The sequence below is a fragment of the Furipterus horrens genome, unplaced genomic scaffold, assembly GCF_987537825.1.
Source record: "Furipterus horrens unplaced genomic scaffold, mFurHor1.1.pri manual_scaffold_17, whole genome shotgun sequence".
In the NCBI taxonomy this organism is placed as follows: domain Eukaryota; kingdom Metazoa; phylum Chordata; class Mammalia; order Chiroptera; family Furipteridae; genus Furipterus; species Furipterus horrens.
This window is the reverse complement of record NW_028327187.1, coordinates 110,219,510-110,773,150: the sequence shown is the minus strand read 5'-3', so window position 1 is coordinate 110,773,150 and position 553,641 is coordinate 110,219,510. Positions and strand designations below refer to the sequence as shown.

Here is a 553,641-nt window from a genome sequence, read left to right as displayed (position 1 = left end):
CCCCACCATCCTCTCATCTGACAAGCATCAAAACCCTCTCCTCACCCATGATTCTGTCTCTGTTGTTCTTGTTTGCCTAGGTTGTTTTTTAGATTTAATTGTTGATAGATATGTATTTCTAGGCACTTTATTGTTCATAGTTTTTATCATCTTTTTCTTAAATATGTCCCTTTAACATTTGATATAATAATGGTTTGGTGATGATGAACTTCCTTAGTTTTTTCTTGTCTGGGAAGCTCTTTATCTGCCCTTTGATTCTAAATGAGAGCTTTGCTGGGTAGAGCAATCTTGGCTGTAGGTCCCTGCTTTTCATGACTTTGAATATTTCTTGCCAATCCCTTCTAGTCTTTTAAAAAATCATCTGACAGTCTTATGGGAACTCCCCTATAGGTAACTAACTGCTTTTCTCTTGCTGTTTTTAAGATACTCTCTTTAACTATAACCTTTGGCATTTGTAATTTTAATGTGGTTGTGTGAGGAGGCGAGTCATGTTTATGTCGCCATCTTGACTGGATGTCTGTAGTCTTGATATCAGTATATTTGCAGTCCACATTTGGTCTCATGCATTTAATGCAAGTGATGTGAAAAGCAGTTGGAGGTCTTCCCAGTTAAAATTGAGATTTTGTTATTTTCACCTCCTTGTGATCTGTGCTAGGCCCTTAAAACCTGTACACAGTAAACACTAGACATTCATGGGAAATCATGGCTAATTTACAGTGCATTTTAAAGATCCCAGTAATTGAAAACTTGGCTTAATGTGAGGTCATGTTATTTGCTTCATCTTGCCAGTGCTCTTTTTCAAACATGCTTATGGAATTTATTGGGATGACATCGGTTATAATCTTTTTTTCACAGAAGTGGCACACACCCCTTCTCTGCATATTTCACTTCTGGAACTCAGTTGTATGACAACAGTTAACTCCAAGGAAGACTGGGAAATGTAGTCTAGCTGTGAACTCTGAAGGAAAAAGTTGTGATTACAGAGTCTGCCAGAAGACACAAGGCCAGGTTGCTCTGAGAACACACAGGAGGGACATTTAATTTAGATGTGGGGATCCTGGAAGGCTTCACAGGAGTCTTAAAAGAAGGAATAGGCATTAAGTAAGAGGAGGAGGGTGTTCCAGGCAGAGGAAGCTGTGTATTATAAGGCAAGGCAGGGTTAGAGTATGGTGTATTCTGGGAACTATAAAAGATTCTCTTCTGGACAAAATGGGTGGGTATGGAGTGTAGGGGAGAAAAGGGAAGAGTTGTACAGAAGGCTGGGAGGGAAGGCCTTGCATGTCATGAGAAGGCATAAAGCACCCTGAAATTACAGCTCCTTTCGAGATTTAAGCACAAATTCATGAAATCACTTGCGTAATTCATCTTCAAGGAATGATTTGTGTTCTCCCAATTTTTTCCTCCCCTTAGAAAGAAAATACTTCACTGGGAGATTGTAAACTAGTGTTTCTAACATGAACTTAGCCTGTCTGGTTGATTTGTTACACATATTCTGGTATGTGCTTGGAAAAAGATCCAATTCCCAGAACACTAGGGACTAAACTCTGGTAGGCAGGAGTCCTATTAGATGACATGAGACTTTTTTCACGCTAAGCTCTTTCTTTTGGGGGGAGATATTGGGGCCCCAAGATGACTAAGAGGTGCAAAGCTCTTTTTTCGGCATGGAGGCTAATCAAAGTGTAGAGTTTGGAAATTATCTGAAATATCCAATTCCTTTTGAACAAGAGTCAGTTGGGGTTACTTAACAATCCTGAAATATCCCCAAGCCTGGGGGTGAAAATGCTCCCAGTATAGCATCTCTATGGCAAAGTCCAACTTCAAAGAGTCGTGTCATATTGTTTTTCAAATATGAGGTGTTCTGGAAGTGTGAACGTTAGTATTTGCAGGCATCTGAGTGGGTTTACCGTTATTGCATTTCTCTTTCAAACATGGAAAAAAGGATTTTTATCTTCCTTATTTGCCCTGAAATTCTCTTAGCAGATTTGGCACAGAAACTGTGTAAAATTTTCAAGATTCGCCTGTGAGTATAAGCAGGTCCTGAAATGACATCATTTCATTATAATTTTGTTGAGATGCTATAAGAACTTAACTCTTGTTTACATCGATTGGCCTGTGGTAAAATTTGTTTCGTTATATATACATCATTTCACTTAGTTATAGAACCTATTGACAATGTTAAGTGAGGACTTACTGTATTCTCCAGCATCATAAGCAAAAGCAACATCAGCAGGAGACAAATACTAGATGTATATATGTGTGTACATATTTAATATTTGTGCTTTGCTGGTGTTGCTTATGCTTGTGTTATAAATGTACAGAGTATGGCAAAAGTAGGTTTACAGTTGTTTGTATGGAAAATACAATAATTAATACATAACAAGAATAAACAATGTTTTGCATATTTGCAACTGTAAACCTACCTTTGCCCCACTGTGTACATATAAAAATTATTTATGTACATATATTTAAAACAAAAATAGTTACCGTAGTTGTTTAGAAATAGTTTAGAACATAAACTGGGGAGGAGGAATATTTTGTCATCAATGAATATCTAAACAATTTTATAATTGCTAGTGTATGGTGATAATAAGAGCAGATTGACTTTTCTAAGTTTTATTGTTTTTAAGTTTTTCTATAGAGAATGCAGCCATTATTCTTATGCCTGGTGTGGACCACTTCTATCCTTGGTGCAGAGCACGTGACTTCACTTCTGTATTAGACTTAATAAAAGCTACAAGGCTGAAGGAAAGCCAAAGGGAAAGAAGGATAATGCTTGGGGAATTAAATTAAATACAGATACAGAGAATCATGATGCAGGGCCTTTGAAATGCAAATGAAATTGGCCTGTACCTCAGCCCATGTGTGGTGAGGGCCTGCATCTCAATCTTTCTGAGAGGCAGAGGTAATGGTGGGAGAACTGATGTTTTTATCATAGTCACTTCTGGCTCTGGTATGCTTTATAGGAATTAGTTTGATAAATGGATCATCTATTCCCTCCCCAACATTATTTACAGGAGGTGTTTGTGTGCGTGCACGTGGAGGATGGAGTGGAATGGGAAAGGGGCAGAATACACAGAATACTCAGTGAGAGGGAACTTGCAAATAGTGTATCTCCAGGGCCCACACATCATCACACAGCTCCAGGGGACATTGTTCACATGTTATATGCAGAAGATGCCACTTGGAGTTTGTGATGCCTCTGTCCTGCTTACAGCTTCAAGCTGCACAGTCCACTCTCTTTCCCTCAAAGTGTTCCTCTTTTTCCTCTTTATAGATCTGCTGTTCTGCTGGCTTAGGGAAGAGGGGCAGGTGGGAACCTTGGCAATCCTGCCAGTGTTTGTAACCCAGTGTCTATACCCGCACTGCAGACTTCTCTTTTACCCTTCCTGTTTCTTCTGTAGGTCTAGGCCAGTAGTTCTCAACTGGGTGCCATTCTATTCCTGTCCCCAGGGACTATTTGGCAATGTCTGCAAACATTTTCAGTTGTCGCGAGTTGGAGGGACATCTAGTAGGTGGAGGCCAGGAATGTTGCTAAATGTCCTACAGTACACAGGACAGCCCTACCAAAAGAATGATCCCACCCCAAATGTCAATAGTGTTGAGGTGGACAAACCCACTCTAAAGAAGCCTCTCGGGTGTCTCTCCATTTTGCTCACTTATCTGGAGCAATGTAGCCTTCTCCTCATCACTACCAGGAACATCACTTCACAGGATCAACCCACATCAACAGGTTCTGCTAAATTAGCCCACAAATTCAAATACCTCCAAGGTTCAAGCAACAATGTAAATGTGTGAAATCAGTGGAGTAAGAAAAGTGGTACTGGGCCATCCACCTGAGTGACAGGGAACAATACGTGGCGAGCTTGCGCACCCTGTCTATAAAGGCAGCTCTTGACTATTGCCATATAGGCTGCTCTGTGTTGATAGATTTCTGATTCCTTAACAGAAGTATGGTATTTCATCTTCCTCACCACCCGCCTGAAAGTCCCTTTGGTGTTATTTAACTTTTTCATTGAGTAATAACACGCATACTTATATGTACCAATTTTAAGTGTTCATCCCGATGAATAGTCAAGATAACCTCGAAGAAGAACAAAACTGGAGAACTTACATGACTAGATTTTAAGCAAATTATAAAGCCACAGTAATTAAAATGTGGTATTATAAATATTAGACAAATAGATCAATGTACAGAATAGAGTCCCCAAACACATCCACACTTAGTGGTTCCCCTGATTTATAATAAAGATGACATCATAATTCATTGGGGTAAAAGATAGTCTTTTAAGTAAGTGGTGATGGAGCCATTGGATATCCACATGGAAAAAAGTGAACCTGGATCCCTACCATGCACAAAAATTAATTCAATATGAGTCATGGACCTAAATGTGAAAGGTAAAACAATAAAGCTTCTAGAACAAAGCATCGTATAATATCTTCATGAATTTCATAAAGAGTTTTAAACAGGGTATAGAAAACCCTAACCATAAAGGAAAAGGTTGATAAATTGGATTTCATTAAGAACTGCTGTTTATCAAAATTCACAACTAAGAGAGTTTTGGCACGCTTTGGAACAGTAGAACTTACTTGCAATACATCTATCAAAGGATTCTTGCCTGTTATTTTTATATGTTGGCAACTATTTCCAGTTTAAAACACTGAGGGGGGAAAAACCACTGAGCAGACTACCGTTATGCAGGCCAAATAAAACATGTCTGCGAGCCAGCTTGGGCCCATGAGTTGCCAGTTTGCGATCTCACCTTTCACAGCATAGAAGAATCATAGAAGCTTTAACATTTCCATGTATTCTCATTCTCTCCTTGTCATCTTCTGTAAGAGGAAGAAACAATGTAGAGATCTATTTCTCAATAATACAAAATTTTCCCTTAGGTGGCAGAGTGTCTAGTTATAGTGAGTTTAGGTTTTAAATAGCACTTCCTTCCCTGCTCTGATGGACACAATAATTAAAGAAATTATTTTAAAATATGATTTGATCAAGTTTTCTTTTATTGATCCCCACTGTGTATTCAGCCTGCTGGGCCCTGTGAAGACTCCTTTCACTCTGTTCTCTGACTCTAGAATTTCTCAGCATCCCTGGAAGTCAGCTTCATGCTGCAGTGAGGCAGAAGATATGGAGAAACAGTTTAAACTTTTAACATTTTGAGCTCATTAATGTCCAACTTTCCTTCCCTAACTCTGGTTTTGGTCTTCTCCTTTTCTTCTTCTCTCAATCATTTCTGTTCCTTAATTTTCTGATGTCCAGTTGAAGGTAGTAGGGTGAGGTGGGGGAATACTTTCCTCTTGTTACTTCTTCTAACCCCACTCTTAAGAAGACTAAGAAGAGGTGGACTAAGGGATAGCACTCTGGCAGCATAGCATAGTGGTTAAAAACATGAGATCTGGAGTTTGACCTCCTGGGTTCAAATTCTGGCTCTATTCCTTAACAGCTACATGATCTTAGGCAAGTTACTTCCTTCTCTATGCCTCACTTCCGCATCCATGAGTTACTAATAATGGTACCTGTATGTTAATATAAATACAAAGCACTTAGTACAGTATTTAGTAAGTGCTACATGTGTTTGCTAAATTAAAAATTGACGTACAGTTGGTTGTTGTCAGGCCTTGGCACTTTGTCCAGTATTGGGAAGTAGAAGACACAGGGGTCTCTATGTCAGAGATCATTTTAGAGACCAGCAGCGCACCCCTGACTTAAAGACAAATAACTTGGCCAAACTGCTCTCCCCACTTTCCTTGAACTGGCTAAAATGTGACACCAGGTGGTTTGATGACATTTTTTTTTTATGGAGTCTGGTAATGGCTGAACTCCAAAGCCACACGGAAGATGATTAAGGTCATTCTGCGAGGTATGCTCTCTCCTAACTTTTGAAACTAGAATTGCTATGGAGATGAGGAAATTTTTAACCCTGAGAATTGAGGTAACTTACCAAGGACATGACAGCATGACAGAAAAAAGCTTAGATTGCCTTGAACAGAGTGTTGGTAGAAGCATGGATATTAAAGACTATTGGTGATGACTCAGGGATTGAGCACAATTATAGAGAAATCCTAAATCGTCTTGGTGAAAGCCTAAATACTGTAAAGAGACTTAGTAGACATCTGGACTTGGAGACCATGAGGAATGGATGCATGTGGGATGGATGGGAATCTGGGGCGCTCACCTGAGGATGGATTGTGGTAAGCAGAATTTTGGTCCCCATGATCTTAGTCCTCTGAGGTTACTCCTGTGCTAATAGTATGTTACATAGCAAAGAGGACTTTGCAGATGTAGTTATGTTTATTAATTAGCTGACTTGAAAATACGGAGGTTATCCTGAATTATCCAAAAAGCCCAATGTGATTACATAAGCTCTTATAGGCACTAGAGAAAGGCAGAAAGATGTGAAACAGGAGGTCTTGCAGGTGGAGGGGTCAGTGTAATGAGGAATGCAAGTGTCCATGAGATGCTGAGAGAGGCTTCTAGATGATATAGCCAACAAGCAAACAAGGACCTCAGTCCTGTGATCACAAGGAACTGATTTCTGACAACAACTTGAATATGCATGAAAGCAACTTCATTCCTAGAGCCTCCAAAAATGGATATAGCTCTGCCAACACCTTGCTTTTGTTCTTGAGAAACCATAAGCAGATGATTCAGTTGAGCCATGCTGTACCCAGATTCCTGACCTTTAGAAGTGTGAGATAATAAATATATATTGTTTCAAACCACAAAACTTGTGGTAATTTGTTACAGCAGCAATATGAAACATACAGAGTCCTTATTCAACTTCCAACATTATGGTGTCTACCAGGAATTTCCTGGGGTTGAGTAGGAAAGGATAGGGGAGAGGCCAAAAGATAAAAGGCTCTTTCTGACCTCTCTGAGCATTTTTTTTAAATGGAAGGCTTTCTTTTGAAAAACAAATTTTTTAAAGGTCATAGAGGTACAATGCGTGCTTCTAGTTGGTTTCTAGAGGAGATTCTGTTCTTTCCTACATCAGTCCTGCAGGGTTGCTATTTACTCTCCAGTTCATGAGCCTGGCCATAAAAGCAGCACTTTTGAGCACAATTGCAGATACAGGCTGTAACAGTGAAGTTGGTAAGGGGAGGAGCAGACAGCTTGGACTGTTGGGTGGGAATTAGGTGTCTCTGGAGACTCCCAGGTCTTTTAGAGGATGACTCTGAGGTCAAGGACTAGCAGCTGGGCCCCAGATGTCCACAACAGGGAACAGAAAGAGAAAGAGAAAGAGATCTGTGATCATAAGGCCTAAGTTGGAGGCCTGGCTGCCACTTCCAGGCTGTAGCTAGGTAGAAACCACTCCTGACTTCTCCTTGGCTTCCTACAATAAAGTGGGGACAAGAAGATCCACCTTCAGGAATGGTAACTCCAACTGAATAACACAATACATGTGGAGGCATTTTGTCAGCTGTACAGTGTCACATAAGTCAGTTGGGACTTGTTATACCTGACACAAACCTTAAATCAACAGGTATCAATTGAGTTCATCATACAAAATGTCTTGGAGAATACAAAGAACACTGCACCTTGGTTCCTACTGAATGGCAGATGGAGCTGCCAGTGTGGCACCTCCAGAACCATATCTCAAGTATTCTAAAGGATTTCTTCCTCCTTTATGACTCCAGTGGGGCAGGGGCAGGAAGTGGCAAGCTGCCTTCCTACTTCGTTTTCACTGCCATCCAAGGTAGTTTTCTTGGGAGACGGAGTGGGGGAGGCTGAGGGAAAACTACATTGAGGGATTTGTGTGTGGCATTGATTTCTGAATGATTTTAAGGTAAACTACTTTGCTCCAGGAACATGCAGTAATGTGTGTGTAGGTGTGCATGTGCATGTGTGTATGAATATAGTGGTAGAATGGCAAGAGACCCCAATAGCATATATGGAAACACTAAAATTAATTGAAGTGAGATTGGACTATAAAGAGAGATCCATTTTGTTGGTCAGGTTCCTTCTGACTGTGGTATCTCAAATCTCTGTGTATTGCATATAAGACCTGGACAGAATGTGCCTGTGCTCTATCCTGCTCTGTGTTCTGTTTCTGGGAAGTCTGGAATAGTTAAATTCTGTAAGTGGTTAGATTCACAGGGCTTGGTTTTTATAACAGCGGGAATGGTGCATGTCTGGTTTCTGCAGGAAAGTAGAAGAGGAGAGTTTTTGAAAGATGTGCTGCCTGTAAATCATTATGGGAGTATCTGGAATCATTCAGGGAAACTTCTAGAAGCCTGCTAGCTTCAAGGCACCAAATGTAAATAAAAGAAAAAATAAAATCATGTGACAAACATTGTATCCCTAGTAGAACTTCTTAATAGGGTACTTATTATCTCACAAAATAAAAAGTCCTGAGGAAGAGTGGTTTTATGGCAGATAAATTAAATAACAATCTATCCAGAACCCAGGTTCCTTCTATGTTTTTGCTCTGCTATCTAAAAGGTTTTTACTCCTTACACTTGTCTCTTCCTGGTCATAAGTTGGCTTTAGCAGTTCCAACAACTTTATTCTTAATAAAAGGTTGGAAGAAGCTATTTTCTCTCATGTGTCTCTTTTTCTTTAGATTTTTAAAAATTGAAATAAAATTTAAATAATATAAAATTAACCATTTTAAAGTGAACAGTTCAGTGGCAGTACATTCACAGTGTTGTACAACCACCGCCTCTGTCTAGCTACAAAATGTTTTCATCAACAAAAATTCAATGGGGTTTAATTAAGCAATGATTGCCCATTAGCCCTCCCCCTGTCCCAGTCAACCATTAATCTGCTTTCTGTCTCTACAAATTTGCCTCTTCTGGACATTTTATGTAAATTGAATCACACAATATGTGACCTTTTGTGTCAGGCTTCTTGTACTTACCATGATGTTTTCAAGATCTATCTGCATGATAGCATATATCAGGATTTCATTCCTTTTTATGGCTGACTAATATTTCTTCGTGTATATATACTCTGATTTGTTCATGTAGTGTTTTATTGATGAACATTTGGCTTGTTCCCTTTTTTTGGCTATTATCAATAATGCTGATAAAAATATTTGTGTACAAGTTTTTGTGTGGACAAATGTTTGTACTTTTTAGGGGGATAGGGAATAGAATTGCTGGGTGATGGCAGTTCTATTTAACTTTTTAAAAAGATTTTATTTTCTAAAAAAAGATTTTATTTATTTTTTAGAGAAAGGGTCAGAGAGAGAGAAAGAGAGGGAAAGAAGCATCAATGTGTAGTTGCCTCTCACGTGTCCCCAACTGGGGACCTGGCCTGCAACTCAGGCATGTGCCCTGACTGGGAATCGAACCAGCAACACTTTGGTTCCCAGGCCAGCACTCAATTCACTGAACCACACCAGCCAGGGTCTATTTAACTTTTTAATAAACTGCCAGACTGTTTTCCACATCAGCTGCACCATTTCACATTCCCATCAGCAATGTATGAGGGTTTCAGTTTGTCTACATTCTCACCAGCACTTATTTTCCCTATTTTTGGAAAATCCTAGAGGATGTGAAAGGTACCTTATTTGTGGTTTTAATTTGCATTTCCCTAATGACTAATTATGTTGAGCATCTTTTTATGTGCTTGTTGGTCATTTCATGTCTATTTTTAAGCTTCCCTCTAGAACTCACATGATGGTCACACTTTTATTTCTCTGGGCCAAGAAGAAATTCACCCCCCCCATCTCCTTCCTTACATGTTGTTTGTGGAGCTTTTGTATCTGACACTCTTGATATGGTTACAAATGTAAAATAAATGTCAAGTGAATGAATAGACTTAAAAAGCTATTGCCCTCCCATCTCTGCTGTTACTCATTTTGGTTCAGGTAATGAGTAGCCACGTGGTTCAGGGGAGGCCAAAGCATTGAGACACTGGTTAGCTTAGTATATAAACACTAATGATGAACTCATGGAGGAAAAATGATGTCAATAACAGGGCTTGTTTAGCTTTATACTTTTTAAGAAAATTTAAAAATACTATCATGCCTTTTGGCCTAATAATTGTACTCTGGAGCATATATAAGCAGATAACCAAAATAAGGAAAAAATGTGTGGAGATAATCATAGCCTAGGAAATTAAGTTGTTGTAATCCCATTCCTTTTGCCAATGATTGGTTTAGGGGTCTTCTAGGGAGACTTCTGGGAAAGGTTTCCTCACATATCAAAAATAGACCTTTGGAATGTGATGGTTGCTTCTGCTATAGCACCTTGTGACCAGGAAGAGACCAGTATGAGGACAAATCCAATATGCTAAGGATGGCAAGCAAAAATATAGAAAGAACATGGATCCTAGATGGAGTTATTAAGCTATTAATTAGCCTTCTTTGAAAGTACACTACCTTTGAACTTCTTATTATATGAGACAAGAAGTCTCCCTACATGTAAGCCAGTTTGATTCACTTGTCAAAAGCTTCCTGACACAGAGAGTGACTGGATGCCTCTTCTCCCTCTAGTTTTCTTCCAGAAATTTAAAGCTTAGGATATAATAACTGACTTCTTGGTTTCCACCTAAATTTTCACTTCAAATAAGTGTCAAGATGTGGTGGCTTTGTAATATGTCAACTTGGCTAAGCTGGTGCTACCTTTTCCCGAGTTGCTTTCTCAGTATAATTCTAGTTGGAGTTATCTACAGAAGAAACTTGCAGGAGATTTGGAAGGTAAAAGTGAAGCAGTAGCCATGTTTGCTGTCAAAAGGTCAGTATAGGTCAGGCCATATTACAGCTTGCGCACGTTTTCATGGCTCTGCTGGCACATCTTGTTTCTGGGGCAGAAGCAAGGCTTGCAGTTCCAGTTATTGCAGGCTCTCTTTCTTTAGTTTACCCAAATCCTAGGTCAGGTGTCAGTGTCACTTCATGACAAAAGCACCAAGCAATAAGGTTGGAGGCTTGGCAATGGGGAAAGGCCAATGCACATTCCAGCTTCTTCCTCGCAGGTTTCAGGTGCCCCTGTTCTCACCCACCTCATGCCTATCTGACTACAGGCTCTGTATCAGACACAGAAGAAATAGCCAAACTGAGACTGTTTTACAAGTTCTCATAACTGCTTACGGTCAAATCTCTATAATAAACTCATATTCTACATCATTTCGCTGACTAAATCATGTCTAATACATAGAGTCGAGTTTTTCTTACACCAAGGTTTAACTAGATTTTGCGTCCGACTTCCAATTAAGATGGAGGCATACATAAACACAGCTGGCCTCCTCACACAGCCATAGCAAAAATTATAAATAGGCTACAAAGCAACTATCACTCAGAATTGTCAGAAAATTGAGCTGTATGAAAGTCTGATTACCAAGGAATAAAAGAAGTCACATTTCACCCAGACAGGCAGGAGGGGTGGAGACACGGAGACACACAGAAAGGCATGGAGACACGGAGAGGTGCGGAGACCTGAAACAGGCTGTCCCATACCCATGTGTGGTGGATAAAAATTGGAAGGGAGCCCAGGCTTGTGTAGCTCAGTGGTTTAATCACCAACCTATGAACCCAAAGGTCACCAGTTTGATTCCCAGTCAGGGTACATGCCTGGGTTGTGGGCCAGGTCCCCAGTTGGGGGTGTGAGAGAGGCAACCGATTGATGTTTCTCTCCCTCTCTTTCTCCCTCCCTTCCCCTCTCTCTAAAAATAAATAAAGAAAATCTTTTTTTAAAAGTTGGGAGGGATACCTCAGGAGTGAGGGATCTCAGCCCCACATCAGACCACACAGCCCAGGGTTCCAGTGCCATGAAGATAAGTCCCCATAACTTCTGGCTGCAAAAGCCAGTGGGGTTAGGGTGGTGGAAGAAACTGTGGGATTCTAGGGAGTCTTCTCTTAAATGTCCCGCAATGGACTTAAGACTTACACAGACTCTCCCCCTCTGGGCTTTAGCATCAGGGCAAGAGTGGGAAGGGCACCAGTGGCATATGGGGAGAAATTGAAGTCTGTCATCAGGGCAAATGCCAGGAGACAGCTTCCTTCTGGACAAAACTCCAGAGTCCAGGCAGCAGCATTGTCCCCTCTCTGAGACCTCCCCTATACAGAGCCACAAAGCCAGAGCTGTGACAGTGGTTGTCCCACCCTGGAAATTACCTAAGGCTCTGCCCCATCCAACTTCGTGATGGTGTGCTTTCCTACAACAGGCCACACTACTAATACAGAGAGTCAAAGTAGTTCTACCTAATGCACAGAAACAAACACAGGGAGGCTGCCAAAGTAAGGAGACAAAGAAATATGACCCAAATGAAAGAACAGAACAACACTCCAGAAAAAGAGCTAAACATAATGGAGATAAACAATCTATTAGATGTAGAGTTCAAAACACTGGTTATTAGAATGCTCAAAAAACTCACTGGGTACGTCAACAGCATAAAAAAGACCCAGGCAGAAATGAAGTTTACACTATGTAAAATAAAGAAAAATTTACAGCGAACCAACAGTGAAGGGAAGGAAGCTGCGATTCAAATTAACGATTTGGAATATAAGAAGAAATAAACATTCAACCAGCACAGCAAGAAGAAACAACAATTAAAGAAGAAAAAAAAAGAGGAAAGTATAAGAAGACTCTGGGAGATCTCCAAAAGTACCAACATTCGAATCATAGGGTTGCCAGAAGGAGAAGAGAAAGACCAAGAAGTTGAAAACTTGCTTGAAGAAATAATGAAACAAAACTTCCCTAATCTGAGGAAGGAAATAGACATACGAGTCCAGGAAGCACAGAGAGTCCCAAACAAGTTGAACTCAAAGAGGACCACACCAAGACACATCATCATTAAAATGCCAAAGTTTAAAAATAAAGAGAGAATCTTAAAAACAGCAAGAGAAAAGCAGAGAGCTACCTACAAAGGAGTTCCCATAAGACTGTCAGCTGATTTCTCAAAAGAAACTGCATGCTAGAAGGGACTGGCAAGAAGTATTCAAAGTGATGAAAAGCAAGGACTTACAACCCAGATTACTCTATCCAGCAAAGCTGTCATTTAGAATGGAAGGGCAGATGAAGTGCTTCCCAGACAAGGTAAAGCTAAAGGAGTTCATCATCACCAAGCCATTATTTTATGAAATGTTAAAGGGACTTAAGAGAAAGATCAAAACTATGAACATTAAAATGGCAATAAATTCACGACTATCAACAATTGAATCTAAAAAACAAACTATAAACGAACAAGCAGAACAGAAACAGAATCATATGGAGATCATTTGAAGGGTTATTAGCTGGGAGGGGGAAGGGGGAGAATGAGGAAAAAGGTGCAGGGATTAAGAAGTATAAATTGGGCACTTAGGCTGTTTCCAGCACTTGGCTATTGTAAATGGCGCTGCTATGAACATAGGGGTGCATAGGTTCTTCTGAGTTGGTGTTTCAGGATTCCTTGGGTATAATCCTAGCAATGGGATCGCTGGATCAAAAGGCAGTTCCATTTTTAGTTTTCTGAGGAAATTCCATACTGTTAAGTGCCCATCAGTGGATCAGTGGATCAGATAACTGGTACATTTACACAGTGGAATATACACAGCAGAAAGAAAGAAGGAACTCCTGCCATTTGCAGCAACATGGATGGAACTGGAGAGAATTATGCTAAGTGAAGTAAGCCAGGCAGCAAAAGACAAATATCATATGATATCACCTAATACAGGAAAGTAATGAACGACACAAACAAACGAGCAAAATAGAACCAGAGGCATGTAAAGAGGGAACAGACTGACAGTGGACAGGGGTGAGGGGACAGAGGGGAAAGAAGGTGAAGGGCCTAGTCAAGGAACTAGTATGAATGACCCATGGACATGGACACAGAATGGGGATTGAATGTGGAAGGGGGTGGTTGGGGGACGGGGGAGCAATGGGGGAAAAATGGGACAACTGTAATAGAAAAACAATAAAAAAGAAAGTACAAATTGGTAGAAGAGAAAGAGAATAGATGGGGTTGGGGGAGGATCTTAAGAACAGTATAGGAAATGGAGTAGCCAAACTATTTATATGCATGACCCAAGGACATGAACTAAGTGGGGAGGGGATTGCTGGAGGGAAGGGGGGTTCTAGGCTCAGGGGGCAAAGGAGGAAAAATTGGGACAACTCCAACAGCATAATAAATAAATTTTACTTAAAAAAAGATTTGCTAGGCAGGATTAGAGCCTAGTTCAGGGGTCATTATTTCCTACTGTTAAGTGGTTATTATTTTCTACTATTGAGGCAAAATGCTTCTGAGCACTCTACGTTATGCTTTATGAATCATGATGTTTTCGACTTCAGTTTGTGTGAACAGACACTATATCCTGGCTGGTGTGAGCTCCAGGCATTTTCCTCTTTGAAGTTCCCTCCAAGTACTCACCACTTCCTTGAAAATATCCTAAACTCCATGGCCTCATTGTCCTTTAGTTGCACTCATCTGACTGATTCAAGTTTTACCTAGGCTCATGGAAAAAATTTAGACAATAGCACAAAGAAAGTTAGATGGTCCACAGTAGCTGGGGCATCAAAACTGTTATACAATCATTATCCTATGTCCTTAGCTCTCTTTGTCCCATTTTTTTGCAGGGGATATTTTCTTCTCTTTTTTCTTTTTCCATTTTTTTATTGTTGTTCTATTACAGTTGTCCCATCTTTCACCCATTGCTCTCCCTGCAGGGGGTATTTTCAACCTCCATTTTCTTCAAAACTTCCTTCCACCAACACACACACACACACACACACACACACACACACACACACTTGCATTGAATTTATAGGAAGTAAACGTCATTATTTTTATAGAGAAAATAACAGCCATCAGATGGGAACTTGTTCAACTTCTGACCACCAAACTTACTAAACAGTCCTGGGTTACTCCACCAAAGACAGATCTGGTGAGTCAGTCGGACCGTGAGAGAAGCCTTGGCAATGACTTTTGAAAACAAACTACATATTTAAGTGAGAGATCAACAAACCAGTTTAGATAAACCAAGGGAATTTGGACTTCTGCCCACTGCCACCAACAGACGCAGATTGGGTCCTGGCTGCATTGCTTATGATGGGCTCAGCAATGAAGTCCCTATTTGTTTGCTGGTTAGACATTGTTCTTAGTGCCTGACAATCTTGTTTTCCCCTTAGTCATTTAAAGTAAGTCCAATATTTTTATGTGGCTTTCCCCCCCTATTTTGTTTCAAAGGGTTCCACTCTCTCTGTTTCATTCTGTAGGGATTCTGGTTATGAACCAATCTGCACCCTGCTTAGTTGTCTGAGGGAAGAGCAGAGTATGTTTTTGAACACTCTACTTTTGAAAGTTACTTGGAGTCTGCTTTTTGCAATACCCTGGCCCAAAGGTGAACCACCACTGTAGGGAGATTGTTATTCATCACTCATTGACTTCCAAGCTTGCGGGGAAAGGGTGGTATGAAGGGAGGAGAGGCTGTGTGGAGGGGAGGAAAGAGAACAGCTCATGTACTTGTTTGCTCATGGTGAGAATGTTATGCCCTGCCCTTATTCTTGAAGAGAAATTGTGCATAGCTTTACACAAGTAACCTGATTCCTCCCCACAAAAGTGTCTAGACACAGATATATGAGAACAAAAGAGATATTCCTGCATTTACTAAAAGCAAGCAAGCAAGCAAGCAAGCTGTGACTTCATCTAATGCTCTATCACTAAAATTTCTTTAAGCCTTCCTTATTATTATACATAATTTTTTCTAAGGCTACACTGGGTTCCAGCACAGGAGAAAGGTTCAATAATTCCAGAGCTCTTTTTTGATAGTCTGATTCTCTCACCCCTGGCATGGATGATAATGGTAGTGGAGAGCTTGGAAGTTGTTTGTAGGAAGAGAGGTTGGAGAGGTGTTGCTTTCTTTGCCACCCACAGAGTCCCTGAATATATTCCTCCTCTTATACCAGTGTTTTTGTTGTCAGGTAAGCCGACAAGAAAGATAATCACAGTGGCTAAGACACAGAGAGATTGGGCTTATCTGTGACTCCTGTGACCGTGGGCTACTCCCTAGGAAGTGCATTTGTTTCACTGCTACTAATCCACAGCCTTTTGTAATGAGGGAAAATAATAAATGAGCCCAGAATGTTATGTTGGGTTTTAGCTCATTGACTTAAAAGGCTGAGGTATAATTTCCAAGATTTTCACAGTCATGAACATCTGCTTACAGGAGCCTGCAACATATGCAGCCCTTGTAGTCATTTTTTGCAAAGGACCATAAAGTTTATAGAAAAACGAATTCACCCAGACAGAGGAGACCTGGCAGAACCACCTTCCTGGCTGAGAAGTTTGTTATTTTATATTCCAGCATGGGCAACAGAACATTGTGAGCCTATGCTTGAGGACACGTGGGATAAAAAGCAAAGCTGGATTTCTGCTCTATCTCTCTCTATATATACTCCCCCGTCACATGTACACCCCAGCCACACTTACAGAGTTCCTGTTGCATGCTGGGTACTTTCTCTTTTACACTATCTCCTTTAACTTACACAGTGGCTCTGTTGGCAGCCATTATCTCTTTCCAGAACAATGTATACATATGTAGACAGAAAAATTTAAGTGCACACACTGATTTGGGAAATTCAAAGCCCCAAACATAAGTTTCTTGTCTATATTCACAATTATGTAGGGAGGAGGAAGAGGTAAATAGAAATAGCATCACAGCATAGAAAGAGCACTGTGTTGGGATTGGGGGACTTGATTCAGGTCTCAGTTCTGGAGCCTTCATATATTCGTTGATTTCTTTGGGCCTTCCATTTCTCATTTATATAGTAAAGAACTTGGACTCCATTATCTGTCTCTTCTAGATCTCATGCTAAATAAACCAGGAATCAATATCCAGTATAACTTCAACCATGCATCATAAATATGTAGGAGGAAGGCACGAAGGAACTATGCCAAAATGTCTTCAGTGGTTACCTTTGTGTGGTAGGCTTATGAAGGAGTGCCAGTTCCATTTTTTGTTCTTTTTGGCATCTTCTAATTCATCTATAATGCACACGTATCATATTTATGATCAGAAGGACGTTGTAAAATATTGAACAATTTGGTGAAGATGGCACCTCCTGTTTGTTACATTATCTCCTTCTTCAGTTAGGCCTGCACTGTGGCAGCCAGGCCAATGCAACACCTCCACTGACTCTTCCCTGCATAACCATCCTCCCCATAGATTAATCCCATGGAACTGCCTTTGACAAGCTTACTTTTGCTTTGGCATTTCAGACTTTATGGTGTGTATGTGTGGTTTATACACCCAACTAGATTTAAAAATTCTCAAGGCTGGGGACTGTGAGTCTTCTGCTTGTTTTGTTTGTTTTTTTGACAACCTCTCTAGTACTGCATATTATAGGTACCTAGAGTTACTTCTTGAAAGAGAGTTTGAGTGAAAGATTACAATGTCTTGGATCTGGGAGTTTCTTCCCTCACTCAGCCAAGAAAATTGATAGGGCTTTGCCGTAGGGGCCAACGTAGGGATCTAAAAAGTTTTGTCCAATGTGGATATTGTCCTTTAGGAGCTTGTTGTCCCACAAGGGAGTTTATACACATATATGAATGTATGAAATTAAAAACTGTGTGTAATAGGTGCCATAAGAATGATGGAATCTTCAGAACATAGGATCACTGAGTAGGGAGAAATCCTCTCCAACAACACATCAGGGAATTTATACTTAACATTTTTGGTACCTCGCAAAACATTTCCCGGTCTCTGGTTTCAGACACAGCTGTAATGGATAGTTCTAGGCAAGCTCGGGGTCATGCTGACAGCATCCCACTTAAATCCCACACATGTTTTCCTTCTGCCTCAGAACTTTCCTCTGATGCTTTCAGAGATGGCTTGTTCGTATGCAAGAGCAACCCGAAGGTGTGGGGGAGATACTGCCCTCCACAGTAATCCTCAACCAATGAGAAATAGTCACTGGTGGATAAAGTCTCCAGGCTCCACTTCCTTGAAGTATTTGACAATTCTGAGAGTCATCCCATAGTTTCTCAGGGATCCCTGTCAAAACAACCTTTCATTCCCCATAGCAGTGATCTCAGTAAAGCACCCTTACATTGGTTTTTCCTTTATCTGTATTTTACTCTCCTCAATTCTTCACTCAATATCTGTACTCAAATCCCTGTTCTGATTTTTGGAGAACTTAAACTAAGGTAGAAGCCATTGTGGGAAAGGAGACATTTGAACTGGAATTGTAGATGGTACATTGCCAGGAAGGCATGGAGAGTACAGCACATAGATGGTGTAGTCATTTTGAAGCTCCTCCTATTAAGAAGTGGAATCTATTCTCCATGCCTTAAATCTGAACTAGCCTTGTGACTTGCTTTGTCCAATAAAATGCTGCTGAAGTGAGTGAGTTCTGGGCTTGGGCCTCAAGTGGCTATGTACAATATTGTTCTTATTCTTATAAGCCAGCCAATGCTATGTTTCCAAGCCAGGATGAGTCTACTGGAGGTTAAGAGATCGCATGAAGCAAAGGCAACCTCTCTCAACTGAGGAATCCTTTAGACCCAAAGCCCCCTAGACAAGCAGCTGACTATAGACAACATGAGTGAGCACAACTGGACCAGAAGAATCTCTTAGCTGAGCTCAACCCAAATGGCCAATCTGTAGAATTGTGAGCTAAATAAATAGTTGCTGTTTTAAGCCACTAATTTTTGGAATGGTTTGCTATATAATAAAAGCTAACTGATATATCTGGGGCAAACTGGGTCATCTTGATTGACTAGAACATGGCCTCATGACTTGAATTGGGGCTAAATTGGAATAGCCCTTGAATGCCATCCTAAAGTGTTTGGAAGTAATTCAGTGGGCAAAGAGGCATTATGGAAGACATGGTTGGCTGACATCCAAAGATTTGTAGTATAGAGTTGTTGTTTGGAGCAGGCTGGCCAGCCTGTATTTTCCTAACTCTCTTTGCAAATGACTTGTTCTTTCCAATGGGAATGTGAGTGGTAGGGATGTGTATAACCCTCTGGCTGAAATGGATAGGTAATAAGAATAAGATCCCCTGTGCTCTCCCTCTGATACATCTGGCAGCTGGATAGATACTAGGGAAACACAAGATGGTAAAACCACAAGACAGACACAAGTTGAATTTCTGAGTCTCTCCTTAAAGGAGAACCATGCAGCAGAGTGAACTTTGCATAAGCAAAAAACAACAACAATAACTTTAATCATGTTAAGTCATTGAGATTTTGGGGGCTGTTTGTTACAACATCTAGCATTACTCACTCTGACTAATGTAGGCACTACCACAGTAGGGTATTGGAGCCCTTAAAGCAGTGATTTGCAGTTGCTGACTTTAGCAGCCAAATGCATGATAAAAAGTTTCCTGCATTGTTCTGAGTCTAAGGAGGTGATGACCAGGATATTGTCTTGGCCCATGAGAGCAAAAAGGAATGCACCAAAGTAGACAGTTCCTTCAAGTTAGACATCTTCCTTCTAGGGAAAGGAGCTAGTTAAATCATGGACAGTCCCATATGCACAAGAAAATATTTGTGTCTAAATCTGTTTTCACCTGCTTGGTTGTTAATTAGAAAATTAGTCCTGGCATTTCAGGATTGGAATCTTAAAATGCTAGTTATTCAAAAATGAACACATCTAAAGGTTCTTTTAAAGGATGGTAACAACAGTAGTAGTACCAGTAACAACAACAACAACAAAAGCTTGGCACTGTTCCTTCTCTGAGTCTGGGAAATATTACTCCTTCTTCCCCGTGCACTATTGAGCTACTAATCTAAACAAAATGGATGCCACCGTTTGGCTGCTTAGTTCTTCTTTATGAGTGTGGAGATAGGTTCTCCTGAGGAAACATGAGGATCCTTTAGGAATCTTCTTGGGCAAGATTTAGATAGTTTATTTTTTACCCTGCTTACTGGAAGCAATTCCATGCCTGTCCCTGGAAGTATTTTGGAGCCATGTGCTTCTGAGAGGTTTACTCCTTAGAATTGTTCCTTGGGACAAAAAGTCATCCTTAGCATCTCATAGCTGTGACACTGCTACCAGTAGCTTGGCTCTCTTACACTATCAGTGGCTTGGCATAGCCCTGCCTACCACTCTCTGCCAGACTCCCAAGGCCAAGCCTGTCCCAGGCAATGAAAACTTTGTAGGATGTCCCTGACTCCATCTGCCTGTCTGGCTGGCCATTTGCCTATTGCCTGTGGCCATAGCACCAGACACCCAACATATAGGTCCCTTGGTGTTGGCGCCTCCCCTGTTCCAGCCTGTTTGTCAAGTCTCTTTGGCCTGGGCTGCCCCAACCAAGCCCAGATTTTGACACTATCCCAAGGGCAGCTGTAGCTCTTCAGCTCTGCTTCATGGTGGTCTTGGAATACTTCCATCTCCCACCCAGTTCCCAGAGGCCCCTGGAATATTGGGAGAGAGCTTTAGCCTAGACCTGGCTCACCTCACACCATAACTAACCAGTTTATTATAGCGTGCAATAAACCTTAAACCAGCTTGACTCAGACTCTTAAAGAGCCACTTCCAACCACTCCATATCATGTCAGCAGAAGCATAGTGCTAACTGTATTTCATTAGCATCGAAGTGGGCAAAATATATCTTCAGCATCTCACAACATCCACTCTTGGTCTTTCAGACGATTTGATATTCCTTTTAATATCTGAGTTGTTATGCCATAATTATAATTCCTATGGTTTTCTTTTGCACTTATTTTAAAAGTTGAACCTAAGAACAACACCAGGACTAAAATATTGGCCACCCCTACAATGGGAGGTTGGTTGATAGTTGTAATCATAGTGATACTAACCAACATCTATTGAGCACCTAATATGTGCCAGGCACATTAAAAAAATTAATTATGTACACTATTTTGTTGAAACCCCATGATATCCTTACCCTATGAGGTAGATATTATTATTCTCCCATTTTATATATGAGGCTAAATAATTCGTGCAACTTCAGAAAATACAACAATTGGGCGGCCAGGCTTGAAATCCAGGTTATGTGGTACTAGAGTTTGTGCGGTTAGCTCTATGTTATCCTGTATCTGTATGTGTGGCAGAGAGACCCTGCATGGATGGTTTTCCCCTTAATTAAATCTGGGAACAATGATAATGGAATTTTTATTCAATAATTGAAAAAAATAATTGGGAGTTATTTATTTATTTAATTGCACCAGTCCATGCCAGCTCTTCCAAGTAGAAAAATTAAAAACAACTTTCCAGAACCCAGGAATGTGATGTTCAACCATAATTTTACCACCCTGACATAGCCACTGTTAACACTTGAATATTTTATCCAGTATTTTATTATATTCAGTATTTTACTCAGTATTTTACTCAGCATCTCACAAGGCTACAGTCATGACATCAGCCAGGTTGCATTCTCATCTGGAGGCCTGACTAGGGAAGAATCCACATCTGAGCTCATTCAGGTTGTTGGCAGAGTTACATTCTCCTGAGGCATTACAACTGAGGGTTCAGCTTCTTCCTGGCTGTTGGATGGAGGCTGCTCTTAGGTCTTAGAGGCCTCCCACAGTTCACTGCCATGTGGCTCTCTCCACAGGCAGTTGTGGCAGTTGTTTTTTCCAGGCCAGCAAAAGTCTCTCTATCATATGCTAGTAAGACGAGTATTATGTCTATGAATATGTCCAAGTCTATGTCTATGACTATGTCTAAGTCTATGTCTTTGTCTATGTCTATGTCTACATCTATGTCTACATCTATGACTATGTCTGTGTCTGTATCTATCATTATCTTACCACAGGGGTGACATCCATGGTATTCCATCACCTTTGCCCTGTTCTATTGGTTAAAAGCAAGTTGCAGGTTCTGTCCACACTCTAGGAGAGGGGATTATGCGGGGCGTGAATGTGGGGCCATTCTAGTATCTGTGTGCCACACACCATTTATTAATTAATTAATTATTTATGTTTATTTTACATGTATTCAAGGTTTTATTTAACTCATTAATCGATGAGGGAAACAGGCAGATGGTATAACCAGTTTAAAAAAAATCAAAAGAGCACACATATTTATAGATCAAGAATATTGAAATAAATGTGCCAATGGAGTCAAAACTAGCCTCTATGTGGGAGGGAAGTCACTTGAACCTCAATAAGACAGGATAGGACAGAATTTGCATGTCTCTAAGCAAGACATATTTTACATTTTGATCAGTTATACAATTTATAGTTGTAAAATAGCTCCCATAGAACCAGAGTCAGATAACATGGAAGGGTGTGCCATTTAAAACTGAGTCATGCTAATTCAATTTTTTGATGTGCTATAATTTATTTAATGAATTCCTTATACTTGAACATTAGTGTTTCCATTCTTTTCAGTCATTATAAAAATTACTGTGTTCACCCTTGTAGTTAAGTTTTTTACATACACCCTTAATTAGTTCCCTTTCATGACTTATAAAACTTTCCTTGGTCAAAAAATTCACACATTTTAAAGGCAATTGCTAGTGTTGCTAAGTTGTTCCCCAGAGCAATTCCCCCAGGAATGTGGGAGGGCACGGGAAGCTATTTTAGTTAACTAAGCCAAGCTAATATTTGTAAAGTGTTTGAATAGTCCTGGGCACACTGGAAGGCCATATGTACATGTTAAGTAAAATAAATAAAAAATAGCCCTGGCTGGTGTGGCTCAGTGGATAGAGTGCTGGCCTGCAAACCAAAGGGTCACTGGTTCAATTCCCAGTCAGGGCACATGCCTGGGTTGCAGGCCAGGTCCCCAGTTGGGGGTGCATGAGAGGCAACCACACAGTGATGTTTCTCTCCCTCTTTTTCTTTCCCTTCCCCTCTCTCTAAAAATAAATCAATAAAATGTTTTTCAAAACAAACAAATAAATAATAAAATGGAGTTTTTCCTTCTTACAACAACCTTGTGAAGTAGGTTAATGGTGTGTCCATTTTATAGAAGAGGAAGATGAGGTCAGGAAGGTTAAGGAGAAATATTACTGAATTAAATAGCAAAAGGCCAGCTTCTTCACTTACCAATCTTGTGACTTAAAGCAAATTATTTTTCCTAGCTGAGTTTATTGTCTTCTCTATCAAATGGGGCCAGCAATCCTACATCACGAGAGCTAATGCCTGGACAAATGCTTGGAGGTTGTAGCCCGGTGATTCTCCACTTGGCTGTACAGTGGAATCACCCGGGGAGCTTTAAAAACTCCAGATGCCTACATTTCAGCCCTGGAAATTCTGACGCCATTGGGCTGGGCTGTGGCTGGGGCATCAGGAGTTTTTAAAGCTCCCAGGGGATTGCAATGTGCAGCCAGGGCTGAGACCCAGTCCTGCAGCCTCCCCCACTTGCAGAGCATTATTTCTGTGTACAGCTGAGGAAGCAACATGCACTCCTTGTCTCTGCTCTGAGCTGTCAGGAAATGGCCCACTGGGTAGGCCTGGAATAAAACTTCTGTCTTAAACTCCAGAGTCAACTCAGTCTGCTCAGCTAGTTTGGGAAGCCATCAATTACCTGCTGTTTTACCCTCCGGTGTGGGTCCCTGGGCTGCAGGGCGTCAGCCTTAGCCGGGCCAGCAGGGCTGCTTGCCAATGGAGCCCACTGCTGCTGCTGCTGGTGCTTTTTTTCTAGAAGCCAAAGCAGACCCTCACATCAGAGCTTCAACTCTCTGCTGCCTGTCAGTCATAGCTGCATGGCTGAGGCTGAGGGACCAGACGCCTGGCTGCCCGCCACTGGAGCTGGGGAGCAGATTTGCTGAGGTGTCTTTGGGGCCAGGCCAGCCATCCAGCTCACTGTGAGGGCTGGGGATGAATTTCTCTGAGCAGCCAAACACAGCTCAAAATGAATGTGATCAATCAACAGAATGAAAGCCTTGGTCAAGTTGCCCCAGCATCGCAGAGAAGGCCAGCCCCAGCCCCTGTATTTCTTCTGCATGCAATAAATTGCAAGAGGTATATGTGTCTCTCCTTTTACTGAGGTCAGACACTATACCCAGTGATTGGGGGGGGGGGGTTGTAGTGTGCAGAAGTTTCCAGAGAGACAAGGAAGAAAATGGAAACCTCATATTTCAGGTAGGTCTGACTATGCAGAGGCATTGTGAGGATGATAGATATGTAATCTCATTGAATTTTAGCGTTATAATGACATTTAGATGTGGTATGTCAATTGTAAAGGTGAGGGAGTTGAGCCTGAGAGGTGAAGCTTCCCATGAACTCACACAACTAGCCAATTTACATTTATGTGCAATTCTTCTCAAGTTGAAAGGAAATGTTTGATCCAGGTAAGTCATTTCTTGTTTATTTTTTTTGTTTCTCATTAGAATTTTTGTCAGCAAGACACATCCTTGGTCCAGTTGTGAAACAGTGAAGATAGTTGCTGTCCTGGTTCAGCTTCCTTGCTGAATTAATTTAGGTAATGTTAGCAGCTATAGCAAATAAACCCCAAAGACTCAGGAGCTTAACACAATAGACATTTCTTTCTTGCTCACATAAAGTCCAGCTGGCCATGTGGAGATGGGGGTTTTGCTCTACATAGTCATACAGGGACCCAGATTCCCTCCACCTGCAGCTTTGCCCTCCCCTAGGGCTGCAGTGTAGTCCACTGGATCTTCTGCTTTTGGAAGGCAGGCGGGGAGGACTGGAGGGGATCCTGTAGAAGGTTCTATGGCCTAGACGAGGACAAGTGTACCACATCTCTGCCCCCATTCCATTAGCCAGAACTCAGCCACATGTCAGTGCCTAATGCAAGGGTGGCTGAGACATGTTTCTAGCTGTGTGCCAGCTAAGACAGCCATATATGCCCCTGAGGTCTCTTCATTCCTGAGACCTCATCCTCTTGACCCCACCCACACCCTCTACAGCACTCCATCTTGTGCTTCATGTCAGCTCTCCTCTGATTGACAAGTACCTTCTGCCAAATTTCTTCAGTGTGCATAGATCAGGGCAGGAGCATAGCCAGGGCAGGTACCTGGCTATGGCTTTGCTAAAGGTCTTCACAAGGCCACCTCACACTGAGGTGGCACCTGGGCCACAACATGGGTCTCTCAAAAGCTATCTGGCCTTCGTACTGCCAGCCCTTCAGAAGAGGAAGCCAGTAGTGAGAGGTTGCTGACCTTTCACTTAACTCTTCATTTGGCTAATGATGATAAATGTCAGTGTTGCAGAATCTGAAAGCCCTGGCTGTTTTTCCGGCAGTGTCTCCTCCTCAATGTATTTTCTTTTTCCTCAGCTCTGCTAGTGTCACACCCCAGGGATAAGATGAGTTTTACAGTGAGGACGGTAGGAATTTTTCACAGATGCCAATTCTGACCTCCAGAGTCAGCAGGATCTGTACTGACAAGATACATGTTTTAGAGGCACCCCATTAAGAGCAAAAATGTTCCCTTAGTATTTTCATGATCCTCTGCAGTCAAGGATGGTTATAACTTAGAGTTTCCCTCAGAACAAGCACCTAGGGAAAGGCACAATGAGTGCTGAGTAAGAATTCTTTTGCTATCTCCCTTTCCCACTGTAACCCCAGGGTGAGTGGGCAGGACTCAAACCTGTGCGCCTTGTTTACAGCACTTTTCAGAACCACTGGGGTCATCCCAAGCAAAGTTTATCTAGGACACTACTTTCAGTCACTCTAGAAGACCTATTAGTGTTTTAGCACAGAAGACCTTGGTCCAGAAAGTTCAGTGAGTTTACAATACCTCGCCAAGATTAGGAAGAAACGGGGAAGTTGCTGAGGGGAGACAGGCTCTGTCACACTGTGGCTTGTAGACTGGAAAAGGAAGTACCTGTCACCAGGTTGTGTGAACAAAGGCCCCAGGCTTTAAGCAATCAGCTCTTTTGCCCCTCATACCCAAGTGACGCCCGGGCCACAACCTAAATCAAGCCAGTGGGGACCTTAGTGGACTCAGTCCCAATATTCCCCTTTTGGTATTAGGCTGGATTTCCTGGAAGCAAACTGTGACCCAAGGCTTCATGGGACAGTGCTGTATGAAAGACCAGGCGGGAAGTGGGAAGTGGGGCTCGGGAGGGAAGGAGGTGCAGCAAGGGCATTACAGCCAGCAAAGTCCATGGAGGTAATGAACTCAACCCTGAAGCGGCGCTTTGGAGTTTGTGTCTGCATTAAGGGACAAGAGGTGTTTACACCATGTACCAATCAATATGTCACCAATGTGCTGTCCCTGGGCTGCTCGCTGTCCACGCCCAACGATAAAGCAGGCTCCAGAAGCATACGTGGAGATGTGGGTACTGATGGTTCAACAGGAAAGCCCAGTAGGCACCATGTGGAAAAATGGAGAATGGTTTTGAGAGGGTCTGGATGGATTGTTGACGTTGACCAACTTTGCGTGCAGTTGGAGGGTTATTTTCCCTTTTTGAGCAGCCCTTAATATCAACTTTATTATAAGAGCACAAAGTGAATTCGACCCTGGCCCCAGGACTCCCCAGGATGGCCTGGGTGAGGGAGATGCTTTGTTGTACGTGTGGAACTTCCAAAGCCCTTCTCTATATAGAACAGTGGTTGCCACTACATAAACTGAATACAGAGCAGGGTGGGGCCTGGCATGTGGAGCCAGGCTAATAAAAACTTTAAAGAATTTTCATAGGAAACTTCAACTTAACTCACGTTCCTTTCACTGTAGGAAAAATATGGACACTTCACAGTCTGTTTTAAGCTTAGCTGGTAGTCTAGGGGTGGGAATCTCTGTGATGTGTGTGTGTGCTTTGTACACACACACATCAATAATCCACATTGACAGTGTCTAAGCTGGCACTCCTCTCTACCTAACCCCATCTGCAGAGCCATTGGCCTCTCGTGTAGCCAAGTCCTCCAGTGCCCCTCTTTCTCTCTCCTAGAATGGCTTGCATGCATTTCTGTTGTTGCCTGAAGCACATTATTTTGCAACGATTTGTTTATATGTCTGTCTTAATCAGTAGGCTGAGCCCCTTGAGGGAAGAGCCTGTCTCTCATATTTCTCCAGGCTCTAGTGCCCAACTCAAAGTCTGGGCATAGGTGCTTAGTAAATATTTGCTAAATGAATAAGTCGTGTGGGAGAACTGATGAATTACCAGAGGAAGAAACGCTTCCCAATATGAATGGGGCCATGAAAAGGAAAGAATATTCTGTAAGAGCTCTATCAGCTGCTAAGAAGTCAAGCTACACATTTCTCTGAGAGTCACTGGGAACTTCTCCCATTTTAGAAGAAGCTCATGGTGGAAGCAAGGGTTTAGAGGGGAGACTAGGATACAACATATTGTTTTCTGGGAAACAGACACCTTCCCTTCTGGTAAAACAGGGGTTGGCAAATGATGGCCCACAGACCAAGTCCTGCCAGCCATTAGTTTTTGTAAATACAGTTTTATTGAGATGTAGGCATGCTCATTCACTTACACATTGTCTATGGCTGCTTTCACACTACAGTGACAGTATTGCATAGTTGCCACAGAGACCATATGTGGACTACAAAGCTGAAAATATTTATTATTTGGCCACTTAAGAAAAAGTTTGCCAACCCTAGGGTCAGCCAGTCCCTGATCCTGCCATATGCTGAGGCAGTGGTACTTAAACATTGATGTGCATATGAATCACCTGGGGGGGGGCGCTTATTGAACTGCAGGTTCTGACTCAGTGTGACAGGCAAGGACCGAGACTGTGCATTTCTAACAAGCTCCCAGGTGATGCTGATTCTTCTGGTCCATGGACCATACCTTCAGCAGCAAGGTGGTTACTGACAATGGTCTCCAGCTCTCACTCATTCCATAAACATTTGTTGAGTATCTCCAACATGCCAGGTCCGGGGGAAAGAGTTAAAACTGGGGGAGACTTTCAGCTAAGATGGAGACCTAGACGACAGGCACGCTGTTGTCCCTCTCCATGACTAAGAAGGAATACAACTACCTTAAAACTAGAGACAACCAGAAGTTCCAGAAAATCGAGCTGCATGGAAGTCCAACAAAGATATAAAGAAGAAATAGTCATCTGGACAGGTAGAAGGGGCAGAGCTGGGGTGGAGAGTGCATGGTGTGGTGGCAGCAGCAGTGGTGGCAGTGATAGGCTGGCAGAAAGCACAGTAATACATTTTAAAAAGTAGAGGGGGACACCTCGGAAGCACTCCAAGCACCAGACCAGACCATACAGCTCACATTTCCAGTGTTGGGAACAATAAAGCCTCGTTGCTTCTGACTGTGCAAACCAGTGGGGGTGGGGGAGGCAGAAACTGCCGGTCTCTCAGTAGAGTCCACTTGTTTAAAGGGCCGCCATGGTCCTAGAATGTCCACAGACCCATCCACTCTGGGAACGACAGCCAGGGCAAGAGCTAAAGAGACGCCAGTTCCATATGGAAGATGGAGAAGTGCCTGGAAAAGGGTTGAGTGCTGAGCAAGTGGCATTGTTCCCTCTCAGACCCCTTCCTCACATTCCCCACATACGGCAACACAACGTGGGTGAAACAGGTCGCCCTGTACTGACAAATACCTAAGGCTCCTCCTCTTACAATGTCACAGGTGCGACAGCTCTACCTAAGACACAGAGGCAAACAAACACAGGAGCCTGTCAAGTTGAGGAAAAAGAGAGGTATGGCCCAAAAGAAGGAACGGATCAAGGTTCCAGTGGAGAACTAAGCGACGAGGATATAGCCAACCTAACAGACATAGAGTTCAAAACAGATGCTCCACAGGCTTGACAGATATGCTTAAGTATGGCAAGCACATAAGGGAAGAAGTGAAGGCTATGCTAAATGAAACAAAGGAAAATACACACAAAACCGATGGTGAAGGGAAGGAAACCGGGGTTCAAATCAACTATTTGGAACATAAGGAAGAAAAAAACAGTCAACCAGTACAGAGTGAGGAAACAAGAATTGAAAAAAAATGAGGAGAGGCTTAGTAACCTCTGGGACAACTTTAAATGTGCCAACATCTGAACCATAGGGGTGCCAGAAGGAGAAGAGGAAGAGCAAGAAATTAAAAGCTTATGTGAGAAAATAATGAAGGAAAACTCCTCAAATTTGGTGAAAGAAATAGACATACAAGTCCAGGAAGCATAGAGAATCTCAAACAAGCTAGACCCAAAGAGGACCACACTGAGACACATTATAATTAAAATACCAAAGGTCCAAGATAAAGAGGGAATCTTAGAAGCAACAAAAGAAGAGCAGAGAGTTACCTATAAAGGGGTGCCTATAGGATTCTCAGCTGATTTCTCAAAAGAAAGTTTGCAGGCAGTAAGGGACTGGTAAAGAAGTATTCCATGTGATGAAAAGCAAGGACCTACCACCAAGATTACTCTATCCAGCAAAGCTATCATTTAGAAGGGAAGGGCAGATGAAGTGCTTTCCAGACAAGGTAAACGTAAAGAAGTTCATCATCACCAAGCTCTTTTTTAAAAGTATATTTTATTATGTTATTTTTTCCCCTTTGCTCCCCTCCACCCAGTACCCTCCTTCCCTCCAGCAATACCACCCCCCTTGGTTCATGTCCATGGGCTGTGCATATAAATTCTTTGGCTTCACTCTTTCCTATATTTTTCTTAACTTCTCCCTGTCTATTTGTACCAACCGATTATGTTTCTTAATCCCTGCACCACTTCCCCATTTCTTCCTCTTCCCCTTCCCAGCTGATAACCCTCCAAATTATCTTCATACCTATGAACTGCTCCTATTTTTGTTTACTTAGTTGGATTTTTTTTTTGATATTTAGATTCAGTTGTTGATAGTTGTGAGTTTGTTGTCATTTTAATGTTCATAATTTTGACCTTTTTCGTAAGTAAGTCCCTTTGACATTTCATATAATAATGGCTTGGTGATGATGAACTCCTTTAGCTTTACCTTGACTGGGAAGCACTTTATCTGCTCTTCCCTTCTAAGTGATAGCTTTGCTGGATAGAGTAATCTTGGTTGTAGGTCCTTGCTTTTCATCACGTTGAATACTTCGTGCCAGTCCCCTCTTGCCTGCAAAGTTTCTTTTGAGAAATCAGCTGATAGACTTATAGGCACCCCTTTGTAGGTAACTCTCTTCTTTTCTCTTGTTGCTTTTAAAATTCTCTCTTTATCTTGAACCTTTGGTGTTTTAATTATGATGTGTCTTGGTGAGGTCCTCCTTGGGTCTAGCTTGTTTGGGATTCTCTGTGCTACCTGGACTTGTATGTCTATTTTCTTTGCCAAATTTGGGGAGTTTTTCTTCATTATTTTTTCATTTAAGCTTTCAATTTCTTGCTCTTCCTCTTGTCCTTCTGGTACCCCTATAATTCAGATGTTGGCATGTTTAAAGTTGTCTCAGAGCTTCCTAAGCCTCTCCTCATTTTTTAAAATTCTTGTTTACTCATTCTGTACTGGTTGACTGTTTTTTTCTTCCTTATGTTCCAAATCATTAATTTGAGCCCCGGTTTCTTTCTCTTCACCATTGGTTTTGTGTGTATTTTCCTTTGTTTCATTTAGCATAGCCCTCACTTCTTCCCTTATGCGTTTGCCATATTTAAGCATATCTGTCAAGCTTGTGAGAATCTTTATCACTAGTGTTTTGAGCTCTACATATGTTAGGTTGGCCATCTCTTCATCACTTAGTTCTCCCACTGGAACCTTGATCTGTTCCCTCTTCTGGGCCATACTTCTCTGTCTCCTCATCTTGACAGGCTCCGCTCCTGTGTTTGTTCGCCTCTGTGCCTTAGGTAGAGCTGTTGCACCTGTTACGTTGTAAGGGGTGGAGCCTTAGGTATTCATCAGTATTGGTGACCTGTTTCACCACGTTGTGGCGCTGTATTTGGGGGAGGGGTCTGAGAAAGAAAAATGCTGACTGCTCAGCACTCGCCCCCTTTCCAGGCACTTCTCCCTCTTCTGTATGGGACTGGCGCCTTTCTAGTTATTTCCCTGGCTGTTGTTGCTAGAGTAGCTAGGTGTGCAGATGTTCTAGGACCATGAGGGCCCTTGAAAGAAGCGGACTCTACTGAGAGACCAGAAGTTTCTTCCTCCATCCCAACCCCCTCTGGTTTGCACAGTCAGAAGCAATGGGGCTTAATTTCCCCCTGGTGCTGGGACCATGAGCTGTGCAGTCTGATCTGGTGCTGGGAGTGCTCCCCATGTGTCCCTCCTGACTTTTTAAAATGTATGACTGAGCTTTCCGCCGACCTGCTGCCACCGCCGCCGCAGCAGTCACCACCTGCATCCGCTGTGCCCCGGCTCTGCCCCTCCTACCTGTCTGGATGAGTATTTCTTCTTTATATCTTTGTTTGTTGGACTTCCATGCAGCTTAATTTTCTGGAACTTCTGGCTGTCTCTGGTTTTGAGGTAGTTGTATTCCTTCTTAGTTGTGGATGGAAATGCAGCGTGTCTGTCTAAGCCTCCATCTTGGCCAGAAGTCCACCAAGCCATTATTATATGAAATGTCAAAGGGACTTACTTAGGAAAAAGAAGAGAAAAATTATGAACATTAAAATAACAAACTCACAACTATCAACAACTGAATCTAACAAATAAAACCAAAATTCAACTAAGCTAACCAGACTAGGAACAGAATCATAGGTATAGAGATCATTTAGAGGGTTATCAGCTGGGAGGGGGAAGGGGGAGAAATGGGGAAAAGGTGCAGGGATCAGGAAGCATAATTGGTTGGTACAAAATAGGCAGGGAGAAGTTAATAATATATGAAGGGTGAAGCCAAGGAACGTATATGCACAGCCCATGGACATGAACCAAGGGGGGTGGGGTTGTTGGAAGGAAGGGGGGTACTGGGTGGAGGGGAGCAAAGGGAAAAAAGTTTGGACTATTGTAACAACATAATCAATAAAATATACTATAAAACAAAAACTGCGGCAGTACCTGAGTATGGGAAGACTAGTCTAACAGGGGAGGCAGGAGCATTCCAATGTTACCAGGTTAATGCTGTATTATCAGCAAGGACAAAATGTAGCCCAGAGGAGGGAGGTATATCTTCCTGGTTGTCAGGCATTGCTTTCTTCAGGAGGTTTCATTTGGGTGGGACTTGAAGGAGAAACCATGCACTTGAAGAAAAGCAGTTGAGGCAAAAAGAAAAGCAGGTGAAGCCATGGTCAAAGTCTCTTTTGCCATGTTTGAGTCGTTGAGTTTAGAATAGCATTGCGTGAACCAATAGGACTCTCCAACCACCCCCAAACCTCCTTGTAACCCTGGCAGGATTCTCCAACTTCTCTCCACTGATGCTTTCCCTAGAACTACCCAAAAAGGCAAGCTTCCTCTTCTTTGCCCTCTCTCTGATGACAGAGGCATTAATGAGCTCTGGCAGGTCCAAATCCCCTGATGTAGAAGGGTGGTAGAGAAGCAGGTATAGCTGGAGGACTCAGGCATGAGGATGCAGTGGAAGTGACGGCTTTCAGTTCTACATACCGATTCAGGCCCCAGAAGCTGGGGTGAGGGACAGGCATGAGGGCTCTCTTTGCCTGGAGGCTGCGCTCCTGCAGTGGAGAGTCAGCTATGGTGGCCTCCTTCTGTCAGGTCAAAATTACAAAATTTTGAAGTTAGAAAGCACATTGAAGCTTATTTGGATAACTCCCCCATTGTGCACATGGTAGATAGAGTTAAACTCACCTGCATGTGGCTTGTGCCAAAAATTTATTTTATGTGATCCTTAATGAGTCCACCAAGCCCCACCTGCTTGTTCATGGGATAAAATTAAATGAAATGTCCAATCTGGTTTAAATGAAGTTAATTTTGATAATATAAATGGGCCTTTTAGGATATATTTAAACTCTCACTTGGTGAAAAACTTTTATGTCAGAGCACTTTCCCAACTCCAGAAGAAAAAGGATTATTTAGGCAGGTTCCTTAGCTTCTTCTGGATGCTAGCAAGATGTCTTTTTTTGCTGGTGCAATTTGGGATCTGACCATTCTCTCAGTGTGGTTAAGCCCTGTGGCCCTGCCAGGATGACCAGGCTTGCCCTACAGATCTGAGGCATCTGTGTACACCACTGTAGGGTGACATTGTCTTCCAAGGTGGGCTCATGGTGGGGCCCTCTGGTTCTTAATCTAGGTGTTATACCCTCTGGAGACCAAGGGCAGCTTAGAAAGGCCAGGGCCTCCTGTGACCCATCCCACTGTGCCACACAGTTGACTAAGGTGACTTAGGTTTGTCCAAGGCCCTTTTGTCTCTCAGTGTGCCTACCTCACATTCCAGAAAGGGGAGCTCAGGATACACGTGTATGACTGCTTTCTCACCTCAAATTCTCCTACTTCTCACAATTCTTAGGTTGGAAAGGGGGTGGGTTTTCTTTTACTTCCCCTATTCCATGTTTCCTTCTTCCTGACTCCAAGTATTTCTTCATGGAAGACAAAGGCCTCCCCTTTTTCACTGTAGTAAAAATCCAAAAACCGATTCTTTAAGTTTATTTGCTGACTGGCTATAAGAAGAGACAAAGATTCTGGAAAATGTTCCCTCAAGACAATCTCTTGGCTTGTAAGCCCCTTGCCTGCTGCTTAATATAATTTTGAATGTCAAAAGCCAAGTATTACTTTTGTATTTCTCTCCACATTCCCTCTGTAGCAAAGTCTTCATCTTCTCTCCCCTCACCCTACCCTATCTCCAAGAAAATACATGCCTTGGGCTGACCAGGCAAAAGTCATGTCCTTGAGAAGGCACAGGAGAAATGCACCCTAAAATTGTTAAAAATATATTGTCCTTGTGATACAGACATGAGACAGCTGATGGTTTCTAGGTTAGATTGTTTTTCCCAAGGTTATCTGTAGGGCCCCTATTTCCCAGCTACTCTGAGTGTTGGCTGAAAAGTCATAGCTGCTCCTGTCTTTGCAAGTTCTGCCCTTCCCCTACTCACATACCCCTCTCCCTTCAGATTCCCACAGACCTTGATCAATGACTGACTGGCATGGCAGTGTAAAAGCCTTGCAAAAGTTTACCTAACTCTATGGTTCTATTTATGCTCCAGAGCTCTCCATGGGATTAGGCAGAAGCTAGTCTCTAATAGAGATCACATCCTGGCTTAGTTTGACCTTGCCCTATTCTGTAACCCCACCCCAACCCCATAAATAAGTTTTATGAAAATCCCTCTCAGGTTCTGCTTCTATGAAACATACTTAGGCTTAATACCAGCTGTATTAGTTTTCTACTGCTGCTGAAACAATTACCGCAATTGATGACTTAAACAATAGCATTTTAGTATCTTATAGTTCTGTAGGTCAGAAGTCTGATAGGGTCTCTCTGGGCTAAAATTGAGATGTTTGCATGGCTGCATTCCTTTCTTGAAGGTCGAGGAAATAATCCACTTCCCCACCTTTTTCAGCTTCTTGAGGCCACTACATTCCTTAGTTTTGTCCCCATTTCAAAATCTTCACTGTTGTATTTCTGACCATCCTTCCATCATCACATATCTCTCTCCCCATAATACAAAAGGACTTCCCACTTTTAAGGACTCGTGTGATTATGTTGGGTTCACTTGGATAATCCATGATAATCTTTCCATCCCAAAATTCTTTGAGAAACCTTAGTCACATTTGCAAAGTCTCTTTTGCCGTGTAAGGTAACACAATCACAGGTTCCAGGAATGAGTGCATAGACATCTGTTATGAGTCGAATTGTGTCTCCCCAAAAGGTTTGGAAGTCCTAACTCCTAGTACCTGTATATGTGACCTTATTTGGAAATAGGGCCTTTGCAGATGATCAAATTAAGATGAGGTCATTAGGGTAGTGCTAGTCTGATATGACTGTGTCCTTATAAGAAGGGGAAATTTGGGCACAGAGACATGCATACACACAGGGAAAAGGCCATGTGAACATGAAGGCAGAGATTAAAGTGATATGTCTATAAGCCAAGGAACACTAGAGATTGCTAGCAAAACACCAGAAGCTAGGGAAGAGACCCGGAGCACATTCTTCCTCACAGCCCTAACAAATTAATACAGCATTTTAGGGGGGCTATTATTCTACCTGTGCCACCAGGCCTATGGATTTGGGGAATGAATAGAGGGCATCCTGGAATCAAATAGTCTCCTACTTATAGCTCACATGTCTCTGAAAGGATGTTGGAATGGCGGATAAGTTGCCCTAGACCTTGGCCAAGAATGTGTCTGCTGTCGGGGTCTGGTCTCAGTTCCTCAGGCCTAATCCTCCTGAATGAAGGAGGAACAAACATTTGGAGCTCCATTAAGAGGTTAGCAGCCAAGCCGTGGGGGGTGTGGTGTGGTAAGAAGATGGAAAGTGGGGATAGGAATTGTTCTTCGGAGACAAATTTTTCATAGTTCAGTTAAATACTAACCCCTCAAAATAATGTAGCCACAGAGGAAGGCTGTGGTTTATGTTTTGGGTAAATAAGTTAGAAAGCTAAGTGGAAAAAATAAAGAAGGCCAAAGACCCAAGGACGATTTATAAAAAATAATTTAATATTCTAAAATGCACTTATGGCCTCACTTTGCACTATAACACACTTACCTCTGGGGTTTGTCTGACCATGTAACCTTGTCGATTTATGTGGTAAGTAACTTTTCTGCCCCAGCTGAACTTTTGTTCTTGCAGTCTTCTGGTTTGAACTGTTACATTCTGTCAAAACAAAAATATAAAATGAAGAAAAACAGAACAAAAAGCATAACTAAGTTGCTTTACCTTTTCTTGCTGATGATAATATGAATATATTGAGGTTGAATGATACTCACTTCTGAAATAGGTGGTAAATGATGAATGCGAGCAGCCATGCTAGACTGATATCCTCTGGAAGGATCTTGGTTGCCAAGGCCATGAGGAAGTCCCTTTGGGTCCCTAGCCATACTGTCCTTAACTTTGTTATGCCATGGACAGAGAGGCATTCAGTGCAAACAGGGGCTTTTGAAGCCATTGGATAATCCTGGTAGGTTGCTTTCCATAAAATTTGGTGCACAGTTGGCCTTCCTGTCTAGTTTTTTCTTGACCTGGTTTGTATACTCCAAATTCAACCTTCAGGTGATGACTCTACCCAAATACCACTGATACAGAGTATCACATTATGGAATGAAAACCAGACCAAAGTTTGAGTCTTAGATGCATCACACATTAGTAATGTGATCTTTGTCAGGGCTGCATTTTGCGAAGATTGCTGTAGCAATATCCTTCATCCTACATGTTCTTCTAGAACCTTGCCCTCTCCCTTCAGAAGGTGAAGTTTAATACTCCTCGCTTGGATCTGGGTGGACTTGTGACTACAGTATTCCCTCACTTATCGTGAGTATTATGTTCTAGACCCCCTTGTGAAGTAGGAACTCTAGTAACTTTAACAACATACGTATACAGTACCGCAAAATCCCACAATACAGCAAAAAATCCGCGATAAATAATTAAATATATTTTTAAAAATCCCGCGATACAGTGAGGCCGCGATAAGTGAACCAGAACATAGAGAGAGACTACTGTAATTCCTTAAATAAACTGTGGAAGTGATACTGCAAGACTTCTGAGGTTAGGTTGTAAAAAGATCATGCCTTTTCTTCACGGATCTCCTGAGATACTCGTGGTTATAACAGCCACCATGGTGTGAGGAAGCCCAAATAGCATGTAGAGTGGCCCAACTGGAGAAGAACCACAGCTTCTGGTCCACAGTCCTGACTGAGCGCCCAATCAACAGCTGACACCAGCTTACTAAATATCTACCTTGTAGAGTGGCTGTAACGATTAAAAAAGAACACCATTTTGTGTGAGTAATCTCTTAGCGCCACATATATCCAGTCTTGGCTGACATGTCATTTAAAGAAACACAGTCCAGAAGACAAAAAATAAATTAATACTTCAGGTTTCTATTCTAGCTCTTTGAAGATATCAAAAGGTAATGGGGGGAGGCAAGTAAAATATTACCGAACTTCATCAAAATTATTTCCTACCATTTCCCCCTTAGTAACCTCCACACAGATGATGATGATGATGATGATGATGATGATGATGATGATGGTGATTGATTGTTCCTTGATAATGTGCCAGAAACTTTACAAGTGTTTTCACATGTGTTATCACATAGTACAGTAAAAAAAAAAAAAAAAAAGCAACGGAGTGCTTACCCATGCAATCTAGCTGCAGAAGCAGCCTTCTTAACTACACCATCTCTCAGTGATACACCAAAGTTCACTCTTTCTCTACCTCACATCTCTAATACTGCAGAACAAAATTTCCCTTCACTCTTCTTCTCCCATTTAATTCCCTGTTTCAAAGTATGCTGTCTTCATTCTAGGCTGGAAATGGTCCCTGCTCATGGACCATGTAGGGTGCTCTAATGTGACTGGAAGTCCTGGAGACTGCTCTAGGTCCACCTTTGCTCTCCTAGAGGGAAGCATAAGGACTTTCCCCTGTGGTCCTTCTCTCAATTTCTGTGAGAATTTGTGCAGAGGCTGGGAAGCAAAGTTTTACATATCATGCTGTGTTTAGTTGCAAAAATTACTACAGAGTCTTCCTTTCCCTGTGTCCACACTCTTGCAATGTTGGTGGATCTTATCTGACCATGTGACTTGATTGGGTCAATGGGACAATAGCAATTGTGACATAAGAGGAGACTTCAAAAGTGCCTGCATGATGTGGCTTTCTGCTCCAGAACCTTTTCATTAATATGACCAAGCCTAGGCTAGCCTGCTGGAGGATGAGAGACCATGAGGGGGTGAACCAAGGTGCCTCAGCTGACTGTTGGCCAGCCTATAGCTGACCTGGCAGCTGGCTGAGGTTGTGGCTGAGGATATAGTTGAGGCTGACATAGATAAGAAAAACTGGTCCTTTGAATCCAATTCTAATTGTTTTCCTGAAGAATCATGAGCTGAATGATTGTTGATCCACAGTGAGCTTTGTGTGAAGTATTCTGGGTATAATAGGTTCTCAATAAATATGAGATTCCTTCTTCCCCTTGTCCCCATAATCACTTTCCTTTTTACCCTGATAAAGGAAGATACGTTCAGGCAAAGATACACATTAAACCAGCTCAGGTGGATCTGTGGCTTTTGTTCATGGTGGATACCATCTCCTTGGCCAGTCAAAAAGCATGATTTGACTAACAAGCTCTTTTCATCTGTGGCAGAGTATATTTTCCAAAAATTTCTAATCCCACATGCTCTTACAGAACCTCGCCAACTCCCACCCATCAAGAGGTGGAATCTATGTTGCTTTCCCCTTGAACATTGGATGGGCATTTGTGACAGTCTCAACTCATAGACTGCAGTATTAGTTGTGACAAATATGTGAGTTCCAAGGCTAGGTCATAAGAGGCAATACAGCATAGCTTTTGCCTGGCTCTCTCTCTCTCTCTCTCTCTCTCTCTCTCTCTCTCACACACACACACACACACACACACACAGGCACTGTTGGAGTCCTGAGCTACCATGTAAGAAGTCTGGCTAACCTGTGGCTGCCATGTTGGAGAAACCATACAGAAATGGAGATGCCCAAGGAGCCCCAGATGTTCATCCCCCAGCTGTTATCATCTTCCCAGCCCAGGCACTAGACATTTGACTGAATAAGCCTGCAAGATGACCTTAACCCTAGTCCCTATGTAACTAAAAACTCATGAATAACTTGACCACCACCTATTTTGGTGCAACAGGCAACTTTTCATGACAGTATCTGGTATAATCACCATGCAGTATGCTGTTAACATGTTTTTTCTTTTCTCTTTTTTACTAATTTTATTTGTTTAATATGCTTTATGGATTATGCTGTTACAGTTGTCCCAATTTCTTTTCCCTTTGTTCCCCTCCACCCAGTGACCCCCCTCCCTCCAGTTGTTCCCCGCCTCTAGTTCATGCCCATTGGTTGTGCATATAGTTCTTCTCAACATCTTTCTGTCTGCTGCATTCCCTCCTACCATGCTTCTTAATTCCTGCACCGTCTCCCTCCCTTTCCCACTTCCCCCTCCCCGCTGACCTCCCCACAAAATGTTCCCCATACCTATAATTCTTATCCCACTCTCATTGCCTACTTAGTTTGTCTTTGTTTCGGTTTCCTAGCTTCTGTTGTTGGTTGTTGTGATACAGTTTTCATTTTAATGTGCATAGTTTTGATTCTCCTTTTTCTAAACCAGTCCCTTTAACATTTCATATAACAGTGGTTTGGATCTGATGAACTCCTTCAGTTTTACTTTGTCCTGGGTGCACTTTCTCTGCCCTTCTATTCTGAATGACAGCTTCACTGGATAGAGTAATCATGGTTGTGGGTTTTTGCTTTTCATTACTTTGAATATTTCTTGCCAGTCCCTTTTGCTTTCAGAGTTTCTTTTGAGAAGTCAGCTGATATTCTTATTGGGACCCATTTGTATGTAATTCTCTTCTTCTCTCTTGCTGCTTTTAAGATTCTCTCTTTATCCTTAATTTTTGACATTTTGATTATAATGTGTCTTGGTGTGGTTCTCCCTGGGTCCAGTTTTTTTTTGTAACTCTCTGTGTTTCCTGGACATGTAAGTCTATTTCTTTCCCCAAGTTAGGGAAGTTCTGCTTCATTATTTTTTCACATAATTTTTCAATTTCTAGTTCTCCTTCTTCACCTTCTGGCAACCCTATGATTTGGATGCTGGCCCACTTTTACAGCTGTCCCATCGGTTGCTGAGCCTCTCTTCATTTTCCTCACTTTTTGTTACCTCTTTCTGCACTGGCTGACTGTTTGTTCCTTCCCTATGTTCCTATTTGTTGATTTGATCCCTGGTTTTCTTTTCCTCACCACTAGTTTCGTATGGTTTTCATTCATTTCAGCAGAGCTAGCCTCCCTTTCTTCCCCATCTTGTTTAAGATCTGCTGTTAGGTCTGTAAGCATTTGTATAACCAAAGCTCTTACCTGTGCCTCAGAAAGATTTCTTATCTGCTGATCTGTTAGATTAGATATTTGTTGTCTGGTCAGCTGCAACACGGGATCTCTATCATGATCTGTGCCATCCTGACAGTTTTGTGTTTACCTTTGCTTCCTGGGCGGGGCTGTCACACCTCCTACACTATAGGGGGCGGAGCCCTGTGTACACATCACTACCAGGCCACCCTTCTCACCACGCTGTGGCATTTTGTGTGGGGGCGGGGATCCAAGATGGATTCCTGCCATTCACTCTCCGCTGAGAGACTTGGAGCCTCCTCCTCCATCCCCACACCCTCCAGCCCTTACAGTCCAAGGCAATGGGTGGTCTGCCTTCCCCGACGTTGGAATCGCGAGCTGATGGGTTTGGTCTGCAGCGGGGGGTGCTCCCCAGGTGCTTCTCGCCTCCCCTTAAATCCGGGTGTCTGTGCTTATTGCCATCCTGCCGCCATTGCTGCAGCTGCCACCACCAGCACAGCTTGATCTCTCCGCCCCAGCTTCGCCCCTCCTACCCATCTGGACAAGCACCACTTCTTTATAACTTCATACACTGGACTTCCATGTAGCTTTATTTTCTGGAACTTTTGGTTATTTCTGGTTTTGCCGTAGTTGTATTCCTTCTTAGTTGTGGAGGATGATGGAGCGTGTTAGTCTAAGTCTCCATCTTGGCCGGAAGTTCAACGTGTTTTTTTCTTACATATGCAATCCAAGGTTAAGAAGTCAGTGCTGGTGCTGGCCAAGGGTACAGTGAGCATGACCAGTCATTAGAACAACATATAGTCAAAATTCAGAGAGACAGAAAATTATGAAGGGAATGCTGGATTAGTGAAAGTCTGAATTATGAATTTTTGTTATTTTGTACATGAAATATTATTCTGCTTATTTCAAATATTCACACTAACAAGGAAAGACCTGTCCAGGTGACTGGTATCCTAAACACATTCAATATTAAATATAGTAGCTAACTCTGAGCACCTACTATATACCATGGGCTATTGTAAGCACTTTTCATGTTTTAAGAAATTTAATCATCACAACACCATCATATGGAAAGTACTTTATTGCCTCATTTAAAAAAAATCATTCCAAAGATTACACTAATAATAAATGGCACAGATAGAATTTGAACCTGGCAGATTGGTTCCGGAGTCTATGCTTTTAAACATCAAACTACAGTGTTTAGTGTTTCTCCATAATTATCAAACAAACAAATGTTTCCCAATTAACTTTGAAAAAACCCAACATTTTAAGTAAATGGTTTATAAGTAAATGGTGACATCTTAGGAGGCTGCAATAGGAATTCTGATTAAAAACGTGCAAAGTAATTCCAAATAGAAACAATTTTAATTCTATTCCCAAAATTGTGAATAAAAGAATTATGAACCAAATACTCCATTCTATGTACAACCAGATGTTGGATTTATGCTTGATCTACTGTTTTGAGTATGAGGAAAATTTTATGCACCTATTAATAATTAACAATAAAATGGCATAAAATATGAGTAAATTATGCTCTTAGTGAAAGCTCTTCAATAAAAATTTCAACATAGGCATATGAAGAGTAAAGAAATACCAGTCATTTAAACTTTATTAGACATATGGATTAAATAACAAACTGATTTCAAGCCACCATATGTGCGGTAAAGAAGCTTTCCCTCCAAAATAGTTCCAGAACCTGATCCCTCTCACAACCACTACTGATACATCCCTAGTCTAAGCCACCATCTTATCTTGCTTGTATTTTGCAAAAGCTTCCCAACTAGCTTCCTGCTTCCACTCTTGGCACCCTACAATTTGTCCTCCCCACTGCAGCCAGAATGAGCTTTAAAAGATGAAAATCAGATGGTGTCACTTTTCTGTTTAAAACCCTCCAGTATTTTCTTGCTACATTTTTCCCACCTCTCTGACTTTACCTCTGGCCACAGTCTTCCTTTCTCACCAGGCTGCAGCCACACTGGCCTTTGGAAACACATCTTAGAGGCTTTGACTTGCAATTTCCTCTGCTCTTGGGTCTTCACCTAACTGGTTCCTTCCCATTATTTGGGTCTCAGCAAAAAAATATCACCTCTTTAGACAGGTGTTCCCTAGACTATCTTTCCCAACGTTGTCACCCGTAGTTCTTCTCTATCATGTCACCCTATTTGTTTCCTTTATTGTGCATGTCATGACTATTATCTTGATATTTTATTTGTTTTCTTCTTTACACTCTGTCTCCTCTTATTAGTCTCCCAATTATTTTTTTTATTGTGAAAGAAAATTCCCCAAAACTCGGTAACACAAATCATCACTTATCAAATTACTCATGATTTTGTAGGATGCCAGCATGGCCTGGGCCCAGCTGGGTTGTCCTCCTGCTTGGGCCAGGCTGAGCTAATTTTCACTGGGCCTGCTCATGCATCTGCTCTCAGCCAATAGGTCAGCAGGACTGGCTGGTTTATAATGGCCTTTGTTGGGAAGGCTAGGGCGTTGGGGCTTTTCTTTTCATGTTTTCTCACCCTCTAGCAGGTTAGCCCAGGCTTCTTCAAATGGTAGTTGTAGAGTTCCAAAACCTTGAGGGTAGAAGTTTCAAAACTTCTTGAGCTCTAAGGTAGGAATCAACACAGTGTCATTTCTGTTGCATTCCATTGGTCAAACAAGTTACAAGGCCAACCCAGATTCAAGGGGTGCAGAAATAGACTCTACCTCTTGATGAGAGGAGCTGCAAAGTATAGTTGTCACTATTACATTTGACTACACCCCGATTGGACTGTAGCTCCATGGGAGCAGGGCCTTGGACCTGCTCCACGGACTAGTGTTTGTAAACTACTGCTCAAAAGCCCCAGACTGTGCTGCATTCTGGCTAGTCCCATATTCAGTCCTCACTTTGCTTTAAGTTATTCAAGATGTGGCAATTCTGCCTTTCACATTAACCCACTCTGGAATGCAACCACCAACTGAGAAACTGTCGCTTTAGAGAAAAATTACCCAACCTGGAATGGTGGGAGGGGAGGGGGTAATATGAGAAACTTCAAATTAAAGAGTGAGGCCGAAAATCTGTCAAGTTCTGTAAGATAAAAATCTTCTCGAAAGGGCACATCTGCCAAGACTGCATTTTCACAGGCAGCCTTGACTGGAAACGAGGTCAGCATGAAGCTAATGTCCTCCCTCCCAGCCAGGCAGGGGGAGAGAGTGGAAGGATTTTGATGAGAACTAAATTGGATCCCAAAATGTTGGTGCTTTCCATCCTATCTTTAAAAAATGAAAGAAATCTCTTAAGTTGGTGAGAGATGCTGGCAAGGGCAACCTCATTTCTGCTGTAGACTTGGAATTAGGCTACGTGGAGTTTTCCCCCCCTCTCACATGAAACGTTTCAAAGTAGACTCCATTGAAATATAGTCCATGTTTCAGAAATAAGTCATTAACCTAGTCAGTCCATCAATACATATTTAGAGGTGATCTAGTATATTTGCAGTGCTGTGCTGAATATCTTGGGGACAACACAGAAGTGGGAGGTTCTGCCTTCAGAGAACTTACTAGGGACACACAGGCCCTGAAGGCGCTGACAGGGGGGTTGTCTGCTAGCAGTACTCCCTGCACTAGGGCAGCAAGGCTTTGCCTCAAGGGGGCGCAGCTCCACGTCTATCATGACTATAACTTATGAGTAATTCAAATGCGCAGGCATTATGTTATTGTGCAATTGAATCATTACCACTCTCCCTAGACATGAGGATTATTAGTTCCGATATTTTATCAACGGAAACTGAAGGCCAAAGTTACGAGGCTAATCTAAGATTTCAACCCATGTTTTTCTAACTCCAAGCTAGAACACCATCCTGGCTGCCCAGTCTAAGATTATCTATAGTAAACATCAACAGCAACATGTATTCTTACCACATGGTACACTTTACATGAATTATTTTACTTAATCCCCACCAGAACTCTAGAAGATCGTTCCAGTTATTATGTCCATATCACAGATTGGGAAACTGAGGCACAGGTAGATTAAGTTCTTGCTCAACGTCACAAAGCAGGTTTCCTCATAATTTCACGAGCTGAAGGTGGCTGTCCTTATTCTGGGTACTGATCTGGTCCCGTGGTAGGAGAGTTGTTATCCACCCATATTATCTTCAGGACACATTCAATTGGGAATACTGGCTCTTTCCAAAAAACCTTCCCACTGACCCTGATCCCATTCAGAGTGGGCCTGTCATTAATTCCATTTCTCTTGCTGCCCTAAATTTCTTCCCTGCCGAAATCCTTACAAGGTTTGTTCTTTGCTTTGTTACTTACTGGAGGATGGTTCTGTGGAAATCTCTTCCTTCCCTTTTTGGCTGTAATGGTCTCTCCAAAACAGGCTGTTGGACCCAGGGTGCCCAGCCAAGGAGAGGGGAGCAAACTTTAGAAACAAGGCCACCAAAGGAGCCCTCCTTAGAAGCTCCTGAGAAAAGACCCAAGCAGCTGACACAGAGGAATGTGCCCTGGATTCGGCAGCCTCCTATTGGCTTGAATTCAGGCAAATGAAAGCTGGCTTTAGAAGAAGGAGCCAAAGAAACCCAGCCCTTCCCACTTCTTGGACATAACACCCAGCTTCTATCTTAGAAGATTCCAGCTGGAAAGACCCCAGAAATTACTGCAACTATCCCTCTCGTTCTAAATAGGATACCATTGAAACTCAGAGAGGTCATAAGTAGTACAAGGTTGTATAGCTGCTTACTGACCGAGCCAGGCCTAGAGCACTCATACCCAAGCCACTGTTCTTTCTGACAACCTTACAGCAGTGTTTCCAGACTTCAGTATTTTGAAGACCATCTTTACAATTTTGCCATAATCACACACCATCTGTTCCATTAATTGTTTAAGATTTTCTTTAAATTGATTGATGTTTTAAACAAATCAAACCTATTGAAAAGGGAAGCTTCAAATTACTAGTATGTTCTGGTTTATATTTTGCTTACAGAGAAGGAAAACTCTGACTCCAAAAAACCTCCGCTGCCTTGCGGCATACCTCTTCAGGGGAAAGGCTAAGGGAGTAAACCCCGACAGAAAATCCGGAGCCAGAGTCCCTAAGGCGGTTTGACGTTGTAGTCAACACCGGCAACTCCTGCGGCGCACCTGAAGCCAAGCTGTATTGACTCCGTCTTTCCCTTGGATCCCTCAGCTGCGAAGAGAGGGGGGGTCTGCTGCATGGGCAACAGCAGACCCTCCATATCACCCTGCCCAGGCTCTGTAGCTTCAGCTTCACTGGAGAGGACACTCCAGCGTCATCGCAAGATGTCAATTCAACACGGGAGGAGACAGATACCGTGTCACTCCCGAGTCGGACTGCACAGCCATTCTCGGCGGTGCAGATAGACTCTTAAGAAGCTACACCATCGTCTCTCGAGACGGACGGCTGCCGACGATATTTTGCTTATAAATGCATGCAATGTGAAATTAAATCATTTTACACTCCACTGGCAAGTATGCCCTCCACCTTTTTGGAAATAGGGCCTTAGAGGTAACCATAAGAAGGAGTTCTGAGTTCAAGTTTCTCCTCTGTTACTGGCTGCAAGGGCAAGTCACTCCACCTTTCTGAGTCTCAATTTTCTCATCTGTGAAATGAGAGTGAACACTAAACTCCACCTCTGCATTCCTCATAGAGAATTTATGAGAATCAAACATGGGAATATACTTGAAAGAGCTTTATCCATCCAAACAAGCCAAACCAATGAAAGTTTTCATTATTACTTCATTTATGAGATTTATTATATTCCCATTTACAGTGGAACTATTTCTTCAGTTGCTCATCTTCAAAGAGATAGGGATTTCCTAGTACTGATTCCATTCTTTTCCTGAAAGAGTGTCTCTGAGCAAATTCCTACTGTCACATGCTTATCTGTCCTATGGGGTATCTACTCCTCCTTGGCACTCAGAGAAATCCCCTGTCAGGCAATGGAGGTTTATTTTCACATAGCTTGGTAAAAAAGACTTTCCTAAACAGAGTTTAAGTCTCCAAAGCAAGAGAGAAAAATCTAGGAAAGGCTCAGCTGGTATAGCTCTGGACAGGGAAGGGAAATTATGGCATATAATTAAGAAATGTGATCTGAATTTCTGATTATAGAGTGAAAGGAAGAGCCCTACTCAGTGCCTCAGAGTCAAGGAGACAGTCACTGGATGGCTTTGTCACTTCGCAGCCCTTGGTGAAACTAAGAACTAGGAGTAAATTTCATTTGAGATAACCAAATTTCTTCTTCTTTATTTTTTATTTTATTTTTTATTGGTGTTCTATTACAGTTGTCCCATTTTTCCCCCATTGCTATCCCATGCCCTACCCACCTCTCCCCTCTCCCATAGTCAATCCCCACCCCGTTGTCCATGTCCATGGGTCATTTATACTAGTTCCTTGACTAGACCCTTCTCCTTATTTCTCCACTTCCTCCCTCCCCTCTGGTCACTGTCAGTCTGTTCCATTTTTGCATGCCTCTGGTTCTATTTTGCTCATTAGTTTATTTTGTTCATTAAATTCCCCTTATAAGTCAGATCATATGGTATTTGTCTTTCACTGACTGGCTTATTTCACTTAGCATAATATTCTCCAGTTCCATCCATGCTGTCACAAAAAGTAGGAGTTCCTTCTTTCTTTCTGCTGCATAGTATTCCATTGTGTAAATGTACCACAGTTTTTGATCCACTCATCCAGTGATGGGTACGTAGGCTGATTCTAGCACTTGGCTATTGTAAATAGCACTGCTATAAACATAGGGGTGCACAGGTTCTTTTGAATTGGTGTTTCAGGATTCTTTGGGTATAATCCCAGCAGTGGGATTGCTAGATGAAAAGGCAGTTTTATTTGTACTGTTTTGAGGAAATTTCATACTGTTTTCCATAGTGACACCATAAAAGTCGTCTTCTTTTCTTATTCAGTCTCTGAATATTAAAGTCTCAAAGAAAGGGCTTGTTTGGACTTTTGGATTTTAAATTTGTTGAGACTTCCAGCCAAGATGGAGGCATAGACAGACATGCCGCATCTTCCTCCACAACTAAGAAGGAATACAACTACCTCAAAACTAGAAACAACCAGAAGTTCCAGAAAATCAAACTGCATGGAAGTCCAGCAAACAAAGATATAAAGAAGAAATACTCATCCAGACAGGTAGGAGGGGTGGAGCCGAGGCGGAGAGGATGTGGTGTCATGGCAGCAGCAGCAGGATCAGTGGCAGGCCAGCAGAAAGTGGAGTCACATGTTTTAAAAAGTCAGGAGGGACATCTGGGGCGTGTTCCCAGCTCTTCACCAGACCTCGCAGCTCACAGTTCTAGCACCGAGAAAATTAAGCCTCATTGCTTCTGACTGTGCAGACCAGTGGGGGTTGGGGTGGAGGCAGAAACTGCTGCTCTCCGCAGAGTCCACTTGTTTAAAGGACCCCCATGGTCCTAGAACATCCACAGACCCACCCACTCCGGGAACGACAGCCAGAGCAGCAGCTAGAGGGGTGCCAGTCTGGTGCGGAAGTGGGAGAGGTGCCTGGAAAGGGGGTAAGTGCTGGGCAGGTGGCATTGTTCCCTCTTGGACCCCTCCCCCACATACAGCGCCACAACCATGGTGAAACAGGTTGCCCTATACTGACGAATCCCTAAGGCTCCTTCCCCTACAATATAACAGGAGTGACAGCTCTACCTGGGACATGGAGGCAAACAAACACAGGAGCCTGTCAGAATGAGGAGACAGGGAATTATGGCCCAAAAGGGGGAACGGATCAAGATTCCAGTGGGAGAACTAAGTGATGAGGAGATAGCCAACCTAACAGATGCAGAATTCAAAACACTGGTGATAAAGATGCTCACAGGCTTGACAGATATGTTTGAGTATGGCAAATGCATAAGAGAAGAAGTGAAGGCTATGCTAAGTGAAACGAATGAAAATACACACAAAACCAATGGTGAAGGGAAGGAAACCATGGTTCAAATCAATGATTCAGAACACAAGGAAGAACAAAACAGTCAACCAGTGCAGAATGAGGAAGTAAAAATTGAAAAAAATGAGGAAAACTTCCCAATTTTTGCAAAGGAGATGGACATACAGATCCAGGAAGCATGGAGGGTCCTGGGTGAGCTGGACCCAGAGGGGACCACACCAGGCCGTGTCATGACTGAGATGTCAAAGGTGAAAGATAAAGACAGAGTCCTGGGGGCAGCAAGAGAGAGGCGGAGAGTTGCCTACAGGCAGGTGCCTAGAGGACTATCAGCTGATTTCTCAGAGGACACTTTGCAGGCAGGATGGGACTGGAAAGCAGTATTCAAGGTGATGAAAAGCAACCTACAACCAAGATTACTCTATCCAGAAAGGCTATCATTTGGAATGGAAGGGCAGATGAAGTGCTTCCCAGACAAGGTGAAGCTAAAGGAGTTCATCATCACCAAGCCATTATTATATGAAATATCAAAGGGACTTACTTAAGAAAAAGAAGATCAAAAGTATGAACACTAAAATGACAACAAACTCACAACTATCAACAACTGAATCTAAAAAATAAAATCAAAATCCAACGAAGCAAACCAAAATAGAAACAGAATCATAGGTATGGGGATCATTTGGAGGGTTATCAGCTGGGAGGGGGAAGGGGGAGAAATGGGGAAATGGTGCAGGGACTAAGAAGCATAATCAGTTGGTACAACATAGACAGGGGGATATTAAGAATAATATAGGAAAGGGTGAAGCCAAAGAACATATATGCATGACCCATGGACATGAACTAAGGGGGTGGGATTGCTGGAGGGAAGTGGGGCACTGGGCAAAGGGGAGCAAAGGGATAAAAATTGGAACTACTGTAACAACATAATTGATAAAGTATACTTAAAAAATAAATAAATAAATTTGTTGAAGGCAAGTATGTGTGTGTGTGTGTGTTTGCGTGTACCATTTATAGCACTTATATGCCAGGCACTAGACTTTTAAAAATATTAATTTTATCTTCTCAACAACCTATGAAGTAGGTACTATTAGTAGACTCATTTTATAAATGAGGAAACTGAGACACAGAGACATTAAGTGGTTTTCCCAAGGTCATGCAGCTACTATTGGGTAGATCTGTGGTTTGAATGGAGTCAATCTGGCTCTGGCTCTTAATTCGTATACTATGTTTTGAAATATAAACATATTGAATGTCCAATTTCCACCATCTTTTAAGGCCTAATTTAAAAGGTTCCTGCAGTCTGGGGACTCCCCTGAGCTCATACAAGAGAAATCTCCTGTTAACTCCAATTGCACTTTTTTCTGTGCCTCTCTAAAGGCATATACCACTTTCTAGTTTGCATTAGAATGATTTTTACATGTTTTCTTCATGTGCACATGTATGTGTGTTAATATGTACCTTGATAGTCATTTGTGCTTTTCACCAAGTATTTCTAACATTGCACTTCTAAGTAAATGATAGAATTGCATTTCCTAGCTCCTTTGTGGTGAAGTGAGGTCATGTGACTTGTTCTGGTCAAAGATTTTAGAGTAGAATGTATGTGAGTCACTTCTGGGCTGACCAGTGAAAAATTCTCTGGAATTCTCCTTTGCTCTGGCAGTCACAGGCAACATTTAGGACAGTGGCTGGTCTATCTACTTGGGTCTCTCAGAGGCCATGAAGGGCAGGGTCCTTCTGCCAACCCATATGAACAAGATTTTACAACAAACTCTTGCTAGTGGGAAAGCAAAATGCACTTTGGAAAGCAGTTTGTTAGTATCATATAAAGTTAAAACTACACTGATCAGTAATCCCTCTTATAGGTATTTGCTCATGAAATAAAAATATATGTTCACACAAAAACTTGCACGTTAATGTTTATAGGGACTTTATTCATAATTGCCAAAAATCAAGGAATAACCCAAATGTTCTCAAGCTGGTGAATGGTTAAACAAATTGTAACATTCATACATTCTTCAGCCATAAAACAGAAGGAACTATCGATACATACAATAACATGGATGATTCTCAAAGGTCTTATGCTAAGTGAAAGAAACAGACCCAAAAGGCTACACACTGTATGGTTCCTTTTACATGACATTGTGGAAAAGGTAAAACTATGGGGACTTATAAGAATGGAGAAAAGATTAGTGGCTTCCAGGGCTGGGTGAGACAAGGGGTTGATTACAAAGGGGCACCTTGAGGGAATTTTTTAGTATGATAGAACTGTTCTGTGTCTTGATAGTAGTGGTGCTTATATAACCACATGCATTTGTTCAAGTTTATAGAACTATGTACCACAGAGTGAATTTTACTGTGTGCAAATTAGCAATAGATCAATAAAAACAATGAATGCATATGTTATGTGAGTTTAGTACACTCTGATAATTCCCTTAAATCTCTCATTTTGAGTATTCAAATTCCTTTGGAATCAGTGCCTGTCAAAGTAGGTGTCTGTGTGTGTGTGTGTGTGTGTGTGTGTTTCTATCTTCCAAACTCAAGTTTCCAAGGGAGCGGAAATCATCCATGCTCAAATAATTCCTCCATCTCAGCCTCAGCATGAGTCACCCTTTTGTTAACAGGAGACAGGAAAAGTCTCTGGAGGCATTTTAGCATGATGTGCTTATCCTGCCTCAGACTACAGTGCCAGTCTCTCATCTGGGTTCCCACTAATTATGCCTACTATTGTATCAATTTGACTTTCCCAAATAATCCATTGGGTGGAGCAGTCAACTGGCTCTGTCACACGTTTTGGTGTTGACAAATCCATAGATGAAGAGGAGAAAGATAGGAAAGAAGGGTGGTCTGGTTCGGTATCCCCTGAAATTCACGGGGGAGCAACTCAACCTTGTATTTTTTAACTTTAAACATTTTGGATAACATTTATATAGTAAAGGGCATAAAGTGTACAAATCTTAAGTGTTTTGCCTGATAATTTTTACTTACTCATGAAATGGTTAACCCAGATTAAAATACAGAACCATTTTCCAGCACCCTGGATGGTTCCTCATGCCCCTTTTCTATCCGTCACCATCTCCCTTTCCATTCCAGAGGAAACCACTATTCAGAATTCTATCACCATAGATGAATTTTGCCTATTCTTGAACTTCACGTAAATGACATCATACAGTATATACTCTTGAGTTCAGCTTCTGTAAGATTTATCCATGTTGTATATATTAACTATTTTTTTGCTGTTTAGTATTCTATTGCATAAATGTTCAACAATTATTTATCTATTGTCCCACTGATGAACATTTAGATTTTTAAAGTTTTGAGTTATTATGAATGAATCTGTTATGATCAGTTTTGTACATGTCTTGTTGAACATATGCATTCACTTGGTATTGTCAGCATTTTTAAATTTAGCCATTGTGGTGGTATCTCAATGTGGTCTTAATTTCCCCCTTGAAATGTACACTTGTCCCCTTTCCATTGCCACAATTTCAGAGTTTCTGATTGCTTTCAGGACTGTGAAGTGGGAGTGGCAACTGTAAGTGATGGGCTGATGGGGAAAGCACTTTCATTCGGAGAAAGGGCGTAGGAATTGCCCCAGCATTGAAGTCCAGAAGAGGATAGCATCTCTGTGCCTATTTTCCTGTAGGCTTTCCCCTTGGTCCTGGCTCATTATCGACAGGATACTCATTGTTATAGAAGACTGTGCTTGAGTTATGAAGGCAGAATGTGTCCCTTCTCTGGGCAGATGAACTATTCTGAAGCTTTTTTTGGAATTATATAAGCAGGCATGGCATTTCTAGTCAATTGTTCTCAAAATGACAATGAGTCAGTTTAAATACCACTCCCCTGATGAATTTGTCAATTGAAAGAAAAAATGGGAAAAGAACACAAGAACCAATGAAATGTTTATCAAGATGTGGGAAACCAAATCTCGCCTTCATCTTTTGATTTGGTTTGTTGATAACCATCTAAGCACAGGCACCTCTAAAACAGAAATCCATCAAGCAGATGATCTATCAGGTATTTCACTGCCCAGTTCCTTAGGCCTGTCCTGATTTATGGTGGGAAAATAATGGAGGAACCGGGGGATGCATAAAGGACCCTAAGTGCTCTCTGGGCTCATTTTGGCCAGCCCCAGCCCCAGAACGAGCCCCAATGCCCATGCTAGCCCAAGGGAAAACCCATTAAATCAACTAGCAAATAGCCCTTATGGGCTTGGGAATTGAAACCTGAGTATGAATTCTGACTCTGTCACTTACCAACTTGTGACCTTGGCATGCTAATTGGCATTACAGAGCTTCAAATCCTTTATTTATAAAGTGAAGATACTAATATTTATCTCACAAGGATTTTTTTAGGGGTAAAAATTAGTTGGGACAACAGATACTAAATGCCTAACATATGTATAGTAGTGCTTGATAAATATTACTGGTCTAGTACTCCCAAATTGGACACAGCCCAGATGTCCTTCAATAGATTAATGGTTAGGGTTAAATAAACCATGTTACGTACCTCACATGGAAAACTATTCAGAAACAGAAAGGAAGAAACAACTGAAACACACAAAACTTAGATTACAGAGTATTATGCTGACTCAAAAAATTCTAAAGGTTACATTATACATGATTCCACTTATATAACATTTTAAAAATGACAAAGTTTTAGAAATAGAGACCATATTAGTGGTTTCTGGGGTTAGGGATGGAGTGAAGGAATGAGAGGGGGTGCGTATGGTTATAAAAGAGCACTATGAAGGAGTTTTTAGTAATGAAGCTGTTCAGTATCTTGACTATAGTGATGGTTACACAGACCTATGCATGTGATAAAAAGCACAGAACTAAACACACACACACACACACGTACTAGTAAAATGGGGAAAACCAATTAAGATCTGTGGATTGTTATGAATGTTAATATCCTGGTTATGATATTGTGTTGTAGTTTTGTAAAATGTTACCATTGGGGAAACTGGATAAAGAGTTCATAGGAACTCTCTGTATTATATTTTATAAGTTCATGTACACCGTCTGTCCAGAAAAAAATCGAGCTATTATTAATACAATGAGAATGGTTTGCATGACATCGATGTAACCTGGCAGCCAAGGAGAGTGGACTGGAATGCTCATGCATGAACGATGATGATTTCACTGTACTTGTCAGTGGGGGCAGTAGATGCCACTGACTGAGCATGTGTACTGTATAGCCACCATAGTCAAAATGAGTGAGTAAATAGAGCAATGAATCTGTATCAAATTCTGCATTAAGTTTGAACATTCCTCTGCAGAAACTGTTCAGATGATTCAGAAAGCTGCAGCTATAGATTACTGGTAATTGGCAGCTTCATTATGGCAATGCGCCCACTCATGCATCACAACCCATGCAGAGTTTGTTGGTGAAACATCAAATCACCAAGTGACTCAACCCCACTACAGCCCAGATTTGGCGCCCTGTGATGTCTGGCTTTTCCCAAAGCTAAAATCACCTTTGAAAGGGAAGAGATTTCAGACCTTCAATGAGATTCAGGAAAATATGATGGGGCAGCTGATGGCAACTGGGAGAACTGTGTAAGGTCCCAAGGGGCCTGCTTTGAAGGGGATTGAGGTGTCATTGTCCTATGTACAATGTTTTTTATATCTTCTTCAGTAAATGTCTCTATTTTTCACAGTACATGGATGGATACTTTCTGGACAGACCTCATAAGTCTACAATTATCTCAATTAAAATACTATTGATGTCTAAGTATTACATGGACCATGGATTACAAGAAGTACTATTGAATAACAACCTCAATTTAATAACCTAACAAAAAAGAAGAAACATATTACCTCGTTAAATTTATTTATATATTACAGGATAAATCCTGACTTGAGAAATATTAAAATGTGTGTGGGTGTGAGGGAGGGAGAAATTACAACTGAAATCAAGGAAATACTATAGTTTCTAGAAGCTTCTCTACCCTCCTCCCAGTTCTCTTCTTCTATTTTTCTTCCTTCTTTCTGCTGTCTCTTTAGAAACCCGAGGCTCTCAGTAAGCCTAATTCCCAAAAGGAAGAAAAAAACCTCTGGACAAACTAAGTCATACGGAGTAAGGTATTGCTAAGTTGATTAACTCATTTTTTTATTTGCTGCTTCTCCCTCATCTCTGCCCCCCCCCTTCCCCAACTCATCTTTGAGTCCTAATATAGTGGCTTGTATGTAGTGTTCGTTAAATATTTGGTGAAGTTAATGAAGAGATTAGGTTAATTCCTAAGTTAGAGGAATAACTCTCTAATGGGGAAATGTTCAGCACTTTGGCACCTGGCTGAGGAAGGTAGTTAGGGATGGGGACCTTTTCTGGTCCTGTTCAAACAGCCTAACAGAACTTCCTGCCTACTCTAATCTCATCCACATACAAAGCTCATCTTTCCCCAAATATGTATTCCAAGTTTTTAAAAAAGTTAGCCTAAAATTGTAAGAGCATGCACATACTGGAAAATCAAATTGTCATTAATACAAATGTGACTTCTGTTGAGTGTTGTAGATCTACCACATGATGATGATGATGATGATGATGATAATTTTGACTCTTGCTTCTTCTATCCTGGGAAAACACTTTAAAAATGGTGTACATGGTATATTTGAGGTAATATTTAAAGATTTCTCCCTCTGGCTTCAGAATTCCCCACCAGAGAGTGATAATTAACTTGAATTCAGATTTATGCAAAATCGTCAGCAGCCGTCCGTCTCGAGAGACAATGGTGTAGCTTCTTAAGAGTCTATCTGCACCGCTGAGAATGGCTGTGCAGTCCGACTCGGGAGTGACACGGCATCCGTCTCCCCCCGTGTCGAATCGACATCTTGCGATGACGCTGGAGTGTCCTCTCCAGTGAAGCTGAAACTACAGAGCCTGGGCAGGGTGATATGGAGGGTCTGCTGTTGCCCATGCAGCAGACCCCCCCTCTCTTCGCAGCTGAAGGATACAAGGGAAAGACGGAGTCAATACAGCTTGGCTTCAGGTGCGCCGCAGGAGTTGCCGGTGTTGACTACAACGTCAAACCGCCTTAGGGACTCCGGCTCCGGATTTTCTGTCGGGGTTTACTCCCTTAGCCTTTCCCCTGAAGAGGTATGCCGCAAGGCAGCGGAGGTTTTTTGGAGTCAGAGTTTCCCTTCTCTGATGTGCCCTGACTGGAAGATCGAACCAGCGACACTTAGCTCACAGGCCGACGCTCAATCCCCTGAGCCAAACCAGCCAGGATGTATGCAAAATACAGTAAAAGTAATTCAATATTTTGCTCCTGGCTGGTGTGGCTCAGTGGATTGAGTGTCGGCCTGAAAACCAGGTGTCGCTGGTTTGATTCCCAGTCAGAGCACATAACTAGGTTGCACGTCAGTTCCCCCAGTTGGGGGCGTGAGTGAGAGGCAACCACACAGTGATGTTTCTCTCCCTCTCTTTCTCCTTTCCCCTCTCTCTAAAAATAAACAAACAGATAAATTATTTAAAAAATAATAATTCAATATTTTAATTATCAGCAGACTAATTTTAATTTTCTTAGAGTAGATAGAATTAAAAATGAAAGCCAATACTCTACAACTTCCCATGACTTTATTCTTCAACTTAGCTTAAATATTAAGGTAATGTTTTAAAATATTATCCAAGTGTGTTTTTCCTTTTTGGTAGGTAGTTTTTATTAAAAAAATAACTTGATGCTCTTCTGTTATTAAGATTATGCCAAAAGATGGAGGCTGTTCCGGTAGGAGGTAAATACAGCATAGGGCAAATTAATATTGCTTAGTTTTATATTAACTAGAATTTTAAAGAGCCCTGTCTAGGACAATAATCTTGAAAGGCAGACTAATAAGGGAAAGCAAAGGGTTTTCTCATGATTCTCAAAGTAGGTTTCTTTTAAAATAGAAACCAAAGTTTAGAGGGTGGTTCATGGAAGAGCAATAGAGTAGAAGGATGAGGACACAATGTAGGTAAGGGAAGCTGCCGCGTACAGGAGAGGGAACACCCTTTCAGTTCTAGGAGGTGAAGCTGGTCACAGAGAAAGGAAGAAACAAATGCCCCTATCTCCCCATCTTTCCTGCTCTTCAAATGGGGCATGGGGGCAGAAGTAAGGAATGGCAGAAACACTCACATAGGCTTAGGAGAATCTGAAAACATCAGGGTAAGTGACCACCTCACCAGGCACATCATGAATTAGTACAAGCGCTTCAGAGGAACGTGCCACAGCATTGTGTTCATCCTCCCTGATGAGAGGGAAGTGAAGCATTGGCAGCCTCAGTCATGCATATTCCAGAAGGCAGGAGAGAGAGTTCCTGGCTCCTGACTTAGATGTGGAAGCATTAAGAGGGCAGAGGTGCTCCAGAAGGCCAGAAGGGACCTTGCAGAATTTTGGGACCTTGGAATAGAGGCAATGACAAGGGTCATGAATAATAGCAGGAGGGCATTGACACAATACCCCGCAAGTCAGCCACACCTCAGTGGAGACCAAGGCAGGATGACAAGTGATTAGGTGGGCCAAACCACTCCCAGAGGACAGGGGGAGAGCCAAGCCATCTTATCCCAGCCATAAAAATGCACCTAGTCACCATATTGTGAAAAAGAGGAGGAAGAATCATTGATAGGGAGGCAAAACTAAAAAACTAAGTAACTACCTGAAAGAAGCAATTAAAGCAAGAAGAAATTGAAATGTCTATAATTAGCACCATCAATGAAGATAGGAGCTCAAGGGCAAAAAACAAGTTATATTTCTGTACACCCCAGTTTGTAAGTTTTAAATGCTGACAGTGGTACACTTTTTTAAAAACTATAATTTATTCAAAGAGGAATGGGCAAAGAAGTTGTGGCAAATGCATGGAAGTGAAGAAGAGGGATTCCGTTCCATAGGGACACTCTTCAATTTCCGGCTTGGGCAGCTGATTAGTGCTGCTGACCTTCCTAAAACAGGAAATGAGAAGGGAGAATACGGATTGACAGAAGAGAAGTTGTGGCAGTGAGTCTGGGATTATGCTTAGAGATGCTCCTGGCTTAGTGAGTTGGAGATGCTGAGGAGGGAAGAGCTTTCTTTCACTCTGCTTGCTTGATACAACTACCTACTGTTTCTGGGGTTTGAACATGGCTCAGGAATGTTGACACACTGAGCCTATTGCCCCCACAAATCTGTGCTTCACATTCTTTGGGTGGGCTCTACTCCACTGAAAGCTTTTCATTTCTTTCTAAAAGATACGGTCTCAGTTCTCCATGACTCTAGTTAAGAAGTCCTTCCTGCTTCCCAGCCTTGTTGCTGTGGTCATCTATTGCTGCATAACAAATTACTCCAGAACTCAGTGATGTGAAACAAGGACTTATTATGCTCATGGATTCTGTGGGTCAGGAATCTAGACAGGGCACAGCAGAAATGGTTTATCTCTGTTACACAGTGGGATCTCAGAGGCTGATGGTGACTTGATAGCTTGGGGGCTAGAATTACCTGCAGGCTCATTTGCTAACATGTGTGGGACCCTAGCTGAGATTGTCAGACAGAACACCTACATATGACCTCTCTGTGTAGCTTGGGCTTCCTCACAACATGGTGGCTCAGTTTTAAGAATAAGAAATCCAAGAAAGAGAGAGATAGGTGGAAGCTATATGTATTGGCTTTTGTAGTTTAATCTTGAAAGTAACACATGACTTCTGCTGCATGCTATTAAGGTATTTACAAGGACCCACTCAGCTTCAAGAGTAAGGAAAATAGACTTCGCCTCTGGATGGGGGAGTGGCAAAGCTCTGGAAAAGCATGTGGAACTGGAAGTACTGTTAAAGCCAATTTTGAAAATATTTGCCTCAGTACAAGACTAGAAGCCATTAGATACCTTTTAAACTATTTCCTCTCTACCCTTGTATGTTACTGGGGTTTTATTCCACATTCTTCCCTTTCTATCCTCTTTCAAAAAGGGTTCTTCTGTATCTCCAGAACTCACTCCCCCGTACATCTCATGATTCACCACTCCCTGCTCCAACCTGCCCCAGTTCCTTTCCTGTAATAAGACCCACTTGCATATACAGATGTCACTTGGCCCTCTTCACATACTCTGGAAATTGGGGCTTGGGAAGCTGATGCATAAAATGTTGGTAATCTGGCTACTATTACTACTGTGAAAAAAAAATTGTCCTTCATCTCTGACCCAGGAGTCTTGTGTCTTCTATAAGCAGCCATAAAACTGTGGCAGGCTAGCTTGTTAGTTTGCAAGCAGGGTAAAATCTTAGACCCTTTGTAGTTTTTGATACCTACTTGGCTCCAGGTGGTTTCCCATACAATATAGCTAATCTTCACAATACCCCTGCAATGTAGGTGTGAATAGCCCCATTTTCTAGATGAGGGAACAGATTCTAAGAGGCTTAGAAACTTGCTCAAGTAAGTGGCAGGGTTTGGATTTGAACTCAGGTCAGTCTGTTTCCAAAGCTGTATTTTTCTACAGTTCTGCAATCCTGTGGCCATAGCCTCTCTTTGTTTCAGGAAAAGAATGAGAATTGGTTATTTAACCACTGTCTAGTGTCCCAGAGATTGTTCACCTACTGTAGAGGACAAAGCCATTCCATGAATAACCTCTACTTGATTTGTGAAGTCTTTGGAAATCCAGAGTTACTTGAAACAAAAAATCTGACTACTCACTATATTTCATTTCTTTGTGGCTTTTTACATATATTTTCTCTGTTATTGCAAAGTTCCACATGGAATTTGAGAATCTGGCAGTTGGTAATTTTTCTCAAGGAAAAGAAACATTGAGACATTTGTTCTTGGAAAAATAAATACATGTATGTGACATGTATACCCACACATATATACAATGGAGCAATCTATTCGGGATTTATTTTTACATAGAGGGCTGCTGTTATGCAAATACACACAGACACACGCTGTGTTTTAAGGACATTTTCTATATGAAGAACCAGGGATGGTAGGAAGGAGAAGGGGACAGAAAGAAAGAGACAGGATTGCAATAGACACACAAAACAAATTTACCTTTCTTAGGCTCTTTTAGATGCCTTTGAAATAAATGTTGTATATTGATTTCAGAGCTTATTCAATACTTTAACCCCACCTTTAGAAGTAGCTCCAAATGCTAATGAATGTCTATTGTGGCTTCTTGAGGTCTGCATTACTGTCATTCCACAATAGCAGCAAGGCCCCTTTGTTGAAGAAACAGTAAAAATAGCAACCACATTTGAAGTTCTCTAGACCCCAAATCCAGTTTTAAAACCCTCCTAGAATGATTTACCTCCTGTCCTTGGTGATGACAGATCAGATGGACAGTGATGGTATATCTTGCTGTCTGCTACTCCACACTCTGGAGTGTGGGCAACTTCCAAGGCCCAGGTGTCAGGAAAATAAAAGGAAGATCAGGCACCTGATTGTGGTGGTGGTCACATGACTATGCATTTGTCTAAACTCAAGGAATACACCAAAAAGAGTGAATTTTAGTCTGTATAAATTTTTAAAAGTGAATAAGAAGCAAAATAGGTAGATGATAGATAGATAAATAAAAGCAAAAGGAAGATCAGGGGCCTATTAGCCTCAGACCTAAGCCTTGAATGAGAGCAAAAACAACTGCTGAGGCCTCCACATGCTCTCCCATCCCCCGCCAGCTTATAGACTCAAGTCTGATTTCACTATGTTCACCAGAGCCCCCAGGTTTAATTAGCATAACTGTGGCTGTGAGAGCACATGGCAAAGATTACGGTTTCCATGACCTCACTGATTCTGGAAAACACTGATATTTCAGAAAATGTATGTGTTCTTTCTGTCTGGGATTAAAAACAAATCTAATGACCATCCCCCATCCCCCCAATAACAGACCCTTTTAGTCCCTTTGCCACAACCAATTTCAAGAATCCATTTAGTCTTGGCTGGTGTGGCTCAGCTGGTTGGAGTATAGTCCCTTACACCAAAAGGTTGTGGGTTCGATTCCCAGTCAGGGCACATATGGGAGGCAACCAATCAAAGTTTCTTTCTCTCAGTCTCTCTCTCTCCCTCTCCCTTCTTCTCTCTAAAACCAATCAACATATCTTTTTTGAAAAAGAATCCATTTAAATGGATTCAGGGTTAAGAGGTACAGACATAGGCTGCTTATCAACACTACCCAACAGATGTGACCCATTATCTCCTGCATCCCCCTTTTTGGAAATGACTTTCATACCCTATCTTCAACAACTTGTGTTGGGCAAGTAGGTAATTTTCCCCCATATAATTCCTTCTCGGTGAGCTGCTGTAGAGGGAAGCAGCAAATGGAGTTCCTTTTTTTAGCAGACTCTGTTTGTTTCCTGTACATATCCCTTGAACTCTACCGTTTCAGAGTGCTCCCACTGACTTCCAAATGGCAGCATCTACATCTCTGTGCCCAATGGCTCTTTCTGGAACAGTGGGGGCCACTATGCTCCTGTATGTGGCAGGCCTAAATAACCACCTCCCCCTGCCCTAAGAGCAGCCTTCAACCAATGACCCTTGGCTGTTGGGATATAAAATATCTCAGCTCCTTTTCTTCTCATGTGAGATAAACTTGAGACCAGTGTTTTACACCATTCCCCAGAACTTCCCTATAGGATTAATTTTCAGTTACCTATCATGGGTAGATTACTTAACAATGCACTCCTTATTGGATGCCTTTTGTTCTCTGAATCACTTTTCCACTCTTCTATCCATGTTTGTGAAGTCTCCCAAATAAACTACTTGCATTAAATTCTTGGGGGAATCCAAACTAAGATACTCTCTAAATGTTATATAAGATCATTAGAGAAGCTTCCATTAACCTATTAGCTGAATGTGCAAGAAAACATGGGTTAATGATTCTGTTACCCTTTAGAGGCTCTGATAGAGAGAGAAGCTTTGGTAAAGAAGTTTCATATGAGCAAATAAATGAATTTTAGCTCTCTGTTGGTCAATTATCATCAAAACAAGTTAAGGAGCCCTTGTTGAGTTTGGTAGCTTCCAAATGCTTGATCACCAGTCTCCTTTACCTACTTTCATATCTCCCAGTGAATAAAATCATGGTTATTTCTGCGATGAGAAGAGTCCACTGCCTTTATATATAAGGGATCTGGGTTTCAATTCCTACCCTCCCAATGTGGTGGAATTGGACATGTTTTAAAATTCTTTTGAACTGTAGTTCACTTATCTCTAAATTTAGGATATAAATACCTGTTAGGTAATTCATTCAACAATTTTTTTTGCCCCTAATATATACTGGTTTTGTGCTGGGTCCCTGAGGATACGTCATGAATATTTACTGTTTCTTCTCTCATGACACTCAGCATAGATATTGTGGTTTCTGGAATCAGATGGCTTGCCTTCAAGTTCTGCTTCAAGTTCAGTGAGCTTTGTGACCTCACTAAACCTCTGTTTTTCTTTCTAAAGTGAAACCAATTTCCTCACAGAGTTGTGAGATTTAATATCTATGATCGAATAAAGTACATACTACATTGTTCCCAGTATGTAAAAATGTTCAGTTAGTGGGTAGATATAAGAAGATTACAATAGTAATCTTTAATATTTTTATTGAGTGTTTACTACATGCCAATCACTGCTTAAATATTTTAAAAGCACAAACTCATTTAGGCCACCCAAGAGTTAACACTATTAGAGGCAGACACTATTTTTTGCTATTTCCATCATCCCTGTTTTAAAAATAAAGAAGTGCAGAAAGGCCGGGTAGCTTGTCAAAGGTCACATAGCTGACATACAGAGCCAGTATTTGAACATAGCCAGTCTGGATGCAGAAATCACACTCTTAAACTTTCACCTTCACTTCTCAAAGTGTGACTCTTAGAGGAGTTTGTTAGAAATGCAGAATCTTGGGCCCACCCTAGACCTACTCAATCAGAATCTTTAGTTTAACAAGATGCCTAGGTGACTTATATGCACATCATAATTGGCAAAGGACTGCTCTAATCCATGCCAACTGAAGTTTGATGAGTTAAACGCTTTGGAAGAGCTGTGCCTAAGATGCTATTAGAGCAAAAGTCCAGGAAGGCCTGAACTGAAGATAATTAGGTGAAAGATGATGTGCCTTATCTGAAAGTCAGTGGTATAGAGATGCTCAATAAACACACACACACACACACACACACACACACACACACACACACACACACACCATCATTGTGAAAGTGAGCCCATAGAAGTGACTTGTTGGGTTGGGTGGGGGAGAGAAATTGGGGGAAAAGGGGACAACTATAATTGAAAAACCAAAAAAAATAAAAATAAAAATAAAAATAAAAGAAGTGATTTGTGAAGTTCTAGCTTCCTCCCCTACCACAGGTGCCACTAATCCTAACTCATTCTGCATCTGTCATTGGCCATTAAGCATTATTGCTGACAGACCTGTTTGTTCTCTCTTACCTAGACATTCAGGAAAAAATTTGCATAGGCATAATTGGTTTGTTTTGTTTTCCTCTCTTCTTTGTTGTCATGGTTATTCAGTTTATTTTCATCTTCAGGCTTCTTTCATATTAATCTGAAAACCCTTCAGAGGGTCTCCTTCAAGGGTGAGGGGAATCATACATGAAGGGTGAGGCATAGTCCTAATTCCCAAGGGTCTAGGTGATGGTTTTAGATGAAGGCACCTCCAAAGTAGAAACAATATTTTTCATATTTTTTATTGTTTTTCTATTACAGTTTTCCCATTACCCCCCCTCAGTGCTCCCCTCTACCCTGCATACCCCCTCCCACATTTAATCCCCACCCCGTTGTCCACGTCCATGGGTCATTCATACTAGTTCATTGACTAGACCCTTCTCCTTCTTTTCCCCCTTTTCTCTTTTTAAGATGCTTGAAACCACAATTCAATTGGAGACCTCCTCTTCAGATCTGGGATTGGAGCTCTGTATCTTGTGTATGTGCATGTTTCATTTGCAGACAATATATCCTAGAGCAGAAAAGAAGTCATTAGTTGAATGTGACTCAGTGCAGAGACTTCAGGGAGAAGGTGTACTTCCCAAGGCAATTCATTCTTCCAATTGCTCAAGTAAAAAAGAAATTTAGCTCATTAAGCCTTTATCTTGATGATGTCAGTCACAAAGGAAACTCGTTTCCTTGGTCATCCCTTACTCACCCAGATCCTGAGATGACTTTGTGAATCCCTGTGTCAGTCATCTATCGTACCTAAACCACTCAAAAACTTAATGACTTAAAACACCAATTATCTTATTATTTCACATGATTCAATGGGTTAAATGGGCTAAGCTGGATGGTTCTGCTCATGATATCAGCTGGGGTAGCAGTTATTTGGGGGCTAGATTTAACTAGAATACCCAGCATGGCTTGCCCACATGATGGAGGATTTTTGGCACAAAACTCCAGGGAGTGGCTGACCACAGCTCATTGGTTCCCATTTATGTAGTCTCTTCATATGGCTTGGATTTCTCACAGCATTGTGGCTGAGTTCCAAAAGGGAATAGCCCAAGGAAAGATGTAATCTATTGGTCAAGGGACAGCACTGACTCAAGGAGAAGGAAAATAGGCTCTTAACCTCTTGATGAACATACAGGTAAGACAGGACTTTTGGGGGGAATTCTTGGAGACTAGCTTACACAACCCCCCTTACTGATATTTTTTACACCTTTCCCCACTACTTAATTGTTGTTACTGTGTCCCCTGAAATTCTTGTTCAGCCATCATCAAAATTTTCTTTATCCCAAATCTCTTCTCTGAATTTTTTTCTTCTACATGAGACTTGACTCTCTTTTGAGGACACAGCTTTTCCTGCCACCCTTTCAGTCAGTAGCTGTTTTCTCTCTCATGTTATTCACATCTCTGGACTGGAAGGTGACATGGGTACCTTTCCTGGTTGTTTATTTCTAGTTTTCCAGCCAATTCTCTCTTATTTGTTACTAATACCACGCCCATCTCCATCTTTGAATGTCAGATCATGGGACAATAGCATCCACCACTCATCCTGGTTACAGTCATCTGTCAATCTTGTGTTCTCCCTCTTTCCTCCAAGATTTTAGATGACCTCACTGTCACTCTCTGTAATACTGCTCCTGTCTTGATTCTGGCAGATTTCCATACCACGTCAATAACCATTTCAATATACTGCCTCTCTGTATTTGGACTTTTCTTCTTCCAGTGATTTTTGTTCCTCCCCTCCCTCCCCAGCACACCCTGGAATTATTTCCAATTCCTTTATCTCCTTCATAATCTCTATTCTCCCAAGGCAACAAATCCAAGCAGTTGTCTTGATTCTATAAAGAGCAGAGCTGGAGCATTACCAAATTACCTATGATAGACTCGATGCATTTTGGACAAATAGCAGGATGGCTTTAGCCAGTTTATTCAGAGCTGCTTAATAGAGATGAGCAAGTATACACCAACAGCATGCTCAACACTGGCATGAAGAAACTTGCTAAATATTATATAACATAATGTGGGGCATAATGCAATGATAATCTTGTTGCATTCACAGTCAGAAGGGCTGGTTTGAGATCTAGCTTTGTTTTTTGGGCATTGTGGTTCATTGAGCAATTCATTTAATTCCTATGAGAAGCAATTTCCTTCCATAAAATCACTATAAGGAATTCAGCTGAGTATAGCTCACAGAATTGTTTCGAGGATTAACGTGTGTGATATTCATTTGTAAACTATAAAGGACCTTACAATGTGATTCCTTTATGTAAACCAGTGCCAGAATTTGGTCTGAAGGATGGTGTGGTAGCCAGAGTTGCAACAAGAATGCTCCCACTTCCAGAATAAATAAAGGTGTATTTGAAAGTTTTCCCAGGGAGAGTTAGTTGTTGGATACTGATACATTTTGATACCTGTTCATAATGTCCATTACTGCCACTTCTGTTTATTTTGGGGAAGCTCATTTTGGGACAAAGAACCATTTTCAGAGCTTCAGTATGTTGTCATTTTTTCCAGCAAATATTTATTAAGGATTATTGTATGCGAGGTACTGTGCTAGGGATAAATAGGTGTGGTGCCTGCCCTCAGGGATATTTTAACTGGGATAATCAACAACAACTACACAACTGGGACAAAAGCTAGAAAGAAGGTGTGCTCAATCTAGCAGGGCCTACACTAGGTAGATCTACCCAGGTCAGAATGTTGAGAAGGCATCCCTGAAGAGCTAACATCTGTAGGAAAGTAGGAATCAATTAGATGAAGATGAGAGCTATATTGGTTTCCTATTACTGCTATAAGAAATTACCATAAACTTACTGACTTAAAACAACACAAATTTATTATTTCATAGTTCTGGAGGTCAGAAGTCCTAAAACCAAGATTTTGGAAGGACTGGATTCCTTCTGAAAGCTCTAGAAGAGAATCCACTTTCTTGCCTTTTCTAGCTTCTAGAGGCTACCTACACACTTGGGGTCTTGATCCTTTTCTCCATCTTCAAAGACAGCAGCATAGCATCTTCAAATCTCTCTCCTTCATAGTCTCTGATTTCATCACTACATCTCCTTCTCTGACTCTGACTCTCCCATGTCCCTTTTTCCCTTATAAGTGCACTTGTGATTATAGTGGGCCCAGCTATATAATTCAGGATATTCTCCCCATCTCAAGATACTTACCTTAATCACACATAGAAAGTACTTTTTGCCATGTAACTTGACATTTATGGATTCTGGGGATAAGACATGGACATCTCGGGGGGTTGGTATTCTATCTTCCACAAATTCATTCTAGGTGGAAGAAACAGCATGTGCAAAAGCCTCAGAATTAGATAGCATATCTCAAATAGAAGGGACTGATATCAAATCAGTATGGCTGGAGCCCGGAAGTTAGCAAGGGGGTGGGACATTAATAGGTTGGTGAGATAACCAAGGACTACTTTAATCCATATAGGGCATTTGAGGCCATGTCAAATAATTATGCTTCAATTCACAAAACTATGGAAAACATTGATAGGCTTTAAGCAGGGGAGTTGGTGTGCTCATATTTACACTTTGAGAAGATACTTCTGCTGAAGGATGTGGAAAATGGACTGGAGGGGCTTTTAATTGAGGTGAACAATGATGATAGCTTGTGCTAGCTACAAATGGATAGAAGTGGAAAGATGGGAGATATAGGGGAAACTGAACAGGACTTTATAACGCTTGGTCATGAGGCTTCAGTGAGGGGGAAGAATGAAGGATGTCAAGTATAACTAGCCAGCTCCAACCCTGTATCCCCTGGATGAATGATGGTACAATTCACTGAAGTAGGGAACAGATTATGAACAAGGACTGGGTTTGTCTTCGATTCTCCTGAGTTTGGTTTGGAATTGCTTGGTTTGGAATGCCCTTGAGCCAACCATGAGGAGGTGTCAAACGGGCCATTGGTAGATGTCTGAAGTTCAGAGGGGTCTAGGGTGGAGAAGAAATTTTTGAGTCATTGTCATATTAATGTCTGAGTTACAGATGTGAATGAGATTTTTTAGGGAGAGTGCAAAGGGGAGATAGTCAAGGGCCAAGGACTGAAAAACTGCCAAATCTAATAGTTTGGTATAGGAGGACAAACTTTCCCAGGAGACAGAGTGTCCAGAAAAGTAGGAAGAAAACCAGGAGGGTGTTGTTTCATTGAAGCCAAGGGAAGTGAAGATTTTTAAAAGTACTGAGTGGTCCACAGTAGCTAAAGCTTTTAAAAGTCAAGTCAGAGGAGCACATGAAAATGTTTGTTGGATATAATATTATCCAGTAAATTCCTCAAAAGTGTAGAACTGCCTAAGTCCATATTTTTTTTCTCATTTTTTGAGATGAAGAAAACTGAGTCACACTAAGGGAAAATAACTTAACCAAGTCTAAATTACCAGAACCTGAACCGGGTGCAACCATTTTCTGATTTGTAGGCTCAATCTCCTGGTACCTGTAACCCTAGACTGAGCTCACAGCCTTCCTATCTCCTTCCTAAAGGTCCAAAGGAGTTACAAGAAGTGCAGTATTTTATACACAGTTGGTGCTAGTTGATTACATATTTTCTGTATTACATATTTACAACAAATATTTGTTGATTGATGAGCAACCCATACAATTCTTCCTGACGTATTCATCTTACCAACAGGAATTAGTAGTTCTTACCCATGTACTACCTCCAGGTCCTGATTCATAATCAAACAGAACCTCTGTCCTATTTATCAAATGTGCTTTTTAAAAACCACAGTAGCTCTTACATTCTTATATGCCTGAGAGATTATTTTCCTATTGTGTGCTCTTGGTCACTTTCTCCTTATGTGAGAAAATGTTTGGGAACAGTCCTTTGTGTAGACAAAATGAGAAGTATTGTTTTAACGGAAGATGTTTTCATTGTGGAAGAGATGGCAGACAGGGGAATGAAGCTTGGGCTCCCAGCCTGGCTATGGGAAATTATCATGAACCAGCGTCTGGCCAATTGCCTTTTCTTCTTGAAAAATGGGCCCATGGCTGTTTCTGCAACTGAAGGCTACAAAGATAAGTTATGAAAAGAAAATAAAACTCTCTGTTTGTGTGTGTGTGTGTGAATAATTTGGATAAAAAAAGATAAAAGAAAGAATGAAGCAGACATACCAACACTTTCACTCCTACACTCAACAAAAATGCATACACATGTGGACAAGTTGTGTACGAGAATTTTATAGTATCACTATCTCAAAGAGCCAAAAACTGAACTAAAAAGTCCCAAATCATCATTGTATCAGTCAGTTTTTTGCTGCATAATAAACAACTCCAAAACTTAGAAGTTAAAACAATAACCTATGATTTCACAGGTCACCAATTTGGACTGGGCCCAATTGGGTGATTTTACTGATCTGAGGTAGTCAAGATCACCTGAACCTGGCCCAGACAAGAGAAGAATTTTTGACTAGAATGTAATTCAGTACTGTTTGCTGTTATAGGTCACTAGATTTTAGGTGATTTGCTATACAGCACTAAGTAAGGGATATTTCAATACAAAACTACTTCAGTTCATAGTCTTAAAGGGCATAGGCAAATCTCTCAATTTCCTAGAATAAAAGATGTAGCAGTTATTTCCCTCCAATTTTCCCTTCTTCTTGCTTAAAGATAGACCCGTATTTTTGAACACATAACAATGGTAGAAATCACTGAAATGCTCCTTAGCAAATTTAGTTATGGCTACTCTAAAATAAAATTATTTTCTTAAATGCAGTATGCTTCCAATTTGTACAAACAAGCACCTGGAGCTTTATAAAAACCTTTAAAATATGGTTTCTCAACCTCAGCACTACTGGCACTTTGGATTGGATAATTCTTTGTTGATGTATGCATTGAAAGATGTTGAACAGTATCCCTGGTCTCTACTCACCAGATGCCACTAGCACTCCCCTCCTCCACTTGTGACATCAAGAAATGTCTCCAGATAATGCCAAATGTCCCCTGGGGCCACAATTACTTCTAGTTGAAATAAGTGGAGAGATAGGGAGAAGAAGGATGAATGCTTATTCAGTCTCAAATGTCCACATTGCTAATGTCATTAGTCTCACAACAACCTTGTGAAGAAGTTGCCCTTCATCCTCTAGTTGAGGACCTAGAGGCCTAGGAAACATAGGTAACATGTGACTATTAAGAGGTGGATTTGGTGATCCAGTCTAAGTCTGTCTGATTTCAACGCCCATACCCTTACCACCATAGATCCAGGGCTGCCTCCCACTTAGGCCAGGAAAAGTCACAAATATCCAGCAACAGCCGCCCAATGATGGCTGCTGGTCCCAAAGAGGGGACACAGGCAGTTCTCCAATGAGCTCAAAAGCTAGTACCCAAGGTCTGGTAAGTGACTGTGGGAGAGAGTCTCAGGTCACAATTTTAGTCCACAAAATTTTCTCTAGGTCTAGGTAGGACATGGAGACTTTTAACAGTTGAGGATTACAAAGTGAGTGGGCAATTGAAACCCACCAATAATGCTCACAGCTGATTTATCTCTGTAATTATCTTTAAACTATTATTAATGATTTTTTAACCTTTCAAAAATTAATTTTACTTTACTTTAACAGACAATGCATGCACATAGTACAAAATTCAAAATGTACAAAAGAGAAACCAATAAAGGATACATTTTTCTCCCTTAGATCAGTGATTTTCCAGCTTTTTCATCTCATGGCACACGTAATCTAATTGCTAAAATTCTGCAGTATACCAAAAAGTGTATTTTTGCTGAGCTGACAAAAGATACGTATACTTTTTGATTCAATCACACTAGATGGCTATTGTTGTGTTGGCTGTTATCATTTTTTAAATTTGACAATCTAAGGGAAAAGAGGTTCAGTGCCCTCTGACTAAAGAATCAGGTATTGCATGTTTTAAAAATTCTTGCCCCTTGCAGCACACCAGTTGAAAATTACTGCCCTAGATCCTTATTTCTCATCAACACTGTTACCATCTTCTTGTGTATCCTTTCTGAGATACTCTATACATATATGTATATGTATATAGATACATAGATGTCTGTCTATCTCTTTATCTGTCTTAGAGTACTTTTCATATCAGTACATAAAGATCGGACTCCTTCTTTTTAATGATTGCTTAGTATTGCATATTAACATTATGGCATAATTTGGTAAACTAGTCTTCTAGTGATGGACATTTTGATTGTTTCCACTCTGTTGCTATTATAAACAAAGCCACAATGAACAGCTTTTAACACATATTTTCCCCACATGGGTAAGTATATCTGTTCACTCATTTTGTATTTCATAACCTTTCATTCCTCCTTTCTCCTGCAGTGTTGGTACTAAGATCAATATAACTTCAGAAGCAAAGGAAGGAAATAGAGCATCTGAATAAAATAGCAAGTATACAATTAACTTTGATAAATCAAGCCTCAGAAGTAAAAATAGGAGACTGATCACATGTGGTAAGTTAAATATTATGTCACCTGGCTTCTCAGGCCCCAAAGTCCTCATCTAGAATCTGCTAGAACCCAATGGGACCAAAAATATTATTAGTGCATCCCTTCCCTGTGTTTTTATGAATGAGGACATTGGGATCCTAAGATGCTCGTAAATAGTAAAAGTCATTAAGTTGAAATCTAGGCCTTTGAAGTTCTAATTCTATGCTCTTTTCAACACACTATCACTGTGTCCTTCCCAACCCTCATATTTTGAAACTGATAAAAAAAATGTTAATTTACAAGCCAAGCTGACTGTGCACCTCTGCCTTCTAAATTGGTAGCAGAATTCATAGCAATGAAGAACTAAATTTCTACTCGCTTTCATCTGAGGGACTATGGAGTGAGGGAGAAGGCAAGGATGGGTAGTTCAAAACCTGTGCCAATGGAGTATTTGGTCAATTTTGTAACAAAATATAGCATAATGAGATGGCGAAGTGGCTGCCCAGATAAGTAGAGATGCAAAGAAGTAAAAGAGTTTACATAATATTGTGAGAGAAATGAGAACATATTTCAGGGATGGCCCTGATGACACTCTGCAAACTGGGAAGCAAGTAGTTTTAGAAGACAAGTGGCATGGCTAACCAACCTGGAGGGGTGACGTAAATATTTTATAAAGATAAAAATGCCTGATAGTCAATTTTAAGTTGTTTGGCCTTGTGGTATAAACTCAAATCTTAGATAAAGTCAGCTTTACACACAAATCTCTTTGGTGAATTGTTCTGTGTGGAAACCCAGAGAAGAGAGATGAGTTCTACCTACAAGTTAGGGTGGAGCAGAGATTCAATAACAGCAATGAGAGGAGAGAGAATCAGGGCGATACCAAGACTTGTGGGAATGGGAGCTTAAAGACAGAGGTGATCTGGGTAAAAGGCAGCCTTCCATCAGAGCATGAGAGTGCTTAAACACTGAAAACCACCGTAAAAATGGAAACATATTGTTGCTATTATCTAATCTGTCTTTTAATGTCATTTAGGAATATTTTGGTTGTACATAATAGAAAAAACCTCCTCTGCCTTGCGGCATACCTCTTCAGGGGAAAGGCTAAGGGAGTAAACCCCGACAGAAAATCCGGAGCCGGAGTCCCTAAGGCGGTTTGACGTTGTAGTCAACACCGGCAACTCCTGCGGCGCACCTGAAGCCAAGCTGTATTGACTCCGTCTTTCCCTTGGACCCTTCAGCTGCGAAGAGAGGGGGGGTCTGCTGCATGGGCAACAGCAGACCCTCCATATCACCCTGCCCAGGCTCTGTAGCTTCAGCTTCACTGGAGAGGACACTCCAGCGTCATCGCAAGATGTCGATTCAACACGGGAGGAGATAGATACCATGTCACTCCCGAGTCGGACTGCACGGCCATTCTCGGCGGTGCAGATAGACTCTTAAGAAGCTACACCATTGTCTCTCGAGACGGACGGCTGCCGACGACGACATAATAGAAATCATAACTAACACTGTTTTAAATACTAACTTTCCTTAACGAGAAGACCAAGGGTAGAAGTTCTAGGATTGTTTCTTTAGTTCTACCAGATCAGGGCACTTGTCATTGTTCTCCCTCAAATTCATGTGAAGGCTGCCATAGCTCTATGCAAAATAATCTTTTAAATACCTTAAAATTCAGGGTAGGAACAGGGGGAAGGGAGAGAAATGTTCTTGCACTGGGGAGAAGAATCTTTCCAGGAGCCCCCCCCCATGACACTTTACTTCTCTTTGGTGAAAACTGACTCTCATCTCTATCCCTACCTACAAGGTGGACTGAGAAGTAAGTATGCCAATCTCTCAATGACTTTAATTCATTCTTGAAACTCCTGCCACTAAGTGGAAAGTATTTTTTAAATTCCATTAAATTTAAAAGGAAAAATTACAAAATGTTTTGCCGTAATCCAAGATACCCAAATAATTTTCACAGATAAGGAAATGTATCAGAAACTAATGAACACAACAAACAAATGAGCAAAACTGAACCAGAGGCATGTAAACAAGGAACAGACTCACAATGACCAGGAAGGAGTGGGGGAGGGAGAGAAGGGGGTAAGTAGGGGAAAAGTCTAGTCAAGAAACTAGTATAAATAACTCATGGACATGTACAACACGATGGGAATTGACTGTGGGGGAAGAGGAGGGCTGAGTAGTGGGGAACAATGGGAGAAAAAGTGGGACAACTGTAATAGAAAAACAAAGTTTATATAAGAAATTAAGAACAACTTGAAAGTGAAAGTAAATAAATCATTTGTACACAAAATGTAATATAGAAAGGGTAGCCAGGATAGGTAAGGATGGTGGAAGAGAAGGTGATGCAGTCATTTAGAGAAGATAAATTCTTTTGTCAACACCATCACCAAGCCTTTATTATATGAAATTTTAAAGTAAAATGACAACAAACTCCAGCTATTAACAAATGAATCTAAACAACAAAAACAAACTAAGCAAACAACCAGAACAGGAACAGGACCGTAGATATGTGGTTCATGGAGGGTTACTACTGGGGAGGGGAAAAGTGGAGAATGGAGGAAATGGTGCAGGGATCAAGAAGCATAACTGGTAGGAACAAAATAGGGAGATGTTAAGAATAGGAAAGGAAATGGAGTAGCCAAAGGACTTACATGCATGACCCATGGACATGAAGTAAGGAAGGATGGATTGCTGGAGGGAAGGGAGGTACCAAGCAGAGGGGGACAAAGGGGGGAAAATTGGGACAACTGTAATAGCATAATCAATAAAATATACTTATAAATAAATAAGAAGGACCTCCGGTCAAGATGAAGGCCTAGACTGACACGATCTGTCTCCCCCCACAACTAAGAAGGAATACAACTACCACAAAACCAGAAATAACCAGAAGTTCTGGAAAATGAAGCTACACAGAAGTCGAAAATATGATGTTATAAAGAAGTGGTGCTTGTCCAAACAGGTAGGAGGGGCAAAGCCAGGGTGGAGAGGTCAAGCTGTGCTGGTGGCGGCAGTAGTGGCAATGGTGGCAGGACGGTGGTAAGCACAGACACATGTATTTAAGGGGAGGCGAGAAGCACCTGGGGTACACCCCTGGCTGCAGACCAAACCCATCAGCTCGCGATTCCAACGCCAGGGCAGGCAGACCCCCATTGCCTTGGACTGTGAGGGCTGAAGGGCACAGGGATGGAGGAGGAGGCTCCTGGTCTCTCAGTGGAGAGTGAACAGCAGGAATCCATCTTGGACCCCCACCCCCACACAAAATGCCACAGCGTGGTGAGAAGGGTGGCCTGGTAGTGATGTGTACACAGGGCTCCGCCCCCTATAGTGTAGGAGGTGTGACAGCCCCACCCAGGAAGCAAAGGTAAACACAAAACTGTCAGGATGGCACAGATCATGATAGAGATTCCAGTGACACAGCTGACCAGACAGCAAATATCTAATCTAACAGCTCAGCAGATAGGAAATCTTTCTGAGGCACAGTTCAGAGCTTTGGTAATAAGAATGTTTACAGACCTAACAGCAGATCTTAAACAAGACGGGGAAGAAAGGAAGGCTAGTCCTGCTGAAATGAATGAAAACACATATGAAACTAGTGGTGAGGAAAAGAAAACCAGGGATCAAATCAACAAATCAAAACATAGGTAAGGAAAAAACAGTCAGCCAGTGCAGAAAGAGTAAACAAAAAGTGAGGAAAATAAGGAGAGGCTCAGAAACCTATGGCACAGCTATAAAAGTGGGCCAACATCCAAATCATAAGGTTGCCAGAAGGTGAAGAAGAAGAACTAGAGATGGAAAAATTATGTGAAAAAATAATGAAGCAGAACTTCCCTAACTTGGGAAAGGAACTAGACTTACAGGTCCAGGAAACACAGAGAGTTACAAAAAAAACTGGACCCAGGGAGAACCACACCAAGACACATTATAATCAAAATGTCAAAAATTAAGGATAAAGAGAGAATCTTAAAAGCAGCAAGAAAGAAGAAGAGAATTATGTACAAATGGGTCCCAATAAGACTCTCAGCTGCTTTCTCAAAAGAAACTCTGCAGGCAAGAAGGGACTGGCAAGAAAGAGTCAAAGTAATGAAAAGCAAAAACCTACAACCATGATTATGGTATCCAGCGAAGCTGTCATTCAGAATAGAAGGGCAGAGAAAGTGCACTCAGGACAAAGTAAAACTGAAGGAGTTCATCAGATCCAAACCACTGTTATATGAAATGTTAAAGGTACTGGTTTAGAAAAAGGAGGATCAAAACTATGCACATTAAAATGAAAACTGTATCACAACAACCAACAACAGAAGCTAGGGAATCGAAACAAAGGCAAACTAAGTAGGCAATGAGAGTGGGATAAGAATTATAGGTATGGGGAACATTTTGTGGGGAGGTCAGCGGGGAGGGGGAATGGGGGAAAGGGAGGGAGATGGTACAGGAATTAAGAAGCATAGTAGGAGGGAGTGGAGTAGACAGGAAGATGTTGAGAAGAACTATATGCACAACCAATGGGCATAGACTAAGGGGGGGGGATTGGATGCAAGGGGGTCACTGTGTGGAGGGGAACAAAGGGACAAGAAATTGGGACAGCTGTAACAGCATAATCAATAAAACATATAAATAAATAAATAAATAAATAAATAAGTAAGTAAATACCTTGGTATCATTTGGGGAAAAAAAAAAGAGAAGAGAAATTCTTTTGTCAACCCCATTTGTTTCACCAGCTTTCCAACTTTGGAGAGGGAGGTCCATGGTTAATTTGTCCTCGGATTGCAGTTAAATATAAAGTTATAGACTAGAAATTACTTTTAGCACAAAGTTAAAGATAAACATGGGAATGCTTTGAAACATGAAATTGCACATGCACAAAGACAAAAGAGATGTAGGTGGTACCTCTTCATCGGTCTCACTTGGTATCCATATGCAAAGCAGAATATTTTGGGCTCATTCAAACATGATGCTCAATTCAAATTTGTTCCATATGATATGCTCTGACTAGTAAATTTATGTCAAGTAAAATTGGTGAGCATGACTTAGTCTGAAACTGAAATGCTGTCATATCACTTCTTATTTGTTTAGTAGTGTTTGTGGGGTGAAAAAGTCAATATATTGGGGGAAAAAGCAGTCATTGTTCAAAAAGTGGTACAACTTTTCAAGAACCATGATGACAAAAAGTCGTTAACTGAACAATTGTTAGGTGAGTTAAGTCTGTACCTGGAAAGGGGGAATGGAATTGTCTAGGTTGGTTCCTCATTTATCATAGTCAAACATTAAACCTGGGCACATTGCCAACCCAAACTAAATGAGAATAAGTCTCTTCTCTTAGGGAAGGGGGATAGCTGTTGAACAGGCCACTAAGTGTGTCTGCTACAAGATATCTGTTCCCTTCTACATTGCTTGGAAAATGTGCATTATGGAAGGAGTTAACTGCGGATTGGTAATACAACTTATATATAATTTTAATCAGGGTTAATAGGTCATTGTGGCTCTTAGCAGTACTTCACTGGCAAGTAATTGATGGCCATTTGCTGGTGCAACGTATCTTCAGTATCAAAGAGACAGGCAACAAGCCACTTTCCACACTGCAGAAAATGGAGCATTTGGCACTGGCAATACTTGCAGCATTGTTCCTTTAGCTATCCAAAGTGGCATGCCCCACCCTGCTTACAGGGCTTGGTGAGGGCTCCAGTGACCATCTCTTGGTGCCACTTATCATGGATATAAAACACACCCTAATTCACTTTCCAGATGATCAAAGTGGGAACTTTCTTTTCCTTGGACCTGCTGACTTTTAAATTGAGTTATTTATTCAATGACCCTTTACTGAGCTTCTATTGTTGGGTTAGGCACTTTTCTTGATCCTGTGGAGAATACAGAGACAAACCAAACATAACCCTTCACTCAGAGGGCTTACAGTCTATCAGACGCGATAAGGCAAATAACAAATGGTAAAAGATATAAAGTAGTATCTGTACCATAAAAATGGGAAAGGTAAATGTTTCTGGAAAATTTTAGGAATATTTATCAATATCCTTAAATTTTTTATATCTCTTGATCTAGCAATTCAAATGTATTTAATCTAGAGATCATTGGATTTCTAGGAAATCTGAGCTTCAGATGAATTTTCTTAGTGTATGCAAAAGTGTAGTGATATGTTTGATTGCATTATTCTTGGGAGAGGATCCTTAATTTTATCTAATTCTTAAATAAAAGCATTATTTAATTCTCTAAACTACTCCCACTTCTAGAAGCTTATCATAAAGAAATAGACATATAGACAAACATTCATTATTAAGGATATTTATCACAGCATTATGTATAATAGTATAAAACTGGAAACAACTGAAATATTGAACAACTGAGAATTAGTCAATTATAACAAAATACAAATGAGACATCAAAAAATTAATGACATGAAAATATGCTCATGATAAAATGTTAACTGAAAAAAAGACTATCCATGGTATGTTTTCAATTATGTTTTTAAAAATCATTGAAAAAAAATAAAGGGATAACAGGAAAATTTTAACAATGATTACCTCTCTGTTATAGGATTGAGTGATTTTTTTCCCTTTTTTTAAATTTATTTTTTGTTGTTGTTCTATTACAGTTGTCCCAATTTTCCCCCCATTGCTCTCCACTGCCCTGCCCCCCCCACCCCCACAGGCAATCCCTGCCTATTATCCATGTCCATGGGTCATTTATACACGTTCCTTGACTAGATCCTTCCCTTTCTTTCCCCCTTCTCCCCTTCTTCCGTCCTCTCTGGTCACTGTCAGTCTGTTCCTTGTTTTCATGCCTCTGGTTCTATTTTGCTCATTTGTTTGTTTTGTTCATTAGGTTCCTCTTATAAGTGAGATCATATGGTATTTGTCTTTTATCAACAGGCTTATTTCACTGAGCATAATACTTTCCAATTCTATCGATGCTGTAGCAAAAGGTAGGTGTTCCTTCTTTCTTTCTGCTGTGTAGTATTCTATTGTGTAAATGTATCACAGTCTTTTGATCCACTCATCTACAGATGGGCACTTAGGCTGTTTCCAGCATTTGGCTATTGTAAATAATACTGCAATGAACATAGCTGTGCACAGATTCTTTTGGATTGGTGTTTCAGGATTCTTAGGGTATAATCCCAGCAGTGGGATCACTGGATCAAACGGCAGTTTCATTTTTAGTTTTTTGAGGAAATTCCATACTGTTCTCCATAGTGGTTGCACCAGTCTGCATTCCCACCAACAGTGCAGTAGGGTTCCCGTTTCTCCACATCCTCGCCAGCACTTGTTGTTTGTTGATTTGTTGATGATGGCCATTCTGACAGGTGTGAGGTGCTATCTCATTGTGGTTTTTATTTGCATCTGTCTGATGGCTAGTGATGTTGAGCAATCTTCCATACTTTTAGGGGCCCTCTGTATGTCCTCGTTGGAGAAGTGTCTGTTCAGGTCCTTTGCCCATTTCTTAATTGGATTGTTTGTCTTTCTGGTGTTGATTCATATGGGTTCTTTATATATTTTGGAGATCAAACACTTCTCCGGGGTATCTTTGGCAAATATGTTTTCCCATACAGTTGGTTCCCTTTTCATTTTGATGTTTTCTTTAGCCGGACAAAAGCTTTGTAGTTTGATGTAGTCCCATTTGTTCATTCTTCCCATGATTTTTTTCTTTATTATTTTCCATATTTCTCAACTTTTCTGTAAGGAGCATGGATCACTTAACAAATGAGCAAAAATTCAAGTTATGTAAAAACCGGTACAGATGAAGTATCATGACAGTTCTGTTGTTAGACCCCTTTTATATGAGAAGTCAGAGGCAGTGGTGTTTGAGCATAGCTTTGAATCATGGCCACAGACTTGAACTTTTGAGGGGTTGGAGAGGGCAATCAAGAGGAGTGGTTGAAGATGTCAGGGTTGAAGGAAAGAGCTCCATGTGGAAGTCGAGATGTGGTGGTGACCCAATCACTTCCCTTAGAAGTCCTTGAATAGGGAGTGCTGGCCCACTTTAAGGCGAATAGCAGTTTTGGAGTGTGGGCTGACTCCCAAGCCTCCTCAGGACCTCTGAGATATGGCTTATGCTCTCCAGAGACCCTTCCTACTCTGTGATAGAGGGTTCAACATGGGGTTACACTGGATAAATTATGGAAGGATAGGAGTAATCAAAAGTTTGGGAGGTGAACTTTTTGTGGGGGATTAGACAACAATTCTGAGTGGGATTAGAAGACTGAGGGAAGAATGGTGAGAAAGCAAAAGAAATATATCTCTTTGTGACTTAAATTGTTTTAAAGCCAGATGTCTTAGTGTGAAGCTGTATTTTTTAATCCCTTATAGACCCATAGGAAAACAAAGCTAGTTACAGATTGATTAATGCCATATGGTGTAAGATTGCACTGCCTAATGTTTATTAGTATGATTTGCTATTCTATGCTAGTTTTGACAAGACAATATCTTTTAATGAAGTGATTGTGCATTTTGACCCATTAATTTATTTTGGGAATAACACTTAAGAAAGTAACTCAAAAAGGGAAAAAGCAGCTATTTGTATAAAGTACCTATTTTATAACAGAGGAAAAACTATTATAAATCTATCTGCATAAGAGCTCAAGGATGCTTAAATATATTAAATAAAAGAAATATATAGTATTGCCATGAAAATTATAAATTTATAGCTTTGATTGTTATATATATAAATTCACATTAGGAAAAAAGAATACCAAACTAGTATGCATAGATTGCATTTTGTTAAAATGTATTGGTACACTATGGGGTCGCAGTCTTAAGAATAGAGGCTGCTATAAAGTTCAGAGGAGTCAGGAGTCTGTGCCGAATGGTTCTTTTATGACAAGTATTCATCCCCATTTCTTGATATGATCTCCCCTCTATCAAGTAAGCCGAGGCACTGCACCCTCTAGAAACTCTTGCTAGCCAACTTCCAGGATAGAGTCTTCCATTGAGAGGCACCTTTGCAAGACTGAGAAAGAAGAGAAGCAGAAGACATTATAACAGCAACAGGGAGGGGTGTGGACTTTACCAGACAATAGATGTAAGGTTTTTCAACAGCTTCTAGGTATTCTCTTGTAAATTACCCATTTCAGTGAGACAGGCAGCAGAGGCTGTCAATGGCAGCTTTTTAGAATTCCTGCAGCTTTCTGATTTCTTAAATGCTAGGGGAAGCTTTTTCTGACCTTCATTTCCCTAGCCCTTCCAATGGTTTTGTAAGTGTTTAATTTTGTGAGTTAAATCTTTTTCTTCTTAGAATGCCTAGAGTGGTTCATGATGTCCTAACCAACCCCTGACTGATATAGTGTCTTTATAATCCTTATATTTGCCTTCCATTATAAAGTTGATTAAACAGTTGAAATATATGTTCAACTATTTATTATTTTATTATGTCCCTCTAGGTTAAATATATGTTTAATATATATTATGCATAGTATTCTTACCTGGATAAATTATGCAATACCTCTCTCACCCACATTACCATTGCTTTTGAAATCTTCAGCATATACTCCTTTTACAAAATGATAGTAGATCAACAGATGTTCCCATAAAAGTAAAAAAAGTGAAAAGAAAATCTTATCACTCCTTATTTTTTTAGCTTGAAAGTATGATTGTGTGCATATTTTATAGGGGATTACATGGATCAGTTTACAAATTGATGTAAGAACTTTCTATTGGTATCAAATGAGTAAGTTAAGATTGGGACTATTTATTTATTTGACTAAACATGATCAGCTTTCCTTAGATTCTGTATGAGCATGCATAGTTACCAAAGGAACACAGTATGTATGTGTATATACATAATTTGTGTGTACATATACATATATATCAAATATACATATGTGTGTGATTTTGTTCTTGTAGAGATATGGAAATGTAATTGAAACAATACCCTCTGGCAACTTTAAACACTTTACATATTTTTCTTTGTTTCCTCCAAACCATTTCATTTTACCACAGGAAAAACATGAAACATGGAGTCTAACCAAGCCTATAACACTGCTAGCCATATGCAAGAGAGAGTCCTTCCATGGGCTGCTATCTGGACTGACAACAGGGGATGGTAAATTGCTTGCAAAAAAAGTGCCCTCTCTGCATACGCACCCCTTTGCAATGTGATTTTGCAGAATTTCCCGCCAAGATGTGAAATCTGTTTCTCCACCACTTGCGTCTAAATTTGAACATGTGACTTGCTTTGGTCATGGTCAGTGGGTTATTATAAAATGTGATGGAAACAGAAACTTGAGAAGTGCTTCTGTACTGGGCTTGTTCTCTCCTGATACTTCTGGGAATCCTGAGAACTCTCTGATATGAATAAACTTGGGCTGGCCTGCTGAAGATACGTGACCCAGTTACCCACACGGTTTCAACCAACAGCCATTACTAACCACCAGACATTTGAGTGAGGCCACCCTAGGCTAACCACACTCCAGCCAGTACTCTAGCTGACTCCAGCTGTATGCACGAGTCCAAGTGAGAACTTCAGGAGAAACATCCAGCCTATTCCAGGCCTCATTGCTGAATGACAGAATCATACATTAATAAGTGAATGTTGTTTTAAGTTATTAAGTTTTGGAGTGGTAAGAATTAGCCTAGGTATCAAGTTGTGAGCCTTTGTCAGAACTGGAGACCCCATTCCCTGCCTTCCCTCTACCAAGTAAAATTTTTAAAATACACGAAGAAGGTAGTTACTTCAATTTATGACCTTTGCCTTAGAGGAAGACAAACAAGGCAAATAATGTTGAAGACTCCTTTTCTTTCTGTGCTAATTAAAAAATTCTGACACATGAGTAGCTCATCACCCAATTACCATCAAAACTCAATGAAGCGAAAATGATTCTGATTCATTGAGAAATTGAAGGAAATTGAAATGAACCAGAGTCTGCATTCTCTTTTCATCAAGACTGCCGCAGTTTTGCCTAAGAATAGTCCATCAATCAACCTTGCTGTAGACTCTTAGGATTTGCCTCCCCCAACCCCACTTTCTTCAATTTTAGCCATCTGGGATCCATGGTAACCCAGGATTATGGTTTTGGTTTTGTTCACTGGCTCCGTTTCTCTGCCAGTGATAAGGAAACTAGGGACAAAATAGAAAGTAAACACATCCCATGGGAATATTCTCTCCCCAAGTAATAACCCTCCCCTCACCTATCACATAGCTTTTCCACCAATACATCTTGAGAATGATATAGCCAAAGATTCAGAAGTCTCACTTCTACAACTCAGTGGTCACTTTCTTGGAGTAAGCAGAGTAGTCTTCTGAAGTGATGAATTAGTCATCCTGTGTCACTTAAAGGGGCAGAAGACCATGCCAGGTGTGAGGAAGGTGGCAGGGTTGCCTTCCACCTGGGCCCTGCTCTGTCCTATTTTCACATGTTCATCACTGTGAGATCCATGTTCAAGGTTGAAGCCCATATTCCATTTTTTTCTTGTCATAAGACCCACACCTTTTCCTGGTCTTCTAGAAGGCAGAAACCTAAGGTTTTATTCTGAATTCTGCAGTTGTCCGGTCCTGGCCCAACTCCAAAGGTGAGAGTGAAAATGCCTTTGGTAGTTCCTAAAGACTGAGAGCTGGCTCAGGGTTATGTTCCAAAGTGGACCAGCCATTTATAGTGCCTTCAGAGTAGCTAGACTCAAAATATATTTCTTCTCACCCCACCACTCCATCAGGTGGATATGGAAATTCACCTATAACCAATTTTGTCTTTGGAGATATAAATTAAGGGATGAATGAAACATAGACAGGCATTGGGTGGATTTACTTAAAGATATTTAGCTTATTAAGGATTCCCATCACAAAGAAACTATGCAATGTATTAAATAGCTGGAGACAAGGCTGAGAATGAGCTTGGGCAGTGCTGAGAATGAGCTTGGGCAGTGATCAAATGGAAAAATGGAAATATATTGCCTTTGTATTTGCTGTAATCTTACCTTAAATTCTGATCGAGCTCTTGTATAAGCATTTAATTTTTGCTATGCCTGTGTTTTTTTTTTTTTCTCCTAAGGAAATTGTGGGCTCCTTGAAATTAGGGAACTAGGTTAATCTCAATGGCAAGCTCTGTAAACACAGGTAGTATGTCTGTCTTGTTTGTTGTAATATCTCTAGTACTTAGTTAAGTATCTAGCACATAGTAGGTAGTCAATAAATATTGAATGAATGGATAAATAAATGTAGCATTGAATACCTTATACAGCTGTTGAATGAAAGGGTGAATGATAAATAACTACGAGAATAAGTAAAGTTTTGAAATCTGGTGCTGGTTCTCTTGAAAAGCCTAAGGCTATGCATGTGATTGGAACACAGCCCACAGGAAGAAGGGCTACTAAAAGCATACCAATGTTTGCATCTTTCATTTAGAGAAGCAGATGATTTTTGCTACTGCGATTTTCAGTGCTTACTGAGTCTGATTCACCTGATTATTAAAAATTGCTTCATTCATTTCCAATTAATTTCACTCCTTGGTTCAGCTTCTCTGCTTTAGGGTTTCTTTTCTAAGGGGGTTTGCTATCTCTCAGCTCAATGTGACACTACTCTGAAGACCTCAGAATGGTTTCCATGGTTACTTCTTCTGGAATTCTCCCTTTGGAAACCTTGTATTCTTTCCTCACCTTTAACTTCAATCTCAGAAATTTAAATACACACCTTAGGGTTTTCAAGGGTGTTTTAACACTCTCCCTAGAACACACTTCAAACCACGGAGGACAGAAATCAAGCACTTCACATTTCTTTTCTTCTGTTATATGTGGAATGGGGGCAGACACCTTGATGCTTCAGGGGTGAAGCCCAGAGGTCCAGAGACTTCCAATAAAAAAAAAAAAAAAAAGACTCCCTGGTTGCCAATGTTATGGCCTCCTTATTCCATTTGGATTCAGTATCACAAGAATGAGCATCGTCACCATCACCAAAGCCCTTTATTTCTTCTCTTTTGAAATGACTTCTCATGCTAAACTTATTGCCAATGGTCTTGCCTTGAAGTGCCTTAAGTGTGTTAGTGAGAGAAGAAAATCAGAGAAGAGTAAGGCTAGTGAAGATTGGGAGACGAAGGCAGTTGATTTTCTTTTAAAGGAACTTCAAAAACCAAACAATTATATTTTACTTTCTAAAATCTTCCACTCTTTCTTCTTCTGTGATTATTATCTAAGATCTAAACAGCAAGAGACTTCTATGGATTTAAGTTCTAAACCAGACTCATGTTAGGTACACCTGGGATACACCTGTGGATCCCAATGGACTTAAAAATAAATGAGTGAGTTATGCAGTCAGTAATACAAATCCCCCCCCCCCCAGGGGAGCACCTCATCTCTTATGGCTTCCCTCCCCTCCACCTGTCTTTGCAGAGTTTTCTCTAAAACCTCATTTCCCCCATGCAACTCCCTCATTCTTTCTTCAAACAACTCCCTGCAAAATCTCTTCCCAGCTTCCAAAGGCACAGTAATCAAAATGAGAAGAAGCCATTCCTGGTTCTTTCCCATGAAGCTCAGTGCACTCAGCTGGTCTTCAGATCCGGTGCTCCACTTGTTTATACCCCAGAGGTATGCTTGGCTCTGGGAAGAGCATAAGGCTACCAAACCTCATCATCAGACTTACTGCTTCTGTCTGAAGTTCAAGAGTTTCCAATAGATCTCTTTGTGGATTTTTCTGTCTTCACAGATTCTAACATTGTGATGAGTACTCATCTGAAGCCTGTCCTTGGACCACAAGCCCATCCTTGGACCACCTGGGAGCTGACAGTGGCAGCAGTAGCAGAGGAGTTGGAATCTGGTAGCATATGAAAGGCATTGTAGCATAGTTGCTAAAAGTGCAAACTCTGAAGCCAGATTACATGGGTTCACATCCTTGCTTCACCACTAACTAGCCAAGTAATCTTGGACAAATTGCTTAGCCTCTCTGTGTCTTTGTTTCCTCAGCTGGGAAATGGGTTGATGATAATTGTGGTGCCTCACTGTTCTGAATATCAAATAGATTAATCATGTAAAACACTTAGAATAGTTTGTCACACTTAATAAGTACCAAAAATGTTTGTTGTTGTTGTCATTGTTGTTGTCATCATCATCATCCACATCAAGGCTTCTTTTCTTAGTGGAATGAGTCCTGGTTCTGCCACTTTGGAGCAGTGTAATCTTAGAGCAACTCACATAAACTATGTGAGAGTTAGTTTCCCCAGGATAGTTAAGAAGGTTAAATGGCTTACTGGGCGTGCAAGTACCTGAAAATAATAACTTTTTTCTTGCTCTTTATGATCAAGTCTGGATAATATTTGGCATCTCTTCTTTCTGTTTTGTTTTTCTTTCATTCTTTGATTCCCTTTCTCATTCACTGACACTCAATTCTTGATGTTCTTTTCTACCTAATCTCTCGTAATTCTCACTTTACTAAATCCTGACAAGAATGGGAAAAAAACAAAGGCCCGAGTAACACTTTAAAACCTTTTTCTAGATAGAGTGGCTGAAGGGAAGATCCTAGAGGTCTCCTCTTTCTGGGACACAGATAATGTCAGCTAGGCCAGAGTCAGCGAGGACCCAGTGTAAGGATCTTGTTACCCCTCTGCTTAGAGACCCCCGTACTGCTCAGCCTGGCTTGCTGGCCACTGCTTCAGGGGCAGCTACGGAGCCTCCTTATGGCCTGGAGCTGTTATAGAAGTTCTGGTCCCCTTCCCTGCTGTCTGTACCGTGCATGACCACAGCCAATGCTGATGCTTGGGAAGAACAACCATTCTCTTCCCTCTTGTATTGGTTAGTTTTTGCTGCATAACAAATAATCCCCCCAAAATGGCTTAAAACAACAAGCTATTTACTTAGTTTATAAGCATGGCAGTTTGGGCTGCACTCAGGCTGGGTGGTTCTACAGCTGCCTCAACAGGTCTCACTCATTTTCTTGTAGTCAGCTACTACCCAGCTACATGGTTCCGCTTCTGAGGATTGATTAGCTACAGGCTGGGATGATGTGGGTGACTGGATCACATGTTTCTCATCATTCATCAGGCTAGCCCAGCCTTCTTCATATGGAGGTGGTGGCAGGGACTGCAGTAACAGTAAAAGAGGGAAGTCTCCAACACTTAAGTATTTTTCAAGTCTCTGCCTCTGTCAAAATTGCTTGTTCCTTTGGCCAAAGCAAGTCATGTGGCCAAGCTCAGAGTCAGTATGAGAGGTGACTATCCAAGGGCACAGATACAGAGCCATGTGAAAATTTTTTGAGAAGATGGAGGCATAGGTAAACATGAATCACCTCCTTGCACAATCACATCAAAATTACAACTAACCTATAGAATAACCATCACCCAGAACCATCAGAAATCACGTTTAATGAAAGTTCGTCAACTACGGAATTAAGCAAACCACATCCATCCAGACTGGTAGGGTGGGAAGAGACATGGATCAGGCTGAACCCACATCCATGTGAGGTGGATAAAAATTTGGGAGGAATATCTTGGGAGCAAGGAGTTCCAGCCCAATACCATGACCCCAGCCCAAGTTTCCAGTGCCAGGAAGATAAGCCCCAATGACTTCTGGTTGCAAAAACCAGTGTGGTTTGAGTCAGTGAAAGAAACTGCTGGAGTCCCAAGCAGTTCCTCTTAAAGAACTCACACACAGAATTACTCAAATTCACTCCATCTGAGCTCCAGTGCTGGGGTAACAGCTTGAAAGGCACCAGTGACATACAGGGAGGAACTGAAGTGTCTGGCATCAAAGCAAGAGCTGGGGGGCAGCTTTCTCCCAGACAGAAAGACAGGCAGAGGCTATTGTCCCTTTTCTGAATCTTTCCCCTGAGTTCCAGAGAGCTGGCAGGTGGGTGCCAGATCTGAGACTCCATTAACCTGGCTAACACTGTTTGCCCTGCCCTGGAGATTTCCTGAGGCTCTGTTCCACCCAACTTATGGGCCCATCCAAGCTGTTAACAGTGGCTTTTCCATATGAATGTCTGGTCTTAGTTTATGCTTGACAACTTCCTAAATCCTCTCAAATAAGCGGCAGTCAGCCTCAACAAGTCCGCAGGCCCCATACCACTTGCTAAGAGGCCCTAGGCCCATCACTAGCAGCAACCAGCCTAGATTCATAGCTAAGCTTCATCTTGGAATCTTCAAGCCCAGTACAAATAGCAACCATTTCAAATTGCTTTATAGCTCAGGCAGGGTGGCCCTGGGTAAAACACAGCTGGGGGCTGACCTTGGCCAGCACTGCCCAGAAAACCTCAGAGCCTGCACACCCAGTGGACAGTTACAGACCACGTCAGAGCACCATCACCCTGCCCCCGCACAGCTGATCCTTCACAGAGGCAGAGGTTGGTTGACAGTGGTCATAGATAGTCTGTGCCACTGACTGGCCTGGGTAAATCCCTCCCACTAACCTTCCACCAGCAACCAAGGCTTAACTACAAGAAGAGAGTGTACTCAGCTCACTCAAAGGGCACACCTTGAGTACCCAGCTTGGATGATAAAGGAGGCTGTGCCATTGGACCTTATAGGACACCTGCTATATTTAGGCTGTGCTACCAAGACAGGGATTCATAGCAGCTCTACCTAATACATAGAAACAAACACAGGGAGGCTGTCAAAATGAGGAGACAAAGAAACATGGCGCAAATGAAAGAATAAATCAACACTCCAGAAAAAGAACTAAACAAAATGGAGATAAGCAATCTATCAGATGCAGAATTCAAAATACTGGTTATAAGGATGCTCAAGGAACTTAGTGAGGACCTCAATAGCATAAAAAAAATCCAGTCAGAAATGAAGGATACATAATTAAAATAAAGAACAATTTATTGGGAAACAATAGTAGACTGGATAAAGCCAAGAATCAAATCAATGTTTTGGAATATAAGGAAGGGGGGGGAGGCAGAACAACAAGAAGAAAAAAAGAATCCAAATATTAAAAAAAATTTTTTTTTTAAAAATGAGGATAGTGTAAACAGCCTCTGGGACAACTGCAAGAAGCCCAACATTTGCATCATAGGGGTGCCAGAAGGAGAAGAGAAAGAGCAAGAAATTGAAAATCTATTTGAAAAAATAAAGAAGGAAAACTTTCCTAATTTGGTGGAAAAAAAAATAGACATGCAGGTTCAAGAAGCACCAAGAGTCCCAAACAAGATGGATGCAAAGGGGCCCACTCCAAGACACATCACAGTTAAAATGCCAAAGGTTAAAGTTAAAGAGAGACTCTTAAAAGCAGCAAGAGAAAAGAAGTTAGTTACCTACAGGAGAGTTCCCATAAGACTATTTGCTGACTTCTCAAAAGGAACTTTGCAGGCTAGAAGGGATTAGCAAGAAATATTCAAAATCATGAAAAGCAAGGCCCAACAGCCAAGATTGTTCTTCCTAGAAAAGTTATTGTTTAGAATCGAAGGTCAGATAAAGAGCTTCCAAGACAAAAAAAGACTAAAGGAGTCCATCATCACCAAACCGTTATTATATCAAATGTTAAAGGGACTTAAAGGGTGCTGGGTGGAAGGGGGAAAAGGGGGAAGAATCGGGACAACTGTAATAGCATAATCAATAAAATATAATTTTAAAATTTGAAAGCATAGGACATAGCAACTAGTATCAAAATCTCCTTTGCATATTTTTTCCCATAAGGTCTAAGGCCCTCATGAAATTAAGGACATCTGATATGACCTCTGAGAATTCACAAATTAAATATGAACACTGGTTCCCAAAAAATTAGACTAGCCCTCTGTGAGGTTGCCTTCAAATATAAATGTATGCTTCTTTAAGAAAATCCAGGGAAAAACTTCTGACCAAGATGGAGGCCTAGCCACATTGCATCTCCCTCCACAACTAAGAAGGAATACAACTACCTCAAAACTAGAGACAACCAGAACTTCCAGAAAATCAAACTGCATGGAAGTCCAGCAAACAAAGATATAAAGAAGAAATACTCATCCAGACAGGTAGGAGGGGGGAAGTTGGGGCAGAGAGGACACGGTGTGGTTGTGGGAGCAGCAGTGGCAGCGGCACGCTGATGTAAAGCACAGTCACACATTTTAAAAGTAAGGAGTGATACCTGGGGAGCACTCCCAGCACCAGACCAGATCACAGAGCTCACGGTTCCAGCGCCAGGGAAAATAAAGCCCCATTATTTTTGACTGTGCAAACCAGTGGGGGTTGGGGTGGAGGAAGAAACTGCCGGTCTCTCAGTAGAGTTCACTTGTTTAAAGGGCCCCCATGGTCCTAGAATGTTTGTAGACCCACCCACCTTGGGAACAATGTCCAGGGCAACAGCTAGAGAGACGCCAATCCCATACAGAAGTAGGAGAAGTGCCTGGAAAAGGGGCAAGTGCTGAACAAGTGGCATTGTTCCCTCTCAGACCCCTCCCCCACATACAGCGCCAACGTGGTGAAATGGGTCGCCCATACTGACAAATACCTAAGGCTACACCCTTACAATGTAACAGGTACAACAGCTCTACCTAAGACACAGAGGCAAACAAACACAGGTGCCTGTCAAAATGAGGAGACAGAGAGGTATGGCCCAAGAGAAGAAACGGATCAAGGCTCCAGTGGGAGAACTAAGCGATGAGGAGATAGCCAACCTAACAGAGAAGGAGATAGTCAACCTTAACAGACCTAGAGTTCAAAACACTGGTGATAAAAATGCTCACAGGCTTGACAGATATGCTTAAGTATGGCAAACGCATAAGGGAAGAAGTGAAGTCTATGCTAAATGAAATGAAGGAAAATTCACACAAAAACAATGGTGAAGGGAAGGAAACTGGGGTTCAAATCAATGATTTGGAACATAAGGAAGAAAAAAACAGTCAACCAGTACATAATGAGGAAACAACACTTGAAAAAAATGAGAAGAGGCTTAGGAATCTCTGGGACAACTTTAAATGTGCCAACATCTGAACCATAGGGGTGCCAGAAGGAGAGGAGGAAGAGCAAGAAATTGAAAACTTATGTGAGAAAATAACGAAGGAAAACTTCCCAAATTTGGTGAAGGAAATAGGCATACATGTCCAGGAAGCACAGAGAGTCCCAAACAAGCCAAACCCAAAGAGGACCACACCAAGACACATCATAATTAAAATGCCAAAGCTGAAAGATAAAGAGAGAATCTTAAAAGCAGCAAGAGAAAAGCAGAGAGTTATCTACAAAGGGGTGCCTATAAGACTATCAGCTGATTTCTCAAAAGAAACTTTGCAGACAAGAAGGGACTGGCAAGAAGTATTCAATGTGATGAAAAGCAAGGACCTACAACCAGGATTACTCTATCCAGCAAAGCTATCATTTAGAATGGAAGGGCAGATGAAGTGCTTCCCAGACAAGGTAAAGCTAAAGGAGTTCATCATCGCCAAGCCATTTTTATATGAAATCTTAAAAGGACTTATTTAAGAAAAATAAAATCAAAATTATGAACATTAAAATGACAACAAACTCACAACTATCAACAACTGAATCTAAAAAATAAAAACAAAATCCAACTAAGCAAACCAGAATAGGAACAGAATCACAGGTATGGGGATGATTTGGAGGGTTATCAGCTGGGAGGGGAAGGAAGAGAAATGGGGAAATGGTGTAGGGATTAAGAAGCATAATTAGTACAAAATAGACAGGGTGATTTAAGAATAATATAGGAAAGGGTGAAGCCAAAGAACTTATATGCATAATCCATGGACATGAACTAAGTGAGGTGGGATTGCTTGCAGGAAGGGAGGTGGTGGGTGGGAGGGAGCAAAAAGAAAAAAAATGGGACTACTGTAATAACATATTCAGTAAAATATACTTAAAAAGAAAAGAAAAGAAAATCCAGGCTTTGAAAACACCTACATTAGCAGTGGTGCTTTACTCCTTTTATTCACCGGTCAGAAGGTATTGGGTTGGCCAAAAAGTCTATTATGTTTTTTTTCCTTAAAATAAAACACATTTTTTTATTTTCACCAATAACTTTATTGATTTGGATATTTTGAGTATGTCTGATGATATCTGCTGCTACTGGCTTCTAGTGGGTGGAGACCAGGAGATGCTCCTAAATATCTTCCAATGCATGAGACAGCCCCACAGCAAAGGATTATTTGGCCAAAGTGTCAATAGTACCAAGAAACTTCCCAAACAACTTTTGACACACTCTATCAGTCACAGCACCTTCCCCATATACTGCACAATTTTTGTGTGTGTGTTTCAGTTGCGTTTTTATTTTTCTTGAAATAATAAAACACAATACGTCAAAAAATGTTGCTTATTTTCTTCCATCTTCAATATTAAAATGGCTGCACAAAAATTCACCAATTTTGATGCTTTTCAAAATGCATGCTGATATGACAGCTGTCACAATACAATCTAACAAAATTGTTTCAAAGAAAGTTAAAGACAACTAAGCGCTACTAGAGCCATCCTATGGAAAAAACTAAACAAACTTTTTGGCCAACCCAACAGTTACAAACTCCTTTCAGAATCTGATGAAACCCTAGTACCTTCTCCTTAGAGAAATTCACCTTGACATTTAGACACAGTGTTGCTTATAATTTCATGGTACTCACAGATTCTCTGAAGCCAATCCCCAATTTAAGGAACCTTTGGTCGCCGTGAGAATATATCCAGTTTTGTAAAAGAATTCCTCTGAACCCAAAACTATTTGCCATCGGCTTGCTTTTTTAAAGGAAGTCTTACTGTTTTAAGTTATTCATAAGTTATCACTACTTTGTATTTATCCTGAACACTTCCAAAAATATCATTTCATTTAGTTAGGTTGCTCTACAATGTAGGAAAAATTCAATTTCCACCTGTCTTCAGGACTTTCATGAATGAAAGGCCAGATGAGCTTTTTAGGTGTCTTTTTTATATCTGTTCGAGCTGATTCTAACATAATGACACTAGTCTAGAGAATGCAGCCAAGCCCAGTGAAAATGTAAGGGCCTTTAGAACATGTGTGAGTAGATTGTCTATGCATTAAAATCATTCTCTTTTAAGTATTTTTCTAAATGAAGTTCTAAAGTTTAAGGACTTTATCATGTTATTTCAGGGTGCCTTTGGTTGGAAGTGACAGATGACTCAACTAAAATGGGCCTAAACAATCAGATAGGTTGGATGTAGGGTTGGTGGAGTCAGGGGCTCAACAATATGGTGGCTCTAGTTCCATTTATTTAATATTCTCTTGTATTTCCCTCAAGATTCCAAGAGGATTGTGGCAATTCTGGCTGTTGCATGCAGTTGACAATGTGCACAAGTGGAAAAAGGAAGATCCCTTTTCATTGGCAAGGCAAACCTTCCCAGAGACCTGCACTGGGCATTTCTTAAGTTTCATTGGCCAGCATTGTGTAACTTGACAATGTCTAAGCCAGTCACTTGCAAAGGAAAGGCTAGCACCCTGATTGGCTTAGACCAAAATGTATTTCTCCTTTGGATTTGGCCTCCTCTGCAGGACATGGTTTCTTCTTGAAGGGTTAAAAAAATCAGTGTGTTCTTGATGAGAAGAGAGGATCAACTGGCCATTGGCTGAACAATCCACAGTGTCTGCCATAGTGCTCTGTTGCTTAATAGTCATTATGAATGGGTAACCTGACCTTTCCTGGAACAAGAGAGAACACTTTTGCTAACATAAGTCATGCGAGAAGGGATCCTAAAACGTCACAAAGGCTGAACCTGAACAGTTGGGAAAGAAGCTGATGGTTGCCAGAGAGGTGGAAACAAAGTATAATGGCTCAAACATGAGGGAATGAAGCATAAGACAGTGTGTAGAAGAGGGTAGTAATATACGTTGGGGGGAAGGGTGAATGTAGTGCAGAAAAGAGATCAAGGACAAAGCACCAGGATTAAATAAGAAAATGATTACAGAGGTGAATAGCAAGGGTCTCCCACACTGCATTTGGCAATATGGCAGAAGAAAGACTTTGAAGGGGAAGGGTACAGTCACAGGTTAGAGGGTGGGACCAACACATTGAGCAGCTCCCCTGTGCCTAGCATGGGCTGCCTATGTAGAGCCCAGCTTCTGATCTGCAGTCCTTTTAGGGTGCTCTGGTCCACTTCCAACTCCCAATGTCAACGTCTATGTGTCTGAGGGCTCATTTCCACCCCCTTCCACCCTCAAGACTGTGGAAAGATGGGAGAATTAACACCCTCCTGAGTAGCCCTCAAGTAGTGACCCTCAGGAATAAATATCCCATTTCCTTCAACTGTTTTTTTTGGATAATTCTAAGATGAGGGCTTAACACAGTTTCCCAGTTTTCCTGGGGGTGAGGTTTCAGTTGCCCACTGACAGCTTGCTTAACAGCACAACTTTGCTTCATTTCTCCCACTTCCCTATGTCTTCACCTCCAAATAAACTAGCTCCATCCCAAAGCCTTGTATCATGATCTGCTTTATACACATTATTTTGTCCAATCACTACAACAACCCTAAGGGTAGTAGGTATTATCAGCTCCAATTGATAGACGAGGTACTAGACTCAGGCACGTCAAGTCATCTTCTCAAGTTCATTCAGCTGGTAAATGGCAATGCTCAGGTTGAAATCCGGGTCTGTGTGGTGAAAGCCCATGCTCTTTTTACCTAATAACAATCTGTATCTTGGTGATATATTTTTGTAATTCTTGCCCGAGGGTATGATTTTTTTTTTTTTTTTTTTTTTTTTTTTAGGGAGAGAGTCGGGGATAGGGGGAGAGAGAGAGAGAAATTGGTTGCCTCCTACACATGCCACGACAGGGCATCAATCCCACAACCTAGGTATGTGCCCTGACTGGGAATTGAACCCACAGCATTTTTGGTATACAATACAATGCTCCAACAAACTGAGCCACCCAGCCAGGGCTGTATCTTGGTGATATTGAACAAGACACTAATGCAAAGACTGGAGATACTGGATAAAGCCAAAAACTGTGGGGTTGCTGCACCACCTATCCACAACCTGCCCCAGGCGGCAGCTTGTTGCTTTTGGGTTTCCATCTATCAGGTCTTTCCAGACTAAAGCTCAAGAAATTGATGCAACATACCTGTTTGTGCACATGGTGAGATGAAGCTGATCAGACCATGATCATGCACAGTGAATCAGGGCATCCATGGGAAACATGGAAACTGGCTTCAAATTCCAGTTGGAATCAGAACTGATATGAGACCTCAAGGTCTGACTGACCATTGTCTAGATCTCTGACTATATAGAAGAACTTTCCAGGCAAGAACTTCACAAGTGATATGCTTCATACATGGCTGAGCTAGAGACAGTATCATGGACAGCTCAGGAGATGGATTTTGGAGTCAGCCATGCCTGGACCAAAATCTTCTTCTGCCATTTTCTAAGTTTCCAGCACACTAGCAACTTCCCACCTCAAGAGGCTGAATGTCTGTTTCCTGTGAGTACTTTCTGATACCACTGAAGTCTGCTCACTGCGGTGCGGGTGAGTTAACATCCCTCAACCAATGAGGAGTATTAGTCAGTATAAATGCTGAAGTCTTTCCATTATCTAGATGGATGATTCTGAGGCATGTTCTACATAGTTTATCAAAGGATCCCCAGCAGAGTTGAGTCTCAGTTGCCCAGAGCTGTAACCCATTCATTTATGAGCTCATTTATTGGTTTTGTCCTTTCCCTTTGTCACTGTCGCCAAGTTGCTTAATTATCTTAAGCCTGTGAGATTAGGATTACATCTTCAGCATGGGGCTGTTAAGAGGATTAAATGAACTTCTATCAATAGAGTGATCTGTACATGATAACCGCTCGATAGGAACATGGTGGTTGTTAAATTATTGATCTCTTCTTTTCAGCCTTTAGGCTCCATCTCTGAAGTTCCAGTTCCTCCACTAGGTGGCAGAATATCAACATTCATCATCCATGGAAGGCAGGCCTCTTAGAAAGAGTAAGTAAAATAAGTAAATTAGAGACCCCGAGGGACTATGGTCAGTGTGACATGAGAAAGGCAAGCCTATGATTAAAACCAAATCCAAATAAAGAAAGCAGTGCCCTGAAATTCCAGCCTTAGTCAGATCGGTGTCTGATTTAAGGCTTTGAAAGGTAGAGACTGTTGGATGAATTCCCAAAGCAACATGGGGAACCTGCATGAGAGAAGCAGGTGGAGTCTGTTTGCAAGAAATTGCTGGGTGCTGTTTTCCCATGCCTGGGGTAATCCTAAGTCATGGGAGATGACTAGGAGTTGGAGGAATGGCAAGGAGCCAGGGAAAAACCAAACAATCAGCTGAACAAAGTAGATCTTGATAAGAGTCTGCGTGATCCTCTAGTCAGCTTTGGGACAAAAATCTTTCAGGATTATATGGTATTTCTTTGGGAAAAATATTTGCATCATTGGACAAACCATATCAATTGAGGATTAATCAACTCCCTGGTTAAAGTGCTAGGAGAATGGGGTATTTGTCTACTGGCTTCAATCCATCATTGGTTGAGAATTTACCCTGGGTCATTAACTCCACCATACCTATAAGGAGTTAAGATGCAGGAATTTGAAGTAGGAAGCTATTGGCATATTATAAACTGTCTGCTGTATCTGCTGATTAACTTAGGTGGGCAAACAAGTTATGGTGGGGGGGCATCAAATGACTGCTTCTCAGATTTTAGTGTATACACAAATCACCTGGGCATCTGGTTAAAATTGCAGATTTGATTCTGTAGGTCTTGGATGATGCCTAATATTCTACACTTTTTTTCTTTCGATTTTATTTTGCATTGCTTTCAGGTGTACATCTTAGTGGTTAGACAATCATATATTTTACATAGTATTCCCCTCGATATTTTCAATACCCCAACTGGCTCCATATATAGTTATCACAATATTATTTACTATACAGTATACCCTATACTTCCCTGTGACTATTCTATAACTACCAGTTTGTGCTTCTTATCCCTTTCATCTCTTTCACCCAGTCCCCGAATGCCCCTCCCCACTGGCAACCACCAGTTTGCTCATTTATTTTGTTCTTTAGGTTTCACATCTAAGTGAAATCATATGGTATTTGTCTTTCTCTGACTGACATTTCACTGGGCATAATATCCTCTAGGTCCATCCATGCTCTCACAAATGGTAAGATTTCCTTCTTTTTTATGTCTGAGCAAAACTTTATTGTGTAAATGTACCACAGCTTTTTTTACCCACTCATCTATTGATGGGTATTTGGGTTGTTTCAATAGCTTGGCTATTGTAAATAATGCTGCAATGAACTAGTATTTTAGATTTCTTTGGATAGATCCCCAGAAGTGGAATCACTGGGTCATACATCATTCATTTTTAATTTTTTGAGGAAACTCCATACTGTTTTTCAAAGTGCTATAACAATCTGCATTCCCACCAATAGTGCATGAGAGATTCTGCATTTTTAACAAACTCCCAGATGATGTTGAAGATGCTGGTACACAGATCATATTTAAAGAAGCAAAGGCTACACAATTCTTTAAGCCACTCCTGCTATTTCTTTCATCATATCACATCATTATTAACCCCAAATAACAGTGCAGGCACCAGGGTCCCCGAGCTTTGGCCTTTCTCTTTCTGGACTTCAGTGTCTTCATCTTCAAAATGGAGGGCTTGGATTAGAGGAGGTAACTGGAGAGGTTGATGGGGAGAAGAGAGGAGGGAAAAGTTTTAAAGTAGCATTTCAATATTTAGAAGACATTGAGATTTTTTAAAAATAAAACTTGAACAGAGGGAAGTAGGAACAAAACTTTTGGGCTGGCTAATATGCACAGATGATAATTCCATTTTCCTAAAAGATCCCTATCTCCTGGGAGTTGGGGATGATATTGTAGTTTCCTGCGGGGTGGCCTAGACATTTTTGTTTTTATATAAAGAGGTTATTGCTTTTAAAAGGTTGAAAAGAGGGAGGGGGGAAATTGGGACAATTGTAATAGCATAAACAATAACAATTTTTTTAAAGGTTGACAAAGACTGGATTTAGTGATCTGTGAGACCTCATCCAGGTCTAATATCTTTCCACTAAGTTTTATATAAACCTATTATATTATTGTATCAACTTACTGATTTATGTCTGTCTCCCCTACTGGCCTGGAAGCTTGTCTAGCCAGGGATTCATCTCTATCACCCACTCTAGTGCCTGGCACACAGTGGATGCTTAGTATATCCCATACATGAATGAATCTATAGATTTCTTCCAGGTCTAAAAAAAAAAAAATCATGACGCCATGAGGCTGAGCCATACGCTGGCTTTTTGGAAAGGGTCTTTTAAGGTATTTTATGACCGATGTGGTAATAACTCCTTTGAAGTTTTATTGTAACAGAATTCTAGCCACATACAAACCCATGTCCAGTATTTAATAACCCTGTAAATTAATGTGAGTTGTTTCAGAGCATATACCATTTAGTGACATCCCAGTGATGATTCTTTGGCTGGAGAACTGTTTGAAAATGGTCCTTTGGAGTAAGAAACATCTGCCCTGGTTTGCCGTGGACGAGGAGTCTGTGGAGTACATTCTGATGGGCTCTGCCTGATTGAACTTGCCAGGGAGAGGCGGAGGCACCACTAATTACATGTCTTGCATTATGGGTTGGAAATAGATACACAGAGCAAATGTTCTGGCCCACAAAGCCTCAAAAAGTGATGAAAGCAGCATAGGCTTCAAATTCATTTAAAAAATTCCCAGTATTGCAGAGCAGAGCCAGCCATACAATTTTTCCTCTTTTTCATGTGGTACTTAAGACACAGAAGAATGAACTAACAGGGTATCTGGAAATCTTGAAAATTGAGAAAAAAAAAAGGAACTCCACAGTGGCAAAAAAAAGGAAAAAAAAAAGACATAGACAGTTACATTGGTAACATGTGATTTTCACTGTAGGTATTAATTAGTAACTCTTCAGGTCCTTGATATGCTTGAAACAGGTCAGCATCATTGCTTGACTTATGCAAACTTGATTGCACTTAGTTAACTTGCTCTTCTTCAGGTAGGTCTTAGTTATACAATGTCCGAAGAGACCTTCCTAAACAGGAAGAAGGTAGTAAAAAACAGCAAGCAGAATAAGAGGCCCAACTGGGCAATGAGTGGGAGCCAGGAAGGGTCTCCCGCATAGGTTTGAAAGATAAATTCTGTAATTGTAGGTAGCCCATTAAGATAAAATTTGGTAGCGTTTGGGCAACAGCAAGCTCAAGAAAAAACATCAGATGGAACGTAGGTACCCAATGGCTGAATATCTGTGGCAGAAGTAGTTGGACTACTCTACCTAGCCCCCCTTGCAATTTGGAGTGGTCATGTGACTGAGTTCTAGCTGATAGAATGTGAACATAAGTGAGGTATTCTGCTTCCAGGACAGGTCTACAAATACCTCCCACACATGATCTTTCATGCTCTTTCTCCTTCTAGCTTAACACATAAAAAGTGTGACTTTGGAAGCTGTGTGCTGAATATAGCCGAGCCTCAAGATGGAAGAGGCATGGGTCACTACTGCTTGGACAAGAGCCACCTGTCAGTCAAGACTTTTGTGAGTGATAATAAATCTTTATTGAATAAAAGTGTTGAGATATTGAGGTTTATCTGTTACAGTAGCTTTCCTGGACATAATTAAATATATAGTCTTTGGCTGTGTTAATACAGGGATTGTAGAAAAGAACAAAGGAGGCTTTTGCTCTTCTTTCCAGGACATTACCCTTCAGAGGGATTTTGTCAACTGGAACATGTACACAAATAAAATACAAGAGTGATGAAGAGGTGGGAAAGGATATATCGGGGAGGATAAAAGCAAGGGGGTTCAGTCTAAAGAAGATAAAACTTTGGTGTGGAGTAAGAATATACAACAGCTGTCTGTAAAGTTTTCAAACTGACACAAGGAAGTGGAGTGCCAGAAAGCAAAGCCAGGGGCAACATTTGAGCTCAATATAAAGAAGACCTTTGTAATAATTAGCACTGCCTTAAAGCAGAATGGCCTTCTTTACCAGGTAAAGCCTTGTCCATTTTTAGTAGATGCTGTTGATTGACCACTCAGTTTCCTCCCCTCCCCTTCTTGACTAAAGGACCCTAATTTTGTTGAAGTGTCATCTTCATGTGATTATGGAAAAGGGACCCCATCCCTAGCTCCTGGAATGGATGCTGATTAGTCCAAGACATTCAGCACATAGCATTCTCTTAATAGCCCTTACTGGACTAGAAGTTGGTACATACCCTAAGCTGACCCAATAAAACTTAAAGGAAGCTCTTTCTTGTATTTCATGGTTGAGGGAGAGATTTTCCCTCTCTCCTGCTGGATATACATTAGGACTCATTAGTCTTGACTTTCACTGGCAACCATCTTGTTGCCACAAGGGAAACCAGCCTTAAGATGAAACCACCACTGAGGATGGTGGAGCAGAGAGATGGAAAGCACCTGTCCATTAAGTTGCTGATCATCCTATGTCTGAAGGCTCCTCTACCTCTGGATTTCACTTTGAGTTGGGTTTTCTATTGTGTCTAACTTTAAAACATCCTAGTTGACACACTATCCCTGAGGAGGTTTGGGAATATAGGTTGAATACTGCCTTATCATCAGCAATGTCAGAGGGGAATTCTAACCTGTGCAGTAGGTGAATCTCTCAGGATAATATTACAACCCAGAGAGTTATAAACTCTGCTGAAAGAGATACAGCCAACTTCATTTAAATTAAAATATAGACTTCCTTACAAGTCTCTGGAAGTATATTTTTTAATGGACTTATGTTGGCTTTTGGCTGCCACACATCCTACCCACTCCTTGTTGGCTCTCATATCTCTTTGTAGGAGGTCTCCCATAACAGAGACAATATTTTGTCCATAGCATAGTTGGATTCCCTGCAGAGTGTAGAATCTTGGATTGGAAGCATGTGCCTACCAGCAACTCCATTTCTTATGCCTCCTTACATATAGTTGAAGCCACAGGACTGGTTCTCATCAACGGGATGACAGCAGTAGTGATAAATATCTTATCTGGGTTAAGAAGATTAAGCAGTGGATGTGCCTTCACTGTCTTTGTTCATCCTCCAGCTGAATGCAAATGACTCCAGGGCCCAAGAGAAGGGTGGAGTCACAATATGGAAGGAGACTGTGTCATGAATAATCCTGTGAAAAGTTTGCTGCCAACCAGGAATGTTTGTATTGGATAGTTACATGCCTAAGGAACACTTCTGTTATGTTAAGCCACTAACCAGGGATTTTTTTAGTTACAGCAATTAGTATTGCCCTAACTAATATATCCTCACTGTGCACAGTCTTAGTAGGGGTCAATAACCATCTCCGTCTCCTGGTGATATTTCCATTACGTAATTCAACGGGGTCCAATTCCCTTTTCTATCTGTGCCTGGTAAAACCAAGGGTTAAATAGCCACTTACACACTTGCTTCTGGGATACTGAATCTTAAGACACAAAGATGTATGTGTAAGAAACGCTCACAAAAAAACAGCAGGACGCAGGACTTGAGCAGCAAAGCCAGGCGTTTATTCACAACTCTGCAGAGTCGGGCGCACCACCAGCTAGGAGCATGTGTGTGCAAAGTAGATGAAGAAAACTAGTTTTATACTAATGCGATTAGCTCCTCCTTCCCTCTCCTCCCCCGTTTCTCCATTACTGGTTAATCCAGGTTCACACTCTAACACGATTAACTACTTAACTCAGGGTGTGATTAAGTAAGGGTAATCTAGTTATAGGTCTTCATCGGCAGCCGTCCGTCTTGAGAGACGATGATGTAGCTTCTTAAGAGTCTATCTGCACCGCCGAGAATGGTTGTGCAGTCCGACTCGGGAGTGACACGGTATCTGTCTCCTCCCGTGTTGAATCGACATCTTGCGATGACGCTGAAGCTACAGAGCCTGGGCAGGGTGATATGGAGGGTCTGCTGTTGCCCATGCAGCAGACCCCCCCTCTCTTCGCAGCTGAAGGGTCCAAGGGAAAGACGGAGTCAATACAGCTTGGCTTCAGGTGCGCCGCAGGAGTTGCCGGTGTTGACTACAACGTCAAACCGCCTTAGGGACTCCGGCTCCGGATTTTCTGTCAGGGTTTACTCCTTTAGCCTTTCCCCTGAAGAGGTATGCCGCAAGGCAGCGGAGGTTTTTTGGAGTCAGAGTTTTCCTTCTCTGATGTGCCCTGACTGGAAGATCGAACCAGCGACACTTAGCTCGCAGGCCGACGCTCAATCCACTGAGCCAAACCAGCCAGGGCCCAGTTATAGGTCTATCTCCAACTTATTTGCACAGTTATCTAGCTACATCTTCCAATTTCTCTGTGTTTGGTGACAACAATCTTCTTCCTTTTGATCCCAGAGATATGTGTGAGGAGCTGCGGAATGTCATCTCCTTGCCCCTTTTCCATGATTCATCTGCTAATTATCTCCTGCTGGTTTGAGAGTCACTGGCTTGCTTCTTTAACCCTAACACAGGAAAAGTTCAGAATCAGATATGTTGCAGGGGTAGCAGAAACTCAAGGAAAAAGACTGTGCCTACGGCAATTGGGCTTCGGCTAAGGTTTCTCTACTTCAGTAGCACCCTTGGGTCTGCTTGTTGTCCAAGCCTTCTTCTCCAGCTTCTCATTGATTGTGTTAGCCTATGATACCCTTATAATTAATTCCTTCATTTGATTAAAATAATCATAGATTTTATTCTTGCTTTCAATCATATAGTGGTGGGTTTTAATTTTTGTTTATAGAAGTGGCTCATCTTAAACTCATCAATTTCATTTTGTTTTAACTTATAAGAGAAGTCTTTCCCTTAGAAAATTCTATATTTATCTCAGCATTCGACTCTACTATCTTAGATTCATGATCTAACAGCAGTTGATGTTTGGCATCACTTAATTTCCTCATTTTGTTGACTACCTGTTCAGATAATCAAGTAGTTATTTATTTTTCCTTTTGTTGACCATTTGTTCTCTCCTAGCTTTCAATAATTATTTTCCTCACTTGCCTTACTTACAGGTTATCCTTACATATGCATTTTTATTTTTTTTTATTTTATTTTTTTTTACTGTGTGGTTGCCTCTCACTCGTGCCCCCCTAACTGGGGACCTGACGTGCAACCTAGTAATGTGCCCTTGTTACAGAACCCCTGGGCTGCTCCAATTGAAAACAAACCCACGGGCTCTTTAGTTAGGGGCCCGATTGCCCGCCGCCAAAATTATAACTCTCCATACCAGAGTTTGGTGAAAAGAAAAAGAATTGTTTATTTAACAGTTATATAGATTTAATTATTTGCGGATTTCTGTTGTTAAGTCTTATGCTCTTTAAAACACCCACAAACACATATCCTTGCCTCCCCACTACCAAACCAGGCTAGTTTTAGGAAAGTCAGAGAAACCGTTTCCTTACTTTCCAAACACAGTTCAGCTTTACCAGCAGCTGCCAATCATTCAATCTGATTGGGGAGGTCCTTTCTGTGCTGTGGTGCCCTCCAGCTCTCAATGCAGAACCGCCTGGATTCTCAGCCTCCTTGCAAACTGCCTTCTTCCCGCAAACCGCGTGGATCTTCTCTCCTTCTCAAAACCGCATGGTGAGAGCCTCTTAAAGCAGCCTGGAGACCCCTTCTCCAAGCCACATGGAGGGAGCACACGAGAGAGCGAGAGAGCGAGCGTGCGAGCCAGAGTGAGAGAGCTAGAGCCCGAGAGCGAGCGCGAGAGAGAGTCTGAGCTAAAATGTCCGCAGCTGCTTATATATCCCTGACTGCGTCATCTGACACAGTGGGCATTGCAAACAGTTCTGACCATTCACAGACCCTTACTTAGGCTCTGTGTGCTTTCCATACCGTCCCCTGGTTCAAGACTCCTCCCATCTGCCTTAGGCTTTGGATGCATTAAAGCCATTTGCATAAGAAAGACACTAGCCACCAGCCTCAGGCATGTGGAGGCATTCCAAAAGCTGCTTCCTTCTCCCCATCCCCCAGCCGCAAACTCTGGGGTTTTTTTGGACTCCCCTGTTTCTGTAACACCCTGACTGGGAATCGAACCAGCAACACTTGGCTCGCAGGCCGATGCTCAATCCACTGAGTCACGCAGCCAGGGCTCATATGCATTTTTAAAGGGACTTCTACTTATTAACCATTTCTAGCATTAAGCTGTGCCATCCAGTTAGCAATCTGTAAAGTTTTTCTGATGGAGGAAGGTCACAGTTGGTGGAAAAGCACTGGATGTTTTTTCCCAGAGACCTGTTTCTGTTACTTACAAGATATGTGACCTTGGGCAAATCATTGAACTTGTCTCTCCCTGAGATTTGTTTTGCTAAGTAATTCAAATCAGAGAATACACAAAAATCTCAGTGTCAGTTACAGTGACAGCAGTTAATTAAAGGCCACATGGATAGAGGAATACAGTTGGAAGGAAGGTAGAAAAGTATAAACACAGGAAATCACAGCCTCTCCTGGGAAGTTAGGCTATGAGAGCTATGAAGTGGGGAAGAACTATTCACCTAGATTGCCATCAGCTGATGGGAAGGAACCACCCAATAATGGTTTCGTTTGAAGTCAGCTTTATATTTTTTATTTGTCCTCAAATACAGTTCTTGAAGAGAATCCAAACGGCAGTGGCCCAGCTTCAGCATTTATTCAGTCCTCAGACATTATGACCACAAGACAAATCTGACTCCCCCCACAGAACCTTTTACACTACTCAGTAAGCGATTCTTGCACACCTCTAATAGTTATTTACATTGGTCTCTGAACTGTGTTAGAAACTCTACCTCTACCTCCCAAGGGCTGTACTGGGGATCAGATTTGGTGACCTCCAACACTGGGCCTCAGTTTCTTCATCAGTAAAATGGTGGATCAGCTACTGTTCCCAGAGTCTCCTCTCTGTTCCAGCCCCCTGTGATGCTGGGAAATGATCTTGTGACCCCTCCTCTGAGTGTCTGCCTAGCTTCTGGATGGAGTTAACTTTCCTTCCCAAAAGCAAAAAAACTCTTCTGCTTGGAGTTTCCTCTTTTTGAAAACCTCCTCCCTCTCCCTTTGTTGGGTGGAGCTTGTTGTCATGGAAATTCTGAGGTTTACACTAAATCTGGCCAAATGGACTCATACATGGCTGTAAGAAGGTCAGGACAAAGTATTTCTCCAAACTTGGTGATTCATTAATAGGAACAAGTATTTAGCCCCTCTGAAAACTTTTCACAAATTTTTCCCTTTTTTCTTCAAGATCACTTGACAAAGTAAGATAGTACTGGGGCCAATTTGGTGCAATTTGCTAATCTTTTTAAATGTTTCTTACAGTTAGATACATTTATCTTAGAACCATCTTTTGACTTGGAAAAAATTATCTCTTTTTCTAAAACATATTATGAGTACTTGAAATTGAACCAAGAAGAAAAGGCAGGAAAAGTAAGTTTAAATAACTAGTAATACTCAGACAACAATAATCGAGTGTTATTTGATAGCACTCAAATAAATATTCTAAACACGATCTCTTCCTAGCACACCTACACACACAACTACACACACACACACTCATACACATACCCTTAGTTGCCCTTCCATATAATCAGATGAAACTGGAAGAAAAGAGTAATGTCCCCCAGAATTTGGAAAATGCTGACTAAGCATGCCGTTTTGATTGTTCCACAGAGGTCCCAGGCCAAGCAGAGAAGCAGTTAGTTAAGGACAATGTGGTACCATGGGTAGGTGGAGGGTTACTGGAATGCTGAGCAGGCAAATTCATTTCAAATGGAGCCTAGGAAAATAAGGCGGTTTATAATGCAGGAATCCCAGCCCTTTAGGTGTCCCTGTAAAATATTAAGAGCAGCCAGGCCCCCCAGGATGGAGGTAGGGTCTTTGTCTGAAACTTGAAATAAAAGGCATATTGCCAATCGAGACAAAGCAGAAAGGATCCACACACACAAGAGACTGTGGCTGGGCTGTCAGTCTGTATTTGTGTCTGCCTGAGCTGTGGTAAAAAGATCCTCCTGTCCTGAGTCACTAAGACCCAGCACCCTGCCCCACAGACAATAAGAAGGATGGAGTAAAGATGCTCCTTGTGCTAAGCAATAGGAGACATTGGAGTGGAAGCCTATATCTTAGTTCTGTTACTGATAACTATCACTGAACCCAACCCTAATGGCTTCAGCTTTCTCAGCACTAGGGTGAGGGGGATAATAAAGAGTCTGGGCCATCAAATGGAGACGGTCCAAGACAATGAGTCAGCACTTCAACTTACCCACCCTACATAATCTGCCCTAGCTCCCATATCTTCTCTAACCTCATCTGATATTATTTTTCCCCTCTCCTGCTTTGCTTCAGACATATTGGCCTTCTTGCTTAAGCATGTTATTTCTATTCATACCTCAGAACTTCTGTACTTGCTGTTCCCTCTACCTGGAATGACCTTTCACCAATTACCTGCATTACGTGTTGCTTCATCTCCTTCAGATCTTTTCTCAGATGCTGTTTTCCCAATGATGCCTTCCCTGTGTTAGTCAGCTATTGCCATAATTAAGCTGCAAGATAAACAACACCCAGACCAGTTGCTTACAAGAAGCATTTATTTTATTACTTACGGGTTTGAATGATACTTGATTGACCTAAGATGGCTTAGTTTGTTAGCTCTGTTTTAGGCTGCAAGTTGGGTTCAGTTGTGCTCTGTGTGTGCTTGTGTTGAGGCCCAGAATGAAAGGGCAGTGGCTACCTAGGGCATGCTCCTCTCATGATATATCATCAGAGTACAAAAGCCAAACCAAATAATATATGCATTTGAATATCTCTGCTTACATCACAGTCCACGATTATTCTATTGGTCGAAGGAAATCACATGACTAAGCCCAACATTAATGAGTTAGGGAAGTATATTCTGCCCACACTGGGAGGGGGAAGAGAGAGAATATTTGCTTAATAATTATCCAAACTATCACACATATGCACACATACCCATCCTGGACCCCTGCCTGCACTGTCTATCTCATATCCCATGCTTTTTCTCTTTAGGGTTTATTTTTACCTTACATATGACATATTTTAATTATATATTTTGTTTATTGTCTGTCTCATTGGCTAAAACAGAGTTATGTTTATTTATTGCTCTATCATTAGTACCTTGAACAGCATTTGGAACACAGTGGATGCTGAATAAATACTTTTTGAATGACAGAATAAATAAGTCCACCTAGTAACACAGGACTCATTAAAGGAAGTTCAGATATGAATTATAGGATCTTGCAGTGTTCTTAACAGGGACATAATCTCTGTAAAAGACTGGTCTTATCACTATATATACCACATTACTACCACTACTCCCATCATCAACACCATTGCCATCATTACCACTATCATCATCACTGTTACCATTACCACCATAATCTTCATCAACATCATTGCCACCAGCATTTCCTCACCATCATCATTGTCACCATTACCGTCACCATCATCACAATCACTCTTACTAGCAATGGTTTTACCAAATCACCATTATCACTACCATCACCACTACTACCACATCAGCATGGCCACTTCCATTACCATCTCAAGTCTACCACCATCATCCTCATCACTGTCATCTCCATCACCATCATCACTATCACTATCACCATTGCGATCACCATTAGCTCCATTTAGTGATGATGATTGACATGAATACTGATTGTAAACAGCTCTCAATAAACTAATTGCACCACAGGAAGCAGAAGAAATTATCATTTTGTCCTAGTAGGCTAGCTGCAAGGAAAAACCTCAATGAGAAAATTATTTCTCTTGAGAGCCTCAAAGTAAATCTATAACAATTATACATTCAATATTTACTACAGCTTTAGAAATGCTACCCATTCTTTTGGAAGTCTGAAGAAATTATCAAACCTTGAATTTCACCTTCTAAGTAGTACTGAAATTGTCTCCAGCCCCTCTTCCTTTTATCCTTCTGGAGGGGAAAAAAGGTTTTTTACAAAGTCATTCTCTCACTACTTACAAGTCCATTACTTCTTGTTGCATAATAATACACCACGTGACTTCTTGATAAATCTTTTCCATCCTGAAACAAAATCTTTTCCTGAATTGATGCTGCTTCTCCAGTTCTTTGTAAATACTGCCTGACGAAAGTGTGTGGGTGCTGGAAGGCCCCCAACATACCAGAGGTAAGATTAAAGTCCACCAAATCTCCACTCTAGATCAATTCTCTGTGCTTACAGAGCAAGGCAGTATAGTTTTTCTTCCACTTTTACTTGTTTTTTTTTAAAAAACATTCCTTTTAAAGGCCAGATTTCACCTTAATTTTATCTGGCCCGTGACTCTAAAATTATCTACTAAAGCCTCAACTTTATTTATTTATTTTTGCGGAAGGTATCAAATGAGTTGATTTGAAATACAGAAGTATTCAAGATATTCTACAAAAAAAAATCTTCCTCATAAAATATTGTATCATAGGTTGGGGAAGAGTCTGTTGAAGATAGTGTGAAAGAGGAGAATTTCATTTCATTCTTAAAAGCAATTTTTCTTTGAAGGGAAGAAATTGCCACTGTTTGGCTTTAGTCCCAAACCTGTTATTATGATGAAACACCAAGAGTACGGTTTATCATATCCTCATGGCAACGCATATGATTTTGATTCTATCAAATACAAAGAAAAAACTGTATTGCTGGGGAGGGGGATAGTTGAAAAAGGAATGTTAGAGTCTCCTGAGAAGCCTTTCTTTTTTGTGGGTATGAGAGAATGTTCCACAGGCAGAGGGAGAACTAGATGAAAAGGCCTATACTGTTAAGAAGCTAATAAAGACACATTTGCCCAGTGATGTTGAGACAATTGGGTGACGGAGGTCTGGTGTCTGCTGAGGACATCTGATGCAACAGGGTGGTGGAAGTGATGGGGTTTAGCTGCCCTACCTCTCAATTCACAACCAGTCAGGTCAAATCTGTGTTTGAATGTTCCCATCTTTTCCTTATTCCTCTAAATGACTCTCATCTCTGGTTGGCTTAGGCTGACTAGCCTGGGAAAACTTCAGGCTGAGCTAGGCTGAGGAGCAGCGGGAGCCATCTCCTCCATAGGATTCCAAAGTCATCCCCATCTGAAAGGCATTCCAGGTGGTGGAAAACCCCAGCTGCAGAAGTTCTGCAAATGAAGCTGGGAGAGCAGTTGGTCTGTGCTAAGGGTGCCTCTGCTGAGCCGAGGGTTTTGCTGCATGAGTCAGGACAGTCTCTCAGCAGGGAGGCTGGGATTTGAACTTAGGATGTACTTAGCTGTAAAAGGTTATTGGAAGAAGACACTTCCTGTAAAGGGATTCAGTTTCAACTAAACAGTGTTCGGTTTACAGTTGCTTTGGGCCAAAAGAGGGAATTTTTGTCTGTTTGGATAGTAACAGGATCTCTGAGTAAGGATGTGTAGACATTTGTAGAGTGGGAAGGAGGAGTAGGGGTACAGAGTCATATCATGTGACTGAGACTTTGGCTCTTATTCTACAGGCCTCTTTAGTGAAAAAGCTCAGAAGTATATCTGAGCCTAACCGGTATTCAGTGTTTTATGGATCAGGCCTGAAAAGGGCACATCTAAAGCAGAGTGTGGCCTGCTGTGACCCCCTGGGAAGCAGACTCTGATGGAGAAATTCATTTGCAGAGAGTTTATTAGGAATGTTTTTAGGATTAACACCTGTGAAAGAAGAGAAACTAGCAGGATTAGGCTGGGGATAATTTGAGCTACAGTGCAGCTGCAACAAGGGCCTCTGTTGATCCTGTGGGGAGCTCTGGATCTGGGATAACCTTGCAGAGATGTACGGGGGTTAGAGTAAGGGCCCATTTCTCTAACCTCTGCATCCACCTGTCACTGGATGTGGGCTCTCCCAGTAAAGGGGCACATCCTTGCTGAGGCTGCTCTCTCCATCAAATGGAGAATGCTTGGCTGCTAATACTCTAATCAGCTAGGTGAATGAGTACTTCAATCCTGAAGGGAGTATTAAAGAGGCACAACACAGCATCCACTACACTGAACTAGGAACAAAGCCAAAGAATTTTTCTCTAGAAGGCAGCCGGCAACAGGTGATCAACTAATTTACTCCTTTTTAGTGTCAGTTCTAGACAATTCAAAAAATATTTGAGTATTTACTGTGGTTCAGACACTGGAGATACACAGATGAAAAAGACAAAATTCCTGCCTTTGAGTGATCCAGGATGGTGGAAAGACAGGATGTATCAGAAATTAACCATCACTCAACATGATTATAAAGACACTGAACAAGTATATGGAATGGGAAGCAGAGGGGGGCTGTTAACTGAATTAATATGTGATATTCCAAGTTTTGTGCAGTAGTAGACTACTGAGCATACACCACAACATAAACATTGTAATTTAGAAAAACATATACAATATGAAGTCTCTTATATGTGGAATCTAAAATATAAATGAACTTTTTGCTGTTTTTAGTTTAAATAAATGGAAAAAATAAAATGTGTTTGTTGAAATGCAAAAAAGAAAAGAAAAGAAAGAAAGAAAGAAAGAAAGAAAGAGAAAGAAAGAGAAAGAAAGAAAGAAGGGAAGGAGGTAGAAAGGAAGTGGATAGAGGATGCTGTGAAATTCAGCCTTGGAATAGAAAATAGCAGAGCAGAAAAGGAAATTGAAATGCCTTCGGGCAGATATTCCCAATCTCTTTTGGTAATGAAGACATTGATAAGTAAGTAGCACTTTATTGAGCCTACAGACAAGGCTTAACGAGCATATGGCTTAACATATACTTTTCAGTAACCTCACAGCCTCTTAGGAGTCTGCAGCCCATAAATTGGGAATCAACAATCTAGTTCAGAAAACTAGATTTACTTTTGACAGCAAGTTCTGTTAATTTGGTAGTGGAAGCACTGTGTTGAGATGGATTCTGAGGACATCTCTAGATGTTATAGGAAAGATTGCTAAGACTAATTATTGGTATCTCTTAGTGGCCTGGACACAGATGGTGGTGTAATGCATGGTAAGTTTTTGCCATCTGTAATCCAGTTATGTCTTCATAAGAGTAAACTGTAGCACAGAAAGATGATATGATTTTTCTCCATGTTACATAGTTAGTTAATAGCAGAAGCAGATCTATATCTTTGGTCTCATGATTAGTGCTTGAGGCACAATGTATTTTCAACTTTCTTTCCACTTTTGCCCCTATTTTTGTCTGGAACTCTGCTTCCATGCTGGATATGGTGTAGTTTCCTTCCTTCATTTAAGAAAACAAAACTAAACAAAGCTTATTTGGGGATTTGCCTACTGAATTTAATTGAGTGTTGAGACAAGGTTTTCAATTCTGATCCACACCCATTCTTCTGTTATAACTCATTCATGCTCAAGCATTAGACTTTGAAATTAGACTAGTTTATTATTGAATTAAAATTGGTGCAATCCAAGACTACCCAGTGAATGCCCCCCTTTTCTCTTCTTCAACCTCCAAGGTCCCTCATTGCCTTTCTATTTTAATACTTTTCAGACATCTGAGATTAATTAGTCTCTACTTACTCAAATGCACACCCACACACAACCCCATGAAACTCATGGGTTCCATAAAACCTCATTTCACCAGAGCTAAAAGGGACTTAGATTTCATCCAGGCTATTTTCTGAGGAGACTAAAGTGCAGAGAGGGAAGAGCTGGAAGTTTTCAGGGTTGCAAATCTGGAAGCCAATTTTCTAGAATCCAGTTTGCCAAATGGCCAATTTGCTGAATGGCTGACTCACACCACTACCTTGTTTTTGTGAACGTGTTTTATTTAGTTGATAAGTTTTCATTTTGTCTTCACAATAAGGAATATTTAGATTGCCTCTGCCCCAGATTCCTCCTCCTGTAACTGAACCTGGGGAGAAGTGAAAGGGATATGTGAGGAGCATGAGAAGACCATAGAAAAATATAAATAATTTTTATGAACATATTCTCTATTAATAATATATAATAAAATGCTACATATTCATATTTTTGAATAATACTCTATTAATAAAGGATACTAATAAAGAATATATTGTTATGATGCCTTCCTCTTATGAGTCAGAGTATGAATTGATTTTCCTTGTGCCCCTCAGTTCTCTCTCTCTCTCCTCACTTTAATCTTCAGCCTAGCAGCACTTTTTATCTTCTTTCAATTCCTTTAAAACACCAAGCTCTTTTCTGTCATGACCTTTGAATTTGCTCTTCTCCATTCATTGAATACTCTCCTCCGTCATAGTATCAACATCTCCTGACATCTTTTAAGTCTCAGTTTAAATGTCCCCTTCTCAGTGAAGATTTATCTGATCACGTAATCTAATTTCACTCCTTTATCCCATGTATCAGTTAACTTTTGCCATGTAACCATCTCAAAAATTAGTGGCTTAAAGCAATCATTCACTTAACTGATGTCTATAGACATATAAGAGAGCCTAGCAGAAATCAGCTGAGCCAGCCCATGTCAGAAGAATTATCTAGTCAACCCACAGAATTCTGAGCTAAATAAAATATTTATTGTTTAAGCCACTATGGTTTGGGGTGGTTTGTTACACAGCAAGAACTAACTAGTATAGGAGTTCTGGATAAAGACACCAAACCCATTCTGGTAACAGTACTCAGTCCTATTTGTTCAGATCTTATAGCAGAGTGTTACTATGCCCCAACTACAACCCTTCAGGCCTTACCATTTCTGTTCATATCTTCTGACTCTCAGCTTATGCATTTCTTTGCCCAAGGGCTTTCTCTGGCTGCCAGATCCCCCTTTGCCTGTGCACACGGTACACTGAAACTTCTGGAGAATTAACACTAGTACAAGCGTCCTTCAGTAATTGATGCAAGTTGGTGTATAATTGCCCTAACTTCCCATCACTTCTGTGGGATCATTCCATACTGTCTCCCAGAGTTCCCCAGTGAGATTGAGCTCTAGAACTAGGTAAAAAGCTTCCATCACATCCCTGCTCTTGTCTTTTTCATCCACAACTTGACCTGAAAGCACATAACCCAGGGATGAGCTGAGGCTGCTCATGTAGGCTCTGTCACAGGCTGAAGCTGCACAATTACACCCAACAGATTTGGCATGATGGTTTTGATGGGGAGTGGGGAGAGCTTTTGATATGGTTATCAGCGAGGGAATGAGATGAAGTGAGAGATAAGAGTGGGTAATAAGACTGGGGAGAGATCTGCTTTGTAACATTATGTGACAAGAACAAAAAACAACAAGTTTAATGTATCTATTTTTCTTATAATAGTATTTTCTCCAAATACTATTTATGTGTATGTGTGTGGAGGTATAAGTTATATGTAGTGAAATACAGTTCATCAGTGTACTATTTAATGAGTTTTGACAAATGTATACACCCAACCCTAACCTCACAAATCAAGGTACAGAGCACTTTAATCAGCCTAGAATGTTCCTTTATGCCCCTTTGAAGTCCATCTCCACCCCCTACCAGAGGCAATAACTGCTGTGATATCTATCATCATATATTAGTCTTACTAGTTCTAGAGCTTCACAAAAGTGAAGTCATATAGTATGTACTCTTTTATATCTTTCTTCTTTCACTCAATAGAATGCTTTTGAGATTATCCATGTTGTTGAGTATATCAGCTATTCATTCCTTTTTTGTTGCAGGATTACATTCCATTGTATGACTATGGCATAATTTATTTATCAGTTCTCATTATATTTGATATTTTCATTATTTTCTGTTTTTATCTTTAAAAAATAATATATGTACTTTTAGAGAGGGGGAATGGAGGGACAAAGAGGGGGAGAGAAAGATCAATGTGCAAGAGATATATAGATTGGTTGCCTCTCGTATGCCCCCAAGTATGGGCCTGGCCCACAACCCAAGCATGTGCCCTGACTGGGAGTCAAACCAGCAACCTTTCAATTCACAGGCCAGCACTCAATCTACTGAGCTACACCAGCCAGAGCCTGCTTTTTAATCTTTATGAATAAAGCCACCATGAACATTATGTACAAGTATTCTTACAGGCATGTATTTTAATTTCTCTTGAGTAAATATCTACAAGTAAAATTGTTGGGTTATAGAGTAGGTGTGACACCTTTGCCCTAGTTGCCTCTGTGGCTGGCTCAGTTACCCCAGCCCTCTCTCTGGCCTGCCTTCCTTCCCCTCTGGGTTCAGTGTACTGAAGTTTCAGCAAGCATTCTGTGGAGGGGCCTCAGGTACTTCCCTCCAAGTTTCAGAGCATGGAGTGGGGGTGGAGCCAGGAAAGAGCATGGGGCTAGAAGTTAAGCATGAGTGGTTAAGAGATCAGAGTCTATCTTGGGTTTTCCATTAATAATTTCCAGGCCAGTAATTTTCTGAACTTTGGTTTTCTCTTTGTTTTCACTTCAAGATTCCTTTCAGATGGTTCTATGTCTGTCCTGTGAGTTCATAGTAGATACTTATTTAGGATTTGTTTTCCTATGCAAAAGAGAAAAATATTGAATTATTTATATTCCTCCTGACTTCAAAAACATGAAAATAGTTACTGCTTCACTGATTTTCCTGCCTCCTGATAAAGGTGGATACTAAGGATCCTTAAAGGTGTGTGTGTGTGTGTGTGTGTGTGTGTGTGTGGTGACCTGGATAGTCAATTGAGTTACAAATGGAGGAAGCCAAAGAGTCAAGACTAGAAGAAGGAAGAGGCTGCAATAGAGCAAAAAGCTGAAGGAGGAAAGAAGCCCAAGAAGAGGAGGACGAAGAGGAGGTGGAGGAGGAGGAGTGTGTGTGTGTGCACGCGCATGTGTGGGAAGAGTATAAGAGCAAGAGAAATAATGAGAAACATACACATAGAGGATGATAGTTACCATAGGAAGTAAACTATCAGGAGAAAAAAAGATGTTCTAAGCAGTTTGCTGCATCATGTGCAATGTCAACACCTCCCCTTCCCCTCTCCCTGCCCCAAGAAAATTCCAGGGAAACCATCCATAATTCTATAGTCTTTTCAGAGTTGGATATATACTTTGATATTTTTTAATTCATTAGTATTTAAAACTTACCTCATTTTGACCTCAGAACAAGAAGAGAATTTCCTAAAGGGGACCTACGATATTTAGGTTGAATGAATGAAAGTATTAAGTAGGATAAAAGGCTAACTTGCTGTAACAGAGACCTAACAACATCGTAGCCAACAGAACCAAGAGGTTTATTTGTATTTCAGGTACCAACTCAGAGGTACATGGTTCAGATTCATAAGCACCTCTTCTCCATAGTCAATCAGGAACTGGAGCTCCTTCCATTGTGTGGCTCTGCTATCCCCTAGGGTACTGTTATCTGTGTGTTTGAAGCTAGACTGTGATAGGTTCCAGGTAGTGGGAACCAGTAAGTTAACATGGAGGAGGCATGTCTACTGTCGTGAGTCCTAGTTCTAGAAGTGGTTTGCCTTGCTTTCTTTCATATCTTACTGGCCAGAATTAAATCATGTAACCAAGCCTCATTGTAAGGGAGAGTGGGAAATGTAGTAAAGCTGTGTTTCCAGTAAGAAGTGGAAAGTGGATTGTAATGGAAAACTGGCATTTTCATGCCAAAGAACAATCCCTCAATTTCCACACAGGGCTGTTTGGGGAACTATCCAAACCATGCTTTGAGGGAAGAACAATATTCTTTAGGCTTCCATGAGAGTTTTTCTATTCTGGACTATCTTGCATTTGCTCTGTGTGTGTATGCATTTGCATTGCTGTCTGATGTGTTTTGGGCAAGAGGGTTATTTACTAGTTCTTGAACCCTCTCCTGATACCAAGTTAAGGTACAGCTAAATGTATTTCTGGAGCTGAGTAAAACAGGAGGAAAGTGAGCTGATGGGCTCTGTTCCTTCCCCCAGCATGTTTGTCTCACAGTGGGGAGCTGAAACTGAAGTCTTAAATCTCGTTTCCTGGAAAATCCTCCCAAGCCAGATGTGCCCTTCCCCAACTACCTCCATTAGCCAACAATCTTCTCTCCCCTCCTCCCTCACAGACCCCAACAGTGTTGACTGGCTATGACAGTTTGTAATTGAACACAGAGCATTTTCCCTCCACTGTGATTAGTCAAACTTTACCCCATGTGAAGTTGAACCACCCTTAAAAGGATGCAGCTAAGGTCTCCAGGCTACAAATTCCTCCTGAGGTGTTGAGTGGTATGTGCTTGGGTGTTCCTCTATGGTGACACCAATGCCAGTTCTATTAACTGAGTACTTCCTCTTTTCTCACTTTCTCACTCCCTCTCCCCTTCTCCTCTTTCATGAGTTTGACACTACCATTTTTCTTTACTTCAGGCCCACCATGGCCTGTGAGCCAAATCTACACTGTCAACAGGTTCCCTGGAATGGCATTCTATATTTAGCTTGTAACCAGACTCCGGGGGTGTCTATGTGGCAGTCAATAGCTGATTAGGGTAACAGAGCATTTTCTTTTTAAGAGAAAGAGCTAGAGTTTAATTAATCTCAGGGCAAAATGGCTCATCGCAAAATAAATTATATTCTCTAGCTGCTATAATGGCTGTTGAACAAAATGCATTGTCCAGCAAGTGAATAGAAGAATGACAACCTGAAGATCTTAAATCAGTAGAAAATTAAAAAAACAAAAAACAAAACAGGTGTGGTAGATTATATGAATGATAGTCCCCAATACTTCCTCTGCCTGTATCATTATGGACCTTCCCATCAAGAGGTGGAATCTATTTCTTCACTTCTTGAGTCTATTCTGGCCACGTGATCTATTTTGCCCAATGGGACATTAGCAACCATGAAGCAAGCAGAGGCTTGAAAGATGCTTGTACATTGGGGCTTGCTCTCTTGTGGTGCTTGTGACTCTGTGACATAAGGTTGCCCACTGGATGATGAGAGACATATAGTTGCCCCCATTGTCCCAGCCAATAACTTGCCATTACTATACAGATGAGTGTGACCATTATAGGTCACCCAGTCCAGCCTCTAAATAACTCATCACATGACTGCAGGCAAATGAGAAATCTCAGCCCAGACCAAAAGAATTACCTGGACAAATTTCAGAATCATGATCTAAATAAACAGTGGTTGTTTTAAGCCACTAAGTTTTAGGGTGGTTTGTTATGTTGAAAAAGCTAACTGATTGTGTATATGTGTGTGTGTGTGTGCACACGCGTGCCTGTGTGTGTCTCTTACATCTTTCCCCCATAATCATAATAGATGCTCCTAACATACTCTGAAATTAATACAGTCCAGGTAAGGCCTTTACTTGCACACTCTGTAGGAACTCCAAGCTCCATAAATACACATGTAGAGAAGGAGTAAGCGACCAGTCTTGTCTTCCCTCTCTGATCCCTCTCCTGTCCCAGGCTCCTGAACTTGGATCATGGCCAGGTAGAGTCCTAACCAACCCAAAGGAAGGAGTTATCTAGCATGGGCCACACAACTCATTTGCTTGGGGACACTACTTTTCTCTAGAAGCCCCAGAAAGAAAGATGAAGGAAGATATGTATGCACACATAAGTTCTTCTGATTATAAGTAAATGCATGATAAAGAAGTTGGTGCTTTCCTCTTTCTCATCAATGGGTTTAGATGCCAGAATCTCACAACCTTCCCACCATAGCTCATACCCCAAAAGAGTTGTTCATTGCAGGTAGCTTTCTTAAGAAAAATTCCCTAGGAGTGTTCTTATATATCAAATATGGATATTTAAAACCACAGATGTGGCATTTCTCAGGGAATCTTCTTTGGATAGACAAAGCCCGCATGAGATTCTGTCCTGAATATTAGTTTCCTGTATTTGAGTAGGCATAGTTGGCCCAAATATTTTGTGTCCTGTATCAAATATATTGGTTTTATTGTGGAAGAGACTGTAGTAAATCTGGTTGTTATGGACCTAAAGTGTCTGGCAATAGGAATACTTTCTTTGACATTTTCCTCCATCCTATTTCTTTCTTTTTCTTTGATTTATGCACATGTTTTAGCTATTAAAATTAGTTTTATTTTTTAAAAAATGCTTTATTGAGGCATACTTTATACACTACAAGTCACCCATTTAAAGTGAATAATCTAATAATATTCAGTAAAAATATAGAGCTGTGCAGCCATTGCTATGATCCAATTTTAGGATATTTCTATCTTCCCCAAAAGTCATCCATGCACATTTGTAGTTAGTCCCCATTATCACCCTCAGTATAAGGCAGCTATTAGTCTACCTTCTGTCTCTATGGATTTGTCTATTCTGGATATTTCATATTAATGGAGTTGTACAATATTTGGTAGATCTATTTTTTATAAAGACTTGAGAGTTTCTTAAAGACATAAAAATGTTTACAAAACCTTGTCTTTCTTTAAAAAGTTGATCCAAAAATACAAACAAGATGTCCTAACTTGGTTTGTGCTCTCTCATAGCAGATTCCCAAGCAAGGATTTGGAGGCAGATAGTTTATTTGGGAGAGTGTCACAAGAAGCAGAAGTGAGGGAGTGGAGAGAATGAGATACAGAGGGAGAAATACAAAAAAATAAAATAAAAAACATGCATTGAGAAGATTACCAACTGTGGACAAGAGAGGCTCAATCCCACTGAGTACTGCCCGAGGAACCATGTGAAATGTGCTTCTGGGGAAACTAGGGTATTTATTCACCATATTAGTTATCTACTGCTGTGTAGCAAGTTGCCCTAAACTTAGCATTTTAAAGCAATGATTAACATTTATTATTTCTCATAGTTTTAAGGGCTTAGTGGGTATCTGGCTTGGGTGTCATAATATTGGAGTAAAGATGTTGGCTGGGCTGCAGTTATCTGAAGGCTTTAATGGGGCTGGAGGACCCCCTTATAAGATGGCTCCCTAATTTGGCTGACAACTCAGTGCCAGCTGTTGGCAGGAGGCCTAAATTCCTCACCACATGGCCTTTTCCATAAACCTACTTGAGTGTCCTTACCACAGCAAGTGACCCAAAAGAGAACAAGGTGAAAACAGTAATGTATTTTATGATCTAGCCTGAAAACTTGCACACCATATATCCACTATATTATATTGGTTACAAAGGCCTCATATTCATTGTAGGAAGGAACTGTGCAAGGGCATAATTAACAAGAGGCAAGGATTATTAGGACCATCTTTGATCCTGGCTACAACATCCATTGTTTCCTGTCGCTCTTTGGTTGAAGGTTGCCTTGTATGAGTTGAGCAAGCCTGAGGAGTGGCTGGTAAAGCCTCAGGCAGAGGACTTGTCGGTGTTCGTGATTACCAGCCTGCTGGGCAGTATCTGTTCTGGCAGTAAATGAATTCAGGGTGGATGTAGGGACTATTGGTTGGAGTCTCCCTAGCATTTGCCACATGCTCCTAGGTTTGCCTGATGGTATAGTTTTACAGGTCCATTCTTGAAAATGAAAAGGAAACTATTCTATAGTTCAGACTTAAAGCAGAACACAATGATAGGTTATCATTGATGTATTTATATCTTTGGGAGGTCTTTTTGGTGACTACTGTACCACTGAGCTTTGAGCTTTTGGAAGCTCCTCAACAATGAAGAAGCTTCCAGTTCAACAAATTCAGCCTGCTTCTTATATTGCTAAAGAGTATAAAATCACAGGCCAGCCCTGGGAAGAGGCCTAGCCACACTTTTGAAATACGGGGAAAGGGAGTGTAATCAAAGGCAGGAGTCAATATTTAGAGCATCCAAGTAGTGAAGGTTCTTCTCAAGTTAACCTGAAGTAGGAGGAAATGATGAAAGATCAATGGCCAGCAACACAGCCGAGTGCTGGTTTGAAAGCACTGACACTGATGGACTCCATCACTCATGCCACCTAATTTTTCTACCCTTTAAAAAAATAACAGCAAGAGGAGAATGGGGGAAGGTAGGAGCAGAGTAACAAAGGAAGAGGAAGGGAAGTGAGCCTATAAACTTACATCCCTTGCTTCAAGGCCAAAGCTAGATGAACCACGTAACCCAGCTGGCCAGGGACAATCCTACGGTAAGTTTCTGCTCTGGAATACTTATTAATAGCACCTCCTTTCACTCTCAAAAGCATCCAGGTTTGGATGGCAAATTACATGGGTAATATTACCCATACCACACTGTACTGTTCCATACATAACCTTCCACACACTTAATTTGAACTGTTTAATCTCTGTGTTGTATACTCAACTATAATTTCTGGTAGGGACTATGTCTGAATTTTATACTTCTGTATCTGTAGTACTGGCATTTGTGAAGTGCTGATTATATACTGTCATTCTGAATGAATGAATCAATGAATGAATACATGAGCTCTGTTTAAAACGGTTTGGTATGCTTGTAATGACTGTAGGGGAATTGTAAGTTTATAATTCCAAAGGAAACCATAGGATGTGTGTTAAAAAACAACAACAACAGGTTAAAGCTTTATTCAAATGTATCCCCTTCATTTAGCTCCAGTGGCTCCGCGACCAGATGGTGTGTGCTTCACAAACAGAGCTGCTGCTGCTGCTGCTGCTGCTGCTGCTGCTGCTGCTGCTGCTGCTGCTGCTGCTATGGGTTGTCAAATGTTCATAAAAGCCCCAAACGGGAATGAACAGTCTTTGCATCTCTGCTCTCCAAGGGTCTGCTCTGTCAGCAAGTGGTCTGAAAGCCAGGAAATTGTGTTATCGGCGGCATCGCGACTGTAAGGTACATTTTCTTTATTACTTCCTTTTTAGGGAGAGGGAGTCAAGCACTTTGCCACCAAACAAGGACCATTTATGGACTACTCAGTCACATTTGCTGTGAGCTGCTGGGGCTGCCACGTGATCCTAAGCATAAACCTTAGCCCATCTCATGGAGCCAAGAATATAGGCTCAGGATTTGAGAGAGCAGAAAAAATGAAAACCGAAAGCTGAAGCCAAATTCTACACACACTGCTACATGGTGGGTAATTTTGAAAGGAAACTTTAACGTCTCCAGTGATGGCATTTGATTTATCCTCCCCAGCTTGTCCAAAGACACTAATACCTCCTTTGAACTTGGGTCTTACATTCCCTCAAATAAGTTGCTATTGTTGTTTTTCTTTTAGATTTTAGAAGTAGAGTGAAGACCCTTGTTAAGGAATGAGACTCTGAGTCATAGTGAGCAGTTTCTCTTTGTTGCTCTGCCATTAGGTCATTGTAGAGCCAATTAACTTTTTTTTATGTCATTTTCTTCTAAGATGGGAATCGCTATGCTCACTACATAATTATAATACTAATGCCCTGTACACTATTATTATGAATATTTACATTCTCCCATTCTAGTCTTTTCCAAGCATAATTTCAAAGCATATCCCCTTAAAAAACTCCCACAAAAGAAAAACACTTCTCAGCAAACTGTTCAATATTTATCTAGTGTCTACTAGGATATGTGTAATTACATTACAGTGACATCAGGTTAATGCAGTAGATGATAAGTAGTAATGTTATAATTGAAAGATAGAGGATGGATAGAATTTAAGTAGACAGGCAGTGGAAAGGGCTGTTCAGGCATGGAAACAACACTGGCAATGTCATTGATCAGGGACTGGCAAACTATGGCCCTTGGGCCAAATCTGGCCTGCCATGTTATTGCAAAAAAAGTTTTATCAGAACACAGCCATGCTCTTTCATTTATGTATTGCATATGACTGCTTTCATGATACAACAGTGGAGCTGAGAAATTGTGAACAGAGACTGTGTGGCCACAAAAGACTAAAATATTTACCGTCTGGACCTTTATAGAAAATATCTGCTGAGTCCTGGCATCGACAGTGATAGAAATGAGGGTGACTTTTCTTTCTTGGAATGGGTGTTCAGAAAGTGTGAGTTTGAATATAGGATAAACAAAAATAAATTTAAAAAAAAGGTATAGAGCTTCAAAGCCATTTTAATAGAAAATAGGAAGAAGACTCATGGGGAGTGGAAATGTCTTGCTCACCCTGCAGCAAACTCAGTTTCAGACCCACATACTGAGAATCTGGAGGAATGGAAACTGCTTGAATTTATTGACTTTATCTGTCATTCCATTGATCCATCCATCTTTTTGTTGAGCATATATTTATTTACTTCTGCAGAATCATTTTGTTACACAAATGAAACATGACCATTGTAGGGAAAAACATTTTTAAAAATATTGATGAACCCCCCAAAAGAAGAAAACCACCCATAATTCTACTGACCATAGAGAACCACTGTCACATTTTGGTATATGTCTTTTTTGTTCCTACATGGAAAAGGAAGTTAATAATGAGTGCCTACTACATGCCAGGCTGTATACTTAGCATTGAAGATGAAAAATGGTGAAAGCTTGGTCTTGACCTTAAGGATAGAGAGCAATGAACCAATCAATGCAATATGGGGTAAGAAGTGCAATAATAGCTGCCTGAAGAGATATAAGAAAAGCAGAGCAGAAGGAGTGAGCACCTCTTACTGTCTTGTTATAATCAAGGTGAGCCTTAAAAGATACCTGGGAGTCTACCAGATGAGGAAGAACTTTCCAGACAGAGGGGAAAATAATTGATGTTTCCCGTGTACCTGTTAGGTACCTAGGAGTTTTACTGAAAACATCTCATGTGATCATAAAAACAATTCTAGGAGGTAGATATTATCATTCACATTTTACAGGTAAGGAAATTGAGACTCTGAAAGTTTAAGGCATTTGCCTAAATGCATTTAGATAACTTGAGGTAGGCATAGGATTTACACTTGTCTGTTGCCCATGCTTTCCCCACTTTATCATGCAGCCTCCCCAGGTTAATCAAAGTCATGATGGTCACTTCATTTAAAAAATATATCTATTGAGCTTGCACTATGTATCAGGTAAAGAATATATTAACTGTGTCTTCAAGGAGTCTTAAATGATCTCTCATTGTGCGCGCGCGCGCGCACACGTGCGTGCGTGCGTGTGTGTGTGTTGAGGGAGTTTGTATGCAAGGTCAGGTTATATTGTTTGGCTTCAGACATAAATTGAAACTTATCTAGACCCCAAACATATATATTGAGTTTCTTCCCTCCTTGGCCTTAGGGCTCTTGGCCCCTTCTTGGAGGATATGGAACATTCATGTTGCATTCTTTGCCCTCTAGAGTGGCCATACTAATTGGATGATTTTAGTACACTGAACATGGAGGTTGCCAATCTTTCATTAAGTCAGTCAAACAATTATCAGTGCTCTTTCTGGATAGCAAGAAGCTCTGCATGCACACCAGGAGATGCTACAAATCTCCCATTAAAACCCAGGAGGTGCTTCAACTTCCAAATTCCACTGGGAGAGGTGGATGAGGGTTGGAGGGTGAGGTTGTGTCTCACTCTGGAACACACACAAAGCCACCCACAGAGTTAGTGAACTGCACCATGAAATATGGCATGGACATAAATGAAATTACAAAGGAATAGCTTCCAGAGACTTCACCTTGAAACCTTAACTTCTACATTGTGAGCACACCATTTATTAACACCACTGCTGGGAAAGGGAGCTGTTAGTGTAATGCAGAGAAGACAGGTCATCTAAGGAACAGAAAATAAGATTTATTGTGGGACCAAAACCTCAGGCAAATTGCCTCTTGTTAAATGTGTATGTTGGGCCAATGTCAAAGCAGTTCGCTCCAGGCAGACACAATGGTCTTACTGGAAAATTCTTTTCACTGCTCTGTGCCTCTGTTTCTCCCTTTGTAGAATGCCATCTTAAGTAGTCTGTTAAGAAAAGGTTGGTGAGTAGGAAGATATTTCATCCTCTTTTAAGTTCCTTGATCTAACTATCATTTTTTTCAAATTTGCTTATGACTTCTTCATCCAGGTGACCTCCAAAATGCTGATGATGCTCATACAACCTCACAACTGTTTCACAGCCCTGACTTATTGACAACTCTATGACAGCCGCCCAAAGGATGCTTCTTTTTTTTTTAAAAAAAAAATTATTGGATTTATTGGGGTGACATTTGTTAACACAATTATATAGCTTTCAGGTGTCCAATTCTATAACACATCATCTCTTCATTGTATTGTGCGTTCACCATCCAAAGTCAAGTCTCCTTCTGTCACCATTTATTCCCCCTTTATCCTCTTCTACCTCTACCTCCTTCCCTCTTGTAATCAGCATACTATTCTCCATGTGTATGAGGATTTTTTCCCCCATACCTGACGAAATGTGGTTGACTACCCAGCAATGTGAACCATAGTCAATGTTAACGAGGCAGAAACTATCTTACATTCCCTTGGAATTTACCATTCTAATACGTGCTGAAGACATCCTACTTTAAGCATCTATGGCTCTTCTCCTTAGGGTTCTCTTTGAACTTCCAGGAGGGGAGGCCAACAATGCTTCCAGGAGCAGCCCTTAGCCAATTATGGCTGGGAGTTGGAGGATAAATACTCCACTTTCCATGTCTCTCAGGTGGCACACTAAAGTGTGTTCTACACAGTCTCCCAGAGTTTCCCAGAAGATTTAGCCTAAACATTCACAATGGTACCCTACTCAATAATACTCTTTATTGGCTTTCTCTCCTTTCCTATCTCTCTCCCTCATTCCTCTAAGTGTTTCCTGGAATCACCTCCTAAGTAACCTACTACACTTGTTCATATTCCTTTCTTCAGAGACTGCATCTGGGTGAGTACCACCTATAATAATCAATTACTTGCCCTATAAGGTAAATGATGTTTAAGGGCACTGTCCCGAAAGCCTTTCAATGGTTTGTCCTATTTTATCAACTCATCAGAATTTCTGGCACATTAACCAACAAGTAGATGCTTAATGTTGTTCTTAGTTTGTCCCACCCCAAAGAACTGCAGACACAACTACTTGGCACTCTCTTTTTGCACTCCTAAACACACTACCTCACATGAATTGGCACTTTCAGCTACATTTTTTCTGTATTAATGATTTCTATTTTAATGCTAGTTTCCAACCTCAGTTTTCATCAGACTGAGCTCCTGATTTCATTTTCTCCTAATTACAATAAGATGTCCAAGACATCTTAGGCATGATGGGTCCTAGGTGGGTGTAAATTGTTTGCTGCTGTTGAAGACACTCTGGGAGGGAACCTTCTGGGGTAGTACAGGAAGTTGTTCCAGATGTCATAAATTTAATGCCAAAAAATTAAAAATAAGTTGCTTTAACTAAACTGATCAGGGTCTGGCATTACAGAAATAAGAGAGCCTCTAGAATGAGTCAAATCTGAAATCTCTGGAAATGGTTCAGAAATACAGAAAATATATGGGTTAGGAGAGTTCTAGAAGTTAGAAGATAGACTGTGGTCATTTAAGGAATCATCATCTCATGTCACATCAGTGATTAGAATACTAGAAGAGCAGGAAGGGATCTTGGGAATTCTTTTATTCACCTTCCACCCTCTAGTTTTATGGGTTAGAAACACTGAGGGCCAGAGAGATAAAATAATGAGTCTATAGACATACAGATAATGAGCTGAATCTATAAACAAGCTCAAAGCTTTTTCCCTAACCTTGGAGCACCACCCCTAGTCTTTGTGCAGAAAAGCCAATGATTCCAGATCAACAACCATTACTCCCACCTTCATCACCAGGGACAACTAGAGAGTCAGGGAAGACAAAGGAAAGACCAGAGTTCTCAGAGGAGGGTCTCTCAAGGTACAACTACCTCAACACACAACAGTTCTGGGAGAAGAGTTATAGAGTGATCACGAGGCTACTCCCCTAGACACACACACACACACACACACACACACACCCTCATACTTGGAAACACTTTCTTGGCGAGCAGTAATTAGGATCAACTCCTGTTTCTATCAGGGACAAAATGTACAAAACAGGAAATTTCTCTTTGCTTTCTTCCTTAGCTTCTCTATCATTTTCTCCCACAAAAGACTGACATCTTTTCTATGCACACTGAACTTAGAATCAGAAGGTACTGTCACTTATTAGTTGAACTTGAAGTACTTGAAGCTTTACTTCCCTTGTCTGTAATATGAGTATTCTGTATTTGCCCTATTTCCTCACAACAAATTTTATGCAAAGGTTTTAGAAAATATAAATCATTATAAAAACATTTTTTAAAACTTCATGGACTTTATTTTAGAGTAGTTTTAGGTTCACAGCAAAATTGAGTAGAGGGTAGAGGGATTTCCATATACCTCCTGTCCTCCCTCAACACACACAATCTCCCTCACTATAAACATTCCCCACCAGAGTGATATATTTGTTACAATCAATGAACCTTCACTGATACATCATAATCATTCAAAGTCCATAGTTTACAATAGGATTTACTCTGTAGGTTTTTTTTTTTTTTTTTTTTTTATGACCTTCCTCCTCTGGGAGTATGTCTACCTTTTTCTGTTTGTTTGTTTGTTTGTTTTTAGAGAGAGGGGAAAGGAGAAAGAGAGGGAGGGAAACATCATTGTGTGGTTGCTTCTCACTTGCGCCCCCAAATGGGGACCTGACGTGCAACCTAGCCATGTGCCCTGACTGGGAATCGAACCAGTGACACTTGGTTCGCAGGCCGACGCTCAATCCACTGAGCCACAGCAGCCAGGGGAACTCTGTACGTTTTTAACATTATAAAAATATAATAATTGTGCTGGTTATTCTTCACCCTCCCTTACTTCCCTAAGCCACATTCTCTACCCTTCTTTGCCCAGCTCTGTGCCCCAAGAAACAGACTACATCACCCAGGTTCCCTTGTCAGCTGACTTCTGATTGAGTTCAGCCAATGGGAGGGCCCAGCAAGAGATTAGAAGGCAGGAGGAAAAAGAGATTGCGATACACAGTAGTCCCTCTCTATATCGCGGTTCACTTATCGCGGTCTCACTGTATTGTGGGATTTTTAAAAATATTATATTTAATTATTTATCACGGATTTTTCGCTATATCGTGGGATTTTGCCATACTGTATACATATGTTGTTAAAGTTACGTAGGTTTAAGAGAGTAGAATATGTTTAAGAATATAAGTAGTGTTTATAAAAGTGTGGAAAAGATTAATAAGGGACCGGGAATGGTTTATAAGTGTGTGGGAAGGGCTTATAAAACCTTAAAAAATAGATAAATACTAAAATAAATGTAAGGTTCCTACTTCGCGGATTTTCACCTATCGCGAGGGTGTCTAGAAAGTAATACCTGTGATAAGTGAGGGAATATTGTACCCTGGTCCCTCCCTGTTTTAACACTCTACTTCTGGCAAGAGTTGAGTCTCACCATGACTATAGATCCTGGTAGGTGGCCCCCTGGTCCATAGCCCAAGTTCTCACTGCAGTGCAGAGACACTATTTCTTCCCCTTGTTCCCTTCAGCTCAATAGTGGTAATGGTTCTTTATCATAGACTCTGGGAACTTTAAAATTCCTTGTTGGTTACCTTCACCTGCCCACAAAGTAGTCTCTTCATTAGAATCTGTACAATTGAATCTCTGGGCTGAGTTCTGTTTCTTGGTGGCATTTTCATTCATATAAACATAACAACAAAAGCAGCAGTAACAACTCAATAACAACTTCCTTGAGTCCTTGCCCTGTGCTAGTTGCTATGTTAATTCCTTCAAGAGTATTGGCTGGATTAAAGGTTAATTTTGAAAAAAGATACAGCCATAATTTACATACAAATGTAAAGTGAACACATGTTGATTGACAAAGACTCTATCCTTAACCTAACTCTAGTTAAGTTCCTTTAAGCCCTCAAGGCTCTAACTTTAGGCTCTGTTGTTGGCCTGCTTATTCAAGAATCCCACTGAGTCAGTTTAGCCAGAATCTCCCATCCTTGGTAGCCCACTTCCCTTGATATCTGATCAAATTTCTCGTCCCCTCCCTAAATATCTTCTTTTCCTGGCCTGCCTTCAGCAAGAGTTCTATCAAGTCTATCGAGTCAGTTTAGCCAGAATCTTTCATCCCTGATGTTTCCTCATAGTAATTTTTATCCACTGACTTCCCCCCACAACTTTGGTTATAAATCTCCACATGTCCTTGTATTCAGAGTTGAGTCAGCTCTTTCCACCCCTGCAAAACCTCATTGCAGTAATTTCCTTGAATGAGGTCTGCCTTAAACAGTTTCTTAAACATTTTTCTTTAACATGACAAAAGTTTTTTTCCATAACCAAACTGCAGACAAGCTCCTCTGAGCTTTCCTTTTGACTAGGCTTCATCCTTGATCCTTATCTTTGACCTGCTGGGCCAGTTTTAGCAAGAAAACCTTTAAATCCAGTTAGTGAAAATCACCCCCCTCCATCCCTGATATTTTATCATCCTAGATATTTGATCAAATTCCTCACCCTCCCATCCTTGATATCTAATCACCAGCCTGCCTTCAGCAAGAATCCTGTTAAGTTGTTTTAGCAAGAATTCCTTTACCCTGGATGTCTCCTATTAGTAATTTACTATCCACTGACCCCCTAAGTCTACTTATTGGCTCTAAAGAACTGCCTGTGGTATTCAGAGTTGAACCCTATTTTTCTCCCCTACTGTGAAAGTCTTCACACATTTTAAATAGCCTTGAATAAAATCTTTCTTACCATTTTAACAAGCATCAGAATAATTTTTTCTTTAACAATGTTAAATATTTAACTCATTAATAAAGGAGCTGGTAAGATGTTAAACCAGTTCAAGGGAAAATCCAAAGAATAGATACATTTGTAGATCAGAAATATTTAAATGGGTATGCAAAGGAAAGCAAAATTGATCTCTTCCATAGTTGGGGAAGGAAGTCAGTTGAACCTCTCTTGGGCAGAATTTGCGTGTCTATACAAGAATTATTTTTGCAAATACAGAGTTGTAAAATGGCTCAAAGGCAATGAAAGGCTAGAATCATATAACCTCAAGAAAGTTGTGCTCTAGACTACTGCCCATATGCCAAGTGCAGCCCACTGCGTATTTTTGTAAACAAAATTATATTGGAACACAGCCACACCCATTTCATGTGTATTTTCTACGGTTTCTTATGCTACCATGGCAGAATTGAGTAGCTGTAGCAGTGGCCATGTAGACCACTTAAAGCATTTACTATCTGGCCATCTACAGAAAGGTTTCTTGACCTCCCTGCTCCGAACGGTGCATAGTTTTCCCTTGAAGCACAATTTTTTCTACAACTTATTAGGAATATACCATGATTAGCCCCATTTTATAAGTAAAAAATACTAAGACCAGTAAATGGTGGAACCTGAACTCTAACTCAGGTCAGTCTGATTCCATCAGTAGTGCTGTGATCAGCAAGTAAATTAGTTCACCCTAAGAAAAAAATTCCCAAGGCTTAAATACATGCCAAGCATCAGAATACCTTAAAAATTTTTTCATCTTTAAGAAAGGAAACATCTTTAAAAAGCTATGTGTGTGTGTTCATATATATGCGGGGGTGGGGGGAGCAGGAGACAAGAAAAGAGTGACTGCTGTGATAACTACTTAGCCTAATTTTCTTTTATTCCTTGGTGTAAAACTACTTTTTACAAGAGCGACTGAATTAAATTGCAGCCCGTTTGTACAAAGCCGGGCCGTAGTTGTACATCACTGAACAAGGAATTGAGCCAGAAACTGAAAATTATTTCAATTTTTTAGTGTTTTCTTTTGAATGTTTGCTCTTTCTGAATCCACCCAGAATCACAACCCTGTATACTTAGTGCAAGTTAACTTCAGTTGTCACTTTCTTAATTGTTGACACCTCCCCTCCCCCATTTATTACATTTTCTTCTATTTTAAAGCTGTTGGAAGTGGTAGTCTCTGAAAGGAATTAAGTGGGTTAGTTAGCATTAAAAAGCCCTTTTACTTAGTATTTAAAATCTCTAAATACCGCCTCCATGCACACACATTTTGTGAATGGGAAGGTGAGATGAGAAACTTCACCTATAAGAGAATGTCTGAGACTGAATCCAGCCACCCCATTCCCCAATCATATTTGGAAATCATGTCTTTAGTATCAGGTTGCGTGTGAAATCTTTGTCAAACCTTTTTCTTTCTTTCTTCCTTCCTTCCTTCCTTCCTTCCTTCCTTCCTTCCTTCCTTCCTTCCTTCCTTCCTTCCTTTCTTTCTTTCTTTCTTTCTTTCTTTCTTTCTTTCTTTCTTTCTTTCTTTCTTTCTTTCTTTCTTCCTTTTTTTTTGCTACACGTTCATAAATAAATATCACTAATAGTCACAAGACACAGTGGGTGAATTTCAATGACTGAATTGCCGTGGAGAAAATGAATGGACTCTTAATAGGGTTGCTCTCGAATAATAACTAAATTATTAAAATGTAGTATGGTGGGTGTCACTTTCTTAGTGTGGCAACTTAGATTTGAAGGTGCTAGTGTGAATGTCTCAGGAATATTACATTGCCCAGCCCTTTGGAAGGATTTTAAACTTTTCTATGGCCTCTAGCCTTCTCTCTTTTACCAGAGCCCATGTTTATTTCTATTTTTCATCAGCTCTTATTAGTAGAGAGTGTAGTAGACAGTATTGGTTATCTGCCACATCCCCTTGGTATCCACCTCTGCGCCAAAGGCTTTCCTGCAAACACCTGCACTGCCTTTTCTAGCCCTAGGAGCACAAGGCAAGGCCAAAGTGCTGGAAACTAATCCTTCCCCAGGTTGCCCTCACCTAATGATGACTGTGAGTTGGTAGATAAATATCCAGCTGCCTCACCCCTCCATTGGAGCAATGATGAGATGGGCAACTCTGGGGTTTGGGATATCAGTGGGCTCTGGGAGTTCTCCAGCAGGACTGAACTCCACTGACTCCCCCAGTGTTTGATAATGTTTCCTTTATTGGTTGACGTCTATGTCTATCTCAATTTCCCTACTGGTGTTTTCTTACAATCACCACCCAAAGAAATGACTTGCACTCAGATCCTTCTCTTAGATTCTGCTTCTAGGGTAACTCACACCAAGACATAAAGTGGGTATGAAGATTTTTTCCTCACCAATTATCATGCAGCAAAGGCAACGTTTTTTAATTTCCTCTCACAGAACAACTTTGCCAAGTCCTTTGCTCTTACCAGATAGCAGCACGTTACCCTGGGAAAGCCATAAACTTTGGGGTTAAGTTCGATCTTGAGTTCAAATCTTGCCTTTGCCATTCTCTTGCTGTTTGACTTGTGTGACCTTGTTCAAATTATTTTGCTTCAGTAAACCTCAGTTTCTCCACTTATAAAAGAGGGATAATAATACCTCCCTCCAGAATTGTTAAGAGAACTAACTATATAATGTACACCAGCAGTTCAGTACAGAGCTTGGCATATAGCAGTAAAAATATAAATGTCAGTTCTTTGACCTCTGATGGGTTGCCCCACTGTCATTACCAATAGAATGTAATGTTCTTGTTCTTGTAGCTTTTGTCATAGGAGAATAAAGCAAATACATACTCAGAGAAAGACTATATCAAGATTCTAAGCTTGATGTGATTGCAAAACAATAGTAAAGATAACTCTGAGGAAAACCTTATATAGTTAAAAAAAATATTTCCAGTTCATTTGTTAATTGTTTTTTGAAAAACTTCTGACATTCTAGGACTAAACTGAATTGTACTTAGTATTCCACTTTTATAGTTCTATGACAAACAAAAACATTATAAGCAAACAAAACAAAAGAGGGAGAAGCTTATAAGACTAAATATGGAACTCAACTCTAATAGCTGAATGGAGAAAGGAATTAAAGTGATTAAAAAATCATAAGTGGATGATAAAGTATAAAGAAATAGAAATTTTACAGACTATTTAAAACCTGGAATTGCTAACTATTCAGAAACTACACAGATGGATCAAGAGTGGTGAACAGCCAGCAAAGATTATAGAAATATTTGCATTGCTTTAGCTGCTTCCCGTGCCACCCATCTGAGGAAAGCCTGACAGATGTTGAACCAGCCTAATGCTGGCAGAAGATCCAATAATGGTAACCTGCTTATCACCAGATCTTTCCTACTGGGCTTGCAGTTGATCTGTTACATAAACATCTGGTAGATCTTACTGATTTTGGCACCCTATTGCCCCATTATGAAGCCAATTAAAATGCTTGGGATGATGAGTTCATAAATAGTCTTAGTGGATGCATCCAAACTTGCCCGAGAGTCTTTCATCTGTAGAGAGTGGATTCAATGTCATTGAATCCAGGGTGGCCATGCCTTGTAGGAAAGCAAGACCTTTGCATTGCCCACAGGGGGAGCTTGGTCAAATGTGGCTGTGGAATGGCATGTGGTCCTTGGATGGTATAGCTCTCCAGAGGAAGTCCCTTCAGATCATTGTTGAGGCACATGTATGGGGTGATGTGGGGAAAGCTCACACATTGCTACCTATCCTGTACCTGTCCTGATCACCTGCAAAAAAGATCAGGGAGCTGGATGACCTTCAGAGCCGACTCCACCATAACCAGACTGGTATGTGTTGACAAACTCAGTGATGGATTTGGCATGCCAGCAGTTGTGATGGCCTGCTCAGTTAAGTTGGGAAGCATGTGCCCTTCCACCTGGACCTGAGCCCCTGCACTTTCTGATCAGATATCCTTGATGTTGAAACCACCTTTCCCAATGAGATAGCTATACTGGTTACAGGGATCACTAGGATCAGGGGAGACCAGGGTCTACTGGCAGCTGTGCTATTGTGCTGATGTCTTCTTCCAGCCTGTCAATAATCACAGTAAAGGCTTTAAAGATGGTGTTAGTGGGTCTAGTTGAAGTGGTAATTCTCTCAGCATAATTCCCTTCTGAAATATTTATACACACCTCTCTCCCGACACAGCATAATAACTGATCCTCCATTCTTTCTGATGGTACTGTCAACTTCCTTTCCATGCATCAGGAGCTGGATGAAGACATTTTATTAACCTTCAATCATACCCTCCATCCATTGCAGGGCCCTTGTCACTTCCCGGCTAATCCTATTGTTCTTCCTCTGGCCTTCAGCCATTCGCCTTCCCACCCACTCCCCTTTTCTCCTTGAGCCTACATTTTTTGGTTTTCACCACTACCAGTGACCAACGACTTGACCATTCAAAGTTCAGCTCCCCAGACATGAAGACAGGCGTGATTATTAAAGAAGATACACAAAGCACTATGCATAAAGGGAAAACAACTGATATATTGGATTACATTTAAATGAACTTAAGACAAGCCTTAGAAGACATTTGCAACTCTTGTACCTTTATTTAGAATAAAGAACTCCTATAAATTAAGAAATAAATAGAAACTCAGTAGAGAAATGAGCAAAAGGTTTGAACATGAGCTGCATAAAAGAGGATATCCAAGTGATGAATAAACATAAAATGTGTCCAACCTCATTACTAATCAGAGAAATGCAAATACAGGTCTCCACTATACATTGAATAGATTGGCAAAACTTAAAACATCTGACATTACCAAGTATAACCTAGGGTGTGAGCAACTGGAACTCTTATACACTGTTAGTAGCTGTGTGAATTGGTATCCTCAATTAGAGAAAGAATTTGACGTTATCTGTTGAAACTGAAGATACTTATACCCTACGCTCCACCAACACATACTGTACAATTCCATTTATATAGCTTTCAAAATCAGACAAAACAAGTCTATAGTTTAGGTATGCATACTTAGGTGGCAAAACAATAAAACACTGCAAGGGAGTTATTACTATAAAGTCAGGGAAATGGTTACCTCTAGAGAAGAGGAAGGACTTTGTAATGGGCCAGGAGTATGCAGGGGTCTAGTGAAGGGTCTATTTCTTGACCAGGGTGGGTAGTTACAAGAGTGGTTGGTTCAAAATAATTCATTATGCTGCATGTGCTTCATGTACTTTTCCATATGTGTGCTGTATTTCATTATAAGAAAGTTTAAAAATTTTTTCTCAAAATATTCTCTGAGAAACATTAGTTATTGAGATTTTAATATATGTTACCAAAAGTGTTCTATGGTCCAAAACATTTCAGCACTGGAATAAATGAAGATGAACAGACCTTTAATATGCCAAGGTACATTGTAAAATTCCAAGAGAGGTCAAGAGTATGCAATGATTTATGTTACCACAGAAGACTTTTCCTAAGGGATGCCTTAGAGAGCATATACTTACGAAAAATAAATGGAAGAAACATCATAAAGCAAGTCCCAGTCTCATGAGCCAGTTGATCTGGTCCAATCAAGGGCTTCAGGAGCTTGATGCAAAGCATGATATGCAAAAGTACAAACAAATAAAGTTTTAGGCAGTGCTGATCTGGATGCCCTCACTATTCTTAAAATCCTCATAATTTCAAGTGTCTACTCAATTGATTCCAAACACTGAATAGTGAAGTGTCAGCCCATATATATTCTCATATTTTCCGGCTATGTTCGTTTCAGTTTTCATAGTCACCATGTTGATAACTAGGTGTCTGTGGACAGATGAACCACCCCAGATTTGCTCAGTTTTTGTTGTTTTATGTCAATTACAATAGTTTATAAGAAAAATCATTCTGATGGGACCCAAAATCTTCCCCAATGCTAGTGCTACAACTGTGCTATCACTGGGACACCATGTCATTTAGCTTTCACTGTATAACAAGCTGCCCCAAAACCCAGTGGCTTAAAACAACAACCACTATTCTTGTGCTCTGAAAATTTGGACTGGGCTCAGATGGAGGAGCCTTCTGCTGGTCTCAGCTGGGTGTCACATATGTGTCTGTGGGCAGCTGCTAGGTCAGCTAGGATATTGGCTGGCTGTTAGCTGTGGCAGCCATATCAGTTCTAGCCATGAACTTCTTTCATCATCCATCAGGCAGTCCTGGATGGACTTTTTCACGTGGTAGCTGTAACAAGAGTCTTAAAAAGAGCAAGAGAATAGACCCAATGTGCAAGTGCTTTTCAAATCTTTGTTTGCGTCACATTTGTTATTATCCTATTGGTGAACAAATCACATGGCAAAGTCTAGAGTCAATGTAGAAGGAGACTACCCAATGGCATGAATACAGGGAGACTTGAACAAATTGGGAGACATTATTCCATCATTCTGCCAAAGGTACTTCTGGCATCACAGCCATTTGTTACCAAAACTGTGTATTTCTAAAACTGTGTTGATTTGTGGTACCTCTGATACCAGTCAAATTTACTACTGAGTAGATTTTAAAAAACAAACCTTTTCAATAGTCTTTTAAAGGAATGATCCAAATAGGAAAGGCCGATAGACATAGAGATTTGTGCATTTCAAATATATAACAAAATGTAAATAGTTTTTCCTAAGGAAAGTGTACAAGACGATTATTCAGGAGAAGTTTAATTATAACCTTCAAAGAACAGAGAGATCCTAGCAGATAAGGATGAACTTTGGGTTGCATTTTTACAGAAATACAAAAACTATAACCTTTCCTTTAGTTTCACTTTTTATTTAACAAAATCTGTTCATTTTTTCAATATGACTGTATCTTGTTTACAGTTTAACTGTTGCAGATTTCAAATTATTATGTAAGACTGGACATATTAACCCTGTCTGTTGGAAGAGAAACAACCTGTCATGTGGGTAATTATGGCTGTGGGAGACAATATGAACAGGCAGAACAGGCCCAGACCTGCTTTCTGTTGTCTTCAGCCATTGATAGTATATGGCTGTGACTATGAAAAGTTGGAAAGGGACTCAAATCTCTAAGTCACAACAGTATTTTGAGGTAGTTTCTCTCAGGAAATGGCAAGTCAAGGATCATCAGGCGACTCCATGTGGGTTTACCAATTTTTATTGCATTTGATCACCTAGGGCCACCTTCTTGTACTGATTTTACACTATCAAGACCACAAGAAAGAATTGTCACCAAGAATTTTAGTCTCTCAATTCTGTCATTCCAAGGTAAAGATCTCCTATTCTTTTGCTTTGGATGACATGGAAGTCTATAGATAATTTAGAAGTTGATGAGGTTATAGTTTCTAAACTTTAAACTGATAAATTGAGATGATAATAATGATGATAAAGAGTACCAGCTGTTACCAAGTTCTTATAAAAATCATATCATTTAAGAATCATAGTATAACACCCTTTTGTTTCTATTTGACACAGCAAAAACCAGAGGCTTTAAGAGATTAATTTGCCCAAGGACCCACGACTTGTAAATGGTGGCACCAGGATTTGAATCCAGGTGTAATCCGACTCTAAAGGGCTGCTCTTAACTACTGAGCAACACCACCTCCTTTTGAGAACTTGCTGGGTATGTCTGAGCATCATCAACATCATCTAAACTTTTCCCGAGCATTTATTCACTGTTGGTGTGTGCAGAACTGTGCTGGAAGTACGGCATAAAAAATGCCTCTTGCACAAAAGAATGTAGGATAAACAACCTTATAAATAGCTTTCTCTAGTTGGTGGTCTTGGTAAAGATGGAAAGCATAAATTATAATAAACTTGTCAATTGACAAACCTGCTTTTAGTTAGAGGTTTAACACCCTTCTCCTCCCTCAACAAATCCTGATAAGAGAGTTGCTAACAAGCAGCAAAATGAAACATTTGTGCCCTAGCACCTCATCTCCACCACATTCATCCCAATATTTTATTGATGAAGCCACAGGAGACCAGGGAGCAGCCTGGGTATCTCATAGCTGTAACTTTCAGATATCACATCTTCGAGAAATGACCTTTCATATTTACCTATGATTTTACCTGTGTTCTGCCAGTTAAATGCACAGATTCAGACTGCATGTGATCAACCACAGAACTGCCATTTTACTAGCTATGTGACTTTAGACAAGTTAATAAACTCTCTGGGTCTCAATTTTCTCAACTGGAGAAAAGATATGATAGTAGTAATTTTTTGCAATTGAATTATTATGAAGATTAAGATAATATGTGTAAAACACACAATGCCTGGCACATGGTATGTGCTATTTAAACACTAACTATTAAAGTTATTATTCTGTTAAACAGCTTAAATTAGGTAGAAGTTTTCATTTTTTAATTTAAAAACTTCTAGAAGTAATTAAAAAATTTTAAAATAAAAAACAAATTTTTTCTGATTTTAAAAGTAATATATGTTCTTTGTAAAAGTTTAGAAAATGACTTTTGAACTTTTAAGTATCCAAATTCTACTATCTGAGATTACGCATTAAACCATCCAGAAATTAGTGGCTTAAAACAATAATCAATTATTACTTTATAATTCTGTGGGTTGGCAGGTTGGGCTTAGTGCATCTCTACACTCTTCTGGAGGCTTGGCTGGGGCTGGATGATTAAGCATGGTCTCACTCACAGCTGGCAAGTTGGCAGGGTGATGGCCAAGGCACCTTAGTTTTCCTCTACATGGCCTCTCCAGCAGGCTATTCACTTGCTGGACAATAGGCTATTCACCTCTTCACATGGTGGTCTCAAGTTTCCAAGCACAAGAGGCAAAGCCCGAAAGCCCAAGCATTTTTCAGGCCTTTGCCAGTAGCACATCTGCTAATGTCCCATTGACCAAACAAGTTACATGGCTAAGCACAGATTCAAGGAATCAATAGACATATTTCACCTTTTAATCTGAGGAGAGCCAAAGCCACATTTCAAAGGTACAGGTATACAGAGATAGGAATAATTTGTAGCTATTTTTGCAAACTGCTACAGATAAATACTGTTAAAGATACATATATAAAAATATGTACATGTATATGTATGTGTATATATGTATACATATACAGGCATATATATATATTTATTTACACATACAAATACTTGAAAAAAATACATACCCAAACAAAAGAAATCATATTGACTATGATGTTTTGTAACTTTTTCCCCATTAATTACATACTGAGGGCATTTAATGTCTTTATTTTAAGATGTGCATAATATTACATTATATGGATATACCATAACAAATTTAACCAAAGTCTCTTGTAGGACTTTTAGGTTGTTTCCAGTTTTGCAATAACTTTCTGACTATGTAGACTTATATACATTTTTCTCATTAGTTCCTTGGTGTACATAATTTAAGCTCTGACATGTTTTAAGAATACTCTACAGAAATATTGTATTCAGAGATTATATTCAATATACTCAATAACACATTGAATATTGACCTTAGCAGAGCAGAGTCCTAAGGGTAACACTTTTGTGGCTGGACTCGGAAGTTCGGGTCTTAGGAGACAGGGCCAAGGAGCTGGGGTAGTAGGTGGTACTCAAAGGTACTGGTGGTGGGATAACTATTATTTACTTTTACAATCATACTAAGTATCAGCCATATGTTTCCCATCACCCTCTTCAACTGTAGATGTTGTCTGTCTTTTTAACATTTACCAATCTGACAAACAACATTGCTTCCATGATAACAAGAAAATAATACCATATTTTGTTTTGTATTTTTCTCTCTAATCATAAATGAGGGCACTTTTTACATCTCATTAGCATTTGTATTGGGTTGTTATTGTTGCCTTTAATGAATTGGCCGTTTTTCTTTGGGATGTTATTCTTTTAATTAAAAAGCTAATATTTATTCATACCTTTCAATGTGCCACTATTCTAAGCTCTTAATAGGCATTACCTATTTTAATATTTACCATGACCCAATAGAATTAATATTCCTATTTTAGAGATGTAAAAATAGGGGCAAAGATTCAGTAATGTGCACACCAGGATCTTGTTTCTCAGTTCTCGGGTCAGGATTCAAATCCAGCAGTCATATTGTATAACTCAAGTTCTTAATCACCCTGACTTATTCTATTTGCTTCTGCAGTATTAACTCATAAAAGCTTTTTACATACAGATATTAACTTTAATAGGTGTTTTACATTTTTCCTAGTTGGTTCTTCTACTTTCAACTTTCCTTGTGGTGTTACTTGCTAGACAGGAGTTTAAAAATCTTACAGATGCACTTTTCTATATTATTTTTTTCAGCTCGATTGAGGTTTAATTGTCAAAATCCCCATATATTGAAAGTATACAATGTAACAGTTTGATAAATGTGTATTTGTAAAATAATTCCCACCATTAAGTTCATTAACATACTCATTGGTTCACATAGTTTCCTTTGCTTTTTATTTGAGAACACAATTTCTACTCTCAGCAAATTTGAAATATACGATACAGTTCTGTCAACTATAGTTACCATGTTAAACATTAGTTCCCCACAACTTATTCATCTTATAACTGATAGTTGTATATAGTTTAAAATATTTACTATGGTCAAATACTGCAAGCTTTTTTCTTAATGGATTTTGTCTCTAATATCATTCTCAAATGTTCCATATCTAAAGAATATAAAAATATTCATCTATATTCTCTTCTATATAGAACTTCAGAATTGCCTGTATTAATAAAATATATATATGTTTAGGCCCTAATTCAGACTTACTGAATCAGAATTTCTACAATGAGGACTAGATGTTTATGTTTTTATTATTTTTTTAAAAGATTTTATTTATTTACTTTTAGATAGAGGGGGAGGGAGGGGTGAAGGGAGGGAGAGAAACATCAATGTGTGGTTGTCTCATGTGTGCCCCCAACTGAGGACCTGGCCCACAATCCAGACATATGCCCTGACTTGGAATCGAACCAGTGACCCTTTGGTTCACAAGATGGCACTCAATCCACTGAGCCATACCAGCCAGGACAGATGTTTATGCTTTTAAAAAGATAAACAAACTTAAAATCCAGGAGGACTGGTAAGTACATATGTTCATCTCTTCTTACTTTCCAAAGTACATGAAATTGACAGAAGAAATACTAAATTATAAATATATCTACAAAATGAACTTCAGATGGTTCAAAAGTTAGTTGTGACATCCCAAACTTAACTTTTAAAAGAACACATAGGAAACAGATATATATATATGAAGGGAGAGAGAGAGAAAGAGAGAGAGGAGAGAGAGGTTTTAAGGAACTGACTGACATGGTTGTAGGAGTGGGACTGGAAAGTCTAAAGTCTTCAGGGCAAACCATTATGCTAGGAATCTGGCAAGAGTTTATATTGTGGTATTGAGTCTGAAAGCAGTCTGAAGACCAAGTTCCTTCTTTCTTGAGGAACTTAAGTCTTTTCTCTTAAGGGCTTAACAGATTAGATGAGGCCCACACACACTATGGGTGGTAATCTGCTTTATCAAGCTCTACCGATGTAAATGTTAATCGCATCAACAAAATACCTTCACAGCAACATCTTACTGGTGTTTGACCAAACAACCAGGCACCATAGCCTAGACAAGTTGACACAGAAAATTAGCCATCAAAATAGTTATATGACCCTGTAATATGGAAGGATTTTTAAACAAGATATACACATGTAGATTAACACACACACATGAACTTGATAAGTGGTTTGAAAAGGGGGGAAATGTTGTTTTCTTACCCTGTGCAGTTCTTCTCCCTCATTTGAGATGCCCCCAAGTAGACCAGAATTCAAATGAGATAATATGCTTCATGGAATCATCACAACTTGCTTCCTTTCCAGAGAGCTATTTTCTTTTTACACTTCTGTGATTCCTGATAAACACCAAGAAACACAGTATAAACATAAAAGAGACAAGTGTGTTTTAATTTAGGGCCCACAAACCTAGATATTAGCTGCGGTACCATAATATCCCAAGCCAAAATACCAACCGATGATGATTTTTTTGATGCCCTAATTTAAAACAAGCATGATTTATTTTTAAAAATGCAACCTCAAAACACAACTCACCAGACATGATATGAAATGTGTTATATGCCTAACCAAAAAACAAAATGCTACTTGGTACAGTGGACTTGAAAATGATCTTACTATTAATAGAGCTCCTGGATGGCTGCGATCTGTTGGATCTGATACATTAAGGTTTTGGCAGCTGCTGAAGATTTAAAACAAGATATTCTATATGTTATTGCTTAATATGAAAACTAGGTCATGAAATAGCCCTTTGGTGAATTAAAAAATATATATTGAAGAACCCAATTCCATCTTTCGTAGATACCTGTCACCAAGTGTGTTTGGCAAAACAGCAATGTGATTAGCAGACTCATTCTTTGGAAGTGTGTGAAATTGAGAGCAATGTGGGGTACTCTGTTACTTTCATCTCTTCATCTGGAACAAATACTTCAACTATTGTACACCTGCAAAAAATATTTGCTGAATCTAAAAGTGTCCCTCTCTTTCCTTTTAGATTTTGAGGGCCTGACACTGAACTACTGATTCGAATGTTTGGATTGAGAACCTTTACAAATATATCTGTCTGACAGGTAACATTTTCAAGAGTTTAAGGTAACACTGACCTGTCCATCTAGGCTCAAAATATTTTTAAATGTTTAGTTGTAGGAAATATTTCTACCCACCGTCCCCTTTATATATAATTATTTTTATTTTTTGTTGTATTTTTTCCATTACCTTTTATCCTCCTTATACCTTCTTTCACCTCTGCCCATTCCTACCCATTCCCCTCCTCCCTGCAATCACCACACTGTTGTCTGTGCCCATGAGTCCCACCTTCCCCTTTAAAAACAAGCTTTTCTTTTTTTAAGAGATTGCAGAAAGGAAACCTTTAGTGGATTTTAGGGTTTGGTTTTTTTTTTTATTTAAAGAAATAATTGTTTTAGATTGGATTCCCTGGTAGTAGACCAAGGGTTCATAAAAGCCAGCAAGGAAATAGAACTGGACAGGGAAGCACTCCAAGGAGGGGTGATATATCAAACAAAGTCCCCAACGGGTAACTTGGGCTCAGTCCGGCTCTGGGGACAGTGTAGGTTCTCATCAGGGGACAAGGGAACTGGAGTATTTATAGACCTCCCTCCTCATAACAGTCAATGAATCAGAGCTCACTGCAGCATAGATTCCCAGGTACTTCTGGATCTCCTTGCATGAACATCATGGGTTGTAGCAGCCTGAAGGCTGTCCTCTAACAAACAGATGCAGGTGCCAGCTGGGGGTGGGGGAGAGTGAAAGGTGTGTATGAAGATAGTGAGGGGCTCTAAGGGGATATGTGCAGACATCTGACAGCATCTGCCTCACTATTACACAAGGGATAATCTGTCAAGATCTCTCCACAAATTCAGAGCAAGCTTAGGTATGAAGGCAAGGAGGCACTATGTAGGTAATGCAAGATTTGAGGCAGTCACCTTATTTTTTTTGGTGTCTCAGTCCCCACGCTGAGCCAACAGGAGAGAGGTTAAAGAAGAGTTTGCTTTGGAGATGGAGAACTGTGGTACTCCCCTCATGAAGGTAATCCCACCAATAAATCCCAAAGTCTGTGAGGTTGGGGACAGTGAGCAGGTCTGAAGAGCAAGGACAAAGTAGGCACTTGGGTCAAAGACAGAAAAAAATGAGCTCAAGCCAGGGCTTCACTGTGGAGAGAAAGGAGAAAGGGATTGGTGAGGGGAGCTGGAACGGAAATAACCATTATTATAATTATATTATAATTATAAAGCTATATTGTACAACATTTAATAGTATAATATATGAATTATTTAAATAACTGTAATACATTTTGAATGCACTGCCTACATTTCAAGTACTCAATAATCACATGTGGCTAGTGGCTTCCATATTAGACAGTGTAGTTCTAGAAAATTCCATAATCACAGCAAGTTCCGTTGGATAGTGCTGTTCTAGAGGTTACGAAGTGGATAAAGGGTTGACATGTAATGGACTTCACTCTCATCTCAAACTCTTGGTTTCTTCCTCTTGATATTCAGCTTATAACAAACCAAATTTTGCCACTGGGATTTCCTTGAAAACATTTGGAGTAGCCAGTTAAAGGGCAATAGTATAGTGATACTTTTTACTTTCTGTTTTGCATTACCTTTGTTAAATGGCTTTGACTCCTTGGGTCTAACATGAGTCTTTAGCAGTTGAATGTTAACTCAGATTGAGTACACATTGAGCTTCTGATGAACTTTAGAAAAACCAAATAATCATGTTCCTTTCTTCTTTGATTGCTGTTTTTCCTTTACCTTATTGTTTGTGCCCATTTTAATCTTTGCAAGGAAAAGGAAAAAAAATGTGATCTCAAGAGGGAGGTGGCAAGAAGCCACATAGTAACAGAAAAAGTGGCAGAATCTAACTTTCTCAATCTTTTCTACTCCCATTGCCGCATGGCCAGGACACAACAATTCTGTTTAGTTGCTGGGACAAATTCTCACCACATCAAGTGACCAAGTAGAATCTGGGCACACTATTTCCAACAGTTTGAGAGCTACTGCTAGTTTTGTTGACATCCAGGAGCATTTTTACAGTGCAGACTGCCTGCTGAGACACCTGTAAAAAGTCTGAGGTTGAGGAAATCCTGTGTTATAATTGATCAGCTTTTTGCCAAAGTTGAATTACAGATTGTCTTAATTTGGGTACTCCCAGAAGAAGACCCTGACACAAGGATTCAAGTGCAAACACTTTGTTTATGGGGTAAGTCCTGGAAACACTGGTAGTGGGTGTTGGAGAGAGGAGGAAGAAGGTATCAGTTAGGATACACTATCAAGCAAGTCTCTCAGTGAAATTTCTGGGATCGACTGCCTCACAATTATCCCACTGAGGGGTGAGAGAGCTGGGCATTTAGACATCATTTCTCATTAGTCATTGGTTGAGGGATATTGGGGAAGAGGAGTATAAGAGCGCCTTGGGCCTACTGTGTCCATGAGCAGAGAAAATCCTCAAAGAAATACAGATTCAGGCATTCAGACTGGCATGCAAGGAAATGGTGAATGTTGAAGAACAAGAGTGAAGCATTTACAGAGTCTGCTACACACGCTTATTTTTATGTATAAAACAAGACAAAATAGACTTAAGACTCTTAGTGCACAGCCCATCCATGTCTTAGTAAGGCTGATTCACTGGCACAGAGGACATAATGAATCATTGCCAAATGGAAAAACAAAAGATTCTTTAATGGGTAACTTGACCTCTGGTCAGAATATCTCAAATAGTTCAGAGTAAGGACAGAGTCTGGTATTAAATGCCTCTGAATTAAAAGGTCAGGGAGATGGTGTTCTGCACCGAAGCAGACATGGAACAACTTATTTTAAACACTTGGGTGGCTAATGCATTCTGGAATTTCTGAGAGACTTATCAAATGCTGAGACTGAGAAAGCCAAGCAGGGGCATCTGCATGCCAGGAATATATGGTTGTATATGTGCCACTATTTATCTGTTTGTAAAACATGCCATATGTTGACAGTCTGACATATGTTGAGTTATATGTTATATGGAAGATCAGTCAGGGAGAAATAAGAGCCAGAGTATAATAATAAGAGGGAGAAGGAAAAATGTGACAGTGAAAAGAAACCCTGTGATTTTCACTAGATGGTGAATCCTTGAGCATAAAGGGTATGTCTTGGTCATCTTTAATCCCTAGTGCCTACGTTTTGCTGGGCACATAGTATATACATGCTTTGTCAGTGCATCCTGTGGATGAAAAGATGTAGAACAAGCAAGGTGCTTAGAACCATGGCTCCTACATAGATGATGCACAGTAAGTGTAGATTGAATGAATGCATGAGAGGCTGTTTAGAGCTAGGGAGTCTCTTGGAGTTTCATTATATCACTCTTTTACAAATAAAACTGACTCCTGTAGGAACATGAAAATGATGGCAGCTTTGGGGCCCTGGTATTGGAGTTGGTGCTTGTGTCACGAGGTGTCATCTACCATTTTCTTTACTGTACGTCTTACTGCTGGTGTCTGGAGTGTATGAGTCCCTGCTGCAGCTGCCCCTGGTGCCCTTGGCCACTCATTGCATTCTAAGGCCCTGTACGACTGGTAAGTTATGGTCTGATGACATACAAAATGATAGAACTCCTAAAAGAAAACATAGAGGAAAAACTTCATAACATTAGGTTAGGCGATGATTTCTTGGATATCAAAACAAAGTCAATGAAAGCAAAAATAAAGTGGACTACATAAAACTTAAATACGTTTGTTCATCAAAGTTTATAATCAACAGAGTAAAACAGCAACCTACAGAACAGGAGATAATGTTGCATATTATATATTTGATAAAGGGTTAATATATTGAATATATAAAGAAGTATAACTCAAAAACAAAAAATTAAATGATCCAATTAAAATATGGACAAAGGACTTGAATGGACATTTCTCTAAAGAGGACATAGAGATGGCCAACAAGAATACAAAAAGATGCTCAAAAACTAATCATTAGAGACATGCAAATCTAAACCACAATGAGGTATCATCACCTCATACCCATTAGGTTAGCTACTATCAAAACGAAACAAAACAGAAAATACAAGTGTTGGTGGGGATGAAGAGAAGTTGGATCACTTGTGCACTGTTAGTGGGATTGTAAAATGCTGCAACCACTATGAAAACCAATATGATGGTTCCTCAAAAAATTAAAACTAAAACTACCATATGCCCATATGTCAAAAATCACACTTCTGGATATATCTCCAAAACAATTAAAAGCAGAGTCTCAAAGAAATATTTGCATACTCAAGTTCATAGCAGCACTATTCATAATAATCAAGAAGTGGAAATAGCCCTGGCTGGTGTGGCTCAACAGATTTAGTTCTAGCCTGCAAACCAGAAGGCTAATGGTTTGAGTCCCAGTCAGGGCAAATGCCTGAATTACAGGCCAGGTCCCCAGTTGGGGGTGTGCGAGAGGCAACCATGCATCGATGTTCCTCTCCCTCTCTTTCTCCCTCCCTCCCTCCCTCTTTCTCTAAAAATAAATAAATAAAATCATAAAAATAAAATTTTTTTAAAAAAAGAAGTGGAAATAATGCAATGTCCTTCAATGAATGATTGGATAAGCGAAATATGGCATGTACATATAATGGACTATTATGCAACCTTATAAAGGAAAGAAATATCGTATTCTACAATATGGATGAACCTTGAGTACATTATGCTAAATACAATAAGCCAATCGCAAAAAGATAAATACAGTGTGATTCCACTTATATGAGGTATCTAAAGTAGTCAAATTCATAGATATGGAAAGTAGAGTGTTAGTTACCAGGGGCTTGGGGAAGCAGAGCAAAAGGAAGTTGTTGTTTAATGAGTACAGAGTTTCAGTTCTGCAATATGAAAAAGTTCTGGAGAGCTGTTTCAGAACCGACTCTACCAATAGGGGGCACTAGAATAAAGTAGAAGGCTATAGAAGAAGGAAGGACATTCTCTATTCTGTTTGCTTCCTGTCCCTGTGAGCATCACAGCAGAAGTGCAGCTCCTTGGCAGTAATACTTCCTTCCTCTAGCAGTTAAATCCAGTTTGCAGCTTTCTAACACTCCAGATCAACTTCCTTGCCACCATCCCTCCCACCTCCACCACCACCACATGCAAAAAAAATAACAGCAGCAGTGGCTGATGCCACATCTTCAGAGGCCTGGGTCTCAACCCCATGGGACTGGGAACCCCTATGTTTTGATAATTCTAACCTCTTTCCTTTATTCCCCAGCCCCAGGAGTGGTAGCTGCCTCTAGCAGGCGATACCTCTGTGACAACTTTAGTGTTCTCTTTTTGCCTTTTCAGTTACCTAATTAATAGCTTTATACTTAGCTAACAATTCTTTATATTAAATCCTCTTTGTTAAAATAACCAGAGTCATTTCTGTCTCCTGGCTAGACCTTGATTGATAGATGTTCCATTCAGCTTTTTTATCTGTCTTCTGTGGGAGCGTTGGTCTAAATTACTATTTTCCCATTACCAAATTGGAAGCCCCTCAAATGCTATTATTATGTTACATGAACAAGTCTCCATTGATTCTTTGCATCATCACTAAGGCCAAACCACACAGCCTTTGCTTTCGCTCCAAGATAAATGATGAGGAGGTCCTTCTTCTGTAAAATGTCCTTATCCTGTTTCTTGGGAGAGGGGGACTTTCAGCTCTGTTAGGAGAGATGTACAACCCTGGTCCCACAGAAAATGCGCCCCCCCCCAAACTGGGCAGAGGACAAGGTGCCCTGGCCTGAGTTTAAGGATTAATTCATGAAAACAGTTGACATGGTCAATAAACTCCAGGCATTGTTAGCATGAGTGTGGCCCTGCCACTTCATTACTAGATTTTGCCTCAGGCTGCAGATAGCTTAATATCTACCTTGGCTTCATAGGCTCCCAGTGATATAAATGGAAAGGGTCTTGGCCATCATGTGGTCCAATGCCCCCATTTCTAAATGAAGAAACTGGGTCCAGAGGTCTCATGGCCCAATGAATAGGAAATCAGGAGTAGAAAAAGAGTTCTGACTCCATTCTACCTCTCCTTACATTCTTGGCTTCAGTTTCTTATGTGCCCACATGCCCACCCACCCACAGCCTATCTTCTTCCTTATCTCCTGTCCATCCTTCAAGTCCCTGTCCACTCTTCTAGTTCATTTGTCTCCTCTCATCCCTAATGCATATTGGGCTCCAGCTAAGCTGGTCCCTGAGAACAACATTGATCCCCTTTCCTTTGGACCTTTGTTCCCATTGTTTTCTCTGCCTAGAATTCTTTTCCCTCCTAATCTAACTATAAAAGGCCCAACCATCTTTAGGGTCAATCCAAATGGCACTCCACCATACATCCTTCCCTAGAATATAAAGCTGGAAATAATTTTCTCCATCTTCTGTATTGTTATGACACCATATTTCTATCAGACCATCCATTAGTTCTGCCTTGTATTATAGTTGTTTATGCTCATTATTCTTTATAAAATTATAATCCACTTGGATGCAGAAATTCTTTCATCTTTGACCTTCCTCACTGTCTATCATAGAACCTTCAACATAGTAATAATAATAATTAGCAATTATTGAGTGTTTACTATATGTTAAGCACCACATTTAAAGGTTTACATGAACTGTCTCATTTACTTCTCCCAATAACCATGTGAGGTAAATATCATCATAGTCTCATTTTACACATGAGGAAACTAAAACACAAAGAAGTTAAGAAACTTTCCTAACATAACACAGCTGGGAATTTGGTCTCAGGGCTGCTGACACCTAAGTTCAAGCTCTTAGCCACAATGCTACACTTCCTTCTAAAGACCATCTGAGCAATTGAATTTATTTCACTGTTATTAAATACTGGAAAGATAATTTTTATTAAAAAACAATTAAACATTTGAATCTATAAGACTAGTTGTCCTCCTAGAAAGAAAGCAAAAAGGAAACAGTAAATAAAAGGCTAAAATCACTCAGATGTTCCTCAGTAAAAAGTTAAATGAGCTTCATCAAATTATTTAAAATTTTTTATCTCCTCCCTCTAGATGAAGAGTAAAGTATAAGTCCCCTTCCCTCCTAAAATGATTATATAAAGTGTAGATTATATAAAATATAGAGAACAACATGAATCATTATTAGTTGGCTTAAATTTGATGAGACCTCTTGTGGCTCAGAAGGGCTAGAGTCACCTCAGGAGCCTGCCAATCTTGAGTGTGTGTGGACTTAATATGTTTTAGTTTTACCACCTTAAATGGGAGACAGTCAATTATAGCAATGTCAATTCCGTGGGAGCCTAAAGATTAGTATATAGGGATCATTTTCATTCCTGAGCCCCCAAACCACTAGCTAGTTGAAGGGGTTTTAAATGCAAGGATACATAACCAACCACTCCTCAGAACAGGGCCTACTGGAGCTTTTGGCCTGAGGAAAAGAAACCTGAGGAGTTAGATCACAGTTGGCCAGAGTTACTCTTGTATTTCACTTGGAGAAACTACAAAGAGGTGATGGGCTAGCAGCAAGGCCTGGCACAGCTTTGGGTTTACCTGAGAAGCTGTGTGGTGAAGTGTTAAAGCAGAAGACAGACACCAGACTTCTCATCTGGTCCACCACTGCTGTTTAATAGTTCGGTGACATTGCCTAACCTACCTAAACTCTCTAAGCTGCACTTTCCTCCTGTGTCAAATGGGGATAGTGATATTCATCTTAAAAGATTGTTATGATGACTTCATAGCACAGTTCGGCTTCCCAAACTTGAGTCACTCACATATCACCATATCAGTCAGGACAATTTTGAGAAATATTTAGTTAAGGGGTATGTTACAAAAGTGTGGGCAGAATTCAAGGAAAACAGCTAAGGGATAGTGCAGGACCCAAGGCTTGCAATTTCAAGGAGCTGTTATCACACCAGGGCTGAAAGGGTCAAGAGGAGAAAGCATGGACAGAAATGGGGAGCTGTTTAGAGAAAGTGGCAAGACTGTGGCCCAGTCAACCTGCAGTGACTCTTGCTGGAGAGGAAACAGGAGACTGAAAAAGTGTCCCAGCCTCTTTCATTCTCACCATTTCCTGCTGGGGCTCCCCATGCGCTGAGCCCAGCCAGAAGCAAGAGAGCCAGTGATGTGAGCCATGAAGACCAGCCTCCCAGGAAGGAAGAGGTGTGTGTGTGGGGGGGGTGTAGGTGGATGGGGAGGGGCAAATGGAACCATTCCAGCACACTGCCTCTATTAGCATTTGCCTATTTCCCTACTTAAAACAAATCTCCTTTCTATTAGCTGAAATACATTTAGTTTTAAATACAGACTTCTTAAGTCTCATCCTAAGCAGTGATATCCATGGATGTGCTAGTTTTTTTTCTATATAATATACACTTTGGGAAGCTTAGCCTCAGTTCAGCACTTGGAACCTAGTAAATACTCAAAGAAATAATCATCTCTGTTGCTGGATGCCACAGATGAACACCTTGTGCATAATGAAACTAACTTTTAAAAACACCATGTTAGTATCAAAAATGTAATCTCTTCTCAATATATTTTCTAACTGGAGATTTCTAATTTATAGAAAAGATGATACAACTGAATTTGGTGTATTTGTTTTATAACTGACCCACCTTAATGAATTTGATTATTTGGCTCATTGGTTTTTCATTAGAGTCTTTTGGCTTCTTAAGGCAAACAAGTAAATCATCTGGGAATGTTGACAAGTTATTCCATTTGATGGTATTTAACATCATATCACAGTGGCTAGAACCTACAGGGCAATGTTGAACAACAATGGAACAGGAATGGTGATGTCAAGAGTTCTTTATTTCTTCTTTACTTTAGTGGAAATGCTTCTAGCTCTTTTGTTGTTTATTTGTTGGTTTATGAGAGATATTCTTTAACTTGAAACTGTCCTTATATTCTTAGTTGACTAATAATTACTATCAGGAATGGGCAATATATCTTATCAAATACCTCTTAGATGTCTATTGAGACCTTACAATCCTGGAAAAAATCCTGCTAGATTATTATGTATAATTCTTTTAGTATATTGCTTTGGTTTTTTTTTTCTAGAAGAATTACATCTTGGTTTGACAAAAGGAGAGCGTGTGTGACTAAGTAGTTTTTAGGGTTTTGAAGGACTAAAAAAGTACATAAAATTAAAATGCAAATTATTTATTCTGTTGAAAATTAAATATGTAAGAGTGACCATGTATATTGTACATATAATAATGTTTAGAATAATGTTGTATGAGAAATAACTGTAGTTGCAGGCTCCCAAAAGTCTGCAGGCTACTGAGTCTTTTACCTCCAGCACCTTATCAGTTTCTTGAAGAATATAGATACTGAAATGTGGAAGATTTTGAATATTAAAAATTTGAAGATTCTGGCTAGAATTCCAAGCTGAGATAAAGTCAGGCCTTGCAGATCTGCCTACTTTTCTGAAACTAGATCCAGCATCAGACTTTTCTCTTTTGTCTCAAGTTAGAGTAGGTAAATTTATCACAGTATGAGCAAGGACAACTACAATAATTAAGGAAGTGACAAGCCAAAATAAAATGTAAGAAAGCTGTATGTATATATGTTGTAAAGTGTACATGGGAGTGGGGTGTACATGCATATGCACGAATGGGGTACAAGCCAAACTTGTAATCTGTATAAATTCAGTCCACCCTGTTGTCCACTCAGCTCAATGCTGCATTCAGAAGAAACACCACTCCAACAACCCCCCAAATTTAAAAACTATTTAAAATTTTCCTCCGGTATCAACAAAATGTAAAGCAGGAATTCATAACAAAGAGCCAAGTTCCTCTTTGTTCATTTTCATCACAACCCAACACTTGCCCCTTCTTTTCTCTGTCTCTCAAAAGGTCCCTAGGTTTTCTCTCCTTTGCCATCTCTCACTTTCTAGATCCATTCCTTTCTCTGCCTTTCTCAGTGTAAACCAATGAAGCTCTTTCTGGTTCAGTGCCTTAGCCATTGCCTAGATCTGCATGTTAGGGCCCAAGAACTACCCTAAGCAAAACCCTTAGCAGGCAGGATTTTTATTTTGTTTTCCCATAACACATGCAGAAACAAAATTTCCAGGCAATCTTTAGCCTCTGCTTACTCAGGACTTTAATTTTCCTCCTCCAGCAAATATTTCACCATGTTCTAATTTGACAGATTCAAATCCACCACCCCCACCAACTAAATCATAGAACAATTAATGAACAACAAAGAGCACAAAAATAGGTAGACGAAGAGAGACCTGTGTAGCTCAGGACCTGGAAGAGGAACTGTGTGAGTAATGGAGTGTTGGGGCTGTTGGCAAAATTATGGTCACAGAAAGTGCTGTCTCTTCTACTTGGCTGGTTCTCCTAAAGCTGAAGTTTCCCAAAAAGTATTATTAAGGCCTCGAGAAGGAGGTACAGAAGGAACAAGGCGGCAATAATCTGTCTTCTGCTTCTTAAAGCTGGAGGGTTTTCAAGGGCTGAGATGCATCTACATGGAGGAGGGCCCTGCCTGCTTTGGGCAGTTTCCATCCCAGCCCTTGCCCTCTGCCATCATCCTCTCAGTCTCTAAAACCCAGACACCCCCTCCAGCAGAGTGAGGAGCCTATTTTTAAAAGACCAGGCATACTCTGAATGAATAATGACTTCTCTTTTTCTCCACCCGGTGCCAATCAGTGACTCATCAACCATTTTCTAAATGACTATGTTTTCATTCCCCAGTTTCCTTCGCACTGCGATATTAGAGAAGATTAAATGCAGCCCCTAGCTGCCTCCCTCTACTTTTCTGACTCTTGTTTTAGAGATGGTAATGCCCCCAAAATAGAAGCATTTCTTTGAATGCTGATCATTTAGTGACAAGTGAAAACACATACACACATACAGCTGCGGTGTTAGGGAAAGATCTGTACAACTTCCAGGAGGATGTTGGTGAAAAGAGAAGTTGAATCTTGGACTATGAAAAATGTGATATCTCAGTTGGACCCCATCCCCTGCTCCCCCATCTCTCCCCTAATTTCCTGGCTGAGGCCATTTATTAAGGACCCCTGACTGCACTTTCCATAGTCGCTTTAAAAAAAATTTCCTTTAAAGATTTTATTTATTTATTTTTAGAGAGAGGGGAAGGGAGGGAGATCGGGAGGGAGAGAAACATCAACGTGTGGGTTGCCTTTTGCACGCCCCCAACTGGGGACATGGGCTGCAACTCAGGCATGTGCCCTGGCAGGGAATTGAACCAGCGGCGACCCTTTGATTCACAGGCTGGTGCTCAATCCACTGAGCCACACCAGCCAGGGCTTTATAGTCACTTTCTACTCTGTGCTATTTTCTGACTGCCAGAAATTTATTTTCCTTAATGAGCATTTACATTCTGCCCAGCTCCCACCCCTGGCACCTTTTCCTACCCCCTCACCATATCTTTTTCTAGTCCCCTGTGGTCCTGCTAACAGCCACAGGGAAAACTATTTCTTGCTAGGATCTTCTCTTCGTGCTCCTATTCCTGGACATGACTTTCCAAAAGGAGGCAGTCTTTCATCCCAAGAGCAAAGAGAAAATTTGGATATTGAACATAAACCCATCATTGTTTGGGGGATAATTATACTAAGCCTATCCTGCTGCTAATGGGCCTGTGGTCTTGTTTTCTTGACAAAAACAAACAAACAAACCACACCAAAACAACTCCTTAGATGTCCCTCCTCTACTGTGCCACATATCTTCATTTTGCCCTTCTCCACCATTCTCCAACCTGTTCTGTGGCTGGGGTGCTTGATCAATATAGATTATGTCAACAGGGTTCCCTTGTCCACATGCTTCCAGCTGGGTTCAAACTGTAAAGTTTTGGGAGTAAATCAGAGGGTAGGAGGACAGTAAGGTCCAGATATTTATTATGCTCAGTTCCCTCTTTGGGCTGACTTTCTCTATCGATCTTAAGGTCACTGCTTCTTTCAAGAAAGCCTACATGCCTCTTTCCTTCTGGTAACTTCTCTCTCCCCTCATCCCTTTAGGCCTAGGGGGTGGTTACAGCTCTGTTGCTGCTTGCCCTGAGTTCCTGCATTTTCCACTAGCTGACATTGTATGATTAGTCCCTTTGTAAAAGAACCCTCTTCAAATCATCCCCATCTGAATGTGCCAACTATTTCCTGTTGAGACACTGTCTGGTCCTATCTTCCTCTCTTCTCCACTCCCACCTTACCCTTTGACCCTACTTTGCTCTGACTTTTCTCTCATCTCATGCAGCATCATCTGGCCTCCTCAGGCCTCTAGCATGATGCATGGTGGGACTTTCAAAACACCTGCCGACCCTTTGAGAAACAGCACCAAAGGGTTCACAGTAAAAGAAATGAGTTTTTCTGAAGCAAGAAACACTGGAGGAATAAACAGAGCCCCCACAAGTCTTCAGACTTATGGTCTAAGTGTGATGTTCATGAGCTCAGTTGGCCAACATACACTCTCTGGGAAGAAAGGCTAAGGATAGTTTTGGAGCCGGATTGTTGACTATGCCCTCAAATTCTTCACATTACAACTTACTTGTTCTGAGCTTGTGGGGCTTCTTACTCTGTGAACCATTCTCAGGTCATTTATGGCCACAGGATATCTATAGCAACTGAATCTCAATAATCATAATCATCATAGTGGCTGCCCAATTACTGAGTGCCAACTCCGAAGCAGGCACTGTGCCTGGTCTTTTGCCTCTGTAAATCAAATGGAAGTTTCCAACTCACTCTTAAGGGTTGTTTCCTTATAGATTTTTGGGAAAGATATGGGTTCAATTCCAGTCCATTCTCAAGTTGTCTACCCGTGTCACTGGGCTTTTCTGAGTCATGTGTTACTCTTGACTCCACCGGGGGCTATACAACCTCCATGGTGGGTGTGGATCTGGAATGTTAGAGGACCTTGTACTGGGTAAGTTGCTGTTCTTTATGCAAGGATCTCAGGGGCAATCGAGATTCTCAATTTTCACTTTCCTCCCTAACACAGCCAGACAGTTACTCAGATCTTTAAGTGTGTATTCAGGGTTTGAGGAGCATCAAAAGAAGGAAAGAATGTGAAACTTTGGAAACCCTCAAGGAGTTTAAGCTTTCACAGGGGGGCTCTTAGAGGCACACCCCAGTTCCTTTCCTCTCTTTATTCCCCTGGCTTCAAGTAGGCTCCCCTCTGTGGAATTCCTTCCTTCTTCTACCTCTGCCTTTTGCCTCTTGGGAATGTTCATTCACTGGAGCTGTTCTTACTCAGGATACATCCCTTTTCCCCCAGAAGGACCTTTCCTCCAGTGTGAATTAGTGAACAAGTATCTCCACAGTCTCTGGGGGTAGTATTCTATCCACTCTCCCTCATGATCTGCATGCCTAGGTGGGGGCAGATGCATGTCCTTACTCTTCAGATTGTCCAACGTTAGCTGTGTTCTCTCTCTCTCTCTCTCTCTCTCTCTCTCTCTCTCTCTCTCTCTCTCTCTCTCACACACACACACACACACACACACACTTCCACAGATCTCCCAAGGATGAGTATAAATTCTCAGAGACAACATAGTCTACCCCTAGAAGGAAAAAGAAAGCTCTTTCCCTGAGTGCCTCCATGGTTTCCACAGCCCCCTCTCCCACAGTGGACTTGGTACCTCACATCATGATACAGTCACAACCAGTTCTTCTATTCATTTTTCCCTTTCAAGTTGTTCAGCTTTGGGCCTATAGGAACAGACTTTTTAGCAGCCTTCCATTTAGTTACACAAAGACCCACCCCAGGTATTGAAATCCCCACTTTAATGGTCACTGCGTTTTTTTAGCTAAGTCCCTGCTCTGCCCTGGTGTCTGTCTGGGTTGGCAGCTGGTTTCATTTGCAATTTCATATACCTTAGGTCTGGACCCTCACAGGCTTCTGGGGTGGCTGAAGGTCTTTACTCACATTTTTTGTCTCAGTGAATCTCCTATCAATCTTGGGTCCCAGGAATTGGGCTTCTCCCCGCTTTCTCCCTCACGCATGCATTGCATGCATCACCTTGACCCAGACATGTTGTCTCCTTGACTTTTCCCAGAACCTATCTATCAGAACTGCATCTGACTCCATGTATAGCCGCTGATCCAAATAGGGTTTTTTTTTTTCTTTCTCACAATACAAGAAGTCTGGAAGAGAGGGGAGTCCAGGTCTGGGGCAGTCCTCTTCTCAATGTTCCAGGAGCCTTACCCCTTTGTGTGAGAGTTCCATTCTCATGTATATTACAGGCATAAGACTGACCTTTCATCTCAACCTTGAGTCCATTCTCCAGGGCAAAAGAAGAAGAAGGAAGAAGGAGGAAGAGACAGCACCTGTACCAGGAAAGCAAAAGCATTCCTAGAAATCCACGTAGACATCTTTATCCAGAACTGCATCATGTGGCCAACCCTGAATGCAAGGGAGTCCAGGATGGTGAGCAGATTGACTGGTGCTATTGCCACGTGGAACAAAATCAAGATTCTGTTAGAAAAGAAGAAAGGGTAAACAAATGACAGTGTCTGCCACTGCAGCAAAACTACACAAGATGTACAAGTTGTTCAAAGTGAAGACCCTATATTCCAAGAGCAAATAAGAGTGAGATTAAAATAGAATGGGCCCTGGTTGATGTGGTTTAGTGAATTGAACACTAGCCTGTGAACCGAGGGGTCACCGGTTTGATTCCCGGTTGGGGCACGTGCCTGGGTTGAGGGCTGGGTCCCTAGTTGGGGGCGCACGGGGGGCAACCACATATTGATGTTTCTATCTCTTTCTCCCTTCCTCTCCCCTCTATAAACAATTAAATACATAAAATGGAAAATATAATTAAAAAACTCAAATTCATGTTCTTTGTTTCTTTCATTTTCCCCATCTTTTTATTATGACTTTCCTAGCAACCAGAGGTGAAGTTCTCCCTGAAGTCAGTAGGAAATACTTGAAACACGTTGAAACATTATCAAAATGAGCCTGTAATGCAAGCTCTTGCTTACCATTTTTTTTCAATAAAATTGTTGGAAAGCTGTTTATTTTTGTCTCAGTGGCTTGATAGTCCATCTGTACACTAGTGAGTGTGTAGGATGGTCACTTTTTAAATTCTTTTTTTCTTAAGTAGGAAATTTGAACTCCTGCGATGTTTCTGCTATTGTTGCTGTTACTCTAGGAGACTCTTATGTGCTATCGTTCCTCATGGTGAGCCTTGTATTTCTCCACATGGAGAATCTTTCATTATTTCCAGAATCTTATTGAATACATTATGAGGCCATCGAGACAGGATGAGAAACAAAAATGTGTACTTTTTTCACTGGGCTGTTATTCCTGGACCTTTACAATTGAGGTGGAGAAAGAAAATAACTTCAGAAAAATAATTTAAAAGATATGGCTGGTTGGTTGTCTCATGTTTTATCCCAGGAGCCCTGTAGTTCATATGCAAATATGAAAAGGGCCACATAAGTAAATTTCGATGACATTTTTTATTTAAAAATCTCCCACTGACAAAGTCACCTTTCCCACCAAGGGTAATCTTGGCACACAATTTAAAGGCTGTCCTGTTCAGTAAAGGGCTTTTGTGTCAAGAGTACTGGATTTTCATTCACAGAGTTCTTTTTTTGAGTGGCCATGCTGGGTTTGAATTACTGCGTTGACCTTTTTGTGCCTGTGGGTTCCCCATTCATAAAATAAATGGCTGTAGTTTTTGGTTGTATTGATGTGGAGGCACTGAGTCAAATATCTTGACCCCAAAATACTAACCTCACACCAGCAACATGATTTTCCAGAGCAAGACATCATTTCTGCAAGTAGATTTCTTAGTCAAGTTGATCAGAAGGGTATAACAGTTCCTTCCAAAGAACCAGACTCTTGCCCATTATTGGCTAATTGGCTAGATATTGTTTTGCTTGTTTGTTTGTTATAGCCCATCTAACACAGTATCATATATTATTATCTCAGTGAGCTTCCCACGAGGATGTCAACTTGTTCTACACCCACATAAAATACTTTATTCTCTGATTTTATTATTAGATTTACTAACATGTCATTGTTGTATCATTACCATTTAACAGCCTGGGAAGAAGAAAGAACAAGTTATTATACAAATTTTGGTAAAGCCAACACTGATGTAGGCAAATCATTAAGCTTTAGGAAGTTTTACTTTCTTGCACCGAATTTCTTATCATTAATACAAAGTTTGAATTCTTCTGGGACTCCTGGTCTTGTAAAGGAAATAGAGGGAGTAAAGGGAAGGGGAGACTATGAAGAGACACAAATCAGACTGAGCCATAGCCAATTTCAGTGCCTGCATTCACATCAGTGATTAATCAAACTAATGGGGAGTTCTTATTCAGTGCTTTGCTACCCTTAAGCCCTGTAATTGTGGTGTCTCTGAACCCAAAGGAAACACGTTGTGCTCTGCGTGCCCAGACACATAGCTTTTAAATCTTCATAACTCTGTAATTACTACAGTGCTTTCCTTCAAATCTGGCTCAATTTCACTTCCTTAATGTGTATTACAATTTTGATAAAGTTTGAAGTTTGCTGCCTCTGCTGTTCACAAGGCTCAATCCCAGACTGATAATGTGAGTTGTAGATTTTTCTCCCTCAAGTTCCTCTCAAAAAGAGTTGATTTATTTCAGGACCACCACAGTCAAAAGCACTTCCTCTGGGTCAAGGCCAGTGCCGGGTGTTTTCATCACAGAAGGGTGCTTGGAGAACAAATTCTGAACAGTTAAATAAAGAGGAGGTTGTGGTGGGGGTTGTGTGTGTGTGGGGGGGAGCTTATGAACCCTTGGGGAATGGCTGTTTAGCTTTATTAACGCCATGTGCTCTAGAGACTGTGGTTCATTTTACCCAATTGAAGACTTTTATTTATAGTAAATATATTAGAAATCCACTTCCTCTTTATAAACCGAGCCCTGCCAAAGAGTGAAAATTACAAGTCAGCTTTAAAAAAAAAAACAGCATAATTTCTACATTCTTTCTTCTACCAACTGGTTTTCAGGATTTTTCAAAGACTTGTTGGAAACGCCATTTAATGATTTCAGTCAATAGCACATCTCTTGCAGCTGGTTGGGGGGTGGGTCTCAATTTTTGCCAGTTTATTTTACTTTTAACCATGTGGTGATGCTTGGTCTCAGCTTTTAGTCTTTCTGTTTCTAGGCTGTAAGAAACAGTACTGAAGCCTGAGTTGCTTTTAGAACCCCTACTTCAGTCTATATCCCTCCCCTAACCCCCAGACAGTGTTAATTGTCCTGGGATTCTGAATACCACTTAATTCTTCTCTATTATTTGTTTACATGTCTATCTCCTCTCCAAGATTCTATCCTTTGAGAGCCATGTTTATGTCTTCTTTGCTTTATATCCCTGGCAGCTAACAGAGGCCTGAGCACCCAATAAATGTTTGCACTCAGTAAACAAAGCTTCCGGTAAATGTTTGTTGCAGGAGCAGAGGAACGAATAAGTGAATGAAACACTCTTGTTTTTTCCTATCACCATCTGCTTTAACTCTGTCAGTTATTTTGATGTATTTGCAGTTCTGACTAGATCCAGATTTGGCATGTTTAAAATTATATTCAGTTGTAAAATGTGAGGCTTGGATTTTTGAAGATAAGAAAAAAGTCTAAATTTCTCCCATTGGAAACAATGTGAGTAATCAACAGTTCTTTGGAAGGAAGATGAAAAGGCTGGTTGAAACAGTCTTTGCATTCACAGTCTCTGGCATTTTGGGAGAACCATTTAATAGCATTATTTTTTTCTGCCTGTTTCCCTGTCAATAAAATGCAGAAAGAAACCTCTGTCCTTTATACTCGATAGACTCAATGAGAATTTTTGAAGAAAAGCACAAACTAAAACAAAGGAAAAACTTCAGTAGTGATATATAGTCTTTTTCCCCTTCAAACTATACACATGATTGTTGTCAGTGTGCATGTGCCTGTACTGATGTGTACTGTGGCTCATAGTTTGAGATATTAATGATTTTTCCCCGTGATGTTTCCTGGGAACACAGGTACACAAAGCCAAATTTAAGGTTCTCAAACTGGAAGAAAAGGAACTTCTGAGTTTCAAAAACTAAGCTGTGAAGTCTTTGGACATAATATTTATACTGTGAACCATAGATCTGGAAGAATGCATGTTCCTTCTGACAATATGGCATACAACCACGGACAACTGGCTTCCTCCTAGGAACCAGCAAAGCTAAAGGAGAGAGGGGTCTGGTGAATCTCAGAGCTCAGAAACTAATATCAAACTTGGGAGAACCTCCTGGGGAGTATGAGGTGGTGGTCTACTGTTGTAGGGGAGAGAGTGGTGAGTAACATCTTCCGCAGTCCTTCTGTTGGCTATGCTAAGCCTTCTTCCCATAAGTTTCATGGCTCTCTCATCTTTATTTTTTATTTTGCCCTAAAGTTGTTTTCCTGTGCTATAACTTTTCTATGGGTGCAGGTTGAGTATAGGATAACCATGAGCTCCAAAAAGTTTTCTGCTTGAATATGAACCATATGACTTTCCAAGTTTCTAGAAAATGAAACCTCGCCCTCCTACAGCCATTGCTACACACTTTCAAATCTTCTCTTCTTCCTTTGGCAAGTATAATGCACCTCCATTATAAGATATCACATTTTATGGGCAAACCATGTTCATTTCCCTTGAAATTGTTGCTTTTTACTAATGTGAACTTGATATGGTTTTCTATCTGTGAAAATGGTTTGCATAACTTAAGTTGCGATGGAATAGTCATATTTATTCTAAATTACTGAAAATATATGTATTTTTATTTCATAGCTTTTACTTTGTGGCAGGGATTTTAGGAGTGAATTAAAATGATTAAGTGAGGAATAGGTGCAATTGGGTGGAGGGAGACTTCAGTCACTATAATTACATGATTATGTTAACAAGCCCATGTGTTTCCTGGAAATTCGTAGACAAAACAAATATTTTTAAGTAGAAATAATGATGGTGCAGCATCAATACTGGGATATTTGAAACACAACAGACATTTCTGGTGAAGAATCTTTCAGAAATCCCTGCTTTGTTGCTTGTGAGATTCTAGAGGAAACTTGAATACCGGTCTGTGGACACAGGAGGCTGAGGGCGGAGGTACCTTATAGTGCTCTCTATGCCAGTCCTTTTCTTCAACAAAGACCTTGTTCCTGCTGGGCTGCAGTGGGCACTAGTGTAACATGGGGTGTGGTGACACAGACAGGATATTTCATTCATTTTACAATGGCATACGGTTTATACTGACCGAACATTAGAGTTTATGGAGAAACTGTGCTGGCCTTTGAGCTGCATGAATGACCACTGGGGATTAGGCAATGGGGTCATTTTTCAATGCTGCCTGTCCTTTACATTTGGCTATAAGTTTATGGTCATAAATATGTGTACATGAGTGGGGGGGTAGGTGATCAGGAGAGATCAACACATGTAAGTTGGTATAAAAATCTGGCTTCAGATATCAACTTGATGTCATCAGACCTTTTCTGTGGGAACACTCAAGAGTAAAATGGTGCAACTGGGGATTTTAATAAGACAGGCACAACTCGCTGATGTGTGGAAAACTCATCGGCATTAAGATTTTATACACCTGAATTATATAACGTTATTAACCAATATTACGCCTATAAATTTAATTTTAAAAAGGAAGAAAAGAATATTCACACATCCCATCATGATTACATATGGTTGCTACAATTTGATTTCAGTTCTACAAAGCAGGAACCAAACTAAAATACCTGTGTGTGTGTCTGGTGGAGGGTGGGGGGGTGGGTGGCGATAAGCCACAAAAGAGGGGCTTGAAGTGGGAATGGGTACAGTGAAGCCAGGAGGTTGTCCTTGCATAGCTAGCATGCAGTTCTTATTCAAATGGTGTTGTGGATGTATAACAATCATGGTTTTAAAGGTGCCTTTAGTCACACCTTATAGCAGACTGAGAAAATATCAATTAATTATAGCAATGTATGTGTTTATTTGTATTAGTTTTATTTTTGGTGACTGAAGTCATCAAAAATAAAAAACAACGAAAGTGACCTTAGGTCACTGGAGACTACCAAAGGTGGTGGTAGTGGTGGGGGCAGTGAGAACAAAGGAGATCAAAAGCCAAAATCAAAAGTTTATTTTGAACCAAATGGCTTTATTAGCACGTGACTAGGAGTCCAGGTGATTTCAAAGAGCTTGCCTTTGTGCACAGCTGAACTGTGCTTTGAATCATTTTGAAGTCTTGACTTGGGTTTGTGCTGACCAATTTGGGGCAGAGGCCAAGGTAGCCTTTTCTTGAACTTAATTACTCCTTGGAATCCTCCACCTCCTGGGCCTGGAGGAGGACTCCCCCTCCCCTACAAACACCTCTCAGGGTGGACAGGGGCCCTCAAGCCCAGGAAGGTGTTTGCCAATAATTGGAAGCTCCCTTTAGGAGTGAGAATTGAACACCACTCATAGCCCATGTCAGGGTTCAGCTGGGCCCACTCCACTGGCCCTTCGAATGGTATTAATAGGACAGTGCTGGATAAGGGGGAGTGAGAGGCAGGGCAGACTTGCCACAAGGTTTGCTGACTGGATGCCTTTAATACCCTTTGTTGTTCTTTACCTCCAATATGTTTAGGGAGAAGTGTGTGGCTTGGCTACCTAGCAGAACTCATGTACAGAATTTTGAACATATTAAAAAGTCAAGCTACCGGCCACTACCCCACCACCCTCTTCCCTCTGGTAAAAAAAAAAAAAAGGCAACTTAAATTTGAAAATAGCCAGCTCTAAGCTTTTTTAATTTGTGATTTAAAGAACAATTCCTAAAAGACCCTTTTGCAAAACATTCCTTCACTTTTTTATTGGGAAACCAAACCAAATTTAAAGTTGCAAGAAATGTACGATGAATCCCAATATGCCCTTTACTTAGACTATTTTGCATATTTTGCTATATTTTCTTTTTTTTCTCTTTGTACATATACATTATTGTTATCATTATTATTCTTGTTGCTGGTACTGAACCGTTTATGTGTACCGCGCAGACATGATGGCTATTTAACCCCAAATCCCCAGCCTGGATGTTTTATGAACAAGGACATTCCCTTCCCAAGAAAAGTTACTTCTTTAAGTAGAATAAGAGAAGGGTCTGTTGAAACCTTTATAACCACAGTGTGCGCCAGTCCAAAGTGCTGATTCTGGGGCTGTGTGCGGGCTCCTGCTAAGGCGGGAGTTGAGGAGAGGAGACACCAGCAAAGGTCTGGAGGACTTTATTGTTGCCATAAAACATTTTTTCCATGTTCTCTTTAGACACATGAAATGAAGGCTGCATTCCCAAGATCTGGCTTGTGGCTTTAAAATAAAAAAAAATGTATATATTTTTACAGTATTCTTTTTGGAGGGATGAAAGCATATATTTTATTAACATTTCCCAAACTCTTAAAAAAAAAAAAGTTTTAGGCTGACAGCCTCCAGACTGCTGCAATCGAAATATATGGCTTCTTAGAAATTATACCTTTCAGTTAACCAAAGGGAAAAACTTTCTTCTATGAATCATCTCTCTGATGGAGAACTTTAAAATCCCTGTATGATCAGCACAGTAGGGTGACAGAAAGGTAATCCTGCGTATCTCACTTAACGTGTCAATGAGTGTTGCAAGTGGTTTTCTGAGTGGTTTGCTCATTGGTGGTTTAGGTCTCATTCATGATATTCTGTAGAGACTTGGCCCAGTGCTGGCAGCCGAGTGATACCTGGGAAGGGGGTAATATCACCCTGGCTAGCTTGGCTGCGCTCGGGTGTGCCCACGTCCGGTCACCCTCCCGTCCCCAGCTGTCTCACTGCGCCCATAGAGCCCGGTGCAGTCCTAGGGGTAGCCCGGTTTTCCCCGCTAAGAACCCAAAGGACTTCTTCAGAGCTGGATTTCGGCGAAGCAACTTGCTTCAACACGCCAAATCTGCCGCACCCCCAATACCCCAGACCTCTGCCTCTGCACTCGCTACCCACACCCCCAACCCCCAAATGAGAATTCCCCGCCCCGCCACGCTGACAGTCTCAGCTCTAACCCTTTAGATGTGAGGAAATGTTTTTGCGTTGGAACGCGCCGGGTGAGGCCACCAGTGACTCCCAGCGGCCGCACTGGGCGCTGCGCCCCCTCGCCCTGGCCTCCCCCCTCCCTACGTCGGCCCCGCCGCCCCCGCGCCGCCTCCTGAGCCGGGGCTGGAGGCGGATTCCTCTCTCCGGGTTTTCAAAGTGCCTTTCTGAAACCTCCTCCCGGCCCAGAGAGGGAGAGAGCCTGGGTGCAATCGCTCCCCGGAGCGGCCGAAGGGCGCGCGGGGAGAGGCCTGCGCTGGGGTACTTTCAAACTGAGGCGCGCGCGCGCGCGCACACACACACACACACACACACACACACACACACGCCCATTTATATAGGCGGTGGCGGCGGCAGCGGCCCGGGCGGCTGCGGCGAGCACTGGAATGATGGAGCTGAGCCAGCCGACCCAGGTTGGAAGCAAGTGAGCAGAGCCCAGGCTCACCCCAGGATCTCTGTGCCCCGCGCTTGTCACCTTCCCCAGGGAACGGTGCACCCGGAGGAGGACCGGGAAGACTGATTTGCTAGGGGTAGGGCGGGGAAGAGGAGAAGGCCAGGTGAACGGAAGAGACCCCTGCGTATCCGGAGTGCCCCAGCTTGCCTTAGCCTGTCTCCTGCCCCTTCTCCACCCAGGTGGGCGCGCCCGGTTCCCAGCTCGCAAGGGGCGCTTTGAGGAGACCAGAAAGTCGCGGCCCGGCTACGCGGGATGCCTTTCGCCAAGCGGATCGTGGAGCCGCAGTGGCTGTGCCGGCAGCGGCGCCCGCCGCCTGGGCCGGCGGAGGACGCGAACGGAGGCACTGCTGAACCGCCGCCACCCCTGCAGCCGCCCAGCCGACGGGAGGAGGCCGTGGAGCCGGGGCCAGAGGATCCTCCCTGTGCGCCCCGTGCGCCCCCTGCGCCTCCCGGGCCGCCGCCGCCGTTGCCCGCTCTGACCGATCAGGCGCAGCCACAACACGGAGAGGAGCCTGAGGTGGGCGAGGAGAGCGCGGCAGGGGTCCCAGAGGCGGCGTCCACGGCTGACGAGGCGTCCTCCGCGGCGGCTGCGGCAGTGCTGCTCATGCTGGACCTGTGCGCGGTCAGCAACGCAGCTCTGGCTCGCGTCCTACGGCAGCTCTCGGACGTGGCCCGGCATGCGTGCAGCCTGTTCCAGGAGCTCGAGAGCGACATCCAGCTGACCCACCGCCGCGTCTGGGCGTTGCAGGGCAAGCTCGGCGGCGTGCAGCGCGTCCTCGGCACGCTGGACCCCAAGCAGGAGGCAGTGCGTGAGTATCCGCACCGCCCTCCCGGTGCTCCGTTCCTGCGCCGCACCCACCGCCCTCCCCGGTCGCCGCAATCCCAGCCCCGCGGCGCCGCGCCCACTGCAGCTTGCACCTTACCCTTGCCTCCCCACCCATCCCTTCCCCTGGGACCCACCCCAGTCCTCCCGGTGCTGAGAATTCCTTCTGGACTACCATTCAAGTATGCAGATGCGGAAGGGAGAAAGTTAAAGGGCTGGCCTCGGAACTCGCAGGCAGCTGCAGGCTAAAAATGAGCGTTCATGAGGACACAGGCAGCAGAGGGATCTGTCATTCATCTCTGGGACTCACCTTCACTATTCCTCCCCCTCCCCCCGGGGGAGAGGAGGTTGGCACAACTTATGTGGTTTCCAGCAGCCCAGATCTGAGCGCTATAGTTCGACCCTCCTCACTCGTGCTTGGGGGCTCAAGGAGTAGTGAGTATCTTTTTAGGGCTTCTGCTTCGCCGTGGCAGTTTTGTCACTCTGACCGTGACCTGAGGGGCTGTGTAGAGCCCCGAACTTGTGCCTTGAGCTCTTGTTAGACGTAGCACGGCGCCGTTCGCCTCCTGGAGTGAACTCCTAAGAGCTCTGCTCCAACCTTGTGGCCCAGAGGGGCTGTGGGGAGGGGCGTGGGGGGAGGTGTTTCCCGGGCCCTGGGGAGATTGATGAGAGACCCCAGGGCATCTTTTCTGCTCTGAACAAGCACAGGGTTCCGACTAAGTAGCTCTCTGTGCCATCTGTTCTCCGAGGATCCCAGAGATGTGACCCGCCCTCTTACTGTCTCCCAAATCCGCCCGCGTATGGATGACCCCTGAGCATCTTTGTTGCCCGTTAACCTCACTCTTGCGACTCCCTAGGGCTCCCAATAAATGTCATTCTATGTCATCTGCCTCATAGAGGCGCACAGGAGGGTCCCCTGGCGCACAGTCGGTGAAATCAGGACGCAACAGAATCTTTTAGGAATGAGCCAAAGGTGGGCGGGGCACTAGGCCGGGGCTCCGATCTTTAGGTGCCTAGTTCAGCTGTGATGCTCCGGGAGAAGGTGATGTCAGATGCTCTGACTTACATAAGAAGCTTCCCCGGTTGCTGCAGCAGCTGCGCGGGTGCGCGGTGGCCGGGAGAGCGCTGGGTGGGGGCCGATCTCAAGGCATCCTTTCCGGGAGCCTCTGCCCTGCAACCCAGCTCGCTCATTGCCCCCACTCAAAAATAAAAAATCCTTTGAACCCCGCCCCGGGAATTCGCTGCTTTTCTGCAATAACAACAATATTAACCGTAATGAATAAATGATGTGCGCGATCGGTTTTCACAGCTATAAAAGACCCTGAGTTGGGTTAATGACTGGTTATTTAAAAGGGCAATTCCGGGGATGAGTTCTGGAAAGAATTAAGACTGCCGTAGGCCAAGTCATATTTTACTTTTCGGACTTGAAATGAGCGCTTTAATCCTGCAACCCCCCCCCCCTTTCTTTTACCTCAAACCGCACAGCAGGGACAGACCCTTCACTTTCAACAGCGCTGATATCTGGGGAGTGCGGTTGGGGTGAGTGGTGATTTCACTTCAAAAGAACTGGAGGGAAGTTTTGCAGACTGTTGAGTGGTGCATACATTTCCCGTGCCTGTGTGTATGTGTGTATGTGTGTGTGTGTGTGTGTGTGTGTGTGTGTGAGAGAGAGAGAGAGAGAGAGAGAGAGAGAGAGAGAGATCACTCTTTAAATTAATTTCATACAAGTGAAACTCAGTGCTCAGCAGATTGTGTCCTCTTTTCCCCTCTCTCTCCCCTCTTCCTTTAGAGACGACAGTAGACACTTGCGTTCATGGAATTTGACAGTCCTTTCAAGCCCTTTTAACTGTTTGTAGTGCAAACTCATGGTTAATGGAGAAAAGAGAAAATCCTGAATGTGAGCATACAGTTGATGAAGAATATATACTCTTACTCTATATTTATACCTCAATAAGTAAGTCCAGGGATGGACTTAAAAACTACTAGTTTTTAACTTTTCTGAAATGTTATCTCCACACTTCAGGTCCATACCTCCCCCCTTTTTTTGTCCATATGAAGTTAGAATGTCATTGTTCTTGTTTGATGCCATAGAAGGCATTACCTTTGGAATGAAAAGAACCATAGTATGTGTCTTAGTTGGGGTTTTGCAGCATGCAGAGGCAGAGATAAGGGTTTCTGTGTAAGTGCTTTATTTCAGAGGGCATCCCAGGGAGTGCAGGGAGGGGGTACAGAAATGGAACAGCGTAGGGAGGAGGAGAGCTCATACATGGTGTGAGCTTGGATACCACTGTGGGCAATCTGGTTCAATCCAGCACACACCTCAGAAATGTTCCACTGAGGAGTGAGGGAACTGGAGTATTTATCCACCAACTTCGACCCCTCACTGATAAAAGGTAGGACCTGGAGTATGAATTCCCTGGCTCATGTTGGCCTGCCCTATGTTAGGGCTCAGCATGCTCCCAGGCCAGGTAGAGAGATGCAAAAAGCCTAGGGTTTATATAGGAATGTCTGCAGGGGACCTGTGGAGAGGGGCTATGAGTAGAGTACCAATGGCATCTGCTACATCATGCATCTCCCTTTAGTATTGCTCAAGGCCTAGGGGAGTTTCAAGCAGAGTAACCCACATTCCCTTTTCTCTCTTTTTGAAGGTGTCTAGGTGCCTACATACACCCTGGATAGCCTTCCCACCAGGATCACCATGCCCCATGCAATCTTGTGTTGCTCCATCCTTGGACAGCTGCTTCCCATTGCCCTGACACAGGCTGGGGAGTATGGTTTGTAGAGGTGACAGTAATCTGACATATACTTTAGTGAAGTCACTCTGGAGGCAAGTCTGAAGGCTGGTAAACCAGTTACACGGTGTTACTAGTGATGGTGGCTAGGACTAGGAAGGTAGCTATGCTGACAGTAAGAAATGGCAGGATTCTGAATTCAGTTTGGAAATAAAATTGACAGTGTATACTAATTGGATTGGGTACAGAGTGTGAGAAGAAAATAAGTAACTAACTCCTAGTTTGTTTTACTTAAACAACCTGTAGAAGGAAGTACCATTTCCAAAAATGGGTATGGCTAGTGGAAGAGTGGATATTTTATTGTGGGAGGATAGAATCAATAGTTTTCTATTTGTGCCATGTTAAGTTGAGACATAGACCATTAGATATGTGAGTTCAGAACTCAAGAGAGAGGCCCAGGCTGGAGAGGTAAATGGGAGACAAAGGCATAGAGATGGTATGTGAATCTTTGAAGCTATGGACAATGTAGATAAGTGAAGAAAAGGGAGCCAAAACTTAGTCTAGGGCAGTCCAACTTTAGAAGTTTAGTAGAGGAGAAGAAAGACTGACAAAGAACAGCTAGCAAGCTAGAAGGAAATTCAGGAGAGTATGGTCTGAGGGAAGACAGGAGAAGTTTCAAGAATGGCGAAATCAACTTGGTCAGATGGTTCCAAGAGTAAGATGAGCACTGAGAGAAGACTGTTCAGTCTTGTTAGCAATTGTTAGCAATTAATGGCCCTGATAGGTGCCATTTACGTGGAGGGGTGGAGATGAAGGCCAAAGAAGAGGGGATGAAGAGAGAACACGGTGGGTGGAAGAGGAGATAGCAACCACAGATTACTCTTGTAAGGAGTTTACACTGAAAAGGAGTAGAGAAATGGAGCAGTGGCTGGAGGGGAAATATAGAGTCAAGGGAGATTTTCTTAAGAGATATTGATGTTTAGGCATATTTAGATTTCACAGAGTGGGGGATATTGATGGTGCTGGGGGAAAGAACCGGATGATTGTGAAAGACCTTGAGAAGATGAGAGGGGAAGGAATCAAAGCACCCTTCCATCCATGCGTACTAGAGGGAAGATGGAGAATATGGGCAGACAGGCAAGTAGGCTGGTGAATTGATGATGGTAGGATGCAGTGTTCTTATACAATTATATCTATTTTCTCTGTGAAGTACCTGGTGACATCATCAGCTGAGATGGTATTGGTAATGTGAGGAAAGAAGGCAAGGTGTTAATGTTGTCTCACGAAGGGAACATGGATGAAGTAAGGAAGTGTAAGGGAATTACCTGGTTGTGTTGAGAGCTGTTTGAAATTTATGGTCATAAACTTGAAGTCAGTCCATCTTTTCAGTCACTAAAACCTGACATTTTGGAATTTCTTCTTGGGCCTCAACGCCAAGCTGTTCATTCTTAGATGTTGTTGGCTTTTTGGTTGCAGTTAATTATATTTAGTTACTAAGTTTTAAAGTGAATTTTATGTTAAAGTTTAACATTCCTATGGAAAAGTACATAAATCATAAATGTACAGCTTGGTTAATTTTCACAAAGTGAACAACTTATATAACCATTGCCCAGGCCCTTTACCAGTCAGTTACTTTCTGTCTTCCCAAAGGTGACCACTATTTTGACATTCTCATCCACCAATTAGATTTTCCTAATTTGAATTTTATGTAAGGGGTGTCATATAGTATGTACCTTTTTGGTGTTCACCAAGCATTATGTTTGCAAGATTCTTCCATGTTGTTACAGTAGATCATTCATTCTCATTGCTGAATAAAATTTCATTGTGTGCATATACCACAATTTATTGATGCATTCTCGTGATGATGGCCATTTGGGTTGTTTCTAGTTTAGGGCTATTGCCACAAACATTTTTTTACTTGCCTTTTGATGAGTGGAATTTCTGGATCAAAGGGGATGGATGTTTTGGCTTTAGTAGCTATTGCCTAACAGTGTTCTAAACTGGTTGTACCAGTTTATATTCCCAGAAGCACATGAAAGTTCTAGTTGTTCCACATACTCACCAACACTGTTCTTGTCTTTTTATTTCTAGCTACTTTGGTGGGTAGGTAATAAATATCTCATTGTGGTTTTAATTTGAATTTATCTGATAGCTTGTGAGATTGAGCACCTTTTTTTTAAAGGTATTTTTTCTGTTTTTTTTTTTTTTGAGCACATTTTCATATATATTTTTTATCATATGGATATTTTCTTTTGTGAATTACCTATTCAAGGCCGTTGCTCATTTTCTGATAAAGTTCTTTGTATCTTTTTTTAATTGTCTTGTAGGGGTTCTTTATATAGTGGATATGAGTCTTTTGTGAGCTATAGGAAATGCAAATAACTTCTCTCACTCTGTGGCTTGCCTTTTTACTCACAGTGTTTTCTTATGGTGAGAAGTTCTTATTTTTATGTAGTCCAATTTATCAATCCTTTTCTTTATGATTAGTGTTTATTTGTGTTCTGTTCTGTTTGTTCTTAAAGTCTTCACTGACCCCAAGATCATGAAGATATTCTCCTATGTTCTAGAGGTTTTTTGTTTTGCCTTTGTCATTTAGACCCATGATTTATAAGGAACTGATATTTGCAAATTGTGTGAGGTAGGGGACAAGCTTAATTATTTTTCCATATGGATACACAATTGATCCATTGCCACTTATTGAAAGGACCATCATTTCCCTATTGCACTATAGCGACACTTTTATCACCCCTTGTGTGGATTGATTTTATTTTTAGCTAACATTTATTGAGTTCTGCTATATGTCAGGCCATGTGTTAAGATCTTTATATGAATTATCTTATTTAATCTTCAAAATAACTCTGTAAGAGAGGTACAATTATATTCCCACTTTACTGAAGGTTAGCAACTTGCTCCAGGTAGCAATAGCTAGAAAATGCTGGCGCCTAGAATTAGAATCCAAGTCTGACTTCTTTCATGCATTGCTGCACAAATCCAGAGGAATCACTCTCTCTTGCTTTTCTACTCATTGACCCTCCCTGCCTTCTTCATTTTCTACTCCAATCCAGTCACACTGAACTACTGGTTGTTCCCCAACTTGCCAGTCTTTCTTATTCTTCATGCTTCTGTATATACTACTCTTTCCTTATGGAACATTTCACTGGCTAATTTCTACATGGTCATTCTTTGATACTTAGCTGACACATCATTTTCTCTGTGAAGTGGAACCTGATTCCTTATCAACCACCTACCCACCAACAAGTTTTCTAGAACTCTGTGCTAACCTTCATCTTAGCTTTTCTCTTCTGAACAGCTGACGGTGTTGGTGCTCTGTCTATGTTTCTTCAGCCCTCATCTCTCATAGTGAACATCACTTACTGCAAACTCCTTGACATCTGCCTAGGACTTTTTTCCCCCCTGGCTAGTGGATTATGCTTAGCTGTGCACACAGAAAAAGCCACAAGTGCCAGTGAGTTAATGTTCCTGAAGCAGCAATCAACCAGTAATGAACGGGACATTGGTAGATGAACACCTCAGCTTCTTGGCCCCTTGAATGGGAAATCTCTGAGGTGTGTTCTGTACCATCTCTCATAATTCTCCAGTAGGACTGAGCTCTAGTTGCCCACAGTGGTGACTTACTTAACAATGCACCATGTATTCTCTGCCTTCTTTTCTCCATCTCACTTTCTCACTCACCTATGGGTAATTCCTGGGGACACCTCCCGCACAATCCACTTGTGGTTGAACTAGCACTCAAATGGCTTAGGGGAACGCAGATCAAAACAATCTGTTTAATCTTTGAACTGTGAGAGCAAAGACCTAGGGCCAGGAGTATGGTAGAGGTGATGTTTCTCACTCTTTTTCCGCAAACTCTTTCCCCCATATTAGCCACATGCCTGGCCCCTCCCAGGTGATTTGTAGTGAGTCTGGAAATAACTTACTACCCTTTAGAAGAGATATTTAGTGCTTCAGGGGTATGAGAGGGCATGGGAAGAACTCAAGTCTAGGATGATGAAGACACACCACCTCAGTTCCCCAATGGTCTGTTGACCAGCCTTATAGATCACTATTTATCATCCTGTGGAACTGGGTCAGTGATGGCCCCAGGAGATCCAAGCTTCCCTATTTGAGAAGCATAATTTCAGCCTGAGCAGACATGGGAACTGCTAAATCTGGAAAGAAACTAGGAAGTCACAAATTGGGTGAATTGATCCTTTTGAATTGGTATGGCAATGCTAATCATGGGTTCATTCTGCTTTTGGGAGGATGATCCCTTTCCTTCCCATTCTGCTCATTCTAACACATGCAAACACCCTTTGCAGACTGGTTAATGTGGGATTTTTTTTTTGTTTTTTTTTGTTTCAGTAACTGGTTATGTTTCGTTTCCTTCTGTCTCTATTCAGTGAGTTTCTTTGGGGCATTATGAGATCCTAACAGCTCTATTGAAAACTGCTTTTAAACCCATCACAGAACAACTGAGAAGAAAGCAATATTTCAAAGGTTAATAATTCATGGTTGTAATTTTCTCATAACCAGTAGCAACAACATATTTCTTTCTAGACTTTCCTTTTTGTACTGGATTGGGCTTTTAAATCAAAACTATTGAAGTACTTTACCTAGGAAATCCTTGAGATTCTGTTTGGCTGATATTGCTAAGATGATAACAACAAAGATTTCTTTCTTTGTGGGGACCTTTTCCACACAATGCCATTAGGAAAGTATAAATTCCACATAAGCTTTCAGAAATGTTTTTAATCTCAGACCTTCTAATCTACCTTTAATGGGCATTACCTTTAAATGGCCATGATGTATGAAATTTCTTCTACTGTCCCATGTTTGCCCAAGAGTGTTAAGGATCCACTGACTTCATATAATACTTTATAATTTTATGGACAAAGACAATTTCAAGTGTAGTTGGGCTTTTGTTTTGACAGTTCGGTTTAAATTATTTTTATTCTATTAAAATAGTGGAATACAAGACTTTGTGACACTATTAAAAGTCATGGGAAGAGAATACCTGTAACAAACCATCAATCACAAAAATTCCTGAAAGTTCTTTTTACATCAAGAATTCCACACGAATCACATCTTGATAATAAATGAAAATAAAAATAATGAGGTTGGAATGGTTTCTGAACATCAGGTTCTCATTCTAAGGTCTAAATTTATTGATTCAATGTTTTGGAGAGCTCTTCTACCAGACTGCAAACCCACAAAGGACAGCAGCTCTGTCTAAGTCATCTCTTTGAATGACTAAGGCTTGACAAATTTTTGTTTTTGACATTAAGGTCCACCCCTCAATCCACTAATGAACATGAAACACTTTGAGTGTACTGAAATAGGAATCTGAGGATCTGGGCATCCATATGGACCTGGGCATCTATATGCTGAAAAATTAATTTATTATAAAGTGCTTAAGTCCCTCTAAGTGAAATTAACTGAGAATTAAATGAATTTAATAAGAGTTGGAGAATCTTGGGATCTTAGAGTTGGGAAAGACCTTAGCACCCATTGAATCCAACCTCCCATCCAGGGTGGGACCATTTTTAAAAATGTCACAAATGACAACCTATCTGGTTTCCATGTCCTCTGAGGCTCCTAGGAGTGGGAAGTGGCCATCTCCACCCCAACTTACTGGATAGTTCCTGTTCTCAACCAGTCCTTATCTACACTGAGACTAAATCTCTCCTTTTGTAACTCCATCCTTTTAGTCCTAATTCTGGTGTCTGGAGCCATGTAGAATCTGCCTATAGTATTTTACTCAAGACATCTTTTAAGTGGCTAAAGGTTATTGTATGGTCCCTGCTAAGCTTTCTTCATCCCAGGTAAAACAACTTTAGGTCTTTCAACCAGGCCTCTTAAAATACTTTATTTTATTTATTTTTAGAGAGATGGGTAGGGAGGGAGAAAGAGAGGGAGAGAAACATCAATGTATGGTTGTTTTTTGCATGCTCCCAACCAGGGAGTTGGCCTGCAATCCAGGCATGTGCCCTGACTGGGAATTGAACCAGCGACCCTTTGGTTCGCAGGCCAGTGCACAATACATTGAGCCACACCAGCCAGGGCTCAACCAGGCCTCTTAATGCCAAGCTTCCTGTCCCCTCTCACACTGGTTGCCCTCTCCCAAAGAGGCAGAACATGAATGGACCCATTCCTTTCTTCATATGAATGCCCCACTAGGACTAAGGTGGCCCTTGTTGTTTTAACCGTTGCAAAATACTCTTAGTACATTATTGCTCTTATAACCCAATAAAAAAATTGACCAATAATCTTATCATCCAGATTCATTCATTTATAGTGGCAGTTCTTTTTACATTAGGTTTCTTCTATTCCATTGTTGTAGTTGTTATTTTGAACTTAAATTTCACAAGACTCCTCTATTGTTTCTGTAAAATTGAATCTTGCTTGCTTTGCTTTTTCACTTCCAATCAGTGGTGATGGTTTAAAATCTTGATTCAGTGTGTCAGCTACTGCTCGCAGCATTTTGCTCTCTATAGACATCATAAAGATGATTCTACACCATCACTCACATCTTTGATAAAACTATTGTTCAAATGGACTGAAGGCCAGATCCTATTGGCAGGCCGTGCTAGCAACATCCCTCCAAGTTGACATCTATTAATCAACATTCATTGGGTACCATTGTTGCAGTAGCCACAAATGCTCCCCCCACCATCCCATTCAAACCACATTTCTCCACCTTGCCCACAAGATCTATCATCATGAGTGATTGTCAAAGGTTTGCTGAAATCAAGATACCATATGTCTGTAGTATCCCTTTAATCTCTCAGTCTAATAACTCTACTCAAAAGGGAAGTGAAGTTCGTCTGGCTCACTCTGGACTCACAGCCATCAGATGGGGCCATTTAAATTTTCTTGTATATAATGGATAAAGAGTTTATTTTGGAGAATCTAGTTTGCTTTTTTGGCCATAGAATGACTGCACCTTTGGACTGCAAGGGGATCCTCTGGGTCCTAGAGTCCATTTCTCTAAGTTCAAAGGTTTGTAAAATTCAGAGAATCAGAGTGCTCATCCCTTTCTTTGTTCTATGATACCTCGTCGGAACCTTTTGTCCTGTTTCTTAAGGAAAGGCTTGAAATTCATAACCTTTGGAGTTTGCTTAGGCTCAGGTTGAGTAAGGTCGGCAAGTGTCAGGTTTATCATTGTTGAGAAACTAGTGTGTGCTTAGAGTGTGGATTTTGAAGTTAGACAAGAGGGGTTCGAATTCCAGCTCCACTTCTCCAAAGCTATGACTTTGGACAATTTACTGAATATTTATTTTCCTCTTGGATGGAGATAAAAACAGTATCTACTGCATCAGGTTGTTGACAGAACTGAAGGAGTCAAGGTACACAGGCACTGAGAACTGTGCCTAGCCCATGGTGAGCCCTGGTAATTATTAGCTGTTATTTTATTGGTACTGTAATTGGATCATTCAGAGTGGGAGGCATATGTTAATTTTTTTCCAAGTAGGTGAAAACCTGTGCCTGAATATGTGAAATGTTGGGTCACGGGGAAAGAGACAGCTGACCAAGCAATGCTATATCCCTCTGCATGGTCAGAGGGCTATTAAGATTTCTATGTTCTTGGTGGCCTCTTTTTGCTATGCAAAGAAGTATGGAAATAAAAAAAATAGATCAATAATCTTATCATCCAGATCCATTCATTTATTGTATGCCAGGCACTATTATAAGCACTTGGACTTCATCAGTGAACAAAAAGTAAAAAGAGCTTATGCTGGAGAGAAATAAACCATAAACAACAAACATAATACAGAAGTTTAACAGAATTAAACATAATTAAAGAGATTACAGAACATGTTAGGAGGTGACAATTTATGGGCAAAAAGAAACTAGAGTAGGGTAAGGACAGTTCAGAGGATTGGAGTGGGGTTACCATTTTAAATGGGGTGGTCATGTGGGCCTCATTTAGGAAGCAGCATTTTAGTGAAGATTATAAAGAGGTGAGGGAGTTAAAGATATTGATAGCTGGAAGAAGAGTGTTCCAGCAGAAGGAACCAGAACTAGTGCAAAGGTCCTGAAGTGAGAGCATGGTTGGTGTGATAGAGAAATGGTAAGGAGGCCAATATGGTGGATGTGGAGTGAGCAAGACTAGGAGGAGAGAAGGGCAGGGAAATGGGGGAGGGCAGCTCATGTAGGATCTAGAAGGCCTTTGTGAGGACTTTGTCTTTTCCTCTGAGTCAAGTAGCGACTTATTGGAGGGTTTTAAGCCTAGGAGTCACAAGATTGACTTAAGAGCTTAAAGGATCACTTTGGCTATTGTGTTAAGAAGACACTGTGGGAGGGAGTAGAAGCAGGGTGACCAAGTAGGATAATTGCTCTAGCAGTTACCCGGTGAGAGATGGTGGTGGTTTGGTGGAAGTAATGAGAAGAGGTTGGATCCATCTAAGAGATGTTGATATTTTCTGTTTAATGTTCAGGACTAGGCAATTCAACCCATACAGAGGGCATAAAAGAGAAGGAAAGGAAAGCCCTCCTCCCCTCTTACTCTATCAGACTTGCTCCAATGGAGATCATATTACAATGTGTTGTGCTCTTCTAGGAGGAGCAAAAGAGAGTTCTCACATAGGTCTAATATATTTCATAAAGACACTTCCGAATGCTGAGGAAACAGGCACTTCTAGAGTCTTGTTGATTAATCTTATTTTGCTGTCTGGGGAAAATTTAAAAAGTGTTCTAAAGAAAACGCTTGTTAAAAATCAATGTACAGCCCTGGCTGGTTTTTTGGCTCAGTGGATTGATTCCCAGCCTGTGAACCAAAGGGTCGACTGTTTGATTTCCAATCAGGGCACATGCCTGGGTTGTGGGCCAGATCCCCAGTCCTCCCTCCCTTCCCCTCTCTCTAAAAATAAATTTAAAAAATATTAAAAAAAATTAATGTATAATTTCCAAACAGCGAAAAGTATAGCTCACAAGTGTGTAGTTTGATGAGTTTTAACAACTATTTGCACCTCTGTAACCCATATTGCTATTAAGAGAGGGACAGTTCCCTATCTTCAGATAGAGCATACATTTTTGAGGTAGGAAAGCAATGTTTGAACTCTGGTACTCTTGCACTAGTCCCTGTTAGAGCTGTTGCATTAATCTGCACATGGAAAAAAATGTTTCCACAGGAACTTCTGGATTCTTTAGTAGGATCAGACTAAGAACTAGTAATTCTGCATATAATATTTGCAAAGGAACGAACTTCCAGATAAATAAATCCTGAGGATATAATGTACAAGCATGGTGACTATGGTGAATAATAATACATTTTATATTTGCAAATTGATAAGAGAGTTGATCTTAAATGTTCTCATCACAAGAAAAAGAATTGTAACTGTGTGGTTATGGATGTTAGACTTACTGTTGTGATCATTTCATCATATATACAAATATCAAATCATTATGTTGTATACCTGAAACTAATATAATGTCATATGTCAATTATATCACAATTTTTAAAAGATTGAGAGAAAAGAGATTTCTGAGACAATTGGAGTTTCTTCTCTTTGGTCTGATGGTGCTGGGCTGTTTATGACATCTGGGTGCTATGCTTTAAGGAGGACCAGTTTTGGGACAAGAATAAGAATCTGGCCTCAGAGACACCAGAAGTAATTTAGAAGGAGGAGTTTTTCTAAGGTAAATCTAAAATAATATATTAAAAAATACACGGGAAAAAAAGAGTTTGTAACTTTTACACAAATTGCTAAGTAGCTGGGAATACTGACTTGTAACTGGGTTTTCAGCTTATACTGATGCTTGAAGCCTGAATAGAGGATTAAAAAAGTTCTTTAAAAATTGAATTCTGATTATTCTATCCAAGTGCATTTAGATTTGTGAAAGAAGAAGCCCATTCTAGAGTTTAGCTACTCTTGATTTTTAATACTAGACATCTAAGAGAGGGAAGAACTAGTATCTATGAGGAAGGATGGCAGCCAGTGAGACATAATGTTCATTAGAATATAATATCAATATTTATGTTTCTCTCCAGTATGCATCTGGACTTTGTTCCTCAAGCCTGTATTTATATTTTAATGCGAGTAAAGCTGTATTTTCCTTTTTAATTTCACATCAGAGTCTGCTGCCTCAGCCAGTCCCCTCCTCATCCTTGAAGTCTTCAATTGCAAGATGGTACATGTTTATTGAGAGATTGATTCTAGAGGTTAATTTTGAGGTGGGGGGAAAGTGTGGAATGAATAAATACCTCAGAAATCCTTTCCCATGTGAGAAGTTATGGGGCTTTCTGCTTCACGAAAAGGAGAGACAGATGCTTAAGAGTTTGGGGCAATGAGGAGAAAAGTGGGCAAACCAAGGAGGAGATACTGGGAAGGATGCCCTGGAAAGCTTTCTAAGTTTCACTTGGGTTAAATGCCTTCACTGTGAGAGAAGAGATGTTGGAACCCTGCTCAGGTATCAGATGTCACCAGTGATCAACTGGCAAAGTTTTAGCCTGTGCTAATTAAAATTAATGCAATTGCATGAAGAAAAATATATTGTGTAAGGTTGTGCTTGTGTGGCTTTATTTTATTAACCCTTTGCACCATATCCTAAGACCAGCAAATCTCAGGGTGGTGATAAGGTAGGAAGTGATAGTGAGAAGTGGGATTCACTTACAAATATATTTGAGTAAAGGCAATGAGAAGGGTTATTGGCTTGTCAATGTAAATTTGAAGCCCTTTGGGGTTTTAAAAAATTGATTTGTCAATTCAAAATTTTAATGGCTGTTGAGTGAGGAGGAAAATTAAAAACAGATAACCGAAGAGACACCCTCTTTTACTTCTCAGCTTGTACTTTTTCTTTCCAAGTTGTACACTTTTCTGTGGCCTGATCAGCTTGGTTGGATCAAGCCCTGCACTTAGGAAGCTACCTGGGACCAAAATAATTCATTCATTTTCATTTTCTATCTATCTATCTATCTATCTATCTATCTATCTATCTATCTATCTATCTATCTATCTATCTGTCTATCTCCTAATTATAACACAAATATAGCAGTGTGCACAAATCATAAGTGTACAGCACCTGGAATAAGAAACATTTGCAGCCCTCTAGAAATTCTGCCACTGTTCCCTTCCAGTCATATCTCCCAAAGAGTTATTTTGGAATCATACAGTATATCCTTTTTTATATCTGGATTTTCTTTTAAAGAGTAAAGATTTCATTTACTCTCCAAGAAAGGAGAGGGGCATGGTGTGGATAAACCAGTATATATTTGGATTTTTTGCTCTAAATTATATTTATTTGTCCCATTCATGTTGTTGCATGCAGCTGTAGTTCATTTTTCATTGCTGTATAGTATTCCTTCACATGAATATACCATGATTTATTTGTCCATTCTACTATTGATGGGCATTTGGATAATTTCCAACTAATGCTGCTATGAACATTCTAGTTCCTGTCTTTTGGTGACTATAACTACACATTTCTGTTGGGTAAAGAGTCCCTGAGTTGTACTTTTACAAAACTTTCTCTTTCAATAAGATACTTCAAGGTTATGACCGACTGTTCTTATTTCTTGCTGTACCTTGACTTCTGGACTAAGCAGAAGTTTTGTTCTGTTTTCCTGTAACATAAAGATTATCACTGATCACTAATGACAAAGTTTTGGGGTCTGAAATGGAGGAAATATTATCTACTGAAATGGAGTTTCCCCCCTTTTTAAATTTAAGCATAGTTATGAGGCCTTTTGATTCTCAGACGAGGGCTCCTCACGAATCCATGTTTCAAATCAGTTGCAAACTCTGTGTAATCAGATTTTGACATTTGAGTCTTTATTGGCACTGCTTCAGCTCTTCCTCTGTGAGAAGGAGAATCCTTTTGAATTTTCAAATTGCTTCCTTTCCTTGGGGAGGGAATGGAGGAGGAAGAGTGATGAGTTCTCTAATCACTTGGCTGGATTAGCCTTAGAGCTGTGGGGGAGTTGCCTTCTCTAGTTGCCCCTACTATTAAGTTTTTATGAAAAATATAGGCAAAGCAGAACATTTCCTCAGAAGGGCAAGAGACAAAGAAGAGGGGGAGGCCTTTCCATTCCCATGACAGGGTCTATTCTTGTGGCTCTCTTTCCAGAACCTTGTATATCTGATCCAGCAACCCTGGCTAGAGGGAACTTGTGGATTCTGGGGGCTGAAAATGCCTCAAGCAAGTTCTAAAATTGCCCACGGGACTTTCTCAAACCCCTGACATAGGCTACGCTTCCCAGATGCCTTTGTTGAGGTTTGAAATCCTGGACTCAATGAGCTATGTAACCACCCTCCTCCCATTGCCTGCTGGCCCACAGGCTTCCTCACTCTTTGGTTTAAAATGACCATGATTGGAGAATTGAGGGGGTGAATGTTTCAGCTGTGCCTTCCCCTCCAACCATCCTGGGAATGTCTGAAACATCTTTGAGGCCCAAGCAGCCTCACGGCTGTCTTGTATTTTGATGGAACGTTTGGTTCACTTTAGGTGTGAAACCTTTACAGTTAAGTCTGAAAAATAGTTGTGAGAAGCCCCCAGGGAACCATGCTGCTGAGTGATACACACCTGGGCCTTTGAAAGTAGGGTTTTATGATAAATTTGAACATGGTTTTAAATTTTACTATACTTTGCTTCATTCCTTTTCCTAACTAGAGGATAGGTGAGCTGATTTTTTCCATGAGAGAACTGCTTTGGACCATTAACCCAGACTTTTTTTCAAATGTAGGGGTGACTATGTAATGGAGTTTTGGCTTTTAAGAACTAGAGGCTTAGTGAAACAGCTCTGTGAAGTCAGAGTTGCAGGTGGGGTCAGTGGAGGTAGGATATGCTTTTCTTTATTCACCAGGTGTGAAATGCAAAAGGCCTTTATGTAGAATAAGAGGCCTTTAAAAATTCAGATGTACTCTGAGGACCTTGCTTAAATCGACTGCTTGTCCCAAGTTGTCTTTCTCTTCTATAGGGTACAGCTGAGACCACAGGCTATAGTTTATTCTTCTTTACCCCTTTGACTTTTTCCTATAGCCAGGTCTGCCACCAGTTTTTAGAATGGCTGAAATTTTCTTAGATGATTGAGTGTTATCAAGGGGATTCTTCTAAACATGTTCAGGCAGACATCAAATAAATTCACACACACATGCATACACACACATATACCCACAAATACTCTTAACATTTATTGTGTGACTGCTTTTTGCTCCTACTCTCTCACCATATTTCACAAGTCCCTCAAAATTCTGTGATGGAAATATGACATTCTTTGGGTAGATGAGGAAATGGAGGTTCTGGTAGTAGCTTTAAGAACACACTGTTTACCATTTGAATCCAAGATTCAGATGTGGCTCTCAATCTTCAGTTTTGGGGCTCCATCTACTCTACTCAGTGCCTTTCCATACAGCACATGGTTCCTCCTGTCACTACTACCTTTTCACCACTGTGAGAGCCTGTGCCTCCCAGTTCGTGATGGGGAAGCAGAGGCATTAAAAAAAAAAAAAAAGAAAGACATGAGGATGATGTCCAGGTGGGTCCTTGGATGCTCAGAAGCTCTAGGGTTGGAACTTCTGGACAAAAAGGCCCAGGAACCAAGAAGTACCTACTGTGTGTCTGGCGCAGGCACATGGCCCTGTTGAATGTTAGCGTGTGTAATTGGGCAGGGTGGTAGCTGCCTGTCTGGCTGTAAGTAATTAGTTCTTCAGTTGAAACTTACTAGTTTTTGGAAACATACTGAATGTATAAAACAACTCCTTCCTGACTATATTAGACTTTACTCCAATTCTATTCTTCTCTTTCCTTCTGTTTCATTTTTAAAAGATTTTATTTATTTATATTTAGAGAGAGGGAAACATCGACCAGTTGCCTCTTGCACACCCCAAAATGGGGACCCAGGCTGCAACCCAGGCATGTGCCCTGACTGGGAATTGAACCAGTAACCTTTCAGTTTATAGGCCAACACTCAATCCACTGAGCCACATCAGCCAGGGCTCTTTTGTTTCATTTTTTTTTCTTTTCTTTCCTTTTTCTTTTTCTATTAAGATGTCCCATTTTCCCCCATTGCTCCCCCCGCACCATACCTACCCCCTCTCCCACATTCAATCCCCATTCTGTTGTCCGTGTCCATGGATCATTCATACTAGTTCCTTGACTAGTTCCCCTTCTTTCCCTCCTTCTCCCCTTTCCCTTCTCCCCGGTCACTGTCAGCCTGTTCCTTGTTTCCATGCCTCAGTTCTATTTTGCTTGTTGTTTGTGTTGTTCATTAGTTTCCTGTATTAGGTGAGATCATATGATATTTGTCTTTCACTGCCTGGCTTATTTCACTAAACATAATACTCTTCAGTTCCATCCTCATTGTCACAAATGGTAGGAGTACCTTCTTTCTCTCTGCTGCATAGTATTCCATTGTGTAAATGTACCACAGTTTTTTAATCCACTCATCTACAGATGGGCACTTAGGCTGTTTAGAGCACTTGGCTATTGTAAACAGTGCTGCTATGAACATATGGGGTGCTTAGGTTCTTTTGAATTAGGGTTTCAGGATTCTTCGGATATAATCCTGTTTGACTTTTAAGATGATTGATCATGACCCACTAAGTTGATTTTATGATTTCCTAATGAGCCATAAGCTACAGTTAAAAAAAACTCTGCTCTAGAATGTTAATGGTAGTTTTCTCTGGCAGGTGGGATTATAAACAAATTTTATTTTTTGAGAAGAGGGGTTCTTTTAGCATCTTCATGTTACTTATATAATACAAAGTCTAATGCAAGTTTTAAAATGACATGATTTCATTTAAAAAAAATTGATTCCCTGTAACTTTTTAGGAACATATTGATTGTATAAAATTAAATGCCTGCTCTACTCCATAATTATTAAGCATTCAGTATATTCTTGGAACCTTAAAGAACATGATGGCAGGAAAAAATATATCCATTGAGACACGTGGTTTAAATAATAAAATAACAAGAAAATGAAACATGATCTTACCTCTTTAAACCCAAAAGATCACTGAACATCCCTACTTATTGCTTTACCCCAGTGATGTTGTATCATTTCTCTGGGATTTATTTCTATTTATGCTCCAGATTGCATTTTTTCCTGCTCATTCCCCAACTTAAAAGAAGAATGTTAAATTCATCAGGCTACTTTCTGGCCAGATTATCTTGGCTTACAGTGCTGTTGAAGTTAGCCTCCTTTAAAGCTAATGATGCTTTTAAATGGAAGGTAGTCATTAAGAACTTAGAGCAGGAAGGAGAAGCTTTAAAGGAGGACAGGAAGAATCCCTGGCCTGAGCCATGTACTTCTCCATGGGCTTCCTGCTCTTAACACACAGCTGAAAATCTGCAGACAGTCCCAGGAGCCCCACCCCTATCACGGCCACACAACCAAAGGGGGTGTAGCATATGAAATGAGCTTTCCCTGGCTCTTCTCTGGGAAAACCATTGGTGGGCAAGTGGGGCAGAGATTTCTGTAGAAAATTTTGTTTACATAGAGCCCAAGTAAATCTTTGAGCACATGTGCCAGCTGCCAAGAGGGTGAGGGCAATCCATAAGGTGGAGTTGGGGAAAGTTGGGTGGCATTTTCAGGGTAGGGGCATGGAGAGAGATGCTTCCTGCCCTTGAAAGAAATTAATGATAGGAAATCTGAGAAAATAACTGGGGTTGCTTTCCAAGATGTATTAATTTAGCTACTGTTGTCTCAGACATTCCTGAGAGTAATTTGACAATGCTGAAATTGTTATTTGAAGCCCTGGCTTTATATTCAGGGAGAAGGCTAAATTCATTTTATCTTTGAAACATGGCGAATAACATGCTAACGTTATTTATGTGATTCTTACTCATTTTCAGTTTTTCCATTTATATCATTTCATATCAATTCAATTATGATTATCCATTCATGTGGTTATTTATTCATTCACTTATTTTTCCTCCCTTCCTTCCATCTATTCATCCATCCATCCAAACATCTGCTTACATGGTGTTCCTTGAATAGATGCTTTGTGTTGAGGAGTATGAAGCAATCACTGGGATAGATGAAGGAACTCCAAAAGGAGGAAGAGCAGTCTGTATAGTTCAGTTGCTCACAGTCAGGTGTTGTAGAGAGACAAGTAAATAACTAATTACCACATAGTGTGGGAAGTGTTACTAGAGAGGCCAACCTGACTTGATTCATGTAAAACTAACTTTCCCCTTCCTGTCTAGCATCATGGAATGTTAGCCTGAAAAGAAGCCTTAGAAAAATGGAATGGCACTGTGCTTTTCAGACTATCCATAAGATTGCTGCGGTGCCATTCCAGGGAGTGGAGATTGGTATAGGAAGGAGAAGTGAGAGGAAAGCTGATCAGATGGGGTTTAGCTTACTTGAGAACCAGAGAAGGTCCCTTTTTATTTGTTTCATATATTGAGGTTCCTTATAGAGTATCACTTGAGGAAAGGCCTTGTTTGCTTGATATTTGCAAAGCACTGAACCAGTCTACCATCATTCTTTGTTTCTCTGGTTTAAAAATTGAGGCTCTCTCTGGCTGGTGTGGCTCAGTTTGTTGGAGCATCATCCCATAACCAAAAGGTTGCCCGTCTGATTCCCAGTCAGGGCACATACCTAGGCTGTGGGTTCAGTCCCTGGTTTGGGTGCATACAAGAGGCGACCAGTCAATGTTTCTCTCTCACATCAGCATTCCTCTCTCTCACTTTCCCTCTTCCTTACTCTCTATCTCTAAAAGCAATGACAAATGTCATTGGGTGAGGATAAAAAAATGAGGCGTAACAAGGTAAATGATTTGCCCAAGGCTGTAAAATTGATTAGTTAACAATCCAGGAATAAGATCTACTCTTACTACCTCTGTATTGGTTAGCTTTTGCTGTGTAAAAAATAACTCCAAAACTCAGTGGCTTAAAACAACCACTGTTTGTTTAGCCCATAATTCTGTAAGTGGGCAGTTTGGGCTAGACCCAAATGGGTGTTCCTCTGGTCTAGCTGGGCTCACTTACGTCAGTGATGAGTTTCTGATCATCTGGCGAGTCACCTGAGAACTGGATGGTCTAAGATGGTCTTACATCTGAGGGATGGCTGGGTGTTGGCTGGATAAATGAGTCTGGAATCTCTCATCAGCAGAAGGGTACTAACAGAGTAGGGAAGTATGCATGGCCTCTTGAGGCTGAGGCTTGGAGCTGATCAAAGCAAATTACAAGACCAACTCATACTCAGGAGGTAGAGAAAGAGGCTCTACTTCAGTGGAGAATTACAAGGGGGTGTGGATATAGGAAGGAAGAATTTTTTCCCTTTTTGCTATCTACCACAAGAATACTGTGTTGTTAACATGTCATCTCTTCTTAATTTGGGCATTGGAAAGATGTATTTTTGAAAATGTTATCTAATTCCATAGCCATGACTCTTTCTATATAAGACCTCTCTTTGTGTTTGAGGCAGATGGTATTTACTGCTTGTGGTAGAGACACTGTACCTTAAGAACATCCCTACTTCACTGCCAATCACAATCTTTCCATCAATAGCCCTTAATCATAGAAAGACTCCTTCAGCCATTGCTCACCCTGATTCTTTCAGATGCTTGTGGAGGATGACTTCATCCTCATTATTTCCACAAAGGTTTATTGAGTGACTCCTATGTATTAAACAGTTAACTAGATAAGTCTAAGGTGGGCCCCTAATTCAGGTAATTCACAATATGGAAGGGAAAGAAAAAAATAAATTATTACAGTGAAGTTTGATGGGCAAGAGGAACAGAAATTGAATTATCTTTATAATTAGGAGGTGCAGCCTCATGATCATATAAATAGATGCAGAAAAAGTATTCAACACAATTCAGTACCCTTTCAAGATAAAAGCAGTTAATCTGGGAATAGAAGGGAACTTCCCCAACCTGAAAAAGGACATTTATGAAAAACTCATAGCTGACATCATACTTACTAGTGAAAAATTGAATGCTTTCTCCCTATGGTGAGATACAAGACAAGGCTGTCCATTCTTGCTATTTCTTTTTAACATTATAATGGAGATTCTAGCCAGAACAATTAAGAAAGAAAATAAAACATTCAGATCAGAAAGAGAGAAGTGACAGTATCTCTATTAACAGTTGATGTGAGCTTGTATATAAAAATTCCTAAGGTATCCATAAAAACTATTAGAAATAATAAATGAGTTTGAGGATACAAGATCAATATACAAAAATCAATTCTGTTCTGCACACTAGCAAGGGACAATAAAAAAAGAAAAGAGAATAATTGCTTTTATAATAGCATAAAAAAGAATAAGATATTCAGGAATAAATTTTACAAAAGTGCAAGACTTTTCCCGGAGTTGGGACAGTGAGCTGCTCTGGTGAGGAGCTGGGAACGCTCCCCAGGTGTCCTTCCTGACTTTTTAAAACATGTAACGACACTTTCCGCCGGCCTGCTGCTGTTGCCACTGCTGCCACCACCACGCTGTGTCCTCTCCGCCTGGGTTCCACCCCTCCTACCTGTCTGGATGAGTATTTCTTCTTTATATCCTTGTTTGCTGGACTTCCATGCACTTTGATTTTCTGGAACTTCTGGTTGTCTCTAGTGTTGAGGTAGTTGTATTCCTTCTTAGTTGTGGAGAGAGAAGCAGCATGTCTGTCTACGCCTCCATCTTGGCCGAAAGTCAAAAGTGCAAGACTTGTACACTGAAAAATATAAAACATCATTGGAATAAAAGATCTAAATAAAGAGAAAGATATTCCATGTAAGTGAAACAGAAGACTTAGTATTGTTTAAGATGGTGATATTCCCTCAATTGTTATACAGATTCAATTCAATCCATATAAACATCCCAGCTGACTTTTTTTTTTTTTTTGCAGAAATTGATAAGCTGATTCTAAAATTTGTATGGAAATTCAAGGAATCCAAAATAGGCAAAACAATCTTGAAAAAGAAGAACTAAGTTTCAAAAGTTATTACAAAACTACAGTAATTAAGACAGTGTGGTAGTAGCATAAGAATACACATATAGATCATTGGAATAAAATTAAGAGTCCAGAAATAAATCCTTATGTTTATGGTTACTTGATTTTTGACAGGGGTGCCAAGACAATTCAACAAATGGTCTCTGGACAACTGAATATCCACATGCAAAAGAATGAAGTTGAATTCCTTCCCCACATGCTCACAACAAAAATTAACTCAAAATGATCATAGGTTTAAATTTAAGAGTTAAAACTATAAAACTCTTAGAAGGAAACATAGGAGTAAATCTTTATGACCATGAATTAGGCAGTGATTTGTTAGGTATGACACTAAAAGTATAAGTGACAAAAAATAGTGAGTAGAACTTCATCAAAATTAAAAACTCTTTTTCTTCAAAGAATGCTATACGAAAGTGAAAATTCAACCTACAAAATGGGAGAAAATATTTGGAAGTCATATAGCTGAGAAGGGATTTTGTATTAGTTTCCTAGGGCTGGTGTAACTAACTACCACAAACTGGGTGGCTTAAGACAACAGAAAATTTTTCTTTTATAGCTCAGAAAGCTACAAGTGCAAAGTCATGCTGTCAATAGAGCCTTACTCCCTCTGAAGCCTCAAAGAAGAATACATTCATGCCTCTCTCCTGGCTTCTGGTGGTTGCCAGTAATACCTGATATTCCTTGACTTATAGTCGCATGATTCCATTCTGTCTCCATCTTCATGACATTCTTCCCTATCTGTGTCTCAGTGTCCCAGTATTTTCACAAGGCCTTCTAATAAGGATACCAGTCATTGGAATTAGGGCTTGCCCTAATCCAGTATGACCTCATCTTTACCTGATTCCATCTCCAAAGACCCTATATCAAAATTAGGTTACATTCAGAGGTACTGGAGGTTAGGATATCAACATATTTGAGCACAATTCAACCCATGACAGACTTTATCTAGAATTATTTAAAAACTCTTAACAATTCAATAATAAAAAGAGAACCTAATATTTAAAATGGGCTAAGGATTTGAATAGATATTTCTTCAAAGAAGACATAAAGGTGAGCATAAGCACACAAAAAGATGCTCAATGTCATTAGTCATCTGGAAGGTACATGTCAAAACTACAATAAGATATCACTTCACATTAGTATGGCTAAAATCAAAAAGACAATGAGAAATATTGGCAGGTATGTGGAGAAATTAGAACCCTTGCATTACTGGTGGGAAGATAAATTAGTGCACTGGCTTTGGAGAACAATGTGGTAGCTTTTCAAGATGTTATACACAGTTACCCTATAACCTAGCAATTTTACTCCTAAATATATACCCAAGAGAATTGAAAACATATGTTTAAACAAAAACTTGTACATGAATGTTCATTGCAGCATTATTTACAATAATCAAAAGATCAAAATAGGCCAAATGTTCATTAACTGATAAATAGATAAAGAAAATTTGATATATCCATGCAATGGAATATTGTTTGGCAATAAAAATGTGATGAAAGCCAATGGGAATTATTGGTACATGTTGCAATATGGATAAACCTTGAAACATTCTGGTGAGGGAAACCAGCCATAAAATAACATATATTGTATAATCCAATGATATGGAATGTCCAGAACGGTCAAATTTATCAGGACATAAAGCAGGTTAGTGTTTTCCTAGTGCTGAAGGGAGGGGGAAATAGAAAGTAACTGCTAATAAGTATGGGTTTTCTTTTAGGGGTGCTGAAATGTTCTAAAATTAGATAGTGGTGATGATTGTTCAACTCTGTGAATATGCTAAAAGCCATTGAATTGTATTTTGTAAAGGATGAATTTTGTTTTATGTGAATTATACTTCACTAAAGCTCTAGAATAATAAGATGAAATCTTTTTTCAGGAGTAGGAAATGTTAGGGGGAGTTGAGAAAAATGTTAATAATATGGCATCCCCACTCAAAAGAATGGGGAGAGAGCTGTATTAGTTAAGTTAGCTGCTGCAACCAACAGCCCACAACTTTCAGCGACCGAAAACAATAAAAGTTTATTTCTTTCTCACCATTGTCTGACCTTGGTCAGTTGACTATCCTCAGTGGCTCTCTTCCACATGGTGACTCGGGCCTTCGGGTTCTTTCATCTTTTGTTCCTGTTCTCTTTTAGAACTTTGTTGACCTCTCCATTCAGCTGCTGGATTGGGGAAGAGAGTGAGGATTGAGCATGGGAGAATTTTACAGTATAGGCCTGGAAGTGACTTGCTTCATTTCCACTTATATTTTGTTAGCCAGAAGTCAGTCACACAGCCACACCTACCTGCAGGGGAGATAGGCACATACAGCCTACTTATGCTTCTGAGAAGAAAGAGGAAACAGGTTTGCTGAACAGCTAGTCAGCCTCTACTGTAGAGGCTGATCAAGGACAAGGAGGATTGCAGGCTCGGAGCCCAGCTTGAGGTGGCATATATTTATGGTCATAAGGCTGGGCTGTTTTTTCCCATGGTCCTAGGTGAAATATTCCCAGGTAGTGGGGCATATATCTGTGGGTGAATGTAGCCCAGTCTGCATTGGTAAGGCCTGGGGAGGGAAATGAAGAACACTTCAGCATCTCTCTTATGGAATAATAAATGTAGCCATGCTGTTCACATTGTCATTAAATGGGGAGCAAGAGAAAAATGAATGTGAGAAATAAACCTCTGTTTCTTTGCACTTGGGCTAGGGATGAATAAAAATAAGAATATGTCCCCTTTTAATGTTGTGCTTTAAATGGAAATTTGCCTCAGACCCTTCTTGATCTTTTTCTTCCTGGCTTCCTCCAAGTGTTATTCACTCCCGGTCACATCTGCTCCTTGATGGTGGAGGGGCCAGGGTTCTGCTTGGGAGAGAATTCACCTGAGTGGATCCCTCAGCTTGAAGCTCTCTCCAAGTACCTTTTTCTTAAGTTTTCAGGTTTGTCTTGACATTTCTGTAGTGAGTATACCTGCCCTTCTAGACAACTGCTGCCTTTCTTTGTGACGAACTGTGTCTGACTGCTAATGCTGTAGTGAAAATCATCTCATTGGCCTGTTCTTTTGTGCAGAGGCTCTTGTCTGTTGGTATAATGCTGTATGTTTAATGAGCATTGTTTGTGGAGAGTGTAAGAATAGCATAGCCTCTTCCTTTGTGGCATAAGTGCCTGTAGGCTTTGATGAAAGGCATGCTGGGACCTTGAGGACAAGCTGGCAGGGAAGAGAGGAGCACCAGCATCAGGGAGATATGAGTCAAGAGAAGATGGCCAACAGTCTAAATAACAGTGGCCAAGAGTTGGTGTAACGGTGGGTGGGATCTGGGCTGATGTAAATGCCCAAGGCTCTGGTGCACAAAAGAGGTTTCCAATTGGTCATTGTGTTTGTCTGCCTATCTTGTTTTCCCGTACTCCATTCTCTGCACTTCCGCAGAGCAAATCTTGCAAGGCACAAATGCAATCACATCACTTGCTAGTTCACATTCTTCCATGGCTTCTTAGTGTTTTTCTGATAACATCTAAATGCATTGGTTTTCAAGACCATATGAATCTCTCTCTAGCCTCATCTCTGGTTCCAGCCTCTTTTCAGCCTTATCTCTCCTTCTACCTTTCTAGACTCATTGCTCTGCCCCCAGTTCTAAGATTCTTTTCATCCCTCTTATATGCCTTGTTCTCTATCTCCTACAGCTTCCTCTGGTCCTGACCTTGATGCCCCTTTCCCCTTGTAGCTTCCAGACTTACCCATGTGCCTCATTGAGCTAGTTGCCACTGCATTCTGTACCTCCCTCTCCATGGCAGTGATCTCAATATGTTGTGATTACCTGTCTGTTTTTTGTGCTCCTGCACTAAACTGAAAACTTTGTAGGATCAGGGAAAATGTCTCACTCCCCATTGTACTTGAGTTGTATTAGTCAGGAATGTTAATTTCTCTAACAGAGAACCCCAAATATTTAAGTAGATGAAAACAACAGAAGTTTTATTTTTTACTCACATAACAGTTCCTTGTGGGTTTTTGGTTGATGGCCCTTCCACACGTCTTATTCTGAAATCTAGGTCCCTTTCATTTTGTAGTTATTTCTAAATCTGCATCTGACATGCAAATGGCAGAAGAGAGAATGGAGATGATAGAGGAAGGCGTTTTTGAGCCATGTCTGGAAGTTGTGTACTTAATTTCTATCTGTATTCTGTTGGCCAGAACTTAGTTGTGTGACCACATATAATTGCAAGGGATGCTGGGAAATGTTAACCAGTTAAGCAAGTAGCTGATCTCTGCCATACCAGTACTTGTCTGGCATTTGTAAGAACTGAGTAAATATCTTCTGAATTTGTCGAATGAGTAAATGATATATTCTAGGCTCCATCTTGATATTTAGGTGATTCAATTTAATTATCAGAAGGGACATGTAATGACAGATCACAGAGAAAGAGTTCAGTGTATTTCAGTTTCTGGATACCTTGCAAATGTTATAGACAGTGTCAGAAGGAACAGCAGTGTCATCTGGGAGACTGGCATCCAGACAGTGAGGTGCTATCCTTTAAGTCCTCCAGGGGAAGAGATTTTTTATTAATTCTAAAATCTATTTTCTCAGAGGGGACAAAGGAGGAGTGAGGACTGCATCTTTTATTTTGTAGAATGTAATGGTGTCAGCTTTTTTTACACATTGCTCCTAGGTCTTTGAAAGAACCAAGTGGCATGCCTGTGCATGTACCTATCACTCTTCTTTCTGCCCAGAAGGGAACAGGTGTGTGTAGCACATGTGACATGTCAATTCTCTATTCCATCATCAGAGCATCCCTGAAGCCATGCTCCCTTATATGTAAATGTTCATCCAGGATTTTCCTTCAACCCAGCCCCCTGTAGTTGGCAAAACTTCATTGCCCACATGGATAGGAAGAAGCAAGAGAATCACATGGTGATAACTACCAATGACCAAGAGTTTAGTTTGAAAATTAGCCTCCAAAGCCTCAACTTCTGGATGGGCTGGAATATAATAACTCCTCTCCTGTGGGTGGTTCTAGCATTTTCCAAGGTTCTTTCCCACACCTTATCTCATTTCATTCTCATAACAACATGGGGAGGGAAGAAAGCCAAGGGATATTATGTCTGCTTTACAGATGAGCAAACTGAGGCTCAAAGTAGCTTGGATGACTTTCCCAAGACCACGTGACTGTTCTTCCATACTTGATATTTTCACCCCAAGCCCCATTGCTTGAATCTGCAAACTATTTTCCAGAAGATTCCCTTTTTGCTTGCAATTAGTGGGACTGGAAAATATGTCTGATGACTGACCTTATCTCTCAACACTGGTCACTTATTTTCTTGCCTAAACAAGCGGGTCTGCAAGAAGCTACCACAGAATCCTCCCCTATATTTAAATCTCTGTGCACTGTGGATCTGTGCCCTCCCTCCATGTGTTGGGGGAGAAAGCCAAACACAACTTAAATGTTTCAATGTGCAGTGCCTCATATCACAGTTCATTACAACATGGTCTAGGTGGGGTTGTGCCATGGGACTCTTATTTTATTAAAACAAAACAGAACCAAAAAGCCCAGGGCTAGGATGTTTCATTCAGTGTCCATGTGCATGCTTGCTGCTGAGCACTTGTGTTGCATTCCCAGAAATCCTTAACACTCTCTCCTGACCTCACTCAGACAGAAAACCGACATTATCTTGCCATCCTACCTAATTAAAGGCAAAGGCTATAGTTTCCTCAGTCTATCGTAGTCTGGTTTATGGATTTTGCCAGCACAGAGGAGGTGGGCATTGCTAAAGGTTGGCTGTGATGTGGGAGGATGTAGGAAGGGGCAGAGTTCCTTACCCCACAGAACCTAAAAGAATTTCTAACATCAAAGTCTTTAGTTCCTAACCTTTCCTCCCTCCCACTGGCTCAGGTAGACCTGGGAAACCCACATCTTCTGGCATCATCTCTCATGCATTGTTTTCTCAGAAGCAGAGCATGACCAACATTGAATAGTATCTATGTTGGTATCTGTCTCGGCAAATCCCTTTTTGTATTAAAAGATTAATGTAGTAAATCCGGAGTCAGGGGTAGATTGTGGTGTTTCCTCTTCTGCCGTCAGTGTTGTTTATTAACACCATCTTGTGTTTTCCCTTTTACTCTCCCCTCACATCCCTATAAACCGTATTTTGAAGCTGTTCTCCAATTTCTCACTTTTTCCTAATAGTAATAAAAAGCCCAAGCAATTTGGATGTCATCTGTGCCTCCCCCCTTAGGGAAGATAACCCATTTTTATCCAACAGAGAAGTTATAGGTCTTGTGATCTGGTCTAAGGTCCCTTGAGTGAGGCTGGCATGAAGAAATGATGCTTGGTATATACGATTTTAGGAAGGTCTCTGAAAAGCAAGCAGTCTCTGAGGAGTATTGATATTGCTTTTTCTGGAGATTATTTTGCCAGTGTTCATATGAGAATTTAAATCTGCTTCTGCTACTATTCATGACTGCCTATTGGTGTGCTTAATTCAGATAGTACTGTGCTGTGCAATGACCACTTCCTTTGAATCGTATATTAAGATATGTTATCATATAAGCTTTTCTGCGAGTCAAGCATTTGCCTGGTGGAGCTGAGGATATGGCTGTTATTGAAGCACCTTTAAAAAAAATTTATTGAATTTATTGTGGTAACAGTTAATAAAATTATACAGGTTTCAAGTGTACAATCTATAGTACACCATCTGTATATCGTATTGTGTGTTCACCACCCAAAGTCAAGTCTCCTTCCAACACCATTTATGCCCCCTTTACCCTCTCATACCTGTCCCTACCTTGCTTTTGGTTCATTTTTTGTGAGTGCCTGGTACTTACAAGACACCATACTGTTCAGAGTCCTCTGGAGATCTTCCAGGTTAAGTTAGTCAGACTGAGCCCAGCTCAGGGAGGAGTTGGCAACATTCCAAGGATAATTGTACTGCCATGTGGTGAGGAAGGCATGTCCCCTCAACCCACTTTCCTGGTTATTGATTCTGCTCACAGTTGAGCAGTATATGCACTTCTATGAAGAATGGTGAGATAATCAATAATTACGTATTGCCTGGTTCAACTCCCACCATGGTGTTTAATATAGCACATGGTATGTCCTCAGCAAATGTCTATGGTATTGAAGTAATGTGTTTTACTCAATGTATTTTTCATTAGATTTTGAGTCCTTTGGAGTCCAGGCATATGTGTTACTTGCCTTTGTGTCACTAGCTCCACACCCTAATTTTACCATGCCCTTGTTTCTTCCTTCCATTATGAGTTTTTTGAATCCATGGGAATTCTTCTAAGCATATTGATTGCAGAAAGCTATTGATGTTTAAGAGACAGGACAGCAGTAGCAAAAGGAGGTGTAATAGGAAAGTCAGGATAAGCTGGATTATGCTTTGATGATAAACACCCCCCCCCCAATTCCCAGTGGCTGAAGATAACAAATGTTTATTTCTCCCTTACACTACATGTTGCAGGCATGTCATTGTTTTGGGATACAGCCTGATGGAATCTCCATTTTGACACATGCATCACAAAGGAAAACAGTAAATTGAACACGGGCTCCTGAAGTTTCACCTAGCAGTGCCACATAGCACTTGCTCCTCATCCTTTATTGGCTCAAGTAAGTCACATGGCCACATCCAATCTCAAAGAGGTTGATGAAGCAATTTTACTAAAAAGAAGGAAAGCTCCCACTTTTTCCCAGAATAAGTGGGACAAGTGTTATAGAAAAACAATTTTTAAAAAAGAAGGAAAGCTCAAGTATTTGGCAAACAGCACTGATTATTACTATAATGGGGTAATAATGAGGCTTAAGTAAACGTGGGTGGAACTTGAGCAAAATTTGTGGCACAAATGAGAATTTTAATTTATTTTAATGCTGTTTTTAAAAAGATTGTGTTTGCAAAACAGTCCTTACATCTAGTATTTCTTGCCGAGCCCAGTATTTCTGTGCCTAGAATGAGATTCAGAGAGTGAAACTATTTTCCATTGAGATCATGAGAGCTGCCTTTCAAGTGTCCATACAGTATAAATAACAATAGCCCCAAAGAAACAATTAAAAGCTCTCTAGGTGGCTTATCTCAGATCCACTGAGAAATGAAAACCCCCCAAACATGCCAAAACATTTTTAAAAAATGGCTGTGTCTGAGGGTGGTCTCCTTGTAATGATAAAGCTTTCTCCCCATCCTTCCTGAAAATGATACCAGCCTGATGTTAGCAACAGTATTGCTGTCTGGAAAGGGGATGGCTGAATCTGGTAGGATTACATTTGAGCTACATAAACACAGATTGAATTAAGCATGGTGAGTTGATGATGGGGGAACGTAGAAGGAGTCAGGACCTTCCGTTGAGATAATAACTAGTTCATTATCTGCCCAGATAAAGGTCGTACAGGCTTTCAGCAGCAGCCTGGAAGAGGCTAGACTGACCTTTCTGACAGCAACTCTTCGCTTTTTTTTTTTTTTTTTTTTTTAAACAGACCTTAGAACACCAGTGAATAAGGAAATCCATGTTCCTCCTGACACCCTTTCTTCCCCTTCTACAGCCTTTCCAATACACCAGCCTTCACTTCCATTAGTTTTTGAGTGGCTGCCTTTGTTTAAATTACTTACAGTGGAACTTTCCTGGAAAAAAATCTCAAATAAGCCTATGAACAGATGTTGTTAGCTTACATTTCCCCCATTTTACACACTATCTCAGACCTTTTCCTGCTCCTAAATTTTGCATTTTCATCAAAAGGCAAAATGCCATCACTTAGTCAAAGGAAACTTCAACCTCTTGGACTTTATCTTTCAATTTTCTTAAAAGAACCCATTACGAAACATTTGGAAGGAACCAGCATGCCATACTGACTTTGTGTGAAACTTAGAAAGCAGTGTGGTGTGGGCGAGGTACTTCCACCTATAAAGAGAAATGATAGTTACATGTGGCTTTCAAGACATTAAGAATATTTTTGAATCCTAAGTAAATGGCAAGTTAAGTTTTCCCCAGGAGATGGTGATTTTAGTGAAGTGTCATAAAGTGTTAACCCAAAGCCAAAGTTTCTAATGAGATTTCAAGTGAATGAGTTTTCCTTATTCATTTTGCATAATTGTTTTAATATACCAAGTATGTTCCATAATGGGTGGGGAAATCCTGGGCAATATATTTTCTTTGTACTACCTTAGAAATTTTGTCAATAAAATGAAGACTAGAAATATGGATTTCTTATGTGGCTATCATTTTTCTTTGTAAGGGGGAGTTACTGTGGTAAGAGAAATGCGCTGTGTTGAATGCCAGGTTATAATGAGGCCTCCTGGCTCCAATAAATTACATTTGCTCTAGGTTGACTAGCTATGGAATGAGGTCATGTGCCCTTGATCCAAATTATTAATGTGACAGTCTGCATCTACATACAGAATAACTCAATCTATGCTACCCTACTATCTTTTATCACTATTTCTGTCATCTTCAGGTCATGGGTTTGACAGAGGATGACAGTAGCAATGAGTATTATGCTCAGTCTTTAGCCTCAAACAATAAAAGCCTTACATTTAGACTTTTAAAAGAATATAATTTTATATCATCTAAGGATAATTAATAGGTTCCATGTGAGAAATGAAATCAGAATTATTGAACTTAGAAATAGAGGGAAAATAGAAGATTCCTTGAAATATATTAATATAGTATAGAATAACCTGTGGTGATATTCTGTAATATTTTCTTCTTCTTGGCTGCCTACTCATGCTTATATTCTTCTCAAATGTACTTTTGAGCACAGTGCATGAGGAATAAGAATATGAGAAACAAGAACAAGTGATTTTTTTGAAAATAGGATAAGCTCATCTTATAAGGGGGAAGTGGTTGTGCTCAGGAAAGATATATGTGGGAACTGTGTTTCCCAATGGCATTAGAATCACACGTAACTTCATAGTTTTGGTAACAGGTGATTTCAGATAGCTGTCTACATTCCCCTGATGGTTATATATCTCCCTGAGTTTTGTGATGAAATAGAATTAAATGATAATGAATGATAGTAAATGTAATTATGGAGTTATGTGTTTGTTTATATGAAAGTGAGAAAAATTCTGTGCATGTATGAAGCTCTTGAAACATAGATGAGTAACATTTGTATAGCTCCATTTCAAGGATATTTATATACTTAAATTATGCATTTTTAATTCAAGTAATATATGTATCATATCATCTATCAAGAACATAGCTCAAAAATGTTTTCAAATAAATTAAGGTTCAAAACAAAGGTACTAATTATGCTAAGTCTCAAAAGATCCTTTTATCTGAATTCTTAGTGTGTCATGATATTTAATAACATTTTTTAATAATTTGGGGACAAAAATGTCTAGAACTTGTTGAATCAAACCTGAACAATGTGTACAGGCTGACTAATGTGGGAGTTAGAAGGTATTCATTGTCTTAATCTGGGATTAGCACTTTTTTTCTGTAATGATTCAAATAGTAAATATGTTTAGCCTTGCAGGTTATATAGTCTCTGTTACAACAACTTCATTATTGCAATGCAAAAGTACTCATAGACAATGTATGAATGAGTAAACATGACTGTGTTCCAATAAAACTTTATTTATAAGAAACAGATGGTGCTAGGTTGGCTTGTGGGCTAAAGTTTTTAACTCTGAATCTCAACTATGAATCTTTTAATATATAGCCTAATTGAAGAACAACTTACATATGGAACCTAGTTGAATATGTGACTACCTGTATATTTAGCACATGCACATGGACACAAATGTGTGTGTGTGCATACAAGAAACGAGGTGGACTCTTTATGTGTGTGTTTTCCAGATCAGTCTAGAAGAATTTCTGTGTATGTAATTTTGTCTTACAGTAAGTAAATATGGTCCATTTTCTAAACAGACATTCTGATTCTCTTTGGGATTGTGGCCACCTTATCTACTTAAAGTTTATGCAGTGCTGTCATTGTCTTTTCTCCTGTGGGGGAGCAACAAACTGTTTTCTACCCTCAAGGTTCTTTTAGCTGGTCTAATAATAAAATAGACATAAGATAGATTAGCCAGATAAAATAACCAAATTTAATACATACATATGTATGGGAACCCTGCATACATAAGAGGTTTAGAGACTTCACATGCAGGAGAGGTTCGGAGATAGAAAGGGAACATGGTAATGTAAGACATTCTGAGCTAGGGATGAGATAATGCACCTTGGAGGCTTCAAAGTATCATTTCAGGATAAAAAGAGCAGATGTGTAGTAGATAAAAGTTTGCCCTGCCATACTGGTGGGTCAAAAAGAGATTATCATTGATAATCTCTTATTATGGACAAGGCCCCTAATTTAAGTTCTTATACTAGGTAGTTAGAGGGAGGGGCAGAAGTTTCTCTTAAAGCTAAAATTGCCTTTAGCTGAAAATAATCTGCATATCACAGAGGCACATCTTGGGGTGGCTTATTCTGAACCCTCACACCCCTCTCAAGTTCATTGCATCGTGATCATATGGGCTGCTTAATGAATACTCTTTAGTGAAGATGATACTATTCACAGGGCCTTTTTTAAAAATGTGGGCTATGGAAGTTGCGTTTGTTATGAGTCATTCTCTATTGATGTCTTTATACATTTTTAAACTAAGCATTAATTGAAATGAAACCACAAGTTGGTCAGATTGATCACTCTTTTCAGACTCTATTCAAAATACTTTTCTTTCTTTCTAGAAAAAAACAAAAAACAAAAAACACACAAAAAAAACCAAGTGTAGTCATTTTCCCAGAAATGGGAGACAACAATGCTTTTTCCAAATGATAAGGCTATTTGTTTTGAGAAGTGAATTTATTGGGATGAGAAATGTGGCTTTTACTCTCTGCTCACCTGTTTGCCTTCAGGAGAACTATCACTCTTTATTAATCCTTTTATACTGGGAAAATTGAAATGATAGTTTCAAAAGTCAGACCAAAAAGAACTGATAAGCATAGGGAAAAAAATGACTCTTCTGCTTTGAATACATGTAGGCACAGCATGCAGGAACACTTCCTTGTGAGAGGCAGGTAGTCAGACTAGAGCTGTGGCCTTTGGTAACTGAGTCCTGCCTTGTATTTGAGAAGCACTGTCTTTTGGGGGGCACGACAGAAGCCCTGTCTTACAGATTTAGGCTGCAGGTCTTGGGCTAAACATATATTTGTTTTTTTTCACCAAAGAAATAATTGATCTCTCTTAAATAGGAAGAATTTAAGTTAAAATGATGGTTTTCACTTAGCTAAATGACAGTAGGGCATATAAATTTAGAAATTCAAATGAATAAATGCAGATATATTTTACATTTTATTTCCAGGCAATGACATTTTATTTTCCCAAAGAATTTTCTTGAGATTACCTACCTACCAGAAAAGGGGTATTCTGCCCCCTCTCCCCACCCTCAACCATAACAGAAACCATCTTAGCTTTATAAGAGTACAAAGTACACCCTACTTGTCAAAAACAAACAAAGGAATCAATATAGACCCTTTGAGATACCTACCCCTCACCCCAATCTCAAAAGCCATATAGAAACAGAATAACTCCATTATGGGAAGAGTTTGATCATCTTAGCAAAATCCAAACAAATAAATACAGTTAGACACTTCTTAACCTGGGGAAGCCTGAGGAAACCTTAATATTTTTTTTATTGATCTACTCAGTTCCCTTTGCTGCATCCCACATATATACCACAGGCATGGAATGGCACACCAAATGACACTGATTCATCCTTTAAAAATATTAGCACCATTTGGGGTCTGAGATACTTCTGGGCTTTTCATTTATCAGGTTTTATTAGGGGAGACTGGCCCAGACAATGACCAGATGAGAATTTTTTCCCCTCACTCTCCTCTGTGCAATTGGTTGCAGCATCTCTGCAAAACCACTTGCACTCTCTTAACCTTAGCCTGCTTGTTTGTAAAATGAGTGAATCCTTAGTACAAGGCAGCAGCAAGCAAAGATGTAACAATCACCTGAGGAAGGAGGACAGAAATGAATTCATATGGACGGAGGTGCAATTGTGCATTCAAATCCCATCAGTGCGTGCGTTCATGAGTGTTAGTGTGATATTTTAGTCATTCTAATCATTGTCAGTGGTGTGCTTTCATGTGCAATTTGATCTTTAAAATATGTGGGCTTTTGAGATTTTTATTTCATAATCCCCTCCCCCCATTAGTGAAATAATTGGGTAATACATTTAAGAGAATGCCTCTTCTTGGCTGGGCCTGTTTTCTCTAAGAGGTTACTCACAGTGTGCTCATTAGCAATGGTGAGGAAATGGCACCCTAGCAGCCTTCCTATAAGTTCTCCGCTGGGACCTGGGAGGTGGGCAACTCAGTGGCTGGGACCTTAGCGGTTTCAGCATAAGGGAAGAGGGAAATGAGGGCTTTTCTAGCCTCAGAAGTTTTTATGCATACACCCTGTGAAAATGGTAAGGATAATGAATTCCAAATTGAGAAGGGCAACACAGACAGACAGCAAGGTGGAACACCAAGGTCCTTACTTACCATTCCCATGGATCTTTGGAGTCACCTTCATTCCCAGGCCTTCCAGGAATGGGGAACAGAAAGGCAAATGAGAAAATGGTGAAGCAGAAGTTCTCCGTTTCCCTTGACAACACTGCATGGGGTGGGTGGAGAGGACTAGCATCTTGGGAATGGGCCTGTCCTGCCCTGGGAAGGTCATGAGACATCACATATGGGTGAAGAAATGGCTGGGGTGGGCTGAGCAGTGTGGTGATCACAAGACTGCACCGTGAACAAACACAAGTTCCCTGCTGGACACTAGCTCTGGGATATCCTATAGTTCCCATATGGCTCCTTGTAGGTCTTTTTTTTTTTTTTTTTTCTTTTTAGTATATTGATTCATCACAGTAAAAACTCACCAAGAGTTAAGAGTGGGAAATGAAACAATCCCCCAGACTCCTCTTCCTCCCCCTTCCTAGTCTCCATGGTATCAGATGGCTGCTTGCAACCATTTACTTCTGATTGAGTGCTCTGATTTATTTAGCCTCTTATCTTCTCCTCTTCCCTCCCCCAGTTCCTTACCCACAGCTATGGTAAGAAAGAGCCAGCCTTGAATTCAAGCATAATTGCTCGGTAGGGGGGACTTCCTTGAAAAAACCTCAAATTTTTGGGTTGTAACAGTGGAAATCTGTTTGAACCCTTGAACTTCCTTTATTGTTGAAATGACCACCTACAGAAACATGCTGGGGAAAGTAGCAGAAGCACAGTAGTCCCTTTTATGGGAAAAACAGTAGCTAGAATTATTTCACTTTTGCAAGAATTCTGTAATGAGGAGGAATTTCTGAAAGGAGAGTATGGAGCAAACATTCCACAAGTTGGAGATGTCTGGGCTGAGATTGGGATTTTGTAATAATCGATGTTTCTGGGCTTGGAAACAGAGTCTTCATTCTTTCTTGGCCCTGAGTACAAGAGCTGGTAACGGTAGCATTTCTGTATACTTTCGTTGCCATTTACAGAGCTCTGCTCTGGATACTTGGGATTTTCAGATACAGAAGCAACAATATAGAGAGGAAGGGTTTCTTTTTGTGTGTGTGTGTGTGTGTGCCTCTTATGAAGTAAAATTGGCATGCTGTGACTGTTCTATATTTTCCAACAAACAGATTGCGTGAACTCTTCTTCGGTTCACGCAGGCACTAGGATATCCTTCCATTTATGGAAGCACTGTGGACTTGGTGTGCCTCGGAAAGGCTTGTGGGTGGACAGACACTGATAAATCTGGGAAGTTGTTGTTTTCAGCCTGCCCTCCCCACCCCGCATCCTCCATCTACCTCCCCTCTAATGTTTTCTATCTTAAAACAGAAATCTGAGCATGTTACTTCTCTGCTTAAGAAACGTCTATGTAGCCCGCACCTTTAAAGATAAAGCCCAAACTCTTTAGCAAGGCATGGGTCTGACTTCAGCCCACTTTCCAGCTCATCCTTTTTGGCCCCCCACCCTCTCTGGACTCCATCCAACACACACAATAGGCAGACCCCTGGACCTGCCATGTTTGTTTCACTTCACTGCAATATGCAGTTTCTGCTGTTTAACACACCCATTCTTCTCTTCACTGGAAACAGCTACTCAGACTTCAAACCCCAAGCCGAAGGTCTCTTCCTCTGGGAAGTCTTTCCTAACTTCATCTGCACGCTTCATCCGCTTTGCTACCAAAATATTTTCCTATTTTACTAATATTGCTCTGAACAGTACTTATAACACGGGATTATATGTCTGTGTTTTACTCTGCTTAGATTCTCAGTACTTATAACACGGGATTATATGTCTGTGTTTTACTCTGCTTAGATTCTCAGGACCCAGCATAGTGCCTGGCATCCAGTGGGTGTTCCATAAATATATTTACTCAATGAATGGATGAGGCTCCTGAGGAAGATGTAGAATAATGTCTGTGTGTGAGTGTGTGTCTGTACTGTAACTGGTATTATTATCTAATTACAAGGGTTATAGTTTTCTTGAAATGAGCACTGAAAGAAATAGTAGAATAGTTATATCCACCCTTTTTTATCAGTATTTAACACTCGTTATTGTTATAAGGTGACACAATGCTTCTCTATCTTACTTAGATTTGTTGGTCTTTGTGAATTTCAGTAGACACACACACACACACACACACACACACACAGAGAGACTCTCAGCTTAAAAAAAAACAAATTAAAAATTTTTTCATTGAGTTATTACATACCAAGGGTCAGTATGTTTTTTTCTTCTCACTCTTGGCTGCTCTCAATACAATGCCAAGGAGGCTTGGAAATTCCCTCAACTTCTTCCATGTTCAGGCTGACTTTGCAGAAAACAAAAATTTCTATCCTTTGAAGATATGTTAGTCCTCAAATCTCTATGTGGCGTTGGAGCCCATGAAACATTTTCATGAAGGCCTGCACTGAAGGTGCTTCCCAGCACTTTCCCAAGGCTTACCTCTGTAATGATGTTCATCCAGCCCATCTGATATTGAAATAAAGGAAAGAGATTGAGAGAGTCAGAAAATGGGTAAGAAAAATTACAGGAGGAGGAGGCATCAGAGGAAGAGCAACTTGAACAGCAAAGAGCAAATAGAGAATATTGATGTTCATACTAGTGGTGACTGGTAAACATAAGTTTCATAGCTAAGGCTCTCAGAGCAGACACCCCTTTTTCTGGTTTCTGTATATGTATTTGTGAATAGGACCACAAGTAAATGAGATTATTCTGCTGTAAATATTTTTGTTGCAGTTTTATCTTAGCATCTTTATGGTTCAACATAGATCCTTTCCTTTGATCAATGGATCTTAGAAGCAGCAAGCTTTACTATAGACTTTTGTAAACATAATTTTTCCTTTCTAGTGTGGAGCCTAGAAATCTAAAGGGCATGGTTCTTATGGGCAAGTCTTTTGTTTAAAATCTTCAATGGTTCACCATCAGCACAAGAAACATTTAAATGTAATTCTGAACTATTACCTTTGGTTTACATTAAAATTCTCTATTGAAACTCTTCTTTTTCCAGTAGACCTTCTGAACTTGGACATAAACTTCTACAATCTAGTTTGTTTCTCAGAATATAACACTTAAAATAAGCTTTTAGATGACTATCAGTTCTGGCCTGAAGTGAAAACAAAAACGTAGATAAAATGCACAGGTAGAAAACTTGAAAAGAAAGTAGTGGTTCTCTTTAATGTCAGTGGGAAACATAGGGGGTATTTGCTCTGGGCTGCTTAAGCTTATTTAAGATTGCTTAAACTTAGTTTGATGCTTTAAAAGCCATATGTGTTTCCCTCTGTGCACATGCATGAGAGGGAGGAAAAAATATCTCTAGATTTAGTGTTTAAAGAATAATTGGTTAGCCCTGGATGGCATGGCTCAGTTAGTTGGGTCATCTTCCCATAACTGAAAGGTCACTGGTTTGACTTCCCATTAGGACACATGCCTAGGTGCGGGTTCAATCCCTAGTTGGGGTGCATGTGGGAGGCAACTGATTGATGTTTCTCTCTTACATGGATGTTTCTCTCTTACATGGATGTTTCTCTCTATATCTCTTTCCCTCTCTCCCTCTTTCTCATGAGAAAAAATTAAGTCTCTTTTAAAAAGGAGTAATTGGTGAGACTGTGTAAAAGATGAGAAATGATTGGTTATGACCATGACCACCTGGCCCAGGGTTCTCCCATCAACCAGCAGTAACGTATGGGCCATAAAAAGCTAAGATTCTTCCCTGATGACACTTTTAAAGGTGAGATGTGTGATAGTTTTTTTTTTCTAGACACTCATAGTTTTGAATTGTTAAAGTATCTTCCTTATAGACACTTTTGAAATGAGTAATTCTGCAGATATTTCCTAATATTTCTAGACGTTGGGATCAAATCCATGTTCACCTTATCCATGTTCTTCATGGATTTATACATTTCTGTTGTATTAACCTTGGCTTTATTCAACAAATCTGGTACCTGGATGGTAGCTATATACTATTTTTTTAACTTGTGTATACTATAGTATTCTCTCTCAGTATACACTGTGCTCACTCCTTCCCCTTTCTAAAATGAGGTTATATTTTAATTTTTTATATAGATAAGAATTAGCAGAGAACCTACTTTGAACCTGATTCAGAGATGTTATGAGTAGATGTCTAATGAAAACAATTTGAGAAGCTAAAAATAATTTGCCAAAGCATGTAATATATTTGCTAGTAGGTTGTTCACTCATTTATTAACCTGACTTTCATCTTCTCATCCACCTATCTACTCTTCCATTCACTCATGCATCCATCCAACTATCTATTCATCCACCCAACCATCTATTCATCTATCACCATTTCATCTCTCCCTCTCTCCATCCACTTATCCCTCCATCCCCCTTTCCCTGCATCTATTCATCTACCCACCTATCAATCATTCAACAGACAGATTGTGAAGGCCTATGATAATCTTGCACATGTCTTGGTATTTCAAATATAAAGTTGACAAAACAGTCCCTATCCTCCAGAAGTTCAAAACTGGAGTAGGGAGACAAGCTAAATAAAAAATTCTTTATAAAGATTTTGAACTTCACCCTGGCTCGTGTGGCTCAGTGGATTGAGTACTGGCCTTTGAATCAAAGGGTCGCCAGTTTGATTCCTGGTCAGGGCATGTGCCTGGGTTTCGGGGCAGGTCCCCAGTTAGGGGCATGCAAGAGACAACCACACATTGATGTTTCTCTCCCTCCCTTTCCATCTCTCTAAAATAAATAAAATCTTTTAAAAAAGATTTTGAATCTCTTGGTAGAAAAGCATTCTTCAACCACAGTGGCCTAACCACAGTAAATTGTATTGGGCATTCTGTAATAGTTATTGTTTTAGAAGACAATGCTAAGTTCTACTTTAGCAACTATTTTCTTCCTATACTCTTCTGACTCCTTATTTAAACACATAGCATTTTTATAATGATCTATAAAGGTATGCTTTTAAAATGGAAATAAGAAATATGGAGACAAGTATTACATGGAATTAAGGAGCTATTGGAATGTGGGAATTCAGTTGGGGGATGTAGCTGAGAACTTAATGGTTTTAAGAAGATTTGCCTTTTTTTTTTTTCAATAGCAGGAAACTAATAATTTCTGTTTCTTTGGAGAGAGAGGACAGGGGTGGTTTCTTATTATGAAATACAATTGTTTAGATTTTTTAAGTAGTATGGTTTCTGTTATGAGCTGCCCCAGGAAGCCACTATCAAGGGCGGCTCTGTGTGTGTGTGTGTGGGGGGGGTGCTGGCCTGGGTCTTGGAGACAGACCTGGTCTGTCAAACTTATGTTTAATTTCATTGTTGGAATGGGGAACCAGTGTGTTCTTTCTGACTGAGAGAGTCATTATTTTCCTGCCTTTTCTAGCCATCAAGTCTACATTTGCATTTTAATTAAGAAAAAAGATAACTCTTGAAGCTGAAATTTGGATGAAAGCTGTGAATATTTACCATTGGGAAGAACCTTGTTAACATAAGCCTACCTGTTTAAAACATTTGTTTTTAAATTTTATACTAGGGCTGATGTTTTCTTTTTAGTACTTTGTATTTTTAAATTAATGTTTTTCTTTTTAAAAACAAGCTATAACTGACATAGAGGAATGTGAACAAATCTTATAAATCTTTGTGTGTATACACACACATCTGACCACCAACCAGATCCAGATATGGAACATTTCCAGTGTTGCGGAAAGTTCCCCTGTGCCCCTTTTCAGCCAATAGTCATACCCCACCTCCCACAACAGTAACAACTATTGTTACCTCTATCATAGATTCATTTTGCTTATTTTTGAACTTTATACAAATGGAATCATACAGTATATATCTTTTGTGTTAGAGCTTCTTTTGGTGAATGTTATGCCTGTGGTATTCATGTACATTGTTGTATATTGAAGAGCTGTTCTATTTGTGTGTTAGGATTGCTATGCTATATTTTTATATAATGACTGATTTTGGACCACTTCCCTAGGTATGTTATCTTAAAAACACAATAGGATTGAGCTAAAATGTTCTATTTTTCAATTTATATTTGGTCATTTGCACCTCCCCTATGGTGTAATTGAGGTGCATAATCATCAATTAATTATCAAAAATTTTTTACACCTACTATGTACTCAGCATCACTGGGGAGAAAGGAAGTATAAGACATGATCCCTGCTATCAAATATCTTATAGTTCATTTAAAGTAAATAAACTTCATGTTTTTATTCACAGACAAAATTATCAAGGTTTCTGCCTAAGTTCTAAGATAGTGAAGTTACTACCTGAGTTGCTTTTGGTTGAGTTTGTCTGACCTTGTTTTGTTTTGACAACAGTGGTTGGTCCCAGAGATAGAGGCAGTTAATGATTCTGTCCATCAATCTCAGTTTTTATTGAAAACCTGCTTACTACGTGCTCCGCGTGTGCTTCATCTAGATAGTTTTCTTCTAATCCAGTTTCTCACCATAGGTACTATTGATATTTGGGGCTGGATAATTCTTTGTGGTGGGGACTGTCCTGTGCATTGCATGTTTAGCAGGACCCCTGGCCTTTACCCCTCTACCCACTAGATGCCAGTAGCACCCCCAATCCCCTATCCATGATAACCAACAATGTCCACAGACTACCAGAATCTCCCTCATTGAAAACTACCTTCCTAAACATACTACTGCTGTTTCCTACATTTTAGTTCATACACTTTTTTTGAATATTTATTGTGTGTTTCTGTTAGGAAAAAACCTTTGGAGGAAAGGGGAAGGTGGTGTCCAAGTTCTTTTGTTTTGTACCTGGATGTGTGAATCACACAGATTTCAGTTCTAGAGGGTGGAGAACAGTATGAAAGAAAGTGTCAGGGTAGAAATTGGTAAGCTTTTATGTTAGCTATTGATAGGGCAAATAGTCAGACTTAAAGGGGGCGACCCCTTTTTTAAAAAATTATATTTTTATTGTTTTTTTGTTACAATTGTTCCACTTTTTCCCTCATTGCTACCCTCCCACCCAGCCCACCTCTTCTCCCACGGTCCATCCCCACCCGGTTTTCCGTGTCCATGGGTCATTTATACTAAACCCTTCCCCTTAAAGGGGGCAATTCTTAAGAATCTATCAGCAGTCCAAATATCCAAGTGATTTTTAGAGCTTTTCAAAATTCAAGAACTTCTAAGACTACCAGTTTGGTCAGAGAAAATCTTGTCCTGAAATATGAGAAAACTTGAATAATAAAATCACCATGCCAATGGCTTTTCATTTATTTGTTTAGAACCTGCTTTGTTCCAGGAAGGATTTAAGATGGTTGTCATCATTGCATGTGCTGTCTTCAGCATTGGTTTAAAATATCAACCAGAGTAGAGATATATTAGAGACAGCAATATCAGAATCATTGCTCAGAAGACTATTTGAGAAGGCATTTCCACCTCCTTTATCTAACCTTCAAAAAGGACCTCCCCTAACCAGACAGTCCGGTGAAATCATGAGTTAATTATAGACTTGGAAGAGTTAGCAGAGAGCCTTGTCTGTCTTGCCTCTGGCCCTCTGTCTACTTGTCTGCCTCCTGGTTAGGAGTCTCTGGAGTACTGAGGTTGTGGAAGAGATACTTTGCCAGGCTTGGGAGTGCATCAAAGACACCAGGAAGGAACCTGACCCAATTTCTGGCAATTCTGTCACTGGGTTTTATTTGTGTTCAAAATATTTCATTTCTTCATCTGTAAAATGGAGATAATCCTTCCTCACCTTGCAGGGCTGTTTGGAGGATTAATTAGCTAATGTTCCTCAAGTGCTTTGAAGCTGAAAAGGCTTGTGGAAGTGCTAAGTAGAATTAAGGAAAGGCAGCAAGTACCTACTGGAAGTGACCTTATTTTCCTCATTGTGTTTTCAGCATTTGTACTTCTCTTAACTTTTAAGTGTGTTTTTTGGAGCAAAGTGCTTTCTTGGTGGGCAGGACAATGCACTGATCAATATAGAACAAAGATAGTGCCGCTTTATTTGGTTCCTTAGTACTAATTTGGCTTATCAGTTGGCATGACTTCTGAAGATCTTTAGCTCAGACTGTTTTAATTATTAAGTTCTAGTGGTTGTCCAAGGTGAGCTTAATTTACTTTGTGGTGGAGGGAGGAAGTGGGGTTAGAAGAGGTCAAGCCAGATGGCCTTGAGTTGGAAGGATTTCTAGAAATGGAGGTGATTTTTGAAGTTATGACAGGTGAGAAGACTGCAAGGGAGAAAGGAACTAAGAGAACAACGCTGTGTGTTCTCACTTTTACAGTAGGAATAGAACTTCCATTGTCTTAGCAGTAGCTTGCTCCTCAGAGCTGTCATTCCTTCTAATTGCGTCTTTCCTGACATGAATTTTTCCTTCCCAGCCCAGACTGAGAAGAGGGAGTCCATGCAGGTCTTCATACTGGGAGGACGGATTGATTGGGCCTGCCAGTTTCAGCTTATCAATTCATCCTTTACTGCCCTAAGGTTTGTGTATTAGGATGGAGCTCGCAGTGAGGAGGCTGGATACAGGGCTTTGTTGAGAAGCATGTCTGCTACTCTTGCACTGGTAGCTTCTTTAGATTTTGCAACCCTCTCAGGATCTTTTCTAGGCATGTTATTATTTGTAACAACTCCATTGAACCTGAAAGAAGAAAAATAATAGTACCAGGAATGCTCAATCATTTGTTGATTTGAATCTTTTAATTTAAAAAATTCTATTGTATTCTTTAGAAAGTTTCTCTGGTCACTGATTTTAAAAACCACCATGCTTTTGAGAATGGGTATGCTCCTGAAGCATGAGGACAAACCAAATTTTGGTAAATCAGGTTATTTTAAGGACCCATGGCAGTTTGTAATTTAAATGATGCTTAAAGTAAATCCTTGTCTAAGGCAAAGTATCTTGTATATCCTGTAATTTAACAAGTGTGTGTGCGTGTGTGTGTGTGTGTGGAGGGGGATAAGACTAAAGACCCATAGGCAATATACGGTGGTTGTGCTTATGTCATTTTGCTGGGGCAGATCATAGGGTCAAGAAAGTGGGGAGAAAGCTAAAAGCCTGTCATTTATAGGTCTTTCTCTTTATATCAGGTCTACTTATGGTCTGTCTTGTATTTATTCTCCTCTATTTCTGAAACCAAGGCCCTGGATTCCCTTCTCTTCAAAGGTCTCTTGGCAACCTTCCGAGGAATGGCAGAGTTCATTTTGATTGGTGTCCAGTGAGTGTAGCTCAACCGTGATGGAGCTCAACCTGTCAAACTCACAGAAAAATGTCCATTACATATTCCAGCTGTTCCTTAAACATGCTCCCTAAGAGCCAGTTCCATTTGTTAGCTGTCAGAACGATGTAGAGTAATTGCTGCAGACCCTTGAATGTCATCAGCCACCTTTGTTTATACATGAGTTTTTTCTTTATTAGCCAATCAATGTTTGACAAAGATAAAGAAGAGGGTAAGAATTTTCTCTGATGAGTTGCTGCTCCTAGCCTTGGAGCTCTTCTAGTGAAAGGAAATTGAGGAAGATTTTGGTTTTTCATGTTTTTCCTTTTGCTTATGAGACCTGTGGAGGGCTGCCTGAAGCTGAATTCAAGCTTAAGCACCTCCATTGACACTGGCTAAAATGAACATGTGAGCTCATGCATCACCTTGGAAACTGGATCCAGTTGCTGCTGGGAAAGGAATGCTTGGTTGCCCTGCATTAAAATAGGAAATGTTGATTCCCCCTCTCAACACCCCTGCTTGGAGTCATCAGAGATGCAGGCAGGATGAACCAAATGGCTTCTCAAGACTTTGGTTCTCTCTGGGTTCCATGGATATTGGAACCAGAGACTTTAAGGTTCAATGGCTGAGGGAGAGTGCTGCTGAAATTTTTTCTCACAAACTGAATTTTTTTTTTTTTTTTGCTTGTGAGACAAATATCATTCCATCCTCCAATCCAAGTGATTTGGATTTCTCAGAAACCCCACCAGTGAGTTGGAGTCAGATTGTATCAGCCCTCAAGAGCTGATTGTGACATCTCTCCCCAACTTGCTTTCAGTGACATCATTGGTAGCTTGAAATCTGCCATGATGAGAGTATTGACACCACAGAAATTGACAAATACTGCAAATCAGGACTCCTCAGAACCCAAGCTCGTTGTTAAACACCTACCAGCACATGCAGGAAGTTATCCTTACCCCTTACATCTCCTTAGCCTCACTTATGGGGCTGTTTAGTTTAAAGGGAAAAGGACTCCCTTTGCTGTGGCTTCATTGTGTGTACCCATTGTGTATAGTCAGACTACTCCTTGTTCTCTCCTCTACTCAGCCTGAGAGAAAGCACCGTGGAATGGGCTCTGTGACAGAAGATTGCCAGGGTGATGATTCTGTTCCTTTTGCTAATAAGCTATATGGCAGGTCATTTTACCTCTGTAGTCCTCAACTTCCTCCTCACTATAGTAAAAATAAGATGGATTATTAGATGATCACTAAGTTTCCTTTTAGCTGTGACATTTTGTCTTTCAATGAGTGCTTAGCTACTGGGAATTGCCATGCCTTTTAAAGGCTTGGGACCCTTCAAAGCTTTCTCGTTTTCTCTCTGGATCTTGGGCTCCCAATAATTTCACTTCTATCTAGGCTTTTACCTCCAGCATGGGGCTTCTCCAGGTGAGAATCATTACTAATTACTTCATTTTATCTGGAGATGTCAAAGCACTCAAGGCAACAGTCAGTACCTTTCATAGTCACCCTCCAAGGAAGACTGCATGAGTGTGCTTGCTAATTTCAAGGTGGGGTCTATCATGGTGGTGAACTAAGGGTTTGTAATTATTGGCTTATCTTCTCTTGATCAGAAATGAGGCTACTTCCTGTATTAAAGACATTTCAGTTTTGAAACTAGTCTGCTGTATATAACCCCAGATTACTTGGCATCCTTAGCCTACTGACAGAGCTCTGTGTGTTTTTCATCTCTCTGAAGTGGAAATATACCTGCATAGGTTTTTGCTAGTCCAGATTATTTTAAAATATATGCTTAAATAAGGCTTTCTCTTTAAAATTCTTTAAAACAAGAGTGGTGTGGGTTTGTATTGGGATTAAGGGTAGATTTAATGCAATGTAGAAGGGATGAAATCCACTTTTATGGGGTGTCTGAAAGGAAAAGAGGTGCCAATAAGGAGTTAGGACTGACCACAGATTTGGCAACTTTGTGATTTTGCCTAGAATCTTGTCAAGACATGTAGGCCCATATTTCAACACCTGCAGAAATATATGTCCATGGGATAGAGCTGTCTCTGCCCAATGACATGTACCAACTCATGCCAGCTGTTATTGTGATTGTACTTATGAGGCTATTTATTCTTGAATCAGTAATCCTGAGTGCTTTCCTGACCATTTATTAGCTGTGGCCATGATACCCACACCTGATGGTTTGAGCCATTGAATATGCACCTTTGTAAGATTGAGGATAAGTGGGCAAAATATACCTTTCTTTAGTAAAGGATGCGCGAGGAGTTGTGAAAGAGGAATGAGGAAAAGCAGGAGAACACAGATCTAGCAGATTAGCTTTAGGGAGGCAACATATGAAAGCTGAAGATATGGAAATTGAATCTCTTAAACCTATCCATATGACCACATACTGCCAGAAAGTCTTTGGGGACCTCAGTGGTAGGTGAACTTCAGTTTAATAATGTTGAGTTGGAGGATGAGTTATTGCCCTTTTGGAAATTCTTGCATCAAGCATTTTAATCTCTTTTCTGCCCTTGATTTCATGTGTGTGTACATGCACACACACACATGTACCCAACTATGTAAAACAAAAGAAAGTTAGTCCCAGTTCACTACAACCAAAGCTTCTGCCTATTCCCTTGTCTACTCTTGAATTCCAATTTCAGTTGCATTTATCCAATATTTACACCTACTCTGCATCAAGTACTGTACCATGCATTGGGGATGTAGAAATGACCAATAGAAATAGGGAAATAGTCACCATTAGCAACCCATAGGCAAACACTTGTGGGAATCATAGAGATTTTCATAGGATTCTGAAAGAAGGGATGGCAAGAAACTCTCAGTGTTGACTTAGTAGCTCAACCTTCTTATTATGGGGGAAAGTTCCTAAATAAAGGATATTGAAATCTATTAAAGAAAAGATGCACCTGCCTCTGCATCTGCATGTGTGCATGTTGTGGGTTCAATCCCTGATCAGGGCACATACCTAGATTGCAGTTTAGATCCTGCTTTGGGGCACATGTGGGAGGCAACCAATCAATGTTTTCTCTTTCACATCTCTCTCTTTCAAAAATAAATAAATAAATAAATAAAATAAAGGAAAAAAGGAAATGGTGCAGAGAGACTCTACCGCCTTCTCTGAGCTGTGATCCTAGGTAACTTGTTGACTCTGATTCCTGGGGTCAGGTAATTGCTGAGTTGCTGTTAGCACTAATAATTGTAAAACGGCCTTCTCGTACCTGAGGTAAGAATATTTGGAGTATTGGTGGTAAGAATGTTCTCCAGGTGGTGTCACAGAACTTCTCGCCGTTACTGTATGGGGTCCTTTTGGCCTCAGCCCCCTCCCCTCTATGCATACCACTGCAGCCCAGCCTGTAGCACTTTGCTGCCTTCTCCCACCACCCCTCTTTGGTTAATTTGGCTGAAGGCTCGGGAGTTCCTGAGAGAGGCTCAGGGCAGAAGGGTGTGGAGGTTTGGACATCCTTGGATACCTAGAGACCAGTAGTGGTCCCTGCCACATTTCTCTCTTTTTCTTTGTCTTTAATTTTATCATTTAAAAAATTTTTATTTTTTACTGGATGCTAAATATTTATTGAGTAAAGAGCTTACTTACTTTTAAAAATATTTAGAAGTAACAGCTTTGTTGAAATGCAATTTACTCATTGAAATCATACAGTTCAGTGGTTTTTATATTCTCACAGAGTTGTGCAGTCATCGTTACAATCAATTTCAGGACATTTTCATCACCCCCAAAAGAAACCCTGTACCCGTTAGCAGCCACTCCCCATTCCCTGCCCTCCCCCAGCAACCGCTAATCTACTTTCTGTTGCTATGGATTTGACTGTTTGGGACATTTCATGTAAATAGAATCACACAATAGGTGATCTTTATGTCTGGTTTCTTAAATTTATTAAAGGTTAATCCATGTTGTAGCACGTATCAGTATATCATTACTTTTTATAGATGAATATTTCATTGTGTGGATGTGCCATATTTTGTTTATCCATTCATCTGTTGTGTCGTTCTACCTTTTGATCATTATGCTGCTATAACCATCTGGTGCATGCTTTTGTGTGAACATGTATTTTCATTTCTTTTTGGTATACACTTATGAGTGGAATTGCTGAGTCATATGGTAACTCCATGTAACCTTTGGAGGAACAGGTTATGCATTTTTGACCTGTTATTATCCTGTGAGGCTTGAAGGTAGCAAATGGGGGTTTAAGTTATTATGGGGTAGATACTGGTGGATCTCAGCAGTGCTCAGCCTGGCAGTGTCATTTTGATGGGCACAATAAGCTCTTCTTCCTTAGCCTTTTGTGGTCTTATTTTCCAAAGACTTAACAACCCTCTTGGGTTTGTGACCTTGGCCAGAACTAGGGGTTTCTGATTTTTAACCTCTCTTGAGGGGTGCTGTGAAACACAACCCCCTAGAGTGCTTGATGGACTGTCAGCCTGTATGTGCAGGGAACATAAACCAGCTGTTCAGCTCCGCTAGCTTCTGTCTCATCTGGAACTGCCTTTCATAGTTTGCCCCTCAAACAATACCCCAAGTTATAGCCTAGCAGTTGCTAGCCCCCATTAATTGGGTCCTTTATTCCTGTTATTTGCATGGTGTCTGGGCCTTGACTGGAGGGCCATGCTTTCTCTTAAACTCAATGGTTTAGTAAGATGTTTAATAGAATCCTATGATTCAACTATTCCAGAAAGAATGGAAGGAGTGTGTGTGCGTGTATGTGTGTGTACTGGTGAGGAGGACCATGACATGCCAAGAAGAAATTAGCTTTTAAACAGAATCAGGTCAGTCTGGAAAAACCTCTACTTTTTTTTTGTAGGATCCCTTTCCAGGGGCTTTAATTCCTAAAATGACAAAAGGGCCTTGTAGTACCAAGTGCAACCTTCATCACTTATATTCTGGGGCATACAGAACAATTTTCTCCTGCTTTGTTGAACTTACCTGAATTTGGGGTGGAATGCCTTCCCTGACTTACACCACCAGCAGGTTTTAGCTCTAAGTTTCATTTATATGTCTTTATTCATGTGTAGCAGTGGCTCAGATCATGGGAAAGACTGGGCTTGAACTTTCTTGACCTGGAATTCAAGACCATTCATGATTTAGGGTATAGCAGTTAAGATTGAGGGCCATGGAGATGGACTTCCTGGGGATAAAGCCACTTCTGGATGACTCTGGGCAAGTTGCTTAACCTCTTGGAGCTCAGTGTCCTCCTCTGTAAAACAGGAAAAAGAATACCTACCTCATGTGGTTGTTCGGCAGATTAAATAAGTTGACAGATACAATACATTCAGAAGGTACTTAGTCAGCTCTTAGCTGCTTTTATTGTTGTTATTATCATCCTATGTTGGCCCAGCTGAGACTTCACTTCTTCTACAAAGCTGCAGCTGTATGTGTCAGTCTTGCTCACTACTGGGTACCCAGTACCAAGCATCATGCGTAGTATATAATAAACGCTCAATAAATACTTATTGAATTAATAATTGAATGAATGAGTGTGTTTTACCATCTGAGAGAAATCCATTTCATTACTTCTCGAAACGCTGATAGAACTTTATCTTCACCTCCTTTTTAAAAAATATTTTATTGTTATTCTATTATACTTGTCCCAATTTTTCCCCCTTTGCCACCTCCACCCAGGCCATTCCCCCCGCTCCCACAGTCATTCCCTACCCTGTAGTCCATGTCTATGGGTCATTCATACATCTTCTTTGACTAGTCCCTTTCTCTTCTTTCCACCCTTATCCCCCTCCCCACTCCCCTCTGGTTACTGTCAGTCTGTTCCTTGTTTCCATATCTCTGGTTCCATTTTGCTTGTCATTTTATTTTGTTCATTAGGTTCCTCTTATAGGTGAGATCATATGGTATTTCTCTTTCACTGTCTTATTTTATTTAGCACAATACTCTCCAGTTCCATCCATGCTGTTGCAGAAGGTAGGATATTCTTCTTTCTCCCTGCTGCATAGTATTCCATTGTGTAAATGTACCAAAGTTTTTAGATCCACTCATCCACTGATGGATATTTAGGCCATTTCCAGCACTTGGCTATTGTAAACAGTGCTGCTATGAACATAGGGGTGCATAGGTTCTTTTGAATTGGTGTTTCAGGATTCTTAGGGTATATTCCCAGTAGTGGAATTGCTGGCTCAAAAGGTAGTTCCATTTTTAGTTTTTGAGGAAATTCCATACAGTTTTCCACAGTGGCTGCACCAGTCTGCATTCCCAGCCACAGTGCACTAGGGTTCCCTTTTCTCCACATCCTCGCCAGCACTTGTTGTTTGTTGATTCATTAATATGACCATTCCGACCAGTGTGAGGCAGTATCTCTTTCAGGTTTTAATTTGCATCCCTCTGATGGGTAGCGATGTTGAGCATCCTTTCATACTTTTATTCAGGTCCTTAGCCCATTTTTAGCTGGATTTTTTGACTTCCTAGTGTTGAGTCATATGAGTTCTTTATATATTTTGGCGATCAAACCCTTGTCCAAGGTATCATTGACAAGTCTGTTCTCCCATACGATTGGTTCCCTTTTCATTTTCATGATGGTTTCTTTACCCATGCTGGAGATTTTTAGTTTGATGTAGTCCCATTTGTTTATTTTTTTTCTTTATTTCCCTGGCCCTAGGAGATATACTGGTGAAAAGTTTGCTATGTGGGATATCTGACATTTTACTGCCCATGTTTTCCTCTAGGACTTTTATGGTGTCACACCTTATATTTAAGTCTTTTATCCATTTTGAGTTTATTCTAGTGTATGGTGTATCTTGGTGGTCTAGTTTCATTTTTTTGCATGTACTAATTCAGTTTTCCCAGTACCATTTACTGAAGAGGCTATTTTTACTCCATTGTATGCTCATGCCCCCTCTGTCATATATTAATTGACCATAGAGATATGGCTTTATTTCTGGGCTCTCTATTCTATTCCACTGATCTATGCATCTGTTCTTATGCCAGTACTGGATTGTTTTGATTACAGTGGCTTTGTAGTATAGTTTGATATCAGGTATTGTGATCCCTCCTACTCTGTTCTTCTTTCTCAAGATTGCTGAGGCTATTCAGGGTCTTTTTTGGTTCCACATAAATTTTTGAACTATTTGTTTTGGATCTGTGACATATGCCACTGGTATTTTAATAGGAATTGCGTTGAATCTATAGATTGCTTTGGGTAGTATGGACATTTTAATGATATTAATTCTCCCAATCCATGAACAGGGTATATGCTTCCATTTATTTATATCTTCCTTGATTTCTTTCTTCGGTGTTCTGTAGTTTTCTGAGTACAGATCTTTTACCTCCTTGGTTAAGTTTATTCCTGGATACTTTATTTTTCTTGTTGCTATAGTAAATGGGATTTTCCCCCTAATTTCTGTTTCTGATATTTCATTGTTGGTGTATAGAAATGCCTTCAAGTTCTGAATATTGACTTTGTATTCTGCTATTTTTCCAAGTTCACTTATTAGTTTGAGTAGTTTTTTAATGGAGACTATAAGGTTTTCTATGTACAATATTCCCTCACTTATCGCGGTATTACGTTCTAGACCACCCTGCGATAGGCAAAAATCCATGAAGTAGGAACCTTACATTTATTTTAGTATTTATATATATATTTTAAGGCTTTATAAACCCTTCCCACACACTTATAAATCATTCCCAGTCCCTTATTAACTTTTCCCACTCCCTTATTAACCTTTTCCACACTTTTATAAACACTATTTATGTTCTTAAACATATCCTACACTCTTAAACATACGTAACTTTAACAACATACGTATACAGTCCTGCAAAATCCCACGATATAGCGAAGAATCCGTGATAAATAATTAAATATATTTTCAAAAATCCTGCGGTACAGCGAGGCCGCGATAAGTGAACCGCGATATAGAGAGGGACTACTGTACACTATCATGTTGTCTGCAAATAATGACAATTTTACTTCCTCCTTTGTAATTTGAATGCTTTTTATTTCTTTTTCTTGTCTGATCACTGTGGCTAGAACTTCCAGTAATATGTTGAATATGAGTGGTGAAAGCAGACACCCTTGTCTTGTTCCTGATCTTAAGGGGAAAGCTTTTAGTTTTGCCCATTGAGTATGATGTTGGCTGCAGGTTTCTCGTATATGGCCTTTATTATGTTAAGGTATGCTCCCTCTATTCCCACTTTGCTGAGAGTTTTTATCTAAAATGGGTGCTGGATTTTATCAAATGCTTTTCCAGCATCTATTGATATGATCATGTGATTTTTGTCTTTCATTTTGTTTATGTGGTGTATTATGTTAATTGATTTGCAAATATTGTACCATCCTTGCATCCCTGGGATGAGTCCCACTTGATCATGGTGTATGATCTTTTTAATGTATTGCTGGGTCTGGATTGCCAATCTTTTGCTGGGGATTTTAGCATCTATGTTCATCTGAGATATTGGCCTGTAGTTTTCTTTCTTTGTTGCATCTTTACCTGGTTTAGGAATTAGGATAATACTGGCCTCGTAAAAAAAGTTTGGGAGTCTTCCCTCTTCTTGAATATTTTGAAATACTTTGAGAAGGATAGCAGTTAGCTCTTCCCTAAATATTTGGTAAAATTTGTATGTGAAGCCACCCGGTCTAGAGCTTTTGTGTGCTGGGAGTTTTTGATTACTGCTTCAATTTCAGTGGTTGTTATTTGTCTCTACAGGATTTCTGTTTCTTCTTGATTCAGTTTTGGAAGATTGTATGTTTCTAGAAATTTGTCCATTTCACCGAGGTTGTCCAATTTCTTGGCATATAGTCTCCCACTCTTTTTATGGAGTTTTCCACATTAAACTTTTATTGGAGTTAATTGTGCTTTAAATGTAACTCCCTGTTCAGATGGTCAGCCTTTGGAGAATAGAGCCTGGGTCAGTTGTTTTGGTATTTACTGTGAGGCTTTGCGTGGAGGGCAATAAATATTTGGTAAATAATTAATCCCCTTTGGCAATGATGGTCTTAAACCATTAAATTGACAAGCGTTTTTTTACTGGACACAAACACAGACACATATGCACACAGAGAGGATATCCCTTCAACAATTTCATAGCATGTGGCTTTCTTTTTTTCTAAAGGAAGCGATAAAGGTAAAAATTAAAGAGGTGGGTGACAGTGGGAGCCAGAGACTAATAATAAAGAAAAATGGGAGTTCAGTTTAAAGAACGGGTTGACATTAAAGTTTCATTGGAGTTTAACAATTTTAGAAAATATATTGGTTTCATTCTGCTTTGGACGCTTTCAAGTATTGTGTGTGTTTTTATTTAAAAAACAAACAAACCCACAACAACCCTTTGGTTCTGTCTGAAAAAAATAATGAATTATTTGCATTGGGTTCTGGATTTTGAAGCTAATCTCTGTTACTGTGCTTCTTTGGTTAATGGTTGGAAATGTTGTGGTTGTCTAGTGGGGAGCTGAGGCATATTCTCTTCTTGGACATGACTGATTAGAGAAAAAGAGAAATTATTTGGCCAGTGGTCCAAAATAGAGCAGGATTGGTCAATACACAGGCTGGGCTCCTTCTTGGATGCCCAGAGGCCTTGTGATAGGTCAAAGGGAGGTAGATGCGAACTGGTACCTGTAGAGATCTCTCTGTTTTATTTAGGATCAGGTAACACTTGACCAAGCTGGGAAGTAGGGAAGCTAGTTACATTGAACTACTTCCTACATATTCTGTAGAAATAAGATATGTGCATGAAAACAGAAGAGTGGAGTGGGTCAAGACGGCTTTTTCTCACTTTGACTTTTGAATTTATGGATTATGTATACCCTGAAGTTTGGCTAAACTGGCAAAAAAAATTTTAAAGTACATTATCCATAGTAAGCTAACTCAATCCCCAGTGACTTATCCTAAAAAATGATTGTTTTTCACTCATGGCACAATCTAATGTGGGTTGGCAGGGGATGGAGGAGGGCGTGCTAGACATGGTCATTTAAGGACCTAGGCTGCTTCAGTCTTGTGGCTCCACCCTCCCTTTGGGCCTCAGAGTTCTGCACTGGATTCCCAAATTTTGCCAGCAGTAAAGGAATGAGAGAGACAGCAAGTACTGGGGAGTGTGAGGGCAGTTTTTATGGACCAGGCCTGGAAATGATGTTTATCACTTCTGCCTGCATTCCATTGGCCAGCCTCAGTTCATGGCCCCACCCAGCTATAGGGAGGCTGGGAAACATGGTCTAGCAGTGTGCCAAGAGGAAAGGCACATAGTTTGGTAAAAAACTAATCAAAATCTGCCACAAAAACCAAATTGGAAATGTCTCCTCTCAGCTGTCATAATGACAGGTAGGCTATTATACTGTGGTTTGGAAAAATGCTTGATTGAAAATTGCTAACAGCGTGTCAGGGAAGGGACTGGCACTAAATAAGCCAAGGGCAATCATTTGTTCAGTTTTCTATTAAGCTTCTTTCCTGGGTCAGGTATTGTGTTGGGCACTGGTCTGCAGTGGTGAGAAAAACTAGAAGCAGCCTCTACTCTCTAGGATCTGGCATTTTTCAGAAGAAGGGCAATTGAATATGCACATGCCATACAATCTGAGGACTATGTTGGGCAAAGCAGGAGTGCTGGGAAAGCACGTAGCCTAGAGGCCTAGTCCAGTCTAGGAGAGTCACAGAAGTTTCCAGAAAAAAAAAAAGACATTTACACTGAGAGCTGCTTTAGTTAGCTGAAGAAAGGCAGGGCAGTGATGTGGGTAAGTGTGTGCCAGGCAGAGGGTATAGTAGCTCAGTGGATCTTGGTCTTGACTGCATTTTGGAGCCAGTTTGGGAAGATTTGGCTAATTAACTTAGAATCTCATGGGGCTGGGGTGGGATAAGTCCAGGCATTGTTTTGTTTTTTTTAAAGAAACTTCCCAGGTGATTCTGATGCACAGCCAAGGTTAAGAATCACTAGAGTAGCAGCTTCAAAGAGAGGCCAAGAGGAAATCTCCAGGTCGTCTGGTGTATGTGAGGGACTGAAAACTTTCCAGAATGAAGCTGCCTTCATGCTGGGTCGGTGGAAGCAGGACAGAGGCGGAAAATGCTTAGTTGAGGAGAAGCCAGTTCTCAGGAACTATTTCTTCTGGGTGTTGGGAAGGATCACTCTTTCCCAAATCTCTCAGCCTGGCGGGGTTTCACCAACACCGAAACTCCTCCCGCAGGATCTAATTATCTCATTGCTTTTGGTGATTTGGGGGAAGGTAGGGCAAGAACAAGGATGGCATAAATAATAACCTGCCTCTTACTGTGATTTCTTACTCAGAGGAGGGCCAAAGTGCAGGCCTTGCTCAAGACCTGCTGGAGTCTGAGTTTCTCTGGTACTGGGAAGGGTGCAGGTACAGCCTCAGAATTGTCAGCTCTCCATCCAGCAAGGTAGTGAGTCGGTGCACAAGGGCTCTTTTAGAAAGAACCCATTGGGATTTATTTGGTCAGCATGGGGTCCTGCCCATAATGGAGGGGTCTACAGGTTGTTGTTTCTAGCCCCTTCTCGGGCCTGTCAGTCTGTTCCCTCATAAGGGGAACACAGAAATCCTGGGCCCTAGGCCTGAACACTCAATAGGCTTGTGTTTTGTAGGCCTTATGCCTTCTCCATGCCACACCTGCTCAAGTACTTTTTTCCCTCATATGTTTGGAAGCCCCTTGAACATCCTTGGTAGCAAATACACACCTGCTCACCCATAAGGAGTTACCTTAACATGAAAAGCAAACACATTGTTCCTGTTTGGAAAGCATAAAGCCTTAACCTTACAATTCTGTTATTCAAACTACCAAATTGGAGGTATAAAAATGTTGGAGCTGGGTATGAAATCAAAGTCATGGCTGTGTCTCTCAGAAGGCTATGAGGACTAGGGGGTGGGGATAGGGATCATCCCAAATACAGATGATAACCTGTTTAAGAATTGATCTAAAGGAAACGTTTAGACCATTTTTACTATTTTTTTCCTCACAGAAAAACTATGGTTATTGGGTTTTCCTCAGAGATAAAGGGGAAAAAAACCTACCTCTCCTCTGTATCTGAACTGTGTCCCCTTGTGGTATTCTCTTATGCACAGATTTTTCTAGGTATTCTGAATGCTGGGTGTGGAAACAAAGTTTTGTAAATTATATCTGGACACTTACCTCATAGATATATGTGAATATCTGGAAACTTCCTTAAAAATAAAATTGTAGTGATGATCTCTGATTATATACTGCAGCCATTTTGCCAGGAGATCCCAGGTAAACATTTAGGCTAAATAAGAAAAACCCAAGCCACCTGCCCCTCATCGATTTCTACTGTGGGTGACCAGCCACTATGGCAGTTTGGGGCCTGACTTATACTTTCTCAGATATTTGAATGTGACATCCAGCTGAATGCCCTGGTCTCTACTGCCACAGAGGAAAAATGAGCTGTGAAGGACAGGGAAACCTACTGGAATCCAAGATGTCCAAGAGAGTCAGCTTGGATTCTCTGCACAAATAACCCCCTTCTCCAATTCAGGGGACCTTATCTCTTAGTTCTCCCATTTAACACCAGAAAAAAAAACAGAAGACCTGAAAGGTCAAGTGCCTGGTTCAAGGTCACACAACTGTTTAGTGGCAAAGCCAGGACTTGAAACCTGGTCTTCTGAAGCTCACCGCAAAGTCATTACCTTAACAGAGGTGGCAGGCCAGTTTGCAATTGCATACTAGTCCTTATCATTTGATAATGCCTGTGAAAACAATGTATTGAGAAGGATTCTGCAGCCCAATATTTACTCACTCACAAGTGCTGTGAGTCATTAGCTTGGTGTACCTGGGGTACAGGTGAGAGTATTTACTGCACTTTGTGTGTGTCTCTATATGTTATACCATGCTATAGTTTAGTTCTAGAACTTCTGTTGCCCCCACTTCTGCTAGTGTAAGTCCTAGCTTCCCCAGGATAGCCTGCCACACCCATGAGGAAGCCCTGGAGTAGGGCCACACAGCAGTTTCATCTTACTGGGGCACTTTCTCTTGACACTTCTGAATGGGGCCCCTCACAATTCCTGATCCTAGAATGCCCCACTCATTGTGTCTAGCATACATTTCAGGTAGTGGAAAACAGAGATCAAAACAATGTTCTCACCCACCCTCCAGGTACAGGTTTCCTTTTCACTTTTCCTCCTGTGTTCGATGCTAGGTTGCTCTGGTCCAAGCAAGCAGGCAGTTCGGGAGTTTACTCGAATGACAAATACACAGACACACACAGACATACACACACGCACACACACAAACACAAATAGCATCACCTCCTTCAACTGTCCTCTGATATTTGGTGTTAATAACTCCCAGTCATGTCTTTATACATACAGGATGAAGAAAAAGTAGATTTACAGTTGTGAGTACATGGGACAGAGTTTATTCTTGTATTATTATTTATTAATTATTGTATTATTTTTGTATGAATAATAAACCTACTTTTGTCCTACCCTGTATAAATTTGTATACGTTGTTTTATACTGTATTTTCTTTCCGCAACTTGCCTTTTTTGCTCAACATTTTATATACAGATTTAGTCATACTGTTACTTGTAGCTCTACTTGATTAATTTTTTATTGATGTTTAGAGAGAGAGAGAGAGACAGAGAGACAGAGAGGGAGAAGAGCGAGAGAGAGAGAGAGAGAGAGAGAGAGAGAGAGAGAGAGACATCTGTAGATCTGTTGTTCCACTGAGTTAGGCATTTATTGGTTGATTCTTGTATTTGTCCTGACCAGAGATTGAACCCGCAAACTTGGCGTATTGAGACGATGCTCTAACCAACTGAGCTACCCAGACAGAGCTACTTGATTCATTTTTAACTGCTGTATACTTCTGTTTATTTATCTATTCTCATGTTCATAAACTCATAAGCTGTTTCTAGTTTTTCCTTTTCCAAACAATGCTTTAGTGAACTTATGTCACTTTCAATTTTGTGCACATATGTGTCAGTTTTTCAGGGCAGTGTTTTTCATGGAGTGTGTTGTGACCCATTAATAGGTCATGCACTCAAACCAATGGGTTGCGACCAGCATTGGGAAAAATGAAATAGAAAAGAATCTATTAGAAAATATGAGACTATGTTGTCCATGGTAAGCGTAGGTAATGCTACATTGAACTTGTTTCAATTAGAAGGTGATACAGCTTATTCTGACACCAGTTACCTTGTAATTAAAACAAGTTTAATGAAATTAAACTTGCTGTGTGGGTCATGGTCAGCCTAGGGGTGGACTTGCTGGGTTGATGGCTATGTGTATCTGTGGCTTTGCAAGAACTTGCCAAATTCCTCTTCCAAGTATACCAGTTCACACTTCTATGAGTTTTGAAGTTGAAAACCTCAAGAATAAAAAATGGACTCCAAGGACAGATGGAAACTAGAGAATAGTAAGAAAAAAAGTAAAGCTTAAAATTTCCACCTTCTTCACTCTTCTTGAATGCCTCTTTACCCTAAGTAAACATTGTGAATTTTCTTGACCTTGTAAATTTGCTTTTAATCTTAAAAAAGAAAAAATTTAGGAGGAAATTCTTCATCTTCCTGGCTCTCTCGCCTCAGTTCAGGAAGGGGTGAGCTGGAAGGAGGTAATAAATAAGCAACTCCTTCCTTTTTGGAATCCATTTATAGGAAGTCTGGGAAGACCTATGTCTAACCTTTGCTCTCTGGCTACTGTGGGTAGTTTCTTAATGTTGTACAAAGATTTTTCTGGATCAAGGTTAATGGTGCCATCATTGTTGCTTGTTCAGAAATGAAGCAGGGATTTGGGAACCTGAGGAGCTGTTGATTAATGGTTTATCTCTCTGGGAGGCCTGCTCAGTTCCTGTTCTGATTCTAACCCGCCTCCCCCACTCCCCCCCCGCCCCTGGCAGAAGGCCAAACCCTCTGTGAGATGCTTGCTCTCTGACTTTGCACCCTGTTTTCCTAGAACTATGTATCCATGTATTCTTTCCCACTCTGCACCGTGAAAACAAGACCTAGAGATGTAAAGAGGGCAAGCAAGTCCTCAACCTGGCCCCTCCTCCTTGCCAGTCCCTGTGCTCAGCACCTACCATTCATCATCTCAAGTCATTCTTGCAATACCCCTTTCTATAGATAAGGAAACTGAGGCTCAGAGCTTAGGAGCACTTTCTGTACACTAGACATTGTTCTCAGCACCTTACACAATTCTTTCTTTAAATCCTTATCACATCCCTATGAGAGTAGGTGCCATTATTATTCCAGCTTTATAGATGAGGATACAGACACTTGGAGGTTAAATAATTGGCCTGAAATTACACAGCCAGTGAGTGCAGAAGCCCATATTTGAACCCAGAAATTCTGGCTTTAGTACTCAAGTACTTAACTCCTTGTGACATCCTCTGTCTGCTGTTGGAATTCAAACCTTTAGGTAATGACATCAAGCCACCCAAAGTAAGCATGTTTACTGAAATTACAGTATGACACCTTACATCGTCTTCTGGAAATTGATATTTTCCATCTTTTGAGTGGGGGTGATCAATGACTTGGCTGTCCTGCCCTATTCTGTATTATGGGTATGCCCTTCCCTCCCTTCCTTTCAGCATTTACCAATAGGTCAGGGGGATGGTCTTTGTCCATGGTGACTTGGTGCAAGTATATACAGCACAAGGCAAGCAGTGTGCTCACAATGACAGTGACCATGTACAGTTAAGGGCTAAAATGAGTGGATGGCATAGAGATCAGAGAAGGAAGAGCTGGATAAGGCTTGGAGGTAGCCTTGTAGATTTCATCAGTAGATCTTAGTTCACTTAAACCAGTGAATATCAAACCTGAACATGCATCAGAATTATCTGAAGGACTTAGTAAAACACAGATGGCTATTGCTACCATGCAAACAATGGAAATTTATTTCTCACAGTTCTGAAAATTTTGCAGTATATACATATAGCAAATTGTGATTGTATATATTAAACTAACAGTGTTATATGTCATTTATATCTCAATATAACTGATGAATAAAGTAATTTTATATAATTAAAAAACAGCCCAGATGGCTGCACTCCACCTCACCTACCAAGTTTCTGATTGAGCAGGACAGGAGCGAGGCCTGGGAATTTGCATTACTAACAAGCTCCTGCTGCTGTTTAGAGACAACACTTAGGAAATCACTAATTTAACCAATAACTAAGATTTTTAAAAGTCAAGTAAAGAAAATAAGTGGATGAGTGTGATTTGTGTATTAGTCAGAGTAGGTTAACTGTCATAACAAATAAGCCCGAAAGTCTTTTTGGTGTAACACAGTCAAGTTTTATTTCTTATTCATGTTATAGTCCAGTGTGGGTTGATAGGGAGTCTCCACATAGGTATTCAGGGGCCCAAGCTCCTTCTACCTGTGGCTCTGCCACCCACTGGGGACCTCAAGTCCTTCATTGCCAGCAGTTGAGGAAAGAGAGAATGGAGGATTGTGCAGAGGCTTTTATGTGCCAGGCCTAAAGGAGAAACATGTTACTTCTGTCTACATGGCATCAGCCAGAACTCAATTACACAGTTCCACATAATTCAAGGGAGTCTGGGAAATGTGTCCCAGCCATATGCCTGGGTAGAAAAGGGAGCAGAAAATGAATATATAGCAGTCTTTGGCATAGCCTGCTTGAGGATCCATAAGGAACTTGGTTTGACTAGAAAAGAACATTCGTGTTGAGAGAATAAGTGAATGTTTTATGCTCTTCCAAGGAAAGTTGCTGCAGACAGTTCAGGTCATTATTTAGCATCATTATAGTGAGTTGCAGAGTGGGAAAAATAATCACCAGATTTATGTGCAGATGCTCTTCATTGAAAACCTGGATAGCTGACATTGTAAAGTTATACAACTTCTCAGTACCTGATTTTTTCTCTTTATTATATTTGGGATAAGATAACGAAAATTATTGGCCCAGTGCCAAACACCTAACAACACAGAGTAGTTATTTCTGTGTTTTTTGCATTCAGATGGAGAGACACAGTCAGGCTATTGTGGCATCAGAAACCCCTGGAATCAACACCTTTGTGCCTCAGTTTCCTCATGTGTAAAAAGTGGCTAATCATGTTACCTACGTCATTTGGTTGTTGTGACAATGGGATGAGAAAAAGCTAAGGACTATACTGAGAAGTAATGGATGAAGATTTTCATGAATTTCCTAGCCCCTTGTGGTATTCTGTCATTTCTCCCTCTTGGAGTCATTAGCTGAGGCCAATACGGAGGTTCTTTGAGCATATAAACCCTTTACTCTTTGGTTTTAGAATGGCCATCCTTGGCCTGATGAGCCCTCTCTTCTCTCCATTGCTCAAGTGTCTTTCAGTGATTTTGGGGGCTGCTGAACTGTTGATGGACATGAACAGTCTGAGGGATGAGGTGATGAAGAATTCTCTGAACTCTTTTTCCAGGCTGCACTTACATGTTTGGTTAGTGGCCCATGGCTGAACTGACCCAGAAGCAGATATAAAAGTCTCCTGGGTTCCTCGATGGCAGTACTAATGCCCTAAAGGCCCCCTCCGCATCCCAGCACCAGCACAGATCTCCATTTCCCGTAGTTCTTTGCTCTCCTCAGGTCTGGGCCCTTTAAAAGCCTTTCTCTCCCCCTTGTTCAAACGGTGCAATTGTGGATGATTGAAACCACATTTTTATATGTGTCAAAATCAGTTCAGCCGTTCGGAAGAAATCATAATATAAATTGGATCATATATCCTAAGTGGATGCCACCAGCTAATTCGTTTGTTAGACCATTCAGCTACATAGGATTAAGTGAGTGTTTACTCTTAAGCAGTTACATGTGGGTCTCATTAATGCACACTCCAGTGTGGCTGGTGCCTAATATCTTGTCAAATAGGGGAGCATATAGAAGGCCCTCGCAAACCACCCAACTGCAGGGAGCCTTTACTTCTCCAGCAGCCTCTAGTGATTAATGGGGTGGGGCTGGGGTAGCTGGCTGCCTTTCTCTGACTTGATGTTGCAGAAACTAGGTATCCTGTACTCTTCTATTGGCCTCTCTTTAAAGCAGAGGAGGGCAAAAGGAGGGCCTACACATCTGCGTTAGTACAAAGGGGACACAGGTTTGGAATCCTGGTTTGTGTAAGTGGACAGAAAGGGCTAGAAAAAAAATCAATTTTAGAATGGCACTGCCCTCTTTTGAAATGTGCACTCATTAAGTTCCTTGCAGCCTCAGACAGGTGGTGGTCTATACCCTCACTAGTCCAAGTCAGGACATTCTCAGACCCCAGCCCAGATTCACAGAATCAGAATCTGCCTTTTCATGTGCAACATTTGAGCATTAAGGTTTAACACATGTTGGTCTAAGCCGTTCTTCTCAACCTTAACTGCACACCGGATTCATCTGGACGGTTTCTAAAACTGCTGGTGCCTACATCTCGGCCCTAGATATTCAGAAGCAACTGGTATAAGAGTGGACCTGAGCATCCGGATGTTTAAAAGCAGAGGGTGGGATGGATGGAGGAGGGCAAAGGGAGAAAAATTGGGACAACTGTAATAGAATAACAGTAAAAAATGATTTTTAAAAAGCTACGCTGGTGATTCTAACATGTAGCCAAGGTCAGGAAGCACTACTCTAACTGGTCATGCCTTGATCCCTCCCAGTTTTAAAGATTACAATGCCTTGTTTCCAGGTAGCTGGGAGGATTGGGGGAGGTAACACTGGGACCAGCCAGCACACCATGGGCACCCAGAGGTCCCTCTTCCTTTCTTCCTTCACCACATTTCTCTCTGCCCTTCCCAATTTCCAATTTTCCTACTTCCTGAAAAGAGAAGTTTCTTTTAGTCCCGAGTATGAAAATGTTGGGAACTGGTGCTGAGTAGGGTTTGGAATCTGTGTGCATTACTTTCATCCAGAACTGTCTTGTTGCCCGTCTTCGTGTTGTTGCAACTTTATAGCAAGAGCTTCATTTCTGCCTTTTTAAAAAATCCCCATTTCATTTATTTATTTTCAACTGCCAACCAGTGGGGCCAGAAGCATGGGGAAGAAAGAGTTGGGAAATTCTTCCTTCTTGGTACCTGTACTGGAATCCAGGCTCACATCGTGTCTATGAAATTTCAGAGGTGTTTGTTGTTGGCTGATCCTGGTGTAGATCGGATGCCCCAAGGCACAGCAGGCATTTCATTTGGCCACCAGATTTGTCTTTTATAAGAGGGTAAGTAAGGTGTTTTTAAACAGCTCTTCTCTCCTGGCCAGCCCACACAAGTTGGCAGAGATTCATTTCTCCCAGCTCCTTCCCCTCTTAGCACAACTAGAAACCCTGGAAATAATGTGAGTCTAAATAATACTAAGTACTCAGTTAGCCCAAGGGGAACTACCACCCTAACTTCTGACATTGTAGGATTGTGTTGCCGCTTTTTGTGTTTTAGCTAAATGAACCATTCAGTTTGTACTCTTTTGTGCCTGGCTTGTTCCTCACAGTATTATATTTGTGAGATTTACCCATGTTATTGTGTGTAGTTGTGAATTGTTATAGGGAAGGATTTTGTCCAAATATTGATCTTAAACTCTGGGCAGAGTTAGGACTTGAGTAACACTAAATTTAACAGTAGTTTTTTTCCCCCTTGGTATAGAAGCATAAGACCTGTAAAATGAATAAAATTTAAAAAGTAAAGATCAAGAAAATAAAAATAATAAAATAATCTTTAAATCTATCACCCAAGGAGGATCACTCTTAATATGGTAGTGTATATCCTTTAGTATTTTCTCTGTACAAATTTTAATAAAATGGGCTTAGAGTTTATATATTTCTTTGTAAACTGATTTTTTCACATATTAGGACATCCTTTTTGTGTCACCAAGTATTCTTCTACAACATCCCTTTAATGATTACATAGTTTTTTCTTTGTGTAGAAAAATTTGGCTTAATATAATTTAAACTATTTTTGCTTGAGATTCATGAGCTGCCTTAAACAGCTTTTATTGTCATAAAATGCAATAAGTAAGTAATATTGCCATCTATTTTGAAGGAAAAAAAGGCTTTAATTTTGGTCCTAATGGTGTATTTGACTGCCCCAAGCTTGGGGTGCCAGTTGGTGTCTGCTGGGTGGTGATAAGCTGGGTGGGCATAGTTGTTGAGATGGAAAAGTCTCCATATATTTCTACAATAAAGGCCAGTATTAGATGTCTAGTGTCCTGATCTCTGGTTATTTTCAGAAAGTCAAGAGCTAAGAGGTGATTCTTCAATAACTCACTTTTAGGTTGGGTTTATGAATTTCCTCTTTCCTGTCTGCCAGAAAGGCAAACTGTGTCCACTATGCATTAGGGCCACAAGATTCTGATTTTGAAGGCACACCTGTTTGATTTTATGAAATCATTTAGTTGTTTTAACTAGCACCTGTGGCATTGGTTGACTTTTTTCCCTTTTTACTAAAAGGAATTAAATGCTAATCAGATTCCTAATTTTTATGTAATCTAACTGAATGCCAAACAGACAGGTGACCATTGTAGTTTTATTGGGGATGCTATTAGAGTGTTTATAACTACAGAACTACTTCGGAAAACTTTAAAGCACTTTGAGCCAATAAGCTCATTAGTGAAGAGGAACAGGAAATAAAATTTCATTGTCTTTATACACATGCTATGGCCTAAGTCCAACTGATTTTGGCTCATATCAACAGTTGCTGGCTAGCACTTTGAGAACAAATAGACAAAGCATTAGCAAGCTTTTATGTCAACAATAACATTTGGACTTTGACACCCCCCACATACACACACATGCACGTGCACACACAGAAGAGTGAGGGTGAGAGGGGTGGGGAGAGAAGAGAAGAGAATGAGTATAAGAATGAGAATTTTCCAGTTCTTTCTTTTTTAATCATAAGACAACAAGGAGAAACTGCTGTATCCAAAACATTTCAGGTCCTTCCTCTCTTTGCTCGAGAGGTATAACCATTTCTACTTTAAAATGTCTGTCTTTATTTCATAAGTTACTAGCCTTCCTTTGATTCAGAGGTCTAGCTCCACCACTGTTCCATCCTCCGCATCTCCCAGCCTTGTTGAGCTGATCTTTACAATTGGAGTTTGAGTTGCTTCCTTTTGACTCTTGTGCAGTAAGTATGGTAGTGTATTTTCATCTCATGGTAACCTCCTGAGTGAGATGCTGGGGAGAAATATGTTACAGGATATTTGTAATTATACTAGAAAATGTTTTAGTAGGACATTTTCTTACTATGATTGCACCTTCTATGAAACTATGTATTGCTGCCTAGAACAAAAATCTTTAGAGTTGTTACATATTCCTTTTAGAGACAAGGACACTTTGACACTACCTAATGCTATTCTCTCTCCAGCCCTGGGGCTATGGAACATTTTGTAGTCCTTAGAAAATTCCAATGGTGGATAAAATTTCTAGGATGATATTCTGGGATGAGTTGATTTTCTCTCTAGTGTTTGCTGTCTTAGGAATGAGGATGATAGAGCTCCCTGTCTCCTCTCATGGATACCCATTCTGGTTGGAGCCATGAGTCTTGTCTCCCACCAGTATTTTATGGCCATTTTGTGCATTCCAGCTCACGCAATGTCATCTCAGAATGAGCGAACCCCACCTGCATTTGGGGAGTGAGACATTTTCATTCCCCAGACCTGTTTATGGCAAATAAGTTTCTTATGAATGAGGTTCCTCTCTTTCTCTTATACTTCCTTGGCTTTGATGTTTTGTCTCTGGGTTTTAATGAGCAGGAGCTTTCAGAGAAGGTTACAAGAATCTTAGTCATCTATATCCTGAGAAGCAGGGAGCTGAAGGTGCATGTGTGTGTGCATGCACATGTGCAAGTACACATGCATGTATATGCACCCATGCATATTTATTTACATGTACATTGTGCACCATTTACACATGTGTGTTTGTGTACACCTATGAGCATGTGTTCGCATGTGCATGCTGCACATTCATTGCTCTGTGTCATACCCTTTAGATGTCTCTGAAGGCATTGAAGATATTGTATAAATATAATAATATCTAATCTTTATGAAATCTCATGTTTCAAACACTGTTCTAGATAGTTAATCATTACAACACCTAATGAAGTAGGTACCGTTGCTATGCCCCCTTTTCAGATGAGGAAACTGAGGCACAGAGAAGTAAAAAAATTTACCCACAGTCACCAGCTAAGAAATGCAAAGCTAGGCCTCAAACTCAGGCTGGCTATCTCTAGCTCTTACCTTGCATGCTAAACTGAAACTGATGTCCCTAGAGGAAGCAAGACCTCCCCAGCTTTCTCCAGATAAAGCTGGATCTCGTTATGATGCTGCTCATTGCCACATGGCTTTGGGCCTGTTGTTCTACAGAGCAGTTCTGGGAGTGGGTTTGGATACCTAGGAATCTAGGGTAGTAGTGTTTGTGCGTCAGAGTCAGAAGACATGAGTGCAGCATGTTGCTGTGTTCAGGGACCTTTCATCCTCTCTAGGATCGCTTTACTGGTGCCCATTTTTGGTATTCAGTTGTATAAATGAGATAGGTCACGTGTCCTTGGTCACTTCCTATTGCTCCCTTTTCTTCTGTGTCTCTGCTATAATATGCTTAATTAGATGCTTCAGGATTCAGGAAAGAGAGAGACCCACATCATTCATATGAAGTTCAAAACCAGGCAAAGCTAATCCATGGGAGAAGTCAGGTGAGTGGTTATCTTGGCAAGGGTACTCTCTTGGGAGGGGCCCAAGAGAGCCTGCTGGAGCACTGGAAACAGTCCATATTTTGACCTGAATCGTGTTAACCTAGCTGTGGAGATATGTAAAAATTCTTTGAGCTGTACACTAAAGGTTTATGTACTGTAGTGTATGTAAGTGATATCTTAATATAAAGGGTAAATAAAATGGAGGCATCTATATTGACCTGTGCCAATATCAGGAACTTCAAGGGGGAGAAATAGACATATATGAGTGAGATTTAAAAGAAAAATCAGGAATATATATATATATATATATATTTTAATCTGCAAGAATCAGAGTTTATTTCCTGGAAGACAATTGCTTGTATTCAGCAGACATTAATTTTATATTCAGCAGACATTAATTTTATTACTCTTAACTTTTTCTTTATTTTCATGATTTGTATTCTGTCTTTTAATACCTCTGACCACTTGTGTTTGGCCTGCCTTAATTTGATCCTGGCTATGCCTTTTAAAACAGTTGCTGTTGTCACCTCCCTTAAATTCAGAATGACTTACAAATCGTTGAACAGAGAAGCAAAGACAAAATGGGAGACATGGTCTGGTTTGTTGCAAATGGCTTTTCCTGCCAAGCTGTAGGGAATGGTATTTAGGCCAGCTTTGCCTTCCTAATTGGAACCATAGCTCCTCAGATTGCTTTTAGATTGCAAACTTGAGAGCCTGCCACCCTCCAGGACCATTTTATACTGGGACACTGTGTACAGGATTGTCATTGGCCTGTAGGGAGGACAGCAGAGTTCCCTTGCACTGAAAACAAAGTTGTAAACCTCTAATCCTGTATATGTTTTATACTTCTCTGCTACTCTTTTCCTGCCCTCATCTGGAGCTATAATAATAACACTAGTTAACATTTATTGACAGCTTACTATGTGCCTGATGTAGCTCTAATCATCTTGCATGTAGCAATTCATTTAATCCTCACCAACACTGGAAACTGCTATTGCTATTGCCCTACTATACAGGAAGAAGTTAGACACAAGGACATGAAGTCACTTGCCCAAGGTCACATAGCTGGTAAGTGATGAAGACAGCATCTGAACCCAGTCTAGGTCCAGAGTCTGAGCTCTTATCTACTGTCTAAATAAAATTGACTTCCAAAGTATTGACCCTCACAGCTATTCCCATGCTAGCTAGACCTGTGCCATCCAATACAGCAGTCCCTAGTTATACATGGCTATCGAACACTTGAAATGTATCTAGGTAATCACTTCAGATGTAATGTGCTCTAAGGGGAAAACACACACTGTGTTTCTAAGATGAAGTATGAGAAAAAGAATGTAAAATATATCATTAATATGTTTTTACATTGATTATATATTGAAATTATATTTTGGATATAATGGATTAAATAATATATATTATTAATTTCACCTTTAAAATTTTTAAAAATATGGCTACTAGAAAATTTAACATTATACATGTGGCTCACATTGTATTTCTGTTTAGGTTTGTAAGACTGAGCTAAACCTTCCTTCCAGCTTGCTCCAAATACAGTAAAATTTTGTACCAGTATAGTCACAGGCAAATGGACTTAGGAGTAAATGCCACAGATCAAATTACTATCTTCTACCACCATCACCTTGCTGACAATGTACATTTAATTCTTTTTATACATTAGGAAAAAGATCTAACCCCTTAATGAATGTCTGTTACGTAACAGTTATGGCACCAGAGCCTTTCACACAATGGTTGCATTTAATCTTCATAACTCTTCTATGAGATAAGTTTCATTAGCTCCATTTTACAGACAGAGAAATCGAGGCTTAGCGTAGCATCTTTTCTAAGTTTCTATTACTAATAAGTAGTGGGCTCAGGATTTAGATATAGGTTATCTAATGACAGTTTTTCCTCAAATGATCTATCTTGTCTAGTATATATCTCATTCTGCATTGTGTTTGAGATATTATGCATGCCTCATTCTCCCATATTAGTTAAGTCCTTATGGGAAGGGACTGTGACCCACAGTAGGTCACAGTAAATGTTAAGTGAACTGAATTGCTTTAATAAGCATTGTATGAGAGATCTAAATTTTAATATTCTCCTACAGGGTTTGGTATCTGCTCCATTATTTTCATCTTAATAGTTGTGGTTATGTCCCTAAAACTTGCATCAATAAATTGTTATTTCTGTCCCTGTGACTTCTTGTAGAAATTTCATTCTTTGATTAATTCAGTAAAATCTGTTAAATATATATTGAAAATACTATTGTACATTTACTCTGCCAAACCTTAGAAATCCAAAGGAGACCAACAGGGTTCCTGCCCTCAAGGAACTTATGGTCTAAAGTGAGACAGAGATATGTTAATAGGCATTACAATGAGCATTGTTCCTACAAAAATGAGAGTGCGTGAAAGGGATTTGGGAGCATTTTATTGGGGTACCTCATCCAATCTTAAGTGGGTATGGAAGGCTTCCCAGAAGAAGTAGAAGGAAATGCTAAGTTTTAGTTCTAGGTTAGTGAAATGAAAAATGTGATTTTTTAAAAATGAATGCTCTGAATTATATTAATGAGATTTTACTGTGGATATGGGAAGTGGAAGGAAGTTCGAATCTAAGGCCACCACAGTGGATCCATCTTCAGGGCTCATGGTCTCCAATATAGCTTTCCACCCTTAGCTGGGCTTAGCTTCTCTCTGGGTTCTCCCCTTTTATTAACCTGAGTCAAAATCTGGCTTTCTTCTGTGTTTTCTTGAACTTCCACCAATAATTGTTTTATTCTTGCAGTGTATCTCAGTTCACATTCATGAAGAGAGCATGAGAGGGAGAGAGGCTGTTTGGCCCAGATCATTTAAAAAAATATATCAAGCCATACCATTAGCTATTGACCGGCCAATAGTCAGGCTGCTCTTGAATCTGGTGCTCATCCTTGGTCCAGCCATCGATGGCATAAAGAGGGGCAGGGACATGTGGTACAAAAAATGGCCACTGAAGTCACCCTCTACACATACATCTTTTCTGTAGGTTGGACAGTTTATCCAAGGATATGGCATGGCAGGCAAGATCATTGATGTAGAAAGTTCTTTCAATATCTAGAGAAGCAATATAATGGACAGATAAGCAAGCTGGAATAATCCAGGAGATTGTCTCTAATAGTATCAGGAAAGGTCTCTGAATCCATAGCATTGGGGTTGTTTTAGCTGTGGTTTCACCGTGCTTGTATTACCTTGCCCCAGAAAATCATCTTCATTATTCTATGCTCAGAGGTTATTTCAATATTTAGGGATTGTGTCTCCACCCTGACTAACAACAGCTAGTCATTGACACAGCCCCTCATTAGTATAGATGGCTTATCCATTTATTTTTCAGCAATCCATCCAGGTAGCCACTCTCTGGAAGAAAAAAGTCTGTCCTAACCTGGAACCCATGACACTCCCACCTTTGCCCCCCACTCCCGTAGATAGACAGAATTCATGAAGTCCAGGAAAAATGACATCTTTAGTTTCACTAACCTTAAACTGAAGTTTGGCATTTCCTTCAATTTTGAATAAAGACACAAGCCACAGTAGTGTTAGTTGTACCTGTGGGTTTATCACTAATAAAAATCATAGACATTTCCATATCATATTACAATTCCTAGAGAGATCTGAAAATATGCTTATTACTTCTTCAAAATCACGGTAGTATTAGATCTTATTTCATGTGTTGATAAACACACACTCAAAATACTCTGACCAATTTTCTGTTTAGTATTTAGATGACTGCATTTTGATACAGTTTAACTCTGTAATCCTATATATCTTATTTTATGCATTATGAATTATGAGAAGGTGTCCACAGGCTTTACCAGGTTGCTAAAGGGGTGATGACGCAGCAAAGCTTAGGAACCCTTGCTCAAGGAAGCAATCCTCTGATTATTTACCCATTGTGGAGGCCGCTGTTCACTCTGGGGTCTCTGATTCATTGAAACTCTACTGGTGTGTATAGTCTGAGGGAAGGAAAGCCTGAAGCTGAAATCCCACAGTGGTCTTGAGGAGAGTGAATCAGATGGTTTATATTCAAGGGACCATGCTATTCAAGGAATAAGCAGACTAGTAACTTAAAGAGAATGGTGGCAGGATGCCTTTAATTAAAGCCACCCTAATGCACCCACCCCATGGTATGTGTATAAACATTCTCCACGGTGTACACATCTTCTTATCTGGCATTAATCAACACCAGGTGCTTTGTATTATGGACTGATATGGGACCTTAAGTTGTTGCCTCCATTGCCTGGATTAAAAGGAAGTAGAGTGGGAACATTTTGTGGAGGAGCACAGCTATGAGTCTTTTGAGTCCTGCATTTGATGTCATTGGTGCTCATTGAGGTTATCCATGTCTTCCCCATTGGAGAGCCAAGTAGGGGAAGCTACTGGGTAGATGAGATGAAGAAATAAAATAAGGGCAGAAGGGGTCACAGAACACATGGATTGGAGGCAAGCTGAGAACACTTCATGGGCAATATCTTATCTGTGTACCTAAACATTGACAATCCTAGATGTACATTCATGTAGGTTACCTCTGAGGCTTCACTGATACCTGCACTCAGGGCTACTGACTACTTCTCTAGTAAGAATCAATCTATTCCCTTATTCTGCTGGTAAGGAGCTTATAAGCTCAATTCAGCAGTTGAATATTGGCTAAAAGGCTGATGGGTGCAAAGAGTTCAAGTTTGGTGTACAGAGACTGAGGTTCTAACTTTTACTGTACTAATGATAGCTATGTGATCTTGGGAGTGCCATATTGCCTCTGTCCACTTCAGGTTCACCATCTCGCGAGTTCAATAGGTGCCCTGCTTAGAATTCTGAAGAGCATCAAAGGGCATGAAAACATGTGAGGAAGAACAAAACTTTGTGACACCACAAAGCGAATCTCACAAGGTACCTATTGACTCCATCACAAGAACTTCTTGGTGATTTCATCATGTCTTTCCATTGAATGTTCATTGAAGAGTTCTGAAGGGCTGAGGTTTGTTTTTATGCCTGGAATACCTCTTGTGGCCATCTGCCAAATTGCAATGAAAGGGCTTAATTTTATGCTCAATTAAAATACGGTCTCTGTTGGTTTCTGCTCTTTACCAAGTTGAGCTCCAAGCCTGAGTGGTTTGAGAATGGGTAGATTTTCTTCTGTTCATGAATCAAATTTGGCAATTACAGAGGGTCCCAGAAGAGAGGAGGATCATGGGTAATAGTGAAGAGCAATATAGAATCTCCTCTTTGATTTTCCTACCTACTACCCTTGCCAGGGGCGGCTTCCCCAGAAAATGTAGGCTAGAATTCCAAGGCTTTGAAAGGATCAAATGTAGTTTCTCATTCAAAGAAGACTGGGAATCTTGGAGTTGGAAAAGGAGTTTCACAAGACTAATAGATCAATAACCACCACTGGCTACCTCCCAATACCCAAGAGAGGTCCTGCTCCTTCTCCTAATCCTCCTCTTCCTCACCCTCCTTCTCTTCCTCATGGTCATCATCATCATATCATCACGATCATCACATATTCCATAGCACATCCCTGTGTGGAGACTGTGCCAGGTGGTTTACATACATAGTCTCATTTGGCTCCCACACCTATACTCAATTGCACTTAGGCAACTGACGCTTGGAGAAGTCAATTGACTTGTCCGAGGACATAGCTGGTCAAACTGAGCAGCTCTGCTTGAACCTGAAGCCCATGACCTCAACCAGCATGCCATATATAATTTCTTTGGTACTCGATAAAGGTGTGAAGAACACCTGAGCAAATGGATAGAAGAATAAATATCATAGGGTCAAAAAGGGGGTCATGGTAGTGGATGTACTGGGGTAACATTTATTCTTTTGTTGTTTCTTCAATTTCCATCCCAATAGTATAAACTCTGTTGCTCTGTTCCTCAGAGTTTAGCTGCTTTTACTTGATGTGGCCATTGAACCTCTCACTAAATGCCACCAAGTTGCTTGTAAAGGGCTTTTGAGCCATAGACTGCCAGGTAGCCTTGGTTTCTAGCAAAGGTGGGCAAAATGGAATTCTTCACAGAATTTCCTGGAGCTATTTTCAGGCAAGTAGCTCCATCCTGAAAGGAAGGAATTTAGAATTTGCAGAAGGGACATGAGGTCAATTTTGTTACTTGTAATCTGAGCCTACCAGGACCAGAATGAACACCATATCTTTTTGAGGTGCGCAGGCCAAGGGGTATCTTGGTTTGTATAAAATGTGGGCTTCTGGCCCTTGGAAGGTCTTATGCTAAATTATAAAATGAAGTCCATTTGTTAACCCAGAAGATTTTGGGCTATTGGTTTATAAAAATGTGCCCATTGTGAGGCCTCTGAGCCAGTATAGATAAACAGACAGCAATAACTGTCTGCAGACCTGGGATTTCAGGCAGGACAGGGTAGTGAAGAAAGAGATCTGAGCTTCTGTCTTTTAATCCAAGCATCCTTAGTTCCATGTTGGCGGGTCAAAAAACTGTGAAAACAAGAAGAAAAAGCTCTAGAGAACAGAACCAGTTGCAGCTGGCAGAAGAAACCTGCCACTGAAACTGGTAATGCCATTTTTTAATTAGGCTAAAGCATGAATAACATGAGTAAGTGCTGCATTAAGACCTTCTCCTTGGTGCCCTGGGTCACTGGGAGAGAGAATTTGCTCACTTTGTGTACTTTGCCAAAGCCCACCAGCTGCCACCTTGCAGGAGAGTTACATCTGAGTCACTGGTTTCCAAATGGTGACAAGTAGACTGTGTGTGGCTGAATGAGAGGGGCCCATCTTTCCTTGATCTGGCCAGCTTGAGCCTGGACTTAAGCCATCCCAGCAATGGCTCTGATTTGTAAATGGGTTGGATGTTTCAAGAAGCTGTTATGAGAGTGGATTGGGGTAGAACAGGAAGTATAGGAGCGGAGGAAGAAAACTGTAAGCCTGGGCTGAGCTTTTTTGAGGCTCAGAAGGCCTGTTTTCTTTATCTCTCACTTCTCAGCTTAACACTTTATAAGCTGATAGTATCTTGTCTTCCTGAAGGTGTCATCTTTTGATGATGAAGATAATAATAATGATGATAATAATAGTGGTAATAAAAATAAGGTTGAACATTAAACAACCACTTTCTATGTACCTGGCACTGTTACAAATGCATTACATAAGTTAAATCAGTCTTCACTCTAGCCCTCTGCTGGGGGTTCTACTATTCTACCCATTTTAGAAGTGAGGGAACAGAAACACGGAAAGGTTAAGTAACTTACCTCAAGACCCATAGCCAGCAAACCAGGATTCAGAATCAGGGACTGTAGCATTTCAGCCAGAGATAGATCTTAGGAAAGGCTTCAGTGGACTTTGGACTCAAGCATGGAGACCATCACCTGCAGAGCAACCCCAGACTCTCAGCTTTAGGAGGGCAGGAGTTATATGTCACGCTCACTGTGGGATTCAGCACAGAATATTCCTGGCACAGTCCTTGTGCTCTTTCAAGGCTTCTTGACACATTAATTTTAAATAAGGCAGAGAAGTGTGCTACCAGGTGAAACTTTGTTACATACAATTTAATATGAGAATGCTTACATTCATATTTATTTATGTACTCATTCATTACATTCAGCATCTACTATGTACCAGGCATTGTACTAGATGTTAAAAGTAGAAAAATGAATAAGATGAGGTCTTTGCCCATGAAATACTCATGTGTCTAGAGATGTGCATGCAGATGTAAATATGTACATATATGTCTATACACAGATATCAATCACTTCATCCCAACCTCTCTCTTCAGTTTCCCTCACTTGCTGTCTGGGTCTCTCCTAAGACTAAGACTTTTTGCATATTACATAGTGTTATTTTGTTTTGTGTGTGTTCACATGTGCACATGTGTTTTAGGTACAATGATGGATTATTAGCTACTTGAGGCCAGCTCTACATGTTATTCACATTTGTGGCCTATAAAATAGTGTTTCCCCAAGTGCGATCCATGGACCAGCAGCATTAGCATTACTTGTTAGAAATGCTGAACCTGGGCCCTGTCCCTGACCTACTGAATTAGTAGCTCAAAGGATAGGGTCCAGGAATTTGTGTTTTAATATTTCAACAGGTAATCCCAATAAATGCTCAAGTTTGAGATGTACTGCTAGGATATGGACCCAGGCCCTGTCACCTATAGGTGCTTAATTAGTAATCTTTGAATGATTGTATACATATTGACATTGAGTAGGGGAAGTGGGTTGGTCTTACCACGTCTGGGCATGACTCCAGGTATCCATTTTTCCCAGTCTAAGGAGACTGTAGGGGAGATGGAGTTGTGTTTCTTTTACTCTCAAAAAATTTGGATAGGAACTTCTGGCCAAGATGGAGGTGTAGACAGACAACTAAGAAGGAATACGACTACCTCAAAACTAGAAACAACCAGAAGTTCCAGAAAATCAAACTGCATGGAAGTCCAGCAAACAAAGATATAAAGAAGAAATACTCATCCAAACAGGTAGGAGGGGCAGAGCAAGGTGAAGAGGACGCGGTGGGGTGGCGGCAGCAGTGGTGGCAGCTGCAGGCTGGCAGAAAGTACAGTTACACATTTTGAAAAGTAGAGAGGGACACCTGGGGAGTGCTCTCACCACCAGACCAGACCTGGCTATAAATTTATCTCAAACAGGGTTTTCTCTCCCATCCCATTTCCCTTTTCATGTTCTTGAACTCTCCTCTCTTTTCCTAGCTTCTTCCTTCTTTATGCCCTAGAGTATACTGTTGTCCAGATTTTGATCAGTGTTAAAGCTATCCTGTGGTATGACATTTGTCAAGGGCAGAGATGTGCGGGCTTCTGTGAGTAAATCAGCAGCTGTTTTTGGAGTCATGGTTTTCAGGAATCTCCCTTCCTCAATAGTGTGATCATTCCCTCCTCCCAACACCTCCCCTCAAAAACCTTGCATAAGAGCAGTTGGCTCAATGTAATAAAATACAGCTTGGCACCATGAGCTACATAAACAAGAGGCATTTAATAAGCTGTGTAGCATTTTGGCAGTTGGAGGGACAGTAGCAGCCAAGGAGGCACATATGGCTGGCTTAGCAGTATCCTGCACTCATGGGAAGAGGATCCCCTGGTTTCAATCCCTGGGACAAGAAGTTGGGTGAACAAGGGGTTAGAAAGACTAGGGTGGTTCAGCATCCTTGGGAACACTGTTATGCCCAGGTTTTTCCAAGAACAATGCTTATTTCTTTTATTTTATAAACACTTATATCATGTTCATTCTGGGCCAGGCACTGTTCTCTAAACCCCTTACATTAAAAAAAAAATGTCTTTAAGCCCTGGCTGCTGTGGCTCAGTGGATTGAGTGTTGGCCTGCGAGCCAAGTGTCGCTGGTTCAATTCCCAGTCAGGACACATGACTAGGTTGCACGTCAGGTCCCCAGTTGGGGGCGTGAGTGAGAGGCAACCACACAGTGATGTTTCTCTCCCTGTCTTTCTCCTTTCCCCTCTCTCTAAAAATAAATAAATAAACAAAACAAAATAAATAAATAATTAAAAAATGTCTTTATTGTGGTGTAATTTACATAGCATAACATTCATCTGTTTGGGGTATACCATTCAATGAGTAAGTTTACAGAATTATGCTACTATCATCCCAGTCTGACTAGAATATTTCTCTCACCTATCATGCCAATTTACAGTCAATTCCCAGTCCCACTCCCAGACAGCTACTAACTTACTTTCTGTCTCCATGAATTTGCCTTTTTTTGAAAGTTCATATAAATGTAATCATAATATGTGATCTTTAGTGACTGGCTTCTTACAGTGAGTGTAATGTTTTTGAAATTTTTTCCTTCTTATTGTCAAAAAGTATTTGGTAGTACAGATATGGTGCTTTACATTTATGACCTCAATTCATCTTCACAACCATTCTGTGAAGTAGATGCTTTTACTATCACTGTGTACAGGTGAAGAAACTAAGGTACAATTAGTAATTTGGAGGGTAATGATTCAAAGCCAGGAAGTCTGCTATTATAATCTGTGTCATTGGACCTTCTTGCTATGCTGCCTCTCAATGAATACTAAATATGTATTCATTTCTAACTTGGAGAGCTTTTTTTATGTAATGGCCACTGAATTTCTAAAAGTGAGTGGCTCAGTTCTGTGCAATCTGATAAGATTTTTTTTTTTTAATGCTTAATTTGTGCTTGGAACTCTGCTAGGTGCTGTGAGAAATTGAGACAATATCCTACCTTCAAAGAATTAAGCATCTTGTTTGGTAGATAAGACACCTATGCACACAATAATATAGATCCTCTAGGGCCATATGAAATCAGAAATTATCTGAAGTCGAAATAAATTCATTGTCTAGGTATAGGAAGTCCACAAGAAGAGGCTGATGTCCATGAGAAGATCTGAGGAAATATTTTCAGAGGAAATGTCCTTGAGCCCCTTGGCCTAATCAGTCCCAAGTTGCATGAGTGGAAGCTTGTAATTGTTTAGAGCCTGCCCTATGTCTTAATGTCCCTTCCACCCACAAAGTTTTCTGCTTGTTATGTTCCAACTTTTAGATCCCATCTGTGCGTCTATAATTATAACAAGAAGATTTTCCTCTTAAGCTGTTTTTAATAGAAATGTCTTGAAGGGGTTTTGCTCTTTTTAGAAAAACTGGTTAGCCAAAGCACAGAGATTGGTGGGTGTATCTGTCTGTGTGTGTTTTCAAATGCCTTCAAACATTCAGTTCCTGGGTTGGCCACAGAAACCTGGCAGACAAGGATTCAGAAATAAGAATGGTACTTGGAAATGCATTTTAGACTCTAGAAGGCCTGAATTGGGTAGCTTATGCTATATAACAAACCACTCCAAAACTTTTATTTATTTATTTTTATTTTTTAAGTATATTTAATTGATTATGTTCTTATAGTAGTCTCATTTTTTTTCCTGTTGCTTCCCTCCGCTCAGTAACCCCCTTCCCTTTAGCAGTCCTACCCCCCCTTAGTTCATGTTCATGGATTGTGAATATAAGTTCTTTGGCTTCACCCATTCCTATATTATACTCAACTTCCCCCTGTTCATTTTGTACCATCCAATTATACTTCTTAGTCCCTGCACCATTTCCCCATTTCTCCCCCTTCCCCTCCTGGCTGATAACTCTCCAAATGATCCCCATACCTATGATTCTGTTCCTATTCCGGTTTGCATACTTGGATTTTGTTTTTCTGTTTTAGATTTAGTTGTTGATAGTTGTGAGTTTGTTGTCATTTTAGTGTTCATAGTTTTGATCTTCTTTTTCTTAAGTAAGTCCCTTTGACATTTCATGTAAGAATAGCCTGGTGATGATGAACTCCTTTAGCTTTACCTCGTCTGGGAAGCACTTCATCTGCCCATCCATTCCAAGTGATAGCTTTGCTGGATAGAGCAATCTTGTTTGTAGGCCCTTGCTTTTCATCACATTGAATACTGCTTGCCAGTCCCTTCTTGCCTGCGAAGTTCCTTTTGAGAAATCAAATGATAGTCTTATAGGAGAGTTTCCTTTGTAGGAATCTCTCTGCTTTTCTCTTACTGTTTTTAAGATTCTCTCTTTATCTTGAACGTTTGGCATTTTAATTGTGATGCATCTTGGTGTGGTCCTCTTTGGGTTTAGCTTGTTTGGGACTCTCTGTGCTTCCTGGACTTGTATGTCTATTTCCTTCGTCAAACTTGGGAAGTTTTTCTTCATTATTCTTTCACACAAGCTTTCTATTTCTTACTCCTTCCTCTTCTCCTTCTGGCACCCCTATGATTCGGACGTTAGTATGTTTAAAGTTGTCCCAGAATTTTCTATGCCTCTCCTCATTTTTAAAAATTTTTGTTTCCTCATTCTGTACTGGTTGACGTTTATTTCTTCTTTATGTTCCAAATAATTGATTTGATCCACAGCTTCCTTCCCTTCAGCATTGGTTTTGTGTGGATTTTCCTTCATTTCACTTAGCATAGCCTTCACTTCTTCCCTTATGCATTTGCTGTACTTAAGCATATCTGTCAAGCCTGTGAGCATCTTTATCACCAGTGTTTTGAATTCTGCATCCATTAGGTTGGCTATCTCCTCATCACTTAGTTCTCCCACTGGAACCTTGACCCATTCCCTCTTTTGTGCCATACTTCTCTGTCTCCTCCTGTATTTGTTTGCCTCTGTGTGTTAGGAAGAGCTGTCGAACCTGCTACATTGTAAGGGGTGGAGCCTTAGGTATTCGTCAGTAACAGGCAACCTGTTTCACCATGTTGTGGTGCTGTATGTGGGGGAGGGGTCAGAGAGGGTAAAATGCCACTTGCTCAGCACTCACTCCCTTTCCAGGCACTTCTGCCACTTCCTTATGGGACTGGTGCCTATCTAGCTGTTGTCCTGGCCATTGTTTCCAGGGTGGGTGGGTATGCAGATGTTCTAGGACCATGGGTGCCCTTTAAACAAGCAGACTCTACTGAGAGACTGGCAGTTTTTTCCTCTGCCCAAACCCCCACTGGTATGCACAGTTAGAAGCAATGAGGCTTGATTTTCCCCAGCGCTGGGACCGTGAGCTGTGCAGTCTGGTCTGGTGCTGGGAGTGCTCCCCAGGTGTCCCTCCCTAGTTTTTAAAACGTGTTACCGTGTGTTCCGCCAGCCTGCAGCTGCCACCACTGCTGTCGCCACCCCACCACGTCCTCTCCGCCCTGGCTCCATCCCTCCTACCTGTCTGGATGAGTATTTCTTCTTTATTTCTTTGTTTGTTGGACTTCTGTGTAGCTCAATTTTCTGGAACTTCTGGTTGCCTCCAGTTTTGAGGTAGTTGTGTTCCTTCTTAGTTGTGGAGGGAGATGCAGCATGTTTGTCTAGGCCTCCATCTTGGCTGGAAGTCCTCTTTTTTCTTATCCCACTCCAAAACGCAATGGCTTAAGACAACAACCATTTATTTGGCTCTTACTTCTGTGGATTATCTAGAGAATTCTTCTGCTCTGGACTGGTTCAGATAATGTGTGTTGGGCTCACGTATGCATTTGTGACCAGTACAAAGATTGGCTTGTAACAGGCCACAAGTCTGGCTGCTGATGGGCTGTTAGTCAGGGTATGTCTATTGGCTAGGATGCCTTAGTTCTCTTCCATATGGCCTCTTATCATCCAGTGGGCTAACTTGGGTTTGTTACCAAGGCAGACACAGAGCTCCTAAGAGGGTGAGCCTCAGTTCACAATCACTTTTCAAAGCCTTTGTTGCATTATGTTTGGTAATAGTCCATTAGCCAAAGAAAGTCATGTGGCTAGCTCCAGTTCAAGGAGTGGGAAAATAGACTCCACCACTTGGTGGGAGATCTACAATGGGGTGTGAATGGAGGGAGAAGCCAAATCTGTGGCCATTTTAATAATCATCCACAGAACATGTAATAGCAATAAAGTTGGAATACATCTATCTATTGCATGCTTATAAGGTTCAGGTACTATTAAAAGTACTTTACATGTGTATCTTTTAAGGCATTTAAACCACAGAACAGTCCTGAGAGCTAGTTGTTACTATTTCCCAATTTTGTGGAGGAATGACTTATATCTTGAGAGGTTAAATAACTTGTCCAATGTCACACAACCAGTAAGAGGTGGTTCCAAGATTCTTATCCAGGTGGTTTGGTTCTATCTAGAGCCTATGTGCTCTTAACCATTGTGCTGTTTTGCCCATTTTTGGCCTTGTGAAATTTAGTTAACGTGCCACCAAACTCTAGGAATAAGACTAATATATACTAACATGTATTGAATACTTAGATTGTGCCTACCTTTTTTTCTGAGTTTATATATATAGTGGCATTTTATTCCCACAGCAGTCTGATCTATCCAGGACTGCTTTTATCCCCATTTTTCAGATGAAGAAACCACAGAAGTTTTATGTCTAAAATTGCACAACTTATAGATGGGCAAGATAAGATTCAAACCCAGGTTTGAAGAGTCAGTGCTTTTATCTAATTCACAGTATCATTTCAGTTTGTTATACTTTATTTAACAGTCTCAATTTACAGTGATGGAGGAGGGAATCTTGGACTCTCCAGAGCTTGGATGATAGTATAATAAAGAAAAAGGAAAAAAAAAAGAGAACATCTATAGAGTTAACTAGAGTTATTGCCACAAAGCCCATGCATTTGCAGGGGAAGTTTATTAGTTTGTTGTCTATTTTACATGGCAGAGCCAACTGTGCACTGTCACCAATCCAGGGGCAGTCTTCAGATGGGCTACAATGTCAATGGCATGCTGGAGTGCGCAATGGGGTGCTCTTGCAATGCATGTAAGCTTACTTGTTTTCCACCTTGTATAGATTAGCAAAGCAAATAAAACAGGATTGGATTTTAATGTATGAGAACAGCTTATATGGTCATTACAATCGGAAAATTATGGTAAACTCAGAACTAGTTTACCAAAAATCACATTAAGTCAGAAGTATGAGAGATTGGGGGTATTGATGTAGGGAAAAATAGCCCACAAAAAAAATCTTCATAGCTCCTGAAAGGCATCACTGTCTTACTACTTGGTACAGTAGTTGGTTTTCAGAGAAGAATGAAGATCAGATTATGTTAGTATGCTTTGTTGATCAGGGGAGGGAATTAAATAATGTGACTTGGAAAGCTTGCCATAGATAATAAGGTGATATTAATATTTCTTAAGTAGAGCACTTCATTCCCTTAGATACCAGATAAATGAGATGTTATTGAAATTGGTATTCCAGGGTGGCAGTGGCCTTTTAGGGTCCGTGCTTTTTCATATTTTTGTCTCTTGGTTTTCTTCATGGTTGATGTAACTCTAGATGAAGAAGAGTGGGTGCTCTCAGGGACTGACTCTGAAATGAGTCCCCATCTCCATACTGCTTTATCTGTGATGATGAAACATGAGTCCTGTTTCTGAAGTGATCTTGAGTTCAGGTAATACAAGAAAAATGAGGATGGTTCCTCTCAACTTCTAGGGTTGGAGCCAGTAGCCAGGTACAGGGAACAACTTGGAAGATCCCAGTTGCATGTGCCACTGGAAAATGTCCCACCTTTGTGCTCAGCTAAAACCTTTGTTCTCCTTTTGTCCCAACATTGTCCCCCCCTTACTTTAAGAGAAATTTCAGAAAAATACCAGAGAAAAATGCCTCAAGTTCTTACATATAGCAGGATCTGCTTTAGGCCAGAGGCGGCCATGTCACGGTAGCACTGAATCTGTGGAAACTAAAGAGCAGGGGAAGATATATGGGGCAGGGGTCGGGGTGGGTGAGCTAGCCACATAGAAATGCCAGCCTGAAGACTTCTGGCCAAGACGGAGACCTAGACAGACACGCTGCGTCTCCCTCCACAACTAAGAAGGAATACAACTACCTGAAAACTGAAGACAACCAGAAGTTCTAGAAAATCAAGCTGTATGGAAGTCCAGCAAACAAAGATATAAAGAAGAAATACTCACCCAGACAGGTAGGAGGGGCAGAGAGGACACGGTGTGGTGGCGGCAGCAGCAGGCTGGTGGAAAGCACAGTCACACATTATAAAAAGTTGGGAGGGACACCTGGGGAGCGCTCCCAGCACCAGACCAGAACAGATCATGCAGCTCATGGTGCCAGTGCTGGGGAAAATAGAGGCTCATTGCTTTTGACTCTGGAAACCAGTGGGGGTTGGGACAGAGGAAAAAACTGCCAGTCTTTCAACAGAGTCCGCTTGTTTAAGGGCCCCTACAGTGCTAGAACATCTGAAGACCCACCCAGTCTGGGAGTGACAGCCAAGGCACTACCTAGAGAGGCACCAGTGCCATACAAACTGGGAGAAGTGCCTGGAAAAGGGGTGAGTGCTGAGCAAGTGGCATTGTTCCCTCTCAGACCCTTCCCCCACAAACAGCGCCACAATGTGGTGAAATGGGTTGCACTGTACTGACGAATCCCTAAGGCTTTGCCCCTTACAAAGTAACAGGAGCAACAGCTCTACCTAAGACACAGAGGCAAACAAACACAGGAGCCTGTCAAGATGAGGAGACAGAGAAGTATGGCCCAAAAGAGGGAATGGATCAAGGTTCCAGTGGGGGAACTTAGTGATGAGGAGATAGCCAACCTAACAGACGCAGAGTTCAAAACACCAGTGGTCAACATGCTCACAGGTTTGACAGATATGCTTAAGTACAACAAATGCATAAGGGAAGAAGTGAAGGCTATGCTAAGTGAAATGAATAAAAATCCACAGAAAACCAATGGTGAAGAGAAGGAAGCTGGTGTTCAAATCAATGATTTGGAACCCAAAGAAGAAAAAAACTGTCAACGAGTACAGAATGAAGAAATAAGAATTGAAAAAAAATGAAGAAAGGCTTAGGAACCTCTGGGACAACTTAAAACATGCCAACATCTGAACCATAGGGGTGCCAGAAGGAGAAGAGGAAGAGAAAGAAATTGAAAACTTATGTGAGAAAATAATGAAGGAAATAAACATACTAGTCCAGGAAGTACAAAGAGTCCCAATCAAGCTAGACCCAAGGAGGACCACACCAAGACACATCATAATTAAAATGCCAAACGTTCAAGATAAAGAGAGAATCTTAAAAACAGTAAGAGAAAAGCAGAGAGATTCCTACAAAGGAAACTCTCCTATAAGACTATCATTTGATTTCTCAAAAGGAACTTCGCAAGCAAGAAGGGACTGGCAAGAAATATTCAATGTGATGAAAAGCAAGGGCCTACAAACAAGATTACTCTATCCAGCAAAGCTATCATTTAAAGTGGAAGGGAAGATAAAGTGCTTCCCAGACAAGGTAAAGCTAAAGGAGTTCATCATCACCAGGCTATTCTTACATGAAATGTCAAAGGATCTTAGTTAAGAAAAAGATCAAACTTATGAACATTAAAATGACAACAAAGTCACAACTATCAACAAGTGAATCTAAAAAATAAAAACAAAATCCAACTAAGCAAACTGGAATAGGAACAGAATCATAGATATGCGGATTATTTGGAGGGTTATCAGCTGGGAGGGGGATGGGGTTGAGACGGAGAAATGGTGCAGGGATCAAGAAGCATAATTGGAAGGTACAAAATAGACTGGGGGAAGTCAATAATATAGGAAAGGGTGAAGCCAAGGAACTTATATGCATGACCAATGGACACGAACTAAGGGGTTGGGATTGCTGGAGGGTAGTGGCGTACTGGGCAGAGGGGAGCAAAGGGAAAAACAATTGGGACTACTGGAACAACATAATCAATAAAATATACTTAAAAAAAAAAAAAAGAAATGCCAGCCAACTGAATCAAGACGTGCATTGTCTCTGATGTTCTAGCTGGCAGTATATGGACACTGGTATTATGTTTTCAAAATGCCCCAAATTCCTTGAAAGAAAGATATAGAAGAGAAAGTAGGAACTTGCCACCAGATTATGGGAGCATTCATTTTGTCTAGTGAGTCATTGATACAGAAATGCATTTTTATCGGGGCCAGGAAAGCTGTTAAGAGCAGTGGTTAAAAAGGAAACCCATATTTCAAGGTAAGTTCGTTTGAGCGATTATACATGTGGATTGTGAGTGTGTGAAGTGCAGAATTTGACCAGGACTCAGGACCTTTTGGATGGATTTGGCAAGAGTGTGATGATACTACAGAGTGCATTAATGATGCAATTGGCCGCTAAGTTCATGAAAGCCTTTATAAGTGCCCCAAAGCAAAAAATATGGAAAGAATTAAAGTAGCACTTTGGAGGTCTCCATTGAAATTTCTTTTCCATGTGTCATATGTGGTCAAGACAGCAGCAGACAGCGTAAAAAGGAAAGGGCTCTTTGTGTCCTTGTCAGTGTTGGGTTCAGATGGGGGTGAGGTTTTTCATTGTTAATACTTGTAATGATATTTGTGGAGGGGAATAAAAAAAATGAAATTCCCTTCAGCTAAGTTCTCAGATTGTTGCAGTGGTAGATGAAAGGACAAGAACAGGGTTGTATGTGTGTCAGAAGAATCTGCTCTTCCAAGGGAAAAAAAGTACTCCTTACACAATGGAAGCTAGGATCCAGGGCAGCGCTTTCTTTCTCTGGGAACACAACATTTTTGTGTTTGTTTTTTACCTTTTCATATTTGTATGTACAGGCACTTCTGTTTGTCTATTTTTAAAGCATCCAGTTCCTTACTGTGTGGTGTCAGTTTATCATGGGTAGTGTCCAAGATCCCAAAGCTGTTTTATATACATATCTTTGTGGTGTTTAAATCTGACTGGGTGCTTACACAGTGGCACCCTCCTGGCCCAGGGGGAAGTAGCCTTCTGCCTATCCGTTGTTTCTTATATGGCCTGGTGGCCTGCCCTCGGTATATGATGGAATTTGAATGCTTAATATATGGCGATTAGCTGTGACACTGGGTGTATAAGTATGGCAGCAAAATTACATGCATCTGCATGTATGTGCCTCCCTGCAAATGCAAACACCACAAACATGCTTATTGTGGGGGTAGTCAAACCAAATTTTGCCCTCCTGCCTGGTGGGCATCATATTTACCTCGCTAACTGTGAGAGAGCTGCAGTGCGGCAGGCAGGCAAACCAGGCTGAGGAGGAGGAGATAGAGGTGCCATATGGAAGTGGTTGGAAAACAGATGGGGGAAGTCTGGAAAAATCCAATTTGTTGTCCTCAGGTATTTTAAGGAATGTCTCGTTATTAGGGCATTAGAAAGAATTTCAGTGCTCAAGACAGGTTAGAATTAGATGATACAAAGCAATTTCCCAGGTAAGATTGGTATATAACCAAACATTGAATAATGATGTTTAACTCACAGCTGATCAATCAATGGAAAGAATAAGTATGTGCATCAGGCAGGGTTTGAGTGGAAGGAGTTGGCCAAAGTTGGGGTAGTGAAGCACCTCTCAGTGGAAAGAAAAGAGTCTGAAAATAATCTTATTGTAATCTTGTCAACAATAAAATGGAAAGGAGGAACAGAAAGTTCCTTTGCATTTCTGGGGAAGAAGCTGTTGCCAGGAGATCTGTTATCCAGCATCAGACCTCAACATCTCATTTTTATTATTATCTCTGAGGAGGTTTTCAATGCAGTTCAAAAACGTAGACCTTTCCTCTCTGACCATTGCACCCATCAACATTTTATGCTATTGGCTGTAGTTTTAGAGGTGATGAAAGATCATTTGATGTGTTTCATCCCATGATGTGAGGAACTGGACACTCTCTTCATGTGTTCCTTTCATGGGCTTCTATTGAAGAACATCAGATTTGCAAATAGTCATGTGTAAGCCTACATGCCCATGCAAACCAGCTGTTAATGTACAATGGCCAGTGACTGCGCATGGAGTGAGGACTTCTTTCTTACTGGCTCCTGTGGTCAGCATGTAGTCCTGGGGTGTGAGAGCTTAGGAAGCTGGGAGGGCCTCAGATCCCTGGTTCTTGGACCTGGTGAGATGAAGGGAATGGTGTAGAGCCTCCAGCCACACTCCTAGTCCAGTGCTCTTTCTGCTCTACCATATGTTTCCTAATTTCTCTTTCCCCTACGTTACCTTAATGCTTCTGTTGAACAGGATAGTCCTTTTCATGTTGCCTTGTCTTTAAGTTTGAAAAGAAGACATAGAAATATACTTTTACTTACTACAGGGGCATGCATCTAGTCTTCCCAGACCCTTGCTTTTTCCTTTCAATGTGCAACACAGCATCTTATTCCTTAATTTCACCTCAAACTAAACAAATTAATTTAATAGGGCTTCACTGTTCTAAGAGTTGAACATATTAAACTTTTTCCTGACAATGGAGGTCATAAAAGGGTGACATCAATTTTCATAGTGATTAAAATTGGATTTTAGTTTACCATTCTTCCAAATAATAACATTGCCAATTATAATTCAATGTGTTTTTAGAACCTGAATTTTCTCACTTAAAGTTATTCCCCAGATATAGTTTTTAAAAATTAAATTAATTACCATTTCATTAACTAATTGCTTAATTAACTCTTAAGCCAATAATTGGAAAACCTAGATATTAACAGAAAAAGCAAAAAAGAAGACAAAAACCACACAAGGCTTTTTTTCTTAAACAGAAATATTTCTGAAAGATCAGATGATCAGATCTTTCAAATGTAGGTAAAGTAGGATTATATAATTAATAGGAGCAAAGGTTTGAACTTAATTAATTGGATTTTGAAAAATTTAGTAAGTTAAAAGCATGTGAAATATACTTAGAGATTCTTCATGGGAAAGAACAAATTTGTGTATTTGAACACATTAATATAAATCATCATATTGACTTTTATCTTTCACCGTACTCCACTCCCACTTTAGGCATTTGGGAATGTACTATTTCTGCTTATATTATGAACATATAAATATGGACTCATTTATCTACTGTAGCAGACAAAGGAAATAAAACCATGTGATTTCTAGACATGACATGGAATTCTTATTCTCTTCTCACCTACCACATCCATGGCTGGTTTTTCTGATACTTCTATTTGCTAGTGTTAAAAAAAGATAACGAATCCTGGCCAGGTAGTTCAGTTGGTTAGAGCATTGTCTGGATACACCAAAGTTGTGGGTTCGATCCCTGGTCAGGGCACATATTGGGTTGGCCAAAAAGTTTATTCTGTTTTTTTTTTTTTTTTTTTTTTTACAAGATGGCTCTACACTTAGTTGTCTTTAACTTTATTCAGAACAATTTTGTTAGATTTTATTGTGACAGCTGTCATTTCAGTGTGCATTGAAAAAAACTTATCAAAATTGGTGAATTTTTCTGTAGCCATTTTAATATTGAAGATGGAAGAAAATATGCAAGATTTTTGCATATTATGCTTTATTATTTCAAGAAAGATTAAAATACAACTGAAAAACAAGAAAATGTGCAGTGTATAGAAAAGGTACTGTGATAGATTGAATGTGTCAAAAGTGATTTATGAAGTTTTGTGCTGTAAATTGCTTGCTGAACAATGCTCCATGGTCAGGTAGACCACTTGAAGTTGATAGTGATCAAATTTAGACATTAATTTAGAGTAATCAACATTATACCATGTGGGAGCTAGTCAACATATTCAAAATATCCAAATCAAGTGTTGAAAATCATTTGCACCATCTTGGTTATGTTGATCGCTTTGATGTTTGGGTTTCACATAAGTTAAGTGAAAAAAACCTTCTTGATTGTATTTCTGCATGTGACTCTCTACTGAAGCATAATGAAAACATTTCATTTTTAAAACAAATCGTGATGAACAATGAAACTGGATACTTTACAATAATGTGGAATGGAAGAGACTGTGGAGCAAGCGAAATGAACCACCACCAACTACACTAAAGGCTGGTCTTCAACCAATGAAGGTAATATTGTGTATGTGGTAGGATTGGAAGGGAGTCCTCTATTATGAGCTCCTTCTGGAAAACCAAACAATTAAGTCCAACAAGTACTGCTCTCAGTTAGACCACGTGAAAGCAGCACTTGATGAAAAGCATCTGAAATTAGTCAACAGAAAATGCAGAGTCTTTCATCAGGATAACACAAGACTGCGTGTTTCTTTAATGACCAGGCAAAAACTGTAACAGCTTGGCCAGGAAGTTCTCATTCATCTGCCATATTCACAGACATTACATCTTTGGATTTCCATTGATTTCAGTCTTTACAAAACTCTCTTAATGGAGAAAATTTCAATTCCCTGGAAGACTGCAAAAGGTACCTGGAACAATTCTTTGCTCAGGAAGATAAAAAGTTATGAGAAGACGGTATTATGAAGTTGCCTGAAAGATGACAGAAGGTAGTGGAACAAAATGATGAATAACATTGTTCAATAAAGTTATTGGTTAAAATGAAAAAACGTGTCTTTTAGGTTTACTTTAAAACCGAATAAACTTTTTGACCAACCCAATACAAGAAGCAACTAATGAATGCATAAATAAGTGGAACAACAACAACAAAAAGATACGAAATAAGCTCACTATAATATTAAAATAAAAAGCCCTTCACCATCCATCACAGTTTGTAAAATACTATAAACCTTTCTCTTGCAACTTGAGGACTGAGCATTTGGCAGGTTCAGCCATCCACAGGACCTGAAAGAAAATGTCTCTGAGTGGGACTTGCTACTTTGTTCACTCTCAGTGCACTGATCAAAGGAATTAGGTGAGTGTGACACCCTGGCTGTGGCACCAAAAGCAATGATCACACAAAGATCTACTTATCATCAGAGTTCAGCCTCACCAATGATACTTTTCTGATACATTTTTAAATTTAAGTATGACATACATGTAGAAAAGTGTACCAAACTAACAGAACAGTAAAACTAGCTCATGAGAAAACCAGAAACAACATTAGCAGCACCCAGAAACCCTTCTTGTCTCTATCCACCACCATCTCATTCCCAGGATAACCACTATTCTGAATTCTAACACCATAGATCATTTTTGCTTGTTTTCATACTTTATATAAAAGAAATCTTACAGTATGTGCCTTTTTGTATCTGACCTTTTTTACTCAACATATGTTTGTGAGATTCAACCCTGCTGTGGTGTATTGGAGTGGCTTATTCACTCACATCGCTAAATTGCATTCCATCATGTAAATAGGCCACAGTACAGTACATCTATATATCCAGCCTATTGTCCATAGGCATATGGGTGTTTTCTGGTTTAGAGCTATTACTAATACCTCTTCTATGAGCATTCTTGTACGTGACTTTTGTAGAACATGTGTTAGTATTTCTGTTGGATATATATCCAAGAGAGGAAATTCTGGGTCATTCAAGAAGGGTTATTTAGCCAGAAATCTTGTTTCATTTTCCACCCATCTTCTATAAGTGAAGATGGTTATGGAATTTTAGGACTGAAGGGGCTTCACAGAACATATATTTAGCCAATGGCTTTCTGATTCTGTTCCACCACACTCGAGTTCAGGGGCCTTCACTGAAGGAATGGAGGAGCTGGGGCAGGGCTTTGGGCTCTCTGCTTTCAACCAGAGCAATACCCTTCAATCTGGCTCATAGACAGTGTTGGAGTTCCTCACAATATTTTGTTTTAAGAATGAGTTCTGCAGTTAAAAAAGTTTGAAAACAGTTGATTCTTGTTCCTTATTCTCATTTGAGAGAGGGGAAAACAGGCCTACATGGCAGATCTCGGAAGGGTTGATGTACCTGGACAGTGCTGGATCTTTATGGTTGTTACTTCACTCAATCCTCACATCAGCCCTGTGAGGCAACCATGTTCTTATCCCTATTTTACAGCTGAGGAAACTGAGGGGTAAAGCAGTTAGGTGACATTCCTAAGGACATATATCTGAAACAGACAGAGCTGAACCCAGGCAGTCTGACTCCAGGGCTCCCATTCTTAATTATCCAAACCAGAATACTCTACTCCCATGCACTGACAATTTCACAATCTCAGACTGTCAAGCGTCTGCATGTTATAATATGATGACAGTGGTTAACCCTTTTTGTCCAAGTTTTTGTTTTTCTGGTAAAGTTATTGCCTGGAAGCCACAGTATAATGGAGACAGGCCCAAATGAAGCTGATTGCCTCTCCTCTTTTTCCATTTCAGAGCAAAATTTAACCCTTTGTATTTGCCTTGCTACACATGCAGTCTTCTGTAATTGTTGTTGAAAACCTCTGAAATAAGCATGATAAGTATTACTGGCCCTTATTGTGTCATTGTCTCTGCTCAGATCCCCCAACCCTCTCACTGCACTCTAGTTACCTGGCCTCAGGACCTTTGCACTTGTTCCTTCTGGCTGGAATTTCCTTTCCCACATACTCTCATGGCTTGCTTTTTCATTTCCTTCTGGGCTCTTCTCAAAGTCACTTAACAAAAGAGCTGCTTTTCTGACCTCTCTTATTTAAAATTATCTTTTCATCATTTTCCACTTCCTGACCTGCTTTGCTTTTCTTCATGGTATTTCTGCTATCTAGCATGTGATATATTGATTTACTTTGTTTTATATCAGTTGACAGACAAGGTAGGCTTCAAATGGACTGTGGTTTTTAAATGACTGTGTACCTCTGGTACCTCAATACATATTGAGTGAATAAATGTAACTGGTTTTAAAATTCAGAAAATTGATACCCAATGATGGTAGCTGGAACCAATATTTAAGGGGGGAAACTTTGAGGTGCTATACTCTTTTACATTCCAATATTACTTATTTTTGCATTCTTTCTTTTTTGTTGATTATTCTTGCCAGAGGTTTATCTTTTCATTTGGCTTTTCAAAAAGCCAGCTTTTGATTCAGTTGAGCCTTTTGTTCCATGCCTTTCTTCTTGTTTGGCTCTATATGTATTTACTTTGGTTTGTATATGTCTACTTTATCACTCTACACTAAAGATTGTTTGAGTGCTGAGACCATAACCAACCACAGCTATGATGAGGCCTGCTGACTAGGTTAGATCTTTGAACCTCCATGTCTGGGAGTTTGTGGTTTAGATTTCTCCTTCTGCTCTCCCAGTTTTGCATGATCTACTGGTGTGGAAAAGAACAACACTTAGATAAAAACAAAACAAAACAGGCTACCCAATTATCATTTAAAACAAACTATTTTTAAGCAGCATTTCAATTGATATGGATTGGTTTCTAACCTGTGAATGTAAGGGCTGTTATAGTGTCATTTGTTAATTCCCTTCTAACAAATGTCTTCTATTGTTTGCAGTGTTACTTCTATTATTTAACTGCTATGCTTAAAACCATGGGGAGATGAAGGTTATGCTAGAATGAAAAACTGCAAATCACATTTTGGGCTCTTTTCTCTGGGTCTAAGTGAAATCTCACTGTTACAATAACAGGACAGAAAATCTATCTCTATAATTAGGAAATTAGCAGAGTCAGAGTCAAACTGTGAGAAGGTACATCTCAAAGGGATGCCTCTTCCAGTGCACATACAAGCCAGTAGGAAATAAAGCCTATGTGACCAAGGAGAATCCTGTGCATGGACCCTCAGGAGTAGGGATGTGTTTTTGGTGGGGCAGGGAAGGTATTGATGGCAGCTTGATATCTAGTTTAAGCATTTAACTTCTGGGGTGAAATCTTAGTCCAGAGAACACTAAATGGTTGTACAGCAAAATGTCAACTGATGAACCTTGCCTTATAAAATGGTGGAGAAGTGGTAGTAAATTTGTTCATGGATTTTTGTGTCTCATTCTGGCTTTGGTTAGCAATCTGGTAGACTTGATTGTCACAGGGAGTCTCCTGACACCATGCCCACTTGTGTTAAGATCAAGGCATTTAGTTAGTATGTGAAATGTGATCAGGGGAGGCATCAAGGATTCTGCAACTTGGGGTCATCTCTGACCTTAAGGGAGATCAGGGGCAAGACATAAAGAGGAAGTGAAATGGAAAGAGAGAAATGAAAAGCAAGAGTGGGAGTGAACAGAAACACACACACACATTTGGGATATTTAGGATAATGAAAAAGATCTGTACTGTCTTACTAAAGATGAAACTTTCACTCAAGCTAACTTTTTAGGTCCCCACTATTGAGGTCCACAGTGAGAAATGAGTTGGTTCCTAATGTTCCTTCCAGCTGGACCCCTCTACCCCTGCCCTTTTATTCTAAATACATGAAAGACACTCCCTGCAAAACTGGATAGCTTGCAATATCCCTTGAAAGGTCAAAGGTTGGTGGTGATCCCCAAGTGCCATTTTACTGTGAGCACAGGAAATGTTCCTTGCAAATCCTGTGTCCGGAGGCATTGGGTCCATTGTCTAGACCATCTTAGACCCAGGCTGTGGTACTTTGTAGAGTTCATTTGGAACCAGTCTGGATATTTTGGACCCAAGGACACTGATCCAGTGAAATGATGTAGCTACTACATGCAGAGCAGTTTTCACTGGTGAGTCTCTCAATGTGTGATATCAAAGACATGTTTTCTTTTAGCAAATAGAATTCAAGTTCCAGACAGCAGCTGTAGCAGGACGAAAAGCTTATATTCTATTTTTCAAAGGTTTCAAAGGAACAGAGACCATGTATTAAGTATAAGTTTGTATAAGGAAGATTCAAATTTTCCAGTGATATGCAGAGTGAAGTTTGAGTGTAAACACACATGATTTATTTACCACAGAATATCAAGACTATCATGCCAAACCAGGAAACATGAGTGTGCCAGTAAAATCTTGATAGACACCAGAAGAAAAATGAGAACCCACTTTACTAAGTGGTGGCAAAGAATAAGTGGTGGTAGATTGAATTTGTTTTAAAAGTCTTATATAGAAATAAGTGTAATTTTCTTAAACAGAGGCCCATTTGTACTGGTAACTTTCTCTTTAACATATATAAACAAGCCAGATGACTGAAGGGAAGGATATTTCTTCTCATTGCAAGAGTAACCTGACAGTCTTTATTTTTCTCAACAAACTAACTAGTTTATTATGATCCAAAATATTCAACTGTCAAGAACTCTAAGGCTGTGTTGTCCAATATGGCAGCCACTATCCACTGGGGGCTATTGAATACTTGAACTGTCGGTAGTGTTATTGATGAGCTGAATTTTAAATTTTGTTTAATTTTAATTAAGAAACTAATATTTGATTTAATTATTGAAAAACTTTTAGTATATTTGGAACAATTTTTGTATTGTGAATCTACTTTTTGAACGATTTCATGAAATCTAAATACCGATCAAGTATTTCTAATGAAAATTTACCACTCAAATTGAGATGTCCTTTAGGTGTGAAAAACCACATGGAACTCAAAAGACTTAATAGAATAAAGAGAATGTAAAATATATTATTAATGTTTTACATTGATCACATGTTGAAATGATAATATTTTAGACATATTGGGTTAAATGAAATACATTATTAAAATTAATTACACCTAATTACTTCTTTTTATTTTTAATTTTTAAAATATGGCTAATGGAAAAATAATATTATTTATATGGTGTGCACTCTTGCATTATAGTTTGGACAGTGCTTTACACACCACATTTCGTAGTTAAGGCTAGCTTTGCCACTGAAGATTGAAATGAAATGACATCTAAGGAAAATGGTGGACCCTCTAGCCTCATGTGGAATTGAAAGTTTTCCCTGATCTTTCCTTCTAGTCCCTGAAACCAAGTACTAGGTGATTTATCTAAAGCAGATCTCTGTCCTGAGAAAGCTAGGTTTTGCTGAACTCTGGTGTGTTATGTTTAAGCCTTAAGGTCAATGAAAAATCTAGTTGGTGAATGGTTTCAGGACATTGTGCTTCCTCCTAAAACTATCTTGAGTTGGGTTTATTAGACAGACTCTGAGATGGTGATTTGTGTGCAGGAAGCTTACAGCAGGTGCGTGTGGGATCAACACAGGGTCAAGAGAAGCAAGTGAATGGGCAAGGGAGGAGTTGAACTGCCATGCAGCAACACAGAAACCTCAGCTCTGGAGGTGAGTTGTCCCTTTCGAGTTGTTCCAAATTGAGGCAAGGAAGTTGGACCTTTGAATCCTGCAACTGACCAGTCTATTGATATAGGTTGCCCCTAGTAGGGGACTGAATCTTGAGAGAGGCAGCTTACTTCCACAGAGGGCAATTCCTAGAGCAGGAAATAGCTACGATCCCTCAGAAGCCAACATTCCCAGCAGCTGAGGAGTACCTCAATCTATAATGAGGTGTCTGGGTGGTAAACCACAGCATCTACTATGACATGTCAGTCTTGCTCTACCCATCAGTCCTCAGCCAGACTCAGACATGCAAAGCCTTTCAAACAGCATCATCCTAGACTCGGGGTGGGGGGGTGGTGACTAAAAAACCTCCCTGTGCCCGAGAATGAGGAGCAGTATACGTATCTTCTTGCATTCCTCTCCTTCCTGCCCTGGAATGAGCCGTAGTTTCTAGAATACAGAAAATTAAGTGATTTGAAGAAGGTGAAAGAAGAATGGAGAGGGAGAATAGAAGGATGAATCAATGTGATTCAACCACTCATAAATCCCTGTTGTTATAAATATGCAGGAATACATTTTATTTTCCTCTAACTTCTGAATTTGGTAGTACACATCAATTTAAAAAGAAATCAAAGACTTCCGGCCAAGATGGAGGCGTAGACAGACACGCTATCTCCCTCAACAACTAAGAAGAAATACAACTACCTCAAAACTAGAAACAACCAGAAGTTCCAGAAAATCAAACTGCATGGAAGTCCAGCAAACAAAGTTATAAAGAAGAAATACTCATCCAGACAGGTAGGAGGGGTGGAGGCCCGGGGCGAAGAGAATGAGGTGTGGTGGCAGCAGCTGCGGCAGCAGTAGCAGGCCAGTGGAAAATGCAGTCACACGTTTTAAAAAGTCAGGAGGGACACCTGGGGAGCGTTCCCAGCTCCTCACCAGACCTCGCAGCTCACTATCCCAGCACTGGGTAAGTCAAGCCTCATTGCTTCTGACTGTGCAGACCACTGGGGTTTGGGGCGGAGGCAGAAACTGCCGGTCTCTCAGCAGAGTCTGCTTGTTTAAAGGGCTCCCACAGTCCTAGAATGTCTGCAGACCCACCCACTCTGGGAACAATGGCCAGGGCAACAGCTAGAGGGGTGCCAGTCCAGTGAGGAAGTGGAAGAGGTGCCTGGAAAAGGGGCGAGTGCTGGCAGGTGGCATTGTTCCCTCTCTGATCCCTCCTCCACATACAGCACCATAACGATGAAACAGGTTGCCTGGTACTGACGAATCCTTAAGGCTCCGCCCTTTACAACGTAACAGGAATGACAGCTCTTCGCCAAGGCAAAGAAACATTGGAGCCTGTCAGAATGAGGAGACAGAGAAGTATAGCCCAAGAGGGGAAACGAATCAAGGTTCCAGTGGGAGAACTAAGTGACGAGGAGATAGCCAACCTAACAGATGAGGAAATAGACAACCTAACAGATGCAGAATTCAAAACACTGGTGATAAAGATGCTCACAGGCTTGACAGATATGCTTGAGTACAGCAAACGCATAAGAGAAGAAGTGAAGGCTATGCTAAGTGAAATGAAGGAAAATCCACACAAAACCAATGGTGAAGGAAAGAAAAACAGGGTTCAAATCAATGATTTAGAACATAAGGAAGAAAAAAAGTCAACCAGTGCAGAATGAGGAAGCAAGAATTGAAAAAAAATAAGGAAAACTTTCCAATTTTTGCAAAGGAGATGGACATACAGGTCTGGGAAGCATGGAGGGTTCCGGGCAAGCTGGACGCAGAGGGGACCACACCAGGACGCACCAGGACTGAGATGCCAGAGGTGAAAGATAAAGACAGAGTCCTGGGGGCAGCAAGAGAGAGGCGGAGAGTTGCCTACAGCGGGGTGCCTATTGGACTATCAGCTGATTTCTCAGAGGACACTTTGCAGGCAGGAAGGGACTGGCAAACAGAATTCAATGTGATGAAAGGCAACCTGCAACCAGGATTACTCTATCCAGTAAAGCTATCATTTGGAATGGAGGGGCAGATGAAGTGCTTCCCAGACAAGGTGAAGCTAAAGGAGCTCATCATCACCAAGCCATTATTATATGAAATGTCAAGGGACTTACTTAAGAAAAAGATCAAAAGTATGAACACTAAAATGACAACAAACTCACAACTATCAACGATTGAATCTAAAAAATAAAAAAATCCAACTAAGCAAATCAGAATAGAAACAGAATCATAGGGGTGGGGATCATTTGGAGGGTTATCAGCTGGGAGAGGGGAGCGGGAGAAATGGGGAAATGGTGCAGGGACTAAGAAGCATAATCGGTTGTTACAAAATAGACAGGGGGATGTTAAAAATAATATAGGAAAGGGTGAAGCCAAAGAACTTATATGCACAATTCATGGACATGAACTAAGGGTGGTGGGATTGCTGAAAGGAAGGGCGGTACTGGGCAGAGGGAAGCAAAGGGGGAAAAATTGGAACTACTGTAACAACATAATCAATAAAGTATACTTAGAAGAAGAAGAAATATACCCATTAATTACTCTAATACAAGAACATAGTACCAGATCTCTTGTCAACACCACATTAGAAATACTGCTGTTCACCCAAACCATAGAACCTAAAATAACTTCAGTTCCAAAATCAAGGACATATATTTGTAAAGCAAGTAGAAAATGAATAGTATTAACAACAGGTACAGAACTCATCTTGGGCAGGTTAGAGTTGAGGGCCCTGTTATTTGGTTGGGAAAGTCCCTTGGAAGCTACTGGAAGTGAAGTATGAGATTCGGCACAAAGTGGTCAAGAGCAAGGTTACTGAAGATCTGGGAAAGTGTTTTTCATGACACAAGAGATATAGGTCTTTGTTCTCAAGAAAGAAGGGCATGGAGGGCTAAAACAGGCAGCAAAGAGAAGGAAAAAAGGAAACTGACAAAAGAACATGGTAAGCAATCAAGGGAAAGTGCTTTTCCAATGTGTTCCCCAATCTCTAGCTGGCAAATGCATGACCATCCGCATAGATGGTGGCCATAGTCTAAGATAGATATGGCGCATCTTCCTGGTCCTTCTGTTTTATTTCACAGTATGAGGTAGGGTGGCCTAAGGAAATCTTAGGAACAAGGATACTGGAAGTTCAACTTGAAATTGTTTGCCATGGTGGATTGTTTGTCAAAAATGGTCACAATAATTTCCCTTCCTGGATCTCTACCCCTTCCCAAAGTGATTTTGCAGCTCCTCCCATCAAGAGGTAACTTTATTTCTCCTTTCTTAAATCTAGGCTTCTTTTATGACTTGTTTTAGGCAACAGAATGCAGAAGAAACTGCATTGTGCCAATTCCATAAGGAGGCCCCAAGAGGCCTGTTCACACACTCATTTTTTTATTCATTTATTATGGAGTAAAGTGGAAGGTCCTGGAAGATGTGCTACCTAATGGGTCTCCCTGTTTCTGTACATTCCTGCCCTGCCCCAGTATGTTCTCAGCACAGCAAAACAAGCCGAACATGTACCTCCTTTGCGAAAAGACCTCCAACAGCTCTCCATCTGTTTCAGAGTAAAAAGCAGAAGATTACAATCACACACAGGTCCTGAATGATCTGCAGGGTAGCCCCACCTTATGACTTCTGTGAATTCATTTCCCACTGTTTCAGTTCTAACTGCACAATAGTAAGGTCTCCTTCCTATTCCTTGAACGTGCCATGCACACACTCCTGCCTCAGGACCTTTGCACCTACTATTTCCTCTGCTTGGAAGTTTCTACCCCAGATAGCCACATGAATAATTCCCACCACAAGGTTCGCTCAGCAGTCCTTAGCCTCCATCTTTACTTTTTTCATGGCATTATCACCACCCAATATACATACGTTATGTCCGTCTCCTCGTAGTCCAGTCTCCTTACTGGACTATAAGTTCTGTGAGGGCAGAGATTTGTATGTGTTTTACTTACTGCTGTATCCTCAACACTTAGAACAGCACCAGGAACATAGAAGCAGGTCAATAAATTTTGTTGAGTAAACAAATGAATGAATGAATGAATGAATGAATGAAACTTAGCTACTGTAGCAGACAGTTAGTGCCCCACGCACAACCTCCAGACCTTTTAGGTAAGCTCCAGTAGGTTTCCAACTGCCTACAACTCAGAGCCTGAGAGCCACTTTTCCTGAACTGTGGAAGGCCTCTTTGCCCACACACGAAAAGGGCCGGAAAGGCCAGGAAACTAATGCTGTCAGGAGCAGCTCCCAACCAATGACTTAGGAGGTTGGAGTATAAATACATTGGCTCCCTTGCCCTTTGGATGGGATAATTCTGCAAAACTAAGGATGATAATTCCCTTTTATTGGTTTCTTTCCTTCTCTGTATCATATCATCATGACCTACTAGTGTTCTGAATTTCACCAAATAAATTACCTATACTTGGATCATTGTCTCAGACACTGTTTCTGGGGGAACCAAATCCAAGCTGACTGCACATTTAGTAAACATTTTCTGAGCCCTATGCATTGAGCCTAACACAAGATGTCTAATTCCTGCCTTCAGCCTAATGGATGGGGCAGAGGTAGACATAAAAAGACTGTTTAATTATAAACTACATGAGCATTATCACAATTTACCACTTTCCAGGAGGAACAGTGAGAAAAGGATTAAAAAGCCATTACTGCTTTATTCAACAGCTGTCCCTGAGCCCCAATGACATATCCCCAGCCCATCTCTAAAATTAAATAAACAACAAAAGATTAAATAAAAAAAGGGTGGTCTGCTTCTTGTTTAGGTTTCTGAATAAATGCACAATATTTGCCATGTGGCCTAATCCAAGTAACCCAAGCACCCGGAAGCTCTAAACACTAGTTTTCCCTGCCAATCTCCCCCTTTTACTCCCTTTCTTGGTCCCACTCTCCCCCATCCCCATTCCTCCCCCTCCAGAGTCATTCCCTCTAGCAGATAAATCAGAGCTCTGAATTCTCCTGTGAGGTTGTAACAAGCTAGCAATGGGCATGACATGTAGCAGGGGAGGGCATAGGAGCTTCTAAATCAGAAATAATGAGATTTCTCTCTCAGAGGCAGCGTGAAATGAGAGGCAAAGATCGAGGCGGGTGGAGATAGGAAAGGGAAGAGGGGGTCAGGAAAGGAAATGAGGTAGCCTAGAACAGCTTTAACCTAGTTTGCACTAACATGCTTTTAGAGATATGGTGTTGAGTGTGTACATCCTTGTGTAAGCACAGACACATGTGACATGCTTAACTTTTAAATTACAGACAACTGACAGGAGAAGCAGAAGATGCTTATGTCCAATGATCACAGGCTATTAGGCATCTCTGATTAACCAGGTTTTACAAATAGGCTAGGGAGATTCTTGGGAAGGAGTACCAAGGAGTAAACTTGGCCTAAAGGACAAAATAGAAAATGGGAAACAGAAGAACCGGATGGATAGAGAAACAGACACAGAAAAGTCAGAGTCAAGCTCTCAGGGATCGTGTGGTTACCAAGCTCTTATTTCCTCTGTAGCAACTGCAGGTCACTCTCTGAAGGAACTGGGGGTAGGACCTGTTCTCTTTCTTAACTTGTTATCTGAGTGACATTAATTCTCCACATGGTTGGGTTCCAGTGGAATGCTAGTATATTCTGAGTCTTGACTTCTTTTTTACTTTTTTAAGTATATTTTATTGATTATGTTGTTACAGTAGTTCCAACTTTTTTCCCCTTTGCTCCCCTCTGCCCGGTACCCTCTACCCTCCAGCAATCCCACCCCACCTAGTTTATATCCATGGGTCATGCATATAAGTTCTTTGGCTTCACCCTTTCCTATATTATTTTTAACATCCATAGGGGAGAGAGGTGGGGGATTATGAGGGAAAGAAGGGGAAGGATCTAGTCAAGAAACATGTATAAATGACCCATGGACAAGGACAACAGGGTGGGGACTGACTGTGGGAGCGGGGCGTGGCCAGGATAAGGGGGAGCAATGGGGGGAAAATTGGGACAACTGTAATTGAACAACATTAAAATAAAATAAGAAAAAAATAAATGGAACTACATCAAACTAAAAAGCTTTTGCACAGCAAAGGAAGCCATCAACGAAATGAAAAGACAACACACTGAATGGGACAACATATTCACCAATGACACACTGATAAGGAGCTAATATCCAAAATTTATAAAGAACTTATAAAACTCAACTCAAAAACAAAAACCAATTAAAAAGGTAGCAAAGGATCTGAATAGACATTTCTCCAAAGAGGACATATAGATGGCCAGTAGACATATGAAAAGATGTTCAATGTCACTAATCAGAGAAATGCAAATTAAAGCCACAATTAGGGGTCACCTCACACCTGTCAGAATGGCTATCATTAATAACTCAACAAATAACAAATGTTGGCAAGGATGTGGAGAAAAGGGAACCCTAATGCACTGTTGGTGGGAATGCAGACGGGTACAGCCACTGTGGAAAACATTATGGAGATACTTCAAAAAATTAAAAATGGAACTGCCTTATGATCCAGTAATTCCACTTCTGGATGTATATCTGGAGAAAGCCAAAACACTGATTCGAAAGAATATATACATTCCTATGTTTATTGCAGCATTATTTATAATAGCTAAGATATGGAAGCAGCTCAAGTGCCCATCAGTAGATGAGTGAATAAAAAAACTGTGGTTCATATATATTATACAATAGAATACTACTCAGCTGTAAAAAAGAAGGAAATCTTACCTTTTGCGGCAGCATGGATGGACCTGGAAAGTATTATGCTGAGTGAAATAAGCCAGTCAGAGAAAGACAAATACCATATGATTTCACTCATATGTGGAATCTAATGAACATAATGAACTAACAAGCAAAATAAAAACACACTCACATAGAACAGACTGACAGCTGTCAGAGTGGAAGAGATAGGGGGGCTAGGTAGAAAAGTTGAGGGATTCAGAAAAAAAACCCTCATAGACAGACAACAGTATGGTGATTACCAGAGGGAAAGGGGGGGAGGAGGTAAAAGAGGGTAAAGGGGGGATAAATGGTGATGGCAGGAGACTTGACTTGGGGTGGTGAATACAATACAATATGCAGATGATGTATTTTATAACTATACACCTGAAACCTATGTATTTGTATTAACCATTATCACCAGAATAAATTCAATAAAAATGCTAGATGATTTTGCATTTATAATATGTGTGATTTTACTCTCTATAGTATGCATACTCTACTGTGAAACAAAATGGATTGTCTAGGAAGACGTACCCATGACCTCCTTAGCACATGGTTGTCATAGACTCCTCCTGTGCATTCGTGAATGCCAGTTGCAGATTGATGAATGTACTGTATTGTGAGTAATTTGGCTTAAAGGTTAAACTTTACACTTTCCCTATTTTTAGTGCAACCTGAGAATGAAAACATCTCATCCAACACCCATTCACTCTGAGGAATGACCTCCAGGCTGGTGTGGGGTATAACCCTCTCATTGCAATGCAAACCTCCTATTTGATTTAAAAGAAAATTCTCCCCCAGAAAGCTCTTCAAGTGCATTTAATGAATACGGTGGTGTTGGTAACTTTCTGTGACATTTACTTTATGAGACGTGGGAGTCATTTAGTGATCAGTGGGTACTGACATTTGAGAAGGGAAAGACAAACTTTGCCGCTTCTGACATGACTTTTTTCTTCCCCTCTTGACTCCTTGCATCCATGGAAACTTTGTTTCCCGAGAGAGATACTGTGTTCTCTGGGTTTTAGAAAATCTTGTTTTTCTCTTTCAACATGTAGCCACAAATTAATTTTTCCTTTGTGTGTCTGATGGTGTGATTATTTGTAGTGAGTATATTTTCCATAGTACTTGTACTTTCTGTCTCGTTCTGAGGGGGTACACATGTGTGCATGTATGTATGTGCTTTTCCTCAACATGTATTTTGTTCTATCTTGTTTAGAAGATAAACACATGGAAGAAAGGGGATTTTAAAATATTACACAGATAAATATATAACTACAACTATAACCATATATGATAACAATCACCCAGATCAAGATATAGAACATTGTCAGCACCCACAAGTGGTCCTCTCATGTTCTCCTGCCAGTCAATATATCCCACCCAGAAGTAACTATTCTGACTTCTGTCACTACATGTTAGTTTGCCAGAATCATACAAAATGTATTTTTCAGCATTATGTCCATGAGATTCATCCATGTTGTGTGGATCAGTGCTTTATTTTTAATTGCTTTATAGTATTCCATTAGAGTATGACTATATCTATGAATATACCAAATTGATTTATCTATTTTTCCATTGATGGATGATTGGTTTGGTTCTAGCCTTTGGCTGTTATGAGTGAAATTTGTGTTTTAATAGGCTTTTGCACTCTTCTTTTGGTATATATCTAAATGGAGTTGCTGGGTTATCAGGTTAAAAGGAACGCTTAGTTGCTTTAATACCCAATTTAATTGTGGTTTTCTGAAGGTAGAAGTTTATTTCTCCCTTGTGTACTATTCAGAGACCCAAGATCTGTCCATCTTGGTGCTCTGCCACTCCCAGGATATTGCCCTTGTTCTGGTGGTCCAAGATGACTGACCACATTGTTCACATTCCAGACAAAAGGAAAACAAAGAAGTCAACAGCATGCCTCTTCACTGCAAAGAGAAACCTCCTAAGCTTTGGGCATTCCACTTTTGCTGAGAGTGAATGTACCAGAACTTGATCACAGTCACTCTCCTGCAAAGTACAAGGGATCATCTTTATTTTGCCCATCTAAATGTGGAAGAAAATGGGGATAAATATTGGGATATTGCAAAAAGTTTCTGCCACAGCTTACTTCTTAGGGTTGGCACATGCCCCATTTGGGGGAATGAGTATAAAGGTGTCAATGTTGACCTATTTTATTTTATTTTGTTTTACTTTAAAAAAGATTTTATATATTTCTTATTTTTAGAGAGAGGGGAAGAGGGGGAGAAAGAGAGGGAGAGAAACATCAATGTATGATTGCCTCTCCCGCGTCCCCAGCTGGGGACCTGGCTGGAGACCTGGCCTGCAACCCAGGCATGTATCCTGACTGGGAATCAAACCAGCGACCCCCTGGTTCACAAGCCAGTGCTCAATAATGTTGACCTCTTTTATACTGCAGCCCAGGAGAAACTTTGAGAATTTTCTTCATCCCTTGGAGCAATTATATCAGTCACCCTCCTTAACTCTTACTAAGTATTGATATTGTTAACTCATCACTTGTACACAGATATTTCCCCAATAACTGATTTATTTTGAAAATATTTTGAAAATAGAATATTACTGCTCTTATTATTTTCAACATAGTTATTATCTTCCTAGTAAGAGAGCAACTACAACTTGGCTTGTTTACTTATCAGATTGTGTGGTCATGAAATAATTGTTTATTTTCTCTGAGCCTCTCTTTCATCATCTATAAAATGGGAATAAAATGCTAACTTTGAAGAACTGTTTTAAGTATCTGAGATAATATATTTTATATCCAATATAGCTAGAGCTCCATGTGGTCCAGTCTTGATATACTGTCACAGTAAAAAAATATCTAGCAACCAGAACTGATTCAAGATAATTCTTGTTTCTCAATATGTTTCTTAAAATGTTAAAGGGGATTAATTTACAACTTATAGGAATAGTTCTAAACACACACACACACACACACACACACACACACACACACACACGCCTCTCCATCTCTTAAACACATATAAGTATCTTGGAAGGTTCTTTGTCTCCTTCCCCTCTGTTTTTCTCAATTCTCCCAAACTTTCCCAGACTGTCTCCAATATCTCACTTATATGGGTGCTTGCTTTCTTTCGTCTTCCTGTTTCTTTCCACCTCTGTTCTTTTCCTCTCACTCAAATAAGTCTGAGGGAGAGAGGCTGTGATTTCCTTATATCATTAGTGTTTTCCCTGTAACAAACATATTTCAAATATCTGTCAGAGTAGACAATCAGTGGTTTCTATTTTCACTACCATCAAGATGAAGACTGTTAGTGCTATTTACTTATCTAGGACCCTCTTAAGAGTTTGAGTGGGGGTGAATGCCATTGAGATTGACTTATAAGAGCAGTGATATCTGGTGGTGGACTATTGTTAGTCGTAACAACAACTGTTCTGCAGTTTACAAGGTATTTGAATTTCATTCACTCATTTACTTTATATAGATTTACTTTTTGACGTAGTCAAATAGTTGAAAGAGTTGACAGAAAAACATGTAACATAGGATGAAGTAAATAAATAATAAATATGATCAAAGGGAAATAAAAGAAATACAAGGCCCAAAAATGCATACCCCAAACTGATGTTCTTCTCAGAGGCACTGGAGAAGCTAGAGGTATATGACTGACTGACCTCCCAGTTTTTTAAAGGAATAAACCGTGGGATAATACTTGTCCAAGTATAAACTGCTTGAAAGGTGTGTAGTGAAATGAGCTTTGTCTCCTCTGTGTACAGCTTTAATGACTTGGGTGAATGGCTAATCTTTTTTGCCTGATTCTGCATTTGCTGCCCCAGCAGTTAGCTTTGAACAGAAGAGACACAATGCTATCAGCTCCCAAGATCTTGCTGCTCACCTGGGTCTCAAAACGCTTAATCACTTGTTATTCACCACTGACTTCTAGTGAGTTTTGGTATTCTGAGAACTATTAAGACATTTAAGACATGAGCTTTTCCATAATATGTGTGGGTGCTGGATTCAAGACTGTGGTGTGCTGGAGCCAGTTTGTACTGTTCTCAAGAGCCAAATGTGCACATGTCTTACCAACTCTGTGTCCAGGCACATCAAGTTGGTTTGAAATCAGAAAAGTATGAGTACCACAGAAGTCAGCAAATACTAAAAGTCAGGGTTCCCTCCCATAGAGCAGAAGTCCTCAACTCCCTGGGCCATGGACTAATACCCCAATACCAATCCATGCCTGTTAGGAACCTGGTCTCACAGTAGGAGGTGAACTTGAATGTAATGTGCTTGAATCATCCTGAAACCATCCCCCTGATTCTGGTCTGTGTTAAAATTGTCTTCCCCAAAGCCAGTCCCTGGTGTAAAAATGGTTGGGGATCACTGCTATAGAGAGTCAGTTGTTAAACATTTATATACTAGTGTGCACTGGTACTAGTGCATGATTATGTCAAGTGAAATAGCTGTCACTTTGGAAGAGCTTATGGAAATAATTACAAGGCATCTTGTGGGTTCAAACACGCTGTGTGAAATTGCAGAAGAGTCCCAGGTAATATTTATATCTGATCTGGGAACACCAGTGAATTGGTCAGAATTTTAGACTGGGAAACTCAAAGGTTGAACATTGTAATGAATGTTCCTGGTTTGTTTGAAAATGACATGGGAGAAAGGAGGCTGGAGTTTTGCACTGACACCAGAAGTGGAAAGCATGGGATCACCCAGGGATAAGACTCTGGAACATTCACCACAGAGCAGCATAGAGTTCATCTGAAATGATTCTTCCTGACATATCTCTCTAAGAGAAGGAAAGAATTGCAAGGGGCCAGAAAGGGTTGCCTCCATGCACCTGATGCCCTTGTCATAGTAGCTCAGCTGACAAAGCATCCATTGGTTCCTGACTGTCAAATCAACCGGCACTTTCATCTGCTCAAGTTCAATACCCAAGGCTGATGTATTGACTCTAGCCAGAGAGTTATCCAGGATCGAAAGTCACCACTACCCCAAAGACTGCTTTAAATGTACCTGATCATGCAGTGAGCCCTTCAATCTTTGTAATTCTTTGAGGATATATATATATACATATATATAACCAAATGCTTTTACCATCTACTACTTGTGTGATCTTGGGAAAATAGCTTTACTTTAGTTTTGTCATCTCTAAAATGGGAAAAAATTAATAGTATTTAACACCAAGTTTGTGGATTGTAATAAAAGAGCTTCTCATTCAACAAATATATTTTTCAAGTGCCTAGAGTAGGCCAGGACAGCTCCTGCAGTGAAATTTCTGCTATGCCAACTTTTGGATGCCCACTTGTTCCCAGCTGGAAGGACAAGAGACAGCTCAGTGATTGTGTAGGGAGCTCCTAAAATGCCTTAGCTAGGTGACATGGTATTACCTGCCCAAGTAACTTATCCACAGTTCTTCTACAAATTAAGCTATTTCCTCTACAATGCTTGAACCCAACCAATAAAATTACTTATTTTCCAAACATTTTTCCAAGCTCAAAGGTACACATCCTGGCCTCAAGGGAATTTGGTCTGTCTCTCATGACATATTATAGGACTAAAAGTGCCATGTCTAGGTTTTCTGAACCACAGATCATGGCAGAATATTAGCAATTGGTACTTATTGAGGAAATCCAGAAGCCATGTTTTCCAGACTCCAGGAGCAACTGTGGCAGGCTCCTTCAGGAGTCAGAACATTAAAATAACGTGGGGGCCCTGGATGGTGTAGCTCAGTTGGTTGGAGTGTGGTCCTGTACACCAAAAAGTTTGTGGGTTCAATTCTCAGTCAGGGTGCATATATAGCTTGCAGGTTTGATCCCTGGTCAGGGCATGTACAGGAATCAACCAGCCTCTCTCTCTCTCTCTCTCTGTCTCTCTCTCTCTCTCAGCAATGAAAAAATGTCCTTAAGTGAGAATTTTAAAAAATAATGTGGGAAACACCCAGTCAGTGGGCATGAAGCTGGGAGTTTGTACCAGGTGCCATTGTGGACTAGAGAGCCTTGTCTGGAGTCAGGAGAATGATGGCTGGGATTTCCAGGGAGTAGGAGAGAAGACCAGGCAGTGCCTATTCAATGACTTTATTGATGTTCTGACAGCGTGTGGTCACATGGAACCAGGATGTTCTGGGTAGGAGGCAGCTGTTCCACTGGGGCTCATCTAAGCAAGGCTGTTACTGTCCCAGAGGCTGTGAGAATCTTCTTCTTCTCCTTCACCACCTCCTCCTCTTCTTTCTCCTCCTTCATCATCATCATCATCATCACCATCATTATCATCATCTAGCTTTCATTTATAGTATCAATCCAGGGATTATTAATATTTATTTGAACCATGGAATCCTTTGGCAATGTGCTAAAATTTATGGATCACGTCTCAGAATAATGGTTCTCAATGTATAAAATACAATATATAGGATTACAATGAAAGCCACATGTATTGAAATACAATCATCAAAATAGTTTTATTTTATTTTTTATTTTTTTATTTATTATTTTTCTGTTATAGTTATCCCACTTTCCCCCCCATTGTTCCCCCTCCACCCTACCTACCCCTTCTCCCACAGTCAATCCCCACCCCGTTCTCCATGTCCATGGGTCATTTATACTAGTTCCTTGACTAGACCCTTCCCCTACTTACCCCACTTCTCACCCTCCCCACTTCCCCCAGTCACTGTTACTCTGTTCCTTGTTTATATGCCTCTGGTTCCATTTTTCTCATTTGTTTGTGTTGTTCATTAGTTTCCTGTATTAGGTGATATCATATAGTATTTGTCTTTCATTGCCTGGCTTATTTTGCTAAGCATAATTCTCTCTAGTTCCATCCATGTTGTCGCAAATGGTAGGAGTTCCTTTTTCCTTTCTGCTGCATGGTATTCCATTGTGTAAATGTACCACAGTTTGTCGATCCACTCATCTACAGATGGGCGCTTAGGCTGTTTCCTGCACTTGGCTAAGGCAAGGCAAATAAAGGAAAGAATAAACAAATGGGACTACATCAAACTAAAGAGTTTTTGCTCAGCAAAAGAAAACATGAGCAAGATGAAAGGGGAACCAACTGTATGGGAAAACATATTTGGCAATGATACCTCAGACAAGGGGTTGATCTCCAAAATATATAAAGAACTCATATGACTCAACAGCAAGAAGACAGACAACCCAATTAAAAAATGGGCAAAGGACATGAATAAACACTTCTCTGAAGAGGACATACAGAAGGTCCATAGACACATGAAAAAATGCTCAACATCACTAGCCATCAGGGAGATGTAAATAAAAACCACAATGAGATACTACTTTACACCTGTCAGAATGGCCATCATCAACAAATCAACAAACAACAAGTGCTGGCGAGGATGTGGAGAAACGGGAACCCTACTGCACTGTTGGTGGGAATGCAGACTGGTGCAGACACTTATGGAAAACAGTATGGAATTACCTCAAAAAACTAAAAATGGAACTGCCTTTTGAACCTGCTATTCCGTTGCTAAGATTATACCCGGAGAATCCTGAAACACTAATTCCAAAGAACCTATGCGCCCCTATGTTCATAGCAGCACTACTTACAATAGTCACAATATTTTTAAAATTGTGATATTGTAACAGATATATGCTTCTTTATTGATATGGTAAATAATAAGAATTACAGGTGAATTTAACAACTGTTATAATTTGAAATAGTGGTGATACAAATAATATTTCAAGATATCAACCATAATATGGTATGAAAATATCTGTAACTTTAGTTGGCAAGAAACTCACAAGTACTGCTAATACCTCTAAATTTCAGTTACAAATTGATGAAAAAAAAATCCATGGCTCCCTTGACCAAGTAAAAAATCTCTGTCTGTGTTGGGCATTGTACTAAATCCTAAATAAGCATTATATCTAGCCTTTACCACCACCCAGCAATGTTGGAGAGGTTATTCCCATTTTACAGTTGAGGGAACTGAGGTTCAGAGTTGGACTAACTTGCCCAAGCTCACACAACAGATTTTTCTGGCACCAGAGCATAGGCTCTCTCTCCCATACTGTGCATACCCTGGACTGCAGTTTGCCCTAAGGAACACTGGCTTTTAAAATACCTTGGCAGGCACATCCTTTTCCTGGATTTTACATAGTTCTCTAAGGAGAAGAGAGGCTCCTATCTTTTTTGAAAGCCTGTCCTGTGGAAGCATTGAGATTTTTTACTCTTGGTTCTTCAGGGTCACATTTTAGAAATTCCCCGGGACTCCACCAAACAGTAGGGAGCTTCTCCTCCATTGTTGTGCCAGAGCTAACACATGAAGCTTGCAACAGTTGATTGTGTGCATCTCTTCTCATGTTGGTAGCTTGAAATTAGCCATGGTGGGACTATTTACATGATGGGATTCCCAAACACTACTAATCAGGGCATTTTCATTTTTTAAAAAAGCAGTTGTTAAATATTTGCCCTTGAACATGCTCCTTTGTCCCTCCTCTGTTCCCAGTCCTCATCCCTTCAAAGGAAAGGATTTGAATAACCACCTCACAATTGAAGGAACACAATGTCTTAGCTTAGTTGCTTACTGTCCCCCATCTCTACCCCTTCCTGGGCACTGAAGCTATTTTAAAATGTAGGTTACTTTATTCAGGTGTGATGAGTACAACAGATCAGAGGACAATTGCCATTGAAAAGACACTTTGCTGCTCACAGATCCCAAGAGGAGAGGCCAAGACATGCTATGGAGTTGGGGAGGGGGCACATGGGGAAGCACCAGGGTTGATCAGGAGACAGAGGGAGAGGAGGAAACTGGATAAGAGCTTTTATTGTCATTTCTAAGGGAGGGAATGGGCAAGACAGAGTAATAAGCAGATTTAGGATTGACTAGTTTGAATAATTTTAGTGAAATCTGGAGTATAGGAGCTGTTCCTAGTTGTCTGATACCTAACCTGGGGCGATAAGGCAGGTGGATAGTGGCCTGGAGTGTTAGAGCTCCAAAAAGGAGGTGGTTGGCATTGTGGGCTATGGATTGGTAAGCTTGAATAAGAAAGGCATGCTCTCAGGTAAGTTGTCAGCTATCTCTAGGAATTAGCTAGCCTTGGGAGAAGCAATCCCTCCAGACTCATCAAGGCCCCAAGATGTCAAAGTATCAAAAGTATAGAATAAAAAGACACAATTAACACGGAAGCTAACACTGTTCTGAGAGTGGAAGGCAGAGGATTAGATTGATGTGTTTTCCAAATACGTGGTGTGACATACCCCCCTGCTGCCTTTAATTTCAGTGGCAAGAATGTCTCACATTGCACATTTGGCGGTTATAGCTGTCCTCAAAAGAAGCATGATAGAAAGTAAAAGCTGAGGTTTATAGCCAATTTAAAGCTTGAGATAACTATGCTAAGATAGGTCTACAGAGGTCCTTAGGTTACCTGCATAGCACCAGTCTCAGCCCTCTGTGCATTAATTCAAACTTCAGGGGGCACACACTTCACATTTCTAGAAACCAAGTGAGTGTTTAGAAGAAATAAACACTTGCCAGTTATTTTTATGCTAGCACATTCTATGTTGTACTTAAGAAAAGAAATATGCCTTCTGGAGAGTTGTAAACATTCTACGTGCGAGGTCCATTATTTCATGGCTCACAGTGGAGTCCAAATGGAATAATCTGCAGACTAAATACTTTCTTTATCCCCAGGGCTGAGGCAGAGGGCAGTGAGGGCAGTGTGGATGAAATGGCTTCTAAGGTGCCTTCCAACTCTGAAATGTGCTGACCTAGAGTATCCCCAGTTAGCCCAGATTGGATAATAGACTCTTAGATGGCCTACATAGAAGGGATGATAAAATAGTGGCCCAGCCCTTGATCCTCACTCCTGCAAGGTTCTAAACAGTATCAGTTATTGGAGGAATTTTCAGATGGACTGCCTTTCAAGTCCTCCAAGCATCAGAAAAGCAGCTGGCTATTAAAGACCAGGACTGCTTTAGCTGGAGGGAGAGAGAAATGCAACTAACTTACTGCCTTTCCAGTCCTAGTTGTGAGCTGGAGTTTATCCAGGAAAAAGATAGCGGTGCTTTGGATCCTGAACATCAGTGGCAATTTGGAGGTTATAGAACTTTCTTCAAGGCTAAGAGGATCTTGGACACTGACAGCCTTCCTGCTTAGCAGACACATTCATGGCTGCCTAAAGAGTTTGGTGGATTACAGTGGTGATCATGGCATGCAAGCCTTTCTCCCCTGGCCAGGGCTGATGCATCACATGACATGACTTTACTCTCTAAGAATCAGTATATCAGATAGCAGAAGATGATTTAGCTATAGGAATTAAATGCAGATGGCTTTGAAGTATATGTTTTCCCAGTACCTAGTGTGGTGTCTACATGTAGTAGGTGTTCATTGAATGGCAGCTGGATGAATGAACAAATGCTTGTTTTATGTATCCTGCAGTGGAAAGAAAACAATATTTCCTGTTGTTTCTTTTTTGTAATGAGAGTTGTTCAAAAAAGAAATAAGATGTGCTTTAAAGAACTTATATGACTCAACACCAGGAAGAAAAACAATCCAATTAAAAAATGGGCAAAGGACGTGAATAGGCACTTCTCCAAGGAGGATATACAGAGGGCCCATAGACATGTGAAAAGATGCTCAACATCACTAGTCATCAGAGAAATGCAAATTAAAACCACAATGAGATACCACCTCACACCTGTCAGAACGGCCATCATCAACAAATCAACAGGACTTCCGGTCAAGATGGAGGCTTAGACGGACACGCTAGGTCTCCCTCTACAACTAGAGAGGAATACAACTACTTCAAAACAAAGGATAACTAGAAATTCCAGAAAATAAAGCTACACGGAAGCCCAACATATGAAGTTATAAACCAGCGGTGCCATTTGGGCAGGTAAGAGTTAAAGAAGGCAAAGCTGTTTGCGGAGCGGCGGGCGGGGCGGCGAAAAATCCCGGAGGCAATCAAGCCCCTGCCGGTGCGCGACTCCGGCGCTGGGGAGAGCAGCCGCAGCATCGCCTTGAACAGTGAGGCCCAGGGGGGCGGGAGGACGGATCCCGGTCTCCTAGCTGAATAACTGTGTGAATTCATCTTGGACCCCCGCCCCCACAGAAAGCACCACAGGGCTGCGAAATAGGTCGCGGACAGGCAGGCGCCGGCGGTCGCTGATTTGTGACGCGTACGCAGGCACTGCCCCCGACAGCCAGCCCAGGAAAACAAAACGCATCTGTCAAAATGTGGCAGACAAATATAGAAATCCCGGTGGCACAACTCACCAGACAGCAGATAGAGAACCTGACAGATGAACAGATAAGAAACCTGTCAGAGGCTCAGTTCTGGGCCATTGTTATCAGGTGGCTTACAGAATTCACAAAAGAGCAGGAAAAAGATATGAAAGAAGCGAAAAACTTTCATAACGAAAGGAACAAAACCACATACGAGACAGATGGTGAGGAATCCAGAGTCCATTTCAACAAACTGGAATATGGAGAAGGAACAAGCAGTCATCCAATGCAGCGAGAGGAAATGGCAAGCAACAATGAGAGGATCAGAAACCTCTGGGACAGCTATAAAAGGCCCAACATAAGAATCATTGGTTTGCCAGAGAATGAGGAAGATGAACTAGAACTTGAAAAATTGAGTGAAAATATAATAAAGGAGAACTTCCCAGACTTGGGGAAGGGAATAGACTTGCAGGTCCAGGAAGCAAGGAGAGTTCCCAAGAGACTGGACCCAGGGAGAACCACTCCAAGACACATTATAATCAAAATGTCAAAAATTAAAGATAAAGAGAGAATCTTAAAAGCAGCAAGAGAGAAGAAAAGAATTATGTACAAAGGGGTCCCAATTAGACTATCAGCTGACTTCTCAAGGGAAACCCTACAGACAAGAAGGGACTGGCAAGAAATATTCAAAGTAATGAAAATCCAAAACCTACAACCACGAATACTCTATCCAGCGAAATTGTCATTCAGAATAGAAGGACAGAGAAAGTGTTTCCAGGACAAAATAAAACTGAAAGAGTTCATTAGATCCAAACCACTGTTATATGAGAAGTTAAAGGGACTGGTTTAAAAAACAGAAGCTAGGGAGATGAAACAAAGGCAAACGAAACAGGCAACGAGAGTGGAAAAGGAACTGTGGGTAAGGGAAACATAGTGGGGGGAGGCCAACAGGGAGGGGGAATGGGGAGAGGGAGGGAGATAATATAGGAATTGGGGATCATGGTAGGAGGGAATGGAATAGACGGAGAGAGGTTGGGAGGAACTGTAAGCACAACTAATGGACATAATCTAAAAGGGGGGGACAACTGGAGGGAGGGGGCCACCGGGTGGAGGGGAGCAGAGGGAAGGGAAAGTGGCACAAATGTAATATTTTAATCAATAAAACACATTAAATCTGGAAAAAAAAAAAAAACAAACAAATCAACAAACAACAAGCGTTGGCAAGGATGCGGAGAAATGGGAACCCCGGTGCACTGCTGGTGGGAATGCAGACTGGTGCAGCCACTGTGGAAAACTGTATGGAATTTCCCAAAAAAGCTGAAAATGGAACTGCCTTTTGATCCAGCAATTCCATTGCTAGGATTAAACCCGAAGAATCCCGAAACCCCAATTCCAAAGAACCTATGTACCCCTATGTTCATAGCAGCACTGTTTACAATAGCCAAGTGCTGGGAACAGCCTAAGTGCCCATCTGTAGATGTGTAGATCAAAAAACTGTGGTACATTTACATAATGGAATACAGTGCAGGAGAAAGAAAGAAGGAAGTTCTATCATTTGCAACAACATGGATGGAACTAGAGAGAATTATGCTTAGCAAAATAAGCCAGGCAATAAAAGACTAATACTATATGATATCACCTAATGCAGGAAACTAATGAACAACACAAACAAATGAGAAAAATGGAACCAGAGGCATATAAACAAGGAATAGAGTAACAGTGATTGGGGGAAGTGGGGAGGCTGAGAAGTGGGGTAAGTAGGGGAAGGGTCTAGTCAAGGAACTAGTATAAATGACTCATGGACATGGACAATGGGGAGGGATATGATTGTGGGAGAAGGGGTGGGCGGGGTAGAGGGGAAGCAATGGGGGAAAAAGTGGGACAACTGTAATAGAAAAACAGTAAATAAAAAAAAATACTATTAAAAAAAAAAAAAAGAACCTATGCACCCCTGTGTTCAAGCAGCGTTATGTATAATAGCCAAGTGCTGGAAACAGCCTAAATGCCCATCTGTAGATGAGTGGATCAAAAAACTGTGGTACATTTACACAATGGAATACTACGCAGCAGAAAGAAAGAAGGAACTCCTACCTTTTGCAACAACATGGATGGAACTGGAAAGTATTATGCTAAGTGAAATAAGCCTGTTGGTGAAAGACAAATACCATATGATCTCACCTATAAGAGGAATCTAATGAACAAAATAAACTAATGAAAAAAATAGAACCACAGGCATGGACCAGACTGACAGTGACCAGAGGGGAAAGGGGTAGTAGATAATGGTAGAAAGAAGGGAAAGGCTCTGGCCTTCAGGTTTGATTTCATTTGACTTCATGTGGCTTTTGTCCTTCTGGGACCAGTGGGATAACCAGGGTATATTCTTTTCATGGCAATGGCAGAAGCACAAGAAGACAAACCTCACAGCACAAGCATATCTTAAGCTTTAGCTCCCATAAGATTTTCCAGCTTCCCGTTGACCAAGCAAGTCATATGGCCAAGCTCAAAGCCCATAGGTAGTGAAGTATACTCTGCCCTCATTGTGACCATGAGTGAAATTAATAGTCACTGAACACTAGAACACTAATTCAGTCTCTCATAATAACTACCATTTATTGGATGTTACCCTTTGGCAGACACTACTCTAAGCATTTTACCTGAATAAACTTGTTTAACTATCATGACAACCCTGTAGGATAGGGGCTATTATGTTTAAGTTTCATTTTATAGATAAGAAATTTGAGACACAGAATCACTGTTGAACCTCCTGCTGGAGGCAGCTGAACCAGACAGGATTCACACCTGGCATTGTGATCTGAACCATCACTCTCTTCACCACTCTGGTCTCCCTCTCTAGATAGCAAGAAGTATGCTTAACATCTTTGGAGCACTTAAAGCTCTGCCACATCCTAGCACAGATAATGGCTCATTTAATTTTTGTGGAAGCACAGGTAGGGAAGGTCTTGCTCCGTATATTTGCTATGGATGAGGACACTCAGGTTCAGAGAGGTTAGGGACTTGCCCATCTCAAAAAGCCGGGTAGTGGCAGAGCCAACATGGAGTCCTGGACCTTGCTTCAAGCAGGAATTCCTCCTCCATGAATGAGAAGCCTCTCTGCAGTTAACAAGCATTTTTTCTTCATAATTTTACCTTGCATCCTTGACAGGCTTCTAATTTAGGGATCTCTCCCTACAGGGCAGCGTTTTACTTTTTATTTTCTGGCTAGGGGATTTGTGCCCTGGTTCCTTGGCGTGGGATTGATGCCATGGTGAGATAGCTGTGCATTAGTTCTCACAGTCTCCAAGTCCTTACTTTCTCATGACATGGCATGTCCCCAAGTGTCCCCTTCCCTCCCCCATGCACCCTGCCCTGGCTTTCTTCCTTCTCAGAGAACTGTGGCCGCTGAGGCTGTCCTGTGGTGTCAGGTTACAGGCTCAGAAGGCTGAGTCCAGCTCAGTGGCTGTAATTTTAATCCTCGATGAAAGGTGAGGGGAAGTGAAGGGAGCTCTTTAGGCCGATTTAACAGGTGTACTCGAGCCACAAATCTCTGTCTCCTGAAACCTGGAAGAAAGCACAGCCCCAAGGGTGTTTGGATAATGTGGAGACACTAGAGCTTTAGCTGGAAGTTAAAATTTTAATCAAGTGTCTGGGCGTGAGCAACATTTTCACCCCAAAGCTATGAAAGTATACAAAGCCACTAGTTTGCGGTAACTCAAAGGAACTGCAAACTTTCAAACCACAAATAAAATACAGAGCAACAGCTGTGAACATAACCTGCTGCTTACTGCTACTCTGCGGGTGATGTTGTACCAATACAGGGTTGGCAAAAGTAGGTTCACAGTTGTGAGTATGCAAAACACAGTTTATTATTGTATTATTATTTATTAATTATTGTAGTATTCTCCATACAAATAGCTGTAAACCTACTTTTGCCAGCCTCCTCCCTGTATTCTCCCACCTTTGCAACCAGTTTGGAAAACGTCTCCATGCCTGCAGAAATCTGGTTAATGTATTTCTCCTCACCTGTGTCTTCTGCCATCTTACATGCTCCCGCCCTCCCTTCTCCCAGCTTCTCTCCTGTCAGAATCTCACTGCTACACCCCTGTCATTCAGGAGTTACTGCTGCAGGCAGAGATTGCCATAGATAAGGCACAAATGATCCAGGAAGGACAAAAAGAGAAGAATGTTACTTTTTGGCCTATAGCCAAATGTTTTTAAACTACAGTCAGGGCTTATCTTCAAGATACAGGAAACTTCAAATGCTCCCAGCCCCTTTCCCTCATTCTGAGTGCTGCAGTCAGGATGACATTTGGGCTTGAGGGCAGAAAGACCCACATTTTTGGGTGGGGGGAAGAGGTGGGAGATTTATTGATGCTACTACAGGCAGCAGAGGCCTGCTCTGGGTGTGCAGGGGTGTGGCAGTGCTGCCTGGGCAGGTGGTGGTATGTGGTGGCTCTGTGTCCTGGAAACCAGACCTACAGCTGGGATTCCTAACCTTTTTCATGCCCTGGACCCCTGTGGTGGATGGGTGAAATGTGGACTAGTCAAAGACTAAGATTTGAAAATATAAAAATACTGTATATAGATTTACAACTCACTAACTTATTAAATAGAGTTGCTAAAGAATACAGTTATTAAAATATTAAAGTATGAATTGGTGCTATAGGAAAATATGAGCTTCTTATTAACCAACTAATTATCAAAATGTATCTGAAGGCTTAAATGAGTGATGTTTTGAGATGCCTGTAAGGACAGTTATTATGATATGAAAATGCCTGTGGTTTCTATTGGTGACATAATAACAGGCTCTGCTCATACAACTGTGGTTTGTTGCCTACATTAATAACTGAAAGAAGCGCTACATTTCAGTTATAGGTGAGTGAAATAAGATTTAAAATTCCCTTTCAAGTCCTTGGAATTTAAGTTAAGGACCCCTGACGTGGAACCAGGCTGCATGATGGTTTGTAAGTTCTTTGAGGACAGGTATTATGTTCAAAGCACTTATGTTTTTTAATTCTTTTTTTTTTTTTAATTCTGAAAAATGACAAACATATAATACACAGAACAATATTATGAACCTCCCCCAGGTACCCATCACCTAGCCTCAACTGTTATTTCCTCAAAAGCCAGTTTTGTTTTACGTACACCCTCACCCACTTCCCCCTGCAATATTATTTTGAAGCAAATTCCGAACATTATATCATTTCACCTCATACTTTGACTTATATATAGCAGTTGGACCACTAAGTCTTTATGGATTGCTGGAGGCTTGATTCAGAAGTGCCATTAGTAACTTGCTTCCACTCATGGGTCAGTGTCAGAGAACCCTATTTCCAGTCATTGTATATCCTGAACTTTCCAGCATAGATCTGATGAGGTATTCTTTATTTGTTCACTTTTACATATACTTTCTGTCTCTTTATACCCCATGAGAAAAAGACTTTGTCTACCTGTCCATGGCTGCTTCCCCAGGTCGCAGCACAATGCCTGGTATATAGTAAGTGCTTAGTAAATACAATATATTTTGAATGAGTGAGTGCCTGAAACAAGAAAGGTAGGCTCTGGAGATATGATGTTGCTACTCAAAATGGGGTCCCTGAACCACAACAGTGATGTCTTCTGGAAGCTGCCTGGAAATCCAGAATCTCAGGCCACTCCCCGTCCACCTAATGCATTAAAATATGCATTTTAACAAGATTTCCAGGTGCTTCTGTATGCACTTCACAGTTTAAGGAGAACTGATTTACCCCCTTAACCTGGAAGAGTAAGAAGGCCTATCAGGAAGAGCTTCTTGCTGTGATTTCAAAGACCTTACCATCCAGGAGGACAGGGCTAGGCAGGGAAGTACACTCACCTCTGCATAGACATCCTAGCTATGAACTCTGGGTTGCCCACTTATTGGTTATGTAAGCCTCCGTTTTCTCATCTGAAAATTGGGCTGAATGAAGCATATCTCCCAGCATCATGGAAAGAGTAAATGAAGTGATGACTCTGGGATGGAATACAGAGCATATTCTGGATAACTTCTGCACTAATTCCACATGACTTTCTTTTCAAAATATGAGAGAATGACATTTGCTCATCTTTTAAAGGCTCTGATAACTTTGCCTTTGATAATTTTGACTTGTTTTGGAAATCTTTTTCCCTCTTGCTTAGTGATAATCATGGAGCGTGCTTGGAAAACTTGTGAAGTGGGAGGCTTGGCTTTGCTACTGCCAGCCCCTCACTTCCACATATTTTCCTCTTTTCTGTGACATCCTTCTCCTTCTGGAGCGTCACACAACCTGTCTCCTAAGATCCTCCTCCCAGGCAAGAAGCATCCCATATCCGTGATCACAAGGCAATTCAGTCCCTAAAAATGTTGGGTCCTTGATTATAGAATAAAAACTTTTTTGGGTATCAGAAGACTGGTGGGGAAAATAGTTAAAAGAAAAACTTTGCATATATGTGTGCTACTATAATTGCATTATATGGACAAGTGCCTGCTTTGGCCCTAGTGTTACAAGTCCTGATGGTCATGTCCACTTCTTTTTGTTGGAACCATGGACTAACTAACAAGCCAATTCAGCTCAAGTGTAGTCAGACAGTTTGGGGCCATTCTTACTTTTGAACTCACTTTTTCCTCCCTGCATGGTCCGTTTGTTTAGAATTCCTCCAGATCATGCATGGAATAGCGATGAGCAAGGTGAATGTTCCTCACTGCCCCCCGCCCCCAACACTCCCCAGTCTTGCCTCACACATCCATTACATTACACATTGTATTTACTTGGGGCTTTTTCAACAGAGCTCAGCAATCCCACTTCTGTCTTGTCCTGGCTGTATATTTACAAGGTAAACATTTCTGTAAAAGAAAGGGAAATATTCACTTTAAAATATCTTATAAAAATTATCCTTTAGAGATGAGTGGATAGGATAGAGCAAACATTTCATATTTATTAAATGAATCATTTTATTAAAATGTTACCCATAGAGCAAAAACTTTTTAGCAATAGTATTGCTGTTAGTACAGTAATACTTGCTTAGGTTTATTTAACATTCTCTATATATATTCTTTCCTACACGTCATTCATCTAAGCTGCCCAGCAATCTAGCACTGTTAGGTCCATTTTAAAAGTGAGAAGATTGAGGCTTAGAAAAGTTATGTAAATACCCAATGTTACACTCCTTGGCAGTATTAGAGCAGTGATATGAACCTAGGTCTTCTGACTCAAAACCAAATACCTATTGGCATATATCAGCCAAGAGTAACATATAAGTGTAAACTCATTGGTATACAGCTGCCTCAAAATGTCTACCATTCAGCATTTAACCAGGAAAATGGAACCACTCTATATATTTCACATAGAGAAAATTTAATACAGGAATTGGTTATACTGACCATGGAAGAGCTGAGAAGCCAGAAAATGGCGAGATAAGCCAGAATTTAATGATGGCAGGAAGCTGCTATCACTTAAGTTAGAGGAACAGAGGGAAGGAATGATGCTACCAGAACTCAAGGGCTATAGGCTTCTTGCAGATGCTGGGACAATGGTGAACCAGCCTGGTGGAAGCTGGAACCCCAGAGGAGGCATGGCCATGAGCTAAGGGTGAACAAAGGAAATACCCTGACTTATTCCCTCCTCCTGCTCTCCGGTCTCCTCTCAGTGCCTTCCATTGCCTGAGCCTAGCTGGAAGACAGAGGACCTGGAAGGTGCAACCTGCAGAGGTGAGCCCTTCCTGTGATGCTCAGCAGAGCAGGGGAAGGTGAGGAATGGATCTAGGCCAGTGCTAGGTTCAAACCCTCAAGTTTTCCCCCTCCAAGGACCCCTGATTCTCATTGGTTCCTTGATACCTTCCTTCCATTTGCCTCTCTCCTTCTCCAACAGATTTGGCAGGAATTCACTTTTAACCTGTTTTCAGGACCAAAAATAGGAGTTGCATGGCAGTTTCCAAGGGTGAGAGAGAGTGGTTTAGATTGGTCCAGTTCTGCATTTGAGGCCCAGACAGAAACTTCTGTTGCTTTGGGGACACAGGGACCAAAGCTCCAGTGACTTAACAAAGGACTAGGTCAATGAGTATCTTGGCAACCGGAGGCCAAAAAGAATGCTGCCAAATGCCCCACCAGAAGAACTGGTTTGGCAATAAGCTGATAGAGCCAAATGAGTGGCACACATCACCCATTCTTCTGGATACTATTTAATTAGCATGATTAAAATACCCATTTCAACCTTTGTAGCTTTCCAAAACCCTTTATAATTTGCTGAATTTTGCAGGATTGTTGTCTCCTTCCAGTAACAGCCCTCCCTGCACTGGCAAGATTCCATTTTCCACATATATTTCTCTCTTAAAGGTAAGTTTGTCTGCAGGCATTTTTTTCTTTCATTCCACAACCTCTGTATAGATAATTGGAGACATCTGATGCCCTTAAACCAAAATGGGAAAACCTTGGCGTAAGAAAAGTCATTTCTGTGGTTCATAGCATAGTTTTGTGAACTCTTACAAATGAAAAGGGAAACTCATGGTCATTTGGGTTCATGATAGGGAAGAGAGAAAAGGGAAACCCTATACCTCATTCAGGGCCAGGCGCACAATAAGTTCTCAAAAAAGAAATGGTCGCTGAATGGATGGGAACAAGCAAAATGTACAGTACCCTGTTCATTTCCTTTGACAGGCGCCGTTTTGTTTTAAATACACATGGCAGCATTTGATAGCAGGCAACCAATATCTTGGAGTTTCTCTGGAGACTTAATAAGCTCTAAATAATAAAGTATTTTCAAGGCTTTGTTTAGTTTTGGTACTTTTATCGTTACTGCTTCTGTTCTCTGTACTGTTGAGTTTGTGATTAATTTGGGGTTTATGCATATGTTGAGTCACTTTATCAGCTTGATCACTTCTGTAATCTGTAGCCTTAAATATTTATTATGCAAGTTCTCTTCTCTTTTTATTAAGTATATTTTATTGATTATGTTGTTACCGTAGTTCCAATATTTCTTCCCCTTTGCTCCCCTCTGCCCAGTACCCACATTCCTTCCAGTAATCCCACCCCCCTTAGTTCATGTCCATGGGTTGTGCATATAAGTTCTTTGGCTTCATCCTTCCCTATATTATTCTTAACTTCCCCCTGCCTATTTTGTACCAATTGATTATGCGTCTTAGTTCCTGCACCATTTCCCCATTTCCCCCTCTCCCCCCTCCCAGCTGATAACCCTCCAAATGATCCCCACACCTATGATTCTGTTCCTATTCTGGTTTACTTAGTTGGATTTTGTTTTTATCTTTTAGATTTAGTTGTTGATAGTTGTGAGTTTGTTGTCATTTTAGTGTTCATAGTTTTGATATTCTTTCTCTTAAGTAAGTCCCTTTGACATTTCATATAATAATGGCTTGGTGATGATGAACTCCTTTAGCTTTACCTTGTCTGGGAAGCACTTCATCTACCTTTCCATTCCAAATGATAGCTTTGCTGGATAGAGTAATCTTGGTTGTAGGTCCTTGCTTTTCATCACATTGAACACTTCTTGCCAGTCCCTTCCTGCCTGCAAAGTTTCTTTTGAGAAATCAGCTGATAGTCTTACAGGTGCCCCTTTGTAGGGAACTCTCCACTTCTCTCTTGCTGCTTTTCAGATACCCTTTATCTTTCACCTTAGGCATTTTAATCATGATGTGTCTTGGTGTGGTCCCCTCTGTGTCCAGCTCGCCCGGGACTCTCTGTGCTTCCTGGACTTGTATGTCTATTGCCTTTGTAAAATTTGGGAAGTTTTCCTCCATTATTTTTTTCACATAAGTTTTTGATTTCTTGCTCTTCCTCTTCTCCTTCTGGCACCCCTATGATTTGGACGTTGGCATGTTTAAAGTTGTCTCAGAGGTTCCCAAGCCTCTCCTCATTTTTTTCAATTCTTGTTTCTTGATTCTGCACTGGTTGACTGTTTTTTCTTCCTCATGTTCCAAATCATTGATTTGAACCCCAGCTTCCTTCCCTTCACCACTGGTTTTGTGTGGATTTTCCTTCATTTCACTTAGCATAGCCTTCACTTCTCTTATGTATTTGCCATACTCAAGCATATCTTTCAAGCCTGTGAGCATCTTAATCGCCAGTGTTTTGAATTTCTGCATCTGTTAGGTTGTCTATCTCCTCATCGCTTAGTTCTCCCACTGGAACCTTGATCTGTTCCCTCTTTTGGGCCATACTTCTCTGTCTCCTCATCTTGCCAGGCTCCTGTGTTTGTTTGCCTCTGTGTCTTAGGTAGAGCTGTTGCTCCTGTTATGTTGTAAGGGGTGGAGCATTAGGGATTCGTCAGTACAGGGTGACCTGTTTCACCACTTTGTGGCACTGTATGTGGGGTAGGGGTCTGAGAGGGAACAAGGCCGCTTGTCCAGCACTCGTCCCTTTTCCAGGCACTTCTCCCACTTCCGTATAGGACTGGTGCCTCTCTAGCTGTTGCCCTGGCTGTCGTTCCTAGAGTGGATGGGTCTGCGGATGTTCTAGGACCGTGGGGGCCCTTTAAACAAGCGGACTCTGCTGAGAGACTGGCAGTGTCTTCCTCCGCCCCAACCCCCACTGGTCTGCACAGTCAGAAGCAATGAGGCTTGATTTTCCCTGGTGCTGGGACCGTGAGCTGTGCGGTCTGGTGAGCAGCTGGGAATGCTCCCCAGGTGTCCCTCCTGACTTTTTAAAAATGTGTAACTGTGCTTTCCACCAGCCTGCTGCTGCTGCCACCACCACACCGCGTCCTCTCCGCCCTGACTCTGCCCCTCCTACCTGTCCAGATGAGTATTTCTTCTTTATATCTTTGTTTGATTTTCTGGAACTCCTGGTTGTTTCTAGTTTTAAGGTAGTTGTATTCCTTCTTAGTTGTGGAGGAAGATGCACCGTGTCTGTCTATGCCTCCGTCTTGGTTGGAAGTCTTATTATGCAAGTTTTCAAACAGAGAATAACCTAACAGTCATGTATCCACCATCCAATTCTATCAGAGCTGACATTTCTCCCATTCTTGCTTTATATTTGTTTTAAGAAATAAAGTATTATAGTTAGAATTGAAAGCCCTTATGTTCCCTGACTAATCTCATTACATCCTCTCTCCCCAATGGTAACTATCATATTATCCTCATTTTTGTGTTTATCATCTTCTCCTCCATACATTTTAATCTTATTACTAAAGATGTATATATTCAAAAACAATACTGACACGTTCCAAAATTGCATAAATCATAGAATATTGTATGTGTCATTCTGTAACTTGTTTTATAAGTTAAACATTGATACACAAGGCACTGCAGTATTCATCTTTCACCACCCTGAGGAATGCTATAAAGGAATATAGTGCAATTTATTTATGCACTCTCCTATTGATGGATATTTAGGTTCTCCCAAGTTCTTGCTCCTACAAACAATGCTACCACAAACAATTATGTCAAATAGCCTTCTGGCACAAGGAGGAAGGTCTCCACACAGTGGACCTCAACCTTTTCTACACACTTGAAGTGCTTGGAGAGCTTTTCAAAGTCCCAGCCAGCCCAATTAAATCCAGATTACTGGGGGTAGGCATCTGTATTTTTAAAGCTCCCCCAGATAACGTCACTGTGCAGCCAGCATTGACAACAATTGCTTTAGGATATATATCTAGAAATGAAATTTTTGAGTCCAAGGATTTGTTCCTCTTCAGCTTTTTAGATATTGCCAAATTATTCTCTGAAGTGGTTGTTCTGTGGCATCATCTTCTCCCATAAACTTTATTCATCTTGTCCTCATGTGAATCTTAGAGGAGGCAGAAAGCTATCCCTTTGGTGGCCTCCCAAGTCTGCCTCTGCATGATTCATCCCCTGATAAAATCTTGCCTCTCCCCAAGGTTGCAAAGTAGGAACTATTCTCATAAAGCGTAACTCAAAGCTTGGGATGCCCAATACCACATTACTTTGCAATTTAAGGTGTTACAGTCAAGAGGTTCCTGCCATCCATTCAACTTAGTATAGACTAACAGACTTTTTATGGCATGCTTTGGCACTCATTTCTGATGTCTAGTTTTGGGACTACCAAATGACACATGACACAGACCATATTGCTATAATGTTGCTTAGCCACAGACCCAATGTGATAGTCCCCTGAGCAGCTGGAGAAACACAATATTCAGCCAAGTCCAGACTTCCATGGTGGTTAGGTGAGAGCGATTGTGGAGAAACATCAAGGAGAACCTGGCTTTGACCTTACTCAGACCACAGCAGCATAGAAATATCTATCTACTCTTGATCTTCTCTCTCTTTGGACATTCTGGACAACTATGTGATGCTTTCTAACATACTTACATACTGAAAGCTCGTATTAAACTTCTCCCTGTGTAGGGGTAGATTTAGAAAATTGAATAGGTAAAAATTGGTGAGGTTATAATTGTTGTCCACTTTGAACTTAGCAGCCTTCACGCTAATACATTTAAAGTTCCCTCATAGTATGCAAGTGAGGACCAAAAAATAATTCAAACATGTACAGTGCCATAACCATGAAGTCTACATACTTACTTGGCCAGGAGTTCCAGGACTCTGTGTATATGATCTGAATCCATCCCAGCTCAGTCTCTGGTGGCATTATCTGGTGGTGGTGGCCCTCTCTGGCTTAAATATTAATAGAGACAATACTAGATGCCTTGGCTATATATTCCGGGAATCTCTTTCATTGGCCTATCAAGGGATACTGGGCCTGGAGAATACTGGGAACTCAGGCAAGTAACTCTCCTCCTCCTTCCTGCATCACTTGCTGAGACATGGTTGCCTGCTAGTTCCCTGTCCAGCCTCACCTTCCCCTCCATATTTCTTCCATCCCCTCCCTCCAAACAAGAACTTTATCTTGGCCCTGTTTGAATGCACAACCCATCACTAATTGTATTACACCCAGAATCTTATGATCATGGGATGCCTCATGACAGAGTTTTGTGCTACTGCTTGTCCTTGCTTCTAACTTTTTGTCTTGATTTGACATCCCTAGAGGTGGATATTGAGACAAGGATTCCAGAGTGTGGGATTTATTGGGTGTGAAGGAAACAGAGCGGGGAGGAGAACATGGCGGAGCTACAGTCTCATTGCAGAGAGAGCCCAGCTTTGCTCTGATCTACGGGGGCAGGGTCGGGGTTTGTATGCTGTATCAGTCAGTCAATGCCTGGGAGCTGCCCCTGGGAAAGAGGTGGTCCTAATGTGCCAGGCAGGGTGGCTCTCATCAGCTAAGGGCAGCTCTCATGAGAAAAGGGCCGTTGTGAGCCACTAGCAGCGACTACTCACAGCAGCTGGAGGATGAGTGTAAGGACCTGATAAAGGAGATCTTGGTGAGGCATCACTGTCCTTACTACCTTCTGGGATACCCAAATGGACTCATAATAGAGAATAATGGTCCCATCTCTCATATATTGCCATGTAAGGCTCTGAAAAGGAGATGGGCTTCATGTAGGCAAGCAAATAATAAGCACAATTTCTGTGGATATCAAGTGTTATGATGCATCTTTCTTCTGGCTACAGGTCTGAATATATCTTTGCTGTTTTAATCTTAATCCTGGAATTGAGGCTGGGACTTTCAGTGTATCTGGAAACCCCTGTGACTGTATGCTGAGAAGCAACCTAAGGCACATGTGTGAACTGATAACCAGGATAAGTGGCATGAATAAATTAATTCCCTAGTAGATGGGAAAGGAAGGCCAGTGCCTTTCCCAGTCTGGCTCCCAGAGATGATTCACAAGCTGGGGCTTTGAGGCATGGAAAGCAAACAGCAGACGCAGGAGCCTCAGAGGCAGTTGCTTCCTTAAGTCACAAACCTGGGGAACCCTGATAACTGAAGTGAATGTTTGCTTGACTGAGGTCAGGTTTTATTTTGCTAGGAGCCTTCCTTGATTCTGATTGTGTCTTATCGTTTGTCATCTGAAGGTTGTGCAAGGGAAGGAAAGGATTCATAGAAAAACCCTGACTGTGATCCTATTGTTGTCGGTTGTAATGTCTGGCCACATTTCTTCCTGGGGTGTCTGATTAGAACTTTCACTCTGGAGAAGCAGCACCAGAAATAGCTAAGACTGCAGCTGCCTCTCTATGGGAGGCGAAGGAAAGGAGTCTGTGAGCTTTACATGGCAGCTCGATAGGGAATTTATGCTTCTGCAGATATCTTCAGGTACTCCTGCAGGAGAGAATGATAAGGGTTTGAAGCAGTGAGGAATAAGGAAGAGTGTGTGGGGACTTGGGTTGAGTCTTGGTTTAACCACTTATCAGCTTTGGGAGCTTCCATAGCCCAGGCCCTTAACTGGTCCTAGACTCTATTGTTCCAACTGAAAATGGGGACCATAAAACTTGTCTTAATGTGTGGTTTGGAGGATTAAATGAGATAGTATTGTATAAATTGCCCATTATGTTGTAAATATTCAATAAACGGCAGCTATTATGGCTTCCTAAGAAAGTTCTGTTGCATTCCTGCTTAATGGGAGTGAAGACATAGACCAGATCTAATAGCCCTTTTTGCAGAGACCAAGAAACATATTAGGCTGTTTTGAGAGACTTATTTCCTCAAGATCCCAGCCAAGGAGAGAAAAAGGAAGGTCACATCCATCCCATAAAGATGTGGGACAGGGTGACCATATGTCTAAAATAATCCAGGACAGTTCGTCGTCGGCAGCCGTCCGTCTTGAGAGACGATGGTGTAGCTTCTTAAGAGTCTATCTGCACCGCCGAGAATGGCTGTGCAGTCCGACTCGGGAGTGACACGGTATCTGTCTCCTCCCGTGTTGAATCGACATCTTGCGATGATGCTGGGGTGTCCTCTCCAGTGAAGCTGAAGCTACAGAGCCTGGGCAGGGTGATATGGAGGGTCTGCTGTTGCCCATGCAGCAGACCCCCCCTCTCTTCGCAGCTGAAGGGTCCAAGGGAAAGACGGAGTCAATACAGCTTGGCTTCAGGTGCGCCGCAGGAGTTGCCGGTGTTGACTACAACGTCAAACCGCCTTAGGGACTCCGGGTCCGGATTTTCTGTCGGGGTTTACTCCCTTAGCCTTTCCCCTGAAGAGGTATGCCGCAAGGCAGCGGAGGTTTTTTGGAGTCAGAGTTTTCCTTCTCTGATGTGCCCTGACTGGAAGATCGAACCAGCGACACTTAGCTCGCAGGCCGACGCTCAATCCACTGAGCCAAACCAGCCAGGGTATCCAGGACAGTTACAACTTTACATATTCCATCTCAGTGGCCAATCAAGTATACAGATTTGAGGTTCATAGAATATGATCACTGCTCTTGTGAGAAAATGTAGCTCTAGGCTGACCTGCTTGGGAATATTATTTGGACATCTTGGAGCACTTACAAAGAAAGCAGGTTTGTCGTGGGTTATTTTGATGTTTACCACGTCACTTTAAATTGGTGAAAAGTTTATTTAACTTAGTTAATGCTTGGTTAACCTCCCACTACCCTCATTGAATATTTGCAAGTGTCCTCCCAAAGCTCAGCTGGGGCCAGTTTCCCAGGGTGGGTTGCGTGAACAAAGTCTCACGGGCAGTCTGTTGTCCCTGCCCAGCTTTACCCTCTGTGGTTGGGGAGGGACAGTAGAGGGCAGTAGACAGGTGGACACTCTCCTTTCCTCTCTCTGGAGCCTTCTCCATGCTCTAGTTAGCAAATACGCTTTTCACCATTCAGGCTGAAATTCAAGTGCCAGCACAAGGCCACTAATGCAATTTGATTTAAAAAATAGTCTGCATTTAAGGAGTCATAGCTTTCTACTCTGCCAACATACCTACTTGAAAACAAATTAAAGGGAGGGAGAAACCTCAGCCCGCCTTCATGTCTTGACTATATTTACTTTGCTGCCAGAAACACCCCCATTTTCCTTTGAGTCCCAATATATCCCACTTTAGACTTCCTTCTCTTGTCCTTCCTGAATTCTAAGACTCTAGCTCCCACCTGCCTAACCCCCAATGCTGTGAATATCCTCTTAAAAAATGACCGAATTTTTCTAGAACCTTAAGGCTGGAAAGAAAAAAGACCTCAGTGTACCTCTTGCCTTCCTGGCCTATATGTATTTTTAATTACACACTGTGTTTCTGGAGGAAAAAGTGTTATTTGAATTCTTGAGATTTGCTCTGGCAGTGGTGGACCTATTAACTTATCATTTCCATTGACTTTTTGACTATGGTTGAACCATTATTATTTTGGCTTCACTTTCTTAAATTATTGTTTTATTAGAATGGGAGTATTGTGTGAAAATGGTAATGTTGGAATAATGTTTAGGACTCTGAGGCACCAGTAACTTTGTTTTGCTTAAAGAAACACTTATCTAGCACTTACTGGATGCTAGGTACTAGCCTACAGGGCTTTACAAATACCAGCCCACTTAGTCCTTATCACAAGACTACCATTATCTTCATTTTTCAGATGAGTAAATGGGGGCCCACAAAGTTCATGTCATTTGCCTGAGGTCCTGCAGAATGCTGGAATTTGAAGAAAGGTATTCTGGCTCTAGAGTTCTGGCTCAACCACAAACTGCCATTCCCTCTGTTTAGGCTTATCTGGGCCTTCATTTTTCTGTTTTTACAATGAAGAGGATGAGCTGTATTATGTCTAAACTCTTTTCTAGGACAAATATGATGGAGGACAGTGATAGTTTCAGAGGGGGTTTCTTTAGCCACCATACTTAACTTTTATAATTTTGGTCCTAATCCATATGCTGAAATACTTCTTTTGGGTACAATATTCTGAGGCATAGTTTCTACTTCCCACCCCCATTCTCTGACCTCAACATTGAGGACGAGAGATAGTCCTTGAATAAATTGGCTTCCCAAAGAGAATTTGAAGGCACAGCAACCCAGAACCATGCTTAAAGCAAAGGATTCCCAGATAAGAATTTTGAGAAACACTGCATATAATGCCTCACCCTCTTGGAGTTCACATTGCACCTGAACTTATTAAAGAAATGTAGATGTTTATAACTAAGAAGGAATACAACTACCGCAAAACCAGCAATAACCAGAAGTTCCAGAAGATACAGCTACTTGGAAGTCCAACATATGAAGTTATAAAGAAGTGGTGCTCGTCCAGACAGGTAGGAGGGGCGAAGCGGGGGCAGAGAGATCAAGCTGTGCTGGCAGTGGCAGCTGCAGTGCTGGCAGTGGCAGCTGCAGTGATGGCAGCAGGACAGGGGAAGCACAGACACCCATATTTAAAAAGAGGCAAGAAGCACCTGGGGAGCACCCCCAGCTACAGACCAAACCTGTCAGCTCGCGATTCCAATGCCAGAGAAGGCAGACCCCCATTTCCTCAGACTGTGAGGGCTGAAGGGGGTGGGGACAGAGGAGGAGGTTCCCGGTCTCTCAGCAGAGAGTGAATGGCAGGAATCCATCTTGGGCCCCCACACAAAGCCCCACAGCGTGGTGAGAAGGGTCGCCTGGTAGTGACAAGTGCACGGGGCTCCACCCCCTATAACGTAGGAGGTGTGACAGCCCCACCCAGCAAACAAAGGTAAACACAAAACTGTCAGGATGGCACAGATCATGATAGAGATCCCGGTGATGCAGCTGACCAGCCAGCAAATATCTGATCTAATGGCTCAGCAGATAGGAAATCTTTCTGAGGCACAGTTCAGAGCTTTGGTTATACAAATGCTTACAGACCTAACAGCAGATCTTAAACAAGATGGGGAAGGAATGAAGGCTAGCCCTGCTGAAATGAACAAAAACACATACAAAAATAGTGGTGAGGAAAGGAAAACCAGGGATCAAATCAACAAATCGGAACATAGGGAAGGAACAAACGTCAACCAGTGCAGAAAGAGGAAATGAAAAGTGAGGAAGATGAGGGGAGGCTCAGAAACCTATGGGACAGCTATAAGCGGGCCAACATCCAAATCATAGGGTTGCCAGAAGGTGAAGAAGAAGAACTAGAGATGGAAAAATTATGTGAAAAAATAATGAAGCAGAACTTCCCTAACTTGGGGAAGGAAATAGACTTACAGGTCCAGGAAGCACAGAGAATTCCAAAAAGACTGGACCCAGGGAGAACCACACCAAGACACATTATAATCAACATGTGAAAAGTTAAGGATAAAGAGAATCTTAAAAGCAGCAAGAGAAAAGAAGAGAATTACATACAAAGGGGTCCCAATAAGACTGTCAGCTGATTTCTCAAAAGAAACTCTGCAAGCAAAAGGGACTGGCAAGAAATATTCAAAGTAATGAAAAGCAAAAACCTACAACCACGATTACTCTATCCAGCGAAGCTGTCATTCAGAATAGAAGGGCAGAGAAAGTGCTTCCAGGACAAAGTAAAACTGAAGGAGTTTATCAGATCCAAACCACTGCTATACGAGATGTTAAAGGGACTTGTTTAGGAGAAAGAGGATCAAAACTATGAACATTAAAATGAAAACTGTATCACAACAACCAACAGCAGAAGCTAGGGAATCGAAACAAAGGCAAACTAAGTAGGCAACGAGAGTGGGAAAAGAATTATAGGTATGGGGAACATACTGGGGGCAGGTCAGCTGGGAGGGAGTAGGGGGAAAGGGAGGGATATGGTACAGGAATTAAGAAGCACAGTAGGAGGGAGTGGACTAGACAGGAAGATGCTGAGAAGAACTATATGCACCACCAATGGGTATGGACTAAGGAGGGGGGTGACAACTGGAGGAAGGGGTGTCACTGGGTGGAGGGGAACAAGGGAAAAGAAATTGGGACAACTGTAATAGCATAATCAATAAAACATATTAAAAATAAAGAAATGTAGGTGTTTCATAGTTGAGAAACCTCTTCATTTTTGGTTATTCAAGCATTGACCATCTTTATTTTACCATGAAATCCACTGTTGGCATAGTGTTTTATTAATGTACTCTAGTATTGGGATTCTGGCAGACACTAGGGACAGCCTACACGTTCTTTGTAAGTTCTTTGTAAGTTCTTTGTACCTACCTGTGTATATATAGCTGAATAAATATTAGGAACAATAAGAGTCCTCTGTAAAAGGATTACATAATTTCCGCCACTTGGGATTCTCAGCTAACAAGACATGTATGCTTCACCTACAGCCATCCTTATAGTGAAAATATTCATTTAAATACAAACTGTATATGTAAAGACGTGAAACTGACCCTTGAGACATCTGTCCCTTTACTACCCCCGTCCCTGTGCCAGCTTGAGAATGTAGTTACATGTTGACCTCTCACCTGCTTCTTACATTATATTTTCTCTCCATTTATTCTTGGACTCTTTCTATATTTATTTTCCTTGGATTTCCACTCCCATTTTCTTCTGCCCCTTCTACTTTTCATAATTCACAAAGACAAGGCTGTCCAGGGAGAGAAAGGACTGGCAGTTTGCAGAGCACCATTTCCTGAATAAGCCTGGAACACCTCATGCGTCTTCACAGTTTCTACCTGCTGATTTCTATATTATTTTTACAACATCCACTTGCAAAAAGGGTTTTTTTTTACTCCATTTGCTAGTCTTTTATACTTTGAATTTGAAATTAAAAAAATAAAATACATGCACAGGATTAAAAATAAAACCTCCAACTATAAAGAAAGGAATATGATAAAATGAAATATGAAAGCCTTCCTCTCCCCTGAGTATTATTTCTTCTCTCCAAAGATAAACACTGATAACACATTCATGTGTATTATTCCACGAAGGTTGTTTTTTCAATTACCTATATGTGTGTTTGCATGAATCTCTCTATTGATCTAATAATATACATAATATTTATTATCTTGCTTTTTAGTTAAGTTAATAACAAATCTTAGAAATCTCTCCAGTTCCAAATGAGCTACTCATTCTTTTCATCAGATGCATAGTATTTAAAAATGTATAATTTATTGAACCAGTCCCCATTGACAGATTTTTCATTTTTTGCTATCAACATTGCTACATTGTATGTTCGTTTACTTATAACTTGGTTCTTGGTTTACTCTTGCAGGTATATCTGGAAATTGCCAGTTAAAAGGGTGGTATGTTTTCTAGCTGGTATGTCATCCTTGCTGGAGAGATCTTTCCAGATTGCCCTCCAATTACATTACATTATTTATACTTCTGTTCTCTGTCTGTGAAAGCCTTCTTTCTTCCACCTGTAACAACTCTGGATGTTACCAAGTTTTACCTTTGCTTATCCAAAATAGATGATACAAGATATATTTACTTATTTAAATATGACAATTCTGATTTTTAATTGTGACTTGCTTTATAAACATCTTAGATTACATTCTCTCATTTAATCTGTATGATGAAGAGTGATATTGAGATTAGTGTTATTTTTCATGTGAGGAAGATGAAGTTCAAAGAGAGAAAGTTACCTACTAAAACCAAAGCAGTGAGGGAACAGAAAATCAAAACCAGGTTTCCTAAAAATATTGAAATTAAAAAACAAGCTTTCTAACTCAAAATTTAATCTTTTTTCACTAAATTGCATTATCTCTCCAGCAAGGATGAGGGTAGAAATGTTATGTGACTGTGTGTGTGTAATGTGGCTCCAGGAGCTGAGAACAGAGGATGGTTCAGTGTAGGATCTTTCTCTTCTTCTCCCAAACATTCCCCCTTAGTCCCCTGCCAAATGCACATTTGAGCCTCAGGTGCTTCCCTCTATATCATCCGATTTAATTCTCACACCCAGCACTATTATTCCTCATCTGATTCTCAGCCAAATCATTGCTTTGTGAATCCCACTGAAATAGAACCAGAGAGTATGGAATTAAGTGTCATGTGTGAAGTTTAAGTGAGAACCATGTAAGAACTTTGTCACCTTACATCTCCAAAGCACTTTGTCATAGAAGCAGCGTAAGAAAGCTGCCTCTCCTGTTTCAGACATATTCTCCAGAAAGATGGGAGTATTATGTACTCTACTTATTAAAATCAGGTTGCCCTTTGGCTGATATCACTGGTGAACTTTTAGGGACTTTTAAATCTCTATTGTTCTCTTCTTGCAACTGTTGGTAATTCCTTGAGAGTGAAGGAAGCTACAAGAATTTCTGTCTTGCTGATTCTTGACAAGATGAAAGATTGGCACATGAAATTCATTCTCACCTCCTTCTAGCATACCTTCCTGTACTGTACTGGAGAAGCTGGAAAGCTAGAAAGTATATATCCCAAACTCCCTTGCTACTAGGTTCTAGTTGGAAATTAGGTTTTGTCAAGTATATTAGCTGTGCCTTTTTTCATGTGCTGGGTTTTTTCTTTTTCAGAGTCACTGCTTTCTAGGGAATAAATCTGTGACATGTCTTCCCTTTGGACGTACTTAAGGCTGGGTAAAAAACACGAGCCATATTAGAAGATGAATCTTAAGTGATGGAGTGCATTTTGAAGTGTCTACTTTTAAAGATTTCTTAGTACCTTTATAGGTGTTTTTTCTTTTCCTGCCCATATCTGAGTTTTTACAATCCCATTGGCAAATCTTTTTAGGCTTCTTGCTAAAACAAATAATTCCAAAATAGCCAACAAACAAAACTGGGAGAAAAACTCTACCCTTTCATCTGTAAAAGGTGACATCTTCAGATGCCATATTTCATGGGCTTCATAAATGGATACTTAACTTGAGGGTCATTCACAGTCATGAAATGAGTGAAGAGATGGTTTTATTGCTGTTTTGACATCTGGGGTATTTATGTGATGACATCTTTTCTATTGTGATTTGTTTGCAACTGTGAACTTATATGTCATACCTTTCCTGGCCTTCATTTATACTGATTTTTGCTTTGAGCTGGAAAAACGCAAATACCTAAAACCACACCTCATCACACTGTAATGAAGATCAAAGTTAAAAAATGAAGAATATGAAGACACCTGGGTGTGTCTTCAAGTTTCCAGAAAATTTCCCCTCTGGGGATTCTCAATGCCTCTTGCCAGAGAGGGCTTTCCCTTCTAGAATGTAAGAGTTGCTTCTTTTTCTGCCGCAGATGGGGAGTTTTAGTAAAGACCAGAGTGCTGTCACTGTTGTTTACCTGGGTGCCTGATCACTATTTGTACTGGCACTTACTTGCCCAAGACATAGACAAAACCACTAGGGAGCTTTGGGGTTCATTAAGTGAGGTAAAGGGGTAAGTTTGTCTGTTTTTAGAACACAAGTTAGATTAGCCATTTTGATTTGGAGTCAGGAAGGACATTCCATCTTAATCTAGTTCATCTCTTGCAGTGTGGCTTTGCTAAGTATTTTACCCTCTTTCTCTGAAAGATGGGGGCAGGAGAGATAAAGGTCAGAATTTATTGAGTTTTTACCCTGCACCAGGCATAATGCTAAGTGTTTTACACATACTATCTTATTTTATCCTCATAGTAGGCCTGAAGTTGGCATTATTATTATTATTATTATTATTATTATTATTATTTTGAATTGTATTTTTAAAATTGAAGTGAAATTTACATTCAAAAAATTAACCATTTGAAAGTTAAATATTTCATGGCATTTAGTACATTCATCATGTTGTGCAGCCACCATTTCTATCTGGTTCCAAAATATTATCATCACCCTAAAAGGAAACTCCATTCTCATTAAGCAGTTGCTTCCAATTTCCCCCTCTCCCAGTCCTGGCAACCACCAGTCTGCTTTCTGTTTCTATGGATTTACTTATTATGGACATTCCATATAATTGGAATCATACAATATTTGTCTGTTTGTGTCTGGCTTCTTTTACGTAGCATGTTTTGAAGGTTCATGTATGTTGTAGCATATATCAGTACTTCATTCCTTTTTATGTCTTAATAAAATCCCATTGTATTGATATTCCACATTTTGTATATGTATTCATTCATTGATGTACCTTTGAGCTCTTTGCACCTTTTGGCTACTGTGGATAGTACTGTATGAACATACATGTACATCTGTTTGTTTGAGTATGTGCTAATAAGGGTTGGAGATAAGATTCAAACCAAGAGCTTTCAGGTAACCACCACATTGTGCTCCTTCCCGTACTCATACTACAGTGCTGTCCCTGGAATCCTTCCTAGGGAACCAACTTATAACAAAGTCTCATTAGCACTGACATTGAAAGTCCAGTGGCTGTGGATGGAATTCTGGTGGAATTCCTTTAAAGCATCTAGTGTTGTTGGGATGCAACCTTCTTTATTCCTGAACTTCAGATAGTAATTATAACTAATTTGAATATATGTGCATGTTACTTGTATAAAACATCTTTACAAAGGGTTTTCAATTGGTCCTTATAACAACCATCTGAGATTGGAGAGTTCAGCTTTATAACTTGCATCTTTATTTTGTAAATGAAGAAGGTGGGGCTCAGAGAAATTAAGGAACTTTCTTGGGGTCATGCAGCTTAAAGGTAGGTGACCCAGGACTTATGCTGGGTCTCCTATGGTCTTTCCACTATGCCATGCTGCCTCTCCAATCAGCAATCAGGAGTGGTTATAAAAGTTATACCAAAGGCAGTTATACAAAGTACTTTTTAAAAATCAAAACCAAGTTGTAATGAAGGAATGTTATTTGAAAGCGACTATGACATAGTAATGATAACAGTAACAACAATAGCCACAATAGACGGTTCCAGCATATATACATATGCCTCATGGAGCAAATGTAATCCAGTACGCAGTAACTTTCTACCAATGTTTATTAATCATCACTTTAGTATCTGTAATAAACATCATAGAAACTCTCAGCCCTGAAAGGTTCACTCCTGTAACCCAGAGTCTGTCTCAAAATTTGTCTGGCAGCTGTTAACCCCTTGGTGACGTTACCCTTGACTACAAGTAGAAGCTGTTATTTTTTCTCTTTTTAGATACTTCCCCTATCTTCCCATTTTCTTAGGTCATATGAACCATATTGGCCCTGGCTGGTTTAGCTCAGTGGATTGAGCATCGGCCTGCGAGCTAAGTGTCGCTGGTTCGATCTTCCAGTCAGGGCACATCAGAGAAGGAAAACTCTGACTCCAAAAAACCTCCGCTGCCTTGCGGCATACCTCTTCAGGGGAAAGGCTAAGGGAGTAAACCCCGACAGAAAATCCGGAGCCGGAGTCCCTAAGGCGGTTTGACGTTGTAGTCAACACCGGCAACTCCTGCGGCGCACCTGAAGCCAAGCTGTATTGACTCCGTCTTTCCCTTGGACCCTTCAGCTGCGAAGAGAGGGGGGGGTCTGCTGCATGGGCAACAGCAGACCCTCCATATCACCCTGCCCAGGCTCTGTAGCTTCAGCGTCATCGCACTTGATTCAACACGGGAGGAGACAGATACCATGTCACTCCCGAGTCGGACTGCACAACCATTTTTGGCGGTGCAGATAGACTCTTAAGAAGCTACACCATCGTCTCTCAAGACGGACGGCTGCCGACGACGACGATGAACCATATTCCTTTTTTAAGTGAGGATATCTGGAATTGAGAGCTATCAGGGGACAGTAAGAGCCAGACTCAGAAATCTGGGTGCCTTTCTACAACTTTGCAAACTACTTTACATTACCTGGAGGGCCAATCGAACCACAGTTTGCCCTGAGTACAGGATATGGGCTTTTCAGTCTCATTCCTTATTGCGGGCTTACGGACCTGCAGGTACCCAGCTCCACCTTTCCTGTCGGCGTATTTCTTCAGAAGATACCACATGGAGGTGGGTTCAGTGCTATAAGCTGCCATTAACGAGTAATGGGAAAACATTGCTTTATAAGATGTCCAATACAAAAACATGTCCAAGGTGAGCACTGTTTCTATAGCAGCATCTGAGGTGGTATTAAGTAGTGGGATTATAAATTGAGTGGTGAAGCTGTTTAGATTTTCCCAAGGGAGTTCAAATGGCTGGTCTTTCCATCTCCCCTTAGATCCAAGGGACAATTCTGTCCTTCTGATTCATACATTGTTGCATGTAAAAATAAACTCCAGCATCATTACTCTGACGTTGTAATTTTGGATGCTGCCATAAGGCTTCAATGGCCAATTTAACTGAGGACATAGGTTTATTTACTTATCAACTGTAAAGCAACATTCTCCATCAAGATGAGGGTTTTTTTTGGTTGGCCAGGCTCATAAATGAGCCATGTTTGGGTTAAAAAAAAAATAAGAAATTGAAGCTGATGCACAAGAGAATCACCCTGGTTGTAGACGAGCTGGTTGTCTGCAGAATTCTATCTCTGGGCTCCAAAGCAGGTAGTAAGGTGGAATTACCTTGGCTTTTAATTCTAGGAGATTAAATTTACAACAATTTCCTGAATTTCAATTATCTCTAGGATGAGAGGAGCTATTCTGGGGCCTTAACTAACCATACTTGTGGGTGGACAGGATGTGACCTTGGATGGGAGACTTGCATGTCTGGCCCCTCACTCTCCATAAGCCACTTCACTGCAGTTGAAGATTAAAGGAAGAGACAAATGACCATAGCTGGCCAGCCACCTCTTTGTCTTCTGAGAGTGGGTGCAATTGTAGGGGGGCAGTGGAGGGGCCGAGCACCATCTTACACCTCTGCCACAGTGATTTCTAGTCACTTGTTTGCCCCTGGGACTCAATATGGGAACTTCTCTTCTGGCCAGTTGGAATCAGGCAAGATCACTAGATTATTTGTTTCGCAATGTTTCCCGGATTTGCTGGATGAGACAATCACCTTTGGAGGGTTGCAGTTAGGGATTGGGTGTTATTCACCATTAAGAAGCTTCCCAGAATCTTCTTCTGGAGAATTTAATTCAATAGATATGGGTAGGTATCAAGAATCTGAATATTAACAAGCCTTCAGCGATCCCTAGTATTTGGCATGCTTGGGGAACTCTGGTTTATAGTAAAAGGCTTTGAAATGTGCAATCCCACACTCCTGTATTGTTTTCTTCTGCAGTGTTTTCCCTTTTTTGCCTTTGTGGCAGATGCTCATAGGGAGATGACTCATATCCCTTGGGTCTTACCACTTCAGTATGCTACAGGGGTATTTCCATCTATCAATCACTGCATCTTCTTACCTTCCTGAGGACTCAACAGGCTGGAATTAGCACCTCTGGGAGCAGCCCTGAACTGAGGCTGGAGAGCAGTTGGTACATAAATACCCCAGCTCCCTTACCTCTCAGGTGGGGTAAATCTGAGCTGTGTCTTGCACCATTTCCCGGAATTTCCCAATGGGATTGAACTATAGTCACCCACAGTAGTAATGTGCTTCACAGCACACTCTATAGACTGCCTTTCCTTCCTGTCTCACTTCCTTGTGTCCTTGCCAGCATTTCTTTGCCTCTCAAATAAACTGTAGTCAGTTATGCTATATAACATGTCACAAGTTCCTAGAAAATCACCAAAATTATGTGATAAAAACCACAAGGCTTATGGAATCTGTGAGATTAGGGGCAAAACACTTAAAAACTTAGTAGCACATAAAATAATAAGATAGGGATCTAATAAATATGGTAGCACAGTTTTACACATGTTATATGATTAAGAAATGCATAAGTACAATAATAGCTATGCCACTCTACCCAGAAGAAGCCCTGAAGGTAGCTTACAGAAGTGGGCATCAGAAGAGTCGCAGTTTATGTTACTGTGAAGTAGAAGGTGTGTTATCCAAAACCAGATGGATAATTGTAACACAATTTGTGGATGGTCAAGACTCCTAAGGTGAACTGAGGTAGTTGGTAGATGTTTGAGGTGTGTTGCTGTGAATGTATTTTGTAAATGTGACTCCATTCAACTGGGTGCACTTTTCTGTGTTCACCTACTGTTTCTTGCAGACAAAATTGCACATAAGCAAACATGAAATTCACATGATGCACAAATCATTCCTTAATATATTAATCACAATTTGCATTTTCAGGACAAGTGTTAGAGCAGAACTTGCTGTACTTGCACTGGCTTCCTTGTTGCAGGGCGTGTTTCTAAAAGTAAGATACGTATTAATGGCAGCTTGATGGAGGTTTTATTTTTTAATTTGATCCTTCTTATGTTGAATTAAGCTGATATGTAACACAAGCCCCTTCACACCCAGGTGAGTTCAACAGAGACTGTGGCTAGATGTAGGAAGTAGTGTCTTCATACAAAATGTCCCCCAAAGGAGGCTCTCCATCCCAAATCACACAGTCTACCCCACTCATTCATTACCTCGTAACTCTCTAGGTACGAAGCCCTGGCTGGTTTGGCTCAGTGGATTGAGCGTCGGCCTGCGAGCTAAGTGTCGCTGGTTCGATCTTCCAGTCAGGGCACATCAGAGAAGGAAAACTCTGACTCCAAAAAACCTCCGCTGCCTTGCGGCATACCTCTTCAGGGGAAAGGCTAAGGGAGTAAACCCCGACAGAAAATCCGGAGCCGGAGTCCCTAAGGCGGTTTGACGTTGTAGTCAACACCGGCAACTCCTGCGGCGCACCTGAAGCCAAGCTGTATTGACTCCGTCTTTCCCTTGGACCCTTCAGCTGCGAAGAGAGGGGGGGTCTGCTGCATGGGCAACAGCAGACCCTCCATATCACCCTGCCCAGGCTCTGTAGCTTCAGCTTCACTGGAGAGGACACTCCAGCGTCATCGCAAGATGTCGATTCAACACGCGAGGAGACAGATACCGTGTCACTCCCGAGTCGTACTGCACAGCCATTCTCGGCGGTGCAGATAGACTCTTAAGAAGCTACACCATCGTCTCTCGAGACGGACGGCTGCCGACGACGAACTCTCTAGGGGATTGCGACCTTGTTTTACAAGTCCTCAAAATCTTGGCTGCCTATTTACAGTTTCTTGGAACTGATTTAAACCTTAAATCAAATGTCAGATTATTATGAGCTGGAGCAGAATTCTATAAATGCTCAGCTCATTCTTGTATTAAGGGGAAAAAAAGATTAACATAGAGCTTTGGTAGATATATTATTTGTCTGCATTCAGTGCTTCCTGGGAGGTAAAATTATAGCATGAGCTCAGCTCATTCTTAATTTCCCATGGTAGGTTACCAATGGATTCTTTTCTATTCTACAACTTCTTTAATCTCAATACCTGATTTCTCCCACGTGTAGCTCTACACAGTCAAGCAACTTACATACTACATGGTTCATTTATTTAACTGGTTCTGCTTTGGTTTCAAGTTCATACTCTCTGCAATCTTGATTTTTGACTTGGGCATGTACCCACGCTGCAAGATCAATGTTTTTTAGTGTGGACTTCAAACCACCCACATCAGAATCCCTAGGGAGCTTATTACTACCACAACTACTTGGGCTCCACCCCAGACCTTAATCAAAATATCTTGGAGTGGGGCTCAGGGATCTACCTTTTCTATTAGCTACTGGGTGATATGTGAACTCAAAGTTGAAACTCAAAAGTTTAGACCAATGGATCTCAGTTGGGGCCACTTGTGCCCTCTCCACACCAGTGGACATTTGGCAATGTCTGGAGACATTTTTGGTTGCCACACCTCAGACGGGAGTGCTACTAACATCTAGTAAGTAGAGGCCAGTGATGCTGCTTAACATCCTGTAATACATAGGACAACCCCACCACACAGAGTGATATGGCACCAAGTAGCAATAGTGTCAAGATTAAGAAACTCTGGTCTGAACCCTTAGGGATTTCTCCAGAGTTGTTGCATTTATAGGGCTGTTTTCTTTCTCATCATTTCCCTTGGTTTCTTTGCATATGGGTGGTTTAGAAGTGACAAAATTCTCTGGATGAACAGAAGTGTGCAGGTTGGACAGACTGGCATCTTCACATAGGTGGAATCAGGGTGGTGGGGATGCTAGCTGACTCTCTTAAAGAGGCCTTTGCAGGCATCTTGAGTTGAACTGTAAATCAGGTCAGCTCAACTCATCCCAAAGATTAAGGTACTTTTCAGAGATAGAGCAAATAACACAAATTTGGAGATGCAGAAATGCGCTTTTCTGCCAGGGTATAGATGTTTTGTCAAACAAGCTCAGTTTTTATTACCTAACTGATATATACATGATTCAGTGCAAGCTAGCCCTATTCCTCACCTAGGACAGTACCTGGATTGGTTCTTCCATGCTTCATTTATTATTGACCCTTGTTTACTGAAAGATCTGGAATTACCTTTTAAATCATCAAAGAGGGATTAGAATAGTCAGTATCATTTCAACATTGTGAGTATTCCATTGTGCCATAAATTTTTGAAAACTGGTAATTCATGTAGAGGGGAAATGGCAATTCAACTTCCAGTTCCAAAATTATAAGAGTCTATATTATATCCCAAGGAATATGTTCTCCATTATAAGCCTATAATTCAATGATGAGGCTTGTCAGATATTGTACAAAGTAGGATGTGTTTGAGTGCTAATTAGTGATATTTTACAAGTTCTTCATGTATATTATTTAAATGTTTTGTGTATGCTTCAGCTTGAACGTGGAACCTCTTTTCATGTGTAGCCTGTTAAAGTCTGAAAAAACCCTTTGGGATCTTTTAAAATTATTTAAATTTCAACATTTTTTAGATAATTATGATATCTAATATCTATTGAGCACTCACACCTGCCAGCTGCATTCTAAGTATCATATATTTATTTTGCTCATTTAATCCTCACAACAATTTTACGAAGTAGAAGTATTATTATTACCATTTTACAGATAAGGCTAAATACCAGGAATACACAGATGTTCAGGTGGCCAAACTACAGTTGGAACCCAGGCATTTTGGGTTCTTAACAAGGATAGCATTCTTCCATAACTTCCTTAAGTGTAGTCAACAGTTTGTCACATCTGACTTGAACCAAGTGGAATAAACAATGATACTCTTACTCCAGCACTGTCTAGTAGTACTAGAACATGAGTAACATAATGTAATTTAAAATCTTCTAGGAACCAATTTTTTTAAAGATGTAAAAATGAACAGGTTATATATATTTTGATAATATATTTTATTAATCCAACATACACAAAATGCAATTTCAATATGTGATCACTATAAAATATTATTGAATTATTTTACATTTTTATTTTGTACTAATCCTTTGAAATGTGGTGTCTATTTTACACATACAGCATATCTCAATTTGGATGAACCATGTTTTAAGTGTTCTAAAGCCACATGTGGCTAGTGGCCACCATATTGGATGATACAGCCTTAGCTGATTTATACTTGGTGAGAAGCTTTGGGCTTTGGAGAACTGAGTTTAAATGATTTTTGAAAGGCAGAGAGTTGATTTTCAAGTTCTGCTTGGCTCAAGTCAGAGAAAGACCTTAAATGTGTCTCCATATTTTGACAGAGTTCCATGGCTACTTCTGTCCAAGGGCAGGCTTCTGCAAATGGGCCAGAACATTTATATCCTCCTTTGCTCAGAAGAGTGTGAGGCTATTTTAAAGTCCTAAAGAGCAAGTATGTTTTATGTTACTTTCTATTAGAGAACAGCAATCCCTGAATACTGAATAGAATGCGCAGAGGTGCCCTTGAACACTCAGACAAGCCAACAAGAACACTATCTATTGGTATTGTCATCTTTTTGTTAATTAAATTCATGGGGGCAAGTGGCCTTTCTAGAAAAACACCCATAATTGTTGAGAAACAATGTACTGTAGTGAGAAAATCATGGATGAAAGGTTTTGGTCTTGACCTCTGCCATTAGCTAGTTATATAACTTCCATCCCTCTGGGGTATGAAAGGGAAGTGGATTTAGATTTCAATCAGTATATACATTAGAGTCATTGGAAAGTGGATTTTAAAAATGCTGATGCTCAGGCCCCAATTCTAGACCAATCAAATCAGAATCTCTAGCATTGGGGCTGTTTATGTTGTAAATGAGCCCTTCTTTTTTTGGTGGAAAATTAGAGGACTAGGGAGAGAATGGGGCATATAGGTATCTAATTTTAAATGCTACTTGTTTGTAATATACTTGTAAGAAAGAGAAAAAAACCCATTTATTTTATTTTAATTTCAGTTAGGCCCTTTCTAGTCTCAGAAATGAATTAAGGTGTGAGGAGAGGGGAAGCAATATTGGATGTCTCAATCCTCCTTTCTTGAGAAGAGTTCCATAGAGAGGGGAATGCTCTTGTGTGTCTCATTCACTCTAGCACATAGCTGAAATCAGGGAATTCTGAGGGTAAGTGATTGTATCAGTCATGAGGGGCCTGGTAACAAGTGACCCTCAAATATTAGTGGCTTACAACAGCACAAATTTATTTCCTGCTCATAAAAATGCCTGTCTTAAGTCACCTACAGCTCTTTTCTCCATCACTTTCACTCCAGGGCTGAGGCTGATGGGATCATTCTCTGCCTAGAATACTGCAAGTCCAAGTGAGAAAGGAGGAGGGAATGAGAAAATAGTGAATCACACACTTGCTGTTAATACTTATTCTCAGAAGCAACACACATTTCTGCTCACACTTAATTGGCTAAAGCATGTCATGTAGCCAGGTCAACTCTGAGTTCAACAGAGCAGTGTTGGGTTGTGTCAGCCCTCTTCAGGGATAAGGGTGAGAACAATAATACAATTCATCACAGGAGTGAAAGACACCATAATAGAGAGCATTATCAACTGCCAATGGGTGCCCAAGTGGCCACGATCCAAGGTTAGCTCATAGCTGGCATAGCCTGCCTCTCTTTCCCCCTGGTGGTCTACTGGAATTCACTTTCACCCTGAACCCAGCAAACAAGAGCCTTTGAGGCATATTGTAGCAGCAATTCCTTTCAGGCTAGCTTTTGCTGACCTTTGGCCTTTCCAAAATCCTTCCATCTGCTGGATGTTGCTTGTTTGGATTTTCTGATGACTTGAAGGAAGACCTAGGCTCAAACCTGCCTATCCAGCTGTTCTTTATTTTCTGATGAGGCAATAGAGAGTGGTGGTTGGCAACATGAGTTCTCAAGTTTTGGCTGCACCCTGAAGTCACTTGCAGTAAGAAATACTGATGTCTAGGTCCTACCCCCAGGAAGTCTGATTGAGTTGGTCTTGGCCAAAGACTGGGCTTGTGTGGTTCTAACATAAACTCTGAGGACCTCTGGTTCAAAGCACCCACTTCCCAGCCAATTGCCACCTGGGTTCAGAACTTGACTTCTCTAGGACTTTTATGATGTCATGGCTTCCATTTAAGTCTTTGATCATTCTTGAGTTTATTCTGGTGTATGGTGTAAGTTGGTGGTCTAGTTTCATTTTTTTTGCATGCCCCTGTCCAGTTCTCCCAACACCATTTGTTGAAGAGGCTATTTTCACTTCATTTTATGTTTTTTCCCCATTTGTCAAATATTAATTGACCATATAGACCTGGGTTTATTTCTGGACTTATTTTGTTCCATTGATCTATATGTCTGTCCTTATGCCAGTACCAGACTTTTTTTACAGTGGACTTGTAGTATAGCTTGATATCAGGTGTTGTGATTCCTTATACTGTGTTCTTCTTTCTCAAGATTGAATCAAAAAACTGTGGTACATTTACACAATGGAATATTACACAGCAGAAAGAAAGAAGGAACTCCTACCTTTTGGTACAGCGTGGCATGGATGGAACTGGAGAGTGTTATGCTAAGTAAAATAAGCCAGTTGGCAAAAGACAAATATCATATGATCTCACCTAATATAGGAAACTAATGAACAAAACAAACAAAGAGCAAAGTAGAACCAGAGGCATATAAACAAGGAACAGACTGACAGTGACCATAAGGGAGTGGGGAGGAGGAAAAGGGGAAAAGAAGGGGAAGGATCTAGTCAGGAAACTAGTATAAATTACCCATGGACATGGCCAACTAAATGAGGACTGACTGTGAGAGAGGGGGGAGGTGGGCAGAGCAGGGGAGAGCAAAGGGGGAAAAATGGTACAACTAATAGAAAAAATTTAAAAAATTAAATTAAAAAAACTTGACTTATCAATTTCTCAGCTATGTTGGTTTGGCAAGTTACTTTATTTCTCTGCTGCTTGGTGTTGGTAGGCTTTTTTTTTGTGATGATTACAAAAGAGATGAATAAAACAGTAAGCAATGTATGTAGGTCCTAGTAAGTGCTCGATAAATATAATGATTTCTGTTGTGATTCTTGTTATTCTGCTTCAGCATGCTTCTTATGTTGCACCAATACCTCCTGGAAAAACCAGCCGTTCTCACAGGTTGGCTGATGAAGAAATGGTGTGTAGTAAAAGCCACACTGTGCTATTCAACATGATTGCATTTAGTGATGGTCTAGGTTGTGGGCACAAAGGCAGCTTTGGCTTTCCCTGATTTCTTAGGTCCTCAGAAGAAAAACACCTTGGATCTTCTGCAGGTCGTCACCACTCATTCCCCTGTATGCAGCACAGAGGGCTCATTGAAGAGAAACTGCTATGGTAAAACAAAAAATAATGAAAAGCGACAATTTCAAAATGCCTTCACATTGCTTTGCTGCTCATTTTACTTTCCCACATTAATGAACCAGCTATTTAGATGCCTGGAGAGCAGTGTTTTGCCTCCTTCCTCAGTCTTACACAACCTAGTGACTTGGGCCAGCTGGGCTCAAACCGAGGAGCACTTGCATACACACTGTCCCACAGATGTTCCTGCATGTGTTTGGGTTTCACTTTGATATAAAACATGAAACATGGGAAGTGCCGGGAAGGGGCTGGGTGATGACCAGCTTAAAGCTGTCCAACCACTTGCTTCTAGATATTAGCCATGTTTCTTTGTGTTAAATGATAACCCAATAGGACCACTATCTTGGGGGACTTCCCTTTGTAAGGAGGGGATGTCATCACCCTGATACTTCCCATTATCCCATTTTCTTTTAAAATAAGCATATAGGGCTGCTCAGCCTTTTCACACTTATTTGGAAAATTCTTTACCTCTTACTGTATCAGTTCCTGAGATAAGAGACCCCATTTTTGCTTATGGAGTTTTTAATAATTTAATGAACAAATGTCAAGTCTTATATTTCTGTTTCCAGGAGCTATTTACTGATCATCCCTAATTTTTTGCATATGACACACAAATCAGAGAGTTAGTTCCATTTGACATTTGTGAATTTATGGGAAGTCTCATGTTGGTAGACATTTAAAACTTGGCTGCACCCATTGAATACACCCTAGGGAACAATTTTGTAAGGGTCCCTGAAGGATCAGGCCAGGGGACCAATAAAATACCATTTCAGTAAATTCTGATTTCTGTGGTGTTTTGATGAGAAGTGTATTTCTTCATCCCCCCCCCAACAAACATGGAAAATATAAGAATGTCTTTGAATGATTAAGATCTAAGAGTAGATAATGAAAGCACAGACAGTGATAGTCTCACTGACTGCCAAGAACACGAGCTCTGTAGGGATTTGGGGTTGGCTCAGAGGAGAGCGTGGATTGCTCACATTCTATTCAGACAGAAAGTTAATTTTTGGACCGAAAACATTTTATCCCTTTTAGAAATTGCTTTTAGAGTTGTAGCCCTGTATGCAATATGGAGGGCTCATTGGGAAGCTGGGCTGGCTGTAGGGCATCATATTCAAGGTCATGTTGAGGGGAGTTGTAGGGAAAGAGAGGGAGAGGGTAGATGGAGAAAGGACATTTGTAATTTACAAATGGAGTTTTCCAAGGAATGACTGGAAATCAGAAACACATTTCCATTCATTCTAAATAATGCCATCATTAATGGGATGAAAGTTTGCAAGGATGACTCCTCTTTTATAATTAAAGGTGTGATTTCAAGATGGGGAAGACTGAAAGTAGAGTGCTTTCATTTACTTGAACTGGGATGCATCTTCAGTCCCACGCCTTTATTTGAAGTGTTTTTAGAGACTGGTTTTTCAAAGTGGAGTCCATGGAATCAGCAGCATTGGCATCACCAGGGAGCTCATGAGAAATGGAGACTCTCAGCCTCAACTCAGATGAACTGATTCAGAATCTGCATTTCAACAAGAGCCTGGGGTTGGTGGTTTGTGTACACAGAAGAAGCATTGCTCTGGGATTTTTAAAGAGCCACAGATACTTCTTTTGCTGCGTCCACTCTCTTTAACCCAGTCAGGACACATGCAGGGAATGAATTTTGGCCCTCCCTTAGGAGCATGAAGGAAGGCATTGGCTGTGTGCTCTGCCACCTCATCTCTAGAGCATTGCTGTCTAGTTGAAGGGAAGGCAGGGGAAAATGGCAAGGGACCAGACTGAGGCTCCTCTCATTGCCATGTATGAGTCATGAGACCTTGAAGAATTAAACTGGATTCTCCTATTTCTCTATCTTTTGGCCTACTGAGGAAAGGTTCAGTAAATTCTCTCTCAGTCCCCTGCTCACTGTCCCCTCACCCTTGCCCAACAAATATTTATTTCATCTAATGTATTATATATTTCAAAAAGTGAGGTGGTAATTTTGCTGGCTTAGTTTTCTTCATTCATTCATTCATTCATTCATTTTTGCAAAATTAAATGTATTTTTATTTGCTAGTGCTTCACTTAAAGTATCAAACTGGCTAAGGCCAGGTGGCCATACCTGAAACAAAGCAGAAGATTAAGGAATGGACCCCATTTCACTGCATGACCTTGGCCAATCAGGGTTTGGCAGAGGAAGCAGCCTGCATGCTTGACCCCATAACTACATTTTGTCAAAACCAGGTAACCTCAGCCTCTGCTCCCCTGGAGACTGTGGAGTGACGCCCAGGCTTGGAGAACAGAGACAGATGGGCCCTGAGCCACAGCCACCTCAGCTCCTGGGCTATGCGGAAGATGGAGTCCCCTGTACTCTGTGACGTTTTAAGGCTATCTCCGTCTTGTTTGGTTCCCAAGAGTCAGGAGACTGGTCTCAGAGAAATGCAGTGGCTCTACCAGCCAGCAGACTGTCCTGTTGGAGGGGTGGGCCTTGAGGAGAACTGACTTGGAAATGTTCTGACCTTGGCTGTTTCTGGATGGGTTGGGCTGGTGGTTGCCGTTGACTCTGAAAGGAACCTATTTGGAGGGTGGGGGTGGAACTCTGCGGCAGGCCTACAATTTTCCCTGTTGGTAGCTCAGACACATTGGCTCAAATGGTAGCAGGAAGCCTCTGAGAAGCAGCCCAGAACCCTCTGTGGTCCAGGTTTCAGAAGCTGCCTGGGTGTGGCAGCTCTTCTAAAGTTCCCAGTACTGCCATCTGGAAAACCTGGACTGGACTTCTGTTTAGGACTAGTTCCAAGTAGGCATGGGCTTGCCTCCTGCAGCAAGCCTTTCTTTGTGGAGTGTTGTTTCAGGGGCCCAACTCATTAACTTTTAACTTTGGCTACTGGCCTATGAGGAGCCATCTTGTGACACTGTCCCCAGGTCTTTTTTTATAAAATAATTCCTCTCGAAGTTATGTGAGAACCCAGCCTCTCAATCCCCACAGCTGAGGTTGGGGAAGTGAAGTGGCTCCTTCAAGCATTTATGCTGGATATTTTTCCTGATGCCTGCATGGTCACAACTAGAAGTCAGGTTTGCTCTGACCTGTGGCTCTAGAGGTTAGAGGTCATCTCTGGGTTACTTTATCCAATGCTTGTCAGAAAAACAATGCATAGGGAAGACTCTTCAGCTGAGAAAACTTCTTGTTTGTAACTAACTATATTTTGAGGAGTTGCCTTTCACAGTCAACAAGATGATTCTGTCACTAAACAGCATGAGTCTGCCAAGTATACTCAGCGGTGGAATCTGGCAAGTAAGGGTGACAGCAGGGAAGTCCAACATGCATGGTGGCTCTTCCTGGAGCCAGGCAGGAGCTGGGACATCATAAGGCTGAGTCTTAGGGCCTAGCAGGACTCCAGCCACGGCAGAACGCAGGATTGCTACAGAGGAAACAGTGGTAGCGACCCAGTGACTGGGCAGACACAGCAGCAAGTAGGAAACCCAGCAGCAGGTAACACTTGAGAAACAGACCCAGTTTTCTTGCCAGGGATGTCCTCCCTGGCGCATTCTGCCCACAGATGACTCAATGCAACCACAACACAAGAATGCTTATACCCACTGAGCAGATGAGGAAACTAAGGTTCAGAGCAGCCATGAGGCCCACCTCCAGATTCCTGACAGCCCAGAGGCAGAGTCAGTTATTGGGACAGTTCCTCCAAATGAGCTGACATCAGCGGATCTTTCCACAAAAGGTAGGAGATGACAGAGATAGGGTGGCGTCCAACACCCCAAGGGATTGTCTCGGAACCTGTGATTTCCCACCAGTCCCTCTGTTGCTTCCTCAGGCCCCTCACACCTCAGTAAAACTACAGTCATGTCTTTCTCTCTAGGCAGCGCCAGCAAAAGAACTATAATCTCCAACCGCCACAATGGAAAACCCACAGGAAGGAAATGTTCAAAAAGATTTGCACTGTGGCCTGGAGGGGTTTCAGTTTCCTGGCTTTCAAGGCACACAGCAACCTGGAGTGCCAGGGGCCTGTGGTCACAAAAGCTCTGTCTCAGAAGAAGCTAAGAGGGGTTCCTTTCTGGGAAGGCTCTGGAGGGTGCCGCACACGATGGCTAGGAAGGCAGACTGTTCCTTTATCGACTACTCTGCTTGCCCAGCCTTGAGATGCAAGCCTGAGTTTGTGATCTTTGTCTCTTTTACTTTTTATTTTGCAATAATCCAAGCATTTAGGAAATTTGCATAAAATAATACAAAGGACTCCTGTATTCCTTCACCTAGACTCCCTGCCCCATTTATTTCATCTCTTCTGTGTCTCCACATACTTGCACACACACACACACACACACACACACACACACACATTCATGGGTATATATGTGAATTTTTCTGAACCATATATGAGTCGCCTGCTGGCATCTAACCTCCTTCACCCCTTGTATCTCCTAAGAACATGAATATTTTCTCACAATAGCTTCATGCAGCTATCAAATTCAGGAAAGGTAATACCAATTTCATACTTTTGTCTAATCCATAATTTATATTCCAGTTTTGTCCCAATAATGCCCTTTAAAATAATTTTTTTATGGTTCACAAGCTATTCCTGGATCCCACATTGCATTTAGTTGTCCCATCTCTTTAGTTTTCTTTAATCCCAAACAGTTTATGCCTTCCTTTGTCTTTTATGACCTTGGCATTTTTGAAGGATGCTGGTCAGTTACTTTATAGTATGTCCTGTAGGTTTCTCTGATGTTTCCTCGTGCTTTGATTGAGATATTTTGCGTCTTTGGCTGGAATACTATATCAGTGATGTAAGTGATTTGTCCTTCTTGGAGGGCCATATCAGGGGGCACGGATGTCCATTTGCCCCTTATTGGCAATGTCAGGTTTAATCAATTGGTTAAGGTAGGAAGATGATTTTGACATTAGGTTAATATCCCACTCATCAAACTCTCTCCACCTAATTGTAGCAGTCATTCATGAGTCTTGCCTGAATAATGGTTTACTCTGATGGTTGCATCCATCATACCTTCTATATTTGTGAGTCCAAAATAATCCTTGATTGGGTGGGAAAACACATCCACCCTCTGAGCTTGGTAGCTGAGCTCACAAGGAGGAAGGGCCTTGACTGACAGCCCTTGTAAAGCCATCCTGGTCTGTTGGGTGTGCATTTTGACATGTGTAGCAACTCATTTTGGAAATACTTCTCTACTACGTGACATTTGAATAACCTTTTAAATGCTTTACAAAAATGTAGAATTTTGGTCACATATGTTATCATTTATTTTTTGTGTCATCTGCTGGAAAAATTACACCTGGATCTTTTACATAGTGTTGATAACAGCAAGTTGATCATGATTAGAGTACTAATAATCCCTTCTCGCTATGTGAGTGCTGCTTCAGAGAAAGGGGGAAAATTAGAGAGATTGTTTGAACTCCAAAAGATATTTAGACTTAAAAGGAAAACTAGCTATTGGAAGCAGATGAATTAAGTAAACATAAATTTTCAGGAATATTTCAAAATGCTTGTGGAAGCCCTTTTGTGTGTGTGTGTGTGTATGGGGGAGGAAGAGCTGAAGTAGTGAATGGCATTGCTTGGAAATTTGTTTTTTTTTCTCATTTGATTCAAAATGAATCCTTAATCAGTTTCCAGCCTGTTTGTTTTGGTTTAGTTTTTGCAGCAATTTACTGCTGTTTGTGAAAGGGGCTTCCATGGGGGAACCTCTGGTTGTTATTTTACTGGGGTTGGGATATTAAGTTCTCAGTCTTGATTTTTGTCTTTTTAAACTAGTTTTATATAGCCCATAGTAGGAACAAAAGAAGAGTGGGGAATGTTTTGGAGGTTTATCAGCTCTTATATGTCGTTGTAACACTGGCTGTTACAGTTCCCATTAAGGTAACTGTTTTCAAAACAGCACTGGAAGCTGTAAGTGGACATGAAGGAAAAGCAGCTGTTTTCCATAAAAGCTACAAATGAACAAATGCTAGTTACGCCTGTGATGTGTGATCTGGAGCAGTGTTTCCCTAAGTGCGTGTGTTCCCTGGAATGTGCCTGTGTGCACACACAAAGACAGAAGGGAAGGAGGAGTAAATTTGTGGTTGAATAAGTTTCTAAAACACTGTAAACCATAACCCCCTCTTGGAGAATCACAAAGAAAAAGAGTGTAGTCAATGCTTTGAATGGTATATCTTTGCTGGGGAACAAACCACCCAAAATTTAGTGGCTAAAAACAACAAATGTATATCTAGTCTGTGGTTGAGCTGGGTTGCTGTTCCTGCCTGGGTGGCTTGGTCCATCTTGGCTGGGCTCTGTCATATGCCCACAGTGCACTGACAGGTCAGATGGGACTGACCAAATTAGACCTTATCTCAGGTGTTGCTCCTGGAGATGTTTCCTCATCCTCTAGCAGCCTAGCCTGGACTTGTTCACATGGTGGTCACAGGATTCCAAGCATGTGAATAGAAGTATGCAAGGTCTTTTGAGACCCAGGCTTAGACCTCATATGATGACACTTTTTTTTGCAGTGGCCAAAAAAAGTCACATAACCAAGCCTAGGTCCAAGGGTACCAGAAATTGGCTCCATCTATTGATGGGAGTTCTGTGAGGTCACAAGCAAAGGAGTGAAAATACCAGAAGGTGAATGATTGGGGCCATTTTCATAAGCAAGCACAGAGACCAACTAAGTATCAACTAAGTATGTGACTCTATTATTTTTATCCACATTTCTGGGTTTGAAGAATTTAAAAGGGAGGAGGAAAAGGAGACACAGATAATTTGCAATTGCAGAAGTTATAAAAAAAAAGCTTTGGTTTGGATTTAAATGAGTTAATCCATGTAAAGCACTTTGAAGTAGTATGTAATAAGTGATAATGTTGTTATTATTATCATGGGTGGGGATGGCACAGAGGTCCCCAAACCTTAGAAATGAAGCTGAGGATTAACTTGACAATAAAATGAACTAAGCGTCAGATCCATCCACAAAATGGACAATGAAATAAATTCCAAAAACAGTCTGGAATACAGACCAGACATTTTCTTCTCAGGGGCTGAAGGCCAGAGGGTATGTCCAGTTTTACCTTCTCTGACCAGTTAACCCTGTTTGGCTTGTTTCTAACATAAGGTCAGAGGTTGGTGAGTTATTGCTAAACTGGAGTCCTGTAATAGAATATCCAGGTGTGCAGATTGTTTTCTCAAGACTTTTTCTTAGTTTATTTACTTAGCATTTATTAAGTGCATTGGAGCCTTAGAGGTTCTCGGTAGTGTCTTTTGTTGTATAATAAAGGTGGCATTTAACTTTCCAGTGACTGGTTTTTGTTTTGTTTTGTTTTGTTTTTTGTCTCCTGAATAATGAACGGGGGAGAGCCCTACCAGCTTCCCTGGTGTGATCCTTCCAGGCACCTGGAGGAGCAGGTCCACTGACTGCCACCATATGCCCTTGAATTTGGCCAGTGCTCTGATTCCAAGCTGGAAAAAGGGATCTTTGCCTCTATTTCCTCTTTTACGTTACTTCATGATCTCAACGCTCCTCCTCTCCTCCGTGGGCAAAGCAGTTAGCACAAACAAATCTGAAGCTGTTTGTATGTGTGTCTAGAAGAAAAGGTCTCTGAGGATTAGAAGTAGACATACTAGAGGGAGTGCTCCCTTGTACTTTAACGTGTTGGCAGAAAGTTTTGTTAGTCTTCAAGTTTAAAGAAAGGAGCATTCAGGGATGGCATTTGAAGTTTTTACTGCTTGTAATTCTTAAAAGTAAGTTCTATAAGATATGCCCTGAACCACAAGACACTCCCTTTTAAATAGGTGTCACTGTTCCTTTTGTGAATTCACTGCTACCTTCAAAGGGACCCAGGAACATGGTGAGTTCTTGGGTTGAAAGTCTACCCACTGGTCTGATCTGCAAGTTGAATTTGAATTTGAATTCTTCTTGGCTGAGGCCTGTGAGATGTTCTTCCTCTATGAGCCTCTGCTCTTACGTCTCTATATTTCTTCCTTTCTTCTCTTTCCTTTCCTCACTCCACCCCCAAAGTAATTGGTGTCTGGTGACTTGTTCTACTGTTTCCTCTTGTTCTCACCTGGGGGGTGATTCTGCCCCCACTTCTGATATGGCTCCTCCTTCCTTCCTGGAGAGGACTGTTCCATGTCTAGGATTGATTATGTCATCTCTGCCTTTAAATAGCTAAGACCCATGGAAAGAGAAAATTTATCCTTAAGGGTGCTACTGACTCTTGAATCCTGGAGTACAAATGAATAACTGGGTCATGTCAGCACTGAGAATTTGTAACAGAACTTCTAGTTCTGGGTTGCTTTGTGTGGCAGCTGTGCTGCATTTACCCACAGGGGAGCTTTGTGGCAGCTAATCTTTTACTTGTCTCTGAGGAACCAATTCTCTCTGGGACTGTTGACTGACTAACCCCCTTTTCAAAGACTGCTTGTGTGGCTTTTTAGAGTCTGATTGCTGGATTTTAAAAATCAAAAAAAAAGAAAGAGAGAAAAATAAATGAAAACATCCACACTTCAAGGCAACCCCTATGAATATATGTTACACTAGTAATGTCCCATTTCTCAAAAATTTATAAATATATGGTGTCCTCGGAATGTTTCAGGTCTGTCATTTGGGAAAGTTAGAGGGCCCTGGGCCACCATCCTTCTTCATAATCACAGTACATTTTAACCAACACCAGATTGACAACTAAGTGATAGCCAGAGAATGGTGACAGGTTGACCTGTATATACCCATGAGGTGTCAGACCCACGAACTTGAGCTGGCCACACCTCTTTTATAAGCCACACATTTCCTGCTATCAGTCCTGCAGGAATAGTGTCTGTAAGATGTCCATTCCCAGGATATCTCCTTCTGGCTCTTCCCTCTTCCTCTCTGATAGGATCATTTCATTAAATATGGAGCAACATCTGTTGAGTGCCTCTGTGTGCCTGATACTGTTCCAGGCATTGGGGAGGTGGCAGTGAACACAGCCATCAGAGCCTCTGCCCTCCTGGAGCTGACATTTTAGTGGGTAAGGCAGACAATACAGAATAGACAAAATGCTGGGTGATAAGATGCCAGGTAGTGATAAGTGCTAGCAAAACAAACGAAGCTGGGTAAAGGGATAGCATGTGGTGGGGAGGGAGTAAAAGAGACTTCACAGAGGATGCAGTGACATTTGAGCAGAGGTCTGACTAAGGCAGAGGAACCAGTCCTGTGTGGCTCTCTGGGGAAGGGCATTCCAGCGGACAGAAGAGCCAGGGCAAAGGCCCTCAGGTGGGAACATGAATCTTAATAGGGGTGCTCTGGCACCATGTGGAGACTAGACCTTGGGAGGCAAGAGCCCACACAGGGAGCCAGTTGGTAGGTCATTGCAACGACCCCAACCCAAGAGAGATGCTGGTGGCTTAGAGTTACCTACCCTCTCAAGCTTCCAGGCTCCCTCCATACCCAGTGTGGGTCTTTGGTGTCTACTCCCTCCAGGAAAAGTAACTATGGGAGGTGGAGTCACTCTTTGCAGTCTGTGCAGTGGTCTTCAGGCCTGCCTACCTCTAAAGTGTCTACTTGGGGGTAGACTAAGAAATCTTGAGGCCCACCCCAAGATGCTGAGGAGGACATATATTCTAGACCCAAGAGAAAAAGGGCTTTGACTCTGTCTGCACCTTCCTAGGGAAGGGTCAGAGCTGAATGATATCTCCCAAAGGCCTCTATGCCTCCCTCCATATTCTCTTTTCTCTCTGCCTCTACCTTTCCCTATGTTTCCCTCTCTTTCCCTTGAACCTCTCACCACTGTTCCTCTCACTTCCATAATGAAGACTTTGCTGCCCAGCACACCATCTCACCCCATCCAGATCAAACATTCTTTTTGAAACCATACTGACTAGCATGGTTCCTCCTTCCTTTGCTTCCTTGCTTCCTCTTTCCTCCCTCCGTCCCCCTTTCTTTCTCCTCCCTCCCTCCCTCCCTCCTTCCTTCCTTCTTTCCTTCCTTCCTTCCTTCCTTCCTTCCTTCCTTCCTTCCTTCCATCCTTCCTTCCTTTCCACATTAGCAAGAAGGTAACACACCTTGACTTTCTGAAGCCCATCAACTGCTGTGGGATGCTATCAAGAAGGGTGCTATGTAAGCAGAAGTGCTCTCTAATTTCCACATATCCCTTCCCACCGCTTGGTCAGTGATTTAATTAGAAGACACTGTATTTTCTAGGGAAGACACTTTGAACAGAAGGCCTGATTTAGCTGGAAACGGATGCTTTTATTATGTGTCAAAGGGCTAAAAATTGCTAGTCTGATATGTCAATGTTTGTACAACTAGGAAACACAGGAAAACACAGGCGCATACAGGAAGAGCAATCAAAAGAGAGATGCAGAGGGAGTGGGGACAAGGAAATGTCAGACGCCGGGGATGGCTTGATTCCTGCTCAAGAGTGTGCAAGCTATGTTTGGCTCCATTCTGGCTAATGCTGTAATGTCTTTAGTTTTGCTGAACCAGGGAAGAGAGCTGACACAATGGTTTCTAAGGGAAAAACATCTGCTGCCTCCACATTCCCAGTGCAGGTAGGCAGCATAAAACAGAAATGAGACCAAGCCACCCAGAGTCTATCCACACAGACTAACTTGATCTTTGATTTATTCAATTCTTGCCACTTGGTACATTTTCCTTAAAAACAATCAGTTCACAGTAGGTCTTAAAAACATGAAGGGGGAATCCTCATCAGGACTCAATTTGTCCCAAGAGAGAGCTTTCAAGTTTCGTTCTCATGAAGAGATTTCTTGCTTGGAAGATGACAGTGTGGAGTCTATACATAGGACAGGAAGTCAGCTGAAACTCAAGTGCCTCCTGTTTACTTTCGTTGTTTGCTTGTTTACTCCTTTGGTGTTCCCTGTTGACCTGTGTCTTTCACTTTGCTTCAAGACTCCTGGATGTGCATGCTGCTTTGTGGCTTTTGGCTTGTTGGTGGCAGCTAAGGGAACTTCCTCCCCTCTAGTTCTGGCCCACAGAGAAGAAAGAACAAAAATACTTTCCTTGCAGTGTCTCCAAGCTTGAGCTAATAAAGCTCCCCTCTTAAGAGAGCTAATAATATAAAAATAGCTTCAGAAGAACTTCAAAGTGAGTTTCAGCAAACACTCTCAGTGGTGTCTGGATTCAAATCTCCTATCTCTTCTCTAGCCTGACTATTGGATGGGGTGGGTTATTTGTGTCTGCTCAATAGGTTTCCAGCCCTGCTAGGTTGGGGGTCTGTGTTTGGCTTTCCTTGAAAGAAATTCAATTAAGGAGCATGACATTTCTCAGGTTTCTGGAGAGATGATGATCTGGCTTTATGTTGAGTGCTCATTTGCACCAATGTGCAGATGGATGGTCCCTAACCTCTTGGGCCCTTGCAGGTCAAAACTGAGTCCTGGGACTAGTAGTATCATCACTTTGGGAATCAGTTAGAAATAGTAAATCTTAAGCTTCACCCCTGACTGTTGGAGTAAGAATTTGATGTTTAACACGATCTCCAGGGGATTCACATACACATTATGTTTGAGAAGCTCTGGTCCAGAGAAGTGGTTCTCAAACTTGAGTATACATCAGAATTATTAAAACAGATTGCTGGGCCCCACTCTCAGCCCCATCAAGTTTGGTCTGAGGCCCCCAAACCTATCTTTTTCCTTTTCCTTCCTTTCTTTCTTCCTCCCTCCCTCCCTCCCTTCCTTCCTTCCTTCTTTCCTTCCTTTCTCCCTTCTTTCCTTCCTTCCTTCCTTCCTTCCTTCCTTCCTTCCTTCCTTCCTTCCTGCTGTACTGAGGTATAACTGACACATAAAATTGTCATATATTTAAAGTGTACATTGTGATGATTTGATTTGATACATGTATACATTGGGAAAGGATTCCTGCCACTTAGTTAATTAATAATCCATTACCTCACATATTTATCTTTCTAGTGAGAACATTTAAGTTGTACTGTCCTAGAAAATTTCAGTTATACAATACAGTGTTCAAGAACCTGCATTTCTAATGAGTTCCATAGTAATGCTATGGGGCTGGGGTCTAGGACCACACTTTGAGATTCCTTGTCCTTTCCTCCAACATACCTCATTTCCTCTCTCTCTGTAAATCTTCCATACCTACCTGGCTCCTCTCCCTGTCCCCTGATTCCCTTCACCTTTCTCTCTTTGGGGAGACCAATTCCCTCTCCTTAAGAACCTCCCAATTCCTGACTGTAAATCCAGGCGTATATTCACCTTTCATGGCCCCTTTTAGTTTTCCCCTCTCTCCAGCAGTTTCCCAGTGCTTCTCTAATGCCTCCAGCTGCCCAGTTAGATTGTAAGCATCCTGTGGACTTCCCTTTCCCTCACTCCACCATCTGATCTATCATCAAATCATTCATTTCACCTTCCAAGTGTCTCCCCTCCAACTTGACCACTACCACTTGGGTCTAAGTCCGCATCTTTCTGGCATGTGTCCTTGAAATGGTCTTCCTATAGCCTCTGTTCCATTCATCTGGTCTCTTTTCCACCCTCAAGTCCCAGTGCCATTTTCCAAGTCTTCCCCACCATCACTCCCTCCCCTTCACTGCCACAACTTCAGCCTTTTCAGTGGCTAACAATTGGTTAATACCAATTAAGCCCTCCTCCAGAGGGAAAGATGGAGAAGTTTGTCCATGAAAGCATTCTACACATGTCATACAAAAGCTTTGTGCAGTCACGTGATGTATTACAGAACCATTGTTACCTACAGAACTCGCTCTGAAGCCAGACTGTCTGGGTTTGAATCCCAAGCCTGCCACTTAACTCCAGGCAAAGCACTTAACCTCTCTGTGCCTTGATTTCCTTATCTGTAAAATGGGGATCTTAGCCATTAACTTTTGCCTCCAATGTTGAGCATGAACATGTGGGTGAGTCCTGTCTACTCCCCCATATTCCTCCCTGATGTCCTCACCCATTTCTGTGCTCTGCTTCGGCCAAACTGAGCTACCGTCAGGTCCCTACAGGACCTTTTCTTAAGCTGAGATGCTTTCTCTGCCCTCATTTCATTTGATTAATGGCTCAGCATCCTTCAGATTTCTCCTCAGGCTTCCCCAGAGAGGGCTCTTTTGACCTCTTCCCAGTTGGTGAGATTCCTTTGTTATAGACACACCTTTTAATTCTCAGTGCTTTTTGCCCTTTATAATTATACATTAAAAGTGTAATGATTGAATCAATGTGTGTCTTTCCTTTCGGACTCTTAAGTTCCATAAAATATAGGGACCTGATTCATTTGTGTTGATCCCTGTGTCCTCAGGAGCTGGCACCTAGAGTTCATCCAATAAATATCTGCTGACAAAGCCAGTGGGATCCTTTGCAATTCTGTGTGATGGCATGTGCACACCATGCAGACCTCAAGAGGACAGTCTGCCTCATGTAGAGGGTGCAGGTCTCCTTAAATATGATACTGGGAAACAAAAACCAGATTTCCCTCCAAACCTTCAAAATTGCCTTTATAAAATAGTCTTAAATATATAAAGAACTTGGTTCTGAATGCCTCCATAACTGGTAGTTTGAATCAGCCCTCTAGGTCAGGAAGCCTTCTTTGCTCTAGTTTTAATTAGGATAAAGTGGAAGCCATTCCTATGTAAATTAGTCCATCCATTGACACACACCTCTTCAACTCTGCTGGGCACAGGCTGGAACCCTAAGACACAGAGATGAATGATGCAATTTCTGCCCTTGAAGGAATAGGGGCAGATAACAGCCCACGAGAGTTTAATCACAGGGAAGAATTCAGTAACAGTATGGACCATGGCACCAGAAGCGTGCTTTGCTTATGACCAGCCTCAGCATGCCCATCACCATGTACTTCCAAGAGCTGGAGACATCACCATGAGAAATCTACAGAATGTCTTCAGGGAGGAACTGAGTTTTGGTATTTCAGTGAAAATGTCAGTGTTGTTAGAAAGACCACAGAGCAAGGAAAGGGCTGGGGTTGGGGAGCTAGGGTAAGCTAATTGCTCACCTGGCATCAATTCTGACCATGCCACTCATCAGAAAGCAATTTAGGCACTTTTATGAACTTCTGTGAGCTCAGTTTCTTCATCTGTGAAATGGGAAAAATAATATCTATCTATAGAGGCATGGTGAGGAATAAACAAGATGATATGAGTAGCATACTTAGCACAGTGCCTGTAGGTAGAGATGCTGAATCTGTTGTTATGATGTGTATCAGGCCTACCAAAATCCTCTGTGAAATTTTCTGATCATGAACAACAATCGCCTAAACAGCCTATTAAGTTGCTGGCAGGTGTTTGCCCTCCCTCTACCCACTCCCCTACTGGAATACTGGGGCATCAAAGAAATGGGGGTGGGTCAAACTCTTGGAAAAGTGAAGGTCATTAACTGTGGCTTTATATAGGATCTTTTCAAGTGTGTGAGTCCATGTGGTTAGACAGTTTATTACTCTAAGTCCTTTAAATATTTTTCAACAACCTTTTTTGTAAGACTTATTGTTGTTTTTTTTAAATTGCCAACTTCAAAAAGTAAGTTTAAAGCAATCAGGGAGTTATCAGTTCCAAGTACTGAATATAAAGGGCAAGCTAAGGGTCACAGGCACAGCCTTGGGTCTTTCAGAAATGGGTTTGAATCCTGACCAGCCCTTTGGGTTCTATGACCATGGGCAGGCCTGATGGCCTCTGTAAGTCTTGTTTTGTGGCCTGCAAGTTGTAGTTAATAGTAATGCCTATTCTGAAGATTAAATGACATAGATACAAAAGTGTCTTAACAGTGTCCCAATAAATTGTTGATTTCCCTTCTCTTTTTATTATTATGCGTTTTTCTCTGAGCTAAAGTCTTGTCAGCACTTAACAGAATTAATTACAAAACCAAATTAAGGGAGTATGAGTGTGACAATTTACTATTTTCTCTTGATGTGATTTCTCTCACCTACTGAGAGAACAAAAAGCTTCTTCAGAGTCTATACTCTGAAAGGTTGTTCTGTGTGGGTGTATCTACCCCCCTCCAACTAATACACTTTTCCCAGGATACACTTATGATGCTTCAACAGCTGATGGCTCTTTGGAAGAAATTCATAGGATTGGGACCACAACTTGATTTCATGAGCATAAAATTGTATGTTTTGATGACAGCACATTCTAAAATGCTACCTGAAAAAGAAGGTCACAAGGAGGCCAGTGTGCCTAGCTAGGGGATACTTTTATAGTATCCCTTGGAGTTCCCCAATAAGACTGAACCTCTATTGCTCATAGGAGAAACCTGTTTGATAACCTGCCCTTTATGGCTGCCTTCCCTTCCCTGTCTCACTTCCCCACTCCCCTACCATGTTTCCCAGATACACTATAGATCCTCCTGGGCTTACAATGGAATTACGTCCTTATAAATCCATTGTAAGTTGAAAATATACTAAGTCAAAAATGCATTTAATACATCTAACCTACCAAACATCACAGCTAAACCCAGTCTAGCCTACCTTAAATATGCTTAGAAAACTTGTGTAGCCTACAGTTGGGGAATATCTTCAGTTTCACCTCAAGAGTAATTGTTTTTCTCTTCTTTTACCAGAAGCAGAAAACACAGATGGGCATTTTGTAAATATGATGGGATGTGAAAACTCAAAACACAATATCCAAAAAACACTGTCAACATGGGCCACTCTAGAGTATCAGTTGTTTACTCTTGTGATCACATGGCTGACTGGAAGCTATGGCTGTCGCGGCCCAGCATCATGAGAAAATATCAAAATTCAAAGTACACTTTATTCTGAATGCATATGACTTTCACAGCATTGTAAAGTAAAAAAAAAATTTAAGTCAAACCATCGTAAGTCAGGACAATCCATACTTACACTTGAATCTTTGTCTCAGGGTCAACTTTGCAGGGAATCCATTCTAAGGCAAAATTTCAGAATGTCCCTTTAAAAAAGTATCTCACTTACTGAAGTACAATATAAAATCTGGATTACCAACTCCAGCCCCGACCTTTGTATCTGGCCTAGGGCAATTAAGTTCATTTCTTGAGATCTCAGCTCTTCTATAAAATGAGGATCATAGGTTTCTTTAACTGGGATATGATATGCAGTTTGGGTGAGACAGTGACGTGTATGTGGGATGAATTGGGCATTCCAGGTCATCTACCATCTCTGGCCATGCTTACAAAAACCAGTAAGGCGGCCTCCGCCAGTCATGGCGGAACAGAAAACACCCCAACACACTGCCAAATACCTGCATGAGTCAATACCATTTTTTGGATGAGAACTGCTACTAGATCATTTCTGCAGTCCTTGCTAGTTTTGACATTCTATGATTAGTTTATCAATCAAGAACCTCAGATAATATGGCATATTTCGGTTTTGGAGGGTTATTTAATGATGACTTTTGAGTAGATTATGATATTAGAAATAACCACCGATTTGCCTCCTTCTTAAAATGTTGAAGAAGGGAACATTTAACCAAGTCTCTGTTTCTGTGAGCTCCTTAAACCTTTCCCCATTCATTCATTTGACAGGGTTTCCCTGTCTTTGTACTCAGTGAGGAACTTTAAAAGCTTGCCTACAGACACGCATGCTCTGACAGCATTGGCTCTTTCTTAGAGCAGGCTTATCCCTGGGTAACAATGTCTCTGGTTATCTCTGTCTTGTCAGAGACCCACACATACGGTGTAGAAGAAGAGAAAAGAAGAAAGGTTCTAGAAGGTTTGCTATGTCCTAGGTAGAGTCAGACTTGGGATTTATTCCTGAGCCAGTTATTGTACCACTGGAATGATCTGAGGCCACCATCATTCTCCTTTTTGTTTCTTATAAAAGAGTTTGAGGAGTCCAATAAATTGTTTCTTTCTCTTGAAGAAAATCTAAAAAATATGTTCCTCAGTGGGGAAGATTTGTCTCATGATGCTATGCAAGTAGCCACTGTCTGACGTGTAGGAAATTTCCATAGATGTGTACTGAATTGACTGATCAACAAGTTGTTTTCATTCACTACATGAAACTTTGAGAATTTTTCTTTGCAAATATTCTTTTCCATTCTAAAAAATGGTCGAATTGGAAGACTATGAGACCATGCTTCTTTGGTGTGTGGTAAGCTTGATTTTTCTGGGAAGGAAAGTTTAGGGAAATTTTTATCTTGCTTTTCCATAAACTAATCGAATTGTAGAGGTAAATTGAAATATGAGTCATAAAACTTATTGAAATAACAGCAAAAACTTGCCAGATAGGAAGCAAAGCAATGCCTTGTCATGTCCAAGCAAGACAAGGACTAATCCCCATAAAGGAAGAAAAATGGGGCATTTTGCTCCTGTCTTTCAGGCAGGCATAATGACATCCACCTTGAAGACGAATTTCTGGTAGACATTTTGCCTGTTCTGTTAGGTGTTAGTATCAGCAAAACCCACCAGCTGAGCTCTATGGAAAGCACCACGGGGAGATGGAAAGTTGATCTTTAAATTGGATTCCAAGCATAGTGAATGATGAAGTATCTGTGATTACAGGTTTAAACTGGGGTGAATTGACCTCTAGAATAAGATCTCTTTGCATAGGGAAGAGAAACTAAATTATGTAGCTGAAGAATTTCTGGAAAAATATGCTTTCTAGTGCATTCAAGCCAGAGTTAACCACAGGATCCTGTCTATTGCTACCCTGTTGATGAGGCCAACATGTCACAAATCAGATCCTGGATAGGTTAATTTCTGTAAAAGGACAAAGCTGAACTTCAAAAAAGAAAGACTTCAAGTCACAAATAAGTAGAGGTGTCCTGTTGGCTCAGCATAGTGGCTAAATCCACCAGGAAATGTGGCGTCTGGCCTGGTGGTGACAGGGGATTGCATTGCAAAGGAGAGTTTATACAAAGGTCAGCAAAGGGTTTCAAAGAGGCGGGCATGGGGACTGTCCTGCTCAGCGTCCTGACCTGCCAGGCTGATGTCAGAGGGCTTATTCAGATTTGAGTGCCTTTGTTTGGGTGATTGGAGTGATTCCTAAGAGACAATGCTCAACTGGAAGCTGGAGGCACACAATGCCTGAATTGAATTTGGGCAGTTGCTGAGCAGATGGGATCAGAGGAACAAAGAAAAGGGAAGCTGTTCCCAGCACATCCACAGGAAGGGAGGACTGCAGAGCCAGCCTCCCAACAGGAAGACTTGAGTGGCCTGGCTTAGGAGGTGGCTGTGCCCCTATCTTGTGCAAGACAAAGCATCCCAAGGGCTTGTAGGGCTTTGTTCATTTCCTAGAAAGAAGAGAAAGGCAGGGATGCTAAGGGTCAGGTCCATGAACTTCTCCTGCAACTCAGGTTTTCAGAAAGTTTGTGCCATTTCCTCATTTGTGGATCCTGGACTCCTAGGATGGTTGAGCAGAAAGTTGCCTCATGGTTAATCCAAGTCTGACACCCTCATTTTGAGGTGCATTAAAGGAAATGAGATCTATAAAAGTGAAGTGCCTTTTCTGGATTCTGTCAGTCTTTGATTTGCTTCCTCTAAAAGCAGATATGAGATGAGGAATGGAGTGCAAGCCAGGTATTTAGAAGGTGATCCCAGAAAGCAGCAGCCAGAGATTGGGGAGGTGAGATAGGGAAGGAAGGGATGGCAATACAGTCATATTAATGAGCAGCTCCCAGTGGGCAGCCAGGGCTCATTCCCTCTGAGAACCTCTGGGAGACTGAGAAGAATACACTTCAGAGCTTTTTCTCTGAACCCTGGTTAGGGCAAAACACCAAGTATTTCTCAAGAGGCTGTGAATAATGACATCATCAAGATGGTAAGAGCTCCTTCTGAATGGATGTTCACTGTGTGCCAGCCTCTTGGCTTTAGTGGGTCACTTGAGTCAACTCATGTCATCCTCTTCACAATGGTAAGAGATGGGCACTGCTGTTGTCACCATTTCCCAAATGAGTAAATCAAGGCACAGAGATGTTAAGTGACTTGCCTGGAGTTAAGTCACAGAGTTGGGATTCAAATCTACACAGTCTGGATTCAGAGTGAGGTGTGAAGGTGAGAATGATTCTGTAACACATCAGGTGACGGACTACACAAGACTTTTCTATGAGATGTGTAGAGTACTTTCATGGACAAACCTCTCTGACTTTCCCTCTGGAAGAGGACTTAATTATTGGTGTTTGTCTTTCATTGTCTTTGTAAGGTCATTGTGAAGATGGACAGCTTAGTAACTTGGTAGTCCATCACTCAGTATAGTGTTCATGGTCCAAGATGGCAATAAATGTTGATAATGATAATGGTTTTTAATTTACAAATAACATTCATCACATGTTAATAAAATGTGAGGAATGGTGTATGTTGTAAAGAATGTGAGTGTTCTGTCCAGACTCCCTGGAATTGTGTTAGGGTCTCTTCAACACTCCAACTTCAATATCATTAAGTAGTAAGCACTGTGGTTCATTTCTGAGACCTGTCCTTGCTTGGGCTATTGGACCTGCTTTGTCCACAGGCTGGCAGAGATAAAGTGCCTGAGTTTATGCTCCTGTGCGCATGTGTATGCGCAAATGAATACACACACACACAACCCTGAGCCAAAACTGATAGGTTCAAGAGCCCAACTCCCTTGCCACAAGCTGAAATAACTCTGAGATATAACTTACACTCCAGAGTTTCCTGCCACTTCAGAGGAGCTTTGTCTGAGACCCCACCCTTGCTTAGCTCTTCCCCTTCTCTGTCCTGCTTCTACTCCCTTACCTGTTTCTCCTGGGAGCATCTCTTTGATAAATCATGTACAAAACTAATCCTCTTGTAGGGTTCTGTCATGGTCTGCTTTTTGTAAATCACAACCTAAGAGAGTCAAATACCAAGGGTAAAAAAAATTCTGTCTAGTAGTTTATAATCCCAGTTTCAAGGGGAAAGGGTGAGAAACAACCGTGTAGGGGCATCCTCAACCTTTGAAAGAGGTGTGGTGAATAGGGTGTAATCTTCTTGGAATGATCAGTCATTGCCCACTAGTCGCCTGAAGTCTGTTACCAAGCTGGGCTGCTGTGAGTTGATCTCCATCCAAGCCCCCTGCCAGAACTATCATGCAAGGCAGCCAGAGCCTTTGGAAGCAACCTGCAGAGAGCCTGCCAGGGTTCTGTGTACTTGCACGCCTGCTCCCCAGTCGCGAGAAGCAGTTTTTACATTTCTGCCACTTGCCTGACCTGCTGCGGGAAAGCAGGCTGCTGGGGAGGCTTGGCATCACTGCCTGGCATGGGTGCCTGTTCCTTCCTGGCACTGGCCCATGCCAGCAGGAACAGGGACAGTGCCAAACATGCCACCATGACTGTGCCAAGCAATTCCACTGCAGCAATGGCCTGAGGATGCTTGAACCTGACCGATTATCATTAAAATGAATTCTGAAGACACCGGAGGGGCTGGCCTTTTCCTTACAGCACCCTAACTCCAAGCAGTTGTGGCTTCCTGGGCCAGCTTTACAGATATCTATTATTCAGATGCTTGAATCCAGAGAAAATATAGCTACTACAAGAGGGTGATATGCTGGTGATATTTCCATAGGGGAAGTCCTGAATCCAGGGGATTGAGAGAGAAGTAGAAATGTGTAGTGCTTTTGTATCAATCAGCCCTGGATTTAAGCTCAGAATCCATCACTTTCAGGCTGAGTGACCTATGAAATGGGTATAATAATGATATCTAGTGTGTTGAGGGATTGTTATAAAAAGTACAGGCAATAATGAGTAATAATTAATAGTTTCTAGTACATGGTAAGTATTCAATTAATGTTAGGTGTTATTATTAATAATATTCTCCTGAGTGCTTGATTCTCTAGGGAGGGTGCTTCTCAAACTTTAGTGTTCAGAAGAATCATCAGGAGAGTTGGTAAAAATGCAGATTTCTGAGCCCTACCCTCAGAGGTTCTGATTCCACAGATCCACATTTCTAACAAGATCCCTGGTGATGCTAGCCCCCAAACCACACTTTGAGTAGCATTGGCATAAACCACCGGACGGCATTATCTTTATCTGCAACAGATATTCTGAAGTGTTTAAGGATGGGATGCAATGCATTTCATCTTAGCTCATGCCACAAGCTCTACATAGTCATGTGATTTTTAACTGACTGCAACTCCTATTCCATTTGGCAGCAGAATAAATGCTTAACATTGTCCTAAGCATTGATGAGCCAGGAAGGCAGAGCTAATGCCTAGAAAAGCTGACATAACTAAGAAATGCTTAGGGCTTGAAGGTTGAGCCCACTGTTGAACCTGAATGCTGCTTAGAAGTCAGAGCATATTCCTGTCACAGAAAAGTGTGGGTTCCCCTCCCCCAGGTAGGCAGATGGAGTAATGGAAAGAAATGTGCTCATTGTCTGCCTCTGCACAGGGATCATGCAGAGAGGAAGATAAGCATGCTTCACAAATAGTGTCTAGGCAGTTCTTGATTTTTTTCTTTTGTAATTATGAGACATGAAAATACCATTGCTTTCAAAATAAGTGACTACATTGCACTTGGTGTCCTGTCAATTTTCCCTCACATCTTCATCTGTTAGTGTCTTCACTCAGAGTTCAGGATTTTGCTCCTTCTCCATGTCCCCCTCTTTTTTCTTTTGACACAAGTGGCTCCTTCACTCAAAATTGCATGGATTCTGGGAATCCCTGAACTTGGGTCTTCCTGAGGACAAAAATGCAAGAGAGATGGAGCTATAAGGCATCCAGAAATCATGTTTTGTTTTTTGTAAATTCTTTCCATGTTTTCTTAATTGCCTACAATGAGGAAATATCATTTTTATAATAAGAAAACCTCGCTCCAATTTTTCTCAATAAAGATTGATAATTCTGTACATAGCCTACAACAATAGCTAACATTTCGTAAATGCTTTGTCTCAGCCAGGTCGAAACTGTGCTACATTCCTGCATGCATAACATCATTTAATTCTTGCCCCAAGTTGAATGAGATTCAAATCATTTCCCCCATTTTACAGATAAAGAAATAGAGACACAAATAAGTGAAATAACGTGTTCAAGGTTGTAAGACTAGGAAGCAACAGAGATAGTTTTTAAATCTGACATTTTGAACTCAGTTTTTTTTAAGTATATTTTATTGATTATATTATTACAATAGTTCCAATTTTTTCCCCTTTGCTCTCCTCCGCCCAGCACCCCCCTCACCCAACAACCCCCCCCAAGTCCATGCCCGTGGGTCGTACATACAAGCTCTCCTGCCTCACCCTTTCATATATTCTTCTTTTTTCTAAATAAATAAATAAATAAATAAATAATTATTTTAACAATAAAAAATAACAATCTCTCCCTCTCAGACTTAAGACCCTTTATAATCTTATAAAGGACAATGGCCGAAGGTCTCGAGCTCCTCTAGCTGCTTCAAGCTGGACATGGTCGTTGTCCTACCTACCCTTGGGTCCAGAAATCCCTAATAAGAGTGGGAATGTGGAGGGGAGGGTCGCCTTCCCACATGGGGAAGGATCGTGCAGACTCCAGTTTGGTTAGCTGTCCCCAGACAATGGCATGCTTGATTTAACAGGCTGGCATCCTCGTTGTATTCTGGAGGCAACAGATTTGGCAACAGGGTTAAAGGACATCATTCAATCCATAACCACTAGATGACAAAAGACAGGTATTAATTTTTCAATGTCCCACATTAGGGAAAAGAAGGGCTTCTTTGGAGGAAGGTGTGCCAGGTACATCTCACCTGTCCAAAACCATTTTGCCCATTATACTTAGTTTGGTCTGAGGGAAATATTTTAGGTTTCCCCCCTCTCAGGCCTCTCAGCTCTTTCTGTTCAAGCCTTTAGGACAGAAAAGAGAAACAAGTTTTAAAGTGAAGCCCACAGACCACCCCATTCTTCACCAACCCAGCCACTTAGTTCAGCCAAACCGTTGAGTCTCAGGAGGCAGCAATGCAGACAGGATTAAGTGAGGCCTATACGTACAGACAATCACTCAGGTAATGAGATCGTAGGCTTATGCCCTTTGAAAACAGAAAACACATGTTAATTTATGTAACATAACCCACATACAAGTCTCTAAATCTGTAGGACTGTCTTATCGGAAAGACATCCAGTTGCAAGGCATTTGACATTCTTCTTGCCTGTAAATTAAACATCTTTGATAATGCCACAGACATAGTTTAACTTTCAAGTGAAAACATATTTTAAATAGAAAGAGACTTTAAAGATGGTTAGCTGCACTACTTTATAGTCTACCACTGAGCATTGTGATTTTCCTTGAATCGTGATTTTTCTCCCTAAGATTACCCTCCTTGTCATTAAAGGGACTGCATTAAGTCCATTTTTAATTTATCCTGTTCATTTGCATAAACACAACAAGAGCAGCAAATGATCACTTACGATCGTTAGTTCTGCTTTGCTGTAACTTATGCAAGGAACATTTAGGGTGACCTTTAGTCTGCCTTTCAAGGCATAGAAGCAGAACCACATACCTGGCATTCAGCCTTGCCTGTAAACACCTGTCTTTTCCAAGTCCTTCTGGTTTTCCATTGTGCCTTAAGGTCCCATCTAGCCATCTTTCAGGAAAACAACCTTCATTCCTTCCCTGGAAAGATTGCCATGGACCGCGCATCCATCCAAGGTACCAGGTCTTTTATCTCGTGGACTTTTATTACCTTTGAAAGTCAGTCCCAGTTGCTCAGGGCTTTTTGGTAACAACCAAAGCCCAAGCATGTCTCCTTTAGGCATGACATTCCAGTCAAAGTCTTAGTTAAAAAAAAACAAAAACCTCTATTAACAACTGGTCTTATTAGTTTTATGCAAAGAAACTTATGTCATTACTTCTTTAGAATGCCAAACTCTGGAGGGATCAGATAGGGAGAAAAATATACAGTGTGAAGGAAAATCCTTGTCCTTCCAATATTCACTGAACTTGCATTTCCATTCTTTATATTTTTATTTTTTCCCCCATTAAAAAAATTTTTTGTTTGTTTTTCCATTACAGTTGTCCCACTTTTTTGCCCCTCTTGCTTCCCTGCATCCTGCCCCCACTTCTCCTACATTCAGTCCCCACCCAGTTGTCCATGTCCATGGGTCATTTATACATGTTCTTTGACTAGACCCTTCCCCTTCTTACCCCCTTCTCTCCCTCCCACCTCCCCCTTTGTTACTGTTAGTTTATTCCTTGTTTACATACCTCTGGTTCAATTTTGTTCATTTGTTTGTGTTGTTCATTAGTTTCCCATAATAGGTGATAGCATAAGGCTTTTTTCTTTCATTGCCTGGCTTATTTCGCTAAGCAGAATTCTCTCTAGTTCCAACCATGTTGTTGCAAATGGTAGAAGTTCCTTCTTTCTTTCAGTACTTATTCATTGTCATTTCCCCCCTTTGTACTCATGTTCCTCTCTGTCTCTCTGTTTCTTCATCTTCTTAAAGCAGACCCTTTAGCATCTCTTGCAATGCTGGTTTGGTGGAGATGTATTCCTTTAGCCTTCTTTTGTCTTGGAAACTCCTTATTTCACCTTCCATTTTGAATGAGAGTCTTGCTGGGTAGAGTATTCTTGGTTGTAGGCCTTTGTTTTTCATTGCTTGGAATATTTTTTGCCATTCCCTTCTGGCTTGTAGTGTTTCTGCTGAGAAATCTGATGAAAGCCTTATTGGAGCTCCCTTGTATGTTATTAGTTGTTTCTCTCTTGCTGCCTTTAGGATTCTCTCTTTGTCTTTGAATGTTGCCATTTTAATTATGATGTGTCTTGAGGTGGGCCTGTTGGGGTTCATCTTCATTGCAACCCTCTGTGCTTCCTGGACTTGCGTGACTCTTTCTCTCGTCATGTTAGGGAAGTTTTCTGTCATTAGTTTTTCAAAGAGGTTTTTATGCCTTGCTCTTCTTCTTCTCCTTCTGGAATTCCTATGATATGGATATTATTATGTTTCATGTTGTCCTGCAGCTGTGTTAGAGCCTCTTCAGTCTCGTTCAATCTTTTTTCATTTTGTTGTACTACCTGGGAGTTTTTGTCTACATTGTCTTCCAGCTCGCTGGTCCGATCTTCTGCTTCCTCTAGCCTGCTTTTAATTCCTTCTACTGTGTTCTTCAATTCAGAGATCATATTCTTCATTTCCTCCTGGCTCTTATTGATAGCTTCTATGTCCTTTTTCATGCTGGTGTAATTCTCAGTAAGTTCCTTGTAGTTTTTCTGGAGTTCCTTGTAGTTTCCGCTGAGCTCATTGAGCTTCTCCATAATCCATGCTTTCAATTCCATATCTGATAGTTGGCTCCCCTCTATTTCATTTAGCAATCTTTCTGGGGATTCTACCTTTCCTTTTGATGGGGGTTGTTTCTCTGTATCCCCATTTTTGTGACTCCTATTGTTTGTTGGTGCTTCTTAGAATGATCTGCACTTCCTGGATCTGCCCCTGGTGGCATCAGATCCTGTACCAGTCTCTGAACTCAGTTTTTATCCACAATGCTTTATTTATGTATAATCACAACCATGTAAAAAAATATATAAGCCCGGCAAAAATTCTGGAAGGAAATATATCAACATTTGACAATGATTTGTCTGGATGGTACAGTGGTCCAACGCTGCACTTTTTTCCCTTCTATTCTGATTTTCTGATTTTATTTTCCCAATGACCATCTATTACTTTTACAAAAACTATACTTATTAATTGAAAGAAAAATCACTTAGCTGAGTCTTTTTCCTGCTAGTTTAATGTATAAAGTCATCCCAGACAGATGATCTTCTGTTGTTCTGTTAAGAGTCCCAGAGATGCAAACTCTGCAGGAACTTGTCAATTTGGCTAATCATTCTGTAGATTTACCTACATGAGGCCCCCAAAAGTGGCTGACTCCACTATCTGGATGGAAGGACTCCTTGTAATCATGTGCTTTCCTGCTGGGCAGGAGCCTGCTGTCAGGAGGCTATGCCCTCTGAGCTGCTCCTCCAGTTGTTGAAATGAGGTCTGCTGATCAACCAAATTTCTGTTTAGTCACCTTCATGCTCCAAAGCCTGCTTCAGAGAGTTGTATGGCCAGGGCTACAGACCAAACTCATGCCTTTGGGTTCTTTACTGGTTAGGGTATGCTAATTGCTGCAACAAGCAGCCCTCAGATCTCAATAGCTTAACACCATAGGCAGTCAATGTGTGCTCCACATGTGACAGGAGATCATTCACCTGGTGATTCTGAGATCAGAATGTGGTCCTGCCTCACAGGTTTCCTTTGGATCCTTTAAATATTACTGATTGACAGGGGAGTCTCACCCATGGGAGATATCTCTGGGCCAGATCTAGAAGTAGTGCATATTACATCTGAACTCCCATTGGAAAATGGAAATGCTGGTGTGTCAGAGAGGGCACAATGAGGCTGGTTCTGGGATTGCCAGCCACCCCTCCACCACAAAACAGCTACATTCTGGAACCAGTGGCCACTGCTTGAATGAGGGGCTATTACTAAAGGGATGCTCATGAGAACAGGAAACAAAGAGAAGCACAAGTCCCTTCTTCCTACATCCTGCCAGTTTCCCTCTAGCTCCCCTTACAAGCAGAGCCCAACAGGAAGCAGCTGGCAAAGCAGGAAGGAAGTATGTGGAGTCCCAGCCCCCCAGCATCACAGATCATTGTATAGAATGGGTGGATTTGGAACTGAAAGACAATAACTTAATAATGGGTGCAGGGACTTTTGTTTCAAGCTCACATGATTTATGTTTTGGTTACATGCTACAACCACAGTGGAATCTCAAAGGGTCACTCAAGAGGCTTCTGCATACATTCATTCATTTTTTGGTTCACAGAATGTGTATTTTTGAATGATAGGCCTATGCTTGGTATTGAGGATAGTGCCATGAATAAGGCAGTTCTTGCCTATAAGAAGCTCACATCACACATGTGCACACACGGCATACATATGCACATGTACACAATGCACAGGTATGCACACACATGGTATAAATGAGAAAAGGAATTGAGAAGCACTGAAAGACATTTGGGCTTGAGAGCAGAGACCTTTGTTCTTCTTGGCTGCCTCCATTGGAGGATTGTTTGGAAATGAGTTTCATTATCCTTTGAGAAAAGAGAGAAGGAAAAAGTGGCATTTAGCATGTCATTGCCTGGCAAGGAGATCATCGATTGTTCTTTTTTTTTTTTTTTTTTTTTTGAAATTCAGAATGCCTTTTTTAATAGAACAAATTAGGTAAAGTTACAAAGATGCCTTTAGGAATAACTCTTATGAGAAGTAAACTACAGCTGCTTTGGAGACAGAGCCTCCTTCACAGAATTTTGACCAGCTCTCTAGAGCCAACGTAGGCATCTGCAATGTCTGAAAAAGGAATTCCAAGTCTCCATGAGGTCGATGTTAGTTATGAGTGACGAGGAAATTTCAAGGTGTCTGTGCATGCTGGAAAACTTGGTCAACTTCCCCGGGAAAAGAGCCCCAAAGAAATCCCTGATGTAGAAAATCACATCATGGCCAAGTACTGAATTCATCAGTATGATAAAAACCAGAGGAACACGCTCCTTCTCTAGACTGTTCATACATTCAGCACACCGTGGACAGTGGAGGAAATGGATTTTGCTTGCTAACAACTAGCTTCTGATGCTGATGTGATATGTAGCCTTTAATGTGACCCATGTATATCAGGTTGGCCAGAATACACTGGACTTCATCAATGTCCACATCTTCCACTTGCATGAATTTCAAGGCAACTAGAAAAGCATCCAGAGATAACTGGTGTGTTTTGAGTAACAAGTACCTTGCTTAAAGTCACTATTGAACATGGCCTTCCACCCAACATAGTACCTGTATGTCACTCTCTGTGCTGTGCTATAATCGTCTTTCAGGTTTGAGCTGTCAATGGCTCTGATGAGAGGTTTGCACAAATGGAGTTTGTTGATCTTAAAGTAAATCTTGAATAACTGATTCACCAGAAATAGCATCCCCCACTTCTTTGAATCCTCTATACCAGCACGAGTGTCACTGGCACAAACGCGGAAACAGCTCATCAACAACTCAGCTGCTTTTTCCAACCTGTCCCCAACTTTGCCTTTTCCTTTCTTAACCAATTGCTGATCTGCATTATTGGCAAATATTCGAAGGTCAAGTGCTACTGCATACATGACAGGCAGAGCCCTGTTATAAACTGAACAGTTAATACAAATGACAAAAGATATTGGACGATGACAGTCTGGCATTTGTATGCCTCTATGAAGTCATGGTTCCCCACTGCGTAAGTGCACCTTAAATGAGCTGCAAACATTTCATCATAAGGGGGTTCCAAAACTTGTTGACACTTCTCTTCTGGAGAGGCCAACTGGAGCCGTGGGTTGGCAACATGAGGATGCTTGAAAGACACCAGCTCTGGTGTCAATTGCTTCATAGACCTGCTGCAGGTACTGGTTGATAGTCTCATCGATTGTTCTTATACCCACATTCACTCTCCCAGCAAACAGCATTCCCGATTAGGGGGCAAATCAAGTGGAGGTTGACCTTGACTGAATGGAATGAAAGAAGTATAAAATAAATGAGGACAATCAATGCACGTTGGCCTCTTGGAGGCCTCTGCTGTGCTCCCTGGGGTGCATGGTTGAGTCTGCTCCTCTCATTTGCATCATTTAAGCATTTTCTGTAGAGCACTCAGGGCTAAACATTTTTCAACACATTGGGAAGGCAATACATTTTCTGTGATTCTGTATGAAGGGAGAGAAAGGGCCCTGCAGGTAGGAACTGCAGATTTTTCCTTTAGTGTGGCAAGTTTTCCACATGCATGTCCTCATTTGACATTAACTGAGCACCTACTATGTGCCAGTGACAAAGAACAAGACAGACCCTATGGATTTGAAGCAGTGAATTGTGTGTACTTCTGAGACTCACCCCTACCTCTCTGATCCAAGGAAGTCACCAGTCATCCAGACACTCCCTTTTTATTATAATGAGTGTTATATTGCAAAGGAGGTCTGCCATTAGTTTTAGAGCTTGGGGAAGCCATATAACTTCCGCCTCTGTTTTCTCATCTTTAAAGTGGAAAGTAAGATTAGATCAGCTCAGGATCCAGCCAATATTTACTGAGGGCTCACTTTGTGCCAAGCACTACATTATTTCTAGGCTGTCATTATGGTGACCTGTTTAACTTAGCATTTCTGAGATGGTCCTGATTTCATATAATTTGATTTGTCTCAATAAAGGCAACTTCTAAATAATAACCAAGTGTGATTTAATGTTTTCTGTGGACTTTTTATCTGAGTCAGAAAACAATAAGGTCAAGTGTTAAGAGGCGGTGGCTGTGGAATGGAACAGAAGTGTATCTGTTAGCATTTGCTGTAACTTAATGACTCACAGGCACACATGCGTATTCTTTCCCATGATCTTGTACATTGATTGGGAAGATCTGGTCTGGGCCAACCTGGTCAGGACTGAAAGATCTAGAATAGCCTCACTTCTAGGGCTGGGATCTCATCCTGGAAAGCTGCATTGGCTCAGTCTCCTCTCCATGTGTTCTCTCATCGTCTAACAGGCTAGCCTATACTTGGTCCCATGGTGTTGAAAGGGCCCCTAGCAGCAAGAGAGGGCAAGCCTAAAAGCCCAAATGCTTTTGCACATCTCTTCTTGAGTCAGGTTTCCTATTGTCTGTTGGACCAAAGCAAGTCTCAAGGCCAAGCCAGAGTCAGCATGGGTGGGGATGACCCAAGGGCCAGATTGCACAGGTTCCATGGGAGGTAATAGGTGTCCGAGATATTTTGGCAGCTTCTTTACATGTGCGGGAGGTAAGTGAGAGGTTGGCCAGCTGTGATGGTGTTAAGGATAAAGACCTGGGTGAGAGGAATAGCGAAACCATTGAGAACCAGATCTGAAGGAGGACTGGAATTGATGAATGATATTTTGTTTGTGTGCTGGTTGAGGTGCTGATGGCTCTCACCTCCCTATCATCTAACAGACTACTCAAAGTCATTCAACAAGTATTTCCTGACTTCCATCTATTTGTTAGATCTGTAGATTCCCTAGGACAGTGGCTGGGGGTGGGAGTGGAGACAGTAATATAGTAGAAACATATGACTTCTTGACATGGAGAAGATGGGAGAAAAGATGGAGAGATTCGAAACTCAGCTAAAAGCTACAGACACACGTGTACACATGTGCACGTACCACACACATGTACAATCATACCCCCACGTGTGTGCTCACACACCTCTTCCACATACACACACCATGTCTACATGCTTGCACACCCCACATGCCCACAAACTACACACATGCACAATGTGTACACACATGCATGATCTTAAAACAACCTCAGAAGAGTTACAGAAGCCCATTTTAGGGGACCTGAGAATTGCCAAGTGAAAACTAGGCTGTGGAGAGAGGGAAGAGGGGAGAGGGGCAATGCCAGACCCCGGGGGGAAGCTTTCTCTTCCCACTTTAAGGTCAATGAAGGTTGAGTCTAGATACCACCACACTCTGCTCTACATAATGAATCCTGAAGTACATTTTTGTACATCATACTTGTCCCATTTTTTTAAAGAACAAGGTTGACACATGTCTGTTGAAATTTATTTTCTCATTTCTATAGACATTTTTGGGGGAAACAAGTCTTCATGCTAATAACAGAGAAGCAGGGTAGTGAGGCTGAATAAACTGGGAGAGTTGGGAGTTGGAAGTGGGAGGAGACCTATTTAAAAAGATTTCAAGATGAGTAGGCCCCTCATTAAAAAAAGAAGAAGAAGAAATAGCAGCAGCCAGGCTGTACATTAGCATCAGAAAAGCAGGGCCTGCTTCCATTAGGGCCTGCCAGTGGCCAGGGTTGCCTATGTTAGTGGCTGTTAATAACAGGCTCTTTTGGAAAATGTGGAAGTAAGCAAGCACTGTCTCTAGCTTCCCTAGAGGCTGAGTTGTTCCTTTAAGTTCTACCTTGGTCTGATCACCCATTGTTTCCAGGTGTCACTGTCCCAGGCACTCATCCCACTGGATGAAAAAGAAAGACAGCCTGTGGGCTGCCTCTCCTGATTGGTTCAGGGCTTCCCTCTTGTTTATGTTTAAAGGTTTTCAGCTGACAAGAGTGTCAGCCTCCATCAGTGACATTATAGCCGGCTCTTCACAGTGGTGAGTGTGAGAACACCTACAACAGAACATCTCCGTCCTGTTTGGCAGAAATAAGGGGGGCATGGGGGGCAACTGCTGCCACAGTTCCTTACAAAAATAAGTACCACTAGTAGTCCAAGAAGCAGCTCTGTGTGATTTTCTCAGGGGTGAAAGGACAGCTGATGTCAGCACCAGGAAAGACAGCTGGAGGACTTGGGGGATGGGAGTGGGAGGACTGCTAGGGAGAGAAAGAATTTGTAAAGCCTTAAACCCCAGCAAAGAGACAAATATGTTCAAATTGGGCCACATCTTTAGTCTGGAGGAAGATACTTGACCAAGGCCCCTTGTGTCAGGAAGGGGTATATGTTGGAGACCATCAAAGATTTGGAAGGATTGAATTTGAACTTGGGGAAGTTTATGTTCGGGACATTTGGCCTGGTAACAATAGGTCTATGATTTTTCTTAAAATGGTAAAAGTAAATGTAAATAAACAGGTAAGAAAGTGATTTCTTAAGACCCCTAAACACTGAAAGACGTTTAATTTTTTTCTCCAGCTCTCTCACTATCTTGCATGCACGCACGCGCGCACACACACACACACACACACACACACACACACACCACACCACCGCCCCCCCTCCCCCCCAGCTAGCTGGCTGTGTGAGACAGAAAGGAATTTACCTCACAGGACATTCTATGCTTGCTCATGACCGCACACTTAACCCTTCATTTTTAAACATTTTAAACCTTCCTTCGACTTGGTATTGCCTCTCAGGTTCAGTTCTAGGGAAATGGACGTTTTATTGTTTGGGTGTGTGTCAGGATTCTGGTTAAAGATCAGGCTGGCAGATGCTTAGGTTGGCCTGTTGTAGCACCATAATGTGGCAATGTGCAGCTAAAGGCAGGATGTGGCCCAGGACACCTAACTTTTGCTGTCATTTAGCCGTTGAGTGGCTACTGGACACTCATGTCTGGAGCTCATCTACTGGCCCAGGGCTGAGTCAGGCAGGTCCAACCTTGAGGGACAGAGGTGATCTGCTTGGATGCCCATGGGGTTCTTCTCTTTGCTCCAACCCCACCCCAACATCCTGAAAATCTGAGACCTGGCATGGAGAGTGGCCCAAGCCACCATTATCTGGCTTCATGGCCTCCTTGCTCCAACCTTTGTAGGCTCTAGTCCATTCTGCACACAACTGCTAGAAGAGTTCTTTCAACAAAGGTCAAATCATGTCCCTCCTCTTCTCAAAGCCATCCAAAGGTTGCCCATCTCACTCATGGTAAGAGCCAAGGCTGTCACTTTGGGATGGCCCACAAGGCTCTGTATGGTGTGACACCAGCATCTATATCTTTCCTCATTTTCCCCTCACTCTGGTTCTGTTGCAGCTATACTGGCCTCCTGGTTGCTCCCAGAAAACACCAAACACTTCTGTTGCAGGGCTTCTGCTTTTGCTGATCCTCATCCTGGAACACTCTCACCAGATATCCAAATGTCTCTCTCCTTCATCTCCTTCAAAATTCACCTTCATAGTGAGACCCTTCCTGACCACCCTCTAGGCTCTCTGAATCCCCCTTCCTTACTTAATTTTTCTTCATAGCATTTATCAGTACCTAATAAACTATATATTTTATGTACGTAGTTTATTATCTGCCTCCCTCACTAGGATATAAGCTCTGTGAGGGCAAAGACTCGTATTTGTCTTATTCAGTACTGTACCTATGAGGCCTATTACAATGCTTGGCACACGGTAGGAGCTCAGTATTCAGACAAAGAATGAATGGACCCACACCAGACAGTTGTTTTGGGATGGCACTCGAGCTTTACTCAAATCATGGTGCTTCCACTGGACTAAAGAAGCCAAACTCGTTCTCAGCTTTGATGACTAGAGTGAACTGGATGGCATGCCTCTGAGAGACTGGCCCCTTCCCTAGCAGCCTTGTTGTTGGCTGTTGGACCCCCAAATGGTTAAAGATGTGTGGTTCCCTCTTCCTCCTGTGGACACAACTCTTGCAACAAAGAGGATGGCTTGTTTCCATGGCATCTATTAGAATTCCTTGATCTGGTGATGAGGCAGTTTCCCCAGGACACTGGCTGAGTTTGCAGCTTCACAATGCTGGGGTTCAGGGACTCCACTGATAAAATTACTGATCCCTTAAATAGCAGGACACGACAGACACACAAGTGTAGGTGATCAAATGAAGTAGGGCAGCTTCTCAGTGTGCTTCCCTGATATGCAAACACCTTTCTCTTCCCTATATGCCCCCTTACCTCCCTGTACCCCTATCTTCTGCCCTCCATGCACCCCTCTACACATGTCCCAGGCAGTAGCCTGGGCCTGACACACTGCAGCTGTGGGAAGAGGAGCTGTGAACAGTCATTCAACGCAGGGTGTTCCAAACAGAAGCCAGCAAAGATTGTATGACGTCTTCTGTAATAATATCTGCTATTTATAGAGTATCTGCTATTTGCCAGCTGTTTTACACATATCTTTAATCTTTAAAAGAGTCCTCCCAAGGAGGCATTATTATTTCTCTTTAAATATCAGAAACTGAGGCTCAGAGAGGTTACATAACTGGTTCAGTGTTGATTAGGGAAATAAGTAGAGAAACTGGGTTTCTACCAAGGTCTGGCTGCAAATACTATGCACCACACTCCCCCCATGACTCTCTTGTGTGGTAATGCAAGTTGTGCACTACATGACTCCAAAGGCATTGTGAATGATGCCTCGTGGAGTACACAGTCTATATGATTGTACACAGCCACCCTGACTATCTGCTGGGAATACTATTTGGTTTGGGGATACTAGTTGTATCAGTTAGGAAGGCATTGCACTGCAAGGACTAGAAAAGCTGAACTCTCAGGTCAAGGGTATTCAACAAAATGGGGTTTTAGTTTTCTCACTTAGCCAAAGGTCTGCAGGTAAGTGGCTGCAGAGATTGGTTCAGTAGCTCAATAATGCTGGTTTTAGTGTCTCGGATATTCCTCATTGTTGCAAGATGACTGCTACAGCTCAAAGCATCAGATCTGTGCCCTAGGGAGAAAGAAGGTGGGGAGGGGGTATCAGCGCATCTGTTCCCTTTTTGTCATGAAAGGTGAACATTCCTAGTCTTCCATCTCTACTTCCCAGAAGATTTCTGCTCATGGTTTACCAATCAGAATTGTGTCTCGGGGATACCCCTAGGTGTAGACTGGGAAAAGAAAGTGTTTTAAATGTCAAGGCTTTGAAATTGAAGGCAACAAGGGAGAGGAGTTGGAGAGGGAACTCCGGGCCAATGGTGCCAGCTACACCAGTATTTTCAACTTGCTAGCTGGGAGCATTTTTAGCAGACTCTGTGGTCAGCAGTGTCCTGTTCTTTATTGGCTATCCCAAGCCAATAGGACTTATTTGCCCTCCTGGGCTGAAGTATAGAAGAGAAACCAAAAGGCAGAGGGTGCTCTGATATGGTTTGTGGCCTCCCTGAAATAGTGAGTGATTCCAGATCCCTGATGATGATATCATTATCATCTGGTAGCCTGTGAGAAATGCCGAATCTCAGGTTGTCTCAGGCTGCAGACGAGAGCTACAGGATCATGATCTGTTTTAGCAGGTGATTCCTATGTGCATTAGTGTTTGAGAAGTGCTGTTTCTATTTTCTTTTAATCCTCACCTGAGGACTTTTTTTTTTTTCCATTGGTTTTTAGAGAGAGAAAGGAGGGGAGAAAGAAAGATGTGAAAGACAAACATCAATTGGGTATGTGCCGTGACCAGGAATCAAACCTGTGATCTTCTGGTCTATGGGATCATGCTCCGACAAACTGAGCCACATTGGCCAGGGTGAGAAGTGCTGTTTCTGGAATATAGACTGAGAACACAGTACGGTCTCCTTGACCTCCACCAAAGTTCTGTCATTTTTCAGGTCTAGGGTGACCAACTCAACCCAATTTGCCCAGGACTGTCCCAGTTTTAGCACTGACAGTCCCACAGCCTAGGAAACACCCCAGTCCTGGGAAAACTACACTATCGGCTCTTGTCTGTGGGATCCTACTCTCCTTCCTCTACTAGAAGGCAGGAAGCCTGGAAACCTTCCTTGGAGAGGTCAGGAAAGATAGATAGAAGGTCTTTCCTTTGGGATGTGGGATTGAACAAGGCCCGAATCAGGACTCATCAGCAAAGGAATATGGCAGGGCCCTGTCCTCCTGTGGGAGATATGAAAATATGGCAAGGAGATGGTTAAGAACCCTGTAGGCTTTTTATCCAGGTGTTTTGGAGGTATCATTAGTAGACTTAATACATCAACAGCCAGCATGAATGGGCTTTGGATTAAGAACCTGGTAAGAGCAGCTTAACTCCTTCCTCCTTTCTTCCACCCCGTCATGTTGCTTTCTTCCTTCTGCCAAGAAAACAGAAGAGAAATGCCCAAATCCCACACAGGAAGCACTTGTCATGAGTAGCACTGGTGACTCAGAGTTATATTTTAGTGCTGCCAGCCAAGAGCAACAGGAATGAGCTAGAGTGATTTGATTTATTAGTGGAAAAAAACAACTTTCTCTGACCTCGAACCTCCTCTTAGCCCTCCCCCTTCTGCCTCCCAGCCTCCTTCTTCATGCCCCAGGCAGCGCATGTGGCAGCCCTATTTGGGGAGCCTAGGGGACAACTTATTTCTTAGGCCTTACACTCCATTAAAAAATATGTGCTATGGACCTACTAGAGTGGGAAAGAGAAGACAGGGACTGGCTACCGAAGCCCGGTGCCTGGGAGTCACTTGACAAGAAAAATAGTGCAATGCACTTGAACTTCTGTATGCTAACTAGAGGAGGGGGCAAGAAATCTAAGAGCAGCTGGGGTGACTTCCTTAAGAACTTTAGTCTGGTCCTTTAGTTAGGCCATTCTTATTATGGGTCTGCTAGCTCATGGGAAATTTGTAGACCTCTCACAAAAAACTAAGAAGCAATAGTGCTTTCCCCAAGGATTTGTCAGCTCACTGCAGCCCACTGTATCTGCATTTTGTCTCCTTCTTAACTGCTTTGCTCTTGTAAGAAAGATGTTTTGGGTTCAGAGAAATGGTAGACCCAGGAGCCTTCCTATAGAATTTGCTGGGATATTTCAGACTCTTCTATTGTCTAGAAGGACAGCTGTGGGATATCAGGGTGTAGACCCTCAGTCCAAACTTCTGTTACTGAGTTTCTGCAATGCCTTTTTCTTAGAACACTATACAGAGACATTCTAAATGTTCCATATTCCCATACACAGGCCAGAGCTGCAGAGGGATGTAGGTCATGATGATGAGCAGGATGACAAGGTAAATGGAAGACGACATGTTTTAGGTCCCATTCACCAACAATAACAAACAAGGGCAGTGCCTGATGAGTCTCACCACTGGATTTCGGAAGCTCTCTGTTGTGCAGAACTAAGAAATACAGTGTGGTTAGCCCAATACGACCATTCTGATAGAAGCCACTGCTTACTGACTGAGATATGATGAGGTGAATGGCTCTCTGATTTTTCATTGTATTTTTCTCTAAGAGTTGAAGCCCAGCTTCAAACAGGAAGACCCCTGTTCCTGTTTATAGTACTATATGGAACAGACCTTTTCAGAGGGTCAGTGGCCAAGTTTACAACTGTCGTGACCATTAATCTTTTTCTAGTCAGAATGCCCTTCATCTCAGGGAGTTCATTGTGTTGGTGTTGCAGGATGCTGCATGGGGGCTGTTCAAGTAAGTGGGAGAGGGCTGACAGTGGATTATTGTATTTTGAACCTTTGTTTGGATTTATTTCACATTGAATATTTCATCTGTCCCCTCACTAGACTGCAGTGACAGATTTGAGCTACAAGCCATGGGTCTCCATTGTTTGTGGCTGACTACCTACCTTAAGCAAGGCTTCTCACTGTGGAGCACGCATCGAATCACCTGGAGCTTGGCACTGCCCAGATTGCTGGGCCCACTCTCAGAAATTCAGATTAAGTGAGTTTGGAGTGGGCTCGAGAGTTGACATTTCTGACAAGCTCCCAGGTGATGCTGCTGCTTCTGGTCCGGAGACAACACTTTGAGTAACAGTGGTGCAAAAGAGGTGCCTAGTGTTATTACCTTCACTAGATCCCCCTTAACACAGACTGAATATGTCTGGGTAAGAACTCAATGTGATCTCTTTTCCATTTGAGCCTAACTCTTAATCTCCACTCCCCCAATCCTTGTTTGTAGGGAGAGTTAAGATATCATGTTGGAGTATGAAGCAGGAATCCTAGGTGCTAAAGGATTAGCCTGGCTGCCCTCCCCCATACTCCCTCTTCCATCCATTCTCAGCGGGCCTTGAGGGCATGGGAGTTCCTGCTGGAGCTGCTGTAGCAGGCAGCTTTTATCTGGAGTTATACCCTTCAAAGGTCTCCAGAGGAGCAGGAACAAACTGGAGGAGAAAATTACATTTGAAATAATTTATTTTCACATGCAGGGGAGAAATCACATTTGGTCTAGATTCATGCAAAGAAAACAGAGATTAGATTTTTAAAAATGTGTTGCTGGCAAGAGAGAAGAGCAGATGGGTTTAGATAAAATACACATTCTGTTGAACCTGGCCTTCAGTCCCAGACTGCACTTAAAGAGATTTTAAGTTAGACTATTGAGGAGAATCAAGTCTGGATTTTATTTTCAATTTTTTTCTTTTGAAATACTTCCTAGGTTTTGACTGGTAGAGACAGAAACATCTGGACTACAGAACAAGTTGTTCCTAGAATTTTGAACTTTTTTGATCCACTCTGTAGCAGGCTGATTTAGAAGTCTCACCTGAGGAGAGAGAGGATATTCTCTTGGGATTTCTGGCCAAAGTGTGAGGATCAATCCTGGGGAAAGCAGGAGGAGAATCTGGAATAAGAGGTCCCCATGCAACGTGAAGGCCAAAAAGGCCATGCAAATGGTCACACCCCAAAGGCTTCCAGGTCAATATCAGGTTTAAACCCATCACAAAGATGATTAAAGAAACAATCATGGCAACAGGTAATTTTTATTGGGACCTTATCGTGTACCTGGCTATATGCACATCATCATATTAAATTCTCACTTAGCTCCATAAAGTAGATAGTATCATTATCTCCATTTTATAGCTGAGGAAAATGGAGAGAAGTAATTTTCTGAAAGCCATACAGCTGTCTGACTTAAATGCCCAGGTCAGGAAAAAGTTTAGATAATGATTAGCATCAGCAGCGTTATCATTGTAAATAAAGGGCCATAGTTTATGTGTTTGAAAATTTATTAAGTTGAATCATGTGAAAGAGCTATTTTTATAGATAAAAATGACCAAATATTTCAATTTTATACAATTTAACCAAATATATGTATATACACAAACACATATATATCCTCATTGTCCAGAGAATGAGCAAATAAATTGTGATGTAATCAAATGATGGACTACTATAGCTGGAATATGATATAGTTTATTTATAGATGAATATATACAAAAGTATATTTTGTTAAGGGATATATATCTATCTATATATGTAGATATCTATAGGGTAGATATCTATATCTGTATATAGATATATGTACATATAGCTATCTATATATAAATATAGCTATCTGTAGGCAGTATTTGGATTCTCATGGACCAAAGGTTTTGGTTCTTCACTGACTGTTTTCCAAAGGCCACCCTCACTTCATTGCCATGTGGGCCACTCCGTAGGGCATTTAACAGCATGGCAGCCAGATTTACCAGAGTGAGAGTTTTGAGAGAAACTGAGAAGAGTTACAGTCTTTTATACACTACTTATGGAAGTAATATCTCATTATTTTCATTGTATTCGTTAGGTCAGCCACTAAGTTCAGCCCATACAAGCAAGAGGAGGGGATTATACAAGGTCATGAATACCAGGAGGTGAGGAGCATCTTAGAAATATTCCTACTATAGTATGTCTGAAATATTTTATAATATATATGTTTTAAAGGGAAATATATTTACAGGTAAAATATGACTGCTGGTGTTAAACTCTCTAATCCTCAGTGGTAGCCACATATTTGGTTGCTGCTCAATCTTGTCCATGCCCCCATTCCCATCTTATTCTCCCAAAAATACATCATAATAAACAACAAAATCAATTAAGGGTATTTTTCTCATTGCTGAATTTAGAGAGATGTTTGTGTCATATCAAAAGTGCTTTTCATTTGTTTGATTGTACGTTTGCTAAGTTTGTGATGATAGTACATTTCAGAAATATGTTCTTTAAGATTCCCCATTGGACAGAGCAGTCAGGTGCACATGAGCTTTGCAGTCATGGAACTGTGACACCTGCTCCACCCCTTGTGAATATTACGTTGGGGAAGTTAATTACACTCTCTGAATGTTAGTTTTCTCATCTGATAAGTGAGAAGAACAATGGCCATCTCAAGGAGTCCTGGAAGATTAAATCCATGAGAAAATATGTGCAATTTGAAGGGGAGTGCCTGACTCACAGTAAGGATTTTATGAGGTCAGGGAAGATTCCTCCAGATCTATTAGCAACCAAATGGTGTTTGCAGTTAACAAGTGGCCTGAGCAAACTCTGCTTTGAAAGGTGACAGGTTGGGATGCCATAAAGAAACAGTTTTGATCGTTATTTCTCATTTGATCCCAAGATGAATTTCCTACTGTAGACTTGAAGTTCATTTCATCCATTGATTCACTTGTTCATTCCTGTACTCATTTCATTCAGGTAATGTTATTTCCTAAAGAACGTGAAGACAACTCTTCCTCAAAAGTTTAATGCCTTTTGATCTCTCAGGGGTGGGAAAGGGTATCTGAGTTATTTGTGAGCAGTTATTCATGTTCAGGTAGCAAAAACATCAGAGGTGGCTCAAATCTACCTCTCTTCCACATGGCTTCCTAAGGTTGTTCCATCAAGTGAATATGCTCCAATGAATAGTGGCATTTGCCATTTTTGCTTAGCAGAGAAGAGAAGCTAATGGCTTGAAAGGAACGCAGTACTATAAGACAGAAGTCCATGTAGATGTATTCTCTGTGGATCTCTGCCTGCCACTAGGACACTCACCATCCCTGCTGGTTGACCAACTGCTAGGTACTAGCTTTTGCGTTTGAAGAAGGTGTGATATTGGACCACAGAGACTTTAAGCGGAGGCTTGATTCTGGCCTTTCAGCTAAGGTGAGGAAGGATGCTCTTAGCGAGAGCATGGGTTGAAGCAGTGGCCTCCATGAATTGCAATCAATGTAAAAAAGAAAATAGAACCCATGTTATTTATTCAAGAATCATATATATATATATATATATATACATATATATATATATATATATGTGTGTGTGTGTGTGTGTGTGTGTTGCTATAGTAATATATCGCTTTCTGTAGCAGTCCATGACCATATCCCTGAACCTTAACACTTAGGGCAAGCCTTCTGATAGCCAGCTACCATATTGTCCATCTTTTTACCTGAAGACTTTCTGTATAGATGCAGAAGACCCCTCTGCTGGCTACCTGGGCAGGCCAGAAGTGCAAAGGAATTCAAATACCCCTGAAGAACTCTCATACAACCAATATTGGGGTTTGGTATGTAAATACCCCAGCTCCCTTGCCCCTAGGAAAAATACTTGGAGGTATCTGTTCTGTGCCACTTTTGTAGAGTTTCAAAGTGGGACTGAGTTCCAGGTACTTGATAACACTCTCTTGGCTTCCTTCCCTTCTCTGTTTTACTTCCTCATACCCCTACTACTTGTTCCCTGCACTTCCCAAATAAACTGTATACCCTTCAATCCTTGTATCCTGAGTCTGCTACAGAAACCCAACTTACTTATATTTAAAAACACATTTAAAAAGACATATAAAATAGAAAATTTGAAAGCTCTAATATTTTTCTCACTCCTAGGATGTGCATTCTGCACTTTAAAGACCACTGGTTTAAGGAACCTGGAAGCTCCAATTCCAGTCTTCTAATTTGGTGTGAGGAGGTTGATGTCAGAGCCCTCTTTCCCTGGGTGCCTGTTTCCAGGTGCCATTTAATTTACTTAGGGTGGCTTGGTAGACTTTCACATTGATTTGTGGTAGGAGTTTGCGCATCACAAGGTACTGACTGGAATAGCTTCAGGATTGAGTTTTCTAGTTTCTTTTGTATGTGAAAGAGTAATTTCCCTTCTTGGACTTCCAGTGAAATGAAAAGAAATGTTCAAGCTCAGAAACAGGCAGAAACTCCCCACAGATATTTTTCTGCCTTTGGGAAATCCATGGGTCTCCTCAGTTTAGCTCTCCATGCAAAGGAGGCCATGCACCATGTACATCTTGAATCATCCCACTCTTACATGATGGGCACCCTCATGATAACAGAGTAGTGTTAATATTCTCACTAGCCAGCTTTAACTCCAACACATGATTTGGCACTACCCAAACATATAAACACACTTCAAACAGCCTTCGGCTTGAAAACAGACTCCTCCGGGCTCAGCAGAAAGATTTAGAAGGGCTGAATACTCCCTTATTTTCTCTCTGCCTGGAACAAAGCCTCTTACTGTCTTTAGGTGATCACATTGGTTAGCCATTCAGATTGAAGTTGCTCCTTAACCACCAGATTCAACTGTGAAGTCCCACTCTGTTGACTCAACCTGACTGGAGGAGACTTAGGGCAGCACAACCTTATAGTCCCTCCCAAAGGCCTCCCCCCCCCCAGGGCTTCCCAATGGCCTTTAAATGATGGCACCTTCAACATCCTGAGATACTCTCCTGGAACACTCATCTTAGGAGAATGCCATACACCCCACACCTGTTCACCAGTCCTGCTCAAGAACACCCCATGTCTTTACAAATAGCTCATTCTCTCAGTAGTGAACCACAAGTAAGGAATGTCCAATGAGGTCTGTTTTTTAGGGAAGGCCTTTGCCATCCCTCGGTCTGGCCAGGTTGACCATCCAGGGCATTAAGGTCCATGAGCCTTGTCTTGCACTTAATTTCCCACTGACACCATATTCCTTGGCTGAATAGATGTCTTGACTGTGTAATTGTGAGAAACGGCATCTGTGGTGTTGGAACGGAGACAGAAATACAAACATTTCTCATGCTGTTTCCTTAATCCCAATCCCCGCAGGCCTCTCCTCTTTCTTTTGCCAGATTATCGACTTGGGAGGGGTGCAGAGGAACTGTTTACACTCCATTGTCTGGGAAGCAAGGTGGGCTCACACAATTATCAAGAATGCAATGAAATTAAAAGTCTTCCTTGTAGGGCCTTGGAGGGAGGGAGACAGAGCAAAGAAGAGCCCTCTTTACTGCATTCCCAATGCTTGTCTTCCCAAACCAATGAGTTACTTTAAATTCTACCCACATGCAAATGTGTGCATTCAATGTATATTGTGCCTTCCCAAAGCATGGTTTGGCTTGGCAGGGCTGGATTAGAACTTGGAGAGTTGCCTACTATGCACTGCCAACTTTTAGAAAATAAAGAAATGACCCCTGCTTATTGGTGAAGTTTTAATGAGAAATAAAATACACTGAAGCAGTCAGAGAAGAGATGCTTTCCCTTGGAACAGAAAACATAATGTTAATCTCCCCAAATACAGTAATAAAATATTAAAAAGTTCTTAAGGGGCTGTGAGAGGGAAAATTAGGGAATTAGGGACATATTTATCTAATCTTGAAGAACAATATTAGGGATCTAAATGTGTGTCTCAGTCAGGAACAGAATCCTAGTCCAGATGAACTAGGGCCTGAAGTTTCCGGCTTTCATCTTTCCTGATATATAATATGTGTATATGTGTGTCTAAAGTAGAAAATCCCTGTGATACTGCTATGAAAAGGTAGATTTTATAAATTGTTTGTGGATGACCATCTTAATTTGGGTTCCCCAGAAGCAAACCCTGAGACAAAGGCTGACATGCATGTAGTTTATTTGAGAGATGATGAAAGCAGTGGTAACAGTGGTAGGGAAAGGCGGATGGGAAATGAATGAAACCATGAAAGGGTTATGAAGCAAATTAGCACTGTGAGCAACTGGAGCTGAATTCCAAGGGGGACTCTGGGAGACAGTGAACACCCAGAGTACTCCCACCCGAGGGATGAGGGAGCTGCAGTATTTATACTCCATTTCCCAAGGATCATTTGTTGAGAAGCTCCTGGGGGTTGCCAATTCTCCAACATTTTTGGCCAACTTTGTGGACAGAGTGGCCTTCCTCAGTTATGGGGAGGAAAAGCCAGGCAAAGAGATCCAAAAAAGGCCTTTGAAAATCAGCTGCAGTACACCGAGGTGAGTGATCCTGAGGGATGTCTGTAGGACACTGATGGTGGCTGCTACAATCACATAGAGGTGTATATATAGATTGTTGGGAAGGGGGACTTTCTCACAGATATGACCTCTGTCAATATTTCTCCCCTTTACTAAAATATACTGCAAGGTTTGTGATAATAAATGAAAAAAATGTTAAAGAAAGAGAGCTTCCCAAAAACCTGAGGATAGTGGTGTAGGTTATATGGTATATACACTTGTAAAAATTAATTATATCATACATTTCAAACCTATGCATTTTACTGTATGTAAATTTTAAAATAAGAAGTTTCAAATTCCAGATTTTAATACTTTTCAGTATAATCCTAAGTTCCTGCACATTTGGGGTATACTTCCCTGAACCCCTAAAATTCTGCCTACATTGTGGACCAACAGTTGAAACCTTTTCTCTAGAACTTCAGTCAGGAAATGTTGAAATGGGGGCGGGTAAGTCAATGCATTATACTCTTGGTAGTGACTCCCCAATAACAAAAGTGGCTCCTTCAGCTATTTCTGTGTCCCTTGTTAGGTTGTGCTTGTGACTGTGGCCATGCATTGAAAGAGAAATGGCTAGGAATTTCATATCTGAGGCCACAGGTCAAATATCTGTAATGCAGAAGAAATGACAGAGGAAGTATCTTATCTTACAAATTTAAGCTTTCTGGTCCAACCAGCTGAGTCCACCTGCCACAACTATCAGATAGGGAAATAAGGACAGGATGATGTTTTAGAATGGGCACTAGTCCAGGTTCAATTTCAATGCCTACCACATAGTAGGCACTCCATAAATGTTTGATGGGATGAGCAGATTCCATCCAGCTCACTGATATCTCCTGGGACCAGCTTCAGCTGAGAACAGAAAGTGGTAGAGGTAAGAGAAGCACCAATGATGGGGAGGCCATTGGGCCCTTCTGTTTTTTCTCAAAAGACCCAGCTCTGGAGTGAACGAGGTGGGCCTTCACAGTGGAGGGCCTTTCTAATGACTTCTCAATTAATTGACTTGATGCTGGTGGGTAGAGTGCCAGAGGCTGAAAAAGATGAAAGGCATTGAAGAGGAAAAGCTTTGATGTCATGGCAATTCTGTTGAAATTCCGAAAGGTTTTTTTAGGAACTTTATATCTTAACCGCAAAAGCCCCACAGTGTCGATCAGTCATGCAAGAAAATTTTTGTCATTCTCTGGGATTGGTGGATGATGAGAGGTTGAATGGAAAGCCAAAACGGAAGGGCCGTGTATGATTTCTGTGGGTGGCAAGTGTGTGGATTGGGGGAGGGGGTAGGAGATAGACACACAAAGAGGAGTAGAGGGTGATGGTAGTATGTAGTTGTGAGTCACATTTTCTGGGCAGTGGTGTGCTTATTCTACAAAGTTCAGTATAGATGTGGGTTTTCCCAATAGGTTGTGCTTTCTGGACTCAGTGTCTTCTTATTGTATTTGTTCCTAAAGCTAATCTAATCTAGTTATATTAATTGATACTATCTGGTCACTTAGATACACACACACACACCTATGAATCTTATTGATGCAAATTTAAATAATCAGAAAACTCAAAAAAGTATACTGACATTGCAGATATGTAATGAGTAGAATTTTAGTAGATAGAACCCTAGAAAGCAATTGTGTTGTTTCCTGTTAAAGATGAGGAAGTGGTGTCTTGGTCATGGGAACTAAGCTCTTACTCACTGAGATCAGGGTTTTTAACTTTGGCACGTAAGACATTTAGCGCCAGATTAATTCTTTGCCATAGTGCACTGTCTTGGAAATGGATGTTTAGCAACATCCCTGGCCTCTAACCACTAGATGCCGGTATCACATCCCCCAAGTTGTTACATTCAAAAATATCTCCAGAAATTGCTAATGTCCCCTGAGGGGCAAGATCACCCCTGATTGAGAATGACTGGCCTAGATAGAGGCCTTCGTGAATCCTAGAATCCAACACTTCCTGCTCTGTACAATTTGGGGGTTTCAAATGATGGCTCTTACATGTCTTCAGAATCACATACAAACATTTAAATGGAATGATTCCATGTGTGGTATGCATAAGAGAATTGGCAATGTTCAAATAGCCAACCAAGATATTTGTCTTACCAGGGCACTCCATTCTCTAACAGCTCTAAATCAGATGGGATTTTTAGCATGTGTTAGGTTAGAGCATATGAAATTGCCTTTTTTGTGTGTGTGTGGCCCAAATAGTCAAATGTCAGCAGTTTTCATATGGTTCAACCTAAATACACAGACTTTAAGAGATATGCCCTGAACACCTTTTGAAACTCCCCAGTTCTAGAATGTGGAAATGTTTGTTTAGGCTTGTGACTCTTCTAAATCACATTTCTAAGGCAAGTCCAATATTTTCCATGCAGAGCCTCAAACCACAAGCTAACTGCATTATACAATTCTACTCAAGATTTCTCTTTTACCCTGTGGTAAATTAAATATGGCCACAAAGTCTTTGTAGTGATTCCCATTAATGGGTAGAGTCTGTTCTACACCCCGTTGATTCTAGGCTGAACTTGTGACTTTGAGCAACAGAATGTGGCAGAAGTGGTGTTGTTTAGTTCCAGAGCCTAGGCACTTAAAAGGCCTTTGGCTTCCACCTTGGCCCTCTTGGCCATTGTCCTGATACTGCCATGTAAGAAAGCTGGTGTAGTTTACTGGAGGATAAGTGGCATGTGGAGGGAGAGCCAAGGTACCCCACTAATTGCCACCACTAACAAGACATGTAAGTAGGACCGTCTTGGACCTTCAAGTCTGCAGACCCTGCAGCTAAATTCAAATAAGTGAGACCAAATAAAAGCAGCAGAACCATCCAGTGGATCCACATAATTATAAAAAATAATAAATCATTGTTTGCACTAAGTTTTGAGATGGCTTATTATACAGTAGTCGATAAGTGATACATATCTACTGGCAGTTTTATGGTTTTTAACAATCTATTAGAGTGTGACTTCAAATAGAGAGCAGCAAAGCCATGCTCCCCTGGACTGATGGCTGCTTGGCTAGCATCACTTACTAGCCCAGTGTTTCAGACCCTCACACCAGCCTCCCAGTGGGCACCATCAAGTCACATTCTTCAGGAAAACTGCCGATTTCTATATTTGAAAGCCGTGAGAAAGGATCAACAACTTATGAGTAAAAGCTACAAATTCCAAGTGTCTGTTCTACAGAATTATTGCCTGCATAGTATCTATATGTAGTGGATGCTTCCTCCTGTATATATACCACATACCAATGTCACATTATACACCTAGTTTAACCATGACATATCTTCTAGACATGGGTATGTGATTGAAAATACCTTAAGCCTTTATTTCCCACTGTCATAGTTTGAAAGGGGGTATTTCAAACCAATAATCTCCTCATAAATGGTGGGCATTAATTAACTTTCCATCTTAATACTTTCACTGAGTATCTTTTGATCTATAGCAGATACCGTAAGAAGTCCTTTCTTTATTATCTACGGAAAGCCATAGTTAGCACTCATGATAATAATGCTTGGTGAATCATTTCTTTAATGTTGCACATATCAGCTCCCACTGGACTTTACCTACATAAGAGGAGAAATTCTGTCTTTTTCTTTGTTCAGGGAATCCCCAGTACATAGCACAGGGTTTGGTGCCTGGTTTTTCCTCAATAAGTTTGCTGACTAATGAATAAATGAATGAGTAAATAAGTATATTATAGAAGCTGAGAGCTGGAGAAGAGCTTGGAATTCATTGCCTTCAGTTCCCTGCTGTGTCTGATGAGTGAGGACACTGAGATTCAGATAGGATTAGCATTTTTTTTTTATTCCAGGGTTTTATTCATTTAAAAAGCCACTTGACACACCTAATTATCTGATCTGTCACAGCTTGTGATTATGGGAAAGGAAACATTGAGGATTCCTTCTTGGGCTCAATGGGATACACTGTGAACATCCATGACTTTGGGCTGGCTTTGTGCCATTGAGAGCAGGTTTCTGCCCACCCTCCTTGGCCCCGTGACTCATTGAAGGACTGCCAGGCCCACCCGGGCACTGAGCATATACCAGCTGTACCTCTCAAAATTACATTATTATTACTGTTCATCTGCCTGTCAAGCCAAGTCCCTTTCTGTGCTTCACAATGTGGAAACAAAATGGCCTTTTCTGATATGAAGCTAATAATAGTCCTCATCTTGATTCTACTTAACACAAGATTTGGCCTCTGGGGTGGTGCTTATAGTTAATTAATTTGCTTTAAAAATAATTACAGAAGTTATAAAAGAAATGTCCCAATGCGGGCCATCAGTGGTTTCTCAGTAACCATCTATGTGCTGGGTGCTTCAAAGAATGAGAATGTGGCAACTCTGTTTGAAGCCTTAGACCGACAGTGAAGCTGCAATGGAATAACTCTGCAGTCACTCTGGTTAGGAGTAGCCGTGCCCATCCCCCTGCCACACACTCACTTCATTTTCTGTGATGACCTAAATGAGAAAGACAGTTGGCTTCCTTCTCCCTCAGCTCAGTCCCCCACACAGACAAACAGGCTGCATCCCTGGAAGACTGCACTAGGGTTATGTGCTGTCTCATCTACTCAAGAATGATCTATAGCTTTGAAGGAAAAAAATAAATAAACAAGCAAAGCCCACCCCTGCCCTTTGTCTAAGAGAAAATGGATGGGTTCCCTGGCTACCTCCTCCATGTCACCATCCTGCTGAGCCCCAGGGAGAGAATAGCCAGTGAAGAAAATAAGCTTTTTCTAGTTGTGTGTGTGTGTGTGTGTGTGTGCATGTGTGCATGCTAATGTGTATGAGAGGGAGATAGACAAAGAGACAGAAAGATGGCAGAGAGGGAGAGCAAGAGAGAGGCTAGAGAGGGAGAGACAATGGGAAGACAGAAGAGGAGGGAAAGGGAGGAAGGAAAAAGAATGTAGAGAGAAAAAAGAGTGAACGAGTAAAAGGGACTAGCTTAAAGGAAGGCAGAGTAGTGATTCAAATAGTCATTTCAAAATAGTCATTTCCTCTCCTTGTCCTTCCAGATATAGTTGTAGGGAACCTCCTCCCCAGTCCTACTGTCTAACTCTAAAATATATTGAAGAAGTACCCATCAAGCCTCAGATAATTTATCCTCCAAGGTAGTAAATAAGTTAAGCATTTCCATGGATCTGCCACTCTGTTGCACTGCCATCTGACTAGAAAGGTCAAGGAGACAGGATTCCACTTTCCTAGTGCCTTAGTTCACATGAAAACATTGACTTGTTGATGGGCATGCCAGAAAGGACTGTCTATGTCTCAATTCAATATGAGAGTGTCATCTGGGTGAGCTGTTTCTTCTAAAAAGCAATCCCAGAGAGGGCCTTCACCCTCCATGCAAGCTGGGTGGAATGTTTGTACTAGTGCAATGGAGAACCCATATGATTTGCCATATGTATTATCACTATTTAGAGTAAAAACTAATTGACACAATATAATCAAGTATATGGCACATACTAAGTGATCAGGAAATATTAGTAACTGTTATCTGATGTCACAATAATAATAGCTAACTTTTTTATCACTATGTGCTGGCACTATTCTAAACAAATCTTAACTGTATGAGGTAGGCACTGTTTCAGTCTCTTGTAATAGACAAAGAACTGAGGCACAAAATAGCCTCAGTTTTGAGGACCTACACATGAGGATCTGTTTTAACATGGTACCTACCCATCATGAGATGAGACAGTGACAACAGAGGCAGAAGAGAATTCACTAATATCTGCCTCCTTTTCTCTATCTCTAGCAGCACCACCCAAGACCAGGTCACCACCCCCTCTTACCTGGCCCACAGCAGTTGCCTTTTCTCTGGCCTCCCTATGTCCACTATTACTCACTACAGTCCATTCTTCAAAGAACTCATGGACACACAATGATATATTCCTCTAAGGACTCTTCATTCCCTTCCATTGCACTTGAAAGGAAATCCACACATGCATGACTTGGCAAGCCCTGCCCATTTTTCAGTTTCATGCTGTGACATGCTCCCCCAGGCCCAGTACCTTCCTGCTATGCTGGCTTGTCATCAGTTTTTAAAAACACACAAACTCTTTCTTATGTCAGAGCATTATACATGCTATTCCCTCTGCTCTTTTCCCCATCCTTCAACTTCTAGAGACCTGATCATACTTCAATACCCACTCCATCCTCAATTTTCTGTATCTCAACACGCTCTTTTTATCCTCCATCGATCTCAAAATTGAGAAGTATTTTCATTTCTTTGATTAAGTCTTTGCTTTCTCTCTACTTCCCTCCACTAAACCGGAAGCTCTGTAAAAGCTCATTTTTAGAAATTGGGGAAAGGAGGGAGAAAGAGAGGGAGAGAAACATCAACGTGTGAAAGATACATTGATTGTCTCTCGCCTCCCGCCAACTGGGGACCTGGCCCCCAACATATGCCATGACTGGGAATTGAACCAATGATCCTTTGGTTCACAGGATGGCACTCGATCCACTGACCCACACCAGCCAGGGCATGTCCATATTTTTTGCTGTTGTATCCTCAGCACTTAGCACAGGGCCTGGCTTATGGTATATGTGCAATAAGTAGTGGTTGATACATGAATGGTTGGTGTATCTGGAATGTCTGGGCTGTGTTATTTGGAGATATGACAGGCTATGGCTGAAGATCACTTCACCTTACTTCCCTGACTGCTGCAAGTACTGTTTGTTTACTGTTTCCTACCATCTTGTGCTCCAGACCTGAGTGTAGGCCTGTCTCATTCCAGAGAGTTGTGCCTTTGTTGGAATTTAAATGCAAAGAAGCCGTTGATCCATTGCACAGAAAGAAGGTGGTGTCTGTTGCAATTGGTTCTCTTGGTCTTTTGTCAGGATGCAGAATGAAAGGTAGAAGGATATTAGATGATCAATAGTTTTCTCATTGTTCAAAATATTCAGGAAATGCTATTCCCTAAATAACATTTTATAGAATACCTAATATGCTGCTCCCTTGCTATCCTCAGCCACCTGAAATAGTTGAATCTGAGACCCATACCATAGTCGATCATATATATATTCACAATCAAATAATTTAATATTACAGAATGTGAACCAGTAAGCCAATTGAGTGTGCATTTAAGAACTTAGCTTTGTACCATTGGAAGTTGATTTCTCCTTTGTGTTACTAGAGACATTCTCTGACAAAGGTAAAGAGGTGGATAGATTTTGTTCTCTTTTCACCTTCCAGACATTCCTTGGATTTTTCTCAGAAAGATTGATACAAGGCAAATCTCATTTTTCTTATCCCTTCACCTTTGTCCCGGCCAAAGGGTGAACTATGGAAATATCTCACGAGTGGTGTTCTAAACAACTTTCCCTTGATTGAATAACCCTTCTCCCAAGGGCTACTTGTGCAGCTTAAATTACTTATAAAACAAAGCAAACAATCCAGGGTAAGAGAATCAGTTTGAACAAATAGGAGGTTATCAACAGACTTGCCCTGTACAGCTGGAAAAGATGTGAAAAGCACAGGCTTCAAGTGCCAAAGAGGATAAATAAACGTGTCGCAAGTGCCATTAAGAAAACACATCTGCACACTGTCAGCAATGAGGATAAACACACAATTATTTTCCCTTTCACAAGGAGCAGTGACGGGGAGAAGCAACTTGATGGACCCCATCCAGATCTGTTCAATTTACATCATCTTAAGGTTGAGGGATGGGCACTTATCCAGCCTTGATGCATTCCCAGAATCTCTCATCAGAAGAAAATCTTCAAAGAAAACAAATAGTATATTCATTCTCCTCCCAGCTTACAGACAGGAGAACAAACAAGGGAAGAAAGAAAGGTTATCTGGTGGACCTCAGTTGCCCAAGATTGGGGTTTTGGCCCAACATCCTTCCCTGGCTTTCCTCCTCCTCCTAATTGCCATGCCAGTGGGAAGAACAAATGAAACCAACATGAATATTCCTTGTAGCTGTTGAGTGTTAGCCAGTGTTTCTTGTCTTAGCCCTAAACTCCAAGTTTACAAAGTCCATCAACTTTTCCAGTGTCTCAATAAGTAACTTTATAAATTTTTATGAACCATAATCAGAATTCATGAAAGATAACTAAGAGCCTAGATTATTATGATGGATCCATTGAAATCCTTATGGACCTAATTTGGGAAAAGTTTATGATGGATACACAGGAAATAAAGATGACCTCTGGAGATGCCAGCAATCTGGAACTTCCATGCTCCATATTCCTACGGTTATTGACAGTCCGCTGTTTAAATTTTAACTTGAATCTTCTTCATTTTGATTAGGTCAAATACCTTTTACATTATGTGCCTAAATCAGGCAATGCAGTATGATGACTATCTTAAAGTAGGCTTAGATTCAAATATCTATGTGCTCTTAGTCACCTAAATTTCAAATTTTGCTCTAAAGTGAATTAAATGTAATTCCAACCTCAATTTTTCATACCAATACAAAGTGGCCCCTAAATTGCCAACACCTCAGAAGTCATTCACATTTGACTTTGGAAAGTGTTCCTGGTTTGTTAGCTGACATACTGAAAATTGCCTTCAAGTACCATAATGAAGAAATGCAGGAGCTGATTCAGATGGAGTTAGAAACCTAGCTACACTTTCCTCATTCTGTCTTCTCTCCATTCCTCCAGCTTCTCTATTAACATGAAACTCTTTCCACATCCTCATCTCTAAAAAGGGGTGGGAGTGGATGCTTAAATTAGAGTATTTCTAAGATTCTTGCAGTATTACAGTTCTGCAATTTAATGGAATATATAAACAACTGATACAACTTTCAGCTATTCATTCGCTTAACAAACTTGTTCGAATGCCATTTAGGTGCTATTGTGGTAGTCATGAAAGATAAAAAGATGAATGAGATACCATTCTTAGCCTAGAAATGATATAAAATATGTCTGCTAAATACACAGTAAGCACTTCATAAATGCTGTTGAAGGGGTACAAAGTTGAGTTTGTAACAGCTCTACTGCATGATGCTATGATTAATGTTGCTCTTTAATTTTGTCAATATTTAATATCCCATGTTAAAGACTTTTATCATTTTCCAGCTGTTGGAAATAAGCAGAGAAGCATATATACCCAGTAACTATGAAGAATGCTCCAAGACGCATAGGCCCAGAAAGGTTACATACCTCATCAAGGTTACACAAGGGTAGGGGTAGAGGTAGAGCCTGGACTAGGATGCAGCCCTTCTGCATCCCAGTACTGGGTTAGTTGATAGTTAAGAAAGTAAGCTTGGAGCCCAACCGCCTGGGTTCAAATTCTGGCTCTGCCACTTCCAGGTTGAGTAACCCGGGGCAAGTTGTTTACTCCTCTGTAAATTGAGACTAGCAGGGTAACTCATTGCACAGGGCATGTGGATTAAGTGAATCCTTCCATGTCAAAATGCTCAGAGCATAAATATAGTATAGTTTCATATTTAGTAACAGCCATTAGCAACTAGAAGTAAGGCTAAAATGCTTTGACATACAACAGAAAATCAATTGGTGTTATGAAATAATAAAAACTGATAGTATAGCCAGTTCTTAGATATGTCTGTCCAAGCTATTTCATGACTAAACGGTATCTCTGCCAAAAAAAGAAATACTTGCTTACAGCTATCCCAGGCACATAATAAGTGTTCAATAGGTGTTAGCTATTTTCTCGTTATACTGTTTCTATTTCCTGCAATGTTGGAGAGGGGGTCTTAAGGGCATCATTGGAGCCCAGACATAACGCTCCCACCTCACCGCCACTCTCTCTGTGTGTTTGTGTGCGCACGCGCGTGCGTGTGTGTATGAATGTGGAGAGCGTGCGTGTGTGCCAGCGGACAAGAAGGCGTGTGCTAGTGGCAAATCAAATAACTCAGTAAAGTATCTCAGCCAAAAGTTTAGCTGCAGGAAATCAAATTCAGAGCTGTAAGCCTGGTGAAATGCAAATTCCTTTTAAACATTTATTGCCATTTCTAGGCAAGAAACATTTCCCCTGATCATATTGTCTTGGCCAGGAAATCTTGCGTTTTAAAAGCAAGTTAAAAGTGAAAAATAATTCTCAGTACGTGACACAATTTACAGTTAGTTTCTCAGGAATGTGTGTCATGTTTTAAACTTGAGTAGGTTGATGTTCTCCAAATGCCTCAGTGCTTCATATTTATAGAGTGCTTTATTTTAGAGTGTTAACAGTGAATGAGAAAAAGTGGGACTTTCTGCAGGCATCCCCCCTTTTTTGTCTTGGTGCTATTTTGATTTGGAAACAGCCTCATTCCTCCTTTTTCAAGCACCACAGAATTCTACTCTCTTGCTCTCTCTCTCTTTTCCCCAAAGGAAATACTTCAATTGCTTTTATTGGTGAGGAGAGAAAAAAATCTAAGCATCAGGCAACCAGGCTAATGAGAGACAGGCTGACGTGACAACTAAGAAAGAACAAAACCAATTACCTCTCTTCATGTAGGTGTACTGGGTTCAGAAGGAAACAGAGTGCAGAACTGTCACGATGCTGTTGGTGCCCTATCCCTATTCTCTGGCACACTCCGATGTCACCTGTAGCTTGGCAGATAATCTGCTACACACCTACAGCCTCTCTATGTGAGAACTTTCTGTGGACTGCAGAAGCATGTTCACAACCTCTCCAATACACCCCATACACAGAGTAAGCCTCAACCTAGAAGGGGGAGCTTTGGAGGAAAAATGCCCTAGATTCCTCCTTGACCCTTCATGGGGCTATCCTCACATGTGTTCCACACTGTCTCAGAGGGTCCCCAGCAGGATCGAGCCCTGATGGCTCACAGTGAATTGCATTGGTTTCCTTCCCTATCCTGTCCCTCCCTCCCCCCAACACACACTCCTTAACATCTTGCTGTGCTTTTTAGAATCACCTCTTACACCCAAATCATCCTTCAGGGGCTGTTTTTAGGGGAAACCCAAAACAAGAGATGGTCCTAAAAGTATTTTCTTGATTATATTCCTTATCCTGCTCCTCCCCACTCTGTCTTAGTGGCAGAATAAAAGATGGGAAAAGACTATATACATATAGCTATAGTAGGGTCCCTTTTATTGGAGAGATTTTTATGCCATACTCTAATTTAAAATGCACAATTCTCTTCAGGTCCTCAATGCTAAAGTTTCTTTAGCTGTTAGTTTTCATTAATTCATTTGACAAATACTTACTCGGCACCGACTATGTACCACATATTATTCTGGTGCTGGCATTGTATCAGTGAGCAAAGCAGACAGAATCCTTGCTCTCCCTCATGGTGATGGCAGTCTAATAGGAGGAGACACACCATAAACAGTAAGTGTAATGAATTTATAAAGCATATGTTATTAGAAAATGATAACTGCTATGGACTAATGGCAGAAAGAACAGGAAGAAATGACCCATGGGCACGGACAATGGAATGGGAGTGGGAGTGGGCTGGACGGAGGAAGGCTAAGGGGGGAAAATTGGGATAACTGTAATAGAACAACAATAAAAAAAAGAAATCAAGGTAAGTAAGGGATATCAGCAGTGCAAGATGGAGGCAGGAGCTGGTTGCAATTTTAACTCAGGTTGTCAGTAGCTTTTCTGCCTCCTGCAGTGGGAAGATGGTAGGGCTTGGTTCTGTGATGAGCTGCCCCACCAGATAATCTCCTCCTCCCTCCTCATTTTCCAAATCAGTCTCCAAGGAGAAGCTAATGCTATTAATAGTCACTAAGGACAGGAAACAAATGTCTGTCTTCTATCCAGATGAAATTCTTTGTCCACATTAAGTTTGTTATCCATATCTGGAGCCTGGCTAACATTAGACACCAGGAAGTAAATGTTCAATGAATGATGCATACATGTCGGAATCTACCTCTCTGTTTGAAGTCCAGTTGAACTTTAATGACCAATCTTGCTATAGCCACAACCACTGGGGCAGAAAGGACAGGGAGGAAATTGGAGAGCATGCCTACTTAAATTTGCCTGTAATTAAAAATGGAGCTTAATCATTAGTTTCAAGGGCATAGGGTAGCTCTCATGCACAGTGGAAAAATACGAGTCTCACCTTCTCTTGCCTACTGGGACCATGCAGACAATACTGGAACAAAAGACGGGTCTTAAGGGTGCAGCTTTGGATGGGGTTACCAGGGAGACAGAGAGCAGGGGACAATTTTAATATCCAGTGTTATTATTCAGACAGTATTATTACCAGAGAGGAGTAAAACTGTGGAAAGGGAACTGGGAAAAGTCAATGTGGAGAGGAAGGTGGAGAGCTGGTGTGGGGGAAGGAATGGGCACTTACACCAAAGGGCTGACATAGAGAGCCACCCAGAGATGTGAAGAGAGACTAAGGGCATGGAGAAAAGCAAAAGAGGCTACCTTGGAGGGTGTTCTGGGCATTGAGACCACCAGCCATGAAGCACACTGAAGGAAGAAATACAAGTCAAAGACACACATTAGAATTTTGTTGGAATTGGCTAATAATTGCAACAAAGTAAAATGAGATTGTCTGTGTCTGGTTTAGCTTCTTCTTTGTTATTTCTGTGGAATTGCTTTGGAGAAAGACAAGCTGATCTGGTCTTCAGAATTAACAGGTTCATTAGGAAATTGGGACTTCCTGCTTTCTTGGGTTGCGTCTTACCTTCTCCTCCTCTTAGTGACTTGAGACTAATGAAGGCAGGATCCCCTGTGAACGTTTGGAATGAAACACTTTGTCAGGAAAACAAGCAAATAAATTTGACAGCTGCTTGATGTAGAGCAGTCATTAAATTTTCAAGAATGTAGGTCTTCTATTATTTAGCGACGTTAATCTCTCTTCCAAAATAGAAAAGGGGGAGGTCCAGAATTTCAGACAGGGGAAGTTGTATTGTTTGCTCTGCTGGAAGTTGCCAAGGGCCCCCTCCCCAACTCCCTTTTTTCATGGGGCTACTGAGCTGGACCTGTCAAGCTAGGACATGTCAATAATTTGATTGGGTTTTCAGGGGCTGGTATTTAGGCCTTGTTTTCATTCACTTCCCTTACTTGCCCCCTCTTTTCTTTTCCACTCTCTGTACTTTTGGCTATTTCCCCACTTTTTTAGACCCACCATAGGGGAAATGAGATAAAGAGAGGAAACTCAAATAAGCCATTTTGCCGCTTTGTGTGTTTCTGGTAATATTTGGTACAAAGTGAAGTTGAAATGCTGGCTGAAAGGAGATGTGAGAAACTTATGTGGCTTTCATTGTGCCCTGTTACTTAGGAGGGATGACTAAGAATTGATGTCTTTATTTTCCAAGAATAAGTTAAATACCATAAAGGATTTGGAGGGATGTTAATAAGCAATACTCCCTCTTGACCCTATGCAAGCCTAAAAGTGAGGTTGGATGTCCAATAGTGGGAGGTTGATAAGAATTGCTCTTTTTGGTGGCCTTAAGAGGAAGAGAGAGACCTTTGTGCTAGGGCCACTCAGACATGTAGGAAGATGGCACTCTTCCTGGGCTCTGCAGGAGCCTTTGCAGAGAGGCTCCTGGGTACACTGTTTCCCCACTGTCTAGATGGGTACAGCTAAATGGATACAGTGGTATCTAAGGACTCAAGGGTGAATCTTGCCTCTGCTATTTTCCCACTGCATGACGTAGGTAGTCAGTTAGTCTCTGCATGCCTAAGTTTCCTCTTCTGTAAATAAACCCAAGTCATAAAAGTGTGTGCCCATAGGCAGATGCATACACTTGTACATGTATGTACACTAGTGACAGCTGTCAGATTAGGAGCAGCTGAGGCATCTTTGTCAGGGTCATCTGGACATCAAGACCATGCCTTGACTCCCATTGGGACCACATTCTAACCTACTAATTGAGTCACTGGTCTTTCTATTATGGATCAGGGTTTAATTACTCTGGGAAGAATCTGAACATTTTTTTATAGCCTTTGGAATAGAACATTCTACTAGGCTGTTTATTCATGCCATTCAGAGAGCTACTCTTCAATGATACCCCATAGTGTATTTAGTCATGAGTAATAGTTAAGAAATATTAATTGGGTACCTGGTACATTATTCTAGGTGTTGGAGAAGATACAATAGGTTGCTAATCAGATAAGCTCCCTCCCTGCATAGAGTTTATATTCTAGGGAAAACAGGCAGATAGTAAACTATGTCAGGTGGTGGTGAATGTCAGGAGTGCTATGAAAAAGATGTCACAAATCCATTGTTCAACAAGTAATGTCTCCAAATCTGTTCATTCATTTATTCAGCAGGTAATTGATGGAGCAGTTGAGGATGTAAAGTGCTACCTGGCCTCTCAGTGTTTACACAAATCATTCCTCTCCCCTTCTCCCTAAATGAGGCATTTTATGTTCAATGGAATGATCTGGAACAATTAATTTTGTGCCAAACTCGTTCAGCAAGGCAATGTCTGCCAGGCATGACCACCCAGACAAATTATTTCCAGCAAAGGAATTACACAAATGCATTTTGTGGGCCTAGAGGTGAACTTTCAGTTGGGGGAGGAATTTCCAACACATATGGGACTCCAAAAGGAAATGAGGAAAAGTTGGTCTTCATACTACCCCTCTTTGTGTTCAGGCCAGAGGTGGACACAAATTATTGTGGGATTTCTCTCTACACTTTCCCTTGTTGGGTTTGACTGGATAATATATCTTGTGAGAATTCTCTGCTGTTTGGTGAGTTGTAAGTTGACTCCTACTGAGTTTTCAGAACAATATTCAGGTAAAAGTATATTTAGGCCATTTCTAAAATGGAGATTATTGATCCAGTTAGGCAGATGGTTGTGGCAACCAGCAGATGTCCATGTTTCTTCTTCCTCTCCCTTTGTTTTCTGAGAGAGTTGGAAGTTGGCACAGAGGAGGCCCTGATCAAAATGGATAAGTCAGTCGCTGAGACAGGCCATTCTGTGTCTGTGTAAGAAGACAAGAAGCTTTCCTTTTGAGAGGATGATGGCCAGTGAGGAAAGGTAGGGCGGTCAAGTTTTCTAGATTCTCTGATTTGAAAATTAGGGACTCAAAGGAAGTCTGTCCTTTCCGAGTAATTGCATCCTGAAACTATTGCGCTTCCTCCAGGTTTTGACTTTCACCCCAGCCAGGCTCCATGGTGGAGGTGGAGAGGACAAAGGAGAGGCCACCCCTCCTCTGGGGAGGGTGGAGGTAAGTGGGCAGTGTGGGGCAACCAGCCCAGCCCACAAGCTACTCTATGTAGCTGCTTCTCCTCTTCTTGGGCAGAGGAACTGGGTGCCATTTCCCCTTTCCTTCTTGCTAGATGCCATTGTGAGCCTCTCATTGGTCTTTGGTGCACATCAAGGTCTACAAGGTGGCTGCCACACAAAGTTCTATTCTGCAAAAGGAAGCAGCACCAAAGGCAAACATTGAGTTGGCAGTAATTTGTGAATTTTATTCAAATTCTCTGTTCTTGTATTACGAACAAACCATATTAGACTTGAGATCACTAGTGTGGAATTTGGGGTTTTGATTCACCAAGAATCAGAAAAAGAGTAATGCTGAAAGTGCTGAGAAAATGCTTAAAATGCTCCTAAAGATAAAGCATTCCCCAGTCACTTAAGTGTCTCTACTTTTAAATACCTCTTCACAAATAAACAGTTGCCCTAGGATACCTTCCTGTATGATGTTTGGTTGACCTGACTTCAACACTTGATGAAAAATTGTACTTTCTTTCATAATATTTTACATTTTATACTTGTCATTAATATAAGAAGTTACATTTTTCTCATTTAATATGACTTAACCTCACTTTTACAGTTTGGCTACATCTTTTTATGAAAAAAGTAATATAGTTACTTTCTTGTGGCAAAATTAATAAAGATGAAACAATAATGTATACAATTTTTAAAAAGTAGAAAGTAGCCCCCTTCCAAACCATTCCCCAAAGTTAACCATTATTTATTGCTCTAGCTGTGTGTCCTTGGTCAGGATACCTAACTTCTCCATGCTTCAGTTTCTTCATCTATAAAATGGGGACAATATTAGTACTTGTCTCATAGAGTTGTTGTGAGGATTTAGCATAATGTCTGATGTATACTTTGGCTAAACCAATATTAGCTATTGTTGTCAGCAATATGTACTATTTCTATATATCAGTGTTAACTTTGCATTTTTTCTAGATTCATAGATGTTTAAGGATATGGCAAAGTCTCAGTAAGCAGCATTTTCACTCAGGATAGGGCCCATCTGAGTGATGAAGTCTGACCCTCAATTTGTTTTTTTTCTAGTGGGATCCAGTGTAGTTTGATTTATTCATGGCTTTTAAGAAACACTAAGCTTTCTTGAGTAGGAGGTGGGGGGAATAAGAATGCACCTTTTGCTCTAAGGATAGGCCTGGCAGATAAAGTTATTCCTTCCCTTGCAAGTCACTGGAGCCTTAGTATGGGTGCTATCACTCAGAGGAAGCTTCAGTTCCTGGGAATATGATGGAGGATTTATGGCCAAAAGACTAGCTCAGAATGAGTTAAATAAAAAGAAGAGGGAACCAAAATCTCACACTAGATGGGCTGATGGAAAATTAATTAGAGTTTTCGTTTTCTTTTTTTTAATGAAGTGGGGGGAAGCCATTTTGTTTATTTTGCCAATTGCAAGATGTTGATTCAACACGGGAGGAGACAGATACCGTGTCACTCCCGAGTCGGACTGCACAGCCATTCTCGGCGGTGCAGATAGACTTTTAAGAAGCTACACCATCGTCTCTCGAGACGGACGGCTGCCGACGACGACGACTATGAAAACCATTAAAGTATATCTATGTGGTTGTTTGTACACAGAAAGAAGAAATGAGAAGAACCTCTAAGCCATTTGGCAAAAGGCAAGACCACAATGGAGATGCTTTTTTGGGTCTCTCTTAAAAACTAAGGGTGTTTGTTATCAGGTAATTTTAAAACTACAGTGAAGAAGTTAGAGAACCTCTCTCCTTATCCTGGTTCTGTCATGTGTAGCCTAGAACAAATTACTTAACCTCTCTGTGCCCAAGGTGTCCCATCTATTTAAGAAAATGAGACTATTGCTCCCCTACAGAGTTATTTGGCAAAATGAGAGATGTGACAGTGGCCATCTTGTTGGGTGAATGTAGGCATATCTGTACATTAGATACATAGGCTTTCTTCACAGTGCCCAAACAGAACAGCTACCAGTGAATCAGAAGACAAGCTGCTGCTCTCATGGGACTTAAAACCAAAGAAAACCAATGCATATGTGTAAAAGCAGCTTGACCACTTACTAAGGAAAATGATAAAATATTATCCACTGCAAGAGTATTTTATAATACAGTATTCCCTCACTTATCGTGGGTATTATGTTCTGGACCCCACCCCCCCACCCCGACAGGTGAAAATCTGTGAAGTAGATTTATTTTAGTATTTATGTATATTTTAAGGCTTCATAAACCCTTCCCACACACTTATAAACCATTTCTAGTCCCTTATTAACCTTTCCCACTCCCTTATTAACCCTTTCCACGCTTTTATAAACACTACTTATGTTCTTAAACATATCCTACACTCTCAAACCTATTTAACTTTAACAACATACATATACAGTACCTCAAAATCCCACAATATAGCAAAAAATCCACGATAAATAATTAAATATAATATTTAAAAAAAATCCCACGATACAGTGAGGCCGCGATAAGTGAACCGCGATATACAGAGGGACTACTGTACCGTAATAAGATAGATACCCAAGAGGAAAAGTGTCTGAGAACCCACAGAGTTGACAGGGTGGCAGGATACCCTATCAGTTACTTGTGAGTAGAGATCAGTTTCCCTATTTTTGCCACAAGCTCCGCTGGTCACCTGTGAGTGAACACAGCTACTTACTTGATGTCTCAGAGTGCTTCTAATGTCGCTTGACTCCTGGTAGACCTCAAATCTGTGACCTCTTCAACCCAGTCCTCTAATCAACCTTGCCTGTCCACCAGGACTTGGGAAGCTGGGCTGTGATGCCATAAACCAAGGGCTGCTCGCTGGAGCACTAGTGAGAAGCATGGACATTACTGGTCAATGGCCAAGATGGCAGAGTATCCCTGGAGTAGATTTCTTCGCTGTGCTGTAGGTGTCACACAGGCTTATTATGTCTCTTTTCTAAACTTTCTGAAGTTGACAAGACAGGAAATGATATCAAGATTTTTCTCTCAACTTCTTAAGTTATTGACCTAGAGCTACCTTGTTTATTAGTGAATTGTGCAGGGAGGAAGGGAGCCTCAAATTGGATTTCCTAATACTCAAGACAAAGTTGATTTAGTAGGTTGGAGTTTCTAGGGTAAGATACAAAGAAATTGACATATATTAACTTATTGATTAATTAATTTATGCAACCACTACAAATCTACATTAGAAAATGGGCACTTTTCACTTCATAATAAAGATGAGATGCCTCTCATGTACTTCTTTAGCTTCTTCCAACAACAAACTACCAAACTGGTAACTGCCCCATTTGTTGGAATTGGAGTCGGAGTCAGTTAGGTGCCTCAGTTAATAATTGAACTGCTCAGTATAAAAACCGTGTAACACCACTGAACATAATGTGTTCCTTCCTTTCTTCACCAGGTCAGATGCTTGGGGTAAGGCCTAACTCTTTAGGTTTAAGACTAGCAAAAATGAGTTCCTTGGCAACAAACCAAAAGTGAGTTTTCCATGTGCCGTCTTTCTGGCTGAAGCCAATTTTCCACTAAAGCTGATTGGGGAATGATTTGTTAATTATTTTTTTCCTTTTGTGACATTAAAAAAAATTATTTTATTTATTTGTTTTTAGGGAGAGGGGAAAGGAGAGAGAGGGGAAGAGAAACATCACTGTGTGGTTGCCTCTCATGCGCCCCCAACTGGGGACCTGGCGTGCAACACAGGCATGTGCCCTGACTGGGAATCGAACCAGTGACACATGGATCGCAGGCTGACGCTTAATCCACTGAGCCACAGTCCTTTTGTGACATTTTTAAAGATAAACTTACTTGGAAAAGCCTTCTAGAAAACCTTTTAAAATGCTAATTGCACAATTGTGCAAATAATGTAAAAATGAGTCATGTGTTGTACTCAGTATTTGACTAATTAACAAACAGTAAATGAACTCCTTACCTAGCAAGTTTTGTATTGGGCTGTGTTAATGGCAATGGAGCCACAGTTGAAAGAGTTAAGTTTTAAGTAAATAGGTTCTTATAGGGATTAGTCAGTGGAAATCAAGAATTATTCATCATAGCTCTATCTTTTACCAAAATTGAACATTGTTGGTAGGTTGAATTCAGGGAACATTTATCGAGCCCCTCTAGGGCTCTGTGATAGGACTGAAGAACAACGGCACAAAGATGAATTAGATACAAAGGATGCCCTTGAAAGTTAATAATCTAGTGAAAGACAGAGGCAAGTAATCAAAGAGAACAGTAGGAAGCTTTTGACTGCAAGGACAGAATACCCAACTAATGTGGCTTAAGTGATAAAAATATTTAATAGCAGGTTTAGTAGCTCAACAATGTCTTTCACACTAGGCTTTTCCCATTACTTTGCTTTACCATCCTCATTATGTTGGTATTTTGTTCTTAGGCTTGTTGCCCTCATGTTTGCAATATGATTTTCTTGCTGCAAGTATCGTATTCTCAAATGATAGAATTCACAAGCAGTAAGCTGTGGTAGAAGATCACATCCACTCATAGGCTATTCACCTAAAACAAGTCACATTGCCACACCTAGATGCAAGGGAGTGAGGTGCCTGGAAATCTAGTTTGCCTGGGCAGCCACTTTTTCCAGCATGAACTCAGTCCCTATGATCCCTATGGAAGGGATTAAAAAATCTGTTGGGCAATTAGACATCTCTGCCACATAATATAAAAAGTGCTCATATTACAGCAAGTACAAATGCACATAGAATATGAAGACAGTTAATTCTGCCTTGAAAATGATGGGAGGTTTTGTAGAGGATCTGACATTTTAGCTGAGTCACCAGGTGGATGGGGGAGAAAAATCCAAACAGGAACCCATTGTGTGAAGAAAGAGGCATGAAAGAGCATGTCAGCTTCTTGTGCTGTTTGTATTTTCTTGCTCTCTTTTCTCCCATATTTTGGTCAAACTGCCATATCTAGCAAGTCATTTAACTCCTCAGGGTCTATAAAAATGAAGCAGTTGGATTTTGCAATTGCAAAAAGGTCTCCAATGTTCTTTCATTTACTCCTTCCCTTCAACAAAGCTTTAAGTAGACATTAATAGGCAGTCTCACGACATTTCTTATATGGCTATCTTACCCGCTCTATAAAAATACATTTCAAAACTATCTCAGGGAAGCAATGTGGTATGGGCAGAGCATGAAATTGGGGATCATGGATCTGAATTTGAAACCAAACTTTGTCATTTACTCACGTGTGACCTTGAGAAGACACTTAAGATCTTTATGCCCCAGCTTTCTCATCTGTAAAATGGAGATTGTGGTATTTATCTTGTATGGGTCTTTGGAAGACTTAGTGGTACCTGTTTTTAAACATGCAGCACAGTGCTGGATACTTATTAGGTTCTCAAATAACTCACAAATGAAGAAGTACAAAATGCCAATACAAAGTCTTAAAATTCAATGAAAAATAACTTTTGTGTATATGTGTGTGTATATCAAAAGGGCAAATATATTTTTAATATTGATCTCTGATTTTATTTTTTTCCTGCTAGTTTATTTATTTAAAAATATTTTTAAAGTATATTTTATTGATTATGTTGTTACAGTAGTCCCATTTTTTTTCTCTTTGCTCTCTTCCGCCCAGTACCCCACTCCCCTCCAGCAATCACACCCCCCCCCCTTAGTTCATGTCCATGGGTTGTGCATATAAGTTCTTTGGCTTCACCCTTTCCTATATTATACTTAACTTCCCCTTGTCTATTTTGTACCATCCAATTATACTTCTTAATCCCTGCACCATTTCCCCATTTCTCCCACTTCCCCCTCCCAGCTGATAACCCTCCAAATGATCCCTATACCTATGATTCTGCTCCTATTCTGGTTTGCTTAGTTGGATTTTGTTGTTATTTTTTAGATTCGGTTGTTGATAGTTGTGAGTTTGTTGTCATTTTAATGTTCATAATTTTGACCTTTTTCTTAAGTAAGTCCCTTTGACATTTCATATAATAATGGCTTGGTGATGATGAGCTCCTTTAGCTTCACCTTGTCTGGGAAGCACTTCATCTGCCCTTCCATTTCAAATAATAGCTTTGCTGGATAGAGTAATCCTGGTTGTGGGTCCTTGTTTTTCATCATCTTGAATACTTCTTGCCAGTCCCTTCTTTTCTGCAAAGTTTCTTTTGAGAAATCAGCTGATAGTCTTATCACCCCTTTGTAGATAACTCTCTGCTTTTTTCTTCCTGCTTTTAAGATTCTCTCTTTATCTTTCACCTTTGGCATTTTAATTATGATGTGTCTTGGTGTGGTCCTCCTTGGGTCTAGCTTGTTTGGGACTCTCTGTGCTTCCTGGACTTGTATGTCTATTTTCTTTGCCAAATTTGGGAACTTTTCTTTCATTATTTTGTCACATAAGCTTTCAATTTCTTGCTCTTCCTCTTGTCCTTCTGGTACCCCTATGATTCGGGTGTTTGTATGTTTAAAGTCCCAGAAGTTCCTAAGCCTCTCCTCATTTTCTTCAATTCTTGTTTCCTCATTCTGTACTGGTTGACTGTTTTTTTCTTCCTTATGTTCCAAATCATTGATATGAACCCCTTCACCATTGGTTTTCTGTGGATTTTCCTTCATTTCATTTAACATAGCTTTCACTTCTTCCCTTATGCATTTACCATTCTTAAGCATATCTGTCAAGTGTATGCGCATCTTTATCACCAGTGCTTTGAACTCTACATGTGTTAGGTTGGCTATCTCCTCATCACTTAATTCTTCCACTGGAACCTTGATCTGTTCCCTCTTTTGGGGCATACTTCTCTGTCTCCTCATCTTGACAACCTCCTGTGTTTGTTTGCCTCTGTGTTTTAGGTAGAGCTGTCTTACCTGTTATGTTGTAAGGGGTGGAGCCTTAGATATTCATCAGTACGGAGCAACCCATTTCACCACTTTGTGGTGCTGTGTGGGAGGGAGGGGGAACAAGGCCGCTTGCTCAGCACTCGCCCCCTTTCCAGTCACTTCTCCTATTTCTGTATGGGACTGGCCCCTCTCTAGCTGTTGCCCCAGTTGTCATTCCCAGAGTGGGTGGGTCTGCGGATGTTCCAGGACCATGGGGGCCCTTTAAACAAGCGGACTCCGCTGAGGGACTGGCAGTTTCTTCCTCCACCCCAACCCCCACTGCTTTTCACAGTCAGAAGCAATGAGGCTTTATTTTCCCCGGTGCTGGGACCATGAGCTGTGTGGTCTGGTCTGGTGGTGAGAGCACTCCCCAGGTGTCCCTCTCTACTTTTCAAAATGTGTAACTGTACTTTCTGCCAGCCTGCCGCTGCCACAGCTGCTGCCACCACCACAGCGTGTCCTCTCTGCTCCAGCTCTGCCCCTCCTACCTGTCTGGATGAGTATTTTTTCTTTATATCTTTTTTTGTTGGTCTTCCATGCAGCTCGATTTTCTGGAACTTCTGGTTGTCTCTCGTTCTGAGGTAGTTGTATTCCTTCTTAGTTGTGGAGGGAGATGCAGCGTGTCTATCTAAGCCCCATAATGGCTGGAAGTCTAATTTACTTATTTTTTATTGTTTATTCTATTATAATTGTCCCAATTTTTTCCTTTTGCCCCCTTCCATCCAGCCCACCCCTCTAGCCCACAGTGAATCCCTACACCCTTGTCCATGTCTATAAGTCATTCATACATGTTCTTTGACTAGTCTCTTCCCTTTCCTTCCAGCATTATCCCTTCCTTCCTCACCTCCTACAGCTGTCAGTCTTTTCCATGTTTCCATGTCTCTGGTTCTATTTCTTGTTAGTTTATTTTGTTCACTAGATTCCTCTTATAAGTGAGATCATATATGGTATTAGTCTTTCACCAAGTGGCTTATTTCACTTAGCATAATATTTTCCAGTTTCTTCCATGCTGTTGCAAAGGGTAGGACTTCTTTCATTCTGTAGCATAGTATTCCATTGTGTAAATACTGTATACCACAGTTTTTTAATCCACTCATCTGCAGATGGGCACTTAGGCTGTTTCAGCACTTAGCTGTTGTAAACAGTGCTGCTGTGAACATAGGGGTGCATAGGTACTTTTGAATTGGTGTTTAAGGATTCTTAGGGTATATTCCCAGCAGTGGAATTGCTGGTTCATAATGCAGTTCCATTTTTAAATTTTTGAGCAAATTTCATACTATTTTCCACAGTGGCTGCACCAGTCTGCATTCCCACCAACAGTGCACTAAGTAAGTTCCCTTTTCTCCACATCCTTGCCAACACTTATTGTTTATTTATTTGTTAATGATGACCATTCTGACAGGTGTGACATAGTATCTCATTGTGGTTTTAATTTGCATCTCTCTGATAGCTAGTGATGGTTGAGCATTTTTTCTTATGCCTATGGACCCTCTGTATGTCCTCCTTGGAGAGGTGTCTGTTTAGGACTTTGCCCATTTTTTTATTGGATTGTTTGTCTCCCTGGTGTTGAGTTGTATGAATTCTTTATATATTTTGGAGATTAAAACCTTGTCCGATGTATCATTGGCAAATATGTTCTCCCATACAGTCGGTTTTCTTTTCATTTTGATGATGGTTTCTTTAGCCATGCAGAAACGTTTTAATTTGGTGTAGTTCAAGTGGGTAAAGATTTTTAAAATCTAAGAATTTATGTTAGGTGGATAATCAGTGATGTGAACATAGGGTATACTTAGTATAAAGTTATTCATCCTGGTGTTCATTGGAATAAAACATATTGGAATCAACGCAAATATCCAACAATAGACAATTCATTAAATGAATTAAGCTCCATTCTGTAATTTTAATATTAGGTATTAATAATCTAGATTTTGAAAAATATTTGATAATGTGCAGGAAGTGGTCATGATATAATATTTATGTAAAAAAGGCTCTCTATAAAAACTATATACAACATGGTCTAAATTTTGTATAAATAAATAAATATCATGCTTAGAAAAGTGACTGGAAGGTAAAACACCAAAATGTGAAAATGATTATCTCTGGGTTCTGCAAAAACAAGGAGCTTTTATTTTCTTCTATGCTGTTCTGAATTCTCCAAATTGTCTATGCACATATAATGACATGGAAAAACAGTTATAAAATTAAGAGAAAATATCAGGTTAGAAAAATTATCCCCCAAATCAAAATACATTGACTCCAACTATGTAAGAATACCCACACATCCCCCAGACCCTGCCCAAAGAAGATTGCATGGAAATATTTCCAAATTTATCAGTGATTTTCTCTGGATGGGGAATGATGGATTTTTGCCATTTTCTTCTATATACTAGTTTGTATTTTCCAACTTTTCCATGATTGGCATATATTATTTTTATGAGCAGAAAAAGAAAATTACCATTGAATAAAACCTATAAAAAGATTTCTTGAGTACTATATTGCACATAGCGATCAGTGTGGGTAACCACCAGCATCTGAGGACCTAGGCTTTTTCTGCTCCACAACTGGGAAGTCATTTGACCAGTGTGGGGACCTGGTACCCATGTTTATATCCTGCCTCTTGAATACACCAAGTCCCATGTTCTAAAAGGCAGAGAGAGAAGGCCAGAGTGACTGTTCATGGGGCAGATGAGTGAATTTTGCTGGTATAAAATTTCTAATAGAACCTGTGCTCCAGGCTGCAGGGACTGAAGGGCAGTGTGCCCTTTTAAAACTTGTTGAGCCAATAGTGCCTCTGGCTGGATGTATGGAGCTCTCTGGTGGCCAAGAGGTGTCAATGCAGCACGTTTTGCACTCTCAGAATCAAACCTAAGATTAACTAGCCAAACCAGAATGTTCACCAAATACTGCATACTTGCAGATTAAATGTCAAGTCTTCATAACGGGTAGGAAAACATCTGTCTCCACTATTCCCGTAGTATTTCTATGAAGAAGGAATCCTTCATATCTGCCAGATAGAATAGATACTTCTCTGCCTTCATGTCGATGTCGAAGTCACTTGACACTGCTTGGTTTTGTGATAACTTATTGATTAAATTGGGTGAAGTGCACTGACTAGTGTGTGAACCCTGATTACATTGCTTGTTTCACAAATCCATGCTGTATGAAATTGCCCTTGTGGGTTGTTTTTGAAGTGGATCCTCATAGCATCATAGAATGTTAGAGCTGGAAGGAGCCTTAGAAACAAAGAGACTAAGGTCCCATGAAGTCTAGTGGCTAAAAGAACTGACTCATTACTGGATGACCCAGGAATGTAACATAATCCAATCTTAATAATTTTCTCCAGAATGCTCCAACATTTTCATCAGGTTGCTTTTATCTGTGTTGGTAGACTTAAAACCAAAGCTAAGACTTCAGACTCTCTTTGTCCCTGGGTAGTCTTGTGTTTCTCTCTTTGTATCACACTGTGGATCTGAGAAGGGGTGCTCAGCCAGTTTGTGTGTGTGTGTATTAGTAACTCTGTGTAATCCATGTATGTAGCTGTTACTGTATTTCTGTTAATCTCTATCATTTCCTTTGGGCATATTCCACAAAATCAACCATATCATAAATTCATTGAAGGTGATCTTCTATGTCTTTTGTATTCTAATATAATACTCTCTAGAAGTGTTGGAATCATTGATAAAATTCATATTATTTTCTTTGTAAGCCATGAATGAAAATAATGTTTGAATCATTTGGATTCCAAGACTCAGGACTTTGTTTATAGGATATTGCCTGAAGATTAGTGGAAATTTATCTCTGGATGTTCTAGAACGTTCCATTAACAGGTAACTAAGGGCAGAAAAAGGAACAACTTGTACTCCCCAATCGACAGGCCAGTTTTATATATATATAAATATATATATTTATAAATATATATATTTATATATATTTATATATTTATATAAATAAATATATATATATTTATATATATATATATATATCCCCCCCGCCTCGAGGCAAAAGTGCTTTGACTTCTATTTCTCCCCAACATTGTCTCCACAATTGCCAAGATAGTTTTGTGATGGCATGTTAGAACTTTGCTGGGCATTTAGAAGTCTAAAGATATACCCTGAAATGCTCTCTACAGTCAATTTGACTATTCCATCAAATTTATTCATTTTAACAGCAACTGTTTTCACTTTTTTAAAAGAGAGAAATATACATAAGAAATTATAACCTAAGGTGGGCCTTGTAAAGTGCTGTAATAGATCCCAGTGCTAGAAAAAAAAAGCAGGGACTAGTATGGCAAGAGGTTTTGGAGCCAGACATGTGGGGTTTGATTTTTGGCATTGCCAAGATGGCAGGGAGGAAGTAGATGGGAATGGGAATGGGGCAGATGGGCCCTAGATGGTTACTGTGTGTGTGTGATATGTATTTGGAGTTTCCTTGTAAAGTTCTATCTACTTTAGGGTAAATTAGGAATTCTCCATAAGACCCTAAACTACCCACCCACCCCCAAAGATAATCATAATGAAAGAAATTTAGCCAAGAACATTCAACAAGTGGCAGAAAAGAGCAACACAGTTAACACAAGACTATACTTATTAAAAGACCATAGCACACAGGTTATAATGAGCACATACTTTGAAGTAGGACATTGATTCAAATCAATTATATTACTCCATTTGTAACCCTGGGTTTTGGTTTCCTCGGTTATAAAATGAGACTAGAACACCCACCTTGCAGAGTAGTTGGGACCATGAGAATTTAATATATTTCAAGCACCTAAAACTCTACCTGGCATTTGACATTATCTCAAAGTGACTTCTGCTTTTTAAATATTCTAAGGGGATTAAGAATTCCAATGGATTCCAGTGTGCTCAATGGGAGAGAGCAGGTTTGGGAGCAGCCATTCATTTTATCCTAAGGAAAACAGGAGTTCTCAGGTCACACATGGAAGGCCAGACCAGCAGTCTCAATCTCTTGGAATTTAATGATGTAGAAGCCTCTTCCAGGCTGCAGTAACAACTAAATGGGGAGAATTTCCCATCAAATCCCAAAGGATACCTGGTTGTTGCATTGGGTGGGAGTGTAAGAGTCCCTTCTCAGTGTGTAACTGAGCCCCAAATCTCCTGCTTCTTTCTCTATCCAGATGTTACTCTATCCAGATGTTCCTAGATTCCCTGGGGAAGAGGCATGCAGTTTTCATCAGCAATCATCATTGAACTTCTTACATAAAGTCTGTTTCTAATTTATTTCTATATCACCAATACAGGGCTCACAAAGAAGAGTAAGGTTTTTTTTTGAATGGGTAGATGGATGGATGGATGGATGAGTGGAGGGGTGGAGGGGTGGATGGATGAGTGTGTGGGTGGTTAGATGGACGGATAGATGGATGGATGTGCAAACTGAGCTGATGCAGCATGCCAGTGTATTTCTGTATGCTAAGAATAGTTTTATTTTTTAGTTTTTCTTATATCTTATCTTTTTACAAAGTTCCCACTAAGGAGAACCTAGTGTATACCAAATAGTCTACCACGGGGCACATACTGTGTACTAGGTAGGATATCAGTGAACACCTGTTTTTATGTTATTTAATCCTCACAACAGTCTATGAGGGAGCCTCTTATTAATACCATTTTACAGATGAAGAAATCCATGCTCAGAAAAGTTGAAGAACTTGCCCAAGTTCACATATCATGTAAATTCATGCTCTTCCCTGTACATCATGCAATGGAGGTATAGCTATAGTAAAAAAAATAAAAATAAAAAAATAAAAAGAATCCATACCAGCAGAGAAGTGAGGAAGAGAGTTACTAACTCAAATACATTTGTCAGAGGCAGATGGTCACTAAGTAAAGAAAGTCCAATGGAAGAAATTGAGTCTTCACTTGGATATGTATTAGAGGCTGCTGAGTGGCAGATGAGGAGAAAGCATGGATCAATGAAGGCAGGAAACAGGTACCAGGCAGTCTCATACTTGCAGGCTTCTCTTCCAACTGGAATTCAGTCACTTATTGGAAGAAGTGAGATGGGTTACTCTATTTCCAGTCTGCCTGGGGTGCTCCTGTGATTAAGCTACCCCACCTGTCCACAGGGGCAACCTCTGCCAGTAAATTCTCAGGCAACCTTGTCAGTGAAGGGATACCAAACGTCTTGCCTGTCCCTTGTTCAAGTTCAGGGAAAAAAAGCACAACAGGAGCAGAAACTGAGACACTGATTTTTGTGTACCTGCTTCAGTGAGGGAGTGCTGTCAGGAGAAAGGGAGTAAGGGAATCAGGATAGGGCAAGAGGAAAAGATCTAAGCATGTTTATGGTCTTAGCTAGAGATTGGCTTCAGCCCCTTCTTATAGGAGCAGGAATGACACCACAGAGTTGATCTCACCATAAAGCAAGTGCTGGCCTTTTGTATCACCATATAAGCCAATTGTTAGCTAAACTGCCCCTTGGGAAGGGGGTATAAACCCTCTGAGCTAGGAAACTCCCACTGACCAAGGACAATTCTCCAGAGAAGGGATCAGCTGTGAGCTGCCATTAGCAGCCAACATTCATAGCAGCTGGGGAAGGGAAGTTCAGCCTAGTTAAGGGATCTGGTTGGGTCATCGACAGCATCCAATACACCCACAAAGATCTTGAATGTGTTCTTCCTGGTGTGAAGTGTATGCAGAATTTCTGCAGGTATTTTGGCCACTGCCCTTCTCATGGGAATACAGACTGACTTGGGTGGAGATAGTCTACCTCGACGTTCATTCTTTGATCCTGGAGGAGAGGGGTTACCTACTGAGCCAGGATCCTTCTCATGAGCCTGCCAGTCTGAAGGCTTTCCCACTCATTCTTTGCTGGCCATTTGCTGCTGGGGTGCCCCCTCTGACTCAGTCTAAATTTAATGTTCTTGGTGAAGTCCAGCTTCGGGTTTTTACTTTAATGGCATTTATCACACACAATTCCCTTTGATGTAGTATAGCCCACATCATGACATCCAGGTTATATCTTCTGTCTTCTTTCCCCATGTTTTAATTCTCCTCTTAGTTTACATGTTCCCCATATTCCTTCTAAATGCCTGTCCAACACCTCCCTCTCCAATTCTGTTAATACTTAACCTATCAATGTTTTGTTGGGTGAAGAATAATGGAAAAGCAATCTAGTTGGCTTTGAGTGCTAAGGGAGTGAAAACTGGTTATGTGTCTAATTTGAGAGATTCCTAAAACTGTGCCTTTCCTTTGTGGTCAAGATTGAAAGAAACCAATGGATGCAGGCTTTTTTTCTTGCCTTTAGACTTTAAGCATTAGTTATAGGATTGTGTCAAAATTATTCAATCCAGAAAAAAAGTGATTAACATTTAACTTTCTTAATGGGCAATTACTCAACAGCTATGCCAGTGGGTAAATATTTATTCATCATCTATTCCAAGGAGTAAATGTTAACTTGAGCCAAATAGTTACTTGTGTTAGTTCTTTAATAATGGAAGAGTGAATTTTATGTAGCTCTAACAGCTACAATTTCCCACCAAGTAAAAACTGACTGAAGGATGTTCAGAGCCCTGAGATGGGCTTAAATTACAGATAATTTACTCACCTACTCCCTCACTCAAAAAAGAAAAAAAAAACAAAAACACTGAAGATTTGTTGTACTCACCATATTTGTTGAAATCTGACTGCCCCAAATCTCATATAGTCAAATCTAATAAATCAACTCAGTTTCTCAGTCTTTAGGTCTGTGTCAGCCTCTGTTTACCACAAAACTGACCGTTTCTTGTCATTATTGATTCAAGTCAGGGCACAGGCAAAGCCAAGATGCTGGATGGCTTGTTCTGTGTAATGTGCTTGTAATAGTTCTGCCTTAGAATGGGAAAGATGGCTTGGGAGAACATGTCCAACTTGGAGGGACTTGGCAGCTTCCAATCTCTTTGCTTGTATATGTCTACACTGTAGTCAATGGGATTAATTCAAATATCCCAAACATGCCCACATGGACACACAGAGTACATGGTCTTCATGAAGACTCAGTTAAGGAAATAATAGGTACCATTTCTAAGAATTGCAATTCACTTTCAACAAGTACATTTTAATCAACAGGCAGGAAACCAGTTTAAAAGTTGAAACATGAACCAGGATTAGAGGCTGAGAATCAGGACATGGGACTTTGATGTTAATACACCAGGTATGACCTACCACACACAGAGGTCAATGATGCCTGCACAGGGAATCACTGAGAGAGAGGACTGGAGTGTCCAGACTTGTAGAAAGAAGTTTGAGGGTATGCTAATTGCTGTGCCAACTACTCCAAGTTTCAGGGCTTCACACAAATCAAGGTTTATTTCTTCCTCATGCTGCATTCCAAGGGCACTGTGTTTATGCAGGCATTTCGATACTCAAACTCCTTTCATTTTATGGTTTTACTGTCCCCTGGGACCTTTTAGTCCTCTGCCTTCTGAGCTACTCCATCCAGCTAGCAGATGAGACAAAAAAAAAAAAAAAAAAAAGAAAGAAAAAAAAAGAGAAAGAAAGAACATGGAGGATAGCATGGGAAGTTTTATGGGTCCACCCATATTTTGACCAGATCTGTTATATGAACCCACAAACATGCAGGGGAGGCTAGGAAGTCTGTGCTGAAGATGTAAAGGCAAATACTTTTGTGTAAAACTAGCCAGTCTGCCACACATGGCTTCAAGGACTTGAGACTATTCATCTAAAAAAAAAAAAAAAGAACTGGGAGTAAGAAGGATACTCATGTGGAAGAGAGCTGGAGAAAGGGCAAAGAAAGAAGGCAGACAGGAAACTAGTTAAAACTTAGTGGGATACTCCAGGAGAGTTGCCAAGTTGGAGTAGATTCACTTACACTCATAATGGGAGATAAAAATTGTCCTCGTCTGGGTTTATTTTGTTCAGGCATAGGCTTTAGAGGGTGAGTTCAACTTACTAAAGGAAAGGATTAGATGAGAGGGAAATGTGCTTTGATTGAGGACCCAGCTGTGTCAGAAAGTAACTGGGAGAAGAAGAGCGGGTCAAGCCCCACTGCAAGCACCTGATTATGGCAGACTCTGGTGGAGGTGGCCTGTCAAAGGAGAGGCTCCTCAGGATCCTCATTCACTAGGGATGTTCAGGAAAGAAGAAACTTGCCTGAGAAAAGGTGCCAAAATGTGCACAGGCTCATTTCTGGAAATGTAGGATAATCCTGCTTGGTTTTCTCTTTATCTTTTCTTCTCCTGTCTGTGAATGCAGCCCTGTCCCAGTCAGCTTTTTTTGGAGGAGACTTGTGATAGAAGGGAAGGTTCTGACAGGGAGCTGGAAGAGAGGCAAGGGCTTAAGGCCTACCCTACCCAGCAGGTAGCATCAGGGGCCTCCAATCTGGCATGCAGCCCACAGCCTGGCGTGGGGCCTGGTGTGGTTCCTAACTGGATTATGCTCTCCCTCCCCAGCAATTCCCACAGGCCCTCTGGGGCGGACTCTTTTGTGGCAGTTTCTGGCAATCCCTAATGTGGCTTGTTGTCAAGCCTCTGGATCATTGCCCAGGAGCCTGTTGGAAGTCCAAATTCCCAGTCAAGAAGAACAGAATTAATTGGCCAAGTGCCAAGATAATACTTTCCCTCATAATCAAAAACTCTGCCTAGGAAATAAGTTCAATTTCTTTCTTATTTCCTTAACTCTTCTTCAATCTCCTTTAGAGTGGTGATCTTTAAAACATTTTTAAGTGCATCCCCCCCTAATAAAACTTTTATTTCACAGACACTTAAATGGTACTTCCTTGGGGCCTTACACTATTCTAAGTGTTGTACAAATAATAACTTACCTGATACTCACAACAACCATATGACATAGGTGCCGTCATTATTTCTACTTTACAGATGAGGACTTAGAGGCAAGAAAGGCTTACTGGTTTACCCAGGGTCATGCAGCTTATACGTGGTATACCTGGAATTTGAACCAAGGCCATCCAGTTTCAGAGTCTGTGTTCGTAATTCTACTAGACTGATTCTTTATATGTTCTTTCCTCCAAAGAAAGCATGGGTTGCTTTTGTAAAATGATATAATATACATACAAAAAAAAATGCAAAAGCTCAATGAGTTTTCAAAGAACACATCCAAGTACCCAATCCTACCCTAAACAGAATATCACCAGTCCCAGAGGAGCCCCTTCACCTCTACCCTCACTCCAAGGATAACCCTTATCCTGACTTTTATCAGCATAGATTAGTTTGAACTATTTTTTGAATTATACACAAATAGAATTTATACAGTATACTTCCTTGTGTGTCTAATTTACTGCCCTCTTTATCATCTTTGTTGTTGGATATACTTCAAATTTTCTTGTTTTCATTGCTATATGGTATTTCAATTTTTGAACATATCACAATTAATATGTTTTATTATTGATGGATATTTTGCTAATATCCCATTTGAGATGGTATGACTAGGGCTGCTGTATACACATCTTTTGGTGAACTCACAGGTGTATTTCTGCTGGGTATATACCTAGAAGTGCAATAGCATAGGGAATACAAATAATCAGCTTTAGTAGATGCTGACAGTTCTCTAAAGTAGCTGTACCAATTTACAATCCCATCAGCAGTGTGTGAGAGTTCCAGTTGCTTTACATTCTTGCAAACACTTGGAATTTTCTGTCTTTTTGATTTTAGCCATTCTGGCATGTGGCATCTATCATATTTGAAGAAAATGACCTATTTTTTAGAAGAGTTTTAGACTTAGAAAAGTTAAGAAGATAGTAGAGAGTTCCTATATTATCCACGTCCAGTTTCTCCTATTATTAATACCTTATATTATTGTGGTATGTTTGTTAATAATTAGTGAACCAATATTGATACCTATCATTCATGTAACGCTTGTTAAACAGCAAACACAGTTAAGAAGTAATTGTTCATTTCTTTTCCCTTTGTGAAATTGAGGAATGTTAGGTAACAGTTTCACAGATTATTCGAATGGACCAGGAGTGGGTTGATGCCTTTAATGCAGCAGTTTTCAACCTTTTTCATCTCATTGCACACATAAACTAATTAGTAAAATTCTGTGGCACACCAAAAATATTTTTTTTCTTGACCTGATTTTAAAAAAGGTATAATTTTCATTTACTCACACCAGGCAGCTATTGTTGTGTTGGCTGTTGTCACTTTTTTTATTTGACAATCTAAGGGAAAAGAGGTCAGTGCCCCTGACTAAATAGTCAGGCATTGCATGTTTTAAAAATTCTTGTGTCACATTGGTTGAAAATTGCTGCTGTAATGCAATTCCTTGCTTGTTAAAGTCAAACCCACCAGTTTACCTGATGTAAACCTTTATGATCATCGTCCTTGATCAGGGATTCCCCAAATGTGGCCCAAAGAAGCACATGGTGCTCCTATTAAAATGCCATTTCTTGGGCCCCATGCCACACTAAGAATCAAAACCTCTGGGGATGCAGGTCAAGAATATGCCTTTTGAACAAGAAACTTCAGGTAGTCTAATGCACCCTAAATCCTGATAACCTGTGTTCTAGACATGGAAAGCAAGCCCAGTAAATAGTACCTATAAATATATATTTTTTATTTTTTAAAATTTATTTACTTTTAGAGGGAGGGGAAGGGAGCTAGAAAGAGAGGGAGGGAAACATCAATATGTGGTTGCCTCTCGCTTGCCCCCAACTGGGGACCTGGCCTGCAACCCAGGCAAGTGCCCTGACTGGGAATCGAACTGGTGATCCTTTGGTTCACAGGCTGGCACTCAATCCACTGAGCCACACCAGCCAGGGCAGTACCTATAATATTTTAAATGAAGGGACATATTATTTTCTGGGTTTGGTGTCTACTGCTAGGACAGTTGTTTAGTTCATATTGTACTTTAATCAAAAAAGGCTCATGGGCAAAGTGGTAGCCTGTTTATACCAGAGTCCCAAGCAGGATGACTCTTGAGTTAGGTTTCCCAAGACCCCTTGACTAAAAAAGATTACACTGGAAAACATAAATGATGCATCTGGTCCCCAGTGGATAAGGAAGCTGAGGCAGAGAGAGAGTTAGGGCTCTTGACCCCCTTGGAATCTCAAAAGGAACTTTAATGTCAAAGCGGGTGTGGAGCACAGCAGGAAGAGATCAGTGTGTAAAATATTCCAATGGCAAATTCCAGGAAAACAGCAGTCAGAGCTAAATGGGACAAGAGACAATACAGATTAATTTAAGACCACGTCGTCGATTTAGTGGCATGTTTATTGAAATAGCCCTTCGTGTTCTAAAAAAAGCTCTGGGGTACAGACCTCTGAATCCCTGCACGAAACTCTACAAATTCCTGGGAGGGAGCAGCAGCCCCAATCCTGACTTTAATAACAAAAGGCAATTATTTTTAGTATTTTCCAGTAGATCTCAGCTGTCTGGTATTGCCAGACTCTATTCATGGAGAGGTGGAATTTAGAAAGATTGAATTGAGTGAATGGGGAGGGGAGGAGAAAAGGAGGAAAGGAAGTAGGGGATAAAAGAGGGAAAGAGAGAGAAAGAATGAGAATATGAGTGAGAACTTACAAGCTTTTTTACGCTGGTATATTATCTGGCATGATGGACCCTAAGGCAAAATGCCAGTCATTGAATAATCAATGCCAAGATCAAACCTCCAGATAAAAATAAAGGGGCTCTGACACGAGCAATTTGTCAGACTGGTTTAGGGATACAGGGAAGTGTAAAGAACCTAGACAGAAAGTAGGTCAATGATAAGTTCGGGTGGAAACAGCTGGGATACCATTGTGGGTGCTAGTGTTGTAACTAATTAAGAAATGGTAAAACCATGGGAGATGCTAGCATCAGAGGGGATGTTGGCGGCAGGCTTGGAGGAGATGAAGGGTATGGAATTAATTTTTTAAGCTGCTTGGAAAACCCAAACTTGTAGGCTCAGCAGATCTGATGGATGAATAGCTTGGTGAAGTAGAGAAATGGGTACCCTGTCTCCTGCCAATTAGATTTTGAAAAATCATGGAGAGGCGGGAAGGTTGTTAAGTGGAGACATGATTCTGCAGAGCATTTGTCTTTCATGGCAAGCCCCCGGGGAGGTTGGGATGGTGGAAAGCACAATCTTGACAATTACAGGCCAGAAAATGAACATGAGTTCCCTATCAAAGTAAAGAGTAAACACAGAAGGAAAATACTAAAAGATCCCAAGTATGGCAGAATTGTTTACAATGGGAAGCTTACACATCTTAAATTAAGATAAATGGATTTTATGATAGGAAAGAGCAGTTGTCCTAAAATTACATAATTATTGGATGAGGAAGGAGATCATTATGTCTATAGCTTTAAAAGATATTTCTATGATTTCTTAGAAAATCTTGCTTAAAAACTCTTTGAGATTGGCTGCACACTAGCAGTCTCACTTAGATTTTTAAGTGGCTTAAGGAGCACAGTATGCAATTGATAACTTACAGATCATTTCAGCCTGGGAGGAACACAACTTCTTGTTTCTTAAGGGTTTGCTGTTAACTGGTACTTCAACTGACCTCACCCTCATATTCTGGGAAAAGAGCAATAACCTGAAAGCTCTTTTTAGCACTGTGAGAAAGATCAGCTTCTTTTATATAAAAGGAGGTTTAAACTTGGAGGTGTTAAGTCACTATCTAAAGTCACAAAGCTTATTTAAAAACCCAAATCAAAATTTCAACTGCTGTTATTTAACTTTGAGAGTCGCATTCCATTAGTTCTCTTATAAATTGGGCTTTGAAGTGCAAATATGAGGTATCCCTACATGCCAGGAAGGAAGCTGGACTAGAACCAAAGTCCTCCTGGGGAGCTTAGAGCCATTGGCTAAGACAGCAAACACAATTCCTCCTTCTAAATAATGCAACCTAGAATTCCTAAATAACTGATCACACACACACCTAGAGAATGAAACCTGTGTGATTCTCAAGGTATTCCTTGATGCACTAAGAGGTAATCTAAGAAATTGTTTCAGGGTCTTCCCAGAAGAGCCTTCTGAATACTTAGAACTGGTAAGACAAAGCAGGGATGGAGAGCACAGCTTCCTCCCACCAGGTCTCTGGTCTTTGGGAGTAACTAAAGATGCCTCCTGTCATTCATCAGAAACGGGATCAGGTGTGCTTCTGTGGAAGAAAAGGGAACATTGTTCAAATGGAGATGCCCTAATATACTCTAAGACAGTAGGCTCTGGATGGTTCCAGTGAGACAGCACTAGAGAAAGATGTATTTGCTGTAGATTGGAGAGGAGATGTCCTGGCGAAGTATCTAGGGCCTTGCGTCGAAAGCAATATGCTTTGGCCTAGCATGGGTGCTTAAAGTTCCCTGCTGCTTGCTAAGCAAGACAGCATTTACCTTTCTGTGAAAACAATGTTTAAGGAAAGAAAAAAATTCAAAAAATTATTTACACTTTTTTAAGTGGGGTTTCTTCTGGGGGAGGGGGTCGCTTAGAACATAAGGCTACTTGGCAATAATCCAGCTACTGTTAACATGGTAAAGTTATTAAAATTTTAATTTCTATTCTCATATACATTTGCATACACACTGCATTTCTTTTCTAAGGAATTTAGCAACAGTGACTTTAGGCTTGGGGGTTTAAATCAAGATAAACTACTTTTTTCCAAAGACCAGGATTCAAGACATATGTTGGCCAAGTGCCAGAATAGTCTCAGACAAAACATGCTGTCTTCATTTGGGGACACTGAATTGATACTTGTAACTGTTTCAAACTTCTCTCCAAGATATTTCAGAGCTCAGAAAATAGAACAAAAGGAATTTGCATTCTTTTTTTCTCTTTCCAGAGTCCAGAGCTTCTCATGAATGTCTGCCAAACCTACTATATAGTTAGACATTTATTCAGTCATTCACATTCCCATTTATTAATGACTCAAACAATGAACATAATAAAATATAGTTATAAGTGCTAAAAGATGTTTCTGTGACTTCACACCATGACTCAACATCATCTTAATGTTACTGCTTTCTTGGCCAAGTCATTAAACCTCTTGAGTCCTAACTTTGATTGCACCCAAAGCTTGAGTGGCAGTAAGAGCGGGGCACATATTTTAATAAGCTAGTAGAACTTTCTTTGCTCAAACCCCTGGGATCCATAGCCCAAGAGGAAAAGAAATTGGCTTGGTTTCAATCACATCTCAGAGGAAACTGTAGATTCCTTGAGGGCCATAAATTTGCCTCTTCAATGACCTATTATGTCCACCCCACAGCATCCTACTCCAAGACCATAAGGATGTCACTTAAACAATATTTGTATCCTGATAATGATGTAGTTACTATTATTTTTAATAATAGAGTTAAAAGACATTGGTCAAGTTAACAATAGTGTACAAATTTAAGGTAAGATATTTTATGTTAATAAAATACATCTCCAGATACATGATATTTTATATCAAGTATGAGATATATGAAGGGCACATTGCTTTAGTTCAATGTATCTGTGGGTTCCTCGGGATACTGTAGGTCACACACGCACTCTGTGGTCAACTACTTAACTAAGGATGTGATTCCCCTCTCCTTCTCCCCCATTTATCCATTACTGGCTAATCTAGATACACGATCTAACACGATTAACTACTTAACTAAAGATGTGATTAACTAAGGGTAATCTAGTTATAAGTCTATCTTTATGTTTCTTTATTGCAGAACTTATCAGAGCCTTTAATATCCTGAAGTACATTGTAACTCTCTAAAATATAATCAAGCATAAAGTATTTCCCAAACTCGTTTGATTAGAGAACTCTATTCATACATCTATGTCTTGGATTCCAAGAAACATATTTTAGCAGATGGTATTTTAGAAAGCAACTTTCTGCAAGAGTGATCCTTTACAGAGTAGGCAGGCCATGTCTGTAGCAATAGAGAATTTCTGTGACTTCTCAGTGGGAAAAAGGGTGGTAGAACTTGGGGCAAGGGAATCATGAGGTATTTAGATAAGCAAGGTTATGACTCCTTGAGGCCAGAAACTCCACGAGGACTCCTTGAAGTCACCCTCGCCAGCATCTCCCATAAGTGTTTGATTGTTGGGTGAATGAATGAATGAATGAATGCTTTCTCCAAGCTTGAGTTAAGCCATATACCAGCTGAACCTGATTATCCTTTGATCCAGGGTCATATGAGAATATAAAATGCGTCCCCAGGATTTGGGATCCCTTAGAGTATATAAATGATCAAATCAGGTAAAGAAATACCAGACTTGGTTCACCTTGGTTGTCTTGGAACCATAGCCTGACCCCAGTAAAATACTCAAGAGCAATGCATGTTGGGGCAGGAGGTGGCTGAGGCCTCCCAGTTTGACTTGAGAAGGATGAAAGCATGTCTGTTTACATTTTGAGGTGAGCTTTGAGGGCAGCACAGAGGATGTTCTCCCTGCTCCTATGATGATATAACGGGGCATTGGTTCTCAGACGCACATCTGGACACATCAGTGTGTCAGTTGTAAGCTCAAGTTGTAAGTCTCAAGTGCTTTGTTGTTAATGACGGGCATTTGAAAATGATTCACTTTTAAATATTAAAATTAGAGTGCATTTAAGGATATAGCAAATTCTCATTCCATTTTGATATGTTTTCTTGAATGAGAGAGAAAACAGTTTGTTTACTGGAACAAAATAATGAGGTGGTGTACCACAGGTTAGGGAAGTGTATCCTCAAGTGGATGGTAAGCCAGGCAACTGGTAAAGAGCTGTCCTTTGTTAAGTTCCTTAACTGCAGGTCAGTGAATAGCTTGGTTAACTTCGATTTCCTTCTCTTTAATTGAGGTTCATAATATTTTCCCTGGGTCATGGATCATGATGCTTTCTTACCATGGGTCAGCCGTCTCAGTACCTGTGGTACAGAAGTCCTAAAGATCTCTCACTCATGGTCTTTTCCTCGCAGGACTAGCCCTAACCCCAACCTCAATCATTCATTGCCAAGGGAACACCATCTGTCTTAAGATTTCTGATGGCCACCCTTTGCCCTCAGGCCTGGGTTGGGGTTCAGCCTCTCTGCATTCCATCTATGCTTGTGTCCAGTTAGCGGGGACTGGCAGGCCTCCTTCTATGGAAGAGTTTGTCACTGTGTGTAAAGGGATAACTTAACACTTTCCCCTTCTCTGTGAAAATCTGTCCTTGTCTTAACTTTCCAGCTCTGTTGCCCTGGAAACCTGGTGCGGGTTGACTATCACCTGTGTTACCTGACAATATTGCTTACAGTAAAAATGACCAATTGTTAAACTGCTTCTGGTGCATCAGGATTGTAAATGAATCTGAATACCTGACAGGACACCATACCTTTGGCCTTCCCTGAGTGTGGGACTCTTGGTACCAGTGTGTCCCTTATGGAGCCCCTGGAAACTATAGTTGCTTACAAGGGATATTAGCTCCAGGGGCCCTCTAAGCCAAATAGATCCCGTACTCTCTGGTGTGCCTCTTGTCTATTTGCATGTGAGATGCTGCTTGGGGGGCTGGAAATGAGCTTCTGGACAGCATGTGGACTCCTGTAAGGACCCATGCAGATTGGGGAATGTCTGAAGCTGCCCTGCTGTCCAGTGATGGTTCCTAGCCACTTTCTTTCTGAGTTGATTCATACCAATGGTGACCTATGGTAGTCTTGGGAGTCAGAATGTTATTTGAACTGACAAAGGCCCCTGGGACATTACAGTAAACAAGAGCATGGGTATGCTCTCTCCACTTGATGAAGGTGACATGACATGTTGTCTAACTGTCAAGTTTCAGAACACATGCTAGTCTGGCCCTTCAAATCTCAGTTTGCAGCAAGTGTTTCTCTGTCCTCAGAAGATATTCAGAGCCCCTTTCCATTAAAAAATAACCCTGTTGATTTATATTCCTTGAAAAAAAGTGATCAGTTGGAAGGGCCAAAAAGGATTCCCACTCTCAGTTTTTCTAAAAGTTTTATATTTTCTATTTATGGAGTGATTCATTCTGCTTTTATAGCTTTCAAATACCTTGCACTCCCAGAAGCCTCCCAACATACATGCTTCAGATGGCTGGAGCAACTCTTCAGAGTTTCATTTTATTTAGTATAGTCAGTTCTGCTGCTATTTGTGGACTCACTGGCAATTGTTTATACTGAGACTCCTCGTTTAGCAGGATGGGCTTGACAGGAGGAGTTTAATAGCTAACATTTATTGAGTACTTATGAGTGCAGAACTACTCCAAGTGCTTTACATGTATTACCATGTAAACAATGACCCTATGAGGTAGGGACTATTATTTATTATCCTCATTTTAAAGATGAAGCAACTGAGGCATAAAACAGGTTAAATGACCCCCCTAGGTCCACACAGCTCATAAGTGGCAGAACCAGTGTTCATACCTAGGGAGTCGAGTTTTCAACCCCTGTGACAAGCTGTCCCTTTGAGTCTCATGATGGAGGTAGGATTTTGTCCACACTCAGGGAGTTGAGGGCTGAGGCTCTTTGAGAGTGTTCCTCATGGTCCCTGGTGTAATTGGTGGATACAGACAGTAGGTTCCAATGACTTACAGGAAGCAGAAGATGTTTTAGTTTCCTGTTTCATAGACGGAAGTGGAGACACCTCACTGCATTGGGATCACTCATCCATCAAGCACTTACTAAGCACCTATTCTTAAGCACCATGGTGGCTGTGAAGGGTACAACAGTGAACCAAAGGGCCCCAAATCCCTGCCCTTGAGGAGATTCCATCCCAGTGTATGTCCTGATCAGATTCTCCCATCCACAAAGATGACAAAGAAGAGAGTTAGGGATAGAAAAATAGGTAGAAAAGCAGTGAAACAGGAGGAAGAACAAATGTTCCAGGATTTTCTGTTACTCTCCCTTAAGGAAGTTTTTTGTTTTCCATCATGACTTTGCCACAACCCCATTAGCCAAAGTCAAATCACTGGTAACACCCTACGCAATAGAACCTTCTGCTATTCAATAGGGTAGCCCCTACCTGTATGTAGCTATGGAGCTGTTGAAATGTGCCTAGTGTGACTAAGGAACTGAATTTTAAATTATATTTAATTTTAATTAATTAAAATTTACTTAGAAATAACCATATGTGACTAGTAACTTCTTTAGTGAAATGTACAGTCCTAGAACTTTCCTACCCTGAGCATGGCATCGAGTCCTCTCTTTCCAGCCTGATCTAGGGTATTCTAAGTTCCTAAATTTCACCACAAAGTTTGACTAGGTGACCAGAGCTTTAGCTTTCAAATGTACACTGTTGGATTAAAACTTAAATCCATGAACATGGGCCGCAAACCCCACATTTATTGTCTTTTCTCTTAAGAATTGAATTTCTTCCTACAGCTACTTACTTTGAACACATTTCCAGGTAGCTAAGTAAAACACAAACTGCTTAAAAATTGTTTTTTTTTTTAAAGGCAAGTAGAATGTAAGAGAAAGGGCATGAGGGGAGTAAAAGAAAAGCCGATATTGTAGCATCCTACCAATCTTTGTTTCTACATCACAGCAACCTTGAAAGAGAACATTAAGATATCTTTTACTCTCTGGCCTGGCTTCCCAGAGAGAGGGAGACACAAATGAAAGCCCGCTTTGTGCGATTATACTGTGACTGCAGAGACAATGAAAAGACATTTTTAAATATAAGTTTGTGTCTGTGTATGTTGAAGCTCTTGTCACTACAGACGAATCTCACAATTAGCTACTGTTCACCTTCTTGGCTCCAGTCTTTCTAAAAATAATTATGATAGTAACTTTTTAAAATCTCCTGTCTACACTCAGGGCAATTTCTTGGATCCTGAAGGATTTAACAAACAGTACCCAAAGCCTCAGGCTCTAGCTGACCTAATCAGCTTGAAACCTGAGCAATTTTTAAATCAGATATGGAACACCCTTCACTGAAACCCTGACCATTGAGCTATGGCCAAGGTTCAGTTGGGATGCCCCAGCCCAGCCAGGAATTCATTGGACTGGTCAGTACCCATGCCATGCACTTGTTAAGTATTATGAATGTGAACTCTGAATCCTGGTTGTGCCAAGTCTCCAGGAAATGAAATTGTTTCAGTGAGAAGGCACTGAGCCACCCCATCATTGATTTATTAAGCACCAAATTGAGTTAGACAGTGAGGGAGACAGATATGCAAACAAACAATTACCGTATGGAAAAACTTAAGCCAATGCTTAAATGCAAGTGTTTATAAAAAGCTGTAGGAGGCCAGAAGAGAAAGTCATTACTTTGACATGGGGGTATCAGGGAAGTTTGAAGAAAGTGATATTTTATCTGAGTCTTGAATGATGAGTAGAAGTTCACCAGGACACAGGGCATTCTAGGCAGACAGTGTGGTAACTGGAAGGCCACAAGGGGCAAAATATCAGAGGAATTAAGAGATATAAAGTTTTTGTAGCATAGAGTTTAGGTGGTGGTGGTTGGAGAGGTGGTACAATAGGAGAGGAAGTAGGGGATCTATGTTAGTGTTATATTCTGAAGTGCTTTAAATGAATGCCATGCCAGAAAATAGACTTAATTCCATAAGCAACAGGGAGTCAATAAAATTTATTTTAGCATGTAACCGATGGTTGGGTTTGATTTGAAGGAAGATGATATCTAGAGCCATGGACCGAGTGACCAGAGGGGAGAAATGGACCAGTGTCAGGGAAACCAGTGAGAAGGCAACAGTTAACATGAGAGTTAAGGGGACCATTGAATCAACAGGGAGAGGAGGAGGAGGATTCTGAAGATTCCAGCTCCGTGTACACTCTTAACTAAGATGTAGTAGCCTTGAATGAAAATAGGATGCTCAGCTCTGGACAGGGGACTTTTGAGGTACTTGCTCCAGAAGGTAGTTGGAAATCCATCAATGTGTTATTCCCAGCCCTACTGTTGGGCATGAAGACTTCTCTCTTTCAGTTATTTCTGACTTGTTAGTGATCTTTAATATTCAAGTGACTTTTCTTATTTATTATGCAGTCGAATAATCCAGGTCTCGTGATGACTGCAGAGTTTCTACCTAAAGGACTTAAAACCTGGCTAGAACGGGGCTTCTCTGGAAGCTGTATTGCACAGGAAGCACATTGCTTAGGAAGCACATTGCTTATAACAGAATCACATACTATGGGTCTATAAAAATAGGGCAAGGAGAGAGAACAAAGTAAAATAAAATAAGTCACTGCAGAAGTGTTATCAAAACACAGTTATTTACTTCCTACATGAGTAATGTCATCCAGTGCCCAGGACTGGTCACAGAGTGAAATAAAACAAACACGATTAATGAAAATGTGTAGCTATCTACTTGTTCTCATTCAAATGGATACTTAAAAGGGTTTATTATTATAAACAGAATAATAAGCAGAATTATTATTTGTTCACTTTGGGTGGGTTTTGATAGGAGTCTGATGGAGATTTGGAGGGATTAACACTCCTCCAAGTCATCCTTTGGTGTCCCCATGATAAAGACCATCTCAATATGTCAGGCTGAACAATTTCTCTTCTGATGTCCAGATTTATCAACTTGTGGCTGCATTGCTTCTTGAAGATCCTGTTTCAACTATAGAGATTTAGCTCCTGGAGCTTTGCTTGTTTTCTACTAGGTTGGATTCTACATCTATTGAACTGTTTCTCTCATGAATCATTCACAGGATATAGCCAAAGTAATGTAACTTTGTCCCCCTTTATTAAGGCTTTTATTCCCCCTTGTCTGGGCAGAGATAACACTTGCCTTTGGATAGGCTGTGAGAAGTCATTGTATACAGTGAATTTAGATACCTTCATGGGTCTGTGATCTGCCAACTTCACTCTGTGTAATCACATAGATCTGTAACCACTACTCATGTATGAACTTTGGTGAAGTCTGCTAAAGATTACAGCAGATATTCCCATTTAGAAACTTTTACTGGCTACTGTTTTGTTTCAGGATGGATGGCGGAACCACAAATTGAGCTTAAGATGTATCTTGAAACCCTTTAGCCATGCTCCACATTTGATCAGAATCAGTCAACTCCTTTGAAAGTTATCATGAAACAAATAGGGGAGATAAAAGCAAAATGTTGAGTGGCTGAGGTGAAACAGACCCCTTGTTTTTGTTGGTTATTTGATCTCAAACCATATCCTGTCATTAGGCACATTGTCAGATTTAAGAACTAATTCCAGACTTCCATTTATATGAGGGAAACCAGTGAACACAATAGAGGGGAGGGAGAAACTCACACAATTCATTGAATTCCTTCGCACCCTCCATTTTCCTTTTCCTTGTTCTAGAGACACGTCTCCTGCATTCAGGCCCAAGGTTGTGCCTGGAATGAGGCACATAAGGACCTAGATCAGTGGGCAAACTGATCTTAGATAGCCATTGGCTTTTAGCCCTCCCATTACTAAAACAGAACATTTGATTTCCTGGTTTAAAAAAAAAGTCAAGGGGAAGAACTATCAAAGGGAAAGAAACATTAAAAAAATATTTTTTTAACCTAATAGAAACTTGCCTGGCTTTTTCATAATAAAGTTTACTTAGCAATGTTAGTTCCATTTAAATTCCTATTCATTGGGAATTTAGGGAAGACTGTAGGTCAAAACTTTCAAACTTCCAATATTTTCAGCAAACTAGAGCCCAGGTTCTTCAAAGAAGAGATGAGAGAGCCTTTATCAGGTGGTCGTTAGGAATTATTATTTTACCAGCAGAGAGCGCCTCTCTTTTTTCCTATCTGAATGTGTAGAATGTGTCTCCTTGGGAATGAAAGGCAAAGGTCTTCAAATCCAGACTATGTAGCCCTCAAGCTGGGGACCTTGCCAGCTTTGTGCTCTCAGGGAGTATAGACACAGCCAGTTAGAGAACTGTTAGGGAAGCAAATGTAAATCTCATTTACTTGCATTTGAAATAGACTACAATCTAACTTTTGGGAAAGCATAAATTCATGGTTGATCAATGAGATTCAACAACAGTTTCTTCTAGGATTGTTATTGCCCACCATTTTATTATCAAAAATTTCAAAGAGACAGCACAGTTTTTCCAAAGGACCCAGCATCACCTAACTGGAACATATAATAGAAATTTGAATCAAATGGATTCAGACACCAAATTTACTTTGTGTATTTTCCCTGAACTTTTAGATGCTTTTTATTATTGTGAAAACATGGTTGTTCATCTTGTTGAAATACACAAACATTGCCTTCTAGCACTCTAAGCACCCCGTGCTTGAAGCATGCCCTCTCCTGCTCCTCCCCCCTCCATGTTCCCACTTCCCAAGACCCCAAATTTCAGAGCTATGTTTGGTGCACCCTGTCCTTTGCTTCCCCATCTCCAAATGGGTCCTGACAGATCTCCCTTGGAAACGTCTCTCATAGCCTTCTTTGCTCCTTTTTGTTGCCACTGCTCTACTGCTCTGAATTTTGTTGAGTGTTTTTTCTCCTGTGCCAGACCCCGTGCAAAGCACTTTCTACACATAATCACACTTATTCCTCACAGCAATCCAATGAGGAAGTTCATTATTAACCCCATTTTACAGATGAGAAAATAGATCTGTATCATTTTATGCCCAAGTTGCTGTGCTATTCTCCACTGTACCCTGGAAGTGCCTAGAATCTCCCCATTTCTGGGTACTATTTATTGTGCTTTGTGTGCCTTCCTCTACTCTCTACCCATCCAAATTCTGCTCTTTTCTCCAAGCCAGCTCTGGATTTCACAGCTGGAAGTGATCTCTCCTTAAATTATAGCTCTAACTGCGTGTACCACTCCCTTGGTTACCCTCAAACACAGCCTTCCAATCATTTTTTCCCTGTGAGCATGTCTTATCTCCCAAGCTAGATTGCATCACTTCAGCTTCCTGTGTATAATAGATATGCTGTATAGATGTATTGACTGATTATTTCTCAAAAGTAACCACTGTTGTCATCACTCTTCCACACATCTCATAGTAATGACACAATAATGACATTGCATAAAAAAACTAGTCGTGCTAAGGGGGAAGTGACAGCATCCGTCTTTACTATAGTATTCCAGTGCTTCTACGTTCCAGGTTCAAGATCTGAGTGGCCATTTTTACTAAAAGTAACTACTCCTCCAGGTTTGGTTTATTTGGGGGCCTGACTTCATTTCCTTTAGATCTTCTACTTGTTCTAATTATCATGTTGGAACAAGAGCTCTTTCCTTCTGATTTTACCAGTGATGAAAGCAGCATTTCTGGCCCTCTTTTTAGAGCTTGAGATGCTGAGTTTCTGAAGGCGCATGTAATGGCAGCAATAGAGGAAACACAATCCCTGGTGTCTGACTTCAACCCAGTTTTCTGTTTTCAGCACACTCCCCTTCTGTTTTTTGTAACTGCGGCACTGGGATAAATGCTGAAGAATACAGTTAAGGTCTAAGGACTTTCACTTTGGATAATAGTTGACTAAATCATTCTGACCAATGGGTCTGTTGAAGACAACTAAAAATAATGGATAAAATATAAAGAAGCTTCAGATCCGTCAGCTTCTGTGAAGTGGAATTAATTAATGGGTTTGTGGTTAATCTGCTAGTAAGCCTTTTACTTCACTCAATATATACTTTATTTTGGGGTGGGAGCAGAAATATAGCATTAGGTTTGTTCTTGTGAGATTAAAAGAGGCGCCTGGTATCACTTAGTATCAACTGGGGTGGGGAGGTGGTGTAAAAATGCTGAGCATTCTCCAGAAGAAGGTCTGCATTGTTGAGAAATGATAAGGAGAGAGAGAGAGAGGATGAGTGATGACTATAAGCAATGGCCCTCCCTTTTCAGAGGCGCAGAGCTGTTGACAGAACAAATAATCACATCTAAAAGACTTTGAAGCTCCCCACATGGTCAGCAGACAAGGGGCCACAAGGCTTAGCCGTAAATGCTGGAATTAGTTCAGAGAGCAGAAGGAAGGACTTGCCTTTTCTTGAAGCCAAAACCATTCTGAAACCACAGAACCTCAGCCTGAGGGCTAGGCAAAAAGCTTGCTTTTGAAACCTGAGCTCCTGTTGCTATGGGGGTTTGGAGAGGGGGTTGGGGAGATTCATGTCTATTCCACTTGTACAAGCAAAACCTCCGATAATTTTGACCCCACAAAAATTACATAATCCTTTTATCACAGCAGGTTACATTTTCTAAGGGCACAGCTTTGACTTTTAACTGATTATAGGTGTATTGTTAGGACTCCAGCATCCACACTTAATGTCTGTTTGTTTCATTTCCAATGTTTTATGTATTAAGTGTCAACAATCCACACTCATGCTACCTTATGTTTAAAAATGAACTCAGGAAATCCCAAAATGAAGATATTTTTCCCCTTGGCAATTTCCCATCTTCACTGCGTGATAAAGGTTTTTGGTAACAGCCAAGCACAGCACTAGGCATACAGTGGGTCTATGGGTCTGTGGGTCTGTGGGTCTGTTATCAGTATTTTGTGTTAATCCAGGCTTTCTTCCAAGGGGTTTGCAGTGCTATTTTTTTTAACACATGATATTATGTCAAATGTGTTCTTCCTCCGGTGTCCTCTAATCATGCTTAACGACAAGACCATTATCTCTATCTTCTCTTCCCTTACTGCCCTGATAACCTTATATTCCTCTACTGTGCCTTTTGTATTTGGCATTTTTCTTCCTCCGTCTCAGGGCATGCTCTTGCCATTTCTTGCTTGGCATATTGACATGGTCTCCATGAGCCTGTCCCTCCGGTCTTCTAAAATCACACTGGTCCCAACTGATTCACCTCATGTTCCTGGTTCTTCATCATCTTGTCTCTTTGGACTTTTGCAATCTGATCTGTCAGGACTTCTCTCCTTTTACCTCCTTTACCATCCCTGAATGTACTATGCATATACCTACATCCTTTCCTTAGCCCAGGCTTTTTCCACCATCTGCAATGCTCCCCCACCTCCCCGCTTCCCCAGTGATAAAATCCTCCTTGTCTCTCATGGTTCATCTTACATGTCAATGCATAGAAACCCCACCCTGATCTCCATAAGTAGAACTCATTACTCTTTACCTTATACTTCTGGAGCCCTTTGTTTTGAGCTCAATTTCAGCATTTATTTCAGCCTGAAATAATTAACTAACTAGAAAATTAGTTATTTAATTATGTGATTGGAAACAATTAGACTGCAAGCCCTTTGAGCCCAGGGATGAGGTCTCATTTGTGTCTGGGCCTTGCTGTGACACGTAGCAAGTGGTCTGGCCTCAAGGAGAGCTCAATAAATGAACTGAGTGAATGATATCCATGTGTTGGGGTAAAGAGAGGTTAATATCCACTGCTGTAATGACAGATAAAGGGATTCATTTGTCCAAAGTTCTTTGAAGGATAAGTCAAGTCAGGGACACCATCACTTCTGTCACAATCCTCAGTGGCTGGGTGATGCCACTTCTTCAGAGATCTTGGAGTGGGGGGGTGGGGGGGGGCTGTGTGTATGCGCATCTGTGGTGAGAATTTGGGGACAGATAGATGATACCTGTGTGAGTCACTTTTTACTCTTCAGTAGCACTGCCGATAGAAATACAGTGTTAGCGACAGATTTACAGGCATATTTTGTTTTATTGTACCTGGCTTTATTGTAGTTTTTACAAATTGAAGGGTTGTGGCAACCTTGCATCAAACAAGTCTATTGGTGCCATTTTTCCCAAAGGCTCAGATGATCGTTTAGCAATAAAATATTTTTAATTAAAGAATGTACATTGCTTTTTTAGACATAATGCTATTGCACACTTAATAGACTACAATATAGTGTAAACATAAACTATTCTATGCACTGGGAAACCAAAAAAAATTGTGTGACTTGCTTTATTGTGATGTTTGCTTTACTGTGGTGGTCTGGAGCCAAACCTATAATATTTTCAAGGTATGCCTGTACTTAAATTTAAAAAGTAAAAATAAGTGATATTCATTTTAATAATATATTTTATTTGGCCTGAAATGTCCGAGCTATTACCATTTCAGAATGGAACCAATATTTTAAAATATTAGTGTTTCTCATTATTTTACTAAGTCTTCAAAATCTGGTGTGCATTGTACACTTACAGCACATCTTAATTCAAATGCTAACTTTTCATCAGAAATACTTGATCTGTGTTTAGATTTCATAAAATTTACAGTTGAAAAAGTAGATTCACATATCCAAGTACTTTCAAATGTGTTTAAAACTTTTCCAATAACTGAATTTAACAGCAGCTTTTAAATTTAAACTTAACTAATTAAAACTAAATAAAATTTTAAAATTCCATTTCTCAATAGCTACACTTTCATTTCAAATGCTCAGTGGCCACATGTGGCTAGTGTCTACTATTTTGGGACTCACAAGTCCTAGGGTACAAACATTTCTAGGTATCATTTAGCTCATTGCTCTGTTCCTACAATTTAATTTTTTTTTTAAAAGAAAAACGTGTAATGGGAGAGTTATTAGAGAACTCCTATTAGCCAGCCGTGTCACCAAGTCCTTTGTGTAACAGAGCCTGCTGGTGACTTCCTGGGGCTGCCATGAAAAGTAATGGTGCTGTTGACGAAGCACCTGAAAAACCAGGGATGAAACACCCAGTGTAATCCCCAGGCTTGTTGGCCAGGCTGCATTGTGGATTGGGGTCTGTGTCTACACAGTAGCTGCCCCCTCACAACCACACTGATCTGTGCTTCCTTCTGCAGTAAAAGTCTACACCACCATCTGACAACACATGTGTCAAATGAATGTGTCAGTTGCATGTTTTATCATCTGCAGCATAGGGATAACACTTTCAGATGCTCAAAGCTTTTATAAGATTAGAATATATTTGAAGCTTCAGTGCTTAATTACTTTTGAGTGATTAAATATGTGGAAAACATCTTTCTCAGCCAAACAGTACATTTTCCAAATCCAAAATAGTTGAATATATTTCCCACCTTCCTTCAAGTTTCCCACAAAATGACATCCCAGAGACCAATTTAAGGCTTTAGAAGGTTAGAGCAAAAATATTTTGGAACAAATAAAAATGAGGTGTGTCACCTAACCCAATATATAGCCACCCATGCCTCATGCAAAATCATTTAAGCATTCAGGAAACTGGGGTTAGGAACTTATTTCCCCAGAATTCTGTGAGGGTGAGGCATGGCCCTGTGACTGGCTCTGCTGTGAGATTTGAGCCCTAAGGAGAAACTGAAATTACTCTAGACCCTTAAGGGTTTTGAAACAGGTGCAGTCTTTCTTCTTGCCCTCCGGGAAGCGTGCTGTCCACAGTTGGATGAGTGGTTCAGCTGCAGTTCACTGAGCTCTTGGATGAAAATGGCAAATTTCTCCCCAAATGAGCTTATTATCTGCTGCTGTTGGGTGCAAGGCATCCTTCAGCTATGGCGGGAATTACAGCTTCCATCTGTTCCCTAATGTGAAAAATGTGTGCAGGCCTCTGTGCTACCAAGCTACATGAACTTTAGACATTCAGATCTGCTGACACATTTGAGTCACAGCCCTCAGAATGTCTTTTGTCAATTATTTCATTACATATCCAAATAACCATCCTGAGGGTGGTCTGGATTTGTGATCTGTAGCAGTGTGGTGCTGACACATTTCTTGCCCTTGGAACTATCTGTTTTTTGGCTTTGTTTAGGAGTCGATGATATATAAGTACTCAGTATATTTAATAACTATTACTTTTGAAGTTAGCACAGTGCTGCCAATATGAAAAATTCTTGGGCACAGTTACAGCCAAATCCACATCATTAATTCTTGGCTTCTTCCCAACGTTTCCACTCTTCCACCTTGTTCCATCATTTTGCTCAGACAAATCAAATATTGCTTTGTACTTAGAGAGCAAGTTTCATCAGAAAATTGCAAGGCCCTCTGTAAACTTTTATTTCTCTAAGTACAAATAAGTATCTTCAGAGAACCACGCATATTTAAGCGTGTTTATTCATACTAGGTTTTTTTTTTTTTTCCATTGGGCAAGAAAACTATGGCTTTCTACATGTTCACTTTGGAATATAGACATGTAAGATTCAGACTTAAATTGGGCTTGACATATTTAATAAATATCCCTTGAGTAAGTGATTAGATATAGAGGCAGGTATGCTCTTGAGAATATGAATGAGCATTAGTTTCTTCTACTAATTTTATATACTTGAACATTTTCAGAGTTAATACTGTACATTAGATGGAGAAATTATTTCAATCAATTAATAACTGTTTCTGACAGTCATCAGGAAGAGAAAATGCTGTGACTAAATTTCAAATAGGATTTAGTCATCAATTAAAAAATAGAGTCAGTTATTTAAGACTTAGTTCATGATTTGTTTGTGGTCAAGTGGTTGGTTTTTCAGTTTACATAATGCCACCAATTCATTTTCACTACATTGACCCATTCTGTACTTTATCTCACTGTGAAGTATGCCCTTGTGGCAGAGGTAGTGTTAGGTGTTCACCCAACCCCATTTTCTTTTCTACCCGGATGTGCAAACAGACTACATTTCTCCACATTCCTTGTAGTCAGATAGAACCCTGTGGATGAGTTATTACCAATGGGTTGTGAAGAGAAGTAATGGAACCCTCTTTCAGCCCTGGCCTTGAAATCTTCCTTTCTAGTCCTCCACACTCTCACTCTTCCTTTTCTTGTTACATAGGAGCAAAGAATCCTGTAGAGGACCCTAGGCCTCTGGAAGATGATCGGACAAGATAGTAGGAGTCTAGTTCCCTGAATGGCTACATGGAACAGAGCATCTCAGCTGAACTGCCTTGGGTGTGACATCAGCAAGAAATTTAACCTTGTTGTATAAAGCCAGGAAGATTTTGGGGTTGTTAGACCAGTTAGCCTACCCTAACTAATTAACTCGTATAAATGTAGTAGAGAATGAATAATCTCCTTAGACACATTCTATAAATTGCAAGGGGTCAAGGAACATGCAGAGCACATTGCTGGAAGTGAACAGAAAATGTGTAACCAGTAAGCCATGTGGCTCTCTGATCACCATGTCCAGTTCAGCCACATGGTTACTGTGATTTTCTGGTTTGAGTCAGCATTTTATCTTGGGCAGATGCAATCACGGACAGTTTCATGTAGTGACACTGATCATTTCAGTAAGTGGCTTCCCCAGAGGAGGGAGGAGAGGGTGCAGAAACCCATATAAGTTACTGAGAACTTCAGACTTTAGCTTCATTTTTTTCCCTAACCCCCAGCCATATCTGGGTTGCTCACCTCTAACCTTTCCACCGTATGGTCTTGTCACCACCCACGTGTCTTCATCAGACTTCCTACCTTACTGGCTGGTAATGTCTAGCTCTTGACCTGGAAGATTCTCCTGTATACCATATATCTTAGAGGGCAGTGACCATTTCAACTTGGCTCACTGTTGTATCTCCAGCATTTCACACAGTGCCAGTGCTTGGCACATACATGTTGTTGACTGAATGATTAAGGGAATCAATGACAATGTGACTTGGGTTATCAGGCATGAGCAATAGCTTTTAGGATCATTCATGAGCTGGTCCTCAGACCAATTAAGTGAAGCAGGCTGGAATGCTTTTTATTTCCTGCTTAGAAATGGAAAACTTAAGGAGGCAAACTGAGTTTAGCTTTGTCAATAGTGAAAACACAAATCAGTATTAGGAACAAGAACAGGATCCATTTTCACATTTCATTATATTAGCCACCATGAGTTTTTAAGAGTTGGAGCTCAATTAATTGATAGCCTGAGTCCATTAGTGAAAACATATAAGAACGAACATACAAATAGTAGTTAGAGCCAAATCACTTTGTTTATGGCCCAGGACAGATCTCGATGTTTTACTCTTTCATGCATTCATTTGCCAAACATTTATGGAGCTGCTTTCAGGGCTGATCCTGGTACTAGGTGCTGGGACAAATGATACATAAGACAGAAAAAGTGATCCAGATTTCAAGGGGATTCCAGTCAAGGGGGGAAGAGAGCAACATAAACAAGAAATTTTCAGGTGGAGATGATGTTCTGTGAAAAAAATTCAAACAGGTCAATGTAATTAAAAATGCCAGATCAGAAAGACTCCATCAGTGGTTGGGAAGGCCTCTGGGGAACAATTAGTTTTGTTATGGGCAAGCTGTGACCTGAATGACAAAAAGAAACCAGCCATGTAGAAATCCAGAAAGAGAACATTCCAGGCAAAGGGACGGACATCTTAAGATTTTATCTGGCCCTGAGACGAGAGAGTAGTCTGTCAAGAGAAGAAGGCAAAGAGTTGTTTATGGAGAGCCCTGTTTACTGTTTCCAGAGTCTGGATTTTAGCCTGTGAGCAGTGGGAGCCATGAGAAAGATTGTAAGCAGAGGAGAGAAATTAAGCTGATGTATATTTTGGGAAGAACACTTGCTGCTCTGTGGAAAAACTACTCCAACCCATTTCCCAAATGGAGGCCTGATTAGAGGGAGGGTGTGAAGTTGTCAAAGGAAACAACAAGTTTTGGAGCTCCTTGGGAGGTAGAATTTATGGTACCTGGAAATGGACTAGATATAGGGATCGAGACAGAAAGTTGTAATCTAGGGCATTCCTAGGTTTCTGGATTAGAAAGTGGTGGTGGAGGTGGGGGTGCCCTCTTGAGACAGGAAACCTTGGGGGAGGAGCAGGTGTGCATGGAAGGCTGAAGAGTTCCAGACATGGTGAATCTGAGATATCCATGTCATTGCCAACAGGGAGTGTGCAGGAGACAGGTACATATGCAGCTAGGCCAAGAGAAAAGAAGAGGACATTCTGAGTAAGCAATCAGATGTTAACAGAGAGGAAGGACACAAGGAAAGTCAGGTTCACATCAGATTTCTGAACCCCAACCTACTTGATTTTATGTGACTTTCTTTTTGCGTCACTGCCCATCTCCTTTTCAAGGTGCTAAAGAGTCATTTCTCCCTCTCCAAAGTGGTCTGCCTCAATCTTGGCTTCTCTTGGTCTCCATTTTGCTTCTTACCCATTGGCTTTTATCCTCAGAGATCTTCCCTTTCCTGTGATATGGTCTTGATACTTTCTTCATTTTTTCTTCGCAACCTTCAAATGATGGCTCATGCCCCTGAACATTACTAATAAAGGGGTGCCGCTGCAGTCTGTGTATAAGTCTGGATGTATGTCTGAGGTCTGCCATTCTCTAGCTATATATTCCACGCCTCCTTTTCCTCATCTCTAAAATGAAGGGATTGGAATGAAGAGTACTTTGAGCTTTAATTTCTCTCTTTTTTGTTGTTCTATTACAGTTGTCCCAATTTTTTCTCCATTCCTTTCCACTGCCCGCCCCCCACTCCCACAATCAATCCCCGCCCTGTTGTCCATGTCCATGGGTCATTTATACTGTAATGTTTTCTGATTCTAAGTTGTCTTAGCCATCAGGGTGAAGTGAGTGGCCTCTTCCAGAACTGGCAGTAGAAGGTGGTATAATAGCCATCGATATCTGAGAGAGAATAGCTTTTGTGATTTTGTATGTGTATATGCTGGCTTTTTAAATTTATTTACTTATTTATTTACTTTTTAATTGAATTTATTGGGGTGACATTGGTTAATAAAATTATATAGGTTTCAGGTGTACAATTCTACAACACATCATCTGTATATTGTATTATGTGTTCACCACCCCATGTTGCTTTTGTTCTTTTGTACAAGGCCCTGTGGAGGCTGGGTGGGCTGCAGCTGCTCAGTTTCAATTAAAAACATACACAACCCCCCTGCTTTGTTTCGGTTTCAAATCTTGTCTATCTGAGCACAGTCCTAAGAGTCCAGTATAGGTGTGAGGAGGTACTATTTCAGAGGCCTAATGCAACACCTCCTCTCGCTTCCCAAATTTTATACAAGGTTTGCCCAGAAGGTATCCAGCCATGTAATATGAAAAATAGAGATATTTATTGAAGAAGATAACAAGATACAAGAAATATTGTGCATAGGACAATGACACCTCAGTCCCCTTCAAAGCAGGCACCTTGGGATCTCACACAGTTCTCCCAATTGCCATCAGCTGCCCCATCCTATTTTCCTGAATCTCATCGATGGTCTGAAATCTCTTCCCTTTCAAAGGTGATTTTAGTGTTGGGAAAAGCCAGACATCACAGGGCACCAAATTTGGGCTGTAGGGAGGCTGAATCACCTGGGTGATTTGATGTTTTGCCAAAAAACTGTACATGAGATATAGTGCATGAGTGGGCACATTGTCATGATGAAGCTGCCAATCACCAGTTGCCCATAGCTGCGGCCTTCTGAGTCATCTGAATAGTTTCCGCAGAGGAATGTTCAAGCTTCATGCAAAATTTGATGCAGATTCATTGCTCTACTCACTCAGTCACTTTGAATGCAACAACCACACAGTACACATGCTCACTCAATGAAGTCTACCGACCCCCACTGACTAGTACGGTGAAGTTGTCATTGTTCATGCATGGACATTCCAGTCCTCTCTCCTTGGCTGCCAGGTTACATCGATGTTGCACAAACTGTTCTCATTATATTAACAAAGGCTGGAGTTTTTTCTGGACAGACCTCATATACGAAGAGCAGGACAGAGTTGAAAGTCTTAAAGATACAAGGAGAGAATGTACTTTGGCTTTGAAGCCATTGGCAAGCAGGTTCTAGTGCACAATTATCCATCCCTAACTGAGGGTCCTTAAATGCCAACATGTGCTTACGAACCCAGTATTTGGGCAAGCATTTCTGAGTGGCTTAAGAGTGAAAATAGGATTGTCTATAATGAAGACAGTCCAACAACTATCTGTGGTGATCCTGAAGCAAAGTTACCTCCTCCAACAAAGGCAGCTGTCAGGACCTCCAAACAAAGTCATATTCTAGAACCTCAGGCAGCTGTCATCTCATTTAAGGGTGGGACACTTCAGGCCTGAGGTAGCATTCATCCCTGCCCAGGGGCAAGCCTAAGTTCATATTCTCTGAGTGAACAAACTGTAACTAGAGATGGGCTGTGATTCCACTCAGCAGCCATGGTGGCCTAGGCAGCAAGGCCTTGAACAAGGACCCTGGCAGATGTAGGATATGATAGTTACTGCAGTACAGCTGGCCACACACATAGGACTCTGGATTCGATGAAATCTGAGAAGTCTAGGAGTCTGAGACATCAGAGATAGAAGCAAGGCACATAGGAGAGCTCCATGTGAGTTTTGATACCGGAGCAGAGGAGGACATCTCAGTGGCCTCTTTTATGCCCCCTGCCGACTGTTGTTGGCTCTCCAGGCAGGAACATGGGGATTAATGTGAGGAAGAGGTAAACACTGCTCACTAGTGTCCGTGTTCTCCTTTGTCTCCTGGGCATACCACCAGACTACATTTCCCACTATTCCTTGCGGTTAGTGGAGCCAGGCTGGACAGTGAAGCCCAGGCCCTTTCCCCGCCCTTCATGTGCATGTGTATGTGTGAGGGAGGCAGGGCTAGCGCTGAAGTAAAGCTAGGAAGTATAGCTTACTCCTGATTAAGGTGGGGACTAGGGTGCTAGGTCTTCTGAAAGGTCTTTATAGACTCCCCTCAGAGACCCATGTGAATAACTAGATGCAGACATGAGTCTTGACTGACAGGAAACTCAGGCATTATAAGTAATAGGAATAGCAAAAGTGACTTCTGCACCGGAGAATTGTCCTGGGGGCTGCTGGTAAGGTCATAGTCATATTCACCAGACAGAGCTGCCCTCATCATAAATCCTGGCCTATCAATCTGTCTGCTCACCTTTTCCCTCAGAGTGCCCTTGGGAACACAGCATACAACCTGGCTCATTCTCACCCTCCGTGCTTTTCTTTCTCATACCAATGCCCTATTCCTGCCCCTCTCTAGCTGCACCTGTGTCCATCATTATCAGTGCAATGAGCTGAATCTCCACTGCCCAATAGTTCAAGTCACCCCTGGATTTATCATTTATGTCATAGGCCTCAAACTCAAGTGCCATCACGGTTAGTCACATAGCATATATGTGGGGCAGAGCCAGTGTAACATAATAAGCAGTGGTGGAGACTGAAATACTATGTGCATTCTAAGTAAATAAAGGCATTCAAAGTAAGTTAAAAACAAGTCATCATGCTGTCCAAGCCAAACAACCCACCCCAAATTGCCTGCCCCAAGTTAAATCTTTTAGTATTCTTACATTTCGGGTGGACTGATATAAAGGCAGAAACCATAGCAATGTCTGACAATTCTATTTTATCCTCTCTTGTCCTAGTGGAGTATGGCATAAAAGCAATAATTAATACCTGATTTTTTTACTGTGAGTGATGTCTAACATACATACATAAAAGTCCTCAAATCATACAAATCAATGAATTATTAAGAAATGAACACTCCCCTGTACCCACCAGGTGAGTCAAGGCCTAGAATGTTATCACCTCCTAGAATCTCACATAAGCTCCTCTTCCTCCACAAAGGCAACCACTATCTTGATTTATAATATTATAGATTGGATTTGCCCAATTTTTAATTTCATAAAGGTGAAATTATGCAACCTGTACTCTTTGGTTTCTGGCTTTTTTTACTCAACATTGTATCAGTGAGATTCACCCACATTGTTGCATGTAGCAGTGACTTGTTTGTTCTTGTTGCTGTGTAGCATTCCACAGTGTGAAAACACCAGAATTTATCTATCCAGTATACTCTAAATTGTCATCCAGTTGTTTCTAATTTTGGACTTTTACTGACAGCCTTGCAGCATGAGAGAAAGCCCTCAGGCAGAACAACAGAGAGACCAGGGTGTCTGAGGTAGAAAACTGTCCACCACAGCTGTGGAGGACTTGAGGTGGACAGAACAGCTATGGGATGGGCCATCAACAGCATCTTCTTACCAGCCCTTCTAGAACAAAAGTTCTCCAAGTTTGGATTACAGGACTCCTATATACTCTTAAAGATTATTGAGAGCCCCAAAGAGCTTTAGTTTGTATGAATTATGTCAATGTTCATCATACTAGGGAGTAAAACTGACAAGTAAAAAAGATTTACTTGGTAATTTATCTCAAAATTAACAATAAGTACATACTCTACATTATATACATAACATCTTTACAAATAAAATAGTTTGAGGAAAAATAACTATTTTCCACGGCAACAAATGTTAGTAAAATGAGGCATTCTTTTACTTTTTTAAAAAATGAAATGATATTCAATGTTATTTATTTATTTATTTTTAGAAAGAGGAAAAGGGAGGGAGAAAAACCTCAATGTATGATTGCCTTTTGCACTCCTCCAACTGGGGACCTGGCCCACAACCCAGGCCTGTGCCCAGACTAAGAATCAAACCAGCAACACTTTGGTTCCCAGGCTGGTGCCCAATCCACTGAGCCACACCAGCCAGGGCTACTTTGATTTATTTATTTATGTATTTGTTTGTTTGTTTGTTTGTTTATTTAACAAAGCTCTTGAATAGCAGTCTGGCTTAATAGAAGACTGTTAAATTCTCATATTTGTGTCTGAATTACAGCTGGTATGGTATCACATTCCATGTAGGAGAGAATCAGAATGAAAAATGCAAAGAATGCCTTAGTATCATTATGACAATAGTTTTGACTTTGCACAGTCCTTGAAAGATTCTTAGGGACTCTCAGTGATCCCCTGACCAAAAACTGGAGAAGCACTACTCTAGAACATCCCAACCACCTTAAGTGTGGAAAACCCCAATGAACACGTACCCCCAAGTAGACCCACTCAGTGAGGAGTTTTGCTAACTTATTTTAAACCATCATGACTTAATTAACTTCTTAAATGATTAAAAAGCAATATTTTCTTTTTGACACTTTATAATACTCACTTGTAAAAACATCAATTTTAAATTTTAAACTTTGTTCATTCTAAGCCAGTAATTTCCATTAGAAATACAACGTGAGCCCTATATGTAATTTAAAAGTTTAAGTAGCCACTTTAAAAACTGAAAAAGAGGACTTCCGGCCAAGATGGAGGCCTAGACAGACACACTGGGTCTCCCTTCACAACTAAGAAGGAATACAACTACCTCAAAACTAGAGACAACCAGAAGTTCCAGAAAATCAACCTGCATGAAAGTCCAACAAACAAAGATATAAAGAAGAAATACTCATCCAGACAGCACCACAACATGGTAAAACGGGTTGCCGTGTACTGATTAATACCTAAGGCTCTACCCCTTACAACATAACAGGAGCGACAGCTCTACCTAAGAAACAGAGGCAAAGAAACACAGGAGCCTGTCAAGATGAGGAGACAGAGAAGTATGGTCCAAAAGGGGGAACAGATCAAGGTTCCAGTGGGAGAACTAAGAGATGAGGAGATAGTCAGCCAACATACAAGGAGATAGCCAACCTAACAGACACAGAATTCAGAACACTGGTGATAAAGATGCTCACAGGCCTGACAGATATGCTTGAGTACAGCAAATGTAAAAGGGAAAAAGTGAAAGCTATGCTAGGTGAAACGAAGGAAAATCCACACAAAACCAATGGTGAAGAGAAGGAAACCGGGGTTCAAATAAATGATTTGGAACATAAGGAAAAAACAACAACAACAATAGTCAGCCAGTACAGAACGAGGAAACAAGAATTGAAGAAAATGAGGAGAAGCTTAGGAACCTCTGGGACAAGTTTAAACATGCCAACATCCAAGTCATAGGGGTGGCAGAAAGAGAAGAGAAAGAGCAAGAAATGAAAGCTTACATGAAAAAATAATGAAGAAAAACTTCCCAAATTTGGCAAAGGAAATAGACACACAAGTCCAGGAAGCACAGAGAGTCCCAAACAAGCTAGACCCAAGGAGGACCACACCAAGACACATCATAATTAAAATGCCAAAGGTGAAAGATAAAGAGAGAATGTTAAAATCAGCAAGAGAAAAGAAGGGAGTTACCTACAAAGCAGTGCCTATAAGACTGTCAGCTGATTTCTCAAAAGAAACTTTGCAGGCAAGAAGGGACTGGCAAGAAGTATTCAATGGGATGAAAAGCAAGGACTTACAACCAAGATTACTCTATCCAGCAAAGCTATTATTTAGAATGGAAGGGCGGATAAGGTGCTTCCTAGACAAGGTAAAGCTAAAGGAACTCATCATCACCAAGCTATTATTATATGAAATGTTAAAGGGACTTATTTTAGAAGAAGATCAAAACTATGAACACTAAAATGACAACAAACTCACAACTATCAACAACTGAATCTAAAAAACAGAAACAAAATCCAACTAAACAAATGAGAATAGGAACAGAATCATAGGTATAGGGATCATTTAGAGGGTTATCAGCTGAAAGGGGGAAGAGGGAGAAATGGGGATACGGTGCAGGGATTAAGAAGCATAATTGGCTGGTACAAAATAGACAGGAGGAAGTTAAGTATAATATAGGAAAGGGTGAAGCCAAAGAAGTTCTATGCACAACCCATGGACATGAACTAAGGGGGTGGAATTGCTGGGGGAAAAGGGTTCCTGGGCAGAGGGGAGCAAAGGGGAAAAGAATTGGGACTACTGTAACAACGTAATAAAATATACTTAAAAAAACTGAAAAAGAAACAGGTGAAATTAATTTTATTTAATTACATATTTATTGATTATGCTAGTACAGTTCTCCCAATTTTTTCCCTCTCCACCCAGCACCCCCACTCCCTCAGACAACCCCCACACCATTGTTCATGTCCATGGGCCACACATATAAATTCTTTGGATACTCTATTTCCTATACTGTACTTTATATCCCCATGGCTATTCTGAGACTACCTATTTGTACTTCTTAATCCCCTCACCTCTTTACCCATTCCCCCACACCCTCTCCCATCTGGCAACCATCAAAATGCTCTCAGTACCCATGATTCTGTGTCTGTTCTTCTTATTTGCTTAGTTTGTTTTTTAGGTGCAGTTGTTAATAGATATGTATTTATTGCCATTTTATTATTCCTAGTTTTGATTTTCTTCTTTTTCTTATATACGTCCCTTTAACATTTCATATAATAATAGCTTGGTGATGATGCGCTCCTTTAGCTTTACCTTGTTTGGGAAGCACTTTATCCGCCCTTCCATTCTAAATGATAGGTTGCTGGATAGAGTAATCTTGGTTGTATACAGGTCCTTGCTTTTCATCACTTTGAATACTTCTTGCCAGTCCCTTCTAGCCTGCAAAGTTTCATTTGAGAAATCATCTGAGTCTTATGGGAACTCCCCTGTAGGTAACTCTACTTTTCTCTTGTTTCTTTTAAGATTCTCTCTCTATCTTTAACCTCTGGCATTTTAATTATGATGCATCTTGAAGTGGCCCTCTTTGCATCCATCTTGTTTGGGACTCTGTGCTTCCTGATCTTGAATGTCTATTGTCTTCACCAAATTAGGGAAGTTTTTTTTCATTATTTTTTCAAATAGATTTCTAATTTGTTGCTCTTTCTCTTCTTTTTATGGCACTCCTATGATGTGATTGTTGGGCTTCTTGAAGTTTTCCCACAGGCTGGTTACACTATCCTTGTTGTTGTTGTTTTTTATTCTTTTTTATTCTTGTTGTTCTGATTGGTTGTTTATTGCTTCCTTATGGTCCAAATCATTGATTTGGTTCTTGGCTTCATCTACTCTACCATTGTTTCCTTATAAATTGTCCTTTATTTCAACTAGTGTATCTTTTGTTTCTGACTGGATTTTTTTATGCTGTTGAGGTCCTCACTAAGTTCCTTGAACATCCTTATAACCAGTGTTTTGAACTCTGCATTTGATACATTGCTTATCTCCTTTTCATTTAGCTCTTTTTCTGACGTTTCAATCTGTTATTTCATTTGGGGCATGTTTCTTTGTCTCCTTGTTTTGGCAGCCTCCCTGTGTTTGTTTCTATGTATTAGGTAGAACTGCTATGACTCCCTGTCTTGGTAGTGTTGCCTAATGTAGCAGGTGTCCTGTAGGATCCAGTAGCACAGCCCCCCATCACAAAAGCTGGGTACTCAAGGGGCACCCTTTGTGTGGGCTGAGTATACCTTCCTCTTGTAGTTGAGCCTTGGTTGCTGCTGGCAGTCAATGGGAGGGATTTACCCAGGCCAGTCAGCTGCAAAGACTGTCTGTGACCACTGACCACCAACCTCAACCCTCCGTGGAGGAGCAGGGGCAGGGTGGTAGTGCTCTGACATGGTGTGTAGCTATCCATTGGGTGTGCAGGTTCTGGAGTTTCCCTGATGGTGCAGGCCAAGGTCAGCCCTCACCTATGTTTTTCCCAGGGCCACCCTGCCTGAGCTATAAAGCAATCTGAGACGGCTGGTACCTGTGCTGGGCTTGGAGATTCCCAAGCAAAACCAAGCTGTGATTCTAGGCTGGCTACTGCTAGTGCCAGGCCTGGGGCCACTTAACAAGAGGTACTGGGGCTGGGAGCTCACTGAAGCCAGCTATTGCTTGTTTGAAAGTATTTAGGAAGTTGTGAAGCATGAGCCAAGACCACCCATTCACATGGAAAAGCCACTGTTAACACCTTAGGTGGGCCCTTAAGTTGGGTAGGACAGAGTCTCAGGGGATCTCCAAGGTGGGGACTAACAGTGTTAGCCAGGTTGATGGCATCTTAGATATGGCACCCACCTGCTGGCTCTGTGGCTTTGTGGGGGAGGGTTCAGAAGAGGGATAATGGCTCTGCCCACCTTCTGTCTGGGAAAAAGCTGTCTTCCATCTCCCACCTTGATGCCAGATACTTCAGTTCAAGCCTTTCAAGCTGCTACCCTTGTGCTGGAGCTCAGAAGGAGTGAGTCTGAGTAAATTCATATATGGGTTCTTTAAGAGGAACTGCTTGGGACTCCAGACGTTTCTTCCACCAACTCAATCCCCACTGGTTTTTGCAGCCAGAAGTTAAGGGGGGGGATTATCTTACTGGCTCTGGAACCTAGGGCTGGGGGACCTGGTGTGCAGCTGGGACTTCTTGCTCCTGAGATACCCCTCCTGAATTTTTATCCATCATGAATTTTTATCCACCACACATTGATGTGGGACCAGCCCATTCTGCATCTCTGCCCCACCTACCAGTCTGGATGGGTGTGGTTTGCTTAATTCCATAGTTGTCAGACTTCCATTAAACTCTATTTCTGATGGTTCTATGTGATGGTGGTTCTATAGTTTAGTTGTAATTTTGATGTGGTTGTGTGAGGAGGTGAGCCGTGTTTACCTATGCTGCCATCTTGACTGGAAGACTGAAATTAATTTTAATAATGTATTTTATTTAACTCAATATTTAAAAAATACCCTTGCAGTATATAAAACCATCAAAAATAAAATCATATGAAAACCAAGCCACATAAAATATTAATGACATTTTATATTCTTTTTTTCATATTGCCTTCAAAATCCAGTGTGTTTTTATTTTACAGTATATTATACGTCTTAATTCATATGCTGAATTTTCATCAGAAATACTTGATCTGTTTTTAGGTTTTATAAAATTCCACAAATTTGAAAAAGTATATTTACATATTTCAGTTTTTCCAATAACTTGAATATCAATATTCAAATTAAAGTTAAATGAAACAAAAATTTGGTTCCTCATTCATACTAGTCACATTTCAAGTGCTCAATAGCCACATACAGTTAGTGTCTGCCATATTGGACAGAGCATATCTAAACTTGATCCTCTGCTTTCCTTATCCTTTGGTTCTTCAGTGCTTAGAAGACTGTTGGAAAAAGTTAATCATTTTCTGATTTTTCTAGTAAACTGGTACCACAATGTGTTTCTTCATAGTGCTGGGAGTAGGAGAATCACTCTGCAGCCACAGTTAGCAATGTCAGGTTCCCTTTCAGCGTGGCTTCCAGGACTTTATCATTAATTGTTTTCATGTAAATAGAATAATCTCACATTGTTACTGAAATAGCTGTGAAATATACTGCTGCCCCCAGCCAGCCCTACAATGGCCTCCTGCTTTCTGATTGCATATGGCAGGAACTTAAATGGGATGATGTCATAAAGGATTTGGACCAGGCTACTTTGCTTATTGGGACCAAACACTGAAAAGTTTGCCAAGTTCTTAATAATGAGCTGTACATCAGTGTCTTCCTGTCTCTCTTCATTGGTATGCTTTCCAAAAGATAAAGGGAAACACTGGAATGAAATTCCAGACCAAAATCACTCAGTGAAGATGCAGCACTGAAGTTAGCATCTTATAACTCAAAGGCAGCAAAAATCATTTAAGAAGTTTCAAAGGAGAGAGCCAAGGAAAGGCTGTACAGCATTAAAGACTTTATTCTGTTTGTGAAATGTATCATCTCCAAACCGTTTCATATTTAGGAAAATGAAAAGCTACCCCACTTTACCCACTAAGGGCTCTCTTACCTACATTCCCCAAATAAAAAAGACTGGACTCGCAAACCTAACCATTTGGTCTCATTATTGCAAGTTTTGTGGCTCGTCAAATGTTTGATTCTTGTCATTCAGTGGGCAAATGAGAAAATGACTTTTATCTCCTTCAAATGTTCTCTCTTCCCCAAACTGACTATTTAAGGTTCTAGCCAGTCTTATCATTCCATCATAGCCATTCTCCTAATGTTGGACTCATTCAGGAATCCTGCATCTGAGTGCATGATGTCATTTTAAACAAATCTAAAAGGAATAGGAAGCCTCTGGAATTTCCTTATCTGAAGTAGCCAAACTAAATAAACTTAATTCACATCCATCAGGAACTCAGTGAATGCTAGCACTGTTTTCACTGAAATGATTGCACACTAAATGATATGTAAAGTCAGGTTTCCTTGAGCTCCTCATTGGACTGGATACCCTAAATTTTCTTTCTTCAGGTCCACCATGCAGAGTGTCAGAGGAGCCATGACTACACAACGTTGGTTGGGCACGCAATGCCTTTTAATTAATGCACTCAACTCTTAGAGTCAGCAATTACATAACTAAGACAACAATTATGCCACCATATTTAATACATTCTGATTTGGGGAAGCCAAGTCATTTCTTCAGCACTCATATTAAAGGAGCCAGAGTTATCAAAAGATAAAAAGAAAAGTTAAATCAAAGTGTTGGCACTATTATGTAATACTGCCTCTTTGTCCCTGAATGGTCTTATGTTTAAGACCATTTTAATGTTCTTTCCCTTTTCTAGGTAAAATATAGTTTTAAAACATTTTAAATTAAATTTATTGTACTAACATTGGTTAATAGGATCATATAGATTTCAAGTGTACACTTCTTTGATATAAGATCTGTATATTGCACTGTGTGCCCACCATCCATAGTCAAACCATCTTCCATCACCATATATTAGACCCCCTCCACCCCCATTTCCCCCCACCCTCTTCTACTAGGATCCTCAAGAAATCGTAAGTGAAGCGTCAGCTAGTTCTAGAATTATAGAACTATGGTTTCTTCTCCCCTTTCTTGTTCAAATTCTCTTCCACCTGCTGACTAATAATACCTCTAGTTCCATCATTCCAGGTTTATCCTTTCAGCACTGGGCCTTTAATCGCCATTAAAATGAAAAAAACGCTAGGGAAGGCTGGCACTTAACATTATCAGCTGTTTTCACTTTAGTAATAGAAAGGGTCAAAGTAAGGTGTTTTGTATCAGTAAGGCAAGGGGGGTTGGAGAAAGACAGTGCCAACCTGGAGGGCAAGTAACCCCTACTTGGGAATTTGGGGGCCCTGCTTGAGGCTCGACAGACTCTGGCTGCTTCTCCCAAAACATATGCATTTATATGAATTTATCTGTAGACTCCCTGTGGTGATCCAGGTACTTGTTAATTGTTCTTGGCCACATTGGAGCACCTACCAAGTGGAAGCTTCTGGTACTCAGGGGCAGCTCAGGGTAAGGATTCCCAGCCTTGCCAGAATGGTATGTTAGTGCCTTTGCCATCTCAGTTTGTGGAAAGTGCAGTGGGGAGTCATGCAAGTTGGAAAGGTCTTGTTTTTAATTTTATTATGAATAGGAACTCTTTATCTAGGATCAAGGAAGAGCATTGCATAAGAAGGTATATATAGGTCATCCATGCAAGCACATGCACACACACATCCATGGGCAGGTGCTCCCCACCCTTTGTCTTCCCCCTTTTTCTCTCTCCCCCCTTTCTTTCTATTACATACACACACACACACACACACACAAACACACCCCCCCCCCTCTGCCTCCATATGCACATGAATGTTTCTCCTGAAACACTCAGCAAAGCAAGTGACAAGCATTTCCTGTGGGCAGTCAGGATTACAGTCCTGGTCTTGGATTATTGTTGACTAGGGATTGGGATGTGAATGATGGGAGATGGTGAGTCTATGCTTTCTGAGGCATGATAATAAGTTTCCTCATCTATATTTTTGGGGTAACCTAGCATAGTGGTTAGGAGCCCAGGCTGTACCATTTACCACCTCCAATGCGTTAGGCAAGTTAATTATCCTCTTTGCAACCTCAGTTTCCTGATCTATAAAATGGTTATAATACTACTATCTACCTCATAGAATTGTGAGAATTAACTGAAATAGGGCATACAGAACATTTAAAACAATGCCTGACACATATTAAGTGCTGAATAAATATCTACTGAATGAATAGAATATTAATTTTATCATTATTATGAGTATATTATTACTATGAGGAACTTCCATTACATGATGGCTTCAGATTTAGCGGGAAGACTGAGGAGAACCCTGTTAGGTATCACAACTTCTTTTCTTATGGTAGGGCCAGATTTCCAGGGAGATTCATCTGCAAATATTTCTCAGTATATGAAGGAAAAGGAAAAACAACAACTAAATGTCTCAAAGCAAACAATGAAATCGAGGATGAGATAGGGAGGGGGATTGGCATCTTACAATTAAATAAGATATTGCCACAGAGCAACTTCTGGAGATACAGTTGAGCCAGGTCTGGGTCTTTTATTTTTTCTTGCTCTAGACTTTGACTGACTGGAAATGTTGAGCTTCTTCTTAGATCTGAATAAACCACAAAAGGAAAGCATATCATTCCCTTTTCTTCAGCACTCCTCACTTCCTGCTACCTTTACTGCTTCCTTTCCTGGGTCTCTGCTCCAATATAAGTAATCAAAATGGTGGCACTTCCTTCATGAGAGCAGAAACTGAGCAGCTGTGGGCTCTATAGAGGGATGGAGTGCTCTATAAACTGTGCTTGGCTTATCTTATGAAAAGCAACTGACAGACAAGGAACTGAGGTGTACTTTATCATTGATGTTCCCCCTTTCTTGACCATGTAGTAAAGACTGCTTCAACAGATGCTGGCATTAAGCCTGGTGGGGGATGGAACAGTTGTGGGGCAACCTAATCTGAAGCCAGGGCGTACTGGGCCTTTAATTTTCCATACCTGTTCACATATGTACAGCAATACAGCATATGGGCAGCACGTAAACTTGGGTAACAATCCACTAACAAGTAGCAGTATCTCTGAATAAATCACAGTGGCCTGGGCTGAAAAATTTGCTCCAGGAGTTAGGGACTTAGACAAACAAGTAAAAAAGGCGTTCACTCCACTTTTTCCTGAAATGCCAGAGGAATAAAACAGGTCAGCAGTGAATACAAAATTAAATTTTGGCTAGTCGCCAAAGTGATTTGACCTATTTAGGAGTCTTTGAGAATGACCCAAAGGAAGTTCAGTGGCCTGCATCTTGTTTTGTCAAGGGACAAGAAAGTGGGTACGGACTGCCAGGGGGCCAGATTCCCTGAGTCACTTGTTATGGAGCATATGAGTGAATATGGCTGAAACGCATGAGAGAGATTCTGGGATTCTGATTTTAGGCCAACTTCTGGCACAATTTAGCTTTCAGATGATAACCCCAGCAGATAGATTGGTAATCTGGTGTGCCATCTCAGTATCCCTGATCACTGAAAGGATCATATAAGATTCTGAAAGCCTTCCTACAGGTTAACCTTTTTCTCCAAAGCCCTTCTTTAAAAAGGTATACTCAGGCTGAGTCAGCAAAAGGAGTGTAGACATTAAGATTTCAGTGGAGAGCAAACCTACAAAAATACTGAGGCTGACTCCATTACAACCTAGTAGGTTAGAGTTGGTAGTGGATGCTGTTGCTGCCCTGCCTATATCTCCTTTACCAGTGTGTGTACCCCTCCTGAAGCCACTATGAGTGTTGGCTGCCCCTTCCCCCTATAATTGCTGTTTGCCAAATGCCAGCCCTGCCAACCTTCTTGCCCCAAGGTGAGACCAGCTCTACGGTACAATTTGTACTCCAAAACTTCCTTCAGGATCAGGCTGAACCAAATTTCCAGCTGAGGGCACATCCTTACTTAGTTCCTTCCACCAATGCAATCTGCTTTCCTTGTTCCCCTTCTACTGAGAGCACCCCCCTTACATCACTTAAACAAGAATCCTCATCTTAGACTTTGCTTCTAAAGAATCCAACCTAACAGGGAATTTGGGGAGAGGGGCATTTGAGAATGGTCCCAAACCTGACTACACATCAGAATTACTTGGACTTTAAAAACACAAATTCCCAGGCCCTACATCCAAAGATTCTGATTCAATGGGTCCAGAGTGGTAGCTGAGATACTGTGGTTTTCCTGAGTACATTCTTGGGAATTTTAATGCAGCCAGTCCTTTGACCAATGGGAGCTACTCACTCTAGTTCATTGTCTTTATTTCTTTTCTTAGATTTTTATTTTTTTTAGGGAAACATTCATTGATAAGTTCAGGAACAAACCACACAATCTGTCAAAGACACTAAGAAGCAGAGATTTAAGTAAAAGGACCCACAGTTCTTGAAAACTTTGTTGAAGTTCAGCATATTGTGCTGACTCTCAGAACTTTTTAAGCAGATTGTATCTTTACATTTTTGTGTGTGTTCTGAAATGTAAAGGTCTGCTGGTTTGGAAAAGAGAGTCCCTTTTCAGTCTTTGAGTTGCTATGGGGCTTTCCAAAAAGGGATATTTGATCAAACTTGTAATTTAATTAATAGTTCCCAGTCTCTGTGCTCAGAAGTGTTAACCTATTAAGCCCTCCCCCAATGCTACAGAAAACCCTTTCCTGCACCCCAGCTGCTTGCTTCATTCAGTAAATTTTTATTGAGCACTTATAATGTGCCAGGCACTATTCTAGGCACTTGGGCTTCATCAGTGATAAAAACAAATTCTTGCTAGCTTAATAGCTGTGTGATCTTGGTCAAGTTCCTCTAATTGTCTTGGCCTCAGTTTCCTTATGTGTAATATGGGAATAATGAAACTTACTACAGAGGGTTATTGTAAAGATTAAATAAGATTCTATGTAGATAACACAGTCAGTGGTACATCATTAATTTTTTTCAACATCATTAAAATTTGAAAACTGGTACCTATCACTATTATTGTTGATGGTATGAACATGTCTATCTTTCCCAATCGGCTATAAACTTCTCATGGGCAGGAATAGTATCCAAGGCCTTCTGGTATCACCCAAATATCTTACCTGAGCAGGGGCTTAGTAATTGTTGGTTAAGTGGGTTAAAAGCATCTCACTGTAGAGAGGACTTCCTGCTTTTTCATGCTATAGATTTAGGAAGCATTGAGAAATAGACTAGGACCATGGGAACTGCTGCTTTATTCCCTCCTAATTTAAACTGTGAGTTGTAGTGGGTGATGTGCTAAAGGAAAACAAGACTGAGTAAGATTCTACTCTTCATACTCTCCTGGAAGACTGCAGAAAGAAAATATATTCTTTTTCTTTTAGGGTTTCTTTTTCTTACCTTCTCTGATACATTTAGTGTTCCAGTAAGTCCTGCTGACCTTTATTTGTGTTTTTTTTTTTTTTTCTGTCTCCTAATTCTCTTTTCCATTCTTCTCTATTGCTCATCTTGGTTTCTGCCACCCATGGTAATAGTGCTGCTGGTCTAGTGTCCACAGAAGAAAGTCTGGAAGTCAAGAGGCATTGTGCATCCAAGGTCCAAGAGTTGTTGCTTTCTATATTCTAGTCCCACAGATAGCAGCTTACAAAGAGCTAGCGACTGCATCAAAATCACACATCAGGTTTGTTGACCACAGAATTCCCTCCATTTTATCTTCTCATTCCAGCCTTCCCACTCGGCCCTTCTGCAAAGGCAAAAGGCAAGTTCACAGAATGCAAGGCCTTCTTTCTCCCCTGACATCTGGTTTGATTCTGGGTAGCTAAATAGTGGCTTTGCCATTAACAACAAAAGCTAATTCACTGTGGTTTTTAAACACCAAGTGCAAATATTTTTCCTTTTCAGCTTGGGGTCATTGGAAGGGAAAAAACTGTACTGAGAAGGACATTATCCTTTTAAAAAGTATTACAACTTCCCATATAAAATAAAACAATGGCATCATTTCCTTCCATTCATGAGAGTCTTTTTATGAGTGATTGTTCTTTGAGGCAAGACTAGGGATCTGAAGATTTTTAAATACTGTTTTAGCTTGGTTTTCTACCCAAAAGCCCACCATGATTGCTTTTAAGAGGCCACACAAATACCAGTAAAGCTCAGGGCCACCCTCTTTGCTTTCTGTCTCCTCTGTCTTCGTTCCTGACTGGTTTTCCCTCTACCTCCTCTGCAGCCTTTTGATGTCCTCCCTCAGGCAGGGCCCTGACCCTCTGCTAATGGGAGGGAAGTGTTAGACAGGAGCACTGCAATTTACAGTATTTTAGGCGATGGCCGTGCCATCCACTGATGCCACGAACAGATGCTTGGAAGTCTGAAAATTCTGTCTGAGTCACTTCCCCAGGGTTCTAGCCAGAATTTCTATTGATTTGGATTGTCTTACTGCATCCCCAGACTCCACACCATTCTGTTCCTCTGCAAAAATGAAGTCACCTATTTGACTCTTGCTTCATGTGATTAAGGAGCAGAATCAACCAATACAGGGAACTGATGCCATCAGCAGAGACCTGGTGGCTATCAGAAGAAAGCAAGTTCGCATACCTCACTATCAGTTATTTCAATATTCTCTCTGGACAGCAAAAAAAAAAAAAAAAAAAAAAAAAAGTTCTTTTCTACTTTTCCATTTCTTTCTCTTCTTTCCTTCTCTCTACCCATCCAGCATTTTCACCTGGATTCAGTGTTGGGTTCAGATGGGAGGTGAAGCATGTGCCATGATGATATAAAGGCTATTAGAATAAAGCTATAGAAGCCCCTGAATTCTCCCTTTCTTGCCAAGAGGACGATTTGAGTAGGCTTGCTCCAGGATGGTTGATAATTGTGAAGGGACTTACGAATTCTTGCCATCTACTATTACTGTTGTTATTGGCATAACCAGAGTCTAACATGTTGATACAGGTGGTATGTGTGTTGGAGGTAGAAAGGATCAGAAATTGATCTGCAACCTGCAAAGAAAAACTCCAATTGTATCCCCTCCATTCTTTCAGTGTGTGTGCAAACATGTGCAGACCTGTTGAACAGCTCACCCTTACACTGATGTAAAATTTCACAGCTAAGTGAACCAGCCCCAGCCTTGTGGGAAGAAGGGGTGACAATGTATGGGAGCCTTGGGATGATGGAATGAGACGTATTCATTCTCATGACTGGACAGTTGACATAGGGGCTGGGCTGCTGTCGCTCCCAGGGTTTTAGTATTTGTCCAGCTTCCTACTCTGGCATCATGCTAATAGCTTCCATTGCCACGTGACACTTGGAAGAGCTTCTCAAGCTGGTAGGACCTGAGAGTCTGCATTTCTGATAAGCTCCCAAGTGATGGCTGACCCCTAGCCTATTGCACTTAGAGCAGCAAGGCTGTAAAAATGCACCACTGCATTCTAAACTACTCCAGGGCTGGAAAAGGAAAGTACTAAGCTCCTCCTCTGGAGACAGGGTGTGTCCGAGGCTGCCCTGGAGTCCTGATTTGCCATTGAAGTGAACCCCTGAGGGATTAGAGGCTGGCCCAGCACTTGGGTGAGACCATCTCCCCCTCCAGGGGTAGGGGAGAGTCCCGGAGGTAGCACAGATGTTGTGTGAAAATCTGCCACCCTCCTTGCCGAAGGTTGCCCTCTCTCACCCTCCCACCCCCCTGTTCTGCCTGCTGACTTAAGCAGATCAGCTTTCAGCTCTCTGGGACTCCAAGAGGGCTTTGGATAAAAGAAAAGGCCTGTCCTTAAGAAGCAGAGCTGGAATCCAAGCATGCCTCTCGCCTGCTGCATGCCCAAGAATGCAGGTATTTGGGGGTTGCAGCATTTCCTGGCAAGACAGAGGGGGAGGGGAGTTGGGGGAGGCCAGGCCTAATGGAGAGGGGCTTGAGCTGCAGCTGCTTCCTATTGTAGGGGGAAGCGAAAAGTATGTTTTTGAAAAAAGTGATCCATTGCACAGGAACAAATGTGAGCAAAGTAGGCTGTGCCTGACTCTCAGGGTTGACCTTGACATTTCGGGTCAGTGGCTACTAAGCTTTGGGGACTTTGGGTCCTTTATACTGGCTGGCCATGTTTGCAAATTTGCTCCCTCTGAAGTGTTGGGCTACTTAAGACAGACAGGGCAAGACTTTCTCCCTCCTCCTCTTTCACTCTAACATTTGCATGTCTTGTAAGAGGGCCCAGAAGGTAGCCCACGTTGGGGTTCCAGGGTAGAATTCCCCAGGACTGCTGGGAGGAGGCTGCTGTAGGTTCAGGCCTGTGTCCTGTACCAGGTTGCACTGTGCCCAGTCTGCTTGTCCCTTTCTTCTCCTTCCACTCTCCACCCCTTCTTGTGTTCTTGGAATTCCTCAGTATCCTACCCTCACCCCGAGATTACACAGAAATCTCTTTATCTCTCTCAAAACAACCCTGAACTGGGAGTCCCCAGATCCAGGTTTCCAAATATCTAGTTTCTTATTCCATCTTAAATGGCCTCAAATCATTTGGGGTCTGGCCACACAACCGAATGCTGTTTGAAAAGTGTTGAGATATTTGCAATACTCATCCTGCATTGGGGTTAGTCCTTCCATTTTAACTCAGACTCCTGAATGTCAGGGACAGTGCCTTTTTAATATTTCTTCTATCGCTCCCCACACCCCATCATAAGGAGCATGCAGGGTGGGCAGTGTGAGTGTTGATGTCACTGTTCTCGTTGCCCCAGCTAAACCACCTTATTGCACATTTACCTTTACTGTCTCTGTAGAGACTGATGCATGGCATGACCACACTCCAAGGGCCACATGTTGGCCTAATCACTCCCAATACTGTTGTGTGCAGGCCTGCTCCCTAAAAGTGTTGTCCTGCCCTGCCATCTCAGAACACACCCTCTGAGTTGCTTTTCCAGGTGTGGTGATGAGGAGGCACTGGTTTGTGCCTGAGTTGTTACCTAAGATCCTTTAGGAGAGGAAGGAAACATGCCTGAACTTTGGTCATTTTCTTCGGGACATTGTGGTTTCTGAATTTGAGGGCGAAGTTGTTTGGTTCCAAGTCCCTAATATATATACTTATGCTGAATAACCATTATTTGATATGTAGGCCACACTTCAGATCAGTTAACTCAGAATCTATAGGGATGGACCCAGATATTAGTGCATTTTTTAAAAAGCTTCCCAGGTAGATTCCAATGTGCAGCCAGGGTTGAAAACCACTGACTTAAGTAAGAACTAAGAACTTCACTCCCACTCTAACCCCTAACTTCCTCAGGGAACTGAGTAAGACAATTAAGGACCTAAGTCCACACGTTTTTATACATTTCAGTGGATTTAGGGGAGAGTGTCCAACAGCCAGGTAGTAGTATTCATCAGGCCCAAAGGACTAAGTAATAGAAGGGAGTTCCTGAGAAATAAGGCCCCTCCAGGTACCTTTCAGAAGTTTTCAGTCTAACCTCAAGGAGAAGGATAGGGAGAAGGCATTTAGAATAGCTTGACCCAGTTTACCTTGGAGAGTTGGAGATCCAAGGCATCCGGGTGGCTGGCAGGCCAGAGAGGGATGGGGGAAGCTCACAGGGCTACATGCAGAGAGCTCAAGCTTCTCAGAGCCGCAGGCTCTTTATGAGTTTGGCCATCTTCTGGCATTAGAATCAGCAAGGTCACGGTACCCCCTGCCAACTCTGGACAGCACACAAGTGGGTAGACCAGGCCCTTAATCAGAGATGCATCCAAGTAGGATTTGGCTGGTGTTGCATTCAGCACAATGAAAGATGAGGGGAAAGTGACTGCTTTTTGCCTCAACAGAAATTTTATTATACCAGGTTTCATTATAAAAATGTTATAGTTTTGGGTGTGTGTTTACTACATAAACAATGTAGTTACTCTGATCTTCACCATCTTTCAAACTGGAGTCTCTAAGGGAGTTTTATTTATGAGATTTAAAGCCATGAAACAATTGTTTCATATGATTGCCTTATAAGCATCAGAATAATTCAGGGGAAAATAAAACTCTGTTCTTTCTTTCCTCCTTAGCCCCTGAGACGTCTCCCCAACGTGAAGGCAGGCACAGCCACGTGCTGAAAATGTTAGACTACAGCTGGGTAGACATAAAAGGGATAATGTGGTCTTCAGGGAAAATGAAGTGTGGGATTCAAACTTCAGACTCCTATTGCATCCAGCCTACAAGGCTGTTCTGGTGGCTTGGGCAGGTGTGAGAACCACTTAAGCTGATCAGGCAAGCTCTCAGGGCCCAGACTCTTACACCAACCCATAGGGGCCAAGAGGTCCCAGACCTCAGGACATTCATATTTCCCAGAAGCAAAGCATTTATATTAATATGAATGTCAGCTCAGGCCCCTTAGTTCATTCTTGGGAACTTCACATTCAGAGAGAGCAAGGTGTAGGCTGCCACCATCTTATGACAAAGTCTGTTTTGTCCATTTATTGGTGTTTTCCATTTTTAATTTATCTGATTTTATATTCATTTACTTGATATTTTAACTTGTTTTTTTTTTTTTTTCCATTTCTTAAATTGAATGCTTGGTTTCAAAATAAATATGAGAACTGAAAACTATAAACTTACCTCAGAGTACAGCCTTGGTAATTTCCATTGGTTTTACTATGTGAGCTTATTGTTATGGGTTTCATCCTCTAGATAGGTTTTGGAGAGGCAGCATGGTTTAAGGAAAATGAACTTTGGTTTCTGTTAGATCTGAGTTTGAATCCTTACTCTACCACTTATCAGTTGTGTAACCTTGGAAAAGTTACAGGATTGCAACTTCCTGATTTCTAAAATGAAGATGATAATATCTGCCTTGTGTATTCTTTAAATTAGAAAGAAATGAAAGAATGCAGGCAAAGGACTTAGCATAGCCCACCTAGTAGCTGCTCAATCCATAGTAGCTGTGGGTAGTAATCATATTTAATATAGGACACTGGAGGCACAGGCAAAAGCTTTGTGGTTGGGAAGCTGCTCTCCATTTGCATGTCTTCGGCAGAGGGCCAGGATAGTGAGTGTCCTTTCTGGATCAACCCACTTATCCTAATGTCCTCCAGAGGCACTGGCAGATGGGACATGAAAATACCAACAGTGTGCCTAGAGGAGGGCACGCAGCCAAATGTTACACTGGATTGAACATGCTGAAGCGAGCCAAAAAAAAACTCAGCACAACACAAAAACTCACCATTGAGAAATTTCTCCAAAGTTTCTTAGCTTCTGTCTCTTGTTGAATGATCCTCAACAGGATATTTGACATGTGCTGTCCCATACCTGGCCTCTTTCCTGGCTACCCACCTGAGTCGCTTCCCATTGAATAGGGGTCCTGATTGCTTGTCATGAGCCTTGAAGGAAGTGAGCACTGTGGGAGCTAAAATTCTTGGAGTCACATCTCAGTGCTAGGCTCTGTGTATCAAAAATACCTAAGACACAATTTTGCCCTTAGGGACTTCCTAGTCAGGAGGACACTGACTCATGAGCACCTGAAATACTAGGTACCTCAGGGCTCATCCACAGGAAGGAGGGACCAACTTTCCCTCCTGAGGTGGCTCAGCTGAGACCAATGGAGGAGGGGATTTTTGAAGTGACTCTGTTAAGGTATATCAAGTTTTAGTTGTATTTGTGTTTGTGGGTTTTTTTAAATTGTGTCTTGTTTTATTTTTTAGAGAATAATAGAATGAACTCACTCTGATGATCTTCAAAACTAAAAAAAAAAAAAAAAAAGGACCTGGTCTCTAAAACCAAGAAAAACATTTTGTAGAGCCAAAATTTTGCAGAAAACTAAAGCCTATTTGCTTTGGGTTGATTCTTGCTTTCCCTCAGTCTGGGGGATGGGGAGGTAGAGGAGATGGTAAGATTAGGAAAGGATAACACTGCAGGAAGTTATCAACTGTAACCTGCTCTCCACATTCTGTTCTGCACAAGCCCTCTGTGTATGTAAAGTTAGGTGGAAGGTTACTTATCTGTGTTCAAGGAAGAATCTTCTAGTCTTCTCTGAAGCCCACCCATGCTTCTGAATAGTCTGCTGGGTAGCATGGCTCCCTCCCTCCTGGGTTAGCAGGAATACTGAGAAACTACCCTCTCCTGAGGGATTGTGGCCTTGCATATGGCTATACATAATTGACCTTGAGTCCGGTGATAACCACTGGCTCCCAAAATGGCAGAAAGGAAATACAGAAGGGAATTAATCTCAGCCATATCCTATCACAACTGAAAAAATAGGACTGGCTCTTTAGCATCCAGAGGCCAAGTGTTAAACTCTAATAAGGGTAAAAAGGCAAACATTTTTAAGCTTTGAAGAGAGGCCTCCCAGGAATGTTATCTTTACTCCACCCTGCAATGGAGCAAAGAGGAAATTTTTATTATCCTCCAAGATAGAGTAACTCACTCTTCGATAACTGCCTTGTTTTTCTGTTACACTTGCCATTAACAACTAAGATCCTTCTTCCATCTAAGTTTTCATCCCCAGAAACCTTCACCAGCAAGTCAGAGCTGGGTGATTAATTTGGAAATAAGGATGTGCTTGAGAACAGGCCAGGGGCACACATCAACAACCACAGAACCCTTGGCTTAAATGAGTGATAAATTACTCATCCCAACTAACACAGACCTGTAGCTCCTGTTCTGAAAGCCAGGGGTGATGACAGGGACCACGGGTTTCTAGTACTTTCCATGCCTACCTTGGAAAGCAGGGGAAATGGTCACCTGGGAAAATTAGAATAATTGTGTATTGAGTGCTTTTCCTTGGAAAGAAGTTGATTTGTAGCTTCTCTTGATTAATTGGTATTTTATTTTACCCCTTTGCCCCTCTCCTCTTGGCATTTACTTGATTCTTTTAAAAAAAAAATTACACAAAAGACGTCACGGGTAAAAAGGGGAGATTTTATTTTGAAGAACAATGATCACATTAACAAGGTGACAGTAGATAAGCTAAAAGTCACTCCATTTTCTGCTGGGGAAGAATGTTCTTTGCCACCAAATTGCATTCTGATTCTCTTTGTCTACTCTCCTTTTATAGGAGGGTGGCAGGCCCAGCAACTGATGGACTCAGAAGAAATAACTGGGAGATAACTTATACCTTTGATTCATGTAAGAAGGGAAATTTTGAGTTGAATGATAAAAAATAACTTCTTGTTCCACAACATTCTTGTGGCTGGAGCTTTCTGTAGGAGAGTGACATTTCTCTGCCCTTGGTCCAAAGTATCAAGCAGAAAATAATTATAAAATCTAAAACTTGGTAAAGGGAAAAAATCCAATTCTTGCAATTTAATAGATGTCTAGCCCTGGATCACATTCTGTTGTTACAGAATCTCCCTATATTCTGCCCTCTATCGGGGGCAAAAATTGAGGCTCCTCTTACCTTTAAAGTATTGCAGCCCACATGTAGAGACCCAACCAGCACTCAGTGAAAGAGAAGTCAAACCAAACTGGTGTGTGACTATGTCTACAAGTGTGCATATTAAAAAAATAAAAACAGGCTTCAAAATGATCAAAGAAAAATTGAATGGGGGGTGGAGCAGGTGAAGAGGGAAAGGGAAAGCACTTCCTGAAGGAGGTGAGATTTGAGGTAGACTTTGATGGATTGGTAGGAATTTGTTAGCCAGGAGAAACATTCTGGGGTTACACCTCTCTCAGCTGCTGTTTTTTCTGCAAAATCTCATAGGCTTTTTGTGAAGGTTGGATGATGTAATGAAAATAAAGTGCATAGCACAGTGCTTGGCACATGATAAGGCTGAATGTTTGCTGTTATCATCATCATCATCATCTTCAGGAGTTGGTGTTCAAAGTGTGTAAGCAAAACCTTTAGGGTCCTTCGTAGGGAAATGGTGCTATCAGTCATAGGTAATTAAAACCCTTTTCCCTCTAGTCTTACCCCACTTTTTCTGAGGCTGACCCTCATCTTTCATATCTTGGCATACTTTGGTTGATATCATTTCACCTCTGGCAAATGAAAGCAGACTCAACCAAGTATCAAAAGATGTTTTTAACCCTACTCTTTTTCCCAATATAACATTTTATACACTCGTTTATAATTTCAGTAGTGGGTGGCTATTTGAGTGGAGGTGTAAATATAAAACCAATAGCTTATGTTGGCATTTCTATTGGTTCTTTGTTTTCAACATCTTATTTTAGTAACTTCAAAAAATATTCACTCAGGGCATGTTTTTCTTCCAATCTGTTTATTCTCCTGTGGTTTCATTCAGGTTACAGAGGAAAGGTGTTTATGGAAAGAAGCAATGAAACTTATTTCTTCTAAACTTTGAGAGTTAAGACAGAAGGCTAAGTATTTTTGCATCATAAGTAATCAATATAATGTGTTTGAGAGGGGCTTGTCCATTGATGTTGGGGGCTGGAAAGATTTGGGACAAGTGGTTAGGAAAAAAACAAGATGTTAACATTAAAAGTAACTTAATGACCCCTTATTATGTGCTCAGCAGGACTATGCTAATTGCTCTGTCATAGTTGATACTGCACAATTATAATGCTCCTTCCATAGATGAGGAACATGAGGCTTAGGGTATTTATATAACTTGCCTAAGATTGTAGTTCAGATGTTGCAGAGCCGGGACTTGGATCCAGTTTTGCCTGCTTTCTACCATCAGGTTATTCTGCTTGCAAGGATTTGAAAATAATTACCCCAAACTAAACATAGAAGTGGTATTTTTACGTTATTATACAAGTTAAGTGTTAAAAAGATGTGCTATGGCCTATGCTACAATCTCAGTTTAGGTCATCCAAAGTAGAAGGAAACTTAGTTTTGATTTGAAGGAGCAAAAACTAATCCACAGAGATGGCCTTCACCAAAATATGACACCGTGAGCTAAGAAGAGAGACAAGGGACAGAACCAATAATGTCCATGGGTTGAGAAAACAGAGGAGAGTAAGTAAAGCCTTTTACTTTCTCTCTAAGTTCCTATAATGATTCTACTTTTTGCTAATTAACTTGACTGCCTGTACTGATTTACTTATTACCTAGCCTTGTTTATCAATGACATATTGTCCAAATGCTCATTTCCTAGGAGAGGGTATAAATGTCTTCTGGGATCATAAAAGGTGATGGATTAACAAGTGCTGGAGGTTGTGGCAGATTAAGAAGTTACAATGCAGAATTTCCTACACCTTTGCTTGAATGTGTTGGCAGTTCAGCATTAAGAGGTGATATTTTTCATTGGTGGGAAAGAGGATATTCTGTCCTCTAATCTCTTAATTTCACATCCTGGCGAAGGTGCTTGCAGGAATTATACTTCATCTGATTCAAACTTTCAGAGCAAAGTAACAAGTAGCAGATATAATTACAGCTTTTCCTTGAGTTACAAAAACCTATTTTTAAATGTCTTTCTTCCATACATGACCATCCTCATACCACCATCTGCCATCCAAAATTTCCGAAAGCCGCATGCTCTGGATAGTACCCAAGCTGCCCGGGGCCGACAGTAACACCTGTTGGCCAGAACAGAGAATTCTTGGACTCAACATCCTTCCTGCGCCAGCTGGGTGTTTAAGTCATGCAAAATTGCTTACATTTGCTCATGACACCATGCTCTCTCACACACCTCTAGGCTATGTATGCTGTTCTCTTTCTAGAATATTTTTAAAAATATTTATTTATTTTTAGAGAGATGGGAAGGGAGGGGGAAAGAGAGGGAATGAAACATTGATGTGCGAGAGATATGATGATGTGTGAGAGGTACATCGACTGGTTACCTCTCACATGCCCGCAACTGGGGACCTGTCCCTCAGCCCAGGCATGTGCCCTGCCTGGGAATCTAACCGGTGAACCTTTGTTTCACAGGCCGGTGCTCAACCCACTGAGCCACACCAGCCAGGGCTCTTTCTAGAATCTTTTATGACTTGTTTCACCTGACCAACTTCTAGTGAGTTTTGAAGCCTTGGCTTAGGCATCACCTTCCTTGGGAAAACTTTATTGAAATCACCCAGGATGATTTAGCCATCTCCCTTTCCATAGCCCATATGCTGTGTATGCCTGTATTTTAGTGGTACTTTCAAGAGCAGAGAATGAACTAGTACGCGTAAGGAGATCTGAACCAGATGATGGAGACAGAGATGGGTAGAGTTGGTTATAGCCTAAAACAGCCTTCCACAGATCTTAAGATTTCTTTGTAATCATATGTGTTATCCTAAAACTTCTATAAAATTACCACTATTCTCAATATTATTTAACACAAAATAATCTCCCTCAAACAATTATTGGGTAAAACTAGTGGTCCACATTTATCCTGTGGCTTCCTGAACCCCCAGGTATCTTGGGAGTACATGTAAGTCCCTCTGAAAACCATACATAGTTCAGTGCCTTTCTAGTCTGAGAGTCTAGGGGCTCCTTCAGAGTAGGAACTAAGTTTTTAATCTTTGCTATAATATTCCCTAGTGGATTTTAGGTACACAAAAATACTATTTTTGGAGGAATGAGTGAATCTTTCCAATAATATTGGGTATAATAAAGAAATTGTCAATTCTCAGAAACAGATATTCCAGTTGTAGACCCCAAATTCTCCATCAGCCCACTAGTCTTTCTCTGTTTTCCTTGCATTTCATTGGGAACTGGCATTTAAGATTAATTTTTAAAACCATCTTCTTGAGTTATGTTAATGTTTATTCACTACCATTGCAAATGAATATTTCCCCAGCAATATTGTGGAGGAAGTAAACCTTAATGGGCAAACCTGGAACTCTAAATGCCATCTGTAACTTTTTTTCCATGGGAAAATGTGTCCTGAATTAAAAAGAAAAACTTAAAAATGAACTTTGGAATACTCTGAGGCTTGGAGGCCGACTCTATCAAACCCCCACGTCCTGTAGCTTCAGTTTATATAGGTTACTGCCTACAGACTGACGTAGGGGGAAGGAAGACTAAAACCACAGACACAAAGTGACATCCCAGAATCACTAGAGTGGGCATGAGAACCTCAGATTGGTCCTTACCTGGGGTCTCTCATGGTTCTACCAGCATCACCATTAGGCCACCTTTAACCTTTCCAGGAAGCCAGAAAAATTCATTCTTACAAATGCTACTGATATTTCCATCTATATGATTATAAAACTGTTTCCTCTCTGAGACAAATAAATACCTTAGCCATCTGTGTCTCTTCATTAAAAAAATAAATTTTAAAAATCCAGTTTATTAGGAAATGTTTATGAGTAAAAGAGCTCCCCTGGGTGCAAAGTAACTTTTTAAAATATATTTTGAAATTATTCTTTGGAAACTTCTCACTGCTTCCCCTTTCTTCTTTAGGAAGGAATTACTCTAAGTCAAAACCCTTCAAGAACAGGCCAAACCATGACTTCATTCTTCTCCATGTCATACTCCAGGTGGTAAAACATGAATAAAGGATTTCTGATAAGAAGTGTAGACTTCTTTATCTGGCTTCTCTACTGTAGCTTCTGGTATATCACAGGGACCATTGATTTTCCCCACCTGGTCATTTCTCTTTATGTTGTTCAATTTAACCCTATCCTTAAATTTAAAATGTCGACTCTTATCTGAAAGTTTCATTTTTGATTCTACCTAGAAAGCAACTAATGGAGGTCCCAGCCTAGATCCTGAATCCAATGTCCTGGCCACATTCTTAGACTGGGAAAGCTGTTGGGAAGCAGGTTCAGAGCCTGAATTGGAAATAAGAGCTAACACTGGTATAGAGAATGTTTTTCTTTAACTCATAAAGTTACTCAGTAAAGTTTCCCCTTTTCTGGAACGTAATTAGTGTGTGTTTAACCACAAATGTAGAAAAGTTGCTTATGGTCGGACCAACATATATTCTCAGGACTACAAAGAAGGTTTCTTCTCCGATTCTCCTTTATATGCTCTTTATAAAACCTTGCCAGAGTCAACTAAAAGGGAACCCCTTTCATTACATACACTTTTCCCCAAGAAGTAAAATGAACTAAATTAATTCATTCACTTACCACTGTAAATACCAAATGAAAAAGCCATAGACATATAGATGTAAATACTGCTTCTGTAAATATTTTTGTGTTTGTATAACTGGAGAGCACTGAGAGAAAGAAAAAAATAAATTATTCAAAGTTCAAAGGTTCCCAGATTTACTAAGAAAAGAAAGAAAGACCAAGTATCTGCATGTTAAGGTAGCCAAAGGGCCAACTAATATGTTTACTCACCAGCATTTTCTTCCGAAGAAATGGTTATTGTCAAAACTGGTGGGAACTCCAAATGCAGAATGCTTTTTTTCTATGAAATAAAGTTAGTAATTTATGTTGATTTTACTGTGTTGAAAGTGCAACGTACAGCCAAGGTTGAGAACTGGAGGTATTTAGTTGTAATGATTATTTTTCTCCTTTCTTAGATATTTCATTTGGCCCCAATTTAGTTGTAATTACTACTTTCTTCATTTTGATGGTCTCCGTCTGTAAATTTCCCCAGTGTGTGGGAAGGGGAGGGTGGACATATCTTTCTGCACTCCCACCTGTGTCTTTGGATGCCCTATCTTCTTAAGAAGACATCAATGGCCATTGTTGAGTATTACAAAACTGACACCACATCCTAGCACATTGCAGTTCTTATTCCACAGCATTGCTCCTCTATTTCCCTGAGGGGTTTTAAGGTTATGCATCAGCATTTGTTGTTTTTAAACTCATCATCTCTCCTCTTCTTTCGATTCCCTGATTTGTCTTGTAAAGGTAGCTCTGGGCCACTCACGTTTCTGCTTCTTTTCCCTAAACTACATGACCCAACATCAGCCTGACAAGCCCAGGATTGGAAGAAGGGAGATGGTATTCTGGGACTGAAGGTTATCCATAGGAAGCTTCTCTTAACTTGTACTTGGATGGGGTCTAATTGAGATGATGAGAAGACTTTGAACTATGACAATATTTGCAGCCATCAAAAAGGATGTTTTCGTTGTTTTAAAGAAGGCTTAAGTTTATGATATCTGTGCACAAACCATTACTGTCTGTTTTGACACATGGCTAGAAATTTATTTCAAAGAACTGGATCAATTAGTGTAATGAATCACCCCAATATTTAGTGGTTTAAAATTTAGTGATCTGGGCTGGCTCATTGAGCTCTGCAGGGCTTGCTTATGTGTTTGTAGTCACTCATCTGGGGCTGGATGACCTAGGGTGACCTCATTCACATGTCTGGTGGTTAGCAGGCTATGGATCAGATTGAGGCAGGTAACTGGGCTGGCTACATGTGCTTTATCATCCAAAAGGCTAGCCCAGCCTTTTTCATAGAGTGGCAGTAAGCATGGGTAGGTACCAAGGTCAGCAAAAGTAGAAGCTGCAAGGCTTCTTGAGGCCCAGGCTCAGAACATGTACAATGTCACTTCTACCACATTCTGTTGGTCAAATCAAGTCACACTCTTGACAGGAAGCACTGAAAATTACTGTGGCTATTTTTGAAATCTACCACAATAACCAAACACCCTTATCTGCAAACTTTTAATGTATAAACTAAAAGGGATTTGGAGTTATTGCACTAATAAAGTAACTCTCACTTTCATTCAAATAGACTTTGTAAGTGGAAGAGAAAGGTCTGGTAATTGCCTGTGGTCATGACAATGAATGATCCATGTAAATATCTGTCATGTGGGTCATGTCAGAAAAATATTGTGAGCAGCTATTCAAATGGTAGTGTGGTGAGGTAAAAGAGCATGAATCTTAGAATCAGACAGATCTGAGTTCAAACCCTATCTCCCCAACTTGTTAGCTGGATGGCCTTGAGCAAGTTATTTAACCTCTCTAAGCATCAATTTTCTCAACCATAAAACAGGAAGAATAATAATGCTTAAAGCACATGGCTGTTGTGAGGATTAAATGAGATTATGCTGTAGTGCCCAGCACACAGTATAAAGCCATTTCATGCTAGCTTCCTTCCCAATCCCTTTATTTCTTTGAAACTCATGTATAGTGGGCATAGTAACTCTCTTCTACTCAGAATCAAAGCTGCCCTGCATGATACCAGCTTTTCTTTTTCTACGTATTGTATGTCTTTGAGAGATGACTTTGATATAGTATTTTCAACCTGGGATCTTAGCAGTGCTTGTGAACATAAGCTTACAGTTAAAAATTCCAAGACCATCTTAGTTTTGGTGCAAGAAATTATTTCACATTTTTGAGTTGTGTATAGCTGGTTTTTCTTTATGGTCTGGATATACTGTGGAATTTTGGAAACCCACCATAGGAAAAGGCTTTAAAGTAATAGAAGGGGCCCTGGCTGGTGTGGCTCAGTGGACTGAGCGCCGGCCTGTGAATCAAAGTGTCGCTGGTTCGATTCCCAGTCAGCGCACATGCCTGGGTTGTGCACCAGGCCCCAAGTTTGGGGCATGTGAGAGGCAACCACACGTTGATGTTTCTCTCCCTCTCTTTGTTCCTCCTTTCCCCTCTCTCTAAAAAATAAAAAATAAAATAAAAAGTCTAATATATATATATGTATATATATGTATGCTTAAAAATATAATAGAAGGTGAGCAGCAATGTATGGGAATGGTGTTCTCTCAGACAGGATACATTTACCAGATAAGGTTTTCAAACATATCTCGGAGCTCTAAGTAGTGAGGTTGGTCTTTGGGGTTAGAGGTGGCCAGATTAGACAAAACCTCTGTTTCTCCTGTGGTACATTCCATAGGGCTCCATTTTGGCTAAACCATCATAATTCCCACCAAGACAGCACAGAATGATAATGATTTTATTTATTACTTTATATGCATTGCCAATATATGCAAAGCTTTATAGCTTGCCATAAATTGAGAGGGATTATCACAGCTGTTACTTATTTTAACAGGTCACAATACAGTAGTTTATGCCAGGTGGTTAAGAGAATTTTGAGAGAGAAGTTGTACATGCAGCCATATAGATACTAGCTTGGGTAGCTGAGCCCTGAAATTAATTTACATTTGTTATGATATAAAATATATATAAATAAACACATAGTTTCTTATGAATGAGTAAGCCATTTTATAGCAGTGATTTCTTCTGGAAGTCAGAAGGTCTCTTGTGAGCAGTGGTGGGGCAGCAGCAGTAGTAATGTGCTGCTACTAGGATAGAGGAGAAATAAGACTTAGCCACATCCATAGACATTTAGGGGATATCCAACTTGCTCTACAGAAAAAAAACTTTGGAGGCAAAATAGGGTTTTTGTTATTGGAGCCAAAGAGAAGAAAGCAGAGAAGCCATCCTAGGTAAACATAGGGAAGGTGAGTGTATAGGGAAGAGTAGAGCTGGAAATGGGATCCCCAGGGTCGCCAACAAGGTCAGTCTGGGGCAAAATGTTACCCAGCCTGGGAAGATCATAGAATCTATTGTCCTTGCAGATGCTGAAATGTGCATGTAGAGTGGTCACTTCTGGAAATGAGAAGAAAAAATAAATGCTGATGATCAGAAATCATTTCAGAAGGTGTTTTTGGTTCTAGATTTCAAAGAGCAATAAATTTTCAGAATGAGAAACCTAAAGACCTCACAGATCTTCACCTTCCTTGTTTCATAGATGAAGAAATAGACCAAGAGGATCATTTAAATATGGTCATCTTGGTTCTTTCAATAAACAAGTAAAATCAGACTGTCAAGGTATTTGGACTTTGTCAGCCTCCTCCACTCTCTCTCCCCTTCATCCACCCCACCAGTTTTTTTCCTGCTTTCCACCTCATGGTGGAAAAGGACCACATCCCCACCTGTCAGAATAATACAAAGACCAGACCTAAAGCACAGCTGGGTTTTCTCAGTAAATAGCCCTGAGATATAGTAAAGGTAATGTACCATCTCTGGAACAGGAATACAATTATTTAGCATTTTTGAGGCCGTTCTCCCATCTCCTATAAGACAGGGGTCCACTAAGATCTATTGGTATCAACAAAATAATGAAGTAGAAAAGATGAGTTTAAAACACATGTGGGGCATTAATTTTGTATCCTGCTACCTTGATGAATTCATTTATCAGTTCTAGTAGTTTCTTGGTAGAATCTTTGGGGTTCTCTAAGTACAGTATCGTGTCATCTGCAAATAAAGACAGTTTTACTTCTTTTCCAATTTGGATGCCTTTTATTTCTTCTTCTTGTCTGATTGCTGTGGCTAGAACTTCCAGTACCATGTTGAATAAGAGAGGTGAAAGTAGACATTCCTGTCTTGTTCCCGATCTTAAGGACAATGCTTGTAGGTTTTATCTCTTGAGTATTCTGCTGGCAGTGGGTTTGTCATATATGGCTTCTATTATGTTTAGGTATGTGCCCTCTATTGCCACTTTGCGGAGAGTTTTGATCATAAGTGGGTGCTGGATTTTATCAAAAGCTTTCTTCTGCATCTATTGATATGATGTGGTTTTTATCCTTCATTTTGTTTACGTGGTGAATCACTCTTACTGATTTGTAAATGTTGTACCAATCTTGCACTCCCAGAATCAATCACATTTGATCATGGTGTATGATCTTTCTGATGCATTGCTGTATTCAGTTTGCTAATACTTTGTTGAGGATTTTAGCATCTGTGTTCATCAGAGATATTGGCCTATAATTTTATTTCCTTGTAAGATCTTTATCTGGTTTTGGAATTAGGATAATGCTGGCCTCATAAAATGAGTTTGGGATCCTTTCATCCTCTTGAATTTTATGAAATAGTTTGGGCAGGAGAGGTGTTAGTTCTTTTCAGAATGTTTGGTAAAATTCACCTGTGAAGCCATTCAGTCCAGGGCTTTTGGTTTTGGGAGTTTTTTTTTTTTTTTTTTTTTTTTTTTATTACTGCTTCAATTTCATTAGGTGTAATCTGTCTATTCAGATTCTCTGATTCTTCCTGATTTGTTTTTGGAAGATTGTATGTTTCTAGGAATTTATCCATTTCATCCAGGTTGTCCAGTTTTTGGCATATAGTTGTTGATAATATTTTCTTATAATCCTTTGTGTTTCTTTGGTGTCAGTTGTTATTTCTTCTCTTTCATTTCTGATTTTATTTATTTGGGTTCTTTCTCCTTTTTTCTTAATGAGTCTGGTTAAAGGTTTGTCAATATTGTTTATCTTTTTAAAGAACCAGCTTTTGGATTCATTGCTTTTTTGTATCATTTTTTTTTTGGACTCTTTCATTTATTTCTGCTCTAATTTTTTTATTTCCTTCTGTTTACTCACTTTGGGCTTTGTTTGTTGTTCTTTTTCAAGTTCCTTTAAGTGTGAAGTTAGATTGTTTATTTGAGCTTGTTCTCTCTCTCTCTCTTTCTCTCTCTCTCTCTCTCTCTCTCTCTCTCTCTTTTTGAGATAGGCCTGTGATGCTATGAATTTCCCTCTTAGAATTGCTTTTCCTGTGTCCCACAGATTTTGGATTGTTCAGTCCTCATTTTGATTTGTTTGAAGGTATCTTTTAATTTCTTCCTTGATCTCATTGTTGACCCATTCATTGTTTAATAACATGTTATTTAGCTTCCATGTCTTCGTATTTTTTTCAGTGTTCTTCTGATTGGTTTCTAGTTTAATAGCATTGTGGTCAGAGAAGGTGCTCACAGTGATTCCAATCTTAAATTTATTGAGACTTGTTTTGTGTCCTAACATATGATCTATCCTAGAAAACATTCCATGTGCAATTGAAAAGTATGTATATTCTGCTGCTTTGGGATAAAATGCTCTGAAGATATCAATTAAATCCATTTGATCTAGTGTGTTGTTTAAGGCTGCTGTATTCTTGTTGATTTTCTGTCTGGAAGCTCTATCCATTGAAGTCAACGGGGCATTAAAATCCCCAACTATGACTGTATTTCTGTTGATCAATCCTTTTATGTCCATCAAGATTTACTTTATGTATTTAGGTGCTCCAATGTTGGTTGCATAAATGACTTCTAAGGTTATATCCTCTTGTTGAATTGTTCCCTTTATCATTATGTAGTGTCCTTCTTTGTCTCTTACTATAGCCTTGGTTTTAAAGTCTATTTTGTCATATATAAGTACTGCTACCCCAGCTTTTTTTTCTTTTCCATTTACATGAAATATCTTTTCCCAACCCTTTACTTTTACTCTGTGTATCTTTTGATCTGAGATGTGTCTCTTGGAGGCAGCATATATATAGGTCTTGTTTTCTTATCCATTCAGCTACCCTCTGTCTTGGTTGGAGCATTTAAGCCACTTACATTTAAGGTGATTATTGATAGGTGTGTATGTAATGCCATTTTATTGTTAGACTGCTTTCCTATTTTTTTCTTTCTTTCTTTCTTTCTTTCTTTCTTTCTTTCTTTCTTTCTTTCTTTCTTTCTTTCTTCTTTCTTTCTTTCTTTCTTTCTTTTTCTTTCTTTCTTCTTAAAGCAAGCCCTCTAACATTTGTTGCAGTACTGATTTGGTGTTAACAAACTCCTTTAGCTTTTTCTTATCTGGGAAGCTCCTTGTTTTTCCTTTGATTTGAAATGATATTCTTGGTTGTAGGTCCTTGCTTTTCATCACCTTGAATATTTCATGTCACTTTCTTCTGGCCTGAAATGTTTCTGTTGAGAAATCAGATACTAGTCTATCTGCTTTCCTCTTGTGGCTTTTAGGATTCCCTCCTTGTCTTTAAGCCTTGTCATTTTAATTATGATGTTTCTCAGTGTAGGCCTCTTTGGATCCAACTTATTTGAGACTCTCTAAACTTCCTGGACTTGGGTGACTTTTTCCTTCACTAGATTAGGGAAGTTTTCCATCACTGTTTCTTCAAATGTGTTCTTGATCCCTATCTTGCTCTCTTTTCTTTCTGGTATTCCCATAATGTGGATGTTGGTATGCTTCCAGAAATCAGTTGCATTTTTATATGCCAGTAATAAATTAACAGAAAAAGAAATTAAGAAAATGAGCAAAATAGAACCAGAGGCATGGAAACAAGGAAGAGACTGACGGTGACCAGAGGGGAGGGTGGAGGGGCAGAAGGAAGGAAAGAAGGGGAAGGGTCTAGTCAAGGAACATGTATTAATGACCCATGGATATGAACAACAGGGTGGGGATTGACTGGGAGAAGGAGGGTAGGCAGGGCCATGGAGAGCAATGGGGGAAGATTGGGACAATTGTAATCAAACCACAATAAAAATAAAAAAAAGAAAGAAAACAATCCCATTCACAATTGCTTCAAAAAAAAAGAATAAAATACCTAGGAATAAACCTAACCAAGGATTTAAAAGGCCTGTACTTGGAAAATTATGACAATGAAGAAAGAACAAAGTTGGAGGAATTATACTACGTAATATCAAACTATAATACAAGGCCATAGTAATCAAAACAGCCTGGTACTGGCATATAAACAGACACATAGATCAATAGAAGAGAATAGAGAGCCCAGAAATAAACCCACATCTTTATAGTCAATTAATATTCAACAGAGGAAGCAAGCACATACAATGGGCTAAAGATAGTTTATTCAATAAATGGTGTTGAGAAAATTAGACAAATACACGGAGAAAAATGAAACTAGACCACCTTCTTACACCAAACAAAGAATAAATTCAAAATGGATCAAAGACTTAAATATGAGAGCCAAAACCATTAAAATCCTGGAAGAAAACATAGGCAGCAAAATCTCGGACATTGCCCATAGAAAATTTCTATTGAATATATTTCCCCAGGCAAGGGAAACAAAAGAAAAAATAAACAAATGGGACTACCTCAAACTAAAAATTTTTTCACAGCAAAGGAAATCATCAACAAAATAAAGAGACAACCCACAGAATGTATCGCTGATACCTCTGATAAGGGGTTAATATCCAAAATTTATAAAGAACTTACAAAACTCAACACCAAAACAAACAAACAACCCAATTAAAAAATGAGCAAAGGACCTGAATAGACACTTCTCCAAAGAGAGCATACAGATGACCAACAGACCTATGAAAAGATGCTCAATGCCACTAATCATCAGGGAAATGCAAATTAAAACCACAATGAGATATCATCTCACACCTGTCAGAATGGCCATCATCAATAAATCAACAAACAAGTGCTGGTGAGGTGGTGAGGATGTGGAGAAAGGGGAACCCTTTCACACTGTTGGTAGGAATGCAGACTGGTGCAGCCACTGTGGAAAGCAGTATGGAGATATCTCAAAAAATTAAAAATGGATCTGCCTTTTGACCCAGCGATCCCATTTCTGGGAATATATCCAAAGGATCCCAAAACACTAATTCAAAAGAACATAAGCCCCCCTATGTTCATTGCAGCATTATTTACAGTTGCCAATATATGAAAGCAGCCCAAGTGTCCATCAATAGATGAGTGGATAAAACAACTATGGGGATGTTTACACAATGGAATTCCACTTAACTGTAAAAAAGAAGAAAATTTTACCCTTTGAAACAGTATGAATGGACCTAGAGAACATTATGCTAAGTGAAATAAGCCAGTCAGAGAAAGACAAATACTGTATGATTTCACTCATATGTGGAATCTAATGAACAAACTCATCTAAGAAGCAAAACAGAGACAGACTTATAGATAGAGAGCAGATGACGGCTAGTGGGGGAGGGTTGGGGGTTGAGGGATTGAGCAAAAAGCAAAAATGACTCATGGACAACAGTGTGGTGATTGCTGGGCGGAGTCGGATATAAGGGGACTAATTGGTAATGGAAAAACATACAATAAAGATTAACTTTAAAAAATGAATAAAAGCAAAAAATAAACTGTATGTGAGGCATATAATGGGTCTAATATATGGGTAGAAAATCAGGTAGTGACAGTATTTTAAAAGTTGTATAGCCCCTGAATGTCAAGGAACAGAACTAGAACTTCATTATGGATTCCCGAAGATGACTAGTAGAAGAATTAAAGCTTTGTAAACTACATAGTATCAACACGCCCAACTCTTTTTAGAGATGCTGAGCTTCCAATAACTTCAACTCTCTGAACACAGCACTAAGTCTGAAAGTAAGTGAAAGGAGCTTCACAAGGCTACAGATAGTTGTCAGCAAGCCCATGAGCTTTACCACTTAGGCTCATGCTCAGACCATTAGTAACTTTTGTAATGGATAGGTGTTACCCAGCCATGCTGTCTGTTTTCCTCAGCCCACTGTAGACTCAAACTATGGGGAAGGTGGTAGGAGGTTGAGAGAGGAATGACGGTGTAGAACTAAATATCAAGACAGAAGCTTGGAAACTGAAAAAGGAGTCTTTGAAATGTGTTACCATAGAGACCAAAATAAGCCTTAATGAATACCCTAAGTTAATCAGCAAAGCATTAAATTGTATTTTTTATCATCTGATTAAAGAGATAGGAAAGTGAATTGTTCAAGGTAGGCTACTTCTGATAATACCCCCCCCCCAACTTTCCAGTGACTTATTTCTCATACATACTGCAGTCTAATGTACATCAGCATATAGTCATTTGGGTATCTTCCATCTTGGGGTTCCACCCCCCACCCCCCATGGAGCCTCCATGTTCAGTCAGCAAGGCAGAGAATGGAGTATATGTAGAAATGGGTAGGACTTTTTACCGGCCAGGCCTGGAGGCACACATCCTTGTGCTCACATTCCACTGGCTAGCACCCAGGTCCATGCTGCATGGAACTACAGTGGAGGCTGGCTGCAAGAGAAAGAGGAAGACAGTTGAGTGAATAAACTAACTCGTTAGTTTCTTCCAGGAAAAGTATAAAATATGTTTTAAAACAATGCATGGCTTCAAAACTTCTCTTGGTTGTATAAACTAGTTATATAATAATTCACCTACACAGACTTTTACAAACCCCAACAATATCAGTTAAATAGTTATGTCCTGAGCCACACTGTAGATCAGAGGCTGGCAAACTATGGCCCATGGGCTAAACCCCACTCAGTATCTGTTTTCGTGAATAAAGTTTTATTGGACCACAGACACATCCATTCATTTATGCCATACTGATGGCTCCTTTTGAATAACAACAGCAGAGTGGAGTAGTTGCAACAGAGACTGCATGGCACACAAAACCTAAAATGCTTACTACCTGGCCCTTCACTCCATAAGGCCTTTCTGAAGCCCAAGGGGCCCAGGTATGCCCCTGGCATGCAGAACTACTTCCACTGACCTCTCAGTGACCTTTTGCATTCTTGATCATGCTGCCTTCTTGAAATCCTATTGTGCCCTGCTTTCTGAAATGGGGTTGTCCCTCCTTCTGGTCTCTTGCTTCTCTGAATCATCTCTCTGTCTAGTGGCCTCTTTTTTCCCCATTCCCCTTAAATTTTGGGGTTCATGTATCTCTTCTCACACTTACTGGGGGAGTGAACATGCCATCCCCTCCTACCTCATCCTTCCAGTCCTAGCCAGGGGGACTCCAGCCACATTCTCCATCTTCACTGGCATCTGGCAGCTCTCCCAGGAGCGTGGTGTGAGTGGGGTCGGAGGAGAGCAGCCAACTCAGACTAACTTGGGTTCAGTGTGATACTTCATATGACCACAATCATAATTCATAGTAATGTCAATTAGGAAATGCTCTTGACCAGTTCTTATGCAAACCCTGTGATTTCCTGTGACCTTGGCAAGTCCATTGTTTCACCACAATTCGTAAATTATGGAGGAGTCACGGGGCTCATGGACACAGTACTGCCCACTCATGCAAATCTTCCCAGGGCATAAATCTCCCTATTTGAAAATAGTTAGCCTGGTCAGAAAATAGTCAAGTTTTCCCTAGATGGCTTTCCAAGGCATCAAGACAAATACCAAAAACTGCATCCCACAAAGCATCTTTGGATAATTTCATTCACTGATTTTTTTCCCTTGTTATATATTAGGATCTATCCCATAGGTGGTGTGTTTTAAGTGACCCTAAATGGCTTTCTGTCTTCTGCATGTGGTTGTTATATATCGAACCTGCCCGCCTAAGGCATGGCACACACTGCCATGGTTTTTAACCCTGGTTCAACCTTAGAACTGGTTTAGTAAATCACCCTTCCCTGAAGATTAGTATATCGCAGCGAAGGCATTGTCTTTGCAGTGTTTCTAAGCTTGGGCAGGGTGAGTTGTGTCTAGAATGCAAGGTTTCAGGTCCAGAGATGAATAGGGAGAGGACGCAATGTTACAATTTTACAGTCACTCTATTCTTGTTACATGCGGGCACATGCTGCACGCCAGTCCCTGTCCTCCCTTTTGCCCGGGCTGGAGGAGTTTGGCATGGCCGGTGTCTAATTCCTCTGCTGTAAGCTAGAGACCCGAGAAAGGGGAGGTGAGAAGGGAGCCACAGGGGTGCGGTGCTGAGCAGCCGCGGTCGATCTAGTCTTTTGGTGATGGACCGAGCCCGCCGCCACTCTGGGCATGGGTAACGCGCAGCACAAGGGGTCGCGTTGCCCGAGAAGGAAACGTACAGGTACCAGAAATCCAGATCCAGGATCCTCCGTAGCCCCGGGCTTGTCTAAGTGCACAGGGCCCGCGTGTGGCCGGAGCCAGTGCGCGCCACCGAGTTTGGGGCTGGGGGCTGAGTCCTGCAGCTCACTGCGGCTGGCGGCAGGGGACGGATTAATTTTAGCAGGTTCCCTTTAGCCTAGTGGAGCCAGGAGATGCTCGCGGAGACGGGCGACTGTCTGCAGAGTGTTGCTGCAACCGCCGGCTGCCGGGGAGGTTTGGCTGCCGCATTCCCCTCCATTCACTGGGCTGTAAATCGAAGCTGTCTACACCGGCAAGGCGCTCGATCCCTGCGATCCCTACATGGCCCTGGGGCTATGTCCCGCCCAGGTCTCCTGGCACCTGATTTCCCAGTGGTCAATTAGGTGTCTCAGCCTGCAGCATTGAAGCAGTGGAGGGGCCAATGCCCCGGCTTTGATGGAGCGCGCCGTGCGCAGAGACCTCCCCAGTCGACTTCCTCATCAGAAGGCAGCATCCATTCATAATTCTCTCTCTGCCTGTGGACCGAGTTAGGCTGGAGCTGGGCATGGACTCCTACGATCTCCCTTTTTGCATGTGAAGGAGAAACTAAGATAAAGGGGGAAAGGAAAGGGGAATGCGGTCCTAACGCAACAAGGCGCTGGAAAGCCCCTGAGAGGCCTCTCCTTTGCGGGGAGAGGGAGAAGAAGCAGATCCGGAGCCCAGCGCTCCAGGCAGCTGCTGCTTCGCTGCGGAGGCAGCACGCATGCCTACCTCACCTGACGGCCGCATTCCCGGGGAGCCGGCACGGGGCCCGGCGGCGCGCCCAGGGCGCCCGGGCGGTAGGATTTCTGCAGCGGGGGAACGATGCACTGGCGGGCTTCCCAGGGCCGAGCCCGATCCTGAGAGGGTGCTGGGAGAGGCTAGCCTCGGCGCGGCGCCCCACCGCAACCCCCCGGGATGCTCCACGACTCGCAGCCCAGGCCACGCGGGTGTGTGTGAGATGGGACCAGCTTGGGGGGAGGGGATGTGGGCGGGTGACATCAATTTAAACTAATTTTTCACACCTCTGGGTGGTGGGTGAACTTGGGGGAATGAAGAGGCAAGCGCCGCAACCCCAGCGTGTGCTAGCTTGAGAGGAAATCCCTCTGGCTGAGGTCTGAAAGCTCGGTCCCCTTGGCAAAGCTGAGTGAGGGTGAGCGGGGCGGGGGCGGGGGTGGGGGTGGGGTCAAGGTGGACTGCACACAGCTCCAAAAGGCGAGGGGAGCACTCTGGCTTTCAGGGGTCTTTTATTTTTTAAAAAAGCATATTGCAGCTGCAGCTTTGAAGTTTGCCGCCTCCTCCCCAACCCCCATCCCGGATTCTGGGGCGGGGCAGTACTTTTCCACAGGGCTGCCCAGGCCCTTACCAGCTGTGTAGAGGGGGCTGCAAGGGCTGCAGTGGCTGGTGGTGGTCTTTCTGCAGAGGACATGGGAAGTCGAGGGCGCTGCGAGTGGCAGGGTGCCTTGAGGCTCAGCCTTTTGGGAGCTCTGAGAGCTGGGGAGAAGTCCAGGAGCCTACCTGGTGTCCCATCCTGTTTTCTTGCCTTGCCACTTGGTTTTGAGTGACATTTTGCCTATGCAGGGGTTTCACTGTCATGGAGCTGTCTGTGATGCTGTAAGGGAGAGACTGTTAGGATGAGATGGAAAAGAGGCAAGAGAGCGGGAGCTTTTCTTTTTGTGCCAGTGTTAACCCAATGCAGCCCGCTCCCTTGGCACACCTGTCCACCTGGGTCACCAGCTGTGGGTGTGAGTGGGGCTGCCCGGCTGCCTAGCCCTGCCAGGACTGGTGGACCAAAGCTGGACTTGCTCAGGGCATGCCATGCCAGAAATGTGTGGGCAGTAAAAGAGCGAAGCCCCACCTGGTGCCCCCTCTGGGAAAGGTTAAGCAGGCCCTGCCATGATGGTGCACGTATTTTAGCCATAGCATGGTCTGCTCTTGAGTTTGGGAGAGCCTGTTTTATGAGGTTTTTATTTTGCAGTTTTGTGCTCCTGGTTACCAGTTGTTTTTCACAGCTGCTTGTGAGCATGGCAAAGATAACAGCATCTAAAAATAGCCCTGCGGCTGGAGATGTGGCTTAGCTTGACCCTACTATTACAAAGATGGGGTCTCCCTTCCCAGATGTGTTAGTGTGAGCCAAACTTGGGCCCCCAAACAGTCTGAGACCAGATCCACACATCCTTCAGAATAGTTCAGATTCCAATCTCAAAGCAAGGAAGAGATGATGCTGGGGTGTTGGTCTGTGTGAGAAGGGCAGCAGCTCGTCCATTCATAGTGAGGCCCAAATATACTGGGCTGCAAGATTGGGGGAGGGAATCCGCAATAGAGGCCCCTTCCCCAGCCCCAGCCATTGACATCTACAGCTTTATATTTCCTGAGTTCCAACCAGCCATATCTATGGGGCTTCCTCCTCCGTGCTTTAGGGGCTAGCAGGCCACTCCCCCCAAAGGAGTTTGGCCCAGAATATAGAGAAACCAAAGGGTCCTGGGTGCAGATAGTAGCTGGGGTGCCACTCTTTCCTTTCTAAATGGAAAGCCCTGGACGGTTAAGTGAGGAACCTCTTCCTGATAAGCAAGCAGTACCCAGTCTGCCTGAAGGAGGTGGCCCCCAGCTCGTGGGGAAGGTACCACAGAAATGGAGACTTTTCAGTCATTGCAGTATAACCCCAGGTCTCCTCCTGTGGGTCCTGGATCCCCAAAGTCCCTGCTGGGCCTCTCCCATTATTTATTTTCCAAAGCTTTTACTCCCCCTATGTTCACCTTTTCCTTGGCAGCAGAGGTGGCAAAGGCCAGCTTGAAGAAAAAAGTTCTTGATTTGGTTGAACGATAGAAATCTTTTTTGCAAAAATGCACCAGTAACTGCTGAAAAAATGTAAATGCCTAATTTTTCTACAGTGAAGGAAACAAACTAAAGAGCATGGGAATTCATGAGGGAGGGTGTGAATCCCCACCATCAGTTCTCTATTCAATATGGAACTTACCAGGTGATTTTCCCATCCCTTTCAAAGTAAACTTTGATTTTTACATGTTATCTTTATTTTCTATAGGTCATATGTATAATCACTAAGCAAATATTAAGATAGAGAGCTTGATTTGGGGAAAAGAAGAGACCAGGAAACAGAACCTCTGAGAAATCCACCATTTTTCTAGTCTTCCAGTAGAGACTTGAAAATAGTTGCTGGTTTATTGGTAAAATGTCCCCATTATTTGTGTTTCGGGATTACTGATCATCAAGATTATGATGATTCAATGTAGTGAAAAGGTCCAGTGCAATAGTAGGTAACTCATTAGCCCACTTAGAAGAGTAGATGGGAAGACCATGAGTTGGGATTTCGATTTATAAAGATGTCCTTGATTTGGCTCTGCCTGTAGCAAATAAGATGTCAACGATCCCTGCTCTTAACTAGAAAGGGCCTGCTTCCTTTTGAAACTCAGAACCTGAATCAGCAATTAACTAGAGACTCACACTGAGTGTATTGGTCAAGGAAAGCTAAATACTGTAACAAATAAACCCCAAATCTCAGGAGTTTAACACAATGCAGTGTATTTCTTTTTACATAAAGTCCAATCAGCTTTTTGCATGTGATGACAGGGAGCTTAGTCTCATGCCCTCTTGTGGTTCTACCATTCCCTAAGACCTCAGAGTCCCTCCTGGGTTCCTCTGCATCTAGCCAGCAAAAGGGCAAAGAGAAAGCATGGGGGATTACAAGTAGCATACATCATCCCCACCCACATTCCACTGGCCAAAACTCAATCACATGGCCACATTTAACTGCAATGGAGACTGGGAAATGTAGTCTGTGCATGGAAATAGGGTCTCTCACTGAAGACCCTCTTTTTGGCTCTGCTTTGGGATTTGGATTTGACTGTGGACAACTCATGTGGCCAAATATACATTTCCATCTTTAAAATGGTAGTAATTCCACCTTCCCTTTCCTGTCTCAATAGGGATTTAGAGAGGTACTGAAACATAAAAAGGCTCCTAGAGGGACCATCTGGTCTAGCCTCTTTAGGCAAGGTCATTGTCATCCCCATGTTAGAGATCACTTGCCCAATATGACACAGCTAGTTTACAGCAGGTCTGGAATCAGAACCTAGATCTCCTTCTCTTGGCTCAGTGCTCCTTCCACCATGATCTGTTCACCCTGCACTCTTAAGAAAACAGTTATATTGGATGTACTTTCAGAAAGCTGATATACAGTCACTGGACAGCCTTTAATCTTGTATAATCACTAAAAACAACTATTCATATTACTTAAATTCCATGTGAGTTTTTTCCAGTTCTTAAAGTAGAACCACTTATAGTTAGAGTCAAAATAGCTAGGCACTGGCCTATGCCCCGTATGTGTATTAACTCATTTAACCTTCACAATAACTCTGGGAAGCAGGGACTATTCTTATCCTTCCCGTCGGCAGCCGTCCGTCTCGAGAGACGATGGTGTAGCTTCTTAAGAGTCTATCTGCACCGCCGAGAATGGCTGTGCAGTCCGACTCGGGAGTGACACGGTATCTGTCTCCTCCCGTGTTGAATCGACATCTTGCGATGTCGCTGGAGTGTCCTCTCCAGTGAAGCTGAAGCTACAGAGCCTGGGCAGGGTGATATGGAGGGTCTGCTGTTGCCCATGCAGCAGACCCCCCCTCTCTTCGCAGCTGAAGGATCCAAGGGAAAGACGGAGTCAATACAGCTTGGCTTCAGGTGCGCCGCAGGAGTTGCCGGTGTTGACTACAACGTCAAACCGCCTTAGGGACTCCGGCTCCGGATTTTCTGTCGGGGTTTACTCCCTTAGCCTTTCCCCTGAAGAGGTATGCCGCAAAGCAGCGGAGGTTTTTTGGAATCAGAGTTTTCCTTCTCTGTATTCTTATCCTTACTTAACAGATAAGGATACTGAGGCACAGTGAGGGTGATTGCCCAAAGTTTTACAGCTGACAAGTGATAGATCTGGGATTTTATCCCAGGGGATCTAGTTTCAAAATCCAGCCCTGGATTATTTTACTATACTACATCTCTGATCTGGTGGGCTCTGTGTCCAGCCCTCACTGGTGTGTTCAATTGACACAGACCATGATACTCAGGATTTGATAATATTCTGAATTTCCTCTCTTAGTGAGTGACCTTGAAGGTCTGATAGCGAGTCGTTTGTAAATTTGCTGAGGCACGAATTTGAGCCCCAAGCATATGAAATTGATACAAAGGATTGAGCTACTTAGCTAGTAAGGGAGCCCAACCCCCAACCTCCAGTTACCACAGCTCAGCGAGGCTTTTTTTTTTTTTTTTCTTTTAAAAAGTTGTTGGCCTACTCATCACTGGGTAGGCAGTAACTATTGTGAAGTAATAAAAATGGTTCTTTCCTTGTGAAAAGCAGCCATCCAATGAGGAAGGAGTCTTCCATACAAGGTTAAAAGGCAGTTGATTTGTTGGGGGTGGGGCAAGACGAACAGTCACTTGACTCTTGAGTAAATTGCTAGTTAGGGTTGTTTTGTCTATCTATTGTGGCATAAGAAACCACCCCAAAACTTACTGACATAAGGAACAACACTCAATCTATTGGTTCAAAATTCTTCCGTCTGAGATGGGCTCACTGGGCAGTTCTGCTAATATTGCTGGTGGTCAATCATTTTGTATGTAACATGGGGGCTAGCACTAGGCTGTTGGGACTGTGGGCTGGCTGTGCTTCTTTCTCTTTCTATTTAATATCAGGGCTTCTCCCTTTGCTAGGAGCCTCTCCATGAGGTCTCTCCACATAGTCTGTCCAGCTGGATAACTGAACTTTTTACCTAGCTGTGTAAGGTTACCAAGAGCACAAAGGCAGAAGCTTCCAGGACTTCTCAAGGGTGGGCCTCTGACTTGTTTTACCAACAGAATGAGGCAAGTTACATGTCCAGGCTAGATTCCAGGGCAGGGAATTAGCCAGGAGTATGAATACCAGTAGGCATGGAAACAGACCACCACAGTGGTGAAGTCTGAAGCTTCTGTATTTCCAAATCTGATGATTCCCAAAGGTATCAGAAGTTAACTGTACATTAAAATGTAGGTTAAACAAAGACCATTCTTTTTACTCCAATGGAGAGGGGCTATTGTATATGCTTGGTTCTTTCTCCATCTCCAAACTAATGAATCATTTATGCCCATGAAAGTACCAATGCTGTAGATGTAATGGCCCGAAAGGAAAGGGAACTGAAGTGTGTGACTTCTGCTCTTTTGCCTCTCCTATACTGTGTCTCTAAAAAGGTTTTTTTTTTGTTTGTTTGTTTGTTTTAAAAAGATATCAGTACTAACTCTCAGTTATAAACTAAGGACAGTTTCAGGAAGTCAGGAGCATACCAATTGTATCAGGAGACAAGACTGTTTTTGATCTCCCAGCAAGTCCACCTTCTGAGGTTACTTAGCATGCACAACAGAAGCCTCTGACTCCCTCATAAGGTAGAGGTGCTCTCCTGCAGAAATGGGTTAGTAAGTTCAGTTGTCAGGATTCTATTGCAGATCATCTTCCCCAGGCCCTTGAATCATTATAGCCAGTGGGAGTGCAGTGGCTACTTTGATGCACCACCAAAATTCCTCTTCCTCATCATGATTCAAGCATTCATTCCCCAAGCACTCATTCATCAGATCTGGGCACTGGTGGCTGACAGCTCATAACTAAGTCCCTCTTTGGGAATTGTCCTTGGCTGAAGAGAGCTATCTTGCCTAAGGTCAGAACCCTTCCCATGTCAGCACACAACCAATGACCGGTCCCCTTGCCTCAATTCAGGATTCTGCAGGGCCATCTCAGCTCCAGAGCTCCCCCATGGGACAGGCCAAACCTTTGTTGTAACTGTATCACAGCCCAACTTCTTTCTCTGACCAGTCATGCTTAATTCCTCTGTAGGAGTTGGCCCAAAGAGGATTTCCTACTAAGTTTCCCACACACTAATGTCTATCCCAAGGTCTACTTCCAGGAAATGTGACCCAACATAGGGGGACTGTATAGAAGATTAATTCCTACTGTGGGTTGGGCCCTGTAGCACATACAGAAGCAGGACACACAAGATAGGCTTTCCTTAAACTCTTTCATTTGGAGGAGATGAAAAATACTTCAGCAAAAATATGAGAAAATGAGCAAATATAATGTAACAGAGTCATAAGTAAGTCTGATACCTCAATGATTTTTTGCCCTCCTTACTCTACCCCTCACAACTTCCTCCTAAGTTTTTTTTTCGGGGATTGGTGATTCATGACATTGATTATATGGTTAACAATTGCGCCTAACCAGTCTTCCACCTGATTATTTCTTCCTTTGGGCATGGCACTGGCAATCAAAATTTATCTTTCAAATTAAGGCTATAATTATATTTTGATAAAGATCTAGCAGTTCAATGAGAATGAAATTTTGAGGGTTGCCAGGATACGGATGACTCTGGGTTATAGAGAAGGGTGTGCATGCAGAATACTAATAGGTGGTTCAGCACTCTTATCTAGACCTTTCCAATAGCGCCTGATAATGCCGGCCAATCAAGCACTGTTTCTCTGCTATTATTCTAGGAGGATAAAAGCGATGAAAGATATAAGCAGGGTTTTATGAATGAAAAGGTGATTCATCAGATGTCTTTTGGACTATCTTACTAGAGATAATAAATAGAGTAATAATTATGTGGTGTTACCTACAAATATAGGAGACAAAAGATTTCTCTTAATTTCTTGCCTCCTTTTTCTATTATAAATAAAAGCAAGATTTCTTAGATATTGGGTTATAGTTTTGGGACATACGGACCTGTGTTTGCAATGGTGTCAACTCCCAGGAAAATAGAAAGAGTGGAAATGTGTGTGATATCATAGCCTCATTTTTCTTTACCTTTCCTTTCCCTTTTATACTGTCTGGTTATTACTCATTCATTCATTCATTCAACAAATATGGTGTCTCAGGGTATTGTGCAAGTCCTGATGAGGGATCTAACAAAGTTTAAAATGGATAACCACATATGAAAATAATAAATATGTGTAACAATACAATACAGTAGCACCTAACATGGTTTTTGAGGAGGGAGAGGCAGTAATTTTTTTTATTGAGATAACACTTACATACAATTAAGTTCTATATAGGTCTTAAGTGTTTAGTTCAATGAACTCTGACATATACATTTGTTAACTACCTCCTAAAATAATATACACATAGGCATACCTCAGAGATATTGTGGGTTTGATTCCAGACTACCTCAAAAAAGCAAGGGATACAAATATTCCGTTTCCCAGTATGTGTATATGTATGTTATGTTTACATTAAAGTGTAGTTCATTAAATGTGCAGTAGTGTTATGCCTTAAAAACAATGCATGTACCTTAATTAAAAATACTTTATTGCTAAAAAGTGCTAACCACCATCTGAGCCTTTAATGAGTTGTAATCCTTTTGCTGGTGGAGGGTCTTAACCTTCAATTTGTAAAAAACGCAGTGTCTGTGAAGTACAATAAAGTGCAGTGCAGTTAAGTGAGGTATGCCTGCAGTACATTTCCATCACCCCAAAATTTTCAGTACCCCTTTCCAATCTTCCACCCTCTTTGGCAACCACTGTTCTGAGTTCTGTTACATAGATTAGATTTGTCTGTTCAAGAGCTTCATATAAATTGAATCATACAGTACAATTTTAAATAAATGTCTAGCTTATTTCATTCAGCATAGTATTTTTGAAATTTATCTATGTTGTTGCATGTACCAGTAGTTCATTCCTTTTTATTGCTGAGCAATAATTCTTTTTAAGAATATACCACGGTTTGTTTCTTCATTTAGTTAGGCTATTTCCAATTTGGGGCTATTTTTAATAAAGAAAGCTGCTACGAATATTTTTGTACAAGTCTTTTTGTGGATTTATGTTTTCATTTCTCTTGGATAAATATCAAGGGGTGAAATTGCTTAGTCATAGGGTAAGTGTATGTTTAGTTTTATAAGAAACTGGCAGAGATTCTTCCAAAACTGTTGTGCCATTTTACACTTCCACCAGCAATGTATCAAGAGTCCTTGTTGCTCTGCATTCTCCCAAACACTTGGTACGTCAGCAGTCATTCCAGTGGAATGAAATGATAACTCATTGTGTTTTTAATTTGAACTTCTCTGATGACAAATAATGTTGAATACGTAGTCATGTGCTTATTAGACATTCATATAGCTTCTCTTGTGAAATGTATACTTAAGTCTTTTCCTCATTTGTAGTTGAGTTCTTTTTATTATTGATTTGTAGTAGCTATTTATATTCTCTGAATGAAATTTCTTTGTCAATTATATAAATTGCAAACATTTATTCCCAGTTTGCACCTTGCCAATTTATTTTTTAATGGTGTTCTTCTAATGAGCAGAAATTTTTAAATTTTAACCAAGTCCATTCATCACTGTTTTCTGTTATGGCTTCCCTTAAGTTCATGAAAATTTTCTCATGCATTTTCTTCTAGAGGTTTTATAGTTCTGCCTTTTATGTTTATGTCTATCATCCTTCTGTAATTACATCTTGTGTATTATTCAGTTGTTCCAGAACCATTTGGGAAAAAAACAAAACAAACAAAAAAAAACTTTCTTTTCCCCCATTGAATTGATTTAATGTCTTTAAAAAAAAAATCAAACAATTGTACCTATGTAGGTCTATTTCTGGACTCTGTTCTACTCCATTGATCTATATGTCCTCTCTTGCCAAGACCACACCATCTTGACCTCCGTAAATTTATAGTAAGTCTTGAAATAAGGTAGTATAAATTCTCCAAATTTGTTCTTTTCTTTCAAGATTGTTTTAGCTATTCAAAACCTACGCATTTTCATATATATTTTAGAAACAGCATATCCATTTCTTCAAAAAATGCTGGGATTTTGATTAGCCTTTGATTTTAATTTATAGATGAACTTGGGAAGAATGGACATCTTTAGCAATGTTGTCTCTTCCAATTCTTGAATATAGTTTACCTTTGGATCATATAGGCCTTTAATTTCTCTTATCAATGTTTTGTAGTTCTTAGTGTAGATGATTTGCACATCTATTGTTAGATTTATTCCTATGTATTTGATATTTTTATGATATTGCAAACGGTATTCTTTTTTATTTAATTTTCCAATTTTTATTACTAGTATGTATATATGAATATATATTTAAATACAGCTGGATTTTATATATTTCCCTTATATCCAGTGACTTTTTAAAAGTCACCCTATCTAGTAGTTTTTGTAGATTTCATAGGGTTGTTAACCTACACAATTATATTGTCTGATATTGACAGTATTTACTACATCCTTTCTTACCCCTATATCTTATTACAGATGTCTTTCATCAGATTTTGGTATCAAGGTTATATAGGCTTCATACAATGAGTTGGGAAATGTTTTCTTCTCTATTTTATGAAAGAATTTGTGTAAATTGGTATTATTTCTTCCTAAAATGTTTTATGGAATTTGCTGGTGAAGCCATCTGGGCCTGGGATTTTCTTTGTGGGAAACATTTTGATTAAGAATTCAATCTCTTTAGAAGATATGAGACACTTTATAGTTTTATTCTCCTGTGTCACTTGTTAGATTTTTTTCCCCCAAGGAATCCTTCATTTCATTTAAGTTGTTGAATACATTAATACTGAAGAGAAGAAGGGACTTAAGCAGACAAGGAGGGGAGTCTTGGGGAAAGAATGGTGTGAGAAAAGACATGGAAGTGGGATCTCAAGTGATGTCCACTTTTGGACATGGTTTATGCCTGTCTGGTTGAAGGGGAAACTTTGGGTGAAGGAGAAGTGGAAAATAATGTTCGAAAGATAGACCACAACTGGATCAATGCCAAATTGAGGCGTTTGGACATTTTGTAGGCAATGAAAAACCCTTGGGTCGTTTTCAAACAGGGGCTTGAACTGTAGAAATAGTACTTCAGAAAGATTGATATGAAGTGATGAGCTGATAGAAAGCAATGGTAAACGTGAGTTTTTTAGAACTGGTGCAGTAGGCAGGGGTGAGCACTGCCTAGATGAAAGGAGTCTGCTAAAGAAGGAAACTAGGGAGGGTCTAGTGCTTGAAGTTTTATAAAGGTAAAGGCCTCTGAATATTTATTTTTCTGTACACAATACAATGTTATGCACCTAGTATACACTTACCACACTCTATTATTATTATTTTCTCTTTTGCCATATCTCACCTAGATATCCATCTCCTCCAGGGGAAGAACCCAAGGTTTATTCAGGCTAAAGTACTAGTATTTAGGCATTTAGTAGCCTATTAATACCAAGTAAATGAGTGGCATCTGAAAGTACACATGAATAAATGAATGAATGAACAGGCAGAATAAAGAAAAACTATTAGGATGTACTACACTATGATAACAGATAAACCAACAGAGGTTAGTGCCTTAATGCAATGAAAGTTTTATTTCTTTCTCACAGAAAGTGCGATGTAAGTCTAGAACATGTTGTCACCAAGCAGTGGAAGAAAAGAGAGAAGCAAAGGTCTTAGACAGGTTTATAAAGACCAAGTGTCAAAGTGGTATGCACGCATTAGTGCTGTCCACATCTCACTGGCTAGTAGCCAATACTCTGTCCTTTGGCTCTAATCGAACTGCACAGAAAGTGGGAAAGTGTAGATGTATATACATGGATGTTTGGTAAACACTTTGAAGAATAATTAGAAAGGAGTAAAACAGAATCCTATTGGTTATTTCTATCAATCCGAGAGAAACCTAAGACCCAGAGACAGTAAGGGGCTTACTGAGCACTACCCACACAGAGCACAGACTAGTTTTGCCAATAGAGCTCAGTCTCCTTGGTTTTCCTTTTAGGTCTTAATAGTTATCACCTCAGGGCTTGCTTATTGCTGATTTGTAGATGCCAGGTCCTTCAGAAGGAACTGTGAGCAGAGTGAAGCACTAATAGATTTTGCCGTCATTTAGCCAATAGCTCTAGCCAAAAGCACAAATGGAGAGAGGCACGATATGGGTCAGGGTGGGAAGTTTTGATGATGAACCTCCCAGGAGGCAGCAAAGCAGTCCTGCTCCAGGAGGCATCTGAGCTAAGCTCATGCCAGCTGCCTAAAGAGAACTCCATATCCTCTGTGATCTGGAAACGCCTGTTCTGTATCAAAGTAGCTGCCTCAGCAGGGCCCAGAATGCATGGTGAAGGTACTATGGCTGTGGGAATCACTGCTGGGGTATGTCATGTGTAGCCAAAAGTATAAGAGGAGGGCCTCATCTGCTGCAGGAGGGTAAAATAGGAGGAAGGTTTCCTCCCTGGGCTGGGCTTTAGTTACTGTTTGATTTTCAGAGCTGGCGTGAGGATCAGAGATTATGAAGGCCAAGCAAATGGCACAAGGTTCAGCACATAAAGGAGGTGTCATTGTTGAAGATGATAATAACAATGGATAAGAGAAAATGAAAAATCTTTTTTCTTTTAAAAAACTCGGGGTGAGGTGCTGCTAAAGAGAGCCTGCTGCTTTTCCCCTGGAGGCTGCCTCCCTAAGGAGGACTGTGCACAGTCTCCCAGCATCCCTGCACCAATCAGTGATAGACATATTTAAATAGAGGGAAATAAAACTGCAAATAAAATTGCAGAACTCTCAGAAAATGAGCCATCACAGAAATGAGAAGTGAATCAATTGGAAGACATAGTGAAAGGATTAAAGGAGATATTATAACTATAAAATGAGGGAAGTAAGAAAGGCATGTTCTAAACCCTTTCCCCCTACCCATTCTGTTCCTGCACTCTGGCTTTGCAGTTCCTCAAATACTCAAACATGATCCCACCCAGGGGCCTTGGGCTTTCTGTTCTCTCTCCTTAGAATTCTTTCACTGCACATTTTCACTTAGTTCTCGTCTTCATGGCATCAAATGTCACCTTGGCAGAGAAGCCTTCCCTAACTATCTATTTTAGTTTGGGTTCCCCCAGAACTATACCCTGAGACAAGGACTGGAGTACAAGTGGTTTATTTGAGTGGTAAGTCCAGGTAACACCTGTAGGGTAAAGGGGAGGTGAGACAGAGAAGGGAATGGATCGAATGAACATGTGCTATCAAACAGTCACCATGCAATCATCTGAAGCTCAGTCCTGCTGAGGAACTCTGGAAGAGGTAAGACCACACTTCTGAGTTAGCTTAATGTCAGAGGAGGGCATATGTCATTGCTGGGGGCTGTTGTCGGGGACATGCATTCTCTAATACTTCTTCCTTGCTCTGCTTGTGGGCCAAGCATTCTTCCATTGCCAGCATAAAAAAAAATTACCCCCAGGCAGAGTCTCAAGAGTTCACAGGGACTGCCCCTCAGAATGTCTAGATGAATGTTAAGGGGATGCTGGCAAGGAACTGAGCTTATCTGCTATACCACCCTCTCCAAAACAGTGACCCTATCACTTTTTACCCTCTTACTCCACTTCTTATTTCTCACCACTTTACATTATATCTGTATGTTTATTTGTCATCGATCTCTGCTACTAGACAGCAAGCTCCAGGAGGACAGAGACCTCATGTATCTCAGTGCCTCATGCAGGGATAGAACTCAGTAGATGGTCAATAAGTATTTCTTGAAAGAATATTCAGAGAAAGATGGAAACTTGTTGACATCACTATCACCTTCAGCCCATGAAGTTGTGGGAGAATGAGGGAAGAAATAAGTTGCAGGAACAAAGGCAAAGTTAGACAATGGCATGCCATGGTGGGTGCCTGATTAATATTTGAGTGAGCAATGTCATTATTTTTTTTTTTAATGGATAAAGGGTGAAGAACAGAGCATGACTATTCATTCCAGTTTCTTAGTCTGATTTTTCTGGATACTCAAGAATTTCATTCTTGTCACGGTCATGAGAGCTATTACTTTTGTCCCATATACCAAATGGAGAAAACTACCAATAACAGGAATTTCTTTACAGGCTGGAAAATGTAATATATCTAAAAAAGGGCAGGCTAGTCTTGGTCTGTTAGAGGGCCAGGCCCTTATTGAGAACTGCAAGGAAAGGAGTGTGAAGGGGACTGAGAAAGGAAGTAGAAGGAGATAGTGATGGAGAAAGTGCAGTCTAGTGAAACAACAGGCAAAGGAAGGGCCTAACAATCTTTGAGTTCACACTAACAACTGAATATTCAACTGGGATTTTCTTAATTTTTGAGATGTGCCTTTTGGAATCTATCCCAACCCATAGCCCTAAATCCATACTTGTTACTAAAAAGGCCCTGATAGACCCACAGTTCAGGCCCTGAACTGTCTGCTCCACTGAATTCATCCAGGAGAGAATTTCTAGTTTGTTACCCTTGAACTAACAGATTGCTTAGATAACCCTAGTGGATCCTGCTCTCTGTGGATGTGCAGAAAGCTCTCCCACAGAGGACACTGATATTTCTGGAATGGGTGTCAGCCAATGCCCAATATCTAAAATGACCTGTAAGGGCACAATGGTAAGCTAACACAATGGTGAGAGGGATGAGAATCTAGTTACCTTTGTTTGTCACTTGTCCCAAGTAGCTTTTGTTCTAGAAAGAACAAACATTTACCTGGGTGAATAAAGGCAAATAAATGTTGTGCTCACCAAAGCTATCGGTTTGACAGCCTTTAAAAGAAAGTGAAAAAAAAAAAGTGTCAGAACATTGGCTGAACGTCATTACCCAGTTGGGCTCATTCCTTTCCTGATCTTGCTCTTTTACCAAATTGGCTTGGCCTTAGTGTCTCTGATCAGTGACCCTCAAAGAAAGTTGATATCTAGAGCAGGTCACTGTGAAGGCAAGAGCCTGTGTGGGGTTGGCCAACTTGGTCTGAGGGCACTCAAGAGGCATCTCAGCATGGGCTAGCCACAGTCACTCCTTGGAACCCATTCATTTCCTGAGGTTTAGCTCTGAAGAGAAATCCAGCACAGCGTTTTGGCTAACTGGGTGCTGCAGCTTTCAGTGGGTAGGTGACTTACAGAGGTGTATGTCAGGACAAAGACTGACTCTGCCTGTAGACTAATACAGATAATTTGAAGATAGAGTTTGGGAAGAAAAAGCAAAGGGGGATAAAAAGCCAGCACTTAACAGAGCAGCAGGAAAGCAGAGTCATATTTAGTGTGCCCTCCTGTGCAATCTTCATTTCTGTGGATGCCTCGAAGCAACCTGTAATTCAGCCTGACTTCTATGCATCTGGTTTTCAAGGTAAAGCTTTTGTTAATGCTGAGTGTAAATTGAGGGGTTGGCTTTAGAGATGCTTTCTGAAGAATAAAAGGTTTTGAAGATTATTTCCAAAGCATACCAGGGTATTTAACAACATTAAATAACCTTATTTATTTGTTCAGCAAGCATTTATTGATGTTGAAATATAGAGAAGAAATACTTTGTCCTAAAAAGCATATGGTCTGACAGGGGAATAGCAACTACAACAATGTATGGCTAGTACTGTCACATTGACCCTGGCCCCACCAATTCAGAAATGATCATAATTTGGGGAAGGATTGAGATAAGGATTATATTTGTAGTAGTCTAGAAACATGTCTTTTAAGCAAACTAAAAGAGAAAAGATGAAAGCATTGACCATTCCTCTACCTAAAATACAAATGACTTAAAGAACTATAAAAGCATCCATTGGCAGGATATAGCAGTGAAAGCAGAATTCCATTTTGGTGAGCAGATAAGATAGGAACGCATTCTCTAAGAAGAGCAGGCCTCTGACTGCACTGTGCCTATCTGAGTTGATGGGATGGGACCTACAGAAAGGCAAAGTGAACTGAAAATACAGAGGTAAATAGTAATACAATAGGAACTATGTCATAGGCCCAGAAGGGGCCAAATGAGTAGCCATGGCAATGATACAGTAACTTAAGTGAATTAATGTAATGTGAGCTGCTGCAGTAAATGACCTCCAAATATCTATCTCAGTGACTTAATAAAATTCAGGTTTATTCCTAACTTGCATAATGTCCAAAAATGGGTTTTTCTTCATTGGTGACTAGCTCCTCTCCTAGCTGAAGTTCAATGATTTAGGTTCCTTCTATCTCATGGATCTACCATCTTCAGTATATGGTTTCTAAGGTATCAAGAACATGAAGGGAAATGTGTGGGAGGTTTTTATGGGCTGTGCTAGAAGTGGTGCATATCACTTCCGCTCACATTCTACTGCTAGACCTAAATACATGCACACATCCAACTGCAAGGGAGGCTAGGAAATGTCATCCAGCTGTGTACCCAGGAAGAAGAGGAAATTACTTTAATAATCAGCTAGGCCAGATTGCCATGCTGAACTTGAGTAAGAGGTCATTCCATTAGAGGTCAGCTCCATATGGATAGGGAGCCTCTTTCTCTCCCTTACCTTGGTACATCTGATACTTAGTTGAGAATCTCAGGCTTTCCTAGTCACATGTCTCCACTGTCATTTCCTCCATGCTGTGCCTCCCACTACCTTTGCTCTGTCTCACATCCCCCTGTGGGTTTTTTTTTTGTTTTTTTTTTTTTTTTGTCAGAGTGCTTATTATTAACTGATTATATGCTTCCTTATTAATTGGGTTATTTCCTGGCCTTCTTCCTACCTGGGTATAAGCTCTATGAGGGCAAGGATTGTGTCTGTCATGTCCACTACTATATTCCAGTGCCTGGCACATGGGAGGTCCTTAATCACTCTCATTGCTCAATGAATGAATGAATCAACTGGGCCCTGGGGGTCCTGAAGGTCTTCATGGAGGAGATACAGCTTGAGCTGGATATTGAGTAGAATTGATCTGGGAGGAAAGAGACCAGGAAAAGAAAGGAGGCAGACTAAAAGGAGACAAAAAGGGCCATAAAATGCATAGCTTAAACCATGTATGGAGTTTAGCCACATCCATTCAACCCACATAATTGAGCTTCTATAACATATCAGTGTTCTAAGACTGTTGCTTACCTAGAAGGTACAAAAATATACAAGAAAGCCCACATCAATCCTTAAAGAACTTGTCTTGAGCTCTGCTTTGGGGGCCAACTAAGACATTCCCCATTATGTAGCAGGTTCCTCATCCCAGACATGAGGGCTCTCCACTGAATGATTCCTCTCTTCTTTTCTAGGATGATCATTGTTTTCCCAAATGGACATCTGGTCCTGTGTAGCTTAGAAAGTGGGTTAGCAAGGCAGAAAGTGGAGATCAGATGTACTCACTTCAAGTCTTGGCTCTAGCATTTATAATCTTTGAGCCATTGGGCAAGTTTCTTAACCTCTCTGTGCATATTAGTAAATTGGACATAATCAAATGTGCCTTCCGGGTTTATTGTGGGAACCAAATGAGATTATCTCTATCAAGAGCCTAACCCAGTGCCTGGTTCATAAACACGCTAAGTGGTATTGTTTTCCTCCTTGGTGGCCTCTAACCTGCCCCCCTATACTTCCCACAATTCCTGATCTAGCTGCAGTGGTCCTCCTGGGACCTGCACTGTGAGACTTTCCAACTTTCATATTGGATTGCCTCATAGGAAATTGCCAGTATTCAAATATTTCTTACCTCAAAATGGAAATTTCATATGGTTCTCTTTCAGTATTTTCCAACTTTCCTGCTAATCCTTTCCATCAACTCTCCCCCTCCTTCAAGGTTACCTCTTCCCTATACTCCTTGTTGAACCACAGAGAATTTCTCTGAATTTGTGGCACTCTGTGCCTCTCTCAAGGTACACACTTGATCCTACCTAGGATTATCATCTAATCTGTTTTATGTCACTACCAGGTTATAAACTCCTGAGGGCACTGATGACATCTCTTTCTCCTTAAAGTACATCTGCATAGTACCTTTAACTTAATGAGTGATGACACTTTATATTTCCCAGACCCAAGTGTGATTAGACAGGGACTCCAGTACACTTGGAGATAGGTTGGTGGACCTATGAACCATGCTGGCCATGACTGGGGCCTGAGGCCATTGTTCTGTAATGAGACCCTCTGGAGTCAGTTGCCTGTATATGTATCTTTTCCCTTCTTCTCTCACCTCTGCCTGCCTCCTTAGCAAATCAAACTGAGAAGAGAAACTTGACAGATATGCCTTGAATCTGGAAGGTGGAAATAGGGGGCCATTTATCCATTTTGAAAGATTACAGAGTTTTTGGATCCTCATATGCTTATCTAAGAGCTATAAAGTTGAACCATATAAAATTGACAATACCTATTTTTCTTTAATTTTTATTTTATTTTATTTTTAGAAAGAGGGGGAGGGAGGGAGAAAGAAAGGGAGAGAGACATCGATGTGAGACAGAAACATCAATTGGTTGCCCCTTGCATACATACACACCAACCAGGACTGAACCTGCAACCTGAGCATGTGCCCTAATCGGGAATCAAACCCACAACCTTTTGTGGGACAATACCCAACTAACTGAGCCACACCAGTCATTGCAATACCCAACTATTTTGACCTACAAAAATTGATCAAATTCATATGGCTCAATCTAGTGTTTTGGTATTTGGGCTCATTCATAGTCATTCATAAGTGAAGTGGTCTGATCCCTGTGTGTGGTCCACTCAGACAAATTCTTAGTAGAGAGATTCCCCAGGGAGGCTTCTCATAGCTTCTGATGGGCGCATGGCCTTCAGTAGATTCTGCCATTCCTTATGGAGTTTCCATCATAGGCTCTGTGTTCAAAAATGGCTTGTTCATTTCTCTTTTCCCTGCAGGTGCTAACATATGTGTTTGATCTCTGGGATAAATGCCAAGACCTCCAAGCTTGAGTTTTCAAGTGTTCTGGAGATCAAAGGCTCTCTTCATCACTACATGGGCTTCTCTGTGTTGTTACTCAACAAACCCAGCCCAGCTCCTCTGAGTGCCAGTAGCCAAGAGACAAGGAGGGAAGGGAAGAAACTCCTAGTTTTCTAAATATTGCAACCTATGGGGCAGATGAGCATGAACAGCAAGAAGGCTTGTATGGTTTTCTCAATAAAATGTAAATTAAAAATGCAGAAACTTTTGATGGATTTTAGTTATTTATGAACTATATCCACCTAAATTAGGTAGCCAGGAGCCTCTCACAGTTTCTCATTTTATTGTACCTAGGGGAACGGACAGGTCTTCAATAATCATTGCATTCAACACCTTCGATCATTTCATGTGACTTATAAACAAAGTATTCTTTATTGTCCATTTCTAGTAGAAAATATCCTGAAGACAAAAGGAAAACAAAAATAAATCTAAAGCTAAATTCAGTTGTTTTATTGTAGTCATTTTGAGGCTATTTAAATAATAAATTATTCCATTGTCATTAAGCATCAAGATTTTCAGCCTAAGAGAAAAGAGATTAATGATAAAATCAAGGAAGTTGAATTAAAACCTGTAATCTTAGATTTGAATTGGAAATAGCAGCCTGAACTCATGATTTATCTTCACCTTCTGAAACTTACATATTTTCTAGCTCTGTCTATTGAAGAAGCCTATAGTGAATGACAACCCAGCAACAATGAATATCCCCAGCATGCAGAATGTGGTCTCTAAAGTCTGTTCCCTCTGAGAGGAACCAGGGTTTCTTGGAGATAGGGCTGATTTTAGGTTTGGGGCAACTAGTGTACAAGATGAACCTAGGATACTTTATCACGCCTGGATCTCTGACAGAGAAGAAAACAGGCCTCTAGAGGTCCAGTAACCTGCTCAATGCCACACAGGAGGCGGGACCCTGGGAGTAGCCAGGGGGCCTCATCAATGGCCCTGTAAGTCAGCCTCCCCTCAGCCAGGCCTGCAGGCCACAGTCTTCCCAGCTAGTGTTCCAACCAGGATCCAGAGCTATCTGATCAGGGTTCCTCACTGCCACACTGGGAGATTTTGAGAAAAAATTTATTTTAAGCCACTTTGGCATTAGAAAACTTTTAAAATTAGCCAGCTGTTGCCCTGGCTAGTATGGCTCAGTTTATTGGAGTATTGTCCCATAGACCTAAACTTTGCAGGTTTGATTCCCAGTTAGGGTATTTACCCAGGTTGCGGGTTTGATCCCGTTGGGGTATGTACAAGAAGGGAACCAATCAATGTTTGTCTCTTATGTCAATACTCCCCTTCTCCCCTCCCCTCCCCTCCCCTTCCCTCCTCTCCCCTCCCATCTCTTCTCCTCTCCTCTCTGTCTCTCTCCTTTCCTCCCTCTAAAAGCAATTTAAAAAATTTCCTCGGGTGAGGATAAAATTAGCTGCACAATGAAGATATCCCAAATTTGAAACACACATGCTTGTGTGCTGTGAGGGTTACATTCCTAAAACCCCAAAGACTATTGGTGTCTTGACTATATTTCCTTATCCTTATCACTTCAGTGCACAGCAGCTGGACTTATATCTCCCAGGACTTGCACTCTTTGCCTGAGGGCTTTCTCTGGTCAGGGAGCCTACTTTTTCTAGAACTACCAGGAAAATATTGCTCTGGTGCCTAGGCAGCCCTCAACCAATGACTGAAAGGAACTGGTAGATAAAATCCCAACTCCCTTGCCTCTAAGGTGCATGTGTTCTGCACTGGCTCCTGATGCCATCCATCTTCAGTTACCCACAGTGATAATACGCTCTTAAGCACACCTTTTATTGGTTTCCTTCACTTCCCTTTTTCACTTTTCTGCACCCACTTCTGGTATACTTCTAGTATTACCTCCTAAACAAACTACTTGGACCTGAACCTTTGTCTCAATTCCTGTCATGGGGAAACCCAAACTCTTTTTTTCATTCTCTGAGCCTGTTTTCAATGGGCAGATAGAAAGGGAAAGAGCCATAGATCATAGAAAGTGGATCTCCCAAGTTATCCCTTCAGACTCAACTAGATTCAGGCTAATTGAGTCACAAGAGAACACATCTTTTCTGACTCCAGGTTCAGTGTATACCCCATTCATATAGCTTATGCTGTGTCTTTTATAGAGAACACAGAACTCATAATAAATGTCTAGGCTTTGGGGATGGAAAAGTCCTCAGAAAAGAATTCCTTTTGGCTTGCAGTTCATGTATTTATAGCTTTTTCTTGGCCCAATAAAGGACATCACTTTTCTTTTACCTACAAAAATACTAATTAGCAAGTTAGAATTCTAAATGTGTGCAGTGGAGGTGGTATGTGGGGTCTTTTGTAAGTATTTTTAAATTTTCTGTTGTTGCTGATAATCTCTTAAGTAAATTTTAGGAGACTGGTCTCTACCTAAGAGAAGAGATTTATTAGCATATATAATTCGATATCATGTGCTAATTACCTTACTCTTTTATAATCGAACCAAGATAAGGACCTGTCCAGGAGGACCAGAGAGGCTCCATGCACCATATTGGAAACAGAACCTTTTCCTCTTACATCCAGTGGTTGTGTGCAATGTCTCCTGAATAAAAAGGTGATTTCACATGCTTTTTCTAAGCTGCCTTTCCCGCTCTAGCTCTACTTTCTTCCCTAGAATGTCAAAGATGCCTGTGTTCATGATGTCACATCTGTAGTTTGAGCAGGAGAGAAGAGACTTAAAAACATATTAATCTTTGTGGGCAGAGTGTCATCTTTCCTCTCCACTTCCCTGCTTCCAAGGAACTTAAGAGTACCACAGGATGATTCTCATGGTCATCCCTGTAACCAACCACATGTGGTTCTTTCCAAATATTGAAAACATCTGTGACATTCACCCTTTTCTGAATCTTGGAAGTATTTCTTAACTATCCCTTTGGCTCTCCTAAAAGATAAAATTCCTTATTCTGATTAGTTTTATCTTTTTTATACTTTAACCTGTTTGTAAACTTTTAAAACTGCCAGTGTTTCTTTAAGGGGTGTGGGGCTAATGAAGCAAGGGTTGAGCCAAGCCCCTGTTCCTTCCACTCTGATTTAAGCTTACACATGAAAGCCTGGAAAACTGGAACAAATGTGTCATGATTTGGTGATAGACTGGCTACTTTCAGTCCAAGTTGCTGGAAAGCAGGTACTTTATCACCATCTAAGATCATGATGACCCCTCTGTTAAAGCTAACTTGAGGTTTGATCTAATTATTAGATTGAGTTCTCAAGATCATTTTTGTAGAGCAAAATAGTTGACTGTCACTAATTTATTTTTGTTCAATGTAATACCTGACTTGTAGCCTCGATCTCCCATTCTGTAAACTAGTGCTACTCAATATGAAGTCTGCCGACTGGTGGTGGCATCAGCATCCCCAGAAGCTTGTTCTTCATTATCTGGGGTGACGTGCTTCTGAAATCCTAAAATTAAAATGCTAGTTTCTTAGAGAACAGGTGAGAAAGTGTGTTTTTATTTTGGAAGAACAGCCTGATAAATGTAATAGGTAGCAATTCACTACCGAGAGAGACGAAGGGTGCAGCAACCAGACTCAATGTTGGCATGGGAGGAAGAGGTTGCTGAGGGAACTGCATGGACCCAGGGTCAGGTGACCTGACCTTTGTTTCACCTCTGCCGAATATCAGCTCTGTGATCTTGGGTCAAATCTTTGAACCTCAATTTTCTCATCAGTACACGAGAATGGTGGCCAAAATAATAGCTTTCTTTCCTTTTCTTTCTTTCTTTCTTTCTTTCTTTCTTTCTTTCTTTCTTTCTTTCTTTCTTTCTTTCTTTCTTTCTTTCTTTCTTTCTTTCTTTCTTTCTTTCTTTCTTTCTTTCTTTCTTTCTTTCTTTCTTTCTTTCTTTCTTTCTTTCTTTCTTTCTTTCTTTCTTTCTTTCTTTCTTTCTTTCTTTCTTTCTTTCTTTCTTTCTTTCTTTCTTTCTTTCTTTCTTTCTTTCTTTCTTTCTTTCTTTCTTTCTTTCTTTCTTTCTTTCTTTCTTTCTTTCTTTCTTTCTTTCTTTCCTTCTTTCTTTCCTTCCTTCTTTCTTTCCTTCTTTCTTTCCTTCTTTCTTTCCTTCTTTCTTTCTTTCTTTCTTTCTTTCTTTCTTTCTTTCTTTCTTTCTTTTCTTTCTTTCTTTCTTTCTTCTTTCTTCTTCCTTCCTTCCTTCCTTCCTTCCTTCCTTCCTTCCTTCCTTCCTTCCTTCCTTTTTTCCTTTTTTCTTCCTTTCTTGTTGTTCTATTACAGTTGTCCCATTCCCCTCCCCGCATTGATCTCCCCTGCCCTGCCCACCCCCCTCCCACAGTGAATCCCCACCCTGTTTCCATGTCCATGGGTCATTTATACTAGTTCCTTGATTAGACTAAATAGTAGCTTTCAATGTGCTAACTGCTGCCAGAACAAGAAACACATTTTTATATCACAATCCTGCATCCACACACATATACATGAACACACATAATAGAAACAATAGCTTCACAAAACAATACTTACTACATGCAGTGCATTCTGGTATTTCTCTACTGCTTTTGTTTCTTTATTTTTAAAATGCTAGTCTTGACCTGCTGAATGGATTTTACAATCCACTAATGGGTCATGCCCTGAGGTTGAAAAAACACAGAGCTCTTTAATTTCCAAGGTTCCTTCCAGCAGTAGAATCCAATGACTCTGCTAGTTGCCCAAAGGAATTTTGTTAAAACAATAGCTGAACTGTGACAGATGGCTATATATGCTTACATTCTGGAGGAAGTGTATGGTGTACAACATGGCATCAGAATGACCTGAAGATAAACAAATAAATTATAAACTACTTCCAAGGAGGGTGTATAGTGCTGCAGCTCTGACAATGACTCAGAGATTTAGCATCTCCAAGTCATTACATTGAATACTACCCAAGTCAACAACATCAGAGATTGAGGACATCCAACCTGTCAGAGAGGTCACAGGCTCTCTGGTAGTGGGCAGCCTTCTTTCCAGTTTCCAGACTAACATTCCACACACACCCCCATCAAAAAGTGATCTTTAGTAGCCTTGTCTTTGTTTACATGTCACTCACCAAGAAGATAGGAAAATAAAGAAAGAAAGAAACTTGGAGAGTTCCAGACTTTCCTCTTTTGAACTTGGACCCCAGTCCTGGCCTCTTGGTCTTCTTTTGTTTCCAGCTCAGGAAAGGAAACTAACATTTGGTAAGCAATGATATGGCAAGGACTTTATCATTTCATTGGATCCTCAGAACTGTTCTATAAAGGCTCTAGGATTCCCATTTTACAGAGGAGGGTACAGAGGCACAAAGAGTCCACTAGCTCGTTCTGGATCCACTGCTGCTGTGAATAATCCCCAGCTTACCATCCCAGAGTCTAGGATCATTCCCCAAGCTCATCCTGTCATACCTTGAATACAGAGTCCTTCAGGGTGTATGATGCAACCTCGCTTAATTTTGGTGACTGGTAGAAAGCAGAAGAATAAACAGAACAGGACAGAATTCAGACAACAGAAGGTCCAAATCCTCATTTGTAAATACGGGGAACTTGAATCTTAAGAAGGTTTGGTGACAACCACAAGGGCAAAGACCTACAAGTAGAACCCAGGCTTCTAGTGGCCTTTCCACAGGATGTTGGGCATTAAAACAACAGTAGTAACAGTAATAATCAAACAGTATTCTGGCATGAAGCATCATTTTGTTTTAGAAGATGGGGGATTGTTTCTATAGGAAAATAGTTCTAGGTCCTTTTAGTATATAAACCAATACACAAACATGTTCTATTCTGTGGGTGCTGGAATGTTTTAGGACACTGAAACTTGTCACGAAGCCTAGATTTTTCTGATGCTGAGGGGTTTGTGTTGGATGCTATGTCCATGATGAGGAATAAGTCTGAATCATTGTGGTTCTACAGAATAGGAAGCTCAGCAGGTACAGACTATGGGAACCTGTCTCTGGCATTGGGAAGCTCCTCAGGTGGCAGAGCCTTGGTACTCCCTACCCTGCTCCCTCCTCCACGCTGCCAAGCAGACCGGGCAAGGGGCTGATTGAAGGAAGAGGAGGGAATGAATGGCTTCACGTGGTGAAATCCCCTCCCTAGTTCCCTAACAGATCTGAGAACTCAGGCAGAACCAACAGAGACCCTGAATACATTTTCATTTTGCTTACCATCCTGATGACTGCTGAGGATTGGCTTATGTATAGCAGGGATCCAGGGATCAAACCTGTGACATGTCTGTGATGCTATTTCAGGTGCTCATTAATATATTAATGTGCTAACACACTACTTGCTGCTTTCTGTCACAGGGCATTAGAGTGGATGATTTGTGGAGAAATGTGTTCTTGGCAAGACAGCTGTGTTATGGGGGTGGGTGTGATGGGTGGAAGGGCAGGAAGGCTTACAAGGTGTATGTGGGTAGTTAATCCTGTAAGTACTCTAAGAACATTTAAAAAATCTCTTCCCCCATTGAAGGGGTAGAAATTCCATTTCTGAGTAACTTTGCATATTTTTCTGAATTTTTCACCACATGTAGCATTCAAACTTTGATTTCAGCTGTCATCTTCCCCCTTTTAAAGTCTTGAAAGTTTGGGAGAAGGAAAAGGAATAGTATGGGAAGAGAGTCAATGGCAGGAGTGGAAATTTGAGGTAAAGAGGCTTTCTAGGAAAAAAGGCTAAGAATAAGCATTTTGTACTTCTCCCAGGGGTAATAAAGCTTTAAGGGAGGAAGGGGGAGGCTCATGAAGCCAGGAAAGGCAGTGTTGAACAAGTACCAATCCTAGCAGGACAGGAGGAGACTGAGGACTGGAGAGGCTAGGGGCAAGATTATATGTGCCTCTGATATTTACCCCTCCCCATCAGTTCCTAAACTCAAGTCTCCTCCTGCCCTCAAAAAGGCCCTGGCCTTTCCAGGAGAGTGGCAGCCATTAGTTTTCCTCAACTTCCAAGTCAGCTCATTTCAGATGAAACCAGTGACCATATCCGTGCATTCAATACATTACTGTGAATGAAGGTCTAGGCAATTCCATTATCCCCAGAGTTCGACGGGAATGAATTAAGTTCAGTCTATAAAGACATTACTGCTCTGTGGACATTTCCTACAATGGCATTTTCTTTCAGCAGTTTGGTGTTTGTAGTGCTATTTGTATTTCTATAATATGACAAATGTGCTGGGTACTTTCCAAGAGATTCTTGGTTACACCTAATACTGTAGATGACACAGAGTAATGAGTAATAGTTCTGAATCCTTTACTTTGATTTTGAGAAGCACTAAATACTTTTATGTGGCTGATAGTCCACTCCTTCTCACTCTCCAATCAGCCTTAGCTTAGGCAAACTTATTTCAATATTAGTTTTAGAAAGAGAAGCAGCTTAGAAGCCAGAGCTGGTTTCTTATCCCAGATCTTCCACTTGCCAGGTGTGTGACTTTGGAAATTTACTTACTTTCTCTGAGTTTCTGTCTCCTTATTTGTAAAATTGGAGCAGTATTTTAATCTTTGGGTTATGTGACAATGTCAGAATATAAGGTACCTGGCTTAGACCTTGGCATATGGCTAGAGCTCTCTGCAAGAGCCTACAGCCCTGGACAGGAGAAATGATATATCCACATAACCTTTTCCCTGCTGTAGAGGATGAAAATGAGACACATAGCCCTATTTCCCATTGTAACCCATGCCATTATCTGTCCCTTCCTTGGAGAATAGTAACAAAGACAGGACAGAACAAGTAATAGGTAAAGCCAGAAACTGGCTCTAGGGAAATAGATAAAACAGTGGGAAGGTGTGTTAGTTTTCTATTGTCATAAAAGAAATTACCACAGACTGAGCAGCTTAAAACAACACCCATTTATGATCTCACAACATCCACGGCTCAGGATTCTGGGTACAGGTTAGCTGGGTCTTCTGCTCAGGGTCCCACTGGGCTGCAATCACTGTTTTGGCTGGGGCTGATTTCTCATCTTAGGCCTGGGGATCTCTTCCAAGTTCATTGTTTGTTGCTAGAATTCAGTTCCTTAAGGTTATAGGACTGAGACTTTCAGCTCCCAGAGGCTACCCACCATTACTTGGCTATGTGGCCTTCTCTACATTCTGGCAGTTTGTTCTTAAAGGCCAGTATTAGAGTGTCTCTTCTGCCTCTTGTCTTTTTTATTTTATTCTTTTTAAGGACTCACTGATTAGGCCAGATACACTCAGGATAATTGTCTTCCTTTTGATTAACTCAAAGTCAACTGACAACAATAATTCACAGGTTCCATCTACACTCAAGGGGAGGGGAATATACAGGATATGTGCACGAGAGGGCAGGAATCTTGGTGGCTATCCTGGAATTCTGCCTACCACAGAGGGACCCCTGGATGTACCCAAATAATCAGAGGAGAAACCTTGCTTCTCTTTGTGTCATATTTATTAGAATAAACATTACTGGGAGTACTAAGCCTGCTATATTGCATGGCTTAGCCATGGTGAAAGTTTTAAACAGGGAAGATAATGGGCAAGGTGCACCTGAAGATATGGGAAAGCCTTGCAATGACAGTAGAGCAGCGAGCTTATGAATGAGTGGATTCAACTTTCACTAGACCATTACTTAGAAAAAGGGATAGATTTTTAAAAGAAGGAAAATAGGATAGTTCTCTCCGGAAGAGCTCCATTAGTGCCTATCTGTCTGCCTCTGGTAGACACATAATACTAGTTAATGCTCTGTAACCAAAGGAAAAAACTGAAAGCAAAGTCATTACAGAGTTTACCTTCCCTTCACTCTCTAAGAGATAAACACTATTGTGGCAACTGATGAGTGAAATGTTCACCTGTTAACGTGTGGTAGAAATCTGTTATAGCTTCTCAGCATGTAAAGAAAAGACTTTAGACAGGGAAGAGGTAATTTCTAGCCCTGAAGGCTGTCATTGTGAGAGCTGGTTGTTCCCAGGAACCATGACTTGGCTGCCCACGCTGGAACTCAGGCATTAGTCTTAGTGTCTGTAAATCCGCAGTCCTGAGCGGCAGGCATTTTAGCAGCTCAGAGACTCAGAGCTCGCTTGTGTGGTAGGCACAGTAAGAATGTGTTTAGGGTATCAACAAACGCTTTTTTCAAATAACCTGATATTTAATAAGAAGAGAAGAGAACTTTGCTGAACTTCTTTACAGTTATTTTATTATATGCTAATTTATCTTTTAATTTGGGATTATCTACTGCAGAATGGTAGACGTGGACAACTGGGAATTATATAATATTTTTGGTGTACCTGGCCTTTAGAATCTGGAGGATTTAAGCAATCCCCAGGGAATTGTATACAGTAGTCCCCCTCTATATCGCGGTTCACTTATCGCGGCCTTGCTGTATCACGGGATTTTTAAAAATATTATATTTAATTATTTATCACGATTTTTCTCTATATCACGGGATTTTGTGGTACTATATACGTATGTTGTTAAAGTTACATAAGTTTAAGAGTGTAGAATATGTTGAAGAACATAAGTAGTGTTTATAAAAGTGTGAAAAAAGGTTAATAAGGGAGTGGGAAAGGTTACTAAGGGACCAGGAATGGTTTATAAGTGTGTGGGAAGGGTTTATAAAGCCTTAAAATATATATAGATACTAAAATAAATGTAAGGTTCCTACTTCGCGTATTTTCACCTATTGCGGGGGAGTCTAGAACGTAATGCACATGATAAGTGAGGGATCACTGTAATACTGTAAGAGGAGTAATCTGCCAGAGGTCACATCTTCCAACCTATTGCTTTCAAGTAGAATCACACCTAAACCATTTTCGCACAGAACCAGAGAATGTACACTCCATGTAGGTAAGGATTCTTGTGTGTTTTGTTCTGTGCTATATTCCAGCACCTAGTACTGTTCCTGGGACATTATAACTATTTAGAAAACATTCCATGGGTGGACGGATGTTTCTGTTTTCAGCAGTTTCTTCCCTTTCCCCATGTGGCCCACCTCCCTTCACTCCCAAAAGATCCCTAAGGCATCATCAGATAACATTTTGTGTTTCTCAAACTTGCCTGATGATAAAAAATAATCTAGGGGCACTTCTCAAATATACAGATTACTAGGGCTCTGTGTTGGACATTTTGGTTCAGGAAGTCTAGGTTGGAGCCCAGGAATCTGTGTTTTTAACAAGCACTTCTGGTGAGTTGATGAGTCTTCTCTTCAGATCAATATTGAGATAAATAGCAAGAGCTCAGCTCTTCCCCACACAAAGATTGAGGAGACACAGCCACTTGACCCAGTTTCTGAAGGGCTATCAAAAGTTAACATTCTGAGCTTCTGGTCAGTGGTGCTGAGGGAATGAGAGGCTATAAGTGTTTTCTGGTCTACTCCTAAGTCACCTGGGCCCAGCTCTGATTCCTGGCTCCTGACTTCCTGATGGAATGGTCCTGGGAGACGAAGCACTCAGAAGCCCCTGGGACTGGCCACTGAACTTCTTTCCATGAGGCAAGCTTTCTGTTCTCTCCCCTTTCCCAACCATCACTGACACATGAATTTACAGCCACCTCTGTTGGGTTTGGTAATGACCTCTGCCCTGTTGGGTAGCAGTTGACCTCTGCATCCAGGGAGAGGCTGACGTTTTAGCCAATTCTGTCCAAGTGTTCCTTTGAGGTTGGTTAACTTAAAGCCTTTGTTTTTAGTACTGCCCCCTATTTTACACTTGAGGAAAGGGAACCTTTGATCCAAATATGGCCTGCCCTTTCTATCCCTAGCCCTCCCAAAGCTCATCTGAGGCCTGAAGAGGCTGGCTTCTCCCTCAGCAGTTCCTCCTGAGTTTACTTATCCCCAGGACTCAGTGACTCCTGACTGGTTCCTGAAGCACTTATAGTTTCCAAAGAAAAGGTTGACATTATAGAGTAATTCAAGGAAGAAAAATTGCTGCCTTTATTTTTGAACCCATAGAGCTCATCCCTAAATGTACTATCCCCCACCTAGGAAGATAATCCTGGGATCACTAACCTTTGGACTTGAAATCTTGGAGATTAAACACCAAGAAAGGATAAATATAGGTCAAAGGGAGTAATCTGCTCTGTAGAGTAGAAGAGAGAATATAACAGAATATTTGTGATTATGATTGTCTAATACAATAGCCGCCTATGGTTATTTACATTTAAATTAAGTTTAAAAAAATAAAAATTTAAAGGTCCTTAATAGCCAATGTGCCTAGAGACTACCACATTGGATAGCACAGTTATAGATCTATTTTTTTAAAGTATATTTTGTGGATTATGTTGTTACAGTAGTTTCAGTTTTTTTTCCCTTTGCTTCCCTCTGCCCAGTACCCTATTCCCTCCAGCAATCCCACCCCCTTAGTTCATGTCCATGGGTCATGCATGTAAGTTCTTTGGCTTCACCCTTTCCTATATTATTCTTAACTTCCCCCTATTTTTGTATTTACCAATTATGCTTCTTAATCCCTGCACCATTTCTCCATTTCTCCCCCTTCCCCCTCCCAGCTGATAACCCTCCAAATGATCCCCATACCTATGATTCTGTTCCTGTTCTGGTTTGCTTAGTTGGATTTTGTTCTTATTTTTTAGATTCAGTTGTTGATAGGTGTGAGTTTGTTGTCATTTTAAAGTTCATAATTTTGATCTTTTTTTTTTAAGTAAGTCCCTTTGACAGTCCATATAATAATAGCTTGGTGATGATGAGCTCCTTTAGCCTTACCTTGTCTGGGAAGCACTTTATCTGCCCTTCCATTCTAAATGATAGCTTTGCTGGATAGAGTAATCTTGGTTTTAAGTCCTTGCTTTTCATCACTCTGAATACTTCTTGGCAGCTCCTTCTTGCCTGCAAAGTTTCTTTTGAGAAATCAGCTGACAATCTTATAGGCACCCCTTTGTAGGTAACTCTGAGCTTTTCTCTTGCTGCTTTTAAGATTCTCTCTTTATCTTGAACCTTTGGCATTTTAATTATGATGTGTTTTGGTGTGGTCCTTTTTGAGTCTAGCTTATTTGGGATTCTCTGTGCTTCCTAGACTTGTATGTCTATTTCCTTCGCCACATATGGGGAGTTTTCCTTCATTATTTTCTCACATAAGTTTTCAATTTCTTGCTCTTTCTTTTCTCCTTCTGGCACCCCTATGCTTCGGATGTTGGCACGTCTAAAGTCTCTCCTCATTTTTTTCAATTCTTGTTTCCTTATTCTGTACTGGTTGATTGTTGTTTCCCTCCTTATGTTCCAAATCACTCATGTGAACCCCAGTTTCCTTCCTTTCACCATTGGTTTTGTGTGGATTTTCCTTTGTTTCATTTAGCACAGCCTTCTCTTCTTCCCTTATGCGTTTGCCGTACTTAAGCATATCTGTCAAGCCTGTGAGCATCTTTATCAACAGTGTTTTGAGCTCTTCATCTGACAGGTTGGCTATCTCCTTGTTTGCTAGGTTGACTATCTCCTCGTCGCTTAGTTCTTCCACTGGAATCTTGATCCAGTTCCCCTTTTGGGCCATACTTCTCTGTCTCCTCATCTTGACAGGCTCCTGTGTTTGTTTGCCTCTGTGTCTTAGGTAGAGTGGTCGCATCTGTTCCATTGTAAGGGGCAGAGCCTTAGGTATTCGTCAGTACAGGGCGATGGTTTCACCACGTTGTGGCTCTCTGTGTGGGGGAGGGGCCAGAGAGGGAACATTGCCACTTGCTCAGAACTCGCCCCTTTTCCAGACACTTCTCCCACTTCCGTATGGGACTGGTGCTTCTCTAGCTGTTGACCTGGCTATTGTTCCCAGAGTGGGTGGGTCTGCGGACGTTCTAGGGCCGTGGGGGCCCTTTAAACAAGTGGATTCTGCTGAGAGACTGGCAGTTTCTTCCTCCGCCCCAACTCCCACTGGTTTGCACAATCAGAAGCAATGAGGCTTTATTTTCCCTGGCGTTGGGACTGTGAGCTGAGTGATACGGTCTGGTGGTGGGAGCACTCCCCAGGTGTCCCTCCTGACTTTCTAAAATGTGTGACAGCGCTTTTCGCCGGCCTGCCGCTGCAGCTGCTGCTGCCACCACCACACCGCATCCTCTCTGCCCCGGCTCCGTCCCTCCTATCTGTCCGGATGAGTATTCTTTATATCTTTGTTTGTTGGACTTCCATGCAGCTTGATTTTCTGGAACTTCTGGTTGTCTCTAGTTTTGAGGTAGTTGTATTCCTCCTTAGTTGTGGAGGGAGACATAGTGTGTCTGTCTAGGCTGCCATCTTGGCCAGAAGTCTCTAGATCATTTCTTCATCACAAAAATTTCTATTGGACAATACTGTTTCAGAGATATGATGTTGCCCCTTTGACCCCATCCATGTGGTGTTTCTTTAGCATCTTTGGAAATATGTCTTTGTTTCTATTGGTGCTCCTTGTGAGTATGATGCATTATTCTAGAAAAACACACTACTGATGACTGCATTAGAAAACAAAAACAAAACCCAAAATAACTGCCATAAATACAATACTCAGTGAGGCAGAGGGGGACAGGGAGGATTTATTATCAAAGGCTGCATTTGTACCAGTTTTCTTTCTTCTTTTCACATCTGAAAAATTATTCTTCCTTCTTTTTCATCTACCTTTTTGTTCTATCTGTAGAGTATCTTGTCCTAGGTATGGCTGCTCAGACAAAGTGAAATGGTAGACTAGACCTCAAAAAGAAAAGGAGCAGATAAAAATTAAAGCCTATTTGGAGCACAGGAATACACAGTTGGGCAGAATGCCCCCAAATCACACACTGGAAAAAGAGGAAAAGAAGCAGAAAGAGTCAATGAGTCTAGGAGAATCTAGTGATCCCCAAATGGGGGTCTAGTCTGGATAGTAGGTCTGGAGGATAAGAGAGACTGGGCCAGTGCTTACCATTCCTGAGGCTGGCAGCCTGCCGAGATGCTCAGGAGTTTGTGCAATAATTTGCTTGTCAGAATCCTCCTGCTTAGGAACAGCTCTTTCCATAAGAATTTGCCTTTGACTCGTGGGTGATCTCAATCCTAGGCTCAGTGTGTATATGAAGAAGATATAATAGGTTAATTGCTGTGCTTTGAGGAAGGAGGTCCCTGTCCCTGATCTCTTGGATGAGTTGCAAGGACAATGCTCCTCTGCTTACCAGCACTCTCTGTGGTTTCCCTCCCTTAGCACCCATCATCCATATAATGGGATCTTTAATGTTTGTGTTCTCCTTTGGGTGAAACTAGGGTAAGTGAGCAATACCTTGAAACATGGCAGGCAATGGGGTTGGCAGGTGGAAGGCAGGATAAGGTTAAATAGTGAGGGTCATGGACCAAGGGTCACAGGAGACAGAAAGCAGGGCAAGCAGAGGGCCAAGTTCAGGTGGGCATCAGGAGCAGGTGTGTAGAACTATATTTCTGAGGCCCTGCAGCCAGAAGACTGGAGCTAAGGCAACATTTTGGTCTCATCCCTGAGGCTTTCCTCTGCTTTCTTGGAAGGCAGGACCCACCCACCCCCACCCCCAAGCATGGGTGGCCGGGGGGCCTGTCTGGGTTGATGAGCGGCTGTCAGAGTACAAAATCAAAGTGTGGAGAAGTTAGCTGGTTGGTGTTTTGTAGTTTCCCATCCCTTGGATGGGGGAAAAGGTTGTCCCTTTCTATATTGTAGACTTCAAACCTTTCTTTAGCCTTAAGTGAGCTCCCTATATAAATGCAGCAGTCTGGACTTCCACTCCACACACACTCCACCCCTGTCCCCCTCCCCTAGAGTCTGCCAAATGCACAGTTTAAATCTACTGATGTGTAATCCCTCATTTTCCTCTTTGTGTTGCAGCTGTCTCCAACCTGGACATTGAGAGTAAGCTGAGTGTGTACTACCGTGCACCGTGGCACCAGCAGAGAAACATCTTCCTCCCCACCACGAGGCCACCCTGTGTGGAAGAGCTGCACCGCCATGCCCGGCAGAGCCTGCAAGCACTGCGCAGAGGTGACTAATCCTGGGCTTTTTGGGAGGAGAAATCAGAGCATGTCCTTTCTAGGTCCAGGAGTTGTTCTCTGTCCCATTAGTCCCAACACCTCCCTCTTGTTATAGCAACTACTTTGAAACATTCCTTTTTCTACCTTGAAATGAATTAATGGATAATATAACCTACCTATACACCCTATACACATAATTAAAAGTAGCAGTACAGTCTAAATATGATAATAAAGAGAATATTAAAAGAAAAATATCAATATTTTCAATATGCAAATGCCTGGGCATGACTGCACTAGAGGACATAATGAAGCAGTCAGATGTTTGCATCTATCAAAGTAGGTTTGCATTAAGTAAAGACAATCAGAAGCCACTATGAACAAAAAGTATAGGGAAACAGAGGGGTTGAGGGGCAGGAGGACACACCATAAAAACCAGTGCATTCATAGTACTTTAAACATGAGCAAAAAAATTTAAAAAATCACCCTTGGATTATCATTAAAAGGGAATTAGGTTTGATTTAGAAATAGGTTCTAGACTTTCCCCTTACAAGAAATTCTTGTGGAATATTTGTGGGATCTGATCTGAGGCGCTGTTACATTGTTCAGGACTGTCCTGCGCATTCATTGTAGGAGAGCTGTCATCCTTGGCTGGCTCCCTCCCAATCATTGAACAACCAGAACCTCTACCAGGGGGCTCTTCTGCTCCTGTTGAAAACCAGTGATCTGGTCTACTCTACAGTGGAACATGTGGAGGCCTAGAGATGTCAGGAAACTTGCTCAGGGTCACACACAGCAGGTTAAGTAGAGTGCCAGGACCCAGACCTGGGCTTCCAGACCCCCATCCAGAGCTCTTTTCCACTTTACTATACACTGTGTTTTATGGAAGTAACTGTATATTTCTATTTCTGTTTCTCTCACAGTCCTGAGAAAGCTAGAGATAGGCACATAGCAGTCAAGGTAGAAGACAGAGCCTTTTCTTACACTGGTTAATTTTCAGTGCCTTAAAACCATTCTAATTAGGACAAGGAGATTAAAAACTGGTATCATCCTCTTAGATCCCTTAAATTGGGTATCAGAAGTTGGCATGCCAGCTTTTTTGGCCTTTAGATTTTTGCTATGGAGACAGATAGTTTCTGTACATTCAATGTCTTTGTTCCAAATTCCCTATGCTCCTTTAAAAAATTGTATTTTGCAAAACTATTCAAATTCAAATACAATATTTTAATGTCACTATCCTGATGGGGAAATAAAATGACAAATGTTGTTTTCAGCTTATTTTTCACACGTTTATGACTTCTCCTTTTCCCCCAATTTCTAGTCTTTTTCCTCTTTAATAAAAGAGCTAACCTACTGATATCCCTAATGCAATTGTTGCTAAAAATTCTCCTTGGTTATTAGTAGCAGATACTGTGACTCTTACAATGAAGAGTGGTGATCAGTATCCTCTAGAAGTATCCCTGGCATTCTTATTATTTACTTTGATATTGTACATGGCAAGAAAAGGTCTTCTTTACCAAATTTTTAGTGCAAGCTACCTTCCAGAAATCTTCCTTAACACTCTTGCCATTCCTTTGCAGCTTGGAATAGGCACCCTTTCCAGAATATCCTGTGCATCTTCCCATTATGCCACTTATAAGCTTATATCATAGCTAAACACTTATGGGCCTGTCTTTAACCGTTAATCCATGAGCAACCGAAGGGTAAGGGTATTTTTTTTTTATTCCAAGAATTTAGCATGAACCTGACATATAATAGGTCCTCAATGAATGTTTGTGCAGCTGAATAAGATTCTGTAGAAAACTGGTTGAGCATTGAGGGCATAGAATGACGACAGAGGAATGTGATTATTCTCACTAAATACTTTATCTGATCCCATCATTAGAGAGCTAGAGTAATGTTAGCCCTTTTAGCCATAATTATTTTTATCCCTTTATTATTATTCATAAGTCATCATTGATTCGATTTTCCCAGATTCAACCAGATAGCAGTAAGCTGCACATAAGCTATCGCATTTCACCACGTTGTCAGGTTTACACTTAATGGCAGAATTTAAGAACAGCAAATGCCAATATCAGTTTCCTCCAAACTTCCTCCTAGGGGCTGAGAGGGATATGGGGCTCCATGGGGTTTGGAAGGAAGACCCTGGAGCTGCATCTTGCCTCCATAGACTGGCTGGCTTTGTAGTTGTCCCAATAGCAAATCTTGGGTGTAGTGGCTTTAATAGCACTGCAGAGAGCCATAACGAAGGAATTATAGGCATCATAGAATTAAAAACATGCAGTGTAGAATTAAAATTAGAAAGTGACTTTTTTTTTACCTTGTCCAATAAACACGGTAGCTTAGTAGTGTGATCATCAGAATACCACTTCTGCCATCTGGTGGCCATGACTAATTCTGACCTATCAGACAATGGCCTTGCTCAGCAAATACTGCAGTAAGCTTGTTGTAGGTTATCTGTTTGGATAGCTGGAATATCCTGGCTTCTACCACAAAGGAGTGGATGATATTATAAGGAGGGAGATGGAGTATTGAGATCAGAACCTAGAAGTTGGCTGCCTTCAAGATCTGTTCAATAGCAAACCCCTCAACAAAGTATTGAGGGCCAGGCATTGTACTAAACCTGGGATTTTCTGATGTAGTGAGGGAGATGACAAGTAACCAGGTAATTTCAACACAATGATATGGGGACTCAGAAGAAAGACACTAATAATGCCATGGAACTTCAGGGAAGGCTCCCCAGAAGAAGAATCACCTTAATGGATGTCAAGCTATTTAGAATCTGATTCTTCTTTTCCCCTTTTTTTCTTAGCAGTTCTTTATACTCAGAGTCAATAACAGTTTTAAGTGATGTCATTGTTTATGCTTATAAGATAGGGAGAAATTACTAGATGGTTATAAAGAGATATTTATATTTTATATTGCCTTCCCTTTTTAAGTTTCAGGCCTAGGGTCTAAGTTCCATTCATCTAAGGTAATAAGAATCAAGAGTCAACTCTAGTTGACAAGCTAGTAGATAAATGTTCTCCCCACCCCAGCACCAGAAAAAAAAAAAAAACATTATTAGGGAGCCATTAATCTAGCCTGCCTACTCCCGGCCTAGGGTGAATGAAAGAGATATATTTAAGAAAGTGTAGGAGGGAAGCAATTGAATGGAAAATTGAGTTGATGTCTCCCTTTGGACTCCTCCCTTCCTGTCATCTTTTCCTAACCAGTGACACCTGTATTCTATGTTTTATTATGTATTTACAAATGTCAAAGCTTTTCCTTGCACTGCTTATTTAGTAAAAAGCCCCACTGTTTGCTTGCAGAGAAAAATAAGGGTGGTCCTGAAGATAGGCACTTTAAGAAGGAAGACATTTATCTAAAAAAATGTGTTTATTTCTGTTTCCTGATAAACACTGGCTGTGAAGGCACTTTAGTAAAGACTACCTACATGGTGATGAAGACTTTTTTCTGTTCGTGAATGAGAGTCAACCTTTGTCTAAAGAATCCCAAGCAAAGTAAGATGAGGAACACTATCATGTTTTCCGACCACGGACAAAGTCAGCAGTTCAGGCAGGGAGGTCCATGGATAGCCAAATAAGACATGGAAAGAAGCCTGAAAGCTCAAGAGTGCTCAGGTACATTTAGCGTGCAACACACTGACTACAGCAAAGGGGAAAGGAGCTGGCATTGGCGATGCCAGTGGAAACAGGCAACAGGACCTAGAGAAGGACCTATCAGTCAGTGAAAAAGATAGGGGTATAGAGTGTGCTCTAATGTTAAAAGACTAGACTTTGATGAAAGCATTCATTCATTCTTCCTTTCAGTCACTCCACAAACATTGAGACCACACTGCATCTCAAGCATGGCAGGGCACTGGGATCAAAAGCTAAAGGAAATATAGTCTCTGTTTTCCATCTAGTGAAAGAAGCAGACATATAGAGAGATCTTGATTTTTATCAATGCAATTATAGAAATGAAGTGGGCACTGGGCACTATCAGGCCTTTGGAGAAAGGGCTTCCTTCTGATGTCACCTGAGAGATTCAGTGTAGTTAGTTCCATTTCCTAATATGGGTAAAAAAGTAAGTAATGTCTTATGAGCTGCCAAATATTCTATATTCTGTTAGCAATATTCAAAGAATTAGAATGTGATAAAATATAATTATAATCAAATACTATCAAACCCAAGCAGTCTCGCTCTGATGAGTGAGAAAGTGTGTTAGGGCCTTAGAGTGACTATAGGTCAAGTAGTGTTGAAGAGCGGGGTCCTAGGGCCAAGTATGTACCACTAATAGCTCAGCAGTGACTTAGCCTCCCTAAACCTGTTTAGGCATCTGCAAAAGAGGGACTGTCAATGCCTATTGTTAACATGGACATAAGAGCTTGAGCAAAGCATCTTTGGCATGCGGTAATTGCTCAGTAACTGTTGGGCATCGTACTTATTATTATTGAGGTGCTGAGTAATAATGATTTTAAATAATAGAAGGGCAAATTAAGAAATCTGCACAAATTTGTGCCTTTGTCATGACAGGGTCATGAGATTTCAGGCCCTGAACATGAATATTGCTAGTTTTTGGCAGGTGGGATGGCCTTTGATGTGGTCAGTGTGCTGGGCTGAGTGTGCTTTGGGGCTTTCTGAAACACCCAGAAAGTTAAATTGTGCTCTTAGTGTCTCAGTGATTCTTGCTATGAAGTCAGGACCACTTCATCCCACACATGGAAATTTCTTGGCTTTTCTCAGTAGTAGCCTTATTCCTAAATCAGACAACTGCTGTCATTGAGATTCCTTTACTCCTTCCCTAGGAGCACAGGATTTCAAAGCCCTCTGAGTGTTGTGGGTGATAGGGCTCAGATGCCTGCAATTGTGTGCTGGTCACGGGCTTTCTAAACAAACAAAAAGTAATAAAGTAAAACAAATAAACAAAAAACCTGATATATAGCTCTCACCAATACCTGTGAGGTAAACACTCCTACCGTGGCCTACTTCAAGCTACCAACAGTTTAAAAACTAGCTTGCACAATTCCTGAACTCATAGCACTTAGCACCCCTGAGTCCATATGAGCTGGCTTCAGCACCTGGATGGCTGTGAGCATTTGTTCCTGGCACTCCCCGGGCAGCTCTGGCATGTCTGTGCCAGCACATCTTCCACCATTGTTCTGGATTTTGGTGGGGGGTGGGGGGGGGCTTATATCATCTTGAAATGAGGCACATTAAGAAATATATTGCTTTTTCAAAATTCTAGAGTGAGCCATCTTGTACTAAGATTATGAGATGGGCCCACTTAAATGTAGGTGTCTAACTTCATATTAATATGGTTTGGAACCATTCTGAAAATCATATTTGGTATACAAATGAGCTAGATTAGCAAAACTCACCTTTCTCCAGTTCTTTGCACGTCCTCCCAATGGGCCAAGAGAAATTGCAAATGCCTAGTATATTTATGTATTGCTTTTTCTGCCTCCAGAACATCGGAGCCGGACTGACCGCCGGGAGCAGAGAGCTGCTGCCCCACTTTCTGTAGCTGCTCCTCCACTGCTGGCCTACCCCCCAGCTCACAGCCAGAGGAGGCGTGAAGTTAAGGACCGTCACTTCTTAACGGTGAGCTTGATGGCCAGCTGGCAGTCCTCTCCTTGCTCATCAGGAAGCACAAGTGGGTCTTGGGAGTCAGTTTCCCTCCTAGTGAAGGAGTAGACTGCCTGAGAGAGTAAAGCATGGGCATTTGAGAACAACTTAAATTTTCCCCTTTCATTCCTGAAAGGAATGCCTCTTTTTTGGCATAGAGTGGGGATACATATACATATTTTTCATTTAATTGGTTGCACAATAGAGTAATGCAATAAGAGTTAAGGAATCAAAAATCAGGGGTAAAATTTGCTTCAAATCCTAGTTCTTCTGCTCATAAGCTGAAAGATTTAGATTTAGGGCAGATTACTTACCTCCTTTACCCTCAGTTCCCTCGTCTGTAACATGGGAATATTAATAATACCTAGCTTTTAGTGTTTGAGAGTTAAACGAGATAAGAACTTAGCAGAGTGTCTGGCACAGAGTAAGACCTCAATAAAAGTTAACTACTACAACCACCACTATTATTCCTAGTCAAGTGTGAGTTTGGCTGACTCAGTGGGATGAGCTGGGAGAGGATTTAACTTATGTGGAAATTTTCCATTTGAACATAGTTTATCTCACTGATTCCTGCTTCCCCATTCCATAAGGGAGGCTAGGTCTTCAGAGTAACAAATTACCGATGGTGATTTCAGCCTTGTCGGGTTGGCTGTGGCCATAACTTAGCCCAAGCCCCAAGTGTGGATCACAGATGATGAAGCTAAGCCCAGGTCAGAACACCTGCAAACACCTGCAAAGTATCAGCAGCCAATGCAAACACTATCACTTCAGATATGCCTTCTGAGATCTCAAGGGAGTCAACTTTGTATCCCTGAGTAGGGCATCATTGAGGTCTATAGTTTCTGTGACCAAATCAGCCCATATTGCCTACCCAAATGGCTGGACCCCTGTTCTCTTGTCATTCTAGTTTGAGACTCAAAATCTAAAGAAGTTACAATAGTGTGGTTACACAGTGAGGTTTTTACTTGAATTAAATCTGTATGTATGACTCTAAACCCTCTACCCTTCTGGCTTTTACAATATGCAAAATAGATGCAAATTATTTGGGTCACATGATGTCAAACATTCAGACGAACAGACTTCATCTTAATGAATCTGCGTGATATAATATATCCAGATGAAACAGTGAGTGATATTGAAAAGTACATAGATGTTTTTCCTACTTGTGGCTGGACGGTAAGCTTCATGTCCTTCAGGCTCATCAATTGTCTACTGAGTGGTATGTCACACTCACTACATTGCTCCAGTGCAGCCCAGGACTAAGAAAAGAAGGTAAGGACCTCTTAGAGCTTTCTAGGTCTTTTGGTAGAACAATTACACATGCTAGTGATTTGTCATAAAAGCTCCTGCTCAACAAAAGTTCACATTAAGCTCAAATCTGCTTGCTGAAGCATTTGCTTTTAATGAGGGACTTTCTGCATAAAATGCTAAAAATATTTTCCCCATTCATTATACATGTTTTGTGGCTCATTAAGTTGGTTTTCTTGGGGGCGGGAAGCAGAAGGCAGGAAAGAAGATTGTTGAGCATTTACAGAAATGTTATAAAAAGATTACCCTTCGTCATATTCTGCATAATTTTTAATGTCTAGATACCAAAGTAAGACTATAGGAAAGGCTTAAAATAATGAATAGCAATGTGGGTATTTACCCAACAAACATCAATAAGAGAAGAGTCTAGATCATATTTATGTAAACTCTAGAAAATTTACCCATCTCAAATGATAATACTTAGTATTTAAGGAAGTTAGGAAATTTAAACTGTTTCATTTGTTCAACTGAGTTTGAGTCACCAGGTTCATTGGAAGGTTTTTCATTCAAGTTATATTTCTCAGACTTGGAACTGACTCAAAATAGAACATAGCCCAATGCATTAAGCTTACAGGGCTGCAGGTTGCTTTGAGAGAAAAAAAGCTGCAGAAATAGACAGGAAACTTGCAGCCAAATTACTAGATAGACATTTCTCAGACAGAAATTGCTTGATAGACCTTTTCTTAGACAGCAACTCTCCTTTCAACTATGAGACTTTAGGTTAGTCATTTTTTCCTCCTTTAAAAAACATTCACAATGAGATTCTGATACATAATCTTCTACAGCTCTACAAACTGTTCTACTGTACTTTGGTGATTAATGGCATGGACTGTGAATACCAGCTCTATAATTTGCTAGTTTAGTGACTGGAAAAGTTCATTATTTCAGTATCTCAGGGATAATGTAGATTAGTACCTCATAAGTTTCGAGCAAGAATGTGTTAATACATGTAAATAGTACCTGATACATAATAAGCACTTAATATGCATTAGACATCATCATCATCATTATTATAATTAGCCAATCAACTCTCTGAGGTATCATTGACATAGTGATAATATTATGGTTCTAACCAGGTTTAAATCCCAGTTCTACGACTTCCTGGTTATATGATTTGGAAAACCTTATTATATCTTTTCAAGTCACAGTTTCTTATCTGCAAAATGGGGATAATAGCTTCAGTTTTACAAGGTTGTTAAGCAGGCTTAATACAATGTTATGTAAAGATGATTAAATTATGTGTGTATGAAAATATCAGCACAGTGCCTACAGTACATGAATATCTGAATCTATATTCCTAACCACTGAAAATAAAACCCTTAACACTAAATGAAAAGCCTATAATGTATACTCATATAAGACTGGAGGAAGTAATTTGCCAATATTTATCAGAACTAGAATTTATTTGTACCCTTTGGTCCAGCAATTCTATGCCTAGGAATTTATCCTCAGGCAATAATGAGAGTGCTGCAAAGATTTATTCACTAGGATGTTCATCAAAACACTGTGTACAATAGGGAAAATAATTGCAAATATCCTAAAAGCTCAACAATAGAGACTTAGTTTAATGAATTCTGATATATGCATAGGATAAAATACAATATCCAAAATGTACTACAGAATATAATGACATGGAAAATGTATGTTTTATCATCAGGGAGTTTTAAACAGTGTATAGTATGATCTCTAAAAACATCTATGAAGCCCTAACTGGTGTGGCTCAGTGGGTTGGATGTTGTCCCCAAAACTGAAAGGTCGTTGGTTTGATTCCCAGTCAGGGTACATGCCTGGGTTGCAGGCCAGGTCCCTTGGGGACATGTGAGAGGCAACTGGTTGATATTTCTTTCACACATCGATGTTTCTCCCCCTCTCTTTCTCCCTCCCTTTCCTACTTTCTAAAAATAAATAAATAAAATCTTTTAAAAAATCTGTAAGTGTATATGTATGTATACACACATGCATAGGGGAAAAGGCTGGAACGCTATATACTATATACAGTGGTTCCCAAACTGTATGATGAGGTACTCCATGGCACTGTAGTGAAATCATAAGGGTGCCTTGGATTATTTAAAATTTTCAAGGGATACAGTGTCATCTGTCTAGTTACATCTGGTCATAGCGCCAAAGTAGCCTCATAGCTCCCATAAGGGGAAAGAAGGGATGCTTACTTTCTTGCCATTTGATTTCTATCAAATATTCTCCAAGGGGAACTCACAGGAAACTGATCAGCCAATTTAGCTTAAACCCTTCTGTTAGATGAAAATTCAAGGGGTGTCGATGTCTCCTAATTAAAGCCCATCTGGGGGGCCCTCCATCATCAAGGATAGCAAAGGAGGTGATTTCAGCCCCAGATGGATTCCCAGAGGAATTCTACTGAGGCTTCAAAATCTAGATAATCCCAATTCTCTATAAATTGTTTCAGAGCATTGAAAATGAAGTAGAACTTCCCCATTTCTTTTATGAACATTTTATAAACTTTTGATACCTAAAAATGATAAAGATAGGAAGGAAGGAAGGAAGAAATAAAAGAAGGGAGGAAGTCTAGAGACCAATATCACTCATGATTATTGACGCAAAAATACTAAATTAAATGTTAGTAAAAAGAATACAATACCACATTAAAATTAATATACCATGACTAAATGGAACTTACTCCAGGAATGGAAAGTTGGTTCAACATTCAGAAATCTATTAAAATCATATACCATATTACTAGATCTAAGAGGGGAAATCCACATGATTATCTCCTTAGATGTTGGAATGGCTTTAAATAAAATTCAATACCTATTCTTTATTTTTAAAAAAGACTCAAGGAGTTGAGTGGTACTTCATTAACATGATTTATATATATATATATATATATATATACATACACACACACATTTATATGTATATGTACATATACATACACACACATTATATATATATATATTACATTACACACACACACATACACACATATACCTTAGTCCTAAAGCTCGTATCTTAATTAATGAGGAAACAGTAGAGGCATTTCAACTAAAATTGGAAACAAGGCAAGGATGCTCACTATCTCTGCTACTAGTTAGCATTATATTAATCAATGAAACTAGACAAAATAAATCAATCGAAGGCATAAGACTTGGTAAAGAAGATGTAAACCTGTATCTAGTTGCAGTTGATATGATACCGTACTATACCAGAAAAATCTTAGAAAATCAATGATAAAGCTGACTCAAACAAAAGAATTCAGCAAGGTAGCATGATATAAATGCACAAAAAGCAATACCCTTCATTTATCCAAATGATAGACCATTAGAAGATCTAATGGTAGAGAAAATTCCATTTACAGCAATAACAAAGAATAATAAGTACTTAGAAATTAATTTACCAGGAATGTAAAAAACCTATAGGAGAAAAACTTTAAAGCATTTCTAAAAGGCACAATATTATGTTTTCTCAAATGTTAGGATGTCTCCTGTAGAATGCTTCACTATTATAAACAAGTCAATTCTCTCTAAGTTAATTTATAAGTTTAAAACAATCCCAATAAATTTACCAATAAGTTTTTATTTTTTAAAAAAAGGAGTTAGACCCACTGATACTAAAGTTCTTATGAAGAAAAAAACATGCAAGTATAGCCAGAAAAACACTAAAAAAGGAAACCTACAAGGGGTGATTAGCTCTCCAGACATTAAAATATCTTTAAAACCTTTATAATTACAACAGTGTGGTACTGGTACATGAATAGACAAATATACCCACAGAATAGAATATACAAAGTTCAGAAATTAACTCAAGCACATATGAACACGTGATATATGATGAAGGCGGTATCTCAAAACACTTAGGCAAAAGATGGAGTTGTTAAAATAATGCTGGAACAACTGGGTAGCCACTTGATAAAAGAAAAAAAAATTATCAGAGTTTTTCAACCTTGACAATACTGACATTTTGGTCTGGTAATTCTTTGCTGTGGGGACTGTCCTGTGCGCTGTGCAATGTATAGTAGCATCCTTACCTCTCTACCCACTTGATGCCAGGAGCACTCTTCCCCCTAGGTTTGATAACCTAAAATGTCTTCAGACACTGCCAAATATCCCCTAGGGGGGACAAAATCACCCTCAGTTGAGAACCATTTAATTACATCCATACTTCACACCATATACAAAGTTAAACTCAAAATGGATCAGGGACCTAAACATAAAAAAATGAAATGAGACAAGTACTAGAGGAAAATAGGGGCAAATTATTCTTGACCTCAGTCCAGGGAAGGGCTTTCTAACTCTTGACTCAAAATGCAGAGGCAATAAAATAGAAGATTGATAAATTTAAGTAGTAAATATTTCTATATGGTCAAACACTATAAACTAAGTCAAAAAACAACCAAAAACTGGGAGAAAATATGTGTAACATATACCGCAAAAAAAATACTAATATCACTAATACATAAATATCTCTTAAAAATTGAGGGACAAAGAAAGGAGCAAAAACCTGGTAGGAAAATGGGGCAAAGCCTTGAACAGGCAATCTAGAAAAAAACATAAAAGTGTTTCTCAAACTTAAAAAAATGTTCAAACTCAGTCATTAGAGAAATGCAAACAGCACTAAGATACCATTTATCACCTATTAGATTGGCAAAAATTAAATAATATGACAACATATTCTGCTGGTAAGACTGGGGCAAAACAGGCACCCACATATAGTGCTGATGGAAATGCAAACTTGGTACAACCCATCTGGAGGGGAGCTTGGGAATATCTAACAAAATTACTTATGCACTTACTTTTTGCTCTAGCAATCCCACTAAACTTACACCTCCAGTAATACAAAATGGTTATTCACTGCAGTGTTGTTTACAAGATATTGGAAACAAGCAAGGTGCCTATACGTATGTATATAAGCGTTATTTACACAATAGTGACATCAGCCCTTTTCCTGCGATATATGTACATGTAGTAATAGAATAAATTGCAGGACATCTGCACAATGGAGTACTAGGCAACTGTAAAACATGAGGAAGATCTTTGTGAACTAATAAGGCAAAGCACAAAAGAATGTCTATGTATGCTACCCTTCATGTTAGAACTAAAGTTATATAAGAAAATATATACATATCCACTTACTTGTGTAAAAAAAGTCAATTCTGCTGTAATATAACAAATGCATCCCTGAAAATCTTCACAATGTGAAAACTTGCACAATAAAATCAAAGGGTTTATGAAGAAAACAAGGCAGTGTCAAAAAAAGAACTTCTTCTGTGACATACACACACACACACACACACACACACACAAATAGAAACCTAATTAAAAAAAAAAAAAGAAACAGTAGCAGTGTTTTATACATTTTAAAGTATTAAGAAATACATAATACAATAAAACTGCCACTTTACCTGGAAAAAGCCTTGAAGATTGCTTCTGGAGTGGGCATCAGGAGGACTGCAGTTTGTGTTACTGTAAAAGAGTGGAAGGAGGAGACCCTGAAATCATAGTGAAAAATGAAACCTCAGATGTAGATGAGTGTGGTTCCTAACACATCAGATAAAGTGAGAGAGCTTAGAGATGTTTGAGGTGTGTGCACTTTGTGTATCCTTACACAGCTCAGGTCATCTGGATACAGTTTCTGCATTCACATAGAGTTTTTCATGCATGAAATCCTGCATAAGCAAATGTGAAATTCACATTAAGCTTAAATTGTTCTCTTAGATGCCAATCACACTGGAACAAATTCACTTTTTCAAAATAAGCAATGGAGCAAAACTGACAATATAGGAAGGAGAAACCAGAAACTAATGAGATTGGTTTACCAACAGGGGTGGATGGGAATGGGATAGAAAGAATGGGGGATGGGAAGGAAGTGGTAGGGTCAAGGGGGAATGACACTTCTCTGGATATATTTTTTGTGTAGCTCTAACTTTTAGAACCTAGATAATGTTTCACATACCCCTCTGCAATAAACAAATAATTAACATCAACCAGAATGTGAGGAGAATCCAAAATGAAAGACTTAACAAATACACTGAACTATATTACAAATGAATATCATAACCACAATGAAGGAAGTGGGGGCAAAAATAGCTAATTTAAGTAACTTTGTTGTGTTTTAACACAAATATTAATGATGGGTTGATGAATATAATTTTAAGTAGAATAATAAGCCACAGTTGTGGATTAAAACAATTCGCTATACCCCAAAAGAGGAAAAAGCCATAACTTAGGAACTTTACATATTCAAGTCAAAGAGCCTCTGAGTTACCAAACAGATAAGTATCAGATGACTTTCCCTTGTATACAATTTGTATATTACATCACTTGATCACAAAGCCAGGATGATACTCCATACAGAATTCCTCATTCATTTATACTTGAGCCATCCTGCCTGGCTACTCTTCGGTATCCCACTCCTTTCCCTTTCCTTTGCAGTGGTATTCTTTAGCTATTCCTTTCCTAAAGAATTGTGCACACATCTTCCTTCCCTAGCAAGGAAGCCAGGAAGCAAGGAATGAGTCAGAGAATGTCAGCCACAGGCAGATATATGAATGGACTTAGACAGATATTAGGATGGCAACAGCCTGATTCAATGATGTCTAAACTAAGCTGACTTTGGCCAAGAAGCTGCTGTGGCTCACCAAAAAGTCTGTGATGTCACCTCAGGTTGTGCCACCACTGCCAGACCCCATGTTTCTAAGAGATTAACAGTGGTCTACAAAAGGAAATAGGAAGCCAATGTAACCAGACGGCTAATGTGACAATACAGTCAATGCTTTGGACTTCTACTGGGATCTTCCAGCATAATCATTTGCTAAATCCTTCAGGATACTAAAACAATCTTTAAATCTCTTGGACAGAATAAGTTAGGCGCCTCTGTAACTCTAATCTTTCTACTTGGGCATATGAAGTAGAAAACATCCCAGGGCATGCAACACTGTGGCATAAACCATGTTGCAGAGGTGGGAATGCAGGAGGCTTTTAAGGTGACCAGCTTCCTTGTTCAAAAACCCATGAGAAAGTCCCAGGATTTTTGTCTGAGCAACAATTCTGGTGGTGACAGTGCCCCACACGTGAGCAAACCTATAAACATATAGCTATTTTCTGAAGTGCCAACACTGCACTAACAAGAATAGCCATATAGTTATTCTCTGTATGGGGAATCAGAGGCCAGAGGTCAAGGGACCTGGGCAAGCCACATAGAAGACTTGGCTCAACACCTCTCACCTTTCAGAAAGAACATCTCCATCCAGTAGCCCTTTGACTGCAGGAGACCAAAGAGATGGTCACATTCTTTTGAGAGAAGTGCTGGTTCTTGAAAAGCTCTTGGGGAGACAACATCCCAGATGTTCATTTATGAGTGAAGGTAAATAAAAACTGCAAGACTACAGAACTATCTGGTCAAGTTAGACATATATTTAATAGGCATAGCTTGAGGTATCTGGTAGAACAGAGGGCATTTTGAGGTATAATAAAAAATCAGGAAGACTAAAAGCTCATTGAATGGCAGATTGGATGACAGAGAAGCAGGAAGCAAAAGACACAAGGGAACAGTTGAAAGACCATGCAGAAGCCCAGATGGAGGGAAGGCAGCATGGCTACAATCCACATCCAATGAAAGATCTTGCTTGGCTGGTTCTTGACATGAGTCCTTCTGTCACTTTCTCAGACTAGATGGATGTGTGACATTCAGCAGCATAATTGGGGGAGATTTTTATAAATCGGGAACTGATGAATGGATACTGAAGAGAAAAGACTGGGTGTGCTGTCCTATAATGCTCTGTTTACACCAAAGGCAGGTTTGTGTTGACAGAGCACATATAGGGTCTCATGCAACAGCAGCAGTGTCTTGGGGGAAAAGAGGATGATAGGGTAGAAATGAAGCTGGTAGGTAGGAAAACTCTCAAGTTCCAGTTCTTAAATACTAGAGAGCAGGAACAGTCTGGTCTCAGCCTTTTAGTCAAGAAATCAGATGCTCATTTTCTGTTCTATATCCACCTTCTTCAAACCTTAACAAAATGCAAAAGATATGGTGTCATCCCCATCCTAATCAGTCTCCTTGTTGGTCCTATCTATGATGTTGCTCAGTTGCTCGTCTGAGATACTCCAACCACCACGAATAGCACCTGGAACAGCTCATTGCAGGAGATCTTGTCATCTTTATCTACATCATATAGTCAAAAAGAAAAGTACAGTTTCCTACTTTGGCTGTTGAGTGGTTCTGGTCCATTCTTATCTTTGCTCTTTACACTATCTTCAATGGGTCAGAAATGACCTAAAGTTTTTCCTTATGAATCCACAGAAGTTTACCTATTTTCTCCCTCTGGAAGGAAGGCACTGATGAGCTGGTCCCCCACTGGGTTGGTGACAGGGTCTGGAGTCTGCTGAAAATCTTCCCAGCTGAGGGCCCCATTTTCACCTTTGGCCAAGTTGGTGAACTAGCTGTGGAGGTGGGTGATTTGACTGTAGCGAAGAGAGTCAAAAAGAGTCTCCTTTTTGATCTCCTTGAGCTCTTTCCTCCACAGTGACATGGAGGCCTGAGACCCTCTCTTCAAGTGGGAGCTCCTCCTGGAGCAGCCACACCTGAAGCAACAATGTAAAGCTAAAGCCAAAAGGAATTGTATACAAATATTGTACTCGGTTAATTTTTTCTTCACAAGAAGATGAGTTAGAAATTCTTAAACTACTTTATGTGTATACTAGGATTGAATAAATACATAAAGATGTTGTAAATGACAGTCAGTTTGTCACTGTTGGAGAAGGGAATTACAGATAAGGAAAGGGGGATATCTAGAATAAATCCTGTGGTGTTAGATTAGAATCTAAAGTATCAGTATAAAATCATACATATATTCTCACACATTTGCACACACGTACATATTCTCATGTATGTGCAGATAGGCATAAAATAAATATGTGTATGTGTATATGTATAAGTATACAAATATATTTTCTAGCTCTCATCTGAGTGAACCTTAGAAACAATGACACTCTGGTAATATTAAGCACATCTAGTGCCCAGATTTTGTTTCTAAATACCATTCTCTACTAAAAGAAACCAGGTTCCTTGGAGAAATTGTCTATATGGTAAAAAGGAAAATATAAGATAATCCTAGACTATCTTGAGATGCCAGAAATCAAAAAGGTGCTGAGAAAATAAATAGAGGGCATGTCAAAAGGGCACAGGAGCCAACATAAAGGAGATCCCAATGGCCAAACCTGGGACACTGAACAATAAAATAAGTGATTATAGTAATACATTATAACACAGAGAATAAGATAAATATCCATGAGTCTATACTTATACTAAGTAAACTAAGATAAGTAAATAAATGCATGGGGTTGAGTAGCTCTTTCTCACAGAGGAATTCTAATTAATAAATGTAGAAGTATTGATGGAAATTTTAAAAATCACTATTACCCAAATATGACAGTAACAGTTTTTGCAGGCAGTAATCATCAATGGATGCTAAAATTAGGTGGGTGAAATTATGTTAAAAAACAGGATATTTGCATAACTCTCAAAGGTTTTCCCCACAAGAGATAAAATATCTTGAAAGCTGTAAACAAACAAACAAATAAAAGAAACAGACACCATCAAAGTTAACATCACCAGTAAGAGGGCACACGTATATATATGAACCTCCTAATATGATGCGTTGAAATGACACTTCTGTATGGTTTTTGCCAAAAATCTATAACCTCAGTCTGATCATAAGAAAACATCAGACAACACCAAATGAAGGGCATTCTAGAAAATAATTGGCCTGTACTATTCAAAAGTGTCAAGGTCATAAAAGGCAAAAATTTAAGGACAATCACAAATTGAAGGAGACTAAGGAGATTTGACAACTAAATGCAATGTGGGATCCTGGATTGGATCCAAGGCTAGAAAAAGCACATTGGTGGGAAAACTGGAAAGTGCAAATAAAGTTAACAGATTAGTTAATAATATTTATCAATATTCTTTTCCTGGTTTACTATGGTTGTGTAAGATATTAACATTAGGAAAAGCTAGATAAAGAGTAGTATATGGGGGCTTTCTCTACTTTTTTGCAACTTCTTTGTAAGTATCACATTATTTCAGAACAGGAAATTAAATTCACACATGCACACACACACACACACACACACACATTTAGCCATGAATATTTCACAGTTCCTGGGTTGGGACTTATAACATAATGCCTATGATACATATATGGCTTCAGTAAAAGATAACTTCAATCAGGAAATGCTTATTTCAGAATTTTTAAATTTTAAATAGCAAAACTTAGAAGACCATGCATAATCTCAGATTATTAGAAGTTTCTATGGCATATGACACATTGGTCTGTAGTGCACCATCATGACATATATTCCCATTTCAGAGTATGGAGTCAGTTTATCATAGCAATTCACCTTCATACCATTCTGAATGGAATGTTTAGCTCATTTCTTCTCATCAGTCAGGTCCCTTTGTCCAGGTCCAGATATGCAAATACTTGGGACATTCATCTGCTGTTCCCCTGTGCAAGCCTAAGGCAAGCATTCCCAATAGATTACAGCATTCTTTCCCATATAGTCCACACAGCCGGATTGGAGTTGACACTTGAGCTGAAATAGCTATTGGTGCATTCAACCTGTAGTCCTGTCTATGGGGACACTTGAAGTCTAAGTCCCTGCTTAGATTTGATGACTAGATGTACAGACACGGATGTCATCCTACCTCATATATGGTAAGTGACTCCAGCAGTCTTACCAAGTGTCCCTCTTCAAGCCTCATAGGTGATCGAGGGGTAGAATGTCTAATGGTTTCTATAGTGTTGGAGAAACATGTCTGACATAAGATGGAGCCCTATGGCAACAGTTGATCATGTTTCAGAGTAACACTGAGGCCTAAATCCTTAACATCAGGATTGACAGTTAACAATGTATTGTGTTCACAATTATATTCCTTGTCTGACTTGATAAAACTAGCTAGGAAAGAGTACCAGGTATTTCTTTTCATTTCATAGCCTGATAGTGGTTTTCTAACTTATCACACTATGACATCCAAGGATTTTAAAATAAAAGTCTGTCAAATCATACTTTTCTTCTTACCAAAGAGGTGCATGTGTAGGACAAGGGACATTCCTACAATCTTCTTGGGAAGTAAATTGAGGAAATCACTGAAACTAGGACCCAGATCTCCTAGGCCATAGTTCAGAGCTCTAGCAATGACCACATTTGTTCTTCCATTTTATATGAAGAAGGAAAGTATTGGTGTTATGAGAAAGCAGCTTCTTAGAAAAACTAAACTAGCTTATGGAAGAATCAGAGGAGTGAAAATGGACTTCTGCATCCAGAAAGAAGATTAACGACCAGAGCTGGAAGAAGGGGTATTTCAATAGTATTTGACATACCCTGGGATAAAGACCTTCTCATTGCCTCAATCTTTCTTTTATCCATAGATCTATCTTAGTCTTACCCAGGCACTCCTCTCCCCTTTCTCCATGGATCCACATTAGAGATTTTTTTACATACTCTTGGTTTATAAGAGCTGGGACTGAGAAACACTTACCAAACCTTTACTGTAAAAAATTATACATACCATAGTGTCCTAGATGGGTCTTGTTTTGCTTTTATAAACTATATTCATAGTGTTGCAAGCTCTCTTAGAAGTAGTCTGTTGATTTATGACCTATCTCAAAATGGTTGTGTCCATCCCATCTCTTGCTTAAGCTTAGGTGTTTCCCTTTGTCTCGTCTAGTTTTCTCCTTTAAACCAGTTAAGAAAAATTAACCTTGATATGAGAACCTTTGACATACAAATTCTCTAATCCCAAGCCTTAAATTGCTTCATTCTACCTAAAGAAATAAGTTCAAATCCTTAGTCCTACTCTCTAACCTCTGTATAATCTGATCCTAATTTATCTTTCCAGATGGATTTCCCACAAATTGTACAGACCTTAGACCTGAGGCAAACCAAACTATATGTGCTTATCTAGAAAATATTCTGCACTCTCAAAACAATGTCTCCACTTCAAATGCCCTCTCTCCCATTCTGACCTCTTAATTTTTCCTTCATTAAAAAAATTAACTGGACATCTGTTATTAATAAATACTAAAGGGATACAAAAATAAGTGAGACATAAGTTCTGCCATCCAAAGAAATTATATGGTATTGAATATAAGGTGTCAATTCCTAACTGGTATGTGGTGTTAGAATAGGGTCAGATGTTAGTATTAAACTCCATGGCAAAGGTAGCATTTGAGAAGGCCTTGACAGGTGGGATAGAATTTTCATATGAATGCTGGGAGGAAAAAGATTAAAGGCTGAGGAAGCCGTGAGAGCAAGCACACAGAGACAGCAGAAAATGGAGTGTGTACACATGAATTCAGACACTTTTTTTTTCTCTGTAATGCTTCAATAGAACAAATCTTGAAGGATCTTGAATGTAAGATGAAAAAGTTTGAATTTATTCCATAGACATGGGAAATTATTGAAGGGTTTTGAGCATAAAAGTAATATGATCAGAAAGTGGTGCTTTATGAAGACACCAGGCCATGTGTTTATAGGGTTAATTTCCTCAATTTCTTTTTTTTTTATTTCTTCCTTATTGTTGTTCTATTACAATTGTCCCAATTTTCTCCCCATTGTGCTCCCCTGCCCCACCCACCCCCTGCTCCCACAGTCAATCCTCACCCTGTTGTCCATGTCCGTGGGTCTTTCATACATGTCCCTTGACTAAACCCTTCCCCTTCTTTCCCTCCTCCTTCCCCTTAATTTCCTCAATTTCCAAAAGCCTTTTCTTGGTATAGTACAAAGAAAGGCGCCTGATATTAGTTTCAAATATATGACTGCGACTCCATTTAACTCATCTGTCTCATCTTTGCAGTAGGTAGATGGATCTTGGAGACTGGCTGTAAATAGCTTGTGATTTTCATTGAACCTGCTGTTTCCGTGTGATATTTTACTTGGAGCAAATCAGCGCAGCACCTAGAATGTGCAATGATATAGTTATTGACCCCAGCAAATACTTTTTCCACTATACCCATTTTCAAGGGTCACCGGAAGCAGTTTGTTTTTGAGACTATGTCAGCTGTACTGCTTTCTACCATAAGTTGCAGAGATCATTATCATCTTGACAACCCACAGAACATCACACTGCTTCATATTTTTCACTAGACTAAGAAACCAGAAGTAACAAGTACTTTAGATGCCTCAGACACAAGCAAACCAGGGGTGAAAACCTCTATCACATATCTTATCAGTCAGGGTCCAGTCAGGAAAATAGAAAGCACACCAGTTATTTTAACAGAAATAATTCAGTATAGGGGAGGTATTATAAGATTGACATGGTAAATGGGAAACTGACATGACACAGGTATAGTAACTACAGAAAGCAGCTGACACTCCTAGGGAAGAACCTAACATAAAACAGCTGGCAAGAAAGAAATGTTGTTTGCAGAGTCCCAGCATAAAAAAGCAGAATATGGCAAAACAAATTTGGAGCTGACATACAACTTAATAGCCAGCACAACAGCTAATGGAAGCATTAGCCAATGAGTCTGGTTTATATTAAATATTCTGAGAAATAAAGAAAATTCCTTGTTGCAGACTATAGTTTTAGAATTCTTTCTTTTAAAAATATTAGTCAGGCTGTGAAACAGCCAGTAAAATTTCTTGTCTGTACACATCATTACAGAATACTCTCAAGTTGACATTCTCTTGCATGCCTGAGACATTTAATCCATTGTTCAAAGAATAAGCAGACAATGGAATACTACTCACAATAAAAGGTAACGAATTACTGATACATACAACTTGGATGGATCTTAAAGACATTATGCTGAATGAAAGAACCCAATCTCAAAAGGTATGATTCCATTTATGTGACACTTTCAAAAAGACAAAACCATAGTGATGCAGAACAGATTAGTAGGTGCTAGAGGTTAAAAGTGGGAGGAGACTTGGACTATAAAGTGATAGTATGCGGGCCTTTCTGGGGGAATGGCACTTTTCTGAATCCTGATTGTAGCAGGGTTACATGAGTCTTTGTAGTGACATTCACAGAGCCATACTCAAAAAGTGTCAATTCAAAAGAGGAAAAAAGAACCCAGGGAAAAAGTAAGAACAGAACGTGTATGGCTTGGATGTGAAAAGGTTTTATCTTTTTTTAAAAAATTGCTGTGGTAAGTTCAAGTATGACCCTACTGAGCTTTTGCCACATCTGGCCTGAGTTATGAGGGAAAAGTGTCACTTGGAGTAAGAGCAAATGTGCAACATCTCTTCAGTTTCTATACATCCTTGGAGCTCCCAGCTGAGGGCAAAGCTTGGAGGGTGAGGGAGGAACTCTCCCTGAATTTCTGGCTGTTCTGACATTCATGCTGCCAGCTCCTGTGATTTGGGTGAGTGTATTTGTGCTGTTCGGAGCAGTTCAAAGTCTCCTTTTATCCCTTCCCTGCACTTCAAAGCCTGGCCTGCCTTCTCCCCACTCATGGCTTTTATTTGGTGCTAGCAACCTTTGAGGATTGACACTGAGTGGCCCTTGGCAGTGACCGCACTAATTGGCAAAGCTGCCTATAGGGGATGAATAAGCTACTCACTGGCATCAACATCACAGTGATCATGGCCCAGTGGACCTTGTGTTGTGTTGTTCTTCACAATCCAGAGCAATTCCTGTGAATAAATGACTGAGTGGTGCAGGAAGTATTCCCCCGGCCTCCCTAGAGCCCTCTTCCATTCATGCAGGAACTACTTTCCACACATGATTCAAAATACAATTTTGTTATGCTCCACACATTTAAATTGTTTCATTAATAGAGCCCCATTAAACAAAGTGTTCCTGAACTTTAAAATACAATAAAATCATTTTACATTCCATCACCCTAAGAATCTTTGTTTAGTTCCAGCTGAGATCAAAAGCAGAGAAATATTCTTTGCAATTATACACTGCGTTTCAGAAAGCCTCTTTGATGAAAACAGCACCATTGCCATTGCCATTCAAGCTCTGTTTACTAGGAGTCGATCTTATACCCAAAACATGTATCAGCCTATTACAGGATGGGATTGTAAAGTGAAGGAGCACATACGCTTTTATGTCTGGCTTCTTTAACTCCACATACATTTTTTGAGGTGGATGTTGCATGTATCAATCATGTTCTTTTTAATTACTGTGTAGTATTCTATTGTATGAATACAGTACTTCGGAGTTTGTTTATCCGTTTTGCTGTTCATAGATATTCAAGTTGTTTCTAGTTGTGGGGTTCTTTTTGGTAGGGGCTTTTATGACTAAAGCTGCTATAAATATTTTTGTGCAAGACTTTTCGTGGATATACTCATTTTTAAACCTCTATATACCTAAAACGGAATTAAAGGATAGACATATGTTTAAGGTTATTAGCTATTGCAAGTCTCTGAAATGGCTACACCATTTTACACTCCCCTGAGCAACTTGAGAGTTCAAGCTGCTCTTCATCTTTGCCAATACTTGCTATTATTAATCTTTTAAATTTTGGCCCCTTCAGTATATAGTAGTACCTCATTGTGGTTTTTATTTGAATTTTCCCAATTAAAAAGTGATGTTGATTGCCTTCACATATGCTTATTGGCCTTTTGTATATTTTCTTTTTTTTAAATTTTTTTGAATTTTAGATTACATTCAACATTATTTTGTATTAGTTTCAGGTGTACAGCATATTGGCTACACAATTATACACCCCACAAAGTGTCCCCCCCAACACCTCCGGCATCCAACTGGCATTACACAACACTGTCGACCACATTTCCCATTCTATGGTCACATTGACATGACTGTTTTGTAACTACCAATCTGTACTTCTCAATCCCTTCATCTTTTTCATCCAGCCCCCCGACACCCCTCTCCTCTGACAACCATCAGTCTATTGTCTGTATCTATGAGTCTGTTTCTGTTTTGTTTATTCATTTATTTTGTTCTTTACATTCTACATTTAAGTGAAATCATATGGTATTTGTCTTTCTCTGACTGACTTATTTCACTTAGTATACTACCCTCTAGGTCCATCTGTGCTGTCACAAGTGGTAAGATTTCATTCTTCTTTTTTTTTTTTTTAATTTTATTTTTTGGTTATTCAATTACAGTTGTCCCATTTTTTTCCCATTGCTCCCCCCCACCCAGCCCACCACTTCTCCCACAATCATATCCCTCCCCGTTGTCCATATCCATGAGTCATTCATATACGTTCCTTGACCTGACCCTTCCCTTACTTATCCCCCTTCTCTCCCTCCCCTCTCCCCCCTACTGATTACTATTCTAGTCTTTGCCTATTTAGTTCGTTTGTTTGTGTTGCTCTTTAGTTTCCTGTATTGGGTGATATCATATGGTATTTTCCTTTCTTTGCCTGGCTTATTTCACTAAGCATAATTCTCTCTAGTTCCATCCATGTCGCAAATGACAGGCGTTCCTTCTTTCTTTCTGCTGCATAGTATTCCATTGTGTAGATGTACCACAGTTTTTTGATCCACTCATCTACAGATGGGCACTTAGGCTGTTTCTAGCACTTAGCTATTGTAAAGAGGGCTGTTATGAACATAGGGGTGCATAAATTCTTTTGAATTAGGGTTTTAGGATTTTTCGGGTATAATCCTAGTAGTGGAATCGCTGGTTCAAATGGCAGTTCCATTTTTAGTTTTTTTAGGAAATTCCATACTGTTTTCCATAGTGGCTGCACCAGTCCGCATTCCCACCAACAGTGCAGTAGGGTTCCCGTTTCTCCACATCCTCGCCAGCACTAGTTTGTTGATTTGTTGATGATGGCCATTGTGACAGGTGTAAGGTGGTATCTCATTGTGGTTTTTACTTGCATCTCTCTGATGGCCAATGATGTTGAGCATTTTTTCATGTGCCTATGGACCTTCTGTATGTCCTCTTCGGAGAAGTGTTTGTTCAGGTCCTTTGCCCATTTTTTAATTGGGTTGTTTGTTTTCTTGATGTTGAGTCGTATAAGCTCTTTATATATTTTGGAGATCAGTCCCCTGTCTGTGATATCATTGGCAAATATGTTTTCCCATATGGTTGGTTTCCTTTTCATCTTGCTGATGTTTTCTTTTGATGAGCAGAAACTTTATTTTGATGTAATCCCATTTGTTTATTTTTTCCTTTATTTCTCTTGCCTTAGGAGATGTATCCATGAAGATATTGTTACGTGTGATATCTGAAATTTTCCTGCCTATGTTTTCCTCTAGGACTTTTATGGTATCATGGCTTACATTTAAGTCTTTAATCCATCTTGAGTTTACTCTCATGTGTGGTGTAAGTTGGTGGTCTAGTTTCATTTTTTTGCACATCCCTGTCCAGTTCTCCCAGCACCATTTGTTAAAGAGGCTCTTCTCACTCCATTTTATGTTCCTTCCTCCTTTATCAAAGATTAGTTGACCATAGAGGCCTAGGTTTATTTCTGGGCTTTCAATTCTGTTCCACTGATCTGTATGTCTATTCTTATGCCAGTACCAGACTGTTTTGATCACAGTGGCTTTGTGGTATTGTTTGATGTCTGGTATCGTGATTCCTCCTGCTGTGTTCTTCTGTTTCAAGATTGCTTTTGCTATTCGGGGTCTTTTTTGGTTCCATATAAATTTTTGGAGGATTTGTTCTAGGTCAGTGAAATATGTCATTGGTATTTTAATAGGGATTGCATTGAATTTGTAAATTGCTTTGGGTAGTATGGCCATTTTGATGATGTTGATTCTTCCTATCCAAGAACATGGTATTTGCCTCCATTTATTTGTATCTTCCTTAATTTCTTTCTTCAATGTTGCATAATTTTCAGTGTACAGGTCTTTTATCTCTTTGGTTAAGTTTATTCCTAGGTACTTTATTTTTCTTGTTGCTATAGTAAATGGTATTTTCTTTTTTGCTTCTGTCTCTGAGATTTTATTGTTGGTGTACAGAAATGCCTTAGATTTCTGTATATTTATTTTGTACCCTGCTATTTTGCCAAATTCACTTATTATATCAAGTAGTCTTTTAGTGGAGTTTATAGGGTTTTCTAGGTATACTATCATGTCGTCTGCAAATAGTGATAGTTTTACTTCTTCTTTCCCAATTTGGATGCCTTTTATTTCTTTGTCTTGTCTGATTGCTGTGGCTAGGACTTCCAACACTATGTTGAATAGAAGTGGGGAGAGTGGACAGCCTTGTCTAGTTCCTGATTTCAGGGGGAATGCTTTCAGTTTTTGTCCATTGAGTATGATGTTGGCTTCAGGCTTCTCATATATAGCCTTAATGATGTTAAGGTATGCTCCCTCTATTCCCATTTTGCTGAGTGTTTTTAACATAAATGGGTGTTGTACTTTATCAAATGCTTTTTCTGCATCTATAGATATGATCATGTGATTTTTGTCTTTCATTTTGTTTAGGTGATGTATTATATTTATTGATTTGCGAATATTATACCATCCTTGCATCCCTGGGATGAATCCCACTTGATTGTGGTGTATGATCTTTTTGATGTATTGTTGGATCCTGTTTGCCAAAATTTTATTGAGGATTTTAGCATCTATGTTCATCAGTGATATTGGCCTGTAGTTTTCTTTCTTTGTTGTGTCTTGACCTGGTTTTGGAATTAGGGTAATACTGGCTTCATAGAAAGAGTTTGGGATTTTTCCCTCTTCTTGGATTTTTTGGAATAGTATGAGGAGGGAAGGAGTTAGTTCTTCCCTAAATGTTTTGTAAAATTCTCCTGTGAAGCCATCTGGTCCAGGGCTTTTGTGTGCAGGGAGATTTTTGATTACTGTTTCAATTTCCTTCTTTGTTATTGGTCTGTTGAGACTTTCTATTTCTTCTTGATTCAGTTTTGGAAGGTTATATGTTTCTAGAAATCTGTCCATTTCTACTAGGTTGTCAAATTTCTTGCCATACAGTTGTTTGTAGTAATTTCTTATAATTGTTTGTATTTCTGAGGTATCAGTCGTGATTTCTCCTCTTTCATTTCTGATTTTGTTTATTTGGGTCTTCTCTCTTTTTTTTCTTAATGAGCCTGGCTAGAGGCTTGTTGATTTTGTTTATTTTTTCAAAGAACCAGCTCCTAGTTTTGTTGATTTTTTGGATTGTTCGTTTAGTTTCTATGTCGTTTAATTCTGCTTTGATCTTGATGATTTCCTTTCTTCTCTTTGCCCTAGGCTTTGTTTGTTGTTGCTGTTCTAGTTCTTGTAGCTTTACGGTTAGGTTTTTTATCTGAGATTCTTCTAGCCTTTTCAGATATGCCTGTATTGCTATGAACTTCCCTCTTAGGACTGCTTTTGCTGTGTCCCATAGGTTTTGGGCTGTTGTGTGTTCATTGTCATTAGTTTCTAGAAATTTCTTGATTTCCTCTTTGATGTCATTGTTAACCCATTCGTTATTTAAGAGCGTGTTATTCATTCTCCATGAGTTTGGGTGTCTTTGATTTTTTTCCCTGAGGTTGATTTTTAGTTTCAAGGCATTGTGGTCTGAAAAGATGCTTGATATCATTTCAATTTTCTTGAATTTGTTGAGGCTTGTTTTGTGTCCTATTATGTGGTCTATCTTTGAAACTTTCCCATGTGCCTTTGAAAAGAATGTATATTTTGCTTCTTTGGGGTGAAAAGTTCTATATATATATCAGTTAAGTCCATGTGGTTTAGTGTGTTGTTCAATGCCTGTATATCCTTGGTGTTTCTTTGCTTGGATGATCTGTCTATTGTTGATACTGGAGTGTTGAAGTCCCCTACTATGAGTGTGTTGTTGTTAATATCCTTCTTGTGGTCTTCTAGTATTTGCTTTATGTATTTGGGTGCTCCTATGTTGGGTGCATATATGTTTATCAGTGTTGTATCTTCTTGATGAATCGTTCCTTTAAGTATTATGAAATGTCCTTCTTTGTCTCTTTTTATTGCCCTTGCTTTGAAATCCATTTTGTTTCATATGAGGACTGCTACCCCAGCTTTTTTTTCTGGTCCATTTGCTTGGAATATTTTTTTATATCCCTTTACTTTCAGTCTGTGTAAATCTTTTGTTTAGTTTTGAGGTGTGTTTCTTGTAGACAGCAAATATGTGGGTCCTGTTTTCTTACCCATTCCGTTACCCTATGTCTTTTAATTGGAGCATTTAATCCATCTACATTTAAGGTTCTTATTGACATGTATTTATTCATTTCCCTTTTGTATTTCTGTTCCTCTACTCTTTTTTTTGTGTTTTCTCTTCCTTTTTCTTAGAATATTCCCTTTAGCATCTCTTGCAATGCCGGTTTTGTGGAGATGTATTCTTTTAGTCTTCCTTTGTCTGAGAAACTCCTTGTTTCACCTTCTATTTTGAATGAGAGCCTTGCTGGGTAGAGTAATCTTGGTTGTAGGCCTTTGTTTTTCATTGCTTGAAATATTTTTGAGCATTCCCTTCTGGCTTGTAATGTTTCTGTTGAGAAATCGGTCGATAGCCTTATTGGAGCTCCCTTGTAAGTTATTTGCTGTTTTTCTCTTGCTGCTTTTAGGATTCTCTCTTTGTCTTGGAATGTCGCCATTTTAACTATGATGTGCCTTGGAGTGGGTTTTTGAGGGTTCCTCTTTATTGGAACTCTCAGTGCTTCTTGGACTTGCATAACTTTTTCTCTCATCAGGTTCGGAAAATTTTCTGTCACTATTTCTCCTATCAGTTTTTCAATTCCATGCTCCTTTTCTTCTCCCTCTCTTATTCCTATGATCCTGATATTATTTTTTTAATGCTATCCTGTAATTCCCTTACATCTTGTTCATATTTTTTCAATCTTTTTTCATTTTGCTGTATCATTTGAGAATTATTACCTACATTATCCTCTAACTCACTAATCCGATCCTCTGCTTCGTTTAGTCTGCTTTTGACTGATTCTACTGTGTTTTTCAGTTCAGAGATTGCATTCTTCATTTCTTCCTGGTTCTTGTTGATAGTTTCTCTGTCTTTTTTGATGCTGGTGTAGTTCTCTGCAAGTTCCCTGTAATTTTCTTGGAGCTGTTGGTAACTTTCTTGGAGGTTGTCGTAGTTGTTTTTGAGGTTGTCGGGTATATTGAGCTTCTTCACCACCATAGTTTTGAATTCCATGTCTGACATTTGGGCTGTGTCTATTCCATCTACCTCTCTTTCTGGGGATTCCTCTTTTCTTTTCATTGAGAGGTTGTTTCTGCATCTTACCATGTTGGATTCTTCTTGTTTGTTTTTGTTATTTGGATTTGTCCGCTTTGCCTTCCCACCTTTGTGGTATGAGATTTTTTATGGTAGATCTGGGGGTTTCAGTGGTGCAGTCTCTTTGATCTCCTGAGCCTGATGTTCTTGGGGTACCTTTTATATCGTTTGTTTACGCTGTCTGGTTATATTTCAGATTTTTTTGTTAGGATATTCCTTCTGGCTTGTTGATTGAGCGTCACTCTATCCACTTTATCTCGAATTCTTTTGTGGAGATGTCCGTTTTAGCCTTGGTGTGTCGCCTTCTTTTTCTGCGTCCACAGCTGGTTTAGTGTGGCGGTTCAGAGGTTCTTGTTTCTTGCAGGACTGGTGTGCGCCCACGGTTGCCGCAATGGTGCGCGCCCACGGTTGCCGGCACGGCACGCTCCCTTGCTGCCCGCCGGAGCCAGTTGAGGTGTCCTTGCGCGCGAGCCCCTGTGTGGGCGGGGCAGCTGAGAGCTTGCCCCACAATTGGCGCCTATTGTTGCCAGGCCCAGGTGGTTCCGCATTCGCGCCTAGGTGTCCCTGCGCGCGTCCCTGCAGGCGTGCGAGCGGCCCGAGAACTTCCCCCACGATTGGCGCCTAGTGTCCCTGGGCTGAGGTGTTTTCGCACTGGTGTGCCTGTGCCCTTAGTCCAGCTGAGCCGAGCTCCAGGAGTTGGTCTCTCGCCTCTTAGGGCAGGGCCGGGGACACTTGTGCTCAGTGGAAGTGAGCGTCTGTGAGTCGCTGCCGCCCGCTGTTCCCGTGCTGCAGCCGCCCGCCTTCCCTCACCCGTCTGGGCCAGCAGGAACAGAACCCGAGCTAGTGGTCTGCTTTCCGGCCTGGGGCCCGGCGCCCGCGGGAGCTGTCTAGGGGTATCTGCGAACGGTCCTCTGCCTGTTCAGTGGGCCCTCCCTGTGCCCGTAGGGGCACTGATCTTATGTCTGTTGGGGAGTGTCCAAGGGACGCCTGGACTCACGGCCCGCGCACCTGGGCCAGTGAGTGAGAGCACTTCCCTATGCGCGCCCCCGCGACCCAAGGGGAGGGTTGGGGGGTGGATGAGCGCACCACTGCGCCTGCGCTCCTCAGGAATGGCCTACCACCCCCAAACTTTCCTTCCCTCTCCACCATCCACTAGAGAAAAATATAAAGGAGAATTATGTTCTCACTTGCCCGGCAGCACGCTCTCTCCTGTCCTTCAGCGCCAATGCCACTTGGTCGAGTCCCGTCTCTGCCAGCGGGCAGAGATCCGCTCTCCTCCTGACTCCCCTCTGGGGAAGCCTGTGGTCGCCAAAAAGCCTTTGTGTACTTCCCACCGCAGCTCGGGCAGCCGCCCCAGTCAGGAATCCTGTTTCGTCCCCTTTTCCTCCGCTATCCTCACTAAACAGGTTGTCCCCAGATGGATTTTCTCTAATCCAGCAGTGCCTTGGCTCGACTCCTGCCAGTGTCCAGCTGCTCACTGAGATGTTCTGTCTGCAATTAGCCCAAACTGCAGATGGGTCTCGGGAGCCTGAAACCGCAGCCTCTCCTCACTCCTCCGCCATCTTCCCCTCTCTCGTTCTTCTTTATGGTCAAGTAATATTCCATTGTATAAATGTACCACAGCTTGTTTTATCCACTCATCTATTGTTGGGCACTTGGGTTGATTCTGTATCTTGGCTATTGTAAATAATGCTGCGGTGAACATAGGGTTACATATATTCTTTTGAATTACTGTTTTGCGTTTCTTCAGATATAATACACAGAGATGGAATTTCTGGGTCATAAAACAGTTCCATTTGTAGTTTTTTGAGGACATTCCATACTGCTTTCCACGGTGGCTGTACTAGTCTGCATTCCCACCAACAAGCACAAGGGTTCCCTTTTCTCTACATCCTCTCCAACACCTGTTGTTCATTGATCTGTTGATGATAGCCTTTTCTGACAGGTGTAAGGTGATATGTCATTCTACTTTTAAGCTGCATCTCTCTGATTAGTGACATTGAGCCTCTTTTTATATGTCGTATGTTCTCTTTGGAGAAGTGTCTATTTGGAGAATTCCCATTTTTAAATTGGATTCTTTGCTTTTTTGGTCTTGAGTTGTATGAGTTCTTTATAAATTTAGGATATTAACCCCTTGTTAGATGTACAATTGGCTAATATGTTCTCCCATTCAGTGGGTTGTCTTTTTATTTTGTTGATGGTTCACTTTGATATGCAAAATGCTTTTAGTTTGATGTAGTCCCATTTCTTTAATTTTTCTTTTGTTTCCCTTGCCTGAGAAAAAATATTACTAAGAGAAGTATTTTCTCTAAGAATTCTTATGGTATTGAGTCTTATATTTAAGGCTTTAATCCATTTTTAGTTTATTCTTGTGCATGGCGTAAGAAAGTGGTCTAGTTTTATTTTTAGTTTTTGCACCTTTTCTGTCCAATTTTCACAACACTATTGAATAGACAGCGTTTACCCCATTTTATGTTCTTGCTTCCTTTGTCAAATATTAATTGACCATATAGGTGTGAGTTTATTTCTGGGTTCTCTATTCTGTTGTGTTGTTCTCCATGCCTGTTTTTATGCCAGCATCATGTTGTTTTGATTACTATCACCTTGTAGTATAATTTGATATCAGGTTGCATGATACCTCAAACTTTATTATTCTTTCTCAAGATTGCTGTGGCTTTTCAGGGTCTTTTATGACTTTATATAAATTTTTGGATTATTTGTTCTAGTTCTCTGAAATACATCATTGGTATTTTGATAGGAATTGTGTTGAATCTATAGTTTGCTTTGGGTAGTATGTATATTTTAACAATGTTAATTATTTCTATTCATGAGCATGGTATCGTCGTCGGCAGCCGTCCGTCTCGAGAGACGATGGTGTAGCTTCTTAAGAGTCTATCTGCACCGCCGAAAATGGTTGTGCAGTCCGACTCGGGAGTGACATGGTATCTGTCTCCTCCCGTGTTGAATCAAGTGCGATGACGCTGAAGCTACAGAGCCTGGGCAGGGTAATATGGAGGGTCTGCTGTTGCCCATGCAGCAGACCCCCCCTCTCTTCGCAGCTGAAGGGTCCAAGGGAAAGACGGAGTCAATATAGCTTGGCTTCAGGTGCGCCGCAGGAGTTGCCGGTGTTGACTACAACGTCAAACCGCCTTAGGGACTCCGGCTCTGGATTTTCTGTCGGGGTTTACTCCCTTAGCCTTTCCCCTGAAGAGGTATGCCACAAGGCAGCGGAGGTTTTTTGGAGTCAGAGTTTTCCTTCTCTGATGTGCCCTGACTGGAAGATCGAACCAGCGACACTTAGCTCGCAGGCCAACGCTCAATCCACTGAGCTAAACCAGCCAGGGCCCTGAGCATGGTATATGCTTCCATTTATTCATATCACCTTCAATTTTTTTCTTCAGTGTCTTATAATTTTCTAAGTGTGTGTTTTTTACCTCTTTGGTTAACTTTATTCCTAGGTAATTTATCTTATTTTTTAAAGATTTTATTTATTTATTTTTAGAGAGAGGGGAAGGGAGGAAGAAAGAAAGGGAGAGAAACACCAATATGTGGTTACCTTTCTCAGGCCTCCAGATGAGGATCTGGCCCATAACCCAGGCATGTGCCCTAGCTGGGAATTGAACAAGCAACCCTTTGGTTCACAGGCCACCACTCAATGCACTGAGCCACACCAGCAGGGTTATTTTGTTTTATTTTTTGATGCAATTGGAATGGGATTGTTCTCTTAGTTTCCCTTTCTGTTCATTATTGGTGTATAAAAATGCAACTGATTTCTGGAGATTTACATTGTATCCTACTACTTTACTGAATTCATTTATCAGTTCTAGTAGGGTTATTATTATTTTTTTTAATGGAATCCTTAGGGTTCTCTATATGCAGTATTATGTAATCCATTAATAATGACAGTTCTACTTCTTCCTTTCCAATTTGGATGCCTTCTATTTCTTCTTCTTGTCTAATTGTTGTGGTTAGATCTTCCAGTACTAAGAATAAGAGAGGTGAAAGTGGACATCCCTGTCTTGTTCCTGATCTAAAGGGAAATGAGTTTAGTTTTTCCCCATTGTGCATGATGTTAGTTGTGGGTGTGTCATATATGGCCTTTATTATGTTGAGATATGTTTCCCCTATTCCCATTTTGCTGAGAGTTTTTATCATAAACGGGTGCTGGAGTTTGTCTAAAGTTTTTTCTGCATATATTGATATGATCTTAAGATTTTTATCTGTCATTTTGTTTATGTGATATATCACATTAATTGATTTGCAGATATTGTACCAACCTTGCATCCCTGGAATAAATCCCATTTGATGATGGTTTATAATCTTTTAATGTAATGCTAGGTTTGGTTTGCTAATATTTTAACATAATATTTTATGTTCATCAGGGATATTGGCCCATAATTTTCTTCTTAGTATCTTTAGGTGGTCTCATAAAATAAGCTTGGGAGTCTTCCCTCCTGGAATAGATTGAGAAAGATAGATGTTACTTCTTCTTTGAATGTTTGGTAAAATTCATCTTTGACGTCATCCAGTTCAGGACTTTTGTTTGTTGGAAGTTTTTTGATTAGTGCTTCAATTTCATTAGTTGTAATTGATCTGTTCTTGATTCAGTTTTGGGAGATTATATGTTTCTAGGAATTTATCCATTCTTCCAGATTGTCCAGTTTGTTGGCATATAGTTGTTCACAATAACACTTCATAATCCTTCATATTTCTGTGGTGTCAGTTGTTACTTCTCCTATTTCATTTCTGATTTTATTTATCCTGGGCCTCTTTCTTTTTTTCTTGATGATTCTGGCTAAAGGTTTGTCAATTTTATTTATCTTTCCAAAGAACCAGCTCTTGGTTTCATTGATCTTTCACATTGTTTTATAGACTCTATTTTGTTTATTTCTGCTCTGATCCTTATTATTTTATTTCTTCTACTCACTTGGGGCTTTGTTTGTTGTTCTTTTTCTACTTCCTTTAATTGTAATGTTAGATTGCTTATTTGAGATTTTTCTTGTTTTTTTTTAAATATGCTTTATTGTTTATGCTATTACAGTTGTCCCAATTTCTTTTCCCTTTGTTCCCCTCCACCCAGTGACCCCCGTCCCTCCAGTTGTCCCCCCCCTTAGTCCATGTGCATTGGTTGTGCATATAGTTCTTCTCAACATCTTCCTGTCTACTCCACTCCCTCCTACTATGCTTCTTAATTCCTGTTACATCTCCCTCCCTTTCCCCCCTTCCCTCCCCACTGACCTCCCCCCAAAATGTTCCCCATACCTATAATTCTTTTCCCACTCTCGTTGCTTACTTAGTCTACCTTTGTTTCAATTCCCTAGCTTCTCTTGTTGGTTGTTGTGATACAATTTTCATTTTAATGTTCATAGTTTTGATCCTCCTTCTCCTAAACAAGTCCCTTTAACATTTCGTATAACAGTGGTTTGGATCTGATGAACTCCTTCAGTTTTACTTTGTCCTGGAAGCACTTTCTCTGCCCTTCTATTCTGAATGACAGCTTTGCTGGATACAGTAATCGTGGTTGTAGGTTTTTGCTTTTCGTTACTTTGAATATTTCTTGCCAGTCCCTTCTTGCCTGCAGAGTTTCTTTTGAGAAATCAGCTGACAATCTTATTGGGACCCCTTTGTATGTAATTCTCTTATTCTCTCTTGCTGCTTTTAAGATTCTTTCTTTATCCTTAATTTTTGACATTTTGATAATAATGTGTCTTGGTGTGGTTCTCACTGGGTCCAGTTTATTTGGAACTCTCTGTGCTTCCTGGACCTGTAAGTCTGTTTCCTTCCCCAAGTTTGGGACATTCTGCTTCATTACCTTTTCACATAATTTTTCAATTTCTGGTTCTTCTTCTTCACCTTCTGGCAACCCTATGATTCAGATGTTGGCCCGCTTCTAGCTGTCCCATAGGTTTCTGAGCCTCTCCTCATTTTCCTCACTTCTCATTTCCTCTTCCTCCACTGGTTGACTGTTTGTTCCTTTCCTATGTTCCGATTTGTTGATTTGATCCCTGGTTTTCCTTCCCTCACCACTAGTTTCATATGTGTTTTTGTTTATTTCAGCAGGACTAGCCTTCATTCCTTCCCCATCTTGTTTAAGATCTGCTGTTAGGTCTGTAAGTATTTTTATAAGCAAAGCTCTGAACTGAGCCTCAGAAAGATTTCCTATCTGCTGCTTCCTTACATTAGATATTTGTTGTATGGTCAACTGTGTCACCGGGACCTCTATCATGATCTGTGCCATCCTGATCATTTTGTGTTTACCTTTGCTTCCTGGGCAGGGCTGTCACACCTCCTATGCTATAGGGGGCAGAGCCCCATGCACTCATCACAGCCAGGCGACCCGTCTCACCACGCTGTGGTGTTTTCTGCGGGGATGGGGGTCCAAGATGGTTTCCTGCCATTCACTCTCCGCTGAGAGACCGGGAGCCTCCTCCTCTGTTCCCACCCCCTCTGGGCCTCACAGTCCAAGGCAATGGAGGTCTGCCTTCTCCAGCATTGGAATCGCAAGCTGACGTGTCTGGTCTGCAGCCAGGGGTGCTTCTCAGGTGCTTCTGACCTCCACCTAAATATGGGTGTCTGTGCTTACTGCTGTCCTGCCTCCATCGCTGCTGCTGCCGCGGACAGAACAGCTCGAACTCTCCTCCCCGACTTCGCCCCTCCTACCTGTCTGGACGAGTACCACTTCTTTATAACTTCATATGTTGGACTTCCATTTATTTTCTGGAACTTCAGCTTATTTCTGGTTTTGTGGTAGTTGTATTCCTTCTTAGTTGTGGAGGGAAATGGAGCATGTTCCTCCATCTTGGCTGGAAGTCTCCTGTGTTTGTTTGCTTCCGTGTCCCAGGGAGAGCTGTTGCTCCTACTACATTGTAAGGGACAGAGCCTTAGGTATTCATCAGTAATGGGTGATCTCTGTCATCACATTGTGGCGCTATATGCGGGGGAGGGTCTAAGAGGGAACAATGCCGCTTGCCCAGCACTCGCCCCTTCCCCAGGCACTTCTCCCACTTCTGCACCAGACCGGCACCCCTCCAGCTGCTGCCGTGGCTGTCGTTCCCAGAGTGGGTGGGTCTGCGGATGCTCCAGGTCTCTGGGGGCCCTCTAAACAAGCGGACTCTGCTGAGAAACCAGTAGTCTCTGCCTCCGTCCCAACCCCCACTGGTTTGCACAGTCAAAAGCAATGAGGCCCAACCTTCTCTGGTGCTGGGACAGTGAGCTGCGCAGTTCGGTGAGGGGCTGGGAACGCTCCCCAGGTGTCCCTCCTGACATTTTAAAATGTGTAACTGCGCTTTCTGCCGGCCTGCTGCTGTTGCCGCTGTTGCCACTACCACACCGAGTCCTCTCTGCCCCAGCTCCGCCCCTCCTACCTGTCTGGATGAGTATTTCTTCTTTATATCTTTGTTGGACTCCCATGCAGCTCTATTTTCTGGAACTTCTGGTTGTTTCTAGTTTTGAGGTAGTTGTATTCCTTCTTAGTTGTGGAGAGAGACGCAGAATGTCTGTCTACACCTTCATCTTGGCCGGAAGTCTTCTTGTTTCTTGAGATAGGACTGTAATGCTATGAATTTCCCTTTTAGGACTGCTTTTGCTGTGTCCCATAGATTTTGAGTTGTTGTATTGTCATTTTCATTTGTTTTAAGGTATCTTTTGATTTCTTCCTTGATTTGATTGTTAACCCATTGATTGTTTAGTAGTTTGTTATTTAGTCTCCACGTCTTTGTGTGTTTTTCATTTTTTTTCTCTGACTATACCTTTGTGGTCAGAGAAGATGTTTGGTATGGTTTCTGTCCTCTTAAATTTATTGAAACTTGTTTTGTGCCCTAACACATGGTCTATCCTAGAAAATGTTTCATGTGCACTTGAAAAAATGTATATTCTGCTGTTTGGAAGTGAAATGCTCTGAAGATATCAACTAAATCCATTTGATCTAGTGTGTCATTTAAGGCCATTCTTGTTTATTTTCTATCTGGAAGATCTATCAATTGATGTCAATGGGGTGTTAAAATCCCCTACTAAGACGGTATTCTTTATATTTTCTTTTGCAAAGTATTTGTCTAAAGAATTGAGGATGTTTTGGTGGCAATATCTATCGAGAAGAATAATAGAGGTGTGATTTGGAAAAGCAGACTTATCAATGATAAGGTCATTTCCCCCAGTCCTGAATAGTTATGCACTTTAGTGTTTTAAATAGATATTAATAGATAACATGGTTAAAAGAAGAATCCAGTAGGCACCTGTTCCCCAAATAGTTCCCTCCTAGCCTACAACCATTGTCCAGAATTCTGCTTCAGAGATTTATTCCTTTGGGTTTATCACTAGAAGTTCTCAGCGCATTAATGTGAGTACATCTGTGGGCTTCTTTCTAGCCTCACAGATGGGTAGAAGTGCAGTATGAAGGGTTTGAGCACTTGGGAATTGCTGTATTCAGGCCCTTTGGGGAAGCATGAAGGCCTTGGCTGTGACAGGATAAACCAAGAAAAGGAAGAAAGACTTGTGACATAGAAAGCATAGATAGGATGTCCCCTAAACTTTTATTTACCTCATCATTTTTTTCCCCCACAGTTGCTCACTTTGTTAATATTGGAGTTGAGGAAAAGGAGAAGCACTGTATGAGTTTAAAATAATGTTATAAAGCATGTTTGGAAGGTAAGAGTACAGTGCCAGTTAGTAGGAAACTTCGGGAAAATCTCAAAGGAATAAAAGTGCTATGTAATTGCAGCAGCAAAAGTGATAAGTGAAGAAGGTATTGCCAGACTCCTTTAAGACTTCAGTAGGATCAAAATACTTCACATTTATGTACAACTCATATAAACATTGCAGTGAAGAAAAATATGAGGCAAAAAGTTCCCCTTCATCTCACAGACAGGTCCTAATGTATACAGAAATGTGGGGACTTGGTCTAAGGACAAGCAATCACCAGAGTAGAATGAGAATAATATCACAGATCACCTCACTAAGAACCCAGGGTGCCTTGCAATAGCCATCTTCAAACTAAGGTTTTATTCCTGTATTCAAATGTACCCCAACATCCATTCTCTAGTAAGTGTTTCTCATGTTTAAGACAGCATGATAGTAATAAACCAGCTCTGAAAGTCAACTCCTATAAATGCCATGTGGTATTGGTTAGATCACAAACCAAAGCCAATTTTTCAAAACATTTCCAACTGAAATACCCACAACATTTTAACAGATGTCTTTTGGAAAGTTTTGAAGCAAAATAAGCCCCCATCAGCATATAAAAGAAAATGAAAAAGAAAGTAAAATGTGGAGGGATGATTTCTTTTTTTCTTTTTGCAGTAAGAGAAAGGATGGGGAAAACCTTGAGATCTTTGGAGAAATAGCCACAAAAGTGAAGAACTGAATTTTTCTCACATACACACCACAAGAAATATTGGGGTTTGGAAATATTCTTTTTTTATTCGCTAAAGAAATGTCTTTGACTGCTTTTGAGTATAATGTCTGTTATTTCTTGTTCTGAACACCCCCCACAAGTATAACTCTAGCTTTTGTTAAAGCAGACTCCATGGAAAGCTAGGAAAGTGTTTGAAGGTATAACTGATGGGCCCGAGCAGGGACACAAATGGGGTGAAAGCAACAAGGAAGTATCTTTTTTTAGGGACAAGACGGGCATGACTGGTAGTGGTTGATTCTAAAATGGTACAACTTAAAGTCTGAGGGCTCTCAAAATCAGTGGTAGGAGGCTCAGAATGGGAGCCTGGGAAAGGAAGCAGAAAAAAATTTTTCATTTTTCTCCAACATTTTATTATGAACAATTTCAAAATAACAGAAAAGTCATAAGATTTATACAGTGAATATCCATATACTCATGAGGAAAATATTGTTAATCTATTTGTCTCCACTGGGGCTGATTTTTACCCTCATCAAAAAAAATAATGCTCATGAATGAATGAATGAATGAGTGGTCTAACAATCTTCCTACACAGTTATTTTGGAGAAGCCAAGGTTGTTCACTTGCTACTCCTGCGTGGAGTGATAATTCCAAAAACAGGAGGCCCTGTGGATCTGCTTCTATAAACTGTTGTTTGGGATACCTTTTGCTCATGCTGTCTTGTCTCCTCCTTGCATTGTTACCTTTGACTTTGTGCTGGATGTTGTACTGAAAAATTATATGTGGACATAATTTGATATTATTCCTTAAGACATAATCTTTTGTTTGCTTATGCCAGGAACATGGGGGTGCTAGCAGTATAACAAATATTTATTGAGCACTACTGAGACGGTAGGAATACAGTTATGAACAAGAAATTGTTCCTGCCCTTACAAGTCTTACCCTGAATGAGCAACAGAGTTCATTTAAATAGAGCCTTTAAAGAATAATTCAGTTCATACAAGTTTGATCATCATGCAGCCTTTCCTAACCTTCTCCATCTGCACCCATTAAGGAGTAGCATGCTAAGCCATGTAGAGATGACCTGGTGTAGCAGTTCTTTTGCAGTTTTATTTCATAAATAACTTAGAAAAAATTATATGAACTGATTATTACTTTCACCACATAAAAATCTAATCAGAACTAATCAGAACAATTTTACTTCCTTTGGCCAAACACTCAGGAAAAATGATGCTTTAAAACACTACACCAAGGTAGTTGCTAATTCATGGCAAAAATAAAACCATAGCCCATTTAAATATTATAAATCAAAATACTCTAAATTGACAGACTATCTGCAAGGATTTAAGTGCTTGTGTCTAGGTGGTAGAATAAAAAAACATAATCCTTCCACACACAAGCTCAAGAGTACATAACTTCAGCCCTCACAATCTGGAGGTTGGAACAACTATCAAAATAGTAGAGAGATGGATTAGTTGAAAAGGAATCTTCTGTGGAGTGTAACCCATGGAGACCTTGATTTAGTGATGATGACCCAAACTGAACAACAGTCTGAGTTCTATTTCTCTGCACTTGCTCTCCTTAGTCATTTCCAGGTGTTGTTTCCTCATGATCGTTTAATGGGATGGGGGAAGTTCTCAAACAGATGAAAGATAAATTACTCCTTATCTCACATTCCTGGAAAAAAAATACTCGACAGGAGAGCTGACTTAGGAGACTTAAGACAAACTACCAAAATTTGTATATTAATATCATTAATATGTTTTCTACACTGCAGTTTCCTGCTGTTTCATTTTTTTGAGATCATTTTGTAAGACAAAGCCTTTGGTTTCTTGGAAATAAATTACTGTACCACGTAGGCTTTGTTTTAAGCTTCCTTTTTCCTATTTCTATGAATTTATTCCCTATTTTTTATACCCAGTGTGTTACTTGAGACCTGCACATCGCTATCGGTGACTGATTCTTATGAGGGAACCAGGTTAAATGTCTGTACTCAGGCCACATATGCCATATCTATCAAAATGATCACTTTTAGTCAGGGAGCCATAGACCCTATGAAATCATTTGTCTTAAATAAGATCTAGATCAAAGTTAACTATGCTTAAGGAGATGGCATTTGCTCTGCTTAAAAATTAATGAGCAACCCTGTCAGTTAAAATTTAGAAACTTAGAATAGTATTAAAACTTGAGTGTCACCTCCCGCTACACAAAATGCATGTATGCCATAGGCTTAACAATAACTAGAACCAGCATATGTAAACACTGAGCCTCCAGTGGGACCAAGGGTTGTTTGTGGTTTACTCTATTTGTTTTCACCTATTTTCTCTAAGAGGGTAAGTTCTTTTGGATTCTGTGGTGCATGCTTCCTCCTGAGACCTTGAGCATGCCCTTTGCTTTATTTGGGTTTCCCATCACTGTTAAAAAACACAGAACTGGTATTGATAAAGTTTACAAATAATTTGTTAGAGCTCTTACAATGAGGAGGCATTTTGTTGACATCATAGAAGACTAAAAGTAAAATGAAGCATGACTCCTGACCTCTTGGAATTTGTAACTTAATAAATGAAAAATACATATCAGGGATAATACATGTTACATTACAGCAATGCTACATGGAAAGTGCTGTAATAGAGGCTTAACTGAATTGAATGCTGACATGGTTTACAATTTAAAAGAATTTTAATGTCTTCCTCAGTAGATCCTGAAAAGGGGATTCTAGTTAACCAAATTATTCTACAAACAGGACCGGCTACATAATTTGCAACTTCCAATGCAAAATGAAAATACAGGGCCCCTTACTCAAAAACTAAGAATTCCAAGACAGTCATGCCTTTAAACCAAGTGTAGAGTCCTTCTCAGAGCAGGGTCCTGTGGGACTGCAAGGGTCACATTCCCATAAAACTGGCCCTGTTCATCAAACACAGTCTATGAATATGATGAGGAGATAATTTTTGAACAGTCCAGAGGAAGAGTTTATATGCAGGAAATTTTCTTCCAGGTAGTTCATAGGAAAATAAAGTTACTCTAAGGAAAGAAAATAATTCAGTCTTTCCCAAATTAGTAAATGGGACTTGGATCTAAAAGATAGAAAGTTACAATGTGCAAAAACAATTTCACAGGTATTTCATAGATACAAAGGATAATAATAATAGTGGTAGTAGTAGCTGACACTAACATATAGAGCTTATTATGTGCCAGGACTCTTCTAAGTCTATTATGATATTTACTCATTTAATCCTCAAAACAGCCCTGAATACTATTATTTCCCTGTCCTACAGATGAGGAAACTGACCTTAGAGAAGTTGAGAGATTGCCCGGGTTATACAACAAATATATGTTAGAACCAGAATTTGAACTCTGTCTGGCTCTTAACCACTGTTTATGGTACTTCTCATAAAATAAAAATGAAGGAGGGAAGGAAGAATGGAAAGAAGGAAGGAAAGAAGGAAGGAAGGAAGGAAGGAAGGAAGGAAGGAAGGAAGGAAGGAAGGAAGGAAAGAAGGAAGAAAGGAAGGAAGGGAGAGAGGGAGAAAGGGAGGAAAGCAGGCACTATCCCATTATATGCATTCATTAATATCATAGGCAAGGGTATACTGTGTGTTGTGTGCATGTTTTAATTTTTTCTTTTTATTACATTTCATGTTCATAGTTTAACAGCACCCGTTCGCCCTCCCCCACTGAGTGTTGCCACATGACCCCATGGAGTAGAAAGGTACTGGTTCTGAGAACATTCCCTTGTACCCTATTCCACTCTCTGAAGACACTTTCATTTTCTTCTCTTAACTTTATGGTAAACTCTGTTATTTCTAACCAACTAACAGGTATTCTTTTAAATCAATTTAAAGAGTAGGTATTTTCCTAACTTGAATTAAATAAAATACAATTTAGACAGTCATGCCATTGGCTTTTTTCTCATTTACTCCCTCCACCACACACACACCCCTAAGTTGCAAATAAGGCTCTGCTCAAGATGGGCATCACCTAACTCTTCCCTTGGACTTTGTAGTTCGGAGGAAAAAATTCTGACTTGCCTTATATTCATCAAAAGTAAAGGTTCAGCTTCTCAAAAAAAAAAAAAAAAAAAGGACAAAAGGATTCTCTGGCAGTCAATTGTCCCTTGTCACCGTTACATAAAAAGTGCTTTTGGCTGCTGGTCAGAGCCTGTAGTCAGGTTACTATTCTTTCTTTGTTTCCTAGTCCATTGTTATTCAAGGAAGGAATCGCCTACAAAATGTGGCCTCTGGTGGTAGGGGTTTCTCTCCAGCTCTTGCACCTCCCCTTCTTTCTGTCTCTTTTTTTGCATGCACCAAACTTTTTTTTCTTTTTGGAAGTTACCTAGGAAACAAAGTCTTTTGTGCTCCAACTTTATTTGAGCTATTCACTTCCCTGGGAATAAAAAGCCAAAGAGAGAAAGAAGATTGCAATGTTTTTACTAAAACGTTCATGGCAAACACATTTTTCTCAAGGGGGGAATCATAACTTGTTGGGTGTGTTGGGAGGCTTTGCAGATACTTCTGACAAGGTAAGCAAATGCTGTGGGTTAGTTTAAACAACTGGCTCTGGAATCTTCTCTTTAAGGGGACTTAAGAACAATTCGTTTGACAATATGTGAAATCCTCTGAGTCTACAGGGCATGATGCTTCCAAATGTGAGGATGAGAAAAAAAATTTAATGGTTCTGATTTTAGGACAGAATATTATTAAAATCTAACTGGAATAAGAGGAAAAATTATTTTCTACAAATACCTACCTTTCTCCAAATTGTAGAAAGAAATAAAAGTAGGTTCAGTAGTAGAAATTAGGTCTTTTAGTAATCTAAAATCAAAATTGGGATAGAGCCTTTTTAATAATCTGGGCTAGTAACCCAATCCTGAAATAAAAGTTAGACAACATTAATATCTATCAAAGGTTTGGATGGAGAATTCTCAAATGTCATATAGAAGTCAAAACCTCTAACTGCATAGCTGGAAGAAAACCTTAGCACTTCAAAGCCAAAAGAAAATAAACAAGGACTGTTTTAGTCTTCTGAATTTGAAAAAAAAAACCCATTTGAATCCACCCCAACAGCATTTATATTTTTCACTGTAGTTGGTGGAGGGGGAGTCTTCACTTTTGCTTTTCCATGTGCATAGAGCATTTTTAAAATGTTATTTACAAACACCATAGTCATGCAGTAAAATTAACTCCATATGTTTTAATCCAGCCTCTTAAATTAGGTTGGTTTGTCCTTCAGGTGATGTGTTCTGGACTGTCTCGTGACTCCAGATTTTCTGGTACATTTCCAAAATGTTTCATAGGCATCCAAATCATCTATCTTTGATCCTAGTCATCTAGAGCCCTCAAGACTTTCAATAGGAATTTACGGTGACATGGATATAGAGAGAGTGATCCACTTCTCACTGGATTAGACTCACATTTTTCCTCATTTTGAAGTTCTGGCTACCTTGTCTCTTGTCTTAATTCCATTTGACCTGAAAAGCATATTTATTTAATGCATTTTTTCCTTTTTTGTCACTTGACTATTGAAATTATAACTTTTCAATTAGTTGTGTTTACTAATTATTTCTAGGAATTCTTCCTTTGACCTAAAAGTTTATTTCTGACCAAATCTTTTAACTAAACTGTGAAATTCCTTATATGTATAAACCATGATGATTTAGTCTGAATGTACTTCATTTGCAGTCCCATCCCCCAGAGGATGAAGATACAGATGTCATGTTAGGGCAGAGGCCGAAAAACCCAGTACACAATATCCCCTCGACACTGGACAAGCAGACCAACTGGAGCAAAGCACTACCTCTCCCAACACCAGAGGAGAAGATGAAACAAGATGCTCAAGTGATTTCTTCCTGCATTATTCCCATCAATGTCACTGGTATTATTCTGTTCTTTTCTTAGGGGTAGTCGGGTCAGAATATTCTGTGTATTAAATATGTTCAAAAGCTGTGCTGCTGGGGGTACCAATTAAGAACACTGCCTTGTGAACAAGTAATACCTTTTTATCAGAATACAACCCAGAAGATATGCAATATGCTTTTGTCAGGTTTTGAACATCAATTTGCATATGTTTCACTGGCCCACTTGTTATGTAAATGATGGACAGTTTCTTTTTGAAAAAAAAGAAATCACCAAATAGCTCTTTGGCCATAGCTGACTTAAATAATGGAGAAAGCGGCAGTGATTAGTCATATGATAATGATACGTGGCATTGCAGGAAAGAAAACAGCAAACCCCGGATTCCTAAAACTGCAAGTAATGATCCTGTAGACCAAATATAAAGTCTGTTTTCATGCTTGCTTGGGTGAAGGTAGGCTTGTTTTAAATACTGTTTAGAATTCTGCAGTGATTTTAGGGATTGTTACCTAAAAATATATGGATTCATAGATGAAAGCTAAATTCTACTCTAAAGCCAGCAAGCCTATCTTTCATGCACTCTGCTTTCCTCCTCCTTTGTATTGAGAGTGAATATTAATCTAAGATGAATGCAAGCTTGTCCAGACTTTTCTGGAAAAGTTTATTGGCAGCAATTGTAAATTCCAGAATTGGATATGGTAATCTTTGTAAGTAAGATAATGTTATAAAATATTCTAACTTTCAAAGATAGAAATTAAATGATCTATTTATTGGGCTTTTAAAAAACATCTCTAATAGTTATATTTTAACTTATTTATATATTCAGAATTTCAAAATGGCCATATCATGAATGATTTTAATCCTGGTACCACATGACTGTAGGTTGTATGTTACTTGAAATGCATTTTGGACACAGGTATTATTAATCCCACTCAAATTTCTCTAACATAAAGTAGGGAACAAATGATGACCTGGTATCTGGCATAGCTATTTCCTTCCTGGAAAAAAAAAGGAGTTCTAGTTGATCAGCTTGTTGTGAGCTTGGGGTTAATTTTCCTGATGACCTATTCAAGTTGTAGGATAAATTATTCTAGGGAAGTATGCTTTATCTGATCTCCATAATCTAAATGGGATGGATTAGGGGAGTTCAGTTGTCAAAATGGATCATTTTGGCATCCTCGTAAACTGAGTTTCAGTTTTGGGGACATGTGATTATTAGCAACACCTGCTTTCTTCATGGCACTGTAAGTAAAATCATGTTTTCAGATTTAGTACTTTGATTATGGGTCTTGTGATTCAGGAAAAGGGAAGATCTTTCCTGCTTTATTTCAGGGACTCTCAAACTAAAGCCTGGATTATTTGTTGATTTCAAGAGCTTTAATTAATAAGTTGTTGATTATGCCCATATAACACAAAGTGTCTGTATGCCATGTGTTCTATAATTATTATTATTAGAATGAAGGATTTTAATTTTTGATTGGAACTAAGAAAGGGAAATTCCATTAGTACAAATTCTCTGGTAATATTGTAATTATTCATCATGTGATAGCTCATACAGACAAACTGTAGTCACTGTGATACTAAGCAAAACTCAAACGGCTTCACTATAGCTAAACAAGGTTTAACATGCCATCCTGCCCCATGCTTAACAGTCAGGATAAATGATGAGGCAACCAAATTCCAAAGCACTTTTGGTATTATGGCTTCCTGAGGCAAAGCTCACTTTGAAAAATGCATGGCATATGCCTGTGCCAGATGAATTTGGGTTCTCACCTCCTCTATCAGTGTTCTAGATTGGATAGGACTGTGTGTAGTGTGCATAATGTGGTTATGGAGAGAGAAACTAACAGGTATCATGGTTTTCCCCCTGTATTTACAAAAGCAAACCTACACATGTAAAGACTGGGGATTTCAGCTTTATTTACAGTTGGTACAGAAGGTAGATCCACTTAAGTGCAGAACAGGGGGCTGCCTTGTATTATTATTATGTAGTGATAAGACACTGGTGCAAACCCAAAAGTGTTCAATTTAGTCAGTAGAAGAAAGTAGACAGAGTTACATGATGATTTAAAAAACAAATTTCTAGGTTGTTGTTTCCTCCCATCATGTGTGTGTTTTTTGGGGGGTGGGGCATAGTGAGTAGAGAGAAAAATACTCACAAAGATCTTTTAATGAAGAGATGGGCCACGATACGTTAGCTGAACTAATTTAGGTTAACATCTTGGCTATGGATCTACTATGCAGAGATACCAGCTTCAGAGAACTCAGAAATAGAGCAGTAAATAGGAAGAATTAAAGGTTTAGGTCCTTAAGGAGTCATTTCTGTGTGAGGATTATCCATTGACGTTATTTTTCTCTCCTCAGTCTTTTGATTTTCCTTCTTTGCTTGTTACTTTTGGCAGTGCAAGCTGTTGTTGAGAGCTGTATTCGGAAGTAAAGCTTAATGTACTGCAGCATAATTTAAATAAAAGCTGAATAAGGGCTCCCTTATATTTGTTTACAGGCTTAATCCAAACCTTCCTTTACTTCAATAAATATCACTGTGTTCCAAGCAAATGAAAATGTGTTTGCCATTTCTAAAGGCTAATTAGATTTATTTGTGGGTTGCAGGAGTTGGTTTTGACAGAGAGGCTAGTATACGCTGCTCTCTTGTTCATTCACAATCCGTACTACAACGGAGACGAAAACTGAGGAGGAGGAAAACCATCTCTGGTATCCCCAGAAGAGTCCAACAAGAAATAGGTGTGGTATAAAACTGTGAATTGTTCAAATGCTTTTGGGTGCCAATTTTAAGGAGATGAAATAGAAGCTGACTTTTAATCAGCTTCTTAAAAAAAAGTCAATGCTGTAACTTGTAGAGGTTTTGAAATGGTGTATACTTGTTTTGTGTTCAGCACGCCAGGTAGTATGATGTTCTAAGTCTCTGGTCTTGACTGAGAAGGTTTGACCTTATAGATTTAGGTATATATATTTGGATCTTATGGCCGAAATGTAATTTCAGCTAATTTTGCTAATTTTTAGAAGTTTTATTAAGGTGGAAATTAGGAATGAAAAGTAACAAGATTCAATGCAAGATTCATTTAGAAAAGTCTACCTTTATTTGAAGAGAGATATAGTTTTATGATATTAGTCACTGAAAAAGGTAAATTTTAAGCATACTAAATTAAATATTGAATATTGTTAACATGATATCCTTGATGACATTTTTCTATTTTTTTCTGTTAAATGTGTCTAGGATATCTCTCCCTATGTTTATTGAAAATTTTCATCTCCTATAAATAAGACTTTTATTTCTTATAGTGAATTCTAAGATTTTTATTTCACTGTTTATATTACAAAATAAAAATGAATAGTGGCGAAGAAGATAAAATAGACTTTAGTTTAAAAAACAGTAGTCACTTATTGAAGAGAGAGTATTAACAAAAGATCTAAAAGCATATCTTCTCAGTATATATACATACATACACATATATAGTGTGCACAAATATATCTATATCTATCTATATCTATATCTATTTATCTAAGCATTTTAACTTTCTCCTAATTTTATATGTTGATATTTTTCTGTAAGGAAAAGCTCCCAACATGCTAGTACCCAGATGTGTGAGTGTCTCTCAGAATGTCTGTTAGTATGCTGTTGTATAAAATTTCTCACTCTGCTTTCCATGTGCCCTAGATTCTGATGAATCACCTGTGGCCAGGGAAAGGAATGTGATTGTACACACAAATCCAGACCCTTCCAACACTATCAATAGGAGGTCTGGAACCAGGGACTCGGAGTGCCAGACTGAGGACATTCTGATTGCTGCTCCATCCAGAAGGAGAATCAGAGCTCAAAGGGGTCAAAGCATTGCAGCTTCCCTTTCACATTCTGCTGGCAACATTTCTGCATTGGCAGACAAAGGTGACACCATGTTTACGACTACAGTGAGCAGCCGCACAAGATCTCGGAGCCTTCCCCGGGAAGGCAATAGAGGCGGAGATGCTGAGCCTAAAGTTGGTTCTAAACCCTCCTCATATGAAGAGGGGGAGCCTTTTGTGGGTGACCAAGAAAGAACCCCTAATGATTGCAGCGAGGTCCCCAGTAGCCCAAGTGCCCAGGAACACCAGCCTGCTTTGGGCCTAGCCTGTTCTCAACATCTTCACAGCCCCCAGCACAAGTTAAATGAGAGAGGGAGGTCACGTCTGTCCCGAATGGCTGCTGACTCTGGCAGTTGTGATATCTCCTCCAACTCAGATACCTTTGGGAGTCCCATCCACTGCATCTCCACAGCTGGCGTCCTCCTCAGCAGCCACATGGACCAGAAAGACGACCACCAGTCATCCAGTGGCAACTGGAGTGGGAGCAGCTCCACGTGCCCCTCACAGACCTCAGAGACAATTCCTCCTGCAGCTTCTCCTCCCCTCACTGGCTCTTCGCACTGTGACTCAGAGTTGTCATTAAACACGGCCCCTCATGCTAATGAGGATGCCAATGTCTTTGTGGCAGAGCAGTACAATGACCACTTGGATAAAGTGAGAGGCCACCGGGCAAACTCCTTTACCTCCACTGTGGCAGATCTAGATGACCCCAATAATAGCAACACAAGTGACAGTGAATGGAATTACCTACACCACCATCATGATGCCTCCTGCCACCATGATTTTAGTCCTGAGCGCCCCAAGGCAGACAGCCTGGGCTGCCCAAGCTTCACAAGCATGGCAACTTATGACAGCTTTCTGGAAAAATCTCCATCAGACAAAGCTGACACTAGCTCTCACTTTTCAGTGGACACAGAAGGATACTACACATCCATGCACTTTGACTGTGGTCTCAAAGGTAGTAAGAGTTATGTCTGTCACTATGCAGCTCTGGGCCCAGAGAATAGCCAGGGCATTGGAGTTCCTCCTACTCTTCCAGACTGTGCCTGGCAGGACTACTTAGACCACAGAAGGCAGGGAAGACCAAGCATATCTTTCAGGAAACCAAAGGCAAAGCCCACTCCACCTAAAAGGAGCTCATCATTGAGGAAGTCTGATGGAAATGCAGACATTTCTGAGAAGAAAGAACCAAAGATTAGCAGTGGCCAGCTCCTGCTTCACAGTTCCAGGGAAATGAAGCTGCCTCTTGATTTCTCCAACACGCCTTCTCGAATGGAAAATACCAATCTTTCCACCAAGCAAGAACCTTCTTGGATTAACCAGAATGAACATTGTATTAAGGAACCTCAGTTAGACACTTCAGATATTCCACCATTCAAAGATGAAGGTGCCGAATCAACTCACTATGCAGACCTCTGGCTTCTAAATGACTTGAAAACAAATGACCCTTACAGATCTTTATCTAATTCAAGCACTGCTACAGGTACCACCGTTATTGAATGCATCAAATCTCCAGAGAGCTCTGAATCCCAAACATCCCAGTCAGAATCAAGAGCTACCACCCCATCCCTTCCTTCTGTTGACAGTGAGTTTAAACTTGCTTCACCAGAAAAGCTGGCTGGCTTAGCATCTCCATCAAGTGGCTACTCAAGCCAGTCTGAAACACCAACATCCTCTTTCCCTACAGCTTTTTTTTCTGGTCCGTTATCTCCTGGAGGTAGCAAAAGAAAACCGAAAGTCCCAGAAAGGAAATCCTCACTACAGCAACCCTCTTTAAAAGATGGAGCTCTATCTCTAAGTAAAGATCTTGAACTTCCAATTATACCTCCTACCCATCTTGACCTAAGTGCTCTTCATGTCTTGAATAAACCATTCCACCATCGTAACCCATTGCACGTTTTTAGTTATAATAAGCAGAACACGGTAGGGGAAATGCTGAGGTCGAATCCTCCACCATCCCTTGCAATTACACCAACAGTCCTGAAATCTGTTAACCTTAGGTCCGTCAGTAAGTCTGAAGAAGTTAAGCAAAAAGAAGGCAACAACATGGAACTCCCCTACTTAGAGCAAAGCACTCTCACAATGGCTGCCCTGTCTCCAGGTAGGATTAGGCCACATATAGCTAAGAAATCAATATCACGTCAGTACTCCACTGAAGATACCCTATTATCCTTTTTAGATTCCTCTGCAGTTGAGATGGGACCAGATAAACTACAGTTAGAAAAAAAACGTGCTTTTGATGTGAAGAATCATTGTGATCCAGAAACAGTAGCCTCGGTTGGTAGCAATCTTCTAGATTCAAGTGTCACAAAAGACCAAATACATACGGAGAATGAGCCTATTTCAGAAAACTCACCAAGTAAAAATTGTGACTTTCCCACAGAAGGATTTCAGAGGGTCTCTACTGCCCACCCAAATGATTTGGAAAGTAAAATACTACAATATGGAATTGGTCCAGATGGAGTCCTAGGACAGGTCCAGAAGGCATCCTCTGTAGATCAGGAGGAAGTTGCATACCCTGAGTCTGTGGATGTGCTCACACCTCAGCCAAACTCACCAACTAGAGCCACAGAGATAAGCAATCAACTTAAGCATCAACTTGGGATGAGCCGCCACCATGACAAAGTGCCTGGGAATATCAGCTATGAAGCAGAGCTATCGACTGTAAATTTATGTCCTGAAAAATGTTCTGAGCAGGAAAATATTGCTTCAGGTATTTCAGCCAAAAGTGCCTCTGATAACAGCAGAGCAGAGGAGACCCAAGGAAGTATGGATGAGGTTTCACCGAAAGGTCAGTTTGTCGCTATGGAAAGGGGTCTCATGGCACTTCCTGAAATTTTTCTTTCTTACATTCCCCATAACATGGTAGAGCCCTGGGTGTTGGGTTCCCTCCACTATTTCTTTACACTTATTAAAACAATTGAGATAAAAGCTTTTGCTATTGAGGGACTGGGCTGTGACAAATACCTTTTTCATTTTAAAAATGGTTTGTTCCCTGAGTCAGTGAAGTACAGCAATTATGCTGTGGAACTTCCTCCTAAAGATGCTTTTGTTCTTAATTTAAGAATCGTCACCAAGTGATGACTCTATGATTTCACCACTTAGTGAAGACTCTCAGGCTGAAGTGGAAGGTGTGTTTGTGTCTCCAAACAAACCTCGAACAACTGAGGATTTATTTGCAGTCATTCACAGGTGAGGCAACAATATGAAAGGTTTTGCTTCTTATGGTGCTTCTTATTAAAGGCAAATATGAGAAAGCCTTGTGTACTTGTAATATATTCAACAAAAAACAAAGTCAAGCAAAGAAAAATTATTTTTCCAAATCCAATTAATAGACTTGTATTCAAGTTGGGAAATATGAGTCTTTATATATAATTAGATTGACCTCAACTGAGAGACTTTCATAAGGACTTCTGAGGGAATATGTTTTTTCCTTAGGAAAGACACTCTAGAACAACTTTTTATTTGAAAACAGTTTGGTTAAGTAACTGAGAGTGAAAGCTCAAACTCTAGTGCAATCCCTAACTTTGAAATAATTTCTTGAACCTAAAAAATATGCTCAAAGCTGTAATCTTATGTTAACAGAGATAAATGGAAGGTGATTCACTAAACAGAGCCCCAAATCTGAGACAAGACAGTGTATTAAAAACCTGCCCATATCACAGCTCAGAACAAGTAACCACTGTTCCCTTATTCCCCCTCTTCCTAAAACATAAATTTCTTTAATACCACTGGCCTTCTCTAAAATGAATGTTTCACATTCCCCAAACAGGACATGTCATTTGGGCTGCTTTTCCAGGACAGTGCTGTGTCAATGCTGTCCTTTCACGTTTTCTCATCCTTCCCCTGCCTCCTTGTGGTTGGTCAGTGCCTATATTTGCAAGAATACTGCTTACAACCTGTGACTGAAGAACAGAGCAGGAGCCAACACTTGGAAACTGAACCCGTATCAGACTGAGCTATCAAATTGCGATGTGCCTACTCCTTTCATAACTGTGACTGCTTTCTTCCATTAGGCCTCAGTGACTTAGATGGGACTCCCAAGGCAAAAAACTTAGAGACTATCTTTTCTACCTCATGAAATTATACTTTTTGAAGCAAGTTCTTTGCAAGCAGTTTACCATTATATTTCCTAGAATTCTACTTTTTAAGGGAACTTAGGTTTTCTCTTGGTATGGTTCTCTCATAAAGAAGTAGCACTACTCTTCAACAAGTTTTTGAAAGGAGCCAATCAGAAACACTTTCTATATATACATTAGGCACACTTCTCCGTTTGGAACGTGAAGAATCCTAATGCTGCCACTTCTTATGCAGTCTTGAATCAGTTAAAACCTCTGGACCTAATCTCTTATTGGAAATGGAGACACTTATAGCTCACATTCTCAATTTTGGTGATAAAAGAATATTTTAGTGTCTAGAATATGATAGATCCTAAAAACAAATGCTAGCTTAACACTTTAACCCTATTAGAGTGCTGGACACTGGCATACACAAGATAACAACCATAAAGTTTTCAGTGAACCCAAATTAGGCTAGTCTCCAATTGCAAAGGTGACATTTTCTCTACCCTACAGATTTTTAGAATACTTATTAATGAACTGAGTCATGCTGAAGATTCACTGAATTTAAGCTGGTTTACTAATCAAGAGAAATAATATGATGATAGGTAATTAGGTTTGGTAGACTTACTGAGTGGTAATCTTAGATTTGCAGTTGTGTTGTATGTGTGTATGTATTTACAGCACAATGACAAGAATAATTTTGTTTTTTAAAGGGAAAATATTTTTTAATCTTTCCTTTTTCTGCTTGTAAATGCAATGCAGTTCAAAATTGAATTTTAAAAAGTTCAAACTTGAAAGAACTATTTAACATAGAAAATGGACATCCCATCATTCTAAGATAACTACCGTGAAATATGGAGTATATTCCTTTATATTTTTCCCATACATTATAAACACATATTCTAACTTGTGTATTTTCTGTTTTTTAATTACAGTTGACATTCAATACTATATTAGTTTCAGGTCAGCAGCATAGTAGTTAGACATTTATATAACTTACAAAGTGATATCTCCAATAAGTCTAGTACCTACCTGGCACTGTACAGAGTTATTACAATATTATTGACTATATTTCCTATGCTTTACTTTACACTCCTATGACTATTTTGTAACTGTGAATTTGTATTTCTTCATCCCTTCACCTTTTTCACTCAGCCCTACAACCCCTCTCCCATGTTGAAACCATCAGTTTGTTCTCTATATCTTTGAGTCTGTTTCTATTTTTGTTTGTTTATTTTTCCTTTAGATTTCACATATAAATGAAATCATATGATATTTGTCTTTCTCTGTCTAACTTTTATCACTTAGTATAATACTATCTAGGTCCATCCATGTTGTTGCAAATAGTAACATTTCGTTCTTTTTCATGGCCGAGTAATATTCCATTGTAGATGTACTATAGCTTTTTTTGGTTCTCAGGTCGGCACTCAACCCACTGAACTACATCAACCAGGGCCTCTATAGCTTTTTTTAACCCACTTGCCTATTGATGGACATTTAGGTTGCTTCCATATCTTGGCTATCTATTATAAATCATGCTGCAATGAACACAGAGATGCATATATCTTTTTGAATTCATGTTTTGGATTTTTAAAACTAAATGCCCAGAAGTAGAATTTTTGGGTTATAAGGTAGTTCTATTTTTAATTATTTGAGGAACCTCCATACTGTTTTCCATAGTGGCTGCACCAATTTGCAATCCCACCAACAGTGCACAAGGGTTTCCTTTTCTCCACATCCTTGCCAACATTTGTTTGTTGATTTATTGATGATAGCCATTCTGAGGTGATATCTCAATTGTAGTTTTAATTTGCATTTCTCCGATGATTAGTGATATTGAGCATCTTTACATATGTCTATTGGCCATCTGTATATCCTCTTTGGAGAAATGTCTGTTCAGATCCTCTGCCCATTTTTAAAATTGGATTGTTTTTATTTTTCTTTTTCTATTTTTTTGGTGGGTTTTTTTTGGGGGTGTGTGTGTGATATTAACTCCTTACCAGATATATCATTGTTGAATATCTTCTCCCATTCTGTAGATTGTCCTTTTGTTTTGTTGATGGTGTCCTTTGCTGTGCAAAAACTTTTTGGTTTGATGTATTCCCTCCCATTTGTTTAATTTTTCTTTTGTTTCCCTTGCCTGAGGAGATGTAAATAAACAAAAAAATATTGCTAATACCAATGTCAAGGAGTTTGCTGTCTACGTTTTCGTCTAGTTTTATAGTTTCAAGTCTTACATTTATGTCTTTAGTCTATTTTGAGTTTCTTTCTGTGTGTGGTATAAGAAGGTAGTCTTGTTTCATTTTTTTTTTGCATATTTCTGTTCAGTTTTCTCAACACCATTTATTGAATAGACTGTTTTGACCCCTTTTATATTCTTGCCTTCTTTGTCATTGATTAATTGGCCATGTAGGCATGGCTTTTTGTTTCTGGGCTCTCCAGTCTGTTCCATTGATCTCTCTGTTTATTCCAGTGCCATGCTGTTTTGATTAGTATAGCCCTGTAAAATAGTTTGATATCAGGTAGTGTGATATCTCCAACTTCGTTCTTCTTTCCTAAGATTGCTGTGGCTATTCAGGATCTTTTGTGGTTCCATATAAATTTTAGGATTATTTGTTCTTGTTCTGTGAAAAATGTCATTGGTATTTTACTAGGGATGCATTGAATCTATAGATTGCTTTGGGTAGTACGGACATTTTAACAATGTTAATTCTTACTGTCCATGAGCATGGTACATGCTTCTATTTATTTGTGTCTTAAGAATGATTTTGTTTTCTCGATAGCTTACAGTGTACAGAGCTTTAAGATCTCCAGGTGTGGTTTAGGTTTTCAGCTCCTCACAGAAAGTTGGCTTACTGATTAATATAGTTTTGGTGTTCCTAGGCAGCTATGGACAATGTTATTTGCAGCTCAAAATGGATTGACTTATTTAAGAAGTGATGTAAGAAATTGTTTTATATAAAGGAATTTAAAAAGCAGACCAATAAGTATAATGTGCCCCTGCCCCAGCACAGACACCCACATATCCATCACTCAAGCCTGTCAACCAGCAATCTGTGGCTAATCTTGTCCCATCCACAGATTCATCTACTTTGCTCTTCTGGTTTTCATTGGAAGTCAAACCCAGACATCAGATAATTTTATCTGAATTGCAGAGACAGAATTAATAAGAAAAATCTATACTCCTTCACTGCCTACACACTAACTAGGAGTCAGACATCAGTATTTTCTTATATTAAAACATCCCAACCCTGGCTGGTGTGACTCAGTGGATTGAGCACCAGCCTGTGAACTAAAGGGTTGCTAGTTCGATTCCCAGTTGGGGCACATGCCTGAATTGTGTGCCAGATCCCCAGTTGTGGGTGCATGAGAGGCAACCACATGTTGATGTTTCTCTCCCTGTCTTTCTACCTCCCTTCCCCTCTCTCTAAAAATAAATAAATATATATATATTTTTAATCCCAATAAGTCTCCTCTGGAACCTCTTGCCTTCATGTTAGTCATTATTTGGAATGGTCATTTCCAAAACCTAATTTCATGTCCAATGGTTATCAGAGAATTTCCCTCAGGCTGTTGGTGCTACAAGGGGAAGGACTGTATGTTACTCCTCATCTCTATAGCCCTAATATTTGGTATCTGATCAGATAGGATGCACCAAAATGCTTGTTAAGGAGATCTGTGAATGTGACTTAACACTCATTGTCCTAAAAATGTAACTGGACTAAGATTCTTCCTTTCCTTAAAAGGTCTAAGAGGAAAGTACTTGGAAGAAAAGATTCTGGGGACATGTCTGTTCGAAGCAAATCAAGAGCTTCTCTTGGCAGCGGTAGCAGTAGCAGCACTGGTTCTGTCACGTCACCCAGCAGCAATGTGACTACCCAAAACAGCCAGAGATCTCCTGGCCTCATCTACCGAAATGCTAAAAAGTCTAACACATCCAACGAAGAGTTTAAGCTGTTACTCCTCAAGAAAGGCAGTCGTTCAGATTCCAGTTACCGCATGTCTGCTACTGAGATCCTGAAGAGTCCCATCCTGCCTAAACCTCCTGGGGAGCTCACAGCTGAGTCCCCCCAAACAACCCATGAGGCCCATCAGGGAGCACCTGGGGCCGAGGCACCGTCCCCACACTCTCCATGCTCCCCAAGAGTTAATGCAGAAGGGTTTTCCTCGAAGAATTTTGCCACCTCAGCATCAGCCAGGGTTGGACGTTCCCGGGTCCCACCTGTGGCCAGCAGCAGCCGCTACAGTGTCCGCTGCAGGCTGTACAACGCGCCCATGCAGGCCATCTCTGAGGGCGAGACAGAAAATTCTGATGGGAGCCCGCATGACGACCGATCCTCCCAGAGCTCAACATAGGTGGCCCATGCAAGGCTGGTTGTCAAAGGCCAAAACCCTTAGTCATATGAGTATGTGGGGAATAGAAGAGAAGACTAGGAAGAAGTCAGCATATCATGGGATACCATCACTTACTACCAATGAATTTTTAAATATTTGCTGGTGAAACAGAAGGTGGTTTGGTCCTTCTTGATTATTTTCCATGTTTTTAAGTAGCTACACTGTCTTTCATATTTTTCTTTAGCTTAGTTTTAAGTACCTAATGTCATTCCTTTTAATATAGAAGTTTAAAATGTCTGCTTTTCATGAAACCTAGAAAAAAGTTTTCCCAGAGCTGCCTATTCAGAAAACAACCCTCACTGTCATAATTCTTAAGAAAATGAAATTACTCTGGAGGTTCGGTATTTTTTTACATTAAAATGAACTAAAGCAAAATTTAGAAGAAAGAACTACACACATGTAAATACCATATTTTTGATAAAAATGTGTAAATAGATTTATCAATGATGAGTGGACATGTGGCAAATTATCTACCACACACCAACTGTTTATACAACACAACAGATAAAGTGTAATAACTGTATTCCGTGAATACCATTTTCATATCAAATACCATATTTAAATGTCCACCAATATGATTTCTAAGTGATAAACCTCATATATGAATTTAAACTGGTGAAATAAAGGAAATCTTGAGGTCATATACTGAAATGTGATTAATTTAAAATAATGAATTCAGACCTAACCATTTTCGTGACAAATTGCACCACCAAACAATCTAATAATAGTAATCACATGGCTATGATTTGCCATGTGGTAATTTGGACAGAATGAAAAGCATGCTTTTGATTTTTTTTAATAAATGAGAGAAATCATCATTGTCAACACAAAGCCCAGAACAACAGCATTTGACTTTAATTTTTCAATGGATTGCTTTAAAGAGAATGAGTAGGGAAAACTAGTTAATTTTAGGTTATGTTTTATATTAGGCTACTGGGGGCATAAACAGTCATAATCTAATGAGTATAATCTTAAAACTCCTTAAACAGTCTAGCACTTAGCTCCAGGTTCTTTAACTAACAAAAATAAAACATAAGCATGCCACAGAGCTGTTGATTTAACAGTGAATACTTGCAATGAGTTTTCAGTGAAGCTTTTCTCTGTGCTGATGAGATTTGTGCTACCTAAAAATTAACAGAAATGACACTGTGAACAATGTAGTTGGGAAGTAGGTACGTGTATATGCATTATTTATATTCACTGTTAAGCTGGGAATGGGGAACAGCTCTGGTTCACAATGCTACACGCAACTGGGTTTTTGTCTGATTTTACTATATCTGCTTGATGGCAAAAGGGGAGGGGTGGTGGGTGGGAATGGAAATATCAGGCAAGTGCTCTGATAAAATGAAGGCAGGGAAACAAGCTGAATTACTTGAAATTACTTGAATTTTCTTGTCTTAAAACTGAACAAAATGTAGTTACAAGTTGAAATCTGCAAATAGTTTTTACACCTCTGATTTTAACATGAACTGATACTAATGTTTGAAATATGTCAGAAATACAAGCAGTTATGTACTTAGAATATGTTTTTAATGGGAGAAGGCAGAAAGTGGAGAGAACTAAGGAGGGATATGGCCTATAAAAGAATAGAATGCAATTAGAATGATAAAACATACCAGAGTTACCAAGAAACTGATATGCAGCTGGCTTTAAGCTTATGCAAGTCGTATTTGGGAAAGTAGGATGTGAGAAAGGGGGGTTGTGGTTTTGATTGAATTCATACAATATGAAGGAGAAAGCCTGGTCTAAGAACATGCTGTCTTTCAAAAGAAACACATTCTAAGATGTTACAGATTGAGAATTAGAGAATCTGATTGCTGTTGAGGTTTTTGTTTGTTTGTTTGTCTGGAAAGAAAAAAACAAGTCTGGCTTCTACTATTTGTTTTCACTATCAAATTGTGTTTCTTAATTTCTTGTCATCCTTATGTGTAAAATGGGTGCTGGGGGTGGCGGGGTAGAGGAGGGAGGATGTGTGTATGTGTGTGTGCACATGTGTGCACTCATACGCTCTTGTGCTGGGGTATATAGGCTACCTGGTAAAGAGTACATTTGAACATTTACAAAGTGTTATACTTTTTATTAAAAGAAAAATGTTTGGGGGGTTTGAAAAATGAACCATCATTTCTCATTGGAACCCATCAGTTAAGAAAACCAGCATGGTTTGGCACCACATGGAAACATGAATATTTTTCTCATGCTTTGAAAAGTACACTTCACAAAATTTTAAGAATAAAGTTTTTAGACAAATGTGATAAGAAACAGTCATTTCCAGTCACAATAGGTGATCTTTTGTAATTTTCATAAAAGCAGTTTGTTTGCAGTATGGCTTTGTGTAGTTCGGGGTTTTTTAAGTGTAAAGAAAGCTATGTGGGCTTTAAAAGTGGTTCTAAATCTTGAATATGAAACATGATTGGCTTTGATAAATATGTCACCTTTCTATTATTGACATTAATTTAAGTAATGGTACCATGTATATTTTAACATACATATTGACTTGAATTGTGAGGCAATAAGATACCTTCTGTATGTAATGTTCACAGAACTAACCCTTATAGAATAGTTTTACTTGTTTTGTTTACTCTAAAAATCTATAGCAGTTTCTCTATTTTATATTTCATAGATTTAAAAAAAAAACAAATAAAGATGGATTTTAAATTCACTGTGAAAGAGTATTGAGTAACAAACTGAGTTTTAAAAAAAAGGCAAGGAATTCCTTAGTAATCTGGAAGATTCTACATGGCTTTATTACATAGCATGTAATACCAAGATTTAGAGGACTGTTTTTTTCAACATCACTGCCATCTTGAAGCAGGGTACACACATTAGGTATTGCAAAAAACATCAATCCAAACTTTTCTTCTGTTGTTTGCACTGATGGTAATTTTTTGCTCTTTTATGTTTGTACAACATGTCTATGTTGTGTGGGGGAAACTTCTTTCCTTACTTTTTTATTTTTATTTTTGTTTTGGCTAAGTAGAGGACATGGACTAGTTATAGCAAATAAAACACACTGTTTGCTGTTGCCAAAGGTCAGTGAGTGAGTACATTAGCTACAGTGGTGGCTGACTTAGAAAACTAGATCATGACAAAGATTTAAAACTATGAAGAAGGTTACAGTGTAACTATTTTGGTACTAGAACCAGTTCATGCTGGCCAAAAAGACAATGGTTTATGGACTTGCACCCATTTTGTATTTTTGTAATATTTGTAAATATGAACTTTTTAAATTGTTGCAAAACGGTTTCTTTTGTAAGTTTTCAACGTTTACATTCAATTCAAGCCTTTGTATATTTTAGAGCTGTGCAACACTTTGTCTTGTATTTATTTTTAGTAAAAATGGTGACAGTTTCATTGTGAACCCCTCTCAAAAAAAAAAAAATGTACCAGGAAAGTTTGATTACCTAGAAAGTGTGTATAGAAACTGCAAATAAACGTGACTGCAAGTAAACAACTGGTTTTTCTCTTCATTGTTATATAATTGCATTCTTGGGGTTTCACAAACACAAGCATTTTACAGGGAATGGACATAAAAGAGGGGAACTGCTATGGCAAAAGTATGAGCATAATAGTAATAATAATAATACTGTCTCTATAATGGGTTATAATCTAGTTTTGTATTTAAGAGGAGAAAGAACACATTCCCAATGTCGGATGTACTTTTCTTGTAGCTCTTCTCTCTGGGCCAGGAAAAGATTTCTGACTTGACTTTGAGATATTTACCTTTGCTTCTGATAAATACTAAGATTGTGCCTCCTTTCCAAGATGTGCAGCCTCAAGATACATACATGCATACAATATCCCACTAAATAATGTCATGTGCCCTTTATTACATAGCAAATTCATGTACAAAAATACTGTTCTAAGTGCTTTGCTTACTCTAACTCATGCACTCCCCACATTGTGCCCATTTTACAGATAGGGAAACTAAAGCACAGACCGTTACTTGACTTGCCCAAAGCCACAGAGCGACCCAACGTTGCTGCTGAGGTTGCAACCCAGAAAATTTGGCTCCAGGATCTGTTAGTACCAAACAAGGATTGCTAAAGCTGATTGCTAAACCCCAGCCCCCTCCCCCTTCCAATTCCAGTACTGGAGAGCACACCTAGAACCCAGTCAAAGTCGACGTCTGTGGTGCCTCGTTAGAGGGAGAGGGGAGGAGCAGAATTATGTTAAAAAGAAACCTTCAAACAACCAATCAGTGGCAGTGGAGAGGCCACATCCACGCAAGCCACCTGCAGGAATCCTCGCCACGAGTGGGTGTGCACTGGTACCCCTGCTCAACTGCAGAAACCCCTTTCAACACTGTAGGATCGCGCCTGCGGTAGCGCCGGATTCCTATCCCACCAGCCCCTACAAACAGAAACCTGGATTACCGACACTGGCTTTGCGCAGTGGAAAGCAAAGCCCCTTCCCTCGTTTGTCTACCTAGCAACACCATTCTCCCCAAGGATTGCGCATGCGCTCTTGGGATTGCTAGGCGAACAGCTGCTCACCTGCGGAGTGGCGCATGTGCACTTCGCGCTGCGGGTGATCGGTAGTGCGTCAGTGGGTACTTACCGTGTGTAGCGCCCGGCCGGAAGTTACGTCATCCGGCCTGACTTCCGGTGAGGCGTCGAGCGGTTGGAAGGGTCTTCGTCGTCGACGCTCGAGAAGACAGGCCACCATTAGTCGGTTTGCGATCTTCCGGAGGCCCGTGTGACAGGATCTGACAAGGTTTGGCCAGTGGCATTTTTTCCCCTCTCCTTGAATTTTCTTGTTGTGGGTGTGGGCGAGAAGTAGTTGAGCGATTTTAATGTATGCGGAACTCCGGGGCGTTAGGTTGGGGGAGAGGATTAGCCTGAGAGAAGGGAAAGAACTTTCTGGAAGAACAAATCTACACTTAAATTTCAGCAGTGCTGCGGTGGGGTGAGCCTGGCCAGTTCGGGCTTGTACCCCCCCCCGGTTCCCACCACCTCTGACGAGATGTCCACGCTTTTGAGCTTTTGCGATTTGGCCACTTGTTGAGTAGTTAGTGCTGAATTTTGGGGACGAGTTGATCTTTCTTAAAGATTTTTTTCCTTGGCAGAGGTGCGTGGGGGCAAGGAACGAGCAAGACTCTCAGGTTATATATATATAATTTTGAGTTTACGGAACTTATAAAATAGTTTATTTGTTATAACATCTTTGGAAATTGAGTCGTTTTTGAGGCTTTGATGGTAACTGTTTGATCGAAGATAGTGCCCCCTCACTGTTTTATAGTTAATATGTAAACGAGGAAAAAGAAAATAAAGACCCAGGTTGAGCACGGTCGTTTGAAAACTTGGTCTGTTGAGGATCGCTTCCATCCCTCCCTAACGCGCTCTCCCGGAATTAGGACTGCTCTAGGGTTTGAAACTGGTTTAATGTTTATAAGTCGTGATTTTTTGCAGGCAGCTTTTCTGCACGGTGTTTTATAAAGCAAGGGTATGGGCTCGATTCAGTGCCAGGCAATGGGACACATTTTGGGCAGCATTGTCCCCCATCTGGCTTATTTTGTAGTGTCTGAAGTTTCATACGGAGAGTAGAAGTCCTGCTTTTGCGAGACCTGATAGGAGTTTTAGAACGTGATTGTTCAGTTTTGTTAAAAAAAAAAAAAAATTGTTGTGACCTGTTTTGTTTTCAGATGAAAGGCCGTTTTCATCCCTCACCGTTGTGATAAATTGATTGCAAGTGTACCTTGGGGGCAGAATCTTCAGATGACTGTTGAAAAATGTCTTTGAAATGTTTTAATATCTAAAAATATCTTATAAAAACCAGTTGGCTTTTTATTTTTATGTTATCAAGAATTTAGATTTTCTACCGTAAAATATGAATGAGCTTCATTTTGGGTAAAGTCATTTTGCAGGAATTTGAATTTAATGAATTAAATTAATTAATTTTGCCAAATCTAGTCATGATTGGGCTCTAAGAAAATGTTGCACAAACTTTTAATTATTTACTTTGGGGGAAGAAGCAAAAGGGAAAGATTATGCTGTGCCTCCTATGAACCAGACATTGATGCTGAGTGCTTAACTGTGTCATTTGGCTTTCACAACCCTGTGAAGTAGATATTACTACTTTACAGGTTAGGAAATTAAGGCATAAAGAGGTTAAATACTTGCCTTAAGTAAAATAGCAAATTTTGCAATTTGGTCTTAGATTTGAGTATTTTTCTTTTTTCTTAAGTATATTTTATTGATTATGTTGTTACAGTAGTCCCAATATTTTTCCCTTTGCTCCCCTCCACCCAGTACCCCCTTCTTTCCAGCAATCCCACCCCCATTAGTGCATGTCCATGGGTCGTGCATATAAGTTCTTTGGCTTCATCCTTTCCTATATTATTCTTAACTTCCCCCCATTTTGTACTAACCAATTATGCTTCTTAATCCCTGCACCATTTCCCCATTTCTCCCCCTTCCCCCTCCCAGCTGATAACCCTCCAACGAATCCCCCCCATTCCTATGATTCTGCTCCTGTTCTTGTTTGCTTAGTTGGATTTTGTCTTTATTTTTTAGATTCGGTTGTTGATAGTTGTGAGTTTGTTGTCATTTTAATGTTCATAGTTTTGATCTTCTTTTTCTTAAGTAAGCCCCTTTAACATTTCACATAATAATGACTTGGTGATGATGAGCTCCTTTAGATTTACCTGGTCTGGGAAGCACTTTATCTGCCCTTCCATTCTAAATGATAGCTTTGCTGGATAGCGTAATCTTGGTTGTAGGTCCTTGCTTTTCATCACATTGAATACTTCTTGCATGCAAAGTTTCTTTTGAGAAATCAGCTGATAGTCTTATGGGATCTCCTCTGTAGGTAACTTTGCTTTTCTCTTGCTGCTTTTAAGATGTTCTCTTTATATTGAATCTTTGCATTTTAATTATGATGTGTATTGGTGTGGTCCTCTTTGGGTCTAGCTTGTTTGGGACTCTTTGTGCTTCCTAGACTTGTACGTCTATGTCCTTCGCCAAATTTGGGAAGTTTTCCTTCAGTATTTTTTCACATAAGCTTTCAATTTCTTACTCTTCCTCTTCTCCTTCTGGCACCCCTATGATTCAGATGTTGACACGTTTAAAGTTGTCCCAGAGGTTCTCAAGCCTCTCCTCATTTTTTTCAATTCTTGTTTCCTCATTTTGTACTGGTTGACTGTTTTTTTTCCTTCCTTATGCTCCAAATCATTGATTTGAACCCCAGTTTCCTTCCCCTCACCATTGGTTTTGTGTGGATTTTCCTTTGTTTCATTTAGCATAGCCTTCACTTCTTCCCTTATGCGTTTAACATACTTAAGCGTGTCTGTCAAACCTGTGAGCATCTTTATCACCAGTGTTTTCAACCCTGTGTCTGTTAGGTTGGCTATCTCCTCATTTGTTAGGTTGGCTAGCACCTCGTCTGTGAGGTTGGCTATCTCCTCGTCACTTGGTTCTCCCACTGGAACCTTGATCCATTCCCTCTTTTGGGCCATACTTCTCTGTCTTCTCATCTCGACAGGCTCCTGTGTTTGTTTGCCTCTGTGTCTTAGGCAGAGCTGTTGCACCTGTCTGGATGAGTGTTTCTTCTTTATATCTTTGTTTGTTGGACTTACATGCAGCTTGATTTTCATAAACTTCTGGTTGTCTCTAGTCTTGAGATAGTCGTATTCCTTCTTAGTTGTAGAGGGAGATGCAGCGTGTCTACCTAGGCCTCCATCTTGGCCAGACAGATTTGAGCATTTCTTAAAGCCCAGTTCTTTGTACTATGCCCTGGTACTTCAAATTTGCTTGCAATAAATGGTTCCTATATCTGTAGTGTCCGGGTGCAAAATGACTCAGATCTACATGTTATGACCCCAAAAGATTTGTTGCACATGCCAGAATACTTGGGTAAATTATTTAAACTTTCTTTGCCTCAGATTTCTCTTAAGGAAAATAGGAATAATTATAAAGCCTAACCTGTAGGGTTGTCAGGAATACTGAATGAGTTTACGCATCTTGTGCTTAGAACATTGCCTGGCAGAGTAAACAGTATAATATATCTTAGATACTATTATCTATACCTTGTGTTATATTCCGCATTTTCTATAGTCAAACTATATTTAATGAAAAGTTATATATCTAAATCTATAAAACAAAATAGTTAGAAATACAGTGATAACATAAAATACTATTAGAGTTAAGAAACTTTAACTCACTATTCTCATTCTGTGAGACTTCAAGTGGAGGTATGAGATTGTTCTGCAGTCTCCTTTGTAGGAAGAAAACTTTAGAAGTGAGTTGAACATCCATCAATAGGGGCAGGTTAAATGAATCATTGGCTATCTGCATGATAGGAAACTAAGAAGTTGTTAAAGTGATTGTGGTATATCTACAAGTATTGGTTTAGAAATGCTTCTTCCACTATTAATGCTTTTGCCTGTTTTCAAGCTTTAGAGCGATTGAATCATACACTATATTATCTTTTGTGTCTGGTTTGTACTCAGTATTACAGTTGTAAGATTTGTCCTGTTTATGTGTAGCAATAGTTAATTTATTCTCATTGCTGTATAGTCCTCATTTGTCCAAAACACCACAGTTTAATTGTCCATAGCTTGTATTAGTCTCATAATCAGGAAAAATAACACATTGTCCAAAGCAGTAAAATTTGGTTGAAGTTACAGCTCAGATTGGGTGTATGTTATAACTTGAGTTTTTACGTAGTATTAGCCTGCATTTATCTTGAATCAACTTGAGAATTAATTCTCTCTTCATTCTGACTCATTACTGCCCTGGCTCAGGATGGATAGAGGGAATTAGCACTCTCATTAGTGTGCCCCTTCCAGTACCGTGATGCGAGCCAGGGTTCAAATCCATACTACAAGATATAATATGATTGCATTGTACTCCATGTCTTTTCTAGTTGCACAGTTAAATGACCCAGAACCATAACCAAGCCTACGTAATTCTAGAAGTTTTTTAGCTTATATTTTATATACATTTATTTAGGTTTAATATAAAATTTAACTATGGAAGCAGTCATAATCTTAGAGCTGAAATGACTTTACATATAATCTCAGCCAGTTTACACCTGGCCAATGAGGAGGCAGTGTCTTGAGAGGTCCTCCGAACCCAAACCCTGGTTTGGGCCTAAGCTGAAACAGACTCCTGACTCACATTTGGAGGCCTTCTGGGGTTCTTTTACAAAAGCAGTTAGGAATCATGTTCTCTTGTTTTCAGCATTTACTCTGTAGCCTTTAAATTGTGAAGCATTCACTTCACAATTTGGAAGTGTGTTTGATCTTGATCCTTGTTCCTACACATGGGCAACATAGTTCTTTAAGTTTTAAAGGTTTATTCTAAATCATGAATGGAAAATTTCTAAAATTCAACCAGGACTCCAATTCAATTTGAGTTGGCATTGTGAGAACATAGCCATACTAAGTTTATTAAGGTAATGTATAAAGTAACATTTTTATGCATTGCTTTTCAGGAGTAGAAGGTTTACCAGGCCTAGGTGACCTAGCAGTTTCACAAATAAACTCTCCAACAAGTTTAAAAATAATAAGGCCCAACTCAGAGAAGTGGAGTTTCTCCTGTTGCACGAAGATGTCTAGCAGCTCCAGTGGAGTCGATGTGGTTTGTATTTAAAATTGAAAAAAAAAAAATCTGTCCTTGTTCTTTTCATTGTGCTATATTTCTTTTTCTAAATTGAATCTAATTTCACTCAGTGAAATGGCAGAGATCCTAAGTGTACAGTTCATGAGTTTTAACAGTGATCTATAAAGCTGCTATAAATATTTATGTACAAGTTTTTTTTTTATTTTTATGAACAGATACTAACATTTCTTTTGGATAAATGCTCAGGAGTTTAATTGCTAGGTCATAGGGTTGGTGTAAGTATAGCTTTATGAGAATCTACCAGTTTTTTAAAGTGGTTTTGGTCTTCTACATTCTGTCACATTCTGTTTCTTGATCCCTGAGGTTCAATAAAAATAGATTTTTAAGCTACATATAATTTAGCTTAACAGAAGCATATTACTTACATATGGATATAGATATTACTGCCACCTAAGTGGCATAGGCACTTTTTTAAACTTCTATTAGTCCTAACATTTTTATCTTTGGAGATAATGTTAACTGCCTACAAAGAATCATTTTTCCTGACATAATTGTATGAAAGACTTGGTAAAGCATAAGGCACTATACAAAAGTAAGGTGGTATATTTTTATAAGTACTAATCTATAGCAATCCCATATTACTTTGGTTATCTCTTTTGAAACAGATGCATAGCTTCAAAGTATGTTTATTTCAAAATTTTTTTCCTGTAGTTCATAATTCATTCTTAGAGTAAAAAGTTGTTAAATGAAGCTTAATGGTGATTTACTATCTATATAGAGCATTCCAAAAAGTATTTTAAGGTGATTTAGAGATTAATTTATCAAGAAAAAGGTGAATGTATTGAGAAGTACAGATTGTTAGTTACAAAATAGTCATGGGGTTATAAAGTACAGCATAGGAAATATAGTCAATAATATTGTAATAACTCTGTATGGTGCCAGTTGGATATGGGAAACATCAGGGGGAAGACTTTGTAAAGAATGTGACTGTCAAACCACTAGTCTGTACACCAGAAACTAATAGAAAATAATATTGAATGTAATCTGGATTTAAAAATTTTTTTTTTCTAATTTAGAAAAAAAGTACTCCTGGGTGAAAAAAAAGAAAGAAAAGGCTTGGTAAAATATTATGTAGAAATACCTAGAATTTAACATGTGATTACTTTTTGCTAGCAATAATTAACTTAATTAAAACAAATTAATTAAAACAAATCTTTGTTAATCAGAAAAAGAAACATTTAATAAAAATTAAAACAAAAAAATAGGTATTTAAGTGTTACCTATTTTGTCCACAAAGTGGCACTGTTGGATGGTTTAAAAATCAAAAGTCATGTAACATGGTTTCTTAGTAATGAAAAATATTTGCTGTTACAGCAGTTCTGGTTCCAGATTACTAGAAGATTAGTCTTTCTAGCATTAGGTACACAAGAGTTTAAGCTTGATAAAAATGACTCTTAAGCATAGTTGGGTTAATGAGAAAGCAGTTTTGCAAGTGCATCTTTTTTTGTAGTCATGGTATTTATTTACAATGAACAAAGGTCCTTCAATACCACAGGTAGACTCTTGGGGTTTCTTGAAAGTGAAATTGAAGTCCTAAGTTTTTCTGTCACGTCTCTCTTTCATGCTTCCTTTTAATTTATTAATAAATCTTCCTTAGACAAGAATGCAAATGAGGTATGAAGCTGACCACAGTATTCCTTATGCATATGCACCAGAAATTGCACATGGAAATGTAAGTAATGTTCATTGCCATTTGCCAGATAGAGTAACATTTAACCATTTTAAAGGAAAATATTTAAATTCTTCATATACCGTAGTGCACCTCTAAAGCACTCAAGAAAATATTAACCATTTTACTTCATTCTTTTCCTTATGTAGTAGGAAATTGAGAGCAATATTAATTTTTAGTATAAAACTCTAAACATAGGTCCTTCTGATATAATAAAATCTTTCCTTTTTCTCTTAATTAGCAGTGATCATTTCTATTATGATATTAATCTTTTATTTCATCTCTGCTTTAGATTAAGACTTCTGAAACTGAAAAGTTGGTGAAAAATAAAAACAATTTAAATAAGTAAATAAATAAGTATAAAGTGTTCTTATCCTTATGCTCAGTTTGCTCTTACAGAAGTAAACCATTAATATTTAACATTTAAAATCTTAGCAGCAAAATGTTCACTCTGACACACCCTGTGAAGAGCAACAAAAAACAATTGTGGATGTCCTGCATCATTGCCAGGTACGAAAGTTCTGTGTGTCAATGTAGTTTTCTAAAATACTAAACTGAAATTCTCTTTATCTCATATAAAATATATAATTAATTGAAATTTTGCTGTATTAAATTATTTATGGTTATCACCCCATTGTGATCATTTTTAACAATTTCTAGTTGGAATAGCATCTCCAGGTGAAAATTTTAAAGTAGCAATATGTAGATTTTATAGCTTTTTTTAAAAAAGGCCCTTAATTGATCAAATGTGGTTATGCCTCTTTCATCTCAATTATTCAGTATTGAATTAATTTTACCTACAAAAATTTCAAAGGAAATTGACTGATTTGGATGAAATTTAGTATGTACCTAAGTGCATATCAAGATATCTCAATTGAAACAAAATGTCACCTGACCACGGTTTTTAAAAGAGTATATCTTACAGAGTTTTGAGGGACTTTTGTAAAAAGTAGCATGTTGGTAGAGATTGATAGAAGTATGTAATTATCAAGGGTTTTTGTGAGCTGCACGCCCTAGAGGGCCATTTATAAAAAATCAGTGTTTCTTAATGTATCAAGTGTCCTGAATAAAATGAGCAAGCATACTTTGAAAAGTAAAGAATATTTATGTCAGTCTTGATCATTATTATTACTGAGAACCGAAGTGGAAGGCTACCAGGGGGCACATCACGTCTTCTGGGGAAGATGCACAGAGGGTGGACCATAGAGGGAGGGAGAGGGTTCTGATTCTGAGCAGGGCCATCCCTGGCCTACCTTACGTAAGCATCCACGATGGCCTAGGTGCACACCGCCCTTCCAGGGCCTTCTGAGCAATGGTGCAGGATGTGGTGGGATGCAGCGGCTAGGATAAGAAATGCTCAGGTCCCATAAGGGATCACTGTTATTTCTCCTAGTGAGTTAGCTCTCTCCTTCCTTCAGCTTCTTCCCTTACAGTCTAGGCCTCATGGTGCAGCACTTCCATCTTTTCTTTTTTATCCTTGCCTGGCACCCTCTTTAGGAAAGCCCCAGTCCTGTCCATGCTGGGAAGCAGAGGGGAGGACCTCTGCCAGGACCTGCCCACTGTCTGGTCTGTACTCAGCTCCCTCTCCCATGAGCTCCAGGCACCTCCATCCTTGCCTCCTGCTTAAGGGAGAAAATGGAGGGTGTGGAGCAGAAATCCTCTCCAAGTCCTAATTCCTCTCCCCACAGCCAACAGACTCGCCTGGGATCCATTCTTCTTCTGCTGTCTTCCTCTGTAAGAGTAACACCTCCACTGGTTTCTGCTTCTGACCCTCTTTCCCTGCACTCAGACTCCTCCCATCATGGGACATCCCTCTCTCTCCTGCATCTTCATCCTCTGTGTCTATCACTCTCAGCATCTTCTCCCACAGTTTAAAAAAAAAAATCACTTCTTTTAGCCTCCCAGCCCTCTTTCACTGTCATCCTTCCTCTCTCCTATTAATAACCCAGCTCTTTGAATGTCAGTTATGTTCTGTCTGAACATCTGACTTCCTGTTTTCTCTCTGAGTATTTTGGAATACACTGTTCTTTCTGTGCTGTATGGCCTTCCATGCATCTTTACCTAGCAAGTAACTTCTCGTCCTTTAATTCTCAGCACAGACATTTGCTTCTCTGAAGAGACCTGCCAACCGGCGTTAGGTCTTTGTTTACACTTGGCCTCCTGTTCTTACCTGTGCTGTAATAGTCATAATAGTAATACTAATATTACTAGATGACGGAGCACTATTGGATCAATGATCATATAGTATTGCTGTTAGGTTAGTATGCACATAATACCCACCATAGCACCTTGCTTTGAGATTTTCTTCCCGATTCTATACATGAGGACACTGAAGCACAGAGAAGTTAAGTAAGTTGACCAAGGTCACAGAGCTAATAAGTGGCAGAACTGTAGAATTTAAACCCAACTCATTCCCCTAGAGCCTGCACTATTTACCTCAGTGCTATAGGCCAGTCACTGGGTCTCATACATGATGGGGAATCAGAATCACCTGGAGGGCTTGTGAAAACATAGATTGCTGCCCCCACTCTGAGTTCCCAATTCATTAGGTTTGGGGTAGGAGATTTTGCATTTCCAGCAAGCTAGTACTGATGTTACTGGTCCATAGTCCACCTTAGAGAACCACTGCTCTAGGCTGCTACTTTCTCTACTGAAATCATCTCATTACCTTTCTCTCTCCAGCTAAAATAGGAGTTCCTTAGGACAGGAGCTGGTTGTTTTTTTTCTTTACTGTCCATGTTTCCAGCATCCAGCAAAGTAGTTCTGACAGGGAGTAGGCCCTCAATAAATGTTTATTGGAATGAGAGAATGAGTCTATTATTTAAGTGTGTTTTTGCCTGAATGAAATTTCTCTCTATTTCAAGAATTCAGTCACATACCTGATTGGCATATTGGGGATCTGTACTCAAAGATTTCATGGTGTTAATTGTTGGTTTTATGATTTTAAAATGCTTTGAAGCCAAAAGTTACATCTGATATATCTGGCTCACTGTTCTTCCCAGAGTGGAATGCTCACTGCCTATTAGTTCCTGTGGTCATATGGAAAGAGGTTCTTTGGCTTTTCAGCAGGTTTGACAATTTTTTCCTAAAATAGTACATTCCTTGTTGTAAAAGACTCCATCAGAAATGTGATGGGTTATAGGAATTGTGGTACATTCACTCTCCAGAATTAAAACTTCTTAAAATGCCTGTATGATGTGGAGTAGTTGCAGCCAGGCAGCAAGTGGGAAGCAAGGCATTTCTGATGGCTTGAGAACTTTCTTTGTTCCTATATGTTACTTTTTATGTAGAACCTGCTAATAGATTGTATTATTATAGGTCATCCAGGGTGCTATTGAAAACCTGGCTAAGAAGTTTAATATCATTAATAGGAAGATTTCTAAAATTGACCGTTTTCGTGCAAAATTAATCTGGCAAAATCGCGTAAGTGTCATAACAATATTTTTACAATCATAATAAACCTCTGGTTTCTAAAGATGTCTGTCAGTTAGAAGTGAGAGAACTAATAAGTCTGCGAGATTGTGCAGCTAATTCATACTTCTTGTGGCAGTAGATGGGAGACTAAACGTCTAGGAAGAATGCTGAAGTTTAGGTTTGAGAAAGGTATTGACAATGAGTATTTTTATGTTTGTATCCTTAATGTGTAAAATGCAATTAAAAGGAAGGGTTGAAGAGGAATAAAAATCATATAATCAGATAGAATATTAATCTTTAATAATAGCAAGCAGTATTGCATTGATAATAAATATTGATATATTTACTACTTTATTTCCTTTCTTGCTCACTCTCAGTTGGTTTATTCTGGTTTGTGTCATTTCAGAGGCCACTTGGATATGCATACAAACATTATAATTACCTGCATTCTAGAAGGGTCAAATTGCAGAAAGGGAAGGAGGAGCAGGATAGTAGTTATCCCACTTTATTTCCTCATACTCAAAGTTGTAGCCCAACTATAACAGTAACACTAACAGATTCCCAGGACAAGCCTTCAGAAACATATAACGAGTCACAGTATTCCGCTGACGAGATGATCTATGATGAGGATGCATACCTTAACCAGCATCCAACATTTCCTTCCTATTCACCGTCATATCAATCATATTACACATCCAATGATCCAGTGCAGGGTTCCCCTTCCATGCCCAGCTTTGCCAGTCCAGGGGCTCACACCACCACCAATGTTGTCTCAGATGCCCCAGCTTCCAGATCAGTACCTGCAGACATGCTGGGCCAAGGCATATTCAGTCCAGCATCCAACTCTGATATGGCTTACTCAACTGGGCCGGAAAATGAGCAGCTCAGCAATACTGCCTCATCTCTCTGCAATCCAGCTGGCTTTGGTGAGTGGGAAACAACACATAGTACAAGTAGCACTATTTAACTTGTATTTCTCAACATCCTTGGTGCAAGCTAGTGGAAGCTGTTTGTTTCCTATTTTGAGGACTGGTTTTGGATGATATTCATGATGATGACTTAACATTTATTAAGTGTTTTTTTATGTGAGACACCACTAATCAACAGACATTCCTCTTCTCCACTAACATTCATAATGATCCCATTGTGAGTTTTTTAATCTTTTGTTTTTCTTTACCCTTTTCCTGGGTAAATATTCAAAATGTTCCTGAAATGGCCAGAGCCCAGATGATAGGAAAGAAAAGGTATACCTTTGGTTAATTCATACACAAAGAATGATCAAAATTGTGTTGATGGTCCTTAGAGAAGCAATTCTTCCTAGGGAATTATAAAACCCTCTTCTGTTATCACAGACTAGAGAGAGTTGAGTGCTCTAGTTGGAAAATGAATACTTGTCTAGACACAGATTTCAGCACAACTTAGTGAATATCACAGCTAAACTTTTTGAGGTATGAGCACTTTAATTGTTTCATGTCTTATTTTTTCAGTATATAAACATTCAGTCAAAATAGGTATTGTGTAATTAAACTCAAAAGAGGTATTGAATATAATGTTAAAGTTACTTCTGACCTAGCTAAGCAGAAAATAATCTTGTTTCTTCAAAATTTAGGTAAGCATTTAAGCCTTGAGAGACAGGAATTTAAAGAGTAAAATGATGCTTAAAATATCCATAGTGAATAATACATGGGAGAGGTTCAGTAAATAGCTAATTTGGTTCTGAGACATGGGGTTTTTGAAATTCATTGATAAAACTGAATCAATTTAAGCAATTATAAAATTAAATTTGGGGAATTTCCATTGTATATAGCTAGTAAAATAAACCTAATCTACACAGACAAAGAGGAGAGAGACTGACAGAAATTCACTGAAATACTTAGAGTAATAGGTTAGCTTAGATTGACCTAATTAACCCAAGCAAGAGCTCTTTTGCTGCTATATTTGTGTCCAAAGAGGCCTTGGATTGTTCAGTCTGTTTTATGATCTTCAGAGCTTTTTGGTAACTTCTGAAGCTGCCTTTGTTGTTCATGGGTGGTCAGATGGGATGCTTGTAGGTACTCATCTTAACATAATTGTTAAGCTTTCACTGGATTTTACACTTGGAGTCCTGGGTGGTTGCTGGGGTACTTAAGAGATGGTTCCAGGAATGAGATCAATAGTCCCTACCTAACATCTCTTCTTTCAGGATAATGATCAGGTCAAGTATTGGGTTAGCCAAAAAGGCTATAAGGTTTTTTCCATAAAATAAAAGACACATTTTTCATTTTCACTAATAACTTTATTGATTTGGGTATTTTGAGTAAGTCAGCTATCTCCCGCATGGTATATATAATGTTGATCTGCATGTCTCAGTTTGATCGCTATCCACTTCAACTGGTCTACCCAACCACGGAGCATCATCCAGTGAGAAATCTCCAACACGAAGCTTTGCAAACCACTCTTGACACATTTGATCAGTCACAGCACCTTCTGCACATACTCAACAAATCTTTGTGTGTGTTTCAGTTGTATTTTTACCCTTCTTGAAATAATAAAGCATAATATTCCAAAAATGTCACTTATTTTCTTCCATCTTTAATATTAAAATGGTTACACAGGAATTCACCCATTTTTTTAAAAAAATTTATTTATTTTTAGAGAGAGTGGAAGGGAGGGAGAAGGGGAGGGAAACATTAATGTATGAGAGAAACATCGATCTGCTGCCTCTCACATGCCCCTAACTGGGGACTTGGCCCACAACCCAGGCATGTGCCCTGACTGGGAATCAAAGCGGTGACTTTTCAGTCTGCAGGCCAATGCTCAACCCACTGAACCACACCAGCCAGGGCAAAATTCACCAATTTCGATAAGTTTTTAAATGCATGCTGATATGACAGCTGTCACAATACAATGTAACAAAATTGTTTCAAATGAAGTTAAAAAACAACTAAATGCTACTAGAGTGATCTTATGGAAAAAACCAAATGAACCTTTTGCCAACCCAAAATAATTTGTCTTTTTTTCCCTCATGAAGATACAGGTTCATCTGTTGAAAATGACCCGGTTCCAGTAGAACACACCTGCAATGAAGGCCCTGCAGATTGGTCTGTAGATGAAGTGGTCATGTTTCTGAGAGAGGTAGATTATGAGTCATTCGCCCCCATTGTCGAGATCTTCAGGGAACAGGTAATGTATCTTTCGATGTGATTTTTCTGTCATAATGCCTTTGAATGACCCCTGTGCAGGCTCTTCAGTTGGACGCTGATCAGTGTGGATGGTGGGGGAACCCTATCAACTGATTCTTCCTTATGTGAGAAAGGTTACTTTGCTCAAAGTTAGATCCTTAAGTGGTAGAGGCTGGATCTGTCCTTTAAATGGGTACCTGAGTACCTAAAGTACTGAAAGTCTTATAAAATTCTCAAGAGAAGATGATTCAGCATGGTCACTCACTCTCAGGTGTCTTGTCCTTTGTAATGACACCTGCAACAGTTCTTGTTACGAAGCCTGATGAATCCAGCAGCTTATTCCATTTGCTTACCCCTCTTAACCTTAAGTGGTTATTGATGGTTTGGGATGCTGATGCTCTTGTGCCATTTACAAAGTAACATCATGGACTAAATTTTTATAAGTTCTAATTTCTTTAACTTCTAGTTTTACTTAGTAGAAAAAGTAAGGAAGGTGCCTAACAAAGCAGTACTGTACGGGATTTCAGATGTTTTCAGTCGGTGATACACATATGATTCAATAAATTTTTATTTTTAAACCAGATCTCATGAAAACCAAATAATATGCTCCAGCAATTAATATAATAAAAGAATTTAAGGAAGATGCCTTTGTCTATCAAGTCATGTTCTTACAGTTTTTCATAATGGATAAAATTAGTGGCCACATATCTCTTACACCCTTTTAAATGTGGTACAAAAATCAGTAATTGGTTTTAGCATCTTTTTAGCTTCAGATGACTAACTGATGAGCTTTCACCATAAACACCACACTGTTTGGCACATTTACAGTTTGCATTGATGGTGACATACTCATATTCCCAGCCTTTCTAAGGAAGTTAATGGCCATCCGAAATTCATTTCTACCATTCATAGTTTTTAGTCTTTTTGTCATAGCTATGTAGTATTTTATTCTATGTAAAGTATTTAAAATTAGGTAGTTTGACACTTAGGACATTTTTAAGATACTAGGTTAAATTTCCTTTTTTTATAATTTGAAGTAAATTTACTGATGACCAAATGATGTTTCAGCTGTACAAATTATATCTTCAATAGTTTTCATCAAGCAGATGCATACTCAGAGAATATACATCTGGAATGAGCTGCTCTCTAATTGATGTTAATGTTCTTATATATAAAGAAATGAACATTCTGATAAAATATGAAAGCATTATTAATTATTATAATTTCCTTCTCTCTGTAGGAAATTGATGGGAAGGCTCTGCTATTACTCCATAGTGATACTATAGTAAACGATATGGGGATTAAACTGGGGACAGCTCTGAAGTTGTGCTACTACATCGAAAAGCTTAAAGAAGACCACCCATACTCTCTTAAATTTTGAGAAAATGTTTGTGTAGATTTAGATTGGGCTTAATTCTGGGGAGACCAGTGCTATCTTAGTGTAAAACCATTTTGCTGCCCTTAGAAATTTTTGTGTTGTAGAATATTCCTCGAAAAGTTTGTTATACCCAGAATTTTAGAGCTACATGACAGTCCAGTCTACTTCCTTAGAAACTATTATTAGCATATTAAAATGGGCAGTTTGTGCTTAATCTCTTTATTGTCATTTTGTCATTTACAAGTACACTTCATATAAGAAACAGGAGAAACACCTTTGACTCTGGTTAAGGTTTATCCATAGAACCAGAACAGCTAAATCCAAAGAGAAAGTATTAGGGATTGACAGATTCTCCAATAAAATCTATGAGAAGTTTTCCTTAGAAGAAAATTTAAAGATATAACTGCAAATATCTTTCTCAAATATTGTATGTTTGTTATAGCAGGTCACATTCTACCAGTTTCCAGAAAGGGAACAGCCAATATAATTTATTTTTCTTTTGTTATTATTTCTCTGTGTGTTTATTCCCATTTAAAGAAAAAGAGTAACCTTAAAAGTGTTACCATTTTTTTTTGATAAATTATAAGATAGGTAGAATGGTGGTTTATGCAATAGAGCTTATACTATAAGGATGGTTTTGGTGGAGTCTGGTTATATGCTTTTCCATTGAATACATGCTATATTAAAACTTTTAATATATTTTGCCTAAGCTATGATATTTAACTAGCCATTTATAGTTCACATCTCTGCCTATGCCCAAATTTTTAAAAGTGCATAGTCATATGAAACTGTTTCATATTAATATTTTATTATCTATCTCAAGTTTACTCATAAGTAAACCTTTGTTATTTAAAATGGCACTTGGCACTTCTATAGAGATAAAGATTAATCTCTATATAGTGAGATGTTTTATTCTTTAAAAATATACACATCATTTGCCATCACTAGTACCTCTCAGCTCACTCCTCAGTTTCTTTTCAGGAAAGTTCTCTGTCCTGTGCAATGTTTCTAGTTATTTTGCTTCCTGAGCCATTTAATCTACTAAACTATGGAAGGTACATTAGTGTGAATTTATCATTTTGGATTTTATTTTAAATATTGGAAACTCCAAGCAAAACATGTTCATTGTTATTATTTTCTTATTTGTTACATTGTTATATAGTGTTACATTTGTTGTAATGTTCACACGCTATGAGAATTGGTGCTAATTGTGTTAGCCATTTGTTATAAATGCCAAAAAATGCTTGCCAGGGTCCAGAATATACATTTACTTCTTGTGAAACCAAGTTTCCTTTATATTTATGAACAAATGCAATGATTTACTGGGCATAAATGATCTTAAGAGTGGTTTTATCTATGTTATTCCATCTGTGTTATAAGACAGGATTCTAATTTCTACTTTTAATCTCTCAAATTATTTGAGTGAAGATGCTGTGTCCAGCTGAACAGTCCTCAGGTGTTTATACAAATACTATGTTTTTACAGTTCTCAGATTTTAAAATATAATAAAGTTAATTAACTGCAAAAACTAGTGTCAAAGCCTCAGATGCGATTTGCTTTCACCTCATTACATTTTTGTATGAATTGGTTATATTGAAAAAGAACTGCTCTAGTAAGTTTGCGGTTTTATATGTCCAAATGCTTGGGTTTTCACACTTGACTTCATTCTATGGGTTGAACAGATTCCTAGGAGCAAAGGCTGGTCTCTTGTGGGGGCCTTAAACAAGACCCCAGGAGAACAGTCAGAAGTTTAAGTCAATGAGCTTTATCTGTGCTCAAAACCTTTGTTACTTGCAATATTATTGATGAAGTGAGCAAGACAGGAAATGCCAGTTCCCCCAGGTATCATCCCACCTGGGTTCATTCATCTGGCTGGCAATTCTGGCTGCTCCCTTATCACCGGGGCCAGAAGCCATACCACCTGTCTGCCTTCAGCTGTCCCAGCTTACCTGGTGGGAAGGTCTTAGAGGCTCAGGGTTGTGGCCTTCCGTATCCGACCCTTCAGCCCACCCGCCCCAGGAGCTGCTGCTCAGTGCCTGGGAACCCAGCAGCTTCCTGCTGTTGCTTCTCAGCAGCCTATCCCACTGTTGACTGGAGGCGTCAGAGCCATAACAGGCTCCAGGGAGGATGCTCAAGTGACTGGAATGGGGCATCCATTAGCTGTCTGAGACTTGGGTGATTTAGAACCACTTGTTCTTCACTGATGGTTTGTAAATTATTAGTGCAGAGACTATCACGTTATGTTAGCCTCCTGTGAACTTGCCAGGCTTTTGAAATCTTCCTTAGTTTTGTCAGCAGAATCTGGGCACATCAAGCATTTGCTTTCATTTGCATGATTTCTGATTGTTGGAGTGTCTTGTAGGACATGTTCTAGAGAAGGATTTCCCAGACTTTTAAACCTGGCCCCCTCTGTAAACATGAAAAGGCCATGCCTTTCTGTGATATTATTAGAAATTAAAAATTCACAATCACAACTGGGAACAATCAATGTAATTGGGAGGAAAGCGCTGCTTTTTGAAGCTGCAGAAGGGATTGTACTCAGGTGGCTGAGGAAATGAAGCACATTTATGTACATTTGGGGGGCTGTTTCTACAGTGTGATGCTGGGACTTGTTTGTAAGTCCTCTGAGGCTGATCCGGGGAATGGGGGTGAGGGGCTCTAGGGGAGGAAACACGCAAACCAGGGCCCACCTTTGGAATGCACAGTGGACAGTGTTCTTTCCACTCCCTCCCGATCTGCCCCCTCTTGTCCAGCGGCTTCATGGAATTGAGCTTTGAAAGCACCTGTCCCCTGTGAGTGCAGACTTGGCTGGAGCTTGCCACACTAGAGGCGACTCTGGTGTTATAGGGCCACCTTCCGTGGCTTTAGGGGTGCTATCATCTCAGGGGAGATCCTTAAGACGTGAGGGGAGAAGAAGGGAGAGGGAAATGAATCTCTTCGACTGAAAAGGGCACACTGGTTGAAAAATGCTGGCCTGAGATAATTATAAAGAAACCTGGAGGGATGGGGATGGGTAGGAAGGAAAGCACAGAGTAGTAAAATGCCTTCCTCCTCTCTCCATCCCCCCCTTTTTTTTGTAGTAGTAGTACTTTTAACAAAGAGAGCCCAGATCCCAGGAGCTTCACATGGATGGAAAGTTACTTCTCTTGTCATACTGAGAATAGAAGGCGTTCCACATATATCAGAGATCCACGCTTTCCCCATCTTGTTCTGCTTTCCTTGACATATGGCTTCCATCTCTTGGCCCAATATGGTTGCTCTCACACCTGCCGTTACATCCACGTTCACATGCAGCCACTCCTAGGCCCTGGGGGGGGTCTTGAACTAGGAGGCTGTATGCCCAGCGGAATGCTCTTAATCTGAAACAGGAGAACTGATTTTGTATAAAATCAT

General features: G+C 40.6%; 2 protein-coding genes, 1 long non-coding RNA gene and 3 pseudogenes across 5 annotated transcripts; 3 read left to right on the top strand and 3 right to left on the bottom strand.

Moving 5' to 3' along the window:
- The first annotated feature begins 117,405 nt into the window (after positions 1-117,405).
- LOC149991822 (uncharacterized) lies at positions 117,406-141,324 on the top strand. Its single transcript, XR_016508645.1, has 3 exons — positions 117,406-117,499; positions 137,752-137,827; positions 141,148-141,324. It is a non-coding gene; the product is annotated as an uncharacterized LOC149991822 (long non-coding RNA).
- On the bottom strand, positions 128,543-129,571 carry LOC149991823 (poly(rC)-binding protein 2 pseudogene; annotated as a pseudogene).
- A 19,082-nt stretch (positions 141,325-160,406) lies between the features above and the next one.
- Positions 160,407-531,549, top strand: NHS (NHS actin remodeling regulator). Of its 3 annotated transcripts, none has more exons than XM_090264506.1 (9): positions 160,407-160,962; positions 475,351-475,503; positions 480,942-481,075; positions 516,487-516,549; positions 518,519-518,711; positions 521,300-521,431; positions 522,366-525,341; positions 525,616-525,742; positions 530,358-531,549. In XM_090264506.1, exons 1-9 carry the CDS (start codon positions 160,407-160,409, stop codon positions 530,965-530,967), a joined length of 4,944 nt encoding a protein of 1,647 aa, XP_090120632.1. In that variant the 3' UTR covers positions 530,968-531,549. The 3 variants fall into 3 exon arrangements, with proteins under 3 accessions (XP_090120632.1, XP_090120633.1, XP_090120634.1); XM_090264508.1 differs by lacking the exon at positions 160,407-160,962 and adding an exon at positions 442,744-442,969; XM_090264507.1 differs by lacking the exon at positions 516,487-516,549.
- LOC149991821 (PCI domain-containing protein 2 pseudogene) lies at positions 332,846-334,136 on the bottom strand (annotated as a pseudogene).
- LOC149991820 (calcineurin B homologous protein 1 pseudogene) lies at positions 490,333-490,916 on the bottom strand (annotated as a pseudogene).
- Positions 531,550-534,650: 3,101 nt separating the features above from the next.
- Positions 534,651-550,251, top strand: SCML1 (Scm polycomb group protein like 1). Its single transcript, XM_090264168.1, has 7 exons — positions 534,651-534,659; positions 535,315-535,551; positions 542,731-542,805; positions 545,614-545,718; positions 546,116-546,635; positions 548,720-548,871; positions 550,111-550,251. Exons 1-7 carry the CDS (start codon positions 534,651-534,653, stop codon positions 550,249-550,251), a joined length of 1,239 nt encoding a protein of 412 aa, XP_090120294.1.
- Positions 550,252-553,641: the final 3,390 nt, after the last annotated feature.

Excerpts from the sequence above, each read along its gene's own strand:
- NHS (XM_090264506.1), top strand. The coding sequence starts at position 160,407 with ATGCCTTTCGCCAAGCGGATCGTGGAGCCGCAGTGGCTGTGCCGGCAG. Across the intron at positions 518,712-521,299 it reads TATTCCCATCAATGTCACTG|GAGTTGGTTTTGACAGAGAG; the intron begins GTATTATTCTGT and ends TGTGGGTTGCAG. Across the intron at positions 525,342-525,615 it reads GGATGAGGTTTCACCGAAAG|AATCGTCACCAAGTGATGAC; the intron begins GTCAGTTTGTCG and ends TCTTAATTTAAG.
- SCML1 (XM_090264168.1), top strand. Across the intron at positions 545,719-546,115 it reads AATTAATCTGGCAAAATCGC|AGGCCACTTGGATATGCATA; the intron begins GTAAGTGTCATA and ends GTGTCATTTCAG. Across the intron at positions 548,872-550,110 it reads TCGAGATCTTCAGGGAACAG|GAAATTGATGGGAAGGCTCT; the intron begins GTAATGTATCTT and ends TTCTCTCTGTAG.